Here is a 480,741-nt window from a genome sequence, read left to right on the forward strand (position 1 = left end):
CTTCTATCTTCTCATGCAGGGTCTAAGGGTAGCATCTTTAAATATGAACGGGGGCAGAGATGCAAAGAAAAGAGCTGTCTTATCGGAAACAATTAAGCAGAAGAGACTTGAGGTTGTGTTTCTCCAAGAAACACATACTGACAGTCTCAATGAGATTGATTGGGGCTTATGGTGGGGTGGACAGCATGTCCTCAGCCATGGGACAAATATAAGTGCAGGAGTTGCCATTCTTTTTTCTACAATAGCCAATGTAAATATAATCTCTCACTCAGAAATAATTCAAGGCAGAATCCTGATTGTAAAAGCTGAAGTACAAGATTTTAAATTCAGTTTTATTAATATCTATGCACCCAATCAAGGCTCTGAGCGGGAAAGAGTTTTTAAAATTTTAAACGAAACACTAAGTGGCATAGACCAAGAGGAATGTATAGTGTTGGGTGGAGACTGGAACTGCTGCACAGATTTTAAGTTAGACAGGACGGGGGTGGAGCCACATGTTCAGTCATCTCTACTTTTATCTGAGATAATAACAAAAGTAGATCTGGTGGATGTGTGGAGGTTAAAGTATCCTTCAGCCCGGCAGTACACCTGGGTCAAAGTTTTAGATGGAAGGATGAGTGCAGCCAGGTTAGACAGGTTTTATCTTTTTGCCGCTTTTACTAATCAGGTTTTTAACTGTCATATCCTCCCTGTTGGTTTTACTGATCATCATCTAGTTTTAATGGAGTTTATTTTATCCTCAACAGTAAAACCAAAGTCTTTTTGGCATTTTAACGTTAAATTATTGCATGATTTTACTTTCTGTGAGAATTTTAAAATGTTTTGGGCTTTTTGGAAAAATAAGAAAGACGAGTTTTCCTCCCTTACCCAGTGGTGGGAAGTAGGAAAGGCCCAAATCAGAGTGTTCTTTCAGCAGTACTCAGCCAACTCGACCGTCAAAATAAAAAGAGCCATTCAAAAGCTAGAGGAGGAGATCAGAAACCTGGAAGCTGTCCCAGTCACACAAAGCAACGGGCAGGATGCAGAACGGCTCAAAACCAAGAGACAGGATTTAAACTCCTTTTTACATGAAAGAGCCAAAGGAGCCTTGGTCAGAGCCCGCTTCACTAAACTACATGATATGGACGCTCCGACCACCTTCTTCTTTAACTTAGAGAAGTCGGTGGCTCGGAGGAAACAGATGGTGTCTCTGCGGCTCCCAGACGGAGAAGTGACCACAGAACCGGCTAGGATGAGGAAGCATGCAGTAGAGTTCTACTCAGAGCTGTTCAGAGCAGTTCACTGTGATGTGGACTCTGCTGCAGAGCTGCTAGAAGGACTTCCTCAGCTGAGTCCTGAAGAACAGGATACATTAAACCCTGACATCACCTTAGAGGAGCTGACCACGGCTGTGTCGCAGATGTCGTCCGGAAAGGCCCCTGGAGTGGATGGATTACCTTCAGATTTTTTTTAACATTTCTGGGGTGTTTTGGGACAAGACATTTTAGACATTTTTAAAGAGTGTTTTAAAAAAGGGACACTTCCTACTTCCTGTAGACGCGCAGTTCTCTCTCTGCTGCCTAAGAAGGGAGATCTTAGCCTTTTCAAGAACTGGAGACCAGTGGCCCTTTTATGCACAGACTACAAAGTCCTCTCCAAGGTTTTATCCAACAGACTGAAGACCTGCATCGAACAGCTGATCAACCCAGATCAATGTTACTGTGTGCCTGACAGATCCATGCTGGACAATCTGTTTTTAATAAGAGATGTGTGTGATGTGTGTAAATTATATAATGTAAATGTGGGTATTATTTCAATTGATCAAGAAAAAGCCTTTGACCGTGTGGATCACGATTTTTTATTTTCAACCTTGCAGGCTTTTGGTGTTCGGGGGGGGTTCCTTTCCTGGGTCAAGCTGCTGTATAGTGGGGCTAGCTGTGTGGTGAAGGTGGGGGGAGGGCTAAGCTGTCCTGTGCCCGTCACGAGAGGCATCAGGCAGGGCTGCCCCATCTCAGGACAACTTTACAGCATCGCCATCGAGCCTCTTCTGTGCAGGTTGAGGAGCAGGCTGAGGGGTCTCTCTCTGCCGGGGCTGGCTCAAAAGCCTCCTGTGGTCGTCTCAGCATATGCTGACGATGTTAAAGTTTTTATCCATGACCAGCATGATGTCCAGCAACTTCAGGAAAGTCTGGTCTGTTATGGGAGAGCCTCTTCAGCCAGAGTCAACTGGGAGAAGAGTGAGGGGTTTTTAATGGGTCAGTGGAGCCCGGGGACTGAGCCTGGTCTTCCTGGAAATCTCCGGTGGGGAAGGAATGGCATAAAAGTTCTACGAGTACATCTAGGAAGTGAGGGATTTCAGGGGGATGTGGTTTCTGTGGTGATAGGGAGACGGTAGAGCACCTGGTGGTGACTTGTCCTCGATTAGAGGTTTTATTTAGACAACTGCAGCAGTGGGTGGAGGCTCTGGGGGAGAACTTCTCTCTCCCATTAGGGTTAGGGGGTTAGGGTTTGTTTTTGGGCCTAAATACCACAAAGGAAACAGAGAAACGCTCGTCCTGGTTAACTTCCTGTTCGGTATGGCTAAACTGGCCACCTGGAAGAGCAGGAAGAACCAGATGTTGGGTGGGGGCTGGACAGATGTGAAGTGCTTCGAAGGTTTGGTAGCAACTCGCCTGGAAATGGAACACGCCTTCTACAGCCTGACCAGTAACCTGGAAGCTTTTACGTCTCAGTGGGGGATCAGACAGGTTTTATGTTCAGTAGAGGAGGACAGTTCACTGGTCCTTCATTTTTAAACTCCACGTGTGTGTGACATGTAGTTTTTCTTTTGTAGAATATGATCCGATTGAAGTGTTATTTATTAATTTTTTTGCTGATGCATGAAATGATCTAAATAAAAGTTATCTTAAAAGTCTCTGGGTCTCTCTCTCTCTTATACCAGTCTCTCTCTCTTGTGTGTTAGTGATAGCGCCACCTACTGATCAAGTCTGTCTCTCTCTCTTAAACCAGCCAGCCAGCCAGTCTCTCTCTCTCTCTCCCTCTCCCTCTCTCTCTCTCCCTCTCTCTCTCTCTCTCTCTCTCTCTCTCTCTCTCTCTCTCTCTCACACACACACACACAAAAACCTTGTTTAACTTCCTTTTTCCCCTGCTTCCTTTTTTCCGCCGCACCGGTGAGTATTTTCTACATACGCTCTGATTCATACGTCGGTATCGCACCGTTAATTCTAAGGGATGAAAAGGTGAACAATTGTTTGTGAACAATGTGTGCAAACAACGAGGGGAAACGGTGTTTGTGTGGTTTTGAGTCTCTGGTTGTGTGTTTTTTATACCTGTGTTCAGGTGGCTGATCACCAGACCGAGAGACCCAGCCCTGATACTGTCAGGAAGGTAAGAACATGTGTCTTTTCAGTGGTGGTCATGATAAATACATGTTGAATAAATGACATATGGCAAGTAAGTAGTTTGTCTTAGCTGCTGGCCTGTGTTGTGATGCCTAAATTATCAATCAAACTATCTGTATAGCATCTTTCATTCAGGTCAGTGCAGTTCAAAGTGCTTCACAATTGACTGATAAACCACAAATTAGACAAAGCTAATAAAAATGCTGACAATGAAATGCAGATAATTAGATTTTAAAAGGTAAATTAGTCCAAATCTGCTCAAGCTATTTCAACATTGATAGCTGCATACTGACTGATGACAGATCATTTAAGATGATAAAATTATAAAAGATGGAAAATCCACAGCACACATCTATCACCAGGACAAACCAATGTGTTTGGAAAATATAAAGACACGGTTGGACTGGCTGCTACGTTACCAGTGTTGCCAGCTATTTGCTTTCAACAGCCGGGCACGTTAAATCCCACCGGACAAGCTGCTAGATGACGTGGCGTTACTTTTACATTTTACAGCGACATCACATTGTTACTGCTGTATTGACATTAACCTTTTATTATTGGAGTTAAACTTATTTGATTGGTTTTTGAAAGTCTAGCTACATGACATATTCTGATCAGGATACAGGAACACAAGGCACATTTTCTTATACAATGGAGGTGGACCCTAGTACATAGAGAAACAAGAGCTGCTTCAGACATGCACTGAACGCCGGATAATTTCAGGAGATTATCAGAAGATTGTATACGTAAGAAGGCAAATTACAGAGTCAGAGGGTTTTTCGTGCCAGTGCCCCAATGAGCTCATGTGAGAACACAGCAGGAGATTCTAAAATGTGACATACACAAAACTGAAAAGACCAAAGAGAATACAACTATCTCAGGATGAAAAAGTTGCACAAATATGAGAGGACATTCACTGTCTGTGTCATTACTGAAGTCATGATGCTGTTTACCAATGAGGTGACATCAGTTTTTCTCTTCCTTCCACAGATGACAGCATCTTTTCATAAAACCTCATGCCTGGCAAAGGTAGCTACACTCGGCTTGGTCTGCTGTTTTGTTACCTTCTTTGTATATTTCGAGCCTCCATCTCCTGTGTGTCCGACTGTGTCTCCAGTAGCTGATGAAAGAACTTATGAAGCCACAGGGGCACCTGAAAAGCCCATCGTCCTGCTGTGGTTCTGGCCTCTTGGTGTGAGGTTTGATTTCCAAATCTGCTCAAGCTACTTCAACATTGATAGCTGCATACTGACTGATGACAGATTATTGTATAGCCAAGCAGAGGGAGTCATCTTCTTCCATAAAGAAATAAGCTGGTATTTGGAAAACATGCCCAAGGAGCCACGTCCACATTTTCAGAAGTGGATTTGGTTCAATGTGGAATCTCCCACGAACACGGCGAAGATAAAAGGTTTGGAAAACCTGTTCAACTTAACACTGAGCTACAGACGAGATGCTGACATCACAGTGAGGAATGAGGTGACGATCAAGAAAACAGAGACCAAGGAGGAATTTGTTCTGCCCAAGAAAGACAAACTGGTCTGTTGGATTGTCAGTAACAACAACCCAGCTACTGGAACATCTGCAAGAGCGAAATATTACACAGAACTGTCCCAACACATAAAGGTTGATGTCTTTGGTGCTGCTTTTAATGGGCACCAGTTGAAATTTGAAGACTATTACCCAACTCTTGCGAGTTGTAAGTTGTATCTCTCATTTGAGAACTCGCTCCACAAGGACTACATAACGGAGAAGGTCAACGGGCCCCTCATAGCAGGGACTGTCCCTGTAGTTCTGGGTCCACCAAGAGAAAACTACGAGCAGTTCCTTCCCAATGGTTCCTTCATTCACGTAAATGATTTCGCTGATGCTAAAGGTCTGGCAGAGTTTCTGCAACACCTCGACACGGATCATGAAGCATACATGAGTTACTTTGAGTGGAGAAAGTACTATGAAGTCACTGCTCATCTTTTATCAACGAGCAATGAATTCATTCATCCCGTCTGCCTCGCCTGTGACCACATCTCAAAGTACAAAGAATACCATGTTATCAATGATCTTTATGGGTGGTTCTTTTCATGAAAACTACAGTGAGAACATCATTTGACCGAACACAACGAGAACATTTACTCTCAATTTAGTTATTTTTGCTCGTGTTTTATGACATTTTATTCATGAATTAATCAAGATGATTAAAATTTTTACATCAAAATGATCATTATTTTTCACCAATTATGTGGATCACTGCAAATCCAGCTCCAGCTCTAGCTACCATATACACACTGAGGTGTTTACAGAAGAAGATACACAAGATACATCAAACTCCGGTTTAATCTGTTAATCCTTTCACTTGCCGCCTGTTGCTCAGTTGTAGCAGGTGAGATGGAGAAAAAGAGGCTTCAGACTGTTTTCGTCCAGTAAAGTCCTTCTTCTGTACTCAACAGTCGAGGTAAAAAAGGTAGTGCTGGAGCTGAGGAAGATAGATGGTGCCGCAAATGCACTGGGGTCAAATCTGTGATGTTATGACATATATATATATATCGACAAATGAGACACGTCTGATTCTATTGGAGAGCCAGTTCAATTATAATTTTACATTAGTTTTACTTAGTAGATTTGCTCTGTTTATGATTTCATAATTGATGGTTCTTTGATTTTCAATTTTATAGTTAATTTTAATGTATGTTTTGTTTTTTGTAATGTGGCAGATTTTAACAGGAGTGTTTGATACAGGCTTTGCTAATAAAAGGGCACAATGAACCATGTTGTTATCACTTTTTGATAAGGATCACAATGCGGATGTTTAGTGTACATACAGAACATATTATGGCTGAGTTAATGTTGTACTGTTGACCTTTTGTTAGCTCTTGTTAATCATTGACAGGAATGCAATGTTTCATGATAAAGTGCAGATTCTTTCCACATTTCCACTCACCTGCATTGACTGTGTGTGAATCTAAATTGAGGTTTTTAAGTGAAACATGTTGAAATGAACTGACTTCACATTAACAAATTGGTGCCATCACATGTCCATAATAAGCATTAAAGGGCTGGTTCACACAAATTGTTCAAATACAATAAAAAATACTTGAAAACAATGGTTTTGATTGATTTTTTTAAATGAAATCTTTCAGTCGGGAGCAATTGAAGGGACTTTGGGTGACAATACAAAAGGGACCTCAGGGGGGCTACAGGGAAATTTATCAAACATGATAGCAAAACCACATAATTCTAATCTGAGATTTTTAATCATCAAAATTATCTAAATGTATCAACTTGGAACCCCAGGCAATTGCCTGCTTTGCGTCCATTGCTTTAAGTGCTGTGTGCATCACAAAGAAAAGACAGACCACTTCTAATACTGGTACTGGGAATTACTCTAATGAAAACTGAGATCATTTAATGTGAGTTTTAATTCTGAAGAAGCACAGGAAATTGCAATTGCACTCCACACAGATCAGAGTTCTCCACAAGTGAGAGTAAAAACCTTCTCTGTAGTTGATTTTTGTAAGGGCATGTAAGGGTGAGGGCTGTTGAAAGTAGACACACTACTCGGGTTTATTAATAAATTTGTGGTTCTTTACATTCTCCGTTTCTCTATCATGACTTTAATGATAATCGGTTGAGCGCTGCCACTGTCTCATATATGGAATATGAAACTAAACTAAGACAGGGAAAAGAGAACAATCAAACATTTTTAAAAAACAAAAAATTTCCATTGGGCAAAACTTTATTTGTGAGCAGATTGGACCAGATCTAGAAGTGGGCAAGGGTGGACGATGCCAACCCACATTTCTACTCTGCCCATCCAATTGGTCAACTATATTCTGCTCTATTTGAATCTGCCAATCAAGCTTATCTCATTTGCCCCGTCAGAATTTCCCAATTTCTGAATTGCTGGTGGGACATAGGGCTGGGTTTAAACTATTCTCTGATCAATATTGATCTCCATTTGAATGATCCCATATGGATTCATAAAAAGGACACAAATAATAAGTGTTGTGTTTAGCACCTGCCTTCAGGTGCTGTCCAAAAAACCATACACTGCACATGTGTGAAAAGCCCACCTCAAATTTTTGATTGCCCCACCCCGTTATCTGAGTAGTCTAGATCTGGGCCTGGAGCAGCTACTTGGTGAAAGTAAAAAAACATGAGAATTTTATTCAACTAAACATGATTCATGAAAATCTTCTAGATACATATTCCACATGGCTACTGGTCAGTTGTTTCCTTATTGGATGACGAGTGTGACTCATTGCTTGGTTAGAGGAGGTTGACTGTGCTGTTCTTCTGAAAGGTGCAGTTGACGGTTTTCAAATGAGGGGGATTTGCATGAGTTTTGTTTAACCATTGGTTTATTTAGTCAACTTGAGAAACATAAAGGGATCCTGTCCCTATAAAAGCTGGAGTCGCTGCAGGACTTTTATTTCCATGACTGAAGTCTGAGGTTATGAAGATTGTTTGTGCTATAATAGGTCATTTAAATTTTTGCATAAAATGAGAATGAAATTAAGTTTGTTATTGGTCAATCAATCACTTCTTGAAGGTAGATAAAACTTTAAAATTCTATAATAAGTCACCAATACAAATGAAAGGAGTGGGGAATGTTTTATGCATATCTATAAATACTAAAACAATATAAATATGATTGAGGAACTCCCATTTGAACTGTTATTTTATGCCTTTCAATAAGCTTGGCACAAATTTAAAATGTTCATATTTTGCACTGCATATTAACCACAAAATTTGTATTCCTCTTTTCATCCTTTTTTTGTTATTATAGACACAAAGCATTGCTCTCATATATTCTCTCACAATGGGTTTTCAGGGTTACCTTTTGGTTGATTTTTTTTTTCATTCACGTGTCAGTTCATTAAGCTGATCCAGAGTGTGTGGGTTTTACTGTAGGTCCATCTAGCCGGGAGGGACTGTGTCAGCTGCCCGGAATTATACCTGTTCATGTGGCTTGGATGTCTGCAGGCTGTCTGTGTGTGTGTGTGTGTGTGTGTGTGTGTGTGTGTGTGTGTGTGTGTGTGTGTGTGTGTGTGTGTGTGTGTGTGTGAACTTCATCGGTGCGCTCCCTCTCCCTCTCTCTCTCTCTCTCTCTCTCTCTCTCTCTCTCTCTCTCTCTCTCTCTCTCTCTCTCTCTCTCTCCCTCTCTCTCTCCCTCTCTCTCTCTCTCTCTCTCCCCCTCTCTCTCTCTCTCTCCTCTCTCTCTCTCTCTCTCTCCCTCTCTCTCTCTCTCTCTCTCTCTCTCTCTCTTTACAAACAGCATCCATCAGCAGAAGCAGATGTTTACCTCCTCCACCTCTACTTTGGCAAGTCCTCTGTAACGATTCTCCTCCACCTGGACCTTTCGTGCCACTTTCCCGGACAGCCTCGTCTTTTCCCGGCGGCCGGGCATGGAGCAGTAAAGGCGCGCCGTCCTTGGCGCACCGAGAAGCGGACTCCTCTCCTTCCTCCGTCCGCGCCTCCTGCCGCCCCCTCCTGCTGGAGCAGGAGAGATGCCCGGGGCAGGATGTGCTCCAGCCGCAAGATCCTGTGGAGCCTGCTCTTGCTGTCCGTGGTGGAGGTGGGCCTGGGTGTGGCGAGCATCGTCCTGGGAGCCGTGGGCATCAGCAGGGTCCGGGGCGAGCACAAGCCGCAACAGGGCGACGCGTCCCCGGTGTGGAGCGGGCTCTGTGTACGTCCTGCATGGGAACAGCTCTTCTCCTCACTTCTTACCTTGTTGTCAGAGAGGATGAGTATGGATGTTGATTAAACTCTGTCAGGATTTTTACATTCAGAGTATAGGTTATATGCTCGTCTCAGTAAGTATCAAAACAAGTCATATAGGTCAATATAAGTCACATTTACAGTGTATTAATTTAATAATCTGAATAAAAATCAGCTTTTTGAAATAAATTTTAAAATTCTTTACTTTCCATGGTCCTACAACTCATAACCAGTTTTGGGTTGAGGAGGATTGGGGTATTAAATTGATTGCTGTTAATGCTGGTGGCTGTTTATCTAATATTAATCACTCTTTCCCTTTTTATTCACAACATCCTCCCAGTATTAACAAGCTGGCTGTGGGTAAAGAGTAAATATTATGGCTGCCAGCCCTTTATGTGGCTTTGTGTGTTCGTCCATTAGATGTGGGAGACACACAGTCATTTGGCCCACTGTAGATGCCTCTGTGCTGGAGCCAAAGATTGGTTTCATTAATTCATGCTTGAATTGTTGCTCGGAGCTCAGGGAGGGTAAAAGCATTTTACACACAATCATCCTCTCACTGCTCTGCGTACGTCTCCTCCTGTTGTAGAGCCGCTCGCAGCCTCACTGTGTCATTTTGATGCTGAACAAAGAAAAGTTGAGTTTCTTACATGTACGATACAGAGCCAATGCTGAGATGAGGGAGAAACATAACGATATATTGGCTGATGTAAATGTTGCTATTTTACAGTTGAACCATAAACTTTATTATAAATAACAATAAATAAAAAGAAAAACACAAATACAACCAAATATGAGCCTTGAATTAAAAAGATTTAAAACAGGATTTCAGATAAACTCTTTTTTGCATTGTTTTGCATTGCATTGTTCTGTTAAACGAAAGTCATACTGGCGAATATCGGCAAACATAAACGCTGATACAGAAACTGTGAAAACCCATATTGGCCAATATAATTGGCCACCTGATATATATATATATCGGTATATACTGTATATCGGTCAAGTTATTATTGAATCAGCTACTGTGCTTCCTAAGCTACGGAAACTAAACTGCTAAGAATTACTCATGCAATATGAGCCATAAAGAAACATCAGTATTTATTTCAATCTTTTTGCAAAGAGAGATATTAGAAATGTGACATTGTACATTTGAATGTGCCCCCACAGTGCTGTGTATAAAGTTGCTGTACTGCAAAGCGGTTATGCAACGTGATGTCCGTGTGTGTTGAACCTCACAGCTGTTGAGCGCTGTCCGCTGAGTCAGCTGCCCGGGTCTCATGATTACCCAGAGGTTTAGATCTCCTGTCAGGACCTGCGAGTCATTGAGACTGATTGACCACTGTCCCCAAAGGAGGCTGGATAATCGCTTTTTATTTTCCTGCTGAGAGAAAAGAGACTGTCGATCATTTCAAATCATTTTCAGGGCACTGAAGGCTGAAGTTATAAAGAAGTTTATGCTCAGTTTATTTTAAATTACTGCCAAATAAGAATGAAATTGAGTTTCTGAATCGCTCACTTCTTGAAGCCAGATAAAACCTGGAAATTAACAGACTGTGTTCTGTATTATATCTAAAAATGTCACCAATATACTGTAGATAAAAGGAGTGGGGATTATTTTGTACAGGGCTGAAAGCTCTTAAATGGAAGTAAGTGGACCTTTAGTCACTCTTATAAAAAGTCATTTTAAACTACAACATATTGAGAGTGGAAGGAGTGACATCACACACACACACACACACACACACACACACACACACACACACACACACACACACACACACACACACACACACTACTGTTCCGAATGTTTCATCAAAACTAGCCCACTCTGCTGTCCCACTTGTAAGTGTACTCTGTCAGCACAATACACCACCGTGCTGCTCCAGTTCAGTCTGAATCACTGATACAGGACAACATGGCTTCCTGATGGAAGCTCACACTGTTATTTTCTTTGAGGGAGAGAAGTGCATCTGAGTGAGCGGGTGTAAGGAACACCTTCACCCTTCCTGTGGTCGAGACAGGGAGGAGAAAGTGACCAAAACATTTTAAATTCTATATCATTTCTTAGCCGGCGACTTTTCCTCGGTGAGAAACTAACAGGGACTTTTGGAACTGTTCATTTATTTATGTGTCATTCTCTCTTTCCAGTTCCTGGTCTGTGGGATGTGCGGAGTGTTGTGTGCTCGAAAGAGGACGGGTCTTATTGTAAGTATTTAAAGTTATTTTGTTCTCCTATGATCCATTATCCTCTTTTCTTATACTCTCTTCCTTAGCTTCGTATCTCAGTAGTTTGTACACACGTTATCAAATATGACAAGTCACTTGTAGAGGAGGTTATGCGTTGCTGTACTTGACTTGACCAATTGTCATGTACCTAGTGGAGACGCCATGTAAATTACATGTAAAATATGACATTACTCAAATAAGAGAAAATTGTTTAACAAAAAAAATTGCTTCAGTTGGTACCACACAAACAAATCGAGTTATCAGTTGTGTTGTTAACTTTAATTTGAACAAACTTAATTTAATTAATTCTATTGACTAACAGTTTTTTTGTAACCTTTTTTCTTTCTGTTTTTATTGTTCTACAGATCAAATAAAAAGTTAATTTGATTATTTAGCTTTTTGTTGGGCGCTTTTATGTGGATTTTTTTGTATCTTTTGATGGAAATTGTGGACTTGCCATTTTAAGTACTGTCAATATTCACAGAAATCAGTAATAATTACAACAATATAATGATGGACTGTGTGCCTCCCATGTCAAAATCAAATACTAATCAACACACATCCGCGTGAAGTGTATATACTGTAGATTTATAGGTATGTAGTGTGAAGGATGGAACGATCACTCACAACACACACAAGGTCTGAATAAGCCACCAATGGAAGTTTATAAGTAAAGACAGTTTAATTATGTCAAACACCCGAAGGTGTCTGTGTGTGATTGTGATTGTGATTGTGTGTGTGATTGTGATTGTGTGTGTGTGCGTGTGTGCGTGTGTGTGTGCGTGTGTGTGTGGCGTGTGCGTGTGTGTGCGTGTGTGTGTGTGTGTGTGTGTGTGTGTGTGTGTGTGTGTGTGTGTGTGTGTGTGTGTGTGTGTGTGTGTGTGTCATCCTGTCATCACGTGCATCCTCTGAGCTCTAAAAGAGACGTGTGAGGAAACTAGAGGAGACAGCCAGTCACCTCTCCTCCTCTCTTTCTGTCGCTCTGTCCATCCAGCGATCGCTTCACATTCTCTCAGTGACTGCAAGTCCTCGTGTTTCCCTCCTACTGTCTCTGTCTCCTGTGGGGAGGGCGTGATGGATCAGTGTCAGTCGGCTGTAACAGAGCCATCGCTCAACCTTCCTCTCCCTCTGCCTCCATCTGTCCATCCCCAACTATTGTCTCTATATTGTCGCCATCCTCCTCCTCGCGCTTTTCTGCCCTCTTTCATCACTCGCATCCTTCTCTCTACCTTCTTCCTTTCGATGCTCTGGCCCGTTCCATCTTCCTCTCCTCATTCCTCCTTCCAGCCGCTGCCTCCATGTTTTCCTGTGGAGTGAAGATTGCATTAGGTTGGTTTGGCTCCAGACTCCTGCCAGCCGCTTTCAACACTTCAGCGGATAATGACTGAAACTGGAGATGCCCTTTTCCGTGCAGTTAAAGGCACTAAAGGAATCTGTGCAGGGAGCAATGAAAAAGAGAACCTGCGTCCAGTCACAATACACACACACACACACACACACACACACACACACACACACACACACACACACACACACACACACACATGCACACATGCACACATGCATCCACAATTGATGTGGTGTTGAGTTGAATTGCACTGATTTGATTATTCGGATTGCAAGGTAAAGGAATTGCAATCATCGCTCCATCAGATCCTCCTGGAAAAATAATCCTTATCCTACTGGGTCTGAGTTTTTCAGCTACTGATAATGAGAAGAATGTACTGTAATCCCACAAATGTAATTGATTACATACTGAAAGTAAAACCTCACCAACAATCTACACAAATCAGACACACAGACACACACACACACACACACACACACACACACACACACACACACACACACACACACACACACACACACACACACACATAAGCACCAATACAGCAAGTGAGTGATGCCAGCAAATTTACAAGCAGGGCAATATTTCTGGAGGAGACTGTGCTTTGAGAGCAATCCAATTTTCTAATAGGAAATGAGATTTATTTTGACTGATGCACATTACCCATCACAGCAGCCATCACCCAAAACAGCAAAATGATGGAGATGGAAGCTCAGTAGCAGTTTGTATATCTCACATCTCATCACATTTTGTCAGTTCATTTATAGTTTTGTTGATCGGATGTCAAGCTTACCACAAGCATTGACAAGAACTATTCTCTCTCTTTCTCTTTCTCTCTGTGGCCCCCAGATGATCCTGTTTTCAGCGTGCTGTATCTGCGGGCTGATTGGTGGGATCCTCAACTTCCAGTTTGTTCGGGCGCTGAACAAACGGCCAGACTCGATGCACTCGATCCACCTGGCTGCCATGACTCTGGCCGGTCTGGGTAAACAAAAAATAACAATAACACAACACGACAAACCCCATGGTCGATGGCCATAAAACATAACTAGAAAGATCATATTTATGGGTGTATACATGCATGTCCTAGTTTTTAAACATGTTAACTTGTTTCCCTTCTGCGTTTTACATGATACATTTTTTTTTTATTTATAATATATTTTGAGCGAATTAAGCAGTCAGTGACATGGCTGAGTATTTCCACCTCAACAATTTAGTAAACAAATACCAGTCTGAATTTTTTTTTTTTTTATTCAAACAGCCAGGGCTTGTGATGTCACAAACCTAAGAAACCAATCCTGTTAACTTGTGGGTGGAGCTCAGCTGCAGGAAAAGGCTCCTGAGCTGCAGGTGAGGGAAGAAGGTGTAGAGTTGAATTTAATCTTAAGGCCATGAGTCGATTTTGTTTCATGACAAACCTTTAGAATATGTCATTTTGAGAAACAACAAAGAGTTTTAGAAGGTGTAATAAGAAGAGTGGTACTTTATTGGTTAAGATTAAAAAATGTTTTGACATGTCAGTACTTTAATTGTCACAAAACTGTTTCACATAATGAATTACAGTCACCCCAGCCCCACCTTTCCACTACTGATGGTCCATATAACTAAAATAACCAATAGGTAATTGCTACACAGAAAATCCAGGGCTTTATAGGGACTCAAGGGACAACTAGCTATTCCAGGTAGGTGAATCAACCTTGCATCAAACAACAGTCAGTTCCCCTTACCACAAAAAAACTATGAAACACTAAAGATGGGACAGTCCACCCTTCCAGTAAAATCCAGTTCTTTCACCAGCTGGTTTTCCTCTTCCTGTCTTTTCCAGGCATCTCATCATGTACCTTATCGACGTGGCTGACCTGTCGCCTTGCCAGCTCTGAGCAGCAGAGGATGTTTCTTGAGAGGGAGCACTCACTGCACCACTCGCACGAGATGACCGAGAAGGTAAGACAGCATAGCAGCAACAATTGAAACGGCTGCAACTAGAGCGCATACCTCCACCATGGCCCAACAGTCCACTTATGAAACCATATTTGAATTCAATAGATCCAGAGTTTTATTTTGATCTGCACCACTCATAAGTATTAGTCAACTAAACACTTCTGGGTTTTTTTTCATCAAGATCCATGAATTATTCTCTGAGAAATCAATGAAAATTTACAAAAACACTGTATCTCACAATGTTAAAGAAAGAAAATTGCCTGGATCTGCTCCCTGATCCGGATTTGCACCAAAATGTAATGGATTATTCCCTGACCAGCATTGCATCCTTCCACCAAGTTTTCACATATAGAAAACATAATCTCCTTGGCGAAGGTAACAATGGCGTGTATATCCAACGTAAGTTGTCAGTTGCATGTGAAGTTATCAAGTGTGCTCGCATGTTCCCCTTAACAGGAGATCCTGGACAACTCCAGCAACGGCATCCCTCAGATCTCCTACAACGGGCACACCGCAGCATCACCATGATGTCACCAAAGGGGTGAGGAATCAGTTGCTGTCAACAGACCAATGTAGCATGTACTTCCTTCTGATAGGACTGTACACAGCCCTGCAACATGCACAGCGACTTTATTCTGAGTGCAGGGAGTGAATCCAAGTCTCTCACCTCGGAAACCTGTTGTCTGCTCCAGCAGGAGGGAGGCGTCTGTGCTTCTGACTAATTATGTAAACGTGGGCTCAAACCTCTTCACTTCAACTCAAACCAAAGCCAGGACGGAGGGCTGTCGTTTGGGTGATGAATTCAGGTGGCAAGACCTCTGCGGGACATCGTCTGACCTCGAGGGTAATAAGCAGGAGGAGATTTTATCAAATCAGATGCCTCAAAGTGATGAGCACAAACCACGCATGCAGCTGATCCACTTGTTCTAAAGAGCTACTGCTGTTTCATTCTCAACGCCCTTATCGTCCGTCTTGTTATGGGTTCATGGAATGCAAATGTTGAGATAGCCTCCAGTAAAGTGTATCTTCTGATAATGGAATGCTTTGGCATGAAAATACAGTGAAGCCCAATGTACTGTACTGTATATCCATGTTTGTATATCAGGCATCTAGTCATATCTATAAATGAGACATATTTTTATAAATGCTTCTTATAAAAAATGAATTCAAATAAAGTAAGATAAATCAGAGTCTATATTGTTGGAATTTTATTTTGTTTTAGTTTTTTTTAAGTTTAATTTACAAAAACACACTTAGCAGCAAGATGAGTTTTCCATGATCTAAAATATGTTGATGTGTTTGTGAGGTGTTGCGAGTGTATTGCCACATTATAATAGTACAATCATCAATAAACCCCCAAAATGTTTTTCAATAGATACATGTATTTAATCTTAAAAATCAATTACAGTATCGTGCATTGACAACCTGCAGCACTGCACAGTCAACATGATCAATGTGGGGCAGGATTTATGAAGCCACTGTTCCCCTGTGGGACTACAGTTAAACACAGGGACGGCTCCAGCTCTGCTCTGGGTTCACACGGTCATCGTAAAGTTAAGCGATGAGGTAAATCTCTTTAAAGCACCTCTCAAAGCCGGAGGTACAAAGTGCCTCAAAAAGCAAAAGGAGAAGTAGCAATTAAATTGAAAAATACAATCACACACACTCACATGCACACACTTACAGATGAGGCCGCGTATGAGAAGGTGTACACTTACGAAGATGTGCAGTCAACCATATGCTGCCTCATTATGGTGTTTGTCGACTTCAGAAAGGACAGTGTGTTTGTGTGTGTGTGTGTCCTTGTGTGTGTCTTAACCATTAACTAGGGCCCACAGCAGCAGAAGCCAGAGGGAGCACCTGCTGACTAGGAAACCATGTCACCATTTATCACCGTGACAACAGACAGGAGTGGGCCATGGCACACCAGAGAGCTCAATATCTGCACTGTGTGTGTGTGTGGGTGTGTGTGTGTGTGTGTGTGTGTGTGTGTGTGTGTGTGCGCATGCGCCGGTGGTGAAATGCTGAATCATGTGACCTCCTGTAGTGTTGCTCTGTCAGAAAACAGCGACACTAGATATCTATATGTGTGTGTGTGTGTGTGTGTGTGTGTGTGTGTGTGTGTGTGTGTGTGTGTGTGTGTGTGTGTGTGTGTGTGTGTGTGTGGTGTGTGTGTTCATGTGTACTGTAGTTGCACCAATTGACACCTAAGGTCACCTTAATGATCTTAATGCAGGTATGAATAGGATACAGAATCAATGAACGCCTCCTTACAGTTGAACAGTTTGACAGTGCAGTCACCACACAAAGGGCAAGTAGGATGATTTTGACACTGGGCCCCTTTTTTCAAGACTGGATCTAAAATCAAATGATAAAGCAGAACCCACCTTAAAATCGTTGCTCTGAGGTAAGACAGGTTATAACAAGACACATATCCTCATATATGGTAAATACAAGTCTGAACCATTGATGTACTTCTAGACTGTTTCCTTCTCTTGAAACTTTTTCTCTACAAAGAGAGAAACAATTTTACCTTAAACTTTTCTTTAGATGTCGAGTGTGGCATCTATGCTGCAAAACATTAGGTAACTTTTGAACTGTGTATATGTGTTCTTTTGTCCCGAGATATGAGAAGAGCCGGTCTCGGTTTGGTTCAACAAGTATTTATTCAGAAGCAATGAAAAGGTACAGCATAGCTATGGGCACTCAATACACAGCCTCTGCTTTCTAGTAGCACAGGGTAGTCAAGAATCGCCCCGAACGGACGATGGGTGCAATACTTATAATAGTAGGTAGAACTTCATTGGTCAATAACGAGGGGGAGTCACCGTGGCTTAGCCCTGGCTCTCCCTTGCTGGTGCACAGGCATGGTCCCAGCCTCTTGGCACTGGAATCCACCAATGATGAGGAGCCGCTCCCAGGTTCGCCCCTCCTTTGATAGTAGCTGGGCAAATCTTCACATTCTGACAGTGTTTGGTTTTGTGTTTTACAAACAAGCTTTGACCCGGCTGAAGCTTTGTGAGTCTTCAGTAGTTTTGCAGATACGGTGTTTGTTGTTCATTGGAGTGAGAAACCTTGTGTTCCTGCTTTATCGGCTGTATGTTCTGTGTGCGTAAGCAGACAACGCCTTTCCTATCTGCCCTTCAGCTTGATTTCTTTCTAAGGCATAGGTCACAGCTTTTTATGAGCACAGCGCATTCATGTATGTGTGATGTTGATTAAAGCTAAAGGAATACTGTAATATATATAAAGGTTTAGGTCTGAGAACAAGTTTAAGTACAAACATGGTGCGCGTAAAATCGATCCTTTTCGGGGCTATAGTGTCTAATTATATTATTAAAATCCTAACAGTATTAGAGTTAAGAAATTATATCTAAATGTGACATTCGCAGCTTTTTTGAGGCAATTCGACTTTTTATTCTAATTCTATTTATTTCTGGCTTTATTTAGGTTTTCAAAGTGAGAGGCAGGCCTTGGAGCTCCAAACTGAAGCGAATGGAAGTACATTCAAAGTATATTACATTAGTTTTGGGGGGAACTTTACTGTTTTCCTGAGTCAGAAACTAACAAGGCCTTGAGACAGATATTTCTTATGTATCTGGTATAGTCTAATGTTATATCAAGCAGCTATATGGCAACTTTTTTAAAACTTTGTATGAGGGAAAATACTGGTAAGTGTTCAGTGTGTGGTTACATTTAGTGTAACTAAATATAATGCAATATAAAAGAAATAGGCACAAGCCCTTTAGAAATAGTGAACATTTATATTTGTTCTACATATTTGTTCTATATTTCTATTTCTTGATATCACTTCACCCAAGTACTGCATGCTACTTGTTTGGTGTGTTTCTGCTGCTGTAACATTGCATATTTCCCCATTGCAGGACTAATTAATGATTTCTTAATCTTAATCTTAATGAGAATTGATTAGAAGAAACAGTTTAACACAGATACAATTTTTTTCCCATTACAATGATTCTATTTTTTGTATAACAATATTAAGAAAATCAGATTAAATCTAAAAAAAATTGAATTGCATGAGTCAATTACTCTATTACTTTATGACTCTCACTGTTGTAATTCCACCTCCTCCCCAGCAGGTGTCCCCCTAAAAAACGGTCTCATGTTTAACATCCTCAAGGCGGAAGTCGCTCGTTGTTGGGCTTCCGGTCTTGTGAACTAGCATGGCGAACCTCGAGCATGTTGAGGTCGACCCAAAACATGAGAAAATGTCTAGTGAGGTCCCCGTCGCCGGTGACCAGGTCCGACCGAGCGAACCGGACAGGGACGCGGCCCCGTGCACGATCCCGTCGTTCGCAGCCGCCTCCGAGCTGCTGTCTGCGCCGTACTCGTGTCTGGTGATGAACACGCACCGGAGACACGTCGCGCTGCCGCCCATGTACCTGCAGAAGAAGAGGACGGGTATCCGGGGCGAGCTGGAGGCCGAGCTGCTCAAGTTCTCCCAGAGGTACGAGCTCTCACCACAGGAGGAGGAACCACGTGTTAGTTTTATACAGCTGTGTCGCCAGCTTCACTCAACAGCCTGTGTGTACAAACTTTAACAGATTTACATAAAGAGAATATACACTTCTATGCTCAAACTGTCCAGTTATATTACTGCATCTAGTGGTGCCTTTATAGTGCTACCATAGATACAAACAATTAAAGGTTCAGTGTGGAGAATGTATTGACTTCTAGTGGTGATGTTGCGTATTGCAGCTGAATACCCCTCACCTCACCCTCCTTCCAAACATGAAAGAGAACCTGTGGTGGCCTTTTAGTTTTCATAAAAACTCAAAAGGTGTTTAGTTTGTCCAGTCTGGGCTACTGTAAAAAAAAACATGGCAGCCTCCGTAGAGAGGACCCGCTCCCTATGTAAATATAAAGTATTTAAATACAAAGGGCCCATTCTATGGTAAAGAAAACTACAATTCGTACAATTTAGATGATCACACACTACTGAAAACATCAATGGCATTATTTTATATTCAATTTCTGCCGATAGATTCCCTTCAACTAAGTCTTACACACTAGATCGTTAAGGGAACAGAATAAGAAGTACAATATTTGCCCCTGTACCGATTTGAAGTGTGAAGTACAGTTAAACTGAATTTAAGAACAGTTAGACAGAATGGTTTTAAATTTCGTCTCGCAGTTATATGTTCAAAATGCTCAGAAAGTAGTGAAATGAACACTGAATTTATTATTAGTGTTGTAGTATTGCTTATTATTATTGTTATTCCCTCTCGCATACACACAGCCTGCCCTGCTCCCATCCTCAATGAATAAATGGGCCGTGTTTAGAAGGTTGTAAATTGGAGGTTTCATCGCGTTGCAATATATCAATTCCTTGGACAATTATATGATATTTGCAGATATAACAAAATCTGCAACAATATCATTTGATTCGATGCGATCCTGGGCCCTGCAATCGATTCGAAACAATACCATCTGCCCATTTAAGACAATCGGTTATATTCATATCAAGTCACAGAAAGCAGCAAAAATATTCTTTGACATCGTAATGGAGTCTTGACTTTAACTCCAGTTAAATGAAAAATGTGTTGCTTGTTTTGCTGCATTTCATGGTATCTGTGGCTAGAGCCTTTCTCTATTTGTACTGTCTCCCTCTCTGCTCCACCTTCACTTTTCTTTTGTCCGTGGCTGTCCATTTCGCAGGGCGTCTCATCTAAAACGATAAGTACAGAGTAGTGGGTACAGTTTCTGTGTGCGTCGCTGAGGGTTGCCGCAAGTGTGATGTCGATTTTTTTTTTTTGCGTTCACCTCCTGCTTGCGTGCCTACAGTGGTTGAGAGGCCCGTCAACTGTTACCGGCAGTAGCCAGGCCATAATAGCCACCAGACCACCGGGACTTTTTCTGGGCGTTAAATTGACGTAGGTTGGCTTATCACAAGCCATCCACCTTTTTCTGACATGGCACGCAATGCATGCAGGTAGCGATCACCTGGAGGCAAAAGAACACAAACAGGTCCGTCTCATTCGACACTGAATGACATACCTGCACTTGTCATTGTGTACAAAATGGTTTTCACCCACCAATTGCAAATGATCTGTAATTATGACACTAAAGCTGTGTCATGTCATGTTACACTGAGTCAAACTATTTTTAACTTGTACAACCTGTCCTATTTGTCTCTTGCAGTCTGAAAGGAGTCCCTTTAGCTTATGACAACATCAGGATAGTGGGGCAGCACGGAGACATCTATGACGACAGCAGCTACATCCACATGGACATAGAGGCCAATTTTATCGTGTTCCAACCTACAAAAGGGCAGAAATTGCTGGTGAGGTTTAATTTATTTACAGAACGTTGTCATCCAGAGTAACACACGGTGCTTCTAGGTGCGGGCACGTGGCAACAGTCATGGATTTGGGGAATTTATTGTAACTCAAGAAATAATACACTGGCACATTGTATATTTTTTAATGGTTTATGTTACTTTTATGTCTTGTAAGACATTGTCAACCCCTCACAACAACATAAACAAAACATTTCATTACTTGCCCATCTGTGATGTGAGTATCATACTTTATTTCCACTGTTTGTTTTTCCAGGGTAAGGTCAATAAACTCAGTGTAAGCCACGTTGGCTGCCTGGTGCATGACTGTTTCAACGCCAGCATTCCCAAACCAAACCTGGTCGCTATGGAAACCTGGAGGGATGCGGGGCCAAGGATCGGAGCTGATTTAGAGTTTGAAGTGACTGCACTCGATGCTGATACTGCAGGGGTGCTGCTGATCAGAGGGCGGCTGGACAGAACCAGGTAAATGGCCTGTAGCGGTTGTTGGAGGAGGGGGCTCATGGCAAAAGAAATCTGTGAACTATTCACACCTTTACAATGTCAATTTACAGGTTTTTGTTGCATCAGTTGAGTTTCTGTTACACTTTGTGATTGATTTTTGTGTTTTGTCTTTGTGTCCAAGGGTCCAAGAGCTGATGGCTATGGGTGAGAGCTCAGAGTCGGGCCTCCCTGCAGACCAGGCAGACACAGCAGACACTGAAACAAACCCTGAAACCACAGAGGCATCTCCTGAAAACACCCCCAAGAAAAAGAAGAAAAAGAAAAAAGACAAAGTCAGAGAAGAGGAGTCAGAAGGAGAGGTGACACCCTCCTGCCAACAGGACAGCGTCACAACACCAGAGCTTAATGGAATGACACATGAGGCAAACGGCAACGAAGTGGGTGACAAAAAGAAGAAGAAAAAGAAGAAGGAGAAACGTCTGATAGAAGAAGAGGAGGGTGGTGAGCTCTGTCCCGTGCACGGGAGCGACTCCAGCGGCTATGTCAGTGACAAGCCAAGCAAAAAGAGGAAACATGAAACTGGTAGTGAGGTAACATCAGGAGTTAGTGAATTACCTGAACCACCAAAATCAAAAAAGAGGAAAAACAAAATTGAACAGTTAAGAATCTGAAAACAGATTGTGTTCTGTTTGGAAATCGGGTATGAAAAAATCTGTTGATACTGATTATGTTAATGCCAGTGGAATATAATGATGTGCCTTATAGTGAGCACGATTTTTGAAGCATGTTGGGCTCTTCTAAGCTCCTGTAAAATGGGTCAGGCTGGCAGTCTGGAGTATTTCTACAGCTTCATTTTGTAGCTTCTGTCCCAGTGACACTTACTGGGTTGTGATTCCTGTCTGCTGCCAGATGGGGGCGCAAAACTGCTTCGTTCATCCACACTGGGACACAAACCCAGGAGTGAAACCTTCAAGCTTCATGTGCAACAAGAGCAGGTTTTTTCCAAATTGGAAAAAATGTACAACCAAGACACAAACCAAACTCAATTCAAGAAATGAGTTGTCTTTGCCTCTGAAGTCATTGGTAGCACTGTCTTTATGAAAGCTGCGAGAAGAGGAAATAACATTTTACCTCCCATTGTTCACAATATTCAGTCTGAATCACAGTTTGCATCTTACACTGCAATAATGAATCGTGTCCAGTGCTGCACCAGGTTCCTTTAGTGTTGCATTGTCAGGTATCACAGGGTGTGTTGTCTTTATTTTGACAGAACCAGAAGAAATGGAAATTAAGTATTAAAATTTCTTCCAAATTAAAGATCCATATATTTTGACATGATGGCATTGCTTCTATTTTTTTTTCCTCAGTGATTTGAAATACTCGTACATTGAATGAACCTGTGGAATCCTAAATTGCAAGCATCAAGTCTTATTAACAACAGGATTTCTTGTTTTTCGTGGCAGATTAACTCCCACAGTAGAAGGTGTCAAGTGATAAAGTGCTGAGAGACGGCCTAAAGATCTTTGTGTTTTCTTTACCCCCCCAAACACACACACACACACACACACCCCTGCCTTCCAGTGGGGAGCTTTATTAGCTGTGAGGTGCTAAGAGTTGGAGAGCTTATCAGGAGCTGCCTAAAGAGGCCGGATAAGGAACCGCAATTAACTGGACTCATGTTCATCCATCACACCTGATTGTGTGTCATCGACATGAGCCGTCTCTTCACTTTGTATCTGTTATTATTTTGTAAATTTGCTCTCCCTTATGCTAACCTGAGACAGCTATAGAAAGATATAAAAAGCTTAAGTGACGGTCACTGTAATTTGTCCTCCCATCACCTCCCTCTGCCTTTATCACTCATTTTCTCGGGTTTGGCTCCGTCCCTCGTTCACCCCTCCTGCACCTACCAGTGTGAATGCTGATTCAGCATCCACGCTATTGTTTTCCTGCATCTTTACGCGCTAACCATTCTCTTACATTCTTCAATAATCTTCTACACTTTAATAACGGGTATCTTTAGGAAGCTTCTAAGATGCGTGTTACTGCTTGTCAACTCCCATGGCATTAGCCTTCATGCCAATCCCTCTTCTATTAGTCGAGAAGAGAGCGATCTTCCAAAGTTAGGCGTTTGTATTTTTGGAGCCTACCGTCTTTAGCGAAAAAGGACGTGATCACACCAAGCCCGTTGTCTTCGTCAATGCTGCCTTTGACAGCTCTGAAGTGGCGGCTCTGAAGGAGCCGCCACAGGTGGACATTACCTTTTTCATCCACCCAGTTAACTGAGAAGACGGAGTGTGAAGCTGTGAGCAGCCTGAGAGGAGCCAAGGAGCCCATCAGCTGTGGGACTGAAACCTTTCCAGGTTTCAGTCTCAGTTCAAGCTGAAGGACCTGATTCTGGAAACAGAAGAGATGTTACAGGAAGTTGTTGGCTTTTCGAGAGGGCAATGCTTAGACCCCACACTGCTGGACTGTAGGCCGACATGTGCAGCTGCCGCTCAACAGTGAGTCTTATACTCATACTATATACTTATACTCATTCTTTTCACTTAACTTTGCACCTTTATGTTTTTCTGCATGTTCGTGCTTTGATTTGATCAAATTATGCGTTCATTTTGAGTTTGAGTAGAGGAACAAAAAATCAGCACACACTTTGCATTTTGTGTTTGTTCTAAAAAGCGTTTCTATGCATTGTAGTGCAAGTATCACAATGTTTTTTTTAAGTATCTGAGAAGTATTTGGCTTGATACAGTTTCCCTAGGTTTTTCTTCTTTTCAGGTCCAGGTCCCATCCTCAGCTGACCCATCAACCCCTGTCAGCTTCAGAATGCTGCTTGTTAGAAACTGTCAGGCAGAATATAGAAAAAACTTTGTATTTTGAAAAGAAGGAGAGATACCTGGAGCCAGTCGAGGATGTAGGAGTTCTTGATCTACTGAGAGAACGGTGCATTAACGCCAAACCTTCAGTGAGACTGTTATGCACAGCTGCATAAAAAGACTCCTTGTTGGACCACCCCTCAAGTGTTCGCTCTTCCAAATCAACCACCTCGATCTGGAGTGGGTCTCATCCCCAAGGGGTAATGAACTCCCACTTTGAGCAAATGGAGTTCACTGCAAAGGAAAGGAAAAGATTTTCCTTTTGTTTAAAAACACAGTAGCATGCTCAGGAGTGACCAGCTGCAGAGATCCTCAGGCCGAGGGTACAGCTTTAAACTGGGAAGAAAGACGAAAGACAGCCACAGCCAATCAACAGAAAGACTGGCCCCACTTGCTCTCCTCCTATCAGTCACAGATGATGACATGGATACGCTCGACGGAGGTTAGTGTAGCATAACAGACAGGTGGAGGCTGATGTAATTTCCAGATAAGTGAAACACCCATTGAGTATATTTCCAATTTTAATTTCATTAAGGAAGAGCTCAACAAATTATATAAAAAAGTAATAATCTAGTATTGACTAAGTTATCATGTAATAATCAAAATTTGATTTTACAATGAGTGTCTATGGGAGGCTTTTGTACAGTGTACAGTGGGTGACATCACGCCCTGATCAATTTCAGTATTCACAACTGAAGCATCGCAGTAACTCACCATCCATACTTCATTTTCAGCAGCAAATGCATTTTCTGCTTTATCTCATCGTCCCTCCCACCACTCCCTCGCACTGACTCCTCCCCCTTCCCCTCCACCCTGCTCTCCCTCTCCTCCTGCTCCTCCTCCTACTTGTCGGCCTGATTTATAGGAGGCGGTGTGCAGTTCACACACATTCCACTTCTGACAACACCCCACCACCACCCCCGCCACTGAACTCTCATATCTAGGCACGGTCGTTCATCTTCATGATCCGCGGACGGAGAGAAGAGGAGGGAGGGTTAGAGTGATGAGACAATAAGCGAAGTGTTGTTTCTGTTGAGCAGGCCAAACTTTTCAAATCTTTTCATACACCTCTGTCTGTATCTTGCTGCTTTGATGGGAGTGGTCTCTTTAGTGTGTGTGTGTGTGTGTGTGTGTGTGTGTGTGTGTGTGTGTGTGAGGTCCCTATCTCCTGTGTCAAAGTTTCCAGGCCTGCATGGTGGCTCCTACATGAAAGAGCTCATGGAGACTTTATGGAGAACAAGCGGCGCCCTGATGTGGAGCTCCGTGCTCAGGACACAACACAAAGACCTGTGCCACACACTCACTGGCCCCGCTCGCTACTTCACTCATGCAGACACGCTACACCACATCCACATCCCACAATCCGCAAATCCCCATCCTCGCACACCCCCGTTGGCCAGGCCTAATTAGTTATGTGGTCGGCGCTCCGCTCCATCCCAGAGCCCCAAATGGCAGCAGGTCATAAAAACCCCTTAAGTGTTCCACCAGTCAGAGCCGTGCAACTGTGGCCGTATATCGTCCAACACAGTCCAGGCCAGACTGAGTTGTATCAAAGTCCATCTCTCACAGGCCGGCCGACATCCATGAAATCCCTTTATGGCATTTTCAAAGGCATTTCTGAGAGATTTTTGGCACTTGGCTTTGCATCTCTGTTTTTTATTCTCCCTCAGGTAGGCAAATAGCCCACGCTCGCACAAAGACAGACAGACTCAAGAGTTAAACTCTTTCCCAAGGGATCACTGTCTGCACACACCCGTATACAAGCGCACATACACACACACTATTAACCCCAAAAGTAAACATTACTTGTGGTTGGTGAGCTGGATTCCCATAGTTTGTTTCCTTGGCACCCGACACCCACCTTTCTGTCCTCAGTAGCCCCGGCGACGACAGACGGGTGTTTCCTGTGACAGCGTTTTGCTCGAGGGAATTTTGTTTCAATCTTCATGTGTGTGTGTCTAATTTCACACATTTATTATTTCATGGATTCCTCAGGAAGTCATCAGTGAATGTGTTAATGATACATCGGATTGAAATAAGATCAGATATTAGAGGATCAGGTTACTTCCGACTAAGTCCAATGACCAACAAGAGATTTGATGACCTGACCTTTTCTTCTCTGCATGTGTGTATGTGTCACATTCTACATGTGGACAGAGGTATAAAATAAAGTATCAAAAACAAAAGTCATTTTATTTATTAAGTAATTAGTGATATTAAAATGTTTTGATCAAATTAAGCTATACTACATTAAAATGTAATTATTAATTTCAAGCTATCTCTTCTCACTGTCAACAAGTGATTTTTTGTTTACTCATAAATAAATGTTCAAACCATCTGTATGAAATACATCCATAATATTTGTACAACTAAAATAATATGAGGCCTATCAAAGAGCCTTGAGGAACCCCGCATTTAAACTTCACAAATATTGAATGACATTCATTCATATGACCATTTTGTTATGTATGCTCAGGGTAGCTATGAATGAATGAATGAATGATATTGTGTGACCTCTCTACTAGGTTTTTCTAACTTCTTGTCAACTGTGCTCTAAAGTAATAAGAACACAGTCCATGGTATATCCCTATTTTTCTGCGAGAGTTAATATTTTTCCACCAACTCCACTGTCCCTACGTAAGCAAATTTGAATGCTCATTCATATTGAATGTTTATAAAAGAGTCACCAATGCGTTTATTAAAAAACACGAGTGAAAATGAACAGTATGCTTTTTGGACTTTTCTGAATCTGATATACATTCATTATGTGTGTTTTCTCAATCATAACAAATAACATTGCATCTCATTTTCCATGAGTGTGCTTGTGTGTTTGTGTGTGTGTGTGTGTGTGTCTGCGCGTGTCCTGGTCAGCCAGCCCAGTCAGATTAATAGGGCTCAGCGTAATCAGAAGGTAATGGGAGGCTCATAGGCGTCTAGACAGTGTTCAGACAAAACCGTAACTCCTACACTCCAACACTGAGGAAATGTGGCAGGGAAAAGAAAAAAGATTCTTAATTTTTATCTAACTATTCACAGTTATTATGATAGTAACATCATCTGAAGAGACAACAAGAATGAGGCCAAACCTTATTAACATGGAGATTAATGTTAAGTGTTCGCTGTGATTTACAGTAGAACAAGTAAATGTAAAAAAAAAAAAATGTCATCACTCCCTACCTTTTGCATATAAATTGAGAAGAAAATAGAAATGTGGAGAGGAGCATTGAGGGGTGGGGTAAGGAGAGGAACACACACAGCATATCATCAGACTCTCAGCCACAACCTCCCCAAACCACAGAAAAATAAATAAGCCAAGAGGAAAAAGAAAAAACTTCTGGGTCTGGAAAAAATGATCTCATGTTTAGTCACATGTCTTTACAGGACAATACCCAGGACACAGCTAAACATTTTATGATAATAACTTTATGACAACCTTGTCAAACTGCCGAGCGAGGCCGCGGATGCTCGTGTTGGAAAGAGGTTGAGATAGAGAGAAAGAAAAAGAAAATAGAGGGAGAGATGAGAAGAAAGTGAAACGTGGGTGGCCAATACTCATGATGATGTGTGTATTAGAGCTGATTGCTGGAAAAGCACTTGTAAAGTCATCGACAAGAAGATGAAAGAAACCCCCCTGTTCAGTGAACCATCCGCTGACTCTCCAGGGAGGCTAATTTCAATTACCAAAGATTTCCAATATGTTTACCATCAAAAGAAAAACACAGCGATCCTGCAGCCAGTTTAAAGATCCAGGCTTTTGATTCGCATGAAGGGTCTTTGATATAAACGGACGAGGAAAATGTCGTCATGAAAATCTGGAAACCGCTTCTTGACAAGTGGGCGTCAACTCAACAGAGGTGAACTGACTCATACACCTCAGGTGCTTGATAAGGGAGCTGATAAGCTCCCATCCTGATGTATCACATTCATTTTGTGTGTTTGATATTTTTGTCATGCTTTTTATTTTTCTTCTTTTTTCCCCATTTAACATTTACAAAATGTTAATTATATTAAATTCAGTTTTTGTTTGACAATTGTTTTGCAGTAAAATATATGTTCCTCAATCCTTGTCCATTGTTTTAACAGGACATTTCATTATCTTGCCTCTATATGAGTGCTGCATAATAATGTAATAATGTATAAATTAAAAAATCCAATTAGAAATCTTGAAATAAAGAGAGATCAAAGCTTTAGACTGCAGCGTTCACTGAGGGCAACTCATGCTGAAATAGATGTAGAAAGATGCAGCAAATTTCCTAAGAATTAAGTGTTGACATAATCAGTTCAGCATTGGAATTAAAACCACGTGCAACTATAAAGCTTCTGTATTTTTTGCACTTGCAGCAATAAATCCTATAACAATTACACTTTACATTGTCTCCTATTGGAGTGGCATTTTTCTCATTCTTCCAAAACAGCACCTCTTTGACTGTTATTGCTTCACTTCCATTTCATAGCTTTAGATGCAGATGTTCGCACGTTCTTTACATCATAAGCCAGAACTTGCAAAGAACTGGAACTGGAAATCAAGTCTGTTTTTCATTTACGGGTAGCGTTGAGGAAATGTTAAGGCCATTTGAATAGCTTACAGTGTAGTCCATTTAATGATGAGGAAAGTAGTGACTTTTATTAGTTATAACTTTCAGGGTAGTTCATAAAATGTATTATATGGTTGAGGGAAACGGATCCAGCTTACTTCTGGTGTCCAAAGCTTTCAACTTTCTTCAGCAGATGGAGTCAAGGTTCGCCCGTAAAACTCAGTACAGAATTTGGTTTTACAGATCGTAACAACTGTCTGTGTGCAACGATGGGAATCTTCACAGGAAGGCCACAAAATATAGTTGAATTCTCTGGAAACTGAGATGAACTTGTGTTGGGATGCATTTTTGTCAATCACGAGTGAAGAAGTATTGACACATTTATTTTCATGCTCTTTGGCACCATGAACTGTTAATATTGCATCATATTCATATTTATATGGTCCTCGCAGGATTAAGTTTGATCCAAACCAAGACAAACAATAAGGCTCAGGATTACAAGAGGAGGAAATTTATTGGGGCGCTATTAGATGGTGTGAGGCTGCTGATGCAGGCGTCCTTCCAGCACTGTCTAATGGAGCTGGGGAGTTAAACATTCAGTCATTCAAAAGTTTTTCTTTGCTGTTATTGTGAGAATTATCAATGTTTTTCTTCAGCGTCGTCCATATTTTTCCAACTCGCATTTGTTCCCAAGCTGTTCTGGCACCACGGTGAGAAGAAAAAAAAGTCTGATCCTTCTGGAACAGTCGTGTGTAAACATATTTTCACTAAAATTATCTTGGTGTAAAAAGAGGAACAAACGCCGATTTAACAGATTAGGACTTACCCAAACAAACGCAGACACTTGCAGTCAGACGGCATGAGGATAATCGTGCCGTGCTGAAGTGTTTCAAGCATGTCACTCCAATCTTCATCTTCATCAACATCATCATCCTCATCAAAGAGTTGTATCTCTTTCCCACGCAAATCATGCATCTCCGAATACACCACAGCTGAGAATACGACCCTTAAAACAAATGAAACACGGCACCCTTAAAATACACAGTAAAGACTGGGTGACCTTCTTTCAGAAAATAAACACAGACATTACTCAGACAGATATGGGGGATGGGGAGGGGGGGAGTCGAGGCAAGGTGCTGACATGGGTGAAGGTGGATGGGGCGGGGGGGAGCATGCCATGCTATGTGACTTTTAAGTGCAGTGGTGGAGAGTGGGAGCTAAGAGGCTGGATTAAGAGGAGGAGAGTAAAAAGGAGTAGCTGAGGGCACGCAGCGGTTTGGAGGAAGAGGGGGAGGAGAGGCGAGTGAGGAGATATATGATGTGGTATTGGGGTTTATCCAACCTCCACACGCACGCACATGCACATACATGCATGCATGGGCCCTACCTCTTTGCTGGCCACCCAGCTGTGTAAACACCCCACAACTGAGCACAGGCCCCAAGTGTGCCAAGCCAATCAGAGGGCAGGACGCATGAGGAAGGGTGGTACGAGCAAGCCAATGAGCCAGCTTCTGGGTGCGGGGGGGGAGATGGAAAGAAACACAGAGAGAGGCAGGGTGACACAATGAAGGAGAGGCAGACAGGTCAGGAGTTAAACTCATCTCCCGTACTCCCACTGTCTCCCACTCTCTGCCTATGCCCCCCCCCCTTCAAATTCAAACTCTATATATAAAAATAATACAGAATTTATATGTTGTGTATATTCTCTCTGTCTATGCTGTCAGGTTGCAATGACATCAACTTATTTTCTCTCACCAAAAAGTAAAGAACGCTTTTTCCACACCAGCTACGGAAAAGAGCAAGTGGATGTATCATGTCTGTTCAATCAGAGAGTGGAGAAAACAAGCAGTAGAGGTGTGGAAAGAACTCAGCAAGGAAGGAAAACAGAGAATAGAGAAGGAGACAGCTTCAAGGAGAGCAAAAGAGAGAAGGAGAATGAGAGAAAGGTGTCTCGTTTCAGATTTACAGCGGCAGTGGGAGAGATTTGGCCGTGTTCTTACAGCACACTGAGGACAGAGCAGGAGGAGGAGGAGGAGGAGGAGGAAGACAGATTTACATGGTGAGAACAGCTCTGGCTGCTCTGGAGCAGCACACTGGTCTCCAGTGATCTCTATATTAAAAACCAACTTTGGTGAAATAACAAAATTCTTACCTATCACATACTTTTTTTTGTACATCCTCATGTGAAATCAGGATGTTCAAAACACAGGAATCCAAGTCTTTTCTTCCCAGGTCTTCTATTCAAATGTTACGGTGGTATTGTGATGATGTATGGACCTGACATCCAGAAGGGATTCGGTGTCAAGAGGGTCTTTGTGATGTAACATTGTGCTCATACAACTTGTGAACTGAGGTGCCAGGCTACATTTCGTGGATTCACTCTGGAGAAATGACAAATTGAAGCTAATTTGTATATTTTTAGTGTAAACAAATGGTTGATCGAAATTTTTTATTTTTCTCAGCCACATTATCTGGTTATCTACCAGTGGTCTGTTGGCCAATCACTTTGGTCTTGTCTAAAATATGTCAACAGTTTGGGATTCCAATGAAATTGTATGGACCCCCAACTTTAACCTCACTCTACCAGCAGGTCTAAAACATTTAAAATGTCTTAGAACCATACGGCATAACATTTTCAAAAGAAGTTCATGGTTCCCAGAGGATGAATCCTCTCTAGTTTGGTGGTCCTCTGACTTTTCCTTTAGCACCACCAAGAGGTTATCATTTGTGATTTGGAATGATATGTCGATAATGTGAAGCACACATTCACGTCTCCCTCAGGGTGAACTTTTCGCAAAAGTCGGCCTACGTCCTCACAGATTCTTTGATCACAAAGGAGGAAAATCATTGTAACTGCTGAGTGGAGCATCCAGACCTCTTGATAGGGTTTAACACTGAAGTTGTATCATTCAAACCTTCACCGTTTACCTCCACAAACATTTAGCCACATCACATACTATCGTTAATTTCATTCTGCATAACCTCTAATAACAGAGCAGAGCAGGAACTGTGACATTATGAGCGTCTATCCTCTGTGATTCCACTCGGACAAAACAGGGACAACCCCCTGTATGTGTGTGTGTGTGTGTGTGTGTGTGTGTGTGTGTGTGTGTGTGTGTGTGTGTGTGTGTGTGTGTTTGTATGCCTCTTTTGGGGTTTTACTCCTTATTTAAGACCAATATTTACCCAGCAGCCCCAGGGTGAGATTACCTCATATTCTCCCGCCCAGCTGTGCTTTCTCAATGTTTCCACGACAACCGGCGGAATGTCCCATCATGTTTATCTGCCCGCCAGGGAAACAGAGGAGGAAGAAGCGGCGAAGCGAGATGGAGAGGATACACTTAAGTTGGGAGTGTGTGTACGAGACAGACACAAACTCTTGTGTGTATGCAGTGATCATACAGGAATGCAAAAGGAACTTCAGTTTGTGTGTGTGATGTGAGCAGGAAGTTGATCAAGCCTTCTACCAGGCAACTGTAGATCTGTTTCTATTTACTTTCTATTGATGATATTTAATTGTAATTTGTGGCAACACTTTATATAAACTGCCCCAATTTACACCATTTATAAACAATATACAGCCACATAATTAACGGTTTATATCACACTACAGTGTCATAAACACATATTATGACATTTTAAATGTCGTTAGTTCATTAATGTCTCCTGTGTCCAATCCATAACTAAGAAAGAAAGAAGAAAGAAGAAATATCATCCTGTGGGATTATTAAAATATAATCTTATTACCCATGTATAATTTGTTAATGTACTAATGTGTTAGATGCTTCATATGAGTTGTAATTAATAAAAGCCAATTGCTTATAGCCACATTATATTGATAGCTGCTTTGGTTTACAGGGTTTTGGGTGAGTGGTAGGTGTTAAACTGACAGTAATTTTTATTTTATTGCTCTGTGCTATTCCGACAGTGACAATTCAAAATATAAACCATTGTATTTCAAATGTTGTGTATAACTGTAGAATGGGGTGATTACATTTAACTACAATCTTACATAATAACAAAAAGCCAATCAATAACGTCAATATGACTATTCAGTCGCCTCACAGTCCATGATAAAGATGTATTCAGAGACTTTACCCGTGATAAAATTAAGTGACTTGTCGACCAAGCTGATCACAGCACATCAGCAAACCCCTGGGAATCTCCAGAGAGGCTGCTGGGATCAAATATAACCTCTGACCTCCCAGAGAGGAGAAACCAAAGGAGGATTCCTCTGGGATCAGTCACTCACTGTATCTTAAGTTTACTCCAGGGAAGCTGAAAGTTAGAATTTTTCATTTGGTACAATACGTCATCATGAGTAGGCTTTAAAAACCGCCGGCTCTGCTGAATTCAGCAACTTTTACAACAGAACACTCTCCTCCTTTAACCACAAACGTTGAGCTGCCCTCAAGTAAACTGTTTAACCCAAAAGCACCTAAAACTCATGAGATAAAAACATTCTGTTCTGGACAGTTCCTGTGTATGAAACTTAACCTTTCCTGCTGCCTATTCAGTCATTAAGTAAATCAGTGTTTGTTTTCCCAGTCAAAGTGCCCGATTTAAGTGTAATAGAATAACTCTACTGGGTTATGTAAACAAAGGAAATTCTGTTTGGCAAGTCACATGTGGAATTTGTGTCTCTCTACACAACCTCAGCTGTAAATGAAATATTTCAAATAATGTGTCCAAGAGGAATACCCACACTGCAGACATCTGCCAGTGTTTTTGGACAAACTAGATCTGCAAGTGTTTCTTTGTGGTTCAGTCGTGGCCAATCACAGCTGAGATGTACACAGGGTATTATTTTCAACCAAAAATGACCTCTTACATCAGAGTATGTGAAGTGACCGGCGATATTTTGTATAAATTTTTGTTGGTGTTCAGGAAAGAGTGAACTATTAATCTCAAAGAACCGTTTTATGTTTCTTTGAGGCACGAAACATGTCGCTTCAAATAACATAAACAAAAAATGCTCAAAATTCATTACATACAAAGTATTAAAAGTTTCAGTCACTGTGTTCGTCCATCTGGGAATTAACAGAAGTGCCGCGACTTAGAGGCTTTCTGTCACTGTACTGTTCAGGATGTGGGACATAATGGTTTCTGCAACAACATATCTCAACACATATTAGACTTTAGTCTAAAGAGATAAATAATAAGTATAATAGACACTCTTCTGTGTATATTGGACTAGACCCTTGTGTATTTTTATTTGTATATGTTTGTGTTATTTATGCCGTTTATATTCAGGGTTGTTCTTATATCAATTTACACTCGGATTTACCTTTATATAAATCTTTATGTTAAATTCATTGGATATGTAAGATCATGTTGTAACCCATTGCAAAGGAATCTGTGAACCTAAGGGGAAAAAAGTGGAAGAGGATACGAGAAATAACCAAATAAAGTTTATTTTCTTTTTTTTTAAAGGTTCATAAAGTCTCAATCAAACAGATCAGACTCAGCTTCTATGATCTGTGCAACTATCATCTAAAAAATGTTTTAATTGTGCCACTGATGACCAAGCACTGCCTCAGTTCCAGGCTACACCTCCTCTCAACAGGCCCAGTGTGGACACTGTCTTTCCATGGTAACGGACAGTTGGGCTATTTGCTTTAATTTGCAACAGAAAAGCTTGTGGTGTATAGTGACTGTTAGGGAATGTTGTGTTTGGTCTTCCCCTGGCCCGTTTAAGTGGTAAAAGTGTCATTATTTAGCCTCTAAAGCAGAGGAGAGAGTGCAAACAAGACTGTATGACCCTCTGTCAAGAGCCTCCGTTCTTCAGAAGCTCATTAAGGGCCTCCAGGACAGCACATCAATTGGCAGGGCCCTCCACTTTCCTCTCGGCCTGTTTAAGCCTCTCTCCCCGGATTCAGCCCACTCATGGGCCGACTGATGGACAGAAATGGACTCTATCTAGCGCTGGAAGATGTCGCGCTGTGAAGTGGCACAGGCGACTTATTAAAACAGCAGGAAAGGGCCTTGGATTTGAGCCAAATAGGATCTCACCCTGTCGAGCTTTGTCCGGATTTGGATTGACTTTCTGAGATGCTGCTCCTGCTTCAGTCTCTGTGTCTGCTGAAGGACTTAAGTTCGTCCTGAAAGATTTGATTGGCGTCACTTCTTGCGCTTGACTGAGAAGCAGACGCATAAAAGTGACAGCAGTGAAATATTCTCTATGAGGCCGCAGTTGGAGGATGGATGTGGAGCTGCCAGGCCGCTTAGTGGACTCTGCGTTAATCAATTTTGTCAATGACATGAGCCTGATAGAGTTTCCGCAGAAGTTAGCTTTGGGACCAAAGCAGCAGGTGAATACTACCACACCCAGCCCGAGCAGCCAGACGCGGCAGGGCGACTCGTCTTGGAGCCTGAGCCTGGAAAACGACGTGCGCACAGCGGAGCTCCGCGCCGAGCGTCTGGCGATGAGCCCGCCGAGGTACTACAGCCGCGGGGCGCACGACCACGCCGCGTCCAAACGCAGGAGGATCATCACCGTGGTGCAGCGCCACGCGGCCAACGTGCGGGAGAGAAAGCGGATGTACAGCCTGAACGAGGCGTTTGACGAGCTGAGGACGAAAGTTCCCACATTCGCGTACGAGAAGAGACTGTCCCGCATCGACACCCTGCGCCTCGCCATCGTCTACATCTCCTTCATGAGGGACCTGCTGGAGAACACATGACACTCAACAGGATGTTAAGTCCACGCCACGGACACTGCACCAGTCCGGGTTTGCCACTGACTTCAACATGGACACAAGTGAATGAACTGATCGCTTCTTAACATTCAATATTATCTCAATCTTATGCTGCAAATTTAAGAAAACACCTGAGACCTTTTTGACCTTTTGCAAAATGTAATATTATAATTCTATATGAAGAGTTATCTGTATATCAGTGGCCACATATCAATATATTAAATTATTAGACTGAAACAAGCTGAGTAGTCTTTTTCCAAACATTCAACATTCCATAATATACATATATATATATGTTGCTTAGAAATAAACGTATCTTATTGCTATGTATGTGTTCCTTGCGCTCAAATACAGAGTTCAGACTAATTTTGACTGAATATATAAGATTACAATGGCCGATCATACAACTATCACATAGATCCATTTGTTTGGTTGTGTAAACGGATGAGGAAAAAGCAAGAGGGAGGTGTGCATGTCAGGTGTGTTTCCAGCACCTTGGAGAGCGACACGGCTGCTCGCCTCACCTGATCCATCAGACGCACAATGAACGTGTGTGTGTGTGTGTGTGTGTGTGTGTGTGTGTGTGTGTGTGTGTGTGTGTGTGTGTGTGTGTGTGTGTGAGACAGTCTTTACCACGAGAGAAAATCTTCCCCCTAAATGAGAAAGATTTAAAAGCGTTATCTGATTAAAATGAAGTCCATTTGAAAATCGAGGGTTCGTGGCACACCGCTGGATATTGTCTTTGACACTGAGGTGTGAATTGAGTCAGTGATAAGAGGAGAGAGGTGGGACAAGCGGGGTAACATGTCCCTGAGTGTTGAACCAGTTAGATCAGGGAGATTTAGGCCCGATCGGAGCTTGCGGTGGTGTCTCCTTTTAAAATGAGAGCTGCTGTTACCCTCATCCCGTGTGCGTCATCCTCACGCTTATTCTAACCATCTCCAGTTGCTCTTCTTTCAGCCACAGTTTTCTGGTATTCCTGCTTGATTTTTGACACTATATAGACTTTATCACTGTATAGGCCCTAGAGCTGGGTGGTCATGTGTTGCGTGTTTGGGCTCCATATGAACCCGCAACTCTTTCTCTCTCATCCCTCCCCCCTCTCCATCTTTATCACCTCCAGTGTTTGCATTGCGCTCCGGCCGTCCACCGCCTTTCTGCGTCCCGCTGTGCGCACGGATCCGCCCTGAGAGCTCCCTGGGACGGCCAGTCTTTTAAACCTGAGCCGCGGTGTCGAGATCCCTGCGTGAGTCAGACCCATTTAAGCGCATACCTCGACGCGGGGCTGCTGACGGGAAAATAAACACCTTCGGCCTGCGTATACGAGCGGAGGCCTCCCGCTGTGTCAACCTCCTGTGTTTCAGTAGGACTGATATTTTTCACCACTGCTCCCAAGCAGGGCCCAGACTAGAAAAAAAGAAGCCCGACAACAGACATTAGGCCTGTGGGGGAATTTCTGGTCTCAGTGTCTCAAAAAAGCAAATTCAGTGAACATGGAGACGGTGTAATCTCTTATCCACTTTCGTTTTACAGACTTTTATAAGTATAATCTGTTAAATTCACAGTAAATTCAAGACAACAAAATGCATTTGAGGCAGTAATAAATCGGGGTGTGGTAGAGGGAAAGAATTCATCCCTAATTCTTTCGGCCTTTGCACAAATCTACACCTACGATTCAATAACACCGCCCAGACTACACCCCCTCTCCTCAATCCTGTGTAAAAACGAGTCTGTCTTAAACTCTATTCCTAATATTATAGCTAGACCTCTCCTTCTCCCTAAGTATTATGTTACACTCCTCCACCCAATCACAGCGCTCCCCAAAATCCTCCTGCCTGCTCCTATAAGAGCCCCGATCGTCCCAGTCTGGCAGCCACCTCTCCCTCTCTCCGTGGCGCACGAGATTTACCGTAACACCAGCCCACAGCCACTGCAGGCAGCGCTCCTCATTACCTGTCCTGTTTGTTGATGTTGTAACCAGCTCAGGAGATCCGGGTCAGGGGCTATAACGGTCCTCCAGTCCACAGACAAGTTTTTTTGAAAAACAAAGACAATGCGGGAAGAGGACTCCTCCCCGATGGACAGTGCGGGGAACAGCGAGGAGGAGACCGACCTTCATCTTCCGCGGAGAGGCGCGAGGAAGCGGCGGGCGGCACGGAGGAGCGTAGACGCGGAGGAGGAGGAGGAGGGGGACGCGGAGAGCCAGAGCCCGGGCCGCGGTAAGAAGAGGTGCAGGAAGAGCTGTGAGGGCGGAGGAGGCAGCGCCGGGAGCGGTGGCAGCGAGGCCAGCAGCAGCCCCGAGGGCTCCTTCGAAGACCTCCATACGCAGCGCGTAATGGCCAACGTCCGCGAGCGGCAACGGACACAGTCTCTCAACGAGGCGTTCACGTCGCTACGGAAGATCATCCCCACGCTGCCGTCGGACAAACTCAGCAAGATCCAGACGCTGAAGCTCGCAGCCCGGTACATCGACTTCCTGTGCCAAGTCCTGCAGAGCGACGAGCTGGACGCGCGGGGAACCAGCTGCAGCTACGTGGCGCACGAACGCCTGAGCTATGCGTTCTCGGTCTGGAGGATGGGGGGCGCGTGGTCCCTGTCTACTGCGTCCCACTAGCAGAGCTGCTGTGGATGGGACAGCAAGGTAGGGTTACCTGCTTTCACGTCGTCCTTCATCTTGCGGGGAGACAAACTGTGCCAAAATGGTCTCACATGCGCATTTTACGCACAATACCCAGATGGAAAATCAATGCGATAGGCGATAATTCTAATGTTCTGGCAGATGTACCTTTGCAATATTCGTATGGAATTCCCACAAACCGCTCGACAATGTATTAGGCCCGTTTGTTTTGAAATAGATGTGGGCCTCCACAGAGGCTATCAACTCAAATTACGCAATTTTTTTGTATAGGAACAACATGATTTCACCATCTACCTTAAAATTTGAATCTCACACATTAAAACATAGTTGTTTTTTTACAACTTGTATGTAAAGTTGTGGTGGAAGGGTTACAGAGTAAATATGCTGTAAGATGTATGCCTATTTTACATCCCTGTATTGTCACAATCTATTGGTTGGATTTGTTTTCTGAATCAAATGTCTATTTTTCCAACAGATTATCCAGACTGAGGAACTGGTGGATCAGACCAACCCTTCAGATAGACTGACACAGGCCAACTACTGCAGCTGAGGCCCTGGCACTGCAGCCACTGTACTTCAGGCCTGAGAGGAGAGCAGGCTTCTCACACTTCCCTTCGCATGGACTGTCATGTTTGCGAAGGAGCACTTAGGACAGACAGGATGGATATGAAGAAAGAAGAGAGACCACTGCGACTAGATGAATGTTGTAAAAAAACAAACAAAATGAGCTCTGAGGAACTGCTCTGTCTTGAAACATGAGTGAAAAATGACAATTCAGTCCACATTCTTTGTGACAGTGTTTCAGAGCAGATGAAGTATTTTGTATTTATTTTTATACACAGGTTCAAAATTCCTTTCCCCCCCTTCTCAAATAAAAGTTATTTATTTATTTTGTTATCAGAGAATGCTGAACGCTGAATGGATCTGCGCATTTTGAGTTTTGTAAATATTTGGTAATATCTTGAATAAAAAATAATGAAGGTATCATTTGTTCCCCTAAGTTGTCTGGATTTTTATTAGACTTCATCTTTAAACACCATCAGCTGAAGTGTGAGTGTAATCATTTGGCACAAAAGAAAACTTGATATTTTTGTAACAAATGTATTCCCCATCGCCTCAGTGCTTTAAGTCTATAGAGGGAGATTATTTTCATTTGTTGTTGCTGAATCCCCAGTCAACTAAACCACAGTGGAGGGGGACAAAAGAAAACATTTCATACCTGTGGCTTTATATTCTGTAGTGATTTCCTGAGCTCAGGGATCTGGGAAACCCATAATTAGTTGGTGGTCTGTTTGAACAGGGTGGACGTGGAGCTGTAGGAGGCACGTATGATATTCCCAGATGTCCAGCGAGCCACAGGTCAGCGTGGAAATCTCGTGCAGGTGCTACATCAGCTCCCTCGTGAGCTTTGACAGATAAAAGTGGTGGATGTGGGACATAATGCAGACTGGTTATATAAACCTGCACTTCTGAGTGAAATAAGAACTAGTCACCTATATATAAACCACATGTGCACGAAATTTAAATTTGCAGTGCCATGGAAAAACACAAAACAATTTATAAGAAAATATATGGATGTTTAATCCAAAGCATGGGTCTGTGCAAGGTAGAAGTTTAATGCATTTGTTTTTTATAACGTTTTATACTGTTATCAAGTTCTTCCTACATAATCAAGATGATTTTCAAAATGTTTTTTTTTACAGTTAAGATCTACCACATTTTAATCCCTCTGAAGTGAACATATATTCACATTATGCCACAAACACTCACCTTTCCAAAGAAACACAATGAATTCCTGAATTAAACTAGAGTGTCGCTAGGCCCAGATTTAAATTTGGATCTTCACCAAACCGTGCACACTCATAAATATCAGGTCTCCAAACATTATTAAGATCCCTGAATTATTCTCTTAGAGAAATCGACAAAAATGTTGAAAAGCGCTCTATCTCGCAATGTTGAAGAAAGTGAAAACAAAATCCTGGATCGACCACTTGATTCAGATCTGCACCAAAATTGAATGGGTTCTTATCTGACATCTCATACATCTTTCTACCAAGTTTCAGAATCTGTCCAGCAGTTCTTGTGTGATCCTGTTAACTATCAGACAAACAAACAAATGCCACTGAAAGCACAAGCTCCTTGGCAGAGGTAAAACTGGGACAAATAAACTTGTTAATCAGGGCCAATAATTATAGTTCACACATCCATTCACTCTTTCTCTTTATTAGAGACCCATGGTTAGATTGGCAGATAATATCTCAAAAATAAAGTGTACATTTCAAAGACATATCTGTGCTAAAAAACATCATCCGATGCATACAGGGATGGTAAGACTAGATTAGGTCGGGACTAGAGGACCAATATTATATTTACTTTCCTAATACACCTTCCCAATTCCTTAATTCCCTTAAATGTTATTAAAGTACCACAATACCACTATAGTAATATCAGTTGGACCATCAGAGAAGATTCTGAGGTCAATACAGTGGCTCAGTATAGTGCGTTTCCATAGGGTTGTTGTGAGCTGGTTATACAGCAGCATTACTTTGGTTTTGCATCACAGGTTGCGTGCGGAAGGTAAACCCATCAGCTCTGACCCGAGGCCCTCGCCAGCCACCGGGGGGAATCGATTCCCACCCTTAGATCACCGTGGCCATGTTATCTTAAACTTGAGGCTGTTGCTCTGACACAAAGGAATGTCACCTCTGAGGCTCTGAAACACACACACAAACACACACACACGCACACACAAATTCAGGTTGCACACACACACACACACACACACACACACACACACACACACACACACACACACAGGGGGAGATTTCTCACGCCTACCAAACAGGGAAATACATTCCTCAGAGAGAGAAAGAGAGAGAGAGAGAAAGAGGAACGAGGGCTCCTGCGACTCAGACCCCCTGTTTGATGTTTGAAGGTAATGGGATGACTGCTTGTTATCAGTGTGAAGGCATCTGGCTCTCTGTATTTCTATGATTTATAGACTCTTTGATGATTGACACTCACACTCACACACACTCTGTCCTGATCATTAATCAGTTTATATCTGCTTGCTTTGGGCCCGTAGTCCTTAAACAAATCTACATGTCAAAGGTGCAGGCCTGTGTGTGCTTTAATAATGCCAGGAGCTGTAAATCTTCACAGAAATTGATTTCTCCATCGTCGACGGTAGGCTCAGGTTGTGGTTTGTTTGGTTGTTTAAGTTTAATCGCTCCCGCAGAGCTCTACCTGTCTCGCTTTTCTTCTTTCAGCTTCGTGTCTCCCTCACTCCAATCTCTCTCTCTCTCTCTGAAGTTCCCCATTACAGGGGAACAGGCCCTGGTTTATATTAACCCCCAACACTACAAAAAGACAAGGTGGGGGGGGAGTCAGTCCTGAGACAGACCCACGTGCGCACACACGCACCCGCACACACACACACACACACACACACACACACACACACACACACACACACACACACACACACACACACACACACACACACACACACACACACACACACACACAGGGGGAGAGAGAGAGAGAGCAAGAGAGATTTAAATGTCTGGTTTCTATTAGTGGTAATTATCTGTTTCATCTCAACCTGAAGCTGTTACCGATTGTGTGTGTGTGTGTGTCTGTTCATTGTGATTGTGTTTACCTGTGTCTATGTGTGTGTGCTATTGTTGGCTGCAATGGACTCATGCATCTCAAATGGAGAGAACCATGTATCAGAGAACAATCTCTCATAGGAAATTAAATACTGCTCCGAAAACATGACGTGAAGTGTAGATACTGATTTGTCTTTCGTTCACAGCAACAACTTTGAGCATACTGGTATTGGGGGTTTATTGAGAACACAAATGTTCATTGTTAATTGTTTATTTGTTAGGATCCAAATGAGCTGGGCCTTAATGCACCTTGGGTCCACCTTAAAAACATACATTACAAATTGAACAAATTTGAAACCATACAATAGGACAGACCAAATAAAAAAAAGAGACAATGACCATATTTGAAATTATACAATAACAATAATACACAATAAAATTTAACAAAATATAAAAAATAAAAGGTGATAACATCAAATTTCCACCGTATTGTTCTATATAGCAGTTTGCAAACAACAGACTGCATCAGTTATGAACAACTGACCAAAACGTTTCTTGTGAATCCCCCAACTTTATAAGCCACTACTTAATGACTGGATCAACCCTCCAGTGATACACCTGAATGTATTTAGTCCCTCTCTACCTGAAAAACGAGGCTGTTTTGGCCTCGTTCTTTCAAGTCATCATTTTTAATATGAGGGGTAATGTGAAGTAACAAGGGGAGTATTTAAAATGTTGCTTTTGATAGAGATAGTAGTGCTTTATAAAGACTGTGTAAAAGCAAGGAGGAAGTGAGTGCAGCCCGGTAACATAATGAGCACTCACACACTAGCACACATGTTCCTTGAGGTCGGTGCCAACTGCAACCATCATTCTTGACCCGTGACCCCTCAAACTGACCCTGTCCGCCGACTACAGCGACCCCCAGCAGGACCACAAGCCACTGCATTCACCTCCAGTGAATGACCACTTAATACCTCTCAGATGCACGGGCAGAGAAGTGCGGGGACAATTGGTGTGGATTGTTGGGGACAACAGCACAGGAAGAAGAAAGTCAGATTGCAGGGATGAGATTGAAATTTAAAGAAGCTGATAAAGTGGGGAAGGTTAGAGGACGAGTAGTGGAGAAACGGGGGCAGGAAGAGGGGACCAAACTTATAGGAATCCTCACAGCGCTGCTGCCCGGGGCTGTTTATCTTGCAGATTGAGTTAAGCACAAGCCTCTTATAACTCTCCACATACCAGACAATATCACAGTGGCCCCGCTTTACGAACATAAACATAGGCGCTTTATCAAAGACCGGCAGGGTTCATTCAAACACATAGGCTCTTTCTCCTAACTCAATTTACTGCACCCTATACAAAGTTCCCTTATTGAATTTAAGCTGTTTGACTGTCTAATTCTGGCTGAAAATGGGGAACATTAGGGGGTCTACTGATGAATGTTAAAGGGGTTTTCTGCATGTTTACCTTTCAAAAACCACACTCGGCTCTTATCGTGTGTAGATCTGTGGCCTATCAGTATGGAAAAGCCCCGAAGGTCACGCACAACACAGTGTGTGTGTTATTTCCACAGAGAGAAGGCATTGTTTAACTCAACATAGAGGCATTCACAATGATGGGACACACACACACACACACACACACACACACACACACACACACACACACACACACACACACACACACACACACAAACACACACACACACACACACACACAGATTTCCTGGAGATTTACTCAAACCTTAACCATTACAACTTGCCTAACCCTAACCCTTACCATAACCATAACCATAACCATAACCATAACCATAACCATAACCATAAACATAAACATAACCTTAAATCAAACTTAATCTTAACTCAACCTTATAACATGTCGTCATTAATGATTAACTTATGGGGACTTATTTTTGACCATGCACAACCACTTACCCACCCACACACACACACATGCACTCACAGCTTTTCCAAGCTTCTGTCCCCATGTCAACTGGTCTTCACAAGGTCGGTGTTTATGCTAGAAAATGTCCTACAGAGATAGGATGAGTACATACACACACAAACACACTTCCACACACACACACACACTTCCACACAGGGTTGCATCACCCTGTATTATATAAGGTTTTTGAGTTGTTCTCTGTTGAAAGCAATAACCAGAGTACAGCCATAGTTTACTGGTGTTCTGAGGGCCCCTGTCACAAGCAAGTATGCACACACACACACACACACACACACACACACACACACACACACACACACACACACACACACACACACACACACACACACACACACACACACACATATACACAAAAATGAACATGCACAAGGGTAAAGTGAAGGATGACTTGGCAGTAAGAGCGACTCCAGCCTCAGAGTTGGTCTAAAGGGAGCTGTGCTGGGAGAGAAATAGACGTTAAAAAATCTGCAGCCCTCCCTGTTCACTGTGGGGTGGTCGCTGTTTCTCTCTCCACCTACTTTATTTCTCCCTCCTCAGTCCCGCTCTCATTACTTTGAGGTGGTCTGTTTCCATCTTTTCACCTCGCTCTTTCTCTCCCTCTCCCATCCCAAAAGCTCCCTCTCCTCCTCTTCATCATATTCTCTCCTTTTATCTATTTTATAATCTTCCCCCGCTCTGTTAATGATTTCCGCTCTCTTATATCCTCCTCTTCTTCCAAACTCCCTCAGTTTTGCCATTTTTGTTGTTTACCTCGACACGTTAATACAAAAACACTCACGGTGCCTAAGTAATGTGTGCGTGCAACATTGGAGGTTGTGAGTGCACTTCAGGAATGGAAGAAAACTCAGTCGAGACAAAAAGAAAGATGCAGGGACTGTGAGAAAATAAAGTCTTACTGATCCAGAGATAATCGCCGGCCAGCATTTTTCTAGCCAGTGGTGCTGTGTGTGTGTGTGTGTGTGTGTGTGTGTGTGTGTGTGTGTGTGTGTGTGTGTGTGTGTGTGTGTGTGTGTGTGTGTGTGTGTGTGTGTGTGTGTGTGTGTGTGTGTGTGTGTGTGTTTGAAGGTTTAATATTAGAACATTCTATTTGCTTTCCTGACTGTTGTTTTTCTGTCTGCGTCTCCCTTTCTTCTCGCTCTCTCTGAAGGTGTTGGTTGTGGTATTTTATAAGTCTGCGATCTGGTGTCGTATGAACCACATGCCTGTTTTTTCAAGTCCTGTAAAACAGACCTAAATGCCTCATAATTCTCTTCCCCTGGCTGCCCGGTAAGGGTCGGTGCCAACTTTCAGACTCGCACATATACACAAAAACACATGCACACACACTCAAACTGGAGTCATGGCATAATAAGAGAAGTGTAAAATAACACTAACTATTAAAAAAGAAAAGAGTGAAAAGGTCTTGTGGAGACCAAAAGTACAAATAAAAGCCGTGTGAGAGAGAGAAAGACAACAAGAGAGAGATTAAAGAGTTGTGTGTGTCTGTGTCTGTCTGTGTCTGTGTTTGTGTGTGTGAGAGAGAGAGAGAGAGAGCGAAACAACTCCAGAAGACTCATGAAATAATAACACAGGCATCAAGACTGCAGTGTGTGTGTGTGTGTGTGTGTGTGTGTGTGTGTGTGTGTGTGTGTGTGTGTGTGTGTGTGTGTGTGTGTGTGTGTGTGTGTGTGTGTGTGTGTGTGTGTAAGAGAGAGAGAGAGAGAGAGAGAGAGGTGCAACTCCAGAAGACTCATGAAATAATAACACAGTAAAGAGCCAGGCACCAAGACTGCAGTGTGCGTATGCGTGTGTGTGTGTGTGGGAGAGTTATAAATAGTTGGATCATCTGGAGTACATTAGAGGTACAGTGTTTAAGTGAACAGGTCCGCTACCTGCAGCCACAGAAACCTCAGAACAGACACTGCCAAGCCCCAAGCTGGACACACACACACACACAGGCAGCAAAGCAGTGCACCATTAAAAGAAGAAAGACAGAGAAAGCCAATCAATAAAAGCAAAAGTAATTTAGCAAAACAAAACGCTGAACAAACAGGTTGTGCGTCAGGGAGGAAATGCCTCGCACAATAACACAACCTGAGTGTGTGGTAACTCCTGGTGCTCTGCAGCTTCAAGATAAACACTGGTTATTAAAGGCACCAGAGGGGTATCAGCACTGCTATTAAATGGTGGGCTTAACATGAATTTAAAGGGAGGGGAAACATAATGTCTGAACAAGGTTGTTTGGCTTAGAAGTGACCATACACCACGTCCCAAGGCCAAACACATAAACAGCACCTGCATGCAACGATGCACAAATCCTCATTCTGTCTGAGGCACAAATGCGCATTGAAACCAATACACTTAAATAAAAGACTTTAAAGTTTCTAAAGTAGGTAAGAACCCTCATTCTGCTGTACAAATTCTTTGTATCCACCTATATTATCTAATTTATCATTCATAATCTCATCAATATTTACAAAGGGGGGTTTTCATCTGTCAAATGCAAGTGTAACCCCAGAAATGTACAATTACTACAATCATATAAAACTCTCTGTAGCAGATATGTACAAATACATATACTTTTTGTGTCAGGCTAGTGCATTTGGCCCATCCATTCTTGGAATACAAGACACCCTGAATTTACAAAACATGCATCTTCTTCTGGTAGTGCATATGAGAAAACAGGGGAAAAGAAAAAGAGACCACACAAAAGAAGAAATTCCAAATTAATTTGTGAAAACAAAACTATTACATATCTATAAATGGACTCGATAAAGAGCCATTTTTCATGTTTTATAATCTTTTAGTTTCCTGCTTTCATTGTATCGTCTTTCCATCTTCTATAAGGGCTCCAAAATCAGGACTTGGTGAAGGAAGTGGACCCTCCCCCCATAGCACATTTACACTCACACACACACGCAGACTGAAACCTGAGCCACAGGAAGTGGTCCTGTGCAGCATCATGTCAGGGCAGACAAATTATTCACCATTTGAAAAATGCACCTTTTTCTCCCCTCTCTTCCTCGTATATCCTAGACTCCCTCCCTGTCTTCTTCTCTCCATTTATTGTTTTCATTTTAGGCTCTCCAGAGAGGAACAGTGGAGGAGACAAAATGCTCTGCTACCTGCGTTATCTCAAAACGAGCTGCGTTCAGACGCAGAGCGAGCTGCTGCTGTGTAGGCTGCACATGCAGGCCCCAAAAATTCCGGGAAATATTCTCCTCCGGCGGCGTTCCCTGATGATTTGTGGTATTCCTGCCCACAGTATCCCCACACCGCTTCTGTGGAATTTCCTAAATGGATGAAAAGCAGGTTTATTTGAACTCTTCTGAAAAATGAAATGCAGATCGACCTTATCTCTGAGTGGCTGTATTATTTTACTTAATTTACCAGACCGTGAGAGAGGGAGAGAATAAAAATTGCAATTTTGTGCTGCATGGTTTTATGAGAAGAAGATTTAGCAAACAATAAAAAACGTAATTTACTGATTAACGCAGTAAAATATCCTTCCACTCCACAAGACAGGATCATCCTTGTATTAGGTATACATACATATAGATTGGTTACATACATCAATGTAAAACAGTATATTTTCTATGAACTGGTGTCGATACAGCAAGTCTACACAATTGTGTTTGAGTCTTCTGGGTTTGTACCCTCATGGTTGAACGCACTTATTGTAAGTCGCTTTGGATAAAGGTGTCAGCTAATGAAAATGTAGTAATGTGTTTAAAGCGAGTTATGTAAAATATGTGCACCTGGCATCAATATTCATCATTTTAAATATCAAATATGATTCGATCAATGTGTAAAAAACTATAACTTGACTGACAATGCAACAGATGCATAAATAATAATCTGCCCTTTCTTGTGTTCAGATTATTTAATGGGATAAATAAAAGAAAGTTATAAGCCCATGACAATATGTGGACATTGCAATCACTGCACAAAGCTGGCTCATATTTGGGACAATGCACCTCAGCAGTATTTTTAAATCCCCTGCAGATCTATCCCTGTTTGTTTCAGCATCTGACTGCTGTTCCTCCTGCATGGCCAATACAGCACAGTTAAAAACCACTATATAAATACAGTTAACTTAATCGTATGTTGCTTTGAAACCTCACATATCAGAGTGATGATAGCCAGACCTCTTTCATCGCAGACGAGTGGTCATTCAGCCTAAAATAACACACAGTAGTAGCAGTATTTGCACTTTTGACTTCAGTTATTTTAGAGATAAAATCCTTTTTTGCCTACGATGCAATATTCCTGAGGCCTCTTTGCGGAGCTGTGTTGTAGTATCAGGTTTTGCTATCTCTGCTCATCATGTGGCTGGTGATTGTGTCTTTTTTACAATTTCATACCAAATATCATTCCAAGGGCAGCAAACTATCCAAATTATGTTGTGTGACAGCAGTTACTGGTAGCCCACAGGAATGTGCACGCAGCACTAGAATGACAGTTGTTGTGCACCAGGAAGTGTCCACTCTCTTCCACCTCCTGCCACGACTGTGACGGAGGCTGAGGTCAGGGGGGACAGGGTTGTGTTAAGTGGAGTTTGCAAGGGCAGCAGCCAAACACACTTTTCCCTCAGGCAAGTGGTCAAGGCACAAAGGATGGCACACACACACACACACACACACACGAACACATGCATGCACGCACACACAGAACCTCGACCCCATGCATGGAGTCACACATCCACAAAACGGTTGATTCTGAAGTAAACATCTTGCCCCATCGATACACACAATGCCTTGGGCTACTTGGCCCACTGGCCCACCCTGGTGACCCTTGTTACCGTGGTGATTAGATATTGGGAGGCCTCATCTGCAAACATTTAGCCAGTGTCACCCCTAATCTACCCTGTGTCACTACCGTCTCCGCAGCAAAACACACACAAACATGCAAACACACAGAGGACACACACATTGTGGCACATAATTAACAGAACTGATAAATTGTCCCTGTGCTACTGCTGCAAAGAAAATGAATTGCTACTTGTTTTTGATATATTTTTACTTTTATGACAAAAAGTGACACTTTGACTGAATTATATCTTTTAAATAATAAACACTCACCCATGCTTAACAAGTTCAGCGTGAACCCTAAACTACTCCGGGCAATTTTTTTTGGGGGGGGGGGGAATTTAGTTAAACATTGCTGCAACATGAAAAAGGTGAATTAAACCTCATTTTTGTTTCGTTTATTTGTACTTTATGCTGATTTGTATCTATCTAAATTCCAAAATATGCATTTTAAATATAACTTTTTTACAATTTCACACTCTCTGGTTTCACTAAATCTGTGCATGACCCCAAATCTGCTGTGCATCGGGCAGAAGATAATGAGGTGTTTTTATTTTTACATTTTAAAAAATGCGAGTAGAAAACCTATAAACAAGTAAGAAACCTATAACGTGCATTTCCTTCATCATTAAATTACCAGTTGCTGTCACATTCCAGTTCCTGACCTCTGAACCATGACACACCGGTCGTCCTCCTCCTCCTCCTCCTCCAGAGCCCGACCATCACGGACGCCATGCCTCAGGTCAGTCATTGGCTTCCTAAACAGACAAAGTGAGTGTGTTACCTCTGGACATAAGTCAATGACTCCTTTAAGTGACGGATGCATTTTGAGTTGTTAAGCACCTTGGTCAACATGTTTTTTTCTAGTGAATGTATATACCGTGATATTATGACTTTGTGTCTATTTGGTCCAACAAAAAATCGTATTAATCCATTCTTTTTATTATGATGTTACTTTTACTGATTATTAACTTTGACGAAGTTTCCAAATAGATCACTGGGTCTGCTCACACTCTGCTCAACATGTTGGTTTTTGATTTTGGTCTTTCTCTAATGTGATTAAGCAGAGAAGACGCCTGACAAAGCACCATCTAAAGAGGAGAGAATATGGTCTGATCTGCATGACACAGCCTCAAAAGGCAATGGGCTTGAATTCAGTCTGTTACAATGGCTTGAAATGGTAAATGTGTAGTTTTTAGGGTAGAAGAAATGTTGAAAAGGCCCATCAGAACTCTTCAAACCAACTGCTGCAGCTACTGCCAGTCAATATATTTAAAGATAACACTGCTTCCAGTGGAGCTCCTGAGCTTCCAGTGGTTAGATGGTGACAAACAAGCAGTTTGTGATGACAATCTTATGACTTAAATCATTCAAGTGATTTCTTGCACGTTTAATCCAACATGTTTCTTCTTCTGTGGATCATTGCTGTGCTTTTGGTCACAGGAGTGGGGGTGTATGAAACTAGTGGCAATGCACAAATTGATTTATTTGAGACATTCCACTAGTAGTTCTCCTCAGACCAGCCACCCACTGAAACAGCTGTTTAAGATGGATCAGCAGGGACCTCTAGTGTCACAGATCAAGCACTGCAGGTTGGAGGCCCAATAGCTTGGCCTTCTATGAAAACTCACACTTTGCTTTGGAAAAAGAACCAAATGGTGCCAAGATGAGCACACATGCAAAACTGTTTGATCATAGTGATAAGTCACTACTGTATTAAATAATCACTTACACTCAATTATTTCACTGAACTGGATGCAAACATACATATATATAAATAGTTTTTGTATGTGCATTGCTCATAACAGGCTCTGAGGCAGAACAGTAGCTCGTTAAGTTTGGGTGTAAAGTCCACTGTCATAATTTGCATGTGTGTTTCAGTGGGGTGTGTGACAGCAACAGACTGACAGAGAAAGACGTAGAAAGACAGCGGGAGGGAGAAAGAGAAACAAGAAACATGAGAGGCCTCTTTTGTGAGCACCTCTGGGTGACCTGGGTGTCAGAAGAATGGGCACCCTGGTGTGTGCTCCGCTCACCTGGATGTGGAGAAGCAACAGAGAGAGAGAGGGAGTGATCTCTTGCAGCTAACAATCTTTTGCCGTCACTCTTTGTCTCTTCCTCTTTCCATGCCCCCCCGCTCCCTGCTCGCTCTTTGCCAGGCAGTGTGAGGTTCAGCTGAGGTTAATGAAGGTGCCACTGGGCCAATGCATAATGCATTATCACCAGGTTTGCAGATAGCCACTGGTCAACCATGTGATCCCACTGCTCTCTATTCTCTCCTGCTCTGACTCTTAATAAGGCACTTCCTTTGACCTGTGTGACGAATATCAAGGAGCTACTTATTATTAAAGCATATAAAGACGTATTGAGATCATTCACTTATCATCAAAATGACTTTCTAAAGATTATTCATCTTTTTTTTATGTAAAGGGAATATAACCCAAAATATATTTAAAGTTAAAAATATAAAAAATGCATATAAATTGATGCTGTGAATGTTGCAATATTTATTTTTTTATTGATGGCAGCAAGTTGATGCCATTATTTCGACTACTTACATTTTTTCTGTTTAGTTTAATCTATCACAAAAAATACTCAAATTGATCTTATGTTTTGTGTGTAATAATATGTATCAGTTAAGAAACTAATTGGTTATGAATTAAATAGTGTAAAGTAAAAAGTCAGCCACAATATTTTATGTTGCCATGTAATAAAGTGTAAAGCATGATGAAAGTACGCAAGTAAAGTACATGTGCTTAGGGATGTTCCACCATTTGTGGCTCCTTTGTGCCGATTCTGTCAGATACACATGAAGTAAAATAAATAACTAAATTGTACTTTAGTCAGTGAGTACACATACATATATATTTTGTGTCCGGTCAACTCACATATACATATAGTGACATACCCATATGCATACGTGTACATATATACGTACAAACTTATTTAATCTTACCTCTTCTCCATAAGTCATTAATTAGTACTTATCTTGTACTTAACTAGCTTCCTGTACATCTATAAATATGTTGTTAACCTGTGCTCTATATTGTATATAATGTACAAAAATATATATGTAATAATAAATACAATATAAATAATAAGAATAAGGCTATGTACATACAAACTCAAACATCTTTATACCCAAAATCAAATATAAACAGATTTGCATTGTTGTTTATAACAAAAACAGAGGAGGATAAACTAAGGAACAATAACTATTTTATACATACATACATACATCAGGGTACATATACATATACTGTTAAACAATACAATTTTACTTTTTGTCAGTGCGTATTCACATATATACAAATTTTCCTTCAGATAAATATACATATACATTTTGTATAGGCTACATATACATTATGTTTGTCAGTAATGGTGATATATTATATTATATTATATTATATTATATTATATTATAATTTAATTGTGGACGATCACTCTCACTGCACATGTGTCTGTCAATCAGTCACGGGTGTGTTTCTGCGTCATCACTTCTCAGCCAATCACACTGCGACGTCCGGAAACGGGGCACCCGAGACGTAAACCTGGCAAACATGGCGACGCTCCGGGGAGAGTACGGAGATTGGAAATACGAGCGCTTTTAACCCGACGAAACAACCTCCTCCTCGCATGTTACAATGTGGCGGGGTTAGCCGCAGCCTCCGCACTAACAGCCTTTTAGACGATGCTCGCAGAGGTAAGCCAGCGCCGGCGAAACCGACGCGCGTGTCCCCGCAAGTAGTTTGTTTTCCAGCGGTGGGCTAACGCGGCTAGTTAGCTTGTAGCGGCTAGCGTCGTGTAGCGCTAACCCCGCAGGTAAACACTCAGCTTGTCAGCCGGGGAGAGGACGGGACGTGGCCGCGCTGCTCGCCTGCTATAAGTGGCGGTCAGCCCCGGGATTACACGGCTAACGCTACGTTAATACGATGATCTTAGGATGTGCGCACTGTCAACACCGTGCTTGAATTAGCTCGACACAGGCAGTGTCGGTAGTATGCGTTTAGATTATGAGTAACGACCCTCGAGAACGAATTTCTACATCACAACAAACACAGGTGAGCTGGGCGTTAGCTCAATGCACGGCTACTGAAGCTAACACCTCATGTTGAAGGCGAATGAAAGTGATCTGTTTGGTGCTGGCACAGTTGTGGGTTTACTACAGTTAGCTCACATTTCCCATTGGTAACACGCATGCTGAGCAGTGCCGGCTAATAGTCGGTGTTTTGTCACCTCCTGATCATTTTACTTTAACTTCAGGGGGAAGTCTGAGACGTTTATACACAGTAACACACAGCCAGTGAGTAGCCAGGCTGTCCATCATAGTGAGACCAGTGTCATTCTCCTGTCAGACACAAACAACTTGCCTAACACAGGCCTGTCTTGTAATAGTAATAGTCTTTAAACCAGTATAGCTCGTCTGTGATTGAAGAGATTAGCTTTGGCTCTGTGGTCGCTCGCGTGACTTGCTATGACATTGTAGTTTTTATGCCACAGCTCTCACGTGATGCACTTTCTCAATGCACACACTGGGGCCCTGACTTTCAACATACCCTGGTCATCTGCTGACACGTATTGTAACTCACAGATCCTGTGAGTGGAGTTGGCGCAGACACTTTTCTCACTACAGTTTCCACCTCACCTGAGCTACAGGTGACCTCCCCACATCCAGGCACCTCTCCAGCAGTCTAAGTACAGGTTTAGCCTCTGTAATGAGGCTTCAGCTGCCACTGCACTATTCTTTGTGTCTGACAGGGACTAGTAATATCTGCCTGAAGCGCAGTCAGGTGTTAAACTACAGTTGCTCTTTGTGAAATCTTGTTCACGGCTAACCTTTAGTCTGAAGTGAATGATTGTTGTGTTGGGTTAGTCCTGCGAGGAAGCTATATAGTGTCATTGCTATTATTGATATACGATCCAAGGTGAGCACAGATGTAGAAACTCTGTATAGAGGGGCCTTTCAGTCAACACTATTGTCTTCATCATCAACCAAGCTCCTGCACAGGAATGCTGTTGCCTCTCAGCTAATAGAAAGCCTAATCTCTGTATGCGTCACCTCCTAGATTTTGTCTCAACGGTTGAGTTTCGTTTAGTTGTTTCCTTCCTGCTCGTATTTGTATCTATAGGTAATTTAATTTAAAAGCATATTTAAGTTGTAGCTCAACTGCTGCTCGTGTATTTTTTACTCATTAGCTTGTATGACCAAGCTGTAGACATTGGTATGAACTTTTTTTCTGCCTGGTTGTGATTAACTGGCGAGAGTGAATGGCATACCTGCATAAATTTATGAATACACTTTTCCAACCAGGGTTGGTTTGTTGTAGGGAGGTGTGGGTGCATTGTGTGTTCAACCATGTGCATGCAAAGTTATCTCTGTGCCTTTCACCCCTGACTAAATCTCATTAAGGTGTCCTAATCAAAGCTCGGTGGACATGTTAGGCCAGCACGTTGTCACCTCAGGCCTGCTTGACATCTAGTCCACCTCTCCCTCCTTCCTTCTGTCAATAGAAGTGACACCTTTCAAGAGGTGTGCCACCTTTCATGCAGACATCTCTCATGAATTAAGCCTTGTTCAGACCTGTGTCTCTAATCCAGATAAATCCTCAATAAATTAGGTCATGTTAAGATACAGAATGCAACTCACATTTGGCATAAGAATTAGACCTGTGTCACCACTTAAGGAAGGATTTTGCTCGCTTTCATGTAATAGTTTATGTGTCATTTGGTCTTAAACTACTACAGCTGCTAAACTTAAATGAATGAATGCATTTGGTGCGGCCTGGGCGATGCAGCCGCCTACATTTGCAGAGGTCAGGGTTGAATTCCCAGTTGGAGCATGTCTTGCTTGGTTGTGTGTTCCAGTTGGTGGGATGTTGCAGGGCGTGTGATTCTGATGGGTTGGCTAGGATCTTTGGTGAATAATATAAACCTCCATATACGCCCTCCTGGATCCACTTCTCACTAGACAATGAAAAGAGATAGCTGGGGAGGAGACATGTCTCAGCTGTGGTATGTTGCTGACTTCATCCTCCCCAGGGTAACATGGAAGTTAACACTGTTGGACTACAGCTGAAGAAAGCAGTCCATACAAGACTGGACGGAGAAATAGATTGGGGGAAAAACAATACACACATTCATCTGAGGTCCCAAAACAGAAAAACTTCAAGTCTTACAATTCTCAACAGCACATTTTAAAATTGCGAAGAAAGATCAGAGTTTAGAAAGATTGTGATATAATTTTCTTTTTGAAGTAGCCCTTCAGTATCACATCGTGTTTATATGCACACATTAACACATCGGAAAGCCTAGGACTTGTTGTGCAGTCATGTCTGTTTTTAGTTACAGCTGTCCACAGGTTGTCTAAATTGCATTGCAAAGTGTAGCAGGTCCAAAGATTACAATCTGGCTAATGTGCTGATCATAAATGTTTCCATTTTCACTGTGACATTTTTGTCTCCACCTCCTGTAATCAAATGTTAGTGCTGTGCGTGTGCATATACTTGCATACTCCACTTGTTATATTATCACATCTTTGGAAGGTGAAGTACTCTGCTTATCAAACACCAGATGTTTTACTGTGATTACAGAGGAAGTTCAGTTTACCTAATCCCCTCAGGTTGTGTTTTTATCAGGTGAGAGGTGCTGGGTTCATCATGAGCTGGTTGAAGAGCTGAGGTCACTGAGGCCTTGTCTGTTCGCTCTCCTGCTGCAGGACTTGTTCCTTCACTCAACGGTAGCTAAGGGCTTGTTAGTAGGTACTGCACAACACAGGTTTGGAAATAATGAGCAGCTTGATTTTCCCAGTGTGTGCTCCACTCACTGTTGTGTTGTCAGTGTGGGCTGTCAGAAAAGTGTCAGAAGGCTGGCCGCCTTCAAATGACAGAGTGGGTTAGACATGCTGGCAAGTAGGATTCCAGCCAACCTGCATATATGAGCACACAGCAGGGCAAAGTCGTCAGCAACATTTGTATTTGATTTATTTCTATCTCTGTTGTTAAAAGAACCACAGCCCCAGAAAGTAATATCTGTTCCTTAAAATAAGTTATTTTCAGTCTATGGCTGTAAAATGTTGCCTCATTTAGTATGTGTGGATCTATGAAATATAAACTAGCCCCACCTCTATCTTTATCCACCCCTCAGCCTCACCCGACTCTGTTCATCAAACACATAACCCTTTGTTGGTTTTCTTTTACAAAACAAGGGGTATGAAATGATGTGGAAAGCCCCACTCTGCAAGGGGACTGGTTCAGTATTGAATTTGGATACCTGACCCCAGACCATCAGGACCCGTCAGCCCGGTTCAGACAAACATTTAGAAATTCTGGTTTGGCTTGCTAAGTTTTCTCTCATGCTTGATTGGGTTCAGAGAGAGTATTGTGGTCAGACCCACACTCTTGTCCCATAACCTTTGTGTTATACATGGTATACAAAAGTGTTACTCTAACACAAAAAGTGAAACACAACATTTGCCCCTAATGTCACTCTCAGCTGATTGACAGTTATTTTGATGCAGAGAGACTAACCAGGCCAGGACAGCTAAACTTTGCAATACTTTCTTAAATACTAAATCCATACTAATAGGTTTCCGTTTCTAAGACACCGTTTTAAAGCTAAAACTAATCTGTCTTCCAAATCGTTTTAGCTCTCTAACAGTAATCATCCCCATCCATGCTAACAGAGAAGTGTGGCTAGCGTTAACATATCAGTAGTGATGTTTTATAAAACTAAATATAGTAGTGTGGATGTAGCTGAAGTGTAAAATGTCTGTTAACATAGATTTGGATCATAATACACTACAATGATAAACCTACCTCATGAAAAAACGAATGATAAAACTAGAAAGTAACTATCAGTACTGTTGCAGTTTTACCAGGTTGGCATATATCTTTTAATTGCACAGTTTCAGATTGTATTCCCCGGTCATTCTAGAGATTTCCTCTCAAGGTTAATGTGGCAGCTCTTTCTATCATATTAATTCTAGTGGATTAGGCCGGCATGATTAGTCAGCCCCTCTTACTTTCTCTCCCTCTCACAGGCATTAACCGTGGATCTCCCACAGGAGAGCTTTAATGGGCTGAGTTAACCTCTCGCCCAGTGACCACACTGATCATGGTTGCATCTCAGCGCTTGTGGACTTGAGTGCATGGGTTGCAAAATATAGAAAAATCTGCCCTTGAGCAGTTTTTAAGTTGTGCCCTGAAATCTGGGAAATGATAAACACCGATAAGAAGCTGTTTGTGCACGTCTGAATGTGCCTGGAGTCAAGGACATCCAGCAGCAGAAAGCACGTCATAAAGCCTTGCCACTGTGAAAATGCAGTCTGCCTCCAAAAATGCTGCTCTTTAATGATGTACACACCTTTCATTGATCATGTATGCTAAGACTTTATTTTAAGACGTGGTGTCCAGCCTACACGCCACCCAAGCCTTCTTTAGATCAATACTTACTTTTGTGTGTCTGCATGTGTTCACATTTAGTTTGAAGACTGTACTACTTCTTGCGTTTCCGTTTCTATTTGTCTATTCATTGTGGGTTGCGTAAGGATTTGCCTAGATGTAGAGATGTGTGTGTCCGTTGGGCTTTGGTGTTAATCACTGGAACAGATGGTTCATGTTTAAAACCCTGTGTAAGCTGTAATGACTCAAGAGTGTCTGTTATCATGTCTCCTACAAAGCAAAGCCTCCACAGCCTCATCATCTCACCACTAATCCATACTGATAGCCTCCACATTCACTGCTGCTGCTGCTCACTGGCTCCATTGACGTCAGACCAGACCCACCTGAACTACATCCAGATACTTATTAAGGAAATTGACTACAATGGACTCAGACAGGATTCATTGTTATTTGTCACCTTACACTTACAAAAACACTTGGAGGAATCCCAGTTTGCCGTTGACTTGCACAAATCCAGCCTACACACACTGAATCAGGCTTGAATTAATTCAAAATTACAAAATAATATAGTCATCTCTGACTGATGTATCTGGCACAATGCTCTTAGATTCAGCTGACTAAGGTCTATGTTGTCACACAAAGAGGTTTTAGCAAGTATTTGCCGCTGAAAGCTTCTTAACACGGCCAACAGTAGAAATGCCCTCTCTTTGATTCCTGTGTGGGTGCTAGCTAAACAGAGTGGATGTGTTTCTAAAGGTCAGTCTGTTTGAGGTTTGCATGAAAGTCAGTACCTGGAGTATGATTTGTTTTTCTTGTAAAGGATGACAACATTGTGGCTGATGTCTGTGTTCTAGTTGTCTTATGACCAGGCCACACTGGCTGTGGTTCAGCCACAGAAGAGTTTCTAGAGATTTGAGGTCAGCAGAATAGTATAGTTTCAATGCTCATCTCTCTCAGATATATATATATATAAATATATTTGCAATATTTCTTGTAGCCTACCCGTTTCAAAATAGCAGCACTGCAGCGTTTCTGTTGACAGAATCCATTCATTTGTTTTAAAAAGGATTTTATTGTCAAATATATTAATGTACACAGGACTACTTTTTTACAAGGTGTATACAGTAGTCATACCAGAAACCTCAGAAAGTAGTTGTGACACGCAGCAGAACCACGGCTCAGCCGGTTTGGCCCGGGCGTTAGAAGTGTTAGGACATTACTATTTCTTTACAGATGAATTATGTGTATGTGTGAATGATTGTGTTAGGGTGTACACTTCCTATGAATAATAACCTTTGTCTCTCTACTACACATAGATCAACTGTAATAGTAGTCATGTTCTTTGACCAGCCCTATTATGCTCCAGTACTCACAACCCTGCTATTATTGACATTATCTCAACCAGTTGTGACATGAGAAAGAGGGTAGTCGAGCCAGTTTGGACACATTCTGAAGCCTGGACACAAGTGTCTACGAACACACTAAAGACATTGGTTACTCTCAGCTTTTGGCCCCAACCTTACTGTCTTTCTTCAACGCTATAAGATAGGGGAGGAATTTGGTTAACGTAGCTACATTTCTACTGGGTGGCCTGTTCTCAGCCATGTTACATTTTCATTTAACAGCGTCACTAGAGGAGCGGTTTTGCATGAGAAGAGAAAGCTGTGAAGTCATCAAGCGATAGTGGTGCTCACATTAAACCAAAGTAATCAAATTGTAAAATAAATGTTATGTCTGAATAGGCTGGTCTCTACACTGAAGAAAAATGTGTGTTTCCTTAGAGCTGTTAGCTCAGATAATTAAAAAAAAAAACTACTCAGTCTGCCGATAAAAAGTTGGCTGATAACAAGATATTAGCCTTTGACAGACATATGAATATCAGCATTTATGTTTGCCAATATGTGCAAATATGAAAACTAACTAAAAAGTTTGAATTATTTGTGTTTTTGTTTTATTATAGTTATAGTAATATTTATAATCAATCAGACTTTATTTGTATAGTTTTTTTCATACAAAAAAATTCACACGAAGTGCCTTACAGAATAAAAGAAATCAAAACAATGAAAACAATACCCACTTCCATCCACACACAGAGGAAGCCAATATTAACAGGAAGAGAGGAAAACACTATCGTAAATCTCCTAAGTTTGAAATAAGGAAACACCAAAGGCAGATATAAAGTTCATGGTTATTTACATACATCCGCCAATATATCGGTATTGGACCATTTTTTTAATCCTTAACATCGGCATCTGCCCCAAAAATGTATATTGGTCAGGCTCCACAACTAATATAATACATGAGACTTGTTCAAGTGGGGTGTAGAACTGAATAATCTGGTTATTGCAGAGCAACAACAACATGACGCCACTGATTTGTTCGTCACAAAGTATTTGGCAGTTGAAATATTTGCAGTGGATCACCTTATATATGGTCTTACTTGATAATTCAATATTGATTATTTTAAGAAACGCACCCCGTGTCGGCCACTGTCACAAATAAAGTCTCATTGTGTGGGAAACTGCTGTCTTGTCTCGGCCTGATCTCAGCCTGTCTAATTGGCTGTGGGCTTCCGGTGAGTAAATACAGTCAAGGTCAGTCGATCCCACTGACAGTCATCAGTGTCAGCTTTGCCGTGTAATCAGTTGTGTGTGGCGATGACCGATGTCACACGCTGATCTGATCTGAACTGGAGCCAATCAAGTCCTTTTTTAAACTAAATTGACTGTTATCAGCTTTATGAAGCCTGTTCCCATTGACAACCTATCTTACAATAAGTTCAGTTTATGCATCTATTTCACAGGTGAAATACTATGTGTGTAGGTTTCCCCAACTATTTTGAAGCTCTCATATGCAGAATATGAAGATACCTTTGTAATGCTGTAGTATACTGCCTTTGAGCAGCTGGTATCTCTACCACTCATGTTCTTGGAGCTGATAGTTGATATCTCCATATTTTATGACCTGAATTGGGAGCGGAAACAAACGACAACTTCATCGGGACATGGTGGTCATGAGGAACGCACGTGTGCATTGGCAGCCGTTCAGTGTTGCCTCTAGATTTTCACGAGATATTTCAAATTGAAGTTGAGCAAAATTTGTTGTTATGAGTTTATTGAAACTTAGTTACTGTATTTGATCGCACATTGAATGATTAAATTAGTGATAGGATTGTTTGTCATCTGCAGTACGCTGATGCAACAAACTGTTCAGTGGACATTTGTAAGAGTAAGTAAAATTGTGGATTTGTATGTTTGTAGAGCCACAGGTTGAACTAAATCTGCTTCACAAATAACCAAAATAGTGATCTCTTCATCACTGATTCTCAATAGCCTGCCTGTGTGCTGTGGTCATGCTATACTGTATATAGTAATCTGGCTGTCCCATGCTTCCGACACACTTGGCAGCCAGTTTAATGTGTGTCATCCAGTTGTCCATAGTTGGCAGTGGCAGAGAAAACAATGTGCCAGTGTCCAGAGGAGGCTCTGTCTCTCCCTATCTGGCTCCATCAGCGGAGGTGCTGAGGAACTTGGGTATGAATGTAGGGCAGCAGAAGATCGTTGCTGCTGATAATCATTGAGTCTGTCAGCGACACCACTCTGACGGCTCCACTGCTGAAGTGTGAGAGAGATACAGTGTGTGACTCGCATTATTCACATTAGCACATGACACTGCATGGTCTGGTTTCATTGGTCAGGCTTGTACCTGCGGGGACAGATAGGTTTGTGGAGACTCATCCCTCATGTACCAACCCCCAGCATGAGAACGCACACACCTATTCATATTAACTGTGGCCCGACCAATAGCCCTATTGGTCGGGCCACAGTTAATATCATGTCACAATATGATACTATTATCAAGATTTAGGAGTGTAAAAGAGGCCTCCAATAATATATCAGCCCATAGTAACTAATTTTCCAACAAAACTTAAAATAAATCTTTTTTCTGGTATTTTTGTTTTGTATTTGATAGCGACAACGAAGATGGATAGGAAATGTGGGGAGAAAGAGTTTGGGTATGACATAGCAAGCAGATCAGCCTGCAGGCAGACGAACTTGGGTACATATGAACATTCAACGTGTGTGTGTGTGTGTGTGTGATTCTGTGTCCATATAAATTGTCTTTACCTGCTTATCCTGAAGCATCGTAGGGGGCTCCATATATCCAAGAACCTATACAATATGTATAGGGCTAGTTCCTGGATATACGGAGCCTAGTCCTTTGGACGCAGGTGATTTAAGCAGGAGGTTGACGTATTGAACAGGGAGACAGTATTCAGTCTCCCATGGCAATTAGCATCCAGCCATCTCTGAGAGAATAACCTGCTTTCGATGTCATTAGGAGAAAAATAAACAGTGAAGTCTTATCCTCTGTGATGTGAAAGCATCAACAACAGTCATGATAGAGGTCACTTCCAGTTTTAAAACCCTCAGCCTGCACTGAGCTGGACTGAGTGGGTATTAGCTCTGCTGTTTGTGCCAGTGCTATACTTATACAGTGATGGTAGCTCCACTCTGTCAGTCAGGACTTGTTTTCCTCGACTGGTGTATTTAAATTAAGTTATCTGGTATTGTATCATTTCACCATCTGCAGCAGTGTCACAGTATGGGACTGAAAATGGAACAACTAGAGTAAGTAATTTGAAAACGTGGGAGTTTGGTTTCCTGCAGTGACAATAACAGGAAAACCATAGGATGTGACTCACACACACACACACACACTCCCAGTCTTCATGTGATACTCTCTAACAATACAGCATACAACAGTGTGTGTCTTTTTAAATAATGTTTTCCTGTGCTGACATAAAAAGTGTTTGAAGTAATTTTTTTCTGCTCTGTGAGTGATGTAATTTTACTGTACACTTTGACCGATGCTGGAGTTTTGGGGCAGATGCTAATTTAAAGGAGCAAAAAAAAAATATATCTCTATATATCGCCACATCATTGCCTGCTCAGCTGTGATGTGAGCTCTGCTTCATTACTGAGTTTGCAAATAATGGAGTCAGAGCGCACTCTGCTGGACCCACGATGTGATGATAATATTTCAAAATTACCATGAGCATTTTTTTTCTGCATTATGTTTTCATATTGGTTTGTGTTTGACAACATACAACACAACCAATATACACTTTATCTGTGACAGGCCAATAATGGCAGATAAAATCAGCCAGCTGAAATTACGGGTTGGCTCAAGTAATAATGTAAAAAAAACCACCTTGATCAGTTCCTTAAAAACATGAATAATATCGAATATCGACCAGTTAAATTATAAACACGTTTTCATGGAGTATTCATCCTGTGTTTTGGATTTATGTGTGTTTCAGGCCAGTCTATCCATCTGGGGATGGGGGGGTCTTGGAGTCGTGCTGTTCCTCGTCACCTTTGGACCCTTTGCCATATTCTACCTGGCCTTTTATATCTTCTGCTTTGTTGGAGGGTGAGTATTGAGTTTTCTCAGCCACACTTGGTGTCTATTTATAACCACAGGAGCCTGACAGATCAGTTTAAACTTGCTCTCGCTTGTTTTTCAGGGGCTTTGCGGTCACTCTGCTCTATGGAAAGATCAACTCAGAGAAACACCTGGAGAAATGCGAGCACTCTTACTTGCCACCCACACAGATTGGTATAGTGAAGGTAAAAGGAGCTTAAATGAACACAGGTTTTGATGTCCCCTACATGAACCAATTCATTAGGCGGTATTTGGTTTTCTTTGTTGATGTCAGCCTGCCAGTTTACATGCAGATCAGGCTTTTGCTGATATGTTTACTCACATTTCACCACATCTCTCTTGTCATGGTGTATTTCTTTTTCAGACATTGGATGAGATGAAGCTAGAAATGAAGCCCATAAGGATTGACCGGAGATTGACTGGCTCCAGTTTTATAGATGAACCACTACAACAGGTGTGTGTATATGACTTTGTGACTTCCTGTGCATTTAACACTACAGGATTGACCGTATATTAAAGCATTTCTTTCTGTTTTGAACTGCTGTCTGCTGGGGATGTACTCCGATTAACACAATTGTAACTAGTTTGGCACTGAGAGCGCATTCCTCTGCCAACAGTCAGTCCCCTTAAATTCAATCAAGCTGCAACAAATTTCACACACTCAAATCCCCGAATTATTCCCTGGAGAGTCAGGGAAATGTTTTAAAAGCCCTATCTCACAATGTTAAAGAAAGTAATAAAAAAAATTCCTGGATCTGCCCTTTTGTCCTGATCCACTCGAAATGTAATGTGTTTTTTTCTTGGCCCACGCACCATCATTGCAACAAGTTCCGAAACCATGACTGAGGTAAAAAGATCCTGTAAATGATGGTCAGGTTGCTGGTCAACACAGACACAAAGTTAATGGCTTTAGTCTTCTGGTCACTGTGGTTACAAGACTGACAGTAGAAAACCAAGCTTTTAGCACTCAGTAAAAGCCACATGGCTGGCAGAGGTAAGTGCAGACTCAGCAGTTTGAGACGGTCAGATGATTCTCAACTGGTGTCTCTGTTCTCCATTCCTCCCTAGGAATGCACACTAATCATTTCAGCAGCATGTGAACCTTGAGATCTTGCACATCTTAACATGACACCATGCAAAACTGTGTCATTCTCTACGAAAAGAAGAACAATCTTGATTTTTATGACGCATTCTGTGACCAAATCCTTTGTCCCTCGGCAGCTCACTACATCAGCAACAGATACTGACAGTCATAACCTCTGCCAAGGAGGGATTTCACCCCTGTCCATTTTTTGTTGGTTTGTTTGTAAGCAGTCTTGTAAGCAGCATTACGCAAAAACTACTGGACATATCACCATAAAACTTGGGGGAAAGATGTGATATGAGTCAGGGAAGAACCCACTTTCTTTAACGTAGCAGACATTTTTCAACAATTTCACTATTTTCTCAGCGACGACATCATGGATCTTAATGAAAAAAATCTGGCTTATTCAGGGGACTGCTTTCTATAAATGTGTGAAATGTGGTGCACCTTGATTGAATTTGAAGGGACTGTTGGGCCTTGGTAAAGGAATGCAATCTACTCACTAGCATTCTAGTTTTGTTAAATGTGATTGAATCAAACTATTCAGCTGCAATCTGTGTTGTATTAAGCAAATAACATCTAAATGATTGATTTGTCCAGGTTTCTTTAGACCTAATAGCCCAATTGTCTTTGACCCTGGGTGTTTGTTATAGACGATGATGATCAACAGATTCAATTTTCTTTCAAAGAAGAGTTATTCATTCAACTCTGTATCATTTATTTAACTCCCCCATCTCTGTATTTGTTATCCCCCTGAGTCTGGCTCCAAGGTCGTCTCTATTAAATTTGTACTTTTCATTTTCCTCTGTTCTTCTCCTCTGCAGGTGATCCAGTTCGCTCTGAGAGACTACATCCAGTACTGGTACTACACTCTGAGCGAAGATGAATCCTTTATATTGGAGATCAGACAAACACTGCAGAACGCACTCGTCCAGTTCTCCACACGGTACAAGACGAGCACATTCTGAACCATATCTGACACTTTCTGCTTCGATATTTAAGGTTTTATACCAAATCTGCTCTGTATTTATTGTACTTTTTGTGTGTGTGTGTTTATGTGTCAAGGTCCAAAGAGGTGGACTGGCAGCCTTACTTTACCACTCGCCTGGTGGACGACTTTGCCACCCATTTACGTGTCTTCAGAAAAGCCCAGGATCGCCTCGCTGACAGAGAGGACAAGCAGAGTACGCACACACATTCATGATTGCTCTCTATCCCTCACTAATCATTAGCATGTCTCCTGAATTTTCCTAAACACAGACTTTGATTGCGTATTTTGTAGCGTAATCAGAGTTTTGTGTTCTTTTGATGGACTACACAATAAGATTTGATTACAACTGTGGTGCAAAAAAATTGTTTCATAGAGTTGAGCAGAGATGATGACAATGACGAGTTATGTCTGAACAGGAGACATAACGGAGGAGCTGGTGGACTCGTTCTTTGAAGCCGAGGTGGAGATGGAGAGGAAGATTTGCCGAGACGTAGTGTGCACTTCAAACAAAGACGAAGAAGGTAAACGCACGTCTTTATTCGTTCTTGTTTTACATTTGACACCATTGCGCGGAACACAAATGTGTTTTCGTCTCATTGTATCGTAATTGTAAACCTAATCACAAGCTGTGTGTGTGTCAGGTTTCCTTCGGGACTTGTGTGAGTTGCTTCTGTATCTGTTACTACCTCCTGGAGATTTCCACAACAAGAACATGAGATACTTCCTAAGGGTGAGTACACTTAAGAAACAGTATACACACATACAATCTCACACTTACTTAAAGAATAAATGATCTCAACATGTGTTCATTCACTGGTTTGAATGAAGAAATCACACATTCATCACACAGTAAGTCTGTGTTGAGTCACCAGCAAGTGCTGCCAGTTTGGCTATCGGCCACAAGCCTCTCTGAGTCTTAGGTTCAACAACAGGCTTCTACATTAGCCACATTACCATAACAGACAACGTGACGTCATGTTTGTAACTGGAATCTCACTGTGGTGGATTTTTAGGAGGTGTTGGCTCGTGGTGTGCTGCTTCCTCTGATCAACCAGCTGAGCGACCCGGACTACATCAACCAGTTTGTCATCTGGATGGTGAGATTTGGCCGTACATACATACATTCTATCTATCAGCTGGTTTTGTGTAAATAATCATAAAAGAGAGCAATCAATAGTAATTGTGTGTGTATTTATGCTTGTGTAGATTCGGGACTCCAGTTGTAACTATGAAGCCTTCATGAACATACTGAAGTTGACAGACAAACCTCCTGAGCTGGAGGCTGTCAAGGACAAGGTGGTGGAAGAGCTGCAGTATCTCCGCTCCCTGGACACTGCTGGAGATGGTGGGCGCTCGCACTCGCACACACTCATGAAAGTATTTGGCCATGTAAGGCACAGAGGACTTCTGAAAATGCCCTGCATTCATCTCCTTTATTGTTTCTTTGTCCCTTAGACATCAATGTGATCAAAAACCAGATAAACAGTCTTCTGTTTGTGAAGAAGGTTTGTGAGACCAGGATCCAGAGGCTGCAGTCTGGCAAGGTGAGAAACCACTAAACACTTTTCATAGTTCTCACACTGGAGGATCCAATAAAAAATGTACTTTACTTAATTTTAGTGCATTCAGTTTTGATAGCTGCTTATCTATATTTATTAGTATGATGGTTAAATATTGTCTGCACAAGCATCCGCTACCTTTGCTCAATGTCATTTAGTTTTCACACACAGTTTTCAGACTTTTCGTTTCCTGTGTCTGGTTGTGTAGGAGGTGGACGCCTTGAAGCTGGCAGCCAACTTCGGCAAGCTGTGTGTTATCCCCCTGGATCACATCCTCGTCCACAACATAGCCCTGCAGTTCTTCATGGGTAATTCTGCAAATACCAAACACTCCTGGAGCCTCAAACTTGTGGCTCTTTTCATTTTGACATTTCTGGAGCTGTTCCGAATTCTCAAATTTCCAAAATTGAAAGAACTTGACAAAGCCAAAGTTACATTTAGTCATTGAAGTGGCACAGTAATTCAAAGTATTTATGTAACCTTCTAACCTTAGACAGGAATAACTGTATGTGTTTGTGTGTGTTGATTCAGACTTCATGCAGGCAGCGGGGGCGCAGGCCGAGCTGTTTTTCTGGCTCACTGTGGAGGGCTACAGGGTGACGGCACAGCAGCAGCTGGAGGCCATGCAGGGCTGGCAGAAAGACGGCAAGAAGCAGCCCAGCGCCACCAAAGGACTGCTGAAGGCCGCTGCACTCGGTGTCTTCGAACAATACCTCTCTGAAAAGGTAGGAGGCATTTTAAGATCACAAGTCAAACTCATTACTTGCTCATATTAAATATTATTCCAAAACAATCCTTGAGAGGTGACGCATGTATTTCACCTCACTCTTGCTCATGGTGACCCTCACTGCCTGCATGTCAAGTTTCAGATGATGTTACTGTAAAATCTTGTAGGCTACTTTTTGGTTTAGTTTTGGTCCCTCAGATGTTTAACTATTTATACGTACCTGCTTTGTAGTAATTCTTTCCGTATTGTAAGAAATTATCTACTGACACACGTCTAATATTCATTCTTCTTTAACAGGCATCTCCCAGGGTGCAGGTGGAAGAGGAGTCTGTAACTAAACTTGGGGAGAAGCTGCAGAAGGAAGATCCCACGCCGGAGATATTTGACGAAATCCAGAGACAGGTACAACAATGTTTTCAACAGAGATTTTTCTGTGTGACTGAATTTTATGACCCATGCTGACACTTGAAGGATCTTAATTTAAGCTATTTTCATTGATTCAAGCAGAGATGCACATTTTTCTTCTCTCTTCTTTATATTCAGTTCTTTATTTAATGTTCCACCAGTTTCACACATGCTGTGTTTTACCACAGGTGTATGACATGATGCTACGTGATGAGCGCTACTACCCCTCCTTCAAGCAGAGCCCTCTGTACGTCCGCATGCTCGCAGAGCTGGATATGTTGAAAGAACCAAGTTACCGGGGATCTGACGACGGCGATGGAGAGTCTTTCAATGGCTCTCCCACAGGAAGCATAAACCTAGTATGTCGTCTTCCGTTCCTGTTGCAGGGCTCAGAAAAACCCTGATGTGACATTACGTTTTTGTAGTTCATCCTCTGGTTGTTTATGGTGTACTTGTTCCTTGTGATTTTAGTCTTTGGACGACTTGTCCAACTCCTGCCATGATGAATCTATGCACCTTCATGCCTTCATCTCCGACACAGGTACAGAGACACACACACACACACACACACAGTCTAAATACACTCATTTTTATAAACGTTGTGTTTGAGTGTTTGTCGATAAAGAGTTGTGAAGAAAACTTAGGATTTGATTCTTACAACTTGTGTATGCGGAGTGTTTCATGCATACCTGTTAGTCTGTCCGGACCAGCTCCACCCTGCATGTTCTTTCTTTCAACTTTTCACCTCCCAGCTCCGTTCAGCTGCATGTGTCTGCTGTCACTTTTATCCTGTTCCAGTGTTCTTTTTATTTCTTTCATTCTGTCACCTTCACTGTTTTTCTGTTCTTTCTTTTCCCTTCCTCCTCCCCCTCCCTCATCCTTCCTGTCAGTCTACCACATTTTCCTTTTTTTTTTATTATCACATTTTCACTCTCTGTGCACTGCATTCTTTCTTCTGCTTGTTCTTCTTTCCCCCCACACACACTTTGCACCTACACATTCTTTTCTTTCCATTCCCTTCTTTCTTCTGCTTTCATCCACCCCCTCGTACTCCAATCCCTCATGGGATTTGTTACCACGTGGCGTAGCTGACGCTTGTCTCCCCGGCTTCTGGGGTGCTGCAGGGGTTTGCAACGACCACGGTAAGACCTACGCGCTGTACGCCATCACTGTGTTCAGACGCAACCAGGATGGCAGCGAGGACTGCTGGAAGACCTACCGCCGCTATTCAGACTTCCATGACTTCCATATGAGGATCACTGAACAGGTTTGTGTTTGTGAGAGTTAAATAAAAGTTAATATTAGTGTTAAAATGTGAAGCAACAACATGAATTTGTTTGTCTCCGTATGTTTTGTTTTAGTTTGAGAACATGGCGTCGATCCTCAAGCTGCCAGGAAAAAAGACATTCAACAACATGGACAGAGACTTCTTAGAGAAGAGAAAAAAAGACCTCAATGCTTACCTACAGGTAATTCTTTTATATATTAGATAAATGGCCTAGATCGTTATGTATACATCAATAACTTTTTGTGTGTGTTCCAGTTGCTGATGAACCCAGAGATGGTGAAGGCCTGCCCAACTCTGATTCCTTATGTCTACGACTTCCTAGAAAACAAGGCCTACAGCAAGGGCAAAGGAGAGTTCGCACGAAAGGTTACTTGAATTTTCTAAACTATATTTAACATTTCAGTGTAATTTATTCATAACAAGGTAACTGCAAATACGTTTTGTGATGTTTGTTGCAAGATTTAAAGATTCTTTACATGTTGTTGACACAATGCTTTTAATATTATTATTATTATTATTCCACTAAGTGTTGTCAATCTAGAGGCACACATATGTATTTTCAGTCATGAATCAAAGCTTAAATGTTTTGTATGGATGTTGCATCAGATCTTTAATGGTGAAAATGTAAAAAACAACAGCCCTATACATCAATGTCAAAGTAGTAAAGCAAAATCCTGCATCTGCCTACTTAACTGCATCTGCTTCCAAATCTAATGGGTTCTTTCTTGTCCCATCCTTCCATTAACTTTGTTGAAATCTGTTCTGTAGTTTTTGCATAATCCTGCTCACAAAAAACTACCCAACCAACATATGACCTCCTTGGTGGAGGTAACTAGCACTTCCCTGGACATGCTTTCCTTTCTATGTTCTGTGTTTTGCGGAACATGTGTACCGACTTCCGATTTCATCTTTAATTCAGCAGTTATTTGATTATTGTGACTCACTGAGGTTTGTAACTGTCTCAATAAAATACATTTCCTTCTTTTTGTTTCATTGGCCCATCAGATAGACACATTTGTAAATCCTCTGAAGAGCTCAATGAGGAACGTGTCCAATGCGGTGAAGGCCCTGCCGGACAGTCTGGCTGAAGGAATGACCAAGGTATCTGACAACATGGGACGCATGTCAGAAAGACTGGGTCAGGACCTTAAACAGTCCATACTGAAGGTAACACCATCAAATACTGACGATATTTTAAAAAATATCATCAACCACAAGCCTCCATGTTAGTTCTTCCAACCTCTGACCATGTAGTGTCTCTCCTCGGCTCTCCCAGGGGCCCCCACTCCTCCCCAAGTCAGACATCGACCCTGAACACTGTCGAGTCTCCGCACAGCTCGATGACAACGTGAGTCAGTCAGACTTGGTTTGGTTGCCACGTTTTTTCTTTTTATTGTGATTTCAGTCAAATGTTAAATGTGTGCCTTGTTGGTCCAGGTGGACGATAACATCCCGCTGAGGGTAATGCTGCTGCTGATGGATGAAGTGTTTGACCTGAAGGAGAAAAATCAGTGGCTGCGCAGGAACATTAAAAACCTGCTGCAGCAGCTCATCAGAGCGACATATGGAGACACCATCAACAGGTCAGAGACACTAGGATGTATTTTATATATCCACAGGTACAGCAAGCACAAAAATATCTATAATACTGTCATGGATTGTTTATTTAGTTGACTATTAAAGTGTTTCTACCCTCATCAAGCTATATTTTATTGATTACTAATCTCATCACCAACATGTTAACAGTCTTGCACATTTGGTTTAAGAGCTATTTGTTGCTTTCGAACCATTCACTGAATAATCTCTGTCTCTGTAGGAAAATCGTGGATCATGTGGACTACTTGACTTCACCAGAGCAGGTGGCTGACTATGTCAAGAAGTTCAGGTAATGACTACCCCCTTTCTTTCAAATACATCTGATTGGTCAGAGGACTTGGGACTAACACGGATCAGCTCTGTCTTCACACAGGGATTCCTACTGGCCCAACGGTATACTGGCTGAGACAACGCCCCGCCGGGACAAGAGCATCCGCATGAGGACACGAGTAGCTGCCAAGACCAGCCTGCTGGGTATCATGCCAGGTGAAGAGACACACACACACACTTTATCATCAGCCAGCCCCCATGCACTTACGCCTCATTTTTAAGGTATCCTCTCCTGTACATACAACATAAACTCTAGCTAGCCCTAGGGGGCAGTAATGAGCCCATACATTAGAGAAGGACAAAGCAGACATAATAGAGAACTAACTTGAACTTAAGTATCAAACCAGTTTTCACCCTGAATTTTACAAGAAAAGAAGAGTTTCAGGGTGAAGACTGACTTGTTTGTCTCTGATAAATCTTAGTGCTCAGCCACTTCTCTGAGCTTTTTTATTGAAGACATCCAAGACTGAAATAAAACTGAGTTCAGCCTCTGTTAACTGGCCTGAGGGCAGAGGACAAGCAGAAGAAGTGTAGGACTATAAAGTCTGTACGGTATCTTTCACTTTGTAAACAATTGGCAGGTATACTCGCTTTACTTTCTTTTGCTTTGAGCTTCATATCTTTGTCGTCTAACTAAATCATACTAAACTTCATTCTTGCCCTAAAGCCACACACAAGAGGCAAAGGTTAACCCATGAGAGTTCTTTTCTTTTTCACCACTAACTCCATATTTCTCTTTCTGCCCCAGATGAACTGAAGCACATCATTGGAGCGGACACCACGAGAAAGGGCATCCTGCGCGTCTTCGACATGTTCCAGTACCAACCAATGAACCGGCGGCTCGTCTACGTTTTCCTGGAGGGCTTCTTGGAGACAATGTTCCCCCAGTACAAATTCCCCGAGCTCTTTGTTAAGCTGCACTCCCGCTCACCGCGCATCCACAGATACAGCCAGAAACTCAAATCGGCCTCTCTCAAGAGGTGACAGGAAAGGACGAGGCAACGGGACCGACTAGACACACACAGACTTGGGAGTGAAGGGTGAGAGCGGGGGCTTGACTTGAGGTGTGTGTGCGTGTGCGTGATCTCTGCCCTTCCACTTCGCTCACACTCTTTGGTGAACAACACTCCTATGATCAAGCCGATTGTCTCTTTGAAAACCGAAGGATGAACAACAGACTCTGCCCTCCTCACGCTCTGTGACACACACATGCGCAAACACAAGTCCTGTAATTTGCACCAAGACTGAACATGGCAGTCTTTTCTTTTAGCTTCTATATTTTTCTCCCTCCTTTTTGGACTTTTTAGTTGTCAAGCTTTATCCTGGGCCAGTCGATGCTGCTTTCACGTGGTCCAGAGAGCTGACCACAGATACTGTATTGTTTTTAAACTGCAGGAGTAGATAGCGTAGACCCACACCTTGCCTTACCGTTCCCGTTTCTTCTGTCTTTCAGCCAGCTCAGTCTGCCATCATTAAGCTGGCCGTCGTTATAGCTACCCTCAATGCTGTAGACATGTCAACTGCGAAATCTATATTTTGTTTTCACAGCACCAAATATGTCAATATCACTGGGTTGAAGAGGCGCTGTTTTTAAAAATGTGACTGAACAAATGTGGGTCGAAAGGATGATTTTTATTTTTATTGTCAGCATTTTTTTTCCCAGCCTCAATGCTTCTCTTGACTCATATTTTTTCCCCCTTTTTTTGCTCGTCCGAAGTGTGACATCATCTGTGCCGCCCACGATCCTCAAAGAGTAGGCCACCTCCCCTTTAACGCTAATGTCATAACCTGTGACGACCAAAGCTCACGCTGTTCCTACGTGTGTGTGTGTGTGTGTGTGTGTGTGTGTGTGTGTGTGTGTGTGTGTGTGTGTGTGTGTGTGTGTGTGTGTGTGTGTGTGTGTGTGTGTGTGTGTGTGTGTGTGTGTGTGTGTGTGTGTGTGTGTGTGTGTGTGATATTGATGACGACGACGGGATCCTCTAAACATGCTGTGCATCATATCAATAATCATGTTGGAGCAAGAGAATGAAGTGTTGACCTGAAAGCTGAGGCTGCGACGACACGCTGAAGTGTGTCACAGTTGTAGGGAGCTCAACTTTGGAGCTATCGGAGAATCTAGCTTCAAAGAATGTATTTCTGTGTGTGTGTGTGTGTGTGTGTGTGTGTGTGTGTGTGTGTGTGTGTGTGTGTGTGTGTGTGTGTGTGTGTGTGTGTGTGTGTGTGTGTGTGTGTGTGTGTGTGTGTGTGTGTGTGTGTGTGTGTGTGTGTGTGTGGGGCACGAAGATCTAACCCTCTTCAGTCAGAAACTGTGCCAGTCTGAGCGAGTGAACCAGCCTTAAACCTACATAGAGTATAAACTGACCGAGAGACGCACACTAGAGGGAGCTCTCCTCCACATGACTGAACGTTACAAGGAGATCGACATAGAGATATGGAGAAATATCCCTAATCACTTTTATTCAGAGAAGATTTAATTTAGTGCAATATTTTTGTTCTTTAATGCATGTGCATTTTGAATCGTATACTGGAACAAGTAATTCACATTGTTTTTAAAGTAAAGAACACAAAAGAAGTCCCCAGAAACGTCTTCTTATCCCAACAACTTAACATTCCGTTGTTGTAACAATACAATGTTCATTTTACAGACTTGTTTTATAAGTCGGTGGTTTGTTAGTTTTGGGTGTGAGGGGAGTATTTTCCACTCATCCCTCACCCACTCGAGAGGGTTTTTGGGTATTGATCAGGGTGGTGTCAGAAGGGGGGTTTGTGTCACAGCCTGATTGTTAGCTCATCGGGACATAGCTAGCTCAGAGGCGGCCACAAAACAACTGCTTCTATTTAACTCGTAAGTGGCGTTTTATGCATTAGAGCTCATTCTGTCGAGTGTGAACAGATGTCGTGAACGGACAGCTGGAGGGACCGCCCCTTTCCGCCTGTCCAATAGTCACTCAGACTCACGGGAGAGCTTTGTGACCTGTGACCAATGGAATCACTGCTAATGAGCACTTACCGTAGCAACTGTGCGAGGGTCTCTCCCGTTGGCTGGACGGAGCCCCGTTCTGCTGCAGCCGTCGGACAGGACACGATCGCCTGCTGTGATTCGCTTACACTGAGCAGCAATGGTGGACTCTGATTGGCTGAGGGAGGACATGAACTGGAGCCTCTCTTACCGGTAGAGGAGGAGACGTCACCTTTAACTTTCTGCACACCTCTCCATACAGGAAGGCTTGTCGTTTTTTTCCCACTTTTTTTAACCCCCACTATATATGAATCTATTATAAAGAAAATTGTGCATATCTGTGTACAGTATGTGTTAATAGTGTGCCTAAATGTACTGTCAACTCTATTTTCATATTTTTCTTTAACCTAAGAAAAAAAAAAATCAATCAGAATGTCATGATCATTTTACGCAACTGAAAATGACTTTAGGGTGTTTTTTTGCATTATGCTTATCAAACTGTTCCTTGTGAGCAACTGTGCTCAGATCAGTATAACACTAATAAACGGTTACTCAGACTAACTGACCCAGTGTGTCCGGTGTCTTATGTAGCTGCTGTATTTGTTCATGACATCACTCACACGGATGACGTCTCACACTGAGAGGCTGGTGTCTGGTGCCTCCACATCACACCGACCTTAACTGCTTCAAAAAGATTATACCCCTGTTCTCTGCTACTGTATCAAGTCACCCACCAGTACAAACCAGTTAACTGACGCTCGGGGGGGCTTCAACACAGAAGATCTATATATATATATATATATATATAAATATAAATCAGCGTAGAGGATATAGATAATGGATTTTTCTATCGCCTATATCTCAGGTACCATGAGGTGGTTGGCTCTGTTCAAATTCAGAGCACATTGAAAATAATTTAATGTCTTATGATACAGACTTATTTCATTTCATTCAGTCCTGACTCATTGTGACTGAAGGAGACTTAAAGCACAAGCACCAAAGTAACAACAGGCGTAAATGAGCCTTTGAAATTAAAGTAGAAATGTTCCTCAACTGTGACTGAAAATGTTTCTTTATTCAAATATTTAGAAACAATATAAATTCACATGATTCAAGCAGCCACAGCAAAAACAAACTACCGACAGAGAAGAACCTTGAGCTTCAGGACTCTGTCCAAAGGTCCAAGTTATAGCATCTTTGACCGATGCATTTATGGCGCCAGGACTAACACCGTGTGTGCAGGCTCACTGTCAAAACTTAGAGCCACACTATTTTACCTGATAACCTTAAAATAGCAGCTCCATAGTTAGTTTGATCGCACACTGATTATGAAGAGAAAGAATGATGCCGCTTTCATTCCCACATCTTGCCAGCGTCCTCCATGTTCGTACATATCACAGGCTTACTTTACTGATCGGTCGAGAGGGCAGGGAAAGGGTCAAGCAGACAGTGCTCGCCCTCTGCTGGATCAGAGGGCAAACTACATCCGACTGTCCTGATGAGCTTGGAGACTGTAAAGAGACAGCCCTGATAGAACCGAATTATTCACCATGTGTGGCTGCAGGGGGCGCTGTTGCTCTGTAACAGTTACATAGTGTTGCATTAATGAAACAGAGGGAGCATCAGTTACGTTAAACCAAAGTGCAGGATGTGGAAAGTGATCCACGTCAAACCATTACTGGTGCACAGCTGCCACACTTTCATTAGGCATGTGCAAAACATTTCAATGACGACAAACACTTTCAAAACAACATTTTAGTCAAATACATGACATCTTCCCATTTTAATTTAGGCAGCTGATAAACTCCAAACCTGCTGGATGCCCTTGGAACAAAAGCCAGCTCGTCACACTTATCTGCACATTTCCAGAAGCAGTGTCTTATTTGTCTCGGTGTCACATGATCATCTTTTCAGTCTCTGTTGGTAAATACTTGTATTTATGTACTCGGAGTCCCCACGTCCTTTCTTTGCGCTTTTCCAACCGGGTCAGCGATGATGACGATGCCCCACGCAGCCAAACCTGGGACACAAGCGCAGATGTGTCAGTGATGTTGCACCTGAAATACACAGAGACCCACTCTGACAGGCTTCTTCCACTCACTTGCAGCGAAGGTGATCTGCGCCACGGTGCCCATGGAGGTGGTTCCGCATCGTCGCATCACGTTCCGGGCCTCCATGAACACATAAGCTCCGGCCAGGATCAAACCACCTCCGGAGACGAGCCGGCAGCTCCAGCAGCTCCTGAACTTCGAGCCGGGCTGAGACGCGGGGGCGGCGGCTCGTCCTGTCGGTTCCTCCGGTGCTGTTGACATTGTGCTGCGCTCAGGTGCTAATGCTAATGTATCCCCTGGTTTAGAACGCGTGGAGACAGTAAACGAGCGGGGAAACAAACAGGAAATACGTCGAGCTTCCTGCTTTTTCAAAAGAGAAATACCTTCAAATGCTCAAAGTATTTAAACACTCACAGGAAAGCTCACTTTTCATTTAAAGTCCCAGGTTTGGTTCATGCAGGTTGACAGGAAAGGTGAAATCTGTAAAAGTGCTTCCGGGTGATTCACCTCAAGTTTCCTGTCCTGTATTTTCAAAATAAGAGTTTTGTTTACATCTATTAATGCATGTAGATCATAGGTCACTAACAGGCGGACCGCGGTCCGAGTCCGGACCCAGAAGCCGTCCCTACGGACCCGGACCTACAGCCAAAACAGAAGGTTATGATTTAAAACCTGACGGGGCGCTTCTATTTGTAACCGGCGCAGCTTTTGTAGTCTATACGGTAGTGGTTTAGCGGCTGAGGAAACGCACAGACCAATTGCATGCGAGTTAAGCCATTCCACGTGATACTACTCAGCCAATCAAGTCTGTGCATTCCAGGCGGTAAACATTGCGACTGTACAGTGCAGACAGATGAGCGTTAGAGGCAAGTTACACATGAAAAGACGGTAGAAAGAAAAAGAAAGATAGCGATACAGGTAGAGAAAACAAAGGGAGAGAACCAGAGGAGTGAGACGGAGAAAGTGGAGAAACAGGAGTGAGACGGAGAAAGGGAGAGAAATAGACGAAAAAAGTGGGGGAGTGGGATATAAGAGGGGAAGAAAGTGATTCTAAAATTGTTCAATTGTTAAGATGTGTTGAGATTTATTATCTGTAAAATTGGTTGAGACTTTTGAGTCAAGATGTGAAACAGAAAAAGGGAAATTCAAGCTTTTGCTCCTTTTATTTTATTTTTCTGAAGTTAAAGGGGACATAGCATGCAAATTCCACTTTGTTAGTGGTTCTACACGTTAATGTGGGTATCTGGCATGTCTACCAACCCATAAACTCCCTAGGCTACTTAAATAAATATCACACTAAATAGTTAGACATTATGATCTTCCGGACCTTTGCTTCAAGACATTTTCTCTAACTGGACCTCTTTAAATTTTAGTTGAATACCCCTGATGTAGATGAACTGCTGCTTTAGATTGTGTTTTATTTTGGTCACAAGCTACGACCACGTGGATCCACACATGCACATTAAACACTATTATATAGCTTGTTATCGCTTTAACCCTCCTGTTGTTCCTGGGTTGGATTGACCCTGTGTGTGTGTGTGTGTGTGTGTGTGTGTGTGTGTGTGTGTGTGTGTGTGTGTGCGCGCGCGAGTGCGTGCGTGCGTGCGTGTGATCATACGCAAGCCCTGGCCGGTCAGGGTTAGGGTGACCCAAGGATTGTCATTATCCAATTCTCCTGGGGACATTGACCTGACATTTGTCTGTGGTAACTGCTCAGTCTGCTTCACCATCCCAAGGGAGCAGTCATGTGTTTGTCAGTTGCACTTTATGTGGGTTTTTATGTTTTAACGTCGGCTGCTGGTCAAACCGAGTCCGCTCCTGGATCCTCGTACGTCGCCGCCGTGTACGAGCATCACTTGGTCCTGAACCCGGAGCCTCAGGTTCCACTGTCCCGACCCGAGGCTCTGCGACATGTGGAGAAGAACCTGCAGATCTACGAGGAGCAGAGTGAGAAGGCTGCCCAGCAGGTACACACACACACACACGCGCACACACACACACACACACACACACGCACACACACACACACACACACACACACACACAAGTAACCACATACACACCACACACGCGCATAGTAACCACATACACACCACAAACACGCACAAAGTAACCACATACACACCAAATATCTACACACACACCAAATATCTACACACACACACAGTTACCACACAATGATGTCACTGTTACCTTGACCTTTGGCCATTTTTATAAGTTCATCTGAGTCCAAATAAACAATTTTACTTTATGAGATAAGATGTTCACAAACAAACGGACAACCTGAAAACATGTAGCGTCTGGCCACAGGCCATCACTGGCATGGACGCACAATAAATATCACAATGGTCTCATCCTCCTCTGGTCAGGGGGCCCAGATCCTGGTGTTTCCAGAGGACGGCCTTCACGGTTTCAACTTCAGCCGATCGTCCATCTCTGGTTACCTGGAAACCATTCCTGACCCCCAGCAGGAGAACTGGAATCCCTGCACAGAGCCGGGCAGACACAACAACACTGAGGTGCAGAATCTTAACTTTAATAATTAAGCAGGCATTTTTACATTTTTAACTGCTGTGATGAGGTCTTCCCCAAGCCTTCACTCCTCACCTCTGCGCTGCTGTTTCGTAGATTCTCCAGAGGCTGAGCTGTATGGCACGTCGATACAACCTCTACCTGGTGGCCAACATGCCTGACCTGCAACCTTGCCCCCTGACGACCAGTCCTTCCTCCCCCTGTCCGTCTGATGGTCACTGGCAGTTCAACACCAATGTGGTTTTCAGGTGCAGTTTTACCTTAAAGCAACACTATGTCACTCTTACTGAGCAACAGCGCCCTCTGCCACCACTTAGATATAAATTCTGTTTGCATCAATGTGTTGAATGCAAAGTACATACACACAGTTGACAGTGTTTTGTTTTATACAGGTCTGATGGGCAGCTGGTGGCACGCTACCATAAACACAACCTCTACATTGAGAAGTCTTTTGACTCACCACCGCAGCCGGAGATCATAACTTTTGAAACACCTTTCGCCGGGACGTTCGGCCTCCTCACCTGCTTTGACATGCTGTTCCAGGAACCCACAGTCACCCTGGTGGAGAGGGTAGAACAATCACACACTAACATTTTGCTTGTGTTTGGTATTTATCTCCTCTTAGTCTCAACCTCTCTTGCAGGGTGTGCGTCAGCTGATCTTCCCCACAGCCTGGATTAACACTCTCCCCCTGCTGGACTCGATCCAGTTCCAGAAGGCATTCAGCCTGGGTGCCAACGTCACCCTGCTGGCGTCCAACATCCGCAACGACCATCTATTTATGACAGGAAGCGGTATCTACACGCCTTTTTCTGCCACCTATCACCACGCACAGAGAGGAGATGCAGAGGAGGGCAGGCTGCTGGTGGCCAGGGTGCCGGTGTTGGACCCACTGAGTGCGGGGCACAGTGTGACGCAAGAGGAGGGTGCAGTCAGGAAAGAGTCCACATCATCTGCAGATACAGACTCAGGATACCAAGAAAGCTGTTTTGATTCTTCTCATCCTGAAAACACCTCTGCTGTCTCTCCCTCCATGTTGTGCGATCCGTTTACATTCGTCCTCCTGAATAAGACAGAGGGCAAACTTGACGTGTGTCACGGTGATGTCTGCTGTCACCTGCAGTACAGGCAGTCACAACAACAGGGCGGCACTAAAGAGCTCTATGCATTGGGGGCATTTGCTGGCACACACACTGTGAATGGACGCTGGGCCCTGCAGGTATGAGTGAGAAGAATTCAAATCTGGTTTAGGAGACACTTGTCACATTTGTCTCCCTTCTGTCTACAGGTGTGTGCGTTGGTGCGCTGTGCAGGGTTGGAGTCCAGCTCCTGCGGACAGCAAGTGGAAGAGGCAGAGACTAAAATGGACTTCCTGTTGGAGGGGACGTTTGGGACCAGACATGTGTATCCATCAATATTGGCGAGTCGTTACGTTCTGGAGCAGCCGGGGCACCTGGAGAAGACGGCAGATGGCAGAGTGACCATGAAGCATTCAAACATGACGGGAGGCCTCGTCACGGCCTGTCTGTACGGACGAATGTACCACCTGGACAACGAATGAACTACAGCTGCAGGGATTCGTTGGTGAACAGAAAATTAACCCACTGGAATGATTGTTAGTGATTTCAAGGCAAAAATGCCAAAGATGAAATTTTCCTTCTCCAATGTGAGAATTTGATGTTTTTTTTATCCCTGTTGGACATGATTGTAAAGTGAATATATTTTAGTTTTAGACTGATGGTTGAAGAGATCAAGACACTTGAGGGTGTCAGCTTGAGCTGCGGGAAATTATGGAGGGAAGTTAACAATTTTCAGTAATTTGAGGATACATTTTTTAAACCAGAACGGGACCCAGTAGAGTGCATACCCTTCAATTCAGCCAAGCGGCACCAAATTTAACAAACCCAAATACCAGTTCCATAAATGTTTGAATTTTTTTCACCAAGATCTTTGAATTAAAAACAAACGCCTTATCTCAAAATGTTAAAGAACCTGATAGAAAACATTTCTGCATCTGACCCCTGATCCAGACCAAACTTTTATGGGTTATTCCCCAACTCATGTCAAATTCTTCCACAAAATATTGTGATTTATATGTTCAGTAGTTTTTAACGTAATCTTGTTTACAAACAAACCAACCAACAAATGAACAAGGGTGAAAACAACCACCTTGGTGGAGGTGGAGGAGACGGAATAGAATTTTGAAGTTGTCATCAACACTAGTACTGACAACTCGGCTGCTACAATTTTTTACAAATTGCAATAAATCAAAAACAAATATCTTTATTCCTTTGTTACTTCATCTTTATAAACATTGCACCAGGTAGTGTTCATCCTCTGCATGAAAGTTTCATGGCAGTCTTTATTCATTTCTGTCTCAAACACACACACAATCTCTTATACACACACACATTATGCACAGTGTCAGCCACTTTCTCCAGTACAGTACACAGACATTAAGTAGTTTACAGCATAGCAGGTTAAAAGTTCCTCGGGTCGCTCATTTGCACCATCAATCCTGAACCAATCATACAGTGAACGGGTCTTACATCCACCTGCTGTCAGAATCACCTCCTTGAGGATTAAATTCATATTTTTCATAGGATTCAATAGCGACTTCCTCTCCCCGGAATCAAGAAGTGGTTCGACATCAGTGACGCAGCAACGTGCGGAAGGAAGAGTCTTCGCCAGCTGCCGCAACAGCTCAGACAAGAATTAAAACTCAGAAGCACACGAGAGAAAACAGTTCATTGATCTCCTGGTCCCATAAGATTGTCCGTTTGTTTTTTTTCCTTTAGACAATGGTGCCAGAAACATGTGTCCTCGCTCGTCTGGTGATTGTACAAGGAAAAACTGACGAGGCTTAAAACCATTCGAGGAAGTATCAGCATTTAAAAAGAAAAATGACATTGCTTTAAATTTTAAAAAGACACTGGCCATGTTACTGACCATGCATTGATCCTGTCTGAGAGAAATGCATTGTGTTTATACCTTCTATATTTTAGTACATTATTTCCAACTTGATGAAAACAAACATGATACACAGAAATTATTATTATTATTGAAGAGGTTTACCTAAAAAACAATCTGCCTTTATTTCCCTCTCTGTCCCTTTTCAGTGAACTATTAAGGCTCCTGAGTGGCTGCTTGGCCTGTCAGAACTGTGGGGCTCTGTCCAATAGTCCTCAGTATGTCTCTGAATCTGAGTCATTCATTTCCTCGTCTGCAGATACAGTGGACAGCGGGCGCATCAGTGACGTTAAACCAAAGTGCAGGATGTGGAATGTGCATCCACGTCAAACCATTACTGGTGCACAGCTGCCACACTTTCATTAGTCATGTGCAAAATATTTCAATGACGACAAACACTTTCAAAACATTTTAGTCGAATACATGAAATCTTCCCATTTTAATTTAGGCAGCTGATAAACTCCAAACCTGCTGGATGCCCTTGGAACAAAAGCCAGCTCGTCACACTTATCTGCACATTTCCAGAAGCAGTGTCTTATTTGTCTCGGTGTCACATGATCATCTTTTCAGTCTCTGTTGGTAAATACTTGTATTTATGTACTCGGAGTCCCCACGTCCTTTCTTTGCGCTTTTCCAACCGGGTCAGCGATGATGACGATGCCCCACGCAGCCAAACCTGGGACACAAGCGCAGATGTGTCAGTGATGTTGCACCTGAAATACACAGAGACCCACTCTGACAGGCTTCTTCCACTCACTTGCAGCGAAGGTGATCTGCGCCACGGTGCCCATGGAGGTGGTTCCGCATCGTCGCATCACGTTCCGGGCCTCCATGAACACATAAGCTCTGGCCAGGATCAAACCACCTCCGGAGACGAGCCGGCAGCTCCAGCAGCTCCTGAACTTCGAGCCGGGCTGAGACGCGGGGGCGGCGGCTCGTCCTGTCGGTTCCTCCGGTGCTGTTGACATTGTGCTGCGCTCAGGTGCTAATGCTAATGTATCCCCTGGTTTAGAACGCGTGGAGACAGTAAACGAGCGGGGAAACAAACAGGAAATACGTCGAGCTTCCTGCTTTTTCAAAAGAGAAATACCTTCAAATGCTCAAAGTATTTAAACACTTGTCACAATCTAAACGCTTGTTATCCCTTTAACCAGACAACATGTCAGCTGACTCTGGGACATTGACCTGACATTTGTCTGTGAGGTAACTGCTCAGTCTGTTTCACCATCCCAAGGGAGCAGCCATGTGTTTGTCAGTTGCACTTTATGTCGGTTTTTATGTTTTAACGTCGGCTGCTGGTCAAACCGAGTCCGCTCCTGGATCCTCGTACGTCGCCGCCGTGTACGAGCATCACTTGGTCCTGAACCCGGAGCCTCGGGTTCCACTGTCCCGACCCGAGGCTCTGCGACATGTGGAGAAGAACCTGCAGATCTACGAGGAGCAGAGTGAGAAGGCTGCCCGGCAGGTACACACACACAAACGCACAAAGTAACCACATACACACCAAATATTTACATAGTTAACACACAATGATGTCACTGTTACCTTGACCTTTGGCCACTCAGTTCATCTGAGTCCAAATAAACAATTTTACTTCATGAGATAAGATGTTCACAAACAGACAGACGGACAACCTGAAAACATGTAGCGTCTGGCCACAGGCCATCACTGGCATGGACGCACAATAAATATCACAATGGTCTCATCCTCCTCTGGTCAGGGGGCCCAGATCCTGGTGTTTCCAGAGGACGGCCTTCACGGTTTCAACTTCAGCCGATCGTCCATCTCTGGTTACCTGGAAACCATTCCTGACCCCCAGCAGGAGAACTGGAATCCCTGCACAGAGCCGGGCAGACACAACAACACTGAGGTGCAGAATCTTAACTTTAATAATTAAGCAGACATTTTGACATTTTTAACTGCTGTGATGAGGTCTTCCCCAAGCCTTCACTCCTCACCTCTGCGCTGCTGTTTCGTAGATTCTCCAGAGGCTGAGCTGTATGGCACATCGATACAACCTCTACCTGGTGGCCAACATGGCTGACCTGCAACCTTGCCCCCTGACGACCAGCCCTTCCTCCCCCTGTCCGTCTGATGGTCACTGGCAGTTCAACACCAATGTGGTTTTCAGGTGCAGTTTTACCTTAAAGCAACACTGTCACTCTTACTGAGCAACAGCGCCCTCTGCCACCACTTAGATATAAATTCTGATTGCATCAATGTGTTGAATGCACAGTACATACACACAGTTGACAGTGTTTTGTTTTATACAGGTCTGATGGGCAGCTGGTGGCACGCTACCATAAACTCAACCTCTACTTTGAGGAGGCCTTTGACTCACCACCGCAGCCGGAGATCATAACTTTTGAAACACCTTTCGCCGGGACGTTCGGCCTCCTCATCTGCTTTGACATCCTGTTCCAGGAACCCACAGTCACCCTGGTGGAGAGGGTAGAACAATCACACACTAACATTTTGCTTGTGTTTGGTATTTATCTCCTCTTAGTCTCAACCTCTCTTGCAGGGTGTGCGTCAGCTGATCTTCCCCACAGCCTGGATGAACCAGCTCCCCCTGCTGGACTCGATCCAGTTCCAGCAGGCATTCAGCCTGGGTGCCAACGTCACCCTGCTGGCGTCCAACATCCGCAACGACCATCTAATTATGACAGGAAGCGGTATCTACACGCCTTTTTCTGCCACCTACCACCACGCACAGAGAGGAGATGCAGAGGAGGGCAGGCTGCTGGTGGCCAGGGTGCCGGTGTTGGACCCACTGGGTGCGGGGCACAGTGTGACGCAAGAGGAGGGTGCAGTCAGGAATGAGTCCACATCATCTGCAGATACAGACTCAGGATACTGTCACCAAGAAAGCTGTCTTGATTCTACTCATCTTGAAACAACCTCTGCTGTCTCTCCCTCCTCTGTCACCTTCACCTCATCCATGATGTACGATCCGTTTACATTTGTCCTCCTTAATAAGACAGAGGGCAAACTTGACGTGTGTCACGGCGATGTCTGCTGTCACCTGCAGTACCGGCAGTCACAACAACAGAGCGGCACTAAAGAGCTCTATGCATTGGGGGCATTTGCTGGCACACACACTGTGAATGGACGCTACGCCCTGCAGGTATGAGTGAGAAGAATTCAAATCTGGTTTAGGAGACACTTGTCACATTTGTCTCCCTTCTGTCTACAGGTGTGTGCGTTGGTGCGCTGTGCAGGGTTGGAGTCCAGCTCCTGCGGACAGCAAGTGGAAGAGGCAGAGACTAAAATGGACTTCCTGTTGGAGGGGACGTTTGGGACCAGACATGTGTATCCATCAATATTGGCGAGTCGTCACGTTCTGGAGCAGCCGGGGCACCTGGAGAAGACGGCAGATGGCAGAGTGACCATGAAGCATTCAAACATGACGGGAGGCCTCGTCACGGCCTGTCTGTACGGACGAATGTACCACCTGGACAACGAATGAACTACAGCTGCAGGGATTCGTTGGTGAACAGAAAATTAACCCACTGGAATGATTGTTAGTGATTTCAAGGCAAAAATGCCAAAGATGATCTTTGCTTCTCCAATGTGAGAATTTGATGTTTTTTTATCCCTGTTGGACATGATTGTAAAGTGAATATATTTTAGTTTTAGACTGATGGTTGAAGAGATCAAGACACTTGAGGGTGTCAGCTTGAGCTGCGGGAAATTATGGAGGGAAGTTAACAATTTTCAGCAATTTTAGGATACATTTTTTAAACCAGAACGGGACCCAGTAGAGTTCAGCCAGCCAAGCGGCACCAAATTTAACAAACCCAAATAAATATGTTTGATTCTTTTCACCAAGATCTGACTTTAAAACAAAAGCGCCTTATCTCAAAATGTTAAAGAACCTGATAGAAAACATTTCTGCATCTGACCCGATCCAGACCAAACTTTTATGGGTTATTCCCCAACTCATGTCAAATTCTTCCGCAAAATGTTGTGATTATATGTTCAGTAGTTTTTAAACGTTATCTTGCTTACAAACAAACCAACCAACAAATGAACAAGGGTGAAAACAACCTCCTTGGTGGAAGTGGAGGAGATGGAATTCACTTAAAAATAGAATTTTGAAGTTGTCATCAACACTAGTACTGACAAGTCAGCTGCTATACTTTGGGACAAACTGCAATAAATCAAAAACAAATATCTTTATTCCTTTGTTACTTCATCTTTATAAACATTGCACCAGGTAGTGTTCATCCTCTGCCTGAAAGTTTCTTGGCAGTTTTTATTAATTTCTGTCTCACACACTCTCTCACTCGCTCACACACACACACACACACACACACACACACACACAGTGTCAGCCACTTTCTCCAGTACAGTACACAGACATTAAGTAGTTTACAGCATAGCAGGTTAAAAGTTCCTCGGGTCGCTCATTTGCACCATCAATCCTGAACCAATCATACAGTGAACGGGTCTTACATCCACCTGCTGTCAGAATCACCTCCTTGAGGATTAAATTCATATTTTTCATAGGATTCAATAGCGACTTCCTCTCCCCGGAATCAAGAAGTGGTTCGACATCAGTGACGGAGCAACGTGCGGAAGGAAGAGTCTTTGCCGGCTGCCGCAACAGCTCAGAGAAGAATTAAAACTCAGAACATGGTTCCTCGCTCGTCTGGTGATTGTACAAGGAAAAACTGACAAGGCTTAAAACCATTCGAGGAAGTATCAGCATTTAAAAAGAAAAATGACATTACTTTAAATTTTAAAAAGACACTGGCCATGTTACTGACCATGCATTGATCCACCATTACTGGTGCACAGCTGCCACACTTTCATTAGTCATGTGCAAAATATTTCAATGACGACAAACACTTTCAAAACATTTTAGTCGAATACATGAAATCTTCCCAATTTAATTTAGGCAGCTGATAAACTCCAAACCTGCTGGATGCCCTTGGAACAAAAGCCAGCTCGTCACACGTATCTGCACATTTCCAGAAGCAGTGTCTTATTTGTCTCGGTGTCACATGATCATCTTTTCAGTCTCTGTTGGTAAATACTTGTATTTATGTACTCGGAGTCCCCACGTCCTTTCTTTGCGCTTTTCCAACCGGGTCAGCGATGATGACGATGCCCCACGCAGCCAAACCTGGGACACAAGCGCAGATGTGTCAGTGATGTTGCACCTGAAATACACAGAGACCCACTCTGACAGGCTTCTTCCACTCACTTGCAGCGAAGGTGATCTGCGCCACGGTGCCCATGGAGGTGGTTCCGCATCGTCGCATCACGTTCCGGGCCTCCATGAACACATAAGCTCCGGCCAGGATCAAACCACCTCCGGAGACGAGCCGGCAGCTCCAGCAGCTCCTGAACTTCGAGCCGGGCTGAGACGCGGGGGCGGCGGCTCGTCCTGTCGGTTCCTCCGGTGCTGTTGACATTGTGCTGCGCTCAGGTGCTAATGCTAATGTATCCCCTGGTTTAGAACGCGTGGAGACAGTAAACGAGCGGGGAAACAAACAGGAAATACGTCGAGCTTCCTGCTTTTTCAAAAGAGAAATACCTTCAAATGCTCAAAGTATTTAAACACTCACAGGAAAGCTCACTTTTCATTTAAAGTCCCAGGTTTGGTTCATGCTGGTTGACAGGAAAGGTGAAATCTGTAAAAGTGCTTCCGGGTGATTCACCTCAAGTTTCCTGTCCTGTATTTTCAAAATAAGAGTTTTGTTTACATTTATTAATGCGTAGATGAACTGCTGCTTTAGATTGTGTTTTATTTTGGTCACAAGCTACGACCACGTGGATCCACACATGCACATTAAACACTATTATACAGCTTGTTATCGCTTTAACCCTCCTGTTGTTCCTGGGTTGGATTGACCCTGTGTGTGTGTGTGTGTGTGTGTGTGTGTGTGTGTGTGTGTGTGTGTGTGTGTGTGTGTGTGTGTGTGTGTGTGTGTGTGTGTGTGTGTGTGTGTGTGTGTGTGCGTGAGTGCGTGCGTGCGTGTGATCATACGCAAGCCCTGCCGGTCAGGGTTAGGGTGACCCAAGGATTGTCATTATCCAATTCTCCTGGGGTAATTGAGACCAATGGATTGTCATGGGAGGGGTCATTTAGACCCCCAGAGAGGGCGCTGTGGTGCTCTGCGGGGTCATTTAGACCCACACCTGGTTCCAATTGAAATCAAGGGGGGTATATTAGACCCACATATAAGTCTCAGTGTGCCACTCTCTCACGGACCATGGCACGATGTCACGTCAGGAGCGTTTCACCAGAGAACAGGTTCTCCAACAGCTATTCTCCCAGCAACCATCCTCTGAACCCGAAGAGGACGCGAAAGAGCCAGACCGAGAAGCGGACGGACAAGGAGATGGAGAATCAGACCGAGAAGCAGGCAGAAAAGCAGACCGAGAAGACGGAGAGGACGGAGACGATGGCGGCGGCGACGACGACGGTGACTACGAAGACGACGACGGTGACGAAGACTACGACCCAGTGGGTGATGCTTCTGCAGATTCTTAATCCTTGGAAGAAGACGAAGGAGGACAAGACCACGGCGACACCACCACCGGACTCGTGGAAAGAGAGACCTTCCCGTCAAGAAACGGGGAAATAACATGGTCCTCGAGGGCGTACGGCCGAGAGGAGGGCCACTGATCCTTCTCCTCCTCCTCTGCTGCGGCTCAAAGCGGGGTCCCCCGGGGCCCCACGATCCACGCGACGTCCCGCACCGGTGACCTAGCTTCGACGTTCCGCGTGTTCATCACACCGACGGTAGCGAACGTCATCCTGGAGATGACGAATCAGGAGGGTCGTCGAAAATACGGCGACGAATGGAAAGGGATGGACTAGACCAGGGGTGTCCAAACTTTTTTTCCCGAGGGCCACATACAGAAAAATATACGAAGGACTGGGCCACTCACTAGACGTGAGGTATACTGCCTCACCTCTCATGCACTAATCTTGGCAAAATCAATCAAATGCAGGTAAATTACATTTGATAATTAAACATGTTTGAAGAAAAAAAAGCCTCCATCAAAGCTCTCCATTAGTAGATTTTCATTTTATTTTTTACAAAAAGGTTGGCAGGTCATTCTCTCAGTGACAGCCTCAGATTGGTTCTTAGGGTGCTGATCCCCCTTCATTGTCCTGTATGAAGGGAGAGACAAGAAGAGAAATAGGGGATGTGGATATTTCAAGCTTATTACACAAATAAATGATTGGGCTTGTTAACACATCAACTAACGTTTGTTAAAAAATTGTCATCAACTTTAATTGACTGAATTTATTAAGTAATTGGGCTTATTAACAAATGAAAACTGTGTGTATATTTTTAACTCACCTGTAATGGGAAGAATGTTGCGCTCAGTGGGAGCAGTGATGCTGCGCTTTGGTCTGAAGGATAGCTGGCAGGTCAGGAGTAAGTTTGGTGGTTGAGATGCGAAGGATGTCACGGAGATGGCTGTCGGTCGTTCTGGTTCTCAGTCTGCTTTTGTTCAGCGTTAACAGAGAGAATGTCTGCTCACAGATGTATGTTGAGCCGAACAGACTCATCATTCGTTTTGCGTGGCGTCTCATCAGAGGAAACTTGGCCTTTTCCAAGCTCCGGTAGAAGTCAGGTAGGGAGAGAAGCTGATTCTTCAGAGAATCATCACACTGAATTTCGATCAGTTCTAATTGCAGACTCTCCTCCACTTCTTCTGCATCCATTGAAAACGGAGCCGCAAACAGTGTGATTTCCTTCTCAATGACAGAAAAATCTTGGAAGCGCTGACTGAATTCTGTCATGAGAGATGTGATCACAGACACATATTCTCCCATTTTTGCAGAGAGCTTGGCATTTGGAAATTTGCATTTGATTTCGGTCAGTGTGGGGAAGTGCGCTACATTGAAGTTGCGCAGTTGTGACTCGAAGAGACGGAGCTTCGCACGGATAGACTTCATAACTGGCTATTGTTGCATTTTCCTGAGCTTTGTTAGCACGGAAAAACGGTTGCTGCGTTAGCAGGCTAGCTGCCATTTGCTTTACCTTCTCTTTCCGCTCCGCGCCAGTGTAGGACGTGAAGGTCTGATGTTTCGTTTCATAATGCCGTCGTACATTGTACTCTTTCATCACGGCAAAACTCTCATTGCAAATCAAACAAACACACTTCCCCTTGGTTTCTATGAAAAAATATTCATTTTTCCACCGAGTCTGACATTTTCTGCACTCGCTTGCAATCTTGCGTCTCTTCGGTTCTGGCATTTCTGGTGACCCTGAGCAAATTTTTTCTTCGATTGCTTGCTTTGTGGAGACGCTGCCTTGTTCAAGACAATAGCGCCACCTAGTGTTTAAACTAAGAAGTGCAATACAGTGGGCCATAGTCCATTAAATTTTTAGACTTTGATACGGGCCAATTAAAAATGGATGGCGGGCCGCAGTTGGCCCGCGGGCCGTAGTTTGGACACCCCTGGACTAGACCGACCTGCGCGCCTACGTAGGGCTGCTGATCTTAGCGGGCGTGTACAGGTCCCAGGGCGAGGCCGCTGCTAGCCTGTGGGACGCCGAGAGCGGCCGGGCGATATTTCGTGCCACGATGCCCCTAAAACTCTTCCACACGTACTCCAGACTGCTGCTCTTCGACGGCCGGCGCGAGACGAGCCACGGACAAATTGGTGGCCGTGCGAGAGGTCTGGGACGCGTGGGTGTCGCGGCTACCGCACCTCTACAACCCGGGGCCCGAAGTGACCGTGGACGAGCAACTGGTTCCGTTCAGAGTTTAGTCTTTTTAAAAAATATATTATTATGAAGTTATGTTATGTAGATAGCGGCTGATAGTCCTCGTCCTCCTCTCATCTCCTCCTGTTTTTCTCCCTAGGCCGGTGTCCTTTCCGTCAGTACATGCCCAGCAAGCCGGCGAAATACGGGATCAAGTCATGGGTGGCCTGCGATGCGAAATCAAGCTACGCTTGGAAGATGCAAGTGTACACCGGAAAGCCGAGCGGTGGACGCCCAGAACGGAACCAGGGGTTGCGGGTAGTGCTCGATGTAACGGAGGGACTGCACGGTCGTAACGTCACGCGCGACAATTACTTCACCTCCTACGAATTCGCGCGGCAGCTCCTGGAGAGGAAGCTCACCGTGGTCGGCACGGTTCGGAAAAACAAGCCCGAGCTCCCGACCGGGCTGATGGAGAAGAGAGGTGTTCGCATTCACGCCCACCGCCACTCTGGTGTCCTACATCCCAAAGAAAACAGGAATGTGGTGCTCCTGAGCACACAGCACCCTGAGGCCGACATCAGCGACCGCGAGGACGGAAACCGGTCATTGTCCTGGACTACAACCGTAACAAAGGTGGCGTGGACAACCTAGACAAGGTGATCGGAACGTACAGCTGCAGGAGGATGACCGCGCGCTGGCCCCTGGTCGTCTTTCACAACATTCTCGACGTCTCTTCCTACAACGCCTTCGTGATATGGAGAGAGATCAACCCCGACTGGATGCCGGGCAAGCGGAACAAGCGGAGGGTGTTCCTAGAGCAGCTGGGAAAGGCTATCATGACTCCGTTCATCGCACGAAGGGAGCGCATCCCCCGCACGGACGCGTCCGCCACGGTTGTGAAGGCTGTAAAAGCCGCCGCCGCACAAAGAGCTCCTGACTACGACCTGAGTGCCCGGCCTCCTCCATAGCCCTAGCAGCAGCCCCGCTCGGGGAGAGGAAGAGGTGTCAGATATGTCCCAGGAAAAAGGACTGTAAAACTCACACCGTGTGTCGCTGGTGTAACAAATACATCTGCAAGGGCTGCTCACTTGTCTATTGCCCTACGTGTGCGTCCTAATATGGGGTGGGCTATGTGAGGGGGCCAACAGCTGGGGGAAGCAGGGACAACACAAGGGTTAACCAGACAACATGTCAGCTGACTCTGGGGACATTGACCTGACATTTGTCTGTGAGGTAACTGCTCAGTCTGCTTCACCATCCTAAGGGAGCAGTCATGTGTTTGTCAGTCGCACTTTATGTGGGTTTTTATGTTTTAACGTCGGCTGCTGGTCAAACCGAGTCCGCTCCTGGATCCTCGTACGTCGCCGCCGTGTACGAGCATCACTTCGTCCTGAACCCGGAGCCTCGGGTTCCACTGTCCCGACCCGAGGCTCTGCGAAATGTGGAGAAGAACCTGCAGATTTACGAGGAGCAGAGTGAGAAGGCTGCCCGGCAGGTACACACACACACATACTCAAAGTAACCACATACACACCACACATAGTAACCACATACACACCACACACACACATAGTAACCACATACACACCACACACACACACATAGTAACCACATACACACCACAAACACGCACAAAGTAACCACACACACACTCACAGTTACCACACAATGATGTCACTGTTACCTTGACCTTTGGCCATTTTTATAAGTTCATCTGAGTCCAAATAAACAATTTTACTTCATGAGATAAGATGTTCACAAACAGACAGACGGACAACCTGAAAACATGTAGCGTCACAGGCCGTCACTGGCATGGACGCACAATAAATATCACAATGGTCTCATCCTCCTCTGGTCAGGGGGCCCAGATCCTGGTGTTTCCAGAGGACGGCCTTCAGGGTTTCAACTTAAATCGATCGTCCATCTCTGGTTACCTGGAAACCATTCCTGACCCCCAGCAGGAGAACTGGAATCCCTGCACAGAGCCGGGCAGACACAACAACACTGAGGTGCAGAATCTTAACTTTAATAATTAAGCAGGCATTTTTACATTTTTAACTGCTGTGATGAGGTCTTCCCCAAGCCTTCACGCCTCACCTCTGCGCTGCTGTTTCGTAGATTCTCCAGAGGCTGAGCTGTATGGCACGTCGATACAGCCTCTACCTGGTGGCCAACATGGCTGACCTGCAACCTTGCCCCCTGACGACCAGCCCTTCCTCCCCCTGTCCGTCTGATGGTCAATGGCAGTTCAACACCAATGTGGTTTTCAGGTGCAGTTTTACCTTAAAGGGGACATAGCATGCAAATTCCACTTTGTTAGTGCTTCTACAGGTTAATGTGGGTATCTGGCATGTCTACCAACCCAAAAACTCTGGGAAAAAAACACTCGCGCGTTTTGTTATAGTTCCTCTAAGTCAGAAACGTCATGCTTGAGCGACTCGATTGAGCTTCCTGGGTTTTGTGTCGTAACAAGGAACTGGAAGTCTCCCTACATGGTCTTGGCCCACCCCCCACCCCCCCGTCACGCCGTGTTTACACCGGATGCTGCGAGGCTGTGAGGCAGCGCAGCGCCGTTCCCAAGCGCGCAGCCGCCTGGCTGTTCACACGGGACGAGCATTTCTCCGCTGGTCAGCCTGCGATTCACTCACATGTGGCATTTGTCTGGATCGTTGGGACTGGGAGGCTGCAGCAGCTGCTCGGGCGCGACCGCTCGCTCTCCCGTGCGTGAGCTGGAGTTTGTGTCAGCGCCACACAGCCAGCAGTGTGGAAGACTTCCGCAGTGTTCAGCGCTACTGTACGCCGGGTTACAGTAGTTCAGCCGGGTTACAGTAGTTACGCCGGGTTACAGTAGTTACGCGGGTTAACACGGACGCGGAGGCAGCGCAGCGCCGTTCTCAAGCGCGCAGCCGCCTGGCTGTTCACACTGGACGTGCATTTCTCCGCGCTGGTCAGCCCCATAGACTGTACATATAAGGTCAGCCCGCGATTCTGCTTTCTCCGCTTGTTGTTGTACCCATTGAATGTCGGGGTTCGGGGGTAAATGATGGTCTTCATAGCCCCCCCCACCCCACCCCTCTCTTTCTCTCTCTGTCTGGCTGCTTGTGTGCTTGTAGTGGATGGGCAGAGGGGGACATTTAATTATGTGATTGGGAAAATTAAAACTCCAGGACAACAGAAGGGGAATACAAAGTATGGGATGCATATTTGATAATTTATATCATATAAAATATGTAATTTATATCATTTAAAATCATGGGGGGAGAGGGGAGGGGGGAGCTGGCTCATTCGCATTTAAAGGAACAGGCACTCAAAACAGGTCACTCTGTGGAGGGCTGTTTTATACAGGGTAAAAAGGAGCTGTTTCATTAAGACCCCAAGGAACCATATCAACTTGTGGTAAAATGGGCATGCTATGTCCCCTTTAAAGCAACACTATGTCACTCTTACTGAGCAACAGCGCCCTCTGCCACCACTTAGATATAAATTCTGTTTGCATCAATGTGTTGAATGCACAGTACATACACACAGTTGACAGTGTTTTGTTTTATACAGGTCTGATGGGCAGCTGGTGGCACGCTACCATAAACTCAACCTCTACTTTGAGGAGGCCTTTGACTCACCACCGCAGCCGGAGATCATAACTTTTGAAACACCTTTCGCCGGGACGTTCGGCCTCCTCACCTGCTTTGACATCCTGTTCCAGGAACCCACAGTCACCCTGGTGGAGAGGGTAGAACAATCACACACTAACATTTTGCTTGTGTTTGGTATTTATCTCCTCTTAGTCTCAACCTCTCTTGCAGGGTGTGCGTCAGTTTATCTTCCCCACAGCCTGGACGAACCAGCTCCCCCTGCTGGACTCGATCCAGTTCCAGCAGGCATTCAGCCTGGGTGCCAACGTCACCCTGCTGGCGTCCAACATCCGCAACGACCGTCTAATTATGACAGGAAGCGGTATCTACACGCCTTTTTCTGCCACCTACCACCACGCACAGAGAGGAGATGCAGAGGAGGGCAGGCTGCTGGTGGCCAGGGTGCCGGTGTTGGACCCACTGGGTGCAGGGCACAGTGTGACGCAAGAGGAGGGTGCAGTCAGGAAAGAGTCCACATCATCTGCAGATACAGTCTCAGGATACCAAGAAAGCTGTTTTGATTCTTCTCATCCTGAAAACCCCTCTGCTGTCTCTCCCTTCATGTTGTGCGATCCGTTTACATTCGTCCTCCTGAATAAGACAGAGGGCAAACTTGACGTGTGTTACGGCGATGTCTGCTGTCACCTGCAGTACAGGCAGTCACAACAACAGGGCGGCACTAAAGAGCTCTATGCATTGGGGGCATTTGCTGGCACACACACTGTGAATGGACGCTGGGCCCTGCAGGTATGAGTGAGAAGAATTCAAATCTGGTTTAGGAGACACTTGTCACATTTGTCTCCCTTCTGTCTACAGGTGTGTGCGTTGGTGCGCTGTGCAGGGTTGGAGTCCAGCTCCTGCGGACAGCAAGTGGAAGAGGCAGAGACAAAAATGGACTTCCTGTTGGAGGGGGAGTTTGGGACCAGACATGTGTATCCATCAATATTGGCGAGTCGTTACGTTCTGGAGCAGCCGGGGCACCTGGAGAAGACGGCAGATGGCAGAGTGACCATGAAGCATTCAAACATGACGGGAGGCCTCGTCACGGCCTGTCTGTACGGACGAATGTACCACCTGGACAACAAATGAACTACAGCTGCAGGGATTCGTTGGTGAACAGAAAATTAACCCACTGGAATGATTGTTAGTGATTTCAAGGCAAAAATGCCAAAGATGATCTTTGCTTCTCCAATGTGAGAATTTTATGTTTTTTTATCCCTGTTGGACATGATTGTAAAGTGAATATATTTTAGTTTTAGACTGATGGTTGAAGAGATCAAGACACTTGAGGGTGTCAGCTTGAGCAATTTTCAGCAATTTTAGGATACATTTTTTAAACCAGAACGGGACCCAGTAGAGTGCATACCCTTCAATTCAACCAAGCGGCACCAAATTTCACAAACCCAAATAAATGTTTGATTCTTTTCACCAAGATCTATGACTTTAAAACAAAAGCGCCTTATCTCAAAATGTTAAAGAACCTGATAGAAAACATTTCTGCATCTGACCCCTGATCCAGATCCATACCAAACCTTTATGGGTTATTCCCCAACTCGTGTCAAATTCTTCCGCAAAATGTTGTGATTATATGTTCAGTAGTTTTTAAACGTAATCTTGTTTACAAACAAACCAATGAACAAGGGTGAAAACAACCTCCTTGGTGGAAGTGGAGGAGATGGAATTCACTTAAAAATAGAATTTTGAAGTTGTCATCAACACTAGTACTGACAAGTCAGCTGCTATACTTTGGGACAAACTGCAATAAATCAAAAACAAATATCTTTATTCCTTTGTTACTTCATCTTTATAAACATTGCACCAGGTAGTGTTCATCCTCTGCCTGAAAGTTTCTTGGCAGTTTTTATTCATTTCTGTCTCTCTCTCTCTCACACACACACACACACACACACACACACAATCTCTTATACACACACATTATGCACAGTGTCAGCCACTTTCTCCAGTACAGTACACAGACATTAAGTAGTTTACAGCATAGCAGGTTAAAAGTTCCTCGGGTCGCTCATTTGCACCATCAATCCTGAACCAATCATACAGTGAACGGGTCTTACATCCACCTGCTGTCAGAATCACCTCCTTGAGGATTAAATTCATGTTTTTCATAGGATTCAATAGCGACTTCCTCTCCCCGGAATCAAAAAGTGGTTCGACATCAGTGACGCAGCAACGTGCGGAAGGAAGAGTCTTCGCCAGCTGCCGCAACAGCTCAGAGAAGAATTAAAACTCAGAAGCACACGAGAGAAAACAGTTCATTGATCTCCTGGTCCCATAAGATTGTCCGTTTGTTTTTTTTCTTTAGACAATGGTGCCAGAAACGTGTCCTCGCTCGTCTGGTGATTGTACAAGGAAAAACTGACGAGGCTTAAAACCATTCGAGGAAGTATCAGCATTTAAAAAGAAAAATGACATTGCTTTAAATTTTAAAAAGACACTGGCCATGTTACTGACCATGCATTGATCCTGTCTGAGAGAAATGCATTGTGTTTATACCTTATTCTATATTTTAGTACATTATTCCCACCTTGATGAAAACAAACATCTGATACACAGAAATTATTATTATTATTGAAGAGGTTTACCTAAAAAACAATCTGCTTTTATTTCCCTCTCTGTCCCTTTTCAGTGAACTATTAAGGCTCCTGAGTGGCTGCTTGGCCTGTCAGAACTGTGGGGCTCTGTCCAATAGTCCTCAGTATGTCTCTGAATCTGAGTCATTCATTTCCTCGTCTGCAGATACAGTGGACAGCGGGCGCTCTGGCCTGCAGTAGGAGGCGTGGTCGGGCCTCAGAGGGGGCAGGGCATCGAAGGCCACGCCTTTGGAGGTGGGGTGGTGGTTGACGACCGTTTGAGCGAGAGAAAGTGCAGGTAAAGCTGCTATGGTGACAATGGGGGAGGTGGGCATCATGGAGTTGAGGATGAGGGCCAGGCAGTCGGCTACATCACGGTTGGGAGCGCAGGCCAAAGCTGGAGTGTAACCTACGAATGAGAGGAGGAAGGAAGTTTGAGTTTCACTCCAGAAATGTGAACTGTGAATGTGTGTTGAAACAGTGACAGGAAAGCTGACCGTTCTCGTCCACCGCCAACACACTGGCTCCTTTCCCCAGCAGCTCCTGGACCACCACCGTCAAACCCTTCCTGGCTGCTACATGCAGCGGCCTGCAGGGGCACAGACGGAGACATATTGTGTGAACTATTTGTGATTGGTCACTGTAGACACGTGGAAACACATTTGAACATCAGGTGTGAACGCACTCATTGTCCGCTTATGATCAGATCGCTCGAGACACATTTGAAATCCAGGTATGACCAGGTTTTTAGTGAGTTAACCTGCTGCATTCTGGGAGTATACATACGTCTGGAGAGCAGCATTGGTGCAGTTGATGAGGTTCCTGTCACAGATTTTCTCCATAATCAACAAGGCACTCGTCTCATGGCCCTGAGAGGAACAGACAGTTATGAGGAATGAAAAATGAAAAGTATTATCATGTCTTGCAATAAACGAAAGTACAACTGTCAAATTATAACCACTTTCAGTTATTCTGATATGTATTTGATGACATGGTAATATCCATAATTACACCATTGGATAAAAAAACATTTTCTGTCTCCATGAATGGTTGTTACCTTGCTGCAGGCCAGATGTAATGCTGTGTTTCGGTTTGTATCCTGTAGAGCCATGTCTGCTTTAGCGCTGCTCACCAACACTTCTGTAGCACATGGATGGAGATGGTCTCACGTCAGAGATTTTGAAATCGAAAGGCAAACCAAATGTCTATGTGTTAGTGAGTAGGTATGTACTGACCCACAGCATTGGTCTGTCCATTCAGAGCTGCCATCATAAGCGGTGTGGTGCACGTGTTTGTGTCGACTACGTTGGCCTGAGCACCGTGGCTCAGAAGAAGAGAAACGCACTCCACGTGGTCGGAAAAAGCTGCAGCGTGAAGAGGGGTCCTGCATCAACACACACACACACACACACACAGAGGTCACATTAAAGCAACAGAGCTTGTGTTCACCCTGTTTATAGAAACATGACATCATTCAAATCTCTTACCTGCCCTTAGAGTCAGTGGTGTTGACGATAGCTGCGCCCAGGCAGTCGATTAACATCTCAGCCACTCCGTCGTTGTCGCTCATCCTGAAACACACATCAAACACCGTTACACACTCACACCAGTGTTCATCTACATTTAAATAAAAGGGTGCAGATGTTGTCTTACACAGCACAGTGTAGTGGACTGAATGAGTTGCTCTTAATCCTCCTGAACACCTCCTGGTCCAACAACACCTCCACACACGCATCATATCCTGGTGAGACAAAGAGTTGACAGAGGTTGTGGGGGTGAAACAGATGTAAATACTGCGGCCTCCTACAGAACTAAGATGTGAACAGATGTCTCAAGTATTCTAGTACCGTTATAACAGGCCCAGTGCAGTGGTGTGTAGCCCTGGTTGTCAGTGAGGTGTGTGTCAGTGTGTGGGGTGGTGGTGGCCTGCAGCAGAGCACCCAGGGCACCAACACGGCCGCAAGCGGACGCCAGGTGAAGAGGTGAACGGCCCCGGATGTCCTTCACACAAACACTGGCCCCCCGCTGGAGGAGAGCCTCCACACACTCCTCCTGACCCGTCACTGCCTGTGTGACATTAAAAAAGTGGAAAACATAAGGAATTATAAATAACTATATATTATAATAAAAAACATTTTTAAAATGATGTAACATTAGTGTGTCTGTGTGACTGTCTCACCCCTCTGTGTAGTGCCGTCCTCCCCCAGCGGTCCTGATTCTCTACACTGGCTCCTTGACTAAGCAGAGAGTACACACACTCTGTGTGTCCATTCAGCACAGCCAACATCAGAGGAGTTCTGTAAATAGGAAATCAAACAGTTGTTTATTATTACTAGTTAGGTTAATTACCAAAATAATGGCATAATTAAAGCATTGAAAGCCTCAAGTCAAAGCCATTTTGTCTATGTACACACATACACACTCACTGTCCGTTGGTGTCTCGTAAGTCCACATTAATGCGTTGGTCATTGTTGCTCATGAGCAGGCGCAGGCACTCGGGGTGGCCATTCATAGCTACAGCAGACACACACAAACATTCTGGGGTGAAACTTATGGCTCTACAGCAACATGTTTTACATTTTTCATTCATGTGATGTGGATGTGCTGCAAACAAACAGATTTATTCTACCCAATGTGTGTGTATCTGTGTGTGTGTGTATACATGTTTGTTTGTTTGTATACCTGCAGCATGTATGGCTGTCTTTTTGTGTGTGTAGTCATGGGTCATGGGCGAGGCTCCGTGATGCAGCAGCAGGGAGACACACTCCTGATGACCACTGGAGCAGGCCAGGCTGAGGGGGGTGCGTCCCTCTGGGCTGCGAACGTCCACGTCCAGCAGGGAGGACAGGAGGACCTCTAGTGCTCCACAGTGTCCATGGTAAGCCTGGATGAATGAAAGACAAGCACCGCCACACACACACACTTTGTTTAAAAAAGGTATCAGATAGTTAACCAGGCAGATTGAAATCTGGGAGAGAGAGAGAGACAAACTGACCGCCAGATGCAGTGGACTGACAGGGGCCTGGCTCTCCAAGTCACTTAGAATCTCTGTTCCTGACGTCTCCATTAACTGAAAGAGATGAGAGATGCTTCACATATTATCATTTAAGGTGCAGCTTTGTACACATATTAAACCATGGTCACTCAACTCCATGTGGTATAAATATACTGAGAGACAAAATGATGCTGCTGCACAGCAGACTTTGTAGATGTGCGGCAGGAGAAGTTAAAAAAAAGAAAGATGCATACGACCTTGAGCTGTCAAACATTATCAACCAATAACAAGACAGAGGAGGTTTATCAGTTGCTCCATTTGTCCAACAGAGGGAGCTACTCAAATAATCATTGTAAGGGCTCATTGTGTAATGGTGGTGGATGATTCAAATGTCTTTCTTACCACATCAAGAGGCGTCTCACTTGCCATCTGAAAGACACAGACAGAGACTGTTTAGGATAATGGGAAAAATGTGCCTCCCAGGGGTTTTCTGTTCAGTTCCAGTAAAGTTTCACTCAGAATGGTAGCTGTACGCACCAGTTCCAGACAGAGTGTGCGACCGTACGCTGAGGAATAATGCACAGCGCTGAAACCCTGTGTGTCTCTCACTGCTGGATCGGCATCATTCCTCAACAGGTACTCCACACACCTGACCAAGACAAAAGAGAAGAGAATCTTTTTTTTTTGTTTTTTTTAAACAAAAGCCTTCATCTGACACTGAGGACTCTTTGATGCTGAACTATAAATCAGTGAAACACAGAGAAGAGCTTACTTTCCATCAGTGTCAGCAGCAGCAGCGTAGTGCAGGGGGCAACAGCCTCTCTGGTCCAGCTCATTGATGCTTGCCCCGGAGCCCACCAAGGCGAACACACACTGGTAGTTGCAGTTGGCTGATGCATAGTGTAATGGAGTCCTAGGATGGTAAGAGAAACACCAGTAAGGACTTCATATTCTCTCTCAACTCGCTCTAGTTTTCTCAAACGTTTACCACAACTTCTGAAGCCTGAATTAATGCTGGTCTCACCTTCCAAAGTTGTCTCTCCGGTTAAAGTCAGCTCCGATGTTTAACAGCAGGTTCACACACTCCAGGTTCCTGGATGAAGAAACATCTTTAACAGTGATGTTTCGTTCACATATCAATCTATCATAATCAAGTGCACAAACACAATGAGAGTATGAGCTTTCTGTTTGTCACGGCTGGTAAATAAGGAACAAAAAGCACACGTAAAAAAAGATGGTAAACAATAGTATGGCAGTGAGAAAGTATGGTGCCTCACCCTCCAGCTGCAGCAGCATGAAGACAGGTCCTGCCAAAGTCATCAGGGGTGTCTATGTCAAACCCTGCACAAATATGCAATCTGTATTAATTTTGGTGTCAACGAGGTGATTGCAGTGACAGGGCTGGTGTCAGCATCAATGCACCTGAGGACAGCAACTTCCTGCAGCAATCTGAGAAGCCACTAAGAGCTGCCAGGTGTAGAGGGAACATCCCATGAATGCCTCTACTGAAAAGGTAGAAGGCACAGAAGACAAGTCATTACAAGACATGGAGGATAAGTTGTGGGGGTGAAGGGGAATTTTTAGTGACAGCAAGAAACACAGAGAGGTTGAAAGAATGTCTAACCATCTCTATTTGGGCTTATTACAAGAGCTTAGATTAAATTCAGTTGGGCGGATAGACAGATGGTCAATTGTCAATGTCACTAACTTGGCTGTGCTGGCTCCGTGTTTGACGAGAGCGGTGATGATGAGCTCATGGCCGTAGCGGGCAGCAATGTGAAGGGCAGTGTTCCTGCTTTTGTCCTCGTGATCAATCTCAGCTCCTGCATACACATAAATAAAAAGGTATGTGTGTATCTCCGTTAAAACAACACAAGTAAATCAGCAACGACAATGAATAAAAAGATGCACTACATTTATAGACATGCAAACCAATTTGAATTCAGGCATGAAACAGACACTGTCGGGGCTCTCACCATTTTGAATGAGGGCCTGAGAACAGGAGAACCTTCCATGTGTAGCTGCCATGTGGAGAGGAGTCTTTCCATCCTTACTCTGGACAGATTGAGGGATATAGAAGATGTTTATGATTTTCTGAATAAAGCCTAGATATCAGTGTTGCAGTAAAGCGTCAGTGTGGGCTGCTGACTCAACACTAAAAAAAGCTTTGAACGAACAGAAACAATTTCAAACCCCTCGTCAACCGCACAAAAACATTTTCCCTGAGCAGCTTGCAGCCTTGGGGAGCCACGACCCCCCCCGCCCCCCTCCGTCTTCCATATGGCCTTGCATCTTGAGGCTGTGGGGACCTAATATCAGTTTCCATCACTGCTACCAAACTTTTAACAACACTATCGTTTCAACTTGCTGTGAGATGCTCAGACACTGGTTAGAGCTGAGGCCACTGTCTCTTTAACATTATGCTGAAATGTGTTCTTTTCTCCAGCTGTATCCATATAAGGCAAATGCTAAGTTTCACAGCTAAATTTGTGTGTTTCAGTGTTTGTGCAAATGTGTATCTGCACATGGACACACCCGCATGTTGATGTGAGCTCCGTGGGCTAACAGCATCTCCTGGCACAGCGCCCCCTGACGTGAGGACGAGGCGAAGTGGAGAGCAGAGAAGCCCCTCTCGTTCACCTGAAGGAAAATACAAAATAACACAATTTAACACAAACACGGTGACGACAGACGTCCTCTCTCTTACAGTGAGACATGCACACACCTGGTTGACATTGGCCCCTGTCTCGATGAGCTCGCTGACCACCACATCCTGTCCATTGTAACAGGCCAAATGGAGTGGCGTGTTGCCATAGGCATTCACCTCATTTACCTGCACAAAAAGAAAATCTGTGTTTATGTTTTTCAGTAACTGGATTCTTTCAATTTATTAACTTACAATATTATGTCACTACTAAAATAATAACATTAAAATATCTTGTATGTTAACAATTAAAACTTGAATGGGTCAGTGCAGTTATTTTACATAGATTGCTAGTGCATGTCTACTGACATGGACTCCCAGGCTCAGCAGGTAGTGCACTGTGCTGCTCATGCCACTGGAGGCAGCTGCGTGCAGAGGTGTGTAGGCCTTCTTGTCCTTACAGTCAACCTCAGCGCCGCTGGCCACCAATAACTTCACCACCTCCAGGTGACCTGAAACATGGGAGAGAGAATAAGATGAGTCAAGTTGAGACGATGCAGTGCATTCCACCCTATATATACAGCATTAGTGCAGTCTTACCCATGTAGGCTGCCCAGTGGATGGCTCTCCTGTCCTTCTTGTCAAAAGCATTAATGTTGGCTCCTCTTGACAGCAGAAGCTTCACCATCTAAAACACAGAAGCAAATAAAATAGGCACCGATGTATGTTTTACTGCGCGTGTGTGTATAAGAAAAAGAAACAAACCTCTACATGTCCACTGAAGGCAGCGTGATGCAGGGCAGTACGTCCCGCCCGGTCTGACACGTTCACATTGCTTAGCAGAGGGACCAAAGCCTCGGCACAGCGCACTGCCTTGTTGCTAGCGGCTACGTGGAGTGGCGTCTGCCAGTTCTTGTCCCGAGCGTTGACGTCCGCACTGTGCTTCAGCAACACGGTCACTGCATCCTGGATGATGAGGGAGAATGGGTCAGACAGAGTGTGCAGACAGAGGGTTTATTTTCTAATATGCCTCACTGTTCTAGCAAAGTGCAGGCCAGTGTGTGCGCGTGGGTGTGTGTGTGGGAGGTTATAAAAGTCCAAGCTATTCTTAGGGGGTTTTCATGACGACAATAGCACTGAGAAGAAAAGGAATTAAGGGGCTGTGTTAGTATAGGCACACTGCCTATGACCAGAATAGGTAAAGACACATTGGATTTGTCAGTTTGCTGCTTTATGGCCGGATTGTATAAATCTGTGAAATCTATCACAGCCACAATCATTTTCTCTTGGTGTGTGTGCAAGCAGTGCGAACATTAGATGTAGTACATTTAGAAGAATTCAAGCGCGAGACGAAGGCATTTGTCTGAGGTGTGGAAAGCTGAACAAAATTATCGTCAGACTCTCAAAAAAAACGTGTTACAGGATTGAAGAGTTACCAGAATACAGATTAGTCTGTGTGTGTGTGTGTGTGTGTGTGTGTGTGTGTGTGTGTGTGTGTGTGTGTGTGTGTGTGTGTGTGTGTGTGTGTGTTTAATGTGTTACCTCACTACAAGAGGCGACAGCTCTGTGAAGAGGAGTCAACCACTTGTTATCTTTGGCGTTGACTCGGGCTCCTTGGATGAGAGAGAGAGAGTGTGTGGGTGCATGAGAGAGAAAGAGAAACAGAGAGGGAGAGAGAGAGAGAGAGAGACAGGGGGGATATCAAAGAAAATGTCAATAGTGGCACATCCAGCAATGTTGAAAAACTGTCTTATCATTGATTCCTAAATGAGAGTGTGAAGAATCAAAACAACAAACTAGTCTAAAAAGATGATCACAACATGACCAATGGGACGAGGGTTTCATGAGCCAATAGTGCCTGGAAGATATAAAACTCCCATGATCCTCTTTGGCACAGCTTAAGGGGTTAAAATAGCCCTGAAGCTGCACCTGTTGCTAGCTCTTCAAATTATTGAGAAACACTGAACACAGGCACGCACGACCGCACGCACGCACATGTGACCAAGGGTTAAAAAGAGAGCAGCCAGCAGACGCAAGGACATGGAGACTACCGAGGGAAGGACATGTGAGGACGAAGGAGATGAGGAACAGACAGTGGTTTTGAAGAATTTAAGTAAAGCCCGGAAGGAAAGAGGATAATGTAAACTGATAGGTAACCAAGTAAAAGGAAGGCTTGGTCACACATACAAACATGTTTCAGTGACGTTGCCTTCTGTTCACTTCAAACCTGAGGCTAAAAAAAATTGTTAATTAAAAGAATCAAGGGCGGAGCCGACCAATTCATTAGTTAGCCGACGATTTCAGCCAATAAGAGCCTTTCCCAGACATAACGATCTGAGTTCATGTTTTACCATATGAATTTGAACAGAAAAGACTTAACGATGGAGAAAAGATTTGCTTCATGTTAACATTTTATGTAAAAAATGGGTGAGTGTACTTTTAAGAAGAATTGTTACTCAAGGTGGATAGATATTAGAAGGAAGGGAAATTAGTAACTAGCAGAGCTGATCTGTTGTGTTCACCTGACAGGATGAGCAGCTCAATGATCTCAGCGTCTCCGAGGTAGGATGCGGCGTGCAGAGGCGTCCGCTTCTCATTGTCCTGACAGGAGATCCCAACACCAAAGAAAACATTAATAAACAACAGCAACATTTCACTTTTTCATACAAACATGGTCTTGAAACCGACGGACAAACACATAATTAATGGATGAGAGCATTACATCACATGCCCCTGACAAAATCCATAGCCTTCACACTACTGCAGAACACAAGAAACATGAGACCCGGGCCACAAGGGGAATAATGTTCATCATCTGGTCGCTTGTATTCTTCCCTTCTCTTCATCACTTCCACTGCACCCCCCACCTCTGTCTCCTGCAGTGAAGTAGCGAGCAATCAGCAGAGTGGGGCTATAAACAAATGTCACGTGATCGCAGCAGGTCTGGGCCAGCGATGCTGACCCCAGCAGTACGGAACCACAGAAAGAAAAACAAAGGATAGAAAACAATGGGACGTAAACTGAGGAAACGTGTACAGAGAGACGAGGGGCAGAGAAGGAAAGTGATGGGAGAAACGTAGGAGAGGTAGATCAGGTAAAGGTTATGTCCTTAAATCCATTAGAGAGGGTAGAGTGTTATGAGCCGTTCGTGTGTCCTGCCCTGGTTGACAGCTATATAAAATGGGAAAGGTAAGAAGCTGCCAGAAGGCACTCTTACTCAATCGATCAATAGCTACCCAGATCAATTGTAGCCTGCTGACTGATTGCTGCTCTCCTTGTTATGTTTATACGTCATTGTGTGTGAGTGTGTGTATGAAACGGGAATACACAGGGTTACTATCAATGCAGAAACATATACATTCAGAGAAAATCTGGGTGAACAGTAAGAAGAGTGCCACTTACCTGAATGTTGACATCCTCTTTCTTGAATATGAGGGAGCGAACTTCCTCTGGGTCCACGTTGAAGATAGCTCTTAACAACGACGGCTACAGAGATGGGGGGGAAAGAAAGAAACGCTGATGCACACTTCTACATCCTTCGATTTGCAAGGCAGCAATTGTCCATGTTGACAACTGTGTTATCAGTGAGAGTTACGAGGTTTAAAAATGGTAGAGTCTCACATATAGACACTATAATCCCAAGCTGGGAGAGAGCCACAGGTCAAACGGCTGTACATCCCACATTTTGTTTATGACAGTAGCAGCAGCACCATACAGCTCATAAACACACATATACTGTTCAGTAAAGGTTTGAGTCTTTCTGTGAGGGGCTGGAGCTGTGCTCTCTGCGAGGTCACTTGATAAGAATGTAAACAGCAATGTAAAAGACAGGTGCAATGGGGGGGAAATTACAGGTAATTTAGAAAGCAAAGCATTTCCTCTTTCTACAACTATTTATTACGTCGATTTAAACCAGTTATACAAGGTGTGCATGTTCTTGGGAAGAGATGTCAAATTTCCCAGAAAGGAAGCTGCAGATAAATGAGACATAAAAACAAAACACCCAGGGCACATCTCTTACACCAGCTCTCCCCTCAGTTTTATTTACGTACATCTGTGTGTGTTTATAGTTGGCACGAACATGAGCACATTGCGCTGCCTGATACTGGGTGGGATTTCTAAAAAGTGTTGCTCAGCAGACATCATAAACCTTCCAGAGGAATTGGTGGGCAACAGAAGGGCAGGAGCCCATTCAAATTAAAGGCTAAGGGAAGGATCTCTATATTAAGCTCACAATTAATTCTGGATACTGTGTTTTCTCATGATGTTTTTATGCTTGGAGATAAAAAAAAATGTTAAAGGTAAAGTAAATCTTATGATCTACAACAGGAAAACACGATATACTTCGTCTTCAGCTTAAAGGTTATATATAACGGATACAAATGAAAATACAGGAGCCAATAACAGTTTTCGAGCTAAAAATGTAGAGGAGCAATGGCACCCTGAGCAGAGATTTAAGTCACACACCCATTGTGTGTGTCATTTTGAATTGCTAAATGAATTCCAGCAGAAAGCAAGGTCTACATCCAGTGAGTCAGACTACTGTAAACACTGCCAATTTTTGTTTCTTTTCCACAATGTGCTGTCTTCAGGAGCACAAAACATTGTAACACACCTACAAAATGTGTGCTTTGGTCCAAGATGCTGGTGCTGGTGCAACATGTAGCCGCAGTAAATATTGTGTGTGTATGTATATATAGTCTTCTAATTACTTGCTAGTTACTGTGAACAACAATATATATATCAATTTGTCTCTTACTGACAATGGTCTGTATTTATGAGCTGTATTTATATAGTGCTTTTCTAGTCTTGATGACCACTCAAAGTGCTTCATCTATATGCAGTACTTTCTCTATAGGAAGGCGCAATTTTGGGATTCAGTATCTTGCCCAAGGACACTTCAGCATGCAGAATGGGGAGGACTGAGATTGAACCGCCTCCTATAAAAGACTATTTCCTGATAATTATTGCTAACTGCTTCCTTGTTTGTGTGAATATGATTTATTTTAATGATCATATCTAAGGGAGGGTATTCATCTTTGACAGTTTACTGGAAGCAGTGCTTTTCTTTATGCTTCAATATTATTTAAAATGCTCTGACAAGTTAAACAAATATAAAAACACTGGCATGATGATGCAGATTTAGGGTAGGTCCTACTTGTCATAGCTTATTTTTCCATACACCAAGTAATTCCAGTGACATTCTGAGTCTGTGACATTGATGAAACATTTTCATGCATGTACCCTTTTCCACAGCAAACACTGCCAAGGTTAGGGGGATTAAAGTAAGTTAAGTAAGTATTTAAGTTATGCCATTCACTCTTATGTGAACCTGCTTGTTATTCCCATGCTTTCTCTGTTGTCACCATCCGTCTCTCAACTAAAAATAAGTGGGGCTCTGGCATGTCAGCATCTGTCTCGTGCCTATTAAACTGATAAACACAGAAACTATGTCAAAGGTCGGAGAAGGCAGACACGGACTAAGAGCACAGACCCTGTCATCAGAACTCACACATCTTCTCAGTGTCCTCTTCAAAGAGCAGCCTTCACAGAATGAGTTATTACCATGTTTCAAAAGGAGTCTTCCCCTTCACACAGTCAACACTGCAGACAACAAAGGCCTAGGCTTTGCTGATAATCTATACAAACCAGCAATCATCTCATATGGCAGAGCTATATTGGTGATCATAGTGGTGCTATATTTAGCACTGACGAAATGTGTCGGCAGTGCATTGTATTCTATTGCAATGGGACGTTTAACACAGGTTTAAACTTCAGGACAGGCTTGAGCAGTGCAGTGGCACTGGATATTGTCACTTACACACAAACCTTTACATGACAAACCCTCCATTGAAACAAAGATTCAACTAACTCTTATTAAATGAATAGAGCACCAGGCACCAGAGACCATCTCACCTTGTCCTCCTGTGCAGCAGCCCTTCGAGAGGCATGATGGGATCTGTGCTCTGGAGGTGATTTGGGCCGAGGAGGTGGGGGTGAAGAAGAGGGCTCATCCTCCTCCACCTCCTCCAGCACCACAATACACACACGGCTAGCCCGCTCAGACCGCATCAGGAACAAACACTCACACACACCAACACAATCATACACTCTCACACACACACACACAAACACTGATCCCTATTACATATGTCCACAATTCAGGATCACGAGGGTCCGCAAGAAATCCCACAAACAGTGCGATTTCCTCGAAAACAAGCACTGTACATCTTCATGTAAAATCCAATGTGAAATCCAGTTCTGTCCTCTATCGGTCAGTGTCGCTTTGCTGCATGTCTCCTCTCCTCCTCTCTCTAACCCACGCTCACACTCTCTGTCAGCAGCAGCAGCTGCAGAGACGACAGGGAATTCCTCTGCGTAATGGTGGCAGCAAGCGGCATGCGGCAGAATGAGCAGACAGGAAGCTACATATCCTCACTGCTCTGCTGCAGCCTGGAATACACACACACACACACACACACATATACACTTACACAGACCCTGTGATGAGTGGGGACAGGGGCTGTAGCGTCCAATCTATGTGTGAGTATGCATTGCTCGTTTCAGGCAGAGTGCTGAAGCCAGCCCTTTCAAAAGGAGAGGTAGAGGAGGGGGAGGGGAGAGAGGGAGGGGGAGAGAGAGAGAGAGGGAGAGAGGGAGATAAATAGATGGGGGCTATAATTTTATGCAGGTACATAGAACATTACAACACAAAAAAAAACAGAGAGGGGCATTCGGCAGGATTGGACATCAACTGATTGGAGAAAGCTGACTGAGAAATGTGATCACTCTAAAATACAATATTTAAAGAAACAGAAATAAAATGGGGAGAGATAAAATGCAGAGGGGAAAAAACTAAAATGAGAGAAACCAGGACAGTTAGCTCCCTTTCTGGATTGTGTCAAACAGTGAGTCAGCTGAGTTTATGTGTGATCACTAATCTAATTCTAACTGAAGTGGAATTGTGGTCGAACATTAGAGAAAAAGGTGCAGTTCTATTGATTCTTTATTGAATCCGCTGCTATCTGCAACAACCAATGCTATGATGTATTTACAGAGATTATTCACTTTCTGAATGTCTGCATCCTCTACACAAAGCTCTTTGGAACGGTGCATTCAATTAATGAAGTGACAACTTTAAGTCGTACAAGGAGTCTCTATACAAGGTTATTTTTTAAACAGCCGAGTTGAGAAGATCTTAAAAAAAAAAAAATGTAACCCACAGCATGGCGGAAACAAAACCATATGCACTACAATGTTGTGATGTTTTTAGAGTTTGCTAAATAAGATTTAAGTGGTCTGCATCTTTGTCAAGCTGGTGCTAAAATAGAAATGCCCTTTCCTTCCAAATGCGAGAGAACAATGGAAAATGGATAACAGATCAGGATGCGTGTGTGTGTGTGTTCTAGTATCCCTTTTGGTGTATCTGTGGCATAGCTTCAAAAGTCCCCATCTCCTCATTATGAAACTGGAACAAACTGGCTTTGCCAGAGAATGTGAGGGTAGCTAACAAGACCAGTTTGTACGGGCATGACTCTGCTTGTGTGTGTGTGTGTGTGACTCAGTCTCCTTCATATTCAACACAGATCCTAAAAAGAGTAATCTTGCCAAGCCGCACAAGCCCATTAACTCAGAGGGAGGGACGGAGTCGGAGTGAGGGAGGACGAATAAGAGAGCAAAATTTGGATGGAGTCTTTCAGCAGACCTAAGTTTTGAGTCTAATGGACTTACCATTTATTAACTTAACGTGAAACACAGCTAAAATCTTTCTGCTCCTGCAGCAATTGAGACACCACTAGAGATTTGAATCAAAGGCACAAATAATAAATTATGTTTGGGATGCAAAGTACATAAACAAACAACCAGAGTTTTGTCTATCCCACTTGCTAGCACCGGGGGTATTCTGAACCGCGCAGCCGAAAGATGTTTACAAAGCAGATTTGTTGCCACTTGTTAGAAATTAGTCTTTGGGTGAACTGTAATATGGGTTTATAGATGTAATATGGACCCAAAAGCAAAGCCAAGAGCAAACAAGGATGAGCATATGAACTGACAACATAAACTGAAATTTGTATCTATAATGAGTTGGATGTGTTTTCGTGAGACAGGCAGAGATCAAATGCCTGCTTCATTAATCCAGAGCTGGGGCTCGCATAGCAACGGGAACCTAGCAAAAACACAAAAGATGAACCCAATCTGACCACAACAACAAAAGAATGCTGGCAAAATATTATCCCAAATACCCACAAACAGTAGCACAGCGCTGCCTACGAGCCTTACTTCATGGGAGAGAGCCTTAACGTGCATGTGTGAGCCAAAGTACGCAGGCTACAAAACTGACCTCTGCTTTGACCCTGCGGCAGGATGCACCGTGTGTAATGTAATCCGAGTCCAGACACACAAAGGCCAGCACGTGCGGGTCTGTGTGTGTGCCAGGGACAGCAGCAATGAAGACACTGACATCCAGAGCATTCAAAGCTTTTAAAGACCAAGAGCTGGTGATCGGTCGTAAAGTTTTACTCTCATCACTTAGAATGTTTGGTATGCACAGTCTGACCAAAACAACACATTATCCATTAAATGTGCTGAGTATTTGGCCAACTGAGGATGATGAGTAATTAGTATCGCGTAGATCTGAAGTGATGTAAGTACACTGTGATATAAAATGTCAGACAGCCACAAAGTGAATTATCCTTCAGGTTAACCATAGCCATATCCAAACAATGCAGGCTGTGTGTTATATTGTAGTCAAATTATTTGGCTGAGTTTTGGGATTTGTTCGGATATTTATTTGAAATTTTTAATCCACTTTGTAAACTCTGATGACCAAGAAGTGTTGACTGGAGAGAATATATACCAATGGCATACTTGCCCATTGAGTATATAAGTAAATCCACCACTGGTAACCTATAGCATTTGCTCTGTGTACACAATTCACTTGTACAGACAAATAAACAGGATGGTGCATAAAGGCTCTTTGGATACTGTCCTTTACCAGCATGGTGCTGATGTATGCAGTCTGGACACAACTGAAAAGATCTGGGCTACTTACCCCACACAAAACTACAACACACTCTCTATTGTAAGCTATTATACATGTTCTTTTAAATGCGCCTCCCCCCCTCTCTCTCCTCAGGCAGGACCATAGCCTGGTAAGGACACTCTCGTACCCTACTAAGCAACACAGCACCCTCTAGAGGACAAACAGAAGTCCTGGCCGAAAATGACACACTCCCATCTCCAATCTTGCCCTGTCTGGGTGAGTATTTCTTTCCTTTTGCCCAATTCTCTTTCAGCAAGCACTACAGAGAACAATGAAGAATAGAGGGGGGGGATCTAACCACACACGCTCTTCCGTTTGTTGCATGTCTGTTGACTGTACAGAAGACTGGACAGTCCAGGACAGGTGACAGTGCGGCATAATCATGAACCCACTTTGACTTAACTTTTAACAAACTGAAAAAGATATTCTTATTAAAATCATTTGTGCCAATTCTGAAACAATGCACAAACAATTGCAGCCATATTCACTTCCAATTCTACAACTAACAATTATTTTCATTCAATTATCACCTAATTATTATTGTAGTTAATTACTGATAAATCACTTAGTGTGTAAAATGTAATAAATAACACCAAATGTCTTACCAAAACTCAAACTAGCAAACTCTCATGAATAGGGCTGGGAAGCGTCGTATGGAAGGTAGGTGAGCACAGTCAAGGTTTGGACTCACCTGAACCGCTCCTCAAAGGAGGTGCCTGTCCACGGGGAGACGTTGTGCGGAAAAAAAAAACAGGTAGGACAACCTTGAAAGAAACAGCCCAGAATCTCCCAAGCAGTTTTGACACCTCCCGTCTACGTGATAGGGCCCGATCTTTCTCTCCCCTCTTTTTAACGCATGCTCTATGAAAATGCATCGATTGTGCGAAACCCACTCTAACCACTGGATGGAGATGTTGGAGTAACGTTTGTGTTGACGTCTGTAGTCGTCGGGCGAAGGTATCACAAGGGTTTTTTAGGAGGGAGGAAGTTGGTGAGAAACACCTTCATGCGGGCCGAGGCTATGGTGACGCATTCGAACGGGTCCACGTCCGTGTCCTCGAGAAACTGATTCCTGAATCGGATACAGCCTTTCAAAGTTAAAGGTCCCCCGCCTCACCTCTCCATACCAACGCTCAAAATCTTTCTGCTCGTTCAGAGTCATATGCTCGATACCGTAGTCTTGCACTGGCGGGTAGGGTCCTACATACTTTAAATGCTCCTCTGAGCTTATACCAGGAGGGAAAAAACCCTTGCTTCGATAGTCGAATCCTAAAGCATTAGGCATTAGACGCATGGTAAGAAATGACAGCGAGTCGATGAATTTCAGATCGTAATTGGGATCGTGGAAAAAGTTGCGTCTTACCCCGAGAGGGCCGCTACCATCAACTGATTGGCAGTACCCCCCACGTGTGAAAAATAGGCCGCGTAATCGGGCGTGCTGCTGGGATGAGGGAGATTCAACATCACTCTAATTTCTTGATGATTAAAGCGGGCGTGCGATATCATGACGGGTTCTTTGACATTATTTTGAGGTGAGCCGGGAGGGAAGAGACAGGGTCCGCCTCGACATTAATCTGAGGTGAAGCGGGTGAAATAGAGGGGAAATGTGTCTCGAGATGATTTTGAGGTAAGTCGGGAGAAAAAAAGGGGTAGAATCGATGTAAGAGCCAGTTGGTTAATTCAAAAAAGATTATCTGCCTCTTTGTAAGATTGAACATTTTATTCATCTGCAGCGGATAACATCTCATCGGGAATGACATCGTACTCCATGTTACACCACGTCACACCATACTTTACAAATTCTTTTCACAGAGGAGTAACATCAGTTTGGAAAGATTATCACAGATTCGAACAGTGTCTCACTGCCGCAGACTTTGTGGTATGGCTCCTCCCCCACGAGTTCTCTGCGTTGGTCCGTTTGCCCCTGTGTGGAAAGAAAAGAGAGTGAGTGGTGAGTGAGTGAGTGTGTGTGTGTGTGTGAGTGCGTGAGTCGGCGTGTGTGTGTGTGTGTGTGTGTGTGTGTGTGTGTGTGTGTGTGTGTGTGTGTGTGTGTGTGTGTGTGTGTGTGTGTGTGTGTGTGTGTGTGTGTGTGTGTGTGTGTGTGTGTGTGTGTGTGTGTGTGTGTTGCGCGGGAACAACCGGCAGGGAGCATAGAGAAGGAAAAAACAAAAAGGGAGCTAACCTTTGAGGCTGTTTTTGGTGAGGGAAGCCCGTCTCTTGGGTCTAATATAGAGGGAAATGAAGATGACAGACCTGAATAGAATAATACAAAAACATTAATAATAATACGGATGAAGAAAAATAATTTACTATATGTGTTTTAAATCCATCCGTCGTAACGGAGTCTAGGACATCGGTTTGAAAAAGACATCGGTTAGAGAAATGCAACGGTCATAAATGAACGCCTGAGGTTCGGTCACCTTGAAATTAAAATCAACACTGAAGCCCGACAAACAGATTCTAAGATCGAGAGAAATACTGCAGGATATTCAGGATTCTTAAAAACAAACGATAAAAAATTAAGATACCACTGCCACTCCTTTCCTGACGGTGGCGGTAATGCACCTATATGTTACCAACCGTCATTAACGCCGGAAGAAGAAAAAAGAAAAATGGCGCTAACGGTTGTTTACATCGGCTTCCCATGCCGTGAGTTTTTTTTTTAAATAACGAGATAACTTCTTACCCGGCTCAGCGGACTCGTTCGTCGGTTCTTCCGCCTTGATCTCGGCTGCCGGTGCTGGACGTTTCATTCGACAGGGGCAGGTCTCGGCAGTTGGAGCCGACCTCGGCTGTAACTGTTCTCTTGCTCGGATCTGCGCTGGACGTTTCACCCTCTTCCCCACGCAACTGATCTATCTCTCCGTGGTAAACGGCAGCATTTCCGACGTCAAATCTAATCTCCGAGGCCTTTTAAAACATATAAAAATAACGTAAATACATAACGTAATCACTCCGCGTCAGGTTTTTTTTTACCGACATGTCTGAATGAAAACAAGGTAGCTTACCCGGGCAGTCGCTTATCGGGGAAATGCAGGTTGGATCTCCGCAACGGTTTTAAGTTCTTTATTGCGTAGAAATCTATCATGAGTTTGACACATTTTTTTTTTTTTTAAATCATTGCGTTAAAGAAAGTAGTCCTCCTACCAGCGGGCATCTTGACGACGTCTTCAGCAGGATCTGTCAACATGTCAGTCAACACAGCAGATTCCCCGGTGACGTTCATAAAGCCCGCATACACGTGTTTTACCAGTTGGCGATAAAACCGGACGTTGGTATAGAAAGCCGTATTTCATTCAACAGGCATACCACACTGTTTTGATGTGACCGGACAGATGAAGGACCGAGCACGTAAACCTCCCTCGCTGTATTTCATTCCACACTGGGTCAGGAACCACCACGTTCACCCAGTGATGTCGCATGATATAATTTATTTGTATGTTCATTGGTAGGTTCATAGGTTTTCTTGACAAAGAGTGTCCCGGCTTCTCATTGGCCAACCATCTTCACCCAACACAGTATTTTTTTTTCAAAGTGGTTGTGTGTGTTGGTGGGTGGTACAGGCACATCACGTGAGGAGATAGGTAGTAAATACCACAGTCAGTGTCCCTTTATTCTCTCTCGAACGGGGTCCGAAATCAAATTAATGAAGATTATTGACTTATTACATGATTATTGATATACTGCACTTTACCTCTTTTGGGACATTTTTAATCTTCCGTTAGACTGATATCAGAATGCTTCATCATATGATTGTCTTACAATATCTTGTTTATCGCAGAATCGCTGTGATATTATCGTGGGCCATGTTTTGCCTATTAAATTGTATAGTGACTTACCCTGCGATTCCCTCCTCTGAAAACACACAAACTCAACTCAGTATGAAGCAAACATGTTTCTTAAAAGGTTCAGTGTGTAGAATTTAGTGGTGATGTTGCAGGTGAACACCCCTCACCTCACCCTCCCCTTCCAAACATGAGAGAGAACCAGTGGTAGCCTTCAGTTTTCATAAAAACTCAAAAAGGTGTTTAGTTTGTCAAGTTTGGGCTACTGTAAAAAACATGGCGGCCTCCGTAGAGAGGATCCGCTCCAGATGTTAAGAGAAAGTATTTAAACATAAAGGGCCCATTCTAGGGTAGAGAAAACAACAATTCGTACAATTTAGATTAAACACAGTAGCGAAAACATCACTGGGATTACTTTGTATTCAATTTCTGCCAATAGATCCCTTTCACCTTACACACTGGACCTTTAAGCTACCGTTTTCACTGATGAGTCTAATGTTTACTTCAGTTGCCTGAGTATCTGCCTTTCCCTCAGAGCAGTGTTCACAGGAGCTGCTCTGATTCTTTAATGTGGACAGTGTCTGGACAGCCAGCACCAGCTGCTGTTTCAGTCCGACAGCCTTTTCTTATCTCCTGCAACAGGTGACCGTGCACAGCTGCCCCGGCCAGACCGTGCAGGGGTCTGGGATAGACAGCTGACACAGCAGACCCCGGAGAAGACCCCCGCCGGTCTTCTGACTGCTAAAAACGGAAAACATGCAAATCCAGTGGCAAACGATAGGATTCCCTAACTTTACGTAAATAACCTAAGAAAGGAGTGGCACCATACTTGTGTTACAAGAGCTCAAGTTCCCCAACTACACAGGCGAAGGAGCTAGCCTCCCTGCTAGCTACCATCCAGCTGTGCTCAGCAGTCCATCACCACCAGGAACAGAAACTAACAACCACACACACATGAGTAAAACAGCAAAAGCAACGAGCAACACACAGTCGCCGCTGCCCTGACACCAAATGGCCGCTTTAACCCAACAGCGTAAACGTAAGGCAGCGGCGGACGGGACGGTTTTCACGTTAAGTGGTTTTCTGTTTACCGTGGGGGGGAGTGGGTTACCGCTAGCTTATTAGCTAACATGTCAGATAGCAAACATTAGCTTAGCCACTGGAAACCTTTTTTATTCTTACCAAGTTACCAGCCAAACCCCCAAATACACTTTGTTTTTATGTCAGCAAAGTTCTGCTATCACTGACGCGAACGAACAACGCGACAGGGTGTTGACTAGTTACGTGTAAACTAGCGAACTAGCGTCAGTCGTGTGACAGCAGAGAAGTTAACCTGACGGTGAGTGTTAGCTGGTTAGATAGAAAGACCAGGTTACCTGCTCTTGTATCTTCAACACAGCCATGTTCCCCGTGTGAAGACAGGAGGAGGCGGTGAGTAACTCGCCCTGGAGTCACTGTAACTAACTAACTAACTAACGGGGAGGGAGGGAGGCTGAGTGAGGACACACGCTCCCCCCCTCCTTCCTTCCTTCCTGGCCCGGACGCAACTCACCACATCACGGGACAAGTTGATGGACTGGACCCATCATCATGACCCCCAGCTAACACTGCTAACCCCTGCTGAACACAGTCCATTCTACAGCAACACTATCTCTTGTAACTCATGTGAACTCAAGATGACATTAAATAGACATTTAATAATAATTTCATCCCCATAACACACAGTGCAGTTCTCCTTAAAGGATTTATAAATGGAGCCAAATAAGGACAAAATGATTTGTTACTTTAAAAAATAATAATTCTGAAACTTAAAAGTATTAGTTCTAATCCAGAAACTGAAAATATTTTATTTTATGGGCCTGAAATGTTTCCCCAATTGTCCTCAAAGGGATAGTTCACCGAAAAATCCAAATTCACTCATTATCTACTCACCCCTATACCGCTGGAGGGTTTGGGTGTGAGTGTTTGAGTCCACAAAACACTTAATAATTAAATTTATTTTATTTGTGTAGCCCATATTCACAAATCAGTTTGCCTCATAGGGCCTAACAATCTGCAAAAGTTGTGACATCCTCTGTCTTTAACCCTTAACAAGGGTTAGGAAAAGCTACCCCCAAAAAACTAAGCATGGGAAAAAACGAAGAAATAAGTAACTTCAATGTAGGGGAAAGCAAATAAGTCAACGTTTTATCAATTTAAATCTAATTATAATTCAATTCTTGAATACATTTTCACTTTTGCAAATATTTTGATATTGGAGGTCTTGTTTTTACAGTTGTAGATATGTTTTCAGACTCACATCTTATTTTTTCAGATACATTTATTGGAGACGATAGATGAAAATCACACATTTGAATTCCATACATCCATAACTTTTTTGTGTCATTTGTAGGGTTTAGATATCTGGCAATGTCCAGTGCAACAGATATATTTTCAGCCTTTAAAATACAACGACAAAGGCTCCAGTTACAAATACTGTGCAGGAACACCATGATCTGATGATTACATAGCATGGATGCTACAACTTTTTCCAAACTGAATATTTTAACTATTTAACAAACTAAAAAAAGATAAAACATTCCTCGAATCTAGACAAGGTTTAATTAGGTGAAATCCATTTTTTTAAGTATCCATCGAAAACCTTCACTTCCAAACTTCTGAATCATAATAGAAAACACACAGAAGAACTATGAATATATAAAAACAAACAATAAAACATTTGCACACTGCTGAACACTATAACAGTCATTGAACTACATAAAGATAAAACATTCCTCGAATCTAGACGAGGTTTAATTAGGTCCTGGTGAAATCCATTTTTTGTAGTATCCATCGAAATCGTTCACTTCCAAACTGCTGAATTATAATAGAAAACACACAGGGAAGAACTGTGAATATATAAAAACAAACAATAAAAAAACATTTACAAACTGCTGAACACTATAACTGAGTCATTAGTACAAGACTAGACTGGTGCCTTATCTGTAGTGGATCAAATTCCAGTAATCACAGCAGGTTTGGATGCATTATGACATCTGAAGGATTTTTCCCATCTGTGGTTTTTAAGATGACGACATAACATTTAGAGCCTTTGGTTTGTGCAATCTCATATGCCGTTCCAGACTGGAATTATTCGAAAACTGTTTTGTGCATATTCCACATTGGTTTTTCTTTGTGTGGCTTTGCAGGTGACGGACTAAATTTACTTTAGACACTAATCGTTTTCCACAGACTTCACAAATGTGGATTTTGTCTGCTTTGTGTGTTCGCACATGTGTCCTCAGTGTGTTCTTCGCGTAGGCTTTACAAGAATGAGGACCTGTGAGATTCCGACCGGCAGATGTCCGCGATGATTTCTTTTTATTTAAACTTGAGAGGGGCCTTTTCACATTCTTCTTTGAACCGAGTGCCTTTAAACGGGAACAAACTGTTTGGCTCTTCGACTCTTCAGTATTGCAGCTGCTTCCATCCTTAGCGTCAGCACCACCTCCAAGGGTGTCCGGACCGTCTCCAGCAGGCTGCCATGTTTTACCAACCCAACTATCAGGCTGAGTGTCCAGAGGTCGAGGATGCCCCTGGCTGCTTTGCACACAGTTGATGTCACTCATATCTTGGATAAAACCGTCCACATAGATGATGCTGACGGGTGAATCTTGGTCATTTTCCGCCTTCAGACTTTGTCCTCTCACTTGACTCTCGCCTTTTGGTATCAGCTCCGGATGCTGAAACTCCAGTTGACTTACTGAGGATCACGGAAAAAATATATTCAGTCTTTTATGTCACAAACTTTTAAAAGGGCTGTGCATACTAACTACAGCAATGATCAGCAAGGTGAACCTGGAGATGATGAATATGTTTCTCCGCTCAAAGCAGGATGCAAGCCTAGCATACCTCACGCTATAATGACTATATATAGATGAACACTGGTGTTAATTAGTTAGAAAAAATTTTGTGGCTCAATTTTGTTAAATTACCTTGTGTCTACTTGATTCCCAAGGTAGCTGTGTATCATTCATATTCAAGCGAATATTAAAAACTGTTAGCAACTGAAGGGCATTAGACATATTGTGAACATACCTGCATCTTGGCTCTGCTGCAGTATATATATTGCATCCGCTGTAAAGTAAAAGGAAACAGAGGTCATACAATTAGGCAGTGGCAATAAAAATATAACATTATTATTAGTGTTGGCTGGAAAGCAGGTACTATTAAGATGACCTATATGTCATGTGAATGATGAGAAATTGCACATACCATGCTGTTTTGATAAGTGCGCCTCAAAGTTACTTTTCCGATGAATGATCTTTATGCAACATGGGCAGTGCCAGTGACTTCTTCCTTGGGCTTTCTCAGTGCAAAAACATGGCACCACAAATTTTTCTGAAAAGAGAGAAGCCTGTTAACCCCGAGTATACACCCTACATGGCTGTATGCCTTTCAAGAACATTTCCTTGCAATAAAAATCAGGCAGTATACTTGAAAATTTAGCACATGTGGTATTTCATTATATTGCACATTACATTGCCTCCAATTTTTTTGTTATTTTTTTTAATCAGTGGTTGGTTTAACCCCCAATTTAAGAGGGATTAATGCATCAATGAGATCATTTTTCAGTGAATTAGTGCTATGAGAAGCCAGCAGCAGCATCCAATAGGAAACAATAACACACCACCCTCATGTTCAAATAGCGTTTAAAAATGACAACAGTGAAACTGTACATAACAGTGGTTAAAATAAATTATGGTACAGAATTTATATCCATGATTGTGTGCTTCAACGTTCAGTCTTTTGATTTGATGCTAAGAGAACTTACCTGTGCCACCCTCAATAAAATGAACAGCGAATCGATAATGCCTCTTCATCAAATGTTTCTCAGTGGCCTGGACACTCTTGAGGCAGAGGGGACAATTGTCATTGGTTGCCAGCTTGAAAAAGTTGGCGTGTGAGGTGAAGAGACACTGCGTGTCTGGAAAAAAAAGATTACATGTAGATAATCAGATCAGTAATCAAGTAAACAGTATCATGTTTAACAATGAATACACTGATTTAACACATCACACTGGAGTCACTAGCAGTGGTCACTGGTGGTCACAGAGTTCAACTTCATTTATGCGCAAGGTCAGATATGCATACGGAAACAGGTGGAGCCTTATGTCTGTACTCCAGTTAGAGCATGTCTTCTGAAAGCTTACAGATACGGACAAAACAAAGCAGTACCACGGGAAATTGTCAGGGGGCAGTGTAGCCAAGTGTTCAAGCCAGACAACCACAAGACACAAGGAGGAAAAATCCACATCGGTGGAACTTTTTGAGGAGAGTTGGTAAGAAACTACAGACATTCATATGTTACTTCGCCCAGAGCACAGGTACAAACAGTCGCGTTTGCCTCTTTCTTGAGAGATACATTATCAAAGCCTCCCCCACCATCAACACGTTTGTTGTTGTCAGAGACTCTCGAATCTGTGCTGCCCTCTAGTGGATGTATTGCTTAACAACCATGCCAATGTAAAGCTCACATTAAAGGAAGTGGGCAGTGACGGTCACATCATTTAAAATAGACATAGCTCTTCTCCTAAGTAAAGGCTGCATAAATTAGCCTTAAGTGGAGACAACTTCATTATCGTAATTTTATTTGCTCTACAAAGGAAGTGAATGCATTGATTTTAGTACTTATTGTTAAATGCAGTCTTACCAGCAGAATAGCAGGACGTTCTTTCAGCCGTTTGTGCATAACTTGAGTCTGAGGCTACCAGGCTGGCATCAGCAGTAGGAGTACTCTTGTTGGCATGACCTGCTGCAGAGAAAAGAACAGAACATAAAATAACAATATACGAAAATTATTTCAACTTTCTTTTGGCAGAAAGGGGCATGATTTAAAATTATTGCCATTATTCCTCTTGAGCAAGCTGGTGGCATCGCAGAAAACAGAGGAACATCGGCCTTTACTATCATTATGTACAACTTCTTTTTTAACCAGTGAATAACATTTTGATGAGCTTTAGGGCGGCTGTGGCGGAGGGGGAGAGCGGTCGTCCTCCAACCAGAAGGTCGACAGTTCGATCCCGGTCTTCCCTATCTGCATGCCGAAGCATCCTTGGACAAGAGGCTGAACCCGGAATTGCTCCTCACAGAAGAAAAGTGCTGCCAATACATGCACTGTATGAATGCATGTGTGAACGGGTGAATGGCAAAAATGTACTGTAAAGCGCTTTGAGTGGTCATTAAGACTAGAGAAGAGCTATATAAACACAAACCATTTACCATTACTTTACAGAGGAGAGGAGCTGAATGCATTGATTTTACTGAAGAGAATCGTGTTCAGAAAAGCAGTCTTACCATGAGCGGTGGAAGTTTTTGCAGCCGTTTGTGCAGAACTTGAATCTGAGGCTACTGGGATGGCAGCAGCAGTAGGTGTACTTTTGTTTGCATGACCTGATGTGGAGAAAAGAACAGTTCATAAAATAATAATATACCAAAAATCACTGCCATTTTCTTGTGGCAGAAAATTACATTGTTCAAATAATTGCCATTTTTCCTCTTGATGAAGCCGGTGGCATTGCAGAATACAGAGGAACATCAGCCTTTACTGTCATTGTGTACAACTCCTTTTTTAACCAATGAATAACATTTTGATGAGCTTTACACAGGAGCTGGATGCAATTATTTTACTGAAGAGAATCATGTTCAGAAAAGCAGTCTTACCATGAGCAGTGGAAGTTTTTTCGGCCGTTTGTGCAGAACTTGAATCCGAGGCAACCAGGATGGCAGCAGCGGAAAGAGTACCTTTGTTTACAAGACCTGCTGTGGAGAAAAGAACAGATCATAAAATCACACTGTAGAAACAAACACTGCCATTTTCTTGTGGCAGAAAATTCAACTATTCAAAATTATTGCCATTTTTCCTCTTGAGGAAGCCGGTGGCATTGCAGAAAACAGAGGAACCTCAGCCTTTACTATCATTATGGACAACACTTTTTTAAACCAACGAATAACAGTTTGATGAGCTTTACACAGGAGCTGAATGCATTGGTTTTACTGAAGAGAAAAGTCTTAAGAAAAGAAGTCTTACCATGAGAAGTGGAAATCCTTTCAGCTGAGGCTACTGGGCTGGCAGCAGCAGGCGTACTTTTGATTGCGTGACCTGCTGCGAGAAAAGAACAGAACATAAGACGACACTTCACTAAAATCCTTGCCACTTTCTCATGACAGAAAATGGCATCGTTTTTCCTCTTGGGCAAGCCGAGGTCCTGACATTGGTGAGCTGTGGTCTTGTCAGCTGGCTACTGACTACAGTTGGCAGCTGCCAGCCCTCCGTTGTGGGGGACATGCCAGTAAGCAGCTGCCAGAGTTGAGTCACTGCTTTGAACATAGCAACCATTGTCCTTTCTAACGTGGAGTAACCATGCATTCAAGATATGTGTTTTAGACAAAATTTGTGGTATAACACACTTTGCTGAGCTGTTTTTCAGAGCAGTCATTTCTACTTGTGACTATAGGGGAAAAAATAAGGAGTTAATGATAACTCACACAAAACCAGGAGCCTGAAACTTAAGCAACATAACTCAACACTTCTACTGGGACATGTCAAAACATCTTCTTCGAAAAGATCTACTGAAAGCTGAGACATCTTACTCGTATCTCCACATGTATCATCTTTTTATTGACACACACACACGTTTTATAGGTCGACGGGGTGACTGCTTACTGGAGTGAGCAGCATGAAATGTGTTGGTGATTTGTTAAATCATGTCTGCTACTGTCTCTCCTGAAAATTGCCCACCGCTTCGGCTTTACCACATCACAGGCAACAAGCTCACAGCTTCACTTCAACCGCACATTTGAAAGAATATCGAAGGGGTGCCACGGTGAAATGGGAGAGACATTATTTACCGTTTTACACTCAGGTGAAAACTTAGAATAAGGTGACCAACTTGAATATGCGCTGGTTTCCAGTGTTGAGCTGCTGATGTGTCTATTGTTTATGTTGTACAGGGTTTTGCTTTTACATATATTTGAGCACAATGCAGTGTCACTATGAAGCGGTGAATTAAAAGTGCTAAAATAGGTCTGGGCTTCACTGGTGTGCTACTGTTGCTTCAGATATTCCTCTGCTGACTGTAGATCTATACTTATTTTACTGTTATACTTAACAAGCTGAAACTTAACAAACAGCAGCAGATAAACTGTTTATAATACTACGACTACTACGTGTAATAATATAGCATTTTATTTAGCATACATTGCAGCTCAATCGGCGGGCCAGGTCTATTAGCTGCAATTTAATATAAAACAATCCTGATGGTGTTTTTACTCGTGTGTTTCACCTAAATTGTACGAATTGTTGTTTTCTTTACACTAGAATTGACCCTTTATATTGAAATACTCTATATTTACATCGGGAGCGGGTTCTCTCTACGGAGGCCGCCATGTTTAGTTTTTTTTTTACAGTAGACCAAACTGGACAAACTAAACACGTTTTGAGTTTTTAAAGCTGCTTTGAAACATGCACTGGACTCCGCGGATCCTCCACATTCTCTCCGGAGGAGGAGGAGGAGGAGGTGCATGTGTGAACGCAGATGTCCGAGTGAGACGCTCCGCGGTTTCTACGGACTGTATCCGCCTGACCTCCTAGTGTAAAGTCCGTCGACATCTAGGAGCAGTCGATGGGTGAACACAGCAGGGATCCCCCGCTGGAGTCACACACCTCTTAACACGAGTGTAACCACATCTGGCATTAGCCTAAACTGCACTTGGGGGAGTTTCAATTGTTTTCTTCAAAGCTAACAGCATTTCAACTATCGTAGCTAAACAAGCTAGCAAACAGATTAGCCACACCAAGCTGGCGAAAAAAATGACATTACATATGAGTTAGCATTGTTAGCGTTGTTTGGAAGTTTACAGGTTAGTGTGCTGAACAACACGTAAGTGTCGTTGTGATGAACCGACCCTTTGTTTGCGGTAACTTGGACAGGAGCACCACATCCAGCAGGGAGCGGTAGCGGTTGTTTTCGTCCTTCAAGCGGGAGTTCTGCTCCTCGTATCCGGCCAATGTTTTCTCAAAGGCGCCAAGGACGTCAGACACAGCCGTCTGCAGCCTCTCGGAGACAAACGACTTTAATTCTTCCATTTGACTCATGTTTTCAGCGTTAGTCTTCGTCTGGGACTCCACGTTCACCGGAACGATAAACATGTGGCATCGGCGGAAAAGGCGGAAGTAAGGAAGTCTGAGTGAAACTCCAATTTCCGTTTGGTGCTTTCAAAGTAAAGGCCCCCTGATTATTTTAATTAGGTTATTGTTGTGTGGGCAGCCAGGCAGGTTTATAAAAGAGCATATGAACAACATTTCACCCACATATTCTTTTATTTGACAGTGTATTTATTTTTGGCTTTGAAAGGAATGACAGTGAGAAAAAAATCATCAGATTAAGATTTACTCTAAAACTTGATTGTTTGATTTGATTTAATCATGCAAATGTTTTTTAATAAAATCAGTTAAAAAAAAATACAGATATGAAAATGTAATGCTGATATCAAACTATTTGTAAGATCCAAACATACAATACCAAAACAGAATAGACAATGAGTAGTAGGAACTATGTTATGTGCAGATTATTGATCCGTTAGACTGTCTATTGAGTGTAATTCTAAACTAATTCTAAACTTCCTCTTCTCATGGTAATTATAATTCTGTTCTGTTTCTGTTAAAGGTTCAGTGTGTAAGATTTAGATGAAAGGGATCTATTGGCAGAAATTGATAATAAAATAATCCTAGTGATGTTTTCACTAGAGTGTAAATCATCTAAAATGTACGGAATGTTTTCTTTACCCTCCAATAGATCCTTTATATTCAAATGCTTTATATTTACATTGGGAGCGGATCCTCCCTACGGAGGCCGCCATGTTTTTTACAGTAGCCCAAACTGGACACAGTAAACACCTTTTGAGTTTTTATGACAACTGAAGGCTACCACAGGTTCTCTCTCAAAAAGCTGCCACGGGGGAACTGTAACAGCATGTCCTCAGTATGTTTTCACATGTTCCTGTGATCCTGAGGGGAGCACAGAGTAAAATCTCGTGCATTTCCTGGAGGAGGGGTCGCAGGTGGACCCATATGGACAGCAGTGCAGACCATCTGAGCAACACTGGCCCTGAAATCAACACAATGATGTTACAAAACAAACTAGATGAGTAAATGAATGCATTAAACAGTGATAAGCAGGCGCTAGTTGTGACTTTTATAGTGTGGTGGGTATAATTATGTGCTTTATACCCCACCTACCCAAAATGCTCACTGTCACATCTGTGTCGCTGTCTCTTTTATTATGTGATCAAAAGAATATAATGTGATAACAAAATAAATATATATATATACATACATAGGTCACACCAAATCAAATTTTATTTAACAGTTGCACAAAATGCACAATCCATACCAGTGGGTGGGGGCAGCAGGTCCACTGGCCTTTGGATCCTTTGCAGCAAGTCATCCCGTCTGAGCAGTAAGATTTGGAATCACAGCGAACCACTCCAGCCTTGGGGGACCTGTCACTGGCCTCTGTTAGAGCTGTCATAGGTGTCTGAAATATAAATACAAACAGATTATTATACTCTATTATATAAATATGAAGGAGTTCACAAGTGTGCTGCGCTGGCGACCTGGCCAGCTTGTACCCCACCTCTCGCCCAATGTCAGCTGGGATTAGCTCCAACTCCCCCCGCGATCCTCAAAGGGATCAATGGTATGGAATCTATACCAGTGATCCTTTTGAGGATCTACAGTATACTATCGATAATGGATGGAGGAAATTAACAAGCACCAAAAAAAGTTAAATCAGTAACTAGAGTAGATTTCTAGAGTCGTGTTTCTGGCCTACCTTTCTAATGTAAGACCAATATTGACTTTAGCTCTTTATTTGCTCTGTTTTGCAGTTTATTCCACTCCTAAAACCGCAAATATCTGTTTTTTACGTGATATAACACATCAAGTTTAAACTTAACGAAAATAGAAATCTGTAGATTTTAATTAAAGCTTAAATTTGTTATTTTAACCTTCAAAAAGATTTAGTGTTCATGCTTGTGTTCAGAAGCTGAAGCCTTTCAAGCTTTCTCTCAGTGGATGATGAATGAAAAAATCAATCCCAGGATAGGCTGCATACACAGAATGTGACGAATAGTGTGATGTGTCCCACCTGCTGAAAGCTGACCTCGTCGTCTGGAGGTGAAATGAGAGAGGCGGGGACTGACGACAGAGCTTGTCTGGGGGTGAAAGGATATCTCAGGCCCTCCCTCACACAGTGGGTGTAAGTGACGTCACAGTCAAAGCCATATGGGCAACAGTGGTAGCCATCCAGACAGCAGCGGCCCTGTAAGCCACATATTATGTACAACAATGAATACAGTGTAGAACCATTACTCCATAGAGATGTCTGTTTGGAGAGTTATTCAAAAACTTGAGTTGCAAGTTAATGTTGCATCAGTGTAGTTTCAGTGTGTAAATCAACTCACAGGAAAGTAAGGGCAACAGAACCAGACACCTGTGGGGTGTCTGCAGCAGGTAGTGCGATCTGGACAAGTGTGGTAGCCGTCGCAATAGACGACTGAGCTCTTTGATGCCTCTGGGACGTGGTTGTTTGTGAGCTCCTGCAGGGGAGAAACAGGTAGAACAAGAGAGGCCGGTTCCTCTGCAGCCTCCTTCTTCCTCATGGGTATCTTCATCCACGGCTGGCCCTGTTGCTCACACATCTGGGCGGCCAGGTCACAACTAAAGCCCGAGGGACAGCAGTGAATCAGGTCTGTGCAGCACACGGCCTGGAGACACACATGAGAGAATTAGAAAGAATTAAGAATTAAAAAGGTTATGTTATTGTTGTGTTATTAAGGATGCAGCGCGGGTCGTGGAAGAACCCGTTAAATCTGAGTTCAGATTTAGGAAACCTTCTTTTAAACTTTTTTTAACATTGCGAGATATTGCATTTGCCAACCTTTTCCTTGATTTCTCACAGAATGAAAACAAAATCGGGGATGTTTCGGGGACTGATATCTTTGAGTCCAAATTGGTGCAGATCCAAACAACAATTTAAAGAGCAACCTGAAAGTTACATCTTTTTTTTTTAACCAAATCAGTCTTGTTTGAAAATGAGCATTTAAAAGGTTGATTGATTTCACAGCATATTAGGGGAACATTTTTGAGCAAACAGAAGTGAATTTCAGCAAAGCTTCAACAATTTTTTCCCAGGATTGTGTCATATTCCGTCATAAAAAGGGAGTCTTCTCTACCGCGATATGTTTAGCAGTAGTTAGTCACATGTCTGAGCAGTTGTGTTCGAGGAAGTTGGAGTTTCTATAGTTTTACACATTGCATTTCGCCACTTGTGATCCTGCTGAATTATAGTGTTTGTGCAGGCTTTCCTAGATAGTGATTCACTGATATCTAAACCCTTGTAAGTCAGGTCTAGTGAATCTAAATGTGGTTTCATATGAAGACTCTTGGGTCTTGGCGGAGGTATGCACCCTACTGACTCCCATTCTACTTGGCAGTTCCTTCGCGGGTGATTAATCAGACTTACATTTGGATAAGGACAGCAGCTATAGCCATTTGTAGTCATACAGCAGGTGTTGTCATCCTTGCAGACTGTTCCGTCAGGACAGGTGATGTCGCAGGACGCAAAGTCCCACACAAACACCCCCATTAACAGCCACACACTGATCCTCAGCATCTGCAGAAGAGAGTAGAAGCAGAGGTAAATCTGATACATGCATGTGCAGTGTCAGGATAAAAATCACCAGCCTAAATTTACTGTAAAATTAGGCTGAAATTTCTGTAAATCATGACCCACCATTTTCTTCACTTGTACTTTCACTTTTGTTTCAGCCTGTAGTAAAAAGCGTCCTGTTTTCCAGAGCTGCCTCAGTGAACACAGAGAAGCAGCAGGTCTGAGAGTTAATGAAAAAACTACAAAGCAACTATATTCTGGTCATAGAAATAAACATCTCAATGCACATTCACTGATTTGTTTTTTAAATCACTTACCGTCAGCCAGTGAAGTTATTCGACTCCTTCCTGTACTGTACTCACACTTCCTTAAACTGAACAACAGGAATACCAGTCTTTATATGGAAGGTTGGTCCCTCCCACTGAATAAAATCTGACAGCTGAACTCAAACGTATCACGCCGCTTGGGTCCTGTGACTGTCAGAGATGAGGACAGTCAAGCGTTTCAGTTCATACTGACCACACCTAGACTTTTACACGAGGATTTGAATAATCATTGTTGCAAGACACCCACACTCCCACTCACACACTCACTTCGAAGATGAATCACAACCCCACATTGCCCTTTGCTATCATTACATTGTTCAGTCACAAGACCTGCCTGTAAAACCTCACACTAACAAACTGGTGATACCTGGCACGGATTCTTATTTAGACTCAGTTTTCCTGAACTTTACTTTAAATTGACTTAAGAAAAGAATTATCTAATATATATCTTTAACAATAAAAACTTCATTCATAGAGAACATTTCAGCACAAAGTACAAAGTGCTACACAACAGAAATCAAATGGTTACGTTGAGAAAAAAAGTACATATATAATGATGGTAATAATAATGACTTCCTGGCACCTTAAGTCAAATCAGGAATGTGCCTTCCAAAGGAAGTACGATTTTAGCTGAGACTTTAAGAGGACACGGTCTCAGACAGCCTCATTTCCTCAGGCGATTCACTCCTGAGCCTTGGGGCCCTGAAGACGTGCTTTAAGTTTCTCCTTTTTCTAAAGCTTTTACAAATGATTGACAATGGCTCTTGATATCTTGTGTGCCCGACTAATCTTAGTTATCTATTACAACACATCTTGATGGGAGTTTTTTCTTCTCTCCTAATGTTCAATAGTTTTATCCTGTTTTTTGTAACATTTAAATAAAAGTGCGTGTGTTTTGTTATTATCCATCTTGTATAATAATATGAAAAGGGCAATTCTGCATAAAAAGTGTCTTTGCTTTTCAATACTTGAAGTGTACTTTCATAATTCCCCAGCATTTATGCATGTTGAATCCTGCATTTAATCTAAAGAGAGAACCGTTTCCCTCCATTGAATAGACAATACAAATCTTTAAACTGTAACAAAAGAGGAAATGTATGGAGACATAGTAAAATACAGATGTGTTGCTCTAGTGCTTGTTGATATTAAAACCAAACTGGGTCTATGAGCCTCATCAAGTCATAAAGCTATAAAAATCGATTTATCAAATCATTTATCAATGAAGGAAGCGCAAAAAAAGATGGAGAAATAACAGCAACAAAGGCTAAAACAACACTTTATTCATTGCCATTGTTTATACATTTACACTTCAGTGTAACAACCCATCTAACGGAACAGTCCTCCCTTGTATAAATATTGTGACTGTGCAGCTCACATTTCTTATCACAGGTCCAACTTCAATATGAGGCTGGCGAGAGACAACAGGTGATCAGTTCTGCATGCATAACACAGGCACAAGCGTATCAAACTCATGTAGCAACAAGAAATGTCAGATCTCAGGTGAGAAGCAGAGGGCGTGAACTCCTAAGAGGGGCCAGCACACTGAAGACAAAAGCCAGTGCCAGCCACACAAATCTCAGAGCTGAGGGGTTGGAAAGAAGTGGGATTCACTTCAGTTCGGTCGTCGACTGTAACTCAAAGAACAACCATCTACGAGAAGCATGGCGATAAAAGTAAACCAAAGATATGAACCGGTAGTTGCCACTTTGAGGGACCGGTGGGTCGCCGTCGTTTACCCCCCAGCATTCCATGTCTGTAGGTCTCCTTGATCAGATGCGATGACCTAGGCAGGAGGGGAGTTTTTGGCGGTCAGGGCATAAATAACACTACTAGTGACCAGCCGGGAGACGGTGAGAACGGTAAAGCCACAGTTATTAGTCGAGCTCCAGGTCCGACTGAGGTGCTGCCTTCTTTTTCTTTTTTCTGCCATGTTTCTTGTGCTTCTTTTTCCTCTTCTTCTTGGATTTGTCCTGAACACACAAAACAATTAAGCACAAGGCGTTTTCTTTTGCAAACAGCATCCACTTCACAGCTGGATCAACAACACTGGTCGGTTATACTGTAGTGAATTTATGGTAGAGTAGACAGACGATGCTTACAGACATGCACTGAATTAAAAAATATTCTCCTGAAATTTCTCGCTGCATGTGAGAACTCAAGTCAGCTGCTGCGAACATTTTCCAGAATTTCTCCGGCCAGCCCCCCAGTAAAAACTCTGGATTATGTCCAAATGAGCCAATGCGAGAACACAGCAGGAGATCCTCAAGAGGAATTATCTTAAGCGTCTGGGCATGTTGATGAAGTTTAACAGAACAGACGCAAAACCGGAAACATAATACAATAATTTCAGGATGAAAAAGAGGCGTCGTACATGTAGAAGACGCTGACAAAGATGTCAACTTGGAAAGACAAGATTCGATAGCTGTTGGTGATAAGGGACGATGCCGGTTAATGTGCTTTAAACAAAAAAGATTTCTGTGTTTTTGCAAATGTGTCTGGGCGGAGAATCTCCTGCTGCGTTGTTCATGTGTGACATTCAAACTCCGGAGGAAGACCGGACCTCGTTGTACGGACATTTTCTGGAGTTCATGTCTGAAAACGGCTGCAAAGGCACAATGATTTCTCCTCAACAGCTTTATTTGGACGTTTTATTGCAATTAACTCTTAACAATTGAAATTCTTCCATCACAGCTATTAATCATTGCTACAGTCATCCGATAAAAATCAATATCCTATCTGTATTTGATCAAGCTTAAATCTTGTTTGTACACTAGAATGGAAATTAAATAAATTGCTCACTGTGATTTTGTCTCTTTCCTCGCTACTTCTCTTTTTCTTCTTGGCTTCAGCCTGTGGTTGGGAAAAGTTTAAAACGAGACCATAAAAATCCCATTTCATGCAACTGTATTTCACAATACTGGTATTGCCACAGATATATTCATCAGCAAAAGTTGTTAGGTTTACAACAGACTTGTACACCTGACCAAACTCAAAATGTCAAATGTTTCTGGACGAGATATGACTTCTTCTCAGTTGTTGAGCAAAACTAGGAAGCATCTCATATTCATGGTCAATTGCCTTTCTAAATCAGCAGCAGTTTCTTTTTCCAGGTGGAAACTTTGACGAGATAAAATTGATATCCTGCAAATTGATCCAGAAATCTCTTACAGTCTTTCTGATTTCACTTCAACCTTAGCAGGTGCGTTTGTGAGGAACCTTGGAAGTGCGGCGTTGTCTGCGTTTGTTTTGAATGATCGGTTCCCAAGTCCCAAACCTTTCTCTGTACATGTGATAGAGTGAGTAAGAGTGTGGGGAGGAATACATCTGAAACCGTACTCGGGTTATTGCGTAAATGAGCAGTGCACTAGATGCTAACCACAGACAGTAGTTTCTTGCAACAGAGTAAACCAGAGGTTAATCGCACTTTCACATCAGTCGGCAGTATAAACAAACGTGATTGGCCAATGGGCTTAAATGGTCTATGATAATATTTGGTTTTTATTTAATACCAAATCGACTAAAATATAAAGCATCTCGTAGACTCAAACTTAACTATACAGTGTGTAGTATTCCTTTAAATAAATAATTGCGGTATGAATTTGATTAAATGAGATGAAAGGAAGGAATACTTTCTGTTGTAATAAGGAGAAATTAGATGAAAAACAGGAACATAGAAGAGGAAGGCCCAATGATGGATCATCTAATTTCACTCTGCATTTGACTGATTTATTAATCGCAACAGGAACTTCTGGTCTACACATTATAGAGGCAGGTAGAGAAAGAAACGCTATGTTGAATTTTTCCAACATTTTATTGCATATCACATACATATAATAAACCTTATATGAATAATACTTACTGCCTCTTCCCCCTCAGACTCCGCAGAGGACTCTGAAGACGAGTCTTTATAACTTCGCTCTACCTTCCTTCTTCGCCTGCGGCTCTTGTCATCCTGATTTTAAATAAGAAATGCAACGACTTTAAATTCCAAAGCTAAAACGTATCTGTGGAAATAAACACATGGACAGCAGAACTATTTCCATCAAAAAGTTAGTTACTATACAAGTCTAAATTACCTTGTCTTTGTCCCCTTCTTCCTTGATTCTTTTCTTTTTCTTCTTGGAAAAAAAAACATTTAGATCATCCTTATAAATTTTTTGTATCAGTAACTCTATTGCTCAATTGTTTGCTATAATTTTAAAGCACATTTAAAAATAACAGTAATTGATCCAAATGAATGTGACTTTACTTAATGCTGGTTTTACTACCAGAAAATACTGGATTTCTAAAACAAGGGAAGCTATAAGAAAGAGGAACCTTGATGTCAGCATCTGATTCTTCCTCTGAGCTGTCTGAAGCTCTCCTGGCTGTCGGCTTCTTTCTCTTCCGTTTTTTCTTCACACTCTTCTTTTCATCCTGTAAACAGAAATGAAATCGGTTTAATGCTGCAATTTGTGGAAGACAAAGCTGTGATGTTGAGCCATAGAGCAGGACTGCTCGAAGAGGAGATTAGCCTTTTTAAAACTGATCAGTTTGTATTTAAAGGGCCCATATATTACACCTTTCTAGGATTTAATTTGAGGTATTTGTATGCCCAAGATGATATATCAGTGGTTTTAAGTCGAAGAAATAGCTGCAAGGTGCATTTCTAAACAACCAATTTGCTCACACCACCGCTCCTCTTTTCAAATCCCTATTCCTCACATTAACCTACAACTGAGCAGTCAACAGTTTATTTGATCAGTCAGTATTGTGCCATCAAACAGAGCAGCTTTGGGTATTAAATGACAACTTGTTTTTTGTCTTTATTCACAGGAACGATGTCTCTAAATCACAAAATCCAAAACATTTCATTTTCTCTATCTGAACCCATTAAAATAAATATAGAAATTCCTTCGAGGTGTCGCTGAGATATCACGTTCATGATAGTGGGACAGATCAGGACATCCCTAAGTTTGGTACTACTTACCTCATCTTCAGATTCGGAGACGGAACTGCTGGAGGAATCAGAACTCGATGAAGAAGAGGAAGATGAAGAATGCTTGACCAAAACACAATGAAAGCAGGGTTCATTAGACTTGAGGTTATTTGCTTCTTTGAAATTGGAACATTACATTGGCAGGATTCAACTGAAGACCATTTCAAAGAACAACAATATGTGTGTTGGATGGTAAAATGGCAGAGTTGGCTATCGAAATAGTGGAGGTCTCTCCTCACCCTGTTGGATTTCTTCTTCTCTTTCTTCTTTTTCTAAAGACAAATAAACACAAAAGTATGTAAAGACAAGTTTTAAGAGTGAAATCATTCAAATGTCAGGTGACATTTTTTTTATACCATACCTCTTTTTTCTCTTTCTTCTCCTCCTTTTCCTTGTCCATCATCTTTTTCTCTTTCTCCTTGTCAATACCAGCCAACAACTTCTCTCGATTTTTTGCGAGTTCTTTTTTCCATTTCTAGATAAAGAAAACATTAACAATTTAAAAATATATATATTCTTCCACAGTGAACTATAGTGATTATTAATAGTCAATATGTCAAGTGATAAAAACATACCACGTTCATTTTATCCTCAAAGTCAGCCAGGGCTCGAGAGCCCTTCTTCTTCTTTTCTAACTGCTCCTTTAACTCTTCCCTAAAGAAAATGAATCAGACGGAATACAAGTTATTGTGTAAGTTTTTCATGTCAACATTTCACTGGCTGCTTCTCAGTTGAATTTTTGTCTCATGCAATGTTCAAAAATTATACAACTTAATAAAATAAATTTGAAACTAATTTTTCAAGAGATCAGAGTAAACGAAGATTCTTGTGTTTTCCTATTTGTACTTTGTCCCTTTGATATAGAATTGAAAACATCGCACTTTCCCCCCTCGCAATGGCAAATAATGCATTAAAATTTGCCTCCATGTGGCTCATATTGCAGATATTTTCACAAAGGCGATCCAATCATCTGAACTGTATCTGATATGACAATTTACATGCAAGGATTAAGAAAATGCGAGGAAAATGTCGCGTCATATTTTCACTTTTGTTACCAAAGAGCAAATGTTTGCCACTGGGAAGGTCTGTCCGCGACTCACCATGTTGGTCGAGGTCTGCTCAGATAATCCTGGATGCTTGGTCCAGCGTTCTGTACCGGCCCCCTGGCTCGTGCAGCAGCAATGGGGTTAATATAAGCCTGGCACACCAAACAGAGGAAAGCATGTTACACACTTCTTATGGCGTTAAATGAAATACAATCTACATTAGGCACCAAGATCAAACAGTATAATGTCATAATACATCCATATAACGAGGATCAAATGTTATGAACATGTGTTTAAAGTAGGGCAAATAAAAACGGATGCATTTAATACCAAAAAGGATTAATTCATGCTTTAGAGCAAATATTAAATTGACCACAGCAGATTTAGTTAAATGAAGCTTATTCACTTTCAATGGAGATAAAAATCCTTCATTTTAATATTTTGGGGCCTTTTTTTAAAACCGTAAATAATGCAAGAAAAACACATGTGCAACGAAAACAAGGTGTTAACGTGGCAACTCGCTGCCGCAAAACCACTGGGCTAATATCACACATTGGCTCCCTAGCATTAGCTTCTCTTGTCGTTAGGCTCTTGTTTTAAAATCACACTGCGGTGATCGGGTTTGCATCATAGACTGTAAATAAAGAGGTTTGTGTGCGGCTCTGCAGAACAACACTGTGCGCAGCGTCACCACGTCAAAACACTGAGCTAAAGCTAGCATCTACTGCTAGTGCAGCTCCACTGCTGCTAGGTGCCGCTAATGCTTTACTCCAACATGCAACGTGACAGTTAAAACCTGCATTAACTTGCATCGATCGAAAAACATTTGACCGCATTTGCGAAAGAGTTTTTTTTTTTTAACGCAAGGTTTAAATGTGCACCGACTAGGCCCAACACAAGAACACAAGGCTGGCGTACACATTAGCCGCTGCGCTAACGCTGCTTTTGATTAGCATGCTCACCGAACGTGCTAAGCTTGCGGGTAATTTAGTGACAGAACTCACCACTCGATTGTCTCTCTTGCCCATGTCAGGTCAGTGCGGAGGAGACGTGTCCAACAGAGAGACAGACATTAGTGTTACCTTGCTAACATTGACGTAGCCACATCAGGCTCTATGTTTATTTCTCTTCTTCGGCTGCTCCTGCTGCTTCCACTTCTTCTTCTGGGGAGTTCTCCACCGGCGAACATCTCACGTATCGCTCTACTGCCACCCTCTGGGCACGGTTGTCACTGAAACAATTTAATTGAAAAATGTAAATGTATTTTAACTATAAATTTATTATAACACGTTTCATACTATATATAATCATTATTGTTGTTAATATTATTAACAATAATATTAACAAATAAATAGCAAGCATTTTAAACAAATGATAGATTTGAGATTTTATTTAGCACAGATTAAAATAATACATGAAATAATCATGAAATAATATTATACAGTGGGGAGGCAAAAACCCAGTTGGCTTAATTTGAAGCTTCTACCTAAATATTGTTAAAATGTCAAGAAATTAGAAAATACAAATTTGACGTACAGAAAACAATAAGACTACCTATGAGAGTCAACAAATTAATTATCATGTAGTGTTGTAGTGACATTTAAAACAATGTTATTTTAACATTATAAATTACATGAATGGTCAGAAGAGGTTTTTGTTAAAACCAAAATGGAGAACGAACAGTCTCGAGTTTTACCATCCAGAGCACTGGACCACCTCTAGTGGTAGAAACCAAACACTTCCACTCAGTTCCAGAGTGAAATATAAAGTGTCCTCTTCTGTCTTTGAATGCGTTTTCTTGTTGTGCAGCCCTTTGTATTTTAACAATTTGTTTTCTTGTTGTGCAGCATTTTATAATTTGTGTTGAAAAGTGGTATATAAATAAAGTTGTTATTCCTATCTGTGTGATCTGGAAGAGGTCAAAAATGAAATGCACTTTTTGTTATATTGTTGATTATAACCTACACACAGGCTTCTCAGTAAACTGCCTGGAGAAGGTCTTGAACTGTTTTTTCTATTTCTGATCAATGTGGACATCAGTTCTCGTTTACTCACCATGGTTCAATTAGCTGACAGCACAGAAAGCGCTTTACGTTTGATGCGTTAAAGGCGCAGTCAATGTCAAAGTTATGTTTCATGTGTTTAATGTCTACAGAGAAAGATTGTGCTCTAATTTATAAGCGACAGTCCAACATGTATGAAGGTGCATCTGTTCTTTTGCTGTGACTGCATGACGGCATGACTTACAGTTACAAGTTGCTGCATCTGGTGTACACATCCCAAAAATAAATGCATTTGAACGATTATCAAGCTTATAAACGAGTCGACAACCTTCGTAAAAAGCTGCTTTTTATTCAACTGGTGCAACACAATAATAAGACACCAATGCCTGCATTCATACATAAGTATAATGCCATGATTGTGGTGTTCCTAGTCTCAAATTTAATGTGTTAAAAACAAATGTGACACAGGAACTTGTGTGTTTGTGTGTGTGAGAGATGCGAGTTCATGTGGTGGATCAAGACACGTCGGTTTCAAACACAGCGAACGTTTTTCAAAGCTCAACAGTGGACTTCAGTTGTGTGTTATCAATACGAGACTGAAATGTTATTACAAGCTGATTAACTCACGAGGAAAGCTTTACAGTGATTGTATCAAGTGTAATGAGACGAAGGAAACCTGTTTGTATTGTAAACCTCTACGCCTAAAGTATTTGGAGCTCTCATTGCATTGTACGCACCACTGACACCAGATATGAGTCTTTATCAAATAGAAAAATTCACACAGTGCTTAAGTCAAAGCAGACAGTTATACATGGATCTACATCGTGTTCGCCATCTAACAATTAAAACGGTTTCTGGCATAAAACAGTTCATACAGGCAGTTATCTTCAGACAGTAATGACTACAGTAACATATATCTGATAAAACAGGAATGACAGTAGACGACCATCGTGGTGGAGGAACAGTTTGAAAAAAAGAAAAACCTGAAGGATGATGAAGGTGATGTGGTCAGTTAGTAGCCCGAGGATGTGCAAACTGTGTCCGAGAGATTCGGACGTCCATAACAAGAACCTGAGAAAGTTAAAGGGGTGTATGTGTGTCTGTGTGTGTGTGTGTGTGCTAGCAGCACTACCTGTTAAGAAAACCAGTGTTAAAATATGTTACTGTTCTGCAAGAACTACTACATACAAAAATACAACTCTGGATAACTTGCTTTTTTTTCCTTTGCTGGTAAAAATTGAACTTGAATAAAAGAGGACAAACTGAAAAATAAAGCAAAAAAATAAAAAATAAAAACTGTACAGAAAATAATTGTGCATTATTTCATTATAAAACCACTGTAAAATTGGTAGTCACTCTCAATCCAAAGTAAATGAAGTTCAACAAGCACCCACAGAACCCGCCCGACATTTTCAATAGAAAAAATACTCTCGCCGTACGACATTCCACTGACCCTCGCTACTCTACGTCTATTCCATTTTTTTCATGACATTTCTATGGGCTGACGATGCACGTATCAAAGGTTGTCCATCGTTGCAGCTTGTTCTTAGCACTACATACTGTACAGTACCAATGCCTATCATTTATACATTCCTTACATTGTCAAACTATTCTTACACAAATTCTATAATCATCTACAAAGTTGGTGTAATTGGTGTAAGAATATTATATGCCCCAGCATCTTAAAAAAAACAAAAAAAAAACAAGTAACAAACTTGACAGGAAAAAAAAAAGCATATAAGACTTGTCAATAAAATTAAAATTAAATACAGAATATTGGCAACAATACTATGCCAAATGTTTTCATGATGAGTAGTGCTGGTGGGACTTTCTCCACCTATTGCAAGCCTGTGCATTACTGTATCATTCAAATAGTAAATAATAATTGTATTTCATAAGGATAAAAAAGCCCATGACGGCAAAGACTAAAAAGCAAGTCATAAAACACCGAGTGAGTGGCAGGAACTTTTTCTATAAGGTTCTTTCATCATTGTCTCAGCACCGATATCAGCCCAATCATAATGATGACGACGAGTCCCTCGAAGAGTGCAGAGGCCATTAGAATCCCGCTACTGGTCTGCAGTTACTCAGGACATCCTCAAGGTGGCAGTGATATAATACATATATGACAGGAATGATAAGTCACGACATGGCAGCGAGTGGTTGGCTTGTGATGCCTTGTAATGGTTCAAAAATGGGCAGGCGTGTGCCGGAGTGCGCCAATGTCAGTGGTGGTGCACACGCCAGATCCGACGCCATTCCACACGGGCTCCCGTACGGTCTGGTACCCCCCCCCCTCCACCTCAGTCGAGAGAGGGCTCTTGCAAGGCTGAACACTGGTCAGAAAGAGGCCTCTGCGTTGTGGCCTACACGGTTCGGTCCATCCACTGCCACCAGTCAGTCTGAGATGCAAGTGTCTTTGCATTGCTTCAACACAGTCCATCATCAACATTTTAAACCTAAAAGCAGCAATTACAATCCATCAGTTCATGGAAGGAGGATAGCTTTGTGCATCAGTTCAAGGGGGCGAGAGCGTTGGCGTCGTCGTTCCCGACGCGTCAAGACTCTCTTCTTCTGAGGACTTTCCCAGAGCGCCGTACATTGACTATAAAAGGTATTTGCCCCCTGTGGGTCTATTTCATGTTTCTGAGTTTATGCGCAACACGGAATCACAGTCGATTAAGCTTTTGTTTTAACGCTGAATTTCAGAAAAACATCTCTTTCTCGTCAAAGAGAAAACAAATCTCTGAGGTTGGATAGTAGATAGAATCTCATGTGTGTCATTAAAATTTGTTTTGTTTTTTTGTTAAATGCATCTGCTGCAGCTATGGACATAAACTACACTATGAATAGATAGACATTATGAAAAATGAGGAGTCATTGGAAGGAGATCAGTAAAATGTGGAGGCAGTGAGTATGGAGCAGAGTGAGCTCAGTCTTTAAGCAAAAAAAGGAAAGGGTGCAATCACAATCTAATCAAGAATTTCATGCAGAACTTAAAGCTGCTGCTCAGTCACACTCTCCATATAACTTAACAGAGCTTATGCACGTTTGCAAACAAGAAAAGTAGCTTTCTTGAAATGTGCAACACTGATACAGATACTACACAGATGCAAGGCGGTGACTGATGCCTAAGGTCTGATAAATATTCTGAATTTTGCACCCTTTCAATCAGTTAGTTTGTGTTTTGTATTTGAACTTAAAATTTTCATCCGTTTCTACAGGTTTTGTTTTCACTTTGACATTTAATATTCATCCGCCAAACAGAGTCTGGAAAATGTTAATCAACGCACTTTGATTTCACGCTGTGAAAGCAAACATGAAGCAGACGGCAGAGAAGCGAGCTGAACGCTTTTCATAGACGCTGTGTTGGATGACTGAGGGTGAGGGACGACTGTCAAGCGCTCCTCTCCTCCATAGTGGGCTTGTTGCTGGGGATGGGCTGGGCCGCGTACACACTTCTACTGTGGCTGTCCACGCTTTGAAAGTAGGCGTGGCTCAGCGCCGCGAAGGCCGATATCCTCCTGGAGGGGTTGAAGGCGAGGAATTGCTGCGGAAGACAGAATGAGAGAAGGTTGATTAAAATGACAAGAATGATCAGTTCATGTTAAACCTAATGAGCAAACCCAAATATGGTTTGTTATCAAGTTTAAAGCAATACAAAAATAAAAAATAAGGTATCCACCATTAAGAGGGCCCGTCCTTGCTCTTCCATGTCCGGAATCAAGTCTTCTATTGGCTTAGGGGGCCGAGGGGTGAAGGCACTCTGTGGAAGGGCCACTTCCTGGGGCCAGTCCTCTACTGAAGGTACCCCGACAACACTGTGGGATGATAAAGATCATCAGTGCGGCTCCAGTTCAGATCTCAAATATAATATAAATGCTTAAATAACTGGCAGCTTGTATGCATTTTGGTTGGTGAGTTTTGGAACGATGCAAAATGGTCATCATGACTGACTTTTCGGAGAGTTCAATAATGTTTTTGGTATCTTTAATCGAGTCTAAAGAAACGTACAGGACCTCAGGAGTGGTCAGAGAATACAGGGTCGATGTTACTTACTCAAAAATCTTTCCCAGCTGATCAACATCTGAGTTTCCTCGAAACAGCGGCCTGGAAAATGGAAAATAAAAACAGTTGAGTCTGAGTACTGCTGCTGAAACATTTCCACAAGTCTATGTCTATATACAGAATATTGCACTGCTATAAACTTAATGAATAAGTTTAAAACGCACATTGGCAGTGTGCAGCATTAGTTCTGATGTGAGCGTTGATGCCCACAGTGCACTGTGGATGACCAGACTTAAGATATAAGCTTTTGGCTCAAGGCGGAGAGGAATGTGTGACTCCGATGTGAACGTTTGAAGTGGCCGCACAGTCGCCGCTCGCAGATTGTGAGGCGGCGCTGGTCGTAGAGGGGAAGGAGGGAGGGATGAAAGGAGGGTGGAGAGCGACAGCGGGGCTGCTGGTGGTTCCTGCGGCTTTGGGCCGTCTTTTGCATGCCCGTGGGCGGCTGTGCCTGCCCTGGCACCCGCACAAATTCCAGTAGTCATCATCAGCACAGGGCTGCCGGGCCACCGCACAAGGCAGAAAAAGCCTATTTATCCCTTATGTGTGTCTGCTTTTGCTCTCTGTGTGAATATGTGCAGGAAAGTGGGAGGGAGAGGCGTGTGAAAGAACAGTTGGATTATTTGAACAGAAAAAGAGGGATGGGAACTAGACCTTCCAGCTGATGTTCCTCTAAAAGGAAATGAGGTGTTGTTGTTAAAGAGACAACTTTCTTTGAGCAACACAACTCTTTACCAAAATGAGATGAGAATTTCTTTCAAAATAAGAGTATGAAATGGTCTAAAGGGAACCAACTAGCTGTATGCCTTTTTTACAATTGTTCTGTTTGTTTGAGATAATCAGTCGCCAGCAGATGTCAATGTTATGCAGGACACTGACACCTGTAGGTGTGCTTGTATGCATTTGTGTGTATGGATTCTGTATCCAGGCCTCAATACAGCCCAAGTGCAACCCCACTTAACTTCAGTCAGCAGCGGCTGGCTCGCCACCATGTGTTCCCTGTGTTGCAGGAAGCTTCACATAGCTGAACACCCACACTTTCCTACAGACTCAGACACTGGGATATTAGTCACTCAGGGGTATTTTGTGCTTTTTTTCCCCAGCAACTCTCGATCACTTGCTTCAGATCAGGGGTGGAAATGAGTTTTGATTATTGAGGTCTCAAGCTAATGGAAGTCTCTGTGGGTTTTTGTTGTTGTTGCACCACTTCTTAAAACATCTGGACATTTGGAGCAGCTGTGGCTGAGGGTGTAGAGCAGTTGTCCTCTAACCAGAAGGTTGGCTGCTCGAATCCCAGCCCATGCCAATGTGTCCTTGGGCAAGATGCTGAAGCCCCCAAAAAATGCCCCCTAATGGATGCTAATTGTAAGTTGCTTTGGATAAAAGCGTCAGCTAAATGACATGTAGTATAATGTAATGTAATTTGACATTTAAAAACAGGACCGCACCACATACGCAGGTCTTTTGGGGTAAAGCGCTGCACTGAGGTTCGAAAGCCATTCAAGATCAGACCAAAGCAGTTTTGACTGTTGCAAAGTATGTATGAAGTAGAAGAGAAAAAAAATTCACCTACAGCAAAGTCATCATGCCAAAACAAGTAGGGCTGATAATTCCGAGAGGTCCATTTTTAAACCTGGAGCTGTTTGTCGGTTTGTTGGAGGGGGTATGACTGGATTCACATACTGCCGACCACTGGCATGCACACACAATCTACAGTGGAGTGCAAACGCAACAGTCGCACACACTCGAGCAAGCACACACATGCACGCACAAAAGGGGCATCTGCACGTGCATTTGCGTGCACATACAAATGCGCATACACCCACAGACGGATGGCAGTTAAAGGAGGACTGAGAATGGGTTGGGATAGGCAGCTGAGTAACGCTTCCTTTAGTGCCAACACGGCTCTGTCCCACATTCCACTGAGACAACCTCTGGAATGTGTGCATGAGTGCATGTGCACGTGCATGTTTGCACGTGAGAGTGTCAATCTGTCCGGGTGGGAAATGGAGAGAAAGAGAAATAGAGATTGAAATTGCCTTCTTCGTGTGTTAAAGCTCGAGTCAGTGTGAAGTGTGTGTGGACATGTAAGTTTGTGTTTGAATGTACTGTACAAATGAGTGCGTGTGTGTCTTTGTGTGAAGCATGCACAGACACCCACATGCACGTGAGTGTGCGCCGTTGGGTATTTATCAATCGAGCAGCAAACTGTGAGAAAGTCAACACGGATGTGGGGCCTTTCGCGGACCATTAACGCAAGACGTTCAACCTTTTCGATTGGAGGAATGTCAACAAGCAGGCGCTCTCATTCACTGGAATCATGACTCACCCTGACACTATCCCAGTCATGCAGATGCAGACTTGCATGATATTTGCTCAAATTCCTTTCACAACAAGTTTCCAACTCCTCTCTTCAGTACATAGTCATTAAAAGAGTTTTTTTTTTTTTTTGTACAATGGCAGGTTTGACTGTGAAAGTGGAGAAGAAGAGGCTTGAGGGGAAAAAGCTTTTGAAGTTTCATGAGTCATAAGAAAAATGTTTTGAAGTTAGATTTGCACTTTTCTGACTTGCAACATTAGATGACAGGGTGAAAAGGGGCCGTCACTGCTTCAATGGAGCTGCAACATGTGACAGAAAATATGCAGCATCTTCAGGCTGCTTGTTTAGTCCGGCCGTCAAAAACCAAGACATCTAGTTGATTGACAAGAATATAAAAACAAAAACAAAGCAGTGATGTCTCCTTTACAAGAAGAATCACGCAAATCATCAGAATCTGTTGTGCACCTGAGGTATTCACTCATTCCCACAAAAAGGACATTCAATTTTGTTGCCGGACCATTTGCCGTTGGCAGTTACAGTCGGGGCTGTTGTACTTGAGCTGTCAACGATTCTAATCTCCACTGCAACAAAACTGCAAATCAATAAAAAACGTGTTTTCTCGTCTGCTCTTGTTCCGCACTCTCCCCTCAATCGCCTCTTTCTTGCGCTTTCTTTCACTGCTGCTCCCAGGTGCCCTTTAATCTCTAACAGGTGGCCTTTTAAAAAGCCATCTTAATCACCTGCAGAGAGCGAGAGAGAGAGAGAGAAAGAGACCGAGAGAGAGACCGAGAGAGAGAGAGTATGTTCTGTTTATCACCATCAAAGGGCTCTGCCTTGATTCCACCTTAAGGCTTTTTACAGCTCATTGTGTCAGGGTAAGAGAAGAAGTACCCTAACCCAGACAACACAAACACACACACAGGTTTGCCAAGCTATCCTTATTAGGACTTCCCATTGACTTCCATTTATTGTGGACAGCCAAACCAAAACCTTATCCCTAACCTTAAGCATGACCAATTCAGGCACTAACTCTAACCATAATTCGCATCTAACCACTAAACTTAATCAGGTTAAGTCTTGCCACATTAGAGCTGGGCTTTAGTCCCCATGAGGTCTACTGGTCCTGACAGGGTCAGTGTTTATAGTGGGAATGGCTACACAAACACACACACACGCCTGCAGCACACACACACACCTCTCACTGCTATCAGACAAGATAGGATTGCCAGCAGTTCGCTTTGTGTCTGCTTTTAACAGGAACACTATATTCTCTTCCACACGTTAAATACACGTTGCTGTTGTTTCATGACAGTCCCTAGTTGGCAAGAAGGAAGGATGTTCACTTCAAGTGCCAAACATGATGTATGGGGTCTGAATGGGATTAAACATGTCTGAATATACACCCAGTCACCTCTCTACTGTATTAAGTGCAAATGTGACTGTGAATACAATGATTAGCAGCCTACACTCCAACTTTACGCTACTGGAAAAACAGGCGACACAAAACGGTGAATTGTGCCACCAACATCCATTTGGAATCATCTTTACAGCAGGCTGCCAAATGAAGCTTTAATGACCTTACACACATTTGCACCAACTCTGTTTGAGAAGGACAGAGTGGGGAAGGATACACCAACATTAGTTTCCACTGGAACAGGTTCAACTCCTCAAAGAGGTGAATGTGGAAAACACTGAGTGTGAGTTTTCTGGCCAATAATAAAAAAATAATGGGGAATTGAGAACAGCTTCAATTCCCCATGATGCCATGTTTCTATAGGAGATTCCCTCATTTGAAGGTTTGCTAGTATCCAACAAGCTGGACCAAAATCTCTGATTGAGACTGACGGCAATGTACAATTGAGTTTAAAGGCCATATTGAAGAAAAAAAAGGAAAGTCAAAGGAAAGACAGTCATAATATTACAAGAACAATGTTTAATCAACTGTGATGAATTAATTCGTAAATTTAATTAAAAAAATAATACATATTACAAGAGTAAAGTTTAGAAAAAAGTCAATGACCAAGTATAAAGTTGTAATTTAAAAAGAATAAAGTAATAATATTACAAGAATAAAGTCGTAATTAATTAAGATTAAAGTCTGAATAATACGAGAGTAAAGTCACAATTTTTACGAGAATCAAGTTGGAATATTACAAGAATAAAGTCGGAATAATACAAGAGTGAAGTTGTAATTTAAGGAGAAAAAAAGTCATAATATTACAAGAATAAAAATGTAACTTATTGAGAGAATTATTTAAGAAATTTAATTTCAGAAATCAGCAGCAAGGAGAACATGCTTGTTGTGGTTCACCTCCTTCTGGATCCAAGATCTCATTGTTACTTGAGAAGGCATCTGCTGTCTTTGTATTGCACCTCTCATGTAGTTTTCACTCGTCTGCATTCTGCACGGCAACACAAAATCGCTTCACCCTGTGTCACCCTTTGCCTCTTTACATTCCCACTGAGCCCAACGTGCCATACATGTGTGGTTCTGCAAGACTGGGTGTGAGGACGGTTGGGGAAGGAAGCATAAACTACAGGCAGGGCTGCTCTTTCTGGCACTTAGCCCTACCTCAGAGAAACCGTTCTTATCTAATCCACAGCACACCAGTACAAGCTGGCTGGGTCCCAGCTCTTTGGAATAAAAGACACATTTCTAAAACACACAATGAGTAATATAACGTTAGATTGATGCCACAATGACAACATTTGTCCGTATGCCCTGGAGAAGTCCTTTTTTTCTTGCATAAGCAGGCAGTTGAAGGGTTTTTTTGGTACGTTATTAGCCTGGCTCTCCAGTGTGTGAAGTTCGTTAGACCACAAACTGACAAATACCTAGACCAAGAAGCAGAATCGTGACTCGCAATGCTGCGACCACAGCAGGCAGCCTGCCATTACTGGAGTGGTTCGATAAGGCAACTGAAATGTGATTCCTCAATGCTCACAAGGGCATCTGACAGGTGTCATTTAAGGAAGCGGCGACAAGTTTAAGAAACACCCAAATAACTGATCCTGTAATGACGACAGTTGGGTTTTTAAATGGGAAAATAAAAAGTTTTTGGTGAGGAACAGAAGCAGAAGAAGGGGTCTCTTCTCGGTGGAATTCTTATGGTCCGAAAAACACCAGGTGAATAAAATTAATTGACCCCAAAGATCTGGGACATTTTCCCTAAATTATTTGAATCCGTTTTCACTTCAACGATCAAATCACTTCATGGGAAAGTGAAGATGGCAGATGACTGTTATAAGCTCTATAGTCAGACTTAGACCCCCACACCTTGTATTAACATCCGCCTTGAGTGGTCGGATCACAAGACAGCAGCTCTGAGTACATGTGTGAACGCAACCAAATGCAATCCGATCCCCTTCATGGCCTGTCTGGGACACAACGTGGCAAACATAGACTGTATTTAAAGATGGACGACATGACAGCTCATCGAAAGTGAAGCCAGAGTGTCTCGATCTCCCACCTGGTGGCTGATTGCAGTAGAGGTCATAAGTCCTGCCTGCTCCATGTTAGTTGATGGGGCATGAACTAAACTGAAAGATGGTTTCTGTCATTTTAGGGTAGTTCATATCTACCCTTATCTTATCTAGCCCTTATCTTATGTTCATTTTTCTGGTAAGTTTGATTTTAATTAGTTATTGGATGCTATAAAAACAGGGGGAAACATCGGCGCCACCTCGCTACTGCAGCTCCATTCTCCGATCAATACTGCGCAGACTCCTAATGCGAAAGATGGCCACATTCGTATACGGGGTATTTTAGCTTAATTTCTTGATAGTGGGGGGAAGTGGAATCATGTCGTCCATCTTTATATACAGTCTCTGGTGGGAATATTCTTTCAGCTGTGTGAATGCTAGTGCATCCCGACTCAGACGGGTCCAAAACAGCATCATTTGGTCATTGCAAACATGCGTTCTTTTGCATATAGAGCAAGGAAGTGGGATCCTATCACAACAGACCTGCTTAGCGCCATCTACATGTGATTGGATCACTCAGGACAGATTTTAAAACCGGGTCTGAAAAGGCGCCCTGGTCTCACTGATGTGAGAAAGTATATATCATAGTGTATGGACATGCCTTTGATGGATTAAGAGCCAGCTTGTATGTGGCAAAGACACTGTGCCAAGTTTATGTATGTTTCATTTCCCAAAAACTCAGTCATCAGCAGCTGAGGTGTAAATGTCATGTGTAATTGTGAAAGCAGAAGACAGACAGGAGACAGCAGCGGGCGACTGAGGGGATAATTCGAAAATAATGGCATGTGAATAGTGAGTAGTGGTAGTTTGGTTGCCGACCTCTAAATCCCTAAGTTTTTCTGATTTATTTCCCCAGATCTAATGGGTCTGGTGTCGGGCTCACTGAGGGACGCTTTCCCCAGTGGAAAAAAAAGACATCAGAGCTTTCTCCTGAAAGATCCCCCTCTTCTGTTTCCATGTTTTCCTCCTTCATCTTCTCGGGCTTTCCAAGAAATCAGTTCTAAATTCACTGATAAGACTACACGGGTATCCAAGTGTGTCCCTGGGATTTTTCAGATTAACATTTCAGTCAAAACGTCTCCAGTTTGCTCCGTGTGTTTCCTGCAGCTCTCACCTTCTCCTGAACATCTCAGCAAAGATGCAGCCGACGCTCCACAGGTCCACTGGTGTAGCGTAACTGGACTGGAGCAGCACTTCTGGGGCTCTGTACCACAGTGTCACCACCTACACACACACAGCAGAAACCAATTGAGACACAATTGTTAGAGTTTACATGCAAAGACAGACACACACACATCTCTTATAGTTTCTTCCTGTGTAATTTGAAGTCACTGTCTAGGGAGGGGTCTCTCTCTCTCACACACACGCACGCACACATGCGCACACGGACACACGGGGTAATGCTTCTCTGTTCCCATCTTAGGCTTACGCAAGATATGATGTCATATCTGGCAGGACACGATTCCCTGCTCCTGTTTTGGTGTAACCACGTCACACAGTCTTTCCACATTAATCCACCAGGGACACGCAATACTGTACCTGCACATACAGAATTATATATCGGTTTATTAAGTGCGCTACCTATTACAATAATGAACAATACATTGAGTTTATTGGTCTACATGAAGAGATAATGGGTCGACTTTGGCATCAATAATCCCATCCTTCCTCTTACGCCTACCAAAATAGAAAAAAAAAATACTTCCTGTTTTGCATCAAGCGACCGTACACCCACCTGAGGTATAACGGTGGCCATTTTGTGCCAATTAGCCCTGAGCATGGTTTTCAAATTTGTCCCTGTAACTCTATTGGGAGCTCTGAGTGTGTGTGTGTGTGTGTGTGTCTTTGTGTGTGTGTGTGTGTGTGTAGCCATGGCCTGCAGGAAAGCAGCAGCATTGTTAACAGCTACAGTAGGGAAAGCCTCCAGACAAAACTCACTGACCCCTAGTATGAGAGTGGACCGGTTCCAGGTGCTTTCCTTAACTCCAGATTTTTCCAGCAGCTTTTGGCTGCAGTCCCCCCTCCAGGCTCTGCAGAGCACTTATCGGGATCTCAGAGTCGGAGGTGAGTGTTTGTAAGCAAAGCGTGTGCCGTGTCACCTAGATATCTTTTATTAGATGCTCGGACTCTCTGCCGGGATATGAGGACACGGTGCCCTCATTAGACGTTATCCACAGGCTCGTAGGGGTAATGTGAGGTCAGTATCTTGAACAGGATGTTCATGGCCAAATATGAACTATTAAAGAGGGAAGCAGGTCCTCGCTTATGTGCTCAAGTGCCTCATGAGAAGTCAGATGGAGTCAGCGCTTGCATAACTTTATGGTTCACAGGCTTTTGGACATGATTCTTTCACTGGGGGAGGTAGATGACTTCAGTTTTACATGTGTTGATCAGTGGTTTTAATTCTGTCCAAAGAATGTTTGTGTGTGTGTGTGTGTGATTTTTCTCCCTGGTCTTCAATAAGTTTACTTGTTGGTCCTTCCTATGGAAGAAAGCATATCTAGCTGTGCGGCTCTATGTTTGGCAATACATGCATAGAGTCAGGTGCTCCACTTCTTTCAACACTGAGACAACAACTATTACATTTATTGCCAAAGAAAAAACATTCTTACAGACATTTGTCTTTTTATAGACATAAAACCCTTTGCTTAGTTCTTGTGTATCAGTGGTAGCACCATAGACTGTGTATAAAGATGGACGACCCATCTGCACTTCCTCCCAATATCTAGAAACGAAGCCTAATATCTGGCGTAGTAGCTACGAGGATTGAGCCGCTGTCTCGAAGTACCAACAATCGTGAGTCAGTCTCAAGTGTCAATCATGATGTTTCACCCCAAATTCTTATGGCATCAAATAGCAAAATACTATTAATATTTAGTCCGACGCTAAAATAATAAACTTTAGGTGTTTGCTTTACATCATTCACCATTGATGATGGCGGGAGATTTGGTCACAATTTAATTTGAATGCCAAATAGTAACTTGATTGAAAACATGCATGTCTCAATCTGCAAACTGTGTGATGAAGTTAAGAGCATCTGGTGTTAATACTTCCATCAGCAGTGTGAGGCTGCCCGCAGCAAAATCTAATGTTTGAGATCAAAGTAAGTGCTCTGCAGATATTAAGCGTCTTGTAAAATGTCTGGTGCAATCTGGAGTAATGTGTGCCTGCATCATTATCTGCAGATACTGAGCAGACACATCATTTCTAGCACATTTTCCAGCGTAATCGGTAACACCGGTGTTGTTAAAGGTTTCATACCCGGTGGGAAGTGTTCCACGCCGCAGCATCCCATATCGTCATGAGCAGGATTTCATTCCGATGTTAACATTAAGTTGAAGGCACCACTGTGTCTAAGTGCAGCGCTTGAAAGCTACTAGAATGGCTGGAGACTGTTCAGCTGCTTTCAGACAGGCACTGAACCTCTAGACATTTTCCTGAACTTTGCTGAATGTAAATGTCCGAGTCGGTTGCTCTGGACATTCAACTTTTACTGCCACCCCCGGAAAGGTCTGGGATATGTCAGAGTGAGCAAATGTGAGAATACAGCGGGAAAATGTCGAGTGGGCGCATTGACGACATCTCGAACACATGACAGACACGAAACTGGAAAAAAAACAAAACAAAAAGAATACAGGATGAAAAAGGAGGAACACGCCGAAGATGTCAACAAGCCGACGAGATTCAAGAGCTCTTGGTGATATGGGCTGATGCCTGCGTCGATGTGCTGTTAACAAAAACGTGTGATTTTTGCAGCAGGATTTTTTATCTTCATTTGTGCATTTCCTCAGACAAGATATTTGGTAGTTAAACTGTCTGCCCTGATCATTTGAAAATTACAAAGATTATATTATTTCACAGTAATGTCAACAAAACTTTAAACCATAAGGATTTAATAAGCCACGAGTGACAAAGAAAACATTTATTCTTGCAGAATACTCCCGACGGTCTTTGGAAGCAGCTTAAGTACCAACAATGAGTTAAGTTACCAGGCTCTGGGGCATTATTTTATTACCCACCTGCCCCAGAATTCAATGCAACAGGGGCTCCATTCATAATTACAGAGTAAGGGGGGAGTCATTGAGTTAAACCTACAATCTGACCAAACATTACCCCGAGCTGGAATTCTTCAGCCAGGCGCTCAACACACGCTGATAAGAAGAATAAAAAGTTCAGTCATATTACTTTTTTCTTCTAAACTGAATGACGCTATTAATAGAGCCCGGGGCTGCGTTTTGCAGATGTGTGACACTTTCTCATCTCCTGCTTCCTGCTTTAGTGGAAATAGGGAGGAAGTTGAGGCTCGTTGGCCACGATGTGTCGGCCGAGACACGTGACCAGAAGTGAGACACACGCTCTCAGAATGAACAGAGCGACTGTTTGGATCACTGAAGGCTTTTTAGAACAGTGAAACCTCAAAGAAAAAACATGAATGGGAGATGAGTGGCTGGCCCTGTTGTCAGGCAACAAAATGTCACAGTTTTTTTTTAACATAGGAAAACTGAAGACTGCATAGTTTTGATTTTCTAAGATTTTATTTATACTTCTTTGATTTTATCTGTACGTTTTCTGCATGTGCTTAACTTAATATCTATTTTGAGAAACCAGCATTTCAATGTTACCAGAAAAGACACACAAACGTCGTTTGAAAATGAGGATGGATGCATAAAGGACTAAATGACCCAATCGACACCTTCCTGTGAGTCTTGCAGCTAAATGCATGTGACTTCAGTTAAGTGCACAGATGCTGAAGCTCTGCACAGTCTGAGGTCAGGGCTCTTACGAACACATGAGCCTTCTAGGAAGAACCACAGATGTAGAACTCGGGGTATATCTGCAACACAGAGTTATTCGAAAACCACAAGTGCAGATTATGGCATATATATATATATATATATATATCACACATCACAAGTTCGGATGTACTCACATACACGCTGGAGGACAGACACGTTTATTGCAATCTGAAATGACACCCTGACTATATATATATACACATACATACATATATTTGACGTGGTACTTCTGATAAGGTAGGTCTTTCATGCTATCATGCTTTAAAAAGAAAAATGCATGAGTTCAAATGTCCAGTTATCAAGTGCATTTGTTGATCTGTGTTTTCAGTTGCACATTAAAATATATTGATCGTGTAAATGATGGAGTGGGGCTCATCGATCATTTTTACAAGATTCTTTTATGAATACGATATTTCCGGCTCTAGCTACACAGACAACACTTATAGTAATAATAAGTTTGATTTCGAAAAATTGATAGAATAAAAGTAATAGGAATAATTAGGGCAGCTGGTCATAATGAAACTAGTGGTCATAAGCCTTTGTGAGCATCACTTCTCACTTCCACAAAGTACTAACCATTAACTATCTATAAACAATAACCAGTTAACTGCTTTACTTAACGCTCCCTAATATTTGAAAAATTATGAACTGTCGAGCCCCTCAAACCTCAGATTCAAAAGTTTCAGTGTGCTCATTTTCGTTTCCAAACAGTCTCACCCTTTTCTCCCCACCTCTCTCCTGCAATCTCCTGTTCACTCTCTACAAAATCATCCTTCCCCGTCTGTTCCTCTAAGCCGCTGCAAGCAGTTGGAGAGCCTCTTATGTCCACGAATGCACTTTGATCATACACTCACATCTGTTATACCAAATATCTGAGAAGAATATTACCCTGGCAAAGAGAACACGCTTCGAGCTACGGCCTAACCACGCGTCCACTTACAGGGAGATGATAACAACACGTAGACGGATATAAAAAGAAAAAAGGACATGCTCCAATTGCAAAGTTGCTTTTTCTCTGTCCTTTTCCTTCCTCTTCTTCTGACTACGTTTGCATTCCTTCTCCCTCACCCCTCCGATTCTCTGTTCTGCTTCACATATCCTTTCATTACCCTCTCCCTCCTCCGTCCATGCAGGCTGCATGAACAGACACACATGCGAGTGTGCTGGACGGTCAGAGAGAGAGACAGTGAGTCAGCCTTAAAAGTGCACGACACAGCGTTTTGCTCTCAGGTCATGCAGCCGCTTTGCATTTTCTCCCCCTGTCTCCCTCTCTTCCACTCCTCATGGCTATACAGTAAAAGCTGGAGGTGGTCAGATAACGCCGGGGGAGGAATAAAAAATGGGAGAGTTGGAGTTGAGGGAGAAGGAGAGTGTGAGAGGCTGACTCTAGATTAAAGGACAACATTCTGGAAATTCCTTTCTGCTGAGAGCATCCTCCCCCTCCTCCCCCGCACTCCCCCACGGCTGCGCTCTCCTCCGCTTCGTGGAAGGAAATGGCCTCTCCTGCCCCAGAGGACCTCCAGACCTCCTGGGCTAGACCTCCAAGCCTGTCTGACATGCAGCATCCGGACCTGTGCCACCACCACCGACGCCTGGTGCACGCACTGCGGGGGAGTGTACGACGATGGGAGTGCATGCATGTGAGCGCGGGGGCGTTTGGTTTGTGTTATGTGCGAGCAGTCGCACGTGAGAGAGCACCTGCTTTTTGCCTGGGTGAAAGTGCATGGTCGCCAAATGCTTTTGTTAGTGTCTGCGAATGTATGCAAAAGTTATCTGGAGCATGCGTTTGATATTTAAAAGGGTCATGTTAGTTCAATTACAATTTGGGACATATTTCTGAGGATTTAGTTCTTATCAGTGATTAGAAAGTAGTTTCCCTTAATTATTGAGGTCTGGAGCACAAGGCAGCATCTAGAGGGTTCGGGTTCACCTCCAAACTAAGTGATTTAGAAAGTGTGATTAAAGGAATTGAACTCTAATTCACAATTAATCATTCACCAATTCATAAATATGGTATGTTGACATATGTTTTCACATCATTTTTAAGTGCAATGTCCATGTTATGCAATAACTGAAAGTCCACTCTTTTATTTCTGAGTATTTATAAATCTCACACTTATTGGTATGAGTCTATTGTCAGATTTTGTAGGAATTTGCACAGTTATTCAGAAGTAGAACTAAATCTAATTTTTGTTTGAACAATGACAGTAGAGGCTTTTCTAATCTACTCTGATCCTTTTTTTGGTAAATGTGCTTTTTTGTTTTCTCAAAAACTCAAAATTAAAAAGATTGATACTATTCTCATGTCTTTTTATTAAGTTATTATGCTTAACATCCAGAAGGAGAGAAGCATCCAGCCGCCTTGCTGTCCAAAGGTAACTAAATCTGTCTATGTAAAGCTCACTAATTGTATGTTGTCTTTGTTTAAACCACTAAAACCAGACTTTTTCAAGCTTTGGACCGAGATAAGTAAGGTGTTGTCCCCTGTGTCTTAAAGCAGAGCCAAGGTAATCACTTGCTGGCTCCAGTTTCATGTTTAGTTTACAGACACACAAAATTAACATCTTTCTGAAATGTATAAAACAATTCCTTTGAACTGCTTTAAACTCATTTAAAACCTATCTGCTTGTCTGACCACTTGTACCCCCCCCGCTCATCACACGTGTGAGCATGCTCATCTGTTCTTCTTTTATTTGGCCGTCTTGAAGCTGATGCTGCACCTTTTCCGGCGCGACATTATGATATGCATTTCACTTCTGGGTGTTGGCACGTAAATAGCCATTAAACCTTTGTGTACTTATTTGTCTTTACATCTTTGGCATCATGCAGAATGCAACACTGGAAAGAGAGTGAGGTTTCTCATGTGTTGGTTTCTGGTGCGTCTGTGAAGTCCCACATGACTCACCAGGGGAACAATAACAGAAAGCCAAACTCGTCTACTGGCAATGGGAAAGAAGTCTATCGCCTTTTTAGTAGATTTACCCACGTTTAAAAAATGTGGGTAAATGCTAATTTTGGTGAAAATGAGAGCATAACCCATGTTGAAATAAATCTGAATTATTCTTAAAATCATTGGCAGATTGTAAGGAACACGCATTCCTTCACCACCAGTGCCGTGACACAAAGGTTTTCCTGTCACTCTCCCTTCTCAGTGACCCGACGCCACGAGGACGACTGAGGCCAGGGCTCGGGGCTGCAACACCGGAGGCTCTGGGGCTGATGGAGCTTGGCCAGGGGCCCATGTTTACATTCTCTCTCACTGAGGAAGGCCAGGATGAAAGAGCACCACTGCACACACACACACACACACACACACACACACACACACACACACACACACACACACACACACACACACACACACACACACACACACACACACACACACAACACACACACACATCCTCTCTCTACACACACACACGTACTTTAGATGCACTGGAGGCCACATTATTGTTGTAATCGAATCAATGAGAGCATGATTAGAATTTTCAACTTTACGCAGTTACTGAATAAAAAGGAACAAAGTTGCAGAGTGGTTCATTCTCTCAGGTAAATAGGTCGACTGTTCCCTGCTCCGAGTCTTAGGCTAGAATTTGATTACATTCCTGAAAGCAATCCGCCGCTAATTAAAGTCGTCCTAAGTGAATCTCAGGAGAAAGGCTACGGACGGTATAGGCAGGCCACATATGGGAGAAGCAGCGGATGTTATAATAATAATAATATGAGCAAAACTATGCACACAGAGTACAGTGGAGCTAAGGCTGTGATGTTGTGTCTCCTGAGAGGCCCCATTCGACGCTCCAGCAGTCAGCCATGTTGTAAACACCATTATTTCACTCCTCCCCGCACTTTCCCCTCTTTCCCCCTCTTTTTCCGCAAAAAGGACAATTTACAGGCGCAACAATGCCGCTGCACCGGGCCAAGAAAGGACATAAGTTGAGAAAAGAGGGACAGAGAAGATTTAAGAGAGAGAGAGAGAGAGAGAGAGAGAGAGAGAGAGAGAGAGAGAGAGAGAGAAATGAGGGGGAAAGGTAGACTGAGAGAGAGAGGGAGAGGGGGGACAGAGCTACAGAGCCAGAAAGAAAAGTGCAAGAGCAGCACACAAACTGTATACAGTAAAACAAAAAAAAGGGGGCACCACAACTGTTGCCAAAGTATGCACAGCGTACTGGAATGCAGCATGGGGCCCTCGGCAAGCGAAACAAAGACAGCACAGTCAGTGGCTCTCTCTCCCCAGTGCTACCACATCCGCACATCATTAGCTGGAAAATTCCTGATATATGCTGTAATTTTTTCTCTTTTTTTTTTCTTCCTCCTCTTCCTCTTGCCGTTGCTGGTACAGACAAGGCCTTAATATCCAGATGCAGTGTGTGTATGTGTGAGAGAGAGAGAGAGAGAGAGAGAGAGAGAGAGAGAGAGAGAGAGAGAGAGAGAGAGAGAGAGAGAGGGGGAATGCACATGCACACACTGATCAGTATACCCTTTTCTACTGCCAAGAGACGATCAACAATTAATACAGTGTATTGTAGCGTGTGCATGTGCATGTGCATGTGCATGTGCGTGCGTGTTGGGAGACACAGGTCCAGCTCTGTGCATGTGAGCATTCGCATTTACATTTATAACAATGTATGTGATTGAATGTGCTTATGTACAGTGTATCCCTGTTAGTGTGTGTGTGTGTGTGTTTGCTCATGTCAATTTGGGGCCAGCCCCTTTGCTCCAGCCGGCTGCAGTCAAAGCATAGAGGATGACTTTTCCCTTTTTTTCCCATGCGGAGCCATTTGAGGAGATATCTAAACATTCCCAGAGAGCGCTGCACGTGCTCCCCTGCGTGCAGTGCAAGGGTTTCCCCCCTCTCCCTCGCCCTACTGCTGCCTTTCTTTCTTTCCTCCTTCCTTTTGCTTCTTTCGGCCGGTAGAGTAGAAACACATTGTCTGGCAGAAGAGCAGATTCACAGACACGACTGTCCAGTTCATCCATAGTCATCAGGAAGAAGCTTTTTTTCAGATGACAAAAACCTTCATTAACAAGCATGCAGTTTGCCCTTATCTGCAATATTGCCACTTAATTGTAAGATTTTCAAAATACGCCAAAAGTGAGAAAGCACAAATATTTATTTGCCCAGAACACTGGTCTTAGTATTTAAACATGAGCCCCCCAAAAATGGGAAACACCTCTACAGTGAGAACACCGATCCAGACTGAATCAAGTCCGGCTGCTCTTGAAAGCTTTGTATTGTTGCTCTGCTGCTGGAGCGCGGGGCAGGAAATCTGGTTTCAATTTGTTTAATGTCGTCTGAGATATGGGTGTCTTATTTTGGTGAACGTGGTGGGAGGGCTTTAAGTAATGGGGATGTGGGGGGGTAGAATTAGGAAAATACCGTTGATCAGGTGATAATTTAACTCCTCTGTATGTCACCAACTTACTGGAAACTATGACAGTGAGTGTAGAGGTTATATCAGGAAATACTAGTCAAAAAGATAATAATGGTGATAATAATAGTCTTTGGTTCGGTTGGTCATACATGTATATAAGAAAACAAGATTTCCCTCCATGACTAACTAACTTAGCTCAGATGCAAAACATCAACTATTTATTCAATGAATTTATGAATAGTTCAAATAGATCTCGTCATCTCCTGCTAATTATGGCAACCTCTCCGTTTATTTTGGTTCCAAACTAGTAAAACACAACAACAGGTCACTAACATAAGTCTGGTGGCATTCCCCTTGGGTTTTCTAAATCCAATTTGACGGGCAAATCCATGCACATGACATGCATGAGTGTAGGAACTAATGGGCTTCATGGGACCGTCCAGTCATCCTCGAATTATAATGGTTGCCAATGTGTGGAGGGTGGAGATGGAAATAACCACCGGGGTCAGGTTACTGGATATTATCCGTGTGTGTTTTGAAACGGACACCTGACCTAAACTTTACTCCTCCGTGTGAGAGTGTGAGACTGTAGCAGGAATATGTCCAGAAAATCCCAACTTGAAAGACGATGAGATTTGAGAGTCTTTGGCGATAAGGGGAGACGCTGGCGTCCACGTACTGCAAACAATAACGTGATTTCCACAGCAGAACCTATACGTCAAGTCCTGCCTCCTGAATGCTCCAGAAATAATCCTGATGTGAGAGCGTCTGACATTTTCCAGAGTTCAAATCTGAAAACGTCTGTAGATAAACCTTCACTGAGGAGCTTGAAGAAGGTTCAGCCCCTTTGAAACCATCACTCTTATTTTCATATTGTTCAGAATAATATCTTTGCAGTGCACTAATGTGACATGGTGCAATGCCAGAAGCCGCGGGCTTATGAACTTGAGTTCTCGGGACGACATCTTAGTTAAGTCTCACAAACTTACGAGCACGTAATCAATCTTCAGTTAGGATCTACTTTTAAATTGTATTGTTTTCATCCCTCGACTTTGATTAAGCTGAGTCCAATTTATATGATGGAAGATTTAATTCTAACGTTAAATTGAAAATAAATCAGGGTCTTTGTGATCAAACCCAATTCTGCAGCAGTATTTAAATAATAAGTCATGTTTTAACTGTACACAAAAGAATTTCTTTGATGCCGCAAACTCCTGGGTTGCATTTTGAACAAACATTTGCTGTAGCATTTATTCATAATTCAAACAACATCAAAAGAAAACGTTTTTTTCCCTCAAGTGCTTTTGCAGGAATGGGGCCTTGGTGGGACGGCCCGAGAAAAGATCCTTCTCCACTCTTATTCTGGTATGTCACGTTAACCCATGAGCTTCTCCCATCTGCCCGTCACTCACGCCGGCACAATGAAGCTGTCGGCCAGACTGGGGTCATTAAAAAACCATCAACAAAGCAACAAACCCTGAGGGACTTGGCAGGGGCCGCCTAATCTGGACCCCTGTACCAACCCAATGGGTGGTCTCTCCCTCTCTCTCTCGCCCTGGGAGGGTGAAATATGTAAAGCATGGTAGGTGAGCGATTTCGATAGAGCCATCAGTGAAACACAACCAATGCGCAGACTCCACACGTTTCTTTATTTATATATATATATATATATATATACATATATATATATATATATACACATATACATATACATACATATACATATATATATATATATATACATATACATATACATACATATACATACATATACATATACATATATATATATACATATACATACATATACATACATATACATATACATACATATACATATATATATATATATACATATACATATACATATATATACACACACCCAGACCACATTTTTTGTCAGTGACATATGAACACACCAGCTCGTTGCTATGTGAGAAAGCTAATTCATCACAAAAAGAGAAGTTCGACAGTCATCAGCAGAAATGGACGAGAGTGCAACTTTACGCAAGAAGAAAAATAAACGAGATGAGGAGCTGGGTACACTTTCTGACAACTTCATGCAAATGCTCGCTCCGACTGTCTCGTCATTCTAGAAGTGCTAAATGATTCACTTTGAAAGCGAGAGAGAAGAGTCGCTTAAGCAACAGCATTTCTCCAAAAGCCCATCTGTCTGCCAGTAACGGTGGCCTTAGGTGACTAAATAAGTAACTGCTGGGCTGTTGGGCAAAGGGGAAGATCCTCTTAAAAAGTGTGTGTGTGTGTGTATGTGCTCTGAATACAGTGTAGATTATCTGCTTTTATTAGCAAGAGGAAACAATGAATGGATGAATGGAGACCGTGTGTGTGTGTGTGTGTGTGTGTGTGTGTGTGTGTGTGTGTGTGTGTGTGTGTGTGTGTGTGTGTGTGTGTGTGTGTGTGTGTGTGTGTGTGTGTGTGTGTGTGTGTGTGTGTGTGTGTGTGTGTGTGTGTGTGTGTGTTGTTGTTGTGTGTGTGTGTTGTGTGTGTGTTGTGTGTGTGTGTGTGTGTGTGTGTGTGTGTGTGTGTGTGTGTGTGTGTGTGTGTGTTGGAGAGATAGGGGGATTCCAGACACAGGAACATTCATCCGGAACCAAAGATCCTGTGCTCACGTTGCATGCATGCATGAAAACACACACACACACACGCAACACACACGCACACGCACACCCTCCATCTATTTTTTGTGGCCCAATCTGTATGACCAAGGAAGGAAATAAGTGTGTGAGTTTGTGTGCAAGATTTACATGTTGGGTGATTTTGTGTGCGAGTGTGTAGGACTTGATATCAGTCACTCATATCTAAAAGGTGAAATCCCGGGTAAGCATTCTTCTCTCGACGAAGTGTCCCCGTCGAGTCATAAACGAAGTAGAAACCACACTTGTGCTGAATATTGTGTAACTCTACAAACTGTTGGGTTAGGTACGACTTCCTCTGAGACGGAGCTGTGTATTATCCCCAATCCGAGTGATGAATGACTCACATTAACAGGGCAGATACAAATCTTAATCATAAAAAATTACCCTTGATAATAATACTGAGAAACTGGGATCTGGACTAAAATCACACGTTATTCAAACGGAGAAAAACCCCTTGAAATAAATGTTTAAAACTCGCCCACTTCCAACTGACAATCAATCAATCGTAAGATTTTTATCAGTACTTCCTTATAACGCCTGTCTTAAAAGTGAAAGCACCTGCTGTAATATTCCCTTCAGACAGTCAACCCATTTTTACATTATCAGTGATCAAATTCAATTAGAAACTGTCATTTATTAGTCACTCTACACTAATGTCTGAATAAAATGTATGTTTCTTGTGATGTGAGGTTTGACTTGGCTTCCTGAGATCTACTATTAGACATTTTCTGTTCATTTCGAGTGTGAAACAATGTTATAATCATAATATGTGAATAATAAACTAATATTTTTATTAGTGTGCCAAGATAAACAAGCTTGGTCAGTAAATTCTTGCTTTGATTGTACAATATGTGACTTCAGCCACTAGGGTGAAAACAACGCCATCAAAACAATAACAAAAGACCTTAATTTGAGTCTTGAGGCAGTGTGGGATTATGGGAGTTGTCGTCTTCGCCACCGTTGCCAATAAAAATATACATGATGCAACTCGGGTGCAAATAATGTTCCTAGATGAGCTAACCCATTTTAGTTTTGTTCAAAATACGCAGCAAACGACAATGAGTCAACGTGATCCAGTATGAGGAACCAATACTAAAGTGGAAGGAAAAAAACAGCCAACTGGCCAACTGGATTTTCACTGCTGCTGAATTTCATGTTGTCCCCAGCACCTAAATCTGTGTTTTTAATTGAGACTTTCATTTAACCAGAATGTCAAGTCTTAAAATTCTTTATGTTGTGTTTTTTTGTGTATTTGCCATCTTGAATGTCATATGTCAAGTATTAAAATTCCTTATTATGTGACTCACAAAGTATAGATGACTGCTGCGGTTAATATGAAATGGCCTCATCTGCTCGTCAGTTGTTGCTACAGCCGCGTGTCGGGTCTGATACAGGAGAAGCTTTCTTTCGTTGGAAAGATGCTGCACAGGTTGATGTTCTCCTGAGTTTCCTGAATAACCTGCATGGGCACCAGCTCCAATCCTGACATGAAATCCTCTCCACTTTCTCTGATGCCTCATCTGAAGATTGAGTGAGTAACATTAACTATATTAGACACTGTGTATTGCATTTGTGGTCATGTTTCGGAAACACTTAATTGTATATGTTGAAATCCTCGCAGGACTGTAACACGGCCAATCATAGCAGAGACAAGTTAGCGAGCGAGTCACCGAAAAATGTCGGCTTCGAGCAGCTGTCAGGCAACACGTGTTCATATGGGTGTAGCTTTGACGGAAGGGGTGAAAAATTCTTTGCAACTGATTGCAAATTTCCAGGATTACCGACCCTAGCTGTAATGGAACATTAAGAGGAAGCCCAACATCAAAGGATGATTATAAAATTACGACTTGTTTGGTCAGGCTGATCAGTGAAGGAGCTCAAAGCGTCTCTCTGTGCAAGTGTGAAACAGAGCAGGAAAACCTCTCTCTGCAAATAAAGGCTTATAAAAAAGGTATGGAGCTACTACCTTCATCGTGAAAGTCTCATTTCTCCTTATTTCAAGCTCCTCCAAAGACTCCTTTCAGTCCCTCTCTATACTATCTGGTCATCAGAGCCCAGAGTTCAATAGTTGGACATCAAAGTACCGACGCCAGGGTGGGAGGGGGATCTGTCTCTCCTCGTCTGTTCCGTCCCTGTCTGCAACAACCACTGAGGGATTCCTGAGACGGGCCGCGGGGGCCCTCAGCTCTCACTTTACACAGAGAAACCCTATCGTTCGGCCCGGCGCCGCACAGCTACCCGCTGATGCCCTGTAAGTGCCCGCTATATCACATTAGATGCTTTTTATCTAACTCTCTGGAGATGGGAGGGTGGTTCAGGGCGGTGTGTTTCTGTGTGTTTGTGTAGGACTAAACGCATAGACTGATTTTAACTAGACTTGGTGGGAATAATATTTGGGATGGTATCTCCAGACGATTGAGCTGATTAAAAAGGTCAACATCAATAAAGAAATATGGTCCGAAAAAAAACACATTTTCCAAGACATCTCTGCAAATTGCAGAGCTAGACAGATGATCTAAAGCCTATATAGTGATAAGTGACATCACCACAAACAAGTAAGAAAATTATGTCATATATAGCGGGAAAAAAATATTTCGACCCAGTTTAAACATCCTGCGACCCACTTTTACGCCTCTGTACATCTGCTGTGATACCGTGGGCTGACAGAGTTTGGTGCAAGGAAAATAAGTCTTGCTGTGTTTTAGATATATGAACAAGATATAACTCACCACAGAGGTGAGCGCCATCTGGAAGCTGTAGATGCGCGCCAGGCCGAAGTCGGCCAATTTGATCTGTCCTCCGCTGGTGACCAGGATGTTCTGGGGCTTCAGGTCGCGGTGGACAACGCGGTGAGAGTGCAGGAAGTCCAACCCCTGGAGCAGCTGGTACATCATATCCTGTGAGACGACAAAATGGAGTGAGGATGTTTTAAGTTAGTATTTTGTGGAAAAAAGTTTGAGCAGATTTTTATTTATGGCTCTGAATCCAGTAAATCTGACCTGTTGAATTGAATTTACTTAAAATGTTCGGCCTTTATTGTCAGAGAAAAAGCAAAAGACAGATGGTTTTGCGACCTTGCACCTTTAGAACAACATTTGAATTAATTCCTGTGTCATACCAGCGATAAAAGACCTGAAAGGGACCCGCAGTGAGAAGTTAAGTAGAATGGCTGAGACATTTAGATAGAGAGGGAGTTAACTGTGTCTTTTTTTTGTTGACTGTGGCAGATGTTTGATAACTCTCACACACACACACACACACACACACACACACACACACACACACACACACACACACACACACACACACACACACACACACACACACACACACACACACACACACACACACACACACACACACACACACACACACACGATAGTGGCAGAGAGAGGCCCCGCTCTGTGCGAGCTCGGGTCTCTGTTCCCCCGGCAGCTGTCCTGCTTGAGTTAATTGGCGCCGGTTCTCTTTTTATGCCCATACGCTGACCTCAGTGATGGCCACAGGCGCTGCATCCACGACACACTGACAACACAAACTGGTGGGAGCAGGAACCAGCTATGTCAACCTGCTTCGACATGTTCTCTTCAAACTGAAACGCTCAAACCGGCGCTGCACCTGTAAACAAATAAGTTATTGCGAAGTAGCTTAACCAGGTGAGTCTTTGGCAGAGTTACGAAGTCTTGGGACGATTTTTTTTGTTAACAGATAAGAATTGATATTTATAAAAGTGATTTTGTCCGTTTGAAAAGGAAACAACAAGTAGATAAAGGAGAAATGTTGGTGCAGTAAAATGCTGTGATGCCGGGTGTGCATTCTACACCATACACCCCCCCTTTCAAAACACACACACTCTCTCTTAAACACACACACACACCCCAAAACCCTCCGCCAAGACCTCACAAGTGACATGGACCCGAGCCCGCAGCTCTATTCACTAGCCGACCAGCTGGTGAGTGAGTCAAAGGGGTCTGCACAGTCAAGCAGAAAACATTAGCAAACGGCGCGGGGCAGGCTGCTGTGCCGGCCGCAGCGGTGGAGACGGGGCGCCCCCAACACAGCACTGCAGAGCTGGGGAGTGATGTGAGTGAAGGCCCCCTCCCCCCTGGGTTTGTGTTAATGTAACGTTACATCTACATTTTCATTTGTGTGTGTGCTTCCCAGGCTGTGCAAGTGTGTGTGTGTGTGGGGGGCTGCCCTCTGACCAGGAGCAGGCAGGATGCATAAACAGACCTTCCTTTCTACGGCTCCATCCAGCCATGACCTAGAGAGCAGGGCAGCAGACAGACAGGGCCATAGGACAGCGGCGGGTAGTTGGTTATTTTGTGTGTGTGTGTCTGACACAATAGCACCCCCCTTAGTTCCTTTCTGCTTTAAATAGCCATTTCACCGTGCTTCCTTTCAGCAGCATTTCCGAGTAAACACCAATTATCTCACAAGTGTGACTCTTGGACAAACACACAAACAATCTTGGCCCTTTGGCCCGGGTGCCATGCTCTCCATTGGATCAATTACCCACAAAACTGAGTGACGAGAAATATCCCAGCTGTGTTCAACTGCAGTGTGAATCTGTCGAAAAAACTAAGTGCAGACGTTAAAATAGTTGGTCGAACGATGCCTCAAAGTTTAACAACCACATGCCAAAAGGGGGTGAAAGAGATCCTACTCGGAGCCGAAGAAAAGTTCCAGCACCAACGAGACTCACATGAGTTGCTCAATGCACAACTGTCTTCAACTGGCAACACTTCAACCAAAAAGAAACCCCCCATAAACAACTTGGCCAGGAGGAAACCAAATCACACAAAAAGGCAACAGATCTGACCCTGAAAAAAAAGGAAAAAGGTCCAGGGAAAAAAGTAGTCAGCCCTCCGCAAGATGCAGTCAAAACATGGCTTTCTCAGTGCGCCTCCCTTTCTAATGCAAATGGACCAGAGGCAGCCATATTGTTTATTGTAGCCAAGCACAATATGGGACATCTGCCGGTTAGCGTTAGTGTAATTCCCTCCCCATGCTTCATTAACCTCCCCCTTTATGGGCCCTCAGAATGGAGTAGTGGAAGCTTGGACGGTGGCGGCGCAGGAGGGTGGGCGAGTCTCAAGCGCCGGGCCGGGCGAGGAGCACCGAGGCTGGGGCAGCCCGGCCGCTTGATGTCCTTCCAGCTCATTTGATTGCTGGAGGAGGGCCCCTTTCATCAATGAGCATGTGGTGGGTCTCGAGTCTGAGGAAGGCCGAATGGGTGGTAGAGGGTGGGGGGGCTGGAGTGAACAGGGGTGGACCAGGGGTGGGTGTCTGGTGCTGGGGGTAGATTGGCGTTGAGAAAAAGTATGTGCCTGTTCTTCTTGGTTAAATGTGGATGAATTCAAAAGTAACACTGAAGAGGTAAGCACTTAATCTGATGGGTAGAGGTGTGCCAATATCAGGATTGTTGGAAAGGGATTGGTCATCTGGTGGTAAATGAAGTTATCGAGGAGAGAGGGGGGCTACACTGGGGGTTACTGTGCAGTATCCACTGTCCTAGAAATAACAGGGGATGGCGCCTGGGCCATCTTGTCACTCCATCATTGTCCTTTTGTCCACTCAAGACCCCGGCTGTATGGATGTGAGGAGAAAGCAAAAGGAAGGAGGTGTGCCTTAAGGGGTCACCATGCTTCAAACAAAGTGCTTGTTGCATTGTTGGACCGCGTCAGAAACGTCCGCTCCCAACGTCAGAATTGTGTGTGTGTGAGCTATGGGGGGGAGGGGGTTATGTCCACTAATTTTTGTAACATTTAAAAGTAAGCCCTCCAGGCAAGAGGCAATGGTTTCAACTTCTATCTCAAGCTCTTTTGTCGTCTTTTTTTTTTTGTTCACTTCAATCAGACCACCACAAAAACTGTTGGATCTTGGACGCAAGATCCACGGATTAAGACTGCAACTATCATGATTGATTCTTTCCATTAATCCCTCAGTCTGTATTGATCTACTGGTTAATCACCAACTGTGGGAACCATTCATTTGTATTGGAAAATGCTAAACCAATCAATTGTCGGTTAATTTTCCTACTGATGGAATAATCAATTAATCAGCTTATCCCTAAGACACTGCCATTAATTAAAAAAGGGTTTCAAATTCAAAACTAAAGAAATATGAAATGGTTCAAACTAATCTAACAGAGTTTAAGCTGACATGTATTTTTTGACACACTAATTCCAAAAGAGATTCAGTTGAAAGTTATATAAAACAAATAGAAATCAGAAAAACTTAAAATTTGAGACATTATTGACCCAATCTTTTTCATCAAGGTCCATTCATTATTTATTGAGAAATTTTAAAACACGCTCTAACAATGTTAAAGGAAGTGAAAAAAACTATTCCTGGATCCGCCCCCTTAATCAAATAATCTCCCAAGGTTAACAGGTTCTTCCTCCATCCTTCCAACAAGTTTCAATAACATCGGTTTGGTAGTTTTTGCATAATCTTGCTAAAAGACAGACAAACAGTGATGAAAACATTACCAAACCCAAACATATATTATCTCCACTCATGTATAAATTTGTCTTAAAATATGTTTTGATTTTCGAATAAACAAATCATAAATAGCAGTTTTGTTTTCATCCATAGTGAAATCATCATCGTATAAGACGGAGGCCTGGCTCACATCAGAAGGTGCTTCTTGTGAACATCAAAGTCAAAATGCTCTGAATGAAGAACTGCTGATTTGCATAAAGCTGGGAACGTGAACAGTCATTTTAAAGAGTGCAGATATTCATCAGTACACTGTCAGACAAACTGTTTATAATTGAGGACGATTTGACAGAACGTTGAGTGAGGTTACAGGCCCAGCGCTAAAGGCTAAACCGAATCCTGGTTAACAGCTCTGTTCATCAGCCGATCATATGTAAATCAGGGAGAAGGCTGCTTCTGAACAAATATTTCTTTATCAAAGTTTCATACAGGACCTCATTTATTCACTAAACATTTCACGAAACAAAAGAAGCAAACAACACATAGCTTGATCCTTCTATAATTTAAAATATTTGTTGAATAAATACTTATTGTATTTTATTTTACCTAAATAGTTTTCTTTTACACCTTTCACATTAGGCGGCCTAAAAGTTAGGCTGAGCTGAAGGAAGTAACTTTATCCTGAACATTGTGCAGGTCTGATCCACAGCTACAGAAAGTGGGATTTAAGATTATTGCAGCCAAATGAGGTTTTGACCAGATATTTAATCAAAGGGTTCACTTGTTTTTTGCCACACTGTAAGTATTCAATAAAGAGAAGATTATATCTATTTATGCTTTATTAAAGCATTTTGTGTTTACATTTGTGACCTGGATGAAGATCTGGTCACATTAACACTGCTGTCAGACAAGCAACTGAAGCCTGAACATTTTTCTGAAATTTTCCAGAGAGCCTGTATGTGAGAACGCAAATGTCAGATGTTCTGGACATACACTGTTCTTTTCCTGCCAGCCCCTTGTGAAACTTCCAGAAAACGAGTGAGCCTGTGTGAGAATTACAGCAGGCAAATGTGCAGAAAATTCATTGCAAGCCAGCGGGTGTGTTGATGCTGTTACATACACAAAAATGGAACAATAAAAATATCTCAGGGTATTTATACGTCATGTGCAGCATTCTGCAAAATCTACAGGTGCCACTTGTCATCTGAATGTTCTGGAAATGTCGTTATTGGGAATGCGTCTGACCTGGAGAACCTCCCGCTGCGTTCTTCATATGTGAAACTCCAGAAAATGTCCCAGGTTCACATTAGGTAAAAAGTGTTCAGTATTGCTGCAGAAGTCAAATATTTGAGGTCTTACTACACATCAGGATCACCACTACACAGGGACCCACAGAAACTACCACTATGCCACGTCCTGTATCGACTTCAGCAAAAAAAAGAGAAAAACCCTGGGAAAGCCTCGGGTGGGATCTACCTGACTCGTCTACGCTTGCACAGCATCTTGCCAACATTACAGTCTGACACAAAACTTTCAAGCGTAAACCCAGGCCTGGGGTGAAACCGATGGTTACTCTAGCTTCAGCAACTTCTCCGTTTCAAACATGACACTTTAAACTCGGAGGTCCCTCCGTCCAAAAATAGAGGCATGCCCCTGCGGTGAAGTCCGCGGTGTGTCGACAGACCTTTGGGGTGAAACGCGATAAAGAGATTTTTAAAAAGGGGTTTGTGTGGGAAAGATTAAAATAAAAGAATACGGTTATGGAGGAAAGGAGTTGGCGACGCATCCACTTCCGAGCTTTCGGCAAAGGTGTAAATGGAACCTATGTGGATGTATTTTAATGAATTGGAGAAACTGATAGTGGTGAGTGAGAAGGTGTTGCACCTTTAATAGAATGGTTGACACCGAGGAGGATTGACAGTGAAATACACTCTTGGTTTTTAAATCCAGTTTCTCACACACACGCACACGCACACACACACACACACACACACACACACTTTCTCTGTCTCCATCTGTAACACAGTGTAGAGCAGCTCTGAGAGCTCAAAATGAAAATAGAGAAGGAGCCTTTAATTTGGAGCCCATCTGCCACATGTGCTGCCCTTCAAACGCTCTGGTACCTCTGATGTCAGAGGGAGCTGCACTCTGTCCTCCACGTCTCCGGCCAAGAAAGCTCACTCTGTACCATACAGACATGCAACAGTCATTCCAGAGAGGTTTAGCAAGTAGCGTTCCTCATATTTCAAATAGAAACAGAGCAATACTTGAAATTGAAATGTTTTGTAATGTGTGTCGGAATATTAGTTTGCAAAGAAGTCCAGACATTATTCTGAAGGGGCTTTATCGTGCCAGCCCCCAAGCATGTGAGTGGTTTATTTTGAAACTGCAAGAATACAAATATCTCGGGTTGAAAGAGCGGAGCCTTACAGGTAGAGGATGCAGACGAAGTCTTCAACTTGTAAGGATGAGATTCTACAACCTTTGATGATAAGGGCTGATGTGGGATTTTTGCAGTGGAATTTCCACATCATGTCTGGGCATTTCCCTGTTGTTGTGACCAAGCAATCTGCTGCTGCGTCTCTAATATTTGAAAGGCAAACTCCTGGAAATGTCTGAACCCAATTTTTCAGACACCTAATTTCATGTCTGAAAACGGCCTTGCTAACAATTCAAAGACACCAGTTTATAATTCACCACATTCATTTTTCAGTAGTTGTAGAAAACAAGGATTACCTTGATGGTCTCAGGTGGTACTCCAGGGTCGGGGGCCTTCTCCAGGTAGGTGGTCAGGTCCTGATCCACATGCTCAAAGACCAGGGTGAGTTTGGTTTCTCGGTCAGTTCGAGAGACTGTGCACACGTCAAACAACCTGGAACAAGAGGGTAGAGTTGTCCATTGGGCTAAAGCTTCAACAACATAAGACAGGACCACATCTCCTCACTGGTGGCCTGGACCTTTTTTCTCACACACACACACACACACACACACACACACACACACACACACACACACACACACACACACACACACACACACACACACACACACACACACACACACACACACACACACACACACACACACACACACACACACACACACACACACACACACACACCCTTTCAGACATACTGAGCACATAAGCAATGCACTACTTAAATCAAAGTCAGCCGCAGTGTCACATCACGATAATCTATGCATCTGGCAACCAGGGAGTGGTTCAGACAGAAATAGGCGTGTCAAACAATGTAACTAATCACCTGTATAATAGTAATAACTGGTATGACAACCATGGTTAATGCTGCTGTTTGCACCCGAGTTTCTTGCTGATACGAGTCAAAATGTCCGCTTAAGATAAGGGTCTAGGATCTAGATAAAGCAAACACACCTGAATTTGTCGTTTTTCTTCGATTAAGATCTAAATTCAGTTATGAAAAGGGAAAATCCACGTCAGCATTTAGAGTAAGAGTTATATTTGTCAGAATCTTGAGCAGTGTTCAACACAAAGCTGGCGAATGGCCGAATGTGTAATGATCCAAGTAAACCCATGTGAAAATACAGTAGGAACATTTCCAGAAAATTCAGTGCGTGGGAGTGGGTGTGTTGATGTTTCTAATGCAAAAAATAAAAAGGATACAAGATCTCAGGATGATAAGGGGGTGTCACACATGTAGGAGACGCCATTCGAGAGCTTTTTGTGATTGGATCAATGCCTGGGTTTAGATTTAGCTTTAAACAGAAACACTGATTTCGGCAGCAGAAGTCATGTCCTGCCTCCTGTATTCTCTACCCAGACTCCACCCCTCATCTGAATGTTCTAGAGTTTTTATCCATAATGAATGCATGATTTACATATGGTCAATTTATGTACTGCGATATTAATATGTGAAAGGCAATCTCTGGAAAATAACCAGATTAACAATCTCCTGCAGGTTGTGCTGATATCGCTCTCTGAGGTTACTCTTTAAATGTCAACTAGATCCATGCTAAATGCTAAACTTCTAAGGATTCAAGACTATCGAGCACCGAGCCCCAATGTTTTTGGTTGTGTTTCACTGGGCAACTAACTAAGGCCAAGAATCCAGATTATGTCAGCAGACCTGCCAAGTGAGGCTTTAGTGAAAAGCCGGGAAAAAAAATCTATCCAGTATGTCGTCTTCAAAGAGCTGGGAACAACAAGTAACATTCCTCAACCGGTGCCATGACAACTCCTGATGCTCTATAGGAAGTGGACCGAAGTGAAGGCAGCATCTTTCGTCGGGATAACAGAGGAGATGAATGGATTCTGGACGGATCTCCAACTGATGCATGTTGTGCCAGTGATATATTACTGTAATCACATTACTTTTCCTCTATAGCATGTGAATAAAGCGGTAGATATGCTTTGTATTGTTAAAATACGTAATTTACATAACACAAATGGGCTGATTTTGTCCCTCATCACTTCAACAACACTTCACCTACAAGGTATTTATCGACAATGTGTAATCCCAATGTGCTTTCACGGCATAATGACTGAGTATATTTTTTACTTAGCTAACTATGCTAAGTAAGATAGAAGCTAACAAAATAATGACACCGAAGAGATTGAACAATAGATGATTGTTGCTGCTAATGTGAATTCACAATGAGAATGATGCTAGTCAATGCCACATCAGTAATTCCAATGCATGCTGCTATTATTCAAACGGGCTAATCTACATTATCTGTTTTAAATTGAAGCATGGAAAGAGCTGACTGAATCTCTCCGGAAACCCTTTCATTCCCATCCAACAAGACATCACGTGTCCGTGCCAACGCGCTTGTAATCAGCAGACTTGGAAATGCTACAGTCAGAAAAGTGTGTGAGAGGCGATCCGTTCAAGATATTAGCTTTGTGCATGATGTCACAGCAAGGACGGCGCCCTCGCCTTGAAGCTGTGGGGTTAAACGCCCCTCACCGCTCGATTGTTGGGCTACAATGTGGGCTCTCAGCAGACACTGAACATGTGGAATGAATAATGAGCCGCATTACAAACATCCAGGGGTTGCCTGGAGTCACACAGAAAGCCCACAATGCACTCTTCCTGGCCTGAGCTGCTTGGCAATGCTTCCTGGCTAAACCGGAGGATAGTGGGGTTCCTCTGATGGTTCAATGAGCCCGACAGTTTGCACTCTTACACCAATTTATCGCGACAAATGCTACTGCACATTCTCGTAATGTCAAAGTAGCAAACAAGCTCAATTTAACCACTGCGTAAAACTAACCTAAAACAACTTCAATGTACACTCTTTGCCTTCCAGTGACAACAAAAGCCATTGTGATCCCTTTAGGAGAAAACCATAAACATTATCCTCCATTATTCATTTATACGCTGGGGAATTATTGTTAGAGGCAAAAGGGGACTCGCCATGCTTCTGAAAGTCCACTTAGAACTTCCCCTTCCATCCCAAAGCACTCAATATCCCATAATAAAACAAGAACCAAGGTCAGACCTTGGCCAGAGCCGGCATATGACGCAGTATCTGACTGACCTCAGTGAACTTCTCAATACAAAACTGAAAGAAAATGTCCTCTCTGCGTCGAGCAGTGAGGACAGGAACTATACAAACTGGGTATGTAACTTTACTTTAAATATAGTCAGTTAATCCAATCTAACTTTCAGCAGCTGAGCAAAGACAGTGTTGCCGTCATGCTCGTGGGCACTTTGGCAGTGTAAGATTGGTGGGCACACATATATAAAATGCATCGAATCTGTGACGTGTGATTAGTGAATTTAAATAGGGTGACCATCTCATTGTTGATCTTGGATCTTTCAATTTGAAATAAAGAAGTCAGCATTTGCTTTGGACCTGAAACAATTTGTCAATATGTTGATCCGCTGATCAATGATTAAGCATTGAAAAAATAATTGTCAACAACTGTATTAATATATAATTCAATTTTAATCAATTATATAAATGATATATATTTAAATAATCATTGACTGACACTTTTCAAAGGTAATTAATTGTCGATTTCAGTCGTATTCGGTGAAAGTTGGTCAGCAAATCAAACTATTCGATTGCTTTAAGAAATTAGGGGTTATAGACATTTTATGAACAATATAACCAATTATTGAAACAGATTCATCCGCAATGAAATCATTCATAATTGCAGCCCAAGTCCACTTGAACTTTTCTGAAATTAGCAAATTAGGTCAAATTCCCTTAGCCAAAAAAGTAAAAAGCTTAGTAAAAAGCTAATAAGTACAAATACTGAATATAATCAGGTCTATAATTATAAATAATATTAGTTATAAAGATCTTACAGAAAGGTGAAGGTCAAATCATTAGGAAGGTCAACATTGAATGGAAACTGCACGTTTCCCACGCTGACAGAAGCTGTCATTGTGAGAAAAGAGATTGTGAGAAAAGCCTTATGTTTAATACTGAGTGGAGTTGAGTGTTTTAGAGATACATACATGAGTCAATCAGTGTGACTGGATTCAACCAGTAACTATAGAGAGGTAACCAGTAATGGAAAAAGGTGAAAGTTGGGATCTGACAGGTGTGCATGCATCTACTGTCAGTGACAGCACCCAGCTAGTTGTGCTACACATGTTTTCATATTGTCAGCAGTAAAGTGTCAAAGGCGGACTTCTGCTGCAAAAACCGAGTGTGTCTACTGTGGGACATGTGAGGCTCAAGCCGGGGCAATTAAAAAACATAAATGATTGCATTTCCATCAATATTAATATAACAAACAGCCAATAAATATTGATATACTGCTTATGCATAAAGCAAGAAGAGTGAAGGGGTATAACACAATTGTTCTAACTCTGATTTGTAAAATGTTGAGCTGTTTATCAAGTGTCACTCTCTGCTCATAAAGAGTTTAAAACCAAAACCTTCACTCAGGAGCAAAACATCCATCTTTAAACTTAAAAGAAACAATAATCTGACATTTATCGTGATACTTATCAACTCGTAAGTAATGCCTTGATATAATTTGCAGCCATTATCGTCCAGCCCTGTGAGGCCCCATAATAACCATAGAGACCATACAAAAAAAAACAGCAAAACACACAATTTCACACAGACACACACACTGGACTGCCCACCTCTCCCCTCTATCTTACCTGACAACATTGGGGTGATCGAAGGCCTCCAGCTGCCTCAGTACCGCCACCTCCCGGATGGTGGAGAGAGGCATCCCCTCTTCCTCCGTCTGGACTCGAACTCTTTTCAGGGCTACAAATCGTCCGCCGTTCTTCAGGTCCCTCGCCTTGTACACTTTCCCATAAGCGCCTTCTCCGATCTCGGCCACGGGCTCATACCGAGTGCCAATACTCTCTTTGTCCATTTTTGCTGATTTTTTTGCTCCTTTCCTCTCTGTCTCTCTGCCTCCGTCTCTTGTTGAAAATATTGCGGGGAATCCCGGCGACTGTTGGCGAGCCAGAGAACTTTACGAAGGCATATTCACAGGAAAGAGTCGGCACATGCCATGCCTGCAGAGGACAGGGAGAAGACACAGATGGAGGAAGTCACCATCTTTGTCAGGTTATTGGTCAAACTGTGCTCCAGGTAGGCAACAACAGCACTGTCATGTTTTATTCCGACTATCAACACAAGGGCAGCGTTGCGTCCCAACGTCCACTCCTCCTCCTCCTCTATTACGCACAGCGGCTCATGTCCTCCAACCCCTTAAACACAGAATAATGTGAAATAATTCAAATTACACACTCTCTTCACTGATCCGCCTTTAAGTTGAATAAACTGTCTTGTTGTAAAAAATAAAAATAAAGTTTCCTCCACGCGGAGTGTTGCTGAAGTAATGTTCATGCGAGGCTGCAATTCGTAATCTGTTAAAAGGGGGGAATTAAATCACAGATTCAAAAGAGAACAGGCACATACATGACACATGCACTCGGCTTGAGGGTTGGTTAAGTCACTTTACTAACCGATCACCAGCTTAATCAAAGTTTATGTTTGAGGCGACACAAACTTTGGCGAGCACGTGGCTGTCTACTGATTGCATTGTCTGAACTTCCTACAGCTACAGTCCTTTAAAGAAAATTGTGAAATAGCCCGAAAAGACGCATTTCGTGCCGGAAATCGCTATAAATACGTGAAATGGTTTCATGAGGGAGTTTTAGACGTGTTTTCATCAGCTTCGGCTGCTTCCTCTAATTTATATTAATTTAATTGCGCACAGCCCAATTCAAGTTATACTGACAAATCAAAGGAGTAGCACGTTTCGCTAGTTTTAAAATGATATTAAATTGCAAAGCGGCTCCTTAAAGACATTTTGGCATCACATCCGCCACTATTACCCCCCCACACACACACACCTCCACCGCTCGCAGTGTTTACCTTATTTTTACGTGGTCAATAAATGTCCAATAAAATGCTGAGGAGGCGCTCGTCGCTGTTGTTGTCTCGGGGATAATAAGACCTTGTCCCCGCATCAAACACATCCCCGGTCCGCTGTCCTCCTTCCTCCACATGCGTGCATGCGGGGGCCACACAGGTAGTTTTTTCTTTTTTGGGGTGGGGGGGACGGGTGCAAGCAGTCCTCCTCTTTAACCCCCCATGCCTCAGACACGGCATCAGCCCCGGCAGATACACTCACACAAGGGGAGGAGGGCGGTAGTGGTGGTGGTGGTGGAGGGCTGTACTAACACACACACACACTCTCACTGCAAGTTAGTGTGTAGGGGAAGGGGATGAGGCGTGTTGGGTGGGGAGGGGGTCACAGGACAAAGGCAAACGCGTGATACAGCCCCTCCAACAACCAGAAATTGTTCTTTCTTTCTCTTCCCCACTCTCTCCCTCTCTCTCCAGTACATATATCCCTGGATCGGCCCTATATAAATATATATATATTTATATGCAACTGCAGCCCCGCGCCTGCCTGTGTGTTTGTGTGTGTGAGCTCCGGCTCTGCCTGCCTTTCCCACGCCGGCTGAATGTGGCCTGACCCCCTTCAGAGAGGTTTGACACGGAGCGGGGACATTTCCGCATTCCTCCCCGACTACAAAGGCCTCGCCGCCTCCCTCCTCGGCCTCCTCGGTGCTCCGCCATTCAGACGCGGCGCTCCGCTGCGGGTTCCGTCCCCCCAGTGTCAGCACCGGGAGCGCCGCGGGTAATCGGGGGGAGAGAGAGAGAGAGCTTGGGGGTTTGTTGGATGGGCGGCCACACTATCTTTCTATGTGCCCCCTGCAACACAGAGGAACTCCCCCCGTGGTAACAAAAGTGCCAGCGGGAATGCGGTGTGACAAGCTTGGCCTGTGATGGTCCTGAGGGGTCAGGTTCAAGGCCCCGGTGGCTTGATCTGTGGCCGGAGCTAGGACTCCTCTGCTCGGGTGGTCGTTTGCCAAAGCTCCCCCTGCCCCATCCAGGCCCGATGGCCATGTGGTCTATACTGGATAGCACTTTTTTTTTAAAATTCTGAATATATGTAGCTTTAAGTCTGCAAACAATCATCATCTATACAGAGTATACATTTATTGTTAGATGGGAAAATGACTGCAGGTCAGTTCATTACACAAAGGCTTAAACTACAACAATAATAATAATAATCTATGAACAATGAGAAACTTTATTATAATCATAATCATTCTGAAATAGAATTGCCAAATGTGCCTTTTCAATTATTTCTATAGAATTTATATACAAAATATACTTGCCTTACAGGTTGTTATGAAAGGGAATTTATAATCAATAACTAAAAACATTAATTAAATATAATTAAAAAAATTTAAAACCTCAAACTTGATTTCTTCAACAAAACATTCCACTCACTTCAGTTGTAGGATTTTATCAGCTTAATTTCAATATTTTTACAGGTTTTATTTTGATGTATTTATGTTTTTTTAACTCTAACTTTATTAGATATTAATATATATATATATATATATATATATATATATATATATGTCCAGCAATAGTTTATGTCTGAGAAGTTCTTCAAACTCCATCATAAAGTTTCACTTTTTTCCCCCCTTCCATGCCGGACACGGTTTTGGACATGACAAGACTTGATGTTAGATTATCCCAATGAATAGCCAATTACAGGCGTGTAACCGAGGCCCATTCTCCCAACCTCATTGAAGGGAGCGTATTAGAAATGCACAGAAGATCAGAGGAAGGACCTTCCCCCGGTGCCATCATTTACATGCAAACCTGTCTCGCTTGCTGCTCGTAGAATCCACTGATTTCCATTGAAAAGGTAAAACTATGGGGGGATAATAACATGGAAGTATGTCTGCCCAACTTTATAGGCAACCTCACATTTAAAAACCATTTGCATGACAAAACACACAATGCAGACAATGTGCCCAAGACCAATTACTGTAAATGTGGGCATTTACATCTTTCCGTCATCATTGTTCATGTGAAATCAGTTCTGAGAGCCATTGCCCAGATTGAATACATTAGCATGCATACTTGTGATTTAGCCGGAGAACAAACCAATTAGATCTCTTGTGTGCAGTATAGAAATGAGAGAAAGACACACACACACACACACACACACACACACACACACACACACACACACACACACACACACACACACACACACATCTCAAACACACATTCTGAAACTTTGTGGCCGTTCAGTTTAATCCCCGGCAATAGTCATTGATCAGCTAATACCTGACATGCAGGCTTTCTTCAAGTTTCTGCAGCATGTGTTGGTCTTGTGTTTACCTTGAAGGGGCTCATGCAGGGGAATCATTTTCACAAAAGATGCAGGAACAGGATGGTCCAATTATGAACATCCTGTTCTGGGACTACTATGGTCCGAACACAATTTACTGTTTAATCTTGTGTTTAACTTTAATTCTTAAAGTTTCTATATGAGAACTATGGGAGCAAAAGTACAGTTTACTGACAATACCCAGTAAACAATCAGAGGAAGAAACTTAAACAATCCTCACTTATTTTAATGGATGTTGTTGTTTGTGGTGGGCTTTAATTGCACTTAATTTAACTGGAAACTTATCTTTGATATGGTAAATCTTTTATTATTTTAATAATATTAATAATAATCATAATCTTCTCTCTCTTTAATTAGTCATTATTTTGTGTGAACAGCAACATATTTGTCTTGATTTTCATACTTTATTTCATACTTGAAATATTAGTTTTGTCACAAAAGCTCTTGGATTTTCATATTTCTGCTATTTGATGTTGTTTTTTTACACAGAAACTCTTTGTTTTTACCTGTAATTGATTAATTATATTAGTAAAATTTGTGATATGAAAATGTCGAAAAGCTCCATTACAATGCTATATTTAATCCTGCATTCTTAAGTGAAACTACAAACAAGTTACTTTTTGAAAATAATATTAAGTAACATTATGAACACTGATGATGTATGAATATGTTAGCAGCATTTTACTGTTTTTGTTGGATATGGTAGAGTTAGCTCTACCCTTATTTTGTGGATTAATCTAGTGGTTTTCCAACCTGTGTGTGTGACAGACATGTGCAGAAGTCAGCAGGTTTTCCTAAAATAATCCCGAGGCTCTGTATGTGAGAACGCAAATGTCCAAGTCAGTTGCTCTGGACATTTTCCAGGACTTGAGCCCATGTGAGAAAACAGAAGGAAAATGTCCAGAAAATTCCCAGCAAGCCATTGGCCATGTCGATTGGAGTTTTTAACAAGGTACGGACGCAAAACCGAAAGAACACGAATATCTCATGATGAAAAAGAGGAGGCGTACATATAGGAGACAGAGACAAAGAAACAAAATGAGATTCGAGAGCTTTTGGTGATGAGAGCTGACGTTGGTGATGATGTGCTGTAAACAGAGTCACGTGATGTCCTGCCTCCTGCATGCTCTTCTCCGTTGCCACTCCTCCCTTGAATGTTCTGTACATTTTCCTTTGTTGTGAATGTGTCTGACCCGAACAATCTCCTGCTGCGTTCTTCACGTGTGAAAGACAAACTCCGGAAAATGCCCAGAGCCAACAAGTGTCTGAAAACGGCTTTAAAACCAAAAACAGCAAGCTAAAAGATGCTAAAACGCTCCATAGATCTGAGAGAAATCTTCAGTTGGCTCATAACTCACTGTGGGTTCTTCACTATGAACGAACCCTTCCATGTTGCACGTAGTCATTTGACCCATAGTTAATATAAAAATAGGGATAAGTGCAGCTTTAACTCTTTTGAATCGTGTGACTCGTCCACCATATAACCAGACAGGGAAGTGACTCACAGTTTAACAGATTCAAGGTGTTTTATCAACCACGTTCAAAATGGAATCAGCCCAGTGAACTGGACATTACTCACGACGCTCATGAATTTGTGGTCCACGCAATGTTAGTATGGCATTTGCCAAATCATGACATGTGAGTCATGACGCGCTGCTGCTTTCGATCCTCCCCAAAAAGGCCAGTTCTATCTTTAAGTCCAAGCTGTGAAAGAAAACGTGTTTTTTTGTGTGTTTGCCTTTATGCCTGTGTGTGTTTTTGTGTGTTTGTGTGTGTGAGTGTTTGCGCGTGGCAGCTGCTGATCAGCTCGGCCAAAAGAGAATCGCAGCCCTCCCATGAGGGATGAGAGAGGCCAACAAGGGACAGGTGACTCCCAGAGTTACCCAGATCTTGTTACACCCGCCCACACCCATACAACCACACACACACACACACACACACACACACACACACACACACACACACACACACACACACACACACACACACACACACACACACTTACAGAGAGAGAGGACGAGATTGATTGTGGGCCTGTCACGTCCCACCTTAATAGAGGGGGATGTCCGCGCCACAAGGCCCAGTGTACAGTTGTAATAAGCAGAAGTCTGTAGGCACACAGCTGTCACACCTGGGGAGGGAATCCGATAGGATGTGTGATATTGGATTCCCTTTTAACCTCTCACACCCATTGTCAGGATTTACAAGCATCACTGAGACCGCCGTCTTTGTGAGTCAGATCTTATCCATCCCATCAGTGGCTTAATATTTAAACGACATTTTGTGAAAAAATGCAAGCGATGCCAGCAGACAAACCGAGCCTGTTCTGTCTCCCTGACTTGATTTGCTCTGGTCCTCTTTCTTGTCAAGCCAGACTGAAGTCCGTAGTGTGTGGTGCGAGCAAAGCCCCTTCTCTCCTCTTCCCTTGTCCTCCTCTCCTCTCCTCCCCGGCACCGGCCCCCAGACACAAGCCTCTTTCTGTTGGGGCATCGCCTTGGCAACCAAGCCACTAACTTGAGGAGGCGACATAAAAACCTGCTCTTTTTAAGGGGACACAGGAACACCTGCCACCTCCGCCTGATGGGGAGGGCCAGGGCTGGACGCACAGCCACGTGTGGACACACACTTACATACAAATTCATGTGGTCAGGAACACACGCACACACACACACACACACACACACACACACACACACACACACACACACACACACACACACACACACACACACACACACACACACACACAAACACACACACACACACAAACACACACACGGTCTCTTTTTTCTCTCTCCATCCACACAAACATAAACAGAGGATCAGTGTAACATTCAAATGAGACCTCTAGCCAACATCTGCTCCCCTCTAAAAGCCCATTTATCTTCCAGTAACATCTCAGGTTTTATGGTAACTCTCTTAACACATGATCCGACAAAAACCAATGAGAGAAGTTTGTGGAAACAAAGAATCCATGATTGATAAGGTTCATGGTTACAGTCTAAGAAATATATGAGCTGGTTGTAACATGTCCGACTTTGTGAGATTGTCTTCTTTTACACCAGTGGTTATACTAGGAAGTAAGGAGATTAACGGACCAGAATGCACCTGCCCTTCTGACTCACCGGCTTATCCATGCAATATGAACTGAAGTGCAGTAGGTGAACATTTTGACCACTTGTGATCGGATCTCACTTCCTCTCTCTAACTTCAAATGGATACGACTGTCATTTGTGTTTGTGAAGACATCATGATGTTCTTTTTATCAAGTCTGAGTTTACACACGTGTCCGATGATAATGTTTGTGTCGTTGTGTCAGCGAGAAGGAGAAAGAAAGCTAGAAGGGGAGGGAGTGAATGAATGACTGCGCACAGCTATGGGGAAAGATGTTACCAATTTACGAAAAGTGTCAGTCATCATGTGGTGGTCAGTGTTGATATTGTGGCGGTGACTACAAACAAATCGACGTATGGACTCTGAGTCGTGGGTGTAGCGTTTGAGTCCACAAAAAACCTTTGGAGTTTCAGGGGTAAACAGGGTTGAAGCCAAATCCAATACAATTGAAGTAACTGGTGACTCCTTCCTCAAATGTGAGAAAACTATGAAAAATAAATAAAATGCCTCCATGCTGCTCCTGTGGTGTCATCCAAGTGTCCATAAGCCCCGGCATTCAAATTAGACTCAAAACCACTTCATTAACACCATGTTTTTAGCGGACATTTAGGCTAAAAACATGGTGAAAATGCACCGTTTCAAGTCGAATTTGAATGTCGGGGCTTATGGACACAGATGACACCACAGGAGGAATTAGCATGTTGCTTTCAACAGGATAGGCAACATGTCAATGTGACTCTGTGGCTTCTGTCCAGGTCAAACAGGTGTTGTCAACACGACCTAATTAACCTCAAGGGCAAATAGCTTCATGTCATTTAGTTTGTAAATGACAAAAGAAACATGTAGTTTGACAAGAAGAAACAACGTTGAAACAAATCGAACTAATGTCATCTAACTGAAGGCAGATGGGTGAAACTGAATCAAGCAGATAGCAGTTTAAACTTCCCGCAGCCCCTTAAAAGGCCCCAATCAACAAGTGTCAGTTTGGGGTCACCCGGCAGACCAAGGCCGCCAGCGTCCTCCTGCTGCAAGCGGAATATTCTGGAGAGACTGCCGAGTGAACCTCTGGTGCCTGGCTGCTGTTCATTAAGAGTATTAATGATTAACTGAGAGTGCTATTGTCCCCTCGGGCCCAGCTGTCCCTCCTCCTCCGTTGATCCACTCTGATGCCTCTGGGCCACTAAACTGGCTCCATTCATGTGCTAAAGTGACAGCTGCTCCTCACATTCCTCAGAAAATTAACTGCAGACGCCGGAAAAACAAGCTGGGCGCAAGTAAATAATATTTGACAGATTTCTTTTTGTCTTATCCTTTAAAGGGGAGGGCTCTGCGATTATAAGGGTGGATCGGAAGGATTATCGCAAGCCTGTGAAAGAAGCGGAAGATAGTGTTTGCTGCATTGGCACTTGTTCAGGGGATGTGAAGAATAAAGCTATATAATTGAGTATAAAAAGCTGTGAACTATTCATCTTTTTACAAGGATGTAATTATCATTCTACAAAGGGCTGTTATTATATTTTATTGTACCTGACTGTAATTAAGAAATGAAGCTTGGTGTATTTGACCTAGAAAGGACTTTGGCCCTTTCAAACTTGCCGCTGGTGCCAAAGAGAGAGAGTTTATGTTTGACTTACTGTGAGGACTATTTAAAGTTGTATTGGAGAAGTTGTATTTTCAGGTTAAAGAAGTCAGTGCAGTCAAAAGGCGTTTGCTATTGTCTTGATATGAGAAAGACGAATGCAGACAGAATGCGGCACATGTAAGTACCTGAGATGCAACACCAGTGTATACATGCAACCTGTTGCTGAACCAACATTGAAAACCAGATCATGTATTGCAACACTGTGTGATCCTGAAAGTGAGCTGCTTTATAACGGCTGGAACACAGTAATCATGGCTGTTTTATCTTTTTCCGGGAGACGTGGACTTTTTATTGGACCTTGAAAGGCACCGCTAGTGTTTGTCTGGCATGTGCGGCTTTTATATTGTGAAGAATTGTTATTGTTTCACCTGGGAACGATTTTACCATCTTGCCTGTAATCAGCTGAGTGGTCACAGATACAGACAGTATCTGTGGTGGGAGTGCGGGGCTGTGTTACTGAGGGCATATGGTCTTACCGTCCCGCAGCTTGTATTTGAGTCTGTGGAGACAGGTGGGATCTAATTACTGCTAACATGATCGTTGTTTTTTTGTTTTTTTTCCATGTTGCTTTCAATTACAGACTTTGTCTGTCTTTGTTTATGCTTTTTATAAAGGTAAACATATACTTTACATTCCAGCTTGTGCTTCCTTGCATGTGTACTGCACTAGGGTGGGCAAACACACTTTAGCACACAAAACAGCAGCACTGGAGTTACTAATAGGGAAAGACGTATAATGATTAGGTTTTGGTTATTATCATGTGGTGGTAAGCACTGTCGCCTCACAGTGAGAAGGTACCCGGTTTGAATCTTGGTTCAGTCTTGTTCTTTTTGTGTGGAATTGTATGTGCTCCGGCTTCCACAGTCCAAAAAACATGCAGACTGTGGTTTGGATAAATGGAGACTCTAAATTGACTGTAGGAGTAAATGTGAGTGTGTTTTGCCCTTTGATGAACTGGTGACCAGTCCACATTGTACCCAGCCTGTAGCCCAATGTCAGCTGGGATTGGCTCCAGCTCTCTTATGAGGATAAGCCTTATACATCGAAACAAACTTTTCCTCTCGTCACATCACACACCTCTGAAGTGTTTTAGGACTGATGTACCATGGGAAACTTCAGGCAGCAGTTTTTATGAGGTTTCAAAAACTGCCAAAACACTGTTCACGCTGACACACACTTCTAATGGGTTCAGCATAATGTGACTCATTTCAGTCTATGCCTTTTTCAGTGTGACTTACAGTAGTCTGTGCATGAAGTGCCAGCACCACAGCATCAAACACAGCTAAACTATGAAATGTGGTCAACCCGCTGTAACACTCGGAAACAGTAGACCTTGATATTTGCATAGAAACACGACAAATTTAGGATAAACTGCTGCTTCTGAAACTCCTGACAGGCAGAACAAAAGCTGAACATTAGGGTCTTCACGAGGTAAGTGTTTCAATTATCACAAAAAATTGTTGGACATACTGGGAAATACATTTGTTTCTGTTGGAGAGTGATTATCATATGAGTATGTGTGATGCTATTAAAAGCCAGTAAACTTCGATGACTGGAAACAGGGGGAAACCCAGTTAACAGATAAATATGTTATACCATGTTTCTTGAAATCAGTGTAGGTTGTTCTATAGGTGACTGTGACTATTTCATGGCCTGGAACAGATACTATGGATTGTTCATTTTAAGCATACAGGTATGAGAGCAGTATCGATGTTCTCATCTAACAAAAATGTCAAACTATTCCTTTAACACTTTGTAAATGAGTCAGTAAAAGTATCACATAAAAAGGCCCAGTAATCATAATGAAAGTGAAATATTGGTAATCTCATTTAGTTCCAGTTCCTGATAAAGTTTTTTCATTGTTAATTGTTCTGTGGGCCAATGTTTTTGTCACATATTTGAGAAGAAAAAATAAACTTACACTGTAAAAAAGTTGTTTCACCGAAAATTATTTAACTTTTTTTTCCTTTCTAAAGTAAGTGTAAATGCCACAAAAATACAGGAAAGTACTTTTATTAAAATATTAAATTGAAATAAATAAATAAAATAAATGTATTTATATATGTCAATAAATTATAAATAAAAAATGTAATTGCTTAATGGTTTTGAATGTTAGATTACATTGAATTCTATGTAAAAATACAAAAAATACAATCGGTACGATCTGTATTAGAATTTTGTTTTGATTTGTATTTACTTATTTACAGCGCTTTACTCTGCTCTGATCATTGTTGTGAGGTGACCCAGGCTTTGTTGGTTGGTCTCTGAATAACCAAACCTCTGCTGTTAGTAGGTCTGAAAGAGTCTGGCAGCATTTCTGTTAAAATGTGCAAACAAAATCACTTTTTCGTTGTTGTTTTAAAGTATTAAAATATCTGCGGTGTTGATGTGGTAGTTTGGTGTAACCAGTGACATGCTTCAGGGTCATGAAAAAGGGCATTTCTGCATCTGTGTACACTTCACAGGAGTTTGAAAACACCCATACACTGTAAGCTCCTTACACCTTCTTACGTTATGGACACAGGAGCACAACTTTCTCTTCATGGATTCAAAACAACACAGGCCTGCATGGCTTGTTTTACTTCACACCTCTCGCTGATTACATCACCACTATGGGTGGTTATGGGTAGAACTTTTTAAAATACCTTCAAACAAAGGAATGCCTCTGTTTAAGATACTGGGAGTGTGATAGGCCCCATCCAGCTGTTCAACTGCCCCTATCAATACATCTCGCTCTTATGGCAGGGTCTATGTAATCTCATACCTCTACTATGTACCAGTAGGAAACATTTCACTGTGATACCTCCGGGGAGAGAGCGAGGGAGAGACCAGATGCTGGCCGACGCAGCAGGGGTGCAAGTCATGGAGCGTTACCCTAAATATTTTTGATAAATGGCGAGGGGGGGGGGCACTGCGTTGGTACACATTGGCAAACACTGGTTTGTGTCGAGTGACGATAAACATTACAACCTTCCACAACAGGAACGAGGGGGAATGAGGTGGTCTGTGGAAGTGCCAAAGGTGTGTGTGTGTGTGTATGTGTGTGTATGTGTGTGTGTGTGTGTGTGTGTGTGTGTGTGTGTGTGTTGTGTGTGTGTGTGTGTGTTTTTTAACTTTAAGATACAACTGTGCTTTCATGAAATCAGGGGCGTGTTGAAAGCTCGTGTCTGACATTAAGTCGTAGAATGTCACCTTTCCCTCTCTGATTACTGGAGGCTGTTCTCGAGGACAGTGAAGCTGGTCAACTGAGGTCAATATCCACCCTCTTACCTCAGGTTGGTGAAGGCAATGCGTTGTTGTCCTCGCTTTTACGACCATGTGAAGCAGAGAGGACAAGCACAACCTGAGCAAAGGGAGTACTGACTTTCAGCCTGGAACCATGGTCTGTCTTAACAGCCAACAGTTTACTGCTGGGGAGAACATAGAGGTGGCTGTGTCCATTCAACGCTGTTTGCATGCACGTGCACCCAACCACACAAACACACACACACACCAGTTTGGTTTGTGGCATGTGCGACGCAAACACATATTTTACATAGGTGTGTGCGGGGTAAAATGCCACCTCAGAATTAATTAAAGAGTCATTGCCGCAAAGGAAAAACCATGCACTTTCTTTATTTCTGGTTTGCTCGTGAGACATTTTACTCAGTCATGTCTGGAGCAGACATTTGCAAAGTCCAGTTTTGAATATGAGAAATGTCTCAAACACAGAAATGCATCTGCTGTGAGTGAGAATATCCGATTTCTAATCTACCTCAGGAACTTTAGAATGCTAAACAGGAAACAAGATAATATATCTCTGTGTGTGTATGGGTGTCAACTATGTAAACTGGAGGAAAGTTTTTATCAGTGCTACACCTGCCATTGACAGACGCCATGTCACATGCGCTGCAGTGAATGTACACTCTGTGTGTGTTAAGCAAGTATGTGCTCAATCAAATCCACAGCGTTTCTTTTGAATTAAGAAAGCAATTACTCAAATGAGGTAACGCTATGACATTAGGGGAAAAAAAGGTGCACACAAGACAGCATTTGAAAAAACGCAGGAGCGGTGTTCTTGGAGCACACAGAGCTGAGTCTTTGACTGGAAGCAGAAGACGACCAGCAGGCAGCAGGATTTGACATCGGCTTATTTCCTGTCTTTGACTGTGGGTCACATGGAGAGTGCGTGGGCGCAAGATAGTGGAATGCGTTAAAGGGGTGAGGCTCTTGCCACCACACACACACACACACACACACACACACACACACACACACACACACACACACACACACACACACACACACACACACACACACACACATACATCTGTACTTGCAGCTGGTTACATCCTAGGAAGACGTACTAATGTGCAGAACATGTAGAAGCATGTTTACATGTTTACTTTGGGACACACATAGACAGAGGTCAGGCGTGTTTTAATGCAGCAGCACACACACACACACACACACACACACACACACACACACACAAACACACACACACGCACACACGCATGCACACTTTCCCACACTGTTATGACTGCTGGGTGGAGAGAGCTGAGGCACTGACTCAACCTCCACACTCTGGGTCAGACACTCACATTTATGAAGTCAAGGTGCTACTTAGGCAACTAAAGTCAGATCCATACAGAGATACGTGGGTTCAACAGTGCAGCCATAAAATGCTCACATGCAAGCATGGGAGGAAAACATGCGCCTGCATACACCCACACACATGTGCTCACACACACACACACACACACACTGTGCAGCAGCATGTGTGTCCAACATTCTATGTTTCCCACTGTTATAAATCTTTGTGTGTGAATGAAACTTTTTCGTCCAATCAAATCACTCACAGGCCAGCCAGAGGTCCCCACCCCTTTTTGCTCTCTCTCTGCTCCGCTTAACCTCTCTCTCTCTCTCTCTCTCTCTCTCTCTCTCTCTCTCTCTCTCTCTCTCAGCTATAGGATAACATTTCTATGTATGAGGATGTCAAGGTTTGACATCCTCTTATCAACAATGTAAAAGGCTCAACGTCACACGCCCACTTCTCCTTTTGGTTGCACAGTCATTGATATTGTGCATGAGAGCCTGAGCGCTGGTTTAGCCTATTCCTTATTCTTTATATGACCTGAACTGCTTTTCTCTATTGGTGAGATTCTCTGATGTCATTCATGAGCTCATCCTGCACTTGAGCATCCTCCAAGAGGCCCTTCAACAAAGCTACATGTCTGTTTTTAACCACAGGAACTGTGTGCTGAAAAAGCAATATATATGGGAGCCTACAGTATATCACAGTAGGCCACTCACACCCTATGTGGCCCCACTGTAACGACTGTGCCAGACACACACACACACGCACATGCACACACGTGTGCCAATAGTGTGGCCTTGATGTGGGCTGGTGTGCTGTGTCTGCTTTGAGTGTCTGCAGCTGGAGGCCAAGGCTGCTGGAGGAGACGAAGAATGAAAGAGGCGGAAAGGAAGGGTCAAAAAAAGGAAAAGCAGAGGACACTAAGAAAAAGACAGATATAAGTTTTGGGGAGGAAAGGAAAGTGATCCTAAATATGTGAAAAGAGTGGGGAGGAGTTGGGCTGGGTGTAGTTCATCGAACTGAACTTCATGGAAAAGCAAAGAGAACGAGATAATGTGTGATGACAATGAGGTGGAGGAGCAGGAGACAGCAGGAGGTATAAAGACTCTGAGTTGTGGCGAAATGTGGCAACCGTCGCAGACTCGGCTGGGAGGCTGAAAATGGAAAATGTGACATGTTTAAGAACAGCAAGAGGGCCCCCATTTGAGGTTGTGTGTGTGTGAGGGTATGTGTGGGTGTGTCACTCAGCTGCTGTGTCCTGGTTTTGGAAACGTCAGTCCAACAAAGAAAGGCCATACCAGGCCGTACCGTGCTGCACCAAAACTAATCGGACAAGCTCAACAATATCTGTTTGATTTCAAGAAGTTCCCACAGACCTAAAACCTCTGTCTGAGCAGAAATGTGAAACTGTCTGTGACAACCAAACATCCACAACACTGTCCAGGAGATATATCAGGAGATATATGTTGGTGGTAATATGTGTGTGTGTGTGTGTGTGTGTGTGTGTGTGTGTGTGTGTGTGTGTGTGTGTGTGTGTGTGTGTGTGTGTGTGTGTGTGTGTGTGTGTGTGTGCTGCATTAAACACGCCTGACCTCTGTCTAGGTGTGTACCAAAGTAAACAGGTAAACATGCTTCTACATGCTCTGCACAAGGTCAGGAGGATATTCAAAACATCCACACCCGGTAATTAGGCAACATTGATGTGTCTCAATAAATTCTTGCTTTGAATGAAAATAAATACATACATAACACTTCCCAAGCTCCGCTGTAAGCTGCTGGTTTTGGTTGGTGCTTTTTAAATGGAGCAACAAAACCTGAAAGAATGATATAAAATCGCTTATTCATATATAGAATAATTAAATGAAACCGCAATGTACAATATGAATAGAAAAGCACCACAAAGTAGGGACATTTTTAACACTTTTAACAGGTCAGGCCTAGTACAGTCAAATAAAGTCAAGTAATAACATCTACCATGGGATGCATTAATGGTTGCATGGCATGGTGGTCCAGTGGTTAGCACTGGGTTTTCTCCAGAGTTCTGGCTTCCATGACATGCAGGTTAGGTTAACTGGTGACTCTATATTGCTGGGGGTTTGGTGTGTGTGTGTAAATGGTTGTTGTTGTCTGTATTTTGTCCGTCTGATGGATTGGCGACCTGTCCGTGGTGGAGCAGACCACTCTCGCCCAATGTCAGCTGGGATTGGCTCCAACTCCCCCATGACCTTTTAAGGGTAAGCGGTATAGCAAAGGTAGGGAGGCAGGTGGGTGGGTGGGTGGGTGGGTGGATGGATTCCACCAACTTGATTGTGTGATCAATAAATGATTCTGATTCTGATGTAATGGCAACGTAATTAAAACAAATTAAAAAACAAATCAAAATGTGTCAGAAATACGTTTTTTCTTTTTACGTCTCCCTATGTTGTGTCTTTTGTTTAGTGCCACAGAGCTGCAGCATGGCTGACTTTGTCTAATAGATGATGCACTCGCCCCATCTAATGGTGAAATAGGAAACCTGCAGGTTCAATGGAGAACGCTTGTCTTTATAAAGTAAAGAAGGAACAGCTAAATACAACAAGTATAAAAACAATATATGTGCATCATATCTTTGTGAGATAAATCAATAAGTCACAAGAGGAAAACAAATTTTGTTTCCCACAACCCGACCAGATGATACCGTATCAAATCCACTCCGTCATGTGTTCTGACCAACAAACACTGTGTTGATGTGATACAAGACCCATTAAACATTGTTCTCTGGTTCTCTCAGTAAATAGGCCCCCCCATGATGGAGGGAGTGCTTGACTGCATAGAAAATAATCACTTTATTTAACGGTGCCATCACCAAACTAGGCACTCATTAACACGGCCTACAATGGTCTAATTCATTCCCTCTGCAGTCCAGAGCTTCACCACATCCTTTCAGAGAAGGACCATGCTGGGAGAAAAAATTATTTTGCACTGAGGGTCGTTGATGGGTCTTTGAGTGTTTGACATGTGACTCTTTAGCGAGTGTTGTTTTCTGTAAAATGATCAGGACGGATGCTGCATATCATCTCGTGCACTCAGAAACAAACAAAGCCTGCAGTCTCTTCTTGGAAAAGGAATTGAAAAATCTTCTCCACAGATTTTTGTCTAAGAATAAAACCCACGCTGCCTGTGGCACAAACAAGCGTTCGTCAGGGTGAATTAAATCGGATTTTCAAATCCACAATGTCTCCTCGAGGGTGGGAAATCAATATAAAAATGATCTGATTGTCTCCATCTGAAAGGTCAAAGTGTGTCAGTGTCACAACAGCATTCCTCATCCCGGTACCAGTCTCTTTGTCCTTGCTCACAAAATCATCACAGACAGAATACCTAATTGCAAACCATCTTGCCCCCTGAAAACTCTGTAACTTAACCAAACTGCATGCTGTTAGCGGTTAAAGCTCTTTGTGCGCCTGCTCAGCCTTTGTTTCGCTGCCTGAGGGACTGAAGCAGCAGACAGCTGGTGAGGGATGATGGAAAGAGACTGTTTCCATTCTGCTCTCCACTATCCTTTTACAGTTTTATATTTATGTCTCAGTTTCTCTTTGACAGGGCGAAACCCTCAGCCTCGGGGCGGCTCTCAGTGTGTGTGTGTCTGTGTGTGAGAGAGAGAGGACCACACCGTGCTATCTCTTTGCCAGGTGGACCTCTTCGTCCTCCTGGTGTCACATGGGAGGGGCCTCTGTGCATGCAGGCTATAAGCTCAGTCCTCTTATTTCCCTGGCAAATGTTGTCACCACAACCAGTCATATTTCTCTCCTCCTCCTCCTCCTCCTCCTCCTCCTCCTCCGCATTCTCTTCCACTCCTCTCCTCCTTCCTCCCTCCCTCCCTCACTCCCTGGCCGCCTGTCACAAGTCCCACATATCCCCCAGAGGATAAGATGCCATGGAGGCCCCAGGAGGAACGGCACTCTACGTGTGCTCTGTGCTGCTCATCCTAACAGGTGAGGCGTCGCGCTGCTGGGATGTTGCTGCTCGAGTTGTCAGTGTTGTGTCGGTGCAGTTTCTATGGTTGTTGTGTTTGCCTGGTTGGCAGGGTAAAACCCACAGGGGCGAGTGGAGGAAGTTTCTGTTTTGCAGTTAGAAAATATCCATTGATACCATGTGAGATTATTTGTCTTTAAAACTTTCAGGTCAGGTTGCAAAATTTATAAAACACAGACATAGATCAGATGGCATTGAAAATTCATTTATGTTCAACTTTTGAACAACCTTTCCAACATCTCCACAGCCTCTTTCAATGCGAATGAGAAGCCTTCATTAGAGTCTGTCTTTGTTTCTTCTGCAAGTAAACACCGTCGTCAGCACCATGTGACTTTATAGAATTAGATTTTCTGCTATTTTTGTGTGGAGACGGACGGGGTCATTGGAAAAGAGAAGTGACCTGGGCCGCAGCTGTGTGACTCAGGGATAACAGATACACCAGCTTCTCTCACATGACGTGATAGATCAAACAGGAAAGTCCCTCAAACACAGACGCTCCCCCCCTTCCCTCCCGGTACCTTGATGTTTGTATGATCAACCTTCCCTGAGGAGCATTATTTGTCTTATCTGAAGGAGGTCAGATGATGGGGGAGCTCGGACACGCACCGGGTGACTTTATTTAGTATCCAAACAGCTTGGATGTGTGTGAGGGTGTTAAGAGGCAGGTGCTGGTGGGTCTCAGCATGTAGTGTTGTTTGAGTGTGTGTGTGTATGTGTGTGCAAGTGTGTGTACCCTCTCACCTCAAAGACCATTGTCACCATAGTCTTAATTGTTTGGGGAAAACAGTGGAGGAGCGGGCTCGGCACACTCCCTCCCATTCTTCTTTTTACCGGATCTCAGCTGTTGTAAACACAGGCACACTCCTGCTAGGGACACACACACACACACACACACACACACACACACACACACACACACACACACACACACACACAGAAACTGGCCCGCAGGCCTGTGAGAGGGGAACGTACCATGGGGGCGTTTGCGTTCCATATATTGGAGAGAGAAAGAAAATCCAGTTTTCTGAGTTTGCCCCCAGTTATTTACAATCATATAGCAAATGAACACTGTTTCATCACTAATTTGCACTCACTTCTACAATGCTGAAACAGAGATAGAGAGGACACACAGCCAGGAGTGAGGCAAAGAGAAAGGGGAAGTTATCAGAGAACAAAAAGTGAGAGGCTTTAGTGAGTTGGTTTCACAGTAGCACTGCCTACTCACAGGCTGCTGCTTCACTCAACTTGGTCGTCCAAAGGCACAGTCAGCTAATTCACCTCACACCTCACACTTCAACTTGAAAACGAAGTTATTGTCAGATACATGACATAATTCAAGTGGAATATTAACAACACCCCTGTTTGGTTTTCAGCCTGTTACCAGTGAACAAACTGCCCCGGCAACCGCCAGACACAACTTAAAACAGACAGCGAGGGGCAATAAATCAGCAGATATGTGGTTTCTTCACCAGGTGTTTGTTTTGCGACGATTTGGGAAGAGAGAGACAGGCCTCGTCTTGCCTGACAACAATGACACCCTGCAGTGAACTGGGTCAATATTAACTCATCACAGTTTCAGGATATACAGTAGTTCATAGGATTATACAGTCAAAACAGTCCTGGGCTCACTCTCACTCCATCTAATCAATAGCACAATGCTTTTCCAATATATTTCACGTTGTGGATGGTATTGTAAACATATGCGAGAGAAGTTTGTAGCAAAGTTTCTAACAAAATGTCATTAATTCATACACTTCTCAAACTACTTAAATTGTTTTAATTTAGTTTAATTTGCACTTGATATTGCCTTTAAAGATTTATTCCTAAATTATCAGGCCTACAATGTGATGACTCTCTTTCCCTCCGTTCCTCTCACCTCCATCCCACATCTTCTCCACCACCACAGAGGTCAGCTCTGACTTTATCTACATCCCGTCACTCGTCCAACATGGCATCGAAGGGGGGCCCCTGCTTCTGTCTGTGGAGACTCGTTTTCCGTTGGACAACGCTGAGATCCAGGGAACATGGTTCCACACCAGGCCGAGTGGATCCAGGACCATGCTCGTGACGTTTACCAAAGAGGGCAATATCCCCAACATGATGTACCGCAACCGCCTCCTCTTCAAAGAACCCAATGCCTCTTTGCTGATCCAGAAATTAAACCAGAGCGACGAAGGGGATTATCATCTGAGTCTCAACATAGAGTTTCACAACAAGACAGGACTGGTCATCGAGGAGAGAACTGTGCACGTGACAGTGGACGGTGAGTGTTTAAATGACCCTCAGCTCTGATCTGTCCTGTCATCATGACATTTATCGGATACATTTCTAAACTGACCAACATTTCTTGTTTTAATCCTCAGTCCCTGTGTCCAGTCCAGTCATTGAGAAGAATCCAAACTATGCAGTCATTGAGGACAAGGCGAACGTAACCTGGACCTGCTCTGTTGGGAGAGGAACAAGAGTTGTGTTCCAGTGGCTGAGGGACAACATCCCGCTGGGCCCCAGTGACAGATACCACTTCTCCCAAGACAACTCTACATTGTTAATAAGTCCTGTGAGGAAGGAGGACAAGGGAATTTACCGCTGTGTGGCCAGCAACCCAGTCAGCCATGGTCGACAGAGCAGGGGCCTGGAACTCAATGTTTACTGTGAGTAGATATTTTCATCTGTATTCTCCTTCCTTCTCTGCTTCTCCTTCTTTTTCTCTGCAAAGAGATATGTGTTTCATGATATAGAGTAAAGAGCTGCAATGTGAACAACAGAGAAGAGCTCGACGGATATATCAGTTGACAAAAATTGGCCAATTTGTGAATAAACAAAAAAGAAAAGATATGCATTTATAAAAAAAATATATATATATATATATATATATATCTGTAAAAATATCAAGCCTCAAAAACCTTTCTTTGTCATAATAGTTTGATAACAACATCTTAGGAATCATTGTCACTTTTCTAGGTTGTATGTAAATTTCAGACTGACAAAAAAAAAAACATGGCCGTCAGAGGATCATATTTGCATGTGAGCAGACTTATCGCACAGAGATCCTCTGTTCTCCTGTGAAGTGAAATTACAAATACACTGATCAACTCTAACTGTGTGAGTTTGAGCTTGAACCTTAGAGGATCTATGTATAATTAATTTGGATTTATTTTAAGTTTTACTAAACGCTTGTCCATGTCTGTAACTTTATGATTTTTTTCCAGTCCTTTTAGCAAGTCTATTCAAACAGTGGATGTGTGAATATTGTTACTTGGCACTGCACTGCTTATACATTCAGCACAGTCATACTGTCTGTTTGCACAGGCAAATCATGCCTGTGTTAGTATTCAGTAGCATCCTGCAGCAAGTAGGATGCACCACTAACAGTTAAAATACCTTCTTTGTATTTAATCCTGGTCAGTTTCGGTCCCAGTCAGCCTTAATTAATGTTGGTGTGCGTTTGACATTGTGTTATTGATTTTCTAAATGTCGAATTCAAATATGTAGAAAGTGACTAATGCCAAAAACCTTGGACAAATTTAATTAGTGCTTATGAAAAAGTCTTATATAGAAGAGAAAGAAGAAGTCCTATATATTTACAATTTACTCCATATACATTATTTTGAATTTACAGTTTTATAGAGTGGCGTAGGAAGAAGTTTTCAGTCTGGTTCCCTGAACAAAAAGCCTATTGGACTTTTCACTTCACTACATTAGGCTCTAAACAAACTACACCAGGATCACATAACTCAATGTCACAGACTTGTCATTTGTTTTGAGGGAGTTGTTTACCCCTTCTGCAAAAGTCTTATAAAGTTAGTAATCCTTAGGAATTGACACAATGAGGCTTGAAAGGTGAACTAGTGAGTAGATTCGTTTTTTGTGTTTTTTGACGTGTTGACGTTTAATGTCCAACTTACATCTGTGATCTCATTGAGCCACTTGTTAGCCACAACCTCCTAGAAAAAGTTAAAAAGTGTGGCACTGATCTATTTCGTTAAATGGAATTAAATATGAAAAATGTATTGACCTTATGTCAGGCATCTAACCAGAACCACATTCAAAAACCCATCGACTTCCTGATGAGGGAAACAGAAGTGCAAATATGCTAATTTAGGACTCATTGCTGTGGTTGTCATGTTTGGGGAAAGATATAGTGCCATTCTGCTGTTGTTGAACATGACCAGTTGAAGGTCATAAGTCAAATTTGACATGTATGGCGATGCACAGAGGAGAAGAATCTTACTGACATCTTAAATGTAGTATCTTTACCCATTGATCATTTGAACAAACTTGGCTGCATTGATACAGGCAAAAAACCAAACACCTTAATTACCTCTCTACCAGAGCTATTTTGTAGGTTCAGTGCCTTGTTCAAGGACAACCCAACTCTAATTCAGGGCAGTACGTGCCTCTCTAAAACCTTGGAATTTGTCTGACTCTTAACCCAAGTGTCCCATCATGAATTAGAATGAGAAAATTTGCAGTAAAGTATTTTGTATAATAAAGCACCATCTCAGCAGCAAACTGTCATGTTTCTCTGAACCCACTGTCTACCCCCCTATCCCCCAACCCCTGCAGATGGCCCCTACAATCTGGAGGTGAACTCGGGCCAGGGCCTGCGGACAGGGGAGGTGTTTACCATCAACCCGGGAGAGCTGGCCTTCTTCGAATGCCAGGCGGATTCCAACCCACCCAACAGCTACGTCTGGATCTCCAAGAGCCGCAACTCAACCAAGGTCATCACCGAGGGCCCGCGGCTTGAGGTGCTGTCCTACAGATTGGCCCAGGCTGAAGAGTACCTGTGCCGCGCCTTCAACAACGTGACACAGAAACAGGACGAGGCCCAGTTCACCCTGTTGGTGGCCAGCTTAGGTGGGTTGAGGGTGGATCATTGCATGAAGGAGCAGAGCGTGGGCAGGTAATGGGAATCCTCTGAGATAAACACTCTGTAAACAGTGTGTCGTGACAACAGCAGGAAAGGTTGATGAGCAATGAGAGATATATCTTGACGATGACAGACTGCCCAGCTTCAAACGGCGAGATGAAATATTGTATTTGCGGCTGTCTGTGCGTAATAGGTGAGAAGTGAAAGCAGGTTAAAGCACTATTCCTGTTGCCAGGCTCTAGTGCCCGCCGCCTGTATTAAAGTTCAGTGGCTGGGAAAGTAAACAGAGGATGACAGCTGTTGGATTTGTTGACAAAGTTTTATGGCAAGTGGACTTTCTGTGTGCCGAACGCGACATTGATATGTTGTCTCGGTGATACTGAGAAAGGCTCACTGATGGCCGCTGCTGATACGGGCCATGATTGAAAATACTGTGTATTGAGTAAACACGAGTCATGACAGCGTTCATTTTTATTGACATCAGAATTGTTAATTCACCTTACCAAGGCATCTTCTGATGGCTAACCTTTCAATAACAGTCATGAGAAAGCTAACATGCTCACAGAGACAATGGTAATATTTATCTATGGGATATTTTGGTTCTTCCGGTAAATTTTAAATTTAACGTGTTAGCCTGCGAGCATTTCCTAATTAGCCCTATACACCTACACAGTTGAAATTTTGACCTGACAATGGTAGAAAAGTCAGGAGATCACCCAGCATATTAGAATTTATCCTTTATTTAGCTTGGCTCAAATGATTGTTAATATCTGTGTTTTGTGTTTAATTACAGGGAAAGAGAAACAAACCCAGGGGGGCAGCTCTATATCTCCACTGGCCGCCATTACTGTCTGCTCTTTGTTCATGATCGGCTGTTTTCTGCTGTTCTTCCTCAGGAGAACCTGCAATCCTAAGAGAGGCAAGATAATGTCTTCTGCTGCTTTGTGTTTCTCTAGCAGTAATAGACATGTTGTTAACCCCCACGAGTTCAGCCCTCTGTTTGATTGGCTCCATGCTTAATAATCTAGATTGAAATATATTATAGCCTTTTCCTGGTTAGATCCAAATGTCCCCACTTGCTGACTTCAGTCATTTATACCATGTCTGCAAGGCTTGATAAGCCTCTAATAAACAGGCATAAAGGTTGACTCACTCATTTCTGTGGAAATGTTTGAAACAACTACAATAATGAATACAATGATCGCTCTTATTCTTCTTTGTCATTACACTGCATGGCTTTTATAGACTACCATCAGATACAATGATAAAAAAGTATTTTGATTACCTCCATTGCCAATAGTTCGACATATTTCTGCATCATGATGTGGTTTAATATATTCACTGGCTTGTAACTGGCCTGTTACTGATGGATTAAAGTATCACTAAATAAATGAACTGTTTTACACATTTATAATAAGTTATTTTAGTGTCTATAGTCAGCACATTGTCACAAAAACAAACAATACAAACAATGTTAATTAAATCAGGGAAGTCCGCAGTCATGTGAGGATCTCCTTTGGACTCAACCCTCAATCTTCTGGGAAATGCAGTCTGGCCATATGGATTCAGCCATACTCTGACTCACTGGATGTAGCAGCAGTGTTCACCCCACCATTGGCCGCATGTTCTCATGTAGCATTCTCCTCCCCTTTCACCTTCAGCCATCTTCAAACTCCTCTTCACTATGGGAAATAACAACAACCTCTGCAAAGCAACCTACATGTTGAAAATGAATAATTTCAGATGTTCCACCAAGTTCCCCCTCTGACACAATTTTGTAAGGACACTGCACCCTGGCTTTAGCGCCGCCTAAGAGGATTGTGATTGGTTTAAAGAAATACAAACAAGCCAGAGCTTTTTTTTGCCCTATGTCTAAAAGCCTTACCAAACTGAAGGTAGCCAGTACAAAGTAACTGATACATTTGAATAAGTTATAGTGATATTTAAAAAGGTTTTTTCTATATTTGTGAATAATTTCTTTCTTCTCTCTCTCCTTTACAACAGTGCTAATGAGCATTTACAACAGGTAAGAGCCTGGAATCTGAAATGAATACACACAGTGTGTCTTTAATCTACATTCATGCCTAAGTTTTACTTAACTGTGTTATTTCCCTGTTTTCGGGCAGACCGCTGTGCGAGCAGAAAAAACTTCATCGTTCAGGTAAGCTGCTGCTTGTTAACAAACGTTTTCACCTGCTTTCAAGGGCATCCACATATATCATCTTTACATACACATCCTCTGTAAGTAGGAATGATGGATGAGTAGGGCTGTGAAAATGGAAGTAATTCCTAAAAGCGTTTCAGATGTAAAGCAGGTCTTGCTGTTATGACATCATTACATGCCACTTTAGATATAGTAGACAGAGTACATGTGAATGCGTGTGTGTGTATTAGCTATGACCCAACTGTTGGTCTGATACTAAAACCTGTGTATCAACAGGTCATGAGGATGCAACAGAAGACTTTGGCATCTATGAGTTTGTCTCCATACCTGGGAAAATTGAGTCTACACAGGTACTAAACACGTTTTACATCAATATAGATTCACAGGTGACACAGCGAACCTCCTTTTGTCTAAATACGTTTGTGTTACAAAATGTCCTCCAGGTGTCATGCAGATCTCTGGCCCGCCTTGAGTCAGTCCAGGACATGCACACCACCATCTACGATGTGATCAGACACGTCCCCGAAACCCCGAGTCACAGTTTGTTGAACTAACCTCTGGCCAGAGAGTTGACATGTAACTTACAGTCATTTCCCTAAAAAGACTCTTAGCTTTATTTCATTAATTGTGTGTTATCAAAGACTGAGTCGCTGGTTATGTGGCCCACTTGTTTGCACAAGGGATGAAGGAAACAAGGGGGAGTAACCTGATCGTGCACTGTTATTGTCCAGAGTTTGGGACAGATGTAAAAAAAAAGATTATCATTGTTGTGAGTTTAAAATGTACGAATGACTTATCTTTAATGTGAAAGGATAACTGATGTTGAATGTATTTTTCTTTTTCTATTCAATAATGTAGATCACATTACACCATGCAAATGTGGTAGTACTTCACAATATTTTGAAATACAAGGCAACTAAACTCCCACACTTTGGTAACTATTTAAAACCAATGTTTAATTTCAAAATACTAATGTTCATTTTATATCTTTCTAATTCAAAATTTCCCCCAAAGAGAATCTATTGTATGATAAGTGTTATAATTAATGGATTTTCTTGTATCAAATATATTTAGGTTAAATGTGCTGTATATATTGTACATGGTCTACACTGCAGATTCTTTATAAATATTATTCTATCTCTATGTTTTTGCTGAAATCTATTTATTCCTAAAGAAAGTCTTTAACTTAATTTCATCAAATGTAGCATTTTTCTGCTCGACATGGAAATACTGTAATGAAATGCTGAAACAAAGAAAATTCTTAAATTAATTCTTAAATTATTGTACAGTTTGTATTCTGCATTCACACGTCTGTTTTGTACTTTATTAAAGATATAACTGTTTACTATTCTGTTTCACTTTGTTGCCTTAGACAATTTCTGCAATCATACTTCCTTTGTGTCTTTTTCATTGGATGGCAGCGGCAGTCATGGACTTAAAATGAACAGTCGCTCTGTCACAGATCTTGGCTAAGGCTGTAAAAGATGTCAGTTGCTCTGCCTCTTCACAGTCAGTCTTTGTTGGACGCCCTGGCTGTGATAGCTCAACATTTTCACAAGTGTACGAGTTGTACTTGTTGTCTTGAAATTGCAGCAGAGAGCTCTTTTTTCTCAGCCTGGCCCGGCCTTACTGGTTGCTGTGTGGACCTGGCGAGATCTGGAGACAGGCAGCAACAGACGGATGGTTCAGCATGTGGCAGAGGCCCTCCACCTGCTCACGCTGACACCTTGTCACGAGCAGATACAATCGTGTGTGTGTGGGTGTGTGTGTGTGTGTGAGAAAGGAGGAAGTAGAAGGAGGAGGGAAGCTAGAGATGCAGACGAGCACAGAAAGAACCAGACACAAAGCAAGACCAGAAAGGTCAATATATCTTTATCTGCAATTTACAAAAGGTATTTGAGAAGGCAGCAGTTAGGTCTCTGTTATTCAGTCTCACCTTGAACAGTGGATCTCACAGAGCAGCATTAGTCTGCTTTCTGAAAAAATTCAGCTTATTACCAAAACATTGAGCTGCCCTCATTATGTCACTCCAACACTATGGTCTTCTGAAAAAATTCATAAATGCTGCAACTCAAATGTGTCAAAATTCAACGTCTTCTTGATTGTGTATTGATGTATTTTGGTCATTGGTGAGTTTTTAAAGATTTTTCACAACTAAATTACACACATGCTTTATTTGATATATTGTCACATATGTCACATTTTTACTTCTTCACCGATGAAGGAAAATCAATTGTCTTGACCTGACCCTCATCCTGAGCCATCAATTGATGCTAATCATGATTCTCCCTGGCTTAACAACACAGTTTATTGAATCAAGCTCTAATTATAGCTCATGAACTGACCAACCGAGTGCTCGGTGTCTCTGTGGAGGCATCTCCGGGTAGTGGCTGCCATCTGTTCCGTCTCGGTGTATGCTTTAAGGGAGAGGCTCAGCACTGTGGATGATATGCCTGACAAACAACAGTGGAGTAAACTCACCTGAGGAGAGTGACCTCACCTTCATTTGACTTGGAAATAGCCTGAGGCTTCATTAACTAGGAACTAGCTCAACAGAGCTCCTGCCCTCTGTCTGTATGTCTGTATTTCTGCAGGCTGCCTGTTTTTAACCAGGCACCGCTCAGTGTAACACCTCAGGGAGCAATTACAAAGCAGGCTGAATGGCTCTGTGTTTGTGTGTTTTCTACCCACATCATTTTGTAATTGTGTGGGACAGTTTACAATTAAGAGCCAGTTCTATTTGCTTGGCAGACATGTGGCACCGAGTCGTGGATGGCATGACACAATGACACATTACTTCTGGTCATAATACACATTGTGGTTTGCTAAACAATGCAGTAACACAAAATAAAATAATACAAAGTTATATAGTGTTGATGGCATACTGCATATATATAGACAGATATTAGCAATAGAAGATATATTCAAAGAAGCAGCAATACTGCAATCTAAAAGTACTCCATCAAAGACTTAAAAGGCTTAAAATCTTAAAAGTATAGCCAACAGCAGTATAATAAGAAAAATGTGCTTTAAGTATCAAAACTTAAACTATGCAGAAAATGGCTCCTATCATTGTTATATTATTTCATATAGTAAAATATGGTATTGGATTATTAATGTTATTTTATTAGCAAGTAATCAGGGGTTTAATGATGTAACTGGAAGAGATTAAGCTCATTTGAATTACGTCATGTAATGTTAGGAAGTTTAACCTATATTCATGTATCATGTTGTATAAGAAGATTATTTTAAGATATACTTAAGAGCATTAATTAACAAAATCTTACGAGTTACATTTCCTTACTGGTGAAGCTTTGTTATTAGAAAAGTCAAAGTAACTTATATAACTGTTGTTATTCAAATTGTCTCAGTCAATTGAACAGCGATTATTTAATAATAATAATTGTTTAATAATAATAACAACAACAACAATAATAATAGTAATAATAATAGCAATGATAACATTTCTCATAAGCAAAATAATCATTGCTGTCTAGTATTCAAGTCTATTCTATTTCTATTTAATGCTGTTAAATTACCACCATCCAGTGGTGTATTATAGAAATACATGTACAGTGTTGATATTTACTCTACCTTTAAATATATATATATATATATATATATATGTATATATATATTTTTTTTAGTTTACAACATAAAGCACATTTTCTTTAGCTTATTTAATGAAAACAATTTCCAGTATTTTCAACTGCGGACAGTTGAGGTGTCGATCATTCCCATGATCATGCCTCATACCGATGAACATTAAAAACTACATTTCCCAAGATGCTCTGGCTTTCTTTTTCCTGGTCCCTGCCGTGCCGGTCACGTGACAGTTCAACTATGGCTTCCCCCTCGCAGTGATGGAGGCTCGTCGGTAACAACAACACGAACCTCAGGCTGTTCCCACCGTGTACTGGTCCGCTGACACTGGCTGGAGTCACGATGCAGAAGATCAAGTCTCTCATGGCCCGGCAGGTGAGCAGAGGAGCCGGACACAGGCGGAGCCGCCGGGGCCCCTGGGTCTCTGACAGCTGCGGCTAAGCTAAGCTAACCGGCTAATTTGACAGCTCGTTCCTGTGGCAGCCGCAGTTTTAAACTACTACAACACAGACGGGAGCAATTCAGCCCACATGAAGAACACACGTGTTCACCAGCTGACACACACACACACGCACACGCACAAGCACACGCACACGCACAAGCACAAGCACGAAAACAATACGAGACAGAGGGCGGTGAGGGAGGTTCAGAGCTGATCACCTCCAGAAAGCTGCCTGTCCGTTCCACTCGCTGCTGTGTGACAGGTAATAACACATGCCTATGTTTACAGTGGGTTTTATTTTGACAGGGCCTGAAGAGCCCCCAGGAGAGCATGGCTGACCTCAGTCCTGTGGAGAACCTGAGGATCCCCAGCAAGGTAAACGCCATGACAACCGTCTCCATCACTCTGATGTCTTTTACATTTAGGCTGCACAGTCTATAAAAACCAACCCCTTTATGTGTTATTGCTACCTGCCCTATATTCATCTGTTATCTGGATCAGTGTGTGGCCAGGTCAGAGTAGCTGGATGCTTCCTGTTACAGTTCAGCCAAATTGCTGTTCCTTTATTCTTCTCTTATAAATGTGCTTTTGAGCTTCCATCTTATACGCTGCACATTTGTTGGGTTTAGTAACTATTTTAAATAGAATACAACAGAAGACAATAGAATAGAATTGAAAGCCTTTATTGCCATTGTACAAGAGAAAGCAGAATAACGAAATAGAGGTGCTACTTCTGAAAACAGTGCAGAATTATTAGAAAGATACTTTAAAAATACCACATGAGACACCAATAAACATGGGACTAATAAATGCTTTAGAATAGTAGACCTATTTGTAATTTCACAGAATTGGTATTACACTGATAATGATGTGAATGTGTCTGTCAGTATATCCTATGAATTGGTAGTTTAGCTTCTGAGACTTTTGATGTTCCTGTTCCGTCTCCCAGGGGGCGGTAAAGTCAACATTTTGTGACCAAGAAGGGGGGAGGGTCTTTTGTTATTTTCCTGGCTCTGCAGAGGCACTGTGAACTGGAGATGTCTTCACATACCACACTGTAATGCAGCATGATTATCACTCTCAGTGGATGAGTGGTAGAAGGTCCCCCAGTTCTGCAGAACTTCACAATGCAAATCATTCGAAGACGTCCACGAGGTTGAATGTGTCATCGTGGCTTCACAACGGAAGCAGACTTATTGTGTATATTTATGTCCACCATGCATTGTGTTACATTGATTTGCATCAGTTACATCAGAGCTACAGGTTTTCCTACACAGTCAGTGTGAAGGCTCCCATTTGTATCACTCATGAACTCACTCCACATCAATCCCAGCACCAACCGTGTGAAACGTGGTCTGCAGTTACAGTATTTGGACTTTTTCGCATGGTGGCATTTGGAAAAACGTGATCAGTCATGTTTAGTCTCAGGAAGCATTTGTCATTACACGCTTGTACAAATTCAATTTGTCGAAAGCTGACAGAGTGAAGCAGCAGAGTGGGTCTATATAACGTGTAGTCACTCAGTTACGTAAGCCTCGATGCACAGCTCCCCTTGCCTTGACTTTGCTTCATAGTGATGACCTTCTACTAATGCTGCTGCGTGGAGGTTATTCACAGTGCAGGTGATTCAACCAGACTTTGAACTCATCGTGTCTAAAGATCTCTCTCTTTGTCTTTAACACTTTCTTTCCTTAACATTCAAGTGAGTGGAATTTTCTCCTTGGGATCATCTGCTTGGCGTTATGTTATCACCCCTTGTTTTTAGATAGGGCGTTTTGTTGACATTTTCACCAATTACCTAGAGAATAATTCATGGAGCTTGATGGAAAAAGAATGATTTCTTTTCAATTTGGTGTGGATTAATTGAATTTAAGGGAGTTGGACCTGTTGAGTCGTGGCGGATAAGAGCTCTATTGAGTGCCATTTGAGATTTGCCGGCCATGTTTAAAGAAGATAAAAGGAGATAACTTTCTATTAATTCTTCTATGGGTGTCGCAAAAGATGTATTTTTGAATCTAATTGTTAATTTGAACAGTCCTGTTGTCATGACAACACAGAAAGACAGAGCAGTGTGTGTTTAACACAAAAAAGCCTGTTTTTCCTGTCAGAACTGGAGCTCAGTATCATACGGTCATTTAACAGCAAAGTCTGACCTTCCGGGTGGTAACAGGGATCCTACATAATAACTTGATAATTTGAGGTCATTGGATCATATTGGTCTCATAAATTCTAGACAGCTTTGCTGCTGCTGTACTTGTTGTTGCAGAAAAATCGCACGGTGACACGGAGCAAGCTCAGATAAGATAAGCAGCTAATTACCCTAGAAGTGTAATTAGAGCCTGAATGGGAGCAGATGGGAGCGCCTCAGGAAAGATTTGTTTCTTTTCACATTATGCATGTCGTCCCCCCGGCTCTGGGATTGATATCAGTCAATGTGGCCAAACTGGAAATGCAGTAATCAAACACCCTTTTGTGTTTTAGGCCTAAAAATATTCACCTTTGTTCATTCTGAACATATGGCCCCTCAAGAAGGACTGTGCATCTGAACGTCTATATGCTTTGTTTAGTTTCTGTGATATGAGGCAGCGTGGTGTAGTGAGACAGAAAAACTGGGCAAGAGTTTGTGTAAATGTGAAGGTTGCATTCACTTCCGTCCTATTTCTCTCTCCTGTGTGCACTGCAAACATGTGCTTATTATGTGTTCAATCCAAACACACGCTTTAGTATTTGATGATATTATGCTTTGACTTTATTGCCGCCGGGTGTTTCAGCTTTCAGGAAAACGAGATAGGACCCACTCAGACTGGGCTTTATATAAAATACTGTGTCTTAATACTGTATATATTAAGAACAAACTAAGTAGAAACCCTTACACATGAGCTCAATTTATGTATACATTTGTTTTACCTATATCATCATATAAACAGATATATAATCGGATCTCTGAGGACGGATGTTAGTACCAGACAGTTCCTAACAGGGCCTTAAGGCTTATAGGCATCACTGGAGCTGGTTCACATCTCTGTTCATGAGTCTACCATGAGTAAATCATGCTGGATTGTTGCATAGAGCTCAGTGTCCATGGCAGCACACAGCCGAGGAAGCTGTTGCTCTTCAAAAAAAAAAAAAGGGAATTAATGATGCAGTAGGACTAGTTTAACTCTACTACACAATATCAGACAAAGAAAAGCAGACAGCCCATTCGTGAACCCAACAGAGATGCTGTGGAAAGACCTCAAGAATGTGTGTTGTTCACACCAGACATCCTGAGAAAACGTCTGAGCTGAAGCAGCTCTGCAGGAAGAATAGTTCCTCCTGAGCGTCGTGCACGTCTGATGTGCAGCTCCTGCGAGAGTCTGTTTCAGGTTACAGCAGAGGGGGTTTTGGCCAGTCATTTAATCCAAGGGCTCACTTACTTTCTCCATCAGCACTGTCCGTGTTTAATGGGTGTGTTCATGAAAGATTAAAATATAGTGTGTTATTAGCTTAAACATATAGTGATTATGTTTAAATGCACACTGATATTCTGATATTAACCCGATAAAGACAATCGCCTGAATAAGACACTGCCATGTAAACAATTTTCTGAGTAACTTAACCTGAATAAGGTCCTACTCTAAATAAGCAACAATCAAATTAAAACATGTGGAGTTTTCTGATCTTAGTTATTATGTTGACATGTCTTTATCACATGATAACAACATATTGGGGTTTTCACATAATTTTATGACATTGATATGTATGGCAGACATTGACGTCATAATCAGACTATGCTCTGTAACATGTTAACGTAATGATGAATGAAATATTCTATTAGCTGTTCACGCAAAGAGAAATAATGTCTTATTCAGAATAAGGCGAATAGTCGTATTGATGGTGTCTCTGTAAACATAGTCCGTGTTTGTCTTTACTTGTGAGTTGGAGCAGATCACATTCATTTGATCATATTCATCCAAAGGAATCACATACTTTGTCTTGCCACTGTTCACCAAACCCCACAAAGTCCTCTCAGTGAGTAATCATGTTGACCACTGTGGGCAATCCTGCACGACTGAACACTACGCCCTCTGATGGAGAACGAGACCAAGATTCTTGACTGCGTGCATGATACTTAATATAATCCATACTGCCTGGAGCCAGTTATGTGTTTCCAAGCAGTTTAGCATTGATTCACATCGTCTTTCATCCCCCAGGAGCAACATGACCGCAACATCTGGCTCACTGCAGGGGGGCACTGATGCAGAGGATGATTGATAAATGATGCTGTCGAGTCATTGTGAGTCAAGTGTATGAGACAGTGGGAGTAATTGGTAAATGAAGAGTTTGGCCATAGCTCTGGCTGATGATGCATGTGAGAATGCAAATGTCCGAGTCAGTTGCTCTGGACACTCCAGAATTTCTCCCGAGTGATTAATGTCCACAAAATGTGAGTCCATTTGAGAACTGGAAAATGTCCTGAGAATTCCACAGTGAGCAACCCTGTGGATGAAGTTTCCACAGGCCCACACCCAATTTTCCGGACATTTTCCGGAGTTCATGAATAAAAACGTCTATTGATTACATCACTTATTTTGCTGTAGTCATTAAATCGAAGTACAGACTGATGTTTTACCCACGTATCAGATGTTGCTTTGCACCTTTTTGAGTATACTTTTCTTTGTGTTGCTGAGAAATCTTTTTTTTACATCTTTGACGGGCCGTTGACTAATTCTAAGATCAAAACAGGTCGTAGAGGCAACTTTTCCCACTGATCTGCCTCCTTGTTTTTCTTTGGGGCAAAATGCTTAAGGCAGTTTTTTTTTATGCAGTGTTGCTGCTGAAGTAGAACATTTGATTTCGTTGCTTCCACCGATGTCGGCTTTTGTGTTAATCTGCATAAAGAAGTCAGATTCTTGGCTTTAGCCACACTTTAGCCTCGGGGGGAAATAATCGTCTCAAAGAACACCTGATCCCCCTGTTCACCTGCTGCTGTGTCATGAATGTCCTCTACATATTTACATGTTAATCTGGACAATGAGCTGGGGACTTTAATTTTAATAAAAGTTTGACTTTATTCAAGATTTTAATGTGATATTATTATTCCAGTATTGTGGTAAAAAAGTTGGCCCAGGCTGTAAACCTTTAAATAAATCATAGCCTTGGGAGATTCAAAATAATTATTTATGTTTTTATTAAACTCCAACAGACTTAAAGCTATTTTTGACCACTTTGATATTTGTTACGCCTTATGTTAATCTCTGTGGCTTCTTGAGAAGGTATAAGCAGCTTTGTGGGTTCACACTCAAAAACGAACAAACCAGCAAACCTGCCGCTCCAATCCTTTTCTGTTCAAAGAGTCCGTTTTGAGGATTTTCATTTGTAGGTGTTGTGGTGCGTTATCTCGTTACCTGTGCAGCCTGGGACCATTTACGTCATTTACGGTCTCACATTGTGTGGTGAAGCAGGAATTAAATTAACTTTTAATAGTTGATTATGAAATATTTTAATATGACTCTCAGTGAAGTTCTGAAGAAGATATCGGCTGTTGTATCCACAAGTAGAGTTGACAAAAGAATCAGGTGATTGAGAGTAAAATAATGTCAACATTTATAATTGATTAATTGTTTCAGGTCAGCACAAATACCGGTTCGAATCCTGGTTCGGCCTGGGTCTGTCTGTGGAGTTCTCCTTGTGTTTGCATGGATTTTCTCTGGGTACTTCTCTGGGTAACACATGGAGATTGGGGTTAGTTTAATTAGAGACTGATGGCATTGACAAAGTAGTATTGATGATGGATGGACGGATGGATGGATTCATTTGTTACTGTCATACTTAAAGCTACATTAAAACATGGTTTGGTTCTGGCTTCTCAAAAACGAAAATGTACAATTTATCTTTAATTTGCGACATTTCACTGTCTTAACAACCTGCTACATAATGTTCTATCTGTTACATCTTTTTAAATGTTGAGAACATGACATTCTACTAAACCTGCTGCAGGTTCATGCAGTTACCATTTCCCACCAGCAGAGGTCACCATCAGCTTACTCATTACACAGTTTTTTTTTTATCTCAGAGTTAAAGTCCTCTCTTCACAAACAACGTTAATTTACACGTGCAGAATGCATCGCCTCATCGATGTTGTACTATTCCCTAAAAGGCTGAGGTCCTCCAGCGAGCAGATAGGGACTGGGGCTAAAGCTAGGAGTGGGGGGGCTTGTTTGATAACCTGACCGTAGCTCTCATGCTGGGGGTCTCCTTGAAGGGGAACATGGCTCAGTGTGACACTTCACATGTGTTACAGCCTGAGGGTTTGTTTCTGAGATGAGCTGTTGTATAAATGTGCTTCCAATGACGTGCGCTCATTACAAAATCACAGGAATACTCTCAACAAAAGACCGAGCTGAATAAAAGGTATAATACTCGCTCACATACCTTTTTAAGTGAAAATACAGTAATGTTATGATGACAGCACTGTTGGAGCCTGGATGTTACTGTTGGCTGTCATTTGTACCTAATGTCTCAGAGGACAGCTGTGTAGAAACACTGTTTGGGAGCAGATGAGGGTAAACACCCGGTTAGCATACATATTCAGCTCTGATGACAATGAGGAGCGTTTTTTATTTGCTCATCTAATGAATGATACCGTGGTGGAAATAATTGGCCCTCGTCTCGCACTCCGCATCCCATCATCTTTTTTTCTCCCAGGATTTTCCATGAACCTCCTCCTGTTGTATATTCAGTCTTTTGTTTTATCAGGGTCCCGTGTTGTTCAGCACCTTTTTTTTTCTTTCTATCCCATGCTTGATTTTCCACATTCAATGAGCACTCCAGACGAATATCTGCTTTGATTCTCTGATAAAGGTTGTTAAACACCCCGCACTTCGGATGCAAATGGATTTCTAACTTCCGCAAACAGATGAGAATTTCATTAATTTGTGGAAGAGGGGTGGGGTGGGGGGGAGGTGAAGGGTGGTTTGTTTGTCCCTCATCCTTCAAAGTAAAATTGGATCAAAGCCTCACAGCAGCAGCTGATGTTGCGTTTCACGCGTGGGGCACAGGGGCGTCTGTTGCTTTCCCTTTTTTTTTTTTGCTTTTGGCTTCTTCTCCTTTCGCTCACTGCCTGTGCAGCGGCTGGCAGGGAAGGGAATTATTTTCCCAAGGTGGCCTCTCAATGAGTCACTCACTTAAAGATGTTTAGACTTCTTCACGTCACTGCAGGTGGGCGAGGGAGGCAGAGGGAGAGGAGAGAGAGAGAGAGACGGTGCCCAAACCGCACTGGAGTGTCTTCACGGGAGAGACTCTTCATCGTCTTATTGTTTCCCTCGCTCCTCTGTCTTTTTCTTTCTGCGTTAACTTTTGCTACCAATGACTCATCCGCCTCCCCTTCTCCTCCCTTTTTTTTTTCTCGCTTTGCCTCTCATTTGAGCTGATTTCCCACCCACCCTTTCGATTCCAGAGCGTGATCTCCTTCCTCCTACCTCTACCCCCTCCTTTCCGATCTCACGCGCTCACCCACACATTTCCCCAACCCCCCACGGCTCCTGCTCCCTCCTTCACCTGATGGCAAAAAAACACAAACACACTTACCTGAAAGTGTGTGCATTGCAGCTTCACACACGTGCAAACTCACACTTTTTTTATGTAACACATTTAATTCATTTTCATCGTCTCAATCGCCGAGTGTCAATTTTAAATGTGGCATAAAAGGGGATTCTGTTTGTGTAATTGAATTAAATGAGGCTCGATGCTACAGCAAACATTAGAATTACTCACGGCAGCGTTGCCTCGTATAAATGTCACTCAGCAAGACACTCAGCCACAAGATTCGGTTGCATGGGTGGCTCCCTCGGTCGCCTCGCTGCACGCCTCATGCTGATAGTGGCTGGGAGAATATTTGTGCCTAGGCAGGTGTGTAACAAGGTTTTTTTTGATCAGCGCCTGCTAATGTATGACGTCAGTAAGATGAAGTGTGAAGATGAAAGATTTCTATAGGTGTGTTTGGATGTATATAGGGATGCATCTAGGGATGTATAGATTGCATTCATCCACATCTATCCTGGTTCCTCAGCTTATGATCTATTTTTAGTGCCATTATGATTCATTATGCCGAAACCTCAATGTATTGATCCCACAAAAGTTAGACTCAGCAGTAACTTGAATAAAGCATTTTCAGTGAGAGCTAGAAGTGAGGCCACTGAGCATAGAATTGTTTTTTATGTTATATGAAATATGGTATTAAGCTATATTTTTGTTTTTTTCAGCCATACTGGCAATGCGATGTCAAGCGATGACACAGGTTCTTGATCTGTGCAAAACTTTGCTCCAAACTGAAATCTCTCAACAACTATTGGCTGGATTGCTATGAACATTTTTTGTGACTCAAGACAAGGGGGAAATCTTTTCGATCCCCATTTCCCGAAGTGCTGACGTCATATTATATATTTGTCCAACACTTTAGCTTTTGACTACAAAACTGCACAACTAAGGATATTTCCCTTTCCTTCCTTTTCAACTTGAGCCTCGACTGCACTTTCTGCTAATTCTAATGAGCAAAAGTTTGCATGCTAATATTCTAATACACTAAGATAGTGAACAAGCATTTTAAAAGGGCTGATGTTGATGTTTAGTTCAAGTACAACCTCAGAGAGCTGCTAGAATGACTCTAGAGACTCTAGAGAGCTGTAGAGTAAGATACTTACTTATGAATCATCATTTTGTGTCGTCACCAAGTGGCTACCACCTTGACATCAGCCATTGGTTTGTAAACTGATATGAAGCCTTGAGTTTGGCCTTTTGGTCGGCTCCACCTTGGTTTTTTTGAAACCAGAAGAAACCATATTTCAAGGAGTGGGGGATGAAGTCTGAGAGATCGAGGACACTGCACATCCACCTGCGACCTGCACCCATTGGCTGTAGCTATCAATCACACGGTATCATTGTCCCTATGAACACTGTGCTTCATCGTCTATTCTACAAATGGGACCATCATTTATGAAATGAATATCATGATGTATTGAAATAGTTTTGAAACAGACATTCTTTTTGCAACCGGCAGAGACGCCCTCTACTGTTCATTTTAGAGAACACAGTGTTCAGGCACTTCCGCATTGGCTTCACCTCCCAGACCTGCAGTCTACATCCATTTGTTATTACAGTCTATGGTCATCACTGCCAGGCATAGGGTAAAACCCAAAAATTATGCATTGTTAACATTGAGGTATTGTTGAGCTAGAATATAAATATCACACTTAAATATAATGTGGGAGAGTAGATTTAGTGCACTATATGCAGCTTTAACCTCGTTCTACTTGAACTTCAGTGTTCAGCAGCTGCTCCTTGTTGTATGCTGCTAACACAGTCATGACTTTCTTATTCACCTGTGACTGTATATATGCGCTCATTAACGCAGCCAGGAGGGGATGTGGATTTAAAACCTTTTATCTCAAAGACTCATTCCAGCACAAAAGCTTGATGGATGCACAGCATGTTAATCAATGAGGCTGTAATGTTTCTCAGAGAAGCTTTGAAGGGGGAATCCCGGGTGGAATTCTTTTGGTCATTGGTTTTTTTTTCTTCTGAAGGCTGCGTGTTATCCCCCATGAAACGAGCTGCAATCTTCTCCCCAAACCCCAACGATTAATGCTTTCTCCTCCACTTCTTTCCCACTACACTTCTCTTCTTGCACTTTGTTCTCCGACTCATTTATTCTGCTCTCACCTTCCCGCTCTCCTTTGCTCTTAAACTCCTCTGTACCCCTTGTTCCTCTCTTTCTTAATGTTCTTTCCCCTCACATCACTTTTTCTTTGTTATCTCTCTAACTCTGTTTTTATGTATTTTTCCTTGATGTTTCATTTGAATTTTTTGTTTGTTGTTTTCATTTGCTGGGAAGTGATGTAATTCTCTGTTTTGCACATTTTCTCTTTGCGTCTCAGCCTGAGTGGAAGTTTCTAAAGTGCCCAAATGTGGAACTTTTTTTTTAATTCTCTTTTGTCGCCCTCTTTCAGGAGGAGCTGCGGGAGATGAGGGAACAGTCCATCGACCCCCAGGCGGAGCAGGAGATCATCAACAGCATTGAGGAGGTCTACTTCTCCAACGACTCCTTCGACATGGTGCAGCACGAACTGGAGGTCAGATATTCGCCGTACGAACGAGCGAGCACTTGCGTTATTGACTGAACGAGCACCACTCACCTGTTAAATGATGACTCACTACCCAGGTCAACACGCCCACCCCTCAGAGAAATATGAATAATTCCCGCAAACCCACCACATTTCCGTAATTCTGATAACGACAATATTGCATTTCTAATGTGAATAAACGTGGCTTCCTGTGCTATGAACCCCGTCTGACTGGCAGAGTTAAAGCTCTTTCTCACCTGAGCTGCTGCCTCTTACGCTTCTGCTGAGCCGCATGCACACTGTTGACGTCCGGATTGATGGATTGCATCCGCTCAACAGAAGAAGGGTGTGAAATCTCATTAGATTTATCTTGGTTTTGCTACACCATCTGAAATGAGACTCTCAGTCAAGGGGAAAGTAATTACCTATCATCCTTTGGGCCGTGGATTTCTAATATCTTCTTTTTTCGAGCAGAGTTTGTTTGCTGTTTACTAAATAATAACCTCCACCTTCTCGACTAATGTGATTTAAGATCTAGCTTTGTATTTACTGAGCAAAGAGAAAGAGGAAAATTAAGATGCTGTCGAAGAATTGCTTTCTCAAGATAAAGGAAATCCCTGCTGTGGCCCTAAGCACTTTAACTTGGTACTGTCTGACACACACCTAGTAGGGGCTTTGACCATGCTCAATGGTAGGCATGCAAGTACTTTTGTCTTGCAGACTGTATTTGTGAACATGTCTGCAGAAGTCTCAGGTGCTTTCATGTGTGTAGGCGGATGCATCGTAAACAAAAAAATAAGTTTGTGTGTTTTTATCTGCGTGTGTGATTATAGAAGCTCCCACCTGAGCTGAACCTGCAGGAGCTGGAGGAGCATCGAGACAAGCTGAAGAGACAACAGGCAGCAGTACGTACCTCTCTCTATCCCACACACACACACACACACACACACACACACACACACACACACACACACACACACACACACACACACACACACACACACACACACACACACACACACACACACACACACATACACCAACACACACAGTGGTGTCAGAGAGTGTACTTTGACGTCATTATGACGAATGTAATCAAGAAGTCGTTTTATCTGAATTTAAACTTTATTTTTTATGTTAGATGTAAAATGATTTGTTAACTGATAGAAATTCAAGGTTCACGTTTGACAGTGTCACACTGTTTTAATCTTTATGGAGTTGTCATGGAGATGTATCTGCTGACATTTAAGCTGTTATAATTTCATCTACAACACTTTTCATTTAACTCATTCATGTTCTTCTGAGACAAAACACCATCTGCTGCTGTGTTGACACTGTGTGTGAGAATTACAGGAAATATTCTAGTTTTACTTAAAGTGCAATATTTTATTGCTCATGAGCAATGTAATGTGATTGAAATTCAAAATTCAACTAAAGTGTAAAATGACCCATGCTAGTTTGAAAGTTGGACACAAAACTAAAATAACTAATTATTAATTCGATCAGGAGGAGAGTGTCGAAACTTGATAGAAAAAACTTTAGATCCAAAGTTTGGTCTTGACCGTGGTAACCTCAGTTGATGAAACAATTTAGCCTCAAGTAGATTTAGCCTCAAACTTACACTGGCTTACACTATGGACATAACTCCGAAAGATAATACAGAAAAAGCACTTTCTCATTTGGATAAAAGCTCTGTTTCATTATCTTATAGCAATATATCACAGGCCGTCCAATTTTCTAGGCAGCCCAAATATCCTGTATGTTGACAACTGTCTTTGATCCACCCCAAGCACATAGCACTATGATGATTGTACGTGAGGCTCGGCAGTACCATCAACAGCCCTGCATCATTGTTCTGTGCTGATTTGCAATTTGGCGACTGAGCCTGACCAACACCCAGCAGCAGAAGTTTTTGCTTTGTCCCTGAACTTTGAAAACAGACTCTTGTTACGTCAGTGAATCAGAATCACAAAATAACTTAACTGATCCACACAGAGAAATTACTTTGTTATAATTGCTCAACACTCAACTAGGAAAGAGGAAGTAATTAAGTAAAAGAGTAAAAACCAACTCTCAGCTAATGTCCTATCGCTTATGTCAAAGCAGTGTTTCCCCTTAATATTCTAGAGTGTGGTGGCCCTCCATATTCTAATTTGTCCTGACACAGTCTTTCATAATGAACCAAAATATTTTTTACACTTCTCATAATAACATAAGCGATCTCTCTGGTGTTTTGCTCCGTTGCTGCATTATTTCTTTGTCTGCAGGGCTATTTGCAGTGTCCATACATTTATTGTGTGTGTACCTGCAACTGGTGTGCGATGCAATTCTCTCTCTAACCCGAGAACTTGTGGTTCACTCCTTAGTCTGTGTGCCTGTCACTCGGAATCTGTTGAGAAATAGAAACATTTGCAAAAAGTAAGGTGGAATCATAGTACAGACAAAAATGGAAATGTGCAAAGTACATTGACAGTAATGGTCAATGTGCAAGAGTAAAGTGCAATGTGGGTCAACAGTGAATTATCAGCAGCTCAGCAGTAAAAAACAGATGGAGATGTGCATGAAGGGGAGGAATTTTATAGCTGAATGGCCACAGGAAGGAAGGACCTCCCGTGGCGTTCGGAGGAGCACTTAGTCTTCCTGAGTCACGACCTGAACGTGCCCCTCTGGCCAAACAGAACACCGGGGTTGGGAGATGTTGTTCATGATGAAGAGGAGTTTCGACAACATCCTCCTCTCTGTGATTCTTTTCCTGTGGCCACAGCAGGAGCATTTCCACAGTGGCCATCATTCTGCGGTCAGTCAGGTTCTCGCTGTTTCAAACTGGAGAGGCAGCCTGTCAACAATTTCTATTTATAGATACCGTCTCTTTCCCCCCCTCTGCCCCCTTAATCCCCAAAGTCCAGTGAAGATGTTGCCCCGCTTACCCTTCTTCCTGACATGCCTCTGTATTTTCACATACCTGCTTGTCTCCATCGCCCCCCCAGCTCGTGTTTTATATATTTTTGTATTTTGCCACATCTGCCTCCTCCACACCTCCTCTAATCCCTCTTCGTTTTCTATAAACGCTCCTCTTCCTACACATCCCTTCATTTAAATGTTTGGCAGTTTCCCACAGAGCTGTCTGCTGAGTTGAAAAGGAGACCTGCAACTTGCGTGAAGCCTACGAGCACACAAACGTCCTCTCGCACATCCCCTCTCTCCCTCTCTCACTCACTCTCTCTCTTTCTCTTCTTCTTCTCTCTCTGGCTGCGCGCAAGCCTGCAGGCACATCGTGGGAATAGCCATTGTAATTGGTCCAGTACGCTGTCAGGCAGAAAATCCCCAGCCATGTTTCTCAGCATGCTTATCAATGCAAACCGGCAATCTTAAATCAATATGAGCAAACCGTCTACCTGTTTGTCTACCTCATTGCCCTGAGGCTTTTGTTTAAAAGCCTTTGTACATAACTCTGTGGATGCGTTTGTATTTATTTTTTCAAACTTATTTCTCTGGTTTCTTGTTGTGCATCTGTGCTGGCAACAGTGGAGGCCGGAGGAATTATGTTTTCAAGATGTCTGTTGGGCCGTCCATCTGTTCCATTCTCGGGAACGCCATATCTCAGAAACGTTGACTTGGACTAAAGGAGGAGCTGGTTAGCTTGTGCAGGTCAAAGGTCAAGATCACGATGACCTCAAAATAGATTGCTGGCTTGTTGAATGGGATATTTCAAGACCACCCTGAGAGATTTCCTTCATATGTATTTGTCAGAAATGTTCACTTGAACTCAAAGATGAACAAATTCGATTTTGATGGTCAAAGGTCATTATCACAATGGCCAAAACTCAAAAACACACACACGCTAAAGACCAAATTTCACACAAATGTGACATCATAATGTTCTGTTTTCTGTCCGTTAATTAACACCAGAGCTCAGGAACAGAAATGGAGATGGTATTTTTTCCAACGTCACTGGTTGGCAGAGGCTTACAACTGTGAGTCAGAGATTCTAGTCTCGGTTTTTCATCATTTGTGAAATCACGCATGAAAAAGGCATATACATTACATTTTACATGGGGTTATTTACCAAAGCACAGTATACACAATGAGATTACACATGCAACAGTTGTAAATATATTTATTTATATACACACATATGCAGACATTCGGAGAAATACCAGACACCCCCAAGGCAAAACAAAAGAAAAATAGGTTTGGTTTTTCCACTTTCTGTCCAAAAGTGTCACCATCTCATCCATCAGCTGGAAATGTTCTGAATAATTACCAGGAGAGGGAGACTGTGGCTGTAGCCATTAATGAATAATAGCTTTCTTTTTCACAAAGTTCAAATTTTTAACAGACACTGTAACTATTTCTTCCATTTCTCCACGACATGGTAGATGGGTATTTTGTATTGGTCAACATTGAGCCATATACCTGACGTGGAATAAAAAGAAAATTACACTTTTTCATTGGTTAAACCTTATAAAGAAAAATCTTAACTGTTGTGAATATGCAAAACAACCCTGTAGCCATAACAGAGTCTGTGTGACTGAGTTTCTTTTAACGAATATCAGTTATTTTATTCATCACAGCAACACAAAGTTTAGAATATAGTAATATACAGCACATCTTAAAGCGGTAAACAAAAAATCCTATACTATTTCTATCATCTTGTTAGCGAATTGTAATGTTGGACATGATGATTGTGTACATGTTGTGGGTCACCAAGCTGGTGCCGATCTCCTGCGGCTAGTGATGGAAGGTCTGTCTTTCCAGGTAGGCAATAATACAAACCGGACTCGCTTACACACACACACGCACGTACACACGCACGCACACACAAATCCACACACCCACACACCCACACACACTACAAAGACACATAGTCCCCCGACTGTGAAACGGAGTGTAGCCCTTTGAAGAGGCGATAATAGTGCTTTCACTTCCTCACCAAGAAGCTGTCTCTGCCAGATATCATGACACTATTAAATAAGGTATAAAGCAGCTCATGCGGTGGGTGTGTGTGGCTGTGTGTGTCCTCGCGGAGGCGTGCTTACGTTGGATGAATACATGATCGATGCAGTACTGTACTATATGTACTGCATGTACTTATTCCCTTGTTTTCCTCTTTATTTCACTGCTGTGTGGAGGTTTATGTGTGTTTGTGAGCTGTTGCATTCATTAAAGTGATGATTAAATATCCTGCTTGGTTATATTCCTTCCCCTCCTCTGTTCCTGAGTCATATGCTGTAGGGAAGTCAAGGCTTTCTGTGGTATAGGGGAAAGAGAACAACCTTCCTGTTTCTCCGCTGAGTTTAATTGGCGTCTCAGACACACGCCTGGCACAGGCTCGTCTCATGGCTAATTGCCTTTTTGGCACTGAGACCTCGGCCCGTATGGAATAAAAAAGTCAGGGTTCAGACACTGACTGGTTGTGTGTGGTTTCCATAATTCCCACATCAACACACAAATGCTAGGATGCCTTAATCAATATGAACACACGTGCTTGTATATTACACTTCAGGTTGCATTTATCAGCTGTATCTGTATCTCATGCAACGGCTAAGCAACTGCTATCATTAACATTCAACCCATGAATCCTAATTATACTTTTAACTTAAGACCTTGAAATCTTAAAATCCCCCCTTAAAAATATGAGGACCAATAATGTACCAACACATGAGCATAGTATTTTTTATCAAGTACGCTTCTTCAATTGACTTTCTATGTATGAACGTAGGATGCAGAGATTCCGGGGGAAGTGATATTAATAACCTGGATGAACATATTCAATTTTTAATGAAACTTGAAAGCTTTGACTATCCCTCCTGCAGCAGTAATGAAGGTTTTTTCTAAAGTTAGCAGCGCTGACGCAACCTTTGCATAAGCCTGGCTCGACTGCCAAATTCCTCTCAGGCTGGAGCAACATCCCACTGTGCAGGGGGAAGTTTAGCATCGTGTATGTGAGCGAAATTCAAACATGAGAGGTCGCATCGTTTTATGACGAAATGCTTCAAAGCCGGTGCAAAGAGGTGTTTTGAGAAACAGGGAACTGCCCCAAAGCCCCACGTGCTGCCCAATATGACAGAATGTGACACCACCACACCAAACATTTGAAATATTTTTTAAATTTCATTTGGTTTCATTTAAGTGCATTACACTACTGCTTTGGGTTATGTGTAACATGCAGAAACCCAGGAAACTTACTGTTGACTTTAATTTGTCTCAGTCCTTGGGTTCTTTAATCGGAACGACTAACCTCTGTTTTTTTTAGCTGCTTGATACATTTTACTTCTCCAACCTCTAATTAACATGAGCTAATTTAGCTGTAATGGCCTCGTACATCTCGGTGAACACTTGCATAAAATAGTGAATCGATTATAAGCCTAATGTATTCAGTGTATCTTTAGTCTTTTTGCTAATGAGCGAATGCAACATAGACTGTACAACTGTTCCGTCTCTGTCAGCATTCATTATCGTCTTCCTCCTCCTGATGGTAGTCGGCATCTGTCTTCTCCTGTGACTCCCCTCATGTTTGCTCATCTTTTTCACTCCTTGATGGCACATTTTTCTGTCCCTATACAGAAAAAAATGCATTTGTTGTCTTTCTGTCACTAGTTTTACTCCATCTGCCATAGTCGGACTGGCCACCGGGACTCCTCCCATTGGACTCTTCGCTCTGTGGTTCGCTTGAGCATCCCTTTTTAATTTTTTTGTTGAGCAGCCCTCAGATGCATTTTTGGGCCACTTTGATTATTCACCAGCCTGGGTGGTCTGGGTGAGAAAGTCCAGGGCCTTTTTTTTTGTCCCAGTTCGTCCCGGCCATCTGCTAAATAATACATGCACTGTGCTTGGTTTGCAACCCAGTTAGTGCAAAATTTACCTCTATTTGTGTTTGCGAGGGTGAACTTTCCGACCTGCACTGAACTCCGGACGTTTTTTCCTGAAATTTTCCAGAGGGTCTGTATGTGAGAACGCAAATGTCTGAGTCAGTTGTTCTGGAACTTTATTCCCCTTGTAAAAATGTGTGACTGAGCCCACATGAGAATACAGCAGAAACATCTCCAGAAAATTCACAGCGAGTCAATTGGTGACGCAAAACTGGAAGAATACAAACATCTCACAATCAAAAAGAGGTGCCAAACACCAAGAAGATGCCGGAGATTTCAACTCGGAAAGTCAAGATTCAAGAGCTTTTCGAGATAAGGGCCGAATCCAGTGTTAATGTTTTTTCGGCAGTGGAATTGGCCTCTGCGTGCTCTACCCAGGCGTCACCCCTCGTCTCAATGGCCAGAAACAATTTTCCAGACATTTTCTGTAGTTCATGTCTGAAAACCGCTCTAGTGACTTGGTTCTTGTGGCTCAGGTTGGAGTGTTTCAATTCTAATAGCTGGGTTTTCATCATATGCTAAGACTCTTACACTCCTTGAAAAGTTGATTGTTTTGTGCTAAGATCAGTGGATTCCCATTACATGGCTCACTGGGTCAGTCTTTGAATTTCTTTAACGTGACTTCTTATTGTTTTTCTGTTTCTCCACCATTCACTTGTTCAATTTCTTTCACTTCTTCCATGTACTGAATATTTTTTCACTGTGACCATCCTTCTCACACTTTGGGATTTTAGAAGAAACTCCGGTACTAACACCCTGTGGAATGAGCAGCTTCAACTGAGCTGCATTCGCCATCTGTTCAGCTCTCCAGTTGGCTTCCATGCATACGCAACACATTTCGAAATGTCATCCCCCGCTCTTATTCTGCTACTACGGCAGACGAGGCTGCTGCATAGTAGCCGATATAAACGCCTCCTCACAACTTGGAATAAACTCGTGCTCATCTTAAAACTACACTTGGTGAATGTGTGTGTTGGTGTGGATAGTTGCACTGTCATAAAAATGAAAGGAAAGTGGTTGCTCACTGAGTCAGAGAGAGAAAGTTGTAACTGGAGTATTTGTCCTTTGTCATGATAATGAGCAGCTCATTCATAACCGGCTCATTTGTTTGTCGTGAGATTTGAAACGTTTGATCTTGAACGTTCATTCTTGACTTCGACATTGAAATCAAAAGTGATGGAACACAGGAGTTATAGAAATTAGCTTTATTGAGCATAAATTAGGATTTTATTTATTTTTATTAGACAGATCTATGTGTAACACTGAGGACCCTGGACACCTCAAAAGGGGTTTAATAGGAGTGAGTAATGAAAACATGACTGACGAATTTTCTGTCTGAACCTGACTGAGTTTGAGAGAAAATTAGCCGAGTTCGCACCAAACTAAACAGGCATTCTATCTTAAATTTGTATTACTGTGATATCTAGATTTGAAAGTGAACTAATTAGGTTATTACTGAAAATGCACTCACAAAAAACAGTCGTACAGATCGCTCACAATCCTTTAACCTTTTGGAAACGTGTTGACCTTGTGTACGACCTTGTTTATACATGGCCCTACATGGTTCTTCAGCTTTCTCCCTCTCCTCTAAAAGCAGCTGTGGGCAGCATTCGTAGCTGGAGGGGTCAGACTGATCTCATGACTGTGCTTAATACTGTGCTTCATGAACATGCTCTTTAAAGAATTACACTTTAACCTCGGTTGTGAGTCAAGTTGGCTAAAGACAGAAAGGAGAGGAGGGAACTTTTGAAACAACAACAACAGACAGAAACAAGAGTAAAGCTGTCGAGAAAGAAATGAAAAGAAACCGAGTAAGACAGAGACACTGTCTGAAAAGTAAAATCAGCCATTGCTGTTCTCGCTCCATCCTCAATAGCAAGATTAAACTGTCCAAACTGTTTTTTGTTGGCTGACATTTGGGAAGAACATCAAAATGTCTTTTCACTCTCTTTGTGTCTCTGCACTGTGGCCAGAGCCATTATGAGTTGTCTGTCTGCCTGTCCCAGTGTTGTGAATGTGAAATCTCAGGACAGCCTTGTGGGGATTTCCTCACATATGGAGCAAATGTTCATTTGGACTCAAATTAGATTTTGGTGGTCAAAGGTCAAGGTCACAATGACCTCATATTTATCCCATTCTTGTGACTGTAAGACATCAGGAACCTCTTGAGGGAATTTCATTACATCTGGCACAAATATTTACTCGGACTCCAGAATGAACTGGTTTTGAATTGAATTTGCTGCTTAAAGGTCCAAGGTCACTGTGACTTTACAAATCACACCCGTGTACAAAGCTAAAATTTTCCCACATCTAAAAGGATGGAATGGAAGTGATGACTTTTTCAATGCAAAAGGTCAAAGGTCAACTTCCCTGTGACATCACAATGTTCAACAAATAGCCGTTACTCAGGAACAGAAAGAAAGATTGTGACCATATTTCACATTTGCTACTGAATTGATGCCATTAATCTTGGGTGGCAACCTTGAAACAGATTTTTACTACGTATTTCTTATAAGTCTGGATAAGAGGGATGTAAACTGCAACTTGACTTTCTAGCGTACGCATGCAACTGCACCCTAGTAATTGTAGTTTTCTTTTATATTCTGCTTCCGTGCTCAACTGTCGCTCTCCCTTCTCTTCCTCTCTGTAGGTTTCTAAAAAGGTCGCAGATCTCATTCTGGAGAAACAGCCCTCTTATGTCAAGGTAAGCTTTCAGAGTCAATTCACCATCAGAGGATTTTGCGTTTCTGCACATTTCATTGTATTATTGGACATCAGGTTATCTTGTTTGATATCAATGTTTCAGTGGATGTGATGAGTCGGTCGCCAGCCGTCAAGCAGATGAAGTAGAATTTTCGTAACCATGGCAATATGAAATTTGACTCCCCCATGTGTAAGAAACTGGGGCAGCAATCTAGTTTTTTTTCCAGACCATGATCAGGTTGTGAATTCAAACTAATTCAATAAAATCCTTTGATCAGCAAGTGATGTTGCAATGAACCGAAATGAACCAGCGTTTTGTTAAGTTAATTAACTTTATATTATATAAGCCATTATTCAGCAACTTTCTTGTCAGTTCAAAGCTTCAAACATGGGATTCAAGTAGTTTGCTGAGCACACTGCCAGATAGAAAGGGAAGGAGCCTACTCAAGCCGTTTTCAGACATGACCTCCGGGTAAAATCCAGAGAATTGGCTACAGAGTTTACCCGTAGTTTGCCTTTCACACATGCACAACGCAGCGGGAGGTTTTCTGCACAGACGAGTTCAGAAAAGCAACAAATCCTCCACATTATTCAGGCGAGAGGTGGAGCAGCCAGGAAGTGACCTATTAACTCTGCTGTGTGGGTCACGTGATCATGTTTACAGCACTCAGATAACTGTTAGCTCTTATCACCACAATCTCTCTTGACACCTTCACCTGTGTCTTCTACGTGTGTCACTGCTTTTTTCACCGTCTTTCTTTTGTGTGTCTGTCGCGCAATAGAGGCGTCATCACCTGGAGCCAGCATTAGTATCTCTAGCCAGATATCAAAGATGTGTGTGTACCAAAGTGTATGTATTGGTTGTGTGTGTTGGAATTGAGTGAAGTCTTTTGATTTATTTGAATTAGCAGTCGGACCTCACTAGTCCCTTCAGCTACATGACTGTTGAAGCTTAGCAGAGTGCATTACATTTTGAATTTAGTCATTAAAGCTTTGATCCTGGCAGACGACCGGCAGCTTTTAACAAATTTGCCATGTTGTGAAACTGCGGTGATATTACTTCAATTGTTGAGCCATCTGAAGGTCAGTCTATGAAGAGTGATTTGATCATTATTTCTATGACCCTCAACTGTGACTTTGCAATTTACAAATGACAGCGGGACTTTATTGGATTTCAGGGGCATTTCCATTCACACATCTCAGCCTACATTCAGGCCAGTGTTTCCCCTACATGCGCCTAATGGCGGTGGGAGAGGAGAGAAGAGCTCTGCTTAATCTCTTTAGTTCTATTGTTATATTTTGTGCTAGAGATGTTTCATATCGAGGTCTATTCACACGCCTTTGAGAAAAGTGTATGAATGAGGAACTTTACACATGATGAAAGTACAGCAATTATAGCAACAAGCAGTGGGAACCTGTCAACAATGAAGGAAACAATCTAAATCATTCACCAAAGGGGAAACAGTGGTGCAACTTCATCGAGTTTCACACACTAACGTTACAGCAAACACACTCATTTGATTAGATTATGCAATGAAACACATAGGTGTGAAATAAAACAAATATGGAAGATCCATCTTGATACAAAGATGGTTGGTATTCCACATGCACTGTTTTTCTTTTTCCTGGAGCCCGGCCTCACTATGCACAGAGGCCACCATGCACTGTCAATCTCAGAGACATCCGATTCCCTCCAGAGACATGGACAATATATATATATTCTTTGGATAGGATTCCCTTAAAGAAACATTGTAAATGTTACGTTTATTTTTTCATTGAATATCTGGTAAATTCATGTTTATTAACACATAAGTGTTTGATAATACAGTTTGATGACTCAAGTTATATCTGGAAAAAGGACTGTAAGTAATGACCATTTTTAGAATGAATGACTGCTATCTAGCTGCTAGTTGATATATTATATAATTACATTAATATAATTTTATTCAACATATGTCAATAAGCACATATATGAAAGCTAACAAAGATTATACATTTATTACAGTCAATAAATGTGCATTTTACATAATCTTGAAACACATCATATATAAGCTTGGCAGACATACCCCTGCTCCTCACTGTGCACAAATGTACTCAGGTCTCAAGAGCCCTTCTGGTGCCAGCAGATTCACAGACACCTCCTGGCAGTTTGCGCTTTGGTGGGCGAGAACAAAAGAACGTTCGCTCTCATGTGAATAAAAAAGCATTTTTGACTCCAACTTTGATGCTACCACTTCCTGGGGAAACTGTCCTGGGATGCAATCATCCCCTGCCGAGGTCAGAGGGCATATTAATGTCACAATGAGACGGAAGAGTTTTCCTACTTAATTTCCCATCATTCAGAAAGACTCACAGACTGAAAGAAGCCAACAATGCACTTTCTGCTTGCCCCTTGATTTGCAGATGTATTTAGCATTTACAGCCTGGTAATTTTCTGTCCTTTAAACATGAAATCGACTGAAAAATGGGCAGATGCCGTACATATTTGACCCAAACATGAAGGAACAATGTGAGTCTTTTAAAATCTCTTACAACTATTGACACCAGGTGTGGATGTAGCCCGAGGCTCCTCTTGCTCCTCTTGCTCCTCTGTGTTTTCAACTCTTTACCTTCCTCTTTTTAAGGTGTTTCTTTCGGTTTCCGTCTGCTATTTTCTCCGGCGTTTTTTCTTTCCCAAGTCTCTGGATCTCCTCTTTGTGAAATTTTATCAAACATATATTTTCAGAGACAGAAAACTGCAGCAGAGACAAAAAGCCTCAGGGCACAATGCCACTTCTCCCCCAGTGTTCAGTGCTGTGTACAACACGTCGGGGGACACATGCGTTAGCACTTGGAAGTGAGGGCCCGCTAAGTGTCTGATGTGATTCGTAGCTCTGCTGAGACAAACCACCTGCGTCTACCCACTAGCGACACATGGCCACTGCTTGTGTCTTGTCTATGATCTGGTGTCCTCATGTGGAGGGTTACATTTAGTTTAAGATTTATTCTTTTACAACTGCTTTTACGTGTTTATTTTTATCTGCGTCAAAACATTTTTTTGTTAACACATGTACAGTTGTTTTCTGTGAGTTCAAGGTGTTAACCTGGCTCAATACACAGGTAATAGGCTATTCAAAATAAATGCCCTCTATTATTTCCACAGTTAAAAAGAGATGGTTTGGAACAAAGTGGCCCTTAGACTTGTCAGGAGAGAAAGAGATTGCCTTGTAGGAGACCAACTTGTAATGCATTAGCACCAGCTAGCCCTGACCAGGTCACTCAGAAGAATGGATTTGGACTGGTATTCAATTAAATCCAACTGGAAACACTTATTCGTCACAGTTACACCCGGCGACTTTGTTTTCGTTCCCCAGTTACCTTCTTTAAGAGACATTAGTAATTTGTCTGACCTTGGTGGTCATAACTGCCAATTACACGGCAGTCTGAAGGCTGTTTCATCGGGGGAAATTAGAAATTTGAAAGGAAATAAATGTTACAGGGTGGTTACTATGTGTAAAGGCTTAGAGTCTCATACCCTTCAGGTGAATGTGTGTGAATTTTGAATTTCAAAGTTTTTGGCTCAGCCCGGCCTGCGGGGTCTTGATGGGTTCGGTATCCACACTCATACAAAATTTAACAAAAGAAACAAATAAATGAATCCAGAGGAAATCCCTCCTGAAGATGGTGAGAACTGACCCCATTGTGCTTCCCATTCCACAAACATTGCAAGCAGTGCTTTGATATAGTAGCAGCATCACAAAGTAATACCACAATCACTTTAAATGTCACCACAAGGCACAACAAGACAACACAGGCATCAATAACTGATCAGGCACAACAATATTTTTGTTGTGTTTCCTTATGCTGGTCAATTATTGATATAAACATGTACACTGAAAAAATTGTGAGTGTACAATTGCATCCCTGCTCCTGTACGCCACAAGTGCCATTCAACTCTGTCTTCATTCACCTCACTCCTTAAAGGCAACTAGGGCAGAACCCCAACTGAAGCATCGTTAGGATGTGTAGGCAGGGGGGTGAAATTGGAGCCAGTGCATACTCAATGTGCTGGAGGGTCACCAGAAGGACCTCTCATAAAAATTTCAATAGAAAAGCTTGGAAAAGTATTTTCCTTTGGGGCTGAACCTCTCCTCCTCCTCGACCTTCACTTCCCACACCAGAGCTGTGCATGTGGACATTGTAGGAGTGGGGTTGTATAGTTTAATTGTGCGTGAGTAAGTTCACCTTCTCTGTATGTGTACAGTACATAAATACCTACTGTGAGCGAATATCTGTTTGCTGTTCAATAATGGAACTCAGCGTTTCTTTACTTCATCCCACATCCCAGTCATACCTGCTGTTTAACCTCTTTTCTTCCACTAGACTCTGACTGACCAACTGCACCACTGTGCACAGTTACTGTATCTGCTCTGTCGTCTGTCAGGTTAAGTGTAGCCTACAGAAAGGACAGAGCTGTGGTTTAACAACAAATTGGAGCCTCAGGCTACAAACTGAGCTTGTGACCATATGTGTGTGTGTATTCAGATTGCCTTGGTTGGCTGAGTGGATTTGTGCTCAAAATTGAATGCACACAGTATTTCCATATGATTTATGGGCTAAGTGCACAACTGCTGTGTAAAGTATTACTTGTGCATTGATAATGAGTGGTATATGTGTATTTAGAGTGTGTACAAGTCACATTCACCCTTTCCATTACACAGCAGTCACACACGGTACAGTTGTCATGTGTTCAGTGTCTTTCTCAAGGACACTGGTGGAGGCAGGGATTGAACCAATGTTCATGGACGACCCTCTGTACCTCCGGAGCCACAGCCATCGATTTTATTCTCAATCATAAACACACTAGAGAGCAGTGAAAAAGGAATAACTGAAGATGCACTGATCTATCTTGAATATATCATACAAGCAACAAACAACTCACTTCTAAACATGATGTTACATATAGAGTTGACACAGTGGCTCAACTTGCTCAACCCTGCGTTCCGGTCAGTAAAATTACAGTATTTTTCTATTTCTAGACACAGAAAAGAAACTGATCTCTATTTGACCTTGTTTTCTCCCAGGTGCACGTCTTGACTCTCCTGACTATTACGAACTTATTAAACCAGCCTGTACCACTAACTGATAAGTTCATTTCACAACTTTGACTTTTCATCCCTATCACGATACTGGTGAAGTCAGGAGGAGGTTGAAAGTTGTAAATGGTGCAGGAGTTAAAGCCATGGCTGCACTGTTCCCAGCATGTGAATCAGTGTCCTGGGCGCAGCCTCTAAATTATTCCTCAGCTGGACTTGGTGAGTCAGCTCAGATCCGGATCGTTCCTGCTCCTTAGTGAGCGAGAGCATTTTCTGACGACACATTTAAATGCACGTCCAACGTGATACCCTCAGGTATTAAGAAACTGTTCTGGCCAGGATCTATGATTTATTATTCAAGAAACCCTCTGGCTTTCACAAATGTAGCGACTTTGCAGATGATTGCTTATCGATGTTTGCATCGTGTTTGAATTGTAAAGGCAACAGTTTGTTTTGTTCCATGTTTTGCTTAAGAATCTCAAAAGTTAAACTAGACTAGCCTTCAGTAGAGTGCATACTTTCACTAGGGCCTGACAGTCCCCTTATGAAACCAAACAAATCTAAACAAGGCCGAACCCGACAGTAAATTGTTTTCTGTGTCCAAACCCGACCCAAGCCTGATGTTTTTTCTGATTACAGACATGACCACTGTAAGACATCGAGTAGATAGCCCAGCCAGCGTGAACAATCCCGAGCAGAACCCCAATATCGTTTCAAATGTTTTGTCCCGTCGAGTACCCACACTTTATTTGCACTCAGTGTTATGTGAGGGTAATGTTGTGTTCACAGTTTCAATCGCCCCCCGAGCAGAAAAGTATGACTCTCGTGGTGCATGTCCCCTCAGAGAAAACCCCCGTCTCTTGAAACGACCCTCGCAAACTGTTCTGAGGCCTTTTCAAGTTCTTTGTCAACGAGGGCACACTAGTTTGAATGGGACCATTGAATTGGTACCAACAGCAGAAGTGCCACTTTGAGGCTGTTGTTGTTGTTGTTTATCACCGTTGAAAATTACTCAGACCATAGTTTGTTGGTAAAAGCTCATCTTGTCTGACAGTAAATGTTTTTTTATTTCTACAGAGGACAACATAAAAAAAACCAGATCGAACAACCAGCATCTCCCACCTCAGGCATGACATCTGGCAGATCAAGAAAATAAAAATGCAAAAGCAAATGAGGAAAGTCGAAAAATAAAACGGCGATGTAGTTTGCTCTTGGTCCTACTTTGCTCGAGGGCGCGCTTGTCCTCTGCAGAGGTCATTGACGTGGCTTTTATAACCGAATCCGCAGAGCAGAGCGCTCATTGATCCGTTTCCAAACGTCAGCGTGCTGAAGAAAGAAAGGCTCCGTCTGATTCTCTGTTTGGAAAGTTGTTCACTTGAACTGAATTACATTTTGGCACTGACATTACATGTCCCCACCGTAACAGCATCATCTATAATATCTATGTGAATATCATCTATCTTCATAAATTGCTCACAGCAGGATGCATCTCACAGAAGATTGCGCTGCTATGTGTGAAAGCAAGCACTGCTCTTCATGTCTGTACATGGAGGTGCACGTGGGGATTTGCTTGGAAGTCGGCATTATTAGAAACATATCTCACTGACGGGACCGCAAACGCATCAACGTAACAATATCAAGGGGTTCTACCTGGATTACAAGAACAGTGTATATTGTAAATACAGTTTTTCGGCAGTTTTTGCATCGAACAGTGATTTTGAAATGTCCCAGTGTTTTTACACAGCATGTTGTGTTTTCATTTAAAAAACTGTCCTGGTCCTCGTTCACAGGAGCTGGAGAGAGTAACCGCGTTACAGACCAACCTGCAGCTGGCAGCAGTCATTTGCACGAACGCAAGGAGGTAATGGCGCTCTATTACATTCACTAAAAGAAATGACTCTTCAAAGAGCCCATAAAAATCACATCTGCATACTCATACATGCATGCTCACTTTTCACACACAGCAACTGAGGTAACTGTCCTTTTCCCCTCATATATTGTCATTCTGTTGCCACACATGACAAGTGATTCTGTCTCGTCTTCCCTTGAAATACATGTTATTTCTGTCTTTATTAGGCTTTACGCTTTTCTTGTGGGTTATGAGATCTTATGGGGTCTTTGTGTTACTAAAACTTTTGGTGTTGTCACTGCATTGAGTATTGTTCGGAAACTGACCATAGACTGTAAATAAAGATGGAGGACATGGCAACTACATTTGTGACCAGTTTAAAGCTCCAAAAATCGCTGTAAAAAGACAAAGGTCTTGTAATTGTTTGTGAGTACATTTATAGATATACAGCACCATTCCCTACATAGTACAAAGTTCTACTGGTTTATTATTTTTCCTGTGCTGCAAACTTAGCAATATAAAACCTGTGTTGATGCTTTATTGTTTCTGTACTATACCATCTTGTGTGTAGACAACTGAGCGTGTCGAAGGAAGGATTCACAGAGGCCAGCCTGGGTCTACTTGCCAATCAGAGAAGACGACAACTGCTGACAGGCTTGCTCAAGTCTCTGAGGACCATCAAGACACTGGTAAAATGTGCACATCACACAGTCACATGTCGTATATTTTAAGCAGCAGTGATGTTGAAGATGATGATGAAGGAATCTCCGCGGACACCGTTCTTGCTTGTATAATAAGGTTTATTACACAGAAGTTACAGGTCAGGACGGGTACCTAGGTATACCCGGAGACGTTCTCGGCCAATGCAGAAGTCTGAGTCGCCGGTGCCGGACAAGCATTCATATAGGGAACTTGTTTACGCCCAAAACTAGAGATAAAATGACATCATACATAGGGGCATCTAATTCGAAACATGCTTCCTACTTGAAGATGGGAACCTCTCCACCTAACAGGTCAAAGAGCATTCTCAGGAAGAGATAACTAACAAGTAACATATTGTAATAGCACTTAGGGAGTCTGAGAGTCCAGAAACCAGGCGCCGCTAGCTGTAAACCTGTCATTATGTTTTACACACGTGTCAAAATGATCCATGTTAACTAAATACACCACACACATGCAATGCAACATGCATTGTTGTACACTGCATATTGCTGTAAATGCTTTTTGGTCGCAAAGACCTAGGAAACATCCATCCGCTTATATATCCTATAAGTAATTACATGCTTTTTGCATTGATTACCTCCACATTTAAATTAGTAACTGGCAACATGGCTGCCACACGCTGCACACAGTGTTCCAGCATCCAGTGTGGTGCCTGTTTAATGAAAGTCAAATCTGCTTGAGCAGGATAAAACTCTACTTCCTACTTTACATTTATTGTGTAAAACTCAGCTCCTTAAGCTAATTAACATACCTTTCTGTAGTAAATGTCACAGTTATTTTTTTGTTCCAGTTGATTAATGCTCGTGTGTCATTTCTGACCTGCAACATAAATCATGTACACTATCGTCCTGAGGAAGGTTTTTAATTTCACTCTCACTGTTTTTGTTTGGGAATCTGACTCAGCTGTTGTGAGACTCTACCCTGAGCTGTAGCTGATGTATTGTCTTTAACACTATGTAACATGTTACAGATCAATGTAATTCACAATCATCATCATCACAACTCTTCCTCTGGACTATCTAGGTTTAAATCACAAAAAACGTATGAAAAAAAACATGTAGACTGAAACTGCACTGGTTGGCAGAGACATACAGCCAAAGGGAAGTAATTGTAGTTTTAAAATATTTAGGCCTGTTCGGGATTTTATGCTGCACTCACGTCTTCTTCTTGTCATTCTTCCCCTCACAGCAAAGAACGGATGTAAGACTCAGCGAGATGCTTGAGGTATTGTAATCCCCTCTATGCACACACGCACGCACGCACGCAAGCACTTACAGATATATGTCTATAATTGACTTGAAAGGTTAAAAATCTGTAGGGATTCCACATGGAAAACCAAACCCACACAAACACTAGATGGTCTGACAAATGCTGATCTTTTGTGAAGGTCAGCTTTAGCCCACTGAATGGATCTGACCACCACTGTGTGATCTTTGGTCATCTGTTGTACAAACCCTTTTAAAGAAGATAATGTTATTGATTAATGTATGGTATACGTATATACGGTACTGTACATTAAAGCCTGTGCTTTAAAAAAAAACAACATATAAACAATAAATGACCTGACGTCTCTGTTTCTTAGGAGGAAGACTACCCAGGTGCAATCCAGCTCTGTCTGGAATGTCAGAAAGCTGCCAGCACCTTTAAACACTACAGCTGCATCAGGTACAGTATGAACAGATATTTTGTTGTATCCAAATGAAAATAGCTTGGAGTTTATTTATTTATGGCTGGATGAGAAACATTTTCTGATTTACCTGATCATTATGAATCAGAATATGACATAAATATGATGTCAACTCTTGAAAACCAGGAAATCACTCCCCTTTAAATCATGACCCGATGTTTTCTCTAAAATGCAGATCTGTCTTTTTATCTTTTTTTTCTCACAAGGTCGAAAGTGAATAAAGTCTAATTAAAGGGGCACTTTTACTTCCTTTTACTTTACTCATTGTCATTCCCCTCTGGTAATTCGATTCCATTGACTATGACGTCAGATCAATTTTCTTGAGTTTTTACGATCTGGCTTTTGGCCCAATGAAAAGTGTCTAAGCAGGACATTCTCAGTGAAAATACCCTGACTGCTGCCTCCGTATCTTTGAGGAGTTTGAGGGAGACATGTTTTTATATTTTGAATGCAGCCGGTCAGCTTTAAGCATATTGCTTATCTCTCTTGTTGAGTGCTTTCAGTTCTTGAGTAGTTGTTGCATTGAATAGTATCAGCTGATAAGATCGAGAGAGACAGGCAGACAGCTGGATTAGGAAAATAAAAAGATCTTTTTAGTGTCCCCACATGACGTAACAAACCTCTTCCCCTCTCTTCTCCGCTCTTTTAACAAGTCTGATTTGAAAGAAGAAATGAGGGTGTGTTGGACATTTACTGTGTTTAAGCATGCTTTCTTAAGCAAGATTTCTCTCGTGAGCTCACTGGAAAAGATGTTGAATACCAGAGGGAGAATCGTCTCTGTCCTTTTGATTTCCTGTGTAATTTTGCTCAATTTGTGGCAGTAGGTGGGTGCCTCAGTGCTGCTTTCTCGTGTATTGATTACAAATCAATCAGGGCTGCACGTCATCGATGGATTCTTCCCTCCTACTGTTTTACCTTTCACACACCCGGACAAAGAGTTATACAAAGAGATGTGTGGGGACTAACTTCGCTAAAGCAACACTATATAAGTTTTACTAAGCAATCGCTTAGGTGGATAACCTTGATACTTTGCAGGTTTCCTCGCTGAATATTGGAGATAAACGCTGGTATTTAAATCTTTTTAACTGCTCTACAGTTCACGGTTAAAGTTTAACCTCACCAAAGTTACATAGATCAAGGACAGAGTGAGGAGTGAGGATTGGGAACGAAAGCGTCTCCATTCTCCTTATTCCAAGTCAGTGAATCATCAAACTAATTTTGAAGCTACTCATGTAAGGTAAACAATGTGCTTAGTGTTGCTTTAACACGCATCCACGTAACAGAAACGCATCATCATCATTAACACACATAAGTTATTACTCCAATATTTCTTTTTCTTTTTGTTTCAAACCAGTTTCTTGATTAGAAACTGCAGACAGTGTCAACACTTCCTTGCCACTGTCAACAGTAACAACAACAACATTCATTTACCACAGTGTATTGACAGTGGAGCAGAAGACACAGGGTTTTTGCCGCGATGATGCCATTTAAGACACAGAGTGAGTGCTGTGAAATTGTAATCAAAAGGACAATATTATGCACAGAGGATTGTTGTGGTGCGGAAAATTGCTCCAACTGCTCCCTCCAAACTGCAGCTGCTGTGTATTTGTGTGGATACCACTTTTATTCTCACAGTGTCATTAATTTAACATTAATTCATTACAATTAATCGTGTTCCGTATCCATGATGATGAGAATCTGCGGAATGTGTAGGTGTGGAGGTGTGTAGAATAAACCTGTGCACGATTTGCCAACAATGACAACACCCTCTGCAGTCGGCCTATTCGCGTATGTCCTAAAAAGACGTTTTTCAAATCATCATTGTCACTGTATTCACATGCAGTTTGGACGTGTGATCAAATGTGTCTGTGATTGTCATCCACACCTGTTCTTTCTTTTGTACTATGCATGTAGTATAGTTTTAAACATTAGTGCCCTGATCACACATCTGCCATCTCTGCCAAACTGTGCTCTCTGCCCAGCGTGGCTGGAACCGTGTTTGCAGCGCCGCCCTCCATAAGCAGCTACTTGTCGGTCTGCTGCACTTTGATTTAACCTTGTAGTCGTGTTTCCCCGTGTACGGTCGAATGCTCTTATTGGAGGCTTTGTCTCATATCCGCATTTCTTCTGCGTTTTTGTCGCTGCCCCCAACCTTTTAAAAGTCACTATTTCCTTAAGGCACTTATACAGCCTCACGTCCGTCTTAGGCCAATTTCATCAGGCGGTCCACAGGGTCTGCCTTTAGGTAGGTTAAGACCCCTGCATGTGAGCATAGTGTTGGAAAAACTCTGAGCTCTGCTGTGGCTTTAAAACAATGAAGTGTACTGTAGCTTAGAGCACCTCTGTCCTTATGTGACCCACACAATAATTATCAGAACAACAAATGGGATTTCCTGTTTAGACCATGCACATGATAACAGATCAGTTTTTTCTTAAATCTTCATTTCTACATGTATAGCAGCCATTTCATTCCATGGTTTGTTGAATGTGGAATATGAACAGATGTGACAAAAATGATTTTAAACATTATTAGCATCCTTATTCATTCAAAAATCAGTTTTTGAATGAATAAGGATGCTAATAATAATAATTCATTCAAAAATCAGTTTTTGAATGAATAAGGATGCTAACTATGTTTAAAATCATTTTCGTCACATCTGTTAATATCTGTTTATAATATTCATGTTCTGCACAAATTTAAGAGAGATATGCACAATGTATTGTTTCTTACAAACCAGTGTCATAAATGAGAATAATAATCTCAATTCTTTGCCACAGAGAAAGCAGGATTTCATACTGATTTATACCTTCCTTCAATTTTTAAGTGTTTGTTTTCACTACATCTAAAAAAGGAATCTCCATTCTCCTCGAACAGGTTATTCTCGGTGAATCTCCCCCAGACCTCCACTTTAGTTAATAGCTGTTTGAGTATTGAAGCAGTGGGTTCGTTCAGGTTTTCTAATCTATTTGAAGTACAGGGTGGATCAGCTATAAACGCGTGTATGATGGATGTTTGTGTTCTCTCAGACACACAAACCATTTTGTGCAGGCTTCATGACACTGCAGACACTGCACCGGCTCACATATGAATTCAGAGTCACGGTGCTTTCCTCCTCGTCTCTGTCTTTACAGTATATGTTCTTTTTGAGGCTGCTGGTGATTGTATACCTGAGCAGATTTTTAAAAAGTTCTCCAGATGTAACCGTTGTCGTGGCGTGTGGCTCGTGTTTGTGTTTACCTGCAGCTCTTTCACGATCATATTCCTCCCTCCCTCACGACAGCAGGAGGATCTAAGGAATATTTTCAAAGTCAGTCGTCATCCTTTTGTCTGAACGCGTTGCTTTGGAGCTGTTGTTTTTCCTCTCGGGCAGATTTGATTGCACACATAAAAAATAGGCTGAATGACAGGACATTTGTCTGCCTCTATAGTCAACGTTATCTTTTCTGTTACACATGTATGTTTATAAGGAAGAAGATGTATAAAGATATGGAGGAGTGATGGCGTCCTGAGCAGGGAATGAAATCACACTTCTTCTGTTTGTGTTGTGATCGGAGCTTCTCTGTTCTTTTTTTTGGTGTCCAACCTGGGCGTGCTTTTATGTTAGTGCATGTATGTGTGTATTAGTGCATGTGAGTCCCTCCCTGTCAAATAGTAAAATAGTAATAATATTAATAATAAATACATTTTATTTGTCTAGCCCTTTTAACAATGCTCTGAGGCACTTAAGAGATAACAAAAACAGAAAGCAGATAAATACAGATATAAATATATAATACACATCATAATCACACTTATAAATATAAGAATCATGTATCATGTATAATCATAATAACAAACACAAGTTTATATTTAAACTAAATGTGTGTTTACGGCTGCTTTCATTGAATATAGATATCTATAGATTGCTGACAACATGAGGGGGGTGGGGGGGTCGGAGGTGTAGCCAATTAAATTTGTTCAGGTCCAAGATCAAGTGGTATTAAATATTGTGTAAATAACATTTTCATCTTTGTGTATTTGACACGTAATTTCTTCTTGTGACGAGCAGCTAATATTATGGGGTATTTTAATTAAGACTTAATCACCTTATGAAATGTTTGTATTTAATTGGATTTTTACATAAGTTATTGGATTGAGTATTCAGAATAACAGACAGTTTGTTCTATTAGTGAGCTACCACATATTTAATAAAAACTGTGCAGTAACCTGCCTGAAACTAATAACTGGGTCAGACTGCACAATATCAGTCCAACTGTTGCCCAACCTGACACTTGTGTAGTGTGTTTTATGGACAACAGGCGTTACACCATCTGGGCGATTCACTACATCCGAAGTGAAAGATGATTTTTTAAATCTTGCAGGATGGGTTTCATCACCTCATTGACGTTTACCAACAGTGCTCTGCCGGGAGAGATGAACCTGCACAAATGTGAACATATTTGAGGAAAGAGGAATGTTGTTGTTGGTGTCTAAATGTGGAACTGTGAAACGGAGGAAAGGTTCCTCAAGGCTTTAACTACCACGAGACAGCCAGTATCACACACAGCAAAACTGAAATATTTTATTTTTATCAATTGTTTCGAGCGGATTGTTTTCACATCTGGTGTAAATCTCAATGGAGTTTGGCATCAAGCAGGCAACAGATGTGCATTGTCATGTGAAACGGACTCAAGGTCCTTGGACTGTATCCGAGTTTTACACGGAGGCTCATCCAGAAAACAAACGAACAAATAAAAGCACATTTTATGATTTTGTTCATTTTGCCAAATATCGGTTTTAGTGTCACTGCCCAGGTCAACATGGGATCCACAGGTCTAAACTTGCACCCACCCAACTTATCTAGAGATGCCAGAGATCTATGTTACATTCTGCACTTGAGGAAAACAAATAAAGAACTGTTGAGATAATTTTTTCACAGTCTTATTCCTGCTAACCTCCCCCTCTTCCTCACTTGCATAATTGTGGTTGCTGTTGACCCTCCTGACTGCATTTCACTCTTTAAAGCCCTTCCCCTGCAACGTTATTGCCTCTCCGCCTTGTAACATGGCTACAGCAAAAATGGTCGTCTTGCAAAATCTTTGCATCCGGCTGACCCTTGAAGCGAACCCCACATTGATGCTTTAGCGCGTCAGCAAGTCACTGCTGAGAGACTCGCCTCCGGGCCCTGTGGACACCTATTGCCAGGGATAATTGAAAATGGGATGCAAAATAACCTCCGCGATTTCCACCTAACTCTATTTCAATCCTCTTGTTCCCTGAGGGGAGCAGATTGTTAATTAGGTTTCCCTCCTCATCTGTTATTTATGCATTCTATCTGATCATGGAAGGGTGTCAGTGTGCGGGGAGGCGCTGCAGCTGTACTCACACTGGAGTCCGGACAGTGTCTTTAGGTATTATATACAGCATGTGGACACAATAACAGCAGGTCACCTGGGGTATTGGATTTCACTTGACCTCTCAACATCAAGGTTCTTAGATGTGCTTGTTCTTGTAGTTTTCAACTTTGGAAAGACCTCGGGTTTTTCCCTGCTTCTAGTCTAAGCAGAGTAACCCGTAGCTTCACATGTAACCTACAGACATTAGAGTTGTGTCAGTCATCTCATCCACTGTAGTTCTTGGCAAGAAAGCAGATACACATATTTCACTATTACCCAAGCTGTTCCAGAATCAGCCCTGTGTTGTTGGGAGTCTGCCATGTGGTGATAGTGATAGGTTTCTGTTCTGGGAAACTGTGGTTGGTCCACTTTGCTCTCAGGTGTGTTCGTCTCTGAGCGCTGGTTTTGTGGGATGATATTTTCCCTCTAATGTGCTTTTCCAAAACTGTTCAGTTTGTGGTTTTGCCTCCTCTTACTTCACCACTCTGCTGTGTGGGAGTTCACTAGAACATTCTCTGATGAACAGGGCATTTATCCTGTTGGCCTCTGCTCCTCGGCAGTATCTCCACGGTCTGGCCGCAAGAACTGTGAGCCTTTGTTCGGCCTCTCCTGGGCCTTGCATATGGACATTGAGATGTATTTCTGAGGAAGCCAGGATCTGACATTGATCATTTCACATCTCTGTAGTGGAGCCAGCCCTCTCACTTCGTTGTGTTTTCTTTGTCTTGGCTAGAGGTCGTAGTTTCCATTGAGGATACTGGCAATGACGTGCTGTACTGATCTTGTACCAGGGAGTTTCTGGTGTTATCATTGCTATGGCAAATACCGGCTTATTCAAATCAGTTAAACTAAGCAGCATGGAACATGTGCGTTTTGTATCACCTTGATTCCTGGACATCAGTGATGTGGTTATGTCTCCAGAGAGAGAACCTAAAGATACACGACACGACGACAACTACAAACTAATGTTAGTTGAAGTGAAACATCACAGTTGACAACCGAGGCTGATTTGCGTTTGGTCAGGTTCGTGTATCGGCAGGACTTCACTCCACAATCACTATACTGCACAGTCTCTTGCTCCAAATGATATCAAAAGTGCAAGATGGTGGCAACCGTAAACACTAAAGAGTGTTTGGGCATTTGGCCTTTATTGACTGGACAGTACAAGCATTAAATGGGGAGAAAGAATGGGGGACTACACGCAGCAAAAGGCCGGGTCGCGAACCCGCGGCTGTTGCAGGAGGACTCAAGGAGTTGCGTCTTCTGTATTTATTTACTGTATAATCTATGGCGGAAACTGGTAAATGTTCACTGGTGACTGTGTTGATTCCTTTCCTTTCCTTAGTGTCACACTCCTAAACCCTCGTGCAGGCAGATAAAAGCAGGGTGAGAGTGCATCGAGTTTAGAGATGGCGTGCTCATTTTGTTACCTTCTATCCAAATGACCTGTGGGACTCAATCTTCAGTCTCCTCTCAGTTCCTCCCTCCTCCTCCTCCTCCTCCTCCTCCTCCTCCTCCTCCTCCTCCTCCGCACTCTCTGTCCCCAACCGCAGCGAAGATGCTTAATTAGCAATTTGTTAAGGACACTCTCTCCCTTGGGCGACATGCAGTCTCACAAGGCACAACATAAGAGCAGGCTGACCTGAGAAAGACACCCAGAAACTGTGGGACAGGGGATGATTATGAATGGGCGCAGTGCAGGGGGAGTAACAGGGGAATAGAATCGGCGTCTTGGGGTTGAGCCGAGCAGTCGTGATTTCTGCTGCTGCTTCTCAACTCTGGAGTTGAAAGCATTTTCCCAGGATGAGGCAGAATCTGAGGACGCCTTGAGGATGCGTAGGCGTTTTGCGTCTTGACAAGCGTGGTACATGCACAGACACGCATACACCCATTCAGGGTAGCACCATTTAAACACTGGATTCCACTGCAGACATTGAAATAGAACAAATGCTCGAGACAAAAAATACTTGTCTTCCCCGAGAAATGTCAGGAAACATCTTATTTTCTCATCTCTTGTCTTGTTTGTATGATGAAGCAGAATGGAGTGTGTTATCGTCTGGATACTTTTAAACTCATTAGTAGTTTTGTGTTATTGACTGGTATTGACGATAACCATGATATTGAAAAAATTGAATACTTATATGATGTTAATAATTTCCTGCACATATGAGAACATTATTTAAATAATGAAGAAATGTTGTATCCATAATTTCAATGTCTTTCTGCTGTGATACATTAAATATCTGTTTCACACTCCAACATAATAGTGTTTTAGAATATATATCGACTAACAGCAATATAGATCTTTTTGTGATGATCTATTTGGCCACAATGTAAAGAAAATATAATTTTCTGACAGGCCCTAATTCATGTTGAATATAACTATAGTTGATGCAACACATTCTGGTCCAAAGCTGAGTAACTAATCCTTAATAATCAACTTTTTCTCCCCACAGTGAATTGAATTCCAAACTACAAGACACCTTGGAGCAAATAGAGGTCTGTGCTACTCTCTAATTCCATTATCTGTGAGCAATATCATTTAAGAGACTTTTAGCAGTGAATAATATTTTGCTCTAACATTGTTATTTTCCAGAAGCCCTCGTCTGAAAGAAGCAATTTATGCTTCATTTTGACATTTTGATAGTTTGGCTTTCTCATTGTGGGTCTACCAAATATTGACACATTCAGAAAGTCATTATTGCGAGCACAGTAAATTATATCTGTTCCATCTCTAGCTGTGCTCCAATACTTGCGTGTGATAAATGGTATGCAAAGCAATTTTCTCTGCACGGCTGCTGCGGTGCTTGAGTAGATTAATTACTTACAGTTTTGTAGGCGTGAACGTGCGTACACATTCGTAGCCGTGCACCAAGGCGCTTGTTTGTTTACCTGTCGGCACGGGTCTGTGAATAAGCAAAGAAAAATCTTCAGTGTTATTGTTCAGCTTTGTGAGTGACATGCCCTTATTTCAAACTGCTGTCGATAACATTAAACACACACACACACACACACACACACACACACACACACACACACACACACCCTCACACACACACACACACACACACACACACACACACACACACACACACACACACACACACACACACACACACACACACACACACACGCCAAAGATGAAATCCAATATTCAGATATTAACCTGAGTACCATTAAAATCCCATAGTCTCATTATAATACTGAAATAGCTCTCAAGTTAGAGCTCACACCACTGCCATGGCCCAACAGTCCCCTTAACTTCAATCAAGCTGCACCAAATTTCACACACTCATAGATATCAGTTCCCTAAACGTGTCAGATTTTCTTTCATCAAGATCAATGAATTATTTCCTGGGAAATTTGTAAAGACATTGAAAAATGCAATGTTAAAGAAGGAAAATTCCTGAATCTGCCTCTACATTACATCACTGACTATTTACCATGTAGTTTGTCACGTCCGCTGTCATCATTGTCGTCATTATGCTTATGTGCAGGCGTGAGAAAACACTCACTGATTCAAGGTGTTTGATCACTTGGCCTTTGTCAGCGCTTTGCTCTCTGAGCTCAGATTAATGTGTCAAGGTTTCCACACATCCTTCTACTTCCTAACTCCTACAAACCTGTCTTTCTTACCTCTCTCTGACCTTTGTAACACACACACACACACACACACACACACACACACACACACACACACACACACACACACACACACACACACACACACACACACACACACACACACACACACACACACACACACACACACACACACACACACGTATTCAATTCCCTTCCCTTGGCCTTGTGTGGTAGCTATACATATGTGTATAAATCCCTGGTCTTAACGTTAATAATCCCTCTCTCTTATTTCCCCCCTCTGTCATCTTCCTGTTTCTGGCTCCAGGAGCAGCTTGATGTCGCCCTGTCGAAGACGTGTAAGCACTTCGATGTTTCGCACTACACCAAGGTCCAGCTGGCCTACACGCTCCTGGGCAAGACACAGGTCAGTGGTTTGACTCGGCTACGGGGTCACGGCGAACGACTTAACACAACAGAATGTGATGGGTCTGCTTGTTGTCTTCACTCACTGCAAACGTCCTGTTGTTCGACTTTCTCTTATATAAGGTGGTTTCTCTCCTCCCGTATAACGCCTGTGGTTATAGTGGAAACGGGAAATCAAGATGTTGGTGTTAACTTGTTAAATCAACGTGTCACTGCCCTTGTTTACAATCCTGGCAACCGCACAACAGCCAACATTGTACGTCATTGCCATTCACAACTTGAGAGCCAGTGGTGATGGTAAAGAATATGCCATGTGCCTCTTGACACTAACCTTGATGTGGAGAATCATCGAGCTTACTGAAAAGGCATAATGTGTTTGTTATTGCTGTGATAATGAGCGTTTTCAGACTCAAAAGCAAACGAGGGCGCCGTTGCTGCCCGGCTGTTGGCATTGCCCCTTAAGTGCTTTGTTTTTCCTCTCATCTTACTCCCTCTTTTTTTCTCTCTTTTGCGCCCTGACTGACTCTGTTCTGTTCTCTGTGCATCTGTGTTTCCCTCATTTAGCCAAGTTCTGTCTCTTTATCGTAGCTTTCACTGCAGCTTGTCTTTGGTGCCATACACACACACACACACAAATGGGTACTTGAATGAACTATGTCATCCTAGGCGTAATCAGCACGCCCAGAATCATTCCAACTCGGATAATTGTTTTTTATTTTTCTCCTCAATGGTCTCTAGCCGAGCACACCCTGTCCACACTAATTCGTACATTTAGCAAAACAAACCTTTTCCTTGCATTTGAGCCTTTCATCCACACGCAAACTGCGTTTTAAGTCACGCAAATGATGATTCTTACAAAAGCCTTCGGGTTAGGTATAGAAAGTGTAGAACTTAGTTTAGTGAGCTTCTGGACGGAACTTTTTACAAAAAAAAGGGTGAAGTATCTCTGATCTAATCTTTAGTATCAGCAGTAGTGTAGACCAGGCCTCACTCTTATTACCTGCTTATATACTAATCAGCTGGACACATTACTAAAATCCTTATTATTATAAATATTAACTATTATTGATATTATGACGTTTGCGATTATTGCCTCTTATTCTTGTGTACTTTGTGATTTTCATGGTGTTTTTTGGATAGATTAAGTGAAACTCTCTCAGAAAGAAGGGAAACATTTTTTTATTTGCTTTTGTGGCAGTATAGATGGGGGGTGCAAGAGTTTGAGCTTTTAGTGAGAAAATCTAATTGCACTACAACATCCATCACTTGCAGGGCTTTGCTCAATACTGTCCTCAATTCACCAGCGTCCCCAAAGCAAGACTGTGGGTGGGAGCTGCAAAACAGAAGTGATGGTAAATGCTTTTAAGACTTTAAAAGAGAATAAGTGATAACAGACTCAAGTTGGGGACACACACAGAGCACAGTGAGTGGAGCAAGATTGTAGTGTGGATGTTTTTTTGTGAAATGGTGGTTAAGAGCAGTTCTTGGGGTTACTGAAATCCCAGATTTTTAATGATTAATGAAAAAGTTAGAATCATTTAAATTCCTATTGTAGAGATGGAAGAAAGTCGGTCGTGCGATTGATAAGTTGGAATATTTAAGGCTGTTCTTATCAGAATTGTTATGGGTAAAACGGCAACGTGTTATGTGATGAGGGTCATTTTTGGTAATGAGTTCGGTTTCTGTCAGTTGAATTTTAGCCTCTTTCAGCTCATTGTTTTGGTTTTGGTCCTCAATAAAGAGACAGAGAACATAACGGTTGAACACAATGTCTAGCGGACATAAATGAGTTTATTTGGGACAAGTGTATTTTCACTTTAGTTGTGTATTTCCATCACAAGTTTGGGCTTAAATTTCAATTCAAGTGGTATTAAAAAGGTCTTAGAAGACTCATCTCATTAGTGACATTTCCACATCAAACTGAGCTGTGATGTGAATCATGGAAACTGAAGACACAGTTTTTTTTTCCTTGGATGTGAACTCTGCAGTTCCCAGGGCAGACAGCTATCCTCGTTTTCAATCATCCCATCTTGTGTAGCTAACAAAATATGTCTGCAAGTAATTCCAAAATACCAAGCACACAGTATGCGTCTCGGAGACGTCTGATTTGCAATTTCCCTGCTGGTTCCCTTTTCCACAGATCCTCGTTGGCTGATGGCAGTGACATCTTGATGTAATGGTTTTCACAACAGTGTGTTTGGCTCTCTTTCTCTCTCTCTCTCACTCTGCAGACCGCTATGGACCAGCTGCACATGCACTTCACCCAGGCCATCCACAACACTGTGTTCCAAGTGGTGCTGGGATACGTGGAGCTGTGTGCTGGCAACGCTGACACCAAGTTCCAGAAGATGCAATACAAGGACCTGTGCACGGTGAGGAGATGAGTGTGTGTGTGTGTGTGTGTGTGTGTTTGTGTCTTGGGGTGATGAAATTCTTCCAGAAAAGATTCAGTTCACACTTGGATGGATTCCAGTGTGAAGACGAAACACTTCTTTAGTCAGTGCAGTGAAAACCACAAAATGCACCACCTTCATATTGATGGATAAGGACAAGTATTTTTGACCACAACTGAGCATTTGACGATGAAGGGATGAAGGTATTGCACATTACATGTCGTGCACTGTCACTCCAGTGATGACTATGACATCAGTGCACCTCCCTCCCCTACCACACGGTATATTCTCTGGGAAAGAAGCACAAACAGCTCCACGCTGTCGTCTGTTTACATTTCTCTGTCACTCTGGACGCAGTCACGTTTTTTTCCTCTTGGAAACCCCAAAACATGTTTGGGAGTTTATGGTGATGTCTGGCGAATAAATGAGAGGTGGAGAGCGTGATTGAGACAAAGGGAAGTGAGAACTGTACTGTAGCTCCTGCCTCAGGTATTATATAAATCAGATTTGCATGCCCAGTGAGCCATAACTTGGTCCACTCATCACGGACTTGCTGGAAGTGGTTTGTCCTTCCTCAGTGACTGTGTTACAATCTGACCCACAGTGTGGAAGTGTATATAGAATTACAGGTAAAGGTTATTTTACACTCTCTCCTTATATGTCAGCTGTTGTATAGTTTTTTCCCTCCCTGACCCTCAGTTATACTTTTCCCTGACTGTTGTGACTTCACTACTTTTAACAGGGACATTGCCCGCTGTGCTCATATCCACAGTGCCCTGCTCTTTACCTCTCACCTTTATGCTACAGTACATCCCCTCACTTCCCTCCTCATCTCGTCTTCCCCCCTGTGTCTTTTTCTTTTTATGCATGTTGTTCTACCTCAGTAGAAAGTTAGTCTGGTAGGAAATGCTGATTCTTTCCAACTTGCTACTTTGAAGAAGATTTGTCCACACAGTTGTGAGGTGGAAACTTGCTTGCATGGAAGTTTAGCTTTTTAGTTTTAGACAAGCAGCTGGCTGTTTTTATGAATAATGCAATTTACTGCAGCGCACAGTGTGGCTATAAATGAGTCCAAACAGTGGCACCTATAGAACATATTGTGCTACAGGAGTCTTGACAGTGATACCAGTTTCCTCTTGAATGCTTATGACCATAGCTATAGGGGTCAAGCTATTCGTGCCAGTATTGTGTAATTCTTTATTTATATTTCCGTGGTAAATGTATAATATTTAAGTCATAATAATATAGGTGTCTGACAGCACTATATATATATATTATAGAATTATTACTGTGAGATTGTCTGGGAGTAATTCACTTAAATGAAAACAAAATCACATAAACAACAAAGTGTTCCTTCACATAGAAATCATTCTTGCCTGTTTACAACGACTCTGACTGTGCAACAAAAAGTCAAAGACCAACATTTAGGGAACTATATCAAACAACCTGATCAAAAAAGAATTTTAAAAACAATGTTTGCAAAAGTTCTGTCCAAAGAGTCCCAGCAGCTGGTGGAGTCCATAGTAGCAAATTGTGATGGAGAAGCTTAAACGAAAGCTGTCTCTCTGTAGTCTGAGTAATTATCTCAGTTAGCGTAGTGGAAATCTGTCCCATAGATCCTCTGAATTACTCCGTGCATGCATCTGTGCATTAGTGACAGACACATCCTAATGTTTGCGTGTGGTTGATAGATATGCTGTCAACCTAACGTGTTGCCTGGATGAACCCATTCGTACCACAAATACAAACACATGTATCTTGTACAAACAGTCTTGCATACTTAAGATAGATGGATTGTGTCGTCCAACTCTTGGCTGATGATGGAGATTGATGGGACAAAACGCACACACACACACGCACACAAACACACACATATGAAAGATGTGCCTGAACACCCACATGCAGTTGATCTGTATCTTCTATGTGGAGATCAAGTGTTGTGGTTACTTGTTCTTCATGTGCCTCCCTTTAAATTGCCACTATGAGAGCTCTCTGAAGTACCCATGTGATGTAAATTTCTTTGTAGCTTATGTGGTACATACTCTGGACTGGAGTGGATGTGAGGAGCTGCTAAAAATATGGAGATGAGCTTGAAAAGTACTTCCTGTGATTCATGAGTTTGAATCATCCTCCACTTTCCCCTCTCTGCGGCTGGTTGTGATATTTGCAGCATACTGTAGATAGATGCACTCATGGATTTGTTTCCGAGGTCTCCCTGTCTTGTGTTTAAAAAAATGTACCTGTGACAAATTCGGTTGTACATCAGTGGGCCAGCTGGGGAAATCAGCTCGGCTCTGCTCTCTCCACAAATCTTGTTGATGTGAGCTCTCTCTTGAACAACGCGAACGTCGAACCCCTCACCTGCGGCGGCGGCGGCGGCGGCTGACGATGTGTTAAAGCTGCGGGGCGCTAAACTCTGTTTGCGGAGAAGAGCAAACTTTTTTGGGTTGTTGTTCCCCCGATAAATAAAGGTTATGCTAATTTTAGAGACACTTTTAAACCCTCTGAACTTGCCTCTTAGTTACGCGACTTAAAATTCAAGAGTGCAGGGAACACTCGGAAAGGTCAGTGCGGATTGTGAAGGGGTCTTATTAATTTTACATCAACACCTCATCATTATTGGCGAGCCGCTCTCCTTATCAATCCCCTGGTCTGTCTGATTTCTCTCCTCGTGGAAAAGAGCAGAGTTTGCTCCCAGAATCGTGGGAGAGGAGGTGACTGCGACCGAACACTGTGCTGCCGGCCGACGCTTCACAAATTAATTTAATTGGGTCGTGATAAACTTTGTTGTCTGTAGAAAACTGTCAGTGGGACTTAACCTTTTTAGTTCAGATAATTTTTTTTACCAATGTTGTAAAAAGCCATTAGCTCTGGTGATACGAGCGAAATCACCCTGATAATGATATCTAACAGCTGCTCATCAGTAACCCGCACTGCTCCATCCCACTCTCCATTGTGCACTGTTCCATTATTTTGATATAGGCTGACCTTTAGTGCTGCTGTGCATCGGAAGGATGGAGCATTTACTGAGGCTGCGGAGAGGATGCAGAGATTGTTGCTTTTTTATGTTCAGCAGTATCACAGCCTCATCTGCAGTTTTTCCTTTACTCTTGCGAAACAGTATTTTTTTTCACTCCAGAGGAATAATTAGATAACTGATAATATGTTTTGCGTGGAATCTGTGGTGTAAAATGTCTCTACATTGTTGTGGTGCATGCCAGGTCTGTGGGGAGCTGCAGGTAAAGTTGGGGCAACATAAAACAGTGAGCAGATGATCAAAAATATGTTCCATCGTCAAATACCTGTTTGATATCTGATCTGATTTTAAGTCCGGGAATAGAACCATACCATCTACATAAAAACTTTGCTAAATATTGAGCTATCAAAAAAAACACACACACTCTATTGCTTTGTCAGATATGGTCTTAGACAAAATAACCAGTTAAGCCTCAATTTATGCTAAATGTTCAAGATTTAATAACGTAAAATTATGAAAAGTGTCATCCTCAACTCATTGTACCTGCTATGCAAATTTACTTGGAAAATATCATGAAATATCATGACATATCTTTTTCAACGTAAAAGCAGTATAAATGAGCCTCAAGAGGTTTGAGTGCTGCCTGAGCTACAGAACTGCAGCAGATAATGTTTTGTTTTCCAAAGGAACAATATAAGATCTAATTCCAATAATATTATTCCAAGGGCAATTTTAGATTAATTCTTTGGTTCAAGCAAAAGTGTGAGGGAACCTGCAAAAACAAAGGCATTTAAAATATAAATGTTCAGATCAGGTTCGCATAGAACTGCCTATACCTATTTTTGAGTCTGTGCACTTCCCTCCAATATTAAACTGGACATTTCACTTTGCTCATGCTGGTAAAAATAATTCTTCTGCAAAAACTGATTCATGTTTTCACACTATTTTCACAATTTCACCGAATTGTTTGTGTGCATGTGTCAGACTAGGAGAGAAATCCCTCTTCAGCAGAGTGTACTGTGCTTTGCTGGCACAGCTGGATTATAGTTTGGTGACTGAGTTCTTGGTCTCTTGCAGGTTAACCTGTGTATTTATGCTTCTGTTAAAGGAGGTGGGGGTGTAACTGTCTGTTCTGAAAGAAAGTGAATCAGCTAAATGAAGAGGACCTGCAGTTTCTTACTCATCTCTTTTACGTGTGACATTTGTCTCATGCACACTTCTCCTAACGCCCAAACACGACTGAAAAAATGCACTCAGCGCTTTGTCGAGTCAGAACCCCCTGACACTTGCTGTATGTTATGTATATAATGATCTGTAACTATAATCAGTAAAGCAAATGGCTGGAGTTCAACAGACCCTGAGCTTGCCACCCTCAAGCTGTCATCACTGTACTGGTGGAGAAAGACTTGGTTGGTTTCAGTAAAAACAAAAAATGTTTGCAGGTTTGATCTTGCACCCAGTTATGGCAGTTGTAGCATTTAACCTATGCAAACATACCTACACACAAAAAAAGACAGTTCTGTGTTGGCGTACCTGAGGTTACTTCTCGTCAAACCTACTTAAGATCTTTACCCACACACACACACACACACACACACACACACACACACACACACACACACACACACACACACACACACACACACACACACACACACACACACTTCTTACCCCCCGCATTATCTCCCCTCACCCCAGTTGCCTGGCAACATGCTGCTGTGATATGGTTGGCTGGTGGAGAACAGGGAATGTCGAATGTAAGCCTGGTGTTGTCAGAACCGGTTCATTAACTTACCTTTCTGACCTATGTGGTGCTGGAGCCTGTATTTACCTCAGCCATGTTTAGCTCTTTTCTGGTTGGACCTTGTGTAAACTCCACTGGTTAATTATTATCTGTGAGTGGACATGGAAATTATAACGACTACACAGTTCTGTCATGCTCAAGGTTGGATCTTTGGCACTCGTAGATTTACTAGACTAATGACATTCATACCTGATATGGTCTCTGTACTTTGGCTGAACATGATGATGCACCTTGACGATTCATCAAGATTATCGTCCCTGGTGTCTTGAGTTAAACATTCTTTGATATATTTGATGTCTTTTATTTATTTTGTTATAAAAATATATTTTTAATATCCATGTAGAAAGGATCCCTATATATTCTAACTATATACAGTAACGTCTAAGTTGTCTTCTTAGTTCTGAACACAGTAAGTTGTGTCGAAACATATTGAACCAACAGAGAGTCAAATAAAGGTGATTTTTCGAAATGTGTTCCAGCGGCTCGGCTGCGGTGTTTCTTTCCGAGGTTTGTGGGGTTGATGGCTTTAATGGTGCTTATACTCGCTGCCATTCTTAGGTAATGCAATCTTCCCTCAGTCAACACACACGTCTGAAACACTCTGCCTACCAGACTGCACATCCTGCAGGTGCCATCCATGCCACAGTCCTGCCTCTACCCGTAACTACAGAGAATCCAGCAGCTGTATAATCAGTTAAACGTTGTATTCACCACAGTTTGTTGTTTTGTTGTTGAATTCTTGTGATTACAGAAACATTCTTAAAGGGAAAGAAAACAGTGATTAATGTCCATTGCAGCAGCAAGATATAAACCTCTTAAGTTTGATTGTAACTAAGGTGCTTGGAGAGAACAGACTTTGTTATGTTGTTATGAATATCCTCGGTGACTGATGGAATTAACATCATTTCACTTTTAGTGTACTAAATCATCTCTAACAATAGTGGATCCAAACCTATTGTGCAAATTCGAAGCCTCAGGCAGCAGCTCTGTCATCGACAGCGCCTCCTGGAGTCTCTCGAAGCGCCGGTTTGTCACTCAGGCTCAGTCGGATGTGCCAGAGGAAGCAGCCAGAAGGAGGAGTGGGACATAACTCATGTCAGTGTTTGCACAATCTCGGAGCCCATCGGCTATCATCTGACGGCAAATTAGCCTCTGAGGGACACGGCCAATATTTTAGGGCTTCCCGTTTAGACAGTGGATATCCAAGCTTAGGAACTAGTGGGACTACAATCCGTTACTTTAATCACAGGGGTTGAACATTTCTCCACACAAACTCTATTTTATGTCGAGATGACATTTTGACTAATCTCTACTAAGAGCTGTCTGCATATGAATGCACATAAATTATAAAGCGGAAGCATTTCGGTCAGATTCTGAATATTAACATTCAGAATCTGTTTATTACAAGATTGCTCTTTGCACAGTGGGACTCTTGCACCACTTTCTCTCTCAGCATCCACCAGTATACGAGGCCAGGGGTGTGCAATCCACGATGCTTTATGTGAAAGGTAGCAGGGTTCGGCAAACACTCATTTGCAGTCTCATGTGGCAGTGATTAATTTGTCTGTGAACTTGCTGAGAAGACGAGTTGTTCTGTGGAGCCTTGAACCGCGGCAGTGGCCAGTATTGTGCCAGCTGCACTTCTCGTAGGTGGGCCAGATTTGAATTTAACACACACAAACATTTTTACAGGCCGGTCGTCCTCCTTACAGCTCAGAATCAGATGTCATGTGGTAGATGCAGGTGTGTTTTGCAGCTTGTGTTATCCTTTAGACTCGTTTGTGCACAAGGGCTTGTGGGTATTCTATGGATAAAGTCACTTAGTCAATGCCATTGTATTTAGGTAGACAAATATTTATTATATATATATGACTTGTGTATTCTCCTGTGTCACATTATTACATAAGATAATTTCACCGTCAGAACTTTATCGTCTTTTATAGATTATTCTAACATTCTATTTGTTAATTAATACTTAAAAATCCTCTGTTCTACATGTCTCAGTGTCTCAATATTTGCAGCTATATTAAAAGTTGTAACTTTATGAAAGCAGTGACTCACCTCAGGGCCTGATCATCATATCATAGCTGATGTAAAACTTTCTGATGCTCAGATACTGATTGAATAAAGCACTTCCATCTACACTGCAATATAAAAAGTCATATATGAGTTTATGAACAAGTGCTGTTACTATGGCAATCGTGCATTGTATTAATGTCCTTTAGCGTAAATAGCTCTTGACTGCGAAAATAATGTTTTTTTGTCTCAGATGATATTAAAAGTTGTGGTACAGGAGAATAGCCCACCTAATGTGCACATCTGAGCTATTTTTAAATCTATGGTGTGTATTAGTGAGGCAGCAGCTTAATAACGTCCTCATTTTAATCTGTTCTTACATTAATTAGCTCCTACATGAGATGAAAGCCTTTCCTATGACAGAGAATTGATGTTTTCCAACTCAGTGTCCTTGGATGAGGAGCTTTAATTAGATGTAATGTGGAGGACAGCTGATCAATTTAGAGAAAGTAGTCCAGCGCTGTGTCCATGACTGTGAAATGTTCCATTTTTACTTTGGGTGAATAAAAGGACATGTAACATATGATACAGAAATACTGTCATACAGATGATATTAGGGTTTTTAAGAAGAACAGCAGTGACCCTAGATTTCATCCCTTCTTTGTCGGCAGCACATCACCCCGGACAGCTACATCCCCTGCCTGACAGATCTGTGCAAGGCATTGTGGGAGGTGATGCTGAGCTACCACCGCACCATGCAGTGGCATGAGGAGCAAGACAAGCAGGAGGCCGCACCAGCTCCAGGTATGAGACTTGAATCATATCGAATGGTCCTGGTACTTTTTCTGGATTCATTTATGTTCAGCAGCATCTTATGTGGGTGCAACTGCAGATTCAGGACACAGAAATTAAGTTAGACGACATGACGGCTCCTCAAAGTGAAGCCAAATTGTCTTGATTGCCCCCTAGTGGCTGGCCACAGTAGAGGTCATAAACCCCGCCTCCTCCATATTTGTGGATGGGACATCGACCAAAGTACATGTCAAATAAACTTTCTTTAAGATGGTTTCTGACATTATAGGTAGCTATTATCACAATGATGTTTGCTGAAATTAAAATTTTTTGGGGGTAAGTCTGGTTTTAATTCGTAATTTGATACGAAAAAGAAAAAACAGTGTGAGACATCATGATTGACAGCCGAGACTGACATGTGATTGGTCGTGCATATGTATCTACAAGACCTTGATACAGCAGCTCCACACCACAATCAACCGGGCAGACTCTGGTTCCAGATGTTTCAAAAGGGATATTTTCGCTTATTTTTTCTGCTGTATAACTGCGTCGTCCATCTTTATGCACAGTCGAGGATTCAGAACTAAATAAACAATCCAAGTCAGATTTTTACCTCAAAATCTAAATATTATTTCCTGAGAAATTAACGAAAATGTAAAACAATGCTCTCACAATGGTGGATCCCTGATCTTTAACGTGATCTGCTACACAATTGTATGGGTTCTTCTGTAGCCCCTGCTCCATCCTTTTAAATAAAGTCTGGTGCAAATCAGTTCTGTACTTTCCTTCTCTTTTTCATTTTCACTCTCCAAATCTCTTTCTCACCTATTTTCTCTCTCTCGTTTTTCATTTAATCTTACTCAAAAAATCGCCAAATCTGCTCCTTATACCCTCAGCTGAATAAAAAAAAAAGGTATTTCACAGTTTCAGTCGACAATAACTCGGTGAAAATGGGGTCAGCTTTCTCCACACACCCTGAGTGCCACTCTCTCCCGGGTGTTTGATTTCGATATACAGTGAGATAATCAGCTTTAAAGCTCACCTCGCTGTGTGGATAGAGAAGAGGGAATGGAATCTGTGCCGGTGCTTCAGCGCAGCGCTCGGTGTCGAGGTGCGGATTCTGAAGTGGCACATGTTTGTGAGCGCTCGCTGTAAGTTCTGTTTCAGCGTGCGGGTCGTGGAGCAGGTCAGTAGCAGAATAATCCCTGAAAACCGCTGCAAGTGCACACAGGGACGTGCATTGTCTGTTTACTGTTGCAGCTCTAGGATACAACGCACTGATAACACAGTGTTGTGTATGTGTTGAATTTGTGCCGCGTTATCACATTTAGATTGGGTTAAACAGTCTGTGCTAATTACATGAATATAAATGATATGTACACATTATTGAATTTACATTGTTGGATTAGTGTGACCCTAGATAAATATATGCACATTTGATGAACCATGATTGATGTATTTTTTTTCTTATGGAAACGTGTCCGTGTGACTTTGAGTTTCTTATGTTTCCATAGTAACAGACACAGGGCTGTAGCTATTAATACTGAATAATTTGACAAAAAACGCTGAGAATAAAGTGATAATAGGTCCTTTCTCATTTATAATATTCAATTTATAGTGTCTTCAGTGACCTTGTTCACTTTCCAATGTCATCTCGACCTGTTTTTATCCTTTCAGAAAATAATTCGCTTTTATTTGCTACATTTTGTGACGATAACTCCTCCACTGGAGAATTCGCTCAAATTACAGTCCATAAAGAACAGCACGCCACATCTGTCCAAAACCCGAAGCTTATGTCTGGATCCGTCTTGCGTTTGTCGCTGCCCCTCCAGTCTGCCGCCAGATGTGAAAACATCAGTCGCAAGAAGCTCTGTTGTCAAGGCAATACATACTTTGTGGTTTAGCAGTAAGCTCTGCTCCCAGTTGTATTTCTTACCGGTGTAAGAAAGGAGGCCATGGTGGATTTTTCACTTCGTCACTGTTTTTGATCATTTGTCTTGTCATACACCCTCATATTAGCTTGTGTCTTCCTGCAGCCTATTGGAAGATGGCTAATTTCATTTTCCCATACTGTACTGAATTCATTAGATGAGTGGAGGAGGTTTCAAGGAGGTCCTGCATGTTCTGTGACAGTACCCTCCTCGCAGGGGAAAGGACACACACCACGTTTCCTTTCACGAGGCCCATCTATTATCTCACTATTTGATTGGCTGTCACCTCTGTGCAAAGGTGTCCCCGACCCTGGCTTTCACCTTTCTGTCTTTATTGTAATGTCTGTGTGTGTGTGTGGGGAGGGTCCATCAGAGTAGTGATTTACTGTACAAGCGTTGTCTTATTTGTCGAAGAATTTTTTGCAGCTACAGTGACCTCCATCTCACACCGGAGGCCATCAGGGTCTTAGCGGTCTCCCCTCCTGAAGATCACTCACTCCCCCCTCTTTCTGCTGACACACACACACACACACACACACACACACACACACACACACACACACACACACACACACACACACACACACACACACACACACACACACACACACACACACACACACACACACACACACACACACACACACCCTCATTAACGAAGAAAAAAGAGCATCCCCGTTAAATTTAGGGCTGTGGCCTCTTGATATATTGAGCCGGTCAGTGTAACGTATCACTAATTAATCTGGCCACTTGATGAAAGCAAAGGTTGTTTCAGGAGGTGAAACAGGCCAGGTTCAAACCCCGAGCCGACAAAACGGATTTGCTCCTGAAGCACACACCCCGTCATGTTGGATCAGCCCTGATGGCCGTCAGGTGCAGGGGTCGCTGTGTGTGTGTGCACGTGTGTGCGTGTCAGCATTTGAGGGTAAATAACCATGACCGGTTGTGTATCTGTTACATGTTCATACGGGGGCATGAACCATGCAAAATAGCACTGGAATCTGTGGAGGCTGTCTGCTCTGATATGATAAAGAAAACCATCAGTTTTCAAAGCTTACGGTGAGAATTGGCCTTCACACATCATTAATGTTCACTAGTAACATACTTACAAACTAAACCAGGGGACCTGCTATGTGGAGTAACCTATGTGTTACTAGCCTCTCACTGAACATACTGTAATTGGTTTTATTTTTGATTGATTCATTTCATTATGTTTTTTATTCATGCATACCTCCCTACTGCTGAGTCAACATGGCATCTAATCTAATGGATTTCTCAGTATTTCCAACCTGCTTATAGATCACACGTAGCTGAAAATACAATACCTTCAAACACATCTCTGTTAAAGGGCTTTCAGGTGGGAACTAAGATATACAGTTTAATCTACATATTACAGCGACCACATTTTTAAACACATATTCATATTGTTTCAAAATATTTATATATGAATATATATGCTCAGAATGCACCAAATCATCCCTGAATAAACAACAATGGAACTGAGTAGAGTGCATACAGTTCCTCAACCACGGTCCAACAGTCCCCTTAAATTCAATCAAGCTGCAGCAATTTCACACGCTCATCTGATAGATATCTCTTTCCTAAACAGGTCAGATTCTTTTATCAAGATCCATGAATTAATCTCTGACAAAATGTTGAAAAACGCCTCGCAAAACTCCCCTCGCACTGTTGGATCCGCCTTCGGATCGGAACCTAAATTTAAAGGGTTCTTCCATGACCCATATTACATCCTTCCACCAAGTTTTGTAGAAATTAGTTTGGTTGTTTTTCTGTAATGTTGCTACAAACAAAAAACTAATTCCAACCAACAACAACAGACAGAGATGAAAACATAGCATAAAAAGTGTACGTCTTGTCAGGTGGGGTGTGTTTAATCCTCTGTGATTAGAATCTGTGTTGCCCTAACTTTGTAGAGCAGGTTTCCAAAGAAAGTGTTTTAATTTATAAACTGTCAGTGTCATCATTGCTGCTTTATTACTGACTTTCTCTTTTACTTTCTTTTTTAAATTCTTAATCTTCCCTTCACTGCTTCATCTGCTTTCATTTCAGAAACCAAAAGTTGTGTTCTGACTTCTCTTGATAAACTTTAAAAAATTTATGCTAAATCATGCACGGGCTGCTCTTGTATGAGTCATAGTTTGATACAAGCGGGGAGCTAGGGCTCCTGTAGGCGTTTGTCGTGAGTCATTAAGAACTCCGTTACCCACAATGCCACCAAAGGTCGAATACCGGCCACCACCTACGGGTTGGCAAAGGATGCTCCCTATTATTTATCTTTTCCTCCCTCTCTGCAGTAGCACTTTTTAATAACCATTATAAATGCTTTCCAAGTAGTTAACCTGGGGAGGCTGTCGCCGCCCTCACTGGGTCAACGGTGGGAGACAGCACTGACACAAACTGCTCTGACAACAACAGGGAGTTAATGAGGAGGAAGTTGTTGATGGAAAAGTACTGTACTTATGTTAGGACTAATCATCAAATGATTCAAATAATTTGTTTATTTCATATATTTTAAATGTTCAGTCATTATATATTCTAATTCGACCATGTAGACATTATGCACATATCTTTAGATTCAGTGGTAGTTCAACTTTCCAACATTATCATTATGTCCAATGTACATAAACAATAAATGCCCATATATACACTTAGAAATCATAGAAAAAGACACTTATCATAACTCCAGAACCTACCTGAGAATCAAGACGTTTACAATTTTTCGTTGTCATTTATTCTGTCTTACTTTACTTTACAATACATTTCGGCAACGTATGACATCACCACATTGAAAGTGAATGAGCAGCGTTTCCATTGAAGCCTGCAACTCGTACACGTGATTGCTGTGTCACTCTCACTACTGTCCTTGTACTCAGGAAATGAAACCAACTTATGAAAACTGCCACGTCACCATCTCCCAGCCTGTCTGTCCTTCTGTCTTTTAGTGAATGACACAACTGTTTTCACTTCTGTCCCTATTATTGACTCAAATAACAAACATATTACTCCTGAGGACGGGGTTTGAAATCTACCAGCGTATTCATTAAATTCCCATACACGTTTTATTAAACACCGCCCCAATGTCATCATTAGAAACCATGACTAGTCGTGGCTGTGACACGACAGCTGTGTGTCTGTGCATTTAAAATGCATCAAGTAAAAAGAGAATCTGAGGTGAATGACAAAGAATATTTCATATCATGTATCACTGTCCCATCCATTTCTGAGTGGGATGATCACAATCAGTTGGTGGCAGGAGAAGATAAACATCCCTAATAGCTCGCTGCAGATGTGTTCCTGCTCGCCAGAATGTTGTGAAATTGGTATCTTCGTGTTCACCAATAAACTCACTGGTCTAGTGCTCAAAACGGCTGTTTTTTAAAATAATAATAATGTTTATTTTTTTTCGTTACCCCAGAGATAAGACACTTGACCATCTCAAGTCAATATGTGGTGTTAAAATAGCCTGTGATATTTTTCATGACAGGGTTCATGACTTGATTAAGTTTTAATGGAGGTGTCCAACTGCTGGAGATGGCAACAGAGCTTGTATTTGGCCTTTAATATTTATTTCTTGATGTAGAAAATAGTGCCAGATTAATAATTTGATTTGCAAGAGATGCAAGTGATGAAGATTGATGTAGAAAATGAAAGGGATGGTGTAATCTCTCTCTATGAGGGAAACCCACTGCTCCAATCCACTGCAGTTTAACATGAATTCCGTCCTGAGGATTTTTCTCTCATTTGGTGGACTGGGTCTTCTGTCAGAATCCATAGTGAGGCTCAGCAGATCCTTTGTGCTGCTAATTGTATGCTTCAGCGTATGGTTAACACAGTGATGTGTTAGTAAGTGCTGGTGTGCATGCAGACTGATCAAAAAGGAAGAGTGGAAGAGGAAAACCTTTTATGGTCAGCACAGGACTGAGCTCTGCTGTTTCTCAGGAGCTGCTTTTAGACATTAACTGAAATCCAGAAAATTTTATAGAGGGGTTGTGTGTGAGAACGAAAATGTCCTAGTCAGTTGCTTTGGACACTTTGTGGAACTGGCAGCCCTCCAGAAAGATGTCTGGATATCGTCTGAGGGAGCCCATGTGTGAACATTTTGCACTGCATTCCTTCATTATTGTCACAAAATCACAATCACAAAAAAATAAAGGATCCACTGACCAAAGATAAAATCCAATTCATCCCACTCAAAACTTTGTTGCCTACATTACCCATGTTGCAACCTGACTGTTGACAGTGGGGTCAGAGATTTGCTTGTAGCACCTAATGTAGTCTGTTAGCCTCAAGCAGCACAGACTGAGCTCCAGAGGTCTGGGAAGCTCACTCCTTTCTATCACCAATATTTTTCAAAATTTCACTTTTCATTATGTTTAGTGTCTTTAGGTTCAGACTCTCACTCGGCATCTTGCTTCTGGAGCCTTTTCTCGTCTGTCCCTGCTCCGTCTTTCCTCCATACACTCTGTCATCATATTGATAGGATTAGATATATCTCTGTGTGTGGGCATAATGTTTGTTCTTAAAAAATATATTTTTTATGTCTTGCTTGTTGTTCCGGCATGTCATTATGAAAACACCCCCAGCGCCACAACAGGGCACGAGATCCTCCCGCCGTTCTCCCAGCAGGTCCGGAGCACCGTGGCTCCGTTTTGACTGCAGCTCAGACACACTCGAGTCAAGCTGAGCTAAATTATGTGTTTGCATTGTTAAAGCTTTAGGTCTTTTCAACTTGTCAACTCACGCCTACAGAATAAGAAAAACACCCCGAGTGATTCATGCCTGTCTCCCTTGTTTTCTCTGTCCAACATCATCTGGTTTAATAGTTAATGAAGGGTAGTGTGATTGCAAACACAAGACTCGCACGTTTTCTCTCAGTGACATATTTACGTTTTTCCCCTCGGTGCTCTCACACCAAAGCCTGAAGTCTTGGAAATTCTTGTCCCCTGAATGTCTTTCTCATCAATAATCTGTGCCTCTTCCAGTGATTGGAGCACATGAAGATGGATTTGCCACGTTTGTCGGTTTGCCTTTTCCATTCGTAGAAGAATACTTTTTTTTTACCAGAAGTAAAGAAGAAAGAACTCTTATAAAAGACTTGTAGTGTTCACCTTGTATCTATTATGAGTAATATTGCAAAAATAATGTCATAATTTAAGGCTGTATCATTTTAGAGGGGGGATATCAGAGGATCTTCACTGTTAAAATGTGCATCTTGTTAAGTTGTGTATCACAAATAGCAAAATAGTCTTTTGGCTCATCAGCACCACATTATAGCAAGTACCAGGATCATGAAAATATTGTGCAAGGAAAACTGTGTCTAATTTCTAATATAATATTTGGCAATGGTCAACTTCAAAGTTATGATTGGTTACATCTGTATGTGATTTCTGGAATTTCTCAAGAAACGATGAGATTGGTTCAACATTTAGGATCCAGAGGAAGTGGAACTCTGGTGTGAGTTCTCCTTGCTGCTTATTTCCAACAGTTTTTTTTCTTTTTTTTTCATTAAACTGTGACTTTAGTCTTGTAATTTGATATGTTCTTATTAAATTGCAGTTTATTTCTTATTATATTATGACTCTTTCTCATTGAATTATATCTTAACCCTCACAATATTATAACATTATTTTCAAAATCTCTGATTATGGCCCTAATATTCAGTCGTCTTTTTCATGGTTTTATTGTTTTTTTTTTTTTCTGTAAAATGTTCAGTCCAGTAATATTCAGAACTGAAATATCACTGCACTTTTTTAATGTTTTACACTTAATATAAAAACTGTGACATTTGTTTTTTTAAATTAGCTTTTGATAAATAAAATGAGCAGTAACAAAAGAGAGACAAACCTTAAACAAGCATAAATATTAACCAGTGGGGTAATCCATCAGCACAGTTTTATCTGTATTCTCAGCACATTAATGGGATTTAATGTGGGACTCGCCGCCACCTGCTCGTTGACTCACTGGCTCTGTGTTTCTGGCTTTCCCCAGAAATCCATTTCAAACAGGGCGAGCAGCTTGAGATTGATTGAAGCAATTTTCTGCTAAAGGAAAGTATAGCAGCTCCGATGACACGGTAGCCTCTGCAATATGTGCACCACATGCTACTCTATCTGAGTGATCGGTGAGAGAGAAGAACATAAATAAAGGGATAGTGAGCGGATGATGGAGGAGGAACCGTGTTCGCTGAAAATGTTGGTGTCATTGTCCGACTGTCTGAGGAATCAAACAGCTCATTCAACGGCCATTTGTCTTTACCAGCCCGACTGGTCTTAGGTCACTGTCAGTCGTTCTCTCTATCATCCCTCCAGCAAACATTCAGGCATGGTCAAACTGACACTAATGGACTACTGACAGTAACCTGGTCAGATCTGATGATCAGCTACACCACATTTCCCTGTTCATAATAGACTGCACCTATAATAGTCTTTTTAAATGTTTTTGTTGGTTGGTTTGTCAGAATGATTACACAAAAGCAAAAAAACAGATTTCCACGAAATTTGGAGGAAGGTTGGGACGTGGGCCACGGAATAACCCATTACATAAATAAAGGGGTGGCTCCAGCATTTATTTTTCACTTTCTCTAATCCAATAAAGGACTTTCTTTTTCATGTTCACTGACTTCCAGACTCTAATTCTTGGACCTGGATTTAAAAAAGAAATCTGACATTTTTTGGGACTATTATTTATGAGTTTGTGCAAGGAGCAAGGAGACTTTTGGGCCTTGGCGGAGGTATGTGCTCTACTGAGTCCCAATCTAGTTCGACTTTTATTTGGGGTCCGGTCTGTATTTGCATCCATTCTTTTGTCCTCTGAAGTCAGTTTATGAGGTAATTGGTCTCATGCAGAAAGAGCAGAGCAAAAACAATAACTAAATGAAATGGACAAGAAGACGGTCTCCTAATCACTTTTGTTTGAATATTTCTAGATGGTGCAGCAGCAGCAAAGTCTGATGAGTTGGTTGTGGACCGCAGCTACGTGAAGAAGAAACTGGAGCACGGTCTGACACGGATCTGGCAGGTTTGTAGTCTGCCTCCCCCTTTCTCCGTCTGTCTCTCTTTTCAAAGTCGTCTAGTGTCTTCTGTTTTTTTCTTTACTTATATATTGTCTTTATCAAAATGTCCACAAATCAACCATGTCCCTCTCATCTCTCTCCTCAGGATGTCCAGTTGAAAGTGAAGGCCTACATCCTGGGCACGGACATGTCCAACTTCAAATATGATGATTTCATAGTGGTACTGGACGTCATCAGCAAGTACGTGCAGTCTCTCTCTTTTTTGACTTTACTTGTTTCTCACAGTACTCATGTGCTCAGTCACTTACTAATTCACCAACTCATATGATACAAACATGTACAAACAAACACATATGTATATATTTTCCCATGCCCAGTCAAAAGCTTTTATTTGCTTTGCTTACATGTTAAAAAAAAACTGAGGTTATTATGTCAGTAGCCAGTAGCAAACACTTATTATATATATTAACTACCTTAACTAGTAATTTGCGTTAAACTGTGTTCAGGCTGTGCACTACTCAGCTTCACTCTATGTTGGAGTTCACACTGATGAGCTAAAACATTGACCACTTACAGAAGAAGTATAAAAATATAGTATTATATATAGTCATATAACACAAGGGGTTCTCACAAAATTGTTGTTGTGGACAAACAAGCCGTTCTCTGGGGCAGGGCCCCCTCTCCGCTCGGGGCCCCAAGCAGTTGCCTGCCATGCTCCCTACGATGTGTTGTTTCTTACTCCATGCCCTATGTCCTGGTGATAGTGATCCAGTTTGTTCTTGCTGTCAGTGACAAAGAGATTATTGAAAACGTCAAGGCCACACACACTATAAAATATAGGACAGTTTTCTTATTGTTATTGTGTAATTGTGTGTGTTCATATTATCTTTATTTATTCATAAAGAATACAACCATTGTCTGGACAAATCCCTCTGTTGTACATCTTCCCTCTTCATCTCCTTCATTCACTTTTGTCTCCGTCACCGTTTATTCTCTTCCACCCCCTCTTTCAGGTTGATGCAGGTGGGTGAGGAGTTCTGCGGCAGCAAGTCCGAGGTCCTGCAGGAGTCAATCAAACGCCAGAGCGTCAACTACTTCAAAAACTACCACAGGTACGAGGTGTTTCCATCGCATCTACTTGATCGTGTGACAATAAGAAGTCGTCTCTGTTCATTCTCTTAACTGATGGGATTGATTATGTGTGGACAATTAGACACGCTGTGGATGGATGTGACATGCACAGCCGCCCCGATATTCCTGAAAGAAAGTAGTGAGATGATTGTAAGTGGAGCAGCTTTTCGAACAGCAGGTTGTCATCGCTTGACAGAAACTTTCGCACACAAGTGCAACCATTGGCTGCCGCTAACGGGCTCCACGCCGAGCGCAACCCTCCTCGGGATAGACGTGTAATTACATGATAACACTCACTGAGCTGGAATCACATTTACATCTTGATTACATACCCCAAACTCGCCAGCCACATGAATATGTATGCTGTCACACGAGACAGCAACTCATCATCAGAGGTGATTTGCATTGATCAGTGATTGTGATTACCTGTCAAGAATTATTAGTAGGATGATTAAATATCAGAGAGATTATAAACTTCATCCTTATTATAGAAAATGGAAAAGGAGCGAAACACAGGGGCAAAGGCTGGAGGGGTTATCAGTAGGAAACTGAAAAAGAGAGTAAGGGCACTTTCACGCCTACTTTGTTTGGTCTGGAGCTTCCGGCAAATTTTTGAAACATGTGGACTGAATTCCTCTTTAATTTATTTAATTAAATTGATTTTGAATTAAGTCTTTATAATGAGTTACAGTTCGATAAACGGGTTGGCAGTTAAATGAACACAAGACACAGTTAAAACTAATAAAGCCAGGGCAGGTAATCAACAATGAAGGCAAACCAGACAAAAACGAGAAGTGAAGTGCACTGAAATGAGAAACAAGTCTAAGTAACAAAGTAAAACAGGTGGTGATTAAAAATGCACAAAATAGAAAAAACTAAATTCCACCAGATGCATATGAGGGCAACAACACTGAAGTCCGATAAGCACAAGACGTCCAACAAGAGATCCACAAAGAAAAAAATCCCTCCAAAGTTAAACACAGGATAATGTCATGACTTTTCAGTTTAGTCTGAGACAAAATAACAGGTGTGAAAGGTGCCTTGGACCATGATGAACCAAAGTTTTATCTGACTAAAAGAGGCGGCATCAGTCGGGATTAAATTTAACCATGACCACAGTTCATTTTCAATGTGAAAATGTTTTTTTCAGACATTCGTTCTAATTGCAGGATGTTGAGACATTAATCAATACAAGAAGAAAAGAAGTGGAAGCCTCATTGATTTACCCAGGAACAGAGTTTCCCAGACTGCAGGATTGATCACAATCTTTGGTTCCAACTATTGACGTTGATGATGCTGGTATAAACACCCTAATGATATTACAGTGGCAAGAAAATATATGAACTGAGCCCCTTCATTAATTTTCTCCTTTCATTTTGAAAGGACTACTACCCACGCCAACGTCAGACATACGCCTGTCTACAAACCAATCAATGTCAAGTATAGGTAGACGCAGTCACCTAGATGACTACAGGACGTTTGAATGTCATAGAAAAAAGTCTTAAGTGCTCTCCATAAATTACAATGTGAAACTAAACAGATCAAATTTAAACAATGTAATAAAGATATCAACCATGATCTGAACGGTCAGGTGTGAAAATGTCCTACGACTTAACAAACCCACACAGAGAGAAGAAGAAGGCACATTTTTAACCCCGTCTCACGCACACACATGCACATCTGCATCCGTGCGCAGGAGGATTCCAGTGTGCATCTCCTTTGCATTAGCTGTGATTCGTTTTCCAGCAGGTTGTCATCGTCAGAGAAACACATCAGTGACCTTTGACTGTGTGATGCCTGTTTTTGTCTGCGGGCGGCCTGCAGAAACACACTCATTCATCAGGGTGGTTGTGTTGTTGTTGGCCTGCGGGTGCAAAGAACAGGATGACAGGGCTTGTCAGGGCTCAGCCATGATTAATATCTAACAGATTTTCCACTCGTGATCTCATTTTCTCTTTTATTTAGTCTTGGAATTATCAATGCATTATATTGGAGGAATATAGACGTGGGGACTAGTTAAATAAGCATTTTGTAAACTAATGTATTTTGAAGTCAACCAGGAGTTTTCAGTCTCTCGCCTCTTCCACATTCCTTTACATGTCATACTTCAAACTGCTTTAAGTCAGGTGATAGTGGGTGCTGTGGTGTTTGAAGTCAACACTGCTCTGACATTTCACACACAAAGACCTGATACTGACCCGAGCAGGTGGACACAAGGGAGGCTGTCACATGCTGTGATCACAGTTAACATGGAAACATGTGACGCACACACACACACACACACACACACACACACACACGCACACACTTGCACACACACACACACACACACACACACACACACACACACACACACACACACACACACACACACACACACACACACAAACAAATGTAAACATGCACGCACACACACATGCACATGTTCTTTATTCTTTTCCATGTGTACCAGTGACCTTTGCAGGTTGTGTTTTTGTCAGCAAATTTAATCAGAAATCTCAGAATGGAAGCTGGATAATTGTATAAAATGGCATAAGGTCACCAATGGACAGATGTTGACTCTTTCTCCTCCTCTTTCCGTTTCTTCCTCTTCCTCTTCCTCTTCCTCTTGTCCTCTTGACCTTCGTCTGTCTCCTCAGGGCACGACTGGAAGAACTAAGGATGTTTCTGGAGAATGAGACGTGGGAACTTTGTCCTGTCAAGTCGAACTTCAACATCGCCCAGCTCCATGTGAGTAAGAATCACATCAGTGAGGCAGCAAGAAAGGAGGCGGGACTTTTACTGCACGTTATTCCTTCACGGCTTTTATTACAGGGGTTTTCCCTCCACAGTCATGAGCTATAGTTAAATAATAATAAAAAAATAATAACTTGAACAGCAGAGTAGATCAGGTGCAAATACCAAGAAAAATGTTTTAGGTACATAACATTTATAACAGAGGAATTCTGTAAGCAATTTAAAGAAAGGATCAACATGTTCAGTTCACTTCACATAGAAGAAGGGAAAGAAATATCAGAAAGACAAATGGAGTTAGAGTCAAGAGTCTGTTTTCTCATTTTCATGCATCTCGCTCCGATACACAGTGCAACAAATGCACATGCAAAAGAATCTTCAGAATAAGTGGCGTGCAAATGTTGTTTGTCTGCATCACTTTATGGTAAACAGGCAATGTAATGCTTCGCTGTAACAAGATTATTTAAACTTGAAGTTTTTTTTTGACTGCTGAAATGTGCAGCAGTTTGTCACAGACGTTCCCTCAGGACACTGACTTTGGTTGTGAGTGTAATACTAATATTCGTACGCCTCCACGCAGACAACAGATATATCTGGAGGCATTAGGTTTTCAGGTTGTACATCCATCGTCCATCCCGTTGTTGTGGGGAAGGAAAGGGAAGACGTTGAGGGAATTTCTTCAGATTCAGTGCAAACTTTCATTTAAACTCGGATGTTGAACTGACTGAAATTTGGTGTTCAAATGCCAAAGGTTACCATGACCGCAAATATGTGTTTGTTTGAGTCTTGAACGCTTATTATTAAAATTTCCCTCCAAAACAGACACTTAAATTCTTATATGAAATTTTTTTTGCCCGACGACTGTTTGGTGGAGGCATAAAAACCAAGAGGCGGGAGAGGAAGAAGCCATTAACATTTTTTTTCCACTTTCTTAAACTTTGTGAGATTGGATCCTTGATTTCTCAGAGAAAAATTCATGGTTCTTGATTAAAAAACAATCAGGCATATTATGGGGACTGATATTAATGATAGTATGAAATTTGGTGCAGATCTAATAATCAGGATCTAGTGAAGTTAAATGTGGTTTCATTAGGGGACTGTTGGGGCTCAGCGGTTTGATGGGCTCTACTTAGTGCCATTCTATTTTACTTTAATATTATTACGTTTTTATGAGCTAGTATGTTTGATAAAACAGAGGCTCTTTTTTTAAATGGTAAAATTATATATTATTTTCAATTAAATACAAAACCTCTTTTCTCCATTGTGTGTCTCATCTTCACCAAATGCACGCCTACATCTGTTGTCCTTCAAAGTGTCTCTCTGTCCCATCTTCTCCGCTCCAGGAGTTTAAGTTCATGGGCCAGTGTCGCTCGCCGTCCGTCTCCCCGAGCAAACAGGCCGCGTCCTCGAGCACACCGGCCCAGGAAGAGCTGTCACTCTTCCAGGAGTACCTCCAGGAGGGGAACCCGTTTGAGATGCACATCGAGGAGAAAGAGGAGGAGACAGAGGATGTGCTGGCATCCAACGGAGTAAGTTGGCGTTTGCTTAATAGACTTTGTTGTGGTAGTTTTCTTCATTCACTTCCCCTCATACACTGTAAATGTAACTTATGTTGACTGTCGGCACATCATATGAGTTAATCAGATACTGTCCACCCTCTCACCCACGTCTAACATACAAGGAAACCTGTTGAGGTTAAAACAAACAAACCAAACAAGTTAACAAAGAGACAAGTTTATAAAACTCTTTGATGAACTGCGGCGTAATGACTGCGAGTCATTAAGTGGTTTACAACAGACCTGGAGCTGTCATCAGCCGGGCCACGGCAGCCTCTTATTAACAGTGTAAGGCCAGCAGTGCAGAACCCGCCATTATTATTATGGCAGTTTGATGCATCGCCTGACACATTATATAAGCCGTTAAATACAAAATCAATCTGTGAGCATCTACACTGCAGGACCAATGATAACCCAGAGAGAAGAGCTGAATGTAATAATGTAGAAGTCATTTTTCTGTGATTTCTTTTTTTCACCCATCAGCATTCTATAATTTTCTCCCGGTAAAGCAATTATCCCTGGTCCCTCTATTTTAGTGCAGTAGTTATCACCAAGCCTGTCAATACTGGAAACCTTTTTATTTCTTAGAAACACATTTTCTGCGGTGCTTTGTGTTCAATTTAAAATAGGCAGCACTTCATCTTCCGAGAGAGACAGAAGTGCTTCGCTGCTCAGTATGGGGCCTTTCAGTTTTGCATGCAACCTATGTTGTCCGGTTAAGCTACGAGCCGAGCCACTTTGGCGCCATACATAATTGACAGAGAAGAGAGATTGTTTTGCCGTACATCTTTCAGTACACTTCGTTCAGCTGCATCTTTAAACCAGAAGAGCAGGCCAGCTCCACTTGGAGAGGGAGCGCTGGCTTCTTACTTGTTCACCTACTTAAAGTAGTCATAGGGGCAGCTGTGGCTCAGGAGGTTGAGTCATTTACTAATCAGAGGGCCGGGGGTTCGATCCCAGTCTCCCCCTCTGATAGACCATACAGTAACTGAATGTGGCTCACCCCCAAAACATTAGGATTCATAAAATCGGAATCAATATTTGGATCCGCACCAAATTTCACTTGTTCATTGATATTATCACTCTACAGATGTCTGATTATTTGCATACAGATCCCTGCATTATTTCTTGAGACATTTTCAGAATACAAAAAACATCCTTTCTCACAATGTTACAAAAAAGTGAAAAACTAATTCCCTGGAACCGACCCTACCAAAATGTAATGGGTTCTTCCTTGACACATACTGCATCACTCTGCCAGGTTTGGTGGAAATCTATCCAGTAGTTTTTGCAGATTTTTGCTTACAAACAAACGGACACAGGTGAAAACGTAAACAAGGAAATGGAAAAACAAGAAGAACCACAATTCTACGAGCCTGACAAATGTGATAACACATAATGTGTAAAATTGTATGACAAAGAACCCAAACAGTGGCTCCTAATGTGTTGTTGAACAGAAGAATCGATAAATATCATATTGTATTAGGATTACAGAAGTAAGTCAGTCGCCCTGTTCTTCACAAAGATACACGCCACCCTGACACATCACCCATATATATATATTTTTTACATGGATATATTTTCTGCTTAGGCTCAACATCAAAAGCAATATTGCTCTGTCTAACATATGAGGTTTAGCTCAGCCTTTGCTGGGCTTTACTCTTAAGCTTGTAATCCTTTCTATATGACTGTTGTGTTGCCCGAACCTTCAGTTAAGGACAAAGAAAAATCTTATTCCAGGGCTTTACCTTTACCTGAACTCTCTTGAGAGGTGAATGAATTTTCTGCTTTTTCCCCCCCGAAAGCCAAATAGTTTTATGGTTGTGCAGCCACCAGGACCAAAAGATGAACGCCTTACACCCTTTTTCTGCTTCAGTAGCCATCTTTCAGTTTGTTTGGTTCATAATCTGGATCTTTCATTTAAGTGCGTTATCGGACACAATTTCCCCAGGGCATCGGATTCTTTCTTTTTTTTTTCACACTTCATCTGAACTGCATTTCTTCTCCAGCACTGGCACGTTGACCATTTTTCCACGACCTCTGTTTCCCCCATTTCTCAAGTATGAGTCAGACGAGCTGGAGAAGAGCGTTTACCAGGATTACGACAGCGACAGCGACGTCCCCGAGGAGCTCAAGCAGGACTACGTGGACGAGCAGACGGGAGATGCCCCTCTTAAGAGGTCAGGTCCAAGTCTTGTTATTTCACACCACACCACTCTGAAGACGCACAGGCGACGACAAGTGAAGTTACACAGCACATTCAGGTGTCCGTCATCTCTGCTCCCCTTCAGATTCTCGAAAGAAAGTCGACGTTTCACTTTATTCATGCGCACAAAATAAACGATCGACCCTTGAATCTTTTTGAGGAGCTTTTAAAAAGGATATTGAGTCATGCGTCATTCGGCTTTCTGTGCCTTTAGCAGTGATAAATTTAGCCTACCTCTGCATAACCCTCCTTAATAAGCTGAGAGCTTGTATGAAGCTTTTTGTCTGCACATGATAAATTCTCTTTCTTGCCACCTCCGCCGATGTGATTGGTGGCCATCGAATGATTAGTCGCTTTTTAATAACCGCAGAGGCAGCCGTGTGCTCCTCTGTACCTCGTTTAAAAGAACTCATTTTAATGTGAAAGAGAAAATTGAATGCAATTGAGGACATTTATATATTTTGTCAAATTTGTTATCAACCTTTAATTTCCACAGTCCAATAATTAAGACAATAACACATTATAGCTTTAATTATTAGGTCTTCCTCTTAATTTGATTGGGTGAGCATCCTGAATAACCACAATCACAATTTGCCTCATTAGGCTTCACAATCTGAACGAGGTGCGACATCCTCTGCCCTTAAAACTCAACTAAGGTGAAAAACTTCCCCCAAAAAACCCTTTTAACAAGGAAAAAAAACCAGACATCTCAGACAGAGTCACAAAAGTGAGAGATCCTTCTCCCAGCATAGAGAAGAAGTGCGATAGATGCCGTTTGTGACGGAGCACATCAACAAAAAATTACAATATTTACAGCTTGAAGAGAAAATGCAGAGTTGTGTTCGGCAGTTGGCAGCCTTTTGCAGCAGCTCCCTCGGCACCTTGCCTTTTTCTTAGACTTTTGTTTACTTTTTTCCTCATTGTTGTCGACTTACTTCTTACTTGTTGTGTGCTGACAGCAATGTTAAAAGCATTCGTGCGAAAAGAAAATGTCTGCCAGAGGTAAAGGGAGAGAGGGGCGAGCATGGAGGGCAGAGCAGTGATGACAATTGTAATGGTAGAGGTAATAATAGTAATATATGGAGGTAGAAACATTGTACATCAACACAATGTAGATACACATACTTTTTGCATGTGCATGTATATATGTATGTTGTGGATGTATATGAATCGGTATGAACCCACGAGTGTGCACGTGTTTATGAATATCTGAGAGCTTAGGGCAAAGTTTTACACCGGGAAACACATTACTATTACTTATTCAGTAGCTCCTCATTACAGAGGCGTTGTTCTAATGAGCTTTTCATATTATTTCACAGGTCAGACCCGCATCATATTTTAGCTTTAACTCTCGTCACATTTCCTTTCCCCCTGTCTATTAACCTGACACTCGCCTAAATGCCAATTTTCCTACTTTTATCAGCATGAATCACTAATGGTTAATTATTGAATGGGTCGGACGAGCACATCCGGACATTACTCGGCCCTGTGTAGATTGCTGGCTAATATGGCTCGATGGTCAGTGTCAGGGGTCCGGTGCTCCAGGATCACCAGTTCTCAGACTTTGACTAGCAGGGGTCCTTCTGTTCCCTCTGCTTTGTGTAATGGGTTCTGATTGATCAATTACAAGGGTTTGACCCCACTAAGGTTTTTGAACCCGTCTGATGATGTCAGAGGATTAGTGATGTTAACATGTATTATTGAGTCTTTTCTATTCTCATGGTTCTGCTCTTACTTTCTCTTTCAACCCAACAACACCCTGAACCCATCAGCCTGTCCCGAGAGACCATAAGAAGCAAGAAGAAGTCAGACTACAACCTTAATAAGACCAATGCACCAATCCTCACCAACACCACCCTCAACGTCATCCGGCTCGTGGGTGAGTCTTACACACACACACACACACACACACACACACACACACACACACACACACACACACACACACACACACACACACTCACACACACACACACACACACCACTTACGTCTCCTTGAGATCAGACCAGTCTCAGCTGCAGCCGGTGTCATTGCTGGCTTGTCTATTATCCACCAATTAAGCGAAGAGCTTGATGCGGCGGCCGTGCTCAGGCGTGACTGAGCCGCAGTGAGAACTGTTACCCTTCGCCCTGAGCTCTGACCTTTCCAGGTGCTTGCAAGTATTTGTGACGCGGCCGTTATGACATCAGGTCTCACCCTTGGAAAAGCATGCTCTTCGGCGTATGACCCTCTTGATGAGATTTTCTTTTCCATGTGTGAAACGGAATAAGAGTCGGCAGTTATCATTCCTGTGTGGCCCTGTGGTTGAATACAACTTTTAATACAGAAATTGATTTAATAACTCTGAGGCTTTACAAATGATAAGTAATTTCTGATTACTGCAAGTCAATTTAGTGAAAATGTCCCTTCTCTGTCCTTTACTTCATCCCCTTCCTGCATATTCAATATTTTATGGTTATATATACTTTATGTTGATTTTAAGCTATGTGAAATACATAAAGTAGGAAAAAGCCAAAGTTTGATTTCAAGTACTCATTTTTTTATTCGGCCAGCTATTTGATGGTGATTTCTTCGATTGCCTCCCGAGTTCTCGGTGCAGAATTCAAAAGAAAGGGCGTGAAAAATGAGGCTGTTAGAGAAATAATGCTGTCTCAGTAGCAAAGCCAGCTAGATCGAGTTTATTTCTTCCCTTTTCCTCCATTCATCAGTTCTGAGTCAATGGTAACCTTGTAAAACCCCTGTTCCTCCGTACGTCCTGCTTTTATTACCTTCATGTTGAATTAAATCCTCGCTCTCAAGTGTATGCAAATGTACTATACTCCCACTCAAGTTCCTCCCACAGGACGTTGTCCCAATGTGATTAACGACAGTAGTTTTACTTTTACTCTTTTAATCTCCTACAAGATTTACTTAAGAACAGAACCATTTCTTTAATTTTCAAGTGATACTGATAAAAAACCCACAGTATGTGTCACACTCTCTGTTCTCATCCTCTCTGCACAGGGAAGTACATGCAGATGATGAACATTCTGAAGCCGATCGCCTTCGACGTCATCCACTGTGTGTCACAGCTCTTCGACTACTACCTGTACGCCGTATACACCTTCTTTGGACGCAATGACATGGTACAGTATTTCAGATTTTTACTGTTTGATTTTTTTTTATGCCAGAGATCAATAAGTTAAAACTGAGAGGCACAACCACAGTATACTGAACATTTAGAATTATATTTCCAGACCGACCTTGTGGCTGAACCCATTTGTGATACTTTTTACATTTGTGACTCTCTCCACTGTTTCCACACTCTGAGTTAAGCTGGGCTCAGACTACAGTTTTTAAAATCCCTGACCAATCAGTCACCAACATAACTAGCACAGATATTCTTCTTTATAATGTCAAACACGACCACACTACAGGATTATCACACACAATATCTGTCAATAGTAGCACACTACTAAAGTAGGCCTCAGAATGTTTACAGTTGCTTGGCAGCACCATCAGCTGCTCTGGTCTCTCTGTCTCTCTCATTGGTTTGTTATGGTTCAATAATGACATATTTACAATCCTAAATATCAAACTGTCTGCAGGCAGACAGCTCTGTAACCCCTCACACCACCAGATAATCAGGATTGAGCGTTGATACTTCAGATTCTCAGGGTTAAATCAGCCCCTAATTTCTGTAGTCTGAGCCCCTTATTTAGCCAATATATATATTATATTTTTATTTTTTTATGTCTATAAGAGGATGTACAGTGTGACAGGGGAAAAACCACCACTGTGCGTCTCAGTAAACACTCCAGATGAACAATAGGTTACTGTCTGTGAGCCCAGTCCCTCTTTACTCCATCTAAGGGCTCTCATGTCATTTACACTGTGCCTCGCAAAGAAAGAAAATAGCATTTGTGTCAGTAGCGCCCTCGGGGAAGTGGTAATGATAGCAACAAAATGACTTCTGCCCCACTGAGGTGAGAGAGATAAAGAGGATGAATGCTCTGCGGGGCCGCTCATGTACAGATTATTGGCATGTGTGTGTGTCATGGGGGTGAAGGAAAAGAAACACACTAGTTACGAGTTGATGGCTTGTCAGGACGTCTCTTTTCTCATATGCCTCAGTCTGACCCACAGACCATATATAAAGATAAACAACATGACTGCTTCCCAGAAGTGACGCCGAAGCGTCTCAATTGCCACCTGGTTGCATTAGAAGTTATAAACCCTGTCTCTTCCATGTTGATGAATGGGACACTGGCCAAACTAAAAAAATCAAAGTTCACCCCAAATACATTTTCTATCCTCATTTAGGTAGTTTCCATCATTGTATTCTTGTTCAAGTGCTCATTTCCCATTAAGTCTGGCTTTAATTTGTTTTTTAATGCTATAAAAATGGTGTGAAACATCATGATTGACAGCTGAGACTGACTTGAGCTTGGTTGACCATATATATCGGCGACACCTGGATACAGCGGCTCCATCCCATCTCCATCACTACTGCACAGACCCAAATGCACAAGATGGCAGCGTTGGTACCCAGAATATTTTGGCTTAATTTGTGAAGGAAGTGGAGGCACATCCTCCATCTTTATAAACAGTCTATTAACCTGCTGGACCTAACCGTCACTATATACTAGTCAAAATGCTAAAATGGAAAGTCCAGATGGATCATTCCTTTGTCTGTGATACAATCCCTGCCTTTTGCCTGTAATCTGTCTGAATACAAAACGGCTGCCTCTTGTCTTTCACTTGTTGAGCCGTCCATCTTCATATGCAGTCTATGGGCTTGAATATTATGTTAGTGAGTTTCTGTCTATCAGTCAATCAATCACATTTTATCATAGCAGAGGATAACCATATTCACAAACCACAATATGTCTCATAGGGCTTAAGGTGCGGCATTCTGAGAAAAGATATTAAAGCCTTCCCTCTCTTCTTTTTCTTTTCCGTCCCACAGCCCACTCCACTCTCTCCATCCCTGTAGGCACCTCTCTGAAACTCTCACCCCCCCCCTCATTATGTGTCATTTTGTGAGCCCACCCATTTCATTAATGCTCTCCCTCAAAGAGGCACCTACAGTAAAATGCTAATGTCCCCCATGAATCTTTAAAACGCTGCTACAGATTGCTGTGCACATATGCTGGTATTTTGACCTAGGCTCCGCTCTCTTTACACCGCTGGAATCAGGATGGACTGCTCGACCTCTCTAGTTATGGGTGACATTAATATTCAAAAGGATAAATACCCCCATTATCTCTGTATATTGGCCCCGTCAATTCAAGCAGCACAATTGACTCTGCCAGACATATGCTAAAGATACATTATGTGCCGTACTCACGGATTCTCCATCTCAATTGATAACCAGGCTTTGAACTGCTGCGACGGGAAGAGGAAGATTTACCGACTCTTTATCTTAGAAAACGGATTCAAGGTTTTTTAATTTATTGAAAAGCGTTTCCCTGTGGTAAAAAATGTGATACTTCATTTGGGTGTCTGTTTTTGGAAGCGACAGAAGGAGGATCGTGGGGGGAGAAAAGAGGGCAAGACAAGATGGAGAGATGTGAATTGTCACTCTGCTTTTGAAATATGATGCAAGAAAGAGGGGAGGAGAGAGACTGGCTACCAAAACAGTGGAGAAGGAAACAGGTGCTGAGACAGAGAACAGACCAGGAGAGTGTCTGGCATTTGATTAAATGGCTTCCCTGAAAAATGAGCAATAATGCAATAAATAGTTCTTTTTTTTTTTTCATTTTGGACTCCTGACTCCCACAGACAGGTCTTCACACTGGATGCTGTTCATCTTGCATGCACATGTGCAAGTCAGTGTTTATTTAATGAAATAAAGAATCCAACACGCCCTCGCAAATATGTTCCATCTTCCTTCAGATAATTGAAGGAGGCTGAATTAAGACTATGATCTAACACACTGATTCGTCAATGATCTTATAGCTGGAGTTTTAAACGTATCCACAAACACAGAGCTGTTTATCTCATTCGGCAAGGTCTCCATAAAAACAGTGGAAATCAAGATATCATGATTATTAATCTTTTGATCATGGGTCCAAATTGCCCATAATGCATCTCTCCTGAATATAACTCAAAGACTGTAGCTGGTGGAGCTCCAAATGTCACATAGACGTAGGCTGAAACAACTTTTGTATTATATAATATATTTATATTATATATTATTTTCTTTTTTAAAACCATGTCAAATTGAATGGACCACACTCCAAATATGATTTTGTGTTACCTTCAGTCTATAACTTTCTTGGTTGAGAATTAGGAACCATGTATCCTAATAATAATAAGGTTAAACAACATTTGGGTATTTCCTTACCACACATGGCTGATCACCAGATCCTGATAAGTTAAGACAGAATCCAGCTGTGACTCTTAAATTAAATGTGAGGCAGTAACGGCGTAGGTGTGTAATTGAGTAATTCCACCCATTACTCTCAATAATCAAATTCTGTTTTATTATTTGCTTCTTCACGTGTTTATTCCTTGTTTTTTTCTTCCTGCTGCCCACTCGTCATCCATAGCCCGTCCCAAGCCCTTCTTTGCCAACTCACAGTGGCAGAGAGTCGGGTGCTACCAGGGTGGTGGGCCCCGCTTGCTTGGTAAGAGGAGACATCAGAAATGTTTGGACTACCTCACAGGGGTCGTACTAGCCCCGCGAGTCCAAACGACCCGTCAACACTGGGTTTGATTTGAAGCTCTCGAGCTGTGTGCAATTTGCTCCCTCAAGTGACATCAAGTGCATCTGAAACTGTGATTTCAGAGGCATTTCGATGTTGAGTTTGCTGTGCTGTCCCCCTCTCTACTCCCGTACCTCCACTGTAGCCGCTGTGATTGTGTGATTCAGACGCCTGTTCCTCTCAGATCCTCCTCCTCCCTCTAGATTCCTCTAGAAGCAGAAAATAAAACTCTTGTCTCCAACTATGGGGGATGAGAGCTAGATGTTGCTCTGTGTGTGTGTGTGTTTGTGTGTAGATGCTCTCACACTAAAGTGTTCTCATGGATGTGTTTGTGCGTGGTGCAGACAGTAAATGTGTGTATACGTGTGTGTTCTACAGTATGAGTCATCGGGTCTGGGCCTTATCAGCAGCAGACTGAGAACCACACTGAACCGGATCCAGGAGAACCTCATTGACATGGTAAGACTGCATCTCACTCTCTCTCTCTCTCGCTCTCTTTTCCTGTCTCACTTTCTCTGCCTCTTTCTGTCTGTTTCTCTCTTTCTCTTTTACCGTTGCTCGTTATCTCATTGCCTCATTTTCTGACACAAACCTGCTCTCTCCAATCTGCCCCCTCCGTCCTTATGTACCTTTCTCCTCTTTATGCCTTTCCCCGTGTTTTTTCACCCCCCGTCCATCCACTCTATCCATCACGGCCGCATGCGTGTCGTCCTAGTGTTGAGAGAGTCCACGGCGCACATGTCGCCGCAAAATGCATTATGGGTCGTCATTATCTGGCCAGTGGTCACCCGCACATTCACACACCTCCCTCTGTTTAAGTGGCCCCACCAGAGGCGTGTTATTCCATTAGGGCTCTCAATCACTGCTCCCTTCTCTAACATCGGGACAATTAGTCTGGTCCAGTCCACACTCTCCTCGTCTTTTTTATATCTGACAGTGTATCTTTCTAATATGTGTCTCTCTCTGCTATATGAGGACAATGATGTAAGTGTCATCTCTCGCTTCATCTCCATATCAGACAGCCTTCTAGGCCCAAAGAAACCACAAAACCAAAGTTTAATCCGACCTTAATCTGCAATGCCACTGAAACTTTTCTCCCCAGGAGGCAGAAACTGAATTCAGTGGATATTTTGGCTTATTCTTTTTAGAGTTTTCATGATAAAAGACTCTAAGTTGTGTCCCATGACTCCAATTATGATAGAACACATTCTGCCTTGAATTCAAATAAATGTCAATATTAAGAATCAACAAGTCTTTTTATTCATTACCTCCAACATGGAGCTAAGTTTTTTCCCATGTCAGTTTGTTTGTTGGTTAGTTAGCAAGATTTCTCAAAAACTACTGGACACATCACCACAAAATGCGGTGGAAGGTTTCAGTATGGATCATAGAAGAACTAATTCATTTTTGGTACAGATCCACATCAGAGGGTGGGTCCAGAATTTATTTCTTCACTTTCTTTAACATAGCGCTTTTCAACATTTTCACCATTTTCCAAGTGGATCTTGATGAAAAAAAAATCAGGCATATTTAGGGGACTGATATTTATGAGTGTTTAAAATCTGGTGCAGCTTGATTGAAATTAAGGGGACTGGTGGGCCTTGAAGCAAAGTTTGGGCAATAGTTGGCTGTTTTCTGGGCTCTGAATTTGCAGCATCATGAGTTGTCAACTGTTACTGGCTCATTGTTAAGTTAAATCACATTAGAATATAAAGCTATTATCAGCAGTTTTTCACAGTAGGAGCGCACACACCATCCAAAGCACCTTTGCTTTTAAAACACAGCAGTATTGGACAGTGCAGAAGCCAGGATGGCTAATATTCATAGCTTAGCAGTTTGATAAGTGTGGTATCTGAAACAATATGTATGAGTTTATCTTCCGTGGAGGAGTCCAGAACAACATCTCCCTACAGGGGTGTTAAAGTAAATCTCATCTTATCAGATCGGGGGTGGTCTGGGGACGTGGAAAAAATAAAGCAGAGGGAAGAAAACACATAAAAGTCAGAAAACCCATAAAAGAAGAATAAATGATCAAAACTTTATATTGCATTAAGCAAAGCGATGCAGCAACATGTTTCCTGCCCTCAGGGGGCATCATAGCAGCTATTTACACCTCAGATATTTCTGGCTAAATTGGGAGACATTTTCAAATGTCAGACAGACGACGGGTGATGAGCTTGGTGCTCAGCTGCCTTCTCAGAAGGAGGAGAAGAAGAAACATTGTTCGAGACCACGGAATAGCGAGTAGGATTAGGGAGAGATGGCTGCATCAATTTAATTTATGTATTTTGTCAGCAAACTCAACGATAAAAAAGAATTACAATTCCAATAATCTGAAAAACAGTGGATGGGTCGACCCCAAATATGATCACATGGACGTGGACAGACACATGGACAGATAAGTGCGAGTGAAAGAGTGTGATGCTCGTTTCTATCTGTGAGAAAATGGGAGTTTTCTGAGGAGATAAAATGGTGCTAAACCTAAACAACATGCACACACACACACACACACACACGCAGTCACGCACGCATTTCAAATGAGCATAATAGTATCACTTTGTGTCCACCTCAGGCTGCCTGATTAAAAGCTATTTAAAACCACCTCAGAGGGCGAGCACAGCGCCGGGCTCTGCACCTACACCCATCCTCTGTGTAAAGTACTGGGAAATGCTTTTGAGTCTTTCTTTTCTCACATGCAAAACTATTTCAGCTCATCTTAATAAATCATTCTTTGTTGGAAAAAGTCCCCATTTTCCAAACTAACACAGCCCTCCCTAGATTTGTTTTTCCTTTTTCATCTCTGTCTCCTGCTCTTCTGTGTTTCACATCATGACCCTCACACATAAATCTCACATCCACACTCTCTTCTTTTCGCAATGTTCACACACACATTGACTGTGCATCATAAAAAAAGAAGTAGATGACATCTGTATATCACTCTCATTTCCAGAGCGAATTTAGATTGTATTTATTGCCTGCACCTCAACAGTGAAGTGGATGTATAAACTTGAATGTCCATGAGTGAGTGACTGCCTGAAGAAGAAACATCACTGGTTGACCAGCTGTGGGTTGGAGTTTCCCATCAACCACTGCTCAATTAAAAGGCACTACCAGTTTCTGTTATGCCATCAGATGGAGCATTTATAGCAGCCCCACACCTGAATGTGTCTCCAGTGTTGCCCTGCGAGCTCAAGGCTTCTCCACCCCTCTAGAGCTGCTTTCAGATCTGTTGGATGAACATGTTGTTGTTTCATATGTGAAAGTCAAAGTCCGGAAAATGCCTGGACCCAGTTTTCAATACCTGGTCTGACGTGCCTTTCGTGTGAATAAGCATCTTACAATGTGACCATTATCACAAGTGAACGTATCAGAAGTTGCAACTTTATTTTATATGTGTGGGGATTTTGTTTTAACAAGATTAAAATACTCAATATGTGAGCACAGAGAGTTGGAGACAAGCAAACAGATAAAGGGCTGAAACTTGCTGATACACGCCTGAATGCAAACACAATGCTATGACGTCGTGGATATGCTAATTCGAATATTACATAATCTACAGATGGCAACTAATTTCCATTGAAAGTGGATGTTTGTTTTCACATCATCCACTGTCCAGCCATATTAGTATATATACCAGTGTCCATGGTTAATTACACATATGGATTATAAATCCCTCTTTTTTTATATTAAGTGACTTCCTCCGTAGTGAAAATGTGAATATATTCACATGGAGTGCCCGCATACACTCCACCTGCATACTAATACACACTCCCACACACTCCAGAGATTGCAGCAGGGTAGACCTCATTTGTAAACAGATTATAAAGTTAATTGCACACTGCATTTCAATTGAGCAGCCGAGTCCTTGCGGTTTTGTTCCCCTGATTTGCCGCCGCAACTTGTTGATTCTAAAAACCAATGTGCCGGTAATGACTCGGGGTCCCACATGAACGCCAGCGAGAATCCATCTCACCTCAACTTAGGTATAGAGCGGCTTTGGTTTAAATTAGGAGCTCCACGGGGGAAAAAGAAAAAGATCATCCCTGAGTTTATGTTCCATCTCTCTGCCTCGCGTATCCTTGATTACCTCTGTGAAACCATGTGGCCTGTGTGGGTTTGACGGCTTTCCTTCGGAGTTCGCTCACTCTTGACTCAGTCTGTTTCTTTTTCGGTGTTTGGAGGCTGTGAGGTTAGCGAGAAACTCGTGAGATTGGCAGAGATGTAATTGCTTTTTCAGAAACTCAACGTTTTGCCACAAAAGACTTTCTACATAATGTGTAATCACATGCGACTTGGTGTCATCTACTCCAGCTCCGAGTTCGAATGTGTCATCCTCACCTGACTGTGACGCTCCGAATTGTCTTGCTGAAGAGGAGGCAGCTGTCAAGGGGAGTGATGATTTGCTTGCGATCCTTTTGGTGATGCAGCCTGGCGCAGGTTGGGTGTCAGTGCCATATCAGGTTCATGCCATGAACCCCATCTGTGACCATATTGTCGCTGCCAGAAAGTTCAGCTGTGACAGCTGTTGAGTCGTCGCTGCAGGCAGCGCTGTGACGGCAGCTGACACGGGCGAGCATTTCCACCGAGGGCCACCTCTGGTTGACTGTCGTTTTACTCCACTCGTGACATAAAGCACCAGTATTTACTCTTTCTTTCAGTCGCTCCATTTTTCTCACTATTCTCTCTCATTCCTTTTGTTTTTTCCCCCCCCTCCATCTTATCTGTTTGTCCCATCGCCTCCTCCTCTTCCGCAGCTGTGTGCCAGTGATTACATGCCTCTCAGCTGCTTGTATTGTTCCACGTAGTTTATTAGTGATTCTGACTGAATATACAATGGCATGTTTTGTGTCTGTGTGTTTGTTTGAGCGTTGGCTACTGGCCCAGGCATTGAAGATACAATCAAACGTCTGGAAATACAGTTTTTTTTGCTGTGTTTTTCGAGTCTTACAAGTCATTGTTGATTAGATGTGTGTGTGTGTGTGCATATGCCTGTTTATGGCCACTCAGCTTTAGTGTAGAGTGGGACTCAGGCGTTTTCAGGCTTGGCACCGAAGCAGCAATGAGGAGTCGGGTAATTTCTGTGTTGGCTCCAGTGTTCTGGCAGCGAGGGTGCTCACAAAAACACACACTGATAGACGAGAAAAACACACATGCACCAACACTTTTCATTGATAAACACACACACACACACACACACACACACACACACACACACACACACACACACACACACACACACACACACACACACACACACACACACACACACACACACAGGGTTGTATCAGTGCTGTACATAATGTCTACATTCAACAGTCTGTCCAACACACTTCTCATGCTCGCTCCAGTAACGGGGTGATAATCCCCGAGCTGGTTGCAGTTGGCTACACTCAGCTTGGCACAGCTGACACACACTGGCGCACCGCCCCTCATGAGTGGCGCTGGCTAATGTCACACACACACAAACACAGGCTACATCGTCTCACACACACACACACCGCTCACTGAATGCAGTCATTAGTCCCTCGTCTCTCATGAGGGCACATCACTGTCCGGGGCTGGAGTCTTTGTTCGGGCCGGACTGTCTCGCTCTGTGAACGGGGCAACATGCCAGCAGGGAATGCCGTTTGACAGGGATTATAGATCATAATTAAGATCCGTGGTGTGACTCTTTAAACCGTAGTTGTCTGGATATCACATGTATTGACGTTTTGTCGGGGGGGGGGTTCAGCGGAACACGTGCACACGCTTCATTGATAGGCCCAGCTGCAGGGCATGTTCCTCAGCTCTGATGTGGAGACAGTGGATCCCCCTGGACACAGACTCTGCTTACTGTCTGCTCCTGCCGGTGACTCATCACCTCTCCCAGCTTCACGGACAAGGCGATGAGCAGAATTTTGTGCTTAAACCCTTTAATTAATTTTTTTTCCCAGCCCCGTGCAAAGTTTGCTTCATTCTTATGCAGCTGTTCTAATTCAAGCACTTCAACGAAGATATTTTCTTCTTCTATCTTGGCTGTTTATATTTTACCATCCTGAAAACAGGTGAGCGGAGCAGCAGCATCAGGGAGAGGAAGGTGTCAGAGATACGGCCTGGAGGGGCTGCGTGGTGTCGCACAAAATAAATGAAGGTCCTAATTCCATTTGACATTCATCTAATGAGAACCAAATTTCTAGTATTAGAGTGACAAAGAGGTGCAATAGCATCCACTTGACAGTAATTGCCTGGCAGCCAATCCACTCCACTTGTCCATAAATCTCTATGGAATGGATTGGAGAGGAGTAAGCAGTCAATCATGGCAGATTGAGACACTTCAATGGTGGGATCACCTCTCAACTCCCAGCTGGAAGCTTCCTTTAATGACGAGAGTGATTCCAGAACTATCAAGTTGTTCATTAGTTCTGCGTTTATTTAAAAGTTATTTCACTTTTTATATTTTGCCGGGAAACTTGGGTTTTCGACAGACCACAATTCTTTTTCTTTTTACTGGGTTAAAGTTCCTCTTTTATTGAACTTGAATTGAGACAGATTTACCCTGTGAGGTGACCGGGCTTCACTCTACATTCCTTTAACTTTCTTTACCTGATTCCCAAAATACACAGTTACTCAACTCACTATGTATCAAGACTAAGGACATTTTCACACCTTAAAAGGCTGAACCAAGGTTCATGTCTGTTTACAGTTGAGCTGGTTAGTTTTGGTTTCACATTTCAATTTAGGGAGTGGACTAAAGACTTTTGTAAGACACACGTGCGTCCTGTTATCATCACCTATGTCAGCTTTTGGAATAACGTGCATAGACGTCCTCGTCGTTCAAACATCATAGTATCGGAGGCAAAGACTACAAGCAATACTTCTAGGTGCTTCGGCTTCTTTTCTTCTTCTATTGTTTAATGCTCTCTTAACTTCCTGCAAATTGTCTGAAAGTCCAAAGTCGCCCCGAAAAAAGGTTTTCACACGGCAAACAAACTGAACCATTCTTCAGTTTGATCCGGACCAAGACCACCTCTTTTGGACGGATACAATTTCGGCCTGTTGGTCTGGACTGTGGTCCGAGGCCCCTTTATTTTGATTCAGGAAAAACGGAAAAGCCTGAAGGTCCAGACCAAACAAGACAGGCTTAAAAGGCCTCTAAGTAAATGAGGATTAATTTGAGGAATTGCATCCATTGTTTTTTTAGTCTTAAAATCTTTGCTGTTGATTAATGTGCTGTTGATTGGCTAATTAGTTAATCATTATTTACGCTCTAGAGGAATGCTACAAACTTAGTTGCATAATTTTCAGAATCAAACGTTAATTGAGAGCTTTACACTTTAAAACTGAACTAATGTGTCTCATTAGGACTGTGTGAGTGTATTTTGATCCAATAGCTTTGACAGTGAAGGGTCGGCCTCTCCTCGGGTGTCTGCTGCGGCTGCTGATAGATAGATAGATAGATTGGACCTTCCGTACTCACCTTAAAGCTACCTCCAGCTGTTCCTCAAAATTGAGCTGTTCACAACACATCGCACCAACGAAATCCCAAATATAGACGCTCCAGCAGAGGTGAGCCCTCACTCAGCACTTCAGAAAAACAGAGATTTGATCAGAGCCAAGTGAAACCTTCGGTCCGCAGTGCACACTGTGGTTATTTTAGTCATAATGAGGGAGCCAATAGCTGTTGTTTGTTTCCCAAGCGATAGGACAAACAGTGCAATTGAAGTAGGAAACTGCTAGAACCGAGCTCATGGGCGTTTTATTATCGACTAAATAACAAGGAAGTTATGTGGGAGTTGGATGAGCGAGTGTGACCTCGACAAAATCTGAAATGTGCTCCAGAGAGATGACGCCGGGAGTGAAAGCTGTTAGGATTTTTCTCACTATTGACCTGTAGTCCTGTTCCTCTTGATGGATACAAAGCTGTAGTGTCACTTCTCCCCACGTCATTATGGGAAGGATATTACATGTGAATACCATAAGGTTTAGAAGAAACTCGTTTAATTCAAATCCTGTTTTAAACATATATCTGCTGTTTTAACCATCTTTTCTCATGAAGAATAATTCTCAGCTGAGTGAATATCTCAACCACATTTCTTTGGTGTGTTTAATGAAAACCAGCAGGGATTAATAAATAGTCAACAACCTTCTGTTTCTTGTTTATTTTCATCATTCGTATTCAAAGCTTTGCTCTGTTCTGTTTTCAAATCCCTCCCTGGAAATTCATTTTTTGAAATAGGTTTCATGGGGAATTCCACGATTTAATTTCTAATCATTACACATGGGCAGATAAGCTGCCTGGCTTTAATGCTTGATGACTTCATATCTAACAGTGTTGTTGGTTCACATGGGGAAACCATTTTAGTTCATTCATCTTTTTGCCATGGATTTTTGTGAAGCACTTTGTAACCCTGTTTAGATAAGTGGTATACAAATAAAGTTATTTTAATAATAATAATAATAATAATAATAATATTATTATTATTATTTTGGCATTATTACCTTGCAGACTGAAATGAAATATGATTTCCCTTTTGCCTATCCGGATAATACAAAGGTCCATAGAGAGCTTGAAGTTGATATTTTAGCAACATGTTCCTTCTTAAGTGCTGGATGTTAGTAAGACAGACAGAATCAAGTAATAAAAAAAAGGCTTTGGTGGTGATGCTACTCTCCAACATCTGTCTTCACATAAATGCAGTTGCAGTGAAATGCCTCTTGAAACACCACCTTCGCTTTTTTGTCTTGGTGTATACTGTATGATGTGTTTACGTTCTATAAGCGGCAAAAATATCTGTATATACTGGTATAAACTACTGCTACAAAGTACCGTTACTTCCACAGGCTGATAGACTGCAGCACCGACACTAGAAGGTTTAATAAATCACAAAGGAACAAAGCAAGTGAATAGTTCAACCTTAACTGGACTGTAACTTCTGTGGATGTAAACAGAAAAGAAGACGTTTTTCCTCATAAATCAAACAGAGACCATAAGTAAGAGTTAACTTGTCAAATAGGATTAGGTATAAAGATAGAAGCATTTGGTTGTGCTTTAATATATGAGCTTAAGATGAAGTCCAGAAAATGGATAATGGATGTTATAATATAACGTTGCCTAAAATATCCCCCTTGAAACGTGGTGTGAATTATTTCTGCCCATTTGCACCAAACTGTTTCATTAACAATAGTTAGAGTCAAACGATATGTCTTCGTACATTTTTCCTGCCAATTACCTGAATGGCCCTATGTGAGAATGCAAATGTCTTAGTGATTTGCTCCGGACATTTTCCAGAATGTGTCCGGCCAACCTCCTAGTAAAATGTTTTGGGAATGTTTGCTGGAGCCCAGCAGAGAATACAGTAGGAAAAGTGATGTTTCTTACACGTGACGGACACGAAACTGGAAGAATACAAATATCTCAGGATGAAGAAGAGGTTCCATGCGTGTAGAAAACACAGACGAGATGTCAACTTGGAAAGACAATGAGATTTAAGAGCCTTTGGAGATAAAGGCTGAACACAAAAACACACAATTTCCATAGCTGAGTTTATAATAATCTATAAGTCATGTTCTCCCTCCTACATGCTCTACCCAGGAACAAAGAGCTTATGATTGTCAATATCCAAATGTCATGTGTACAGTATAGATAGAGCTTTGAATAGGTGTCAATTACACCAAAGTTTAGCTTCAGTCATTAAAGTAGCCTTTACTTATATCTGTGACACATGTATATTAACATAAGCCAAATGTTAGTGTCTAATTAAAAAAGACAAACTATCTGTACGTCACGGAGAAGTTTTGGGCCCATTCTTCGTCATCGTTTCGCAGAATGGTTCATTAACTCCGGGGCCACTTCTCTCTGAGCTCCAGACAGATAATTAAAACACAGTGAGCTCACAAAGAGAGAAAGTGTTCCCTCCCTCAAGGCCTCCTTCTTGGCCCCAGTTCTGTTACTCTCATTCAGATTGGACCGGGACTTCAGACTCCTCCTCGGATTTGACTCGTACGAGAAGTAATCTGTATTTTTCATACCTCACTTCACTGCCGAACATATTTGAAGTATTCGGATGAATTTATATGAAGTGTATTGAAACGAAGGACATTGGCTGCTGATTGATGCTGCTATGACATACTGCTAAATATTGAGTAAATGTTGTGAGTCTACAAGGACACTGGTAAATATTTGGAGATATCTGAAAGGCCCAGCATATTTCCTCTGACAGTTCCTTATGTTCACTTTGTATAAACCAGTGACGGGTTAGTCTTCATTTGCGTTTTAACAGCTCCATGGTTTTTTTAACAGTCCACTGCTGGTCTGTTCTGCTGTTTTTTTAAAGATGGTGATGTGGTAGAAATACCCTGATGATATTACAGTGGCAACAACTGAACTGGTTCATACATTTTCTCCATTAAACAAGAGACTACCTCCCCCGGAATTTACAACACGACATACAAAAGTCTTACAATATCACATCAAACAGGATCAAATTAAAACAATGTAACGGACTTCCTCAGTGAACTAAATCTACGTATTCATAAATCAAATCTTGCAAAACTTGCTTTACTTTACTCATAATTATACAAGTTAATGTGACAGAACTGTTAATATGATCATAATCGTGCAGTAAATATCAGATTAACTACATAAGTCTGGCATATGTAATAAATCTGATAAATGTGACTGACATATTGTGATGTGAAGCTGTAACAGATGTTTCAAGAGATTATTAAATGTCGATTTGTTAATGTAGGAAAGACATTAGTGTCATATACAGTGTATTATATCTGTTTACGTAACACAGTACTTGTGTTTTTACAAGATGTTGATATTTAAAGTCTCTTGTTTTTGCACCTTTGTTTTTGTGTAGCTAGAATTTTCCGGACGTCACTGAGGCACCACTGCAGACTCTCTGTTCTCTTATCCTCCTTATCTCCACCAGCTCATTAATATTTTCTGTCTTTCTCTGACACAATCTGTTTAAATGAGGGCATTTCTGCTGAAGGTAAAGTTGCAAAGGAAATCTTAATTTCTGTGTTATCAGCGACAACCTCTGCCCTGATTAATCAATTTTCATAATTGAGTAGGTTACCTCCAATGTGTTAGATCAGAGGGTTTCAAAGTGGGGGATGGGTCTTCCCAAGGGGGCTCCATACAGCTTCGGGGGGGGGGGAAGCACAGTAAAAATAATTACATCAGTTATTGCATTAGTTATCAAAAGGTAGATCATGTAGAAAAGGGTTTGAATTGGTTAAAGAGATATTCAGACATACAGTCGTTTTGAGGCATTTTACTTTCTCAGAGTCACAAACTAATAAATGTCTTAAAACAGATCTTTTTATGTGTCTGATATCGTCTGAAGTTATGCAGTTTTATGGCAATTTTTGATAGATTCTATATAGGATCAATTACAATATTCATGGCCTCATAGGCATCCAGGAATTGATTGAAAATACACAGGTGGAATGAGGGGTGAACAATAGATTAATTGAATCGAGCTCATTTAAAGAGAGCCTGTTTTAAAGGTCTCTGAAAATAAATTGACATAGAATTTCAGCAGCATTTTTAAAGAATATGTCCTTGTTTTGTAACTGAGGTCACAGCGGACATGCACCACTACCATATAACAGACTCCAGTGGACTTCTTGTCTTGTTTTTTCACCATAGCGTGATTCAGGATCTTTTATCCCTTGACTCCTCTCTGCTCCTGTGTGTTGAGCAAAATGTGCCCTGCAGTGCATCCTCTCAGGGGGGACGCCGACCTCATTTATTATCTGAAGGGCTTGTAATGTATTTTTGGCCTCCCTTGCTGAAGTGGCTGCTGTTCTCGTAACCAGCCTTTTTTTTTCAAAATGTCCCTAACAAATTCATGATTTTCATGAAATGGAGTCGAGTAAGGAGTCAGTAAAGGGACGTAGATTTTTTTATTATAATGTGTTTATTTTACATGTATGACATAACTAAATCAATTCTCCAATCAAAAGTCCACAATCCAAAGATATTGAGTTTACTGTGATTTAATACCGAGAAAACCAATGTTCTCGTTTGAGAAAGTGAAGAAATTCGTTCCCATTTTTTGCTTGAAAAAAATGATAAATTATCAGATTAGTCGCCTGTCATACTTCTGTCAGTTGATTGACTAATCAATCTTTTGCTTTACATATGTTTTCAATGAATTTTGAATGAGGAGTGAAAATAAGAACATCTATATACACTCACTGTGCTCTATAGCTACAGATAGATTCTGTACAGACATAGAGACGTTTGTAAATCCTTAGCATACCAGACATATTATCCGAATGGTTCAGTGGTTATTCTGACATTCATCATCTTAGAGCAAACATTGAAAATCACCGCTGACCAATGATTTTCAGTACCTATTGTCTTCATAACTAATATCCTCCATTATGGAAAAGCAGTTTTTCTATTTATCCCAGTGAGGCGGAAGAGAAACTTCAGCTCGGCTCTAAACTCCTCCTGAATATCTTCAGCAGCTGCGGGATGTAAATCAAGTGAAGTCTGACCTCCTGGCTGTAAGTCATGCTATATGGAAAGGTCTGCTCCTTCCCCCGCGTTTCATCCCCTCGTATACGACTTTGAAAAATCGGCCTCGGAAGCTGAGTTTGTCCGGCACGGCATTCTTTCGCGCACACTTGGCAAACGCATCCGACACATGGAGCTGGTTTTGCTTTTATCTCGCTGCAGTTGTTTTGTCAGTTTGATCGAGCGTCATCGCACAAGTGACTCCAAGTGTTTCTGCAGTCAAATATTTGAGGAGGGAAAAATAACACTTTCCAATACAGTAGACTGCCGCAGGTCCCTGATGATGACTGATGAGTTGAGGTTTTTATGTAAAGCTCTTTTTTAGAAACTCGAACTGCAAAGTCACATCTTTACCTGTTTCAGTGCAGCTACATTTAGTTGGATGCATTTCACCAAAGATTTTACTAAGCATGAGTCATAACTGCCACAGGATTACGAAGACAATCAAGCAAAAGAGTTTAATCTCTGATTAGATTATGGTAAAAAATAATCTGTCTAATCTCAGTCTCATTTGCAGATTAGAAGAGGCAGATGAGTAAAAATTGTACGTGACCATTTTGTATCATTTATATTAATATGCTAGACATAAGATATGATTTGCATGTGTATCTGCGAAAATTGTTTAAATATTCAGGACCACCAAAGGGCAACAGCAGCAGGAAATTATGTTAATTTCTTTTCATCAAATCCTGTTTGCTGTTGTGAGCATAAAATGACAGAAGATCAAGCAGCTAATAAACAAATAAACATGAAGTTGGCACCCGGGGTCGTCGCGGGATCACATGGAGCGTGCACGAACAGACGCAGAGATACAACACTGAGGTGGCGTCAAGCTGCCAAAGCTCGCAGCACATTTAAAACTGTGTGTTGGTGCTCGCTTCAGAATTGTTAAGCAGGCGTGTAAAATCCTAAATGTCACGGGTGTTACTTGGCGTCTCCTTCTTTTGTTTAGCTTTTCACCTTTAGTTTAGCTCTTACCTGAAGATTCCTGCAGTGGCATGTAGTTAAGAAGGAAACACGACTTTTCTCCCTACAGTCTGCCAGAAGCTCTTTTTCCCTTTTTCTGCACAATGTGTTTATGCTGCAGGGGCACAGTCAATGAAAGGTCAAGCCTCCCGTGGAGTCGCTAAAAATAGAGCCAACCAGACTTTGCTGTAACATCAAACTAAAGCAGCTGAAGCGGAATTGATTTGGTTCATTTAGAGGGGAACTGCCAGGGTGACTTTCATTGTGCAATGACAGAAGGTAGTGTAATGCAGCAGAGTATGAGTGAACACGATGTGGTGTTGGAAAGAGGAGGGACTGATGAGAAATCAGCAGGGGCCACACAGGAGTGAGGGGAAAAAAGTTTTCTCATAACTCTCTTGACTCCTATTCAGACATGAACTTTTCTGATTGCAGCCGGAGATAGTCAGGGTCGAATGGGGAAACTTCCAGAACACTCAGACGAGGGGTGACGCCTGGATAGAGCATGCAGGAGGCAGGACATGATGTATAAATTCTGCTGAGACGCAAACGACCAAATCGCTGCAACTTGTTTTAGCATTTCCGCACCGACCCCGTATCGCCAAAAGCTCTTCGATCTCATTGTCTGTCCAAGTTGACATCATCGTCTGCACCTCCTATGTGTATGGCACCTGTATTTCATCCTGAGATATTTGTATTCTTCCAGTTTTGCGTCCGTTAGAAATGTCATCAACGTGCCCGCTCGCTCCCTGTGGATTATCAGGACCTTATCATGGTGTATTCTCACACAGGATCACTCAGACATTTTACAGACATTCATAGAGCAGCTGGCAGGAAAAGTCCAAGAACATGTCAAGAGCAACTGACTCGGACATTTGCTTTCTCACAAACAGCCCGTCTGAAAAATGTTCACGAGAAAAAGCCCTGACTTCAGTTCATGTCTGAAAGCAGCTTTGGGTTTCCTATTCCCAGTATTTAAAAGAACTGCTACAGGAAGAAGAAAACAACTCTATTTTCCATTTACTTGTCCATTATCTGTTGTTGTTCACCATCAAACATCACGTCATCCACACAAATGACCATCAGCTGCTGCAGTTTATATTATTCTGTTCCACATCTTAAATCATTTGTCAGAAGTGGGTACTAATGGCCTCTCTGGATTAACTCCATAACCACGGCATGTTTGTCATATTTATGTGCTGTTTCAAATGCTGAGGGCTGTCCCGGTTTAAGTGGCTGTAACAAAAACTGTAAAATGGATTTAATCAAATAGTATAAAAGATGATTTATTATTTATAGAAATTATATTTTTCTGTGCCTAATGAACAAAGTGATAAAACAATGACGTGCATCTTTAATTTGCAGCCAAACTTGTTCTGCCTTTGCCTTGACTTTAAAACAAGTGCACTTTCAGCAGGTTCATCTGTAACAGTCCAAGGAGCTTTGGTTCAAAGGGGAGATTCTGCTGTGAATGTTGTGTTGCCTCATGTCAAGGGAGAGAAAATGTGCAGTGGACAAAAGTTCAGATTTCTGTTCTCTCCTTTTACCTTGTGTTTGAGTCAGGAAAAGGAATTAGACAGAAATGAAAAACACCACACCCTGCTTGTGCTATATTAACTTAATTAATTGTAATACATGTATTTCAATTTATAATGATGTCCTTTATTCCATATGATTGTGTCTCTATTGGTTGCAAAGGTATGCATTACATACATTACATGATGTCATTTTCTGATTTCATAGTCATGATGTTTTAATTCCTGTCATATGGTCATACGTTATTTTCTGAATTATCATAAAGCTGATTGATTATCAAGCTTTAGGTCTTGTCTATAATCCTAGGAAACAGGAAATATCTTAAAAATGCATTGGTTTAACTGTGCATGACTTCATATTCTGACTTCAGTGTGACTTCTTCATGACGTCAAATAAGCTTTAGATTGTTTCTCTATTATTTGCAGAGATATCTAGAATTTGTTTTCCCCGGACCATCATTTTCTTGACCTTTACCTCTGACCTTTGACCTATCAGCTCTAAAAGTGAATCATCTGGAGATCTCCTCTCAGTTAACATTCTTACCACGTTTAGTGAAAATCCATCCATGCATTCTTGAGTTATTTTGCACACATACACACACCTACACCCACACACACACACACATACTAATGGGTGAGAACATTACCCTGCTTGCACGGGTCTACGAGTCCACAGTGTAAATCATATTTTAAAATGTAGAACAAGGTGTCAAACCTGGTAAAATGTAAGAAACATTAATGTGCTGTTATGAGTAACATATTCATTTTTAATGTTATTTATGACTCTCGATGTTTAATTTCACTGTGTGTTATTTAACATCTTATTTTATTCATGTTCCTTGTATAGTCACAGTGTTGATATTAGCACAGAGTTGCTCCTGGGAGAGATATGTTGCACCATCCATAGGGGAAACCATTACCACTGTAAAAGTAATGTAATTCAAGTGTTAATCTCACTGGTTTATTTCAGACTGATAATGGTTTCAACACTGAAGGTTTGACTGAACGTAGAAAGATAAGATCGAGGTTCGAGAGAGGTTGGAGCAGGAGACATTTTCATTCCTGCAGGTCTGAACCATAAATTGTCCAAGCTGCTGCATACTGTGCATTTTTTGCTCTGCACGCTGGACTCATAATACATCTTACTTGAGTGAATAGATGGCTGCTGGAGGAATGTAAGATGTCATCTTCGCAAAACTGCACGCGTCACTCCCTGATTTACAGCACTGGTTCGTCCTCGTCATAGGGATTAACTCTCTCTCTCTGGTTCTGAGCGATGATGAACAGGTGACCCGCTGCCCTGTTATGACACGAGCTTTGATGATTTATGAATTCTTACTGTCAGTTTATTTTGGATGAATTAGGGCTGATGGAGCCATTTATTTAAAAATACTTCCTTATTCTTAAACAGTTTGTTTCGTCTTTGGCTCCTCGGTGCATTAATAAAAAAGCAGTCCACTGGTTGTCTGGAGTAATGGTGCTCATACACAGTATAAGGCCCGGATTGCACAGGAGTGGGCTACGTAAGTAGATGATATGGACCGGGATTAATAGCTCCCATTCATTTCCTGTGTGATTGCTATTGATCTGCCAGAGGCTGCATGAGGAGCTGAGTGCAAAGCTCTGTGATACATCATGTCATCCAAACATGCGTAAGATCCGCCGACTATGGAATCCCAGGGGCTTTTTATGCAGATACAGATTATTGTGATTGATGGGAGGAGATTTAGTTTGAAATTTTTCTTTTTCTGTTTTGATTGTTTTTCAAATGAAGGGATAAGAGTCTTTCCTAGAGTGGAATATATCAAAAGAAAAAGAAAAGCTGGCAGAGCAGGAGCACAGTCAGCAGAATTTTAGAGTGTGTGTGCTTTGGATGTAACGGAGCGCCACCAGGCTGATTGAATTTCAGATTATGCTTAGCTATCAGAGTGTATCTACATTCTGTCTTCATTTCGCCAGTGGAAGGTTTGTTTTGTCGGGTCGACTGTGAAAACAGTATTTTATCCAATGCAGCCTCTGGCCCTCTTCTCTACTGCTTCTGATAATGACAATTAACAGCACCCTCCTTTACATCACAGAAAAGGCTAATATACAGTATATTTACATGCATGACTCGGTGTGCTAACTGTCCCCTCCACATCTTTGTCCCCCAGGAGGCACTAGGGGAGAATGCAGGCGTCCACGGCCCAGCAGAAGACAGGAAAGAGAAGGTGCCCAGCCCCCATCTCAGCCAGCTGGTGGTCCTCACCAACAGTGGGACTCTGTATGGGCTCGCACAGAGGGTGGTGGCCACTGAGTCTCTGTAAGTACACAATACAACACACCAATTATCCCTTTGCAGTCAAATAATTTAAAGGTACATTATACAACTGCAGCCGCTAGAGGTCAATCCAAACAATACCACAAAGACCTAGTTTGATGATGTCATACAGCAGAGTGGGATCATGGGAATTGTTGTCTTCACCACTACCTGACGCGACTTATGGTGCAAATCATGCTTATGGATGAGGTTATGTATTAAAGTGTATTTCAGGTTACGCAGTAAACGTCAATGAATAATCGTGATTAATTACAAGTGATGAATAACTCACTTGAGGGAAAAAACTGCCGACTGGCCAACTGGTGTTTTTTTCCTTTGTCATATGTCGTTTACCCCGGAGGTTAACAGAGACGGACAAAACTATGGAAACGTCCCATTACCCTGAATAAAATTCCGGATTTCTCTGGGTTTGAACATTGTTGGAATCATTTTGGATAACGTGAGTCAATTAATCAAATAACATAGGTCTAGTTGTTTTGAGACTCAAGCCGTCACTCCTGTGTACGACCTGTGTGACGTGCAGCGAGTTGATAGTTCCGTTCATCAAAGTATTTTCTCTGATCAAGTTAAGAGGCCGTTTCTCGCTCACTGCCTCGCCTCAAGGTGGTCATAATTTCATTAGACGGTGTTATACAGCCCTGCCATCAACGATTTACTTTACCTGCAGCGGGTACTCGCTGTGTGTGACGCTTTCATCATTCGCACCAATAAAGCTTGTTGAATTGTAAAGAAAAAAGGGAAAATAGAACGAAGAGACTTATATTACCCTTAAATGGAATTCCTAGCGTCCTCCCTATAGATTCAAATTTGTGTTAAACCTGCACAATTTGGCTCACATACTTATTTTCTTTTTCTTGCCTCTGTTGTTTTTCTCATCTCCTCTCTTATTCCATTCTACCGTCACACACACTACACAAAAGCGCCCTCATGCATAATTAGGTCAAACTATCATCATTGCAGAGGAAACTCTTGGATCCCGAGAGGTTGGCGGAGTACAACAGCTCTATAATGAAAGTCTGTGAACCAGGGGTCCAGACGATACTGCTGCGAAAAGCGCTGACTAGGCTCTCACACAACATTTCTCATGGGTGGGAGGCAGCAACAAGCTCCGGAATTGTGAAAACTAAAGAGCTAAAGTGCAGAGGTGAAGATGTTTCACTGTGTAGAAAGGGGACAGACTTCACGCTGAGCAGTTTATCTGTCAGAAAATGAACAATTAAAAGGGGCAGCTCACCTCTGTGTTCGTTTTGAGAAGCCGCTCTGAGTTTGTCACCGTCCTGCAGCCCTGAGCAGAAATCAAAGATAAGAGCTGAGGAGTGGTCCTCTCGCTGCTGTTTGCCCTCCTAGCTGTTGTTCAGGTGTTGTATTCATACAAGCGTGATCAGATAAGTGTGAACTGCAGGGTTTGCTCTTTTTCCTCCAAACTGCACCATGTCGTCGAGGTAAACACAAGCTGTTCCAGCTAATCTTAATGTGATTTTCTCTGCTCCATGGAAACAAAAAAAACTGTGGACTGGGCTCATTTGTTGGGGTGTTTGTGTGTGTGTGTGTGTATGTGTGATGTAGTGCTTTCAGATTCACGGCTTTAACAATCCGAACACATGTCGTAAAGCATATGGAGTAAGCGTAATTAAGGCGTCTCCAAATTCACTTTTGGACACATTAATGTCCAAAAGTAAAAGTTTGGTGTGGGTTTTTGGTCTAACCGGCAGTAAACCTTAATAATTGGCCCTTAAAATGACAGTCAAACTCTGAGCCACTGATTAAGGTACACTGTGCGTGATTACAAATTATGACCAACCTGCATATTTTGTGTTTGAACAACGTTGGTACTGGACAGGTGGAAACTAGAAAAGACTAAAACTAGAGGTTGAGATGATAGAGTAAATTCAGTGGAAATATAATGTTTTCTGTGTGTACTATACTGTATGTAAAGGTAGGAGAGAAAATATAACAATATCTATGTAGCATTTTTCACACTGAATCTGCCTTCATTGTAAAATGGACCAAGCAGGACATACTGTGGTCACAAGGAAAGACAATTAAGAGAACCTCATCAAAAATACAGATATTTGTTAAAACTGATTAAAGACCAAAAGAAGATTAATACATTTTCTTAAAACTCTCAAATGTTGAATCCGCATCAAATCTTTTTACTGAGACTTTTCATCAGCAGATAAATGTGCATGTTTTGCTCGAGTCATCCTCTGGTCGATTTGTGAAGAAATCTCTACACGAGGCGCTCTGCACTGCAGCATTCGTCCCTGTTAAACTCAACTGTGAACTTGAGCAACTCAAAGCTGCTTCCTCAGTGTTTATTTAGTTTATGGAAACACATCAGAGAGCTGGATTCACAGAGGAACGGTGCTATTAGGTCGGTCCATATTGATTTTTCTTGTTAAAACTGCTGTTGGGCATAAGCGATACTTTGCTTTCGTTTATAAAGCAAATTTGAGGAACAAATCCAAGAGACCAGAGGATCATTCCTCTCAAGTCCACTGCATCTAATTATGAAATGCATTGAACTGTCACGATCACAGGGGAGAAATCAGATTATTGCTACTGGCTGAGGGTTGAGGTTCAGTTTGCTTGTGCTGTACAAAAAGTTAAGATGATGATATTTTGTAAAGTGGCCCAACGACAATATCAAGCTGTCAGGTCGTCAAACTAAAATTCCAAAGTAATATCAGCTCTGTAAAATAAATGTTTATAGACCATATTAAGATGCTACTGTGCTTTGTCTTCTTTCTTTTCACAGCGTGTTTCTGGCTGAGCAGTTCGAGTCCCTCCAGTCCCACCTGGACACGATGATGCCTGCAGCCAAGAAGCCTTTCCTGCAACAGTTTTATTCCCAGGTACCATGATCGACTTATTACACCTGCACCTTATCTCTAACATGTCTGAGTAATTACAGCAACCGTTCATCACTGTCAGCTACAGTCAGGACTATACATAAACATAATGTGGTAACAGACAGTTCTAATTTGATATCGTGAATAATATTTAACCTCATGAAATGATTGCGGTAAAGATAACAGATACTGTTGAATGAGAGGGATCGTTTTAAAAAGACACATATCTCAATACTCATAGACTGATTAAAACATACTGTGCAGTGTCTCTCTCTTTTTATGCTCCCCGTTTTACTTGTGACCATCGTTCTGCTTTTTAGTTTTGTGTGACAACATATTGCTCCTCAGAGACAAATGGCCGTGTAACTGCAGCCCAGAGTTCAGTCATGTTTCCTGAACAAAGGAGAAAATTGTGTGTCACTCATAACCCTGCATGCAGCTCTATTCCAGTCTTTTCTTCTTTTTTTTTTTTTTTTGTCCTCTTGACATTTTGAAATGTTCAGGTACACAAACAAATCTGTTTTCCCCCAAACATCAAATGAATGTCGCGTCCTGTGATTTCCCTCTTGGAAATGTTATTGCAATTTGATATTGTGCAACTGATGACTTCACGTTACCTGCACATCATGTTCATGCCTGTGGAGACCTTCACTTCCTGTCTGCTGACATAACATTCACACAAACCCATTGAATATAACACACATGTATGCATTCTGCTTCTTTTTGTGTTTTCTTTAACGCAGACGGTTTCTACAGCCAGTGAACTGCGGAAACCCATCTACTGGATCGTGGCAGCCAAGGCCATCGACTACGAACAAATGTTGCTGTTGATGTCTGGAGTTAAATGGGACATCAGGGAGATAATGTCACAGCACAACGTATATGTGGACGTCCTTTTAAAGGTAATGTTTCATAAACATGCAGACGACTGCTGATGTGACTGTGGCGCGCTGCAGGCTGGTAGTAGTGATGAGAAGGGAAACAAGCATTGGATGGGAATGAATGAGCTGAAAGGTACCAAAACAACCGCAGGGTCAGAACGATGTGTTGTCTTGACTGACTTTAAAAATATAAAAATATTGATTAGTGCATCAAAGAATCCAAACTCTGATTAAGTTTCCATGACAACTATCAACGTGATGCGACTGATCCATTTGAACAATCTGTGCGGCTTCTTGCTGGATTGTTTTTATATAAGCTCTTCTATACACAGGGTATCTTCATCCACTTGTGGTGTGTTTAGGGGCCACTTTCACTGGGCTTTGCCACGCCCACAGACTATGCAGGCAACACCTTGCTGAGAGCATGAAAAAGGGGGAGGAGTTATGGCTAGAGGTGTGGGCATTTGTTTTGGTCCAAGATGCTGGTGCCTGTTCAGCAGAAGTGCAGAAGGTCCCAGTTCCTGAGTCGTGTGTTCATGTGACCTGAAGTGGAATTCCCTAGTAATAAAGAGGAAAGAAAAAAAAGTTGACATCAGAGGCTACTATTTAAAGTTGATTGTAAAAATATGTTCATTGGTTTATCAGCGATGACGTCAGCTACACGGCACCTTTTGTACCAAAACTTTTGCCAACTGTTTGAATTTTCCCTGTTGGGAACCAATTTTTTTCCGATTATTCTGACCCCACATAAACACACAATTAGCTGCAGTGTATATTGATAATATATATAAACTTTAACTTGAAGAACTCTTACGTTCTTTGTTGTACCTCACGAGTTTAAATCCATTCAAGGACGTTTTAATATCAATTATTTGGGATAGGGTGAATAATTTAGAACGCGGAGGAGCTGTTGAGGGCTGAATGCAGATCTCCCTCTGAAGTTTGAGCATTGTTAAAGATATTTGAGCTCCCGGCTCCCTCAAGTATTTTGGGATTTGGAAGTTCCCCACTAAACGTGTCTTTATGCATGCTGGCTACTTATCCCTTTATAAATTTTGCATGGAGTGGAAGGACACACAGTGCTATAGTTTCCTCGCCTCTGACGTTCAGGGACAGAAAGGTCTGAAGAGCTCACTGTGGTGTGAAATCCTGAACAGACCCGCACCAAAACCGAGACAAATCCCCGTGTACGGCCATGCATCAACACGTCTGAGAGATCTGTTGATTTAATCACACACGTTAAATGACAGCTGTTGTTTGAATCCCCGCAAAATGAACACATGTACATTAACAAGAATGAATATTCAAGCTTGAGTTCACAGTCAAAAGTGATCTGTGTCTGATAAATGGCTTGTAGATCTTTGTCTGGCTGTGGCAGCGAAGTTAAGCCGAACTAATTTAGCTTATGAGCTAAATTACCTGAGGGGGGATTTCTGGTTTTAAAAGCTGTTCGGTGTCAAAACGATCCAGCTGATGGTCTGACGTGCTGCATATTACAACTGGCGGGCACCTTTCCCCATCAAGCGCTAATAGGCTTTCTCTGCCGACTTGTCAGACGCCCATAACACATATGGATTGTGTTGTGTGCGCTGATTGAATAGGGTGTGCTACATTTGGTTTTACTGCACACAGGAGAATATTTTATTCATGGATTCAGGTTGATCACTGGCGTTCAACAATGGCATTGATTTGCATACAAAGTGGCAAACGAATGCAGCAGCCTCAGAGCGACTTCATTGACAAAATGCTTAAGTCAGAAACTACTGCAGGACTGTTTGTGAATGAATAACATTTCATTCCCTGGTGTGAAATTAATGGGAGCGGGTGCTTTAAAAATTCAGGTTTTCATCAAACATGATGTAGATTATAGTCATCTGGCATATATATATATATACACACATATTCATACACACACACACACACACTGGAAAACTAGAACCTTTACGCCGGACACATTTACGAGCACAGTCCTTGTGTGCTGTAATTTGTTCCTGCTATACAGCCACATGTCATAATTGTATAATTCCATCCATAATTAAACATTTCAGAGAAAGTAGTCGGATGAAGTTCAGGACTGGTGTATATCACATGTACCCAAAGCCCAAACTGTGAATGTCAAAATGTTAACAGATGAGTTGAGTTGGGATGTTCCCAAACCAGAGCGAAGCGTCCAGCAGTGCACAAATAATGAGTTTTAACGCCTGTGTTGTGCCTCTGGGGATTCATACCTTCCGTGCTCGTCTCTTCAGCACTTTGGGATGTTTCGTTTCCATCAGTCCAGACCACAAAGTCATGAAAATCACTTAGTCAAATCAGACCCAGATCTGCTGCAGGCTTCTTACTCCAGGAGTAACATTTGTTTTGTATTGTATTTGATTTAATTGATCTGATTCACTTGTGCCACTCTTTGTTATTTATAAAGAAGAGCTTGATTCAAACCCTTAATGCAGTTTATTCTTCACCCAATCAATTGAATGATTGGGTTGTGCAATTCACAGCATGAGGTAGTTTTATAACCTTCTACAGTTTAAGGCTGGGAGAGCTGGCGTTGGGACTGACCAAGAACACAGAGCAGCTTCGAGCGAATTCAGGGAAACACACTGCCGCTGTTGATGAAGACTTTAATCTTGTTATGTTTTCCATCTGGGAACCAGAGATGTATTAGTCCTACTGGGGCGTGTTTCCTGTTTGGACCTGTTTGAGGCTTTGTTTTTTAAATGTACTTTATATTATGGTTATGTCTTTGTTATACAAGTTTATTCATCTGTATCAGTACTGGACCTTTATTACATAAAACAATCCCACCTCTTGATCTCTGTGATTTCTCCTGCTTTGTTTTCATATTACTCATGTAATATCTCTCATCTGTTCACTCCTCCATCCCTGCAGGAGTTTGAGGAGTTTAACAAGCGGCTGGGTGATGTTTCCAGACACGTGCGCATCCCGCTGCCTGTGTCCAACGTCCTTTGGGAGCACTGCATCCGTCTGGCCAACAGGACTCTTGTCGAGGGGTAAGAGAGTCATAAAACACCTCCTCGGCTTCAGGGCGATGTGTGCAGCCTGACGTCATTCTGTTTAAGCTTTTTTATACTATGAATTATTGTTAAACCTCCAGTAGAAAAACACTATTTCCTTGTGCACAATGTTTGTCCCCATCAATTTCTTTAGTAAACAGTGACTCAGGAGAGCTGCACAACTAACAAAGTCGTACAGTTTACACCAAAATGTTGAATTGAAATTAGCTTTTGGAAAGTTTCCGGTGTGCAAATAATAGACTGCTACCTAAAGATGGACGACATGACAGCTCCTCAAAAGTGAAGCCAAAGCGGGTCTATTGCCAACTGGTGGCTGGCAGCAGTGTAGGTCACAAACTCTGCCTTGATCAAGTTCGTTGATGGGACATGGACCAGGAAGAAAAAGTAAAAGTAAACGTCAAATACATTTTCAAAGAAGGTTTCTGTCTAAGGTTGTTCTTATCACACCAGATTGACAGCTGAGACTGATTCGCAACTGGTCAAGCATGTGTATCGATGAGACCTCGCTTCTGGGCTCCATCCCTGATCGCTACTGCGCAGACTCTGGCTCTGAATGGCCAAGATGGCAGCGATTGTATCGGGTATATTTCGGCTTCATTTCTGGATAGTTGGAGGAAATGGAAACGTCTCATCCAAATTTATATAAAGTCTATGCTGCAAACACATTATCCATGATATACTTGATGAAAAAGTAATGGTCTATATAACCTGTCTGGTTTATTGACACAGTTATGAACACATCACAGCTTATAAGCAAAAGTCATGTGGACATTTCAAAGGTTTCAGTGGTATTTTGAGGCAGCGGGAGTTGAGATAAGTCTTGTAACTTCACCTGAGCGTGATGGCTTCTCTGTACACGTTGTGGATTTCTGTTTATTCCAGATAAGAGCACTTGAAGCCTAAAAGTCTAGGCTGCACTTCGTCCTTGGTTGATTTTGTCACGCTAGTTTGTAAGCAATATGGCATCGGTTTCTATCTTTGAAAACATGTGCATAACGTAGGCTGAGTCTTGTTGTTGATAAATAACAGCTGCGAAGGTGAAATGTCCTGTAAGCATTCTCACTATGAAAGAACATTTACTGTATTTCCTGCCCACATTTCTTTTCACTGTGGTTTTACAAGGAAATGATGCCTGTTGGCTGCAGCTCCTATAAATGTATTTATTCATAAGTATAGAACTGTATAGAATAGTCAGCTTCTTTACAGCAATGAATACAACTATTATTGATTATATATCGTATAGTAACAGAGGAAAAGGGTTTTGTGTGTATATATATATTTCTCAGCAGATTTTCAAGGTTTATTAAGTTGATATGTAATTTTACTGCTTTTAAAGGAAGAAGGACACAAAACGGCTCAAAAATATGATGAATAACTCTCCTGTTACTGCAGCTAAGTGCAGAACAGACCTGTAGAGCAGTAGTTTTATTTATTAAAACCCATCAGGTGGCTGGAAATGTCTCTTTCTTGCCTCGTTACGACAGCCTTTTCCTGCTTGTTCCTTTACTCTCGGGTTACAGTCATAAATTGTGTTTCTAAACTTGTGTACAGATTCCAAACAACACATTTGATTCATAACATCTTAGTGATTTGAGACCCCCCACCATCACATCTTCACAAAAAAGCCTCCAGATAGTGACCAAGGAGAAATGTGTTATTTTTCTCCTCACATCTTAATTTTTTTCTCTCTGTTTATCTCGCAGTTTCAACATCTGCACCTCGTAAATTAGGAAAAAAAAAAATTCTTTCCAAAGCTTGTTGTCAAGCACTGTGAAGAACAGAGGAAATCACCTAAACTATATCAGAAACCTGGAGACTCAGTTGCCAGGTTTCTTTCGATTTATGTCTCTGGAAAATCATGGAGTTAAGTTCCCCTCAGATCACTTGTGATGCATTTTACCACTTTCTTCCTTGAAAGCAAAGGGATGGGCGACAGACATAGGCTGGTTATAAAGATGGACGGCGTGACACCTCAGCTAAAGTGAAGCCAAATCATCTTGATCACCCTCTAGTGGCCAGTTGCCGTATAGGTTGTAATCCCGCCTCCTCCAGGAGAAAGTTGAAACACGTCATGCATTGCTATATACAGTCTATGTTTTGGGGTTTTTGTTTTATCTTGGTACCTGCATCCCCGCTGTCTCCCTACTGTATATGTGTGAAGTAAGTTTTCTAGACTCTTTGTTCAGTCTGGACGCACAGCAACACTGAGTCACTGGATTGTGACAGTTATCATCAGGTCACACATAATTTATTGAGAACTTGGTTGAAATTGGTTGATATTAACACCACAGTCATCCCTTGATTTGTAAGGGTGAGGGTCAAAGTGTTGGTTTGGTCGTAGGTCGGCACAGAAAATGGTTTCAGTTAAAAAACAAATGCTTGAAGGTGGTTTAGTGCTTGCTAAGTGTTTTAAGACGAGAGAACATTGCACTTTGAGCATAGATGGAAGGCTCGCCCTCCTCTACTGGGAAAAAGGGGAAAGTGTTTACCCCCACACACATTCACAGAGTACTTTTCTTCCCACTGCGAAAGAGAACTTTTGAACCCTTTCCAGTGAAATAATGGCTCATTACGGCTGCAGCCTTTGGCAAATTTAAGCTGCGGCCGCTACTGCTGCTGTTGGCCACCTCTCCAGCTCACCAGGAAGGGGTGGTCATATTTGTTTGTTTGTACTCTGTTATTCAGTTTCTCTGTCCAGCGCTCGTGTTCCTTCAGAGAGTCCTAAAAACGTCTCTGTTAGCATCGTGAGCCGCAGCTCGCACACCACACGGTGACAAGCACAAGAGAATGAGAGAGCAAGGATGACAGAGAGAGGTGAAGAAAACGGGAAAACAGAAGAGAGAGAGAGCTGATGTGTGAGACAGGGAGAGTTTACAGAGCGCAGAGCTGTCTGGATGCTGTGTAATGTAGTGGCGATGTCACGGACAGTGATCACACACTCTCACACATACATCTAACTCACGACACAGTGAAATACAACATACAACAAATGTGAGGACAAAACATATTGACATGGATAAACAATAAATAGAAATACCAAATATGGGTAAGAGTATAAAATAAAAAGTTTGAATATTATTATACATTATAAAGATATATATATAAATAAGCCAAATAAGAATATTAAGAATCCACAAAGTTAGTCTGCTCTATGTGGTAACGTCCACAATTTAATGATTGTAGAACTGATTCATTATATCAACAGTACATTGACTGAAATAAAAAAGTACATTCATATACCTCTTCTCTTTCTATTTCTGTTAATATCACATTTTATATGAATTTTCTTGTCAGATTTTTTGGCATCGTCCCATGAGGATCATTAAACTTTAACACTGACGTACGATGAGCTCAAACACATCATGCAGACGTAAAATAATTCACAGTGGGCTACATAATAATAGATGGACTGCATTCATACAGCGCTTTTTGCATTGGTCAACCACTCAAAGCTGTTTTGTCTCATTCACCCATTGACACACTCATTAATTCACACATTCACACACTGTCCAGGAACCTTCTGGTCATTAATTCAAACCTTTCAAACACGACCTTCGCCTTCATATTCATGATAATTAGGAAATTTAGGACAATTCCTGAGAGGAACTCCAGCTTTAATTAAAGATATCATTGTTGATGAAATATCATCGTTCAGTTCAATTACACTAAGTAAAAGAAGTCTTGAGAGCTAAATGATAAATGTGCACTGGACATTCTCACATTGCACTTAGAATGGAATGAGGTACTTCACTGTGGTCACAACAGATCCAGGTTTGGAGTTTGGCCAGAGAGAGAAGCAGGGATAAAAGTTCTCTGTCGCTACGGTAAAGATCCGTCCATTGGAGAAAAGAGGATGAGGCTGTAAATAGAGGGTGTCGCCTCAAATGTATCTAAAGGACAGTGGTGCACTGACCATCAGCTACAGTGGCCATATACGGCTGTGGATCAGGGGGTAGAGAAGGTCGTCCACTAACCTGAAGGTGTGTTGTTCGATCTCCGGGTCCCCCAGTCAGCAGTCCAGCATTCCAATGCCCCTGACAGCTGTATCGACAGCTTATGAACAGTGTGTGACAGATAAAGTGTTGCACATAGAGACGCTGTATGAATGTGTGTGTGAGTGGCTGACAACAGACTTTTGAGTTAATCAATAATAAATATAAAAAAATATGTAAAGCAGTCAGAAATCTAACTGTCATTCCTTATAAGTATAAGTAATGGAGGTGTTGAGTGCTTCTCGTTAATCGCAGAATGATGTTTGTCTACGAAAGCACAATATATTGGCTCTGACGTCGCTGCAGCCAACAGGAAAGAAATGAAATAGAGAGGAGAGGGGCCGTCCTACACAGGAGTACACTCCTGCTGAGGAGTCGGCCGTCTGCAATAACAAGAGTTGCTCATATAAAAGATTGAAAAGAAAATCCAAAGATGTTTGCCAGTCTCAAGACAATTTTTATGACATCTTTATATATATATATATATATTTTATTGAGCATCAATGATACAAGGTATCCACAAAACAGGAAACAAGAGAAAGTCCAAGAATCAATGCTCAAGGTTTTGTTGTTGTCCCCCCCCCCCATCTCTGGGTGATAGATGCAACAAAAATGGGCAAAAACTAAAAACACACACTAAGGGAAAAATAAGGGGAAATTAAATAAAATAAATTGATAAAAGGGGAAAAATAAAACGTTCTTCCAGTTTAAAAGACTAGACGCCTGGCCAGCAGGGTGCAGAAGGCCATGGAGTGTTTTATATCAGCCCAGAGTTCTTTTTTCCGTGGGATACCAAATAGGGCAGAAAGGGGATGTGGATCTACCACTAGCTTGTAAGCCATTTGGAATGTGACAAATACTTTAGACCAAAAGTTAGTTTATGACGTCTTTAAATCAAAGTTAAGTCACATCTCTGGACCAGTTCAAGAGTGCAGTGAGTGCTGATGAAATCTGTTGTGAAAATCCATCATCAATAACAAGCCTCCTGTCTATTGTGTTGATCTAATATTAGTAGATAGTTTGTTACTATGTATAACATATAAGAGTAATACTTGTTTCAGGGCCCCAGGAAGGTCAGGACCCACTCTGGGCCAGTGGGCGTCAAACAAAAAACCCATTAAGTTTTTACTGACCCTGTAGTTATTACATGGGATCAACTGCTGACCCGTCCCGAGCCCCCCAACCCCTTTCAGTCACACGATTATTTATTTATTTTTTACCTAAATCCCTGTATGTGTTTCAGACTGGCCAAGAATGGTTGGAAGGGATTAATTCAGAGTATTTATTGGATGATTTACAGTGTGAAATGAAGAATTCCCTCCAAGGGACTCATTACTTATCTACACCTGAATGCTTAGGTCAATGCTAATCACCTCTTTTCCCCTTTTCTGTCTCGTCCTCCTCTGCAGCTACGCTAACGTGAAGAAGTGTAGCAACGAGGGCCGCGCCTTAATGCAGCTGGACTTCCAACAGTTCCTCATGAAGCTGGAGAAGCTGACCGACCTGAGACCCATCCCCGACAAAGAGTTTGTGGAGACCTACATCAAGGCTTATTACCTGACGGAGAACGACATGGAGCAGTTTATCAAGAATCACAGGGTGAGCCTTTGTTAGGTTGCTTTCAGGAGGGTCTGTAAGCAGGAACATAGTCAGTTGTCATAGTCAGTCCGAGTCAGTTTCTCTGGACATTTTCTGGAAATTTTCTTATAAAATCTCCGGACACAAATGCCCATGTGAGAATACGTTTGGAAATAGTTCCAAAAGTCACAGCTAATGAGTGGATATGTTGATCATGTACATGATGCTAAACTGGGAAAAAAAAGACACTCACAAATATGTAAACTTAGAAAGAGATTTGAGAATTTTTGGCAATAATGTCAGAGGCTGTTGGTTTCCGTTGCAGAACTTAAACGTCTTATCCTGCCTCCTGCATGCTCTGCCCTGGCACCACCCTTCACCTGAATGTTCCTGTTGTTGTGAACGCTTCCCACTCAGACAATCTCCTGCTGTGTTCTTCATATGTGAAGGGATTGTTACACCAATGCTTCTGCTTTTCTGACCAACTGTGTCGTGTTTTTTGCGCAGGAGTACTCCATGAAGCAGCTCGCCAACTTGGTGAACGTTTGCCTGGGCTCACATATAAACAAGAAAGCTCGTCAGAAACTCCTGGCAGCCATCGACGACATCGACAGACCCAAGAGATAGACTGAGCCGACCCGAAACATATCCACCGACGACCTGCAGAGATGGAACAACAAAGGAACTCCCACAGTGTCGAATGTCTCCTGTTTTTGTACATAAAATGATGTTGAGGTGCGTTCGACGAGTAGTGGAGCTACAGTTTATAGCTCAAATGTTAGCCAGATGCTAACCGATCAGTCTTTATATCGTCTAAAACACAACCAGCCACTTGTTAAACGCACCTCAAGACACAATGGACAGTAATACTAAAAGTGTTGAACACACTCAAGGCATGCTGCAGTTACTCACGTACCATAACGCATGCTCTCACCAGTTCATTTATCAAACAATGCTGCTTCTGAACCTTTCCTGCGAATATAGTCTGTAAACATCACCTTTTATTCCACTTCAGTGACCACGAGCAACAGCTCCTGAGTTTGTTTTTTCAGACGAACATCTACAAATAATGGACCCGACGCCGTAAATGTGAAGTGTGCCGTGAACATGTGGCCGTTAATTTATGGCGTTCCATCTGCTTCTCACCAAGTGTGCTCAGTTTGCTGACACAGCTCCGACATCGAGATTAAAGAAAACAACCAGTGAATATTTATGAGTCACTGAATTTTATCGTCACGTTGATAATGTTTTGCGAGAACATTTTAATGGTTCTACCGCTCTACTGTCTGAATGTGTTCCCTGCTGGAGAGGAAGTAAATCTGTCTCATTGTTCACTTAAATCATTCATTTAAGTTATTCCAGCCCATGTGTTTCTTTGTTTTATTTGTTTAAATCTAATATAATGATGATTCTGAAAATAATATAAATTGCTGTAGTTAGCGTTAACATAGTTAAGAGATTAAAATCAGCTGCACTTGTTTGCGATCTGTCAAATCTGAGGAGGACATGATTTTATCGTCCTGGGGTGAGTTTTAGAAAATCTTTGCAGAGGTGCTCATCTTGGACTCGAGTCTTCAGCCTTCATGCTAAACAGTGAAACTCATATTTTTCATTCCTTTTGTCGGGTAGTGCAGTCAGACTTAGATTATGAGGTAGTGGTTGAATTGTGTCAACTACCAGAGCTTCCCTCCAGGCTTTTTAATGTCCCCTCCAGTCATCTCCATTAGGCTGACCTGACCAGACCTCGCCAAGGGAGCAGGTCCATTTATGTCAAACAGGAAGAAAAAAAAAAAGAATAGAAATGAAGTTCCAGCTTTTGATACAGCCTCATATATATATATATTTTGTGTGCACCTATTCCAAGATGACTATTGTAAATGTGAATGAACGATGTCTGTATTTATTTCTTGCCCTGTGTCTCGTTTATGTTTTTATATGATCACTTCTGGAAGAGCGCCGTCATTCATCGCCTCTGAGTATCTTCTAACGTATCAAGTGAAGCAAATACAAATATCTAAACATTGTCAGAAATACATTTAAGGGTCAACGTGCGCTATAGTCGAAATCTGTAATCAGTGTTAGGGTTATAGGTTGAAGATGATTCTAACATAATAAACACGCTAACGATGAAAACTGACTGGCTGCTCTTTCGCTTGTATCCGGAATAAACGGCATAACCTATAAACTATATCCTTTGAAAGCTTTTAACCTTAACCTTTAAAATCTCTGTGGGAATATATGGTTGTTTCCTTTCAGCTGCACCACTGTCCATCCTTGTGATGCCTTGCTCAGCAGGACGCTGTCAGACTAATTGATGTGACCTCCTGTGTGGTCACAGGCTCTCAGCCTTCCTGTTTAACAAGAGAAAGAAAAGAAGACTCATTAAAACTTGCTGTTTTTTTTTTATATTTAACAATAGTTGTAACTGTTACTTTTTCTTGTTATGTCATTTCTTGGAGATGGAAAAACACCACTGGTCTGAATTTGGTGAATAATGAGTTTCATCTATACCTCGGATGGCATAACAAGCTACTGACTTCCAAGGTAACTTTATTGACCAATGTTTCTCTGAGGTGTTTTGGGTAAGTAGTACAATGAATTAAGTGTTAGAATTATTTAGAAGTAAAAAGTTTTGAATCATCCCGGCCTCGACGTCTTCAAAACATTTCTGAAGCTATTAGATTCATCTGGCTTCATAAATAAGTACAGCTAAGTGTCATCTGCGCCACAGTGGATATGTATGTACTGTTGGGTTCTCTATAGTTTTTAAGGTCTTGACCTTCTATAAAAAAAGCCTTGAGATAATGTATATTATGATTTGGCGCTATACAAATTGAATTGAATTGAATAATTGTGGTGCTATTTGATAATGTTGCCTGAAGGAAGCATACGTAAAAACGAAAAGTATTTGTCCCAGGACAGAACCATGTGGAACTCCATGACTAACGTTTGTGTGCATGGAGGAGTCAATAAGTTGGAATCTATCAGAAGAAATTTACTTAAACCAGCCTAGTGCTGCTCCTTTACATGTTGATACATATGGTGAACGGCCAGATTTTATTGCAGCTGTGCCAAAGGGAAAATATGTTTTTTCTTATATCAAAGATTTGCTCCAATGTAATTTCCAACTGCTTTGAAACGTACTATTTTAGTTAAATCTCCTCAAGCAGTTGATAATGTATCTTATAGCGAGGATTGGAGCTTGTTGAGCCAGACGCTCAGGTTTCATTCTCACTGCTGTTGCAGCAGCTATCGGCACCATGCAGCTCCCCACAATCATCCAGCTGCGGCTCTGTTCCTTCATGGTTCACCATCGATGTGTTTATGCGACTTACTCCCCCCTGGGTTTTGCTGGCTTTGAATGATTCCTCTGGGGAGCAGCACCAGGCAATAACAGAAAAATTCAATTACTCTGTATTCATTTTATTGATATTGCTTAGTCCTGGCTCAGTTTTACAGCTTGTGCCGTCAGACCCAGTATTCAGCCATTCAGCTCTTTTCCTCATCTTTTCCGCGCAGGGATTTCCTCACCCTCCCACCATCAAACACTCTGATTCACGACCCTCCCATCACCACCGTCGATATTTGTGTGCCCAGCTGGATCGCGCCCCTCCCGCCTCCTGTGATGCTGTAGACCAGTGACCCTTTCGGACAAAAGAGCAGACGCTCTTTGCTCCTGTGCGTCTGAACCTCTGCCAAATTTCATCAGCCAAGTCCATAGAAATCACTATCACTGACCTACATGGTGCTAATTCGCATTGACGCAGCCTTCATTCATGTCTGTTCATACATATTTAGCTGAGAACAATTGCTGGCAGAGACTATTAATACTTAGCATGATGATTCATAAGATCGGATTTGACAGTGGGATGGGGGGGGGGACAATCACACTGATTCTGTTACTTGAGAAAGAAATGAGAAGAGGACATTTTGACAGAAATACATTTTCCAAATATATCTTTTGCTCAGTGAAAATGTTGAAAAATTTGTATTTTCCTAGGCATGAATGGGACAGTCTTTAATAATCAACGCTCTTTGAAATCGTGAACTTTGATAGTGATTCAAAATCTCCCCCACCTACTTTTTAACTTACTGCCACAACTTTAAAATATTCAAAGTAGATTGGACTGTTTTCTTTACATATTAAAGGAGAGGTTAATTTTTCTGCCTGTTCCTCTGAGAGCTCAGATACTGTCCATCCCTGATCCCTCACCACAGTGGAGGTTTACATTCTTGGGCTGATTCGAGCAGTCATCAGGTCGACTATAGGAGGTGTGCTGAGTATATGCAGAGATCATCAATCTCGCTACTTGTCCTGACACGTCAGGTTCAACATAACTGATAAGGTAGGTCATGCACAGTGCGTATATGGTTGACCAAAGCACCCCCGTCTCCAATAAGTGACGTCCATATACCACTGAAGTGTTTTACAAGGTATATGATGGTCATGTTTGTTCTGGCTGGGTTACATTGAGAGGCAACATTTCTATTGAACAAAACCAGTTCATAATACAAATTACGTGGCATCTCACGCATACTAACCATAGTAACATGTTCACAGACAGTAATTTAACAGTAATATGTGTACGACAAATTTAACGACAGAAGTACTGATAAACGTTAAAAACTACAGGGAGCAGCCATCTTGGATTTTGAAGTTTGGGGTGGTGAGAATTTCGAATCTTGAGTGGGGGGGGCGTTCCAGTTGCAACTCCTGACTCAGGGGTGGGTAATTCCGAGCTCCGCGGTATAAATGGAATGCGCCATAATTTTACAGCAAGGCTAAAACCCTCAAGAAGCTATAATAAAAACGTACTATCCATGTGATAAATGTCCCATCATGTTTCCTGTCTGTGTCTTGTCTGTTCTCGTTCGGTCTTTGTCTGTGTGTGTCGATGTTCTCCTGCCACTCAACGACACACCTGAGCCACATCATCGAGTCCCCTCCTCGAACCTGAAGCAGTAAAACAGGACGTGACTCCTCCACATCTTCGTACAGGCACAGTGTCAGAAACACTTCAACCAGCCTCTCAGTCTCTGTACTCCCAAGCTCTCTTGCCTCGTCTGTAAGTGCAACCCATTTAAACCAAACGCTTGACACAGTGACCATTACTTCTGCCGTTAAACTCACAAAATTGGATTCAGACCAAATATGCTTCCATATCCTTAATACGATGGAGACCATGTGCTCTGAATGTTAAACTAGAGGCTGAAATCCTTGGAGGAAAAGGCTGAAGAGCTTGTCCTCCACCATCTGGTCATCTGTCACTAATCTGACAGACAGGAGAGCAAATACAACTCAGGAGATTTAGAGAGGGAGAAAACCCTTGGGGTGTCCGGGCAACTGACACACACACACACACACACACACACACACACACACACACACACACACACACACACACACACACACACACACACACACACACACACACACACACACACACACACACACACACCTTTTAATATCAGTGTCTCCCTCCGTAAGTGCAGACAATTGAAAAACTGTAACCTGGGAAGCCGCGCACAGTTTAGTAAAACCCATTCCCTCTCATAATGACAGCCAAGTGTATTCACAGAGCTTTTCATTAAAGCGGTGGTATTGATTTTGCCCTATCACCAAACAAACCTGCGGGGGGGAATGGGGGAGTGTTTCCCTAAAGAGACGGCAGACATGTCTATTACTGCGCTGAGAGAAGAGGGGTTCAGAGATGTGCATGTGGCTCAAAGAGACATTGCTGCCGTTTGTTGCCACGTGCAGATTGGAAAGACGGTTTCTAAAGGAGTAAAAGACGAGAAAATAAATAATATGTGAAGCCACCAAAATAAAATTACATCTGGCCATTTGCGATTAGGGTCTGTGTGATTGAAAATAGTTTGAGATCCTTTTGCAGAATGCAAGAGGGATGAATTACACCTCTACAAGACGTCTCGCTGATCCAACAAACAGTTATTGTGCAGCATTTAATGAATGTAATGCCTGTATTTTTCTCCTCTTTATCAGCGGGCATTACGGATTGAAGCGGCTAATTGGATGTCAAACTCCACTGCATAAACTTTCACGACGGTCCTCCGAGAATCTTGTTCCACCAGCCAGTGCCAATTTTTTGCTTGACTTGGAATGGGCGGTAACAAATGTCGTGCGCGCGGTGGTAAACACAAGCAGGGCAGGGAAACCGCTCAAGAAACATTAGGTGTCTGTTCACAGCAGACAGAATAAGGTGGGAGGGGGCGGGGGACTGTCTCCAAGAGAAAAAATAAAGTAAAAGAAATGAAAGCTCAAACAGGAGAATTCTTTTTTTACTGTGTTTTGTTTTCGGGCAAAAGAATAAATCTGGAGATTCTCAGAACATTCTCCAGAGACGCTGTGGGTGTGATTTGAGAACACAGCAGGGGATCCTCCGCAGGACTCAGTGCAAGCGAGTGGGTGTGGTTGATGTGTGGTTGACCTTTCTTTCATGGGACAGATGCAAAAATGAGCAAAAAACAACAACAAATATCTCAGACATGCGCGTAAAAAAATACACAAGATGTCCAGATGCTGTCCGATGTCATGATAAACATTTGTGTACGAATGCGATGAATCAAGGCTTTAATTCCAGGTCACGACATATAATATATAATCCAGTACGTCTCATCAGCAACACTTTCATGCTCTTCTCGAAAATACATTCAAACAAAAGCAGAGAGTCGATTTCCTCATTATTGTGGAGTGGCTATTGATTTTTTTTTTCTCTTCTTCTTCTCTTCTGGATTTATATTCTGGTGTAAATTATGGGGATGGTGCATCTTAGACAAAGGTTTATTTTACCACAGGGACGCTCATTGCTCAACAAACAAACAAACTCAAGAGAAGCATAAAGAGTGTGCAGCCACAGATAGGTCAGACTGGATCTTCAGACCCTGAGCTGCACATATGAAAACGATGCAGCTCTTAGCAGCTTTATAATGGTGCCAGTTGCTTTACATCAGTGACATTGTGTGTTGTTGTTCCCTCGTTTTCATGTATTTCATATATTGGTTCGAAATAGCATCAGTGCCCCAAGGCCAAATAAAAAAAAAAGCCTGTTCATTGGATTTTAATATTTTTTTTGCAAAGGCATAATTTCACAATCCTGATAACAAATAACTCATATCCACTGATCCATATTCACGTACAGTAGAGGAGAGGGTGAATTACACTAACAGGCAGATTATTCAAATTACTAAACAAACAAATTGATCATGAGGGATAATTCCACGTGATTTCATGGGTCTCAGCCTCTCGTGTCGTCTCCTCCAACTCGACAAACAGAGATGACTTTCAAGCAGTACCACGGATAACAGATGAGAGCGTCTCTGGAATTCATCAGTTACAGTATCTCCCAAATCTAATTGTGTTTGAGGTTTATTCATGACCTCGCTACATGCAAATATCTCTGATGAGTGTGTGTCTGAACTCAGACGTGTGATCGCTTGGAGAACAATAAAGGAGCCGAGCTTTTTTTTGCACTTTCCTCTTTATTCAAATGTTGACCGATGTCTTCGGATCTCCTCTCAAAGTCATTTTATGAGGAGAATTAAACACACAATACGGGTCAATATTTAACAGTATTAACATTCTACAGGACTGGGTGTATTCATCATAATGCAGACAAACGATCTGCCCTGTGCGATTAAAAAACATGTTTGACCTTAAGGAGGAAACGGCAGGACTCACCATTATTGCATGTTTAAATTAGACTCAAGCGAGCACTGCATGTACCCATCAATCCCGAGCTCGACAAAGACACAAGAAGAATATTGATCCACATACTGGAAAGTCATCATATTTTGCCTTTCGGGTAACACTGACATGATAGGAAGCGACATAAAGGTGTTGTGGTCTCTATTCTGACTGTTTGATCCTCCCTATGGATCCTACTCGCTGGTGCATGTGAAGCTGGGGAGCATCAAAACATCTATTATCTAGACAGATTATCATCAGAGGCTTGCGGGAGGAGCTGGAGGCAATTCCATCCCACATTAGGAGAGAGGCGAGGTTCCCCACTGACAGGTTGTCAGCCAATTACAGGGCCGACTTGCAATAGCCGTTTTTATACATGAACTCCGGAGAATGTCAGGGCCCAATAGACCTTTCACATAAGAACAACGCAGCAGGAGATTCTCCGTTCAGATGCGTTTGAAACAACACAGATCTCCAGAGCGTTCAGGTGAGGGGCGGCGCAGCATGCAGAGGCAGGATGTAAAGTATTAATTCCGCTGTGGAGATCAGGTGTTTTTTATTCACAGCACATCAACACTCGGCCCTTAGCATCCAAAAACTCTCTTGACATTTTCATCGGTTTCTTCTAAGTGTACGGCATCGCTTTTTCATCTAAGATATTTGTAATATTTAATGTTTTATTCAGTTTTGCTTCTGTGGCACATTCGAAATGTCATCAGCACACCCACCTGCTCGCTGTGAATCCTCCCGAGGATCTCCTGCTGGTTTCTCACATGGCCTCAATCGGACTTTATCCTGGGGAGACTGGCAGGAGAAACTCCGAAGAAAGTCCGTGTCAGGAGAAGATCTGGAGTTCAGTGCATGTCTGAAAGCAGGAGAGAAAAAAAAAAGGTCACATTCACACCTCCAGACAATTTAAAGTCTCCAATTGACCTTACCCCAGTCTGAATGTCTTTGGGCTGTGGGAGGAAGCTGGAGTAAGCAGACATGGGGAGAATATACAAACTGCACACAAAAAGATCCTGGGTGAATCAGCATTAGAAGCAGGATCCTTCAGGCTGTGAGGCGACAGCGCAACAATGCCACCCAACATCCAAGCAGTAACCCAGACATAATTACTGTATTTAAATGTTATTAAATGGCAAAATTATAAAAGCAAGCAGCATGTATGGGGTTAAGAGACCTGCTCACATTCTCTGTCTCTAGTAGAAAGCATGTCACTACCACCATTACCATTTAGATCAATATCACACACACCAATTTGTCCACCAAGGCTGCTCCACACTGCTTATTTAAGTAAGATAATCTGTGTACTGTACCTTCCATTTCAATCAGTGGGTTATCGCAAGGCCCAACATGCTCCTCCTGGCTCTCCCTGTGTCTCATTATTCAGAGGAGAGCTGTGGCCTACAGATCAGGGAGTTTGAGGGAGTCGCAGTCAAGGCAATGGCTAACCTCAATGCATGACACCTTTTTTTTATTGGCAATTACACACCGTCTTTCCCTGGCTCCTACACTGACAGCGTGTACGTGTGTGTATTAAGGCGATTTAAAAAAGGGACAGAAATACACCAACCATATTATATACTAGCAGATGATTCTATAAGAGCAATATATTACACGTGTAATATATGGTGCACACACCACTGTGAATTATAATGGGTTCAATGTCTTACACTTACACCTGCCTTGAACACCAGCCTCTTTTATGAGGCATTCATATTGTTTTTGATTTTGATGTTGGTAATTCTGAGGCTTTAGGTGTGATCTCAGCGAGTGAGGCTTACACGCAGGCGGAGCTCAGCGCTGGCTCACTGGGCTCTGACAGGTTTTTAAGGCTCTCCTCCTGGATACAGCGAGGACGACAGGAAGTGCAGACAGAGCTGCTCCACATAAATCATCCCATCCAATCCCACCTGGGCCTCAGCCAGGACATTTGCATATTCAGATGAACCACTGAATTAAGGTGAGGTTTGTGATGTGAAGTCACCAAAGCGGATGCATTATGCATCGGTCCTGTGCATGTGCTTGAATTCATCATTATAATATTTGAAAAATAATGTAATTTATTGTTAAACATTTGCACTGGTGGAAGCCTTTGTTACCTTTGAAATACAAAGGGCACAGAAAAAAACGTTTGGTTTAGCGTCTTAGCTCCGTCTCTGCTTCTCTCTCCACCTTCCTCTTGCTGTGCGTCAGGGTCTCTGTTAGCACATTGTTTGTATGCACACAACCAATCCCACTATTTAGGCAACACATAAGAGAAGGATTTCATGAATGCAAAGAATATCGAATCCTGCCTCTGCCCTGTTTGCTTCAACTGAACAGAATCCTGCCTCTAGTGTGCGTTCTAATGCCTCAGGATGCTCTGGTCATTCATGGCCCCCTCTCATTTCTAAAGGCCGTGTGTTGTTGCTTACATGCATGACTCTTCCTGATGTTAATCTTCCACTTCAGCAGACATCTATAGACCTAGGGAGTGAGACAGATTGCTATCTGGGTTTGATTTCCACAATGTGGGTGGAAAGTGGCTGGCTGTGCCCTCCTGACCTGCTGCAGGTTTGGTTTTATGCTAAATCAATTAAAGGACCTGTCTTGGTATAAATGCACATGTATTCATTGGCAGTGGAACATGAGCATCTAAAAACGTTTTCAGACATGACCTGCGGGTAAAATCGGGAGAATTGGCTACGGAGGTTACCCAGAATCCAAATCCTCCGCATTATTCAGACGAGAGGTGGAGCAGCCGGGTGCAGCAGGCAGAGGCAGGAAGTGGCGTGTTAACTCCGCTGCGGAGATCACATGATTTTCTTGACAACATACAGACATAGTCGTCAGCTGTTATCACCACAAACTCTCTTGACATCTTCTACGTGTGTCACCACCTTTACACTGGGAGATATTTTTTTTCTTTTTGTAGAACCAGAGTTCAGTGCATGTCTGAAAGCAGCTATAGCTACACATCGGAGTCCTATGTTTTGATGCCTTTTTTGAGTATGGGAGGTTTAACCCAAGTTAAAAGATGGGTTTGGACTATATTCAATTGAGTCTCTCAGCGTGACCACAGAGTAGATAATAAATACAAATCGAATAGGGAACAAAATTCAAAAGTTAAAAAACAAAAAAACATTTCAAAGCATGAAGTGAGGCTGCAGTAGCCATTGTTTGCATGTTTCAGTAATTGTAACAGAAAAGCATCCGATTGGAAGATATAAACAGGCGTCAGGGGGCCTCCGGCCTGTAGGGGGCGTCCAAACCCCCAGCAACTGTGGCCCCATCCTTGCTTTGCTTATTTATTTATTTATTTAAAATAATATCAAACAAATGCATCATCCTCATGTGTTGAAATGAAAACAAAGAATGCGGACTTACTTTGTTTGCTGATAAGAATTATAACTAATAACTTCCACGGCTGAAACTTCTGCAGTCTTCAGGTGTGTGTCGTGATGACGACGTCAGCTCAGGTGTTCACCGCTAAACTTTTGCGTCAATGCCGCAAACCGGTAAAAAGACGCTTGTTGAAAACAGCGCAATAAACAAACGACGGCGCAACGGAGGAATGCTAGCGTTAGCAAAGCGCCCGGAGAGGAGGATGCTAACATGCTAGTGGAGGAGGAAGGTGCTAATGTTGCTAACGTTAGCCGAGCATCAGCGAGAGCCGGAGACAGACCGACACACACCTGCTCCACTGACCCGCCCTCACTGAAGCCTCACACCGGCCCACAGAGCACAGACACCCGCTGACAGGTGAGTCATCGGCTCAGCAGCCACACAAGTTATCTGTACTTATTTTTAAAATACTTAACCTATTAGGTTACTTTTATGTTAGGGTCTGTTTATTGTTCATATGGATAGACATAGATATTCTTTATTAAGGCTTCCTAGTTTATGAACAAATTGGTGTGTTGTGTGTCCTTCTGCAATGTGTTGCATGGCTGCTGTGTTGAGTACATATTGTATATCTGTAGAGTAAATATGACCATACTTGTCATCTGCATCTTTTAACATCTTTATCTCGTGCTCCTGCTCCTGTATCAGAGGAAGGTCGTGCTCAGTGTTGAATACTGTGTTTTGTTGCTTTGTGTTGCTTGCATGGCATATAAGCTTAAATGCTGTTATTGTGTTGTTTTCCTACTTTTCAGTATGGTAACATGTGACAGGTGAAATATATTATCATGTATTACATGTTATACGGTGAATTGTATGAATTGATCACTGTGTGTGTGTGTGTGTGTGTGTGTGTGTGTGTGTGTGTGGAGGTGGTGCAACATGTGCTTGTTTTCGTCAGTTCCACACTGTGGACTTGTGATGATACTGTTGCTGCTGACCCAGGAAGCTGTTGTTGTTATCACGTGGTGTAAATCCTGTATGGTGGCATAAATCTACATGTGTGTTGATATTGTCCTTCAGGTCGAGATCATAGCCTGTCAGTGTGGATCCTGAATAAGATCCAAGTGTTTCAAGTGACGCGTGCAAATAGCCTCCACGTGAGAACCTATGATTCTCTTGAATAATAATCTGGTCTTGCATAAGCGTGTTTAAAGTGTTGAAATGCTACAAACAAAGTTTCACTGCAAGATGGTCCTAGCAGAGGCTGGTAACATTTGGATGTAATTTTCAACACTTTCTTCATTGTGGAAAATGAAAAGACTGCATCAAAACTCAGCGCTGGGAAGGGAGGAGATGAGAGGAAAAGAGAGAGAGAGAGATTAGAGAGGAAGAGCCCATGCCCTCAACCCCCCCATCATCTTGGCTTCCTCCAATGTAAAATTTTGTATTATTCAATTTTAGTTTTTTTTCCTTGTTTAGTAACGGCAGGAACGGCATTACAATCCCCATTCCTGTGAATTTGTAAATCGCAAGATGTCAGAGGCCAAAAATATCTGAAACCACAGTTTAAATCTTTACGATGTGATTAAACAGCTTATTATTATTATTATTTTATCCACCGTGTAAAATCTTCATCTTAGAAGTAACTACTTCCCCCAAGGGAAGAAATCTCACTCTGAGTTGAACTCAAAAGTTGGCGAGACTTTCTTTTTCAAGTGTTCTCCCTTCAGAGTTCAGATAACAGCTTTTACACCAGCATAAAGGAAACCAGCCAAAAGGGTCAGCACACCAAAGTGTGTTTGAACCACACCAAACAAGTCGGGTGGTGTAAAAAAACACCAAGTCTTTGATCTAAATGTATTCAATTCCTTTTATATTATATGTTGTATTTATTGTGTTTATCCGTGCAAGGAATATGTAAAGTAGGTTTTCAAAAGTGCAACACAAATGCCTTCCGTCTTTAGACTTGTACTTGTATAAACAAGAAATACGACTTGTGGAAGGATATCAATCTCCCCTCCCTTTTCGAAACGCCTCAGAAAACTGTACGTCTTCAACCCTCACTTACCCTCATTCACACTGCAGGGATAGTAAAACTGAAATAAGTTAGTGCTTCGCCTGCTGTGCTGGGACCCCTCGTAAAATGCTTTGAATACTGTGGAAAATCTGAGTGTACAGCAGTTGGATGAAAGGGAAATGTTGGCTGTTAACCCGGTGTTTAACAAGGCTCTGTGGGCCCTTAACTTTGAGCACTTCGGGTTTTTTTGGCCATGTCACTGTAAGCTCTGTATGTCAACGAATGACAACACCGGAGCACATCCCTGAATTTGCACAGTGCATGTTGAAATTTGTAGCTCAGGGGTAATAGATGCTGAATTTCAGCAGCGTAGGATCGTAGGAGTTTTGGAGTCTGGTGAATTTTTTTTTCTCCTGCCCAGATATTCAGTTTTGCTAACTGTAATAACCCTGTTGTTTAATGTAGCTTCACTCAGTCGTATTGTGATAGAATTCGGTTGACAGCCTGGTCTAAGAGGTAGATGACCTTTTTGGATAAACTCAACAGGAGGTGTGATTAAATTTAACTCTCTCCTTCAGTTTGATTTTACATCAAATGGTTCTCAAGCCTTGAAACCAGACTCATAACACAGAAAAAAGCTGCAGTCCTGCATGGCTTTTGAGACGATTGAGCATTTCCCATCACCTGAGTTTTTACTTCCTGTATTTTAAGGATAAAGAGAGATATGCAGACGAATCAAACTTTAAACAATGTCAGCAGGGAATATGTTTGCTAATTTCTCAAACACTGCCTGTACACAAGCAGCAAAACAAGTAAACCTGTGCCGAAGTGTTCTGCTTTCCTAGGATCTAGAAAATTGCGTTGTTTGTGTCTGTGTAATTATCGTCTCCCTGTGAGTGATTGCATTTTTTTGCTGTCACGAGTGAAAATATCTGGCAGAAATAACTCGCACGGAAACAAAGAACAAAGCAAAGCTTTTATTCGAGACTTGAGTTTAAGCTCCGAATGAAAGAAGGATAGAAATAAATTGTTTCATAGAAAAGCCTCTCCACTGCCATAGCATGTCTATCAAGGGCCCTGATAATTAATTTTTTGCCTCACAAATCTCATTAGTGCATAATGAGGGAACAAGTCCTATTAGAACGACATGAGTGAGACTGTTATCATCTAAGATGTATTATAGGCCCTGGGCAGAGTGACAGGTTCACCTCTGCTTTCAGGACAACTTCTCACTATCAGATTTTGTTGGACCTCGGCTGTGATTCAACAGATATCTACTGGTTCTTATCAGGCTTTTCATTAAGAGATGATCGGATACCATCAAGAGATACTGCGTAACGATCCGATACCAGTGGATTTTAGAAAATACTACATACTTTAACAGCTGGATGCTACTAATCCTGTAGGAAGTAATGATTGTGTTCATTGTTGAATGACAAAACAAATACATACAGAGAATGAATGCCATAGAACTTCTTTTATTTTCTAGTTTGGCACCCGTAACAAAAATTTAACACAAATATAGAAATACAGGAATACACAACACCCCTTGAAACTGAATTCTTGCATCTGGTGTATGTCACTGTTTCACTTGTGGGACTTTCCAGTATGAAATATTGCCAAATTGCTGATATGTTTGCTACACTACCAGTAATCACTTGTCTTTGTCACTCTAAAAACAGGCACTTGCCAGTAGCAGTGCAGCACAACTGCTGTTTTGGAGCGACAAAAAAGAAGCGATTACTTGGAAAAGAAGCTTGCAGTTTTATTTGGGTGGACAAATAAACTTTAGACACGTTGTATCGGAGCAGTACTTAGATTTGCATATTCTCTAATGCGCGGTTTTTTGGCAGTATCGCAGGCATTTTGGATGCTGGTATCAGTATCGGAGCATCCCTGTGTTTATTTTAACAGCATGACATGAGTTGTGTAGTGAGGTCAGAAGCTGCATTATGAGTGTCATGGCAGATGAATCTTCTTTCATCCCTGGAAAGTTGGAAAATATTATTTTTGCAAATGCCCCCTCTCTCCGGCTTTCTCGTTTTTGCGACTCTACAAATTACAGGCTCCAGCAATGCCTCGGGTCTCTCATTCCCCCGCTCCTCTACAAAATAAGATACTATGATGAATGTGGCAGTAAATATCATTACACAAGTAGATCAGTGGTCTGCTTCAGGGCATTGCTTTGGCACTTACGCTGCTAATATCAAAGAGTTTTATATCAAGAGGGTTTACATAATTATCATGCAGCCGGCATTGTCATCCAATAATACATCAAAGGGTATGAAAAAGCAAAACTCCTCATAGATCTTAATTTACGAGTGTTGAATTGTTAATTTCATTAGGTAATTTCTACTCCACTCGCTCTATATACACTTGTGGCGGATGCTAATTTCCTGAAGAGGCAAACACCATCACGTACAATTTTTAGAAATCCAATAAAAATCTTGATTGTTCTGGGCTTTGTGAATAAATTGACCAGGCCTTTAAAATGTGGAGCGCATTATGTTGAAAACAGCACGCAGATGACATGATAGTCCCTGAAATTAGTTAATACTTCTGGGGATGATGTGCCAATCATGAACTAATTAGACTAAATCTGATCTTTCCTGCTGAAGAATTATCATAAATTTAGCTTCTATATTTCTTCCCATGCACTTCCCCACATGTAAAGTTCCTGAGTTTAGTCACCACTGTTAAATCCCATCACAACTCTAAAGTCCTATCTCTCACGAGCAGATAGAGACACTGGCGCAGATTAGCCCCAGAGATTTCAGGGGTTTGATTTATTGTCTTTGAGGCAGTGGCATTGAACACAGTAGGGGTTCCTCTCTCACAGTATGCCGTGAATACAATAGCTGGCTCACATACTTTATACAGGCATAAGCAGGCCCATGCATCCCCATCACACACACATAAACACATGCCAAGCACTATTGTGGCCCAGATGTCCTCCTTCTCATTAGCATCTTTATAAATACTGGTTTTTTTTCAATCAAAAAGTAGTTTTTTTCCCCCCAAGTCTCTTTCCAATGTCATCTGCAATGTTGAACGTGACGTATTGAACATTTCGCCTTGTTACCTCCGCCGAGGAGATAATGTTTTCATTGCCGTTTGTTTGTTTGTCTGTCTGTCTGGGAGCAGGATTACTCAAAAACTACCCCTCCAGTAAATTTGGATGTGTTTGCATTGGCTTTCAGTGTTTGTCTTGCTCTGGAAGTGATCCTTTCTCTGCCACTATCTTTGGTATATGAATTCTGCTGTGCACTTGAGTTAGAATGAATTTTAAAATGATGTACTTACAGTTATTATTCTCTGTGTGAGTTGCCCTAAGCACACGCGTTGCTAGTAGTGTTTCTTTAAGAATGGAAATGTAGGGCAGCCTGACGGTTAATCCAACACTTCCTATACTATCTCTGCATTACCTTGAAATCGATAGACAGTACACAACAGACTGAATGGATCTTAACCTGGAAATGAACCTCGATGTTGAGCATTGTAAATCTTCACTTCACTTCACTGACATTGGGTCAAAGCACAGAGCTGCCAGCATGACTGTAGACTATTTAGTTTTCTTAGCAAAGCTGCTATTATTTGTATTGTGCAGAAAGTAAGTGTCTAGTTATGGTAGCGATAGAAACTGAAGCGATACTGCAGAATCAAGTTAGGCACATATGATTTTGTATTAAAGTGTATTACAAAGGCTGACAATTATGTTAATTACATCTGATAATTGTCCTTCTGGCAACATTTCTTTGTGAAGGTGTGATATTAGATCTTTTTTTAGCAATACAGATCTTTGGCTTCCAGTCTTCAGATGCACTATATCATTGTGTTTTTCAATAATGCAGCGAAAGGGAAAGTTGTCAGGCTAAAAATCATCTAAAAATGAGCCACATGGGTTTTATACACTTATGTTTTCAGTTTGGATTGATTCACTGGTATTTTTGATATCCTTTAAACATGTTAAAATCACAACTGGATTTAGTAATTTGTGAGCTCTAATTTATTCATAATGTATTTATTCATAATGCAGTTTCCTCTCTCTGAAACTAACGGGGTTTCTAAATATAGACCCGAGAATCTCAGTCCACATCGTGACAATCTTTGGTCTCTCAGTGCTCCAGGCAGGTTTGCTCATGAACCGTGACTGTGAGCTTGGTTGATGTGTGCTGCAGGGGCGAGAGAAGCTGGATCCAAGTAAAAAAAAAAAAAGAAAGATGAACAGATGAGCTGCTATCACACCTGGGTGAATGAAATGGACAGCAGTGTGTTGTTTTGTGTGACCGGACCAAGTTACAAAAACATGTAAAGGGATAAACACGTTTGTCCTCTATTGTTCTTGTGCCTACTGCAGCGGGGCTCAGTTGTAATGAATTTCTGGCCCCAGCAGCTGAAAATGCTCCAAGCCTTGGGTGAATGGTTCAGTGCACAGTCAGTACACCCGAGCTGGAATGAGTGGACATGAACTTAGCCCAGCGTGGGAGTGGAAAGGAAATTGACCGTCCACGACAACAGCGATCCGAGCCGTCACGTTGTCAAGTGACCTTGAAACGATCTTTGATGCACAGATGAAGATGCAGAGTAAAACCGCACACAAGAAACGCTTTCACTGTCGATTCCTGAGCTCACTCGACACGTTTGGGTTCGGCCCAGTGTGCTGTGAGACTGTCGTGTCTCGAATGCCTGAAAGAGCCAGTTGCTGACATTTTCCTGAAGTTTCCATCATGCTCACAAGATGGAGGCTGCTCAAAGAAATGCATGGGTTCCTCTAACTTTCTTTTTCTTATTGTTCCGTTGAAACTACTGAAGAAAAGACCATAACAAAAAGATCTCTGACAATTATGGAGATTTCACCCTCCTATCTGGATAAATATCTCCTCCATCTCTGCCTTGGTATGCGATACGGTTTTCATACAATTTCCGATTTTGTATTGAATATTTTCATTGAAAGAAACCTTTTGACGAAATAGGTGTAATGCTGTTGGCGGGGGACAACAAAAGAACAACAGCTCCATACACATCTAACTTCATCATCATATTATTAATATCGTATAGACTCAGAAAGGCTGTGAATATGCAGTAGTGCAGTGCCTCTCCTTCTTTCCACTTTGCCAATACGATGCAGCCGAGCCTGAAATTACATATTATACAGTGTCTGCCTATAGAAAGGCTGAAAATATTCATATAAATGAGAAGAGGTCGGCCTCGTTAGGGCGATAACAACCTTAGGGCGTGAGGATGTGAGCAGATTAATTGTGTCAGTTGATTCTGTCTTGTTGTGCAAATGCAGGGTGGAGCAGGAGCTGGTATTTGATTCGAGCTGAACCTTTAGAATAAATAGGGACTGTATGGCAGTGCCAAACTCGAGGGATCTCAAAGCAAGACACCAAATAGAGTAAGACCTCCTTTTGTTTTCACTGCACAGTCATTATACCAAAACCTCTCAACCCTGAAAGACTGACAGGAACAGTGTTGGCGAGGGAAAATGCTGCTGAATCATCAGAGAAAAGTGCAGAAATAGTCAGTAGCAAAGTTTTCGCTGGTGTAGTCAGAACTAGAACCATCCATCTCATTAAAGGATCTTAAAGCTACAGAAAGTAAAAGCACCTTTTTATATCAAATCATAAGTGCTGAAAGCTGCTTTCTCTCATCTTTTCGCCCCTTCACACCGTATGTCCCGTGCAGCTTGTTCCTCTTATTGCTTATTTGCTCAGAAAATAAAGAGCAACACCAAATAATCTTTTATGTGCGTATCCTGTAGCTAAAAGTGTTTTATGAAAAAGAAATACACTAATCACTTTGGCTTTTACAAAATGCAGTTTTTTTTTTTTTATCAGTTATGAGATGATGCCAGTCTGAGCTGAGAGGGAGGAAGAGGCAAACACAAGCCGAACTGAACGACAGAGATGTAACAAAAATAGCTGTCAAAGAGTTTCACAGTGCAAAAAATCTATTATATACACAGTATCTGCTCATATTTACATGGATATGAACATACAAAATATACAGAATCTGTCCCCCCGAACCCAACAGGATTGATAATGTCTTACAGTGTGCAACACATCCAAGGCAAATCAAGAGAAAGATGAATTTCATAGCAAAATAAATAGTATACTTTAACATTTCACATGAGAATTTGTGTAACGCACTAAAATCTACTCTGCCATCATAGGATGATGATATAATTCGCTCATATTGATTGTCACTCTCCATTTCTTCCTTGCGCGTGGCTAGCAACAGCAAATTAACTGAAATATAATATTGCAAAAGATCCAGATGTCTGTTTTATTCAAGAGGCTTCTGGGGAACTGCAAAGTGAAGCAGTTAATAAATGTTTATTAATAAACCAATGCATTAAAGTGTGATCTTGTTTTTCCTACATTCCGTGTAAATCTAAATCAGAGCCCTGTTCTACACTGTTAAAAATGGACTCGCCTCTTAGGGCCACTCTAGAGATCCATTGATATAAATTTTCAACTGTACTTCATTATTAAAATCCAAAATATCTCCTTGTACAAATCTTTAAAATCTTCAGATGAACAGTGACCAGGGATTCAACAGATCGTAGACTAACAGCACTCGAATAAAATAAAATTCAGAGAGTCAAATTAGGGCTTAGCAAATAATTGAAAAGGAAAAGTGCAGTCATTTTCTATATTTTTGTTATTGTCTAATGCAACGATAAAAAGACTAAAGTTCAAAATGAAACTCCAAATAAAGGCTCATATAAGCTGCCTTTACGTATGAAAAGAGACACGTGTGTTTCAGACGATGTAGCTGTCACTGCTCACATGCTTCTATGCGTCGTTTAATAACAAACACGGTGGAGGAGGTTGTCCCTGTGCCTGACAAAGTAACATATTGATGCCTGTAGATTTCATAGCAGCTTGAAGTCTCGCTCCAAAAAATTCAGCAAATTGTTGAAATTTCGTCCTCGTCTCTTCCGGTCATCTTTCCAACTATTGGCTACAGCGCCCCCCATGATTTCCTGTGGCAGTGCTCTGTTTCGCCTGGATTCGTAAGCTCTCATGAGACGTGTGCACAAATATGGACAAAATGAATGCAGAGCAAGGACATCGTGTCCCCGTTTACGTTTCGAACCTAAATGAGCCTTAACAAGTTACGTTAATGTTTAAAAGAAGTCTAGTAATATATTCCTCCGATTCACAGAGTTAGTTTTTGTCAAGAAGCTATTCAAAAAACATCCGTTAGCCACGCTGTTGTACTTGGTGCACATGGGTAGTATTTTAGTCCTATTTGATTCATGTTTCCTATCAACTTAATTGCCCTGCCATTTTATTTTAAACCTAAACATTGAGGTTGTCAGTATGAATAGGTTTGATGCTGTGTCAGAAACAGAACAGGGAGGTTAGAGCGTGTTTGTCATGGGATTTGTTGACTGTAACAAATATATATCATCTGTCTTTCCTTTTAAAATGTTCCCTTTGTGTGTCTTTTACAAAGAGTTGATTTAACTTTTTTTTACAGCCCTGTAAAAAAGAGAGCCCACATTTTCAGTTGAAGAGTTGAAAACAAATCACAGTAGTGAGCCAGCTGGAGGCTTTGTTTGCTATTGGCTTTGTTCTGTCGGATAATTAATATTCTTCTCTGGCTGATTTTAAATGTCTGTTATTGAATATGTGTTTAGAATCTTACTGGGCTTTTGTAGATAAATGCATGATACATCTTTTATTAGAGTTTAAAAAGAACTGACGATTTTGAAGATGTTGTGTTAGGGTTAGGAGAATTCACTGTAGTCCTTAGTTTATATTCACATTTAAATGCAGGATTCTTAACTTTCATCCTCCAAAATGACAACAAATCAACAATGACATGACATAGAAGTTATATGAATGTGTATAGGACACATTCATGTTTTTGGAAAGTGAAATGTGCCTTTATGACAACAAGAGCGTTCACCGTTTTATCTTTTCTCCTCTGTTTCTTTTGCCCTGGATGCTCATTCATACAAAATGCTACAAATTTCATGAATAAATATGCACAGAGGAAAGAATTTCACATTTTCAACAAGCAGAAGATTGATTAAAGGCATCCTGAACGTGACAAAAAGATGATCGAGAATAAGTTCAAACAGAGCAGCCTCCATGCTTGAGAGAAACTGCGTCTTTGTCAGAGTCATTGGCACAACCTATAGCATCATAGACTTATAACAGTGAAACAACTCTTGTGGCTGTTAAACATAAAGATAAACGTTTTTTTTTTCTCTCTCTATTTTTGTGTGTATGTGTGCATTTAGCTTATTTAGCGTTTCAGCCCTGTGATGTTCGGCATCGGCACAAGTACAGCAACTGCAAAACAACAAAGCAGTCGGGAGTGCAGCATCACAGGACAAACACGAAGCACGTACGGAGGAACCGGCGAGAATCAAATGTTCATAGAAAACAAAAATAAAATCTTTTCAAAACATTGAAACACTTTTCCAAATAAAACATAGTGAACATACATTATGTACACAATTCCAGAGCACAGAGTTTTTTTTTTTTTTTTATAAGGTTTGTAATACTGGTGGGTGGGTGTGTGTGTGTGTGTGTCCTTTCCGTCAGGGTACCACATCTGTGCTCATCTGGACAGTACACCTCTTCATAGCTGACCAACATACAGTACCCTTTGGTATAGGTGAGGTTTGGAAGGATTCTCCTTCACCATCAACATCATCATCATCAACACATCATAATTCATTCACCGTTTAGTCACATAACTGGTGTGATCGCTACCATTACATTCAGCTCCATCATCTCAAACAGATCCCACACGGTCCCCTCCCTGCTGTCGTCCCAGTCACAGTTATTTCCATCTCCACACCAGCACAAGCCTCCGTTACTGTGAGCGCGCTCACACAGTTAGCAGCTTTAGGAAGTGGCGCGTGTCAAAAGGGGCTCTTGTCTCGTGCCACAAGTTCTCAACATCAAAGTTCTCAAAAAAAGTCAAAGTGTCAGTTTCATAGCTTGTCCATCTCCGTCTCAATGAGTTCTTTATGTCCAGACCCGTATTTTCACCCTGGGCTGAATAAACCAGAATTAGCCTCTGAGATTTAATCACTGAGATATGGTGGGAAAACTGGATGAATTTTCCGTCCTTACTGTACATCTCTGTTTCTCTGTTGCTCTTCCTTGACTCTTCCCACTGCTACACTCTTTATCCTCAGTGTGGCTCATGCGTATGTATCCCCTGTTTTCAGCTTCTCCAGCTCGGAGTCCTCCATGTGGCGGCCGTTCAAGTATTCGCTGTTGCAGTCGTGGTTGTACATGAAGGCAGGTACCTCGCTGATGGAGGTGGCCGTGTAGGACGTGGAGCGCATCGAGCAGTGGTCCTTTCGTCTCTGACCCCACTGGGTCTTATACTGCATCCACTGTCTCTTTAGAGTTGCTTGCACCTGGACCACAACATGCACAGGAAAAGGAGAGTTTAGCGTCGTGGTGAGAATACTTGAGTTTTTGGAAGAAAGTGGCCCTAGTGTGGGAGTCAGGCTCAGTAATGTGTCATCGAAAAAGCCATTTTTTTGTTGGCTGCATCTGAATAAAAATACTCTGGCAATTTCGTCAGCCTCATTGAACCGTGTAACTGTTTACCTTTTAGGTTTTGCACACCCCTTAAACTCACTTTGTCAAAGTAACACAAAGATTCCTCCCGTTTTCCTAATTCGTTTTTTTTATCTACTGTGAACACAAAATGATGCCACTAGAGGTCTGCATGCAGTTGCATTGCAGTGGGAGTAGGACAGGGCCCACGTAAACACCATCTTGTGACAATATTAGTGCAAGCTTTAATTGTTGCAGCATGTGTGGATTCAATCACATTAACCGATGCCAGTAGGGAAATGTAAACGCCAAAGTCACATTTCCTGCAGTGTGGCCAAGCTGTGCATGTGGCCAGATCATCACCTGTTTTAAAGGGAACACGCATGTTATCATTATGGAGCTGTAAATCATGTATTTATATGTGACACATAATCTCCCACATCTGTCACTCATAGCCAACGGCTCTCAGGCTGTTTTTAAATTATCAGTGAAATATCTACAGTTTGTCCTCAGTCTGTGATTTCAGGATTGTGGAAATCATAAAAGTTTGCACCATGATTGTGCAAGAGAGGTAAATCAATGTGACATCTTTTTATCTCTGTTTTTTAATGGTTGATAGGGCTCGACTGACTTGTCAGTTGGTTGATAAGAATCGTTTGATATGAGCATTTCACAGTATTGGCATCAGCGTTTGTTTGAACCAACATAAAAACTTTGATTTTAATCTTTGATCTATTTTACTTCATATATCAGCTGATATATCATTACCAGAAATCCCTAAGATTGGAATGGGCATTGGCCTCCAAAAATTCTCATCAGTCAGCCCCTAAGTAGTTACTCCCTAAAGTGATTTGTTTTTGTTTTTACAAATTATTAATTAAACTCCCTGACACAAAATTCAACTGGCATGTATACCAAGTATACCACCAAAAATGATTAATACTTGAGGATGTCTGTACTTGAAAGAAAAATGCAGTATATATGTTTTAAGACAAATTGTATTGGCTTTCAAATCCCTCCCTAAAGATCGTTGTCCTTTCTAGAGTCGAGTAAACTTCAGACTCAAAATCAATAAATTCAAATACTTGGGCGATCTCCAGAGAATTCCCAATTTCACACACCTCATAGATGGATGATGCTACTGTCAGATGGAGCTAGTTTCCTATTGTATCCAGCCCGTTTTTTTTCCAGGCTCCAGATTCATTTGTAATGGACGTATGTTTGAGCCCAGAATGTCACTTTATTCTTTTAAGAGTATTGTATCAATTTTTGGTGGTTTTTATAAAGGTCAACTTACATGGTACTCTGGGTGCAGTTCACTCATGGAGCAATAAACCTGCTCATTGCTTATGACATTAAGTGCGTGACGTCAAACTCCATCAGGCAAAAATATTTTCACATTTAGTTTTTCAGGTCAGATCTTCTGACATCCCACCTGTACCGTATCTGAATGTCAAACACCGACTCGAATTGTTTTTTGACAGTAAATAAAAAGTTGTAACTTCTACATCTGTCGTTATTGCGGTTGTTCGCAGGTTATAAAGCATCGTGCTGCTCGTTACTTTGAAGCAGCGCCGCGGCAGTAAAAGCTGAAGGGTCACGTCAGGTGAGGAGTAAGACACAGTTTATAAACGGCTGTGTGGTTTCCAAGTCCAGCTGGAAATTGACTCTCCTTTCAAGTCCTCCCGTCGGCCTCTCTGAGTCTGTCTGCCGCCGTCTGACTGCAAGCATCCTTCACTTGGTTCAGACACATCTCAAAGCAAATAAAAAAAGATTTTCATTAAAACCCCGCGTCTGGGGTTAATGGTGTTAGCGAGACCTTTGGGCTCCGCGGACTCATTGTGTGACAGATGCTTTCAAGCTCGAGGTCGCCACAAAGCCGGGCAACGACAATACACGCTGTTCGGCTGAATTAGGGATTTTTAGCCGGTTGTTAGACTCCATGGCAGTGTGAATAGCAGAGATCAAGCAATTACTGCACCGCTATTACTCTGTGTTAAAACTAATATGCTTTTGTAAAAGTAAAAAATTAAGCAGCGGAAATATTTATACGGATAATGATGTAGTTTTGAGGTATTTATTTCCATGGGAAGAAAACAGGCCAGAGATGCATAAACAGAGCGAGAGGAGCATATTTAAATACTCAGCATGAGGTGTCTGGCACGGAGGAACTAGCCATCTACTGTGGGGTTGTGTTTGTCACATTCAGCCTGGAAAATAGGTCAGGCATTAGCTCATACACAGGCAGCAGGAGCACACCAGCATCTTCTTAAACGATGTAAACAATTTGCGAATAAACAATGCTTAGCGCGCACTGTATTCTTTAAGGGCGAGCCCAATTTTCCTGGGACACGCAGGGTCAACAAACGCACAAACTGTCACGCGGGGATGAGAGGGTCTCTTTGCTTCGCCCGCATAATGACCAATTCAGCTCCCTTAATCAGGACACGGGCTTCTGGGGCTGGGTTCAATTCTGGTTTTTGATTTCAAGGCCAAACTGCACAGACCTGCCTTGTTTGTTCAATGGCCCCATTGTGGTGTTAGGTCAGTGAGACAAACAGCTCTCATGCTGTATTTGTGATATCAAGCAAGACGTTCTACATGGAAGCTGCGCTTTGGTCTCATTATAACAATTAGTGTCATCATTTATATCATTAGATCAGTGTGCTATGTCACAGAATAAAATTATTAACATTACACTGCAAGAAAATAGCAGCTCTACTCGCGGATTTTTAAGAATATCAACTCTTGTTTAGCTAATCAGTCAATAGTGTGGAATAGATTAGTCGATCAACAGAAAACGAGCGACCACATTTCTCATAGTTAATTACTCATTAATCAAGGACAAAATGTCAAATGTCCAATGTTTACAGCATCTCAAATGTGAATATTTTTTTGTATCTGGTTTTTCCCTTTTCACCTCCACCGAGAAGGTTTTGTTTTCACCTGTGTATCTTTGTTTGTTGGTTTATTTGTTAGCAGGATTACGCAAAAAAAAACCTTTGAATACTCCACTGAAGGCCGTTTCTGTTTGTGACTATATTTAGACAATTAGTACTTTCACCTCTAAGCAGCCAGCCGAGCTCTGTCCAAAGCAACTCTAAAGGTTAATAGTTCATTCATATATTATAGGTGTCCTTGTAAATGGATTTGATTTCCTTGGGACAAAGTCAGTTAAATTATTCCTCTAAAAATATTGTATCATGAAAAAGTTACATTTTTGGGAGCATGTGTGACATTATGATTTACTTCCTTAATGACGTGTGTTCCTTTAACTGCAAATTGTGTTATTGTGTGGTGGCAGCCACATTGGTAATGTGTAAATACATGAACAGTGCTTACCTCTCCATTGAAGAAGCAGAATATTGTTGCCACCAGTAAACCCTTGAAAAAATAAGCAAAATTACACAAACTTTAAAATATACTTCTCCACTTAAATAATTAAATACTTATAAATAAAAACCAGAAGAGTATCAGGGAGCAAAGTAATCTCTTTCTAATGAATGAATAAACTGAGTGGACTGCAAATTTCATGGGCTGCTTGCCTTGTTGTTTAATAAGGTGCTTACATGGTAGTTAGATAAACTTAATGGAGTGACTAACTGGTTCCTTAAAACGAAATTCAGCAGTGAGTCACAATAATCAATCACAACCATCACGAGGCAGAGAACAAGGTCCCGTGGTTTGAAAGTTTCAACAGTGCCAAATGGCTAAATCCCACATTTGACAGGGCCCGAAAGGTATGAACAAATGAGAAAAATATGTATGTATTTCTTTTCCCCTGCATACTGTGGGTTCTGGTCCTCTAATATTTATTTGGTGTGGCAAAGACATGCAAAGTGCTTGAAACCCACAGAGAGGCAGCAGCGAAAGCAACATTCTTCTATTTGTTGCAGAGTTACCTTCGAACTGAGCCCCATACCTGACACTTTCATGGAAACCCTGATTAGTTTTGTGCCTGCCTGCAGCTAAGTACCCACCTGGTAATGCATGAGTATGTGCATGATGTACTCGTAGACCTCCCCCGCCAGCCGGTTCTCTGGCCTCCAGGGGAAAACGACAAACTGTATTCCCAGCAGGGGCACCAGGATCAGGGTGGCTCTCACCGCTTTCATGTACATGTTGGACTCTGCCCGGTGCGTGTCTCTCAATTTTGTCACCAACACTCTTATGATATTTAGTAAGAAGAAGAGGTTCACCTGAAAGATAAAAAACAAAACTGGCTAAGAAGTAAATCTTTCACCAAAATTGCAGAAATTATGCTGAGACAGAGGATGAGCAGACTTACAAGAAGCGCTGCCACTATAGGACCATGGACCGCGTAGAGCAGATGGGTTTCCACACTCATCCAACAGCTACAGAAGGAAAAACACGTCTGTCAGTGCTGTCGGCCTCCCAAAATACACACGCACATGAACGGCTCTGCTGCACGCTCTCACTCACTGCCACATCCAGCCGAGCACATGTGTAAACGTCTCCTGTTTATTTGCAGAATTCTGGAACATTACTCACTTGTCATCAAAATACTTTTTCCTTGCCACGGCGTGGATGGATGCAGGGACTAGTGGAAAGCCTTGGGCAGGAGGAAAGAGACGGCAACCATATGAGGTCTTGAGTGAACTTTGTGAAATTCATTTGTCATTTATGTAACAGTAAAAGTGTGGTTAGCTTAGTCAGTAGAGTGTTGGTCTTTAACTTCCTCATCTGACAAATGATGAATATTGTTGCAATTATTCTCAGATGTGGAGCAACTTTCTCATCCTCATTTATACAAACTGAATAATTTCCTAAAGCAAGCCTGCCAATTTTGAAATCCACACCCTATAATGAAAACCAAACCAAACACTATATACTAACACATGAATCCATGTACAGTTCATTTGCAGACGCTGCTGGGGCCTTTCAGCATATCGGCCACAGATGGACCTGACAAACTGGCTTCACTCCATCCACACACACACACACACACACACAGACAGAGTCCTGAAGGTTATCCACCCATTTTTAATGATGAGCATCCATTTAGTTCCATCGTCTGCTTGTTTGACAGCCTGCACTCATTATTCCTGTCCTGAGCAAGGTGAAAAACAGGACACGCGCCGCACTAAGCGACAGGAGGGACAATAAAGCCGTCAGCACGTCCGGGTTGACGAGCTGTACGAGCGCTGCGTGGTTATGAGTAAATGGTGGCAGCTGGATTGTGTCCCCTCTTGTTGAAATGCAACGCTCGGTTTTCAAGCTGTGATTTGAGTCCAACATGGATGTGGAAAGGAAAACAGAAGAAATCAGCGTTTTGATCAAGTACAGACGACTCACCCCAGCCCAGGAGGTAGTACCAGTGCAGATGCTGCTCCTCTGCAAACACAGCCACCACGATGAGTGTGTGCAGGTAGATGCCCTCACACAGCATCCAGAAGTAATTGCAGCCCAGCATGTACATGTGGAAGAAGTGTAACACCTTACAGCCGACCTGCAGTGACAGCCCAAACAGAAACGGTTATTTTGTTTAATTTTGACTTTTTTACACTGATTGATTCCGATTAAGATGATGCGATTTAAGTAACCATGACATCATCTCAGCAGGAGACAAGAACAGAGCCGAGCAGATATTTCACTAAATCATGAGCCAGTGTAATGCTCCTAAGGCTGAGATGATGTTTACTCATTTACCCCCTCTGGATGTGAGCCGAGATGGAAATGAAGCTTTGTATTTGAAATGCTTTTTGATTGTGTTGGTCTTACTTTTCACAAAGAAGTTAAAAACAAGGCAACTTTCTGAAAGTGCATATTAGTACAGTGCTATACCATTTTCTGTGTATGAATCCACCAGAGTGCGGCAACATATCAACACGTCTCGTTGTGTTTTCTGTTGCTTTGATTGACTCGTTATTATAATTTCTTAAAGGAGACTATTATTGTCAATCTTATCTAACCAACGCCTGCTGTCATTACCAAGACACTTATGGGTGTTCCATGAGCTGTAATTCCTCAGATAGCTGCCAAACAATGGCTTCAATGAACCTGACTATCCCCGGAGTCTTATCCAAAAAGTCTGAAAAACTTTTCCCATAAAAGGTAGCAGTTTGTCAGTGGCATATTTTGATGTCGGCCCTGTTGGTGATTTAGGGACCATTGTTGTATATCTTTGGATATTAGTTACGCAGACGTGTTTTTGAAACATTTTTGACAGGCATCTCTGCGGGTTCTGTCAGCTCTGATGAGGGCTGTTTGCTTTTCCCAGTTCTGAGAGCTTGCAGCAAGTCATCGAGAATTTCATGAAAACTGCTGCAAAACAATAAGGATTATTTTCAGTCTAACTTCTCAGACAAATCAAATTCATACTGCAAAGCACATTTTGATTGTTCTATATAGTATCATTAAAAAAAAAAACCAATATGTTCCTTTCTTGGATTCCAATGCTTCCCACTGGTTTTGATGATTTGGCACACAGCCGGTCTAATTCATATGTTCCTGGCTGTTTTTCCTCTTGGTATAAAACTATATCGAAACGTTGGAGGGATGTCCCAGAAGGATCAATGTTAGCACCCCCTGCAATCTACTCTACACATAGATAATGTTTAATTTATGCTTGAAAGTCTGATTAATATGGCACAGCATTATTAAAAAGTTGAGCTAGTCTTTCCTTCAATAACAGGAGAGACATTATAGAATCCAGCATCCTATCAACAGACATGATCACCATGCTGTTAACGAAAGTACCACTTCATTTTATGCTCATGATAGCCACAGGTGGTTGAATAGTCATCAATAACATCAGCATACCTGTGTTTTCATTTACTATCTGTATTTGCAGGTTATGTAAAATCCTGTTCAAAGGTAGGACCATGACAGCAAATCACATGATGGGCTAACATTTAAATATCTTCTTAACTGGAGAAGAGGTGTTTTGCAACACAAACTTAAATCACTGGTTCTCGGGGTCATTAAATTTCTATTTGCTGATATTTTTAATGCAGTAATACTTGTGATATTTGCAGTGATTATACCTTCATCTGGTGGTTTTGTGTGACTGAATTGTCTTGTAATCTTTATATATAATTAGATTTTCATCTCAATGAGCCCTCTTGAATAAGACTATTAATTAAAAGTTCAACGTTTCCCTAAAATACATGTTTGGAGAGACTGTAAACACTAGAAACCGTTGTATGAATATATATTTTTAATATTCACACTGGGGTTTCAGGTTCACATCCTGTGTTAAAAGAGCATACATGCGGCGACGGTATAATTCAGATATGCTGGCATCACTATTAACTGCTGCTCTCGGGGGTCTTCTTAGCTCAAGTAATTCATGTCTAAACTTTTAGCCATGTGTCTCCCGCACTTTCTTACCTTTCTCTTTCCAGTTGAGGAATCTCTACTATAACAGACAAGGACAGAGTCGGCTTCAATTACTTTTCACCAATTCCGACCTGTTTTGCTTCGCAGCAAGTCAAGGTTTGTCTAAAGTTACTGACAATGTTCTGGTTTACAAATCAAGCTGCTATAGATCATGTAGATGTTTCTCATGTTTTCAGCCTCCCCCCTGGTTTGACATAAGCTTTGGGGATTCACTCCTCCACTGTGCTGGCTGGCTAAACCCACAGTTTGTAAGACCAAACCAGAGAGAATGAAAAAAGCTTGTTTTCACTGGGAGAGTAAATCTCCACCGCAATCCGCCATTCCTAAATCACCAGCGCGACAAACAGGCTCATAAGTGTCACTTTGGCAATGACATTTCAACATGCTTCCCCAACAGACACCCGTGAATCCTAACCAATGGTGCTTGAGATGTTTTTCCTAGGCTTCCTCTTTAAACCCAGGGCCTTGTTGATCTGATCAGAGCTGACATATATAAATCAATAACCATATAGAGACAAACAACCATTCGCACTCTCACCTACATATACAGGCAATTAAGACTCTTTGGACTGTGGGAGGAAGCTGGATTATCAAGATGAAAAACCCACGCAGACACAGGGAAAGCAGGCAAACTCCACACAGAAAGGCCTGGACCTGCATTTGAACCCAGAACTCTCCTGCTGTGCGGCAACAGCGCTAACAACTGCACCACTGCGCTGCCGAAATATATATTTCCTCACTTTGATGATGAAGGATGTCATTCCTATCTGCTTCTTGGACAAGTTGGGAGTTGGTATGTGACTAAAGACGACCGTCGGGATGTGCCAGACGCAGCAGGACACAGAAGCAAACCCAAACCGCAGCTGTCTCTTGGATGTTTGTAGTGACGCTCCGGCTCAGAGCAGACTGAGGCTAAAAGGATTGTGTGAAATGTGAGCCAACACCACAATCCTATCTGCTGTATTTGTTTTGTTTTTTGTATCGCACTTTGATTATCTGCTTTTTCATTCATCTCTAATTTTCACACAATTAAATAAAGAAAGGACGTTTTTTTTTTTTTATTTGAATGTTTTCAGTTATTTTTTTTCCAACAGGAAATATTCTGACATCTTGTATTAACTTGGACTTTAAGAACCCGCGTGTGCTCAATTTTATTCAGTTCTACATAAAAGCAGAAAATATATGGTCCTTTTATGGAGTTGGAAAAACTCTGCAATAACAACTCTTAAGAAGCAGAAAAGCACAGAGTTAACAGGCTTTCATTATTTTGATTTCCAAAAAGGAGTGGTTCTTGAAGAGCAACACATGAATTTATGCTCAGTCCTGATAGCCGGGCATTCCTACGAGAGAGATTTATCATGTCTACCTAAGCAGACCTCTGGGTTTCAAAAAATTCACATAAGGCTTTCAATGTGGCTCCAAAACAGAAGAGAAGGGAGAGAGCAAAGAGAAAAAGTCTGTTGACTCTGCAACGCTGCCCCGATGTAGCACGCTGAGATGAAATACTAATTAGCATACACTTAAAAGTCTACAGACCTATACATATTTAAAATAGAGAGCAACTATATCTAAGTTTAGATTCCTTGCATTGCTTGGCTTCACAAATCAAATGGATTTTAAAAAGCTCACCAAACTTTTTTCGTGCTTGTATCCTTGTTAGGTTTTGCATAAATTGTGAATGCATTTGTATCTCATTTAAAGACGGTGGAACTAATCCTCTTCCACGCTCTGTGTTCTGCTAACTGGGTTTTTTACTAACACAAGGTTGTAGGGATGCCAGTGCTGGTCAGTGGTCGGCCCATCACTGGTCCAGACTGAACTATCATAACAAATATTGGACTCTAAGTAGAGGCCGACTGCTAATGATTTTTAGGGGCCGATGCTGATATGAGGGTAGTAAAAAAATGTCCAATACTGATAAATCTCCAATGATTCCGAAGACTTCGTTATTACCTTATAACAAAGTAATGTAATTGAGGCTTGATATTTTACCGTTTAAGTAGAAACAAAAGAAAACACAAATTAAAAGAAAATTTAGATATATTCTATGTAAAATTTAAACATTAATGCACATCCTTTCTGCATTGTTAACATCTTTTTAGACATTGTATTGATCATTGTAAACATCTAAATAACTATTAATCCACAATTTGTGTTGGACAGACTATTGACAGGTCTTCATATCGACACATCAGCAACTGCACTTATAAATCAGTCGGGCTCCAACTATAACATTCAGTAATAAATTGTCAGGCCTTTAGTGAAACAATAACTTTTTTTTTTAGCAGCATAATCAGGTCTTAATTTGAATTTGTTAATTTCTTTGAATCATGGCCAAATATCTGCAAAAGATTGACCTCATCAGCGGCGTTTTTTTTTAATTAACTGCAAATTGGAATATGGTAAACACATGATAAGTTAGGTAGTGTCTGAAATCTCATTTTGCTGCTCACTAATTTGGGAACAATTGAGAATCTAGGTAGAAGTGAATGGGTGGTAAGGAGATTTTAGACCCAGACTGCATTGTCAGCATGCTAGCATTGTCATTGTAAGCTTTTTAGCCTACTGATGTTGGCATTTAGCTCAAAGCACTTGCGGTGTGTACAGACTCACCGGGTTTCTGCCCACCACTTCAGGATTGTTGACCACCGCTACAAGGTAGATGATGGTGAGGGCGGAATTGAGCACATAGGAGCAGAAGAGGTTCTTGTGGAGGGTGATCCTCTGGCAGCTCAGACTCCTGTGTAGAGACCGATGCCATCATTAATCTTGAAACACTGCCAGTCATAATTATTAGAAAACAACATCAACACATTGGGAATTAAATCATCTGACAAATAAATACCAGACATTAAAGAATCTCATTTAATCTCACGCTGATATTTGTGGTTGGTGGGAAAAGAAATCCCTGGGATCAATGAGATAGACTGCTGCTAAGTACTCTACTGTACATGAAAGAAGGGCTGTTAAATAATGCATAATGGGTCCCACGGGTGCTTCCTCATTACCTTGGCTGGCCACTCAGAATTAATAGCACAATGAAAAGCTTGACAGGCAAAGTGAAAACAACTATTAGAAGTCATTCATTTCCAGTAGCTTTACTGTTGGCGGTGTTTAATCATGTTTTAATTTCAGGGCAGAAATCAAACGGACTGTGGAGTTTCAAGTCGGAATGAAACTTGAAGCAAATATATTTCCCAGAATGTAGCCTCTCATAAATATGACCTGTACAGTTTAAGAAATGATATCCTATACTGCTCATGGCCAATTTTATCATTGTTGAGTCATAACCCCCCGAGACACACGTAAAAGAGGAGGAGAGCTTTATTTTCTAAAGACTAAAAAGACAAAACAACACTGCCCATTTCCACTGTCTCGTTCACCCTCAACCGGACAAAACAGGAGACGTAGAAGCGGCTGAATGCCTATAAAGAGTATATCGAAAAGGAGATGTCAAAATACAGGTCAATCCACGCCTTGGCAGTATTTTTCACACTGTCACCGCTCTGACCGGCTTCGTATGGGCCGTTCAACCAGCTCCTGTTTTTCAACGGCATCCTGGAGTATTTTTATCTGGGAATCATGACAGTTTTGATGTAGAGTCATAAATAACAGAGTTCAGCTGTACACCACCACATACCATTGTAAGACTCACATCTGGATCTTGTAAGAAACATTAAGCCTCCAATATTTTAAGTGTCCTGACTATAAATATTCAAAGTTAAAAAGAAAAAAAAAAAAAAAAGGAGTTATTTGCCAATAGCTTTTTCACTTTATTTATTGAGATCTTAATTTTTCTTGATGAATTGTGAACGTCCCACTGAACTGGTTGTGTAGCTTTGTTAAGCGTTTGTCTCTCAGTGGGTGATGGGGTTTTTTGTGATCATACACCTGCCCGGAACATGGCCTCTGGATTTATGAGTGTGTTTAAACGCACGCAGCACAGTGAGGGTCTCGTACAAGATCTGTTCTGGATAACGGCTCCGTTTAGGAGGTCAGCACCCGTCACCACGTCAATTTTTACAACTGCAGTGTTCTACAAACGCAAGGCCAACAAAGTAACTCATCCAAATATTGTTTCAGAACATAGTTATTTTTTCCCCTCAGGCTTCATTTCAGTTTTTTTTAACCTTAGTGTATCATTAAGAAAGATATATAGCTGTAGTGAAATGAAGTCTTATCTTTTTCATTCCCAGATTCCAGGGACATTACCTCAATATGATACCTGTGTTTCCTTTATCCACTTTACCTTGAACTCTTATCTAATTGAATTTCAACAGCAGAGTCTGTAATTAATTAATTAATTCTGCAATCGTGCACTTTCCCCTTCTGGGATTAGGGAGTACATTGGTATGAACATCCTTAATGAGCAATGCAATCAGGTACACGCCTTTCTAATAAGAGTAAAGCACACCAACACATTCAACGGACGTCACAGCTTACCAGTTGTGAATCCTAAATATCCATGAAATAAATGGTGCTATACGACGAAACCAAGTTGGCATGAAATTAGTGAAAGTAAGATTGTGTATAAATTACACTCGGAGAAGCCGAGGAGCTATTTTCAGGTGTAGTTTGCATAAATTTGTGAAAGTGAGTATGAGAGTGATTTGCAACTGCAGTCTTCAGTGATAAATTTATAAATGCTATTCATACTGAAGATGATTGAGCCTTTCAGTGTAAAACTGCCCTGGATGAATCACTTAATGATCGTTTCCCTGTGACGAACAGTATCAGCCATTTAAACCATCCTGAATAATCACTTTCACAACCATGTGCACCATCCATTGTATTGTCACTGTGATATACATGGAGGACAGATCCTTAGTCCATTACCTGAAGTAGAAGAAGATGGCCAGAGAGATGAGCAGCGACGCTGTGGATAAAGCGTGACCCACGATTGCCATGTAAAAAAGAATGTACGCTGACTGCGAAAAAAAAAGACAAAAAAATTATGACATTATTCAGTTTAACAAACAGGGAATAAGAAATCTTGGTTGGGTTTTGCAGCCTCTGCTTTTACATTAGTTGTTTTGGCATCACTTCTAGTTTCTGTAATCCATGATAAATGATGATACCGCTAGAGCCGACTTCACTACAGAAAAAATGCATCACCCACACAAATAATCAGACATCAGTCTGTATTGATTCCCCATATTCCAATTTAACTGTCATATTTAAACCAGTTATTTGTACGTGAAAATGGAGTAAATACATAAAGTAAAAGTCTTTCATAAGCATCACTTTACTATGAACAAGGGAAACCTTTTAAAAATGTGTTACTCCTGTTTTCTTTTTCAATATTGTAGATAAAATGTTATGTAAGAATGGATAAATAAACAATTGCAATCATTTTAAGCTTCAAGAATGAAACTAACTACTTAGAGAAATTCTGATATTTATTTAGTACATACTAAGCAATATAAACCGATGCCACCATAACATAAATAAAATGATGAACAAAGAAATCTGGCAGAAAGTGGTAATATTATCTAGCCACATATTAAAAAATGAAACCAATGTTTTCATACCTCAGTTCATGTTTTGTTCCTAACGTGTAAAAGATATTAATAAGAGTAAAAGTTGGCATCACATCAACAAAAATAATTTGGCTTTATTTCTCTTTTGAATCTTACTGCTGAGACGCTTTGTTCTCTGAAGTATCGTGAGGTCTGGAGGCTGCGTCAGCAAAGATCAGGTTTCTGTGGCAACTGATGCAGCAGCTGATCGCTGGTTTAGTTCTGATAGTCTGACTGACTTTTTGTCCTTCTCACAGTTTTGCCAGAACAGCTGTTCCATCTGTCTGGTTCGACTACTGGATATAGCTAGGGGAAATTTCTCGTAATCCTTTGCAGAAGTTTTGTTCACAAGTCTCAGGTATTTACAATTGGCCAGTGTCCTTGTTCCAGATGGAGGAGTGGAGTAGCGTTATTACTATGTATATGGATATTTACTAGGCGGAAAAAAACAACCACTTTTGGTACTGTTTAGTATATAAACTTGATTTTTAAGAGACAAGCTGGATAGGGACTTCATAACATCAACATAAAGAAGAAAGGGTTGCAAAGGGAAATCCCCCCAAAATATCTTTTTTGCTAATTTTGGTACAATTTAGGCTGGTGCAGAGTTTGTGGTTTTGCACCTACCTTCACAAGCAAGAAACATGATCATATTACCATGTAGTGAAGCATGGATAATACTGATTGAACCATTTAGAATATATTAAACTAAAAACTGTTTAAAAGTCGTGAGAAAATGAAAATTCTCCTTTGGCAAAATACTGAATTGAGCTCCCTGGTGTCTTGGTTTGTCTGGTTTCCATCTGGAAACACTGTTAGCAGCTTGGCACAGCAGCCTGGTGCGTTTGGTGATGAGAAGGCGTTAATATGTGTTGATGTTGAGACACTCACACACTGTCTGGACCTGTCTTCATGTGTTTATAATGACAGAATAAACCGAGGGAAAGGAGGCTTGTTTTTGTGGCACCATAGAATATGCAAAGCCTGTTGAACTCTTTTACCCGCCTTTGCTACTTGTCGGATTAAAACTCAGTTGGTTCATTATAAATCCAAATCATAGCTGCAGTCACCAGCTACTTTCTATGTGTAATTATTTCTGTTGGGGTCTGATAATAATGGTGTCTAGAACAATATTTATGTGCAACTACGTCAGAGCTATATTTCCAGTTTCCACATTTTCCCATACTGCAAATACGAGGGGATTCTAGGAAACCAAAAAGATGCTGACCCATCTCACTGTGGCCAGCGTGCATCACAACTATGATAGCAAACTACTTTATCTTAAATAGATTACCTTCAATTTTGCCTTGGTGTTTTCGTTGCAGAGAGTGTAGTTGGACCAGGTCCTGTTGGTGTCCGGGTGGCGAAACCACTGACCCTCCTCCCCACAGTACTTAGTGGCCCTTTCTGCAAGTAACAATTAAGTAATAAATATCTGTAATGTATTCTCAAAGAATTTCCTGAAATCCATACAGATCCTCGTCCATATAATTTGGTTCCATTAGACTCGGTTAATAATTCATCCTCAAAGTGATTAATATTTTATGCTCCAACTTCTTTAAAAACAGAGGATCAGAGGGGAATTTATCACGAGAGATTTCCCGAGTACAGCAACTCCGGAGTCTCCCTGCTCACCTGTCGGGTCAAAATCCACAAAATAATTGGGGCAGTTTTGAGACGTGTGCGTTCCTGCCGGAGTATCGCCCCAGCAAAGCCAGCCATCCCAGTTACGACTGCAGTGAATCCCTAAAACAACAAAGTCACAGGGAGAGTTAAAACGTCCAAAGAGCAGTAGCACAATGACAGAAAGTCAAGGCTTTGGTTCATTGAGATCTGACCACTACCTGATTTGTTATAAGGTACATCTCGATTCATTTTCTCAAAGCATTTGTACTGGCTGTCGAGGATCTTCTTCCGCACGATTTCCTGTTCTTGGGGGTTAACTGTGGGGCTGACCGTGGCTTCATCAGCGGGCTGATCCTCAGCGCCTCCGGAGAGCTGGGCAGCTACCTTCATTTTAGTGACACGCACACACAGCCGCATACATACATAGTCATTATCAGCCAGGATGACGCAATGAGCAGTGAAGCAATAGGGTGAAACGTATGACACGCAATTATGGCACATAATTCGACAAATTTCCTCAGCAAATCATATTAAGCTGTGCATGTACGACCCTGTGAAATCTATGCTTATCACTATATTTGGTCTGAGGTTTAGTAGTGGAAGCTGCACACATACTCTTCATTTTCTTACAGTGGTGGGGGCCGCATGCCTTCAGCTTGCAGAAAAAGACATCAGTACTGCTAAGATGAGTTGATTATTAGATATATTGTAAACAAGAGATAACCTTCAACTTCTCCTTAGTGTTGACAGCACACAGTGTATAGTTAGTCAATGTGCTGTTGGTCTCTGGATCGCGAAACCACAGGCCGTCCTCTCCACAGTACTTAGTTGCCTTGGCTGTAAAAAGTGATAAATCTATATTTAGTTACAATTTCTATAAATCTATATTCTATACATTTTAGATTTTGTTAATAATTCCTTTATCATGAGAGCTTAACAAGTCTCACTGTCACTGCTTACCTGTGGGGCCCAAGGCAAAAACATAATCAGGGCAGCTCTGGGAGGCGTAGGTTCCAGCTGGAGTATCATCCCAGCACAGCCAGCCATCCCAGTTCCGTCTACAGTACAGACCTGCAGCGGCAGCAGCAAACCCAGGAAAAAGTATTACAAATGTTGACAGGCCTCTTGCTTGTGCAAAAGTGAACTGTAGGAATCACATCAGAAGAGTTGCACAGAAAAGGCTCAGTGGAGACAGCATCAGTACCTGAAGTGTTCAAAGGTGGATCTCGATTTATCTTGAGGAGGCATTTGTATTGATTCTCAAGCATTTTCACTTCCTGTGGAAAAACAAACCAAGTCAAATTATTGATAAATAATTTTAAAATAAATTGATCCCTCACAAGCTCAGTCAAAGACATTAACTTATGCAAGTGACCATAGTAAACTCTTCAGCTGAGACTGAATTGGTTCACATTAGTATCCTAAACTATTTTGTACCTTTTGTTAATACGGATCAAAATCATCGTGTGTCTGATCTGATCTACTGAATGCCTGTTAAGTTACATCTCTATATAATGTACCATTTTAACTCTGCTGTTTTTAAATGCTGTTAATTTTTTTATTTGAAATGGTTTACATTTGAATTAGTTCATTAGAATTTGGTGGCAGTTTGTATTTTCAGATTTTCTGATAAAGTGAAAACCCTACCATACCTGCTATTATATTATAACTGTTAACAGTTGTTTTTTCTTTTGATTAACATGTCCCAAACATGAAGGAAGATTTGTAAATTACAATAAGTACAAAAGAGGTAATAAATTACATGAACAAAGCATTACCCTTTGTCTTTTGTCATGGGTGGTAGCACACAGTGTATAGTTGGTCCAAATCCTCTTGGTCTCTGCGTGGTGAAACCATTGCCCGTCCTCTCTGCAGAATTTAATCACCGTTTCTGTAGAGAATAATTATGAGATTAAATCCCACCTCTTTAAATACTCTCAGCACAGGATTAAAGGGGAATTTGCCACAAGAGGGTAAAATGATCTTCCTGCTAACCCTGCTCACCTTCAGGATCTAAGTCAGTAAAATAATTTGGGCAGCTCTGGGAGGCGTAGGTTCCCGCTGCAGTATCGTCCCAGCATAGCCAGCCATCCCAGTTACGACTGCAGAACAGACCTGCAGCAATAAAAACAAAGAAATGTTTACAGGTATCTTTGTTATAAAATTGTCCAACATAAAAACCCATGTTGATATAAAATATAAATATGTTTGTTGGTGGATCATAGTGACGTAGTGGGCTAGTACCTGATTTGTCATACGGAGGATCTCGCTCCATTTTCTCGAAGCATTTCTTTTCATTCTCAAAGACCATTTTCTGAACATCGCTGCTTTTTTCTTTGTAGGCCTCAATGGCCTCAATGGTTGTCAACTCTCCTGCAGCGCCCCTCAAAAAATGGGGGATTTCCTTCAGAGAAGAAAAACTCAATGTAAAAATAGCGTACAGAGAAACGAAGGCTAGATTTGTCTTGTTCAAAGGGAAACCAGTATCCCAATATCAATGTCAGTGTCCAAATACCTGTAATTTGTCCTTTGAATCAGGCTGACATGTGGAACCAGTTTCTTTTACCCAGTTGCCCAATTTGTCACAATATTTGGTCACTTTTTCTGTAAAAGAGTAACAGCACAATCCATTAGAAGATTTTCCTGAAAGCTGCGTTTTATTGTATGAGATTACTTATTGTTTTTGATTGGGGTTCATGTCCCGTAAAGAATCTCTGTATTCTTTGGCTCTGTCTTTGTTTATAAGCAGTAGTACTCTATGTTGGCATCATCCAAACCCACACGTCTGACCCTGAATCATTACAGAACATTACAGAACAACTGTGATTGATTTAACTTGGCACACGTCTTCAAACGTTATGTCAAGCAGGACATTTTTGGGGTATTCTTCTGCCAAATTTTAAAAAAGTTGGGCTTAAAACCACATGTATTGTAGATCCACAAATGGGCAAAGAATGAGATCATATTGTTCCTGACAACACCGACCATTGCACGACTGCCTAGTCTTCTCTGACAGCTCATCTAGTTTTCAACAATCATTTCCAACCGTACGTCTCCCCCAAAGCCTCGAATCAGCAGCATCAGTTTTCAGAAGAGGAGCCATAAGGGGGACTCTTAATGTCAGAGGCATTTTGGGAAGATCCTTTATGAGCTTCCTCTTAAAAAACACCTCCTCTGTTCTCTCATTCATATTCTCTCTCCTCATCCATCTCTCTGGCTTTGACATCCCCATCTTTTGTATAATCCCTCTTTTCTTTGCTTCTCTCCTTTCTTACATACTCTGTTCACTCGCCTCTCTGTCCTCTCCCTCACCTCCCTTCTCTCTATCATGCTGCATAGCCTAAATCAGACATTTCTTGTCTCCAGATCTCTGCAACTAGACATTATTGAGCCTGGCTTTCCTCACCATGTAAACTGCACATATTTCTGTAAGTACTTATTTCAATTTAAATCAATTTCACAGTCAATTTGACTAATTAAAACATGTCAACATTTGACAAATATAATAGACGCAACGTACAGCTGGGGCTGATTAAAATGTCATTACTTGTGCAGGTATTTCGTTAAACCAAAGTATAGGACATAAAAATCCTGATGTAATTATAGTGCAAAGTCCAGGCATTGCTTGAAGGTATTATAGTTATTTCTGGAACAAATCCAACTGGTGGATATTGAGATATTTCACCAAATTTGCTGGTAGTGTTAAAGCAAGATTTTATGACAGTCGGCCAATAGTTGTTGAGATATTTTATTCAGGACTAAACTGATAGACTGATGGACTGTTAGTGTCATGTCTAGGGCAGCTAGCATAGCTTATAAAAAGAAGTGAGGAGTTATTGTGAACTAAACACTGTATATAAAGATAGACGACATGAATGCTGCCCAAAAGTGAAGCGTCTTGTAATTACATGGTTAAATTAAATAGAATTTCCTAAAATATGAGCTATAACCTCCCTGCTCTTCCTTTATATCATGACTTCCCCCTCATACACAGAGAAGACTGGTTCATTTTATTGTGTTGCCTGCTGACCAATTCAAACGTTGTGCAGAAAACTGGAAAACCTGAATTCCCAGCATTCTCGTTTCAGCCAGCTGTGTTTTGTGGATGAAGTGTAAGAAGTGCAAAACTGTCTTACCAGTCGGGTCCCGGTCAGGATGTTCTGGACAGTTTTGTGTTACAGATGTCCCAGCTGGTGTCTCATCCCAGCAAAATAAACCATCCCATATACGTCCACAGAATGTACCTCCAGAGGGGAATGAGCCAAAAAAGAAAAAGAAGTGTAATGACTAATCTGGATAGTTTCCAACACACATTTTGTATGTCTTCAGTTGTTTGTAGTGAGGGTCAGTGTAACATGGTTTCCCTACAGCCCATGAAAATGATGTTAACCCAAAGTTTCTACTCTAAAAGCCCTTGAACCAGTGCAGCAACCCCACCACCACCATTATCTCTAACAACAACACCACCACCATTATCTCTAACAACAACACCCGCATTTTGATCCCAATCTCCCACCTTACAACCCTGTGATTGTGATGCTCTCCCAGATGCAATTGATTTGGCCTCAAGAAGCCTTGTAATGACTTCTCACCGGTTCTGTTGTCTTGGTGGTCTTTGTTGGACAGCTGAAGACATTGGAATTGACCCTGGCTCACCGCCGGACTCTGTCCCTCTGTCATGCTCTGTCCACGCCTAAGTGATGGGTCTGAGATTGGCTCAGTCCCTGCTGCAGCCCTGTGCTATAGAGACGACATTAGCAGTGAGCAAAGGGCAGAAGAAATCATGCATAATACTAATTTGCATTTGGGTATAGTGTAGATCGGAAGGTGAGAATGTGTGTGGTGGTTGCTTCTCTGATCTACATTCCCTGGACTTTAAAAAGTAAGATAAAGCATTAATATCAAGAGAGAAGATTTTAGTCAAATTTGTGATATTTAAAAGTTTTTATGATGCTTTGATTAAGATATGCAACCTTACAAAGGATGAGCATCTAAATAGAAGAGTGAGCTTGCAAAGTTTCTGAAGCATCTTCAAAGCTGATTCGATGAGGATTTCACTACACTCTGAAATCCTTGCCCCTTTCCATTCATGTAAGTCATTAAAGTGTGTTCGGCAGCTCACAAAAGAACGAAGCATCAGTTTTTCTCAAACTGAATCTTATCTATTGTCTGTACCTGGAGGTAGCTTTAGAATTGAAGAAGCCCGCTGTGAGAAATGCCGATCTTGATAATGCTCACTGAAGTGATAAAGAGCCCATTTTGCTTTGACTTATCTCAAAACATTTTTGGCTCAAAATTAAGCCTCTCAGAGCGCCAGGCTCATCCACTCACATGTTCTGAATCATTTGAGGGTTTTTTCGTGCTGTGCCTGGGAGATTGTCTTCATGTGCTTTATCACAATTGAGATGAAAACCTCCTACCTTTGACTCTTTGTAGAAAGGAATACTCATGATACCAAAATATCATTCCTACCTGTTGGACAAAAGCATGCAAAAGGCAAAACCTTTGAAATAGAAAAACTGAGAGTGCTGTCCCATGTAGCAGTTTAGCAGCCGTACATATGATGTCACTCCAAGCATTGAAGTAAATGACGTCATACATACGACCACCAGGCCACCACCAGTATCGTCAGATGGATGAGAAAAAAGAAAAAAAAACGTCTCTCCTCCTTTAGTACAGCTCATTAATCCTCCTGAATCGACTTGACATTAGCACTCCAGCAAAAAACAGTCCAGAAACATGAAGCAGAACAGCAAAGAGACATCAGACACACAGCATTTGGCACAGGAAACTATCCAGGACCTCACTGTCTAGGCTGATGCTGAACAGCAAAGGAAACTGAAATGGCAAATTTCCATTTCTCTCTAACATTGAAGAATAGGGGACCATTTTTTTTTTAACGAGGGACCATAACTCAAGAAAGAGTATTTCTGAAGTTAAGGCTTTAAAAGAATCCTGAAGTGAACGTGTCCACGGGGACTGATGCTGACATCCTTGTAACCAGTTGGTAACAATGATAAGTGAATGGGGTCTAGCTCTGAGCATTGGGCAATTTTGAGCCCATGTGTTTAAAATATCATTTGTTAAAGGACGGTCATTAAGTTGATTTGTGTAATTTTAAAAGCAGCAAATCCATGAAAGGAAATTTCCGAACAGGATTTGATAAACTAGAACACCTTCATCCGACAACTAGGCATATTTTAAAAGACATGATTTTCACATATATTCTAAAACCTTTAACCAATGATTCATGAATCATGTAATTTTCCAAACACCAGAGCGCACTGTGAATATGGATCCATCCTCAGAGCTGAACTAGTAAAATAACGTCATAGGTTCTGCATTAAGATTTTACATTTTAGGTGGGCACAAACCACCAACGTCCACTCCAACCCCCAACACCTTTATAATAAATTCAGTAGATAAGAACACATATTCTTATACTTCAATATATGTGTGGGACCTTTTGTCAGGAATGTGTTGACCAATATGTCATTGTGCTCATATATTAAAACAACATACTTGTAAATTCCTACTTGCAATGTTTCCAAACACATCCATGGAAATAAATATTGAACATATATTTATGAGAATAATTATTATGTTCTAATGCAGAATTTTCAAGGGAATCGAGGGTTTTGCATGAAGTTAAGCTCTTGATTTACGTGTGTTATGGGAATTTTACGAGTTGCATGTGTTGCACTTCTGCTAGCTTGCCTAATCTTTTCAGTTAAAGGGACATTTTGATAAAATAACAAACTGTGTACAAATAATAAAATGTGTAATCGTAATGGTTAAAGTATATATATATGTACAAAATACACAACAGTTACACCAACTACAAAAAAAACAAATGGCAATTGTATTACTTTTTCAATTTGTGCCTATATCCACACAAAGAGGTAAAATTGAAGACGTCCTGCATATAATATGTGTATTAAAGTAAAAGTAGTAAAAATCAGTTAGAAAGTGGTGAACCCCCATGAACAAACATCATGTCATTGATCATACCTCCTCTCTTTTAGGCCATCCAAGTTTTTAATGAACAAGCTGAACTAATTATAAACTATAATTACTTTGAAAGTGTGAGTGAATATTAATCATGATATTTTTTGCTGATAAAAGAAAACCACTCGACCACAACACATTACATGCCTACAGCAGTTAATGAAAATTGAATCCTGTGCTCCAACAACTACGGCACACATAATGGACAAAATGAGAAACAGGACCTTTTGACAGCATTCTGCGAATTAAAAGATGAGAGCTTACCACCAGGAGAAGCCATAGGGTCCACAGGGAGCCCGCTAACTTCATATCTTCCTCTCACGGGCAAATCTGCAGGAAGGAAGAGGAGAACGACGAGTTAAAACGACCAGAAAACAAGATGCCTGCCGTGAAAGTGAGTGAACAAACAGTGTGGCTGTATCAACTCAGGATTACTCTCTCTCGGGAGAAGACCGCAACAGCAATCATTAATCTGAAATGCAAAACACTGCAGTAGAAGTGATGCAGTTTGTGACATTTCCCTCTGTGTGTGGGCATGTGTCAGAGAGAGAAAGTGTTTGCATACCAATATGTGAAACATCAGTATGATAGAGTAACGTAATGTTGTTTGAGGAAAATTAAGCTGGAAAAAAACACAAGACTGAGACAAAGTCAGACATAAATAGTTGATGGTTATCAATCGTCTTGTGCTGAGGCTGTGGATGAGCGGCCAGTTTAGTACCCGAGTGCACGTGAGATTAGAATTCACTCCAGGTCTCTTTGCTTTGGCGTGCTGAGTCCCTGTTGGAATCCCATCACTCCACAGTTTGAATAGTTAGGATGACTTACTGGTTGCTTTCCACACCCCACAGCAGCCCAGGGGGCTGGTTGTTCAGCAGACACATATGCATAAGGAAGTCATTGAAGTCACTGGGAAAGGTTAGCAGGATTGATAGTATTGGTTTTGGCTTTTGGGAGCAAACCAGTGGTAGGCTACTGAGCATTATTTTGACAAATAACTACAGAAAAGAGATGTCTGGATTTTACCTTGGATTTCTCATCTGTTTTCCAAGGTTTTTAAAACACGAAACTTACTGTAAATACAGTAATTGAAAGTACATATGAGGATGGATATTTTCATTAATATTAGTCCCAGATGAATCCTGTTCTGGATCTAGACTCAGAAAATGGTTAAGATAAGATAAGTAAGTCCTTATGAGAATCAGGAGGAAAGTTTCCAGACATGTGACGGATGCAAAACTGAAGTAATACAAATATTTCAGGATTAAAAAGAGTTGCCAGAAGATGTCCAACATTGAGAGCTTTTACTAATAAGGGCCGACACTGGTGTTGATGTGCTGAAAACAAAAATAACATGATTTCCGCTGTGGATTTCAACCATTAAGTCCTGCCTCCAACAAGCTCTACCCAGACGCAACCCCTCCCCTGAATGTTCCACAAAATGACTTTTTGTTGTGAAAATTTCTGACTCAGACGATCTCCTGCTGTGTTATTCAAAAGTAAAAGGTAATTCTAGTAAATTTCCTCGCACAATTTTCTGTACACTTTGCAGAGTTCATGTCTGAAACAGCTCTCCTAACAAGGTAGTTTTGGAAGGCACTGACAAACGATTTTTGTCATTTATGGATGGAGGATTCATTGAACAGGTAGTTGAATAAAAATCTGCAGGAATTATGTAAGTGTTTTTGGAGGTAGGTACCAGCTGAGGTGATCTACTAAAACTCCAGTAATCCCTAAAACATTTTAACATTAGAAAACACTCTCTGTGCATGAATAAAATATTTTCCATCAGTCCATTTCATATATTAATATCTCTGCTGCACATCTGACAGTTTACTCAACCTCAAGACTCCCGGCTATATTTATGTTTCAGCGGGCCCGGGTGGAGGGCTCTTTCTACAACTATGTCTTTCTATCTTACCCATTATCTCTGAGCATGTCTCTAAACATAGGCACCAGAGCACCCTTGGCCCATTAGCTCCTCTGTGATATGAACACTGAGGCCATGAAGCATGTGCAGTTCATTACAGACACCAGACCCCCTGTAGAGAAGACAAAGAGAAGCACTCAAACAGGATGGATGAGTGCGAACTATATGGCTTGTATATCAGATGCACCCCAGGAAAGCTGTTTGACATTAAAGCCGCTGTAGATCACATGACAGATCAATTACTCTGGGGCTTATGATCTTTCGAATTTTAATTACGACTTGAGCTCTAAACATAGAAACATTAGCAACATTATTTCCTGTGTGGTGACTGTCAGCATAAACCATAAACTGTATATAAAGATAGACAACTTGAAGATACATTATTTGGAGCCAGACTCTGCACAGTAGTGATTGTGGTGTGAAGGCAGGATATTGAGGCGCTGCCCATACACACGCTTGACCAATCACAAGTCACTGTCAGCAGGAGGAAGGGTTTATTACCTTTACTGCAGCCAGCCACTAGCAGCCGATCAAGATGATTTGTCTCTCTACTTTTGGGGAGCTGTCGTCCAACTTTATATACTGTCTATGGTGGAAAGCAGTGACTGTATGTGGCTGTAAAAGGAAAGTTTAGAAAAAATTCTGTCTCAAGGTTTTCGAAAAAATGTCAGACCTTGATCAGACATTGATTTAGATTGAAAAGCTTTTTTTTCCTTAGTTTTCTCTGGATATGTGGCTGACATTCAAATTTATCATCTGTCTTTGTATAAATTTAAACCATCGTCTGTCTTCATCATCAATACTCTCGTGAATTTCCAATCCCAGTAATGAATTTATTCTGACATAAAATAAGTTTGTTCTCGCAGAGGACTAATAGTTTGGAAGATGTGATCTTTATTTCGAATTTTACTTTTGATGGTGGCAGTTTTATAGCGTTGGGCTTTATTTTGTCTCTGTAGAAATTGAATTAAAGTGTCCCGACTCCCCCTTCTCCTCAATTTACCCCTCATCTCTCTTTCGTCTCCCCACCTTGTTTGCAATCATTGCGGCACTCTGACAGCAGAAGACAGAGCCACAGTTTCCTTTTGTAGGGAGCAGTCACAGGCACGATGACAACACCGATTTTTTGCTGACATCACATTAGTTGACAGACGATGCAGACGCTCGATCTGCCTCCCACCCCCCTCGACGTCTCACCATTTCATACCCCATCAGTCAGTCTGAAGAGAGCAGCCATACGGACGTGATTTGGCGTCCCATTCCCGGCACCGCGACGAATGAGCTGGATTACAATAAAAGCTCAAGTGAATTATTTTGATAAATGGACAGATAGTGGACCTTATCCACGAGGCTGTCACACAAGTCCTGTATAAAGAGCGAAAATATGTGCTGGTCTACAAGCGTAAAGGAATTGCTGTAGTTTAACAGATCTGCAAGAACACATCCATCATAACATGTCCCATTAAGTCATATTTAATACATAACTATCATGGCCTCCTGGCTGAGCTATCAGAAAATACAGGCATTGGTGAGAGCATCAGGTGCACTGGAGGTTTGTGTGTGTGAATACACACAGTGAGTATGTATGTAGAGACATGGTGTATGCACACTGAAGTTTTCTTAAGTATAAAGTATAAATATATTCATATTCATATTAAAGACCAATATTGATATGAGTGATACGAATAAAATCCTCGATTGCTGTGTATTCCTCTATTATATGCGCCATTTTGACTTTATCAATTTCTAGTTAATCAATGAACACACTCATAACTAAATCATTTCGCACCTGACAAATAAAGGATCATATTAATACAAAAATCATATAAAGATCCAATATTGCCTTTAAGCAGCTCTATTCATTCATATGCAACATTGCCCACAATGGCCTACAACAACCACATTTATTAGAAGAGCTATAAACAGTGGAGTCTTTCATCTTATGTTACATGATGACATGTTGCCCATAAAATCACATTATATTCCCACAGAGATTTATAATATGCATATGTGAACTGTGACGTTAATGGGACTGTGACGAAAACAAATTTTCCCTGTGATGTATAATCGCATATTGCATAACAAAAAAAGACCGAAAAAAAGAAGGCAAGTTGACTTTGAAGCAATATTTAATTAAATGGGAATATGGCCGGTTTGGAAAGTCGGATATCAATCTGACAATTTAAAGCATGCAGATAGTGTGTGTGTGTGTGTTTAAGATACAACAACATGAACATGGCTTTTTAAATAGTTAACACCAAAATATAATGAATCACAATGTTACATCATTAAATCAAGTACCAGTGAAAGAAGTGATGAACCGTAGGGCAGTACTGAGCCAAGCTCATGTGGACTGATCACTCATTCCCTTTTCAGCACTTCTCAAAGTGAGCATATTTCTGTGTCTGAGTCACCATCGCATTGAGGTGACACAGCTAAGTGGATAAAGCTCTGTAGCTTGTCTAATTCATGATATTTTGGCTTCATCATCTGCCTGAAAATACACTAAATGCCGGTATCTTCTATTAAAGGGGACATAGCATGCCCATTTTACCACAAGTTGATATGGTTCCTTGGGGTCTTAATGAAATGTCTGTAACATACTTTGGTCAAAATACCACAAGGGTCATTTAAAACAGCTCCTTTTTACCCTGTATAAAACAGCCCTCCACAGAGTGACCTGTTTTGAGTGCCTGTTCCTTTAAATGCTAATGAGCCAGCTCCCCCCTCCCCCCTCTCCCCCCATGATTTTAAACGATATAAATTACATATTTTATATGATATAAATTATCAAATATGCATCCCATACTTTGTATTCCCCTTCTGTTGTCCTGGAGTTTTAATTTTCCCAATCACATAATTAAATGTCCCCCTCTGCCCATCCACTACAAGCACACAAGCAGACAGACAGAGAGAGAAAGAGAGGGGTGGGGGGGGGCTATGAAGACCATCATTTACCCCCGAACCCCGACATTCAACGGGTACAACAACAAGCGGAGAAAGCAGAATCGCGGGCTGACCTTATATATACAGTCTATGGGGCTGACCAGCGCGGAGAAATGCACGTCCCGTGTGAACAGCCAGGCGGCTGCGTGCTGGAGAACGGCGCTGCGCTGCTTCCGCGTCCGGTGTAAACCCGGCGTAACGAGTGGGGGGGCTCTGTGTGTTTGTGCCAGTGTTACAGTAGTGCTGAACACTGCGGAAGTCTTCCACACTGCTGGCTGTGTGGCGTTGACACAAATTCCAGCTCACGCATGGGAGAGCGAGCGGTCGCGCCCGAGCAACTGCTGCAGCCTCCCAGTCCCAACGATCCAGACAAATGCCACATGTGAGTGAATCGCGGGCTGACCAGCGCGGAGAAATGCTCGTCCCGTGTGAACAGCCAGGCGGCTGCGCGCTTGGGAACGGCGCTGCGCTGCCTGACTCGCTGCGTCCGGTGTAAACCCGGCGTAACGAGTGTGGGGCGGGGGGATGAGGTGGGGATGGGCGAAGGCCATGTAGGGAGACTTCCAGTGTATTGTTACGACACAAAACACAGGAAGCTCATTCGAGTCACTCAAGCATGACGTTTCTGACTTAGAGGAACCATAACAAAACGCGTGAGGGTTTTTTTCCCAGAGTTTTTGGGTTGGTAGACATGCCAGATACCCACATTAACGTGTAGAAGCACTAACAAAGTGGAATTTGCATGCTAGGTCCCCTTTAAAGTAGAAAGCTCATGTCGTGTTTGCCTCCTCCTCGTGTTTGCCTCCTCCTCCTCCTCCTCCTCCTCCTCCTCCTCCTCGCCTAAATCACACTTTTCCCCCTGCATCCTCATTTCCTCTCTGGTCTCTTTTCTCTTTTGACTTCCGTATATGTTTTGCTGCTTTAATCAATTTCCTCTATCCCCTTGTTTTTCTCCCCCTCACCCCCACTCCCCCTCTCCTCTTCACTTCAACCTCTCCTTCGGAAGTTCTGCTCTCCTTCCCACTTGGGTTGCCTCTTTCCACCCATTTCCAGGTACATTCTCCCTCTAACTCTCCTGGCAGATCCAACAGATGCATCAGCTTCAGCGTCCTTTAAACACTGAGCAGGTTCCCGATGTGGTGACACATCATATTTCCAACTAATCTATCTGTGCTCCACAGAATACACTCCCATAGAGACATCCCCTCCCCTGCCCTGCTCTTCGTGACAGAACAATCAGACAAGACATAAAGCTAGTAAAGCACCAAGATTACTTATAAGAAAAGCAGCATAGTATAAAACCAAGGAAATAATGCACTATATTGTTCTATAATGTTTCTAGCTTATACTAAATGAAAAAATGCAGCAACATCATACTGCATATTTATATGTTTTGAAACATCCTTTTTCTGAGTTAACATGCTGAATGTAGTGCCTTAAAAAATTACCACGATTAAACCCCACAATCTTTTGCTAATAACAGTTCCACAATTGGATGTTTTACATTTAACAAATGCCAAATATCACTCTAAAACTGACAATTCCACCATCATTATGCTTTATAAAAATGAAAACAATATTATATATTACATCTGGTAAACGGAATGAAGTGACCAAAGGGGAACTTGAACTCATTCTCTCGCACTTTGGCGGTATGTCAGACAAAAACGCACTTTGTGAACCAGACCACTTCTCTGGGACCTGAAGGCCTGTAAAGCTACACCTGCTTAAACAAAAGAATAATGTTTTAATTTGACTTGTTCAGAAAGTGTCTATGAAATAGGACAGCCTCATCTGATGGTTAAGATCTATTCAAACTAGAAGATGTAAACTTTAGAGGATCCAGCTCCTGATTCTACACAGTGACTTTCGGTTTATTTTCAGAACTCCGAAAGTAATAAATTTGCTTTGCTGCTATTTCAAATAATTGGACATTTCTGTAATACTTGTTATTTTTCTTTGCAAAACAAAATTATGGCAGCTCAGTGCCGATGCTTGATCTTCAAGAACCTCCTGAAAACTTGTCTCTTCCCAGAACACTTCCTCTCCTATCGCATGCCTAACCAGCACTTACCGAGCACTTTCAGTGAACTACTTAATCTAATCTCCTACACTTTTTCTTATTGAACAGATTTAGTACTTGGCGCTTACTTCAAGGTCTCTTACTGTACTGAAACTTTACTATGTCTCACAGTTGTAAATCATTTGGTCAAAATGGGTATTTGTAATTAGATGTACTAATGCAGAGTTAGTGGTTTATTAGTCAAAAGTCCTCTGGCTGTTTGTTTTCTATTAATAATGATTCTTTAGCAAGTATTAAAATCAAGTCCCTGCGGCAGTGAGAGCCTTTCGAGGCCTGGTTTTCTGTCCTGCATCCCAAACAGTGTAAGAACTGTTTGATTGGTTTTCCAGACAAAGACCAAACTGGATATGACAGGCAAACCCATCTTCATGTTGAGTTAACAAATTAAGATGCAGCTGAATACACAATGGCTTCATAGTCTGAATTGATTGGACAGTTATCTCCTCCAGTAAAATGTGATTCATCCATGGGAGGTCAGTGTATTTAATTGCAGACAGTGTCCTCTCAGCTACATGTTGTGCATATTTAAGCCTTTTCATTCTCACATTTTTCGCCTAACGATTATCATCCAGTGGGTGCACAAAACAGATTTTTATTCGACGTTGCACCAAAGGTCACCCTTTTATAAAGGCTTCATTGTCAGGCCTTTTAAAAGACATTAAGTCCTGTCATTTACCCTGAAGGAGTTATACTGCCTTTCAGCATCTGAACTCAAGCACCTTTCCAAAATCTCATCTGTTTTGCGCCGGTGGCGTTGCAGGAATTATGGTTAGGGGCAATGAAGCAAGAGAGCATTGTGTGCTCGAGTGTTCCAGCGGCTGGAAAGAAGCCTGCAGAAATAAGAGGGCTCTCCCTGACTCTGTGTTGATTCATATCTGATCTCTATCTCAATGACATCCCACACACTTCCGCCCCACGTTGAGAAAGAAATTGAAGGGGATTGTGAGGGATTACTAAGAGAAACATGGACAATGGCACAAAAAAGGCTCATGGTGAGGGTCATCACATCATAGTCTAGACATTATCCAGATACATTGCTTTATCCAGTGCCTCTGTTAGTGCTCTACAGTGCACCATCTCTCTCCTTTTCATTTTTCTTCTAACTCCTTTCAATTACAAGAAACATACATCATATGTAAATTGAAGTAATTCGCTTTTTGCCAGGCAGACTGATGGGAGCCTTCTTGCCCTTTCCGTTTCTCCATGTATGACTACATGGAACAGGTTGGAGCCTTGAGAGCCAGTCTTCAACTCCAACAGCTAATAACTCATCTGTGGTTACGTGTCACCATGCATCTTGAGGATGACTGTTTTTTTTTATTATTCTCAGTAAGTTAACATCCCAAGGTGAATACACATTTTTTCCATTCCCCTTACATCCCTAAAGTTTGAGCAGTCTATCCGGGACGTGTACTGTATTTTACCTGCCATAAATATGCATGTCTTTTGAAGTACAACAACGTATTTACATCTCAGAAGGTAGAAGCAGAGCAGCAAGCCTAAGGCTAGGAGGGATTTACAGCTTGTTATGATCAACTATCATGGCTGGAAAATGCTATGAGCCATTTGAAAATAAAAGTATGTGTTAAACCTGGAAAAACAGACTTTTTGCTCACTTAGAGTCAAGCTGTAAAGACTGCATTGACATACAATAGTATCTCCTTATAGTGCAAAGATCGTATATAAACATGGACGACGTGTTACCACTAGGGTTGTCACTTTTAATCAGAAATTCGATCATCATTTAAACATGGGGAGGAATGTTCATATTCAAACTGTAACCTGTTCAAATAAAAAATACACAGTCTAGAAGCGCATCAGACCGACTAAAGTAGTTTGTCTTGTGATCCAGTAGAGGGCGCTTACTATGGGCTTGACCAATTGCATTCCCATATCCCAAATATGGGCGCCATCATCTGGCACTTTCAACACTAGTTTGAGCCGCAGTCTGAGCAGTTGTGATCATGGTGTGGAGCCAAGAAATATCGAAGTCCCACCGATGCATAAGATCGACCAATCACGTGTCAGTCTCAGCAGTCAATCATGACATTTCACTTTATTTTTACAGCATCAAATAACTAAATAAAACCAAACTAATCTGAAAACAAAGATTTGAACCGGGATCAGTGTGATAAGAACAACTTTAGATGTCAGAAACCATCTGCAGCTAACCACCAGGGGGCGATCTCTATCCCCTTTTAAGGAGCTGTCATGTTATCCATCTTAATATCCAGTCCATGCTTAAGGGTGATATCGTTTCCTACACGTTACGCGGGTGCGCAATAAGATTTAAACATTACAGCGGGAACACCGGCTTGGAGCTCATTGTTTTTGAGGAATTAGACTTGGGCCATTTTCTCCATTTTCAATTCAAAAATATTGATTATAGCCACTGTAAATTGAGTTATAATAATAAGTGAAGTCAGGAGAAACAACCTAAAGTGAACTTCTTCCATCATTCAATTACATGCTCCATGTACATCCTGGCAAGGACCTGCACCCATAATGCTCTGGTTTTTGCAAACGTCTTCCATTCCTTATTTCCACTTCTCCTCCTCTGTCTGTCTCTTTCTCTCCCTCCGTCTGGGTGTCAAGGTTACAGTCATGGTGGTCTTTGCATTAATGAATATAGGGACCACCGGGACTCAAAAGATCCAGAGTACTCCCCATCGCACTCAGACCAGTTAACAGCTGAACCAACCAACTGTCCAGTCCAGCTCACTGTCTGACCAGCTTCAGCTCATACACACAAATCTTTCCTGTTGTTTTATTTATAAGGTGGGGGCTCCCCTCATGAAAAAAACACGAGTATAAATGCATATAAATAACAGTACGACATTTCTGTAGAGCCCCACACCTGTTCACATCTAATAGGAGTTTTGTATGATAAATGGTGTTTGGAATAGCAGATACAGCCCCGGTTTCCATCGGCTAAGGAGAATGAACCCTAAAGGGGAACTGCACAGAATTACCCAGATGATGTCATCAGAGTTTTCTTGTTTCAAGTTTGAGACTTCAGTTTTTTCAGGAAGCTTGGGTTACAACATGAAGGCGTATGATTTAAAGTTGAAGAAGACAGAGAGGGTCTAATGACCAAGACTATGAAGTTGCATTTTGGAAAGTGTAGGATACAGCTTTCCTTGGACCATTCTAGAAACTAAAACTCAGGATATCTTGGCATCTGTTGTTCAAATTCTCCTAGATTTATTTACCCTTAAAATCTTTCAATGCGGTGCCATGCAACAGAAATCCACCACAAAATAAAGACTTAATAAAGTATTAGTAAGTATAACCTCTAGGTAAAATGAGTCTCCTAATTATTTCATTGAATATATGTAATAATGTATAATAAAATATTATACATTCTATAAATACTTAATTCTCACCAAAAGCCTTTACGAGCTTGTTTTGCTCCAGCAAACTTCAAAGTAATCACATGCTACTTCAACCAGCGAATCTGGCATTCCACAGAACACCTCCACAGCACATCGTAATCAGATGTTAAACAGTGTCAGCCATGCAACCAGCCCCGGTGAACAAAAGAAGAACACTGGTTTGATTGCTGCATTCGAAGCTTCCGCTGATTTACATACAAGTGATTAATTCAGACTAATAACACAGCATCCCAAGGGTCACCGCTGAGATGCTGTGTGGTTAGACAACCGGTTTCATATCAGGGTTGTGAAGTGCATCTGGAAGCTGGAAGAAACGCAGGTCAAGAAAGGCTATAATCATAGAGGTCCTGGTTTTGTCTTCGTGTCCCCATTACACAATGAGTAATCTTGAGGACAGCTGCTCCTTTCATTAGTATGTAAATCTGCATTTACAAGGTTTCATTTTCTTGATTCTCGCCATATGGGAATCTGAGATGGTCAGAACGCACAGCCAATACTAACAAGAGCGCCACTATAAATCTGCATTTAAATCACATTAATATACATTTCACGCTACATAATTTATGATGCTCACTGAAGACAGAATGTACTTGCACTACGGACTGTCACTAAACATGATGGGATTTCCAATAAGTAAAAAGATTACTGAACTGTGTTGTCAGGTTAATTGAATATAAACTACCTGTTATATATTCCCCTGAATAACACTTCCTCCTCCTAATACCAATAAACAAAGGGCGCTTTGTTCTGCTCCCACCCACTGACACTGACTCCTTCCCACTAGGTTTTTTGTTTACTTCCTGAACTGATTAAGTGTCACTTTAAACTTTCAGCCACTCAGAAGCAGTGTTGACAATTTCATCTGCTTATAGACATCTGCCACAGAACAGGGGGGGTATTTTCAGGGGATCAAAGTCCTTTTCATCTGGCAACCTGTCTTCTCCCCAGCCTCTCCATTTCCTCTAGACTTTCCACCGAGCGTATATATCTCATCTGTCAACCAACCATTGACATTTGTTTGTCTCATTTCCCAAAAGCAAAGAGCACAGGACAGATGGCGAATACACTATGACCTCTGCCAGATTCGACTTCCTTGTAACAGAGAGGAGAAAGCTCAGCTCAAACATAGGCTACCACAAAATGAATTGGATAAAATTCCACAAAACTGTACCAGAAAGTTATGACGTTGTAGGAAATATACCGAGAGTAAGTTAAAGTGTCAACTACCTCATGTTAAACATGAGGCTCCTGCCAGCGGCTACTTAGCATAGCTTAGCACAACGACAGGAAACAGTTAGCTTGGCTCTGTGAGGCTGACGAGTGGAGAGTGAGGGAAAATACTGAGTGAGTGTAGCTCTGCATGTTGACCCCTGTAACATGTATTTTATTCTCAAGTGACCTCTGGTGGTCATGGGAAATATGACAAGAGGAAGTTAGGTGTATATAGCCTACTGTGCAGCAGCAAAGTCTGCATGAGGAGGAGGTTGGGAATAGGTTTATTTCCCCAAATGTCAAAGTATTACTTTAAAGTACATCTCTAAATGTAATAAATGTTAAATATATTTTTTTTACAGAACTGGGGTTTGAATCACTGAAGTCATCCTTCTAGCTTTTCATGGGATTTATATTTTTCTTTCCCCCCTAGCCGATTCACTTTCTTATTGCAGACATTACACACCCATGCTTGGCTTTGCAAGCTGAGCCCTCCAGAAGTCCTTCAGTTGAACATGATCAAAGGTTATATCTTGACTTTAAAGCAGCAAATCAAAGGCGTTACTAAATAATAAGATGGATCAAACTGCAACCGTAAGTGCAAAGAGCCATGGACGATGAGTGGACAAGTGGTACAATTTGGCTGCACAGGTCAGCTTGTGGAAGCATTTGCAGGGAAGAGGGTCTACAAATCAAAGATAAAAGATAAGCCCCTCTGGATCAAGGATCGCGGTCAGACTGAAAATGGATCCCAGAGGATGAGATCAGAGGCCCAGAGGGCAGAGATCCAACTTAATCCTGCTGCTCAATCTCAAACTCAAACAAGACAGTTCAAAAAGCCCCAGAGAGCAAGGGCTTATGAGGATGGTAGATGATTGGCACCGATTGGAACAACTAAAAGCTCTGGGATGTGAATGGAACGGGTTGTATGGAACAAATATCCACAATGATAAATCAGGCTAGGTGGGAGGAAATGAAATAAGAGGCTGACAAAAATAGCTCAGTTACAGCGGTACAGCAAAAGCACACCATGAGACAAATCACGGTCATCTTAGCAGAGGATCAGTGATCATATCGGTCAAGACTGCACATTAACAACTGCAAAACACCAACCCACAATACAGACAAAACATCCACTTAAAGGAACCCAGAACACAATAGTCTGCCTGTAACCTTTGCTAATGTGTTTTCATCACAGGAAAATCTTATGCAGTTATGGAAACACATTTCCAAGAAGGCTGAAAGCATTTCCCTAAACCAACACACAGTTCACCTCCACACAAAACATGTGTTGTACTGTAAATATCACCAGCATTGACATCCTGGTACATACATCTGCTGGGCTGACAGCAGAGCAGCTGCACAGAGACGTACACACAATTTAAAGTCAATCAACCCAAAATACTTTATTCTCACGACTTCAGATGACAATGAAGCAGATGAAAAAGGGGGGAGGGGGTGGAGTGTTATCAAGCATGTCTTCTTCAGGCTGTGTGTGTGTGTGTGTGTGAGAGAGTGAGTGTGAATGAGAGGAATTAAAGCCTGTCTCACTCCCTCTCTATCTATATTTAGTTATGCACTGCTAAATTTGTTACTGGCTGCATTTGTGTGTGATTACATGCCGAGGTGTTGCAACCGTAAACACTTGGTGGTTCCGGGAGGGGGGGGGGGTGTATGCGTGTCTTTGTGTGTGTTTTTTTGTGTGTGTATACGTGAGAGTGGAATCAATAGAGAGAGTAAAATACTGGCAGTAGTTATGGCACATTGTTATGAGTTATAATAATAATTTACTTTCCACTACAAAGAGCTTGTGTAAAAAGCCTGTTTGTGAAATGGCCAAGTGTCTTTGTTGGAGTCAATAAGAAACAGCATGATGAGATTCTCACTGAGTTGCAGAACTAAATAAATGTTTTAAAAAATGGCAACGTTTTCAGTGAATTCATCATTTGCTGTTTGCACAAGAAGAACAAAAGAAGTAAAATCAAACGTATCTGAACCATATTCAACTGCATGGCATCATTGTATAAGAATCCCATACGGCTGAATTTCCCCGAAAACAACAGCGTTATGCAAGAGTCATTATGGGGAAAATACCTGTTACGTGATGATATTTCAAAATATCAAAATATTTTCCATTTCTATTGTGTAATGTCAAGCAGAAGAGTCCTCCATTAATTATCATATTATAACTGTTTGGTGTGATCATTCTACAACAACACACAACACTTTACAGACCTTACAGAGGGAAACTGTTGAAAGCATCAGACAGTGAGGATTATGTGTCCTGTTCGAGAACATTAAGAACCCTGGGGGGGGGGGTCCACACAACCATTCACTCATCCCTATCGGTTTTACACACACACACAGAGAGAGACTATCTTCTCTTGAAATAGACTACGTTATTTTTAGCCAAAGAATAATAATCTGTTAAAGACCAAAGCAGATGTCTAAAGCATTTTTCTTCCTGCGTATTGTTAAGCACAGACAGAGCAACTTGAGCCACAGACACATACTTACACCCCTTCCATTGACTGCACTGCTTTTTGCCAAGCGCTTAACTCCAAATAAATTACTCCAAAAATTCATCTCACAAACATATATTTTCTTAACTTTATAGATATCTTCATCTGACAGGTGAACTCAGAAAAGTCCCAAAACAATGAAGTTTACAGAGGAGGTAAAAACTAAAATCCACCTTGATTGGAGGCAGCAGATAGTGACAGACTTGAGTGTTGCTGCTGCTGCTGCTGCTGCTGCTGCCTGAGCAGAATTACCTGGAAAGAAACCAAGCCCAAAATGATAAGGCTCCCAAATCATTAACAGACATGGGCAAGCCAATTTCCTTGTCCCTGAATAACAGAACTAATTACATTGTTGAGATTGGGAAGGAACGCAGCTCTCACCCAATGACATACATGTCCTTCCTCACTCGTGTTAATCAACTGCATAATGGTGATTCAAAGTTCATCATTCTCTGACCTATGCCTTCTATCTGCAGCTGTGCAATATTTACAGCATTTGTAATTGTAATTTATCAGTGGTTGCTGCTAAATCCAATGTAAAACAGGGCAGTAATTCTTTCACTCCCTGTAATTGGTCATGCCCTGGCACCTACAGTCAGGCCACATTAAACTGGCTTTGGCAGAGTGTGGATTATTGACTGCAGCTCAAGTGATAACAAAACTCCCTCTATTTCATGTGCAAATAGCCACATCCTTATCTTCCCCACACTCATCATTCCAACCACTGCAGAGTACTTCTAAATCATTTAATGTGTTAAATCTTGTTCATTTCATCTGTACAAAAACTGAAGTGCAGAAACCACACAAATATAATGCACAACCACCTGCAAAACCACAACTTCTAGTTTTCAACGTTTCTTTTCTCCCAAATTGTGCTAACCTACACCAAATGTCTCCTGGCTGTAACAACATATATTAGGGTAGCGACAAACTTCTCATTTAACAAAAATTTCCTTCAAAAGTAATGGGAAAACATATTTGTGTACTATAGGAGCCATTTTCTTTGGGGCTAATTGTATGCAGGACCAAATTGGTCCATAGATGTCGTCATTATGCTTTGCGTTATTTGTCATATATGTAGGAACTTTAACTCTAGGAACAGATGTTGCTAGATGGAGGAGCACGTACAGTTTTTTACCGCCGCACCACACCATGTGAATGCACACGTGTGTGGGTGCGTGCGACTATGCCGTGTACAGTCCAAATGTCAGTCATGTTGCCTCAATTTGTCTGGTGCTTACTGCAGACTTAAAGATGCTCTGGGATCGGGGTATTATTTCGTCAAAATGATGGATGTAGGAGCGTTTGGAAAAACAGAAGTATAGATAGGCTACTTCATCAAACCTCATTGCCATGCAATAGAGAGCACATAAGCAGTATCATGCAAAGGCAATTAAGTAAAACGTTTCAGGCTTAAATGTCATCACTTCTCTAAAAATAGCTCCAAATGAGATAATAACTCTTTATTTCAGGCTCAATTTCAATATCCTGCCTTTGAGTTTTCTCTTTTTGAAACCGTCTGAATAAAATGAAAAAGAAGGGGATGTGTTTAAATAGTCCTCCCTCTTTTGTTGGATACTTGATCTGCCGTGCTTTCATTTGGTCGATGAGTTCAATGTGGTTCATCACAATGCAAGGTCTTATCGGCGGCAGCTGAAGTTGTTCTTTTTGCACGTGGGCTGGCTAGAGACGAAACGTGCATTAACGCACAATCTCCCACAGATATTCACAGAGGTGAAGAGAGTCTTTCTGTCTCCCATTTCCTCTCTGTCTGATACCATTACCATTATCTGGGCCATGCTCATGGCAACCATTTAGAGCCCAGGCACAGTCTGGTCGGCAAAGTACACCGCAAATTGCCCCACTATTAACTAATCAGTGGATGGATGTACACTGATTCGTCTGATGTTCTGCACTGTTACTATCACAGTCGGCCTCATAACAATCCATTAGCACCGTCACAATTAAGTTTTAACATGAAGACGTGTTCTTCCAAAGTGTTTTCACCACACGGCTTAATGTACAGTGATGTTACAGTTGAAATGTGACTGACTGAAAAAGTAGCAGTTCAGTAATTTAGTAACTAACCCCTGAAAACATGTGGACTCTTTCCTCTTGATATTTTGACTCTTATTTGACAGATAAATGTTACAACTAAATATTTTACACACTTGTTGTGAACACTCTAGTTTTTACGTGTATAAAATGGGTAAATTAATTTACTGATAACTTTGACAGTCGTACCGTTTTTTAATAGATTAAAAATGTTTTTTAAATTGTGTGCATGCATGGAAGAATCAGAATGCTGTATCTTTATCAAATTTGATGGGGTTTAAGTGGGACATAAACTACGTGCAATATGATTTATAAGTGACTTTAAATTTCCACATGTATTATTAGCAACACAAAATAATATTTGTTATGATTTTTATTATTTGAATCATTATTGGGCCGCACGGTGAGAGGCCCTATTGAATTGTTATTTATTAGGGCGAGCACGGTGAGGCCTATTATGAAGGTTATTCTTATTATTATTATTATTATTGTCATCAAATGAATTGGCTTTTTGAGGCTTAACATACTGAACTTACAACTTTGCACAAAATTAACGTGGGAATTTCTGGATAATTTGAAATGGCGTGGCAAAATGGCTCAACAGCGCCCTGACACAGCCCCAGTTTCGACCGATCTTCCAGGTGTATCGTACCAATCATGAAAAAGTCTCAAGGAGCATTATGAAAATAAGGAAGTCATTTGTTTAGTGGCATTTTGGCATATTCATTTCTTTGATGTACTTGTCCAGGGCTTTATCTGATCAACTTCAATGATGTCATCACAACAAGACGGAATCAAACTAAAAAGAAAAATTTTGCAGGTGTGGCGTGGCCAAATTTGATTACATCAAACACGAGGTTCTGTATCTCGGACATACGGGTCCAATGTCCAAACTGAACGTAAGACAAGAGTCCGCCTGATGACATCTCCACGAAATCATGACTAAAATCACGCGCCCCCTGGCAAGGAAATGTCTTGTTTGGAACCTCTTACGAGGTATTCCTCTCACTGCCCACGTCAAACCTGTCAAATGGGTCTCAGACATTGATAATGAAGGCATAAACTGTAACTTTTCTCAAACGCCATAATAGTGGCGTGCCAAAGTTCATCACTGCCGTCACGAAATTACTATAACTTGGGGTTCAAACTCCTCAAACTACATTTGTGTAGCAACAGCCCTGCAAACATTCAGATGGTTTAGAAATGCGGGCATAATACTGACTGCGCCCCCTACAGTGCAGCGGCACTAGATTGCGACATGTACAAAAATCGCGTGTGTCTTTCATAACAAACAAATAAGTCATTGATAGATATGCACCAAACAGAAGCCCGCCATTTGATTGCCATTTGCTTCACATTATCTGATATACTTGTCCGGCTTTGATGACTCAAATTGAGATGAGTGTCATCACAACAGACGATCAATAACTCAAAGATCGATTTTCCGTGGACGGGGTGCCTCATTTGTTACCATCAAAACAGAGGTCTTATCTCGGACATGGACAAATCAGTCAAAGACATAGACAGTTCCCGGCTGATGACATCTACAAAATTATGACTTAAATCACAGCCCCCTGCTGGCTACAGGAAGTGATGTTTTACTTGATGCACTGCTCTGGCTGCTTTACAATATACACTCAAAAGAGCTCAGTCAGTCATTTGACCATGGTCAGAATTGTGACATTTCCAAACCGAACATTGAGGTGCGGGAAGATCATCCTTCGCCACAGGAACGATGTTGTCATACTCAGTGTGCATTGTCCTATCACTACCAAACTTTGTCACATGATTATAGTCAAGCCTGATCAGCCCATGTCAGTATTTCTTGTCATAGCCCACCTACTGATTCGCCATGAAACAGAAGTACTTGTAAATCCACTCTGCATTATCAACCGCTCGAACTGCTGACCTATGATCACAATCTTGCCTGAGATCCATATATAATATTAGTTCAGGGTCAACCCCCTACTGTCAGTGGAAATTAGTTGTTGTAACATTGTCAATTGACACAAATTGCTCACTACATCAGAGCCCCTACTTGAAGAATATATTAGTCCGAGGTAATAGTGATGCGCTCTACCAGGTAGCTTTGTTTTACAACTATCATTGATTTCATAAATGTCGTGTGTGCAATTGGATCGATGAATAGCAGCAAGGATCGCGTGCGGGAGGACGTTTATACTTTGATGCCTGCCTGGCGCTTTACTACAGCAAACAGTCAGTCAAGTCATTTGACCATGGTCACAATTGTGACATTTCCTCAAACCGTAAACATTGAGGGGCGAGGATCATCCTTCGCCAAAGGACAGATGTTGTCATAACTCCAGTGTGCATTGTCCTATCTAAACTTCTGTCACATGATTATAGTCCAGCCTGATCAGCTCCATGTCAATATTTCTCGGTGTCAGCCCCTTTTGAAAACAGGAGTACTTTAAATCACTGCATTATCAACCGGCTCGAACTGTGACCTATGATACTTGACTGAACATCCATATATTAATATTAGTTCAGGTCATAGCCCCCTACTGATCAGTGGAAATTAGTTGTTGTACATTGTCGATTGTCAAATGCTCACGCATCAGAGCCTACGAAGAGATATATCAGTCTGTGGTAATAATAGGATGCCACTACTGGCAACAGAGTAGCTTTGTTTTACAACTATCGTTCGATTTACATCAAATGTTCACAGTGTGTGTGCAATTGATGGGGATCGAATGAGCAATAGGCAGATCGTGCCGGGGCGAAGTGGCGTTTTCCTCGAGCGCACTGAGCGGGTGATCTTCCGAACAGGCTTCCGGCGTGCGCCGTCAGTGCTACCGAGCCTAGTTATTATTATTATTATTGTCATCCAAATGAATTGGCTTTTGAGGGCTTTAACATACTGAACTTAACTTGCCAAAATTGAACGTGGAAATTTACGTATTCTGGGTAATTTGAAATGGGCGTGAATGGCTCAACAGCGCCCTGAACACAGCCCCTAGTTTCCTTGACCATCTTCACAATCGTAGCCCAGGTGTATCGTGACCAATCATGAAAAAAGTCTCAGAGCATTATGAAAACGCAACAGGAATCCCCATTGGTTTTAGTATTTTGCCATATTCACATTTTTACTTTGATGTACTTGTCCAGGGCTTTATCTGATCAACTTCAATGAGATGTCACAACAGAGATCAAACTAACTCAAAGAAAAATTTTCGCATGTGACCGTGTGCAAATTTGATTACACGCCATCAAACCGAGTTCTGTATCTCGACATCCATCGATCAAACTGACACTAAGACAAGTCCCTGATGACATCTACACAGAAATCATGACTTAAAATCACAGCGCCCCCTGGTGGGAAATGTCTTGTTTTTGGGTCTACCGGGTATTCCTCTCACCCGCCCGCAGCCCGCAAACCTGTGTCAAATGGGTCAAGACATGATAATGAAGGCATAAGATTACTGTAACCTCAACGCCATAATAGTGGCGTGGCTAAGTATCAGGTGACGATACTAACGTGTTGAGGTTCAACTCAAACTCATTTTGTCCCCCTGCAGACATTCAGATGGTTTAAATGGGCGTAACTAGCCCCTACAGTGCAGCCCCTGCCATGTACAAATACGGACATGTGTCTTTCATAAAACAATAGTCACTGATAGATATGCTCGAAAACAGAAGCCTGACTTAGTGGCCATTTTGGCCATATTCACATTTATACTTTGATATACTTGTCCCGGCTTTCTGATCGACTAAATGAGATGATGTCATACAACAAGACGGAATCAAACTAACTCAAAGATATTTTTCGGTGCTGGCGTCAAAGTTGATTACACGCCGAGTTCTTATCTCGACAAATGACATCGGCAAACAGACATGTAGACAAGAGTCCCGCTGATACATCTACAAATATGATAAATACACGCCACCTGCTGCTACAGGAAGTGACATGTTTTATCTTGATGCCTGCTCCTGCTGCTTACAATTAAGCTCAAAGAGTCAGTCAAGTCTTTGACCAGGTCATGTGTTAACTTTGGTCGGCACGACTTTCATACTCAGTTGCATTGTCTATCACTCCAACTTTGTCATGATTATAGTCAACCTGATCAGCTCCATGTGAATATTTTCAGTCATCCACCTCTGATTCGCCATGACAGGAAGTACTGAAATCCCTGCATTATCCAACGGCTCAACTGCTGACCTTGATCCAATCTGACATCCATGTATAATATAGTTCAGGGTCATAGCCACCTACTATCATGTGAAATGTTGTTGCATTGTCAATTGAATTGCTCATCAGGCCTACTGAAGTATATTATCCGGTAATAGTGGCGCCACCTACTGCAACAGAGTAACTTTTTTACAACTATCATTCGATTACATAAATGTTCGTGTGTGCAATGGTGTCGAGCAATTAGCGGCAGGATCCCGACCGGAAGTGAAGGTTTTCCGCCGCAGGCAGCGTGCGGGCGCTTGGTATGACGCTTCCACCGACGCAACAGGCTTCAACGGTCGGGCGTCAGTGCTGCAGCCTAGTTATTTCCTGGGACTTTCGGGCCAGAATGCTCAAATAAAACTTTGCAAAATTCAAGTCAGATATTTTTGTATTCTGAGTAATTGATGTGAAAATGGCCAACAGCGCCTGAACCAGCCCAGGTTTCCCTTTGACCGATCTTCACAAAATCGCCAGGTGATACCAATCATGAAAAACTGGCATTATGAAAAAACAGAAGTCCCCATTTGGTTTAGTGGCCATTTTGGCCATATTCACATTTGATGTCTTGTCCAGGCTTTATCTGATCAACTAATGAGATGAATGTCACACAAAAGACGAATCAAACAACTAAGATCGATTGTGGACGTGGCCAAGTTTGATTACCCCATCAAACACGGTTCATCCATACATGGTCAATGAGTCAACTAGACACTAAGCGTCCGGCCTGATGACATCTGCAGAAATCAGACTAAATCACAGCCCCCCTGGAAATTCTTGTTTTGAACCTCTACGTGATATTTCTCACCTGCCAGCCCGCAACCTGTGTCACATGGGTCTCAGACATTGATAATGAGGCATAAGATTACTGGATTTAGCATAATAGTGCGTGGGTTCATCAACTCGCCAGAACGAAACTATAACGTTGAGGTTCAAACCCCCTCAACTACATTTGTTAGCAACAGCCCCCTGCAGACATTCAGATGGTTTAAGAAATGGGTGCATAAACTGCTAGCGCCCCCTAAGTGCAACCGGCCTACGATGACATGTACAAAATCGACAGGACATGTGTCTTTTCATAACAAACAAATAAGTCTCTTGGATAGATATGCTCGACCAAACAGAAGCCCGCCATTTGACTTTAGTGGCCATTTTGGCCATATTCATTTATACTTTGATATACTTGTCCCAGGCTTTTTCTGATCGACTTAAATTGAGATAGGTCATCACAACAAGACGGAGATCAAAACTAACTCAAGATCGATTCCTGACCGTGGGTGGCCTCAAGTTTATTACGCCATCAAACACGTTCTGTATCTCGACATACATGGACAAATCGAGTCAAACTAGACATGTAAACAAGTGTCGCCTGATACATCTACACAGAAATATGACAAATCAGCGCCCTGTACAGAAGTGACATGTTTATACTGATGCACTGCTCTGGCTGCTTTACAATATACAGCTCAAGAGCAGTCAAGTCATTTGACCATGGCAAATTGGACATTTCTCAAACCGTAAACATTGAGGTGCGGGATCATCTCGCAAGGAGACTGTTGTCATAACTCAGTGTCATTGTCTATCACTCCAAACTTCTGTCACATGATTATAGTCAAGCCTTAACAGCTCCATGTCAATATTTCCTCAGTGTCATAGCGCCACCTACTGATTCGCATGAAACAGGAAGTACTTGTAATCACTCTGCATTATCAACCGGCCCGAACCGCTGACCATGATCACAATCTGACCTGACACATCCATATATTAATATTAGTTCAGGGTCATAGCGCCACCTACTGATCGGTGTGAAAATTAAGTTGTTGTAACATTGTCAATTGATACAAAATTGCTCACGCCATCAGAGCCCTACTTGAAAGATATATCAGTCTGCAGGTAATAATAGTGATGGCGCACCTACTGGCAACAGAAGTAAGCTTGTTTACAACTATCGTTCGATTACATAAATGTTCAGTGTGTTGTGCAATTGATGGGATCGAATGAGCAATTAGCGATCGCGCCGCGACGAGAAGTGGTTGTCCTGCCGGCAAAGCGAGGCGCTGGTCGTTCGCCTCTCCACCGACAGGCTTCACGCGGGTGTCGCCAGTGCCCGAGCCTAGTTATAATTATTATTTTAAAACACTACCATAAATTACAGCATTTGCTGAAATTACCATATTAGATAATGGATTAGATTGATTGTAATTGGTTAATTATTAACTTTGTTATAATTAGCCAATTAATATAATTACTTCTCAATTCATGTTGTTGATTTAAAATGCCATTCTCATTAAGACTGCAATTTACATTTAAAAGTTCCCTTAATGACACTTAATATAATAAATGATAGTAACTAAACTGCAGTTATTGCAGTGACATTGAAAACCACTGCAGTCCTGTGACTGAAACTGATCTCACTGGGATGTTTTGGACATTAAAAACAAATTCATAGTTTTAGAAAAAAGATTTTACTTTCATGGGAGATTTATTATGGTTGAAATGACTTAAAATATATTTTTTTAAATAATCATATGCAAGTGAATATCTAAATACTCAATAAGCTTTTTCTGAATTCGATTGTTCCAACTAATAAAAGGTCATTTTCAAAAGTATAAGATCTGATTCCTCAACTCTTTCTTCTTCAAAGTTTCTTTCTTTTTTCGCTTTGAAATAAAAGACAGAGATGAGCTTTGCATAAACCCCCCCTCCCATCAAGATGTTAGGAGCCAGTTCAGTGACAGATGGACTGAGCTCAGGCCTGCGCTGTCATCTAGGTGACTTACTGTACAGTGCTCTCGATTCCCTTTTCTCCATCTGCAGATCGTTATTCACATCTTAAAGATAACCTTGCTTTTTCAGTTCCTAAGGCATAAAAAAGAAATCATGCATGCGCACATTCTTCCACAGTATGCTCTCAATTATCACTGTGAGGGAGGACCCTGTCTCACGAGGCCTCCCCCTCGCAACCTTTGCTTTTCTTTCCACATTAAATATGTTTTTCTCGAGCATTTTAATCTTCTGAAAGAAAAAAGAAAGAACGATGAAGGCGACCAGTTACACAGCGGCGAGACTAAGAAAAAAAACGAATGTGCTTAAATTGATGAAAGCTACAATTACCGAAGATCACGACAAACTTTTTTGTAAAGCTTGGTATCTGCATGCAACATAGATCCCACTTGGATACGCCTTTTGTCCTACATCACTAACTCCCACTCGCATCCATGTGCAATTGGAGAGGATGCACACTGCAGCTCAGGGCTATGGGAAAGCAATTAAAGAGGTATTTTGTCGCTGGACCACAGCCATTGACTACAATTCCCTTGTGGGCACAGTGTTCCTAGCACTCTGTTGGGTCAGGGATTGGACTGTGTCTGGGTGCTACAAGCTGATAGAGACGGGCCGAGCGAGAGCAGTTTAGGTGCTCTCATCACATGAACGCACAGAAGGCCTCAGGATATCGGTCTTGTAATATTGTGACCTGAGGGTACAGATGAAAAGAAAGTAAAAGTAGAGGAAATAACCAAAGGACGCAATGACAGAAAGAGAGCGGAAAATTCAGTTCTTCACAATAATAGTAGGGGAAACTGAGAACGTAGACAATAGGAAAAGAAAGACGATGTCAAAGGAGGAAAAGAGAACTGTGAGTGTGTCAAGGTTTTGAAGAAGAGTAGTTATGCTGCAAATCTCTCTCTCTCTCTCTCTCTCTCTCTCTCTCTCTCTCTCTCTCTCTCTCTCTCTGCTCAACAAGCCCCTCAAGCCTCATTCTGAAGCCCCTGAAGGCCTCTCAGACCCTCGCAAAGAGCCAGCACAGACCTTTTTTACTGCTCTGACTCGCTGTAACTGTTAGCGAAGGACACGTCTGCCATCTGTAACAAGGGTTCTTTATGGAGTTTCATCTTGGTAAATCGCTCTGAAGTTTGGGAACATTAGGTTTGTAACACCTATTGCAGCATTTAGGCAAATTTCCGGATAGTAGATCAAGGAGAAGGAAAGGACAGCAGTGTGTAATCATAACCAAGATCATACAGATCCATGGCAGAGGCGGAAAGAAGGCAGCTTTTGATGTTTCACAGGCATTAAAGCAGAGTGTTTGTGCAACTTGTGTGATGATAACATAAACAGTCTTTCAACATAATCAAGGTCACGTTCAGCTTAGAAAAAGTCCATCTGAATTTCCACAAAAAAAAACAAACAAGCCGTACACAGACTCAAATTGGCCGAAAGAAACCGAATGTGTGAGAGAAAGAAGAAAATCATTGTCCACAACCTCCAACGTCAGCGCTTTTACCTCGGACCACAAATCAATCACACAAACCTTAATTGGGGGGTGGGGTTACACCTGGTATAACATGCCGCCCTGTGAGTCATGGGGGGACTTGAAGTGCAAGCCAAGATTCGGATGAAAAAGAGTCAAAGAGCAATGGGAATCAATGAGCGGTCCGGGAGTCTAGGGATATTGAAATAAGTCAGAATTACCCGTGTCTCATAGAACTCACAGAGCTGCACTTAGATGGAAAAACTAAAAGCTACATTAAGGCCTGTTGAGAGCAAAACTTTAATTTAAAACAGCAGGCGTCTTTCAGAAGGGCCCGACGTGTCACTAATGCCCTTGCTACATAGATTTTTGCTTTGGCGTTAAATCTTTTCAGATTTTCTTTTCTGGTGTCTTGCACACAGAATAACAATGATGTAATTTCATTGTCAAAACCTTTTTATCCAAATTCTGCTCTTTACAGTTTTGGTGAAAATATTGCCTTACACACTGGATTACATACTGAATAAGCTATTTCTCTTTATGTATGCATTATTAAATGTATTGTCTTAAAGCAGTTTGAAAATTTGGGAAATGTGTTTATTTCCTTTATTGTCGTATGGTATATGATAATATTGATATCACTCCTGTGTCTGTGACGCTGTACATAAAGATGGATGACATGACTTCACCCCGAGAGCGAAGCCAAAGCTTCTCGATCACCACCTGGTGACTGGCTGCAGCATAGATCATAAACCCTGCCTCCTCCATGTTAGTGATTAGGAAATGGACCAAACTAAAATTCACATTTTTAGGTAGTTCTAATCACATTAGGTACTTATTGTTATGGTGTGTTTGGTTTTTATTAGTTATGTGATGCTATGATAACCAGGTAAAATGTCATGATCGACACCTGAGACTGACTCACGATTGGTCAAACACATGTATTGACTATCATTTCTGAATAGGATCTGTGATAGAATAGCACCTGCAACCAGCTAGCTTAGCTTAGCATTAAGATTGCAAATCTTACTTGTCGTTTTTAAACCTAAGCGTAAAACTCGCGGTTGTTTTTTATTATGGTGCTAGGAACTGACTGCATCAGGCGATGAAATAGGTCCCATTAAAACACATCTTGTTGCAGAGCTTTAAAGGAGATGGTTGGCAGGTTGTGTTTCCTTTTCACAACACTAGCTCTTCTCCCATATTTACAGTCTTTACGCTAAGCTAGGTCTCCTTTCTCCAGCTATATTTACTGTACCGACACTGACCGTGTGGGATGAGTCTCCCCATCTAACCACTGGCAAGAAAGCAAAGTAGCCTACTAACTGTCAACACATCCCTTTAATGACCTTTTCATAATCTCGTTGACGTGGGACATCTATTCAGTGCAAAAGACCAGTTCTCATTAATAAAAAGAGATCACTATCTATGCCACTGTCTTGACAGACTGCAGGCGCGTTAACTGACAAACGTATCAGTGCTGTGTGAGAGCGCCAGATCCGGGGAACAGGAGCCAAAAATATTCCAGTGCGTCACTCTAAATGTCGGCTTCCCTGAAAAAAAAGGAAAAAAGGAAGAGCATATCTAAAGTGATAGTCTGGACAGCAAGAAATATCTGAGGTGAACAATAACAGAAAGGTGTAAAAGAAATGGCCTATTTTTGTTGACATTGCGAGAGGTTGAGTCCGCTTTTTTCACGTTGAAATTTAGGAACTGCAGTTTTCAAACTTGAAGAAACGCAGAAACTTTGAATAGAAAATGTAGAAAGGATCCTTTCAAGACAATTCATCAGTTACCCCCATCTGTCCCTTTGACCCGGAATTATGTGCACTCTGTGACAGCGTCTCTATCCAAGCAACAGTAAGCTTTCAGGAGTTGACATTTTGTTGTGGACAAACCCTCAGGAAGCGTCTTCCAACCACACCCTGGAGGGAGAAGGTGAAAAGAGAAGAAATGTGGGAGGACAGGGGGAAAATGGAGATGAGCAAAAGACAGGAGAGACGGAGAATGCAATTAACTGTGAAGGATAAAAAGTGAAAGGACAGAGCAGCAGCAGAGGACAAGAGATGAGGAGAGACAGACAGGGACAGAGAAAATGAAATCACATGGAGGGAGACAGGTTGGTGGGTCATTCTGGAATCTGATGAAAGAAAAAAAATACAAAGAAAAGAGACAGGAGAAGCATGTGGTGTGAAAACGATGAATATGAAATGTGTACAACAAAAAAATTACTATCTCATAAATAGATGAGAGTAAAGATGATATTGTAAAGAATCTCAAAGGTAGAGAACTGACAAGAGAATCTGAGGGAACGAAATCTGAACGAGCAGAGACATAATTAGAAAAAGAAATGAGATAAGTGCCATTTCTTGACTGCAGAAAATATTACCGTGATAATTGGATTCTTTATGCAGACGAGTTTGATCCATTCACTGTCACACTCATCCAGAAGTGAAGAGAAGAAGCAAGTTGGCTTTGAAAGGGTCTATTAGAAACTGTACGTTTTGTAAGGTACAGCATATTGATCAGACGAGGCATTCAAATCTCATTTAAACATCTTGCTCTGGCACGTGGCAGCTGTCATGTCACACCCTTGCTTCCACAACTCATTTCTACTTACAAAGCAGTGTTCTGAGCAAATTGGTTTGCTGTCATTGTTTTTCTGAGTAATTGTTGATTGAAGTCTCATTTGTTAAAGATGGCATATATGGAACATTTGAACACAGCTCTCTAAGTCTGGTAAAAATGTTGAATCCATTCTGCAGCACTGAATTTGCATTAAAACCCAATTTAACATCTGCAAGGAGGCTTTAACCGTCCTTAGTACAGAGTCAGACTAACAGCTCTGCAATGATGAGCCATATTTTTAGAAGCCCCTGCAAAGAATCCCCTGTCTCTTCCATAAAATAGCTTTTTTCATGTTTCCAAACCTATAATGTGCATTTTATGACCTCAAGGTAAATTACAGTGAACACTAAAAATGATATAACAATAAAGTGGAACCACACGTTCCTGGGTTTTGCTAACAAATTTCAGATAGGGAGCGTTCGATCGATCAAGGTGGGGAGGGAGCACGTTTTGCCATTTGCAAAAGGATCTGGAGCAGCAGTGCTGCAAATTGAATTTAGGTAATAGAGGAGGGGAAGAAATCAGAGGCCAGAGGAGACACAAATACATTTTGAGGAAAAAGTTCAAATGCACCTGTCCGTATACTTCGTTCTCATCAACACACATTTCTCTTACTGTCTCTGTTTTATAGACCTGTGTTACTAAGCTCTCAGCCATTCACTCTATTGTAGCACCCCCTATTGATACCACAGCAGCTGTTCAGTGCTGTTGAGGCTGCATTATTTACAGAAGATATATCATCGCAGAAAGTACCGAGTATTAATAACTGAGCTGAAATAAAGACTTTCTTGTGTCATTTCTACCATGTGCATCTATTTCCTCGAGTCTTGAGTTCAGTCATAAATCATGCAAATGTTCATCCAACCAACTGAGCAGCTTAACGGAGCAGAGATAACAGCAACACATGACTGTGAAATTAATTTTTACAAAAGCGGATTCTGTTTTCACAGGGAAAATCCTGAGCGAGAGCATTTGCCTGAATAAAGTTCACGTCTGACTCAGGAGTCAGAACAATGTAAGGTGAAAGATGGACAAACCAGTACAGAACAGCTGCTGCCGTGCTGCACATGTTGCAGCACTTAACTTTAATCACATCCTACGACCCGTCCAGCTTGCTCAATGGTCTACGCTGAGTCAACTTCAGCGTCTCTTGCTACTCTATAAATGCCTTAATCATTTTACACAGCCTCGGCTGTGCAGTGCTGAATGAAGCGTCTCTGGCCCGACCTCTAGCTCTGACAAGCACGGTTCAATTCATCGCATAATGGAAAAGGTGATGTGTTGACTGCTAGCCTGCAGAACTCCAACCTTCACGTGTGATCGTCGCAGCTTTAGTCCAAATTATTCAGTTCCTCTGAACGTTTAGCCTCGCTCCTCTTTCAAGGGTTTGCAAAGCAGCAAATGTAAGTAGTTGATTGCATGACAGCAAAATTGTCAACATCATCCATCTGGCTTAAGACACGAGGGGTCAAGGAAAGAGAATTATCCATGGTGACAACTTTGGACCAGAATCCTGATTCCTCCAACTTGTTTTCCCAAAGAAGTGTTAAGCAGAGGGATAAGTACGACAGTGGTAAATTGAGCATTGCCTTGTTCCTGAACACATCGATTACGGTGCTCAGACGGAAAGAACAAGTGACATTTAGGGTCAAAGCATGTTGGTATGAATAAAACATGGAGCATTTGCTTGATTAGTATTGAGGAATAACAACAAGCAGAGGAGCTGGGGATATTCTGCTGACCTTCCCCGAGTGATGGATCTCAATTACATGCCTGTTTGTGTGTGTGTGTGTGGGGGGGGGGCTATTACTGTTATGGGGACCTACATCTGTTTACACAGTCATATTATGAGGACTTTATTCCTATGGGGACAAAAAGCAATTTTGATGATGTAAATCATTAGGTTAAGATATGCTTGAAGTTCCTAGTAGGCTCACCCAACCCCCTGGGGCGTAGGATTAGATTTAGGTAAATAGTGGTGAGTTAAGTCTCCAGGAAAACCACACTCTTATTATAAGTCAATGTATTATCCTTCGAGGCGCGTGTGTTTGTGTCTGTGTGGCCTGTCAATCACTAAATTCCTATGGGGAAAAAAGGAAGGTCTCATTCGAAAATCATTGAATTTAACATGAAGACATGTTTCAAGGTTGGGTTTAGGTTAGGGGTAGAATTAGATTCGAGGAAGAAGTATTAATTAAGTCTCCAGGAAATGAATGTAAGTCAATCTAATATCCTACGAAGTCAAGAAGACATGACTTTGTGTGTGTGTGTGTGTGTGTGTGTGTGTGTGTGTGTGTGTGTGTGTGTGTGTGTGTGTGTGTGTGTGTGTGTGCGTGTGTTACTCATAGTGTAAACAGTGTTTCCTATACGACACGCTACAGAATTACACGAGTATTGTTGTCCAAAACCCAAACTATGACACAAAAGCACAAAGAAACAGCATAAATGTGTACCCGCTCATTCATCACCCTCTTTCATTTGGACGTAAAGCTTTTAGAAAGCTCTCTCGGACAAAACCACTGAAATCAAACACACAGTGGACGCACACACACACCCTCTAAAGGTCCGACTTTGCTTTTTAATCTCTTCATGCAGACCATTCTCTCCCTCTCTCAGGCCTCCAGCTCCTGTCCCTTGAATTGGAGAGCAAATTTGCCACTTGCTTGCTCAACCGTTCACCTGTCTGTGGCCAGAAAGACCGACCGACAGACAGACAGACAGTGTGTGGGATGATGAAGGACGAACTTATCTCTGAGACTCAGAAAGCAGCCAGACACGTTACCAACCAATCCCAATTCACTACGGGCCGCTGTTTATATCTCAGCCCGCCCGTCTGCACGTATCCTCGCGTTGCCGTCGTTCTCACTCTGTGCTGTTTCTGCCTCTCTTTCTTTGACAGCCTGACTGAGTGTCTGTTGCTATTCTCGTCTTCCTCTGAACCGCTCAGTGTATCAGCATTCTGCATGTGCTGAGAAGCTCTCGTTCCTCAGTCGTATCAGCTCGCCGAAGCCACTTCACTCACCGTTGCCTCTAATAAAACCCCAGATGACACGAGCCATTACTCTAAACACGGTTATGTAAACACAAAGGAATCCCCACAAGAAGAATCCCAATTTAGCCGCAGACATCTTCGAGGCGGGCCCTTCGGTTTCTGCTCTGTTTCTGCCACAAATGGACACTGAAGTGATGCAGGCGGCATTCAGCAATTTTGGCTTATTTCGTTTCCGGCTTGTGGTCCAGTCGGTCTGTGTAGGAATGCCTATTTTCCCCTCCTCTGTGAATATAATCAATATGAGGGCGAATGCATGAATGCAGCAGCGGCAAAAATTATCACGGAGAGGAGAAGAAGCTCTGGGGTGAATTGGCTCACGCATATAACTCATACAAAAGTCAGCGACTCCAGTCTCACTCTCCACGCAGACGCTGTGTCTTGTACGTGTGGCATAGTGATTAATACAGCAAGTGCAGAGAGGTGGCACACGTTGACCTTTCATCTGCGTATACGTGACTACTTTTGTGCATTGTGTGTTGCACGGATGTGTGCGTCTGTGCGTGTCCTCCTGTGTGTTTTATTGGCTTGTAAAATTGTATTCGTCACTGGGAAAAGAACAGATGCCTCTCCATTTTTATCCTTGTGAGAAGCAGGAGCCTGTGTAGATGTAACACACCCTGTGTGTGCGTACATGTTTTTGTGTCCTCTTCAGGACTTTTTCTGGCATAAACACTGACCATGTCAGGACTAGTGGACCTCATGGGGACCAAAGCCTGGTCCTAATGAGGCAAATCAGCATTTCTGAGCTCCTGATAAAGGTTAGGGGTAAGAAGTAAATTAATTGTGGTTGGATTAAGGTTAGGCTTAGTCATGAATTGGTCATGGTTAAGGTTAGGGACACGTTTGTTTAGGCTATCCACATTGAACGGACGTTCAAGTCCTATTAAGGATAGGTGCGCAAACTGTGTGTGTCACAAAGTATTCATCTGGAACACATCCTCTTCAGAAGTCTGGCTGCAAATAGGACAGATCTGCCTTAAGTTTGCAGTTTGTTCTCCACTATTAAAAATCCCTCTGTAAATGTGCATTATTCATCTGAGGAGTATCCGCTGACTGTAGCATCCCTGAGCATTAACCTATATTAAATATTCAAACAGGATATCTTCAGGAGTCCACAAAAACCCAACACAGATTAAGATTTTCTCCAGTGGTAGAAAACATGCGATTATTACAACACCACAGTGAAGACTCTTCTCAGCCTTTCCTTGAGTTTTTTTTTTTTAACCCTAAAAATAGCGCACCACAACACGAGTGTGAGTCACATTCTGCATTATCTCCTTTTCCCCCCTCGCTTGAAATAATCTGCAGCTAAACTGATGTTTAGATCCCCTTGACGCGCCATAATGGGCTATTAATCAATTTGGAGCATGAACGAAAGAAAAGAGAAAATCCAATTTACATTGCGTCAACAGTCACGACCATGCAAGCAAATCCCAGCGAGCTCTTCTTTAATTCATCGGAGCAAAAAATAAATAAAAAAAAGGCAAATTGAGATTGAAACTGACAGACAAACTGAAAATATAATCTCCCTGCAGCTCACTAATCTGTGCGCTTTTTCCACAAACAGCAATTTACAGAAGTTAATACCCGGAAGAAAAAGAAAATAACCTGAGTCTTACCTGCCTTGAAGAGATGAGAGAAACTGCAGAGAACAGATGCTTGTGCAGGAGAAGCCTGATGTTTCCTTCCCTCGGAGGAGACTGACTCCCTGCTGCTGCGCTCCGACCCTATTTAACGCAGTGGCAGTACATTTAAAAAAGAAAAAATAAACTTTTTTTTGCATCCACGGAGATAAAACCCACAATTAAAAAAAATCAATCAAATGCTACTGTGGCTCGTGTGTCCGGGGGCTCTGGCTTCTGTTTTATGAGATGGATTAATGACCGGCGGTGCGCACGGTAAGGGGAGCGCGGGGCAGGGCGCCGGTCCGCGGCCGTTCTGAGCGGTGACAGTCGACTGGCCGGTAATCCAAGTGCGTCTAACAGCCTCCCCGTGTACGAGCGTGTGTTGCTGGAGCTCCTCCTCGCCTTATCTCTCTGTGTCTGTGCGTTAAAGACACACAGCGCGAGGAGAGGCTCGCTTCTGTCTCCACTGCGCGTCCGTGCGCTCTGCTGCGGACACTCCTCTGGACACCGGGCGTAAAGTGAAGTTACACAGCTGTGTCACAACGCGTGTTTGTTTGTGCTGCTCAACGGTGACTTTAAAATGACCTTGTTGACATTACATGAGAGCTTCTTTTTTCTTATCTCCTCCGTGCAGCTTTTTAAAGTGACATGTTTGTGTAGCTCCTACATTAAAACCAGCTCATGGTGCCAAAGCAGTTCTGACCCCTGGAGACATGGTGTCAACACCTCTGAAGGTTTCCTTTAAGTTGTCTGGGACCCTCATGGATCGGATTTGATTTTCCAACACACCCCCACAGATGCTCAATTGGATTCACATCTCATAAATATGGAGGCCAAGTTAACACATTGAGCTGCCATGTTCCTCAAACCATTCCTGAACTAATTTTGTGGAACCTTGCTTGTTTTATTTGAGAAGACAGGACAAGATGGTGAATATCCCTTGTACGTTCGAAGGTCTTCTGCACAATTTAATTTACCATCTGCCATTAGAAGCTAGCAGGTGTTAGCGGCCACCAGCGGATGTTAGGGACATAACTTCAGGTGTGCACCTTAGCGTCATTAAGTGTTTTGGCCAATTTTGGTCCATTGGTCCCATTTTAGAACATCGGACAAGATGGAGAATATCCCTTGTATGTTCTACCGCACTAATTAATGCCTACCACCAGTTGATGTTATCAGATGTTAGTGACCACCAGCGGATGTTAGGGACATATCTTCAGTTGTGTACCTTAGCGTTATCAGATGTTTCGGCCTTTTAGTGAATGGGGCCACTGCCATCAGGGAGTACTACTGCCATGAAGGGGTGTACTTGGTCTGGGATCTTAAGGTAGGTGCTATCAGTATAGAAGGATGGACGACGTGTCTCCACCTTATCCCATTGTACCAAAATTGAGCCTGCATGGATATGGGTGCTGCCCTTTTCTGCTTTTGATGATTTGGAGCCAAAGTATCGAGGTCCCTGCACCAGTACACCCAGTCAACCAATCGCATGTCAGTCTCAGCTGTCAATCATTACATTTCACACCATTTTTTTTGCAACAGTGAATAACTATGTGAAACCAATCTTACTGAAAAATGAACACTTGAGCACATCAGTACTGCAGGCAGGCTTTCTGACCTTTACTGCAGCCAGCTACCAGAGGGCGATTAAGATGATTTGGCTTCACTTTTGGGGAGCTGACACGCCATCCATCTTTATATACAGTGGGTGGTACATGTTAAAGTAACATCCACATGAATTCCACACAAGGTTTCTCAGCTGAACTTTGCTCTGAGCTTCTGTCTTCTGCTTGCCTTATAGTGCAACATGCTCCCATCACCATCCCTGCTAAAAAAACAATGCAGAAGCAATCAGCCATCCATATAATTGCCACTCTTCCCGAACAGCTTTCCATCATATACAGCCTGTTTTCAGAAATGTGTTCTACAGTAGCTCTCCTGTGAGATTGAACCACTTCCAGCCAGCCTTTGCTCTCAATGAGCCTTGGGCCATGACCCTGTCCCCGGTTCACTGGTTGTCCTTTCTTGAACACTTTTAGATATAGCTCACTAACCACTGCATTCTGGGAACACTTCACAAGACCTGTCATATTGGAGATGCTCTGACCTAGTTGTTCCCCATCGCAATTTCGCCCCTTGTAAAAGTCGCTCAGATCACTTTGCTTGCATTTATCTTCAAAACACGTGAAATGAGTATGTAAAGGATTTACCCTTCTTAGGGATCCAGTAGACTTAAAGGGAAGAACCTCCAAAATAATGTGACCATAGTTCAGGCATGATGGAGGAAAGTAGAAACTGCCACGCTCCAAAAATATTTTGTTGTTGTGAGAGGAACTGATATTCCCCCACTTCTACAACACAACCCATGATAATGCTTATCAATATGAGAATCAAATAAAACAGCCTCTTTATTCATGCCACCTGTTTGGCTGTTGTTGAGTTATTACTCTTACAAAATTTCCTGTGGATATTACACAGCCTAATCTATTTGGATTTTAGTTTGTGAAGTGTATTTTACGATGAGTAAAAAAAAAATCAAAATCAACAAGAGCACAACGCGCTCCCTGGTTGTAGCGGATGGTTTCCTTATTAGAAACATGGTAATTTGATTTCTTATTTTCCGATTTGGCATTTAGATAGCTGGTGGTGTATAAAAAGCAAAAACATCTGCAGAACTGCATTCGGGAGTCCTTCAAACATCAGGAAGTGACCTGTCAGTGTTGTCATTTTGTTCCACAACTTTCTCTCTACACTTAATCACAACACAGCCAGCTGTTTGCCCGCAGCTCCCGTCATTACTAACCGAACACTCGTTCCTCTTCATGTCTCACACACAGAGACAGGTGAGGCAGTAATGGACATGTAGCTGCATATTCATGACACATTGTAACGGTGACAGACATGATGTGCCTGTCATCTCTAAAGCCGGGAGATCTGCAAACAAGCAGCGCTGCCTTCAAACCGGTGGAGAAGACGGAGCATCCCCCCAGGAGAGGGACAGGAGGGGACAAACACAATCTACCTGGGAATGGGAGTCCTATTCCTATAATGGAAACCACATTGCTCTTGTCAGCTACATTTGACGTGCATGTGTGCTCACATAAATTGTGTAAATTAACCCGAAATATTTCACAAACCAAATCAGTTTGTTTGTCGGCAACAGATTTGGGCTATTTTATTATTTTATCCCCAACCACACCTTGACCAAAATCATTCCGAACATGCAGAAGTCCCATGCCACAAGCCACATTTGAAGCTGTACAGCACATGGCATTGTGGGTAGGAGGAACTTGTCTTTACAGAGTCTCCTCATTATGGTCAGTTGTGGTGATGACAGTAGGTGGAGGGCGATTGAGGAAAATTGAGCTGGAGCGATGCCTGTTTTTGTGGGACATGCTGTGTGGTTAATCTAAGGCATAATGATGCTGGAGAAGATGCCATGGGAGTTTGGTGCCAGCGCTGGCGGTGTCTGTGCACAGTTTGTGTTTAATAAGACGTCACTGCATCATATCCTGCCATGAAGGAATGCAATTATTTTTTGTCCTGCAGATTTCGGAAGCAGCAGATCAGCAAGACTTGCTCACAGTGACCACAGGTAATTATCACTCAGCTCTGCGTTCTTTTTTTTTTTACCTCTCTTTCAAATGTTTGCATCTTTTAGCTGAATATTTTTTGCCACAATTATTTTCAGCAAACATTTGTCCAGCTAAGACCTTAGTGTAGTCTTTACATCAGAGATAGCAAAGTTAGCAACTAGTTGGGTTACCATTATGGCATTTTATTAGCAAAAGCTAGCCAAGCAGCCAAGGTTCATCCCTGAGGTTCAGGCGAATTTGCTAAAATGTGTCATGTGGCCAAACTTTCATGGCGCTCATCAACCTCCAGCCACAAAGGAGGGGGGGGCACAATGAAAAGGTGATTATATGTCAGTGTTGTCTTTGGAGTGTGTTTCCAATGACCCAAAGTTGGGTGCTAATGCACCTTAAACAGGGATAAGTTAACTAATATTTTGTTGCCTGGTGTGTGTTGTGTATCCATCTCATTGTTTACTAGCCTGACATCTTCTTAAAGGTTTATTTCAGAGTTTTTATATTTAGATGTGGGTGTTCTTTAACACATTGGGGAGTCTGAATAGGGGGAATGATGACAGCAACCAATAACTGTACTATTATATATATATTGCTTTACAGTGGACTCCTTTAATTCCACCTTTAAAACATTTAACGAATTTAAGGCATATCTATGTAACTTTAAGATCCAGTATTACAGACCAACTTGTCACAGTTTTTAGCTTTTGTTGTAACAATCCGAAATGCTGGGTTAAAGGAGCAGTTGTGAGATTTCAGTGACGTCATAGTACAAGTTGTGACAAGTAGTATAACAATATACATAACTGTCATAAACCTGAACTCCAATAAGTGCAGAGAGTGTCTGCTCATGCCCTTGATTAGTTACAGAAAATATATCCAATTTCATTTTGCAGCAGGTATCATAAAAAGACATATTGTTCCTCTCCACCAGTTTGCATGCAAATCTGCTTATTCAGGACTCAGCGCTCCTGCTCAACCCCCCCCCATGGGTTTGCATATCGTGGCTCAGCTTTCCTAAATGTAATATATATTAAAAATCCATTATCAAGCAGCAAATTCAAATGTGCCAATGCGTTTGGTTGCCGGGTCCTTAGAGAACTGCTGAACAGGAGCTCGGTATAAAGTCTTTGACCTCTGGGAAGCTGGTAATTGAAGCGAACGGTCAGAGAAAAGGAGAAAAAAGAGGCCCCAGTTCAGACTGACATTTTTGTGGATATTTATTTCATTTTCTCTCGGCACTCCGGAAGAGAAAACAGTTCAAATCTGGCTTTGGGAAAGTCAGGCATCTGTATTTGTTTGTTCTGCTCAAATCATTTTTGATCTCCCCCACCATAATGAAAAGAGGTTCTGGCACATTTGCAGGAGGGTGAAAGCTGTAGATTTATTCACAGCTATGAGTCATCCGCTACATTAGAGATGCTCTGCACCAACAAAAGCACACCACTATTGTTACTGTAAAGGCAACGGCGTGTGGACAGCAGTTACAACATCTGTGTGTATTCCCAAAACTACTCTCTGCCATAGAAACTGTGGAAATTAGTATTCACCTCAAATATCAATTACTGCTCCACTACTGGAGCCAAGGCAGGGTGAAATTACATTTGGACTTTAGGAGCAGGGTGTGTGGGTGAGGACAAATAATGACTATTAGTAAGCTTCTAAATGCATGTTCACTTGAAAACACAGTGTGTTGATGGATTCATCTCCTCTTGTTGGCATTTTCCAGGGAATCAAATAGGAAAAACCTCAGAAGGCTTCCAGATTATCTCAGAGGTCTGGAGTTGTCCGACTTGTTTAATTATACAGCAGCTACGTGTGTTTGGCAGCCAGATGGACAGCGAGGAACGGACCAGATACTCATCACCAGACACATCAATCTGAGGTGTGTGAACGGAGAAGAGACGAGGACGGCCTGGGACACTCCTCTCCACCCAACAAAGGGGGATGATGGATGTTGGAGAAACTCTGATGCCATGTCAGGGCGGGGAAGCCATCTGACATGTTTGGTCTACAGTTTAAACAGACTAAACGCCGACATCCCAGAAATATTGTATCTTCAAATTCTGTGCCGTATGTTTTTCCTGGGTTCAGTTTCTGTCGGCAGGTTTGGTCCATGAAAGCAGACGCACCTAAACAGGTAAAAGAAAAACAATTACTCAGGTTCAAACAGGCAGATGCTGCTTCATCTTCTATTCTGCACCAACATTTATAAACCATAGTGCTCACATCCTGTTATATTAACCAGAGTTTCCATAAGCAATATCAAAGTATCCCACCAATCTATTTGAAATACTGTTTCATCTATTCTATTTGTTTCCTGTTTGTGCCTTTGGGGAAACTGAAGCATTGAACAAGATTGATTTGAAAAAAAACTATAGGATGTAGTTTTCCTCTGGGGAAATGTGTCATTTAAATATTCAGTTACTTCTTAACCAATGTCAGAAACCAAAAAGGATTTGTTTCTGTACAAGATATACATTTGTAAGGCATGTAGTTGGATCTCCACCCGGTGGTTTTTATATTAATATGGTAAAGCTGTGAGAGCATTGAGGGCATTTCAGCAATCATCCACCAACAGAATCAGACTGAAGTAGAATGAATGCTGGAGAACCAACGCCTGAAGTGCACAGTGAGCTGCTCTAGTATTCAGCAGCAAAATCTGTTGTTTCTTCAGTTTATGAGTCAAATTAGAATAGTCAGAAAAACAGCTCATTGCCCTCTAGATTTACAATAAACTTTTTTATTAAAAATGAATGGAGAATACTTAAACACTTATTTTTACCCGAAAATAGGAGTGTAGATACGTGAATCGGCCACCAGGGGGCATCTAATATCCTGCCTCCTTACCATGACCTACAGTGAGACAGTATGTTATCATCATTTGTTGTCATGTTAAATGTTAGATTTGCATAACTCAGTATTCTGCATTAAATGGTGAATTAAATTATCATCTAATTAAGCTCGCAGTCATTGTGCGTGTTGTTATTTTAAAATCAGTGCAGCCATTTCGTAGCAATAATATAACTGTTTGACAAATGGTCAAAGCCTCCTTCACCGAATTAATCTTGTTCTAAACGAGAGCCACGTTTCAATGTAAACTCCAATCCATCACCATTGAGAATGAGGCCGAACTAATGTGGTGCGGCTAATGAAACGACCAGAGCCGGATCGGTTCATCTCCAAGCCCCCTGAACTGCCCCGGAATCTCCCACAACCCGTGTTTTATTGCCACTCATTAACGGTGCGAGACAGAGCTTTGCTGTAATTAAAAGTTAACCACTGGGTGTGTTTGCGGCCATCTCAAACATTTGTCATGTCGTTCGGGGATTAAATCGGACCAAAAGGTTGTGATTCTGCAAAGTGTAATTAGACTTTGAACAAATGAATTGTTCACACAATTATAATATATTAGTAGAAACTGTAAAAACAGCTTTAAAAGAAGAGGAGTTAGAGCTTATACCACATAAAATATGTATAGAGGTGATGCACGATTTCCGTATGTGTCAATCAGCCATTATGTAATCTGTACAAGTCATGCATGAGATTCAACACACCTCTTTTTTGCTCTGCCTTTTTCCTGCACTTTATAAATGTGCAATTACTTTTATTTTTATTGATTAAAAAGAGCAGGGAGGAGAGAAACGTTTACCTCCAAGGGCAGGAAGTGGAAATAAGCTTAAATGAATAAGCCTAAATTTCCATCATAAGCAGTGGTGATGGTTTTAGAGATTAGGTAGAGTACGTACTGGGAGGATGACATCCTCTCTCATATTGCTTCCTAACAGATGATTTAGCTTTGGTTCTTAATGGCAAAAGGGCCTGTGCAGATATATTACCTTTTACTGCTATTCATAGCCGAGCCAGATGGGCGAGCAGCTTCCTTTAATATCGTCTATAAATATTTATTGCCCGGAAAAAGAAAAGTCACACAGTGCTTCAACTGAACAAAGCAGATTTGGTACAGTCAGGATTTTCTACAAACACAGGGTACTTTAAAATTAACAGCCATCGGAGGGGCTACAGACGATTTCTCTTGTGGTACGTAAAGTTCATTATCTGTGAATACTAAACTGCTTGTATTGACCCAAAGGAAAATAAAACCCTCTTCAATAACCGAGCTGAGGGAGAGGATGTGTGACTGCTCACACACATGCGTTTGTCAATGGATGCATTCAGGTTTCCTCATTCATAGTGTGTAGTTCACTCTGATTGCATAATTGCTGACACCGTTCCTGATTCACGACGTGGAAACCTGCAGCTCGCTCTGCTGCAGCGATGCTCCCATTAACCTGCCACGGTAACATTTTCCTGCTCCGAGATTGCTTCCTTCCTGATTCTAGGCTATACCAAAGAAACCGAGATAGGCAGAGTGCCCTGCAAAGTATTTGCAGATAAGAACGGAAGAACAGCAGCGTTAGTACGTGAAGGAAGAAAGGCCGAGAGATAAAGAGAAAGTGCCCTGAGAGAAAGTGGAGAGAAAGTGTCATAGGGGCCAAAATGCGCACTTAGTCTTTGGTGTTATTTTTGTTTCGGCTCCTCATGTGTTTTTTATCGTCATGGGTGTGGTTTCTAATTATTTAACTGTTCACTTGTATGGTGGGACCCAGACAAAGAGGGGAAGTATGGCTCCAGTATTTCCCAGTACAGCAATTTAAAGTCAGTGTTTTTGTTTTTTTAATCATGATATAAAATGTATTTGGGCTCCAGTAGGAATTTGTGAAAAAAAAAATTGAATTTGTCACCAGACTCTGTTGAAGATGATGAGTTTGCAGCCATTCAGTTGAATAAGTTGCAATCAACACATTTTGAGTTGGTTAAATGCTGAAATAACACACGACACAGTTATTTACTGATAAACAGCAGCAACAAGTGGCTCAATAACTTTATAAAATTCTGTATATTTCATAGAAAATGTGCTCATAACACAGTTTGTCACATCATAAAATGTCACATCATAAAATGTCACTGTCATAATGTATTACAAAACATATATTAAATACATACAGTATCAAAACACGAGTGCAGTAGTAATAAACGTCATCAACAATATACAGTAAAAATACATTTGGAAAAAAAGTCCTACAAATACAACCAGGATGTATTTAGGACTCTTCCGGTCACAACAGATGTGACCTGGTCGTTTTTCTTTTGGCACAAACAGTCAGTTTAATACTTGTTTCTTTCCGTCACAGGCTCGTCCGTGTGAGCATCTGTGAGATCGAGTGTCAGACAAATACTTGAACGATGTGATTATTTCTATTCCGTATCCTGCGTCGAACTTTTCTTAGGCCTGTGCGCTTTTTCCCTCCTGCAACATAAAAAAAAGTGTTGGACAGCTAGTATTAGTATGACGGCCTCTGATTCTTCTGCTTGTTGACTTTCTTTACTCTTCATCAATAAGCAGACAACTTCCTACAGCCAGATTGTCTTTGGTTTCCTCTCGGTCATATTTTAATGATTGGCTGTAGAGTATAAACGTCTGAGTGTATGCTAATGGTTTCTTAACAAGCCAAACAGTTTTGAAAGGCTCAAATGAAATCAGCTGAGTTTTATTTAGTCGCTACCCAAATTCCCCTCTGACTTCCTGAATTATCTCCAAATTTGAACCAGCAAGTTGTTAATAAGAGCCATATATTGTAATTACAGAATTGAGGAGTCTGGTAATTATCCTCAAACTCTCATCTTCAGTTACAGGCTTTTTATTGCCACACTCGCATTCCCATGCTCATGCTCGCGCACCTTTAACACACACGTCCATGCAGCTCTGCCTGGAGACAAAGTTGTTGCTGGTGCCTCCACAGCCTGAGTAGGTGAACTCCTGGCACTTCTTGGTGGCGCCGTTGTAGTAATACCGAGTCATAGAGGCCGAACACTTCCCTTTGTCCAGTGGGTCCAGGCAGAGCACGGGAACAGCTGGAGGAAAAAATCCACAAAGCACACAATGAGACCATCGTGTTTGAGGAGAAATAACACCAGAAAGTTTTTGATTCTTAGCTCATTTTATCAGATTATTCATTCATTTCATTTTGACTTAAATATCTTTATCGGTTGTACATTAACAAAAGGGCCTGATGAAGTATTCTTTTCATAGGAATACATAGTTTGTTTCTCAGTCGTACCATTAAATCACACCTGAAACGGTTGTTTTTAGAGAGAGCCCCTGTATATTATGTCAGTGGCAGCAGAATTGTTGTTGTTCAGGTCTGTACTAACTTTTCGGTGGGCTGCAGTACTCCATGCAACTGGCTTGGTCCCCGAAGCGGTTTGAGTTCCCGCCACAGCCCCCATAAGAAAAGGTCTCGCACTGCATGGTGGTCATGTTGAAGAAGTATTTGGGGAAGAGGCCACGGCAGGGTCCTACTACTTTAGGAAACCTGCAGATCTGTGGAATCTCTGTGGAGGAAAAATTACTGGATTTATGAATATGATTGGATGAAATGGCATTTTAATGTATGTGTGCGCCTTTTGCGCTGAAAAAATACTCAGATTTTCTCATTTAATATCAGATCTAAAACACAAAAACACCCGGTGCACACATTCAACAGCTTTCAGGGGAGGTCAAGGTCCCCATCAGCCAAATAAAGTGTGTGCTCCTCACTTAGAGAACATACTTGGGATTCTGAAACATGTCTTCTGGCACTGCTGATAACTCCTGAAGTTGTTGGCGTTCCCCTGGCACCCGCCATAGTAGAAAATCTCGCACTTTTGCGTGATCGTGTTGTAGTAGTAGCTCTCAATCTGTCCCCTGCAGGGTCCCTCGTCCACTTGAAGGAGACACACGCCTGAAAGCATATACACCGTTACACCGTTAATGAAACACGAAATCCGCCATAGAAACGTGACGTGGTTAAGTGCGTTGCTGCGCGTAAAGCAACCGTCAAACTCTCAAACTGTGCGTGAAATTGTGCAAACAAGTCTTTTACGCGAGGTTAGTTGAAGATCAACAGATTAGTGGTTCTTTAAAACAAAGCGAGAAAGTGCTCCCTTACCTGTAGGCGACAGCGCCAACACGTTGTAGAAGGAGGAGAAAAGTGTAAACAGCGCTAATGTGCCAAACTCCATAGTGCAACTTCTGCTCCGGCTGCGACTCTCGCTCGTCTGCGCTGCCGACCGCGTCCACTTTTATCGGTTTGGTGGTGGTTCCCAGGGGAGTTTAAGGGGGCGGGGATGTAATGAGTCATTTCCATATCCACAGATTAGCAGAAGCAGAATGGTGATGAATCCATGAGTGACATCACACAGGGAGAGTTATTGTAAGATTTGCGTAAAGTGGAATGTGACTCAGAGTGTATTTCACAGAGGTGAAATGACAAGAATCAGATAGTCACTTATGATGATGATGATGATGATTTAGGCTGTAGTGACCCAGTAGCTCTACAGCATCCCTGTTAGTTTAACATACGTGTGTACACGTGACAGATACTCTTGTGAAATCAGATCTTGTCAGACTGCATCCTGCCAAGTTCCCACCACATACTAGTCTTACTGGATCCACACACACACACACACACACACACACACACACACACACACACACACACACACACACACACACACACACACAGAGAGAGAACCTTGTATGACACTTATTGGGATAATATGTTCTCCTAATCCCCTACCCCGAACCGTAGCCATCACAAGTGCCTAAACCTAATACTTACCTCAACACTAACCTAAATCTAATTCTGTCATCAACCCTAAAAGCAAGTCTTAGCAATAACAGCTCATGGAAAGTGACCCAGAAAGTGAGGAACGTCCAAAATGTCCCCACTCCGTCAGTTCACGGCTCAACATGGTCCTCACATAGTATCTGTACAAATACACACACACACATTTTTACTCCAAGCACTGTCACCTCCAAACCTGTGTTTCCTAATGACTGCAGCCGCCTCCAGCATTTTTTCAAGGGAACACTGATGTGTTGCCCAGGTTTGCCCTTCTTCACAGCTAAAAGCAACAAATGAAACAAAATTTACAATAAAAACATAGCTCCTTCCTTGGTTTTTACAAATAATTCCCCTGATCAGCTCCATCTTTTCCTCAGGCATCTAAAGGGGGAATCCAGTCCCTTCCTATTGTACATTTAAACTTGTCTTTGTGTGGTTGGAAAACTGCAGTCACCTTTCGGGCAATGATGTGTCACCACTTTGACAGGTGGAGGCTAAATACAGATTAGCTGTCTTATCACATGGTACCTTCCTTTTAACCCATATCTGCATTTACATAGAAAACAGAGTCGCAATAGCAGAAATCCAAATTTAATCTGCAAAATAGGGAATTCGGTTCTTGGTTTTTAATTTTAATTCAAATACATCAAACAGACACCGGTGTGATTCTCCCCCTCCTTACTTGAGAGACTGTCTTGGTTATACTGTGGGGGCATTGTTTTAATCAGATTAAACGGATTAGGATACTTCATGCAGATTACTTTATAACCAGGATTGAGTGAGAGGGGAGTGATTCTTCAGCAGGATTGTGGGGGTGAAGGACTGCTCCCTCTAAGCATCCGTGAGTACATTTTCATTCTTTTCTTGTTTGTAATCATTGGGTAAAAATCGGACATAAGAGTGAATATTTTCCGCCTCAAAATGCTGAATGTTTCCTTGACTTTTTCCTTTTTTGACAGAAAATGCCGGTCATTAACATGGACGAACTGACGGACAAGGACAAGGCTGTGATGGAAGTCACCCAGCTTAAGCTTGAAGTGAAACTTGAGAGGTGGTTGGTACGTTTTTCACACTGAAGTTACAGGCCATATGTTTAAGGATAGAGGCAAATGAAATAGTTTTCAAGATATTTATCCTTGACAAGCAATTTATGCTGTCAACCTGTATGAATGTAATTATACAGATTTGTTCTATCAGGGGCAGCATTTAAAACCGAAATTGCTGCATAACACATCTTTGTCTTCTTCCCTCAGACGTCGAAATGCTGTGAAGAGGTGAAGGACTACATTCAGGCTGGAGAGGAGGAGGACACTCTTGTCAAAGGCATTTCAGAGGAGAAGAACCCCTTCAAGGAGAAAGGCGGCTGTGTCGTCTGCTAGACTGGACATGAGGAGCTTTTCATAGCTCAGATTAGCACCCGAGGACATTATCCCTCCCGTCAACAACAAAGATTTGCAGACTGACAAGAAAGGATGAACAATGAAGAAACTATTCCAGATTTGTAGCCTTGTCATTTTATCTTTTGAAAACATGCAGTGTAAACGAAGTATAATTGGTAATGGTTATATATATATAATGCTTCTCTCTCAAGTGGTGTGTATATCTATAACTGGCCCATGTGTTGTTTCATAGACAGAAGCAGCTGTCATTAAACGTGCTTGTTATGAACTCAACCCGTCTCCATCACTCACTGCACAAAGGTTTTTCATGACAGGATATTTACATAACTCAGTTTGAATACATTCGGAGTATGTGGAACGTCGTATCATAAATCTTAATAAGAGCGGTATCGTTATATACCACAGACCTTTATGTAAATATCAAAAAGTTTGAGAATTGTTGGTACAGTTTCAGATTTTTTGATATGTTCCTCCTGTAGGTCCAGACATCTATCTCTTCCCATTTATTTCTGTATATATTACATTTCTAAAACACAGTTACTCATAGACATAATCGTAAGTCTTTTTAAAGAGGGATTTTTTCTTGCAGATTATTTCATTTCTAAATATTTCAGAGGTTTTGAAGGATAAAAATATACAGAATCTCACACGACAATATTTTTGTCTCACCGGAATGTTTCTTTCTTATTTTTAATAAATTTACTTTGCCCTATTTTTTCTAATACATTTACTCTACTGTCTCATTTCGAATACTCTTGCTTTACTTTTTTATTTGTAATACATTTACTTTACTTTTTAACTTAAATTGAAATCCGAGCTTGCTTTTTAGTGCATTTGATGTAGAGCTGCGCAATAAAACAATATCAATACAATATCACGACAATATCATGTGACATTTGTATCAATTGAAATATTTTGTTTATGTGTCATATAGGCACAGTGAGGAGGCATAACACAAAATTGATTGACTTCAAATGTATCTATCCCTTGAAGGATTTATCCCGGGACAAACCGGGACAAACTCAGCACCTGTCCCCCTCTAGCCTAGTGAGAGCCGCGGTCTGCGCATGCGCCCACACAGTAAACAGACATGGCGCTGTGCGGAGCAGCCCTGCGTTTGAATCTGTGCGTTGACAGCCGCCACTTCTACAAATTCAGCTCCCGGGTCGGAGTCAGGCGGTTGTCCGAGAAGACGTCGTCCAGACCCGGCAGCGGCAGCGGAGCAGAGACCGCGGGGGACCATGTCATCTACACACAGGAGCACTTTGCACTGAGGGAGTCCCTCGGGAAGGTACGGGATGCTAACCATGTAGCAGGCTGTGGCGTTACCATGAAAACAAAGCGTGGTTAGCTCACGTGCTAGCCGCTAATCACTGTCATGTGTCAGTATTAGTACGTGTTAGCTGGGAACTTGTGTTTATTACACCGGAAGTGACAGTAAAAGCCTGTTGGAGGGCCGGGAATGGAAAGTGGGTGAGAGGTCATCATAACAAACAGAGGTTCACCTCTAACTAACAAACCAACTCTACTTTACATCTGCTCTAACTGGGCTTAAGTTGTAAAGACAACTTTTAATATATCATCATAATGTGTCTTTATACTAGAATGACTCCATAATATATGGAGTTTTTAAGGTGATGTGGGGGGGCTTGACTTTGTAGCTTCAGGGCTAACGAGTAAGAAAAGTTAAGATGATCCTTTGTTACAGCAGCAAGAGTTAAGAAGACATCAGTAAGTAATAGGTAACATGCAATACTTCTGTCTAAGGAATATAAACAAATATAGAAAGAAACATATGATTGTAATTAAGAAATATATGCAGTGTGAGGATATTTCCAGTGAATGAGTTGCACATGAACCGTTGATATTGCACAGACAGATGAATAAAGCACAGGTGAGACTTCAAAATGTTAAAGTAAATGCACCCAACATCCACCAGGACATCCTGAGCCTGACATCGATCCTCCTGATAACCTGTGCTCTGAAGCTGGTGGTCCACTGGCTCTGAGAACTGTAGCCTACACGAGAGATGCAGATTTTCTGATTACAATAATCATCGCTGCGGTCCTGGATAAAGTTCTTAATGTGATAGGAGAGAAGACGCCTACGCCTGCAGGTACACGCAGTTATGGACATGTGACATTTCAGTTCATTCAAATGAAACGTAAACGATATGATCCAACAACGGGAATAGAAAAGACACACTTGAAAAAATAACAACATTTAATAGTCAGGCTAATGTAAATAAACTCAAATCATCACCGACTGAGTATATTTGCTTATTTTGTTTGATGATGATCAAACTAATGAACATGTTATGCAGATTTTCTAAGAAGTTAAAGTGATCTCAGACTGCAGAGAGAGGAGGAGGAGGAGAGAAGTAGGTATGGTGTGATTAGGTCTATCAGACTGAAATGTTCATTGCCTCTGCAGAGGAACTTATGTTTTTGTCTGTTAGTCAGCAGGAATATGATCAAACTAATGGACGGTGCAGAATTTTTCTTTAACAATGTTTGAGAGGATGTTTTTCAAAATGTCCCTAGTTTTCTGGGAGAATAACTCATGGATCTGGATGGAAACAGGGTTTAGTTTTTATTTCCATATACAGTCACTGAATCTTCTCATCTTATTCTGAGCTGTAATAACAAAAATCCTGTTGGGAATCAAAGGGTCTTTGTTGAATTCAAATAATTCGAAGTTCTCTATTAAAACCAGCGTGGAAACATATATCACCATATTTTATCATGAATATAAATATAAAATGAATTTTGCTCTTGATAAGTTGTCACCACAGGTCAGTATTTGAACTGTTCTGATGTTATCTTGAGCATAATCGGCTCCAGAGGAGGTTAGAGGTGCATCGTAACTTACCATAGTGATTCACCTCAGAAAGAAGTGAAACAGCTTCGGAGGAATAAGATCCTGAAGCTACAACCTCGCTAACCACAAACCCTGCTTTGTTGTACAAGCATTTAATGTGTTTATGATCCATCCTTCACTCCAACATTCCTCCTTTTAATGTTGACCCAGCGTCTCTGCTCTTTCTTCCTGGGAAAGCTGCAGTTACATCTGTCAGTTCAGATTGTTAACATCTGGTGGTACATGGCGGGAATCATGGAGCTGCTGACACAGATCTGGATGCACACAACATGTTGGCTTGTGTTTGAAAATCTTCACACTCTGGACTCACAACTCTTAAATAATGTGAACATCGACGGGTCCCCAGACTTAAGTTTAGGTCAGTCCTGCAAAAAAAACATTTAAACAGGTATTTTCAGTTGGAATTTGATGCTATAAAAAAGTACATAATTTGTTGCTTTGTTAGTAGCATGTATCTCTGAAGTGGATGTTTACTAAACAGTATTATGTTGCTTCAGAGAGCATTTGTTGACTGTGAGAAGATGCTGTGGACTTGCCTGTTGATACTCAGCTTCATATTCAAACATGTATTTTCCCAAAAGCTCTCTGCCCCTCTCATACTCATCCAAATGCTGAATCCGACATTGTAAGTGTTACTCCTTTTACAAAAATATGTTTACTATGCCTCAACATATTCAGTTAATTATTTCTTTAATGCAAAGCTTTTGTCTTTTGTGAACTGAATATCACCAGATGGAAATTATGGGAAAAATCTAAGGGGGTGTTCGTAATCAGCCTGACTCATAGGATATATATTACCAGACAGTTATCAGAGACAGAGGCTGCAAAAAATAACAACAGGCGACCAATTTAACTCAGCTAGTGGATATGTTGCGGTAAAAGGAGGGAACGTTGTTGTGTGACTAAACCGTCCAAGGATATGAGAAAGGCTGAAAATAAAGCAGCACTGGGAATATTGGGAAGGATGGAGATGTGAAAAGGAAATGCAGAACAATATGTTGGTAGTGCCGGAAAGGGAACTCGAGGCAGTAGGGTTTATGAAAAGAATTCACTCAAGGGTAGTGTGTTTATAGATGTATACAGAGGGGGTTATAGGAAATCCTGTAGTCTATTGTCAGTCTAGTTGTGTGTCTCACATAGAAGGGTGTATATATTCATGAGCTCATTTACAGACTGCTTCAAAGCATTTCCATGGCAAGAAATTAGTCAGGCTTCCGGAGAGTCCCCATCAAACTGGCCACAGTTGGTGTGGGTGGGTGTGGTGGTGTGTGTGTGTGTGTGTGTGTGTGTGTGTGTGTGTGTGTGTGTGTGTGTGCAAGGTCATCTGCTGTCGTTAATAAGGACAAGGAGCCAAAAGTGATTTCCCTAGCGTTTCTAGGAAGAGTCTATTCATGTGCAGCATCCCTTGGTTTCAAACTGGGACTTCCCTTCCATACAACAAAACCTTTTCGCCAGACACATCTAGGATGTTAGGGACGGGCATTTCGAGCAAAAATACAATTTGACAATTGCTGGGAAATATTCAACCATTATTTATAGAGTTTTTTAAAGAAAAGACACACACACATATTAGATTTTATTAGTTAAAAACCATCCTGATATAAATTAGATACTGGTATATGCCTTTATGTTTCCATCCTATGGAATTGTTTGGGACTTTAATTAACCCATTATGCCACCAGACTAAATTAATGCTTCTAATTAGGGTTGCAAAATTCCGGGAATATTCAAAGTTGGAAACTTTCCATGGGAATTAACGGGAATAAACTAGAAATTTTGTGGGTAATTTATACTAACTGTATTTACCTTGTCATATACAGACATAAATATAAACATTTTGTAAGCTGATTTGAGCCCCTTTGGGCACTTGACTATATGCTTCTGCATCTTTGTGGCATTCTTAACATAGGTCTTTGCACAGTATTTGCAAATGTACACAGCCTTTCCTTCTACATTGGCTGGGGTGAAATGTCTCCACACATGAGATAGTGCACGTGGCATTGTTCTGTAGAATAAGATGAGAAAAAAGCTTGTAAAAAACACTAATGCAATGCCAGGGATATAAATAGTTAGCTAAACAATTGGAATCGTCTTTAAAAATATTTTACAATTGATGGATAAATGAATAGAAATAGGCTAGATGAACAGATGAACAATCCTCAATCAGCATGCTAATATATTTTCCCCAGTAATATCATCAAAACTTACCTGACTAGTCCTTGGGCTAATGCAGTAGTGTGGCCTCAATAGCCCGGCTGTAGTGTGCAGGATGCTGGGAATTATCTGTGCATGTGATGGAAGAATGCACTGCGCATGTGATGGAGAAATTCAACGTGCAGTGTGTGCTGCATTCCATACATCTTTAAAATACAGTTTTGAATGACGTTTTTATTGCTCAGCGTTTAATTTGCGGTAACATTTTTTTTTCAAAATTCCCGAGCTTAACTTCCCATGGAAAGTTTCCGGAAATTTACCGGAAATTTTCCGCCCCTTTGCAACCCTACTTCTAATATTTAATTATTATACTAAAACAGCTTCTTATTCCAGATGGTAACATTTGTACCTCTCAGAACTCCTCGGAATTGGAGTGTGGACAAAAATCTTATATGATACTAAAGTTTGGGTCGGATTGTTTCATGTTGGCTGGGCTATCTATGTAATCTTCCACACTGCACATGTCTGTAACTGGGGAAAACAAGCAGTAACCATGCGTGTGAGGGACAGAGTAACACAAAAAACAGAGTGCATGTCGGGTTCGGGTCAGGCTCGGTTAGTTCTCCCTCGGCCTTGAACGGGTTCAGACAAAAACATCACACTACTCAGAATGAGTTCACTCTTGGTGTTGCTACTACTACTAAGATTTAGTTTCTGCTATATCCAAAGTATTAGTCAGAGAAATAACCAACATTACTTTGTCGTAATAAAGTGACACCTTGTTTACAAGTTGCACGGCAGACATTTGTTTCTCTTTACTGTTGGCCAGCTCTTTGCAAGTCAATTCTTATGCAGCCCAGTGTCTTTCCTCATGTGGAGTAATCCTGGGTGCCAGGGGATTAGGTCAGAATCTCCTGACTTTACATCATGCAAGGCCTGATAACCCAATGTTCTGTCTTACTACATGGCAGACTGGTGATGTGAAAGTTTCTGGTATGCAACACAGATAGTTCAAATTAACCTTTGTGAAGAGATGTAGGATTACTCCCTGATTGACCTTTTATGTTTCCGTTGCAGCAGCTCGTCTTCCCTCCCTTCCGGTCTTCAGGATTTGAACTTTGAACAAAGTGGACTTTATTTCAGGGATGAAGGGAAACAGGACATGTGTTTAATGTGCAAGTTGTTGTGTTTAAAGCTTTATTTTCCCAGATTCAGGCCCAGACGTGTAGCCTGTATGTCTGTTGAAGGTATCCATGTCCATGTTTTCTGTCTGCCTTGTATTCAGATGGTTCCTCAGCCACCATGTTTTCCTTGGCTGGTCAAACGGCCTGCCGGTCTGGCTTTGTGTGTTTTGGAAGAAATAGATGAGTGTGCATAGCGTGTTGCAACCCTGGAAAAAACAATTGAGATTTCTTCTTCAGCTCTTTGTTTTTTTTTTATCTAGTCCAGCTGACGGTTGCACTTTCACTCTAGCTGAGGTGTAAAGCTAAACTGGATGAAGAGAATAATCAAATGTGGTTAATTTTTCATGATCCACTTTATTGCACATGGCTCATTTAACTCCTTTTATTGGCTTCAATTTTATGTTCCCTGTTTCAACTAAATGCCTCTTTTGTTTTAATCGCTGCTTTTCATCGGCTTTACCCTCCATTTAGAGCCCATTGCACTGAGCAAGGAGACGCGGCTGTGGAGCAGACCAGCATGGGTTTGTTGAAGCCATAGCCCATTAAAAATGACACATTTGATTGAGTAACGTCTATATTGCACAAGTTATAGTTGTTTTAATATTTTAGCCGACAAGTGCAAAGCCATTTGTTTGAGGACATTTTAATTTGAAAAGCACTCCGCAAGAAACAGACAAGGGAAGTCACAGCACGTACGTTTTTATTTTAAATCTTTTAAGTGGCAGGGACAGCACTTAAAACTGTTTTGTGGGAACTTTTGTTGACTCACTCGGCTTTAAAGCATCCCGTTGCTTGCTGTGCCAGGTAGAAGTGTAAAAAAAAAAAAAGAAACACTGACAAAAATAATCTCACACTAACTGTAACCGTCACCACAGCTCTCACAGCTCTGCTCCTTGTGAAGCAGCGTGAGTTCCCGGCAGAAAGTAGCCCAGTGTGAGCGCCTCAATAGATTGGTCAGTCATAAGTGCTTCTCCAGCTGTGGACCCCTTCATTGTGCTCAGGTTGAGTCACTGCACTAAATGTTCATTCATTCACACACTCATTTCAAATACAGGTGGTAATCCACTCTTCTCTTCCTGTCGAGTTCTCGTTCACGACTTGTAAAACCGGGCTACTAGTTGTATACACCGGTGAAGCTGACAAAATAAAAGTAACTATTACCTTCGAAGAACATTATGTAAAATTCAGTTACATGATCGCTTGAATCCTTCCTTATAAATTCAATGTTTTATTTTATTCTGAGAAATGAATATGATGCTTTTGCTGATATTTCATATTAGCCTGTTATTAAAAAATCCGATATCGGCCAGTTAAATGTAATGTAATGTACGGTTGGTAAATTGTTTCGGAAACAACTTTTTTGTTGAAATCCTCTTCACGTCCCGATAACTATCAATAAATAAAGTGATCTGAAAAAAGCTGGGGGCTGTGACCCTCACAAAAGTGTGATAAATTCAGCCCAAATGAAATGATTGGTCGCTGGCGTACCTGTCTGTCACTTCGCGACCTGCCTTGCCCGTGCCCTCACTGCGTATGCCCCGAGTCTCCTGTCGTAGAGATACACACTGCAGAGGCAGAGACGATAGCCAGAAGTTAGTGAGCGAATCACAGAGGTCGGCTTCTATCATTTGTCAGGCAGTTTACGTTTGTGTGTTTTGGGGGCATAGCTTGGACAAGAGGGCCGATGGGAGGGGCTGGGATGTATCGTTTGCATATTTTTAAACTGTAGCCTTCTCTTGTGAGCTTTTCCAACCCTTGCTTTAACGTCATTCAGCTCTCATGATGTAAATTGTACCAACGCTGCAAATGTGTTGCTTTCTTATTATTCTGCTCATAAAAGCTTGTATTTTAGCCATCCCTCATTTTTCAGTTTCTCAAGGTTTGTGGCGGAATAGATGCAATGGCTGCTAACCCAGAAGGAATGTCATTACTTTGGGTTTCAGCACCAAGCTTTACTCTCACTTGTTGGTTTCCTACCCTGCCAAGGAGAAAATGGTGGGGATCAACTCTGAGTCATTAAAAAAACTGGCTTATGAATGGTCGAATGCAAAGATGCCAACGATCAGCACAGTATCGGCTGCCAGCTGCGCCAGGACAAAAGCATCAGTATCAGCCCTAAAAAAAAAAATCCCAGATAGGAGTTTTGTTTCCTGTTGGAGCATTTTTTTTGTTTTTTCACTGGATTCTGTTATTTTGTTTTTCTTGCATTTTTTCACTGCACCAAAATGACTTGGAGTGAAATTAAAGCTGTTTTTCATGGTTTTATGCGCCTGCAGTTGTCGTATTACGTGTTATCAGTAGGAGACTGATAACATGTACATACAGGAAATGGCATCCCATGCATTGCATCACTGTAGCCATGCATCATTGTCACTGTTACACATTCACCATGTAATACGGTTTCCCAGCCTGCTTTCTATTCATTGATATGTTATACCATATCTTGCTGTCTGCTACAGATAGATTACATAGACTTAAGTTAAGATGAATGCAACGCAGCAGGAAAACCAATCATTGTATACATGTGGAGGTTTTTTTTTACTCATAATTTACATCGTTTTGGTCCTATGGGGGACAGGAGATGGAATAACAGGGCTGGTATTTGTTGTCAGGATCATGTTGAGGTTTAAAAAACGAAATATAACTTTAAATATACACTGTTACACACAAACATGCTTAAATTATATATGTTTCCCCTGTTGTGTTTGTGCCTTAGATTATCGACCAGGAGATCAACCCCCATGTAGATCAGTGGGAAGCGGAGGGCAAGTTTCCAGCCCACAAAATCTTCAAAATCTTAGGTAGTGCCGGCTTCCTGGGAGTCAACAAACCAGTCGGTAAGAGTTTCAGATGATCTGTTTGTCTTTATAAATGTAGCACATTCACTTTCATAGGCAAACATTAGAGTGATGCAGCAGCTCAACAGTGACAACCTCCAAGGTAAAGTTTAATTTCCCTGTTGGATGGGAAACTGAGTTTGGCATCAAATTGCCCATAGCAGTGAAAGTCTGGGTTTGTTTGACCACCTGTATCTTTGTTAGATCTGTAAGTGACTGGCAGTGCATGCTGGGATAGCCTCTTACCCCTTTGATTCTGAGGTGAAATTTAAGATGACATTTTTTTTATTGGAGACAACTCATAACTGAATCTTGTGAGATTTGTTGCATTATCGGAAGCACAGAGATAAGACCAAATGGTGTTTGATTTAAAGACCCAGAAGCATTTTTGTATTTTGAGAAATGCTTGAAAGGATCTAAGGAGATAATGAACCTTCCTGCAAATGATAAGAACCAGTCCAAATAAACTAAAGAAACTCTTTAGCCTGGTTGTGTCTCACAGAAGGCTTTAGATTTCACAAATTGATACTGAGATATTATAGTGATATATTTATTTATTTATTTTCTTCATCATTGTAGTCGAGGGTTATGGACAGAGTATTTTGCATCTTGTACACATTAAGCCTTTTGAGGCTAATTGTGATTTTTGAATACGGGCTATTCAAATAAAATTTAATTGATTGATTAAAGAGCATTAAAAATAGCTACACGCCCATACTGTACTTGGCCTGTGCTTGCTGAATATGTGTCCATCACATGTGAGTGTCTCAATGGTGTATGAGTTGTATGTATCCTGAAAGTATTTTGAGAGTATACCGGAGTATTTTTTTTTTAACCAAATAAAAAAAAATGCTTCATTTGGCAACATGGAAATGAAACAAGTTTTTTTAAAATACAGTTTCCAATTGTGTTTATATAACTTTTTAACTTAATTCATGTGTGTGTGTTCCCAACTGAAGACATTAAAGTTGGTAAACAGTTTTCCGACTTAAGCCTATTTTTTATTCCTGGGGATTCCAGTTGATAACTCATACAAAAATGAAGACTAGTTCATGACCAGTCATATGTCTGATATGATAAAACATTTTTTACCAGTGACTACACATGAATAGAAGTTACTCAGAGTAACATTTTACATTTCCCTGAAACAGAGTGGGTGAATCCAAACGCACTTCAATAGATGAGAAACCGAGGGATCCGTCAGCATGTGCACAGTTTGACCACCTCCGCTCCACTGAGCACTTGGCAGGTCTTTTTTCACAGCTGAATTCATGTTCCGCACATTTTCGGTCCGTTTGACAGACATACATTACCGTCGGTCTGGTTTCTGAAATGTTCCCACTGTGATGATGGGTGCTGGTGTCACAGCATCTCCCCACAACAGCTGTCTGCTGCAGTATAGCCCATTTCCAGATGTTTACCCAGCTGGGACGCTTTTGGGCCGGATGAGGGAGTGTGATGAGTACAGTACAGGAGGACCACACATTATTTGTGGTCGTGAAGTTTAATTCATTTTGAATACGTGAAGAGATGTATGGGGGAGTGTTTGTCATCCAGAGATCTAAAGTTTCATATTTTATTTCAGAGTAATCGCTTTAATTATCTCAGCGAGTTCTCCTGCTTTTACTATTATCTTTGTCTCGCGTTGATAGTATCACTGTAGCAAAAACAGATGTTGTGGATTATCCGACAACTGACACTGAAATGAACAAATCTGTTCACAGTAACGTTGCACAGCGAGTCCTGTGAAGAAGACTCCGCTACAGGGTCTGTAGGTCAAAGAAGAGGAAGGGCGAGGGAATTAAAATGTGCTGAGTTCAACAAGCCTCAAGCATTAGTTGCCAGGATTAGAGAGGAGGAGCAGCCCAGAGGAAGACCGTGTGAAAACACATTGTACTATCAGGTGGTTGATCAACAGCACCAGAAACATGCTTTAGATGTACATTTATAAAATAATATATAGAAAATGACAACAGAGGGACATTTATACTCGATTGAATTAAAGACAATTATTAGTTGTATTACTATCAGTTTAAATTGACCTGATTCTAGTCACTGGATATGATTCTATTGAAAGATGACCAAAATTAAACGTTTAATAAGATTGGGGATTTCTCTGGGTTTGAACATTGTCGGAAACATTTTGGATAATGTAAGTACACAAGTCAACAAAGTTTGTAACATACATCTACATTTTAATGAAGAATTTTGACATAGTCTTTTCATAAAAATCAGCTAATACGTGAACATTGTGTGGTATTAAGATAAAAAGCAGTTCCTCTGTTATATTATTCTGGATTTGGGCTCTTTCTGGTAGCTTTTGCTGCATCTGACTTAATATTCTCTACAATATTATGAATGACCAAAGCTGGTACTATAATTCTTCAGATAATTGTGTAGCTACTACAGACTTGTCCCATTACCGCAGTGCTGACTAATGAGGTATACTCTCAGAAGACCTCAGCACTGTGTTATTAATTGATTTAGAGGCCTTGGGTGAATAGGGAATAGGGATTAAAGAGCCCGTTCAATGGAGAGATGACGGATCAGGTGGGTGGCTGCGCTTGATCAGAAAGGTACTCAAGTCAAATACAATAAAAAATCTAAAAAACTCTTAATAAAGGCCTTTAGCAAATGACTGAGCCCTTAAAACACTTCTATATGTAATAAAAGCAAAACATCTGCAAATGTGGTGAGATGTTGTAATTTATTGATGATGCAAATCCACTTATTTTAGAACTGATCCATAATTCAATTTCTCTCTGGATCAATAAAGTATTTATCTACTTATCTAGCTAATTAAGTGGCGTTGTCTTGATATTCTGTTTGTACGATGTCTGCCTTTAGACACTCAATTCTACACTAACGTAAACTGCAAGGGAAACAAGGACGAGTTATCTCACTCTATTTTTTCAATTATAAAATGAGTTGTAAAGATGTTGTCTAATGGCAGCTGTGTCCTGGTGTCTGTGATCATAGCCGTCAGTTAACATTTAAAAATGGCCATAACACATAATTACTAATTAGAGCTCCCTGATAGGCAATGATGACATTAAATATGGGAGGAAAACAACAGAGCTCTGGCAGTAGATGATGAAATAGACAGTGGTCTAACTTTATTGCCACATATTTGAAAAAGGAAGTATCTTTCTGTCGACAACTCGAGGAGCGGGACACTGTGTCTATTTAGTCAGGAGGGGCAAAAACTCAACAGTTACTTTCTTCCCTTTCCCATGAACAAGGAGAGACATTATAACCTTTCAAAACACGAGAACAGGAAGTTTTCCCCAGGCAGCCATGTTGAGGGAGAAGACAGGGATGACCCCTGGCTCCCTGCCTGTTTTCCTCTGTGCTGACATCCGCAGGTATCCGCTGTTCACACCATGGCAATGACCTCCTCTCCTGCCAGACAGATAAAACCCTGACAGCCCACACAGTTTTCTCTTCTTCTTGAGCAACACCGTGAACTGTCTGTTTCTGATCAAAAGCATCGTTTGTTATTGTGAATTGAAAACATCTCCATGTTAGGCTGTAAAACCGCCCCCCAAAAAAATGTATCTGGCAGTAAAGGTTGGAAAAACCTACCGTCAGAATACAGTAAAAAAAATAAATAAAACTATCGTTGCTCTACATCTTTTTTTTAAATACAGATGCAAATACACACATTCAGCTTGAGGATGTGTAATATTTGTATTTTAACATAGAATCAAATTAAATTTAACATTCAAGACCAATAATTATTGCGTTCAAAATTAATTGAGAAAAACAAAAAGTAAAATAATATAATACATTTCTGTGAGATATATTATTTTACAGTTTAGTAGTTGTTGCAGACGTTTCTCCGAAATTAACTTTCGACAGTTATTCATGGGCGCTCTTTCGTGCATTATTATCAGGTGCCTCTTTTCGTGATCCCGTCTTTGCCTCTATATCCTCCACCTGACAACAAATGTCGAGGAGCATCTGCTGTGTGTAGGGGATCAACATTTGTGATAGAATTTAGTTTGCTTTTCTTCTTGCTTGCTTGTTCAACCAGGCGGCCTGCTGTTATGTTTAAAGTGGGACAAACCTCACCGCTTCCCTTCATCCACATTATCCTCCGCGGGGTTTCCGACGCTCAGAGACTTATCACCGCAAAGCTACACCTGTTTCCTCTTGTTTTTTCTCTCCCCACTCCCTTGTTTGCTTATCCCACTGTATCGCCCTTTTTTCTCTGTCCCCATTTCTTTCGCTTGCTTTTTAAAAATCCCGTTCTGTTGACAGTCTGCCTCACTGTGCTTTTCTTTACGCGATAACTAGCCTGACAGGTGATATTAAACCACTTTCATAGCGTTACAAGCCTCCATGTCATAAATTTGCTGAGAATTATTCATTGTCAGTCAGCATTTTGTATCCATCACCCAAAAACTGAGCACAGAGCATTTCACAGATGCTCAGACTTGATACTTGGCTGACAGGGCGTTACCACCAAAAGATTTTGTCCTAAATGAATAGCTGTCACGTTAAATCTGCGAGACCAGCGTGAGATGATGTGGTCCAATTTATTTGTGCTGCACAGAGACCCTTCTTTTTCATAATGATTTATTTTTGACAGGTTTTGGATGCGTGGATGTTTACCAGTGAAATGCAGTATGAGAGTGGGAACATTAGCTCACTAATTCCATGAGTGTCGGGCAAAAAAGAAAAGAATGTATGAGTATAAACCCAGGCTATTTAATTCACAATGGATGCTGCATTTGATGATGAAAGGCAAAGGAAAGGTGTAGAGATGGCTCTTTATGAAGATAAGTGACACAAAGTGGTGTTTTAAACATGGTTTATAATGCACTGCTCCACTCCATTAACGACCTGGGGTCTGAGCAAATGTTTCCACTGCCAGAATGAAAGACATGGACGTCCATTTTTGACTTATTCAATAAATGGGCTGGTTAAAGAGAACAAAATCAGGTTTCACACAAAAAGTAGAAGATATGAGATGACACTGAGATGACGGGGGACCTCATCCGCAGTTCGCAGTGCTCATCTCCCAGCAGTGGCTTTTTACACATAATTACAGCTACAGCAATTAATGATAACATCCTGTAATCAATTAGAGTGCATGATACGGTGCCAACAGATCACTTCAGAAAATCATGTATGAATAACAGTGTGCATTGTGTGTGTGTGTACGTGTGCAGAAGGCACTGATTGTATTGTAGTTATATCACTACAGATGAAGGGGAGACATGCAGGGAAGGTAGGTGTAAGATGATGGGGTGTATTTAGGGTTCGGCTTGAGTCCTCAGCGGCTGCAGGTTCAGTTCGGACCTGGTGCTTTACTACGTGTCTTCCCTCTCTCCTCCCCTCACACACCTAATTGTGTCCTATCTAATAAAGGCTAAATACCCAGAAAGTGAGAAGGAAAGGGAACATCATTTTTTCATATAAAATGTAAACACAAATCTTTTCTGCATTGTTTATTCTTTTTTTTTCTTTTTGCTTTGTTAATCAATGTCTTGGGAAAGAGGGGCAGATTATATAAGATTCTTCTTCTTTCTCCTCCTTTTCTTTCAAGCTTTGAGATTTTGTGTTTGCATTTGAACAGTTTTGTTTAGTCGATGAATGAAATAAACTTATATAAATATATATTCTGTAAAATACAAAATTATATTGGTGCATTTTGTCAAAATTGAGCGTCGGCTCATATCGGCCGCTTTTATTAGCCAACCGACGAGTTTTTATTTATCCAATGCGACTTGCATTGCTTGCATTGCATCGTTTCTTCTTCTTTCAACTGAGTTGCAAATGGGAAATAATGTCTGCCTGCAAATGTACAGTGAACTGTCAGCGGTAACAGTGTGTTTTTGTCCATGTGCAGAATATGGAGGCCTGGGTCTGGACTTCAGCTACAGCGTCGCAGTGGCAGAGGAGCTGGGCAACATCCACTGTGGAGGCATCCCCATGGCCATCGGTGTTCAAACTGACATGACTACTCCTGCGTTGGCCAGGTACAGTCCCAGAGACAGCCAGTAGTGTTGCATAACTGGAATCCAGCGTTTTTTATTTCGCCCTTTCGAGTCAACTCTTTAATCGTTTGGCTTGGCTGCTATGTCCTCGGGTAGTTGCGCATGTTGTGTGTGTAACTCATCTCCCTCCACCGCTGCCTTTTCTTAGCGTGAGTCACCCCTCATCAGTGATTCAGGCAGCGATGTCTGTGCTTTTTCACACCAGCACTGGAGCCACTTGTGCATTTTCAAACCCTTTCTTCCTACATGCCTGTGCTTCATTTTGAGATGGGAAAAAACATTGCTTGTATTGACACCCATGTTAACAACTGACACCCTGTTTATCCTGGATATTGTAAATAGATTTTAAAACCAAACCACAGGGTCTTAAAACATCTAAAAAAGAGTCTAAAGTTTAGCAGAAAGATGTTGGTGGCAAGCTTAGTTTGCAATGTTTCTGTGTGTTGTAGTTCTTTCTCAGCAATCCAGATATTATCACACTGCAGTAAAACTACAAACAAGATGAATGTGGAAATGATAACAAACACCTTGGTCAGAATTGATCTGAAATGATAACTACTGTCTCTACCTGTAGTTTTCGAGATAATGTGGTTATTCTCTATTCAGCTACTTCACCTTATCTTCAATTTTGTGGGTAGTGGAAGTAATTCTGGGAGTCTGATATTTGTTCATATTTATCATACTTGACATATAGGTCATAAATTCACAAATGTGAAACTTTGGAAACCCTGGAGTCTTTTTACACCCATATCTTCTTAGCTTATATTTGCTTTTATGTGACAAATTCCTCGAATGTGGAAAAATATGATGATAAAAATAGTTGTGACAAAAAATTATGTGAATCGATATCAACTCTGCTGGACCATCTGCTCGGCTGTGATGATACTCAGTGGTCTCAGAGAATCCTGAACAACTGGCGCTGAAAGGCACTGGTGCACAAACTAAGGATAATCTCACACACTCAATCACAGTTGTTTATTTTCTCGAATGCCTTATATCATACATATAGAAAAGCTATAACTGTGACAAGCCCCGAGCATTTTCCCCCTGATAGAACAGTCAAATTGTATTATGGGATCAGTATCAGTAAGGAAGTCCTGTTACCCTTATGTCCATTACATGCATTTGATTATTCAGTCTCTGAACCAAAGATTGGCTTCATGTGTCGAGTAGAATTTAATGTAAAAATCGTTATCGCTCACGCCTCTGTAACTGTGTCACATATGTTAAGAGTTATATGTTAAAAAATACAGCCTGTTGCACAGCCCTTTATCAAAGTGGCTCTCCAGAGGGTAGGTGTGTTAATATATTTGGTAATTGTTTGTCTGACCCGTGTAGGGCCTTGGCTTGTTGTGCGACGTCCCCATGCTGTGAAGCAGCTGCCTGTGGCACATGGCACAATTCTGTGAAACAGACAGTTTGGGTCTCGGGAGCTTAATTAGAGGATCTACACTCGCCCGGAAAAAGGTTTAAACACAAAGAGCAGCAAAAACAAAAAGGGGGAGACCATGGGGCTTTAGGATCCTCTGTCCCACTGGAGCTGTGAATGCCTGAAACATGGCAGTGTTGTTTTAAAGCACAAATCCTGCTGTTCTGTCTGCCACAGTTACACTGAACATTTAAAGAGTTTCACACAACTTTACTTCGCCTGACAACAATGTTTAGATTAGAACGTATGAGAGATGAGATGCTCTTGGGTTCTGCTTAGTGTCAGAGAGTTTGTTCATGTCATTGTACATGTGTGTTTCTGCAGGTTTGGTTCAGCCGAGCTAAAGCAAGAGTTCCTCCTTCCCTCCATCACGGGGGACCAAGTGGCCTGCCTCGGAGTTAGTGAAGTTGGAGCTGGCTCTGATGTCTCAAGTACATCTCGCCGTCATCATCTTCCTGTCATTTATTATTATCGTTTCCTTTTTTTTTTGCCCCTGAAGGGACCTTTTTAAATTCAGTAATGTTGCAAAATGATTGAAGAGCCAGAAATGAGATCGTTTTACAATCAGATTGACACTGATGATCTCTGAGTAGAGGACAACGTGCTGAAAGCAACATCATGTAAAATGGCTCAAGTTCACTGTCCTTAGATTTCACAACGTCTTTGCTTCTTTTTTTCTGAAATAGTATGATTTATGTTTGACACTATTCTGCTGCAAAATATGTAGATGTATCCATTCATCCATTGAAACTTTTAATTAAACCTCACACTCATCTTCCCCGTTTCTCTCTCTGTACATTCACACACTCACTGATTCAGGTATTAAGACCAATGCGGTGAGGAAAGGGGATGAATATGTGATCAACGGCGGAAAGATGTGGACCACCAACGGCACCCAGGCGGACTGGATGTGCCTCCTTGCCAACACTAGTGACGGGCCCCCACACAAGAACAAGTCTCTCATCTGCTTGCCCATGAACCTGCCAGGTAGGAGTCCAGAGGAGCTGCATGTGAGAGCCAACGTCCCAGTCAGTTGCTCCAGATATTTATTGGAACTTTTCCTTCCAGTCCCCTAGTAAAATGTCAGGAAAATGTCAGAGTGAGCCCACGTGAGAAGGAAAATGTCCACAGACGACGTGTTGATGCTGTTTCAAACACACCATACACGCAAAAGTGAAAGGAACTAAAATAACACAAATATCTTAGGATGAAAAAGAGGTTCCATACACAGAGAAGATGCCGACGAAGATATCAACATGAAAAGACAACAAAATTCGAGACCTATTGGTGATGAAGGCTGATGCTGGTGTTGATGTGCTGCTACAAAAACAAGTAATTTCTGCAGCTTAATGCATACATCGTGTCCTGCATCTCTACCCAGACGCCACCCCTCGCCTCGATGTTCCAGACATGTTCTTGTTGTAGAATCTCCTGCTGTGTTGTTCATATGTGAAACTCTGGATAATGTCTGGACCCAATTATTCTGGAGTTCATGTCTGAAAACGGCTTCGGTCATTTTCTACAAAAAGCAGGCAGCCAGCCAGGGACAAAACCTTTCAGAATGTTTGGCCTCTCAACAATGTTTGCATTTCCATTCTTTAAATAGCATTTGTTTGAATTAGTGCACATGATTATTATGATTATTTTCTTTTCCTGTTTTTCCCACTGTAGGAGTGCACATTGCCCGCAAGATTGATAAACTGGGTATGTGGTCATCGGACACAGCGGAAGTTTTCTTCGATGACGTCCGTGTGCCCTGCAAGAACATCATCGGTGAGGAAGGCATGGGCTTCACCTACCAGATGCTTCAGTTCCAGGAAGAGCGGCTGTGGGCAGTGGCCAATAGTGAGTGAGCTTTACTTTGTGATCCAAATCCCCCAGGCATCCCCCTGTGATCTGACATCATCATTCCCAGTTTACTTTAATTTCTCACTTGATCTTTCACTCTTTTTACTCATCGGTCTTCTGCTCAATCTCATCTGCCTCCTACGGATTGAAAATGAAAGTGAACAGTTTGTGCTCTGACTTCTGTTTTGATGTTAGTTTCCAGTAAGTTCAGGTCACATATTTTAAGCCATTAATCTCTTTTAAAATAGTTGTTTGCTTTTAATTATCAGTTTTGGGGATGAGCCAATATTTTCTTGGGCAGACATAATGAAAATGTAGAAATAAAGCAGAGGTGAAAGTACGTGGTATCACTGACACTGATGTGTTAGTCTGTCTGGTTTTATTCATCATAATAAAACTAGAATTACCGCACTGCAGCTATATGCCAGAGCAGTTTCCTTGTACATATTTATAAATACTTTTCCAGATTCATATTAGGTCACTGTGACCTTTGGCCTTAGACCAGTGAAACATAATCACTTTATCTTTTTAGTCCAAGTGACAACTGATCAAAAGTTGAAGAAATTCCCTCAAGCAGTCCTGAGATATCACAGGCGTATTTTGAAGCCACTGTGACCTTGACCTTTGACCCTTGGCTACCAAAAGTAAGTCCAAGTTCAATTGAATGTTTGTGCCAAATGTGAAAAGGATTATTTGACGGCGCTCGAGAGATAAGGCAAAAACAAGGATGGGGGCGAAAACTGTGCTTTGTGAGGTCACTGACCTTTGACCACCAAAATCTAATCAGTTGATGCTTGAGTCCAAGAAATCCCCTCAAAACGTTCCTGAGATATCCTGCTCACGAGAATTGGACGAACGGACTGTCGCCGGTGCGGAGGTGTAAAAATAAGAGACATAAAGAACAAATATTCACAGACATGCAGCTGTTGTCATTCAGTAAAACCCGACATCACCTCTTCCTCTCTGTCTCTCTGATCTCTACACCTCTAGTCCTGACAATGATGGACAACGTCATTCAGGACACCATCAAGTACACGAAGCAGAGGAAGATCTTCAAGCAGCCCGTCCTCCACAACCAGGTGGTTCACTTCAGGTTGGCTGAGCTGCAGACGGAGGTTGAGCTCCTCCGCTCCCTCCTCCACTGCGCTACAGGTAGGGTCACCTGATAAGAGGGAAGGCATAACAATAAAAGAACGATTAGCATACTTGTTTGCTGCATCTGGGCAGCTCTGTTCCCTCTGAGCATCTACCAGGCTTGGTTCAGAGCATGGAGGTGATTGAGTAACGTCATGAGAACAGTCGTTGGGTTAAAAAACATTTATTTTCCAAATATATATCTGCAACATCCCCTGTTTTCCAGGTTGAGGTGTTTTTCTTAAAAAAGGATGTAATGTTTCTTTCAGATATAGATAACACATCATTAAAATACTCAAAAAAGTCTGAATAGGGAACAAACAAGCTTGATTTGCACGTGTAGTATTTTAGGAAAATCACAGCCAGTGATTGCAGACACGTGTTCTTGTGGAACATAATACCACAGATAAGACTGAGGCGGCTGTAGCAAAGTCTGACATCGACTGAACTCTACAGCGATGATGTGGCTGATATGTCCAGCAGGTCTGTTTTAAAAGACAAGAGGGCCCCGAGCAGGCGGTTAGCTCAGTGTTAGGTAGTGATACATGTCTGTGGTGTGTGATTATCTGGCTGCACAGTTCACACAAGTTCCTCTTCTATAATCAAAGCATTGATCAGTTGTACGGGTAAAATATCGAAATTGGAAAAACACCATTGACTCTACCTCATTGTTGTTGTCCTCCATACATTCTTACTTCTCTTTTCCTTTCGTATATATAATTTTTTTTGCAGCATTGTACATCAAAGGCAATGATGTCACCAAGTTGGCATCCATGGCCAAATTGAAGGGGGGTCGTCTGTCCAGAGAACTGGGGGACAGCTGTCTCCAGTTCTGGGGAGGGATGGGTTTCACCAGTGAAGTGATGGTCAGCAGATTTTACAGGTGAGAACGATGAGACGAACAATCTATCTGTATAGGTTTGTCTACAAAGGTTTATAACATATTGTACTGCGATGTTCAGTTTCATTATTTTTTCACTTTGTTGACATCATCCCAAACAAACAAATGATATACCGCTAATGAAGGTTCGGATCCAACCGGTTTTCTATTTGGCTGCCAGCTGTGTGTTCTTTGTTGTGAACATGGTGATGTTTCTATGGCAACAGCAGTCTCACCAGCTGGCAAAATCTCAATCAAGTTTTTGGTCCAAGTATTTTACATGAAGTCAAAGACTAATTCAGGGGCAGTCGTCCTCTAACCAGAAGGTCGGCGGTTCGATCCCAGTCTTTCCAATCTGCATGCCGATGTGTCCTTGGGCAAAATACTGAACTCCGAATTGCCCCTCATACAAAAAGTGCTGCTCATAGACTCTGAATGGGTGAATGGCAATAACTTGTTCCTGTGCAGCCCTTTAAGTGGTCATCAAGACTTGAAAAGCGCTATATAAATATATAAATACAGACCTTTTAATTCCTTCACCACAAAGCTGAAATCAGACTAATTGATGGTTGCCACGGAAACACAGCATGTGATCAATTAAATTCTCGAAGTCGTGCAGTTAAGTTTACGTGATTATACTCTGGATAAACAAAGGCCAACACTTCGCAACAGGAAGCCTCTGACCCTGTTGATTCAGTGTTTAATCAAGTAACAGTGTTTGATGTAGATTGTCTAAGCCAGTACTTTACACTATTGTGACACCTAGTGGCGGGGCAAATAATGTGGCAGGACTGTGTTAACTTTGTCCTTTCCACAGGGATTCCCGGTTAATGTCGATTGGTGGAGGAGCTGATGAGGTCATGCTGGGAATCATATGCAAATACATGGACACGCTTCCCAGGAAGTGATGTCATCAACAGCTGACACAGAGACTGATGCTGCAGCTCTGCTCATAATGAGCTAACTGTTGACACTGACTTACCGATCACCTAAGTGCAGTTCTGATTCTCTTCAACTCTGTTTGCCTTTGTTCTCACAAAACTGGTCTGAATGAAACTCGTGTGCTCCAACACAGAATAATGAAGTTTATTAGGGCATTTGTAGTGTGCTATGTAAAAGATTATTATTTAATTTTAAGACTAAACTTATTTTTAATTAGATGAGCTAAGTTATGTGTATAAAGTGGCTGTGTAGATAAATGACCTGCAAGGATTCTGGCTGTCTGTGACAAAAATATCCGTCCAAGTTCAGTTTTTCTTCTTTTCATTGTATTTTCTCTGTGTGTTTAAGTAGCGTACAATGGTCAATACATTGCATAAAACGTCTTTATTTACATTAAAAAAACATTTTTACAACAGAATTAGAACAGTTATGAAGGACATTGTTGCTCATTGTTTGACAAATCTTGGTGTTTCCATTCATTGTTGAATCAAAAATACACCAGTTTATTTCCTTTAGCATTCTACAACGTTAGTACTTTTATGAACAATAGTTATTTTCAGTGACACAGCAAAGGTTGTGGTGGAAAAACTAATCCACAGATCTGTTGCTGAAAAGGTTTTTGACGCAGTATCTTCTCCAGTTATATTAGGTTTCATGTTTTCTCATCTTCTCACTTTAGGTAAATTGGGCTGTTAGGACATACAAATTCTGGTATCATCCACTTAGGGTGTACGTGACATGTGATCATTGATCACCTCAGACCGTTTCACCTTCCTAAACTAGTTTTACTGTACAGACATCAAATAGCATCGGTCCTTTCTTGACTATTTTGGGGTCTTTGTATGAAATGCTCACAGACACTGGCCCCCTGTAAAGCTGAACACTTTATTTTTAAACCCCTGCCTGTCATCATCATCATCATCATTACGCTGGTCTCGTTTTGAGACGCAGCAGCGACCGTGGGGGGAGGGAGATGTGAAGTTACAAAGGGACCAACTCTAGGAGGTTCCTCCGATCACCTCAGCTTGATGAACCAGTACAGGACGAAGAAAACGAAGAAGCAGAAGAGCAGCATGTAGCACAGCAGCTTGGTCTGACTGCCTCTGGACAGCCGCTTCACTCTGCCGATGGTTGCACCGAGCAGGCCGCCGGTCGAGTCAAAGTCTGAGTCCTAGTGTGGGAGAGAGAGATAAGTAAAAGTCCCAAGTCCAGAAAATGATCATGATCCAGGTGTTATTATGTAACAGGCAGCTCAGGAGACTGAAGAACAGTAGTATATTTTTTAGTTATCTTTAATTTAGTTTGGTTTATTTCACACAACATCAATGCATAATAGGAAGTGTTAAAAATATGTGTGGGATTTGGAAGAAACCAGCGATGGCTTACAAGTAAACCACACCCAAATCTAACAAGGAAATTAAATACAAAACTTACAAAATATCCAGGTTGTATAAAGGCACAAATAGATTAATTTCATCTGATGCTATTTTATACTAACTATACTCTACTTCATTTCAGATAAAAGCAATTTACTTTCTGGATTCTTACATTTAATAACAGCTTTGGTAAGTAGTTCTTTTGTATTTTAGTACTTTTTACACATTAAATATGTGAATCAGTCTGAAAATCTAGATTAAACGACACAACACTATAAAAGATTCACTTCCTTGATATTTGAAATGCAGCACATTTCTGTGCAAACGAGGATATGTTCTAAAACGAGTATAGTTATAGAAGTAATGTACTTTCTGAACTCTACCACATTTAATAACAGCGTTGGTAAGGAGTTATTTGCATTTTGGGGATTTTGACACAAATAGATTATATATCACATGAAATAAATTACACAATATCATATATCTGTACTTTTGAGTAAGTATTATTAGGTATTATTACACTGTGTAGGACTGGTATGTGTCTTAATTGCTGTTGATATTTAGTTTCAGTATTGAAGCGGAACTCACCATCTCATCCAGCATTTTATTCTGGTATTTCACTTCCGTTCCGATGTCGATAGACAGCTGTGGGAACCAGTATCAACACGTTAATGTCACAAACACACAGACTCGTGTCCCCAGCAGCTGATTCGTGTCATCGGGAGAAACTCACACTTTTCAGCGCGTTGACTTTGGCTCTCAGTCCCTCCTGCAGATGTTCATTCTCCTCCTCGTGAACACTGTACCCGCTGGCGACATAAGCCCCGGGGCCTCCTTCACCTTCACCGGACACAACCACAGTTAACACAGCGTCACTGTTACCGTGTCAGTGCACCAACATCCCGCTAACACATCGCATCACAACACCGGCTAGCGTTAGCAAACAAGCTAAGTGTTAGCTTAAGAAACAGAAACGTGGAGGTTTGTTTCTCACCCAGATTGGCGCGTCTCATCCTGACCCGCTACAGGAAACACGGTCCGCTGTGTGTGTGTGTGTGTGAGTGTGTGATGAACCAGGTTCGATTCCGTGGAACCGATAGATAACAGGTCTCGGGTTCACTGATGTGACACTTCACTCAGCAGGGAAACGCCACGATAGCATACGGTGGCCGAGGAGGACAACCCATATCTGAGGGAGGAAAAAATCGCGATTGCATAATAAACAAAAGAGAGAGAATCACTGTTTAGATTGTTTTTGTTTTATTGTTTTATTTCCACTTTACATTGTTTTATTTCCACTTTACATTGTGGAGGAGATGTTTGATTTGTAAAATTGTATTAGTTGGTAAATAAAAAGTACATGATTTGTGTGTGTGTGTGTGTGTGTGAGTGTGTGTGAGTGGAGTGAGTGAGTGAGTGAGTGAGTGGGGGTGACGGGTGACGGGTGACAAAGCCTCTAATAAAGATAAATTATACTCGTCAGAAAACCCATCAGCATCCGTCTCTATTGACTGTGTCTCATATTCTCCACTGACAACATTTATCTCAGGCTTAAAGAGGCTGTTTAAGTTAATCATTATCAGTAAATACTTCACGGTCCTTTGCAATTAATGTGTCACACAAGTCTTATAGTGAAAACCTTTAACGTTATGTTTTTATTCAACGATTAATAAAACCTTTTTAAAAAACGGAGAGCTTTTTATAAAATAGAGCATATACAAATTAGAGTCAGAGCTATAATTTTGAACTTCTGAAGCAAATTATTGTTGATTTCTCAACAAAAGCAATATTCCATATAGTTTTCTCATTCAAAAAAATGAAATCAAAAATCTAAATCTTCCTCGATCATTGCAGTTTCTTGCATCAACTCCAAAAAAACAAAAACCCCGGAATTCTTTTTTTATTTTAAATGGTCACTGGTTCAATGCATCATTTACATATAAGAAAATATAACTACCAAGACAAAAATAGTGTAATTAAGAAGTAAACAACCGATCCGTCCCTGTATCTTAAACACATCTTTAAAACTGCAGCAGGTCCCAAAGCGACAAACATCCATGGGTTAATCTCCCTTCGGTATAATATGTTTGTTGTATACAAGAAACATATTATGAGGAGAAAATTGTTATGATGTCCCTCTCAGGCAGAGACGGATTGTTTCCTTTGAACATTTTGAAATGTGAGCACCATAAACTGGAGACAAATAGGCCTCTCCTGTGGGTTTAATAACGGGGCTCAGCGACACATCCATCTGTGGCGTATGGGACGGAGAGGAGGTTCTCAATATCCCCCAAATCACTGGAGGTGCTATTTAGCAGTGATTAGCTTCCCTTATCCCCTCATACATCATCTTTCCCTCAGACTTGCGCCGATATTGCAGGCGACATCTAATATGATATAAGAGATTAAAACGACTTTCGCGACGTTAATTCATTCCGATCCAATATCTTAAATACAACTTTGAGCTCCTGGCTACCATAATGCATTTCAATGCCCCCAGTGCTCATCTATTTATCTGCTCATGTTTCCCAAAGGCTTGGCTGCGTGCGTGACCTTGACACGAGTGTCAAAGAAACAGAGGGTATTGATTGAACTGTGTGCGCATCTCAGCCGCCTTTGTGGATCTGAGAGGATTGGATTTATCAAATGGGTCCTGAGAGTGGAGCGGTTGGAAACTGGCCTTAATCCCTAACTGAACCTCTGTGGGTCCAGAACATCCCTGATGCATTGATCAGTGCACACACACACACACACACACACACACACACAACACACACACAAACAAACCCACGCACCCACACTCATTTGAATGTAAGCCCTTATAGGAGTCATGTATATAGCCTACACAATGCTGTGTGTTAAAGACCCCTTATATTTAAACTACAGGTCAGGTGATACAGTTGTTTTCTGAAAGGACAAGTATGTGTTATGTAAGGTCTCCACCGTTCTATGTAAAGTGCCTTGAGATGATGCATGTTGTGATTTGGCGCTCTGCAATTAGAACTGAATGAGAATGAATTGAACACTTAAAAAGCAACTTAACACAAACTGTCAGGAAACATGAACGATTATTTTTTTCCACATATGGGGAAATATGCCACGAACTTAGTTAGAAGATGAGTGATACCACACGGATTTCTGTTCTTTCACTATGAACCTATGTCAGCAGCTGCTTAGATTAGCATTACGTGTAGAGACAAGGGAAACTGTTCGTGGGGATGTGTTCCATGTAAACAAAATCCATCAAGCACTTCTAAAGCATTTCTAAAGGTGCAGTATGCGTCGCCGCGATAGCAATGCTAAGCTAACCAGTAGCCTCTCATTGTAGAGACATGAGCGTGGTGTTAAACTTGTGAATAGAAAACCTTATCTTACACATGGAAATTAGGGTTAAAAGCGATTCCTCTTCATCATCATTGATTTTTATCATCATGAAAGGAAATGGCAGAAAAAGAAGATATAAGCCTATGTGTTGGCGGCTCTGCCCATCGAGGTACTGAAAGACATCAGCCAACAGCTTGCCTTTTATGGATCAGGATAAAACAGATTCTCCCCAGTCAGGAAAGTGTTCATACCATAGCCATAATGAAGGTGAAAATACGATTTGCCCACCTCGCGCTGTATACTGCTGAACAATATCCCGCTCGCTCTGATTAGCATAATTTCTCCAGAGAATGGAGAGATGAATGAGTCATATGAAGGAGAGGGAGAAGTGTAGAGGAAAACATGCCCGAGGAGAGATCAAAAGGATGTTATTGTGCTTCTCACTATTAGTCTCAGGAGAAAGGATTCTGATTCCCACACTTAACTCGGCTTTGAACCGCACTTAAGAGAACTCTGCGGCCCTTAAGCCATGCTCGCAAATTCTCCCCATGTAAATTATTATGTCAGGATTTGGCATCTGAATAGATGTTGCTGATGTTCAGAATGGATCTAAATCCTTTATTTGTCAGCAAATGAGTTGTAATGAGTCGTGGAGGAGAATTGAACTATGATGTTTGGAGGAGGTGGAAGATGGAGAACAGACGAGATGAGAGAGGATGGATTACACAACTGTACCGAAACATATGGAGCAGAAAAGCCATCGATATTATATAAATAACTCTGACATTATTAAATAAATAATAATAGAGGAAACAAAGAGTAAGTGTTCACCACATGCTAGCAAGTTAGCTAAATAGATTTGGCAGCGATAAATCTGAAAATTAGCTGTATATTTTAGAATGTATTACATTAAATGTGTCATTAATTACTGTACTATAACTCCTCATTGTGTTTATTTACACAAGCACGACTTAAATGTTGCTTTGATAAAAAAATATCTCAAGCTAGCCGGCAAAAAAAAACACTTTTGAAAAGGCTATTCCCAAATAAATGAAGCTAAATACATAACATTTCATTGTGAGTTAGTTCTTTCAATAATATATTCAATTATTTCACAGTTTATTATTGTATAAATATAATTTGTATCTATTTAATAGCTTATTAGATTAAAATGTATGATATATATATAATTGATTATTATTTATTTACTATTTACAATTTAATATTGATCATTTTGGGGTCCCATACACACCAACCACATAATATTGAAACAAATGAGCATGTGGGTGGATGGGGTGACACCACATGGCTCTAAGCTGAGAGAAGCTTCCCTAACTCTTGATCAATATACGGCCATGAGAGTGGGATTTCCTGACTTTTCCTGAAATCTGGAAGGCTCGTGACCACCAGGACCCCAATACTTCTGCAGGAATCTGTGTAATAAGAGCAGCATCATGAACACAGGATTACATCAACTTTCCAAATGAAAACAGAGGCTTAAGGAGAAGCTGTCTCAGAAAGACAGACGGACATCTGCCAACACGTCAGAGAGAAGACAGCACTCCTCACCCGCTATGTACATTATTTCAAGAGCAGTTATAGCCTGTTTATATATATATATATATGCACATATAGTATGATTATTCAGTTCCCTCATTTATTTCAAAGACATTTTTATTCAAAATCATGGCATAGTTTATGTGATGTCATCTTGCATTATTCTGTTGTGTGCTACCTTATTGCTTTTGGAGTAATGGCTATACTCATTCATACAAATGAAACATAACTGAAATTCGAAAACCGACGTTGAGACTGTGTGTGTGTGTGTGTGTGTGTGTGTGTGTGTGTGTGTGTGTGTGTGTGTGCGTGCGTGCGTGTGTGGAAGGTAGATATGTACCTTTCTCAAACTCATCTGTGTAAGAGTTCAGATTTCAGCTTCACAGCTTTTCCATTCCGTCTGGGGATCCCCCCCCCCAGTCACTCCTAATGAACAAGGCTATTACTCACAGTACAATAAGTTGTCACCCCGCTGTATCCGTGTTATTATTCACTGCTCTCATCTGTGTGTCTGTCTGCGGGTGAGTCTGGGTCTGCAGCCTGATCACCCCCCCACCCCCGGCTCAAATCCCATTGAAATGCAGCTAAAGTCCACATTAAAAACATGAAGGTATGATCTTCCTCTTTCTCTTTTTTCTTGCTGGAATCGAGCTTTGATTCACTGGTCAACACTCACGCCGATTCCCCTTGACAACTTCCCCGTGGAAACCCAGCACTATTTACAATTGAATTGAGATATTGATTCACTATAGCAGCGTTAACCCCGCAGGGAGCCCGGGCTTGAGTGGCTTTGTTTGCAGTCTGATTATGATGTATACAAGACTGTTTTTGTCCCCTCTCACAGAAGACATTTTAATCAATGGATGTCATTCAAAGTGCTCCTGACTGCAAATTACAATACTGCTTTCTTATCTGACCCTTGAATGGAAGGTAACCTGACTCCTGGGCTTTGCTTTTTATCCTTTTCTGTCTCCCTCTCATACACACACACTCATACACACACACACACACACACACACACACACACACACACACACACACACACACACACACACACACACAGCTCTTATATCCGACCCTCTCTTTTGTATTCACACTTGATGCACAGCAATATGTTATCAGTGAGCTGTACGAGCTGCTGCTGGGAGAAAAAGTAAAGCTACGTGAGCTGTGTCTTTACACTGCTGCTGTTTCTCACTGTCCAGGAAGAAACCATAAGGGACAATAGCCATAAAGTTGCGGCTTGTATTATCTTCATTCTCTTTTAACGGAGCGGAAACGATTCATCAGATAATCAGTTTGCATGACAGAAAATGAATCTAAAACTCTTTTAGAATATTTATTTACGCTTCTCAAATGGGACATTTTTTGTCTAAAATGATAATGAACTGGAATCTTTGGTTTTTAACTTTTGGTGGAACAGAATAAGACATTTGAAGACAACAACTTGGGTTCAGGGAACTTATGATGGACGTTTTTTGCAGTTTTTAGTAATAGCTGCTTTTTTAATTCCCTCTTGAAACATTTCTCTTCATGGAAGATTTTGGAAATGGTTGACATCAGCTTTTATTCTACTGTCTAATCGTATTTATATTTTATTGTTTATATATATATTTGTTTTATTATTTTCATTTTATCTGCCTTGTCTGCTTTTATTCATTTATTACACACCTGATACTCTATGAAAGCCTTACTTAAAAAAAAGAAAAGTGATGAATCAACAAGTAAATAAATTGAGGAGGAAATAATCTACTTGGCTCTACATCTAATCATCATTAAATCAATCTACAATCTTTGTTCAAAGAATATTGACTCAGAGTCGAGTATTAACTTGCAGAACTGACCCCTGTAGTTTCAGCAGCCGGAGACAAAGTGTGTGTGGTCCCCAGTTGCCTGACAGAGAGACGCTCTGCTGAATATATTCTTATCTCCATTGGCCGCACTGATGCATCGAGATTCAATCAAACCCAGAGCGGCTGTTTACCTCAAGGCATGATGTAACACTGTGTCAGTGAGTCTACTCCTGCTGGCTATTATCTTGCATTATGGAAATGGTTCTGAAATCCCCTGGGACTTTGCATCAGTCAGTCTGAAGCCGGCTGCCCAGGTGAAGAGGTGAAAAGGAACTTAGTGAAACTACTTTGGAAGAATCTTAGAAAAAAGAAAAACATTTAAAATATTTTTTTGTTTTACACCAGCAAGAATATCATTAGATTTATGACTAGAAACTATGAAAACATGGTATTCTTCAGTATTGAGATTTGATTACATTTGACCATCCATCAATCCATCCATTATCTATACCGCTCATTGTTTGTGGGTGTCGGATGGAACTGAAGCTAATCTTATCTGGATGGGTCACCAGCCAATCACAGGGCCAACATACAGAGACAAACAAATATTCCCACTCGACTGGTAATTCAGAGTCTTTAGACAGTGGGAGGACCATGTGAATATTTACTATTTCTTTAACCATTCACTTTACCACTGAAAAGTCACTGCATGGCAAATCTCTGGAATAAATACAGGTCACAAGTTGTCTCTGGCCATTGAGTTTGCTGGACCCAAGTTACAAAATACCTTAATTCCAATCTACTGTATGAAATAAACACAGGCATCTAAAATATACTAATTCCAAATGAGCATCTTGTATCTATTTTTTGTGTCTATTATATTATATATAATTTAATGCAACAATTTACAAAACAAACTTCAATTACAAGTCCTTCTGTTACGTCATGTTACATTATAGTGCTAGATTTATGTTGGTTAGTTTGTTAGAATAGTGAACATGCTATGATTTTAATCTTTTGTTAAACAGCCAGTGCAGTGGTCTGATGTGGAGCATGGCCCTCATCAGTCATTTCCTTGGCTGGAGCAAACATTTGCCTCAGGATGTTTGCATATCTCTCCCTGTTTTGGGAAACACCTTCAGTCCCTGTGAACCTTCAGACATAACATGAGTCCTGTCCGGGGACTATTTTGGTGCTGAGAGAGGAACTGACTGAATAAGTTGCTACATCATAAGATGGTTGCTTTAAAACTAAAATCTATGTACAGGAATGAATGACAATATACGTTAAATACTCAGTATAGCTCAGTACAAGCCTTGTAGCTCAGGCTTCACTATGTTTCTCAGCTACACATTGGTATTTACAGGTTTTTAGGCCTATTTGTTATGATGCATCAGATGAGAAAGCAGACAACCCAATGAAACCACATTTAAATCCAGTAGATCCAGATTTTTGTTGGGATGCACACTTGTTGATACAAACTCCATAAATATGTCAGATTTTTTTTCCATCAAGAATCAAAGGTTATTTTAGGAGAAATCAAGGAACATGTTGAAAAATGCCAATGTTAAAAGTGAAAGGGAAAATAAGTTCTGGAGCCGCACCAAAACTAAAGGGGATCTTTTCTGACCACATCCCGAAACTTGGTGGAAGGATGTGGTCAGTTTCTCTGTAATCTTGCTTATAAACAAACAGACAAACGGGAATAAAAAACATAACCTCAGTGGTGGAGATAACAAAGTATTCACCTGGTCTCAGACGTTCCATATATTTGCTGCTCTTCTCTCTTCCTGAAGCCTCAAAGCACATTTGTCTTCACATTTCATTTTTGATTTGAGAACTTAGTTTTTCAGCCGTTCACCTCACCTCTTTGATTTATTATTTAGGAAGAAGAACAGTTGTTGGTTTAATAACTGAATATACTGAACGGAGCATTTCAGTATCTTTCTTCACTCTGGATGTGTCCTATTTAGGTTCTGCCTGTTTGGTGTTCTCGCTTCATCCTGTGTTGAAGTCTGTTTCCCTTATAGCTTCCAATTATTTCAGTTGGAGCCACAACACACAGCACAGTATCAAACTCTAAACTCTGATTCACAGCTACAGTGGGGGTTAAGTCAGTATGAGCAATCGGGCAGGAGGTCTGCTCTGTCTGCAGCATCATGCATGTCTGAGTTTATGTCTCAGAATGACGGAATACAGAAAATGAAAGAGCACACCCTAAAAATGCTGCGTTTGAAACTACCCAATCTGGGTGATTTTCAACTCCACTACTGGTATTAGACCAACCACACGCTGTGGTTAGTCTAACACAGCAAGATGAGTTGCTCATTTATCCCAATAAGATGTGTTTTTCTACACTTGTTGAGTTTATTCTACCTCATAAATAGATTTTTATCATGTTTTTTTTTTTATTAAAATCGTTTCAGATCACATTTACACATTCTATCACATCATCATCATCATCATCATATCCCACCAAAAGAATCAAGCGGAAATATAAAAACTAATTGACTTAGCTGAGCCGATCTAATAAAATAGGTTGTTGCATTTGTTGAGAGTCATCCAAGAAAAACAGGATTGGGGTGAAGATAGGTGTAAAGGTTTTGTTTTTTAATAACAAAGGTGTACGAGTCCATCCATTCATCAAGGTCACGGTGAGGTGGAGCCTGCTCCAGCACGCACAGATAATCAGGATAAAGAAAACTCATGAATAATAACACCGGCGCGCTCTAATTAGCTTTTTCGTCTGTATCCACTTGAAGGAGGAAAGTTTGTGGCGACACAGTTTAGCAGAGTGAGTCAGGAAGCCAGCCGGGAGCAGACTGAGCTTGTTCACTTTGATCATATTGAGAAAACATTTCCGTCATCTGTTTTAATTCCCGCAGCCAAGTTGGCCTCTTTCATTCTGATGCGGTTAGACAAGAGCATTAATGTGCAAGCTGGTTTTGCTCTGGCGTCATCTTCACACGGGAGGCCTCCAACTTTTAATTGCAAAGTGGCGGTGACAGTTGGGGAAGTGACCACACAGACGTGCCGATTCGCCGCTAAACCATTTGGCTGTGACCACGAGCCCCAGCTTCTATTAACTGTCATAAATAGGATGTTTTTTCTCTTCGTTTTTTTTTTTTGGTCTCCACAAAAAAGAAATCCAGACAAAGCTCGCCCTGATGTGAATTCCATTTGGAAGGCTTACCAACGCACCAAGAACAGAATTACAATTTGATGCACTGCTGTGTCTCTTGTGTCACCAGGGCTCCTCCTCTCTTCAGCATGTCACCGCACTGCACGCCTTTGTCCCGCTATAATTGAGTATCACCGGGGCTCACTTCCAGCCCCCCTCTTATGGCCCTGGTACTCTGCATGACGAGCTTTGACAAGTAATTCATAGTTTGCTGAGTACTGCTATGAATTTGCTTTACGGTAATCCCCCCCCACAGGGATTTGTTGTAATGGCAAACGGGCTGTAATGTTGTGCCAGCAGAATACTTATTGTGACTGAAGATGGCCTCGCTCAGAGTGTTCATGTCCAGGCAGGAGGGGATAAGGACAATGTTTGAACAGTGAATTCCTGTTGAATTACTGCAGTGGCAGATGTGCATGACATTGAAGGAACCATTTGGTGAAACATAATGAGGCTTGTTATCAAACTTGACACAGTGAAAAGCACAGTGACTGTTTGAATGGGCTGGACTACAGCCTGTTTATTGTGTTGTTCCACCAGTTCCCTGTGGCCTGCAGCAACGTGCTGCTTGTTGACACATAACCACAGATCACTGTGAGGTTCTGCACTATGTCCATTGTAGTGAAAGAGAAAAACCACACGCAGGCCAGATGAAGACAGTAATATATAGATATATTCCCTGCATGGTATATAATAAAGTCGTGTATCGCAAGTCTTGCATCATATTGTATCTTATCATATTATCGCCTTATCTCGTACCGTACATTTCGTATCGTATCGTATCACATCGTATTGTATCATTTAGTTTCGTAGTGTATAGCCTATCTCTTATCTTGGTTAGTTTGTGATAGATAGGATTACTGTTCTTAGTTAACCACGACTGCTCTGGTTAAACAGACAGCGCAGTGGTCTAATGTGAAGAACGGCCGACAGGTTAACATGATCTGTTCTTTCCTTGTTTGAGGCAAACATTTGTCTCAGGGTGTTTGTACATCACAGAATATTTTCGGAAAACGCCTTCGGCAAACATTTATAGACATAACAAAATGCCAGGTCAGGGAAATATTTTGGACCACTGAGTCTAACTTGGCCAAAAAAAGTGTTTGACTGGGTTGAGATCTGGTGACTGTGAAGAGCATAGCACCTCATTTTCATCCTCATCAATTCATTCAGTGACCCGTTCGCCCTGTGGATGGAGGCATCGTCAAGCTAGAAGAGTCCACTCCCATCAGCATGGAAATGGTTCAGCGTAGGACAAATGTGATCACTCAGAATATGTTTGTATTGATTGGAAATGACCCTGCGTACTTCTAGGGGGATAAGTGGACCCACACAGTGCCAGCGAAATGCCCACCTCAGCATAACGGAACGACTCAGGCCTGTCTTATCTGTGGGTTTACCACTGAGCTCTTAGATGTGCATTCATCTTGGTAATGAGAAGTTTACAGTCCACTGTAATCCTCAAGGTGACAACTTAGCTTGCGATCAGTTTGCAAATAAATATCGTGAGCAATAAATATCATATATAATGAACTCTTCACACTGTCGTCTACCATTACGGGAAAATACAAAAGACCCAAACATTAAAGCCGCTGTTGTGTGGATTCCTTCATAGCAGCACACAAGGAGTGGTGAGAAGCAAGGGTGACAGCTCATTTTGAATGCAAGGAACCGAGTGCCTGACATATTCACTGGTGTATAGATACATTAATCAGTACACATGCACGCCTCACTTAGTCTAGACACTGAAAAAACCCTAAACACTGGCGCTCTGCTGTTAACTAAAGCCTTCAATCAAACCTTGATTTTCTATTCTGTTTACCAGCTTCCCACAGCATATCATATCTGAGCTGTACCCTATTATCCAAGGAGCGGTGTTCATATAAATTGGGAGCAAAGACATTTGTTTTCTGAAGTTACACAAAATGTTGCGCAGTTTCAACATCAGCCTCCGAAGACATGTGGTATCTTCAAAAAAAAAGAAAGAAATAAGAATAAGTGTGGGAGGAGCAGTCAGATCCTCTGCTGCTTTTATCGTTCTGTAACATCCCGACCCACTTTCTGGATCGGAAAGTACAATGTGAGCTGTAATCTGATTATAGAAACCAGCAAAGCTATTAATGCTGCAGTATCTAAAAAAAGACCAACCGTGAATTTCAGAAATTTGTCATACCTTCATAGCTTAATGGAAATTTCAAAGCTAAAATCAGAGGAGGATTTGTGTCTCTAATTTGTGTCATTATCACAACACAACTGTTTGTACAATCACAGGGTTCAATTTCTCTTTGAAACTTTGTTTGGGAAGATCACAGCTCTGTAAAATCAGTCATGTCAATATCTTCACCAATCCAACATTATTGATTATGAATCCTATGCACGACACAGATTACGAACAAAAAGAGAGACTTCCGATTCAATCTACGTATCCATCACCGCCCAAATTCTTCCATGCGTCCTTTACATTTCCGTGGTTGTTAGGCAATGCATCCACTAGAGAGCAGCGCGGAGGCGAGAATCTCTGTCAGCAGCAAATTAGTTGACGGTGGAGGAGGTTGTAATGATTTACCTCCTAACAAAGAGCCACAAGAGGCGGTTTGTCCAACATCATGTTGTTGCGTGTAGTTTTTCACCGATGAGCAAAGTCTTTCCTTAAAAAGAGTTTCCTGTGGTACTGAGCCGTTTCGTCGGTTTTGTCCATATGCATATCCGTAAGGTTTCAAAAGACGTACACAAATACGGACAAAATGAATGCAGAGTAAGAGTAGAGCCCATTTTCCACCGGTCAAAACCCCACTAATACGAACTCCTGGCTTTAGTTTTCAGTTGGAAGGAATTCAATCGTCATTCAGTCCCTGTTTAAATGGCATTTTAATTGTCTCAGATCGTCAGTGGTGGAAATGTGACACATGGTTGAACGCTCTAATTTGGCAGGACAGCAAGGTGAGAGAGTGCATCAGTTGTTGGTGCATTTGTCACCTCGAACGCGACACTTTGGGAAAAAACACAGGAAGGTGAACACCTCTGCTGGTGGTGGGAAAAGCCACCTTTTTTTTTTTTTACGTGTGTGCCCACAAATTTTGGTGTATAATGTCAAGGATAAATGAGTCTTTGCCAAAATATCCTGGATACTATTGCTGCCATCTTGTGCATTTGGAGCCAAACGTCTGTATGGTAGCGATTAGAGCATGGAGTTGCAGTAGCAAGATACACACTCTCGACCAGCTGTCAATCATGATTTGTACGTTATATTGCGGCCAGCCAGCAGGTGGCGATCAAGACGGCTTATCTTTTGGGGAGCCGTCCTGTCGTCCATCTTTATATACAGTCTATGATCTCTAGTGCCACCTAGTTCAAAGCACAGCATGAACATCTGTATCTGCATGAGTGAGCATCCACGTCCAGGCGTTTTTATCCTTAATGTCAATGCAAATAACTGAGATTAATATAATGAGTGATTGTCACGTATTGTTGTGTCACTGTAATAATCACATCACCACACTGCAGTCAGGAATACATTAGATATTGACCTTCCTGAACACGTCTCTGCTGATGAATACATTTGTGGAAAGAGTCTCTCTCACACACACACACACGAAAAGCCTTTTATTTCGACAGACACATCCTAATTAGTGTTAGGGTCAGCTCTTCACAGCGTTGTTAATTCCTCAGATGACACCATGCAAATGACGTCTACGCAGCGTCGCTCGCACGGCCCCAAACATTGAGTCATCGCTGCTGTCAGGGGAGGAAACAAAACAAACTGACACTGCTGCTGCTGCAAAAAGTCTCTCTCTTTACTGTGTCTGTCCTTGTGAATGAAGATAATCACAGTCAGCCTGGTTAAACTTCATATTTCTTCTGTTTGGATGGTAGTATTTCAGATGGCAGCTCACAGATGGCATTTTTCTTACTTTCTTTTGTTTAAATAAAAAAGTCTCCTGTTTTTTTAATCACAAGCAATCACAGCAAATGGCGTATCCGGGGTATTGTTGGCATGTTGACGTTTCCTGTGAGCATACCAGGGATTATAGTGTTCAGACCTTGAAATTCTGATGCTGCACACTCGGCATCAAGTGACCACATCGAGTGAAGTGTAGCCATTTGAGATTGTTGGAAAAAGACCTCCCTCTAATTAAAACCTTCTTGATCTGAATGGAGGATTTGCAGATTTTCTCCAGCAGCCAAAGTTCACTAAGATAATGTATCTGAAGCAGATGGACGACATCACTGCTCCCTAAAAGTGAAGCCAAAGAGTCTCGACCGCCACCTGGTGGCTGGCTGCAGTATAGGCCAATTGTCCTGTTTCCTCTAGCTAAGTGGATGAGTGGATGGGACATGAACCAAACTTAAAGAGATAATTCACCCAAAAATGATAATCTACTCATTATCTACTCACTACGGGGATGGAGGGGTGGGTGAAGTGTTTGAGTCCACAAAACACTTTTGGAGTTTCAGGGGTAAACAGCTTTGCAGCCAAATCCAATAGAATTGAAGTAACTTGTGATCAATTCTTCAGATGTAAAAAAACATAAAAGGCCTCCATACTGCTCGTGTGGTGTCATCCAAGTGTCCGTAAGCCCCGACATTCAAATTCTACTCAAAACGGCTTCATTTACACCATGTTTTTAGCCTAAATATCATCTGATATCCTTCTGGGAGCCGCGTTCACATCCGCTCGCACACACGCGCAGGGTATGTCTTCACATAACTACGTCCGCTAGCATCGCTACTTCCTGTAGTGGACTTTTAGGCATAACGATAACTCAACCAACTTGATGTAAGGTCTGATAAGAGCTTTAGTTACAACACACATTTCACAGAGGACCAGTCGTTTGTCTGGAAGAAGAACTCTCTGTCATCATTTAACATTTCTTCAAACACTAGATTTTTCTAGATGGCCAATCATAGTCATCGGTCTCACATTTTCTGTCCAGTTACTCTAGAATGAGAACTTTGTAGAGGATAAGCATTTCTCCGAGTATCAATTGCAGAATGTTGACAAGGACAGAAAGGTTAATATGGAGCTTAGCATCAGCCGTCCTCACCGCACACATCCTGTTTGACCAATGCAGGTCCATTCGTCTCCCCCCCCAACAGACAGTCCAGGCTTCCTGACTCGCAGCAGACATAGGGGAACCTTTCTTTTTCTTCCTTCTCTCTTTAGATGCTGAACTGTGAACACAGGCTCTGAATTCAGTCTGTTCTCTGCTCTTGACTTCAATACAACCCCGACGTTCTCCTGCCTCAAACGTTGAATCGTGCCAGCTATAGATCCGCAGGCTCAGGGACACAACAAACAGCCCAGGAGAGCTTTGTGTGTAAATATAGATGGGATGGATGGCAAAGTCGAGGTGAGGCTCTGGTCAGATGAGTCATAGCGAGGTGGATTGAGACATTAGAAAAAGGAGGTAGTGACAGATGCTGTGTGAGAGAAAGTTGAACAGTTCAGTCAGAGGCCTCGTCTGTATGTTGATGCCAAAATAACTTCATCTAATCTCGTGGCCTCGTCTCTGGGATGCACTCAGCGGATTGTCATTCAAATGTGCACAAATCTTCACTTTGATGCCAAAAAACAAAACAAAAGGACAATGCACGTGAGCTTCTGCAGATCTGTCTGCAGATTCTTCCAGCTAAGTACACATAAATCACTTGTATAAATTTCCATGCCAGTGGTAATTGCTTGAAAATAAAGTTTAATTGTGTTTTCAATAGAGCGCAGCTGCTTAATTTTCCTCCCTGTATATTTATGTGTGACTGTGAATCCTCCAGCCTTTTGTGCTGCTCTATACTTGGAAGGTAATTTACCAGCTCCTTATCTTCACTGAACAGGTTGTATCCAGGTCGGCGCCCGACGTCCGACAAGGCTGGGATTTCTCACTGTTGGCTGCTGTAACCGAGCTGCCTGATGTAAAAGCAAATTCATGGCAGGTAATAATTTCTGCAGGATGCAGTGTGTGTGTGTGGTGAGAACACATTGTGAAGCCCCCGGTTTTATTCAGGTGCTGTCAACGGTTCATTGGAAGGAAATGGCAGCACAAATATATTTTATAAAAGGAGCATCAGGAATTAAATTACAGGGAGCTACAACCCATATTTATCCATTATGTGAATGGAAATTCTACTACTATAAACTTATTATCATAATAATCTTAATTGAAAGATTTGTGCGAACAGATTGTACTTTAAACATCATTTATCTGTACAGGTCATATAGTTTACTGGTAAAGTGAAGAACCCAGGGATGTAACTGTGTGTTCTGGCAGTACATGTGTACAGAGAGCGCACAAAGACTCAGCAGCTGGTTAAAATACAATTCTTTTCTTTGCCCAAATATGGAGCTGTCTGCTAAAACTACATTTCTATTACTAAACTGTTCTCTCTGTTCAGGTTTGATGGAAATGTATTATGTTCAGCTGCGCCATTTTTCACCTTGAGAAATTGCAATATTGTTCCACACAGAGTTCACGGCTGTGGTGGATGAAGGTGTAAAATTGCTCTATTGTTGCAGATGCTGTTTGGGTTTTGAGGCCACAGAAACAACATTGGCCCCTTTTAAGACTCTGCACATTGTTATTTTGGCCAATTGCACATCCTGTGCGGCTGAGGGTGGGTGGAGCCGGGCAGGGAATTAAATGATGTCACCTAATTTATTTGACAAACATCAGTAGACCTTTTTCACAGCAGACGTTGTCGGTGAAGAAATTTCTTCATTACCCGCAACAATGAGCTGATTCAAAAGAAATATATTGACATTTGCTCAGAAAAGATTAAGCAGTTTGATGATTTGCTGTTAGACGCTCTTTCAACCTTTTACTATGAAATTTAACTGACAAATTGAAAACGTCTTCTGGAGAGAGTGATTACAAACATCCCTCAGCTCTGGTAAAGGTATGTAGGCTCTGAGCATCTTCTGATTGGGTCTTAATGGAGTTTTTAAGTGGGCTGTGTGTTTTCTAACCACATACTGTGTGGACAACACAGCGTCCTCATGTCAGATAAACACTAATCACCTCAGCCCTGCGTGTGCCATGGACTCAGAGTAAGTTAATCAAGTGTTTGTACACTTCCACTCAGGGCGACGGGAGAGAAGGTGGAAATAGTCGACCTCCTGGTGGGCCAGACCGGCCACTGAGGATTAGGTGTCACAGGGCAGCAGACTCTCAGTGTGAAGCTACCGGACACACGACTGTTTACATCCTCCTCGATACGCTAAATGTACCCATTTCATTTTGTGGTGGAGCTGTAAACACATTTTATTTCTCATCAAGGACACGTTTCAGTTCATTGAGCCACTTATCATAGGCTACTCTAACCTGCAGACCAGACTGATGAATAAGCTCTTATTGATTCACTCTCTCCTGTCAAACTTACATCCATCCTAAAACCTGAAGAGCCAATCACAACCATTTATCTTTAATGAGCGGGTTTGATGCGATGACTGACAGATGAGCGCCCAATGGGAGCACCACCGAAGCCTTTTACTAACAAGATGGCTGCTGACAGGTTGAAGAGAGGTCCTTTAACTCCCCTATTGCAACAGTACTGACATTTTTTGTATTTTCTCTAACAGCAGAACAAAAAAATACTTCTTATATTCCTTTATTCACGAGATCACACGTTTGACTTCTCTGATCGGTTGTAGGTCTGTCTAATTGAATCCAGAGTCATTTTGCTCTGCAGCCGTTAATAATGCTCTTTGGAAATCCAAAATGAAGCGAGAGGTTACAGTGAATTGGTCCGGCGATGCCCGTCTAATCATATGCGTGATTATCCATGTGTCCTGGTGTCCCATCTGTCTCTGGTCCACTGATCTGTGCCTCTGTGCTCCCTTAAGCTTGTCTAAGAAGTTCTGACACTTTATAAAAACTAATCTTTATGTATGGCCGCTGTCAGGAGCATCTGAATACATTTACAAGTCTAATATATGCAGATGGAGCTTTCAGTCCCTCACTGAGTCTCCTGGTGACTCCTGAACATTTTCCTTTTGGTAAATACGGGTGAGCAGGGACGGCACCAGCCCACAAGGCAGGGTGTTCTTCATCGAAAGATACGTCAGACTAGATTTAGAGAGGAAGTCAATCACTGTGGGTTTGAATTGGACTCAGCTCATTGCAGTTTCAAAAGATATCAAACAAAACATACCTCACATGTGGCATCGTGGGATGTATAGCAATAGACTGATGTGCCACTGTTTTCCCATATTGGTCGAGTTAGTGGACTCAACAGAAAGCAGCCGGATAAGAAAGAAATCGGAGCGGATGTCGGACGACACCGGGTGAGAATATTGCTTGCAATAAAAAAGCTCACAGATATGATTCATGAAAACCCACACAACCATTGGTTTAGTGAAGATGTCATTAAACCAGTGTCAAACAATGTCATGCTGTATAATGGAAACCACAAAATGAAAGAGAAAGGGGAGTGTGATCGGGCGCAGAGCTGTGACATGATGAAAACAGAGCTTTTGTTAAATCACAGTTCTTTTCAATGGGTGGAAGCGCCAGACGTATTCAAGGTGGTTATTATAACTTCCATTATTGTTATTGTTATTGTTGTTATTGTCATTATTGTATCTATCCATTTAAAAAAACATTTAAAGTTTGAGCAGCGAGCTTCATAATACTGGCAGGATGTGTGTCAGAGGTAAATTGCACGAGTGATAGTCAATATTTCCTGAGTGGAGCTTCATAGATCGAACCACTCAACGGTCAGCGTCTGATTAACTTGCAGAGAGTGGGGGGGACCCTGGGACAGGAGCTTAGCCTTGGCAGAGGTATGCACTTCTAATCAGGTTATAATTGGACTGAATGTAAGTTTCTTTAAGAATATGACGCCTGTAGGCATAATATCAAGTGACATTTTAAAGGCATTATAATTAGATTTTGATGCAGGGCCTGTTGCGACACCAGGCCTCAAGATTCAGTAAAAATGCAGAATTATCAAGCGCCACACACTGAACCTGGGGCATTGTGGGTCACAGCAGGTTAGGGACCGCTGCCCACTTTGCTGAGAAAATGTACATTTGTTTTTTATAGCTCTTTAGTTTAAAGGCAGCTGCCTGCTGAGGGCGACAGTGGCGCTTTTATACACTGTTATGATAAAAAAAAATATCAGTTATATAGTGACTGCTTTGAAATATTGTGAATGCAGGACTTTTACTTGGATGGCACGGTGGTGCAGCGGTTAGCACCATCACCTCACAGCACGACGGTTCTGGGTTGAAACCTGGCGGACAGCCGGGGTCTTTCTGTGTCTGCATGTGCTCCTCCATCTTCCTCTCACAGTCCAAACACACGCAGGTTAGGAGACTGTTAATGAATCCAACAGATTGTTTGTCTCTATGTGTCGGTGTCTCGCTGGTGACCTGTCCAGGGTGTACGCGGTACGACCCTCAAGGATGTAAGCAGTAAATGATCTGAAACATCTGCTTTGTATATACTAGTATTGTATGTCCATTGGAGGAGAAGAGACACAAATTTTATATTTTTACATTTGTCTCGTCACAGGCTGCTTTGATTTATCCGTCGGTCATTGTAATGTTTCAACCTGCTCCAACACGCTGAGTGTAAATCACCTCAGAGTGGTTTATGCATTAGTTCTTTTTCTTTTTACCAGAAACCGAGAATGATTTATTATTGCCATATATTATTAGTAAACACAGACTGACACGTCACTCATTCATTGGACAGTGTTTTTGGCCCCATCAGTCATCCTGCATCATCAAAGCCCTATGCTGGAGAAAATCAAAAGTAAATTTATTCAGCTAACTGAGAGCCAGGTCACGCTGCACGCAAGGGGTTTATTTATTTGCTGTGGTGGACACAAAGACTTCACCAAGCTCGATAAACATTTGGATGCAGCTCTGAATTCCAGACTGCAAACCGTCTCCGTCCACCAGCGAGAGACAGAGAGGAAACGATGCATCTTGCACTGCAGCATGAAACCAGAGATGGAGGGAACGGCTGCAGAGACCATCAGACATATCAGGCTCTTCTGGAATTAAACACAATATTCTCGGCGAAGCTGTTTGGTCCTGAGTGAACGAGGATAAATGGGGATAGAGTTTGTGTGAGGCCGGGTGTAAACACAACCTCATCAATCTGCACTGCACAGGCTTTAATTGTCTTCTTCTGGGAAATCTGAACACGCTGTGTCATCTGAGTTGAGAGTGAGAGACAGGATGAGTGGAGCGCTCTCTTTGGGTTTTCATTGTTGTTGTTTGTGTTTTTCCTTGAAGAAAAGAACTGCGAGTCCAGAGCCCAGAAGACATGACATGTAGGAGGGTCTTGGAAAATACAGGTTATTATCAGACCACTTGAGGTTCGAAGTGAAGTCCAGACTCATAAATTGACAGGATGAATGTGGGTGCTGATGGGCTGATGACCATTTAGCAAGGCACTTAAGTTACAGCTGTTACAGGGTAGACAGGCATTTTTGTGTGTGTGGAAGGGAACATGTATTTACACTGTCAATTACAAGACAACAACAGTACGTCAGCAAAAGATACAACTACTGACAAATGTATGCGTGTGTGTGTGTGTGTGTGTGTGTGTGTGTGTGTGTGTGTGTGTGTGTGTATGTCTATCTACAGTATAGTTATGGGGGCAAATTTTGGTTCAATACCATCATTAAGAGGACATTTTGGTTGGTCCTCAAATATTCTAAGGATTAAGACTTGGTTTTGGGGTTAGGGTTCAAATTAGGTTTAAGTTAGGGTTATGCATTTAGTTGTGATGGTTAAGGTCAGGGTAGGGGGAAATGCATCATGTCAATGAGTGTCCTCACAACTATAGAGAGTTGTGAACGTGTGCGTGTGTGTGTGTGTGTGTGTGTGTGTGTGTGTGTGTGTGTGTGTGTGTGTGTGTGTGTGTGTGTGTCTCACACTTGCTGTCACAGAATCCTTCACAAAGCGTGTCGCAGTTGTTGATCCTCTCTGCATGTTAAATGAAAAAAACACTCTGATGGTACAGTTGTGATGTTGTGACGCCCCCCAGTGGACAATGGGACCTTGCTTTCCACAGCCACAAGGACACTATGGATGATACATACATGAAGTAAAGTAGTTTGCTCTTAAATTTCCTCCAAGAAAAAATATTTGTAACCCTATTTTTGATGGAATTAAATATTGCATACCCTAACCCACGCAAAATATTGGTTAGTAAGTTATTTTCTCTTGCAGAGATTTGCTGTTGTGCCATTCAGAGACATCAGAGGAAGCAAACGAGAGTCAAACAAAAGGAGTGTCTTGTTTATTGAGCATTTCCACCAGGAGAGGATGCTGCTCTCTCACTCATGAAGAGACAGATAAAAAACTATGGCAGCAGTTCCTGACGGGTCCGAACGGAGAAGCTCACAGAGTCTGCGGTCGGAAAATCTTTGTCTCACTATGAAAGAACGAGAAAGAAAGAAACAGAAAGAGACAGAAATCATGACAAACTGTTTGTTTATACACAGTGAATACAGATAATGTAGTTTCATACATTATAACAGAGAAGTACCCTTGGTTGATTACATGTTAAAAGAAGATTTGAGGAATGTGTGGCACACAGACGGTTCCCTGCACTCCTGATGTTTTCACTGTTTCTTTTCACCATTCTTGACACTTAGTTTTGGAGAAGCTGTAAACTTTTTCTCTTCTCTTTCTCTTTTCTTTTCCCCCCGTCTGGTTGGGGTGGTCCCTCAGCAGGAGTGTGGGAGGCGTTTAGACTCTTCACGTTTCTCACATTGTTGCCAGGAGGCATTTTGAGGTGAAACGCTATAGTTTGATCCTCTAAAGTCGGTTTAAATGTTGTAATGAGCAGGTAGAAGGAACTACAAGCAGTCCAGACACTGGTGACTGAACTGACAGGGTAAATCAACAGTGTGTCTTTGAAGTATATGCATTTACTGCCATACATCTCATGTCAACTTGGTATAACACTGGAGAGGGAACTAAAAGCTCTGAGCTCCACACCTGAAGGTTGAGTTGTGTTTGTGGTCACTCTGTATAAAGCTAATTCTTTATTCTCTGGAAGAACCTTCATTTTAACAGCCTCAGGGCCTGGATCCTCCAAAGCCTGCATTTCAGTAGGTTGTCACAGATCAATAAGGCCAGTATCCCATATCCACGGTGCACTTGTTATTTTTTGAAGTATATTTTTGGGGCATTTCAACTTTATTGATCGGAAAGCGTAGGTGTGGAATGGGGAGAGGGAGCATGGGAAGACATGCAGCTAAGGGCCGTGTCAGAGCCGAACCTGCAGCGGCTGCAGAAGAACTCCAGCCTCCGTATGCCCACACTACTAAATGAACTAATGTTAAACCTGAGGAAATATTACTCAACTTATAAGGTTGGAAAATATCACATGAGCATATAATTTTAACAGGTTTCTGCCTTCAGGTACTGCTCACTGGTTAATATTGATATTACTCCTACATGTAGGTAATGGAAACAGATATAAACATATAACTTCAATTCAATTGTGAAGAGATGGGTCTTATATTTTGTTAAATGCATGTATTTATTGCACTTTCTGCCAGTAGAAAATACTAAACATACTAAACACCAGCCCTCATTCTTTACCTTTTTGTCCATTCTAAGATCAATATTTGACTCTGTGAGTCAACAAGGACGATTAAATGTCCTCTGCCGTGGTCATCTCTAAAGGCCACATGCAGCTCCTGCTCTGCAACTCGGGTATTGATCAGGAAGTGGTTCATTATCTTGAATTCTACAAATGCACCAGCCTTTCCAAAAACATTTAGTAGCTACAGCTTAGTTATTACAGTAAATCCATCGCTGTAGTAACAATAAAATGATAATATAGTTTTTTCCTTAAGAAAAAGTAAAGGTGACTTGTACTCATGGTAGCATTAAAAAAAGTATGCAAAAAATTACGAGAGGCAGTGCATCCCAGAGCCAACATACAGTGACCAACCAACCATTCACATTCACACCTACGGCCAGTTTAGAATCTCCAATTAACCAAACCCTAATCTGCATGTCTTTGGATTTATGGAGGAAGTACCTGCACAAATCCCACACAGACACGGAGAGATTTTGCAAACCCCAAACAGAAAGACCTTGGCCGAACCTGGAACCCTCTTTGTGCTAACCACAATAAAATGATATACAGAATAAAGTCTGCTCCTGTGTAGACTACTCCAAGTTTTCAGTCTGTAACTTTTAATGGAAGTGTAGTCATTTTCTTGAGTTCTGTGCCAAATCTACAGCAGAGTTGTAGATTGTTGATTGTTGATTGTAGATGATTCATACAAACTAAAAATGATTGAGCACAATACTGCTGGACTGTTTTTTTTCCATTTATCATCTGGAATAGCTCAGTCTTGTCTTTTAAGAATCAGTCAGTTTGCGGGCACCCAACAGTGTGTCCGTCTGAGACTTCTGGACAAAATGAGCGAGAGCAGCTCGGTGAAAATGGCCTGTGACCGAGCTGCAGCGGCTGAAGCATCCCTGTGCCCTCTGTGCTCCTCTGACGTGTGGTCACCAGGCTGCATTTAGACTGCTCCGAGCACAGGAAGCAGATCCACTGCACTGACCCTCCCTGCATCCCTGCAACAACCACATCACACAGCAAGAGCCAGGACTGTGCCAACGACTAAACGACCAGAGAAAAGAATGACACAGAAAATGGTGAAGGAGCAGAGAGAGAAGTTGAGAAAATCATCAGAGAGAGGGAAACAGACGCATTGGGTGAAAAAAAAAAGAGCAGAGAAAAAAAAGGGTTGAGACAGGCCCCGAGAAAATAAAAGAAAAAGAAATCACAGTGAGAAATGTAGAGCGAGGGAATGAGGAAGAGAGAGAGAGACAGGGAGGGGGGCGAGAGAGAAGAGGAGAGACAACGTGGCAGGAGGCTTCGTCCGATGTAGACCTTGGATGAGATGATAGGACTCCGGGTTCATCTGAGGATGAGTGCTGGTAGAAAGCTCTGCATTACCGTTCACAAGTGAGCTGCAACTAAACAGTCATTAACTTGCAAACCCATTTAACTGCTGTTTGCAGTGTAAGAAAATGTGGCTCTTTGCATGGTGCAATTTGGTTTTCACTATCTTTTTGGTGCCACACCCCGCGGCGTTATGAATTAAGCCATAAATTAAGATAGTACTTAGGTAATAACAGTAATATGAACGTATTATAGGGGGAACTGAACTAAATTCATTGTTTCTCCCAGGCTCAGTCCGCTCCTCTCTTTGTATTTGCTCCTGACACACAGACCTTATCACTAGGATCAGGCCGTCCTATTAAAATGGAACTTCCTGTTTACCTCAAGGAAAGAAGGATCTCACTTTAGAATAAATCAAGAGGCTTCATTCACTCGATACTGAAGAAGAAGAAGAAGGAGATTGTTGAGTTCATTTTGTCCTTGTGGCACACCCACACATACACACACACACACACACACACACACACACACACACACACACACACACACACACACACACACACACACACACACACACACACTGGGTTCTGATCTAAGGATCAAAATGTGTAAAAATGAATTTGAATTGAACAAATCTCCCCAGAAAGTAACTCTCATGTGTCAGTGTGACCCCACATGAATTTTATTTTCACGTGAACTCTTTTTTCCCTGTGAAAATGAAAATATTCTGCAGGGCAGACGACAGGTAATTGAGGGGGTTTCACCTGTCCTCGCCCCTCCTTTCAATTTTATACTTTACTGCTGTTGAAATTGGGGGATTCTCTCAACATGCAATCACAGGCCACACGCCTGTAAAGACAAGGTATGGCTGACGCACTCACACACACACTTCACAGAGCCAGACGTGAGATTTACAGGTGTTCCAGTGCAGAAAGGCAATCCGATTTCTAGGTCGTGTTATTTTATACAGAAAAATCTGCAGGAATATAGTTAATTCCTGATTTCTAACCTGTGTGATTCTCCACAACACGAAGTTCAAATCCCATCCTCCTCATTCTTCTTCTTCAGTCCTCACTAATAATAATTTATTTTCCACTTCACTTCTGCCCTTTTCGCTGTATTCTCTCTTTTGTACTCAACCTGTAAATAGTTCAGTCCTTTTGAACACCACTGTTTTTTCTTTTCATTCATTTCAAGAAGTTTTATTTACATGATGGTTCGGCGTCATTATTTGTAATTTTAAAAACCAGAGTAGATATAAAGATGTACGACATGACAGCTCCCAACAGTTGCAGTATAGGTCATAAACCTGGCCTGCCTCCGCCATGTTAGCAGATAGGAAATGGACCAAATTAAATCGTCAAAGTCCTTTTAGGTGGTTATTATCACAATGATTTATGTTCAAGTGCTCTCTTTTCTGGTAAGATTGGTTTGGATTATTTGATGTAGTACAAATGGGATGGAACGTCATGATTGACAGCTGCGATGGACTCCGAGGGTCCAGCTTGTGTATCGTGAGACCTCAAATCCGTGGCTCCAGCTCCTGATCATTAACGCACATACATAAGATGGCAGCCTTAATATCCGGGAAATTTTTAGCTTCATTTGTGGATAGAGAGAGGAAATGGAGACGCATCATCCATCTTCATATAAAGTCTCTGGTAGTAACAAAAAGTAGATGCCCAATGGTTTCAGAATGAAGCTGCATCCGCCTTTGAAAGTCTTAGGAAAGACATAGAAACGAGGGAGCGAGTTGGGAAGAGAGGAGTGTGTCTGTACAGGGAGGAGTGGGGAAGGGTGGGAATGTGGCAGGGAAGCAGAAGGAGGGGGAGGTGATCACCTCCCCTCATACTGGAGGTGTGTTTATCACCCTCAGGTTGTCATCTAGTGGATCCACCCATGAAAGCACCTGGGCAGGCGGGTCCCACCTCCTCTCCCCCTCTGACCACCAGGGGAGGAGAGCGAGACGGAGAGAAGGATCCTCCACCAACCAACCCTTTGGCTATATGGAGATTCCACATGAGTTTCATTCCTTCCCTCCGTCGGCTCCTCGTTTCCACTGTGGCTGACAGGGACTGCAGGCTGAGACAATCCAGCAGCAGGAGCCTTAACACAGGGAAAGAGAGAAAGCTGGGAGGGAGAGAGGCGTGGGGGGAGGGGAGAGGCTTGGACCTTTTAAGATGTCTGTGGAAAATGAATCATGGGGGCCTGCACAGGGGGAGATCCAGAGGAGAAACACATCTGGTTGGGAGGAAAATAGAAAAGAATAGGACAGAGGAAAGAGCAGAAAATGTGTTTTCTTTAGGACGAGTTAAAAAAGACTGAAGGGATTGTTTAAAACGTGTGTCCATGGTGAGATACAGTCATACAGCTTTTATCAGAATAAAGTGTGATGAAATAAAGAAAATGAGAGAAGAGACTGTAAGAAAAGTTTACACTGTGGTAAACGAAGGGAAAAGGAGACTGTGAGTCGTCATATTTGACTCTAATGCCATGTTATGGTAGAGCCGGAGACATCCCTCCCTAAACACTGACTGTTCTCAGACTGAGGGAGACGCTACCCCAGTGCTACCAGCTCTCGACTCACTCTGGCCTCTGGGGCTTGTCATTAAGTTTTTTTTATTTTTTTCAGTTCTCTTTTAGAAATCGGTTTGAGCCACGAGAAGCAGAGACAGTCTCATGAGCCGAGCCACGTCATCCACGAGCCTGGGTGAAGGGAAACGATCACTGTGCATCAGATCATTAAGAAAAATACAGTATATTAAAGGTGCAGAGGAGATCGTATACAATCCATTGGAGTGTTTTAACCCATTGTTTCCCCTATACAGTCGAGTTAATGTTAAAATCACGTCATTCCACATTGTCTGATAGTGACACAAACTGAATTTGCTTATTCCAGCACTTAATTAAGGACATGTTTGATATGCTGCACGATTCCTTTAAATATGTCAGATGTCTAGTGCATCATTTTATTAACTTTCCCCCAAAACTCAGCCTGAAATGTAGGAAATCACAGAAATTGTGAGAGAGTAGAACGATGCTTGTCTGAACAGCATAGATTTGTACAGTTTAACCTGTCACTTCTTAAGAGGTAACATTTTTCAGATTTTATTTGAAAAAAGTTGGAAAAATCCTTCTTCAGAAATGCAGCGTGCAGCAAACACCTTGGATTATAATGGGAACTGGTGCTGTTTTGTTTGACGTGTGATTTCTGCCACGAAGGGAGTGGTCAAGAGACGTGGAAGAGGAAAGAAGGAGAAGAAGAAGGAGAAGAAGAAGAAAGGGGGGAGAATACCAGACGTGTTGGCCGAACACCAGCAGCTCTGTGAGGCTGGAGGCTGGAGGCTGCAGATTTACAGATCAGACGACATGCTTGAAAAAAACCCTCTATCTCTCTCTTCTCATGTCTTTCTCAGCGTTTCCAATAGAAATACAAACTTGCAACTTCCTTGTGTCTGTAAAGTTCTGTCAAATCAGAAAAAAACATCTAACACGTACTCTTCCCTCCCTCCCCTCAGTTCGTGGCTTTGTTACTTTCCATCAAAAAAGTTGAAATGACCAGAAATATGTGTGTGTGTGTGTGTGTGTGTGTGTGTGTGTGTGTGTGTGTGTGTGTGTGTGTGTGTGTGCGTGTGCGTGCATGTGTGTGCGTGTGTGTGTGTGTGTGTGTTGACATTAACAGACCCCGGGGAGCGGGCACAGGAAACACCCCTGATTCCTGCTCAGTGTGGTCGTCCTGTCTGACACAGGCTAAGAAAACACAGCCCCTGCACCAGCAGACGTGCTCACCTTAATGTGTGTATTGATCTGTGTGTTTTTATACACTCAGGTGTGAGAAGGCAATTTACTTTAGAACCGCGGATGTTTTTTTTATGACCCAGAATCCTAATTTCACTGTTTAATGAGTAAAAAAACCCAGAGTTGATGGAAGATTGACCCGTTGGCTGATAGATGGTGAATACACATATTGTTCTTGCTAAGTCCAAATTCCTTCAAACTGAACGATGAATTTCTTGAAAGCTTTGTCGTCCGACTTCATTTCTTTCACGTCAGACAATGAGATGTGTCTCTGCTGTGTAATCTGCCTCTGCTGTTCAGCTCTGCATCCAAAACACACCATGTGAGTCACCACTAAATAATCTCAGGGTTCAAAAATGTGCTAGTTCATATAAAAAAAGATGAAACAAAGCTGGTGGCATGGTGGTGCAGTGGTTAACACACGGCGCCTCACAGGAAGAAGGTTCTTGGTTTGAATCCTGGTTTCTGTGTAAAGTTTGCATGTGTAAAACTAGCAACATATACGGTAAAAACCGGGTATACAATACATGTAGAGTTTCTCTGTCAGTGCCTTGTATTGCAGAGCTGTTGCTGCATGATTGTATAAAACAAATGCACGTCTGAAGGTCATGATGGAAGAGTTTTCTGACATGGCTGGTAGTGTTGTTATACTTCTTGTAAATAGCCCTAAAAATGTAAATACAGATGTTGTGAGTCCTTTCATATTTGTGGCACTCTTTTGTGACCTTCTTTATAAACATGTAAGACTTTTTGCTGACCAGTTTGAGCATAAAAATCTATATTTAAATGGAGAATCAGAATTTAGCGCGTCTGTTCACTGTACTGTGCGTATACTGAGTCTTTACGATCTAGGAACCTATTGTAGGTGTGAAAAGAGAAGGAGGTTATACTGGAGGAGCCCGAATGCATCCTGAACCAAACATGATGGGTTTACTTGACTTTTTTCCTCTGAACAACAATATATTTTTTCTCAATTAAAGATCAAAACTAAGGGTCAGATGAGTGTTTTGGAAGAGAGATCGTGGTTGGAGCTTTTTTGTTGCTTTTGTCCCTGAGGGAGGGAGCAGGGTCACATTTCACATAGCTTATAGCAAGTCCCAGCACATCTCTGATCTGTGCCTGGTCAGGACCGACACCACCGGCCACTCTCACGTCAACCATCAACAAACTGAAGAATAATGTGTTACTGCACCGATGCTGGTCAGAGGTTAATGGGAAACTGAATTGATTTACAAAGATAAAATGAAGGTTTTGGACAAAAAGTCGCACGTACCTGTGTTACTCTGCATTCTGAAACTAGAAATGATTCTTCTGTCAGACTCTGAACAAATATGCAGTATAAACTAAAGTGAGAGCGTATTGTTATCAGCAATCCTCTGTTTGGCTTTTACGACAGGAAACAAACACGTGTTAATGAACAAAGACATGAGTGACAGTGTTATCACTTGATATTTATAATAGATAATGTTACGGGCTTTGGTCAATACAGGGTTAGTGGACGTGTGTTAATGATCCTGAAGGTTCCTGCACAAACTTCTCCTATAGCCATATTCACATTTGAAGAGGACCCACTTATTAATGAGATCAAGTTTAATGCAATTTAAATAAAATTTAAATATTGATACCATTTTTAAATAAAGCTTCATCAGTGTAGCACAGCAGCATAGAGTCATCCATCAATAACAAGGGTGGTAGTTCCTCTACTTGACCAAGACACTGAATCCTAATGACGTCCAAGGGTCAGACTGTTGGTTTGTGACTGTGGGTGAATCGGTGAATAGAAACAGTCAGATTTACAGCAAAAATGAGGTTCCATGAAAGTAGAAATAAAACAGACACACTTAAAAAGGTAAAGTGAGAGAGGTGGGCAATAAAATACTATCTCTCTCCCTCTCTCTCTTCCCTCTCACCAGTCGAGACCTGTCCTCTGCAGCCCAACGTGTCTGTTTCTCTCTCTCTCTCTCTCTCTCTCTCTCTCTCTCTCTTCCTACCTCTCTGTTTTCACCCCCAATGCCTACAAAAAGACAAGAAATGTCCGCACACCACTTGAGGCTCCAACTAACTTTTGAATTATTTCCCAGGTTACGTTTTGGGCACAAGCCCTTCTTTAAAACAAGAGGAAGACGAAGAAGGGAGGAAATTAAAAAGTTCGTGGGAGCTTCAACTGGTGTTATTGGGCACTTATTGCTTATCAAGTTTGGATGTTTTGGAGCCACAATCCAGTTTTTGTTTTGCAAATATTATACACATGTTTCCTATTTTCTCCTTTGTCTCTGAGAATTCTCCTTCTGCCGTTTCCTCTACTCTATACACTCTTTCATTTACCATTTCTGCAGCCTATAATTAAATCTTTCTCTGACCTTCACCCTTTCCTACAGTTTCATACATTTCATATAAAATGAGGTTTAAACCTGAAAATGATGTTCGGACATTAATCATGAACTGCTGTTATTTCTGAACCAACCTGCTGTGTTGTTTTAATATGCTCTTCTGCAGGATATAGTGTGTGTGTGTGTGTGTGTGTGTGTGTGTGTGTGTGTGTGTGTGTGTGTGTGTGTGTGTGTGTGTGTGAAACTAGACATGTTCTCTCCCTCCTTCCCCTCCTCCATCCACATCCAGCAGTGGACACGTGGAATTTTTTGGTCATCATGAAGTCTTGAATCTGGCTGAGGGGGAGAAAAAAGAAAGACACAAAGCAAGACTGGAGAAAAGGAAAAGAAAGGTTTAGGTTTTTTTTCTTCTGTAAATTCAGACTCCTCCCCGGCATTATGACTGGCTGCAGGAGATCATCTGGTCAACAAACCGAGCTGAACTCGGTGAAGAGTGGAAGTGTGGACACGCCCTGAAGCTGTGGAGTGTGTGTGTGTCATGTTTATATTACATTTAAAAAAAAGAAAGAAGGGGATGATAAAAGAAAAAGTGAGGTGGCAAAAAATTTGGAATTTTAAAATAGGAAGCTTGAGACATCAAGACAAACTTTGTTTCATGCAGGTAAACTTTTAACATGTGAAACCCAACGAAAATGAAAGACAGTGGCCTCACATGATATTATCTATATCTGTCTTGAGCTTCAAAGATATATATTAAGAAAAAACATGAGAAAAATAGTCTTATTTGCTCAAAAGGTAAGTTCTTCATGCCTTATTTACTTTATCTCCATAGCGGAGTTTTTGTTAATTTGCAGTTTGCATTTAGAGGAAAACTGCAAATTAGAGAGACAGGAGGTAAAAGAAGAAGAGGAGAAAACTTGGGTGTGTGTGTAAGAGAGAGAGAGAGAGAGAGAGAGAGAGAGAGAGAGAGAGAGAGAGAGAGAGACGAGCTCATACATGTCCCCCTGTCCCATGTAAACCTGTTAAAATTACTGGGAGTCAGTTTAAGAGCTGGGACCACCACAGTGTTTCAACACGTGCTCTCATCCATTAGTCTTTACGGTCACTATAAAAACCAGCACTCAGCTGTCCGACCAAACCCGAACGATACTCGGTCAGTGCACCGAGCAGTTTAATCAAAGTAATCTTTGTGTAATTACACACATTTACATGATTTACCTGCAGTAATCTGCATATCATTGATTTACCATCTGGAGGCTGAAAGGCAAAATCGTCTGCTGAGCCGATGCTTCATTATTGTAAGTTTTGGCCTCCTCAGGGTTTTTACAGTAGATTCATCTGTGTGACGCTGACATCAGGGGTCATATTTTCTAAACTCCTGTCTTGGTCACAAGTCATGCTTGTTTGGGTCGTTGAGGTGAAGTTATTTCCTGATCCAACTCCACTTATCTCATGAGACAGATACCGTACAAAAGAAACTACACTTTAGTCAACTGACTGTGACAGTGGCATCTTCCTTCCTGCACATCATGAGAGAACTGGCTTTAACATACTACAGTGTCTGCACATTTTACTTGATTACAAATTGAGCAAATCTTTTTGGGAAACGTACCATTGATTTCTTGCTGAGAGTAAGATAACCATGATAAAAACAAAGCTACTGCTAGTAGCCAATTAGAGAACGCTGGCATCTTGTGCCTATGACGTCATTTGGAGATAGAATCTGTGCAGTAGCGATCGGGGGATGGAGCCTTGGCGTCGATGTCTCAGCGATACACGTGCTCAACCGATCACCAGTCAGTCTCAGCTGTCAATTATGACGGAATTTCACGTCTCCTATCCAATAACATGGAGGAGGCTAGGGTTTATGACCTATACTGCAGTCAGCCACCAGGGGGTTTAGGGAGTTGCCATGTCGTCCATCTTTATATACAGTCTAGGCTGGAAACAGAGAAAACTGAAAAACATATTAACAGCTTATATACTGTTTTGATAATTATCTTTATCTTCGTTTCAACGTTTTTGCTGTTGTGCAGGTTAAAATAAATTAGATGCAACATATTAATTCGTAAGTTTTTCACTTACTGCTGGCCTAAAAATCCTGGTTTCTCATAATGGAGATTGAGCTGCGAGCGATGAAGGAGCAAAACTACAGAGTAAGGGCAACAGGACAAGACACTGTGGAAAAACATTGAACTCTTCCCTCCAACAATCCTGAAACACCAAGAGTTGGGGGAAACAGGTTCAGAGGCGTCCTCCTGTGTCTCGTCTCATCCGTCCGTGTGTTTGTCTTTGTGACACGAAGAAGAAGCAGAAAAACAAAGCAGAACAATCAGGTTACAGAGAGGAGATATGGAATAGAACGAGGGTAAATGATAAAAGGTGAGAAATAACGGACGGAGAGGTGAGTTCAAGAGGAAAAGTGAAGAAGTCGAGAGGGGAAAGCAGAGGCCGTAGATTTCAACCAGATGCAGAACTTCTCACAGTGGACGTCAGCCAGCAGGCATGTACTCATGCTTTAGCTATGTCATGAGCCGCCTGCTCTACCCTTAAACCTCCTCCCCCCTCTTCACTCCCTTTCCCTCTGTTTCTTTTAACCTCTCTCTCTCTGGGTCTCTCTTAACTCTGTTACCCCCCCCTCTTTATCTCCCCCTTTCCCTCTGACACATTCCCATAGTATATAAACACAAAGGGAAAGACGTGGACGTGGACGGTATGTTGTCATGATAAATACAGTTCGTGAATTTCATAGTCAAATTAAAGAAACGTGGCTTCAAACTAAAACAACTGGATCCATGTTAAAGACGCTACAGTCCGTCTTTGGCTGAGCGAGTTAGAACGGCCGCACGGGCTGGAGTTTGCTATGATGGTGATTTTCCACTGGACTCTCGTGAAATGAGAGCAAGAGAGAGAGAGACATCGAGAGAGAGAGTGTGTGTGTGTGTGTGTGTGAGAGAGATAGAGACAGAGAGAGAGAGAGAGAGAGAGGAGGGAGGGACCAGACAAAAGAAACCGAAGAAAAAAAACAAAAAACATCTGTAATTCTCAAATGGAATTTCTTCCATCATCAGCCAAACCTCCTCCAAATGTAACCAGCAGAGGAGGTCAACACACACACACACATGCACACACATGCACGCACACACACACACACACACACACACACACACACACACACACACACACACACACACACACACACACACACACACACACACTGAATCCAACCGACCCTGTAGATCAACACAAACCCCTCCTATAGTTAAATTAGGAGACTTCCCAAACCAAAACTACATGAGCTAAATCTGTAGTACGTCGTATTTGCATTGGAGGCTCTACTGCTTCATAGAGTACTAATTCAGAAAGTCGTGGACTGAAGCAACTTCACGTCGTGTAAAATTTTCACCATTAAAATCCCCTTTCTTTTCTGAACCTGATACCCAGACTCCGACGACACCTTGACCACTCATTCGGAGCAGGGAGGTGTCCGAGGACAACAAGGGGTCCACATCAGCTCGCACGGGATGATGTCATCAGGCAAGTCCAAACGGCCAGGCTGGCGGGGGGGCAACGACTTTCCTAATGACCGTAATGTGGGAAAGACAGCTCCCTGCCACTTTAAGACTCATGTGCCCGCCACATGGCTTTCAACAGGATGTAATGTGTTCCAGGTGCTGTTGGAGGTGGTTCTCACTGGGAATGTACAGACATGGACGTGAATACATTGTCTCACAAACACACACGTATACATACAGTACACAGAAAACAAGTGAAGCCTGCATGAGCCATCACAAGTTCTGCACACACTAACATCACTTTTTTTAGAAAACTGCCCTAGTGTTGGTGTGTTGGAGGCCTGTTGACCCCTGGTGATGGACCATGACCAACAGCAGCTTCACACACCTCTGATGACATTCACACATGTACACAAACACAGCACCAGGAACAAACACAGCAACATATGAGGCTGTCCCATCCTGCTGCAAATAACTCTGCCTTCATTCGATGCACTAATGGCATTTTATTTCAGTTTTTTTCCACAATTATGCAAAGTAACACATCCAGGAGTTACACAGGAAATATAAAGATTTTCACGCTGAGCTACGAACTTCAGTGTACTCTCTATAATATTCTCATTAGTGCGTTAGACATGATCTCTCTCTGTGGGCGTCCTGCAGTTCCCGGGGGTTTTAATTTATAAACATTTTGGAAATTATATGGAAATTATAAATCTACTAATTATCCCCCCTCTGTGTTCTTTACAGCTCCGTGTACGAGCCGACACATCTGCTAAGGGAGATGATTAAAAGCTTAATATTGTACTGTGGTATTTGATGGTTCACAGTATCAGTGCAGGTCACCCTGTGCAGCATTAAAAGCAGCACTTTGCTGTTACAGTCCTCACCTGCACAAACCACAAGCCGCTATGGGGACGGTAATAAACTGGTGTGCCACTAACTCCCAAACTAACTATCTGCGCTTACAGTCGCTCAGCGGGAACTCACCTGGGGTTTTCCTGTAGCACGCCACACTCTCACAAACTACTGTGCCACACTTTCATTAATGAATGAAGTCTCACTAATGCTCCAAATGCGCTGTAATAAGGAGATTAGAGGAGCTTGAGTCCTCCTGCAGAGGCCCTGGGTTCTGACCTGGCCCATCCATCCATCCATCTATCTATCTATCTATCTATCTATCTATCTATCTATACATCTATTTATCTATCTATCCATCCATCCATCCATCCATTCATTTATCTATCTATACATCTATCTATACATCCATTTATCTATCCATCCACCCATCCGTTCATTAATCTATCTATCCATCCACGCATCCATTCATCTATCCATCCATCCATTAATTTATCTATCTATCTATCCATCCATCCATTAATTTATCTATCTATCTATCCATCCATCCATTAATTCATCTATCTATCCATACATCCATTTATCTATCCATCCACCCATTAATTAATTTATCCATCTATCCATCTATCCATCTATCCATCAATCATCCATTTATCTATCTATCCATCCATCCATCCATCCATTCATTCATTCATTTATCTATCTATCCATCTATCTATCCATCCATCCATCCATCCATCCATCCCATCCATCCATCCATCCATCCATCCTATCCATTCATTCATTCATTCATTCAAAAGATTATACTTATTTTTTTAATAAATGGATGATCACTCATTTTGATTACTTCTTGTATTTTCAAAAGCTGAATTAACTATACTTATACATTGAATAGAAATGCATACATGTATTATTTGTATTTTATTGTAAACTGCTGCCAGGGGGACAATGGATGCAAATCAGCTAAAGCAGCATTTTATTTTCTTCCAGCAGTTTGCTCTCAGGTTTATTAGCCTCAGTCTAAAGCTACTGGGGCTTTTTAATATACAGAACTAAGTTATTAGTGTTACACAGAACAAGAGCAGTACAAACAGCAGTGCTTCGAATCTCTATCTCTGTGTCACAGGACATAGAAAACTGTTCCCTGCACTAGTTAACCCTCACACACACACACACACACACACACACACACACACACACACACACACACACACACACACACACACACACACACACACACACACACACACACACACACACACACACACACACACACACACACACACACACACACACACACCGCACGCACACACTTATTTTCTCCTGTCGGGCTCTGCACAGTGTTTTCTCTGGACAGCAAACCCTAACATTTGGACTGTGATCCAAAACCATGGATCCAAAAGAGCTGCGCTACAAGCTGAGAAGAAAAGAGAAAAGAGTGAACGACAGAGAGAGGAGGAGGAGGAGGAGGAGGAGGAGGAGAAGTGATGATGTGGAAGTTAGAGTGAGGTGAATTTTCAGAGGAGAAAAATGGGATGAGTATGACATTGTGTGCGTGGGTATGTGGGTATTTATATCACTATAGAATAGTGAAAATCTTTCTGGATACCAGAGAGTTAAAGGAAAAACTCATTTATTCATTAGGTCTGTAAATTGAAAACTGGTCTCAGTTCAATTAAACCTTACTTGAGATAATTAACATTCTTCATCATTAAATCATGAGGCATAATGCTTTGCCAACACTGATTAGATGTGTGTAATTGAGAGTGCTTTTATTAATTAAATTAAACAGCAATGAAGCTAATTTTATACAAGGGTTCTTCATGAATTGTCTTAATGGCACCTTTAATTTTGTTCATTATCTCCCCGCAGGCTTCTCTATTCTTCCTTTTTGCTGGGTCCTGACTTTCGAAATACACACTTCCTCATCATTAGCATCCCCTCCATCCCAACTCCTCCTTGCAGGACATGCATGAGGGTCTTGAAGCAGTGGCTCCTCCCGCTGTGATCAAGTCTGTCACTGCACTTCTGGTGCAAACTGCTCACTACCAATTACATGTACCAGCCATCCGCCACATCATCAGAAGCCGTCGCCCAAATTATAACTAAAAATGGCAAAAATGGCACTTGGTGCTATTACCTTCACCAACAGTCCCCTTAAATTCAATTAAGCTGGGGAAACGGTGAAAACTTCTTTTGCCTCAAATATTTGATGAGTTCTTCCCTGACCCATATCACATCCTCCCTACATGTTGGGAGGAAAATCCTCTCAGTTGTTTTTGTGTAATTTTACAACCAAACAAACAATCAAACCAACAACGAGGCTGAAAACACAACTTCCTTGGCCGAGGCAATTAGAACATGTAAGAGGGAAAATCGCTACCAAACCGTGGCTACCAAATCGTGGCTACCAAACCGTGGCTACCAAACTTTAGCCATGTATCAGGAGTCTATTCAGTTTTCAACATTGGGCCATTACATCGGTAATAGCTAATCAAAGAACCTGCTGATTACTCAATGGCTAATGTTGGTGCTGAGGATTGGGTTTCCCAGTCAAACATGTTTGGAAATGTAAGAACGGACTTAAAAGCATGGTTTGAATTGCAGGGGTGCTAAGAGGAGCTTAGCAGATACTAAGAGGGAGCTCTAAAACTTTGTCCATTTTTGTTACAGGTTATTTATTTTTCTTTATATTGAGGTTCCTGAATTAAATAAGAATGGTAAAAAATATGTCAAAAAAAGTTTCTTCTGCTCATTAAAAATACCCATTTTAAACTTTAAACTTGTAAACGGCTCCCCTGAAAGCCGCACTTTACTTCAAACACTGCTTAAAAGCGTCATCTATATGGTATCACATCTCCTTTTAAGATAAGAGTAGTTTCAGGTTTTTCTTGTTCAGCGCTGGGTTCTGAACAATGTCTTGGGTTGGTTTTCCTGCTGCCGATAGGAGATGTCGTGGCTCCAGCTTTCCTCCGCTGCAGCTCTCCTCCCACTGGCCTAGCGGGTGGAAAAAATGACAGAGCAGCAGACTAAACTGCAAGAGGTAGCTCTGCTCCCAGACAGAGTGATCGAATGGAGACAAAAAAAACCAACTCAGAACTCGACTTACTTTTCCAGGATTTATTCAGAATACACGAGCAACTGTTCATTTAAAGACGTGAGAGAAAGTAATTTGGTTCAATGTGTGATACAAAGGTTATAAAAAAACGTTTAACTATAGTGTGTCGTCATAAACAGAAACATATGGAACATGTTCAGCTGTGGATGTAGATTGTGATCCCACTCCTGTAACACACACACACACACACACACACAGATAGTCATTTCAAGTGTTGAGTTTGCAGTTCCAGCCGTGTTAGCATCACCATTATTATAAAAGACTGTTGCTAAGAAACTTGTTGTTTCACTATTTCATTGTAGAAAACGGTTGGTGGATTCTTTGTACCGAACGACTGACAAATCATTCAGCGCCCATCAAATGTATAATGTATAATGTTAAAACGATGGATTTATCCAGTATCGTGAAGAAGAAACTGCTGATGTCCCACTCTAATCAAAGACGAGACATATGCAAGAAGCAAAAATGACGTGCTTAACTTATCCTTTCTTTCTCCTCCAGGAGCTAAAAGTCTAAAGTCCGACTTCAGGGTCTCAGCTGTGTCTGTGCTTCTTTCTTTGTCCCCAGGTCACATCATTTTACCACGAGCCCAGGGGGGTTTAAAGGCCTGACAGCCCTCGGCAGGCATCCACCAGGTGTTTTATGTGGCAGGTGGAGGTTTGAATGGTGGCAGGTGGCAGACGGTTCAAGCTCTCATTTAAGCCCATAACACAGCAAGACACACAGCACAAGCACTTGAAGTGGTTCACTCAGCCAACACATCCCTGCTGAGATTAGTAAATAACCTGCTTTGTAGAGGACGACACGGGGCTGGGACCTGGTTTCAGTTCAGTCATATTAACTTCCATTCTACAATGTTGAATATAGTTTGGTGTTGTTTGGGTTTATGATAACATTTACAGCTAGAATAGAGTATGAGGTTATTACTATTATCACTTTTACATTTTTAACCAATTCATTTGCAACAGTAAACCAAGATTCGTTAATGATTTTTGTTTCATTTCAGCAGTTACGAGATCAAAACATGAAACAAAGGTGTTTTAAAATGTAAATCATGATAACAGATTCTTATTCTCTGAGCGTGTGCTGTGACTTTTTGACTGCAACGAGACTTTTCCAAACTATTCATCATAAAGCATGGTCTTTATGCAGTTTTATTTAACATTTTTCAAATGAAATGTCTCAACAACTATTGGACAGATTGCTATGAAATGTTTTATAATAACTTGGTTGGATTTTTCTGTGGCCTCATTTTTGACCTCTGAATCAATGACATGCCAATCAACCTCACGTATCCTTTGTGTTTTGTGCTAATAAGCTAATGTTAGCATGCTAACACTCCAAACTATGATGGTGACAATGCTCAACATGTTATTATATATAAGTATAATGGATACGTAAGTATAATAATGTTCAAATTTAGCTCAAAGCAGCACTGTGCCTGAATAGAGCCTCACAAAGTTGCTGGCATGGCTGTATACTCTTAGCCTTGTTAGTTCAGGGTCAATCTTCCCTGACTTATTTGCCAACACAAACTACAAAACCATAAAGTTATATGGATGAAGTCAACAGCTGAGCTATCATGTCGATAGGTTCATCTTTAAGAGCAAACTCCGTCCACCAATGACAACTAGGAGATAGATCTGAAAGCTGGAAAAAGCCAGTAGTCGGCCCTCGACACATGCCAACCCCCGTCTGCCTTAGGTTTATGTTACGTTTCATCTTTCCTCTGTCAAACCTATGTCTCTGTATCCCCTTCCCACATTTTCAAGTGTTTAACACCAGTCTTGTGTTGTTTAGTAACAGGAACGTTGAGAACAGCAAAACTATGTCTCCATCATCAGAAGCCTTGTGTAGCTTTACAAGATCCAACTGTTTCGTCGAGCGTTTTTCTTCCTCCCCATCTGTGAAACCATTCAAGTGAGGGGGAGGTCTGAGGGAGTCGTTTTACTTCCTTGTTGTCACCCCGACTGCAGCAGACGTTAAGCCGGAGAGAGGCGGGGGTGGGGGGCAAAAACGCAAAAACTCACATGTGGGGTGGGCAAAGCTGAAAGCAAAGGGGTTAACTGCAACTTGAATGTACACAAAGCTATCAAGGTAACACAGGGGTCGGGAAAAAGAGCAGACTTTCAATTTTGCACCTTCCAATCTGGTTCCAACGATACATGCAGAAAGTATTAAAGTCCTGAATGGTTCCACATCCGTTTGAAATCTGGCTGTGAGCGTGTGCAGATTGGGAAAGAAGTTTGCACGGCAGCACGGCTCGGACCAGAGAGAATGAAGGGAGATGGAAAGAGGACGTTTCAAGTTGGAGCTCCCTCAAATGGCTCCTGTGCTTTTTTTACAGGACAAGGATGGTTTGAGGTCAAGCATGAGGGGGCTGTGAATGTGTGGAGGGGGTAGTGCTCTGCTCAACTTTGACCTCGTCTCTTTAACTCTTGCTTGCCACCCATCATTCTCACTGCAGGGACCCCTACCACCTTTGTGGGTTAATGTCCTGGGGAAGATGGAGAGAGAAGAAGCAACAGCAGAAGCATCGTCTTAAACATTATTTGCCACCTTATTCCACTGCTCAGAGAGAAAAGTTCAGAGGCAGCTGAAGTCATGGAAGCAATATTATCGTGGTATGTGGACCTGGGACTGAAGGGAAACAACACTTTCCATACTGGAAAAAAAAAAAAACTGTAGAGAGATTCCTCCCTCCTGAAAGCTCCGCCAGTCCACATTCATCATACCAAAATAAAACTGCAGGAACCAGAGCGATTTCAAAGAGGTGGGGCTACTGCAGGGAAGTGATGGGAGGAGCTAAAAACGTCAACGTCTCACATTTCTATCAGTGTTAATATTAATGCTTGTATTTGTCATATTCACATCTTTTGCCGGGCTCAACCATTTTTTCCCCCTTTGAGAGTTGGGAGACGTCATTAGCTGCATAGCATCAGTTGCATTCTAGCTTTGAGACTTCAGATGGACGAACACTAGTACTTTTATGGAGTATTCTGCAGTATTAGAAGTTTTTTGTTTATTTAGGTTAGTGAAAACTCTTCATCTCCTCCGATATTTTTCATTTTCAAACTCCTCTACCACAAAGGTTGGTTACAGATGGAGCGCGTTGTCTCCCTTTGTCTCTGGTGTGTCATCCGGGCCTCTGAGTGCATTTTCCCAGATGTGAAATGATATACGGCTGTGCTGAACTTGCTAACCAGAACTTGCTAACCAGCCAATGAGAGAGAGGGAGAGAGAGAGAGAGAGAGAGAGAGAGAGAGAGAGAGAGAGAGAGAGAGAGAGGGCTCTGCAGACAGCTGAACTCACTTAAATGTGTTCCTCATGTGTGCGGTAATATGGAAAAGATTTCAGCGCTCGCCCCTCCACTAACCATGACTGTGTTCAGTTTAACCCCTCAACTACCAGCACACTCCTACTTTACCAAACAGGATTAATGCTGCTCCACGCAGCCTGCACGTCATGTGTTGTTCATCCTATCTGTGCTCTTTAGCTTATTGCCCCTCGTAGACTCGTGTTCAATGTTCGGTAAACTATCAATCAAATATTTGCTCTTACAGATTCCTCCAAAGTACAAGTTTGCCAATTTGCCACGATGGTTATTTAACCAGATAAATTGACAGCTCACCTACTTCAATGAAAAAGTTTATTTATAAAGGGAATGATTGAGCTATAGGTTTTCCGTGTTTTGTCTTGTAGAAACAGATGTCTGCTAAACTTATAAAGTATTCTTATTTTTTATATCAAGATTTTTTGTTTGATAAGAAGCTTATAGACGATGCTTCCTTACAACAAAGATGTATTCAGTATATAAACACAGACAACGTTGGTAGAGGATAAACATAATAATACTTTATTATAAAAAATATGAATTGACCACAAAATATGGAACATTTTGTCATATGTACAGAATCATTTCATGAGAAAAGCTCAAAACTGCACCTTTCGTAATCAAATCAGCTCCTACTGGATAAGGCTAATGCTGCTAAAGCCCTGTCAATGACAGTCTTCACTAAATAATATCATTGTTGAGGTTTAAAATATCTACATATGGATGTGAATATTAATATAAATATGTTCCAAATATTACTTTTTTTTACTTGGATGAATAAAGGAATCATAACAAAGCACTTTTAATCTATATTCAAAGGTGGAATTAATACAGTGATGATTATTTATTGCTTATGTGTCACTTAACAGCTGAGTTGCAATTCACCTTGAATAATGTATTTTAAAGGAATAGTTTGACATTTTGGGCGAATTCATTTATTTGCTTCTTTGCAGAGATTTGTGATGAAAAAGCTTGTGTGGCTTCATCCAAAGGTCAAAGCTAAGTCGGTCACTAACAGGATATTATACTCTTTTGCTTCCTTGGTGGTAATATATGGATTGGTGTAATCTTTGGACAGGTGAGTAACTAATAGTCAATTTCAAATATGTTTACACTCAAAGTAAATTCTTTTACAATAAACTCACTATAGTCATGGTGGTTGAAGAGGAATTCTATCACGGAGGGAAGTTGTTCGACTGTGGACAAATTATCAACTGTGTGCAGGATCTGCAGCAGGTAATATTTTGGAAGTAAAAGTCAAACTTCAGATTACATTACATAGCTTTTTTTATTTATTCAGCAGGGACAACACTTTGCTCAGTGTGTCATTTTTAGCCAACATTTTTTGTAAAAATGTTTGTCTAACATAACATTTGTTAAATTTTATTTTGCTTGATAGAATTTCAAAACTGAATTTATAATAACTTATGATAAATTCCACTGACTTTTATCTTCACTTTGCTCCCATAGCGTACCTCCACCATAACCTGGACTGAACTCATCCAATGATCTTAACTCAACCCTCCTTTGCATATTTATGCAGCCTTTCAGAAAGAAAAGAAAAGATACATATAGGGACGATCTCCTGCTCTGCTCTCATGCGTTGGACGTTTTTGCCTCCTTCAAACCACGGCCCAGCTCCATCTAGCAATTAACTGCCTGCCATGGACTCTGGTGACATTGTGTGGGGATATTTCTGTCACGTTTATTATGCGTTTGCTGACCAGACTGTGAGTCATGTGGACACACAGGCAAATCTAACCATGTGTTAGTCCCAGCCAAGGGAGGTTCCCTACTTTGATTTTCATCCTCTTGCCTTCTTCTTCTGCTCCTTCTTCTCTCTGATTCTCACGTTCTTTCTCATCTCTTTAGCTCTTTCATTGACAGAAAGACTTTTGGGGAGAATCGTTTAGTAAAATTTTTTACATTTATCGTTCTGAAGAACTATTTCCTCTCTTAGTCAACATCTGCCATACTCACTTGTATATTTACAGTATTTAATACTCTCTCTTGCCCTTATCCCACACTACCTCCCTGCACCCACTTATTATACAAACTCTTCAATAACCCCGCCCCCCCGAACACTAAACGCTGGAGAAATTTGTTCCAGTGGAAACAGCCTGCAGATTTGATAACCTGAGGGAGAGAAGCTAGACGAGGAGGGAGAGACACAAAGACGGACATGGGGATGGAGGCAGGCAGGGCGAGACGCTGAAATGATACGAGAGACGTGGGGTAGGAGGGAAAACAGGAAAAGCAAAACAAGGACTGGAATGAGGGGGGAAAAGGGCGTTCCATACACACACATCACAAACTTAGCCCGGGTCTTGTATAATTTGAAGCACTTAAAGTAAATGAGTGCTCCTTAAAAACCCTGGCCTCTCTTTTACTAGTTCTTCCTTCCGGGGTGCTACGCAGCCAGTCAGCTGGGTGAATAACGCCAGTAGCCTCAGCATGCTGATATACGCTCAGGCCTGTCGGGCCAACAGGGGAGCTGGATTCTTTCACTCAGCCTGGCTTTTTGATCGCTTTCAAACTCTTGTGTTAGTGCCAGCAACAAACGTTCAGCAGAGAAGAACAGTTCTTTAGAGGATTAAACTGTGTTAAATAAATCTGTGGGGTTAAATATGGTATTGTCTCTAAACTGCTGCCATCACCTCCATAAAATAAAGTCTTGCAATGTTGCTGCCGAGTTTGTGTTCAACCTCACTAGCTCAACAAGTCAACTCGTGTTGTGCTGTCAAACTTTGTTTAAAGTTGAGTTTTGGATTCTTAGCTTTAAATCAGCACTTTGTAACTGTTAATAAAAGAACTGACGAAAACCTTCGTCCTAAAATGAAAAGCTAAATTCACTGCTACGACCTCACACGGGCTAAAACAGCTCATAACGGACAGTGGCTAATGTCATGATGACTGGGACTTTATAACTGTTAAAGCGATTCTTTTGTATGAAGCAAATTATTTGAAATGTTAGACCTTCAATTTGTCTTTGTCCACTAGTGGCAACAGTGGCCATAGTTCAATTAACGTTAGTCTCCCTTTAAGATTCACCTAAGCTGTGTTATAATTCAAGGGCCACATTGTGCGGAAGCTGCATTTCAAGACTGATTGAGCCACAGCGGCAAAATTAGTGCTGTGTCTCCTTCAGAGGCTGCATCCTTCAGAGGCTGCATGCTGCCCCTGACTTGGGACTCACAGCTTAGCTTGTCCCATTACGAAGAATCCATCAAACGCGTCCAACAAACGAGTCCTTCAATTCTCAAGCAGCAAGGGCTCTAACGGGTGGATTCTTCTTGGGTCAACCTATCCCAAGATGCACTGCACGACAGGGATGAAGCCAATGGGCTGGCTATGCAGGCAGCGGTGCCGCAGTAAGTGCAGTACCTAACAGTAGCTAACAATGCAGAAGTAAGAGTGGGCAAGCTGATGCAAATAGGAAATCCTCCGTAGCCCAGATCCTGTCTTTGGTGCAGCTTTCTACTCGGCCGACCCAGTTCACTGCAAAGGCCTAGAAAGGTCTATGAAGGCTAGATATTCCAGCTGCATCACCAGCGCCTGGTTACAATGAATAGAAACAGGGAAACAGCCACCTTGGTTCAGTACAACAGTGAAACTACATTAAAAAGAAAATGATACCTTGTGAATTATTGCTTGAAGGTATTGGTAGCAAGCTAGCTGGAAGCAAGCTGTTCTGCTTCATGCCAAGCAACCGGCTTCAACCAGCAGGCCGATAGAAATCAGTAGTTGGTAATACGATGCCAAGATGTTACAAAGCTGCTGTAGCTGCTATTCTTTCAATTGCAGCCCGACACTAAACGGCTCAAAAATGTCATTATTTCATAGAAGCATTTTATCTTTGACAAGCTTAGGTTCACAGTTTCTAGTTTTTCCAACAATTTTCAAAGTGTGGAAAGTTCAATGCAAACGTTCAGCGCAGAGAAAGAGAAAAACTGCCTGGAATATAGGCTGTAATTTGAAAACCTCAACCGCCCCGGCATGTCTACGTGTGTGTGTGTGTGTGTGTGTGTGTGTGTGTGTGTGTGTGTGTGTGTGTGTGTGTGTGTGTGTGTGTGTGTGTGTGTGTGTGTGTGTGTGCAGTGCCCTGTTTAATTAGTGCCTCTCTCTCTCTTCTCTCTTCTCTGTGTGTGAGTGTCTCGGAGGGCAGAGTGACTGAACTTCTTTACCCATCACCCTCAGCTTCTTTCAACCTTCAAACATTTTGTTTTTGATCATAACTCATCTCTTCTTCTCTCACTTTGCTTTAGCCATTGGAAAGATTATAGGTGTGTGTGTGTGTGTGTGTGTGTGTGTGTGTGTGTGTGTGTGTGTGTGTGTGTGTGTGTGTGTGTGTGTGTGTGTGTGTGTGTGTGTGTGTCTGCTCCTCCTCTGTAATCACTAACTCTTCCTTTCTCTTTCTCCATCACTAAACTTCCTCTACAGACGGCAGTGTCTTAGTGTGTGGGCAACTGCACATATATATATAAATTATAGTTACTGTATTTAACTGTTGAGTTTTTTAAATCCAGAAGATATATCACTGTCCAGAATCAGGTCCCCCCCCAAAAAAAATACTTTGAAACAAAACATTTAAAGAACATTACTTTAATTCCAGAGTTAATTCTCTCTGAGTCAAATGTACGAAGGGCTCTGCCTGAGCAATATTTAATTACATAAATGTAATAGAACGTTCGAAATCGCAGTACAGGTGATAAAGGAAATGCCTGTAAGTAAAGTAACATAATGCACAACATAGAGATGGACAGTGCATCTCCCACTTTCAAGAAATGAGGCTTAAATATCGCAGATACAACCGTTACCATCTTGCACTTTGGGATTCAGAGTTTGTGCAGTGACGAGGGGATGGAGCCTCAGTAGCAACGTCCCACCGATATACGCACTCGAACAATCGAGAGTCTATCTCTGCTGTTTGACATTTCATTGTCGCGAGATCCATACATTACATTCCAAAGCGTCTTCCAATTAGTGCATTCAACATCTATCAGGGGCCATTCAGGGTTCAGCATCTTGCCTAAGGACACTTCAGCATGGGCTGGTATTCAAGCTGCCAACCTTCTGGTTTTGGGTATGATCGCTCTACCCCTCAGCCACAGCCCCCCCATACATACATCCATGATCAAACCGTCTATCTCTTCGGGGTCACAGGGGGAGCTAGAGCCGATCCCAGCTGACATGGGGCGAGAGGCAGTTAGAGACAATTTACTGTCACCAATTCACCCCACCCCCATCTGCATGTCTTTGGACTATGGAAGGAAGCTGGAGTATCTGGAGAGAACCCTCCCAGACACAGGGAGAACATGCTTAGTCCACACAGAAAGATGCCCGGCCAAGCTTGGAACCAGCAACCTTCTTGCTGTGACAATATTAATGTGCCTTACAATGAAAGGGTGTTTACCATCTGATCTTCTTTGTGATTCATGGCCATAATATGACTTGATAACATCAGATAAACTCTGGTATTTACATATCTGGACTATTTTATAAGTTTCCATCTCCGCACACAGCAGCTGATCAAATCTCTTTTCCTCCTCTTCTCTTTGGTCGCATGCTGACTTCTTACCAGCTGGCCGACGGGTGGACGGCCACCTCTGACATGAGAGGATCCACTCCACCCATAATCCTCAGCGCTATTCCTCTGCATCAGAATTGAAATATGAGCCTGGGTGACTGAGGCCAGTGACCAATCAGAGCGCGGCACATCTGGAGGAATCTGTCTGCAGGCCCAGCTGGCAACACTATGGGAGACAGGAGAGGAGAAAGATTTAAAATGGCTGAAGGATTTAAAAATCTTCAGGTGAAGGAATTAATAGAGATCTAATCTGATTATGTTTCAGTTTATTGTTGTTTCCTTTGCAGTTTGCTATTAAAACTAAAGCTATTTCTTGCATTTATTGAATAAATACCTTTAAAGGTCAGGATTTCTAAGGTCACAGCATTAACTGTTATTCCGTGAACTCTACTTCTGCCTGATCAAATTGCAAAAAGAGTTCATTGCAATGTGTCTGGATGGTGAAGAGTTGGGACGAATCTGGAGCAGCAGCAGCGATAACCCCTGCTGACCTTTAGTAGAGAAGCAGAGCTGCATCTACTCCCAGTGGGAAATGTTTTAACCCACAGGACACCCTCACATCCTTGAGGAGAGGAGGTCTGGTGTAAACTGAAAATGCCACATTTGCAATTATTTGCACGGAAAGTGTTTTTTAATTTTATCAATAATCCTGTGGGTGCTTCATGAACCTTTACTTTTACAGTTAAATAAAAGTGTTTCATTCTTCTTGGGCTCGAACAACAGTTGAAATAAAAGAAAACAACAATAACCATGTTTCTGAATTCGTACAAAGTGCAACTCTTCCCTGGGATATCACCTAACTGACTGTCTCATGTGGAACGTGGTTAAGTCGAGAGGGAAAAAAGTCTGATGATGTGGAGCTTCGCAGCCATCTTTGATTTCCTACGCCGCCTGTCTGGTCTCTGCAGCTACTTCAAGAGCTGCGGCTCCTCAGCAAACATGAGAATGTAACTCTGCAGTGAGTGGGAGCCCTGCCATCTTTAAAACACATTTCAACTCACGCGCCCCTCCTCCTCCTCCTCCTCCTCTTTTTTTCCCCTTTCTATCTCCTTAGTTTGACTCAGGGAAGAGATGAGGTGAAGCTGCCGGGATTGTCCAACAAGGACTTTTCTGGCATGGGGGTTACATACAGGCCTGTATGTAAGAGAAATGTAAAAGAAAAGTAGCTGAGCAGTTATTAAAGATAAGACCAGTAAACTGTGAGAGAACAGAGAAGTAACCTCCTATATAAGTCTCCTTCTGAGAGGCTTAATTAGAGCCAATAAACACACTTTTATGACAGCGTGCTGCAAAAGGAGCTTCTTAACAAAGTAGGTTGATTGAGACACAGTCTTTTCATCAGGATCTGCAGCATCTGTACCAATTACTTTATGAAAAGCCTTAAAAATAGTCCATTAAGCTCACTATTGAGTAAATGGTTATTTTCTATCATTTTGCTTTTCAAAGGCAATCCTATACATAGTCAGTGTTCATTAAGTAAGTTCGCCCTCATGGTGTCAGAGTATCAGTTACATCTTGATGATTTAAGTTGTACTGAAGACAAAATGTGAAGGAATTCTTCTTTACCGGGCACAGAAAGGGATTCGAGGGATAATCAGCAACACAAGTGGTTGAGCATTATGTGATTTGCTCTCATACAAACACAAGGCCTCCTCTCCTTTGCCACAACGACATAGACTTCATTAAGGACTCAAATGCCTTCTGTTATTCTTTTATCGATGGACGTTCTCGGTTAATTCAGCATCCAAGTGTTTAAACACGGACTGCATCGCTGCGAAATGAATACACTTAAGGGATTATGTTCATGCTCTGTACTTTTCTTGCTGGAATGGGCTCTGGGTGTGCAGCAGGAGGTAGATTGAGGGCCACGCTGCATGTTGTTGGAGCGGTAGTATGGAGGAGATGACATGTCTGGTCATGTGGGCAGGTAAGAGCTGCTCAGAGAAGGAGAGAGGGAGAGGGGTTCAGACTAGATCCCTCCTTCACACCTGTCTTTTGTCAGGCTCCAGCAGTGTGTGTGTGTGTGTGTTGAACGTGAACCACTGCATTCCACTGAGAGACATATGCAGAGCAAAGACACCAGTGCTTTTTGGTTTGTTCAATATAAATCCATTTCAATAAACTCTTAATGGATAAAAAAATGCTTTGAACTGCTAGAGAAGGATCAGTTGTAGGGACCGAGACATTTATTTTGACATATGTGTGAAACGGTTGGAAATTGTTCAGGAAATGCTTGGTGTGTATGGTTTGCACTTAAAAATGAAATATGAAACTAAATCTTCTTGGCAGTAAGAGTGATATTGTCACCACATATTACACAAAACAGCACATTTGTCACTAAAATGCCTCGAAATAAGGTTGAAGTATCATATTTTTTTCAAATAAATCCGTGCGTAAAAACCACACACTTTAGCTCCATTCCAATAAAACCCCAATAGAGCAACACAGATTCACTAGATAATCCTAAATTGTCTCTTCATCATCATCAATCCTACAAAATCCAACGCAGAATTAATGACCCAGTCCCTCCTGGTGCCAACCGATGCCCGTCGACTCGCACCGAAACGGGCACCTTTTTACGCACGAACCCAAAGTGCGCACCGGGCGCCTGAACCTCAGCACTGACGCTCCGGACTCGCTGCAGCCCGTCAAAAAAGGGGGAAAAACGTAGACCTTCTTCTCTTTTAAACCTCGACGCTGTCCACGTCCTCAAAAAGAATGGATCTAATTAAAACGTTGCACTCGTCATCATCGCCAAGCCTTTGCCAAACGCTCCCTGGTGGAGAGGAGGCTGGAAGATGCGGGACCACATGACTGACTGCGCGCTGCGGAGGGATGGGAGTCAGATTGGGTTTCTCCTCTCCCATTGGCCGGTGGGCTGACTTTTGACACGCAGACCAGGGACCCTCCTGCCGTATATATAGGCCTGATAGAACATTATTATTCTAGCATCACGGCAGCAGGTTTCTGCAAAGCTTGGAGTTACTCGTGTCATCACAACTGTATGCCTGCTTGAAGGTGGTTTAAAAACAGGGGCACAGCAGCACAAGGAGTCTGCATGTCCTTTTAGACATGCTCAGCTTTGTGGATACCCGGATTCTGTTGCTGCTTGCAGTAACTTCATACCTAGGATCATGTCAATGTAAGTTTGAATATCTGCTCTTTTTTTTCTGTGATGGATAATTTTTCTTCGGGTCCCCACTGCTTGAGGATCTTGCGCTTGGCTTTTGTTTTGGGACTTACACCAAGGTCAACGTGGAGAGCCGCTCAGAGCACTGCTGCATTAAACTCTACGGATTGAGAGAAGGATCCTTCACTTTTCTTTCCTTTTTCTGTTCCAAGGATACAATTATTGTCATTTGATTAGTTTTCCCGAAAGGAGAAGTTGCGCTGCTTTGAGAGAGTAGTCGATCTAGAGTCTTTTCAAAGCTGTTTAGTGCATGTGGAGTTTTGAAAATAGGCTAAATGTGGATTTTCTTTTAGACACAGGATGAAAAACTTTGTGGGGCGTTGTACACATTGTTCCATCCAGACGTCCAGGGAATGAAGCTTTATCATAGGAAACTGCAATGTCTCCCCCTTGCGGCCATAGGTGCAAACATCTACTTGGCATCACTAAATTCTTTTTTCCCCTCCTTGAAAAGATAAATCTGTTTTATCAAAGTTTAAATAGAAAAGATTATAGATTAGAACATAATTCAAAATGTATATTGTTTTATAATTCTAAATTAAATAGTATCTTAACTTTTTTTTTTACAGTTAATGATTTTATGCTTCAGCAATAATCTAAATCACAGAAACATTTAAAGATAAGCTTATAAGTTTGTGCTTTGAAGTCAAAGCTTTTCTCAATAGGGAAAATAAATAGCCTTACATCACTTTGAAAGTCTTACTGCGCCCCCCTGTGGTCCCAAGGGGACACGGCATGTTAGAGGTCATAGGGAGGTCCTGGCTGTGCCAAACTGAGCCATCAGCAGCTGATCCAGAGTCAGGGGGCAGAGATCTCCACCTGCAACAAAGTGTAGACGTGGGATACAACCATGAGCAACGAATGATCCTTCAGTCTTCAGATGATCAAAATTAAAACAATTTATCAAGTCTGAATAACAATAACTCCTTCTGATTGGTCAAAACCCTTTCACCTTTCTCTGCAGCTTTAATTTCATTATACCGGAGGTGACACAGCATCAGTAGCAGATGTTAAACAGCGCCCGTCACAAAGGCAGTCGTCCTTATCTTGTTTGCAGACGTTCGCCAACTATTCCTGTCCCAAGGGTATTCACTACCTGTTCAGGCCTGTTGGCAGCTGGGGCCTTAATATTTGGAATGCTATTGAACGCTGAGCCTCACTTTGCAGAGTTAGACAGTTTAATGTGATTCACACACACTGTGCAGAGATGGCCCTCAGGTACACATGTACACATGGGCTAAAAACGCATTATACAGCAGACAGGCTGTGGGTAGGATGATTGTTGAAGGCACGTTTAGCAATGCGAGATACTGGTGATTAGTGTAGATATGATAATCTTTACAGAGTTTCTGTGCCACAGATGATGGTTGAGGCCCTCGAAAAACCACAACTTCAAACAAAACCCAGCTTTCTATTACCTAATGCATTTTCTCTGAATTCCAGTTTTCGTTGTACATGGGGTTTTCTACATGGAAACACCCCAGTCTTGTTTCTGCATAATGATACCCACACTTTGATTGACTTTTTTCATCATGCAACATGAGGAACAACCAATGCCCTCCACTGTGGCGAGATGTTAACACATTGAACAAGTTTACAGATGGTTAGAAATGACATTGCTTCTTTTTCAGGTGACTGTTTTGCTCAAAAAATGCTTGTTGTGTTCTAACGGATTATTCCCTCTTCTCTCCCTAACCCTCGTCTTCATCCTCTCCTTCCTCCTCCTCCTCCTCATCTCCCCAACGCCACAGCGATGGTTAGTACACACACATGCAACACATCTCAAAGACAGCTTTACCTTGTCGCTTTGCCTTGTGCCTTCCGAACGCAGGGAAAATGTGCCATGAAAAGAGAGACCTCTCGACCATTTGGGGCAATCTCAACGACAGCAGAGCATTTCAGTCCTATCCCTGAACCAAAGTTATTTCTTGTAGTTTTCCCCCCTTCCTGTCCATGAATAGGTGAGGGTCCAATTGGCTAAAGTTTGTGTCAGTGAAAGCTAAAACCGCCGTGCTGAGGCACCCATGGGGCCTGGCACAAAGGATCCTTTCTGAGGACAGCAGAGAGGGGGCAAAGGGAGGTGGGCTCCCAACAGCTGACTTTGGGTCAGTTTAGAGTTTCCCTCTGCTCTTGGATTTGGATTTGACTTAAGGAGTGAAAGCTGATCTCAAATAAGTTACAAAAGCTTTATAATGATTGGATGATTAGTGAGTGTAGGACTGAGGCCTGGTGACAGTGGGTTGAAATGACTCTGCTCATAATTGAGATTGCCTAAAATGAAACAGCTCCAGTAGCTTTAAATGATTTAAAGGTGCAGTACACACTGTGTGGCACTAGTATCATATCAGAACTTTTATTATTCCATAGACTAACCTGCTCTTACTGCTTTGGGGACATTAAAGCATCTCTGTGCACGAGTTGATCATTGACGTCACATGCACCTTGCTCTGCTGTACTTTAATTTAAATTCCTGTATTAGCTAGAGCACGTTTTATATATTGTTATATCATATTGGATGCGTCGCAATTATGTTACAATGGCCACTCGTTCATAAATATGCAAAAAATGAGCTAATGTTATATGACCAGAGAAACCCCGAAAAGAATAAAAGATAAACACATTTTACATCTTTACATCTTTTATTCTGTTTATGGAAGAGTGGAAAAAAATCTTTACGACTGCTAATCACTGAAATGTGTTTTAACTTGCTGGTCCTCTCTCTGTGAGATCACGTTTGTTTACAAACACATTTTGATGATAAACCAGATCATTTAGACACAAGTTCTGGTTTCTGATTTGCTTCTAGTGATGTTTACTTTATTAGACACTGGCCTGCTTTGCTTTGCTTTGAGGAATAGTTTGGAGTTGACGTGGTGTTAAAGCAATAAGCTGAGCCATCTGCTCTGTGTGTTGGTCTGACGGAGTGATTTCTCTGCTGCAGGGTCCCAGAGGAGACAAAGGGCCTCGAGGTGACAGGGTAAGCTCAACTGAAACTCTCAAACTCTGCAGCTCTTTCTTCAAACAAACAATTCTAAATACGTCATTGAATTATTTTATTCAGTATATTTATGAAGCATCTGTTTGTTGACGTCATTTGAACCTCAAGCCACCATAGGCCACACCCTTTTGTTTACATAACTGATAGCATTAATGCTAGTGATGATTATAGATATATTATACGCAGTATGATAGATTATGTTCATTATAGCATTTACCAGATTTATTTTATATTAACAGCAGAACTTTTCTACATTGTTTCTGAAATTCAGTTTATGTTCATCATGATTTATATTGACACAATTTCTTAGAGTAGTTTGTTCGCTTTATCTATTTAATGCCTATAATTTATATTTCTATGATATGTTTATTTTATTAAATATATTTCAGCTCCTGCAGAATTCATATTGCATCAGCATGGTCAGCCATCAGGAGCTGTTCATTCCGTAACACTGTTTACTCACGGTATCATCTGTGTTTTACAGGGTCCTAAGGGCCCAGATGGCAGAGATGGTACACCTGGAATCCCCGGCCCCGCTGGCCCCCCTGGGCCCCCTGGACTCGGAGGCGTAAGTCCACTGTTTATACTTATATATAAACTGCCTAGATTCCGGTCCAAAAACTTTGATAATGCTGATAGTCAGGTATTTGTTATGATGCCGATCGGGCAGAATAGGAAGCATGTTTCTGTGTGATGTATGAATCTGACCCACATTAGTTAAAGTGAGGATTGCAGGTCATGACAGCACTCGGCTAGTAACACGTTCATATTTCCTGTAAAATACATGACAGATTATTTTTATTGACCTCTGCTGACTTCACTGCCTCATGGTGTAACCCCATGACCTTTGACATGGTGTCCTTAACCCATACGACCTCACAACACATGGATTATACATAAAAAGGTTACTTGTGTTACTGGTTACATTTAAAAATGTTTGAGGATTGTAGTTTATTGTGAATCACTTTTAGTCCAAAACAAGTAGGAGGAACTGACCATATCAGGATTTATTTGAATTGTGTGCTGCTTGTCTAATAGTCCTGATATTCTATATTAATAGAGGTTAATGTTGATGTGCATATGTTTTAGTCAACGTATTAATCTGTGTTGTTATTTTTGCTTTTCATCAGAACTTTGCTGCTCAGTACGAAGGTGCAAAAGGTCCCGATGCCGGTCCTGGACCCATGGTGAGGGACCTTCTCCCACACTCAGACAAAACTTTACCACATTTCAATTCAGCCGTATTGTTACATCTATCAATGCAACTATTTTGAATATTTACTCCAGTCCTGCCTCATCAATGCTTCCCTGATCATGAACTTATTTCTCCTTTTCAGGGAATGTCTGGCCCTAGAGGCCCTCCCGGACCTCCTGGATCCCCAGTAAGTGCAAATTGACCCTACAACAACAATCTGATAACAGACGGTTGATCACTCTGATAACCTCAAAAGAAATTAGTTCTGCTGTTTACTAATTGCTGCGCCTCCTCTCATTCAACAGGGACCTCAGGGACACACAGGACATGCTGGCGAGCCCGGAGAGCCCGGTCAGAGTGTAAGATCATCCTCCAAAATTATCACATTTCTTGAGTATAAATAAGAGTGGAAAGATTTGATGTCACTTTCCTTATCAGACGGTTGAGATCTTAATCGTCTTTTGTTTTTTTTTCTTTCCCAGGGCGCTCTTGGTCCTCGTGGCCCCCCTGGACCCCCTGGCAAAGGTGGAGATGACGTACGTACACATTTCATTTTCCACAAGCACTTCACAAGGGCTACTTTTGGATTTAGTTTCGTTGGATTATTTTGAGCTGTTGTTTTATCTTCTTCTTTCTTTTTTTTCACTGACAGGGTAACAATGGCAGACCTGGCAAGCCCGGAGACAGAGGTACCGCCGGCGTTCAGGTGGGAGACTCTCCAAAACATGGACTCAAACACTCAGACCACAAACAGACACAAACAGACACAAACAGCAGTGTAAATGTGGAATATGTCTGAGTGATATTGTCTTTGCTTTGAATTGCAGGGTGCTCGTGGATTCCCCGGAACCCCTGGACTTCCAGGAATGAAGGGACACAGAGTGAGTGCTGCTCTTCTCCTGCACTCGACCTGAACTTTACCTGCTGGCTCCTGCTCACCCATTGGCTAATAGAAATCCGCTAAAGAGCAGAAAAAACAGGAGGAACTTATGCACCGGTGCTGCGTCAAAATTGGACTGAATTGTTGTGCAGCCTCATGTGTACCACTGGGAGAGATTATGGCTTTGCGTGAAGATTTTTGCACGAGAACTCCTCATGTAAAATGAGAACGACTCTGGAGTGAGCTGGCATCTGAGGAGTCATTTCCTGGTGTCTTCCAGATGTGAATCGCCTTTAAAATAATTGAGGATTGATAATCTTTGGTGACTTCTCATATGAGGCTTTGGGTATCTCCTCTATTATGTGAATTATTATTCGACAGATCGAACAATCACCACCATTTTTATTCTGCTGTCCTTTATCTGATAGCTGCTAGACCAAACCTCTGTAAGCATCTTCGAACATCTCTGTCTTTCTGCATTTCAGGGTTACACTGGTCTGGACGGACGCAAGGGAGAGGCTGGTACCTCCGGTGCCAAGGTGAGAAGGCCACCTTCCTCATTTACCTGCTGAGATCTGTGCTTCATGAAGAAACTCAGTTTTCCTTAGTCCTGTAGTAATGTTGATTGCAGAGTAATATGCTGTAGTTTCTACAAAAATACATGCATTTAGAAGTATTACAATTTCACTCAAGCCATATTTCAGTGTTAATAATTACCAGAGACCCTAACCCACCTTCTCCTGTTTCTCCCATAGGGTGAGTCTGGTGCCCACGGAGCTTCTGGAAGCCCTGGACTGGCTGTAAGTTCTAATTCATGATTCACCATTTATGAGCAAAACCTTGATAAAATCAGACCATCTTAGTTAGATTCCTATCAAAAGCCCCACAATTACTTCAAACCAATATCCACTAATTGAAATTAAGTATATAAACCTACACAAATTAATAGCTTTTCCCAAAATGTATAGTTGTATACAATATTACTGCAGATAAGACATTTTTCTCATCACTTGTGTGTTTTGGTGTATCCTCCCTACAGGGATCTCGTGGTATGGCTGGTGAGAGAGGTCGTGCTGGCCCTGCTGGCGTCGCTGGTGCTCGTGGTGCTGATGGCAATGTTGGACCTTCTGGACCTTCTGTGAGTACTGCCACATTAATCCCCTCTGTGATAGTAAAATGAATGCTCCTTATGAATATTAAACAAAAGAAACTCATCCAAATATACTTCATGATTGCTCTCTTTATGTATAAGGTATAATATGTTATATGTGATACGACCAGGACTAGATGAGGGGCTAGTTATGCCTCTTAATCTTGATAATTGCACCCATGTGAGGCAAACACCATTTATTCTTTGACCTTAACGTGAACCTTAACCTGTATAAAACCTGTATAACATACGTGTCTGCTCTACTCAGGGTCCCCTTGGTGCTGCTGGTCCCCCAGGTTTCCCCGGTGGCCCCGGGCCCAAGGTGGGTGTTACTTCCTGTCCTTTCACAACACTGACATTCATGTTTAGGGTCACAAAAAGAGACTAATCTTATCAACATGGAGTAGAACCATGTTTCAGACACACATTGTTACTGTTACTGTTAATATATTTGATGCACTGTCACTATCACATCTTCCATCACAGTATCCCCAGGGGAATCAATCACATATGAAACAGCAAACAAAGCCCATACATTGTAAACACTCATATTTAAGAAATAAGACCCACACAACTACATACACACAAAACTGTGGCTTTCACAACAACACAGTCATCATTATCCATCAGATATTAATGACGCAGTGTATGACTATGAATGTGCCTCAACTTTGACAGGGAGAAGTTGGAGCTGCTGGAGCTAATGGCCCATCTGGAGCTCAGGGATCTAGAGGAGAGCCCGGTTCCAATGGTGCTGGTGGCCCCCTTGGTCCCGCTGTAAGTAATCAAAAGATTTTTACTTCCCAGGCACTTCACCGTCACTGCAAACCTGGTCTGGAACCAGCTAGCTTGTCTTTTTTGTTTTGATCAAATAAGATTCCCTAACTTTGTGTTCTCTCACCTTAGGGTAACCCTGGTGCTAATGGCCTGAATGGAGCCAAGGGAGCTGCTGTAAGTATTCAAGTTTGAATTGAAGTGCATAGGTCATAAGGTCATTGAGGGTCACACAGATATTATAACAATCAGGCCTCTACCATGATGCACACACAACACATGAATAATGAGGTGATATCACTTAAAGCTATATGATAGCTCTATACTTTTCAATTAAAATTCATTTTATATAGTCTCTGTTATTAAAAGTATGTCATAATGTAGGTGATATATATTTCAGATCAAATAAATGTGATGTTTAAATTAAGCTGCAAAGTGATGCTCACCTCTCTGTCTCTGTGGCTGTCGATTAGGGCACCCCTGGTGTTTCTGGAGCTCCTGGCTTCCCTGGACCAAGAGGAGGACCTGGACCCCAGGGCCCTCAGGGTTCTGCTGGACCAAGAGGCCTGGCTGTGAGTCAACATGGGCACACATTGTTCCACATTGTTCGCTGGTGAATGTTCTTTTTTATTTATGGCATCTGTTTGTATCTGTTTTAGGGAGATCCTGGTACTCAGGGTGTGAAGGGAGATGGTGGCCCCAAAGGAGAGCCTGTAAGTTTCCTGTTCCATGTTTGTGAAATTCAAATTTCACAAAACTGAATATGAAGATGTCCGTGTGCACAATACCTTCATCTTCTCTGTTGCCTCCTTCAGGGTAACTCTGGAGCTCAGGGATCCCCCGGACCTAATGGTGAGGAGGGCAAGAGAGGACCCACTGGTGAGCTTGGTGCCACCGGCCCCACTGGCGTCCGTGGAGCTAGAGTGAGTACCAGTGCCACCTTTTCTGAAGGGTGGTGTTGTATCCATACAGATCAACATCCAGAGCCATCATAATGGAACTTCCTGTTAATGGTGTGTGTGTCTCCGATAGGGTGCTGCTGGTAGCCGTGGTATGCCTGGTTCTGAGGGAAGAACTGGCCCCATTGTAAGTTCAAAAATCATATCACCACGACATGAAATTAAATAACTCAAAATTGTATGTATTCAGTCATGTGGTGCAACTCTCTTCAACCCCTTTGTCTCTTTATCGTAGGGTATGCCTGGTGCCCGTGGTTCCACTGGCTCTGGTGGACCCCGTGGACCCCCTGGAGATGCTGGTCGTGCTGGTGAGCCCGGCTCAGCTGGTCTCAGAGTGAGTCTCTAGCTAAATTCATTCATTTTGAACAGGGACAAGGATCGGCGATAGCACAGCTTGGAACAGTGGTGCGGATGTGATTTGCCTTCAAATTCAAATTCAAACAACTGTACTGATCTCACTGGGGGAAATTTATACAGCTTGTGCAAAAAAAAAACATACACAGAAGATACAAGATACAAGGGAGCTAGATAAGGGATAAGAATATATGAGAATAAATAAAGTGCAAATAACAACGTGTCCTGAGGGCAATTAAACCTAAGATTTTAGTATAAGGTTGTTAGCCTGAGGCATCTGCTCGGACACTACATATTAATTACAATTCATACATCTTATTGATTTATAAATGTTTGTCTTCAACAGGGTCTCCCAGGAAGCCCTGGAAGCTCCGGACCCCCAGGAAAGGAGGGACTTGCCGTAAGAAAACCTGAATCTTACACATAAAAACACACATTTCCTTTGCTCTTATCCTGTTATGTTTATCAGCATATTTGCAAAAAAAACAACAACATTAACATTACTTCCTGTGGCGCTTCCTGTTTCCTCCTCCAGGGTCCCGCTGGACAAGATGGTCGCTCCGGACCTCCCGGCCCAACTGGACCTAGAGGCCAGCCCGGAAACATCGGCTTCCCCGGACCCAAAGGAGCTTCTGTATGTATAAATGAAGCCAAGACCAACAAAAGCCAAAGATTTATAATATCATCATTTCGTTTTCTTTATCACAACCTGTCCTTAACCAGAATTTTACCCCTCTCAGGGTGAGGGTGGCAAGCCTGGTGACAAAGGAGCCACTGGCCCCACTGGAATGAGAGTAAGTGACAAAAACACACATAATATAATCAGATAGAAAATGTATATTATTATTATGTATATATATATATATAGATGTAATTACTCATCCTTATAACCGTCATGTTCCCATCTTTGTTTCTCAGGGAACCCCTGGATCTGATGGCAACAATGGAGGAACTGGCGCAATGGGACCTGCTGTAAGTATTCTTTACACAGCAATTGGTGGTAGTTTTCCTATATTTGTACAATTAAATCTAACATATATGATATGGTTTTGCTGCTATAACCACCAGTGTGCCATTTGTAACATTGGTCATTTCTCTGTTTCCCTATAGGGCGGCTCTGGTGAGAAGGGAGAGCAGGGACCTTCTGGAGCTCCTGGCTTCCAGGTTTGGATCCTTCATCTGTCTTGATTAAAATCTGAAATTTAGAGCGGAGCAGACACAGCACATTGTTCTACTGCCCCTTTTGCCACTGTTCTGATTTTCAGAGGAGGATTTATCAGCACTAGAAAATCTGCCCTCCTCACTTCTTATTTTTGGTGCTAAAGTTGTTGCTTGATATTTTCAGGGACTGCCTGGACCCGCTGGACCCGGCGGAGAGGGTGGCAAGCCCGGAGACAGAGTAAGTAACACACATAAACACACACCGAGTTCAACCATGATGAGCAGTCAATCTGCAAATACTGAAGAGTTATGAGTACGTCTCTCAACAACCATTGATGTCTCTGTAGGGTATCCCAGGAGACCAGGGACTTGGTGGACCTGCTGGTGGCAAGGTGAGGTCTTCCTTAGATTCCACTCAGTCATCTGTCTCCAAACTGAGTAACTGGGTGTATTTGCACCAACCTTATCAAGACGCAATATTTTCCAATAGTCTTATGTAATAAAGTATATATCATCTTCTAATAGCTGAAGGCTTTATATTGACTGCATCTGTGTGTTCCTCCAGGGAGAGCGTGGTAACCCCGGTGCTGCCGGAGCTTCTGGAGCTCAGGGAGGAATTGGAGCCCGTGGACCTGCTGGAGCCCCTGGACCCGATGGTGGCAAGGTAAGATTGTGTGACATAGCTGGGTCCAGCTGTGGACACTGTAAGATGCAAGTGTTGAGTACAGAAATGGTAGCAAAAGTTTACTGACATCAGATCAGTGCTGAACAAATGCTGTACATAAAGTATACGTTGGTGCTTTGATGCTCATAGAAGTGTCAGTGTTTTACATAGAAATGAACCATAGCTTTTCTTGAATGTTTCCAGGGAGAGCCCGGTGCTGCTGGAGCTGCTGGTGGTCCTGGACACCAGGGACCTGGTGGCATGCCTGGTGAGCGTGGAATTGCTGGTGGACCTGGAGGCAAGGGAGAGAAGGTAAGTTCCAGAAATGCACCAATTCAGAAGTAGTTTAACCCTCAAAAGAAGTCATTTGTTAATGAGATTATGTTAATTCTCCATCATTCTCCATCCTCCACCCTCTATTCTCTTCCTCTTCCTATATAGGGAGAGGGTGGACACAGAGGCCCTGAGGGTAATGCTGGCAGAGATGGTGCCCGTGTAAGTTAAAAATCTAAACTCTGTAAAATGATATAAAAATGTATAGCCATTCATTCCAGTGTTTTGAGAGTAGCAACCAGAGCCCTGGTCTCAGTGCCCTCTCCTCTCCTTCTAGGGAATGCCCGGACCTGCTGGACCTCCTGGACCCACTGGAGCAAACGGTGACAAGGTAAGTAGGTGACGCGTGGTTATTATTTACCACAAAAGATATAGCCAACACATAACACAAAAATGTATATGATGAGGATTCACACTTTAAATGCATATAAATATCATGTGGCTTTTGTGTTACTTAAAAATGGCTGCCACCAGCGTTGTTCAAGATGGCTGACTCCCGCACCAGTGACCTACAAAAGGAAGACGTTAACACAACTTGTTGACATCAAATCTCTGTTGTAATTTAAGGGTTGACTAAACCCTCACCTTACTTTCAGACCCACCACTCCCCCGGTTGTAATAATAGCAGTTACCCCCAAATTTAGCAGTGTCTGAAGGTAGAACCTCAACACTGCCACCTGATGGATATTTTATAGTATTACACCAGTAGCTCACCTACAGTTTAATTTGGCAAGGCAGTTGTACTAGCTAAATTACATACGCAGAGAGCAATTTTGAAACAATATACAATGTAATGCATTTCAAATGTTTTCTTTGCAATTGTATGCAGTTAGTTGTAAAGATGATTTTACATTAAGGTTTCCTGCCTTTTTACTACCTGATTATAGACACACCAGACACACACGCAATAACAATGACAATATATTTACTAGACATGGCAAAATAAATTTTAATTTTTCTCTTGATTTATGTTTGGCCTACTACTATGTATACAGTATATACTACAAAATATATATATTATTTTATACAATTCTGATATTCACAAGTGAATATTTTACATATATACTGTTTGGACGGATTAGTAGATTCATCAATGGAGGGGTTTAATGGGACAATGCTGAACTAATGAAACATTGGGTCTTGTCTCCTGCAGGGTGAGAGTGGCTCCTTCGGACCTGCTGGCCCTGCTGGCGCTCGTGGAGCCTCTGTAAGTAGCACTTCATTGATTATAACAAATATTAGCTACAGCTACAGACATTCACAACTTTTAATGTACAATATAAACAGTGTTTCTGACCGACTGCCTGTTCTCCACAGGGTGAGCGTGGAGAGGTTGGCCCTGCTGGATCTCCCGGATTCGCCGGACCCCCTGTAAGCTTGCAGCCAGTCACCTTACAATACAAGGAAGCATGTGGAAGTCCTGTTTGAGCAGCAGGATATCAACACACCAATACATACACACACACACGATTGACCAGATATTGACACAGTCCTGTTCCTACCCCTCCCCACAGGGTTCCGATGGTCAGCCTGGAGCAAGAGGAGAGCGTGGACCTGGAGGAATCAAGGGAGAACTTGGACCCTCTGGCCCATCTGGACCCGCTGGACAGTCCGGACCTGCTGTGAGTGCCATTCACACTGGCCATACAGTATATACAGGAAACTTGCACCTGGATGGAATAGATCTGATTTACCACACTTGTATTGGTATTTTTATATTTAGGATTTAAAATGATAAGTTATGATAAGATTTGAGTCACTCGGATGTGAATTTTTTCCTGATTTCTTCTTTTGTGTTACTAGGGTCCCAATGGCCCTGCTGGACCCACTGGTGGTCGTGGAGACAACGGTCCTCCTGTGAGTATGGAATAAAAAAAATATTATAATTCCATCCATAAATGGTTGAGGCAAACATAAACACACCCATCAGCTTCACAGGCCTCATTAGCTCTTTTATAGTGGTGAAATGTGACATATTTAAAAAAATGTTATGGCCTTAACATACCCTTACATTATCTCTGGTGTCACACACACACACACACACACACACACACACACACACACACACACACACACACACACACACACACACACACACACAGTGACAGTTATGTAACCTTCGTTTGTGTGTGCTTCTGATGTCAGGGTCTGACTGGATTCCCTGGTGCTTCTGGCAGAGTTGGTGTTTCTGGTCCCGCTGTGAGTATTGATTTTATATTTATTAATATTATTATTAAACAAACACAATCACAAATGCTATCACTGGCTTCTTCCCATGTAACGAATCAGAGCCACAGCCATCATTACACATTGTACTCTCACACCGCACTGCAACTCACACTCACTTACACATTTTGACTTCAACCCACTCTCTTCCTCTTCAGGGCATTGTTGGACCTCCTGGCCCCGCTGGTTCCGCTGGTAAGGATGGCCCTCGTGGTCTCCGTGGTGATGTTGGTCCCGCTGGTTCTTCTGGAGAGCAGGGTATGGTTGGACCACCTGGTGTAATTGGAGAGAAGGGACCTTCTGGAGAGTCTGGTCCCCCTGTAAGTTACTGATCAATCCTTTTCTTTATTATTAGACTATGAAGCACAAGAGCCTATGTATTTATTTTATACCTATATACCTATAGATCTCCATCTTCAGTGCATTTATATGTATCCTGTTTGTGTTTAGGGTGCCCCCGGTGCACCTGGAACTGGTGGTCCTCTTGGTCTTCAAGGATTCCTTGGTCTGTCTGGTGCTAGAGGAGATCGTGGTACACCTGGTGGAGCTGGTGGTCTGGTATGTTGTTTTACCTCCCAAAAATTGATTTGAATGCATCAGATTGAATGCATCAGATACATTGTGAAGCCTTTGTTTATATCTGACCCTCTTCTCTGCATCCTATCACAGGGAGAGGCCGGTAGAGTTGGACCTGCTGGTCCCCCTGGATCCCGTGGTCCCTCTGGAAACATTGGTATGCCTGGTATGACCGGACCTCAGGGAGAGGCTGGACGTGAGGTAATTTAACAAAGACCTATAATACTGACCTGTCCTCAAGTTTGGAACTAGTATTTAAATATACTTAGAGCAGGGCCTTAACTGGTGTATGATTTCTTGGTTGAAATTAACTTGGTAGATGTGCAAAAATAGCTCTTTTGCCATCCATTCCATGGACTAAACAGAAACCATAATGTAAACTATAATATTCCTTACCGTTCATAGGGTAACCCTGGTAACGATGGACCTCCTGGCCGTCCTGGTACTGCTGGATTCAAGGTAATGCTTTTCAAACATCATTAAGCATGTTTGTATATAGAATACACACACACTTATAGTATAATCTGACTTACATATGTTGTTTCCCACCATGCTTAGGGAGACCGTGGTGAGCCTGGATCTGCTGGTTCCATGGGACTTGCTGGTTCCCCCGGACCTGCTGGACCCTCTGGAGCTGTTGGCAGACCTGGAAACCGTGGAGAGTCTGTAAGTAACAACAGCAGCAAAACTTAGTGACTGCAAGACAAATGATTTCCTTCACTAAAGTTGCCTTTTAGAAATCACAACATAATCAGAGTACACATTACTTATCTATAATCATTTTCTTACTTCACTCATCTTTTTATTCTTGTCTTTTCTTGTCCCTAGGGCCCAGGAGGTGCCAATGGACCCGCAGGGGCCGCTGGAGCCAGAGGTGCTGCTGTAAGTACAGTATAAATGGGGAGTCGTAAAATAACACATAGAATAGCTTTGGCTATTTAAAATGAAACCAATGTTACAATGTCCATCCACATCTATAGCACCTAATATGTGTGTACGAGAATTGTGTTATTTTTAAATGAGCTGATGGTTTTGGTGCCTGCATTTATATTTGTATTTCTGTGTGTGTTTTATAGGGACCTTCTGGAACCCGTGGTGAGAAGGGAGTCGGTGGAGAAAAGGGAGAGAGAGGCATGAAGGGACTGCGTGGACATCCTGGTCTCCAGGGAATGCCCGGACCATCTGTGAGTGATTGCACGCCATCATGATGCACACAAAATGCGTTAACGTCAATAGTTAAACCACCAGATGTTACTAATGTGTCATTCAATGATGCTTTGTCTCTACTCAGGGACCCTCTGGTGACACTGGAGCTTCTGGAGCTTCTGGGGCTTCTGGAAACAGAGTGAGTGGATTCCTAATTACTCACACCTACACCAGCAGTTTTCTTGCGCTACCATATCCCCAATCCAACTCTTAAAGAAGCTATATAACCACTGTAATATGCTAAACCACATTCAGATCTCGTGTACCTGGTACCATTTGTAAACTTAATAGACCAGTGTTCAATTTCTGCATTTTCTTTGTTGTATTTTGTTCTTCCCATGAATTCAAAAGCACCAAATGCAGGACATGCTGTAAATTATAGTGAACATTAAGTATTATTTCCCCAAAAATAAAAATGTTTGAATGATCTCTTCAGGGACCCTCTGGACCTCACGGACCCGCTGGTAAGGATGGAAGAGCTGGTGGCCATGGAACTATTGGCTCCCCTGGTGCCCGTGGACCCCCTGGATACGTTGGACCCGCTGTAAGCGCGCAAACATTGCCTTCGTCTGCTTAAACATTTCATTTTATAAACTGTCATTTTTTTTTATAAACTGGAAGATTTAGCTCCAACATACACCAAAGCATTGTCTGCAAACGATTGAATCTAAGGTTCGATCTGCATATGAATTCACTCTCTTGTCTATCTCAGGGTCCTGCTGGATCTCCTGGTCTGCCCGGACCTGCCGGCCCATCTGGTGGTGGATATGATGTCTCCGGATATGATGAGTACAGAGCTGATCAGCCCGCTCTGAGAGCCAAGGACTACGAAGTTGATGCCACCATCAAGTCCCTCAACACTCAGATCGATAACCTGCTCACCCCTGAGGGATCCAGGAAGAACCCTGCCCGCACCTGCCGTGACATCAAGCTCAGCCACCCTGAGTGGAGCAGCGGTAAGTGCACAGTGGGGTCAATATACTTAAATATTTCGATTTCTTTGGGTGGGAGCCCATGCTGCCCATATTTCATCTTGTTAAACCCTCAGACTGGACAACTGAGACTGAAATAATGTTATGCAATGAATTAAACTCTGTGCTCTCGCTACTCTTCAGGCTTCTACTGGATCGACCCCAACCAGGGATGCAGCAACGACGCCATCAAGGTCTTCTGTGACTTTGCCACCCGCGAGACTTGCATCTACGCCCACCCCGAGAGCATCGCCCGCAAGAACTGGTTCAGAAGCACCGAGAGCAAGAAGCACGTCTGGTTCGGAGAGACCATCAACGGTGGTTCTGAGGTGAGTATCTACAGATTAGGGCTTTAGCAGCACGCAAGCACGCAAGAGCAGAAAATAACCAATGATGGAATATTTGTTGTATATCAACTGTACTGACTTTTGTTCTTTCCTCCCGGCAGTTCACCTACAACGATGAGACCCTCAGCACACAGAGCATGGCCACCCAACTGGCCTTCATGCGCCTGCTGTCCAACCATGCAAGCCAGAACGTCACCTACCACTGCAAGAACAGCGTTGCGTACATGGACGGTGAGAGCGGTAACATGAAGAAGGCTGTGGTGCTCCAGGGCTCCAACGATGTGGAGCTGAGGGCCGAGGGCAACAGTCGCTTCACCTTCTCCGTGCTGGAGGACGGTTGCACTGTGAGTAGCTCATTTCTTTCTTAGCGCCAATGCTTCGGATTCATTGTTCCTCATGAGAGATCATTTATTCTGTCGACGATTTCTATGCTTTTGCCACATTACACTATTCTGAACCTCCCTCTTTCTTTCTCTCCCTCTGCAGACACACACTGGTGAGTGGAGCAAGACAGTGATTGAGTACAGAACAAATAAACCATCTCGCCTGCCCATCCTCGACATTGCACCTTTGGACATTGGTGGAGCTGATCAGGAGTTTGGTTTGGACATTGGCCCCGTCTGTTTCAAATAAATAGACTCATGTTAAATTAACACCGAAAAGAGAGAAAGAACGAAAAAACAAAATCTCTGCCCTTCTTTCTATGTTGTTTTTTTATACCGAATGCTGATTTCTCTCTGCACATCCACTTGCTTAAGATGGGCAACTATCGGAGAGGACTGAATGGACTGAAAGGAACGTTTGTGCAATGCAAATTAATACAGCAACCCCAAAGGGACGCGGGAAAACACCTTGTTGTGGGACATCATGTCATCCTTTTGTAAAAAATAAAAGAAGTGTAATAAAAACGCTGAAAGTATGCATCACTTTGTGGTCTTTGTATATCTTCCAAGGAGGAGGTTTAAAACCACAATTTCCATGAAAAAAGGTTTAAACTACCTCATGCCTGTACGTAAAGAAAATACTATTGACAAACCTTGGGTCCACAACCGAGATGTTAATGCTTCAAGCTTTGTCCCGTATCGGAAGGTGCTCAGTTACTTGAAGCAGTGATCTATGGTGCTAACATGCAGCTGTGGAGCGAACCACTCTTTACTGTATTACTTTGTATTGACTTTTGAGGAGTCTTGCATTCATCTCCTGATACTCCCTCACTTTAAGCAGGTGGAATGTTCCTAAAACTAATGTCTGTTTTTTTTCTTTTAGTTTGTTTTGTTCCTCTCTTTTTGTTTTGTCAAGAAGTTTTTTTTTTTTTTGTTTTGGTTTTTTTGTTCAGGCTTTTTTAACTCTTCAAATCCCACACCCAGTGTTCATACTGACAGCACATAGTTCATCTAATTCTGACAGGTTTTTAGTCGGCCTCTCTCTCTCAAAAAAATGACACCACAAAGTCTATTGTACCTATTTTGTATATGTGAGATGTTTAAATAAATTGTGAAAAGTTCTGAAATAAAGCATGTCCAATGTTCCAAAACACACTCCTCAGTGACTTAAGTGCTTTCATGTTTTGACGACACCAGTGGAGGTGTGTCACTGTATTTTGGTTCTAGTTTGGCGGATGATTTACAGATCATCATTGATTTAAACATCTTCCTTTTGAGGAAGCACAGCCATATCCTGATTTAACTTCCCCCCTTTTTAGCTCGTCCTTAAACGGTACATCTAATTTGAATGTACAGTCAATTTCTGTTTACACTGTCCATGCCAATGTATGATTACTAACGTGCATTGTTTCTTGTAAATATGCATCCTCCCCTGTTGCTTTTTTTTCTTGCCTAATACAGCTTTTGCATCCAAATAAATTTCTGTGGTTTGGATCAAGGCTTGAATTGCAGTGATGCATGCACACGGATAATAGTCACATTTGGGGACATGGCATTCACGCAGAAATTAGCTTGTATTGTCATTTTGTCCAGCACTGAGGATTAGTGTGTTGAGGGAACTGGGATGTGCAGAATTTGTAAAAACTGTAATTTCATTATACCAGAGGAAGTTGGGCTCAAGGTGAAATGAGGGCATCAATACATAAAAAGGTCACATGCAGCATCATCAATAACCACTAGGTGACAGTGTGGCATGTTTTTAATTCGCACCCTGTATCAAGTATGAGCCTTAGGGATTATCATATGAACATAAACCTGTGACCACTGAGGAGCTCACTCATTTTGGACACAAAATGCATTATACATACATATACAGTATGATATCAAAGCCAGAGGCTGGACCTTTAACAGTACAGACACACAGCTACAAACACGTTGGATGTTTATGGCGTTTGAAATCATTTCCAACAGTAATGGTGAAAATTAACAAAGTACATTTACTCTGTACTTAATTCTTTTTGTTCACAACATTTCAGGCATCACACATATTGTACTTTTTAACTTTTCCACCGCATAAACTTCTACCTTCAAAACCTCATGTACGACTGTCTAAAAACAACTTGCTACTTAATTGTAGATTAAAATACCGAACAGCACGGTGGGATTAACATGTTGAGTGGCCCCCTCAAGCAAAAGAAATGTGGAAATCCTTTTGTTCCCTGAGCCACAGACCAAACAGAGCTCCTTTCCTGAAGTATTACAGCACCAGGGTGTCTGCACTGTAGTAAATTAATCTTCCTGTTGGGTTATGCACCATGTGACCATTTGGACCCACCAGAGTGCATATCATATTTTGGTACCGTGAGAACCTAAATAACTTTGCAGTTAATCAAATTACAACTACATCGTCTCACCCACTTTTGAAGCTTTTGCTGTTTCAGGTTCCTGGGATAGATATTTTGTAAAACTATCTCCTTGACCAACGACAACAACAAAATCCATTTTACAGGGAAGTAAATCAGTGATCATAATAATAATCCTGCCATGTAGAACTCACAATAGGTACTTTTTCCTTATTATGATCTAATGAATTCTTTTTTAAGTAAAAATGTTACTCATTTCACTCCACATCTGACTTAATACTGACCTGCTGACTTACAACAGCTCCCACTGATGGTTAGCAGGTAAACTTCAAACTTAACAATAATATTCTGTGCACGGGATAGGTATTGTTTGTATGGCTTTTAATTTGTTAACCACTTTGTGTTTAGTTGTTAAGGGCTGTACAAACATTCATTAATTTATTTTTTATATTTTTATTATTTCCTTATGTTTGTATTGCATGTTTACTTAGGGCGGGGCAATAAAACAAAATCAGTAATTATCGTTATATAATTTTCATCAGTGGCATAATA

The 480,741-nt window shown here is 41.9% G+C and overlaps 25 protein-coding genes and 1 long non-coding RNA gene across 43 annotated transcripts; 15 read left to right on the forward strand and 11 right to left on the reverse strand.

The window, feature by feature from the left end:
* The first annotated feature begins 4,370 nt into the window (after positions 1-4,370).
* LOC118125137 (4-galactosyl-N-acetylglucosaminide 3-alpha-L-fucosyltransferase 9-like) lies at positions 4,371-5,468 on the forward strand. Its single transcript, XM_035183508.2, has one exon. The coding sequence runs from the start codon at positions 4,371-4,373 to the stop codon at positions 5,460-5,462; it is 1,092 nt and encodes a 363-aa protein (XP_035039399.2). The 3' UTR covers positions 5,463-5,468.
* A 3,205-nt stretch (positions 5,469-8,673) lies between these two features.
* Positions 8,674-15,635, forward strand: LOC118124842 (transmembrane protein 196). The gene is made up of 5 exons (XM_035183018.1): positions 8,674-9,063; positions 11,244-11,300; positions 13,519-13,654; positions 14,495-14,613; positions 15,067-15,635. Exons 1-5 carry the CDS (start codon positions 8,899-8,901, stop codon positions 15,136-15,138), a joined length of 549 nt encoding a protein of 182 aa, XP_035038909.1. The 5' UTR covers positions 8,674-8,898; the 3' UTR covers positions 15,139-15,635.
* A 3,119-nt stretch (positions 15,636-18,754) lies between these two features.
* Positions 18,755-22,706, forward strand: polr1f (RNA polymerase I subunit F). The gene is made up of 4 exons (XM_035183468.2): positions 18,755-19,078; positions 20,773-20,914; positions 21,186-21,394; positions 21,555-22,706. The coding sequence occupies exons 1-4, from the start codon at positions 18,795-18,797 to the stop codon at positions 22,042-22,044; spliced, it is 1,125 nt and encodes a 374-aa protein (XP_035039359.2). The 5' UTR covers positions 18,755-18,794; the 3' UTR covers positions 22,045-22,706.
* Positions 22,707-34,868: 12,162 nt separating this feature from the next.
* LOC118124958 (fer3-like protein) lies at positions 34,869-35,612 on the forward strand. Its single transcript, XM_035183194.1, has one exon. The coding sequence runs from the start codon at positions 34,985-34,987 to the stop codon at positions 35,465-35,467; it is 483 nt and encodes a 160-aa protein (XP_035039085.1). The 5' UTR covers positions 34,869-34,984; the 3' UTR covers positions 35,468-35,612.
* A 1,412-nt stretch (positions 35,613-37,024) lies between these two features.
* twist1a (twist family bHLH transcription factor 1a) lies at positions 37,025-39,105 on the forward strand. The gene is made up of 2 exons (XM_035182012.2): positions 37,025-38,123; positions 38,596-39,105. Exon 1 carries the CDS (start codon positions 37,536-37,538, stop codon positions 38,094-38,096), a length of 561 nt encoding a protein of 186 aa, XP_035037903.1. The 5' UTR covers positions 37,025-37,535; the 3' UTR covers positions 38,097-38,123; positions 38,596-39,105.
* A 12,909-nt stretch (positions 39,106-52,014) lies between these two features.
* snx13 (sorting nexin 13) lies at positions 52,015-73,837 on the forward strand. Of its 6 annotated transcripts, none has more exons than XM_035182820.2 (26): positions 52,015-52,189; positions 62,209-62,321; positions 62,416-62,518; positions 62,698-62,787; positions 64,242-64,363; positions 64,483-64,601; positions 64,825-64,929; positions 65,050-65,138; positions 65,422-65,505; positions 65,615-65,753; positions 65,864-65,952; positions 66,176-66,275; positions 66,499-66,692; positions 66,992-67,096; positions 67,288-67,458; positions 67,571-67,640; positions 68,188-68,366; positions 68,461-68,568; positions 68,643-68,753; positions 69,156-69,215; positions 69,393-69,554; positions 69,664-69,735; positions 69,825-69,970; positions 70,204-70,272; positions 70,357-70,469; positions 71,062-73,837. In XM_035182820.2, the coding sequence occupies exons 1-26, from the start codon at positions 52,178-52,180 to the stop codon at positions 71,295-71,297; spliced, it is 2,961 nt and encodes a 986-aa protein (XP_035038711.1). In that variant the 5' UTR covers positions 52,015-52,177; the 3' UTR covers positions 71,298-73,837. The 6 variants fall into 6 exon arrangements, with proteins under 6 accessions (XP_035038711.1, XP_035038709.1, XP_035038710.1 ...); XM_035182818.2 differs by having other exon boundaries at positions 52,016-52,547; XM_035182819.2 differs by having other exon boundaries at positions 52,016-52,547; positions 68,224-68,366.
* Positions 73,838-74,326: 489 nt separating this feature from the next.
* LOC118125223 (distal membrane-arm assembly complex protein 1) lies at positions 74,327-75,926 on the reverse strand. 2 transcript variants are annotated; one of them, XM_035183631.2, is made up of 3 exons: positions 75,738-75,926; positions 75,374-75,619; positions 74,327-75,292 (listed from the first exon to the last, which is right to left on the reverse strand). In XM_035183631.2, exons 1-3 carry the CDS (start codon positions 75,754-75,756, stop codon positions 75,210-75,212), a joined length of 348 nt encoding a protein of 115 aa, XP_035039522.1. In that variant the 5' UTR covers positions 75,757-75,926; the 3' UTR covers positions 74,327-75,209. The 2 variants fall into 2 exon arrangements, with proteins under 2 accessions (XP_035039522.1, XP_035039523.1); XM_035183632.2 differs by having other exon boundaries at positions 75,374-75,915.
* Positions 75,927-76,936: 1,010 nt separating this feature from the next.
* LOC118124942 (biotinidase-like) lies at positions 76,937-80,141 on the forward strand. Its single transcript, XM_035183173.2, has 6 exons — positions 76,937-77,290; positions 77,693-77,842; positions 77,952-78,103; positions 78,248-78,425; positions 78,499-79,074; positions 79,144-80,141. Exons 1-6 carry the CDS (start codon positions 77,069-77,071, stop codon positions 79,414-79,416), a joined length of 1,551 nt encoding a protein of 516 aa, XP_035039064.1. The 5' UTR covers positions 76,937-77,068; the 3' UTR covers positions 79,417-80,141.
* Positions 80,142-80,179: 38 nt separating this feature from the next.
* LOC118124946 (distal membrane-arm assembly complex protein 1-like) lies at positions 80,180-81,793 on the reverse strand. The gene is made up of 2 exons (XM_035183180.2): positions 81,583-81,793; positions 80,180-81,501 (listed from the first exon to the last, which is right to left on the reverse strand). The coding sequence occupies exons 1-2, from the start codon at positions 81,791-81,793 to the stop codon at positions 81,419-81,421; spliced, it is 294 nt and encodes a 97-aa protein (XP_035039071.2). The 3' UTR covers positions 80,180-81,418.
* A 140-nt stretch (positions 81,794-81,933) lies between these two features.
* Positions 81,934-85,007, forward strand: LOC118124941 (biotinidase-like). Its single transcript, XM_035183172.2, has 6 exons — positions 81,934-82,290; positions 82,546-82,695; positions 82,805-82,956; positions 83,099-83,276; positions 83,350-83,952; positions 84,022-85,007. Exons 1-6 carry the CDS (start codon positions 82,069-82,071, stop codon positions 84,292-84,294), a joined length of 1,578 nt encoding a protein of 525 aa, XP_035039063.2. The 5' UTR covers positions 81,934-82,068; the 3' UTR covers positions 84,295-85,007.
* Positions 84,989-86,503, reverse strand: LOC118124945 (distal membrane-arm assembly complex protein 1-like). 2 transcript variants are annotated; one of them, XM_035183178.2, is made up of 3 exons: positions 86,402-86,503; positions 86,038-86,283; positions 84,989-85,956 (listed from the first exon to the last, which is right to left on the reverse strand). In XM_035183178.2, exons 1-3 carry the CDS (start codon positions 86,418-86,420, stop codon positions 85,874-85,876), a joined length of 348 nt encoding a protein of 115 aa, XP_035039069.1. In that variant the 5' UTR covers positions 86,421-86,503; the 3' UTR covers positions 84,989-85,873. The 2 variants fall into 2 exon arrangements, with proteins under 2 accessions (XP_035039069.1, XP_035039070.1); XM_035183179.2 differs by having other exon boundaries at positions 86,038-86,495.
* Positions 86,504-90,576: 4,073 nt separating this feature from the next.
* LOC118124943 (biotinidase) lies at positions 90,577-94,926 on the forward strand. Its single transcript, XM_035183174.2, has 6 exons — positions 90,577-91,004; positions 91,369-91,518; positions 91,628-91,779; positions 93,062-93,239; positions 93,313-93,888; positions 93,958-94,926. The coding sequence occupies exons 1-6, from the start codon at positions 90,783-90,785 to the stop codon at positions 94,228-94,230; spliced, it is 1,551 nt and encodes a 516-aa protein (XP_035039065.2). The 5' UTR covers positions 90,577-90,782; the 3' UTR covers positions 94,231-94,926.
* LOC118124939 (serine/threonine-protein phosphatase 6 regulatory ankyrin repeat subunit A) lies at positions 94,908-115,783 on the reverse strand. 3 transcript variants are annotated; one of them, XM_035183164.2, is made up of 33 exons: positions 115,573-115,783; positions 113,420-113,492; positions 113,098-113,321; positions 112,594-112,664; positions 107,285-112,335; positions 104,771-104,854; positions 103,891-103,969; positions 102,911-102,981; positions 102,134-102,334; positions 101,969-102,056; positions 101,711-101,880; positions 101,450-101,557; positions 101,260-101,364; positions 100,701-100,779; positions 100,433-100,547; positions 100,147-100,229; positions 100,002-100,065; positions 99,749-99,865; positions 99,497-99,637; positions 99,262-99,373; positions 99,127-99,153; positions 98,725-98,799; positions 98,412-98,613; positions 98,156-98,243; positions 97,909-98,026; positions 97,577-97,796; positions 97,383-97,470; positions 97,217-97,300; positions 96,965-97,113; positions 96,787-96,869; positions 96,516-96,598; positions 96,227-96,318; positions 94,908-96,138 (listed from the first exon to the last, which is right to left on the reverse strand). In XM_035183164.2, exons 5-33 carry the CDS (start codon positions 107,438-107,440, stop codon positions 95,852-95,854), a joined length of 3,369 nt encoding a protein of 1,122 aa, XP_035039055.1. In that variant the 5' UTR covers positions 107,441-112,335; positions 112,594-112,664; positions 113,098-113,321; positions 113,420-113,492; positions 115,573-115,783; the 3' UTR covers positions 94,908-95,851. The 3 variants fall into 3 exon arrangements, with proteins under 3 accessions (XP_035039055.1, XP_035039056.1, XP_035039057.1); XM_035183165.2 differs by having other exon boundaries at positions 99,749-99,817; positions 115,573-115,782; XM_035183166.2 differs by having other exon boundaries at positions 99,749-99,817; positions 101,738-101,880; positions 115,573-115,781.
* A 715-nt stretch (positions 115,784-116,498) lies between these two features.
* Positions 116,499-123,439, reverse strand: LOC118124940 (sal-like protein 1). 4 transcript variants are annotated; one of them, XM_035183171.2, is made up of 9 exons: positions 123,143-123,439; positions 121,266-121,337; positions 120,899-120,994; positions 120,533-120,628; positions 119,889-119,990; positions 119,010-119,162; positions 118,451-118,576; positions 118,274-118,312; positions 116,499-117,938 (listed from the first exon to the last, which is right to left on the reverse strand). In XM_035183171.2, the coding sequence occupies exons 1-9, from the start codon at positions 123,384-123,386 to the stop codon at positions 117,259-117,261; spliced, it is 1,608 nt and encodes a 535-aa protein (XP_035039062.1). In that variant the 5' UTR covers positions 123,387-123,439; the 3' UTR covers positions 116,499-117,258. The 4 variants fall into 4 exon arrangements, with proteins under 4 accessions (XP_035039062.1, XP_035039060.1, XP_035039061.1 ...); XM_035183169.2 differs by having other exon boundaries at positions 120,899-120,997; XM_035183170.2 differs by having other exon boundaries at positions 121,266-121,340.
* A 115-nt stretch (positions 123,440-123,554) lies between these two features.
* On the reverse strand, positions 123,555-127,404 carry LOC118124944 (progranulin). Of its 2 annotated transcripts, XM_035183175.2 has the most exons (7): positions 127,227-127,404; positions 127,033-127,098; positions 126,763-126,912; positions 125,702-126,004; positions 125,386-125,559; positions 124,630-124,773; positions 123,555-124,344 (listed from the first exon to the last, which is right to left on the reverse strand). In XM_035183175.2, the coding sequence occupies exons 2-7, from the start codon at positions 127,033-127,035 to the stop codon at positions 124,216-124,218; spliced, it is 903 nt and encodes a 300-aa protein (XP_035039066.2). In that variant the 5' UTR covers positions 127,036-127,098; positions 127,227-127,404; the 3' UTR covers positions 123,555-124,215. The 2 variants fall into 2 exon arrangements, with proteins under 2 accessions (XP_035039066.2, XP_035039068.2); XM_035183177.2 differs by lacking the exon at positions 127,227-127,404 and having other exon boundaries at positions 127,033-127,121.
* A 1,090-nt stretch (positions 127,405-128,494) lies between these two features.
* fam133b (family with sequence similarity 133 member B) lies at positions 128,495-134,447 on the reverse strand. 2 transcript variants are annotated; one of them, XM_035183452.1, is made up of 11 exons: positions 134,264-134,447; positions 133,314-133,411; positions 132,789-132,867; positions 132,575-132,688; positions 132,453-132,485; positions 132,205-132,276; positions 131,553-131,651; positions 131,312-131,353; positions 131,095-131,187; positions 130,035-130,085; positions 128,495-129,205 (listed from the first exon to the last, which is right to left on the reverse strand). In XM_035183452.1, exons 1-11 carry the CDS (start codon positions 134,285-134,287, stop codon positions 129,110-129,112), a joined length of 801 nt encoding a protein of 266 aa, XP_035039343.1. In that variant the 5' UTR covers positions 134,288-134,447; the 3' UTR covers positions 128,495-129,109. The 2 variants fall into 2 exon arrangements, with proteins under 2 accessions (XP_035039343.1, XP_035039344.1); XM_035183453.1 differs by having other exon boundaries at positions 131,312-131,350; positions 134,264-134,445.
* A 1,144-nt stretch (positions 134,448-135,591) lies between these two features.
* cdk6 (cyclin-dependent kinase 6) lies at positions 135,592-173,135 on the reverse strand. Of its 3 annotated transcripts, none has more exons than XM_035182897.2 (8): positions 172,743-173,135; positions 171,509-171,877; positions 167,142-167,277; positions 160,691-160,858; positions 146,245-146,354; positions 139,322-139,372; positions 138,948-139,083; positions 135,592-138,812 (listed from the first exon to the last, which is right to left on the reverse strand). In XM_035182897.2, the coding sequence occupies exons 2-8, from the start codon at positions 171,730-171,732 to the stop codon at positions 138,660-138,662; spliced, it is 978 nt and encodes a 325-aa protein (XP_035038788.1). In that variant the 5' UTR covers positions 171,733-171,877; positions 172,743-173,135; the 3' UTR covers positions 135,592-138,659. The 3 variants fall into 3 exon arrangements, with proteins under 3 accessions (XP_035038788.1, XP_035038789.1, XP_035038787.1); XM_035182898.2 differs by having other exon boundaries at positions 171,509-171,920; XM_035182896.2 differs by having other exon boundaries at positions 171,509-172,072.
* A 15,114-nt stretch (positions 173,136-188,249) lies between these two features.
* Positions 188,250-196,821, forward strand: hepacam2 (HEPACAM family member 2). The gene is made up of 9 exons (XM_035182006.1): positions 188,250-188,401; positions 190,348-190,704; positions 190,805-191,092; positions 193,008-193,301; positions 194,108-194,233; positions 195,319-195,340; positions 195,441-195,475; positions 195,755-195,828; positions 195,922-196,821. The coding sequence occupies exons 1-9, from the start codon at positions 188,344-188,346 to the stop codon at positions 196,030-196,032; spliced, it is 1,365 nt and encodes a 454-aa protein (XP_035037897.1). The 5' UTR covers positions 188,250-188,343; the 3' UTR covers positions 196,033-196,821.
* Positions 196,822-199,286: 2,465 nt separating this feature from the next.
* vps50 (VPS50 EARP/GARPII complex subunit) lies at positions 199,287-302,987 on the forward strand. 2 transcript variants are annotated; one of them, XM_035182776.2, is made up of 29 exons: positions 199,287-199,456; positions 199,830-199,898; positions 209,510-209,632; positions 210,457-210,528; positions 219,146-219,199; positions 226,064-226,134; positions 226,694-226,811; positions 228,034-228,069; positions 228,428-228,510; positions 236,365-236,407; positions 237,819-237,917; positions 240,148-240,288; positions 247,778-247,910; positions 256,776-256,867; positions 257,008-257,102; positions 257,876-257,974; positions 260,633-260,723; positions 262,070-262,255; positions 264,344-264,462; positions 266,261-266,367; positions 267,493-267,614; positions 271,023-271,100; positions 271,557-271,637; positions 288,350-288,498; positions 291,275-291,371; positions 292,112-292,270; positions 295,139-295,260; positions 300,686-300,875; positions 301,362-302,987. In XM_035182776.2, exons 1-29 carry the CDS (start codon positions 199,424-199,426, stop codon positions 301,479-301,481), a joined length of 2,982 nt encoding a protein of 993 aa, XP_035038667.1. In that variant the 5' UTR covers positions 199,287-199,423; the 3' UTR covers positions 301,482-302,987. The 2 variants fall into 2 exon arrangements, with proteins under 2 accessions (XP_035038667.1, XP_035038668.1); XM_035182777.2 differs by lacking the exon at positions 271,023-271,100.
* Positions 302,988-311,830: 8,843 nt separating this feature from the next.
* LOC124855026 lies at positions 311,831-383,919 on the forward strand. Its single transcript, XR_007034964.1, has 3 exons — positions 311,831-312,306; positions 380,405-380,450; positions 382,172-383,919. It is a non-coding gene; the product is annotated as an uncharacterized LOC124855026 (long non-coding RNA).
* On the reverse strand, positions 321,584-377,341 carry calcr (calcitonin receptor). Its single transcript, XM_035182999.2, has 22 exons — positions 376,850-377,341; positions 345,228-345,293; positions 342,548-342,695; positions 342,092-342,199; positions 340,471-340,559; positions 340,200-340,359; positions 339,960-340,070; positions 339,734-339,846; positions 339,160-339,232; positions 338,916-339,026; positions 338,680-338,792; positions 338,174-338,339; positions 337,965-338,075; positions 337,624-337,736; positions 335,647-335,738; positions 333,424-333,550; positions 328,765-328,918; positions 327,961-328,021; positions 327,737-327,803; positions 327,429-327,647; positions 326,791-326,832; positions 321,584-323,303 (listed from the first exon to the last, which is right to left on the reverse strand). Exons 2-22 carry the CDS (start codon positions 345,270-345,272, stop codon positions 323,082-323,084), a joined length of 2,445 nt encoding a protein of 814 aa, XP_035038890.1. The 5' UTR covers positions 345,273-345,293; positions 376,850-377,341; the 3' UTR covers positions 321,584-323,081.
* Positions 383,920-385,290: 1,371 nt separating the features above from the next.
* Positions 385,291-388,573, reverse strand: tfpi2 (tissue factor pathway inhibitor 2). Its single transcript, XM_035183000.2, has 5 exons — positions 387,435-388,573; positions 387,057-387,227; positions 386,659-386,838; positions 386,185-386,358; positions 385,291-385,753 (listed from the first exon to the last, which is right to left on the reverse strand). The coding sequence occupies exons 1-5, from the start codon at positions 387,505-387,507 to the stop codon at positions 385,671-385,673; spliced, it is 681 nt and encodes a 226-aa protein (XP_035038891.1). The 5' UTR covers positions 387,508-388,573; the 3' UTR covers positions 385,291-385,670.
* Positions 388,574-388,884: 311 nt separating this feature from the next.
* On the forward strand, positions 388,885-389,785 carry gngt1 (guanine nucleotide binding protein (G protein), gamma transducing activity polypeptide 1). Its single transcript, XM_035183002.2, has 3 exons — positions 388,885-388,953; positions 389,072-389,170; positions 389,366-389,785. The coding sequence occupies exons 2-3, from the start codon at positions 389,075-389,077 to the stop codon at positions 389,489-389,491; spliced, it is 222 nt and encodes a 73-aa protein (XP_035038893.1). The 5' UTR covers positions 388,885-388,953; positions 389,072-389,074; the 3' UTR covers positions 389,492-389,785.
* Positions 389,786-390,558: 773 nt separating this feature from the next.
* zgc:85777 (uncharacterized protein LOC405871 homolog) lies at positions 390,559-411,223 on the forward strand. Its single transcript, XM_035182891.1, has 9 exons — positions 390,559-390,803; positions 398,447-398,567; positions 404,425-404,554; positions 406,326-406,432; positions 406,821-406,988; positions 407,673-407,846; positions 408,840-409,001; positions 409,716-409,866; positions 410,681-411,223. Exons 1-9 carry the CDS (start codon positions 390,603-390,605, stop codon positions 410,769-410,771), a joined length of 1,305 nt encoding a protein of 434 aa, XP_035038782.1. The 5' UTR covers positions 390,559-390,602; the 3' UTR covers positions 410,772-411,223.
* On the reverse strand, positions 411,171-413,368 carry bet1 (Bet1 golgi vesicular membrane trafficking protein). Its single transcript, XM_035182892.2, has 4 exons — positions 413,176-413,368; positions 412,915-413,021; positions 412,770-412,826; positions 411,171-411,976 (listed from the first exon to the last, which is right to left on the reverse strand). Exons 1-4 carry the CDS (start codon positions 413,192-413,194, stop codon positions 411,821-411,823), a joined length of 339 nt encoding a protein of 112 aa, XP_035038783.1. The 5' UTR covers positions 413,195-413,368; the 3' UTR covers positions 411,171-411,820.
* A 48,029-nt stretch (positions 413,369-461,397) lies between these two features.
* Positions 461,398-478,981, forward strand: col1a2 (collagen, type I, alpha 2). The gene is made up of 50 exons (XM_035182020.2): positions 461,398-461,601; positions 463,401-463,405; positions 464,591-464,626; positions 465,132-465,215; positions 465,778-465,834; positions 465,985-466,029; positions 466,148-466,201; positions 466,325-466,378; positions 466,495-466,548; positions 466,670-466,723; positions 467,208-467,261; positions 467,478-467,522; positions 467,762-467,860; positions 468,141-468,194; positions 468,551-468,649; positions 468,779-468,823; positions 469,120-469,218; positions 469,306-469,359; positions 469,462-469,569; positions 469,679-469,732; positions 469,841-469,939; positions 470,306-470,359; positions 470,495-470,593; positions 470,700-470,753; positions 470,878-470,931; positions 471,070-471,123; positions 471,305-471,358; positions 471,468-471,512; positions 471,686-471,784; positions 471,989-472,096; positions 472,226-472,279; positions 472,395-472,448; positions 473,271-473,324; positions 473,435-473,488; positions 473,632-473,739; positions 473,921-473,974; positions 474,263-474,316; positions 474,502-474,663; positions 474,794-474,901; positions 475,013-475,120; positions 475,325-475,378; positions 475,478-475,585; positions 475,748-475,801; positions 475,996-476,103; positions 476,211-476,264; positions 476,562-476,669; positions 476,838-477,081; positions 477,241-477,425; positions 477,545-477,787; positions 477,930-478,981. Exons 1-50 carry the CDS (start codon positions 461,532-461,534, stop codon positions 478,074-478,076), a joined length of 4,059 nt encoding a protein of 1,352 aa, XP_035037911.2. The 5' UTR covers positions 461,398-461,531; the 3' UTR covers positions 478,077-478,981.
* Positions 478,982-480,741: the final 1,760 nt, after the last annotated feature.

Source organism: Hippoglossus stenolepis, chromosome 17, assembly GCF_022539355.2.
Source record: "Hippoglossus stenolepis isolate QCI-W04-F060 chromosome 17, HSTE1.2, whole genome shotgun sequence".
Classification (NCBI taxonomy): Eukaryota; Metazoa; Chordata; class Actinopteri; order Pleuronectiformes; family Pleuronectidae; genus Hippoglossus; species Hippoglossus stenolepis.

Bases quoted from the DNA above. Each gene is read 5' to 3' on its own strand.
- zgc:85777 (XM_035182891.1), top strand. From the start codon at position 390,603: ATGGCGCTGTGCGGAGCAGCCCTGCGTTTGAATCTGTGCGTTGACAGC. The intron at 404,555-406,325 runs GTACAGTCCCAG...GTGTTTCTGCAG, and splicing joins ACTACTCCTGCGTTGGCCAG to GTTTGGTTCAGCCGAGCTAA. The intron at 406,433-406,820 runs GTACATCTCGCC...TCACTGATTCAG, and splicing joins AGCTGGCTCTGATGTCTCAA to GTATTAAGACCAATGCGGTG.
- calcr (XM_035182999.2), bottom strand. From the start codon at position 345,272: ATGAAGTTAGCGGGCTCCCTGTGGACCCTATGGCTTCTCCTGGTG. The intron at 342,696-345,227 runs GTAAGCTCTCAT...TCGTCTCTATAG, and splicing joins CCCTATGGCTTCTCCTGGTG to CACAGGGCTGCAGCAGGGAC. The intron at 333,551-335,646 runs GTAATGGACTAA...GTCTCTACACAG, and splicing joins GCCATCTTCTTCTACTTCAG to GAGTCTGAGCTGCCAGAGGA.
- vps50 (XM_035182776.2), top strand. From the start codon at position 199,424: ATGCAGAAGATCAAGTCTCTCATGGCCCGGCAG. The intron at 226,135-226,693 runs GTAATGGCGCTC...TCTTGTGTGTAG, and splicing joins ATTTGCACGAACGCAAGGAG to ACAACTGAGCGTGTCGAAGG. The intron at 226,812-228,033 runs GTAAAATGTGCA...TTCCCCTCACAG, and splicing joins TGAGGACCATCAAGACACTG to CAAAGAACGGATGTAAGACT.
- twist1a (XM_035182012.2), top strand. From the start codon at position 37,536: ATGCGGGAAGAGGACTCCTCCCCGATGGACAGTGCGGGGAACAGCGAG.
- LOC118124942 (XM_035183173.2), top strand. From the start codon at position 77,069: ATGTGTTTGTCAGTTGCACTTTATGTGGGTTTTTATGTTTTAACGTCG. The intron at 77,291-77,692 runs GTACACACACAC...TCCTCTGGTCAG, and splicing joins GTGAGAAGGCTGCCCAGCAG to GGGGCCCAGATCCTGGTGTT. The intron at 79,075-79,143 runs GTATGAGTGAGA...TTCTGTCTACAG, and splicing joins ATGGACGCTGGGCCCTGCAG to GTGTGTGCGTTGGTGCGCTG.
- polr1f (XM_035183468.2), top strand. From the start codon at position 18,795: ATGGCGAACCTCGAGCATGTTGAGGTCGACCCAAAACATGAGAAAATG. The intron at 19,079-20,772 runs GTACGAGCTCTC...TGTCTCTTGCAG, and splicing joins CTGCTCAAGTTCTCCCAGAG to TCTGAAAGGAGTCCCTTTAG. The intron at 21,395-21,554 runs GTAAATGGCCTG...TTTGTGTCCAAG, and splicing joins GGGCGGCTGGACAGAACCAG to GGTCCAAGAGCTGATGGCTA.
- bet1 (XM_035182892.2), bottom strand. The intron at 412,827-412,914 runs GTGAGTTTCTCC...TGGTTCCCACAG, and splicing joins AAGTCAACGCGCTGAAAAGT to CTGTCTATCGACATCGGAAC. The intron at 411,977-412,769 runs GTGAGTTCCGCT...CTCCCACACTAG, and splicing joins ATAAAATGCTGGATGAGATG to GACTCAGACTTTGACTCGAC.
- LOC118124944 (XM_035183175.2), bottom strand. The intron at 125,560-125,701 runs GTGAGTTGATTT...TGTGGCTTACAG, and splicing joins TCTGTTGCCCTTACTTTCCT to GGCCGCTGCTGTCTGGATGG. The intron at 124,774-125,385 runs GTGGGACACATC...TTTATATTTCAG, and splicing joins ACGAGGTCAGCTTTCAGCAG to ACACCTATGACAGCTCTAAC.
- LOC118124940 (XM_035183168.2), bottom strand. From the start codon at position 123,386: ATGTTTATCGTTCCGGTGAACGTGGAGTCCCAGACGAAGACTAACGCT. The intron at 120,998-121,265 runs GTAAGACTTCTT...TTTTCTCCACAG, and splicing joins AAGGATTTCCACTTCTCATG to CAGGTCTTGTAAACAAAGGT. The intron at 118,313-118,450 runs GTATGTGCAATT...TTTACTTTACAG, and splicing joins GCACTTATCAAAACAGCATG to CGGATGCAATATATATACTG.
- LOC118124943 (XM_035183174.2), top strand. From the start codon at position 90,783: ATGTGTTTGTCAGTCGCACTTTATGTGGGTTTTTATGTTTTAACGTCG. The intron at 91,005-91,368 runs GTACACACACAC...TCCTCTGGTCAG, and splicing joins GTGAGAAGGCTGCCCGGCAG to GGGGCCCAGATCCTGGTGTT. The intron at 93,240-93,312 runs GTAGAACAATCA...CCTCTCTTGCAG, and splicing joins CAGTCACCCTGGTGGAGAGG to GGTGTGCGTCAGTTTATCTT.
- tfpi2 (XM_035183000.2), bottom strand. From the start codon at position 387,507: ATGGAGTTTGGCACATTAGCGCTGTTTACACTTTTCTCCTCCTTCTAC. The intron at 386,359-386,658 runs GTTAGTACAGAC...TTTTTCCTCCAG, and splicing joins GTACTGCAGCCCACCGAAAA to CTGTTCCCGTGCTCTGCCTG. The intron at 385,754-386,184 runs GTGCGCGAGCAT...TTTATGTTGCAG, and splicing joins CATGGACGTGTGTGTTAAAG to GAGGGAAAAAGCGCACAGGC.
- LOC118124945 (XM_035183178.2), bottom strand. The intron at 85,957-86,037 runs GTGAGTGGAAGA...CTTGTGTCCCAG, and splicing joins GCAGATCACCTTCGCTGCAA to GTTTGGCTGCGTGGGGCATC.
- snx13 (XM_035182818.2), top strand. From the start codon at position 52,500: ATGAGTAACGACCCTCGAGAACGAATTTCTACATCACAACAAACACAG. The intron at 62,788-64,241 runs GTGTGTGTATAT...TCTCCTCTGCAG, and splicing joins TAGATGAACCACTACAACAG to GTGATCCAGTTCGCTCTGAG. The intron at 67,641-68,187 runs GTACAGAGACAC...CACGTGGCGTAG, and splicing joins TGCCTTCATCTCCGACACAG to CTGACGCTTGTCTCCCCGGC.
- LOC118124958 (XM_035183194.1), top strand. From the start codon at position 34,985: ATGGATGTGGAGCTGCCAGGCCGCTTAGTGGACTCTGCGTTAATCAAT.
- gngt1 (XM_035183002.2), top strand. From the start codon at position 389,075: ATGCCGGTCATTAACATGGACGAACTGACGGACAAGGACAAGGCTGTG. The intron at 389,171-389,365 runs GTACGTTTTTCA...TTCTTCCCTCAG, and splicing joins TGAAACTTGAGAGGTGGTTG to ACGTCGAAATGCTGTGAAGA.
- cdk6 (XM_035182897.2), bottom strand. From the start codon at position 171,732: ATGGACAAAGAGAGTATTGGCACTCGGTATGAGCCCGTGGCCGAGATC. The intron at 160,859-167,141 runs GTAATCCTTGTT...GTCGTCTCACAG, and splicing joins TACCACCTGAGACCATCAAG to GATATGATGTACCAGCTGCT. The intron at 138,813-138,947 runs GTGGATACCTTA...TGTCTTCCGCAG, and splicing joins AAGGACGGGCCCTCTTAATG to CAATTCCTCGCCTTCAACCC.
- LOC118124939 (XM_035183164.2), bottom strand. From the start codon at position 107,440: ATGCGGTCTGAGCGGGCTAGCCGTGTGTGTATTGTGGTGCTGGAGGAG. The intron at 102,335-102,910 runs GTAACACATTAA...CTCATCATCCAG, and splicing joins CTGTCGCCTCTTGTAGTGAG to GATGCAGTGACCGTGTTGCT. The intron at 96,139-96,226 runs GTCAGCTTTCCT...TCTCATTCGTAG, and splicing joins GTTGGCGGTGGACGAGAACG to GTTACACTCCAGCTTTGGCC.
- col1a2 (XM_035182020.2), top strand. From the start codon at position 461,532: ATGCTCAGCTTTGTGGATACCCGGATTCTGTTGCTGCTTGCAGTAACT. The intron at 470,932-471,069 runs GTAAGTATTCTT...GTTTCCCTATAG, and splicing joins CTGGCGCAATGGGACCTGCT to GGCGGCTCTGGTGAGAAGGG. The intron at 475,586-475,747 runs GTAAGTAACAAC...TCTTGTCCCTAG, and splicing joins CTGGAAACCGTGGAGAGTCT to GGCCCAGGAGGTGCCAATGG.
- LOC118124941 (XM_035183172.2), top strand. From the start codon at position 82,069: ATGTGTTTGTCAGTTGCACTTTATGTCGGTTTTTATGTTTTAACGTCG. The intron at 82,696-82,804 runs GTGCAGAATCTT...GCTGTTTCGTAG, and splicing joins GCAGACACAACAACACTGAG to ATTCTCCAGAGGCTGAGCTG. The intron at 83,953-84,021 runs GTATGAGTGAGA...TTCTGTCTACAG, and splicing joins ATGGACGCTACGCCCTGCAG to GTGTGTGCGTTGGTGCGCTG.
- hepacam2 (XM_035182006.1), top strand. From the start codon at position 188,344: ATGGAGGCCCCAGGAGGAACGGCACTCTACGTGTGCTCTGTGCTGCTC. The intron at 188,402-190,347 runs GTGAGGCGTCGC...CCACCACCACAG, and splicing joins TGTGCTGCTCATCCTAACAG to AGGTCAGCTCTGACTTTATC. The intron at 195,341-195,440 runs GTAAGAGCCTGG...GTTTTCGGGCAG, and splicing joins CTAATGAGCATTTACAACAG to ACCGCTGTGCGAGCAGAAAA.
- LOC118125223 (XM_035183631.2), bottom strand. The intron at 75,293-75,373 runs GTGAGTGGAAGA...CTTGTGTCCCAG, and splicing joins GCAGATCACCTTCGCTGCAA to GTTTGGCTGCGTGGGGCATC.
- fam133b (XM_035183452.1), bottom strand. From the start codon at position 134,287: ATGGGCAAGAGAGACAATCGAGTG. The intron at 132,689-132,788 runs GTATGTTTTTAT...TTCTTTATCTAG, and splicing joins TTGAGGATAAAATGAACGTG to AAATGGAAAAAAGAACTCGC. The intron at 132,486-132,574 runs GTATGGTATAAA...ATTTGTCTTTAG, and splicing joins AGAAGAAAGAGAAAAAAGAG to AAAAAGAAGAAAGAGAAGAA.
- LOC118125137 (XM_035183508.2), top strand. From the start codon at position 4,371: ATGACAGCATCTTTTCATAAAACCTCATGCCTGGCAAAGGTAGCTACA.
- LOC118124842 (XM_035183018.1), top strand. From the start codon at position 8,899: ATGTGCTCCAGCCGCAAGATCCTGTGGAGCCTGCTCTTGCTGTCCGTG. The intron at 11,301-13,518 runs GTAAGTATTTAA...TGTGGCCCCCAG, and splicing joins GAAAGAGGACGGGTCTTATT to ATGATCCTGTTTTCAGCGTG. The intron at 14,614-15,066 runs GTAAGACAGCAT...TCCCCTTAACAG, and splicing joins CGCACGAGATGACCGAGAAG to GAGATCCTGGACAACTCCAG.
- LOC118124946 (XM_035183180.2), bottom strand. From the start codon at position 81,793: ATGTCAACAGCACCGGAGGAACCGACAGGACGAGCCGCCGCCCCCGCG. The intron at 81,502-81,582 runs GTGAGTGGAAGA...CTTGTGTCCCAG, and splicing joins GCAGATCACCTTCGCTGCAA to GTTTGGCTGCGTGGGGCATC.